This window comes from Bemisia tabaci, chromosome 1 (genome assembly GCF_918797505.1).
Source record: "Bemisia tabaci chromosome 1, PGI_BMITA_v3".
In the NCBI taxonomy this organism is placed as follows: domain Eukaryota; kingdom Metazoa; phylum Arthropoda; class Insecta; order Hemiptera; family Aleyrodidae; genus Bemisia; species Bemisia tabaci.
This window is the reverse complement of record NC_092793.1, coordinates 90,934,075-91,338,694: the sequence shown is the minus strand read 5'-3', so window position 1 is coordinate 91,338,694 and position 404,620 is coordinate 90,934,075. Positions and strand designations below refer to the sequence as shown.

The 404,620-nt window shown below is 38.8% G+C and overlaps 7 protein-coding genes across 9 annotated transcripts; 3 read left to right on the top strand and 4 right to left on the bottom strand.

Moving 5' to 3' along the window:
* The first annotated feature begins 6,900 nt into the window (after positions 1-6,900).
* On the top strand, positions 6,901-66,546 carry kz (putative ATP-dependent RNA helicase kurz). Of its 2 annotated transcripts, none has more exons than XM_019056359.2 (18): positions 6,901-7,072; positions 11,993-12,172; positions 21,472-21,747; positions 26,450-26,943; positions 27,747-27,936; positions 28,757-28,972; positions 31,724-31,859; positions 34,078-34,294; positions 38,400-38,592; positions 39,812-39,870; positions 41,933-42,150; positions 45,574-45,798; positions 51,038-51,252; positions 53,641-53,872; positions 60,398-60,535; positions 61,591-61,759; positions 64,593-64,690; positions 65,762-66,546. In XM_019056359.2, exons 1-18 carry the CDS (start codon positions 6,992-6,994, stop codon positions 65,836-65,838), a joined length of 3,414 nt encoding a protein of 1,137 aa, XP_018911904.2. In that variant the 5' UTR covers positions 6,901-6,991; the 3' UTR covers positions 65,839-66,546. The 2 variants fall into 2 exon arrangements, with proteins under 2 accessions (XP_018911904.2, XP_018911903.2); XM_019056358.2 differs by having other exon boundaries at positions 6,902-7,072; positions 39,638-39,870.
* Positions 66,547-68,524: 1,978 nt separating this feature from the next.
* On the bottom strand, positions 68,525-265,216 carry Dhc64C (dynein heavy chain, cytoplasmic). Its single transcript, XM_072306491.1, is given in 74 exon segments — positions 68,525-69,810; positions 72,006-72,283; positions 73,891-74,088; positions 74,904-75,032; positions 79,659-79,849; positions 83,099-83,229; positions 83,383-83,594; positions 87,651-87,845; positions 88,446-88,659; positions 90,988-91,280; positions 95,087-95,249; positions 97,019-97,248; positions 99,994-100,170; positions 101,059-101,168; positions 101,171-101,269; positions 107,997-108,294; positions 108,936-109,100; positions 109,895-110,068; positions 113,133-113,288; positions 116,750-116,965; positions 117,949-118,066; positions 119,692-119,890; positions 121,486-121,687; positions 122,651-122,810; positions 125,662-125,873; positions 127,217-127,461; positions 127,589-127,769; positions 128,183-128,636; positions 132,815-133,008; positions 133,909-134,184; positions 134,780-134,967; positions 136,151-136,310; positions 137,723-137,927; positions 138,125-138,282; positions 139,179-139,397; positions 139,951-140,128; positions 146,535-146,770; positions 147,841-147,870; positions 155,670-155,758; positions 159,825-159,948; positions 160,392-160,578; positions 161,928-162,159; positions 162,603-162,729; positions 162,931-163,064; positions 165,014-165,296; positions 167,954-168,163; positions 168,824-169,009; positions 170,539-170,872; positions 173,750-173,922; positions 175,230-175,376; positions 176,640-176,849; positions 180,995-181,251; positions 181,969-182,191; positions 183,256-183,402; positions 186,714-186,827; positions 188,871-189,054; positions 196,061-196,182; positions 197,515-197,628; positions 205,604-205,756; positions 210,529-210,672; positions 215,470-215,733; positions 216,581-216,652; positions 238,674-238,847; positions 239,533-239,732; positions 241,434-241,569; positions 244,212-244,520; positions 245,790-246,057; positions 246,262-246,383; positions 248,382-248,602; positions 249,158-249,344; positions 250,938-251,193; positions 259,037-259,210; positions 262,439-262,538; positions 264,596-265,216. Coding segments are annotated over 74 exon segments (14,031 nt in total). The 5' UTR covers positions 264,834-265,216; the 3' UTR covers positions 68,525-69,638.
* On the bottom strand, positions 233,917-236,326 carry LOC140226064 (uncharacterized). Its single transcript, XM_072306510.1, has one exon. The coding sequence runs from the start codon at positions 236,178-236,180 to the stop codon at positions 234,729-234,731; it is 1,452 nt and encodes a 483-aa protein (XP_072162611.1). The 5' UTR covers positions 236,181-236,326; the 3' UTR covers positions 233,917-234,728.
* LOC140226065 (uncharacterized) lies at positions 259,221-262,431 on the top strand. Its single transcript, XM_072306515.1, has one exon. It carries the CDS (start codon positions 260,303-260,305, stop codon positions 261,350-261,352), a length of 1,050 nt encoding a protein of 349 aa, XP_072162616.1. The 5' UTR covers positions 259,221-260,302; the 3' UTR covers positions 261,353-262,431.
* A 6,247-nt stretch (positions 265,217-271,463) lies between the features above and the next one.
* Cbl (E3 ubiquitin-protein ligase CBL) lies at positions 271,464-313,617 on the top strand. Its single transcript, XM_019056394.2, has 7 exons — positions 271,464-272,253; positions 285,269-285,415; positions 292,605-292,736; positions 296,665-296,802; positions 300,422-300,644; positions 301,930-302,082; positions 304,586-313,617. The coding sequence occupies exons 1-7, from the start codon at positions 271,706-271,708 to the stop codon at positions 304,652-304,654; spliced, it is 1,410 nt and encodes a 469-aa protein (XP_018911939.1). The 5' UTR covers positions 271,464-271,705; the 3' UTR covers positions 304,655-313,617.
* A 3,993-nt stretch (positions 313,618-317,610) lies between these two features.
* On the bottom strand, positions 317,611-391,532 carry LOC109040425 (uncharacterized). Of its 2 annotated transcripts, XM_072306428.1 has the most exons (13): positions 391,376-391,532; positions 363,110-363,447; positions 358,239-358,401; positions 353,989-354,210; positions 349,832-350,157; positions 348,776-349,017; positions 341,235-341,415; positions 337,150-337,387; positions 336,079-336,219; positions 331,157-331,309; positions 329,101-329,277; positions 323,003-323,278; positions 317,611-318,077 (listed from the first exon to the last, which is right to left on the bottom strand). In XM_072306428.1, the coding sequence occupies exons 2-12, from the start codon at positions 363,412-363,414 to the stop codon at positions 323,024-323,026; spliced, it is 2,403 nt and encodes an 800-aa protein (XP_072162529.1). In that variant the 5' UTR covers positions 363,415-363,447; positions 391,376-391,532; the 3' UTR covers positions 317,611-318,077; positions 323,003-323,023. The 2 variants fall into 2 exon arrangements, with proteins under 2 accessions (XP_072162529.1, XP_018911907.1); XM_019056362.2 differs by lacking the exon at positions 317,611-318,077 and having other exon boundaries at positions 318,720-323,278.
* On the bottom strand, positions 390,088-391,320 carry mRpL21 (mitochondrial ribosomal protein L21). Its single transcript, XM_019056363.2, has one exon. It carries the CDS (start codon positions 390,838-390,840, stop codon positions 390,232-390,234), a length of 609 nt encoding a protein of 202 aa, XP_018911908.2. The 5' UTR covers positions 390,841-391,320; the 3' UTR covers positions 390,088-390,231.
* Positions 391,533-404,620: the final 13,088 nt, after the last annotated feature.

The following is a 404,620-nucleotide window of genomic DNA, read 5'->3' as shown; positions in this document are numbered from 1 at the left end:
CTTTTTTTTTGGGGGGGGGGGGGAGGCTTTAATCCATTAATTTTTGGGAGGACAGTTATGACCAGCTGCGTACATTATTTTCCACCAAGGAATCTGTTTCTGGTTTAAGATGAGTCGCCCTTTTTATGCCTTTTTAAATAATGATGAAAAACAAGAAAATTCTAAGAAGATCGTTTTAACTCTGAGCGCAAGGTTTGCCATCAACGAAAATTGGCCAAAGTGACTATCTTACATCCTTAACGAACGTACTTGAAGGACAATAATCTCCTCCGATGATGGGATCGTTATGAAACAGCGTCACGTCGAATGTAAAAAAACCCGCATTTTTGGCCAAAATCGGCCTTTAGTCTCATGTTTAGGCCAGGATTAGACCCCTAAACAGACCGGAAATGACCAAATCATGATACATTCCGCAAACTTTAGACTTCAAATGAGCAAACAATCGTAGAATCGAAGAATTTCAGGGTATGGGCCCAACAACGGCCCTTATCGAAACCCCTCCTTCGGCAAATCCCTTAATATCAGTCATTTACCGGTCTGCGCGTCTAACTGGCAACAATGTCGGCAGCCATTTTCGGTTCGGAGGCTTAATTTTTGGTAGGAGTAAACATTTGATCTCTTATTCGAACTTCTTGACCCAAGAAACATAATTTTGAACGTATTTTTTGTTCCAGCTGCGCTAAATGGGAGTTTCATCCGTAAGACCGGTGGCCATTTTGGGCGCCATCTTTGATTTTAGGGCTTCTTGAGGGCCGTAGTGGAAAATGGACCTCATTTTCGGACTCTACGACCCTGAAAACCTAATAATTGATACCTCACAATGCATGTAGACCCGAATAGGCAAATTAGTACCCGTGAGAGGTATTTTTGGACGCCATCTTGGATTTTGGCCTGAAAATGACCTTTGAGCTAACTTTTGACTAAAAATTCGGACTCTACGATCAAAAATACATAAGAATCGATACCCGACACGACGTATTTGCAAACTTTAAATTTTTTTACCCCAAAACCGCCATTTTGGCCGCCATCTTGATTTTGGGGGGGTTTGTATGAAATTTGAGATGGCCATCATCGATTTTCTTTTTCTAGACATCAAAACGAAGAGATTGACGTATCACACAATATGCCTTCACAAACCTGCACACGGGACATATGTTTTGTTACGTATGCCCCCGGACTAGGTAGTAACTCCTCAACCGGACGGGTGATGAAGGACCTCCAACAGTTCATAGCTGGTGCTTGGTTGGCAGAGAATCTTACCTTACCTAAAATTGATGGTATTTTCAACTTATTTACTTATGAGCGGACAGATTTAAACAAGTAAATATGTTCAAATGAGTACGTTGATCTCTCAGCTAGTCAGATAGCGCAGCTGAGCAAGACACATTTCATGCAAAAAAGTAGAATCTAATGATCCAATATCCAATGAATTAGATTCAGAAAGCTGCATCAGATAGTTCCTAGGATTAAGGAACCTAAAACTACATTATATGAGAGTTTTACCGTGAAAACAGGACTTATATGTATCCCAGATAAGATTGTAAACATAACCTCACTTTCGTGACATGCTTTGATGCATCGGAAATAATTAAATCATCTGATGCGATTTGTAAGTTACTAGGGATGTTTTTATCAACTAGAGAGTATAAAGAGTCTATTATCGCAAGAAAATTTGATGAATACGGCCTCCAACAGTCTGATAATTCCTTTTGAAAATTTTCCTCTCGATCCCTTATGGGGAAATCCATGTATTTGTAAAATAAACAAACGTGGGGTATTGGTTGTGACGTCACAAAATGGCTTCACTCTCCCGTCATTTGTAGTTTTAAATTTTCCCGCCAAAATTTTTTGAACTTTTGGGTGCTTTTTTGGGGTGTTTGGGGGGTCCAAAAATTCTGAGAAAAATTCATGAAGCTCAGAATGGTGCACTTTATTAGAAAATGAATTAAAAAAAATAGGTGCGACAGACCCATTCGAAGTACATTGCCGCAATTAGACGCTGAATTTAGCAGCTGAATGTGGAAGTCAACAGTCATCGCCCAACCGCTGAAATTTAGCAAATTCGAGTTATTTTCATCCAGATGTGTATCAAATCTACTCGAATAGTTCAGACAAATAATTCAAAATTGGTCCGACGGCGCAAAATTCAGGCATCGGGCCGATGAAGGCCTAGATACACACGGCGATTAATCGCCGCGATTGCAATCGCGGCGTTTAAACGCAGGTGTATTCGGTCAATCGCCGCGACGGGCGAGTGAAATTCTTGGAATTTCTCCAATCGCCGCGATTGAATTCAAAGTAGGATTCAATCCTACTTTTTGGGCGAGTAGATGCATTTGTTGAGTCCTGTTTATTCTTGATGGATGCGAAATCCACCAGTACATGTGGTCTACATGTGTTTTTGTTTACGTTCTTCTGTCTTCCTGCTGTCTTCGTGGTTCTCGCACAGAGTTGCTAAAAGAAATTTCATCGAATGAACTTTCGTGAAATTTCTTTTTTCCCCATGAAATTTCTTTCGACCGACAAAATGTCAAAACTGCTTGTTTTTTCAAACATAATTTGTTTTTATTTTTAAAGAGAATAGTATTCGTCAATTAGACCAATTGGAGCTACTTATTTATCAAATATTTCCTATTTAAAAAAAGAAATACGTTAGCGAAGGAAACTGTTAGTTTCTGAAAAATCATTTAAATTGTTTCAAGGATAGTTTCAGATCCCTCCCTCGCTTTTGTACCAAAAAAGGATAGACTATTAATTAGGGGGAACTAGGGGGCTACGCCCCCTGGCCGCTACGCGGCCCAACCCCCTGAAGGCGCTCCGCGCCATCAATGGGCCGCTTCGCGGCCCTATTTTTACCCTCCTATCAGTGTTAGTTTTATTTTTCCCCTAAAAAAATACGATATGAGGTAAACTTTAATTTTAAACTTTACTTAAAATTACTTTAAAATTAAAAGGACGCGTTTTGGAATGACTGCTTGATGAAATATTGCAGTAAAACAATGAACAATGATAGTCAGGTAATAATCAAGATCTCATAAGTCGGGGATCGAACCCACACTGTGATCAAAGCGGACGCATTTGACGTCATTAGACGACTCGGCCACCGCTCGACATGAAGTTGCAGGTGCGAATATTGTGTAGATAAGTGTAGAGCTGATGCGCAGGCTACCCAGCTACTGCGCAACCTCCTCGACCACTGCGCATCCTCCCGCGCATAGCGGTGGCAGTACCGGAGCATTCTGTAAACTCACTAACTTTTATAACGTGATTTTAAAAAAACCTGGGTCCTTTTTCCAAAATCTGATAATAGCGGGCTCATCTAGGGCCTATTACCTGTCGATTTACGCAAAAATCATGGAAATCGACCCGGTAGAACGCTCAAACGAACTATGACAAAAAGTATAAATTTACATTGTTTAAATGAGAGAATTCGCAACTTTACCACGTAATATAAAAAAACCTGGGCCATATTTTGAAAATCTGAAAAGAGTTGGCTTATCTAGAGACAATTGCCCGTCGATAGCCGCAAAAATCATGAAAATCGGCCCGGTAGAACGCTGGAACTAAGCGTCACCAGTTTCGCAAAATTAGGAGGTCTTGGAGCTTATAGTATAGACTAGGATTCTTTATAGTTGAGAACTTTGTTATGTTCCAAATATGAAAGCTAACGTCTTACCTTATCCGTAAAATTTATTTTGGTGTTCAACCGGTACGGCTGTGTGTTCAACCAAGATTTGAGAAAAAAATTCAAAATTATGTTTTGGCTGTTTTACTCAACTTTCTGGGCATTTCTAAAGTTCCCTTTCACAGTTTACCACGTGTGTATAAAGGGAATTAAGGAGATTCATAAGTTTCTAGGGTTTAATCTTGCATTCTGAGTGTTGTATGAAATTTCTGGAAATTTCTGGAAATTTCCTCATGAAATTTCTTTTTATAATTTTTCATTTTTGTAAAGATGTAGCAATTTCTATTGCTCTCAGGAAGAAAATTAAGAATATCAGAGATACCATATGCTGCAGAAGTAAGGGAAGTCAGGAAAGGTTGTAATAACATAAACAATCAGCGCTGATCGCGGCGATTAATCGCTAGGTGTATACGTAATCGCACTGATGGTCTCTGTTGATTGTATTGCGTTGAGCGATGCGACCCGAACCAACCCAATCGCGGCGATTAATCGTCGTGTGTATCTAGGCCTGTAGAGGTGATATTGAAAAGAAGCTTCATTTTTTGCTTTTAGCGCTCCGTCTTTTCGTCTCATAGAGTTCGTTTTCTTTAAATTTATCTTCTTATCGATGTTACGGTGAGCCGCCATCTTGTTTGTTTATTTACGGTCGTAAGAGCATCATGAAGCCTAAAAACTCGTTGACCAATCAAAAAGCGGAACAGTTTTCCTGTAGTAAAAAGATACGAATGGCCATACTCTGTCTATAAAGGTACTCTAATCACAGGAGGATGCAAAGACATAAAGACGGAGGGCTAAAAGCAAAAAATGAAGCTTCTTTTCAACGCACCGGATTGGTGCAGTTCGGCGGTGGCTGGTGCTCGTTCGCGGTGCTCGATTTTCGTAAACGACAATGGCGGCGAGGTTTGTGCGTTTTTTTCAACGAACTACACCTCTAGAATGGCCGCGAGATAGCGAGATAGCAAACCTGCGTAACGCGCTGGTAACGCGTAGAGTCCCTTTATACTGAGAGTCAAGACAATTTGAATCCATTTCTGATTGGTCCCCGTATTTTAGGCTTCCACAGTGTCACAAACGGGAATAAAGATTACATTTTCACCAATTGCAAAGATTATAATCTGGAATGGACCAGGGGATTACGGGTTCGGCAAGGAACAAACGGAATGAGAGGAGGAACGGAGAAAGGCATTTGAGAATGGGCCGATCAAAGATTACGAAAAACGTTCAATTTCTGTAATCTTTATTCCCGTTTGTGACATCCATGAGCCGAATTGTCTTGACTCTCAGTATAAAGGGACTCTAGTAACGCGCATGGGCCGGTTTTTGAAGGCAGGAGGGGGGTTCATATTTTTGAGGTTTTCTTTCAAAGTTCCTATTTTTTGAGTAAAGAAAACCTATTGAGGTGCGATGGTTCAGCAATCTTTTCATTGCTATCACTTTATTCAACAATATTCGGCAAAATGTGGGCAGCGTCTGACATGGGTTTTTAGGTTAAATTGGCTCATTACGCGAGAATGAGAAATGACATGAGAATGACATCAAGAAACATAATTTTGAACGTATTTTTTGTTCCAGCTGCGCTAAATGGGAGTTTCATCCGTAAGACCGGTGGCCATTTTGGGCGCCATCTTTGATTTTAGGGCTTCTTGAGGGCCGTAGTGGAAAATGGACCTCATTTTCGGACTCTACGACCCTGAAAACCTAATAATTGATACCTCACAATGCATGTAGACCCGAATAGGCAAATTAGTACCCGTGAGAGGTATTTTTGGACGCCATCTTGGATTTTGGCCTGAAAATGACCTTTGAGCTAACTTTTGACTAAAAATTCGGACTCTACGATCAAAAATACATAAGAATCGATACCCGACACGACGTATTTGCAAACTTTAAATTTTTTTACCCCAAAACCGCCATTTTGGCCGCCATCTTGATTTTGGGGGGGTTTGTATGAAATTTGAGATGGCCATCATCGATTTTCTTTTTCTAGACATCAAAACGAAGAGATTGACGTATCACACAATATGCCTTCACAAATCTGCACACGGGATCACGTATGCCCCCGGACTAACCCCTCCGATTAGTCCAGTGCCTGTTTCGATGAATGTATGGTATTTTAATAATTACTTACAACTAATGATGCAAAGAGTATATACAAAAACTATATAGGTATGACATCGGGGGTAAATATTTAAGTCAATAGTTTCCATCATATTTTTAAAACTTCCAATGAAAGGTAGCTGTTGCAGTAAGCAGGACAGATCAGGAATACCTCACTCATACGGGGGCTGTCCCAAAAGAAACCGGACTTTTGTCATAGAAGGCGAACCGAGCGTCGTAATGAAGTTTTCTTGGGCTTGTTTGAAAGCTGATAAGCTACTGGAGATGCTGGTTTTTACAAAATGCAAAAATTCGTCCTAGTAAGGAAACTACACGCTTTGGAATAAAGGAAAGTCAAACTCAAGTTGCGATTTTTGTCTTTATTTCAAGAAAAATTTAGCTACAACTTAAAAAAAATACCTAAGATTTAAGTTAAAAACTTCGTTGCTCTCATTCAAATGCTTAAAAGTAAGGAAATTAATATTTCAAGCAGCTTACTAAGTCATCACCTATCTCCTTCAAAATACCCGCCAGTTTTGTCGATGCATTTTTGCCACCGTTTCTTCAATTGGGAGAAACACTGTTGGAAATCCTCAGGTTTGAATGATCGCAATTCCTTCAAGGTATTCTCAAATAGTTAGCTCAATCAGCGACTTTTACTGACTTAGCGGTTAGGTCAAAACTCATTTTTACAACAATTAATTTAATATTGAAAATAGTTAGCTAAATCAGCGACTTTTACTGACTTAGCGGTTAGGTTTCGTTAGACTGGGTTAGGTTAAGTTAAGTTAGGTTAGGCTAGGTTAGGTTAGGTTAGGTTTCGTTAGACTGGGTTAGGTTAGGTTTCGTTAGGCTAGGTTAGGTTAGGTTAGGTTAGGTTAGGTCATCAGCTCTTTAATAAATTAGTGGCATTCCGTTCAACCAATGTTTTTCAACAAAAAAAAATTAATGTTTCACTCAACTTAAATTTTTTTAATTTCCGACTTTAAAAATTACAATCCTACTGTTTTTTCGAAATTCCCGCGCCAATCTACGAGATAGCATCCGAATAGTCAATGGTCATCGGTCGATTACCGGTGCGCTCGTGGCAACTTTTTAACGCCTCTTTTACGAAGGGCCGTTTTTCCTTCTCAAAGTGCTTAATCTAGATACCGTTTTATTATTCTATGATACCGTCAGTGAAGTGTCTTCATTTCCAATGTGTTTACAATGGGTAAGAACAAAAAAGGGTACAACTGGAGAGCAAGACAATTAATTGACACGAAAATTGTCAGTCGTTCAAAAGATGAGGTAAGGATCTAAGTCTTGTTGTTTTTCAAGGTAAGCCCTAGTGTATGAAAATCTTCAATACCAGTCGAGGATGCAACTACTGTCAGACGAGCTGCATTTATGATTGTCTGATTTCTCCCCGTGTTCTAATTTATTGATTATTATAAGTAGTGTAAAGGTGATTCATCCTAAGTTTTTGGCGTGCTCGAATATGGTGCAACATATCACTCTGACGAAAGGACGAAAACTCCGGCGCATGAACTTTTTTCTCTTCCTCTTTCTTTCACTTTGAATAACCATGAGAGGATAATCTCTTGCTTATAGTCCTATCCCCCTCAGTCCCTAATTAAGCCTGCTCCAACGGGGAGTTTATTGAAATGACATTGACTCTATGTTGGCGCCTTGTCGTGTTGCCCCATCGACTGAGAGGTACTCACAAGGGGAACTTCCCAAGCTGCCGCCTCCGATCGGGCTGAACAAATTCGTACGAACTCTTTGGATGAATTTATTTGACCCGTATTTTTTTGTTTTTTCCAATGCCCCCCAGAAACACCCCAAAAAAATTCCGGAAAGTTTTGCTTTGAGCGCTTGAGTGTATATACGCAGTATAGCAGCACTCCTTTACCGTCAAGTGGTGGCTCTGCGGTAGCGCGCTCACTCAGTGATCAGGCGGGCCCGGGTTCGATTCCCGGGCGCCGCGCTAAATTTTTACGACCGAATTTTATATTCTCACACATTTTGACATCGATTCCCATTTGATACATTAGATTTTAAAACATCAATTAATTTACAACCATCAACGATCAATAACTTCTTCAATTTGAAGTATAGATTTTTTTTGGGAGGGGGGAGGGGTCACGCGCGCGATATTCTCGCCAATCACTGTACTTTCACATTAGCAGACGACCCGCTCCGCCCCCTCACATCGACATATTTCTCCCGATCACCCGTATGAGTCATGATTTTTCCCATCATTATCCAGAAAATGATAATGAAAAATTGTAGCATTTTTAATTTGAATGTTCGAAGTAAAAAATGAGAGCTATCAGAATATATGTATGAAATTAATACGATTTCAAAATTTGACCCACTATTGGGGAAATTTTACAAAGTTCTCCTTTCGTAAATTTCCGTTTTTCGAGATTTTTGGTCAATCGGTTTGCTCGGAGCAAAATAACAACAATCATAAATGAAAGTATAGCGGTTAAGGTTTTTAACAAGCCCAAGTTATCTTGGGGAAACGAATAGAAGCGGAGCTATGAGTCTTCAAAGTTGACCCGGCGGGCAAGTGGCGAGTTTTTGTATTTTTATGCTTCTGTAGGTCATTTTCCAAGTGAATCATTCAATAAAGACGGAATATTCGGAATTTGTGAATTTTACAGAAGGAGCAAGAGGGGGCTAAAGGTATCGACCATTATGTCCATCATATCTCATTAAAAATTTGCTGCGATGAGATTCTGCTCTTAAAATTTAGAAAAAAGCATGGATCCTCAGTTCAAATATACATAAGATCATAAGATCTGTACAGAACTGAACCATTTTGAAATTATAACTCATAGATGCCAAATTTTGGAGTACCCTTGATTTGACAGTTCTATAGTTGAGCTAAGCTACAGCGCTTTGCGGATCTTACTTTTTAAAGCCAAATAGTTTCTCGTAGAAGCAGACGGTATGTGCTTCAAAACAAGCCCCAGTTATTGTTGAGGGAGCAATTTGGAACGCAGCTCAAATTTTTTAACGTTAGTGTGGCAAGCGTCACCAGAGGCCCATCAAGTAAAATTCACAAATTCCGAATATTCCGTCTTTATTGAATGATTCACTTGAAAAACGACCTGCAAAAGCATAAGAATACAAAAACTCGCTACTTGCGAGCATTCCGAGGGGGGGGGGGGGGGGAGGCGCAGGTGACCTTGAGACTCAGAGCATACAAGGAACCGATTGACGGAAAATCTCGAAAAACGAAAATTTACGAAAGGGGGACCTTGTAAAATTTCTCCAAGAGTGGGTCAAATTTTGAAATCGTATTAATTTCATACATATACGAGGGGTATTCGTAAAGTAAGTTAATATTTGTCATATCTTCTAAACTAATAAAGATAATTCAAATCTGTAAAAAGTTTGTGAATTGTCATACTTTCAGCTTTCTTGAAAGCTTCAGTTTTTTTAAATTTGGTCTTTTGAGTGCCGAGTGACATCAGTTTTCCCACACCCGTCTCTCACCACTGCGTGTCCAAAATTGACGCGCGTCTTTAGGGGTTCTCGATGAGTGTTACTCATTTATTTCTTAGAAAGAAGCACAAATATTGATGCAAACAGAAAATGTGATTCATTAAAGGCTCACAAATCAGCATTCAAAAGAAAATACCTTGGCCTTTTCTCTCGTCAAGTGATGCTGCTTCATGGCAATGCTAGGCTCCATACAGCTCATGTGGCCAATCAGTTGTTGACCTCCTTAAAATGAGACCTTCCCCGCGTCCTCCCTATTCTCAGGATCTCACCCCACGTGATTTATCACTTATTACCTGAACTAGAGAAGAGTTTTGGCGAAAAAAGTTCCGTGGACGACGATGAGGTGAAAGAAGCTGTACAAAAGTGGTTGCAAAAACGAAATCGACAGTTTTACGCTGATGGAATAAAAAAGCTCTTGTCATGGTATGTAAAATGTGTCCAACGAGATGGGGATTACGTGGAAAAGTAAAGCCAGATCTTCACAAACATGGAAATTTTAAATTTTAAACAAAAAATTCCATTTTGACAATTTGCAGGATGAAGCCGCAAGCTACCATCCTGTGACCTCCCCAGCGCGCTTCAATTTTGGACACGCGGTGGTGAGAGACGGCAGTGAGAAAACTGATGTCACTCGGCACTCAAAGGACCAAATTTAAAAAACTGAAGCTTTTTAGAAAGCTGAGAGTATGAAAATTCACAAACTCTTTACAGATTTAAATTATCTTTATTAGTTTAGAAAATATGACAAATATTAACTTACTTTACGAATACCCCTCGTATTCTGATAGCTCTCATTTTTCTGGAAATTTTGAAATCAAGATCATCTTTCTACGACGTACCATTGAGAAGACATGCTACTTTTAAGGTTTTGGCTTAGACCCCCTCCCCCTCTCCTCCCTTTTCCCCGGGGGCCAGGCAAAAAATAAGACCAGTTTTGAGTGACTGGGAAGACCCTCTTTTATGCCTGAGAAAATTGTAGGATTCCGAGTTTAGGCCGATTTGGCCGTTTTGTTGTAGGGCCCTTTCGTACATTTCAGTGCAACACAGCCGCGAAAATCTGATGTACTGCGGAGAAACGGCGCTAAACCGCTAATTTTTGAATTGGCGGCCAATAGCAAGGGTAAAATGACCGACTGGACTTGAGTGTCAATTTTTTCTCATTCCAAACACGCTCAAGTATATCACTGCCAAATTACATGTTAACAGGAAGGTTAGAACGCCTGAAAAATGAGATAGTAACGGTAATCAACTTATGGCGGTCATCTTGGAAAATGGCGGCCAAAATACGGGAAAACATGGGAAAACTCCAGTTTTTTTTGTTTTTTTTTTGGAAGGAATTTTATCTAAATATAACGTAACTACTACAAGTATTTCCTTGTATCTATCTACATGGTTTGAAACTAAAACCAAACGAATTGCATTTAATTTACAGGGTAACGTTAGATAATACAATGATTATCTTAAAAAACAGGAATTGTGAAATTCTCTGCCTCCTTGGAAAAAGTTGTTTACATTTTTTTAACGATAAAGTGCGAATGTTATGTCTATAATTTTCTGTTTTTTTCTTTAGTTAGTAGAAATATTTTTGAATAAGTAAAATACGTGCTCAATTCCAATAAAAGAGGTATAAAATTTCAATTTTATCGCTATAAAAAAAAAAAATAGAATAAATTGGAATAAAAATTCAAGATTGATTGTATAAAATTGCTAAAAAATCGCTACGAAATTGAAATTTTCCTCCAATTTTTGGTGCATCTATAAAATTTCAATTTCATCGAAACAAAGTTTCAACAAAATTGGAATGTCTGCTACTAGAGAATGCAACTGCTAAAATTTATTTCCAAATGTGGCAACACTTCTTTTAAATGACTTTTATCTCTTAATAACGAACATTTTGGTTCCAAATGGCAATTTTCAAATTGAACATTAGAGTCTCTCTTCAGCAAATATTGCCAAAAAACCCATCATCAGCACTGATTTCTTACCGCCAATTGGACGGAGTTAAACAGAAAGGAACCAAGCCACATCGGGATCGAACCGAGAAAAAGAGGTTTAAAGTTTAGCTCCTGCATAAGACTCAATGTAAAAGTTAAACTTCAAGTTCAATTTCTGCAAAATTTACTCCAACAAAAACTTAAAATTTTTGGCGATAGATAGTAGAGCAGTGGATGAGTTCAAAACCACTCATAACTCAATTTTTTCCTAAATGTGGGTTGGTTCCTTTCTGCTTAACTCCGTCCAATTGCTCTCTTGCTTCAGAATTGGGGTTGTCGACGCGTAACCGACCGGCCATTTTCGGCCTTTAAAGTCTCATATTATTAAGTATAATGATAATTTATCATATTTTTTAGCATGGATAAGTTCAGGGGCATCATTCCTATTGATTTATCAATTTGGTTTCCAATCGTTTTGCCCTAAGTCGTTTATAACCCATGGCGACACGACTATTCCTCTCATCATGAAATTATCCAGGTGGCAAAATTGTTGTGTGAATTTAGTTCTAACAGATATTTTTTTATTCAAATGCAAGTTTTTCTCAGCTTATGAAATGTTTTATCATTGATACTTAATAAACCTGATTATTCATTTCTCTAACTAATCTGTGAGGCGGCATTCTAAGAAGCCTTGCGCTTGTCCGGGTCTTTTCTAGAAGGCACATTGTCAAAGCATGCACACCTCCTTAACCATTTCCCTCGTCTTTTCTAATTTCAGGTACAAGTGAGTTTAAACACCGAAAAGGAGAAGTTTGATTCCTGCAATGCATTTGTTTTACCATCCAAAAAACGAAACACCATTAAAAAAAAAGAACCTCAAAGAACAACTTCTATTTTATCTAAAGCTGAAAGAAAGAGACTGGAAAAAATAGTTGACAAGAAGAAAAAGAAAGAATATGTGAGTATATTTAAACATCACTCTTGTGAGAGGCTTATACAAAAATAGACAAATCCTGTGTTGTTCAGATGTCCTCAAATTTTTAGCAAATTATTATACTGCACAAGTGACTCTTTCATTTTATATTTGATGCATTTTACGAAATGCGTCGCCATTTGGTGACGTTGCCATGTCGCCAGAGGTGCGTTGCTAAAGTCTCCTTCTTTCTCCGGATAGTTCCAGAAGATCGTTGAGCAGAGAGCTCGGAGGATTACCCGATGACTCGCAGCGGGGTCATTGCAGGAGAAATCATCCAGAAGTGGTTGCTCGACCAACTCAAAAACCTTTCATATTTTTTCCTCACATTCTTGCATACTAACAAAGCACTAAAATGGCTGTTTAAGATTTTTTAAAACTTTTCCACCCTGGTACGGGCCATCTAAAGTGGCTATTTTCAGTAAAAACAGCGTTTTCGGTACTTTGAATTATTTAATGTTATGTCGGATTTAGGGCCGGTTTAAACAGAATTAAAGGTATTGATACAAGCTATTCATATTGTGAAACACGAATATTCTATAAGTTATTCGATATCAGATTATCAGGTCTTGAAATCGCTGCCGTTACAGGTGAAAATCACTGACTTCAAGCTCTCATATTTAATGATTGAAACATGCTGAGGATCTGAAATTTTGTGTGAGAGTAGTCTCATAATAGACAAGTCATCAGCCAGAAAAATTGATCACTCCCCGTGAATTTCTCTGCCCACGACAGACTGACAAAGTTAATGAAACCTTCAGCTGGGGCGACATTCAAAGCGTAATATCTCAAGTGGCAGTGCACGAAAATTCCTGAAAAAAGCACCAAAGCTAGTCCTACTAGTAAGTATAATGCAGTGTAAAATTCATAAATTATATTGCATTCCTCTGCTTGTAGTGAATTTTTGAATTTCGGCTTTTCAATGGTATCTATACTATAAACTTTAGATATATACATAAACGTACCCATTAGGGTGCGGCTTATTTGTATGCGAAAAAAAAGTTGAACTCTCCGGTTTCCAATAGGTGTCAATACATTATAAACTAATTCTTTGAAAGTTTCAAACCAATCAGACCACCTTTAGAACTTGCACCGACGACTTTTTTACAAATACATATCTCGAGTTGCCAATTTTTACCACTTTACGGCCGTCCCCATGATAAAACATTGTGTTTTTCTGCAAGGAAAACGCACCGTAGTGAAAAAATGCATTAGTAGTACAGTGTAGAACATTAATTTTATGTAAGATATATCATTGAAACGATTCTTTCTTTTCCCCAAAAATATCACCAGTTAAGTGCATTCACCTGCATGGATTTCTAAAAGGTCCAAATATTATTGTGCTGTATCAAATATTCCTATTTGCTAGCTTTGATTATCATTTCTACAGTGTAAAAGAAACCTTAAAGTCGGCAGTTGTCTGAATGTATCAATCATAAACTAAGTTTTCTTCCACTGACGATTTTGGGCTGCACCCTAGTGGGTACATTTATACATATATCTAATACCATTGAAAAGCCAAAAGTATAAAATTCACCACAAGCAGAGGAATGCAATATAATTGATGAAACTTATACCACATTATACTTACTACTAGGGGGCTACGCCCCCTAGCCGCTCCGCGACCCAACCCCCAGGTTGTAAATTTGTTTCAAGAACTGAGAGGATAGGACCGAAGGCATGAACCATCCGGGCTCCCGAGTGTTTTTATATTTTGGTGAAATGAGTTCTCAGCTGACTCTGGATGGTTGACTTTTGATCAGTCGTGATCGACGTAGTTAAAATTGACTGCCGTAGACTTGGACGTATTTCTGCCAAACGGAACTATGTGCATTAAGATTTGAGCCCCGAGACCCATAAGAATATAGCATAGCAGGGCTCACTTCCGGGCGAGGGCGACTGCGACTCTTATTCGGTCTCACCTACAAAATAATAATCATTAGAAATCCAATCACAGTGATGAGCCCGGGAGTAACAAGCTCCGCTGAATTCCATTGGTCCCAGCCTCAGAATGAACACGGGACAGCGCACCAATCACGAGCCGCGCGCGGGCGCGCAATTCAAAACGTTCAAAACTTGATCTCCACGGCGCGGCGCCCGCCAAGGTCAAACTCGCATAGCCGTGCTCCCGCCAAGTTCAAACTCGCATAGCCGTGTTCCCGCCAAGTTCAAACTCGCATAGCGGTGCTCCCGCCAATTTCTCACACAGCGCCCGCGTTGACCAATCACAGTCAAGCTCGCGGCAACGCTCTCTCACGCGACCGGTATAAATACTGGGACGCTGCGCTCTATGAATTCACTTCTAAGTGATGTGCCGTCCGATCAACACCCAGTATCCAGATCCAGCCAAGCAGCGAAGCAAGTTAATCAAGACCTAGGAAACGATGACTCAACCAAGCTCAAGCAGCAGCTAGCAAAGGAATCTCGAACCCAAGTCAAGAATCAAGTTCCTCGAGTAAGGTCAAGGAGCAAATTTGACAAGCAAGCTGAATCACCTATAGCGATTGGAGCGGCAAATCTCTCAGGGTCATCACGGAATCAATCCAAATCATCTACCTTTGGCAGTTCTATCAAAATCACCCAGGAAAATTCAAGACATCTCTAAATTCACGTTTGTATAAAATCCTCCAGCCGGAGAAGCCGATTCATTGATGAATCCGGAATAAAAATAAGTGCAATAGCATAGAGTGGTATTCAAAATTTCAAGTCCTTCTGACTGTCCTGCGCAAGGCAGAAGCCGGCGCATTACGTGCCTGGTGGCCCTTCAGGTCTCCTATCCAAGGATAGTAGCCGGCTCTTTCTGAGCCAGGTAAAAATAAAAATACCTAAGATAGGATCCCTCTGATCACTAAAAAATAGTCTCCCTTCAAATCTTTCTCTTCTCACTATAATTTATCGAGCTAAGGCAATTTGGGGGGTCGCTACGGCCCTTCACTTGTCTCTCATTTGAAAACCTCATATCCTATTCCATATTTTCTTTCTTTTCTATCCTTTCTACAATTGGTCCCTCTATACAACTCACTTTCGACATTTAGGTCTATCATATGTTTCCTCACCATTTTTGAGCCGTCATCCTACATTTTTTGGTCCCTCGGAAACTTATCACTTTTTGGCTACACTCATTTTTTTGGTATTTTTTTGACCCGTTCAATCCTACAACCCTCTCGGCTCATTAACTGTCGCGGGAGAGTTTTATGGGTTTTTAAGGACGCTGCCGTCTATCCCAAAAAATATCGAAAACGCTCATTTGTCTTTAAAGAGAATCCGTGTTATTTCTGCGCAATCTGACAACCACATTATTTGTTCCAATTTCGCAAATTTGGAAAAAAGGCTATTACCCTCGTGTAGGTGAAAATTTAAAAAATCGGGCTTCGAGGTGCACGTGTGCGTATAAAGCTGCATCAGTGGGTAGAAAGGTTTATGTTGAGACTTTAACGGTATTCTCTGTACACCTTGACATAGACGCGGTGAATTTTTTAGATTTTTCGCAATAACTCGACCAATTGTATACATTATACAGGGTGTTCGTAAAGTCCCCTCCCCCCCCCTCTAACTTTTGACCTAATTGAGGTAGAGATTTGAAACTTGGAGGGTGTTCCTAGATCATATGGAGCTACTTTTTGACCCCCCCAAAATTTTGGGGGGGTTACGGACCCTAACTTTTAATTTTCAAATAGGAAGACCCCCTTTGTGATACCTCGTTCGAAAGAGCATAAAAAAAGAAAATTTTTCGCGCAAACCGGAAGTCATTATCTCAAACCGTTCCAAAATGGCGGCCGGTCAAAGTTCCAAATGGCCGAAAATTGGCACCTGTGCTATTTGCACATGGATTTGCTTGAAACTCGGTATCTGGGGGTATTTTGGCACGAGAAAAACGAATTTGACGTTAGATTTTCAAAAAAACCCTAATTTTTCAAAATGGCGACCGGTTTAGGCTCAAAGTGGCCGAAAATTTGACAAACTCGATTTTTTTGCCAATGGATTCACCTGAAATTCGGTATATAGGGGTATTTTGACCCGAGAATAACGAATTCAACGTTAGATTTTTAAACAAACCCTAATTTTTCAAAATGGCCGCCGATTAAAGTTCAAAATGGTCAACAATTGGCAACCTCGACTTTTTGCCGAAAGATTCGCCTGAAACTCGGTGTTTGAGGGTATCTGGGTGGGAGACAAACGAATTCGACTTTATTTCACCGAGTTTCAGGCGAATCTTTCGGCAAAAAGTCGAGGTTCCCAATTGTTGACCATTTTGAACTTTAATCGGCGGCCATTTTGAAAAATTAGGGTTTGTTTAAAAATCTAACGTTGAATTCGTTATTCTCGGGTCAAAATACCCCTATATACCGAATTTCAGGTGAATCCATTGGCAAAAAATCGAGTTTGTCAAATTTTCGGCCACTTTGAGCCTAAACCGGTCGCCATTTTGAAAAATTAGGGTTTTTTTGAAAATCTAACGTCAAATTCGTTTTTCTCGTGCCAAAATACCCCCAGATACCGAGTTTCAAGCAAATCCATGTGCAAATAGCACAGGCGCCAATTTTCGGCCATTTGGAACTTTGACCGGCCGCCATTTTGGAACGGTTTGAGATAATGACTTCCGGTTTGCGCGAAAAATTTTCTTTTTTTATGCTCTTTAGAACGACGTATCACAAAGGGGGTCTTCCCATTTGAAAATTAAAAGTTAGGGTCCGTAACCCCCCCAAAATGGGCCCCCCCAAAATTTTGGGGGGGTCAAAAAGTAGCTCCATATGATCTAGGATTACCCTCCAAGTTTCAAATCTCTACCTCAATTAGGTCAAAAGTTAGAGGGGGGGGAGGGGACTTTACGAACACCCTGTATGGACAAAAAGCTTCAGCATAACCATTTCAGCTCGTTCCTTCATCATGACGAATTTCAAGTTCATAGGATCAATAGTAGTTACGAAATAGGCAAAAATAGATTTGCAGATTTTTCGCAATAACTCGGCTAAAAATGAAAAATTCAAAAAAAGGAGATCGCGCCGTGCTACAGCACATAAGGTGTCACAGCTCCGTAAAATTTCCATACTCTCGCCCTAACGGTAACTTCAGGACAGCGCGGAACAGATCTCGACAATTTTAGGGCTTACGATTTTATAATATAGTAAGATTAGGACTAGCTTTGGTGCTTTTTTCAGGAATTTTTGTGCGATGCCAGTTGAGATATTACGCCTTGCACATCGTCCCACCTGAAAGTTTTATTAACTTTGACGTTCTGTCGTGGGCTGAGAAATTCACAGGGAGTGATCAATTTTCTGGCTTATGACTTACCTATTATAAGACTGCTCCCACCCATGTTTCGGTCATGAAATATGAGAGCTTGAAATCAGCTATTTTCACCTATAACAGCAGCCATTTCAAGACCTGATAACCTATTATCGAATAACTCATAGAATATTTGTGTCTTATAATTTTGATTATTATAATTTTGGATGATTTTTAATGAAATGACCCCCAATCTCAAGAGATTTGAGGCTTAAAGGGCAGTTTGGAGACTTGACATAGCAAGTCTCCGGGTAATGCAGGAGAGCTTTCTGGAGACTAGCAATGCACCTCAGTCTGATAGGCAAGTAACTTACAAACAGAAAGTACCCAATTTTGCAGTGTTGTGGTTTGCGTCCTATGTGTTAAAGTATTAACTACTTTTATGCCATGAGCACAATTTGAGCTTTTTGATACTGTAAAACAGCTTTTTATAGATTTTACTCTATTTTAACTCATTATTCGACTCAGTGGCAAGATGACTGCCTTACTAGTAACATTCTGAGTTACAGCTCCTGTTACTTTGCAGTTATCAAGTTAAAAAGATGTTTTACGGTTTTTAAAGTGAAGTTAGGCTTAAATCAAAGTTCTTGATGTACTATCATGCATGAAACGGTTTACTCCCATAATTCTATACTTAATATTCCCAGAGGAATTCCTTTTATTGTTAAAAAAAACTGGTGATTCAGTGTCTATTGTTAAATGTAATTCTAATTCTAATACAAGTCATGGTCTATCATCCAGGAATAATACTGGTGGTCAAGAAACTCCTCTTAATCAAAATAAGAATAGTTCATGTAGGAAATCATACGCCGGTTCCGATATCAGTTTTAGATTGAAGCAAAATTATAAAATACTTTCTGGGGCCCCAATCATGATATACTTTTTAAATGTGCAAGGTTTACATGGTAAAATTGATAACTGTAATCAAAATTTGTTTTGCGCTGCCATTGAATATGACATCATTGTGTTCAGCGAAACATGGTTTGATTATTCAGTTTTGGGTGCTTAATTGATGCTAAATGACTATCATGTCTTTCGCTGTGATAGTAATAAAGAGATCTCCAATAAGGGAAGAGGGGTTGGAGTTCTTGTTACAGTGGAAAAATACTACCCTTGCTCTGTAGCTCTATGAAAGAGCTGCCTCTTTGAGCAAATCTATGTGAATGTAAAATTTGATTCCAAGAATATTCTAGAGTACAGTATACTTTCCCCCTGATTCCTCAGCACAACTATACAAAGAACATGTAAATACCATTGACTCTACTTTAAGTTGCAATTTCTATGAAGAATGCCTTTTTGTGGAGGATTATAACTGGGATGGAGTGGCTTCGATTGGCTTCATAGTGATGAAATGAGGTTTGAAAGATTTAATCGAAATCATTATGTTAGGGAAGGCGCTAATACAATCTATAGTAAATTCAACTCTCTGGGGCTGAAACAGTTCAATCATTACAAAAACTACTCTTCAAATGTTTTAGTTATCTTTTACAAGTTTTTTTAAAATCTTCCGTTTGCAAAAGTGTTGATCCTTTTATTCCTAACGATATTTTTCATGACTCTCTTGTTCTATACATTGAAGATGTTGTAACTGATACGGTTTTCCCAACTACTATGCACATGATTTTTTTATAGGGGATTATTCAGCAATTAATGAAGCATTGAAAAATCTGAACTTGTGCTTATTATTTTTAGAATATGGGCACTGTGCGCCTGAAGTGACTTTTTAAGAACTTAGACTCCAAAATATCGAATTTGATGATAAAATGAAGGTTTCGAGGTGTGATTTCTTCCAAAATTTTACGAGAATGTGCAATCTGAGAGTTTTCGATTAGAAAAGGCACATATGAACGATTTAGAATTGCGGTGTTACCAGCTTTATGATTTAAAATTTGTCAAAATGACCCAAATTGCGTTGCAACCTCTAGCGCTGGATTTTTATTTGTTCAGAATCGGTCATTATGTTTCCTCTTTACTCTATACATTTAGGTACCATGAAAATTATGCCATTACTTACTCGATGGGCGCAGTTAACTCAACGAGAGGGGCCGGATAAAGCGATGAGTGGGGGAAAAACGAGCGGTTTGGGTTGACAGAAAGCTCTAAAATCTACTCCATCAACAGAAAGTAGAATTTGAAAACTATCCCCCACCCCCCAAACCTCATCCCTTTTGCAGTCAATACTTGGAACATCCTATCTAAAATTTTGCCCTCAAATTTTTCCCAAAAACATGAAAAATAAAAACACAAAGAAAATGAGCGGAGAAAGACAATTCAAAAAACTTTTGAAAGTCCCCGAATTCGACCTCTTCTCACAGTGGATTGGATAGTTCGAATCCAGCAGACTTCTTACTGTAAAGAAAATTACCTTCCACAATTTAAAGAATAAAAAATTTGCATATCTCAATGATTATTAGTTATATAGAAAATAATTTCCCTGATAACAAAAGTAGACTAGACCACGAAATTAAATGTTTTTTGTCATATAAAGAGATGTTAAACATTTCGAAAAATAATATATTCCTTCGCTTAATAAAGAAGACATTTTTCATGTCTAAAAACGGAAAAAAAATAAACAGTTTTTTGTTGAATTTAAAAGGTAAAACCAAATGGTAAATAAATGGTATGTTCCTTTCTTAAGTCCAGAAATATATTATTTTTCGAAATGTGAATATGCCTTTTCTAAACGAAAACTCTCAGATTACACTTTTCTTGTAAAATTTTGGAGGAAATCACACCTCAAAACTTTCATTTTATCATCAAATTCGATATTTTGGATCTGCAACTTGGCACCGCTACCACGGGGGGCACATAATTTTGGACGGGCATGAAAATTTTAAGAAATTTACATCTTATACCAGATAAAAACATCCTAAAAAATCTGATCGGTCTCAGCAAGGATGAGGGAGAAGAGGTTTAATTTGTCGCCCCATGCCCAGTTCGATATTTTATGATTCTTTTTCCTCCTTTATTGGGTTGTATCAGCATAATACTCACTTTTCCCTTTTCGCCCGATTTGACATTTCGGTTGTCAACCTTAGACTTGAAACACGATGGCCATTTCGGCTTTCCCAGCCATCATCAGGTGACCATAAAAAACGAAAACGAACGAAAATAAAACGAAGCGGAAGTTAAAACATTACATAGAATATCATTACCGGCGACGCGTCGCGAAACTGGCGATTGCAATATCAAAATCATCGTGTTTTAAGTTTAAGTTTGACAACCGAAATTTCAAACCGGGCGAACAAGGAAAAGTGAGTATTATTATTGCTATTTTACCCCTAAAAAAACATAATAATGCGATTATTTTTCTGAGAGCTCCGATGACCTATTTCGAAATTGCCCAAAAATCCATCAAGGAGTACCCCACTACAACCTCCAACTTGAATTGTTGTTGTACACTCAAAGTTCTTAATATGTCACTTCAGGCGCACCTTGTGGGGTCAATGAAATGGCCATAACTTTTTCTGATAAACTGTCTGATATTATAGACAAACCCATACCGCTGAAACTGGTCAAGCCACACTTCTCAACAAAGTTATCTTGTATCACACCTGCACAATATGGTCCATACACTGCTAAAAATTTTATTCACAAAACAGTGTTTTTTAAGACATTCTGAACAATCAACAGTTGTAACGAGTGTTATCATTGAATGTTTCAGAACCTTAGACAATCAGTGTCCTAAGCAGATGACCAGTAATTAGCAAACGTCTTACATATGAACGCAGCCAAGTCTGATTATTGTTGCCAGTTGAGTTGATGTATTACAGAAATATCAAAGTCCTGATATTGCCACATAAATGATAAATTCAGTGGCGATGCTGGCTGTGTATGATCATGATTTGTAACTACATGTATCTACTGTCAGCTTTAAATCTGTGAAGCAATTTGTTTTAAATGTTTTTATCGACATTCAATACTCAATTGATTTTGATAGGTATTTTAAAAGCTTAAATTAAGCAAATATGTAGTTTACTAATACTTACTGATTTCAGCGTGCCGCACTGTTAGAATCTTTGGCTGATTACCAAGCCTCCCCAGATGTCTTGAAGAAGCTGGTCTCAGTCGCCAAAATTCAGACTAAAGGTCTGAAGAAAGCGCGGAACTGTAATGAGAACCTCTTTGATCATAAACTGCTGGACACAGAGAATGAACACTCCTCGAATGTAAATATCATTTCTGGCAGTAAAAAGCGAAAACAGCTTCTTACGGACTACAAAGAACAAAAGAAGAAGAGGCTCAGACATGGTGCAAACATCGTTAACTTTGAAGTGAGTTTTTGCCTCTACATCCTTGACTAGACTGCACCTATTCAAATAGTTCCAGTTTCTTATAAATCCAAATCTATTTTCATCCACTTGAAGATTTGAACAGGTACATGCAGTAACGAAGATTTTCATGCTTTTAGCATAGAATAGGGTACTTCCGTTAAGTTTCAAATTAAAAAACGTACAGTTTAAAGGAAAAGTTATGCATGATTTGTCTAGCAAGGTCAAGGCAGAAAGTTGCCACTTTCCAGTTAAGATGCAAACCTACGTCCTTGAACGACACGGAAACAGACTGATCCGTCAAATACTTATCGTTTTTGGGCGCAGGTAACAGTTTTCAAATTTTTCGACTCGAAAATTTTACCATTGTAGACTGGGCCGAAAATAATTGGACAGCTTTATGCAATAAGGAACTAAGGTCAAATTTTCGATTTTTTTTTTATATGATGAATTCCGTATCAGGAGGGTATTTACTTACTATTGAGAAAAAGAAAATCCTCAAAAACGATTTTTATCCCGCTACAGTGACTCCGCAAAAATTTGCCATCGCAGGATCACGCGAAGTTCATTTTGCAATTGGGACCTATACTATGGTTCCCTATTGCGTAATGCGAAACTCGGATTTCCCATTTTGCAATTCGGAACTATAAGCAGGACGGTAAAATGCTATCTCGGCTTCTGTTTGATCGATCTTGCTGATTTTTGGTAAGACGGGGTATTTTTCGACGGGAAACTCGAATTTCTGGTCAGATATCAACAATTCGAAAATCCAAGATGGTGGATGTGGCCTAAAATGCTATCGCGGCTCCTGTTTGATCGATCTTGCTGATTTTTGGTACCAGGGGATATTATTGGACGGGAAACTCGAACTTCTGGTCAAATTTTGAAAATTCGAAAATTCAAGATGGTGGATGTGGCCTAAAATGCTATCGCGGCTCCTGTTTGATCGATCTTGCTGATTTTTGGTACCAGGGGATATTATTGGACGGAAAACTCGAACTTCTGGTCAAATTTTGAAAATTCGAAAATTCAAGATGGCGGATGTGGCCTTAAATGCTATCTCGGCTCCTGTTCAATCGATCTTGCTGATTTTTGGTAGCAGGGGGTATTTTTGGACGAGAAACAAGAATTTCTAGTCACATTTTGAAAATTCGAAAATCCAAGATGGCGGATGTTTTGTCTAAACCGCAAGTCAATATCTGCAACCGTTCTCGAAGTATTAACAAATACCCATATCTTCTACGCCCTCTATAGAAATGACACCCCCACCTCCCCCCCCTAGAAAAATTAAGTGAGGGTTTGTGAAAGATGTAGAAAAATCCATCAGATGTAGCTGAATCAACCACCGCAAACCGCGCTTCGATATCTAAATCAGGAAACAATTTCTAGTCGGAATTGGACATTAAAATACGTACGTGCAGAAATGAGTGAAAATCAGGAACTTTGACCTCCTGTTGCTCGAAAACGGTTTGTATACTCAATCTGAAATTTTAGGATGTGTAAAGGGGCATCCTAAGGATGAAAAATAACCTCTCACGGACCCCGATTTTGAGAGCCCAAAAACGGGCGAATTTGTGCAAGGCTCTTCATAATACAGAATACCAAAATAGACATATGCAAAATTTGGAGGTGAACGGACGATATTTAGGGGTGCTGACGCCCCCTATACACGAACAAACGCCCATTTTGCCATTTCTTCCAAGGATTCATGTTACTTTCCAGGTAAAGTAGGATTTTCCGACGGTCGTTTTTTCGCTTATGAGGGAGTCGAACGCCCTCTAAAAATAATCCGATAGTTTCCAAAATTTTGCTTAACTTTACCTCAGCATGGTTTTTTTTGTTAAATTTTCTACTGGGAGTAAGCATTCCAAACGCGCAACATGCATGTGTTAAAATCGCCTTGGAGTGTAAGTACGAAATATCACTTCCGATTTTCGTCCAACGAGGGGTTGCCTTTGCCAGCAGTACTGCCGTGCTAAGGAAAAACGCCGTATGAACCTCCAAGCATTGCCAAATTTCCTTTGATAAAACACGAATTTCCTGGTAAACTTCTGAATAATTTTTTTCCAATTTCTCAGATAATTTTACTCGCGATTTCACCTAAAGTTCCTGAAAATTTCAAGGAAAAATATTCATAACTTTCCTAATAAATATTTTATGGAAGGTAATCTGGCAACTGTCGAATACGGCGTTCTTCCTTAGCATGGCAGAGTACACGCGCACATCGCAGTCGCGGTAAAAGGTGCAGGACGCAGGTAAAAAAAGAGGCGCTGCCATCGTGTGCTTAATTCGTTCAGCGAGCGCGGTGGGCCTTAAATCAGTGGGCTCAAATTACACTCAGAATTGAGCCCAAATCGTCGGCCGCTAGGTTGCTGCTCGCGCCCGTGGCTTGAGCGTTATTCCCAGCGGTAACTGCTCTTGCTCAAATCCCAATGGAGATGTTGCGTGTGTGAGGAATTTGCGATTGGACTATTGATTCTGATGTAAAAGTTTGCGAGAAACACGAAAGTGCTTCTGGTTTTCCCTGAAATAATCTCCTAAGCTCAAAAAAAGCTCTCAAAGTTGAGAGCGTAATGGAGGGGATATTCCACGCTATCCTGAGAGTCCACCTTTACGTTAAGACAAACTCTCCATGCTAAGATGGGGAGCAAATACATTGACAGGGCTGCCACTTTATTTGGGGACTCCAAAACTGAAAACCCGGCAACCCTGCTAATGTATTTGCTCTCTATCTTTGCATGGAGAGTTTGTCTTGATGTAGAGGTGGACTCTCAGGATAGCGTGGGATATCCCCTCTATTACGCCCTCAACTTTGAGAGCTTTTTTTGAGCTTGGGAGTTGATTTCAGGGAAAACCAGAGGCACTATCAAGTTGCTCACGAACTTGTACATCAGAATCAATAGTCAAATCGCAAATTCCTCACAAATGCAACATCTCCATTCTTCTGCGTGGCTCTGTATGCAGCATACAGAGCCAGTATGCTTCCCGCTCTTGGGACGACTGGACGGCACCACTCACTTATTGCTCTGCTCAACAGCGAATTAGTAGCAGTGCTCACGAAATATGCTAAGGGGCCCTGCGTACGGGTCGGTAGTCTATGTAATAAAATTATTGAACGTATGCCAAGACCTTGGAATCCCCCCTCTCCCCTGTGTCCGGCGCTCCTGAAATCTATCGGCCGAACTCCGGCGGCCGGGTCTCCGGCCCGACCCTCCGGAGGTTGCTGCTGCCGTGAAGGGTTTCTTCGGAAAACTGTTGCCGCTCTCGCCTCGTTCATCCTTTCGACTCATTGTCAGTATTCGGCACGCTTGTGCTCCTCGGCGGCCGGCGCTTAAGTTCCAGGATTCTCCGACCCCGTCTTTTCCGGAGGGGCGTTTTTCCGAAAGGCCGGTTTTTGACCACTGCCATGTAGCGCCAACTCGTACCTTTCCGTCGTGAAAACGTATAACAATGCGCAAAGTTCAATAGTGCCATAACGTCAACGCTCAATGGTCAACTGCAATTTTTTCTAGAATTCTATTTCCCTTCTCCTCTCCCCCCTCTTCTTCCTCTGCCCTCGAAAATTTTTTATTTTCAGTTTGTTGAAGTAATCATCAATAAATTGGAAAGGAACAAGAAAAAGTGCGCGGGAAACGACGGGAGGAGTGCAATCTTCTTCACGCTGAATTTTCTGAAATCTAGCTCGCAAATTTGGTACCTTCTTTTCCTTAAAATTCCCCTCTTATTCCCCTGCAAATTTCCCAATTTTAGTCTTCTACCTTTTCTTCATGCCAAAATATTTTCTTATTTTTGAATTAACATCCAAATACCAGCTAAATTATAGAGCAGGGGAGTTCTCGTACTTTCTGGATGTGTTGAAACCAGGGAACAATGTTATGCCTATCCCCCTGCCTCAAAGAGACGATTCGAATAGCTTAATTAGGGTCCACTCTTATTTTTTCAATACGACAGTGGAGCTCTTGTATGCCTCTGGAATTTATGGTTTTTACAGTTCATTGCCGTAAAATTTGACGAGAAACATGATGGTGCCACTGGTTTTCTCTAAAACGAACTCCCAAGACGACCCGTATCTAAAGTTTCACTTGGTTAGTTCAGGTCGGGCGAGATTGGTGACTGTGGGAATGGAGAGAGAATCAACCCGAAGAAATCCGAATCGTCTTGAAGGCTCCTTTACTCTCCTTTGGAGGTAAAGGGTTGCCCTAATTTTAATATTATAGGTTCCCCGCAAAATGTTGAAATCTATCATTATTAGAGGAGACAGGAAATTGACATTAATCGAAACCAAAAAGACCAAAATCGCTCCATCTCCATCCGAAATACTAACCCCTGAAGGTGGGGACCAGAGTTCCCCTTTACATATTAACAGGTCGCTGAATTGGCGTAGAGAATTAGGAAGCAGATGTTTTCAAGCAATCTATCCTCGAAAAATCTGAATTTCTTGAGAATTCCGTCCGCATTTATAGAGTGCTTGTGAATTCAAAAAGTTTAAGCGACCCCCCCCCCCCCCCCCATCCCATCAGTGAAGCCTAAGGGGTCTGAAGAACTATCAAATTCACATTATTCGAGACTGATAACACAGACTTCATCAAATTCACACAAATTCTGATTGGTCGGTGTGAATACAAATATTTGTTGTCCTCAGATATAGCAAAGGTGGTTTTCATGCAATGTCTTGGTATAACATTTTCTTTTCTTTTCTTTTCAGTTATCTGACAGTAATGATGCAGATTTTGGTTCATCTAATGATGAAGAGGCTAGGCCTTGTTGTGAAACTTCTCCCGATCAATCTAAGTCACAATCTGAGACTTGTGCAGAGAGTTTTAAAACCATTTTTGAAAACAAAGAAGTGAAGAAACAAGTCGTCAACAAAGAAAATGGAGAAATCAATAAAAAGGTAGTGGATGAAGACACTGAAACTCGCAACTTTGGAAAAGGATTGATGGACTCAGCATCTGAAGTGAAGGTTAAAGTAGAAGTAGCAAGTGAAGGCATAGCACCGGTCAGCAAGCCAGCATTTTACGTACCTGTTGAACGAGATGAAAAAATTCAAGCATCTCGTTTGAAACTGCCTATTCTTGCAGAAGAGCAAAGTATCATGGAGACAATCACAGAAAATTCCATCACAATTATTTGTGGTGAAACAGGCAGCGGCAAAACAACCCAAATACCACAGTTCTTGTATGAAGCAGGTTATGGAAGGCAAGTTATTTTTTATGTAACTAAAGACTTTGTCTGTAGAATGGCGCATTACGCAATACACCCTTTCTGTGCAATCACTGACTTTGTATCTGCATATCCTAGAGGACACATTCTTAATTAGTATGATGATACATTGATTCTCTGAATCCTTGGAGGCTAAAATGTAAAATATTCTTCTGCAGGCAATGACACCATTGTGTCAGCTATCAAGGTAACAGGTCTTGAGATTGAAATCGAAACTTTAAATTCGCTTTCCCTCAAAACAGTTCAGCTAGTATAAACGCCCCTCCGTGGGCAATTCCTTTCATTTAGGCTAATTTTTATGAATATGGACCAATGTGCGTTAGATTTTTTAAGAACCTTAAAGTCCTTTACTTTTTATTAATTATTGGACGGATGATCAGGCTACTGCCAATCATCCTCAGCGTGCAAGTTGCGACTGGCTGTCATTCTTCCTTTCCTTAAACTGGATGATGGGCAGTAGCCTGTCGAAAGGTGTATCCAATAATTGTCCAAAGGCAAAGAAATTCAAGAGTTTTCAAAAATCGCAGATTTAGTACTCAAATATTTTATTCCATCAGGCTCTTTCTTCATGTCTATGATTCCCATGTGAAGTATGTTTCCCAAAGTAAAAAAATTTGTATGAAATTATAATCTCTTCAGTTGTTTGCTCTCCATGAACTTAGTTCTCAGAAGAGTAACTGATGATAGTAACATTCGTTTTTGACTTGACCTAGCTAATAGCTATGCTCCCAAAAATGTGTCAACTTTCTTCATGACAGTGAGATAAGGTTTTGTTACAGTAATGGCCAAATGATTGGAGTTACTGAACCAAGGAGAGTCGCGGCAATTTCGATGTCAAAACGTGTTGGAATGGAGTTAAACTTATCATCTGATGAAGTGTCATACTTGATTCGATTTGAAGGAAATACTGGTCCATCAACAAAAATTAAATTTATGACCGATGGAGTCTTGCTGAAAGAAATTCAAAGTGTGAGTTCAGTTATTTAATGTTTTGTCTGTTCCTTGACAATATTCCATTTCACTACTTAATGTGTCTTAATGTTGAGGCAACGATGGGAATTGACAACCTACCAAGAGAGCTCATAGCCAGTAACATTGATCAGATTGCTGACACTCTAACTTTCCTAATCAATAAGTCTCTTGAAAAAGGTGAATTTCCAGACCACCCCCATGACCACCAATGGACCCCCATCATTGACAGGCAATATCAATCGGTGCACTCGGCTGTACCTCCGCTGTTTCCACGGCAACATTATCGTGCGTTTAAGCGCCTGGCTAGTCTGGAAATGCTGCCACTTCTACGCAGCTGTTTCCTCAATTTTATGGGTGCGCATCATATACGCTTTTTTTATATATATATATATATATATATATATATATATATATATATGCCTTATCATAACAGCAAAATCGGCTTGCTCATTACACACGAATAAATAGGGACCCAAACGTTTTAGATTTCCTAAGATTCGAGCTAGATATCCAGCAGGCAAGTGCATAAATTTCACTGTGCTTCAAGTTGATGGATTTTAGAGAGCTGCGCATCCATCTGTGAATATGTTTGTGTGCACTAAACATGGTCCACACCAGAATGCATCAATCCATACCTACTAGTATTCATGCATTCAAGTATTCAAGTTGCAGCAACAGTAAAAGCTGCCTTTTAAGACACCATATTACACTACCTCTCGTTTTGTTCTCGTTGCAAATGGTTATGAATTTCTTTGAAATTTTATTGCAACTTAAAATCAATTTTCTTTCTCTCACCTGTTTTGCGATTTGTTTTTAGGACTTCCTGTTGACCAAATATTCAGTAATAATTTTAGATGAAGCTCATGAGCGGAGTATTTTCACAGATATTTTAATTGGTCTTCTCTCAAGAATTGTTCCCCTTCGAAGTAAAAGAAATAACCCTCTTAAACTTATCATCATGTCTGCAACTCTAAGGATAGCAGATTACACAGAAAATCCTCGACTGTTCAAAAAACCACCCCCAGTGATTCATGTGAGTTCATTTATTTCTTATTTGTTCATTTGTCTCATTTTTGGGAAAATTGTACAGCACCTCTTGATCTTTCAACTTGCAAAAATTTGCAAGTTGAAATCGAGGTACCGAGGTAACATTTTACCTCGGTAAAATGTTACTGGATGTGTAAAGGCATTAGTCAGTGTAGTCACACTTTACCATAATCTATCTGTTGTTTTGAAAAAAGGTGTGTTCTGTTGTAATCAGATCCAGTTCACCTCAATCTAAGAGGTCTGTGCTAACTTTCAAAAGGTTCGAACTAGACGGTAGATTGGGTTTGGTTTGATTCTGAATTTCTGGCTCAGAAATTTTAAAACTCTCCAAGACGACTTTTCATAGTTTAGCACTCGCGGGTATTTGTAGTTTTTAGCAAAAGCTCTTGAACTTCAGAGAACTATAGAAATTTTTCAAATGCTTGCTTGTGATTGCAGCTTTACTCAAAATTTTACCGGCTCTTCAAAGTCTGACTTCATTTTGGCAATTTTGGAAGCTCTAGAGTGTGATAGCCAATTGTATCAATTTTGCAGGTGTTAGCTTGCTCTCTGTTTTTTGCAAACACTTTATTTTTGGGGCCTTTTGCTAATAAAACAAAACAGAATAGAACAGATTGAAGCAAGACAGTACACATGGGAAATCCACCCTTTCACAGGTGCTAGACACATATAGAAGCCAACAACATAATAAATTAAAATCAAATTTTTGATGTTGCAAACCTTCAGGAAATGTTAGTAGGTTAACAATGAAAACAAGATATACTCTTATGGCTAAGGAAATATAAAGGAGAAAAAAGTGTTGTTGTCCTGGAACATAGGGTATATAGGGTAGTTCCTAAGCAACCACATTACTCAACGTTCTGCTGCCTTTGAAATTTCCTTAAAAACAGGAACCAGACATAGTTCAGCTATCCTTGAACAAAATGTCCATAGCTGGTGCAAAGAGTCACTACTAGAGATATCCCATCTCCTCCTGGATGCGACGTTTAAACTCCTGCTGAAAGTCAAAATGACGGATCCAGTTGTTTGACGGTTACAAGTATCAGAGATTCCGGTGCCATAAGTTTTTCCTTTTGGCACTTATTCTTCTTCCTCTGCAAACTTCCAGGGCATAGCTCTGTTTTTCAGGCCATCTAGTACAGAGCACATCATATAAAGGCTGTTCCAAAAGTACTGCCTCTTTACTCTTCACAAGGAGAAAGAACACAGATATCATATTGCGGTTTCTGTGGGGCTATAACTCTAAAAACTGCCCTTAAAATGAGACCAAAATGTGCTTTGTAACAGTAAATTTGACTGAGATACATCATTTTGAAAATGAACCTTCTAGGATGGGAAATGGTTGACTCTTCCAGGATTCTCAACATTTTTTAAGAGAGAAAATAAAGTTCCTTAAAAATGAAACAGTCGATATTAAAAACATCTTCTTTTCCGAGCCCCTATGTCAATTCAGCAAACTTACATGAAGGAGGGCTCTGTCCCCCACCCTCAGGGGTCAACATTTTGGACATAGATGTTCCGATTTTGGATTTCTTGGTGTCGATCTAGGTTAAAATTTTCCGTATTTACTAATTCCGATTACCTAGCTTCAAAATTTTGACAGAAGCCCCGACTTTTGAAGCATTGGCCCCCCTTCTTACATTCCAGGGAGGGCTGAAACAGTTCCAGAACCATGAATTTCGGATTCTTTTTTTTGAGTTCCTGTTTGTCCTTGCGGTTTTAAAAAAAAAAACCAAGATAAACGCCTGTTACGGCAGGTTTGGGCCACCCTGTATATTAAATGGGTTAGTTACGCTAGTCAAAGAATCGTGTTTTGATGCTTACTTCTTTTAGATTAGCTAAAAATAATAAGATCTGTGCAAATCGCAACTTTCTATGTTCAATATTAAAGGAGATATCGCGCTTTGAAAAGTTAGGTTCTTGACGTCATCCACCGCGATAGTGACATCCTTGGTTTTTTCCTCTTTTGTTCGAGCAGTGATGCAGTGGGCGCATCGCAAAACGTCAACGTCGTTGAAAGTAAGCAAACTCAAGAAACAGACGGACTCGCGCTTCAAAGATCTTCTTATCAGGAGATAACGCACTTGCTGCGAAAAGATCCGCGGTCAGTCAGTTCACCTCAATTTGTTTATTTTTATTGTCGTTGAAGTTTCGCATTGCGCCCTCTGCATCACTGATAGAACAAAAGAGGAAGATACCAAGGGTGTCACTACTGCAGACGTCAAAAACCCGACTTTCCAAAGTGCAACATCTCTGTCAATATTGAAGGTAGAGAGTTGCTGTTTGCACACATCTCATTATTTCTAGCTTATTTACAAAGATCAAGCATCAAAACACGATTCTGTTACCAACGCAACTGGCCCATTAGCAAACTGTATTAGCTAAGTTTATAAAGAAAATTTGTAAATTTTTAATCAAATATTTTTAATTGAAAACCTAATATTTGCAACAAAAAAAATAGGTTTGAGGTTTACACGTTGAATTGCAGAACTTTTTTCAAGATTCGAAATAAGAAATTCAAGGTTTGCACAGCCTTACAATCTAATTAGTTGAAAGTTCAAACCTCTTTCTCTCAGCGTTGACTAGATGTGAGCTGTTTCCACTCAGCTGAACCTTGTGTTTTCTGGGTACATTTATCATATCCTGTAAATATTGTCAAGATTTCTTGATTACAAAGAAAATATTTACAACTTCTCACTGAGTTATAACTTAATAAAAAGTTGCATGATTTTTCCAGATTGAATCACGTCAGTACCCAGTTGTAATTCACTTTAACAAACGGACAAGTGTGGATTATGTAAGAGAATCTTTTTCCAAGGCATGCAAAATACACTGTCAGCTTCCAGAAGGAGGAATCCTTATTTTTTTAACAGGTTGTATGGTTTGTATGTTCATTTAATATTAACCAAAAGGAAGGTCCCATAGATGATCTATATAAATTTTCTCAAACTCAAGCTGTTTCCAATTTCCTCATGAAAGTAATTTTATATTGAAGAATTCCCAACTTCAGGCAAACCATTCCTTTTAGTACCTCAGTGGTTTTAGTAGTGCCAGTAGTATTAAGTGACATTTTTGTGGTTTCATTTAAAATTAATTCAAACTTGAATATTGAGACGAAAAATAAAATGCAGTGTTCACTTTCCGCTCAAAGTATACTCTGAGATAGGTTTATTTTTTATTTTCTATTTATTTCTTTTTAGTACATTACAAGCACTACTTTTGCAGGATGAAATGAATGTTCTTCTAAATTTACATTTTACTATACCTAAATTAACAAGCAACTGAGAAAAAAAACACTAAGAAATGGCCCGAACTACATATGTAACAAGGTGGAGAAAAGGTGCCGGGTCCACACCATTTTGCGGGGAAATCAAAGCCAAGAAATTCCAAAAATTATAATTAGAGTCAAAAATTAAATTCTTTTACCTCTAATGAGTACCAGCACAAAACTGAGGGGAAAGAGTGTTCAGCTCAGGCAGTTTGCATTGGAATATTATTCACTGACGAGTATGATCTGCTGATGAGGTCTAAAAAGACCCAAACCGGTACAGATCTCTCGGCGTGACTCAAACTTATTATTCCAACATAAACTGTCTGAGCTGAACACTCTTCCCTCCTCAGTTTTGTACTGGCGCTCATTGGAGTTAAAATATTTTTTGACTCTAATTATAATTTTTGGAACCTCTTGGCTTTGATTTTCCTGCAAAATGGTGTGAATCCAGCACCTTTTCTCCACCTTGTTTAAAAAACAACTTGATATACATCACTATAATGAAGCTGGAAGGCAAGCTTGTAGAATAGAAAAATCGGGCGCCGCATAGTGCAATTGCGTGCGGCTTAATGGGGGCCTTTGCCCGCAGCGACAGCCAACTTTTCCCTCTTTGCACCATGCCTTTGCCACCATGCCTTTGCACCATGCCTTTGCACCATGTCGTGCCTCTCACTTCCTCTCCAGCCACTGGGCAGTCTCCTCACCCCATCGCCCATCCTGTCCTACCTTCTTAGTGTCAGTCGAAGGAATGTGGCTCGTCTTGCAAGCAGAAGTCACTTGCTGAGCGCATAAGGAGGGTGCAGGCTTGTACAATCATTTCACTGCTAATTATTCACATGCAATTAATGTGTACGAAACATTTGAACATTACTCTTGGTCCTGTAGAAATTCATTCATTGAGGAGTAGGGATTATTTTCTTAGACGTTTATTTAATTTCTCAAAAAAATGAGGAAGTTGAAATTTTACCTATGATGATAACTTCCAACTCTTCTTGCAGAGTATTAAATATGCACTTTGCCCAATGAGATGTCAGGGAATCTTTTCCAGTCTCTTTTAAACTATCCTTTTCTGCAAAACAGTGCTAGGGTAGAAGGATCTGTGGGAAGGATTTGTGTTTTCCTAGTTTATTTCCCCTTGCGATACTGCCACAACGTTTTACTTGAAGTGACAAATGTCTGCATCATTGTGTGCACAAAAGTGTCACGTGATACCCTTATCTGTGATACCATTTAATCGTAGGAATGCATAATATTACCTCATGCAGTGCTTATGGAGCAATTTAGAAACTCTGCAATTGAGCTTTTCCTTTCCAAATCTCAAAATGTATACCTTTATCAGTTAATATTTAAATTTTTATTACTAAAACATGTAAGCCAGTGAACAATCGTAGAAGCAGCAAAGAAATTATGTCTCTCTATTTTCCCCTCTATGTATGGGGATCATTATCATCAAGTGCAGGTTTTGCCTTAATGTTCTTGAATTTTCAATTTAAATTTAAAAAAGAGACTTAGCTCTAACAAGTTTTTCGTGAAAAAAAATATCACCAGATATTATGCCAAAAAGGAAGCATTGGAAAGTCAGGGAATTTTATGTTCAAAGCCCCAGAGAAGTCAAATCAGCCCAAACATTCCAAAATGGGGTTTTGGTAGCTTGAACTGATATTAATCTGATTTAATTAGGTCAATTCTATGACACCAAACAATCAGGTTTTTAAAATTTCAGCCACTCTTCTTATCTGGAAAATGTGGTGATCTTGGTGGCATTGAACATCTTGTATCTACTGGGTTACTAATGGTTTTTATGTGTGGATGTGTTTCAGGTCAGCAAGAGGTTAACACCCTGGTTAAAAAACTTCGGAGGACATTCCCCTATAAAAAAACCTGGAACTTGGAGAATGAAGAAAAAATAGGAGATGATGAAGATTGTAGTGCCAGTGATGGAGAAAATGTAGAAATGAGTCTGTCAAAAGCAATTCAGGAAATTAGAAAATCAAGAAAGACAGTCGTCAAAGCACTTCCAGAAATCAATTTAGATAGGTATAAACGGAAAGTTTTTGGACGAAGTGTTCCTGGCACAGAGACTGTTACACAACTGTTACAGAGGCAGAAATATTTTGGATTTATGCCCTGGTGCAAAGTGAGTTAGTAAAGGAAAGTTTTGGAACGGGCTGTTTCCTACACATTGGATCACAGGAGGAAAACTTACGCACAAATTTTTAAGTGTATTTTCTAAAAAAAATACACTGTTGCGATTCCTGCTGATATCAGACCTTAGCCTAAAACCTCCGAAAAAGTAGTGAGCCGAGGACATATTTTATGAATATGATAGCCGTTCAGATGTTTCTTCCCATGATACAGATGCATGTAATTGTTAAAAGGAGGATTTAAGTAGTCTGATATAACAAAAAATGAGTATACCAAAAACAGGGTGATGGCTGTAATAAAAATATTAAAAATTAGGACGTTTCGAGGCTGAAGAGCTCCCATCTTCAGCCAAAACTAAACCGAAATAAAGCTAAAAAAAACCACACAGATGAGACGGTCCTACCGCCCCCACTCTCATTATGCGAAACAAGACTGTCTCACTGAGCTAACCGAGGACCTGATCTGCTTCATGATGGGGTTGGACTGATGCGCCATTTTTGTACTGATCCATTCTCTATGGATGGCGTTATTCGACTGCACGGTACCCTGACCAGCTAATCCTCTAAGTATCGCAAAGGTGCCTTTATAACTTTATGACCGCTGTCCGTAAAATTTCCTACCGCTGAGGTGCTTTTACCGGATGACTTTTTAACCGCCAGACGGAAAATTTTCTACCGCTAAGGTTTCTATGGAAGGAGGGGACACCCAAAAATGAATTTCTCTAGGAAAACCCCCATTTTACTGCGTTGTTTTTTGTGTACAAGAGGCGACCCAAAAAATCCAGAATTTTGCTGTAACTTGGCGACGGTGGAAACTATCCGAGTTCTACCGCTTGGAGGTGTATCCAGGAGCTATGAAGAGTTACTAGGCCATAGATGGTTATTCAAAATCGGTGATTTTGCCTCTCTCATGGATTTTTCCCGGAGTTGGATATGTTGTTCCCTATCACAGGACACGCCTTTTTCCGGCAATGGCAAGTTCACCCAAAATTTTCCCTGTGCGCCACAGCGTTGCCAAGTCGAAACCGTGAACATTTCGCAGGTGGCATTAAAATTGAGCTATGAAGTCGCAGTTTCGACGAAAATTTTCAAAAATGCGCACTCCAAAGATATCTTCATGAATTTAATGTCCATTAATTTTAACATACATGCATTGTTGCCAATTTTTCGATTTTTAAATACATCCATTTTTACAAATCCGCCAAAATTAGAAAAGGGCTCCATTTTAATTGGAATAAAAAGTTGTCCATTCGATAGTTCGTTTGATTTCGCATCCATTGATATATTATACCTCGCATGGAAATGTTTTGTTCGCGAGATTTGGCCATTTTTGTAAACAGCTTTATTGAGTGACGACGCTTGTTAAGTCCAGGCAGATAGAAATTTTAGCCCTCAAAGACACGGGGTAGCATTAATTCCATGATTTAATGTTTAATTTCAAGCAATAATGTTGGTTTCATCCCCTCTCCAAAAATAAAATAGGAGCGAATATTTTGAAACACCGCAACCAAGATACGCACTTTTGCAGTTTTACCATCGAAATATTACTCCACTATGGTGGCCGATAAAAATGTGACCTTCGAAGATCTCTGAAATCATATATCCAAGGAAAAAGTGCCAGCTTTCAAAGTTAGAGAAATTACCCTCGACATCATCAGCAATGAAGCACCATTAATTTAGGAACTACCTTCATACTCAACTGTGGATGGGATGAAGCGATCTGGGTGCTTGTCAGTGGGAATGGATGAATAAAAACAAGGAGTTTCATCCTATTTTAGGTGACTTGCCTGCAGCTCCTGGAATCTCCGCTTACAATTATCTGATGTAATTGTAAGAAAGGGTGTGACGCCATGCTGTACCTCTGAGTAAATTATCTTATCGTTCTTGGACGAGAAGTTGTGAAGACTCCAACCGTAAAAACTTACAGAACCGTACGGTAGGAAGAAGATCCTGACGAGCCTGACTCAGAATGTGAATCAGCATGTGTTGACTCAGATTTTCTTTTATATTGACTAGAGAGGGTACGGTGGGTGCGTCGCATGTAATGTCCTTATCTTTATTGAGAAATTATATGGGTTTAAAAATAATTAAAATAACTCATTATAAATGCTCGTTTTAACATCATTTCTACCGTGGACGGCCAAACTGATCACATTCTTAAATGTTTCGTCTAATTTTTGTGTAAAATAATTTTTTTACATTTCATTTAAATTCGTTTTGTTGACTGAAAATACGTAGAAATTGATACCTCACTAGCCATCTCACGTGATTTTTTTGTCATAAAAATGCACACTCCTGCCTTTCAACTTTGGCCGCCATCGTAGACTTGGGGCACCAGTTTTGACCTGGGGGCTTTTTTGACTTCATTGATGAAATCTACGTCCAAAAATACATAGGAAATGATATATCACTTGCCTTATCACGCAAAAGTTTAAAACATGCACCCTCCTGGCTTTAAAATTTGGCCGCCATCTTGGATTTGGGGCACCAATTTTGACCGGGGGGTTGTTTTCAGACTTCAAATTTGAAATCTGCGACCCAAATTACATGGAAAATGATACCTCACATGTCAGGATATGCACAAGTGAAAATACTGATATTCCGGAGGTCTAATTACGGGCGCCATTTTTAATTTTAGGTATTTTAAGGGGTGTTCCGGGATCTGACAGTGATTAAATTTTAGAATACTGTTTGAGAGAACCTATTATTGACGTTTACACAAGTTTTGATCGCATTTATCTCTGTTAACAGCGTTCTAACAATGATTCAACGCGAAAATTCGACAAAACAAAGTGAAATCAGAGCCCTAGACTCCCATGGCCTCAGAATTTTGGGCTCACCTGCGAAATTGAGCTTTCTGTAGATAAAGATGATATCATGAAAGTTTCATGGTTTTTTCCAGAAATGCACGATTGTTATGCTTATTCACCCTACTATCACAGAAATGCGATTTTTTTTATACTTCCATCGGTTTTAGCGTTGGCGATGGCGGTTTTGAGCCGTACAGGAGTTTCGGACGATACAGCACCATTTTTAAACAAAATAACTGTACTGAGACCGAAGTTTGTCCTTCAGAAGCAGCTTTTTAGAAGGCTAATAGAGAAATCCGTGTTTTTATCGAGTAAGAGAGAAAAATTTGAGCGCTAAGTGTTGTTACTGAAAGTAACCCATCTTCGAAAACGACAAACTTGCCAAACAAGCCCTCCAGCCAACTCTCGCCAATATGAAAGAAAATATGCTACAATGTTGAAATTTGGCCAGTGACTCTTCATAGCTCCTAGTTACACCTCCTAGTGGTGGAACCTGAATATTTTCCATCGTTGCCTCGTTACAGCATAATTCCGTTTTTTTGGTCCCCCCTCCCCCAGTTGTAGCTTCGGAGCCAGGGGACTTAAAGTTGAGAGCCAAAGGAGTTATCTTTCTTTGTCATCATTAAAAAATTTATTTAATCGACTAATATTGCACTTATTTAAGCTTTCCTCTCAGAAACACCCTATTTTTAGCAAAGAGCGTATTACTTGACTTTAAAAAGTAATCATTGCACACCAGAAATGACATTTTATTCTTCTGTTTTGGAAGGATCTCAGTCTACAAAAATATTATTTACAGAAATTATTCTTAGTTTAGTTCCAACAACACACTGGAACTTACGTTTGAATGAAAACTTTAAGCATAATTTTCTGAAACCTGCTTTCTTCGCCTTATGCTGTTTCGGCGAAAGAACTCCATATGCTGATCTTCAAATTACATTTTCTTGATGCTGTGTTTCAGGGTTTTCAGTGGAATAACGGTTGTATCTCAGGGTTTCCAATTGGAAAAATGGTTGCTAAATCCTTGTAACAGTTCACGGAAAAATGAAAGATTGTCATTACTCTAATTAATATATTAGAGAAAATGATTTAGTGGGTCGAAAATACTTTCATCAAGCTCTTTTGATTTTTAGGATATCTATGTTACGATGCTTGTCTGTTGTCAAATTGATCTGGTATCTTTTTCAGTTATGATCTTGCCCCCGCTGATGACACAGAAGCAGACATGTTGGATGCTGAAGATGAAGATATTGCTGAGACAGAAGGGGACTCTGATGAAGAGTGGTCGTCTACAGTGGAAGCTGAATTTACAGCAAGGTCTAGTCAGCCTTTGTGGGTTCTCCCTCTCTACTCCCTTCTACCTAGTCACAAACAAGCCAGGGTAAGTAGTGAAATAAGATTATTTAATTTGGTAAAGAGATGTACTAGAGAATCAAATCGTTTAAAACATTGCTGAGGTCGCCAGACAAAGAAGTTCATTAAATGGCCTCATTTTTGCCCCTACTTGTTGTACTGTAAATGTTATATTTGAAGAATCCTCCTTCTTTTGAAGAATTTCAGCTCCTTGCAGTAATGGGACTGTTGCACAATTTTTTTTTAATCCAACTTTGAAAAGTCCGATAAATGAGAATACCTTCATTTTTCTGTAGTGCTTCAACCAAGTTTAGTTGATAAAATGACTTCTGAAGTAAGTAAAACCCAACTTCATTTCAAGCAGAAAAACATCGCATTAACAGATTTTGTGATGTCCTAAGAAGAAACGATCCCTGTATATCCTTTTGCCTGTGTCTGTTCATTTACTTTCTGGTCGCAATTGTAATGAGAGGTTATGTACCCTAACGATGCTCGATGTCATCGCTGTTTGAAGTGAATATTTTTGCTGTCTATGTGAAGTGAAAACGTTTGTTCTGGGCGTGAATCTTATGGCAGCCCTGTTCCATCGAATTCACAGCGGCTAGGACCATGGAAAGTTGTCTAAAGCATCATAAGCATTAGGCTGATTGGAAAAGTTCCGCTTGTCACCTCCACTTTCACACTCATTTTCCGTGTCAAAAAAGCTGTTTACAAAACTGTGAGAGATATTAATGCTAAAACCTTTTTCAAAGTGGTGACTTGCGTCCTGAGGTCACAACATCCCAATGTAAACAGTTTTCTGGAGTCAAGTAAAGACCAATATCCTGAAGAATTTATCGTGTAACATTGTTTCAACAGGTTCTTTTTGAATGGCATTGCAAAATCCTGGGATACAGAACCTGGAAACTAACATAAAAAGTCAATATTGATTCAGAATTAATTGATTTACCACTACTTTCAGAGTTAAGGAATAAAAATACTAAAATGTAAACTTGTTGGTAATTTTAGTGCCCTTTAAACTTATTTTTGATTTTGCAAAGACGTACCCATGAGATTAATAAAAAGTTTGTTAGATTTTTGAGCCACCTCCTCCTGGATGCCGGTTGTGTGTGGTGGCTACAAATGTTGCGGAAACATCTCTCACTATTCCTTCAATCAAGTATGTTGTCGATTGTGGTAGAACAAAGACCCGCCTCTATGATAACTTTACTGGTATCTCAATGTTTTCTGTGATTTGGACAAGCAAGGCATCTGCTGATCAAAGGGCTGGACGAGCTGGCCGCATTGGACCTGGACACTGTTATCGGTGAGCTTCTTTCAGTAATTCACTAATTGAAGGGAGATCCAGTGGAGGTTCTGAGATGAGTTTTCCTTGTGAGAAATTATTCCCTGTAGGGAGCAGTCTCTCTTTGTTTAGATTTTCACAAGTATTTGATCAGAGTTTGTGCAACCTACCTGCAGCCTTTGACCTTTGGACAAAATTTTAAAGAGTCAAGTGGAAAAGCATGCTATACCTACAATTCTCAGGTTCAGTTGACTCTGCTTAGTCAGAATACATACTCCAACAATTTGGTCCCGACCTAGTAGCTGGTCCATGAAAAGAAATTTTCCCAAAAAACATTGTAAACAGGGGGAAAAAGATCACGGTGATGGGCAGATTCCCCTATCAAGTTATAAATAAAAGAGACATGTCTAGCAAAAACACTTAACAATCCTTTAAAATCAAAAGAAATACACAAAACTTCTTTACAAAACTTTGCCTAGACCACAAACGTCAGCCATGTAGCAAGCAAAAATGAGATGAGGGGCGATGAGCTGATCTCTGAGCAGGTAGACATGACTAAAAATGGCACCGTCAATGTTGCTAGAAGCCACCTCATTTGTATAGACATCTCCATGCTTCCTAAGTATACACCCTAGTATATCTTTCTGGTCGATGTCTCCAACCATGGGATGACTCTTCAACAGCCGTATCAGTTGGCACCAAAGAAATCCCCAAATGAAACGTATGCCTGTCAACACAAAGATATCGAGGGGCCTGAAAATTAGTGTATTAAATTATTCAGACTACCCCACTGAGTAAGTAGGGATGGAGGTCGATGCTCTCTCAGAGCATACAACTTGCAACATTACAAAAAATAATGCTGAGCAAGAAGTCTGTAGTATTTCTATGACACTATTTAGAAGTATTAAAGTAAAGCCGGCAGTAATGAAGGGGTAAACATTCCTCCAAATTCAGGTAGTGCAGGAAACTTGCAAAGGATGATGCAGAACGGACAGACAGAACTTCATCCCAATCCTATCACACCTGCACCTATATCCAGTCACTCTAGCCTGAAAAAGAAGTGGTCAGAATATATTAGCACAGTTATGGTAAATCGTGAAGTGAAATCTTTTGCAATGATTTTGATGCCAAACCGTTGCAGTCGATATAAATCAGGTGCTACTCTTGATCCTGTTCTCCCAAGTAGTGTTGATTGTAGGGACTGGAGGGGGAAAATTTAATAATCATGGCAGGAGCCAATAATGCATACTGATGTTCTAGGGATATATGTAATAGAGAAGTTAGAATATAAAATTGAGAGAATTTTTTAAGAATTAACATACAATTTGCAGCATTGGGCATAATGCAATACTTTTTACCAGGTGTGCACAGTGCAACAAGAAAAATTCACGACATGCTTTCACTGTTAAGGTGTGTGCACCATTGTTTGTTTTTCCAAAAAAAATCCCTGGGTAAAGAGCTCTGAAAACAGGAGCCACCATCAGCAGAAATTGATGAATCTGTCGCAGGCAAATAGTGAAATCAGGCATTTTGTCAAATGCCTAGGCAGATAGTCAAATTTTGACGGTCTACAAAATTTTGTGTATTTATGGCGAAGAGCTCACGATTTTTCACTATTTTTGAAAAAATAACTACGAACTCTTATTGTCTTTTCCTCTTTAATTGTCTCTCTTATTTTTAAATGTTGAATTTCCGAAAATTCTGTATTTTACGACATGCTGAAAATTTCAAGATCAGTGACTCTTCAAGAGCTAAAAATTGTTTAAAATGCTAGTGTGTGTGTGCAAATTTTTATTGAAAATTTTTTCTTGCAGGAGCAATGAATTATTTTGTCTGAAATTAGGAAAAGAATTAGAATTTTGCTCTAAGTTCGAATTTTTGACTATTTGCCTAGGCATTTGACAAAATGCCTGATTTTACTATTTGCCTGCGACAAATCCTTAGTCCTCGAAATTTAATCAACTCCGCCCTGAAAGGCTATCCAGATACTCTTTAACTCGACGGAAATGTTACTTATTATTTTCAAGGTAAAAGTTGGACATTTTTTGTTCTTCTGATTTAAAATGAGTGGTAAATGTTGCAGGCTATATTCATCAGCATTATTTAAAGATGAGTTTGAAGAATTTACAATGCCAGAAATTCAGCAGAAACCTGTTGATGATCTCCTACTGCAGATGAAGGCGATGAAGATTGAAAGAGCTGTGAATTTTCCATTTCCATCTGCTCCTAACATTATCCAACTGAAAGCGGCAGAGAGGAGACTGGCTATCCTTGGTGCACTAGAGACATCGTGTGCCAAAGGTTTGTTCTGCCTCCTTCTTATTATCACAGAAAAATCCAAACTGGTTCAATTTTAAGAAAGGTTGCAAATGTTGAGCACCTTTTAAAAGAGAAAATCTAATCTTTAATACAGGCAAGTGCGTATAGTGGGGTGGATTAGCAAGAAATACCTCTAGGATCGTGTATTTCTGGATAGAAGCATGAAACTATCCGGAAATCTTCTACATGTATGAAGAAAGGAATTTTGCCTGGGTGTCCAGTTTTATGGGGGACTGGGGGGCGGGAGGACCCTAAAATCGTAAAATTCAGGTTTTCTGTGAGAATTTTCGTGCACAAGTGGATAAAACTGAATGAGTTTGCGGAACTTACCACTTTGAGGCCACATCAATATATTCTAGAACGACTTCACCCACTAATCACCAAATTTTGACCAAAAGGGTGTTTGAGGGGGGGGGGGACCTGAGATTTAAACCCCTTGCTTTTCTTGTTAACTATGAATGAGGCTTATAGCAACTGAATCCTTCGAACATCATGGTTTCACATTGCTGAACTATTTCAAGGGTGATAAAAAAATTCGTCATGGTCATGGGAGAGGGAAGGAAGGTGGGAGGCAGCAAGGGAACCGCAAACGCACACTCTGCAAAGGCAGCGCTGCATGCAAGACTCTCCCAATATAACGTCTATGTTGTGTTGCATTTTTAATACCTATTTCCAATCGTTGCACTTATCTTATGCTCATCAACAGGGAGAGAGGGGGGGCTGATTTTCAACCCCTTCCATAAAAATATATAAAAAATAAAAGTAGAAATTGGAAACGGAGATGATGACATAAGGAATGTGAAAACATTTACCGATCCAAGAGATTATCATTGAGTATGTTCCGTCTCTCTTTGGATCGGAAACCCTTATTTTTGATGCCACTAGGACAATTTGCAGTTTCGTTTTCATGATCGTCATTATCAGTGATATAGTTTCCCATGTTTTTCTTGTGCGTGTTGTAGCCGTTCTCACGTTCTTAAAATTTTCCCTCTTGCAGAGCATCGTACAGTTTAGATTTAGATTTAAGTATTTATTTGTTTGTTTCTGCACAAAAAGGGTAATACAAATATGTCAAGTTATACATTAATATTTTAATACATTTACAATTGGGGAAAATAATTAAATTGCATAGTAGTAAATCAAAGTAAGCTTCAATTCCTGAGTGTACTCATTAATTTCATAGTACTCGCCGTTAATTAAATATTCTTATAATTTCGCTTTAAAATTTTTTGCATCATAAATTTTCTTTAGATCATCTGGATGTTTCAAGAAGAAGGTATGGCCTCTTCTTAAAGTGGGGCTACCCTTAATCACAGCCGTTATACCAGCATTTTTGGTGTTTACTTGGCAGTTGGCATTTGAGTTTCTAGGATCTAATTTATTGATGACAAAATTCATGATAGATCAAAATACCAAGAAGGATGGCACTGTAAGCAGCCGACTACTCTTAAAGCGAGTTCTACAGGAATCATATGGATTTAATCTTAATATAGTCTTCAACGCTCTCCTTTGGATTCTGAAAACTCTTTCAACAAGGAGTTTGCTACACTGAATGCAAGAGTTAATACAATAGTCAATTCTTGATATAATAAGGGCATGGTATACCTTAATTAGTACATCAAAATCACAAAACTTGGACAACATTTTAAGAACAAAAATATATGTGTGCATTATTGAGCAAATTTCATTAACATGAAGGTCTTATTCCCATTTTTTATCTGTTAGTGTGCCCAGACATTTGATCGTTACCACTCCTTCAATTTCTTCATTATCCATTAGTAATTTGAAAGAATCAATGATATTTTTCGTGCTTATGAGCATAAATTTTGTTTTGTCGCCGTTTACTTCTAGGAGATTTATATCAGCCCATTGTTTGAGGATGTTGAGTAAAATGAATGCGTCTATTTCCAATCTGTCTAGGCTATTGTTACTTATTACCAGCAAAATATCATCAGCAAATAAAATAATGAGAAAGATCAACAGAATCGTGGCTAAACATTTAAGTTTGAAAATTTTGAACATGGAAGAACGGGTGGCTGAGCCCTGTGGAACACCTCCCTTAACTGGTGCAGTAGGAGAGTCAAAGACTTTTTTGCCAGATTTGATTTGCACATACATATTGATTTCCATCTTGAAGGTAACTGTCGATGCATCTCATTGATTCCTCAGTAAAGCCATACTTTCTCGACTTTATTTTTAAAAGCTTGTGGTTTACAGTGTCAAAAGATTTCTTCATATCAACTGCAATAACTACATTATACTTTTTCTTATTGCACAAGAGATTATCATGGCATTGTGTAATAGCAGATTCGGTGTTAAGCCCATCCCGAAAACCATATTGATGTTTACATATTATCTTATTACTATTATGTAATAACTCATTAATTTGCTTACTTATTACGTTTTCATGCAGATGGGAGATATTTGCGATAATGGTCTGTAATTATTTACACTTATCTTATTACCACTTTTGAATAATGGTAAGACCTTCACAGTTTTTAAATGTTCAGGGAAAGTTCCTATAGAAAAATACTCATTTACCATAACGGAAAGAGGTCTACTTATTTCGTCTTTGATACTTTTGATAAAATCATATGAAATACCGATCCTCCAATGTTTTATTATTTAATTTGTCAATTGTGGAAGGGGTTGAAAATCAGCCCCCTCCCCCCCCCCCCCCCTGTTGATGAGCATAAGATAAGTGCAACGATTGGAAATAGGTATTAAAAATGCAGCACAACATACAAGTTATATTGGGAGAATCTTGCATGCAGCGCCGCCTTTGCAGAGTGTGCGCTTGTGGTTCCCTTTCTGCCTCCCACCTTCCTTCCCTCTCCCATGACCATGACGAATTTTTTTAATCACCCCTGAAATAGTTCAGCAATGATGGCCTCAAAGTGGTAAGTTCCGCAAACTCAGTCAGTTTTATCCACTTGTGCACGAAAATTCTCACAAAAAACCTGAATTTTACGATTTTAGGATCCGCCCGCCCCCCAGCCCCCCTGGGACCCCATAAAACTGGACACCCAGGCTAGATTTGTTTCTTCATACATGTAGAAGATTTCCTGAAAGTTTCATGCTTTTATCCAGAGACGCACGATTATTTTGCCAATTCGCCCCACCAGTAAAATTTTTGCTACTACTAAAAAAATTAATGTTCCTTTAAAGAGCATGAAAAAAGCGCCAAAACTGAATTGTAGAAGAATAGTCAACAGAGAAGTATGATAAGGGGGAGAAGGTAACCTGCAGCAAATTGCGTAACAAACTTTTCCTCGGCAAACGTCATCATTAGATTGTCCTAAATGACATACAAAAAGTTCTGATGGTTCGACTTCTGATACCATACTTTTCTGATAGCAAATATCTGTGCACTTCTTTTCTTCCTTGCCAATTTCTTTATTACAGATGAGTGGAGCTCAAAATTGACTCCACTTGGTGAAGCTATGGCCTTATTTCCTGTCGCTCCAAGATTTGGCAAAATGTTATGTCTTAGTCATCAACATTGCCTATTACCGTACACCATAGCCATTGTTGCTGCGCTCTCTGTCCAAGAAGTTTTGTTGGCAGAAAATGTTAACACTGCCAAAGTAAGACGAATGTGGGCAGGAGTAGGGAACTCATTACTCTTAGGTATGTCAACATTTTGTCCCACATTGTTAGTCCAGAAAAGACATAATTTAATTTGCCAGACAAATAAAGGGGTGTGTGCAAAATCGGCAAAATTTCCCTCCTCATGGATTTTGACCAATTTTCAATATGTCATTCCTCATTATAGAATACCCTTTTCTCCAAAATTTCAAGGCCTGAAATGAATTTCTTCAGCGAAATGAGCAGCGTTGCCAAGTTGAAAACCGTTGAGTTCCGTATCTTTCGAACGAAAAAAGATATTGAGATGCGGTTTGCGCTAAAATTTTTCACAGTTGCGTTCTGTTGGATTATTAAGACGACTAAATTGTTTAGGTAATTTAAGATTGCAATGATGCCATTTTTCACACTTTCTTAAGGGTCAATTTTTTTTTCAACCCTGGTACATTGTCAAATGCCAGATTCTCGATTCGAACAAAAAGCTGTTCAATTCATTTGTGGTACTTTTCCACACATTTTGATGTATTACACCTCCCAGGGAATCGATTTGTACGCGAGATATGAGCCATCAAAGTTTACGTTTTGCGCGCACCGATTGGAATTCGGGCGCTCAGAGTCGCACCCCCTCCCTTGCTACTAACAAGCTTCACGAGGTCACTCTCGTATATTTATAGCATGCTTTTCATTTCTGGCCTTTAAAACGGTCTCTGATGGATATTTAGGGACCTCGCAATCCATTGTTGCCAAATTTGAACCATTTTTGGGGTTTTTCAATTTTATGCGGGTAAAACTTGATTTAAACTGAAAACTGTGTACTTTATTGGAAGGAACGTCAAAAAATGAATAAAGGACTATGTGTAACGTTTTTCTACGTTGCCAAATTTTCGGAAAAATTGTTCCAAAGAGCCAAAAATGGCAGAAACTGTTTATACTGCCACGCCTAAGGTTCAAGAAAGTGGGGCATAACTTTCATATTGACCTACATAACAGCTCTTACCCATCCATACAACAGATAAGAAAAGCACAGTTGTACCTGGATTCCCGTGATGTGAAAATTGACCGAGATGTCACGTGTTGCAGCCCCTCTATAGTTAAGGTAACTCTTTTGAATGTTATTCGACCTTTAGTCACACTCCTTACGGGTGTGTCATACAGGGTTATCCAAAAGTCACTGACCACCCCTGTAACTTTTTTCCAAATTGAGATAGAAGTTTGAAACTTTGGGAATGTTCCTCGGTCTAAAGTAGCAACTTTTTGGTACCCCCAAAATTTTGGGGGGCGGCCCCCCTTAAGGGGGGCAGGGGCTAACTTTTTTTTTTCAAATGGCAACCCCCCCTTTGTGATACCTCATTCGAAAGATAATAAAAAAATAAAATTTTTGGCGCAAACCGCAGGTCAAAATGTTCATTTTTGACAAAATGGCGGCCGGTCAAAGTTCAAAATGGCGGAAATTTGGCATCTCCGTTGTTTATTGACGGGTTGGTGTAAAACTCGGAATCCTAGGGTTTTTCGAGATGAGAAAAACGATTCTGGCATTGGTTTTCCAGAAAGTCAGTCCTTTTCAAAATGGCGGCGGTCAAAATGGCGGCCTCGAGCGGGAAGTGGATATTTAGGCTGCATATCGTTGGATTTGCATGTAACTTGGTATCTGGGGGTATTCCGGCACTAGAAGAACGAATCTTCCATTGAATATCTAAAATTTTGACAAATTCCAAAATGGCGACGGAAAATGGCGGGAAATCAGTTTTACGGCTCTTTACCGATGGATTTGCATGAAATTCGATATCCTGGCGGTTTTTGGTTGGTTAAAAAGGAATCTTTCATTAGATTCTTGAAATATCAAATAATTTCATGCTAATCCATCGGTAAAGAGCCGTAAAACTGATTTCCCGCCATTTTTCCGTCGCCATTTTGGAATTTGTCAAAATTTTAGATATCCAATGGAAGATTCGTTCTTCTAGTGCCGGAATACCCCCAGATACCAAGTTACATGCAAATCCAACGATATGCAGCCTAAATATCCACTTCCCGCTCGAGGCCGCCATTTTGACCGCCGCCATTTTGAAAAGGACTGACTTTTCTAGAAAACCAATGCCAGAATCGTTTTTCTCATCTCGAAAAACCCTAGGATTCCGAGTTTTACACCAATCCGTCAATAAACAACGGAGATGCCAAATTTCCGCCATTTTGAACTTTGACCGGCCGCCATTGTGTCAAAAATGAACATTTTGACCTGCGGTTTGCGCCAAAAATTTTCTTTTTTTATTATCTTTCGAATGAGGTATCACAAAGGGGGGGTTGCCATTTGAAAAAAAAAAGTTAGCCCCCGCCCCCCTTAAGGGGGGCCGCCCCCAAAATTTTGGGGTACCAAAAAGTTGCTACTTTAGACCGAGGAACATTCCCAAAGTTTCAAACTTCTATCTCAATTTGGAAACAACTTACAGGGGTGGTCAGTGACTTTTGGATAACCCTGTATGTATTTTCTCCTGTACGTTTCATATTTTGCCATAATATTTGGCGTTCGATTAATTTTAAGGAGCCTCAGAGAGCATTGTTGCCATTTTTGGCCAATTTTTCCGGGTTCTATCAATTTTACACATGTGAAACTTAATTTAACTTAAAAACCGGGTATATTTTTGGATTAAACGTAAATAGTTACACCAGAAATGCTTCTTATAACTGTTTCGTACTTTACCAAATTTTCGAGAAAAATCGTCCTAAAGTGCTGAAAATTGGATTAATTATAACGGACGTGAGACGTATCGTAAATAATCTTGTAAGATATGTTATTAGTAGTAAAACAATACTTAAAATTAACATTCTTCATATGAGAGTCATCATTCTATTCCTAAAACCTTTGACGTAATAATTATCAAATTTTTGGCTCTTTGGAACAATTTTTCCAAAAATTTGGGAACATAGAAAAACGTTACACTTAGTCCTTTATTCATTTTTTGACGTTCCTTCCAAAAAAGTACACAGTTTTCAGTTTAAATCAAGTTTTACCCGCGTAAAATTGAAAAACCCCAAAAATGGTTCAAATTTGGCAACAATGGATTGCGAGGTCCCTAAATATCCATCAGAGACCGTTTTAAAGGCCAGAAATGAAAAGCATGCTATAAATATACGAGAGTGACCTCGTGAAGCTTGTTAGTAGCAAGGGAGGGGGTGCGACTCTGAGCGCCCGAATTCCAATCGGTGCGCGCAAAACGTAAACTTTGATGGCTCATATCTCGCGTACAAATCGATTCCCTGGGAGGTGTAATATATCAAAATGTGTGGAAAAGTACCACAAATGAATTGAACAGCTTTTTGTTCGAATCGAGAATCTGGCATTTGACAATGTACCAGGGTTGAAAAAAAAATTGACCCTTAAGAAAGTGTGAAAAATGGCATCATTGCAATCTTAAATTACCTAAACAATTTAGTCGACTTAGGACGTCGAGGAATGACATATTGAGAATTGGTCGAAATCCATGAGGGGGAAGTTTTGCCGATTTTGCATACACCCTATCTGATCACTTTATTCTACCTTGGAGTTATTGAATGGATTCTAATGTAAATGATCCAGCTTAGAAGAAGAAAGAAAAAAAAAATTATTTAGTAATGAACTGATTTGGAATTTTAGAGAAATACAAGAGTCTTTGCAAGGCCCTCCCTCCTAGCCTTGCCTTCAGCTCAAAATGAGTAATAAGGGGAAAAATTAATCTTGTATCCTTATATTTTGGCTGCCATACTCCAAGATGGCCGCTAAAAGCCGATTTTCATTATTTTCTCATTTATTGGAGGTTCTAATTTACCCATGAACATTCAGTCTTGCAGAAATGGAAGAATCGAGATTTAAGTTCAGTCGACTATTTTATCCTAGCTCTTGCCTGTAATTTTGAAAAGTAGACTGTAAGCCCAGTTTATCGTGTTTGCTCAGATTTTCGGGGCATTTTTGCAGCTTGACGCTAACAACTCGACAGATATATGTATAATTGTACTGAATATGAGGAAACGTCGAGACAAAAGTTCTATCAGTCATTTTATCCTGGCTAATAGCCGCCATTTTGAAAATTAGCGTCCTAGGCTTGTTTCTTTGCAGTTCCTCTGGTTTTTGTGGCTATTTCGCAGCTAAGTGCTTACAATTCGGGAGGAATATTTTTGAGAACAAGGAAACATTGAGACAGAAGTTCAATCCGCCATTTTATCCTTGCAAATGGCCGCCATTTGGAAAATTAGTCGCCCAGTCCCCCCCTTTCTTTATAGTTTCATAGATTTTTCCTCTCAGCACACAAGAATTTCTCAAAGTTGAAGGTGTGATAAAGATGTTCCCTAAGTTATGAGAATATCCATCTCGGAGAAGGACTTTGACTGGTGGATTTTCCCTGGACTCTCATCCAGTCAAACACTCCATGCATAAATAGATAGCAAATATATTAGCAGGGTTGCACAGGTGGAGCCTTGGAGTCCCCACCTAATGTGGCAAAGCTGCTAATTTTTTTGCTATCAATTGGTACTGGTGGACAAAATAATTTAGTGATGGACTCTCTTGTGACAAAAGAGATCCGCTCTCTTACAGCTTCAAATTTGAGAGCTTTTTCTGAGTTTTTCAGTTTGTTTCACAGAAATTTGGTGATGCCGTTGTGTTTTTCTCAAAATTTTACATGTAACACAGTCCTTCAATCTCTAATCCTTATGTCATGCGACAATTACTTTGTGCTATTTATGATTTTTGATTCTAGCTTTGAGAATTTTAAGCTGAGCATAAATATGAATTTGTATATAAAAGTGCCCTTGTATTGAATCGATTACAAAGAAACCTCTCAGGAAAATATCCGGAAACCCTCAGAAGCCATTGGAGTGGTTATGTTAGGATAGTTTAAGTCATCTATCATTGATAGGTGACGCTATCAGCCGAGCTAAGGAGGGGTGATCCACAATTCAATCGCAACACAGTCCAAAAATGCGAACTGACTATTAATGGATGACTGTATTCCCCCCATCTGTTGCCCCCTGTATGCCCCCCCTCCCACCACAGACAGCTATAAAGGTGGATGTTTAAGTGTCCTTAATTATAATTCACCATAAGGCATTGAAATCAGAACCTTAATACTGAGAACAAACTGCCTTAACCATTTCTTCATCAAGGTTTGCTTGTAAAGTAGCAGAATTTTTTCTTTCTCAGATATTTTGTAGTGAACTATAATAACTTCTGCGCAGCAGATGTGTCAGAATTTTGCCCCTTACCCTATTTTTTCTGCATTTCTAAGTTTTCTCATGCTTTTTCAATTTATTGTAGGTGATGTGATCGTCCTCTTAAGAGCAGTTGGAGCTGCTGAATATGCCAGTAGCAATGGTGCTCTGGGTGAATTTTGTCTGAAAAATGGATTAAACAAAAAAGCTATTACTGAGATACGCAAATTACGGAAGCAAGTGACCAATGAAATGAACCTGACCATTGCAGAATTGCAGCTAGTAGTAGATCCTCAGATGAAGCCGCCATCTGATTTACAGGTGATCTTGAAATTTGTCATTGTACTAGTTCTTGATGATTTGTATCCTGTCAATTGCCAAGATTAGGTCTCTAAACCTTGTGTTTTTTAACGTAATACTCTAAAGGTACCGGGTGAGTAGATTACTTGGTGATCTATCGCGTAATTTTGGAGCCCAAATCCTGGACAAGCCTGCTTTGAAAAATTCCAATGACTTAAAGGAATTTCGAAAGCGCCAGAATGACAGGAAAACAATGGAAGTTATCCACTCAGGCAGTCAAGTCGCTATCTCCTCTCATTTTCCACTGATGTTTGTTAAAATAAAATGTATTTTAATGTGAAATTGTTGCTTGTTAACTACAGATAACATGAATGCGATTCGATTGTTTAATTCTGAAAGTAGTGTTTTGACTTTCGTATTGTTTTCATTTATAAAGAATAGAAAGACATTTCACAAAAGTGGAAGAAACTGGTGCTTGCTTCTAATTGGTGCTGGATAGCATAATTTGGTTCGGCTCGAAACCGAGGCGTTTTCGCATTTTCGGAAAAGTTGCACTTTTTTAAGTTCGTAATTCTCGGTTTCTGAGTTACTTTTCTGCACTTTTAATGTGCTCATTGTGTTTTACCCGTCATTTACCGGCAGAAATATGTATACACCTGTCAAAATTTGTTCATCGTTTAGTAACCCATTCAATCCAAAATAGCGGCAACTTTGCATAAAAAAAAGGCACTAAAGAGATGATATTGTCAACAGCGATGCACTTTCAGGGGCAAAGGAATATAACTTTTAGTTTGACCCACAGCCAGTAGATGGGGCGCATTGTGGAAATTAAGACCCCGCGCCAGGCCGCGGGTACAGATTTTGATTCATGTTTGATAGTACATGACGGTGTACACTCAGCAATTGTGAATGACCTGGGTTATAAACATGCTGTTTTAAAGTATCTGATGAATATTTCTAAACCCAGAATAGTGAGAAACAATGAATTGCATGCTGAAACACATGTGAAACACAAAGTACCATGGCTTTATCATGTCGAATCCCTGTAATCCATATAAGGATATCATAAGGAAGTCTGAATGCGACGCCCAGCATATCCAGGCCTTGTCTGCTTTCACCCTTTAGCTCCACCCTGATGTTTCAAATTTCCAGTAGAAACGGTCCTGAGTTCATTTTAAAACAAAAGACCATTTGCGATCTTACAGAATAAATGGAAGGTTAGTTGTTACCTTTTTGATTGACTGTTTTTCTGTAACCAGCAAAAAGTCCGTGACTGAAGTCACGGGTCTAGATGCTCCACAATTATATCTGTTGAGCATTTCATTAATTTATTTTGTTACCAGGATCTATTGTGGCAATAGACCGGGATCGTTTCGATTACGACTGTGCAAATATTAAAAAATCTCGAATATTGGAGTTCAACTAATTTTTCCGACATTTGATTCGAACTCGAACTTGGAAACCTCGAATAATCCAAATATTCGACCACATTTCGAATCTCAAGAAGAAAGACCGAATTTTCGTACATCCGGTCATATTGATGATGTACTCGTAGGAACTCAATCTGGCGCACAGTGCAAACTACTTGTTTGGAGGTTAGGTAAACAAAGGCCAACGTTTCATTGGTTCATCCAGCGCATGGCACTTGCACTAGACGGGTCAATTCAAAATTCGCGTCACTTGAGTTCCACCTAATATGTCTACTACATGGTGTAAGAATGGGCGAATGTACTAACCTCTATTACCTATTCTCCTCTGCCCTGCGCGGCACCCCGGTCTTTACAATATTGCTAGACTGTCTTTGCGAGATCAGCATTGATGTGAAGTAAAACTGAATGAAGTGGATTTTTGGACAGTAAGCAGCAGTTTTATAGCTCTGCAACACTTCTGTTAATTGCTAGTCCTTAATTAAAGGAAAAAATTTTCTCTCCCTTCTTCTCTTTCCTCCGCAAATCAAAATGTATGCAAAACCACTTGATAATTGAATGAATAGATTAATTCTTGATATTTGATTGATTCTTGATCCATAATAGTAAATGTTTTATTCAAAATTTGAATGTCAGAAAAGAAAAGATTATTTATTCGATTTTTACTTCCACAGAGGTAGGTTTTGGTCGAAAATAGGTAAAAACTAAAAATATTCTATTCGATTCTCGCGGCAGGAGTCGAAAGCCTAGTTCTGGCCGAAAAGGTCGCAAAGAGCATACCTACGTTTCACTTACCTTGGCCATTCTCTATAACTGACATGTTGAAAATATACAATTTTCTGACAGGCAAGAGTTGGGAATATTGCAATGAAAATTTTAACACATAACAGTAAGTGCTTTCAACTCAGCGTTTTGTTGCCTCTTACTTGTTTTTTTTTATTTTTTTATTTTTCATTTCCTTTTTTCTTTTTATTCTTTCAAGGCAAAACTACTGAGGCAGGTTGTTTTAGCTGGAATGGTGGATCATGTAGCTTTGAAATTAGACCAAGATCAATTGACTGCAGCTGGTCTTCGTCCACATCAGCCAGCTTATCGCATTCCTGAGATGGAGGATATTGTTTTCATGCACTCTTCTTCTGTTCTTCGTAAAACCAGACCACAGTGGGTTGTGTATCAAGAAGTTTATCAGCTTAATGATAAAATGTATATGCGAGGTAGGTTATTTTCACTTCTAATGTAATTTCTCTCTGTGTTAAACCAATGTGTCAATAAGCCGCACGCTTGCAGGAGTGCCATTCAGTATAACCTCAATTGAAGACACCGCACCAAGAACAGCCTATTACTGGAAACCGCATTTTGAGAAAAACGCATCTAAAGTTTTGTTTTTGATAGACTGCGCAGACTTTTCTATGCAGGTACCCTGTTTTGGTGTTTTTGGGTGACCTAACCCTTCTATTGAAGGATGCCGGGTACCTAGATTTTGTGATACATTTTGGGTTTACACTCTAATATATTTAATTTAAAAAAGCATTTTGTAGGCCATTATTACGCCCAACAGTCATTTTGGTGGCAATATGAAGTATAAATCATTTTAATCACGCATGATTAACGCAAAATGAAAGAATATCGATTTTGAGTAAAGAAAGGGGTAACTAGCACCTTATAGGCCCGTATTACGCCCAACAGTCATTTTGGTGGCAACATGCGAAGTATACATTTTTGGAGGAATGGATAGTTTGAGAGGAGAATAAATTATTTCAATAGCTCGTTTTTCTGAAATGTAAACAAATCTTTATAAAATGAGATCAAAAAATAAAATAATTCAGTCTTCTTAAGGCCGCGCGTATAGGTCGTTTTTGCACCCATCAATCCAGAGGCCTGACTTAACTCGGAAAAAACAGGTTTTTCGACCTCGAGCCGTTACCTTATCATATTCTATCGCTACCACAGCACAGTCCAGGGTACGTAGAATCCGAAAAGCAGATGGGCGTAATAACGACCTATACGCCTATAGCCTCTTCTTGGTGCGGTGTCCTCAATTCATGTTTAGCCATATTATAATTGTGGGAAATTCTTACAGAAATCTTATAGTCTCATTATTATATTGTTTTATGCTATACAGGGGGAGCAAAAAGTCCCCTAACCCCTTTCTAACCTTAGAACGCATTCATGTATCAATACGAAATTTTGGAGATGGCTCTAGGGCGATAAAAGCTATTATTTGGCATATTCAACATATCCCCGGGGAGAGGGCTGCACTTTAACTCAAAATTTTTAAATGGCAACCCCTTTCTTAATACATTCTTGAAAAGTTATAATTAAAAAAAAAAAAATTGGCCTAAACTGGTAGTTGCTAAGAATCTCTGTTCTTTAGTTATCCAAGGTCAAAGTTCAAAATAGGCCTGCTGTACAAAAATCATGAATCCTGTTCAGAAAGTTGCTATAAAGCTAACAAGGTCGCAAACTTCTCCTTATCGCAAATACTTAAAAAAAAATCAAACAAATCGAAATTTCGGAAAAAATTGTAAAGAATCTTATCGTTTACACCCAGAGTGATTTAAGCCCCCTCCCGCGATTAACTATCTTCCTTGCGGGAGGGGTGCGATTAACTGTCTTCCTTGTGAGAGGGGCGGTTCAGTTTACTTGAGGAGGAAGTCAGCAACTCTTGAAGAAAACACTCTGACCTGATAGAGCCCATGCCAGTTGGAAAAGGGGTGCTTCCCCCTACTTTTGGTAGAAGAAAGAAGAGTTTTGTTAAGAACCATCGAATTTCTGTCTCCTCTGATTTTAAGCAAGTTTTGGGTAACAGAAAGAAGAAAGGGCGCCCCTTGCCCAGCTTGGGCTCTGTCAGATGACTAAGTTACCTTCAAAAAGATGCTTCAAGGCTAAAATCACTCTAGGTTTAAAAGTTAAGGTTCTCGACAATTTTTTTCCAAAAGTATTTGCAACGCTTTGAAGTTCGCCGCCTTGTCTGCCTCATATAATTTTCTGTACAGGACTTATGATTTTTTTAATACATGCCTATTTTGAACTTTGACTAAGGATAACTACAGAACAAAAAGTCATAGCAACTTCCGGTTTATGCATAAAGTTTTCTTCTTTTTCTACCTTTTCAAGGATGTATTAAAAAAAGGGGGTTACCATTTGAAAATTTTGAGTTATAGTGTATTCCAGGTGAGGCGACAATCCGACAACCCCCTCCCTCCGGAAATCACGAATGTGCCAAAAATTGTCACTCATTGACCTAGAGTAAGTAAGTAAGTAAGGGACGAGCTTACCGGCGAGGCGCCCTCAAGGGGCCAAGGCAACTGGCTACTTGCCGTCGTGCACCCTGAAGTTGGACCGTGCTCCTTAACTTCGTACTATTGACACATTCTGTATCCTTCATATTCCCGCAAGGCTCAGAAGTCATCTGATAGCCAACGGTAGGTCTTATCAAAGACTGTGGCAGACGCTGCAGAGCACGGATTTTCGGGGCACGGCCATGCCTCCACCGAGTTGAACTGTGTTGTTTCAATCTCTACTGATAGGTAGCGCTGGCAGTCGCTCACACCACGAGTGATTACCGATTTTTTCACAACTCAGTCAAACAGTGCAGACGGATTACTTACTGTGTGACTATGTCCCTCCCTCACACTGCTACCAAGGGTCACAGGGTGTTGGAGTGGCATAGTCATCTGCAGTCACGATGACTGATACTTGAGTGTTCTCACTCGTTTTGATATGTGTTGAATCGCGCATGTGTTGAAAAGTTGGGTCGGGGACTTTTCGCTCACCCTATTTAAGGCAACTCTAGGCTATGCCCCCTGGCTGTGCAGCCCTCAGAGTGCACATAGTGCTCTCTTAGACCTGTTTTTGCGGATCCCAAGAACTAATTCTAAATAGAGCCTATCAGTAGCTTCCTATCAGTAGCCACAAAAATTTTGAAAATCGACTTGGTTGATCTTCCAAACGTTTTGTGACCAAAAAAATTATCATTTACATTGTTCAAATGGAAGATTCCACAACTTCATCACCCATCATAGACTGGAATGATAAGTAAGAGAAAAGGTACTCTTCCAAGGTATCGAGGTGTGTGAGACAAAGGTATGCTCTTCCCCTAATCAAGGGCCCAAAATCGATAAAATTATCAAAAATTCGGAAGATTTTCTTACCGGACTGTCATTGGTCCAATCTCCCTCTGGCTGGGAGTTTGGACCAATTAGAGTTCAACAGAAAAATTGGCATTTCCTTTTAAACTTCTCGCCAAGATTGAAACGAAACGAAAAGAGTGGAACTGGGAGTTTTGTCACTTTTGAATGATTTGTAGCAAAGGAGCATACTTTTGACTGACTTTCCATACCATACTGCCATTCCTGGCTGTCTGTTCTGAAATCGAACAATACCGAAGAATATAGAAACAAACCAAGATTCAACATCTCTCGCTTGGTTCAAATTACCCTACTGGTCTACCTTTCTAAGCTCCCTGGTCTACCCTTCAGGGCCGGATTTACCTATAGGGCACTGGGGCACTTGCCCATAGCGGCAAATTTTGAGGGGTGGCAAATTTTGGCACTGGATTAATTGAAAGTTAAAGCGAGAAAAAAGGAAAAAATGGAGACAGAGACGGAGCGAAGTGAAAAGATGAGCGGCAAAATGTATGAAGGAAGGGAGTTGACGCTTGACGGGAGCGGCAAACTGCCGCCCCTTAGGTCCGGCCTTGAACGCTAGGAGGATGATCGTTCGTTGGAGTGATACTAAACAACACGGCAATTTTAAACATCAAGGCAGACTTGATAATCAATTTAGACGTTGACGCTCTGGTTGACAGCTTTGCTAAACTGAAAACCCGGAGAAAAACTTTTTAACCTGATCTTCCGAAAATACATTGCAACTAATACATTGAGCTACACTAGCTTCAACTTTGTCTCCACATTTTATTTTTGTCTCATCCATCCATTCCATTTTATATATTCGCGGCGCATTTTGAAGCAGCTACGCGCACGCGCCCAGGCGGCGCACGAAGGGGGGGGGCAAGATAAGATGTCGCGGGAAGTTGGGAGTGCGGAGAGGGGGAGGGGGAGGAGGGGATACTGTTGACAATATAGTGGCGAAATATTGCAGACCCAGGGGCGGCAAAAAGCTAAATCCGGCCCTGCGTGGAAAAATTCTACCTTTCTAAGCTCCCTGGTCTACCCTAATGGAAAAATATGGGTCATATTTCTAAAATCTAAATAGAGCGGGCTCATCTAGGGACTATCACGAGACGATACCTGTAAAAATCATGGAAATCAGCCTGGTAGAAGTAAGAATGAACTGTGCCAAAAATTGAAAGTACGCATTGTTTTAATGGGAGAATTCGCAACTTCACCACAAAACATATAAAAACCTTTGCCAATTTCCAGAATCTGATTCAAATGGGCTCACCTAGAGACCATCTCCTGTTGATAGACGGTAGATTTTTGCGAAAGACACAAAAATCATGAAAATTTGCCTTGTAGAACACTAGAACTAAGCTGTACCAGAAATGAAAACTTGGGAGGCTTGAGAGCTTAAAGTATAGATAAGATGTGACCATGTGACTCTACCAAATTCTGAATTATTTTAAAATTTTCCAAATTTCTCTCTCTTCTTCAAGCTAAATTTTTTTACCAGCACAGAGAGATTGCAAGTTCTGTCTGGAAAGTATGGATGATTTTTTATTTTCTCAGATTGTAATGAAGATAAAAAGTTGGAGCTTAGTCTTGGCTTTTTCTTCATTCTCTGCAATGCAACTGTGCAACAGGACTCTCACTCCTTTAATCAGTCGTTGAAGAGATGCGATTAAAGTATGTGTGTCAAGTTGCATTGCTGCGTTTTTTATTTTCGTACAAATGGTGGAGCGGAAAGATGTTGAAATTTTCCTTGAATTTTGCTTCAAACTAAAATAAATTCTCTTTAAGACCATCAAAATGATTAGAGAGCCTTTGGAAATGATTCTAATGAGGTTTGCAGTATTCGAGTGCAGTATAACCGCTTTGAATCAGGTAACAAAATTGTTCTTGGTAAGTGATTCACAGTCCGGGAGACCTACATCATCAATTTCTCTCCCGTATGTTGATAAAATGCTACTACCAAAGACAGTTAATTTCTGGTGTGGAAACTGGAGAATGGGATAAAAATCCCCAAAACCCAAAAGTAGCAGAGATCTTAACCAAAGAACTCGGACTGGATGCCTCAAAATGATTACGCTCTAGCCCATTCCTCTTGTCTTACGCAATGGTTTCTGACGAAGTTCAACATTTCTATGGTTCCAAACTCTGCTTAGTCCAGGCTTAGCCCTCAGAGAATTCTGGGTATTCTCTATACCTGAATATCTTATGAGAGAGACTAGAATTGACTCGGTAGAGGTGATTAAAAACAATATGGCATGAGTTCCCCAGGCCATCTCAAAGGTGGGCTTTTTTAGAGTGTTTTCAAAAGCTTCAGTATTGTTGTAATCCGTGTATTGTGTCCAATGCAGAGTACTTCACAAATTCTTAAAGCTACAACGTCGCGGGTAAACTCCATTTTAAAAAGAAAAGAAAAAGAAATCAAAGCTTCTCGGACAGACCTCGTTTGCACAGTAAATTATTACACACTCTCTAAACAATTTATGAATAGAAAAATACTTTGCAGCCAAAGTGGAAACAACAAAGTAAATTTTGAGTAAACTGTTCAGTGAATAGGTGTAATGGGTGTTTAAAATTGCTCCACTGAAAAATTTTCTCCTGAAAGATGAGGCTTCTCACGATTTTGAGTGGAAATGAGCCTGTTGCAAACTGTAGCTAGAGCAAAAATGGAACGCGTTTAACAGAAAGGAACCAAGCCACATCAGCTATTACCAAAGTTAACTGGACAATTTAATTTATTACGAGAGAACAATTGTAAGGATTGTTTTGAAAATTTTAGGGCATTTGCCTCGTACTATGGAGAAAATCCACTAAAATTTGCACAAAAATCCGTACAACCGATTACATGTAAAAAATTAAATTGCCCAATCAAATTTGGCAATAGCTGATGTGGCTTGGTTCCTTTCTGTTTAATGCGGTCCAAATAAGAGTTGTTCCTTATAGATAATGTCTCAAAAATCACGATGAGCACATCGGCAAACTCTGAAATGCACTGCTAACTTCACAATCTACGCAAGAAATTTGCGTTTTTTTAAGCTTTCTGCTTTAATAAGGATACTACGGCACAGATGAACATTTCCACTCTATCCCTACTGAACATGGCCGACGCTTCCGCGCGCAAATTGAGGAGAGCACGAGGCCAATCAAGACAGATATCTATCAATGCGAGAAAAATGTGGATGTAAACACGCCGATTGTTATCAGGTGATTTGAATCATCGTCCTGTCACATGTGTTCTGGGGGATTGGCGTCGGCTTTGTTGAATATTGCGTAGTATCCTTGTGAGCAGGGGTAGGTTGGAATGACTCCTCTAACGAAATGTTTACCTGTGCCGTGGTATCGTTTGGAGGCAGGAAGCTCGAAAAGGAGCACATTTCTTATGCAAATTGTGAAGTAAGGAGTGCATTTCAGACTTTGCCGATGCACTCATCGTGAGTTTTGAGACATTTTCTATGAGTAACAACTTTTATTTTTGCTCTAGCAAAAGTTTGCAACAGGCCCATTACAAAACCTAAAAACCAGAGGATTCGAATTCCGTTGCATCTCACTGCTCTAGAATGTATCTATTTTATGGTTGTAAAGTGTTATTTATCCGGTTAATGTTTTTAGGAGTGACAGCCATTGAACCAGAATGGCTGCCTGTTTTTGCGAGATCCATGTGCACCATATCAGAACCACTTGAAGACCCGCCGCCAAGATACGATGCGGAATCGGATACATTGTTGTGTCATGTAAATGCAACCTTCGGTCAGTATTCCTCAATCTACTTTTTCCTTTTAAGGACAATATTCTCCTGTGAACAAAAAAACAGCATGATACTGTTTTTCAAAGAATTGAAACCTACTTCCCCTCTCCTTTCAACATGGAGATTTAGGGCGTAAAAATGGTGGCTTTAGATATAAAAAGGTTGCCAACTTAATCATAGATAAGGTCTATTATGAAAATTTTTTTTCAAGAGGAGAATCCGAAAATGGTTTTTTAATTCAATAAATAATTATGCGTGTGTAACTGAACCAATATTCACTTTACTACAAGCTAGTTTCATCATAATGAAAGCAAATCAATTAACATTTCAAGTCATTTCAATGCCCATATTTTCCCAGTGTTAGTCACTTTTGTGACCCATCCATTTTCTCATCTGAAGATATTCTCAAGAACAAGAGTGAATCATAATTTCATGGATATATACCGAAAAAATAATGAGCTTAACTTGTTAAAAATTGTTACTGCACAACTCACAAAATCACTTTGTAACCTGAGCTACCATCTAGTCTCACAAAAATTTTAGATATCGGGCCTTATAATGTCATCGGATGTGAAGGAGCCATACTTCGTAGGAGGGGCAGCCTCTTTTGTCAACGAGCCAGTGTCAAGGAATTTTTGTAGGGTTGCAGAATGGTTTTTCTTTCGTAAAATTTCGAGAAAAAACCATGAGGCTCATGGATAAGTTTAAATAATTATTTCTAAGAAAAGAAAAAGCTACTCAAAATCAGACTAATCATAAGCTGACAGTCAAGTTGACATGGCAAGGCGAAGACTGAACATGGGTTCAGCCAATCAGCTAATGCCGTTTTCCCTGCCTGGCTACATCATCAGCATCTACCGAATATATCATTTCAAACAGGTCCCATTCTTGGTATTATCAAAACGGGGTTTCTTTGTCGTTTTGGGTTTAAAGAAATCTGAAGAAAATCCTAGGAGCTTAGTTTACTCCACAATTTCAGAAAATGAATTTTAAAAAAAATGGGGGCAAATGACCCATTATTCCTTGCTCACTCCCATTTATTCGTTTCTGTATTTAGGGCAGAGTGGATGGCCTTTACCAGTCACTGAAATTGAGTTTCCTGCCTGCACTGACAAATATCGTTTGATTGCCATGTTCCTCTTAGATGGGACAATCATCCCATCTCTTCAGAAGAATGCCCCTCATCTATTATCTAGTCCCTCATGCATGACTAAGTCATGGGCAAGGTATGTAGACAGTATTGTTGCCAAAATCTCTCCTATTTTTGTCCTTTCATTGAAGTTATTTAAGAAGAGCAGTATTTGCTCAGTACTACATGTCCTATGCCACGCACTACAAAATTAAAATTCGAATCAAGCGTCAAAGGTCCCCGCACACCTCTTATGGGAAGCTGCACCATGAAGAATTGCCTTCTGACTTATGTTTATCAATTCTCCTCAAGATGCTGATCAAAAGTTATAATTGCGCCAACTTTCTACGATGCACTGTTTTCGCAAAAAACCTATGAGAAGATTCAATTATTCGGAGACTATGAATAAAAAAGAGCAAAGCATTTGAGAACTGGCCTGATGTAATAATAAATAAGGAAAAAACGTAGTGCAAGTCCGTCTTCTTATCTGTACCTGCCGACTCAGGGGCTATCTCCCTCCCGCACTCGCCCGGTAGACGTTCAGACTTTCCTGTTCTTATGCTCCTCAAGAATCTGATTTGGATGGTGGTCGAGCAAAACGGCGTGCGGAATCCGAGATAAGACTGCCGCTCGGTGCGAGAGTCCCCATGATTTCCTTGTTGACACACAGCCGCTTGTCAATCGAGCACTGAAATGAGGAATCTTTCTGGCTTTTTATCACCGAATAATTGAATCTTCTCATAGGTTTTTTGCGAAAACGGTGCATCGTAGAAAGTTGGCGCAATTATAACTTTTGATCAGCATCTTGAGGAGAATCGATAAACATAAGTCAGAAGGCAATTCTTCATGGTGCAGCTTCCCATAAGAGGTGTGCGGGGTCCTTCATGGAGATGTCACCTTACATTTAACAATCCACAATTTTTAAAGACCAAGATTCCAATATGTCCTAACTGTTTGAACTTTATGATTGCAAGTCACAGTCTGCAATCATTACAGAACAGTGATTGTGAGGCCTCTCTCACAAGTTTTGACGTTAAATCCGAATTTGAGGTTTGTTTTGAACATTTTTGTCCACAAAGTTGCCAAGGTGTGCTAACTTTGCTAAAAATTGCCTGTTTTGAACAACTTGGCAATTATTTTGAGGAAAATTTTCCCCCTGAAGTTCTCCTGTGAACTTAGCATCAAAAAACACGCTTACCGGGTGTTCTGAAGCACCCGTCCACCATCTATTTCTTGAGATTGGCCAAGAATAGAGCCTCAGGACGAAAATGTCTAAAGGTTAATTGACCCTAATTATTCAATGAAAATATTTTCAGCCGGGAAACCCAATTCTGGGTGGGTTTTATGAGGATACCCCCCGTTCCTCGCATATTTCAAATAGGAAGGTATGTTTTGACACCAGATTCAAAGTTCATGGCCAATAATGAGAAGTCTTTGTTCATGCACTTTTCGCCCAAACCCTCATGTCGGGCAAATTTCAATTGGACACTGCAGGCATCAAAATTATCGGATTTTCAAAATCTTAAAATCTCTAAAAAGAAGAAATCAATACCTTTTTTTAATGTACCACATGACCCCTGTTGATCCAGAACTATGGGGACCACGACCTCCGGGTACTTTTTTTACTTTAGTCTTGGAAAGCGCGTGAAAAGTTACGTAGAATGGATATGGCTTATTTACCCCAAGTTTGTTTTGCCCCTTTTTTCCTCCAAAAATGAACGGCTCCTGATGGAGAAATGGGGTCGGTCCTAGGGTAATTTGGGGCAAGTAGGTCATATGCCATATCAATTTTATATCTTTATATCCAGCCAGTCTAGTTGGTATATCCAAGGCCAGTCTATAGGGTTTTGGTGTGGAATCCAAATCTGAAGTAAAAACATACCCTTGTTATTTGAAATTTTCGACTTATGTCCCTCCAAAGCCCCAACATTTTTTAGGGATTGTGGCCCCCCTAATTTTGGGTCAACATAGGTTTTTAGGCACGTCAACAAAAAGGTACTAATCTCTTCTCTGTGGAGACTTTTAGATTTTGAAAATCGGATAATTTTGACGCCTCAGTGTCCAATTACAATTTGCCCAAAAATCCTTGAAACTCAGAAAAATGGGGGTTTAGGGGAAAAGTGCATTAACATAAAGCTCTTGTTTTTGGCCATAAACCTTGAATCCGGCATTAAAACATACCTTTCCCGTTTGAAATATGCGAGAAACGGGACCCCCTTAACCCCCCTTCCCCCATGGGGATTCGGGGGGCTGAAAGTATTTTCATTGAATTCTTTGGGGTAGATGTACCTTTGGACATTTTCGTCCTGAGGCTCAATTCTCGGCTGTTTCCGAGAAATAGTTAGTGAACAGGTGCTCTGGAACACCGGGTATAGCACTCTTCGATGAGGGTTCTGTAAATGTTGCAGACTCTAGTTACTCTTTGCCTGAATCGGCTGCTGACCGATCTCACGTGCCAAAATCGCAGAAACTCAAGAGCAAATGATTTCCCCAAGGTGAATTAAAATGTGATTGTTCAGAATTTCATGGAGAATCATCTTAACTGGTTTTTTCTGGTATCGCAACAATTGCTTTGATACAAGATACAAAAAACAGGAAAAAATCGAACTTTCAAAATCGAAAAAAATTGAATCATGACTATAATAAATTTTGGCAACCATCGAAACAGCTTAAATATTAATCACTCTTACAGGGAATATTTTTTGACGATTTTGAAGCGCATGTACCAACATTTGCACTCCAACTGTTTTAGAGATATCGACTTTTAAAGTTTTGCAAATTTTACTCAGACATCAGGACGCTTAGTGTAACATCTAAGCAAAGTTTGAACCAAACTGAGGGGGGAGTTGCCAACTCAGCGTTTTTAGAGCAACTTCTTTGTCTTTTATGGAAGGCTCGTTCACACTAATTTTAGTCCTTTTTCTTTTTAGTTTACAGCCGCGAACAAATATGTTGTTGAAAGAAATCATGACCAAAGACATTGATTCTAGGCAAAAACTGAAGAAGATTTGGGATACAGATCCTTTGTGTGAGTATCATCAGTAATAATTCTCTAGGTCAGATTATTTAAGGAACTAGCAGGTTTCATGAAGTGTTTGGTAGTAATAATGTACACACATGTTTGGTATGTGGTTGGTGTTTGGTATAATGTACTCAGACAACAAAACGACCAAATATTTCAATTAATCATAAAACAGCAACATTAATCATCATTTACTCATTGAAAGGTTATGAAGAAACGGACCCATGTGTTCCTTTTATATTTCTACGATTGACGAATGTTGCTAAAGAGACAGCACCATCTGAGTGGAAATCGAAGGGTTCATTTTTTGTTAAGAATATCCCAAATTTTCATTTGCCATCATGACTGATACCGCTTCGCAACCAGTGTGTTATACAATAAAACTTTTACTGCATCATTGTACCAAGACAGTGTCATGTTGGCATTCTCAATAAAACAGAACTTGAGCAGCAAAAGTTGGATCCTCTTTAAACTATTAAGAATGAGGCAAATCTTCCAAGAATGCAATTAGACATGGTTTTAATAGTTCCTCTAAGTGGCAGAATTGCTAAATTATACTCATTTCATTCCAAAATAACCTAATAGACGAACCAAACGAACTTAACTTTAAACCACAAGGAAAGAAAGAAAGAACACAGTGGACTTAAGATTTGGCATGAAACTCATTGGAAAATGAATAATGTAGAAAACAGGGATGGCTGTACAATTTACTCAAAACAAAGTTAAAAGCGTGCCTTTAAATGCATATGTAAGGCATGCTATTAAGTTTAGTGACCAAATCAATGCAAAGAGACTCAAATTTTAAGCAAACAGGAATTTTTGGCATCAATCAACTCAAAAAACGCTGTTAATCCACTCATGAGTTGAATGTGGAAATTTTTAGGTTTGTATGCACCACGTATCATTTTAAATTTTGATTTTGAAATACGTAATATGTGCTGGGGTACTTAATCTCTCCCTCATTTTAGTGGTTTGACTCTTACTGTAGTTCAGCATGAGACTATTATGTGTCATAAATCAAGATAACCTCCTTTAGGTACAATTTTTTTGTGACTTTACAATGGATATTTTTTTCAGATTTATTAGAAGCTTATTTGAGATGGCTACCTGAATCAGCTCATTCCGATGTAAGAGCAGACTGGCCTCCATCATAAAAGTACAAGTTATCACCGGATGGTTGTTACATTTGAACTGTCTCTCCTCCTCCACTTAAATTATGACCTGGTTATGAATTGATCTATTCAGTGTTAAAGTATGGAAACTTGAATTCTTGATACTGGTACACACTCTGTCTACCATACCAAAAAAGTGCGGATACACTGAAAAGCATGGATTTTGATAGGTTGGTTTGTCAGAACGTAGAATGTATAAATTTTTCATGTATTAGTATGGAAATTCGAAATTTGCCTGATGAACTGAAAGAAGAATCCTCGGGAATATGTAATTTACCTACACTATATTATCGCGTCCCTGCAAAACCCCCTCTTAGAATCTGTTCATTTAAGTTTATTTTCCCAGAATTCCCACTTTCCCCCCTCCTTTGTCTTTTAAAGAACTGGGTTCTTATCAGAGTTCAGAATTCGTGCTAAGTAAAAGGAGAGAGTGGAAGAGGCAATGAATAAGCAAGAATCTCAGTGAGTCTCTGAAAAGAGGAAGTTTTGGGGGAAAGGAGAAAAAGTAAAGAGTAGGAAAAAGCAAATGTTTTAAATGATGATGTACGTTTACACACCCAAGCAAATTGAGTAATTCTTTTGAGTGAGCATATATGGCCGTATACGTGGTTTTTCTGGAGAGCCGATTGTTCTATTCCTTGTTCTCTAAGATGTGTATATGTATATATAATTAAACAAAACTCACGAATACTTTTCAACGTTTTTATTTACCATTCTATTAACCTTTTTATTTATCAGGAGTGGTATATGAGATCCCATGTAGGGATTGTGCGGGCATCCACATGGTGACAGGTGGAATTGTCCAATACAAAATGTCCAATTACCAAAAATGTCCACGATGAAATGCCCAACATTTTTTGTCTAACACCAAATGTCCATGAACTGCAATATCCAATAAAGAAATTGTCCAATTTCTTTGATGTCCTACTGAAAACATTTCCAAAATAATTTGTCCCAAAAAAGGAGATAACGGAAATAAAAAAGGATACTCGATATTGTTTCCATCCACGATAATTGTTAAAAGCTAAAAATGTGCTACCTCTTTAAGGATCGTCCGCAGATGGGTCCTCAGTGGTGGGAATCTTTAGCTGGTTGCAGATGGCCCGGAGGTACACATCCATTGTCCCTTCAGTTTTATATTGTTCATAGTTTCCGACAAAATTTTCAATCCTAGCCAGATTGGTGACATAACGACGATTGACTGGATGTCCCAAAGCCCCCCTAGCCTTCCTTGGGGGTAAATGGAGAAGGCAAAATTTCAAAAGTCTGGGGAAATTGTACCCCCCCCCCCCCCCAAGGTAGCCTAGGGGGGCTTCGGAACCATGAAAATCTGATTTCTTGGGGTCAATTAACGGGGAAACCATCTCTTCCGGAGAATCTGCGTTAATTTTTGACCAAAAGGAAATTATGGAGGGGGCTGCTGTCCCCCTCTTTAAGGGATCGTTTTGGGGCGCAAAATGGTCCGACTTTGGTTTTTAGGGGTCGATTTCACGTGAAATTTTCCGTACAATTAAAATGAAATTGAATCGGAATTCGATTGAAAATACCGACTTTTAGAATTTTGACCCCCCCTTTACCCCCCAAGGGAAGTTGGGGGAAGGGGGTTTCGAGACCATGAAATTCGGATTCCTTGGGGTCCATTCCCTATTCCACCCAGCGGTCCCCGACCTAAATCACCCGAGAAAAAGGACTGGTACGGGTGCCCTGGGACACCCTGTATTGAATCTAAGGTCAAATATCAGGATAGAAATATTGCCTCAAAAATCGGTAATGCATTTGGTTCCATTTTAATGAGAGATGCAAATATAGTTTCGACCAAAAAGAGTAGTTCAAAATCTTTTAGCAAAAAAGTTTATTAATGAAAATAAGAGTCTTTAGTTGTGACTGCTGATAAAAGCGATGAGCCCAATTCTTCCCCCTCTCATCACGCATAACTTCCAAAAGGCCAAAAACATTGGAAAGGAGGACCTTCTCTTGGCTTCCCTTCATGTCAATCCCTTAAACCATCACACCTTCGTGTTTCAATTAATCAATATTGCTCCCATATCGACCAATGAAACCGTGTGTGTCCATTGATATACCTTGGAATTATATTTTTTCCTTAAGTACTTAATAGGCTTCGTAAATATTAGAGTTTAGACTACAAAAGTTTGCATTAATTAATTTTGCTACTTTTTTCTCTTAAATTCTGGCAAAATACATTCTAATACAAAGGAAAATTCTTCCATCTCTTGCTCTGAGTAACACCAAGTAAGTGGTATCATGAAAATTTTTTTGCACTGAGTTGCAATAGTACCAAGAAAAGCTGAGAAAAAAGTGATCAATTTGAAAAAGAGCAGATTTCCCATTTTTTCACCTCTCTTTTTTAGGCGATCAAACTGAGATACCTCAAACATTCTTTTTTGGCCTTCTTACTGATTATATTAAGCATCTAGTTCCTGTATCATAGCATTGCTTTTTATAAATTCCACAAAAGGATTTGGTTCACCAGAAAAGTTGCAGCTTTATACAAGTGCTCTTTTTCCGGATGGCTCTTCAATTACATGCATTGTGTGCACTGTTTAGATAAAGTAAAAAACATTTGACAGTTGAAGTGCTCCTCTTATTTCTTGTTTATCCATCAGAAAAACAAAAATGAAGAGTCTTCACAAATAAAAAAAACTATTAATTAGCTTCATTTAAAATATTTATAAATTAAATACAGTTGATAATGATAAACTAAATTATAAGATTATTTTCATTCTTAAGGTTTCTAAAGTACCCTAATTCTTCAGTGGAATAAAGAAACTAAAATTACTATACTTTTTATCACAGTTACAAACAGAAAAAAAAAGTAAATTACAGTACACTTCTCAATAATAATCATTTTCCACTGTAGGGACTAGTGAAATTCTATTCATTTGGAGAGCGAAAATTCAAAACTTTGTAGACGCTAATAGGGCATTGCAGAGATTGTGCATGGTTTTCATTACTGTAGAATAACCTAAATGTCTGCGTCTCATAGACTTTGCATGGAGAAAATTTCTTGGGACTCCCGTTAAATCAGGAAAATTGTGCACGATCTTCTTAACGCCCGACGGCTCTTACTAGGTTATGAATTTGCGCTTAACTAGTCTTTTCTGAAAAATTAAGATGGATCTGTACATTAACAAACCAATAAATAATGTCAAAATTGAAGACATTTTCAGTGAAAATTGTTCAGAAAAATACAAACCGGTTAATTTATCACTGCAAAATTTCATGGCAATTAAAATTATCATGAGTGATACTCTTGCACTTTTAAATACTGTAGAATTAATCATATTATTAATGCATGTTTAAAACTGAAAATGAAAGTTTTCACAATTTTTTGAAGGAGCTCCACAGAGCTGATCTTTCTGGACCCACAAACGATCTCCCTATCCTTTAATGATGAAATAATTTGCAGAGCTTTGAAAATAAATATTGCAAGTTAAAAAATGGAGGATTTCATTATAATTCCTAGGCAGTACATTTGGAGTGATCTCGAACTATTTTAATATAAAACTATGTGATAATACTTAATACACTGTATAATTGTGGAAGTTTGCATAAATTTTTAAATGTTCTACTTTTTGACTTGATTGTTGAGACACTGAACTCTATTTTGATGATCCACCTTAAGAATATGGACACTGGCTGTCATACTAAAAAGGCAAAGTAAATCTCAAAGAGTTTAAAGGAAACATATTTGAATGTGTACAAAAATAAATAAATAAATAAATACATACATTAATTCAGACTTGTTGAGGCGTAGAGATAAATTAATTTAAAGCAGTGGAAGTCAGGAGCGCCACACCTCGTTCGTAAAAACTGTGAGGGTCTTGTCCAGACGCAATATTTAAATCAACGGTGAACAATAGTTCAGTCCGTGTAGAATTCAAGTAGACCGGAAGAGAGAGTTTACCTGGAGATACTTCGCCAATTGGACTTGCTCTGAAATAGCAGCAAAAGAAGAATTGTCAATGCACATTCAAATTCCAAATTGCTCAGCAAATTCACAAAAAGTTGCTTTTGGTAGATTAGCACTCAAGTTTTTCCTCTCACAGACGAGTACAACTGCGATGGATAGACCGTTCCATGGAAACACCGCAGTGCATGGATTCTTTAGCCTTTTGATAAAGACAGCTTTGCCGACTTCGTTAATGGCCCTATGTTCAAAACAGTAGGGTTGATGTATGCATAGGGGTCCGAGGTTATATACTGTGTCCCGGTCCCGATACAACTTTTTGCTTAAAAAAACGATGGCAACGTCACTTAAGTCCGAAATCAAGAGCTAAGACCTAAACAGGCTTGGTAAAGCTCCATGAAATTCACGTTGGGAAAAAATTATTTTTGTCAGCCACTGGGAGTTTCCTCAAAGTCATATTTGCCTTAAATTTCTACAAGTCACCGTTTTCGCACAATTTGCCATTGATTGATTGCTTTTATTTGCATCATTTGAACAAACACATGTTAAAGAATACAGAAGTACCTATGAAAGGAGTGTTACAAACTCATATTAAAAAGAGGGATTGCAAAAATCAACTTGAGAAAATAATTTACACCCAAGATTACTGGTTTTACTAGTGTTTTTAAAAATATTTTGGGCAGATGGCAAAAGAGGCGGAAAAGTTGCAGTTGTGATTGGAAAATAATAAAAATTTACTTTTACATTCAGAGAAAAATGGCGAATCATCATAACCAAAGTAGTAGATTCAGGCAAGAGTTTCTAGAGCATGAAAAGATCTTTCGTAGAAAATGAGATGGGCACTGGTATTACTCCCTCCTGTCTCACGAGGGGATGGCAATCCGGCCAGTAATATGTCCAATGTCGTCAACTAACCCATTGGCCTGCGCTACTGCATATCGTTCCTCCAACTAAAAGAATAACCGCACGTTCGCTTCCGAGTTCGGGATGCGTGACGCAAAATTATTTTACCTGCTGAGGCCTCTTGAGCTAATATTTCGGTCGAAAGCGACGCTTGGTCGTTCGTGGACTCGGAGGGCAATCGGATTAATTATAATTTCCTCTCAATCCCTGGTTAAGTCCACAAGGTTTTACAGTTCTCTTTGTTTGCTAGCGGCCCAAATCCGATCAAAAAAATTGAAGACAATAGGGCCCTCCTCAACAACGCCAACAATCTACTAAATACCACAGCCTGCTACACTATAGATGAATTTTAAATAGTTAACATATTATTATAAATAGTTGTAATCCTCCTGACTTGTACCATATCAATGATTATTGCTTTACTTGCATCAATGTATACTACACTAGGGGGCTACGCCCCCTGGCCCCTCCGCTGCCCAACATCCCAGAGGTGCTTCGCGCATCTAATGTGCAGATATAAATAGCAATAAGATCTAGGGGTGTTTTTACAATGTTGAAAATGAAACAAATAAAAAAATAGAAGAGAAACAAAATAAATGGTACGTAATAATGGTACATATAAAAAATAAGGTAAAGGTAAAAAAATCAATAAAACAAAAAAACAAATTCGATAAAGGGTGAAAATAAAAAATAAAATAAAATATAGCTCCAACAAAAGCAAAAAAAAATGAATGTATAAAATCAACGAAAAAACAATATAAAATAAAGGAGAGGATTAAAGTTGTGAACGCAATCTTCACCTACCCGGCCCACTGGTGGGACTTACCAAATCAGGAAGGCCTTAGAACTACCTACTTCCCGCAGGCAAAATAATAAAAAAAAATAAGTAAGAAAGGTAAGATAGGTAATTAAGGAAGTTGGATTAGATGGTTGAGTGTAAGAGGGAGAGGTAGACTAAGGAATTGTGGAAGTTGTTGCTTCCGCAAAATCGCCGAGATAACTGAACGGACAAAATTATTGCCAGAACAACGGTGGTGGTTGATGGGCGGGGTAATGGAGGGAGGTAAGAGGTGACGGCTACGGAAGCTGGAGTGGCACAGGGGGTGGAGGGCTTCCAGCCAGAGGGGAGCGGGAAACGGTGGGAAACACGTGAGCGTGGGGGGCGGGAGGGGAGCGGGGAGTGGAGGAGAAACTGGTTGGTGATATGTTTAGCGTGACACAGAGCCCTTATGATTTTATACTACAGAGTAAGATAAATGAAAAAAGACTTGGTGTAAATCAATGCTTTTTTATGCTTAATCATATGCTTTAAAATTACCTTATCCATCTGAGAAGCACAGTTGGCAGGTCCATCATAATAGTTGAAGTGAGCAGGAGTTGATTATTGCGACATTGAGCCCCCTGAAGTTTTAGGCCAACGACGCCAAAACTACATTCATCCGTTTGACACGTTGCGTTTGGTGCATCAGGCGAAGTTATAGTTACATCCAAAACAAGCTCCTCTAATGACCAACTGTTGGCTTGAGCAATGCACTGTCGGGTTGCAGTAATATAGGCTTCTGGATTCAAGAGTCCTCCGAGCCACACAGGGAAGGTCTATAACAAGCATAGACACACCATATAAACGTTTATACAGAGATTAATGAATAAAGAAAAATGGGCTGTTAATAACGTAAGGCTCTAGACGTGAGAGACGGTCTGAGCCTGCACTAAAGGGTGTGTATTCCAGATGAGAAGCCTTCAGAAACATTAAAGGCCGCCATTTTGAGGGGAAGAGGGTTAAACAAGACGTTGCTTAATTTTGTTAGAGGGGTGCAGTTTTGTAAACCAAACTTTACCTGCATTAACTTGGCACCAAAAAAAGAAGAAAAAATTAAATCTGGCGGCGATGGGTTATTTCCCAAAGGATCTCATTGATCCTTCAAAACTAATCCTAAGAAACATGATAATGAAACTCATTTTTGCCTAAAATCGGCTCTCACACTTGTGGGAAAAGATCTCCTGAAGTTGAAATTGCAATGCTAACATAATTTGGAACTGAAGGAGGGGTCACTCCAAAACAGATAATCTTGAAATATCGGTATTCACATTGACTTCCATTGAACGCTACAGGATCACCAAAATTAAAGATACAACCATTATCACTTTGGAGTGGCTAATATTGCAGATCAATCGAATTGAAAGTGAAACGCATTCCTAGCTCTTTGATCAATTCGCCCAGACTCAATACATGAAAGAGATAGACTCAAATGCATGATACAAATTTTGAATCCTCAAATGGCTCTAATTATCGCCATTAGATTACAGCACACTAATGTTAGAGTTTAAAATTTTGTCCCGTGCGAAGCATGAATTCATTGCTGGTCTGCATATAAACATGAATCGTAACAGCATGCGTATTCTTAATCTAAGACTCATGACCTATGCTCAATACATTGTCTTCAGTCCAATTATTTCCTTTAGAAAATATACTAAAAGACTTAAAGGTAATGAAGGTGACGAGTTGTGAGACCATGATCGAATGTGCAGGTGTCTGACATTTGACGAATTTCCTTTAAGAATGGTAAAAAACGAGCTGAGCACTAAAATTTCCTCTATTTCTGAAATGAACTATTAATGAAAAATATACGACGTAATGACCGGATCAAATAGAAAAAATTGTGTGTTTAGGGGGGAAATGCTGCCTTGAAACATCTCAAGATGGCAAATTTTCTCACTTAAAGCATTTATTTTGCTCCCCATTCCCAAGAAAAAAAAAACTGTGAACAGCACACCTACATCAGCCTCAGTGTGCAATGATTAAGAGAGCTCGCTAAAACTCGATTTTTACATTATTTTTAACAAAAAACCAAATTTGATGTCCGTTGGTAGGCAGTTCCTCAGAAAAGCCATATCATGCAAAAATTGTCAAAAATCAGCTTTTTGCACAATTTGGCGATTTTTCGGGGAAATTTAACAATATATAGTCTAATTCGAATTCAGCATCAAAAAACGTATAGAAAACATTCGTTGCAAACCTTAATTTCTTCCTGCCTCGATTAGCTGCTGATCAGCTGTGCGCACAGAAATCATTGTGACTCATAAATGGATCAAGTCTCTAAATCAAGTCAAGTAGGATACTTCAAGAATTTAATGAAGAACACAAAAACCCTAAGATACTGAAATGAGCAAAAGTAAAAAAATATAGGATAAATTGAACATACTTTTATTTCTTTGGCTCCTTTTTGAGATACGAGTTCTGATACTTTCTGTAACTGTTTGATTCTGAAGCTGAAGTCAGTGATCCACTGAATTACAGTACATCCTCGAGGAACAGTGTACCTTCGCCACCCAGAAGGAATGATGCCCTTAACCAGATCGCTCAAAATAGTTCGATGATAATTTGTTTGCTTCTTTTCTCCCTAGGAACGAAAATTAAAAAATTTCATGAGGAGAATACTTCTGCCATACATTTTGAAGGAGCAGGATATTTTGCAAGAGCTGATTGAGGAGAAACTGAGATTGCACAAAACAGATTTGCCTGCTGATATAATTCAAGCCCAGGCAGGGAGGCGAGACGAATAAATTCCTTGGTCTCCCTTCTCTGTTTCCCAGATAGCACACAAATATTCAAAGGTGCATTATTCTACGACTATTCGGGGAAAAAAACAAATATTCATTGAATATCCAGAGATATTGCTGAATGCGATATCACATTTTTCTTCAAATTATAAGGCTGAACTAATGAAAAATTCGGGTACCTGTCAGATACAGCAGGTTTTCTGTGCCATTCAAAAATGAAAACGTATTTGCATGTATGAGATTATGATAGTTGTTCATGGTTTGGCAATCAATCAATCTTACAGTTATAAATTTATTTCATGTAATTTTTGTTTTGGTTGTGAATTTTTACAATTTTTTACGAATGTGTAGTTCATTACACAAAGAAACAGAAACATCAGGAGAAAAGAGTCGAGGGTCATTCCTTTTGACACTTTTTATGCATTAAAGACACTTGCAAAAAGAATGACTTCAAAATCTATTCACCTCATTTTTGTGTTCCTCTGGTACCAAATTGGCCATCTAAATTTAGACACAGTTTATACCCGGTAGTTGCACCTTGGTTGCACCAATATTTAACATGAAGACTTAATGGCCATAAATACAATAAAAATTGTTAACTTATTATTGATGTACCTAGAAGTATTGGTGGTTCTAGTAGTGTATTAGTATCTACCTGACAAATGAGAGAAACATCTTCTAAGTCGTGAATAACATCACGCAGCAACTTAGAGCCTGAATTCACTTCTCGTTCGAAGTAACGATACAAGGGATCCTTAATATTTTCAACAGTTCGCTTTAGAGTCTGAAAGAGGGAAAAACATGAAAGTTGAACAGGAGGATACAAGAGAAAAAATCCACAGATGTCCTTAGTTTACTATTTAAAACAATGGAAAAGAAGTCGTTACTGGTCTTTAGCAGTTGACAGCAATTAAATTCTCATTTGCTCCCAATGTTTTCTTTTTAAGCTCTGAAGCACTTAGGCCTGTTCAGCCATCATCCGGGGTATGACTGGTGTCAAGGCTGCTGGTTGCTTCCCAAATCCATTCCTGCATCGTCACTTTTTAGAAGGGACTAAATAATGTGATACTAGTGTGACTTCCAGTTTTATCAGTCAGTCTTTGGAACTGCTTGTATGGTTCTCTTCTTATGTATAGTAGTTCTAGTGTAAAACTGATACCATGCTCATTCCCCGACGATGGGCAGCTACTGCCGATTTTACGTAGCTTGATTTTTCTCACTTGCTTCTGACTCTCTGACACTTGATTTCATAGTCCCCTGCATTCTAATGGTTATCATTGCTCATGTCCGTTATTTTTTTGCTGAACGGTTTGTTTCAACCAGTTATTGTAACTTACAATATTAGTTAGTCTGATGTTGAACCTGTCAACAAGCGGTAAGTGAATCTCTTATGCCTTATTTCTGGCTTTCTCCGTCCATATGTTTTGCTCTTTTACAACATCCATGGCTGAATAATAAAAATACAAGTCTCAATTATAGGATTTAAAAATCTCTGGTAATGTTCTAATTTCTTCAAGGAAAACTAATTACAATTTTTTTGTTGGAATGGGTCACTAAACCTTGTGTTTTTTATTTAATATTCTGAAAGTACCAAGTGAAAATAGATTGCAAGGTGATTTATTGTGTATTTTTGGAGCCAAAATCCTGGACAAGCCCCCTTTTAAAAAGTCCGAGACCTCGAAAGTATTTCTAACGCGCCAGAATGGTGGGAAAATGATGGCAGTGAAGTATTACGGCAGTCAAATCGCTATCTGCTTTCATTTTCCACTCATGTTTGTTTAAATAAAACAAATTTTGATGTGAAATTGTTGCTTGTTTACTACAGATAACATGAATGAGATTCGATTCTTTGATTCTGAAGATATAATTTCGACTTCTCTTTTGTTTTCATATACGAGGAGTGGAAAAACATTTGACGGAAGTTGTAGAATACCGTGCACGCTTCAGATTGATGCCGGATGACATCATTTGGTTCCGCCTGAAACCGAAGCATTTTAAGTTGCGAAAAAGTTGCGCTTTTTGAACTGCATGCTTCTCGATTTTGAGTTATTTTTTAGAGAGTCCAATGTGTGCATCGTGTTCTACACGTGATTTGCCTTTGTGAGAATGTATTTGCAGGTCAAAATTCGTTCATGGTTTAATGACCCATTTTGTGTGATTTTCTCAGAATAAGTGAGGAAAATTAATGGATTTTTCAAAAGAAATTGTTGAGTAATTCCCTTTCAGAAATAAAATATGAGCACAGTCTTGCACTGTTGCAGCCGGAAAACTCAAAGCAATGCCTCTGCAAAGATGAACAGTAAGCAATTAATGAGTAAACAATATAATAATCAACTTACAGCGGTCAGCTGTAAAAAAAAATCCTCTCAAAACCATTAATTTTCTAAAATCATTTTCTAAAATCATGTAACTCACCATCACACAAATTCAAATCCGACAGATGATTAAAATCAAAATCCATGAGTAGGGGCCCCTTGGCATATTAACCATGGCATTTACAGTAAACCTGATTGCCGGCCATCAAGAAAAACTGCTCGCATACGTGGTAAATTAGAAAAAGTGTGTTACAAACTACGCAGATTGGGCGCTGAGGAGTGGATCTCAGACTTTTTTGGTGTGCCCAAAGTGATTATCGAGCGAATTAACTCAGCTGGAACTCAGATAATTTAGGACTCCTTGTTTAGATTCATTAATACGAACTTGCTTGTTCAATAGGATTATAAGGAACAAGGTGGAAAAATTCACATTTTAAGGGTGGATCCGATCAACTGCTGTTACACAGTATTAAATCAAGCTTTAGAACTTTAGACATAGGTTTACAAAAAGGAAATTCTATGCTCTTTTCAATAGGCTTAACAGTTTTTTCCTCAGATAATGGTGGCTGGAGATAAGAGCCTAAGTTTCTCTCAACATAGGCAAAAATGCGCCATTTTTTTGGTAATTTTTAAGGAAGACGTTAAACTTACTACCAAAAAATTAAACTAGAATAAAAAGGCATGCAGTATGGTAGGTAAGAGATTCGTTTTATGTTTCCTGTAAAAAATGTTCTTTCGGCTGTTTTTTGCTTTTTTTTTTTTTTTTTTGGCTTTTTTGTAGGATTAACTGTTGAGAAGATACTTGCAAAAATCTAATCGTGGACTTTCTCAACTTTGAAAAATTCAAGATATCGGCGCCTTGATCACCAGACAATTTTCCTGTGGTTACTTTGGGCATTTCCGGACCTTTGTAGCACCAAGGAATCGAACAAATGGTTCGGTTAAGAATGAACAGAACATGACCTAGAATTTTTTAGATACAAATTTTTAGGAGCAGCCCGAGACGATGATAACAGTGGAACAACAAAGATGAAAAAAACGGGAAACAAGGCTAAAAATACACAATTATGAAACCCGAGACGTTTCGACTCAACACTGAGTCATTTTCAGTCGGAAACAATAAAAAATTTTTAAAAGAAAAACGCTAAAACCTGAGCTCTACATGGTGGGGCCGGGATCTGAGAGGAAAAAAAAAGAAAATTGATAACAAACAAGACACATCGATGCCAGCACCAGTAACCGAAAATGACCGATACGCTAGTTCACGATCCACACACAGATGGCAGCACTAACCAGTGAAACAATTAAGTTCAAGGAAAAGCCAATAGGTGCCGCTGGGGCGTCAACCTAAACCTGACTTTTTAAAAAGTGAGTGGTATATTGCACTAAGCCCGCTGATGTCAGTGCGGTTATTACACACAGAATCCCCATGTTTGAGGATTTCAATCATTTCCAGGACCAGTCTGGGAAACAACTTCTCTTCCTTACATAAAATTACCACCTTATCAAAATCGAACCGGTGACCAAATTCTGTTTGGTGCCTCTTGAGTGCTGTTAAATCACTATTGTCATATTTATGACCACCAAGCCTCTTCCTTAGAAGTTGCTTGGTCTGACCGATGTAACTGATGTCGCAATTTCCACAAGGAATTTTATAGACCAAACCCGATTCCTGCAGAATCGGATTTTTAGCCTTCACCCTAGACATCAGGAACTCAAGATTGTTGTATTTGGTGTTAACCACATGGTACCCGAACAATTTTAAAATCGATGACAAATTTTCCGAAAGGAAGGGAACGTATGGAAGGCATACAATTTTGTCGAGATCCCGTTCTTTGGTAGTTTTATCCTGCCCCCCTCTCTTATTAAAACTACTAAGTACCTGGCGGAAAATCTTTGCTATCAAATTGGGTGGATAACAATTTTCAACCAACAGATTCTTTCCAATCTGGATCATTTTTTGTGCTTCCTAGAATTTTTTGTGCGCTATTATCAGAGAGGACAAAAAAGGATAAGGAGTAAAAAATGATATCAACATTTGTGAAAATAGACCAAGATGAATCAGAAAATGGGTACGGAATGGTCACCTCCACTCAAAATACTGCCTAAATTTCAAAAATATTTTCAACAGATCCACACAGCTTAAACGAACAGTTCAGCATAAAAAAAAAAAAGAAAAGAGGCATGAATAAGAATGACTTCAAGAGAGCAGGCTCTGTAAAATTAAGTGTCAGAACTGATTCGACACTGGAATACATTTCGCAATATGGAACTACTCTTTCTTACTTGTTTCATAAACAACAAATGTTCCATTAATTTCCTATGCAGATAGGTGCTTCTAAGCATGAGCCAGTAATAATAGTTCTTTCTTGTAAAATGTTATTCGACTAAGACTAGGAGCCTGGAGAACCTGAGACATACCAAAAATCAAACTGCAGAAAATAAGCAATATCCGTCAATTTATGGGAGGAAAAGCATGAGATCAGCTTCACCCCAGAGCTTCTAAAAGAAGAGTATCACTCGAGCAGGTTCACCGGTTGGGAGATTGTTTTCATCCGCAAACATAAAGACTAAGTGTTAAACCTGAAACTAACGAGCCCATGTCCATTATTCACAGCTTCCTTTGATGTAGCACCTCTAAGGGACATAGGATCTTCCGGATTTTTCTCTGCTGACTGCCACCCAAGCTACCCTTTCACGCACATTTACTTACTTCACCTACATCACCTGGAGTCTGTTACACACTACACTTCACCTGATTGCAGTTAATTATTCTCTTCGCAAGCTATGTACATGGACAGATCATTTCATGTATTCTATACATTGACTGGTTACATTGCTGCATTGTATACTTTATCGCAGAGATGTAGATCCTGTAGATGTATTTACTACATCTACAGTGCAGTCAAAAACCATTTCTCAAAATATATAAACATGTCCATGGCAAGCAAAAGGTTTCACCTCTGCCATCATACCGCCGGATATGAAATACTCAAAACAAACCTATCACAATTTAGAGAAGTTTGACCTGTAGCTTCATGAACACTTCTATTTCACAGCCAAGATGGATGTAATAAGTCTTTTTCAGTTCATACCTGAAGAGTTCTTGGCAGAAGTTCTAACCAAGTGGTAGCAGAATTATGGAGGGTTCGCATCCATGCAGGGCGACCATCCAGTATTTTTTCTCCAGTTGTATCCAGGCGCGATGATTCTTCCATTGAGTATGCAAGCTCATCTTCATCTTCCAATTGTTGCATTTTCAGCAACTTACTCACAAGATCAGTACCTGCGACAGAACAATACAAGTTAGAGGTATACTAACATAAAAAGAAAGCTCCCAAGAAGTTGTTCCCCTGGGTTTGGACAACATCGACTGGATAGCATTTTGCAATTAGGAACTACATACTGTTGGTGGTTCATTTCAGAAACAACATATGAGAACCTTCCCGACCGAACAGCTTTTACCCACGGCAACCTCGCTAAGATTGTGCAACTTTTCTTCTTCTTCTTTTTTTATGAGGATCCGAAATCACCCACATTATAAATTTCACTGCAAAAATATTTAAGACAAAGCGTTGCCTACAAAAATAGAGAGGCCGTAACTATGATTCTATGACGTCACACTAGATGAAAGTCGGCCGCACACGGTTCGTTTCAGAGGGAGATAAATGAAATTGTGTTGCCCACTCAAAATTCCTTCGGGATCTTGAAGTAGGATGCACACACAGTCATTTAAGCCTAAAATGAAAATATTCTGTCGAGCTCTTTGAAAATAAAATCGATTTTTGTGTTTTTGGCGCTAAAATGGCCTTCAAAGACGATCGATGATTAAATTCCGATGGGTTGTGCATACGTAAAATGGTGCATGTGTGATGGACTCTACGTATTTTTGGACCAGGAATCGATTGAGCAGGGTCCTGAATCGGTCGGAAGCTTCATTGACCGAAAAATGGGCCTTTTTTCGGATTTTAGGGGTGCTTTGGGCCCATTTTCCCCCAATTTTGGCGTGAAAAAACCTGTGCCGTCATGGGTAATGATTATCGGGTCATTTCGGGTGGACCATCGAATGCACATGGTTCCGAGACACTCCGGGGCTTCCGGAGTGATACAGGGTTTTCGAGATACAGGGGATCAAAGTCCCCGATTTTCACTCAATTCTGCAGGTATTTTAATGTTCAATTCCGACTATAAATTGTTTTCTGATTTAGATATCGAAGCGCATTTTGCGGTGGTTGATTCAGCTACGTGTGGTGGATTTTTCTACATATTTCACAAACCCTCACTTTGTTTTTTTTTTGGGGGGGGGGGGGTGTATTTTTCTGTACAGGGTGTGCACAAGGTATGGGTACTTGTTAATACCTCGAGAACGGTGGCAGATATTGACTTACGGTTTGGACGAAACTTCCTTGAATTAAAGTAGGTACATTTTGGTGAAGGGTTATGACTCCCTTGCCCCCAGGGAGGTGGGTGGTAGGTTCAACTTCTCGAAAATATCGATATGACCGTCATTTGAAAGCCTGCCAATTTTAAGACATCGTAATATTTTTTGCATTCTGATGTCAGATTCGTACTTTTCCTGAAAAAAATACCCCTGGTTACTGAGTTTCATCAAAATCCACCGCTTAACGATCAAGATATCCATTTTCTGCTATTTTGAACTTGATCCATCCGCCCTTTTTATGACGGTGATAGATGGCAACCTGCAATTAACGCGAATAATTGTCTTTTTTTAAGTTCTTTCTAACGAGGTATCACACGATAGGGGTTCCCATTCTAGAATCGAAAATTGCCCTGTATTCCCAACCCTTGAGGGAGCGAGGGGGGTCATAACCCTTCACCAAAATGTACCTACTTTAATTCAAGGAAGTTTCGTCCAAACCGTAAGTCAATATCTGCCACCGTTCTCGAGGTATTAACAAGTACCCATACCTTGTGCACACCCTGTACAGAAAAATACACCCCCCCCCCCCCCCCAAAAAAAAAAACAAAGTGAGGGTTTGTGAAATATGTAGAAAAATCCACCACACGTAGCTGAATCAACCACCGCAAAATGCGCTTCGATATCTAAATCAGAAAACAATTTATAGTCGGAATTGAACATTAAAATACCTGCAGAATTGAGTGAAAATCGGGGACTTAGATCCCCTGTATCTCGAAAACCCTGTATCACTCCGGAAGCCCCGGAGTGTCTCGGAACCATGTGCATTCGATGGTCCATCCGAAATGACCCGATAATCATTACCCATGACGGCACAGGTTTTTTCACGCCAAAATTGGGGGAAAATGGGCCCAAAGCACCCCTAAAATCCGAAAAAAGGCCCATTTTTCGGTCAATGAAGCTTCCGACCGATTCAGGACCCTGCTCAATCGATTCCTGGTCCAAAAATACGTAGAGTCCATCACACATGCACCATTTTACATATGCACAACCCATCGGAATTTAATCATCGATCGTCTTTGAAGGCCATTTTAGCGCCAAAAACACAAAAATCGATTTTATTTTCGAAGAGCTCGACAGAATATTTTCATTTTAGGCTTAAATGACTGTGTGTGCATCCTCCTTCAAGATCCCGAAGGAATTTTGAGTGGGCAACACAATTTCATTTACCTCCCTTTGAAACGAACCGTGCGCGGTTTAACACGCGTTCTTGTGGGAGAACGCTTGCCGCGCGATGATTTCTCGCCGATATCTTCAGGGTTGATCTGACGCAAAATTTCATAAGAACCTTTTCGAAAGAAGATGAAATTTCACTTTAGAGAACTAACCAACCCATTTGTGACATTGTCTAAAAATCGAGGAAATGAAAGCGTGATACCGAAAATCCTTACTCCACTCAGATTCAAACGGGCCGCTCGCGCAACTTCGGCGGATCTCGCGCAACTCCGGCCGATCGAGGGCCACTCTAATTGGTCCACGCAGCAACTACCTCACTCATCGATGCACCGATGACCCGGAGATGCTTGTTGTTTTTGGTAAATATCTACTAGCTTGACGTCACAAAACTGACTAGTTACGGCCTCTCCATTCTCATAGGCAACGGACAAAGCTTACAGCTCTCTACCAACTAGAGAGTTGAATACATGCACAATCTTGGCAATGAATGGTAATATGGGTATAAGCTGTTTGGTCAGAAAAGTCCTATTATGTGAAATTAGTTTCCCTCAGCAGATAGGTCCTTTCATGGACGAGTCAAAAACCGTTAGTTCTTTATTGCAAAATGTAATGCAAATCATCCTCAACACAGACTTTTGCCTAAGAATATTGAAACAAGACCTTTCAAATCCAACAATATTTGCATATTTTTAACGGAAACTTCCAAACATTCATTTTCACAGTATATGCATAAGAAGAAAAAAGTTTCCACACTGGGTATTCAGTTATGCACTCAGATATTCAGTTTTCACCCCATTGTTTTGTAATTTCTTGGCAAAAAGGGAGGCGACGGAAGGATTGGCTCTGTTCCCTTTGAATATACTTGCAAATCAATTCCCCTGCAAATTTAAGAGTAAAAAATCAAGATGGAAATGTATTTACCTCTGGTTGTTAGCAAGACTTTTTCTGCATTGTTTGGAAGCCCTAACCAAGATGGTGTTTGGCGATCAGCAAGCGATTCAATCCAGTGTAAAAATTGATCACGCCTGGCCCCATCAGGCATGGTAATGTGCCTGAAAAATTTAAAAATGCATAGCTATATGATAGTTCATACCTGAAGGATCTCAGAAACAAATGCTGATGACTCATAAAAACTTTCTTCTCCCATTATATTTATACATCCAATTGAAAGGACTTTTTGTTAATACTACAGCTGAAAAATGTACCTGTTACCGGTGGGACCTCCAGCCACTCCGTCGACATTTGCAACAAGGGCAAAGTCTGCCTCAAAACTTCTAGGTGTGAACAATTTTGTGAGGAAAGAAGTGAGTAGTCTTTGATCAAAATCATTGTCAATTTTTCCACCGTAGATGCATTGCGAGAGAAGTGTGACTAGGGCATCCCATGGCACTTTTTCTGGCGGCAAGTTTGTTCGGCCCTAAGAAATGAAGTAAAAAAAAAAATTATTTTTCATCTTATCATTCAACTGAAGCCACAAGTAAAAAAATTGAAGTTTGCAATGACAGAGAAAAACTTGTCATCTCTGAAAGAGAAAAAGTAAAATTATAGAATTCAAAAGAGACAGTATGCTCTAATTTCAAGGCGAACAATTAGCCTTGCTGAAACTAGAGTACCTATATAGGAAAAGTATGGACATGTCGACAATTTTGAGGTTAGGTGATGGAGCTCTTAGACTACAAAAGGGTAGGCAATCTATGAATTCAAATTATCCAGAGTGATTAATAATCACAATTGTTGGGAACTGTCGTTGGTAAAGCACGTATTAAATTTGGTTTTTGCGTAAACTTCCTCATTTTTGTGGGAGAATGCTTACTTATGAATTTTCTTTTCCATTTTCGTTTGATATTGGAGTCTAAAGATTGACAGTGACATTTTTCGTTGACAAAGGTTGCTTACCCTTTTGGGCCCTAACAGCTACATATTTCGAGTTGTTCATACTCTCCCTATATGGGTACTCTCGCTGAAACATGAAGGGGACACAAATTGGGTGGGAGTCATAAAGGGTGAGCAGAATTCAGATTGTGACACAAAGTTCACTCGGAATAAGGTGCTGCAAAGTGAAAATAGATTCGTGTATAATTATAGTTGAAGTGTGTCTTCATACAAAACGACTTTTTCTCCCTGTCAAGTATACCTTGAAACAATTTTAATGAAAAGAGCGTGCTACAAGAAACCATAATGTAACAACAAAATATTAAAGCTACGTGACTAAAACTACAGGGACACATGCAAGCAAAAGAGATGGATGTTAAGCTGGGGTTGACAAGTAATGTGCCAGGATATTGGTCACTTAGCAATGCTACAAAACCTTCGATAAAGTGACGAGTCTTCTCTACACCCATTGACTTAGACCAATGGCTGGGATCCGTCCACATTGTTCTCAGTCAGTACTCTACCAATTGCTCAACTTTACTGGTTACCCTATTTTTTTCTACAGAGAGTTGAACAGTTTTTAGGAGGAGTCTTTGTGCAAAACGTAGCAAACAATGCAGATCCACTGAGTATTCTAGAGCACCCGCCCACTATATTTTTCTCGGAAACGGACGAGAATCGAACTACAGGGCAAAATCTTTCAAGGGTACATCAACTACGAAGAATTCAATGAAAATATTTTCAGTCTCAAAAAACCCCATGGGGGGGGGGTGTGGGTTTTATGGTGGGTGCCCTAGGGTGAGCCAAAAAACATCGACTTTCGAATTTCAAAAATGTATAGGGGGAAAAATTGCGCCTAGGAATCAAACTAAAGTGTGCCCAAGTTTTCCTAAAAAAAAAAACAAAGTTTTTTGGGTGCTGCTTTTTCACTTTGTGTCAAAAAATCACGTAAATCAAGCTGTTTCCCCCTGTTCCATCGCACTGTTTAAGCATGATAGAGATTGGCTAGAGCCCTGATTTTTGGAATATTAACTCACTTCTAGTAGTCATTTAAGGTATGTTAATTAGTTTTTGGATCAACATATTTTTTGTACCCCCCACATGCCCTTAAAAGTGCAAAAAACGCGATTGTCGCCGAATGCGCCTCCTCGTATATTTCAACGTTTTTATCAATTTTTTAGGTGACTTGGCAGCCACGCAAAAAGTCAATTTCCGGTTTTTAGGAACCATTCAAATAGATGATGAAGTAAAAATATTAGTTTTTTGGACACGGGCGGTTACTCCCCCATTTGCAAGCTCACAAATAGGCCGAATTGCTCGATTTGGTCAAAATCACATTGATTTTCGCAATTTTTTTTGCACGACTTGCCTCAAGCATGTAAAAAATCGGGCGTTAAATTTTCGTAAACTCTTTTCACACTGGAATAAGAGGATATAATAATTATTTTGCTGGGGGATGTATTTGTACCTCCGCGGAGCCCTAACCAAGCCAGGAACGCATGATTTTTAGCGATTTTTGACGATTATTTTCAGTGACTTGGCAACGACGCAAAATTTTCACCCCTCAGTTTTAAGAGACTCTGTTCATGGCAGAATATGACCCCATAAAACATTTTTTGTTCAGGTTAGTTTTTGTACGTCATCAAAGGCAAGAGAGACAGGACTCTTGACTCCCATTCACTTAAAAATCTCTAATATTTTGACTCTTTTGTTTACGTGTTTGAGCTGATATTGATACGAGAATTCACAAAAACTAATCGTTTTTCGTTTCTCTATTCAAGGACTTCTTACTTTATTGTTGTTCAAAATAATTCCTCGGGTAAATTAACAAATTCAACTCTCGATGAATTTAATATTTCCATCCATTATCCATCCCATTTTGAAAACTAGATCACTGTGCCACGAGAAACACTAAGAGAGATATGTATGAAGCTTGTAAGGACAAAACTTCACTGGGTGCATTCATAGAGTACATAGAGTCGTAATTTAAGTGGGAGAGCTGGCGCCACTTTTAAGCATTTTCCATGTCCCGAATTCTGAGACTTCTGTGTGACGTCGGGTCACTTTTTCGATACATAATCGATTAATTGCGATACACGGCTATCCAATAACAACAACAACAACAACAAAGGAGATAGGAATTACCGCGTATTCCACACCGCCATTTTGGATCGAAAATGTGTCAAAAAAGCGACTCGAACTCAGCGCACACCGGGCTCAGAACTCGTCGAGCAGAACATGGCGCCAGCTCTCCCATTTACATTACGACTCTATGTACTCTATGGGTACATTAAATTCGTTACTGCACAGAGGTGCGTAACGCTGACTTGACTGGCAAAGATCTTGCCAGTAACAGCTAGCAACCAAACAGATTGTGTTGGCTTTTAATGGCAACGCTAGTATATATGTTAAAGTATATGAGTGAACTTTTTCAATTACTTTATTGCCTCGCGTGTAGAATTTTAAAATAATGATTAAAGTCATTGAGAGTTGAATTTGTTAATTTACCTGATAGGAATTAAATTAATGGCAAAAATCGATGTGATTTCGACCAAATCGAGCGATCTGCCCTAACTGTGAGCTTACAAATGGGAGAGAAACCGCCCGTGTCCAAAAAACTAATATTTTTCCTTCATCATCTATTCGAATGGTTCCTAAAAACCGGATATTGACTTTTTGTAAGGCTGCCAAGTCACCTAAAAAATCGATAAAAACGGTGAAATATACGAGGAGGCGCATTCGGCCGCAATCGCGTTTTTTGCATTTTTAAGGGCATGTGGGGGGCACAAAAAATATGATGATCCAAAAACTAATTAACATACCTTAGATGACTGCTAAAAGTGAGTTACTATTCCAAAAATCAGGGCTCTAGCCAATCTCTATCATGCTTGAACAGTGCGATGGAACAGGGGGAAACAGCTTGATACACGTGATTTTTTGACACAAATTGCAAAAGCAGCACCCAAAAAACTTTCTTTTTTTCGAGGAAAACTTGGGCACACATGTCTAGGTGCAACTTTTCCCCTCTATACATTTTTGAAATTCAAAAGTCGATATTTTTTAATTCGCCCTAGGGTGCTCCCTGTCTCTCGCATTTTTCAAATGGGAAGGGTATGTTTTGACTTCAGATTTTAATTTTACAGCCAAAACTAATTTTGGATTAACAAGGGTCATGTGGCACATCAATAAAAAGGTATTGACTTCTTCTCTCAGGAGACATATAGATTTGGAAAATTGGATAATTTTAACGCCTACGGGGTCTAATTGAAATTTTCCCTAAAAATGCCTCAAAATGCCCCGTATCTCCAAAAAATGGGGGTTTAGGGAAAAAATGCATAGAACCAAAAGTTCTTACTTTTGGCCATAGAATTTAAATCTGAAGTCAAAACATACCCTTCCCATTCGAAAAATGCGAGAGACAGGGAGCATCCCCCCCCCCAATGGGGTTTTGAGGGGCTAAAAATATTTTCATTAAATTCTTCGGGGTGATGTACCCCTGAAGTTCAATTCTCGGCCGTTTCCGAGAAAAAGATAGTGGACGGGTGCTCTGAAACACCAGGTATGAAGGAGAGAAAAAAACATGGAAAGAAAATACTCTTACCATTGCAGTACTTTCTATCCAGGTATCAAGAGTGTCACAGGCAACACGCAGATCTGATTCATTAAATTCATAATATTTTGCCCAACCAAGTGGACAATAACGTAGACGTTCTTGAACGATGGCATGGAACCATGCCAGGAGAAAGTACAGTCTCGCCCTTTCATTGGGAGCTTTCATCATTCGGGATGCAGGCACCTGAAAAAATTCCGATTCATACTCCATTAATTAGAGTTGTTACTTGCTTGCTTAATTTTTTAACACACAGAAAGGAGACTGTTAGACTTTTTTGTAGTTTAATCTACAGGGTCTATCTATACATTATAAACTCTGAGAATGATAAAAAGACCCCAATTTTGAGGGAGTCAGCCTCTGGACCTAGTCTATTAATGTGGAATGACCCTTATTTTTTTAGTTGTTTCCTGTCCGTTTGTCTTGATACGTTTCTTGTTTTTACCTTGTAGTTAAAAAGTGGGGTGTAAAACAAAACTTTATGGGATTGTTTCATTTTTTTAAAGTTGCATCAATTTATTTTTCCTCAACTTTGCATAGAAGCCTTCCTGATTTCCTTTTGCCAACAAGTACCAGTTACCAGTGCCTAAAGCAACTTGGCCATGCACCTAAAAAATATGTATACAGTGAAAATATTGTCATGTCCTCTTCCGAAATTTTGAGAGGAGCTCCTGACACGGGATATTCAGGGTGACACATCATGAGGACTAGTACAAACGCTTTGTAAATAGATGCAAAGGTAACATGATTGATTCTGAAGGACAATGAAGTGTGTGATAAACCCACCGTGCTGAAAGTTCTAAGTAAGTTGGCTCTTATTCCTGGCGGTGGCTCAAAAACAAAAATTCTTCCGGCACGAAGCAAATTCACAGGCACTTTAGGGTTTATCTCCATGGTGAGAAAGAGCCGGAAACTAGTGTGTGGTTGCAAGCTGTGGAGTTTTTTCTCCAACTGAACCAACCACTGTGGAGCCAAGTGGACATTCTTCAACAGAACCCACCTAAAAACACATTATAATCAAGATAATTCACTCAGAGGTATTGGCATGAAAATTGAAGCACAAGATTTTGGTGAGGTAGGATGGCAACAAACACAGGTTACAAAAGATTTCAGTATAACAAGCCAGTTTTTCTATAAACTCAATCTCCCTATACTAGAAATGAGTGAATACTCCAGAGGAGTAAAACAGGCTTTTAACTAGAATCAGTTAGAAGAATTTGAGTATTTTTTCCGAATCATCAAGGAAACTTCAGTCCCTCATTCAGGGAAAAATGGGGTTATTTTTTTGGGCATATTTCCTAAAAATAAAAGAATCAATACTCCAGCAGATTAATTTATTGATGGCACATTGATAGCCTAAAATCAAATAAGGACGAGTCTTGCTGGGAGAAGAAAAAAGGGAGTGATAAGTATGAAAGCCTGATTGATGGAAAGACTTTAGAATTAGAATGATGGATTAAAATATTAAATATTCTCCAGTTACTGTTGATTTTAGAAGTTTATATTGCATTGAGTTCGGTAGGAGTTTTGTTAGCATACTTGTGAGAATACTGCTGCAACAGTATAAACTGAAATTTAATAAAGACTACTTCAAAGGCGATTTGGTAGAGCTAAATTGGGGGGGGGGGGGGGGTTAAGATTGAAATTTTTCTCCTTTGAGAGAAACAATGTTAAAAACGAGCTTTTAGTTTACACAGATACAGAAAAATATTATCAGCCTAGTTAGACATTTTTGCACGGTAGGAACATGTATTATGGGCGCTCATGAATATAGCAAAAATAAAATCGGAATTTCGAATCTGATTTAGATGGATAGATCGATCATTACGATTATTATTTCTCAAGAGAATTGACGCAACTGAAGAAACTTTTCTGGTAACAAATCGATTTTTCAAGATTATTCATAAAAAATCCCTACCACTGCTTGTTTTATACCTCTCAGAGTTACTGCATCAACAGACACCGCTAACCATATGAAACCATAAAGGATCCCGCACACTCCTTATGCACAGTGCTCCTAAAAGGGGTTTAACTCGAAGTTGGTCCTGACATAAAAATTTGAGCTGGAATGTCAAGAAGAGCACTACCAGATACTAAAAACCACAATTCCGAAATCGGTTGTTGGAGCTCCTGGAGAAATAATCGCGATTTTATGGTTTTTTCAGGCTATTTTCGGAAAAGAGGCTCACGTAGGGCAACTAAATTCCCCCCCTGCCTCATTTCTTCTTGGATTGATCTGAATTTTTAGTATGTTATTCTCTGGTATAAAGTACGTCTTTCCTGAAATTTTCATGACCGAGAAATTTTTTTTGCTCCCATTACAACGTTGCAAAGTTTCAAACTTTAAAATTATGGATTTTGCAAAAAAATTGTGACACTGGCCCCTTGCTTCTTGGATCGGTCTGAATTTTTAGTATGTTACTCTCCGATATGAGTTTAAAATTTTCTGAAATTTTCATTGCCGGAAAAGATTTTGTCCTCTTGTTGCAACGTTGCCAAGTTTTCGACTTGAAAATTTTGGGTTTGGAGGTAACACGATGGCATTGGCCCATGTCTTGATGAATTGATCTGAATTTTTAGTATGTTATTCTTCCGTATAAGTAACGAATTCTCTGAAGTTTTCATGACTAGATCATTTTTTTTACTCTCGTTTTGACGTTGCCAAGTTTCGAACTTCAAAATTGTGGATTTGACCATAAAATGATGGCGTTTGGGCAGGATGTCTTCCAGAACTTTTTTTATTTATGGGTATTTTACACATTTTTTGATAATTTGTCCCTTCAAAACTGTAAGATTGCCAAGTTGCCGTTTTACTACTTTTATTTCGGATGAATGTACCTACACTGCATCTTGCTGCAACAACGAATGCTGGTTTTTTTCATTCGCTTGAGCCGAGTCCATTCAAATATAATACAAAATTTTGTTGTTCTTTTCCACTTCTTTCGGACCTGTTAATACCCTGATGGAAGCTTTAAAACTTCCTAACAATCACATATACAATACTAAGATGCCTGAAAAAGTTTTTAGGTTTTTTATGCTCTTCTCCCCTCTGTCAAACTTGCTCATACCAGACACCTGCATGAACTGAAAAGATTTCTGTGGCTCAAGAGATTCTGATAAGAGGCAACTGCCATTATAATTTGCAAATAGCATAAAAACTAACTAACCCTAAATGATGTTAGATCCTACAGCTTCTTAACATGAAAATAATTAAGATTCATACTGGCGCCTGAAGAAGTGCTCATTCTGTAGTTAAATTGGCCACATAGCACTTTTCTTGCAAAGATGTTAGGATTGAATAATAGTTGTTACTAGATATTTCACTTACTTTCCAGAGCGAACAGCAACATTAATAACATTGGTAGCTTGATTAAATCCTTCCGTGGATCCGATGGCAATGGATGCAATGGGTTTGCTTAACTCTGCGGCTAAGTCATCAACACGGCTTGATGCATCATATCCTGGTACTGAGCATAAGAGAACAGGTGCATTGGCTTGGATTTCATTTTCGACAATAGCACCAAGATCCAGCTCTTTTTCAGCAGCAAACATGAAATGTTCGCCCAGTACTGCAGACACAAAAATCTGAGCAGCTGCTATCACTCGGTCACCGCGGAAGGTCTGTGCAATTAAATGAAATTCATTAAAATTCATCCCTCAATTAGAACTTTGATAGAACAGCACTTCTTAAAAGTATAAATTCAATGCCTTAAAAAGTCACTAAAAAACATCATTACCATTTATGAGGTCTTGCTATTCTCAAGTATTTAAATTACTTTCATGTGCTTATTGCTGGCATTGAAGGGTTCTGCAAGTGCCAAGACCTTTCAACTGGAATACGGCCTCAGCAAAAGAATGCACCACTGAACTTATACATTTTGTTTTCTTGAGGGGAAAAAAATGCCGTGGCACTAAGAAGAAATATGCCATGACACTGTGGCAGGCAACAAGTTATGTACTTGCATCGTATGGTCACATTAAATCTTTTCTGCATTTTTCTAAGTATTAACATGCACCAAAAATGCAAATAGATGATGACCAAGAATCATTCAAGATGGGTTGTTAATGTTAAGGCTGATTCAACTTGACCAAAAATTTGCTATTTATCAATCTGTTTGGCATTGGTTACGTGCTTTGAAGTAACGTCGCTCGGAAGTTTTATTTTGTTTGGCAAGCAATCGTAACCGTTTTGCAACAATGCAGAGCTTTTTCATTTTGATTGGGTGTTACTAATTGTTGAGAGGTGGAGCTTATTATATTTCGAAAATTCTCTTATACATTAGGGTGAAGCGTTTTTGAACTTTTTTTTTCTTTTGAAGACTGACAAAGCACGGAAGTGGACAAATGGTTTATAAAGATTGCCTGAATTTTCCTGAACTTTTCCATCAATATTTCGATCGCCCGATTTGACGTTTAAGTCAAATTTTTGAGAGAATTCCGATTTATGTATGATAACATGGCAACAATGGCAAATACGACAAAAATGCATGAGACCGTAGGTATTGGAACTTTCTTGAATTGTCCGCCATCATGGATTTGGTGCACCCTGTTTGACCAGGAGCTTTTTTTGACACTATATTTGAAATCTACGCCCAAAACGACATAGGGAATAAAACCTCACACTACACTAGATGTACATTTTAACTTACCTTGATCCTTGATAATCAAAACACGGCCAACTTTTCGAATTTTAGGCATTTCAAGGGGCATTCCGCAGTCGAGCCGAGGCAAACTTTTTGTATGTTTTGTGTTATTCAGACCAACCTAATGATTATATTCTTGTGGGAAAAGTAAGTTACAGAATTTGTTCCCACTTAGCCCTCTTCTTCCGTATTTCTCTTGGGCTAAACGAGAATTTGTATCAAATTGCCGGAAAAATAGGGGTTTTAAGAAAAAAAACCCCAAATAACTTTTAGATTCTAAGGGGTAAAGAATCCGGCCAAAGTCTCAAACTTGTTGAACCAAATTTTCTTATTACTCCTAAAAGAAAATTAAAAGTTATACTTTACTGAAAATCGAATGTGGGCCCCTTCATAAACGAGTGATACAACATTCACTGCATGTGTGTATGTGAACCTCTTGAAGGAGCCCAAGCGGGTCGCTCTTTGCAACAAATGCTACATTCGTGAATGGAAAGTCCTTGAAGGAGCACATAACGTCCTCTTTCTTTATTTAACTTTTGCATTTTTTATTCAGAATCTTCATAAAATCAAAAAGAAAAGTATGGACTGATCTGAGCCTTATATGTGCTCTAAAACAATTTGAAATATATTTTATCGCACAAAGTCGAATATTTTATCTTTAAAATTTAGAGCTACGTAACTAATTCAATAATCATGACTCGTGCATTCGCAGAAAAGTTTTCTCAGAGACTCAGTAAATTCCCTTGCTAAGCTGCATGTATCTTCAAGTAGGCATTATACTTCTAAAAGGAAATGAAAAATTAAACTTCACTGTAGATCGAATGAAGGCCTCTTCATTTATGAGTAATGCAACAGTCATGACGTGTAAGAATGTTTAGCCCTTGCAGGAGCCCCCTTCCTCACCTATTTGCATTTTTATTTAAAGTAAAAAAAAATAGTCTGTATGGATTGATCTGAGCCTTCTAGGTGCTCCAAAACAATATGAAATATTTTATTGCACCAAGTCCAATATTTTTCGATTCAGGTCCTACAAATGCTTTCAAAAGAGCATGAAAAAAAATACTCAATCAGCTGGCTAAAGTCCAGTATTTTTCTTGAGAATAGTCTCCTCCTTCAATGAGTCATGCAACAATTGCGACATTTTTGTATGAAAAGCCCTTGCAGAAGCCTTTTTATTTGACTCAGCTAAATTTTGAAGAATCACTGACGTGTCCGCAAAAATGCGTAAAAAAGATAGGTCACTGAAATTAATGCTTCATAGAGATATCTGAGGATCCATGTCAAAACCCTCTTACCTATTCTACTCAGACTAATTCAGGCTGAATTAGTCTGAGTCAGGGTAGTTTATGAAACATAGCCTGACGTCAGGCTGATTCACTTTTACCATGGATTTCACGTAAACATTTCAAAAATTCACCCTCCTGCCTTTCAAATTTGGCCGCCATCTTGGCATTCGGAGCAATCTCTTTGACTGGAGGGCTTTTATGACTTCATAAATGAAATCTACAACCAAAATTACATAAGAAATGATACCTCACTTGCCTTATCACGCGAATATTTTAAAAATTCACCCTCTTGTCTTTCAAAATTGGCTGCCATCTTAGATTTGGGGTACCCCCTTTGACCGGGGGCTTTTTTAACTTCAAAGCTGAAATCTACGACCAAAACTACATAGGAGTTGACACTTTACATGACACTGTATGCGTATTTGAAAAAAATCGAAATCCCGGAGGCCTTATTATGGCCCCCATTTTGAAATTAAGGCAATTTGGGGGCAATTTTTGGCAGTACGCACGAATAGCTATATACTGACACTTGATTGACTAAAAATGTATAGGATTTGCATTTACAAGCCACAAAAACAGCCTAACTTGACTTTTTCAGCGTCTTGACCCGAAATTCCCGCCAAAAAAGCGAAAAATCGCATTTTCTCAAAAACGGCCAAACTACAGATTTCGCGGTTTGTTGTTCCTCAATCAGTAGGCCTTCTAGTTGACATTTCCGCAAAAAAATCACGGGTGGTATGTTGACCGCATTAAAAGTGTTTATAACGTACTGTGGCCCTTAATGACACTCCTCCTTTTGACTTCAACGTCAAAGCAGGCGATCTAAATGTTGAAAAAAAGTTCAGGAAAATTCAAGCGTTCCCTATGAACTATTCTGCATTTTCGTGCTATGTACGTTTTCCAAATTAAAAAAAGCCCAGAAACGCTTCACCCTTGAACAATGAGGCGATGTTGTCATAATATTTTGATATGTTTTGAAGTGTGAGAACTGGAACATGTCTCAGGCAGGTTCCAGAAACTATCCTTTTACCTCATTAAAACCTCAATAAACCAAAAATTGTTACCTGTACCCTCATCACTTCAAACAAAACATCTACTTCTTGCAATGATTTTGTGATTTTATTGATTAAATTAAAGGATGGGATTGGCGGATTTCAATATGATAATATCTCTGATTTGGTTAATAGAATTAACCACCATTACTATCATCAGCATTCAGCAAATTTTCAGTGCTGATTCTGAAAATGATCTCTTAGTCAAAATTACCACTTCCAGTAATTGCCATTAAAATTAACATTCTCCCAAAAAATCGTAAGATCTGCTGCATAGAAAAATATTTTGACTTGAATAGTGCATTATAACATCTAATGCCGCTCCTGCTCTAATGCAATAATGAATGTACATAGAGTCTGGAAGTTTGTAGAGCAGAAATCATGAGCTTCTCCTTGCAAGTAAATAATTCTCAATGAGTAAAGTAGACAATACATGAAAGATTTACCTGAATAATAAGAAGTTGATACATAGCAACAGTTATTGGACTAAGTGGTTTCTCTTCCTCCCACAGAACAGGAACACACTGTTCTGGGCTGCCTTGTTGTAACCAAGCACCAAATTCTGGCATTTCTTCAATTTTTTGACTCAGGTTTTTGAACACTGGCAGTCTTGAAGAATAGAAATATGATGAAAAAATTTAGAAAGAAAGATAGAAAGCCTCAAGTTTGCTAAAAAAGTAAATTGAGATAAAGCAGTGCATATGAAAGGAGTCAAGAGATAGGTTATAATTAGCACAGAAACAGGGAATCCTATATCATACGCACCCAAAAATTAATGATTTCTGCAAATGGAAAATGTGCATAATGGACTAATCTACAAAACTCCAAAACTTTTTCCAAAGTTGATACTGAGATCCTTTGTCAAGCCCTCCTCCCTCTCCCCCGAGAGTTAAGTTTGGAACTTTAAGAAAAGACACTGCATCACCTACTGAATAAAAGTTGAAACTCTATTCTGTATCAGTACAGAAGTGAGGAAGGCCATCATTCAATCGGGGCGGATTATTCATTTATTTTTTTCCCTGAGAGATTGAACATATTTCTGTTATGTACAGAAAACAGAAGAAACTTATGAAAAAATAAAACTAACTTCCAACCTAACCTCATCTAACCTTGTCTATCGAGTCAGGAAATACAAATAATGGAAGTCCGATATCCAATTTTAAAAGTTGCTCCTGTATTCTTAAAGTTGCGAATGTCTTCTTCAGGTCGCCTATCTACAAAAGCTTAAAAGTAGCTACAGTAGAAATCAGGGGAAGGAAAGGTCTAAAACCTTTAACAATCAAAGAATATAGTCCAAGAAATGAAAAATTAATGATGCAACAAGGTTCGATCCTGTAAGTAGAGTGCCTGTATAGTCTGAGTGCAGCCATTTCTATCTTTTCAATACGGTACAATTGCGCAGCTTTTTGATTGGTGTAAGAGTTTTAGGCTATCATGATGCCCTTACGGCCATAAATAAACGAACACTCTTATTAGTCAATAGGCTTCAAAAATGTATGCCAACCCTTTCACAAGAAATTAATCCAGATGAACCATTACCAACCCTCTTTTCCTAGATCAACCCAATTCTTTGTTATTCTTCAAATTATCATGTTAGTATTACCTAAAATTAGTCCTGAAGATTTTTCTGAGTAGACAATTGAATTCATTATCAAATGTTTCATGATTACCTCATTAATTTCTTCTGGAGGGAATTCAATAGATGCGTGAAGTTGCCACCTTGTTAGTTTACTTCCAGCCGTAAGCACAACATATCAACCTCTTTTTTCTGACGAACGAAGGCACAGCACACAAATGACCATACTTTGTGTATGTAGGTGCTCTACTTGCAACCACTAAAAAAGACAGAGAGGGCGCTGGCCACTTGTCCATTGAGAACTCACGGTGAGCTTGCGGCATTCAATGGTACACATATCAATAGTGGACTCGACAGCAGCACATCCTGCGGTAAATCTGTACACCTCAAAAGTACGCTCAAGGTACACTTTGAGTGTCATCCCAATTGGACAACCTTCAGTTGATGCATTCGGCAACATAGCGCTCGTTAGTGAAACCTTAGACAATTCTTGAGAGGGACAAAGGAAAAACGAGGAATAGATGGAAGAACTTTTGCAGTGGACTGTGACATCAACCAATCAGGGAATAGGATTTAAAGTTAACCTCTGGTGAAACCATTTGATAGATGGTCCAAGTGCTTGAAATATTTTTCAGATTTCCCTTTGTCAAGCTAAATCTGACCAAGAGTTGGTGGTATCAAGAGGTGTTAAAACGCAACTTTCGTGTTTATCCTCTCGTCAAAAGTAACTAGCAGTTTGACCAAAGGTAATAGAACCCGCCTTGAGTAATTTGTAAGTATATATTCCAATGAAAGTAATTACCTGGCGGAAAGCCTGTGCATAGCTTCAAGCTGTTCAAGAGAAAGAGTTTCCAGCGATGCAGGTTGGCTATTCTGAGCAAGAATACCTTCTTTTCCCCGCAAGAAGAATTGGAACTCAGTGTCTAGAGTTGGTTCAGTTGGTAATCCTTTCAAATAAATTCGACAAAGCAGTATTGCGAGTGTGATACGATCTGTATGTAACATACCTCGTGCCACTCTTTCATAACCAACCTGCAATCAATGTAAAAGAGCAGAAACTCCTGAACCATTATAAAAATAATTGAGGGAACGAATTTATAAAGTTTCAAAGAGAGTAAATAAAAATTTAAAAAAGCTGTAACGCTTAAGAATATATTCCTATTCATAATAGACTTCCTACTAACTAAATGGTAATCATCCTCTTCCATAACTGCTCTGGAGGAACTGGGTCATTTTACCGGTGTAGGGGGTTACTGCAAGGAAGGAAATACAAATTTTCGTTTGCACATCAAATAACAAAATTACAAAAAAAAAAACAAAGAAAAAACACGAAAACTAATAAAACAGTTTCCGTTTTTATGCAATTACCTCGACATCGTCGAAACTATATCATAGTCTAAACCAAATGATGGTGTTGCCATCGATATTGAGCTTCTTGGAGCTTTGGAAGTGAATCTTGAGTCAAATCAAGTTTGGACTCTTGAGTTCAACGTCTAGTTTAAACTTGCAAAATTATTTTGAACACAAAAAAAATTTCTCTTGTACCTGAGTTTTTTTTGTATTTTGATTCAGTTTTTCCACTTTATTTATCTTTACCATAGAAACATGAAATTGTAAAGCTGACAAAAAGAACGGTTACCATTAAAATTAATAGTTTTACCATATCTATTTTCCTATTATCTAGAAAAATGTGTGAACAGTGAATTTTTTTAGAGTAAAACTAATGCAAAGTGAATGTTCCTGATCTTTCTTTTCCTGCATGTGAATAAAAATAATTTAGAACTGCCATTATAGTGAACTTGAGCATTCTATTTCACGGTCCAAATTGGCGTGATTCAGTACATCTTCATCAGCATTGAAGAATTCCGCACGGCTTAAAGAGACAAATATGCGGTAGCACTAAAATGGCTCCCTTCTTTCAGCCGGAACTCCTCATAAAGCTGAGTTTTACCATTGGTAATTTGTTTGCTACATTGTGATCTAGCAGATTTGGTTGCCAAGACCACCAAAATTAGCGATTTGATACAAACGTTGGCCCTAAAAAGCAGTGCCTAATGTACCAGTGCATATGTGTGTTTCCCTGATAGATGAAAGCAAGGTGGAAGAAACCAAGGGTGTCACTACCGCAGTGAATGACGTCATAAACCAAATTTTTCAATGCAATATCTCAGTTAATATTTAACGTAAAAAGTTGCTGCTTGTACAGCTCTTACTATTTTCAGCTAATCTGTGAGAGTCAAGCATCAAATTACGATTCTGTGACTAGCGCAACTGACCCACTGAGGGGATCACCCTTGCTACACTGAGAGTCCACCTCCTTATCCAATGAAATTTTCCATGCAGAGATAGGAAGTAGATATATTAGCAGGGTTGCCCCTAGAAACATTCCAACGCTGACACAACAGCAACTTTGCTAATATAACATATAATAATTTCTCCCTGTCTTGAAAGGGAGAGTTTGATGGTGAACTCTACGAGTAGAATGCGGGATGTCCTCTAGTACCACCTCAACTTTACGAGCTTTTTTTGAGCTTGGCAGTTTGTAGAGTTGGGCCGGGTACCCGGCAATTATCCGGATTGCCGGATTATTCGGTCGGATACGATTTCTGCGGGTATCCGTATCCGGCCGGATAATCGCGATATCCGGTTTTTGAACTCGCCGGATAGTGCATTTACGGCCATGAAAATCTCGAGAAACTTTTGGTGATATTTTGGCTTTTTTCAGCGCACTTTGAGTAGTCATTGTACTTGTTCAACTTTTCGAAACTTGTTATCACCGGATTTACGGATGTTTCTCGCACATTTACACGATTGCGACGTGATCCTTAATTCCGAAGGTCCGCGTGTTCCACTTTTAAAGAAGAAGATGCAGCTGGAACAGAAAAAAAAAACAATGCCACCAACATGTACATAAGTCCCCTGTTGGTAACGTTTATAGGCCGAGTGTAACTCTGCAGTTATTGTAATGTCGCAGTACGCAGCTTGTTATTGCAGCATCAAAGTGCTGTTTTCCACTTTTGTGTTGTTTTCTAATAATATCTCTCTTTCTGCACATCAGATTCATCTGGCCCATCATACCATGAAGCCAATGAAAGCCACGCTGCTTATCTGCCAGGTTTTTTTTTTTTTAGTACTCGTTTTAGCGGGCCGAATCATAGCGTATCATTGAAAAATATGGAGGTTGCCCGTGCGATGACACGTACATCGTGGATGAGGGTCTTGATGGTGTAATACACAGTGTGCCTCTTGTCTCAAGGGCGAAATCGGAAGATTTTTCTCGCGCGAAATCGGGAGATTTTTCTCACGCGAAAAAGCACTATCCGGATCCGGTATTATCCGGTTCCGGCCGGATACCTCGGCAAATTATCCGGTATCCGGCTCCGGCCGGATACAAAAAATCGGTATCCGTATCCGGTGACGCGGAGAATCCATTTCGGCCCAACTCTAGAAGTTTTGACCTCCTGAGTCCAAAACTTCAGGACTCACTATAAACTGGACTCAACTAGAAATTTGAGTGCTCATACAGCTCCAGCTGTTGATAAAATTGGCAGAGAATGCTCTTACTGTGTGTTGAAAATTCGCTGGAAAAAGGACATGTGAATATGACCATTTAGACCGGGAAAGACTAACACAAAACGCTAAATTTGATAGGCATGGCAAGGAAAGTGTTCAATAATCTTGGCTTTGTAATTTTACATCTTTTGAACATAAAATAATAATAATAAAAAAAAATAACTCTAAAACGGAAATAATGGTGGAAAAATTCTTGGTGGTTACCCTGAATAAATCTTTAGTGATCTGATTGAGCCTAGATGTGTGATCGTTGATTCCTTTGAGGTTGGGATTATTAAAAAGCACAGAGCTGAAGATATCCAGAAAGAACTTGAGAGCATACTGATACAGGAAGTGGATTTGATTTAGTGATTCCATGGTGAAGTACATATTACTGCAAGCCTGAAAAATATCGTATGAATTAGCGATAAACTTTGTCCCAAAAAGCAAATTAAACTAAACAAGATGGTAGAAAAGTCCCTTCCACCTCCTTTAACTTATTTCCAAATTGAGGGAAAGATAGAAACTTGAGTGTTTGTAGGTCGAAGAAAGCTACTTTTTGGCCCTCTAGAGTTTTCGGGGGGGGGGGGGGGGGGGGGGACGGACTACAAATTTTTTTTTCAATGAGAAGACTTCCCTTATGATACCTCATTTGGAAGAGCATATAAGGAGAAAACTTTTTGCACAAACCTGAAGTCAATATCCCAAACCGTTTCAAGGTGGCAGTGGGTTCAAGTTCAAAATGGCCGAAAATTGGCACCTCCGATTTTTGCAGATTAATTTGTCTGAAACTCCGTATTGAGGAGAATTTCGACACAAGAAAAGCGAATTTGACGTTAGATTTAGAAAGGAAACTAACAATTTGAAAAAGGTGATCGATTTAAGTTCAAAAAATCTAAAATTAGTTTTTTTCAAAAATCTGACATCGAATTCATTTTTTTCAAGCCAAAATAACCCCTGATTCGCGAAAATCTGTGCTCAGCGGAAGTCACATCCAACTTTTTTGAGGCAGTGTTTAACGTTTTTTTTTTCAATTAATTTTTGCCATTCAATACTCACCAATAGGCACTTATTATGGGGTTCTAGCTTTCTCAAATCTCAAAACTCATTTAAAGGCAAAATAAGGAGCCACCTAGAGGCCTCTTACCGCAAAAGGATGGTACTTCACAAAAGAACACAGATGACTTATTTAATGACTATACAAGATTTGAGGAGCATCCAAAGGGCCAAAAATGGGCTACTTTACCTACATCATTAGAATTATTAGAATTTAGGTACATCAAGGCATACCTGTGAAAGAGGTTTATACTGTTGAGAGACAGTTTCAATTTCAGCGATAACTTTGTCAGTCTCCTCAACCTTTTTGCTGATGTCATCCGCTTCTTTTTTCAGAGTCTCCAGGTTGAAATAACAGAGTTATCATCAAGGATTTTACCTTTGGCTTCATTCAAAGCTTGCAAAAGCGACTTTTCAAGTTGTCTGAGACGGAGGTGGAATTCACCTAGGAGAAATAATTGCATTTTAAGAGGAGGAAACATATGAAAGCAGTAATGAATCAGAGGTATATTAATTGTTGGAAAAAAATAGATTAAGAACAGTTTTAAGTTTCTTCATATTTTTGCTTGAGAGCCAACTTTCACTTTTTTCTGTGAAATGATATGGAAGACCTAATTGATAACTAAAAATTAAAAAATAAATTCATAGGTGAAGTAGATCAGACTAAAGATTCGTTATCCTCCAAGACACCTTTCAAAAGGATGTTTCCATTTGTTTCTACAACAAAACTCGCAAAAGGGAAGATTAAAAATAATCAGGTCACAAACATTGACATGTAGTGTTTTTTCAGCTGCACTATACCAGTTCGTAGACCAGGGGCCGAATTTTGTCGGCTCTTTAACACGGAGAGCAACATCCATCGATGAGTCCAAACCGCACCACCGGCCAATCAGATGCACTAAGCCGGACCTAAGTGCAGTCGAGACCCGTCCTAAGTGTATTTAAGTACGGTGGAAGGACCGACAAAATTCGGCCCTGGGTGTCTACAATCGGCTTAGTTTTAAGTTCCAACCTTATGTAAACACTATTTGCAAACTACCGTCCAAACTAGTAGTTGCTCCCAGTCATACTGGAAATTACTTAGAATGGACTTATGAGGGCAATTTGCTATACATCAGGAGATATTATGTCCTTCCATCACCAAGATTTTGAGCCCATTTCACAATATTGAGACCTTTTGAATGTTTGCAATGTTGGTCAATCCTGTAAACTTTTGTTTTTGATGAAAATCATCCAAAATCCAAAATCTAGTGGACTCCACTTTCCTTGTCCACTTCCTGTCCCAACTTTCCTTATGAGTCCCAACTAGACTAAGTAACACCTCTGATCTATTTTACATTCCTTTAACTCATTGTAACTTCTTTCAGAGATCTTCTGTTGTTAGGAGGAGTAAGATATGGAATAACATCGGTGGAGATATGTCCCTCTTTCGTGCCTCTCTGAGCATCTTCATGATTTTTGGAAGAACTAGTGTACAATGAAATATTGCTTGCTTTCTTTTCTATTATTGGTTGTACTTCCACCTTGTTGTTATTTTTGTTACATTAATTATTGTTTGTTGATTATTATTCCTTCAATTGGCGCTAAGCCATTTTGTTCTGTTAGTATAATAGTATAATTTGGACGATATTTTGCAATTCCGAACTATCAGCAATACTGTACAAGGTGGATTTTAAACACTTTCAATGCGGTCAACATACTACCCGCGATTTTTTTTTGCGGAAATGTCAACTAGAAGGCTTACTGATTGAGAAACAACAAACCGCGAAAACTATAGTTTGGCCGTTTTTTAGAAAATGCGATTTTTCGCTTTTTTGGCGGGTATTTCGGGTTAAGGTGCTGAAAAAGTCAAGGTTGGGCTATTTTAGTGGCCTGTAAATGCATATCCTATACATTTTTAGTCAATCAAATGTCAGTAGATAGCTATTTGTGTATATTGCCCAAAATTTATATCCTTAAATCCTTGATTTCCGGGTTTTTTGGAGGTCTTCTCGCGTTTTTCAGGACATCATGATCAGATGGTCTACTTTACCTTATCATTATTTTTGTCATACTTTTTTTTTACAAAGGATATGATCTTGGTAATCAAGAATGACGGCTACATACTTTTTGTTGAATATAGTTGTTTCAAATAAAATGTTTCTTCCTTCCTGTAAAACTAATCAAACTTTGTCATTCATTTCTATGCCTTAAAAACTTCCATGCTGTGACTTAGCTAATTTTAAAAATTTGGATTCTTTACAAGTATACACCAAGTATTTAGAAGTATTTTTGGAAGTAATCTGTCTTAGTATTTTCAACACTACTGCGAAACCGCCCAGAGAGACAATAATCCATACCGTGGTTGTTGATGGGAAGAAGGGTAGCAGGGGGGGGGGGAAGAGGAGTAGGTGCCCTTTATCGTTTAAATTACATGAGGATGTGTAAAGTGAATTTTTCAGGCTCTACCCCCAGTTCATTTCAATTTTTTTTTAGCAATTTGGCCCAGAATTTCCTAAAAAACGCGAGAAGACCCCCAAAAAACCCGAAAATCGTAGATTTAAGGATATGAATTTTGGGCAACATACACGAGTGTCCCAAATTTGAACCATCCAAAAAATTTTCTCGGATCATCGATGTTCGATGGTTTTATAGTGTCATTATGTTGAACATTTAATATCCCCAAATTTCAGCGAAATCGGATGATTTTTAGTGCTGCCACCACGCGTCTTTAGTCGCGGCGAAAATTTCTGAAACTCGCTTTTTTAGCGTTTTGGGCGCAACTTTTAAAGGTCGTTAGCAGCAATTGGAGGCATCACATAATTTTTTATCGTGACTCTGTATAGTATAGATTCAAGGAATAATGTTTTTTTGGACGTTGCAGACCTAAAACTTTTACTTCAAACCCTCTAAAATCGACGAGAAACTCGATTTTTCCCTTTTAAGCAACTAGTCCAGCAGGTCGATTGTTGAATCGTTATCGAATGATTCTGATCGATAACTCCCTATCTTCACAATGCTATATATCGATCAAGGTCATTCGATAACGATTCAACAATCGACCCGCAGGACTTTTGTGAAAGTTAAGGAAAAAATTAATAATAAGCTGATTTTTGGCATAAGGGGGCCTTACGACCCCCTAAGTCCTCCCAGAAAAGTCCTCATTAACAGCGTGACGGATTTGGAATCTGGGGGGGGGGGGGGTGTTAGTGCCCCAAAATCGCTTTGCCAGCCACAACACAAGAACGATTAGTCGCAGCACTACGAAAAGCACCGCTTTCTGAATCCTTGTAATATTTTGGAGCGATATGCCTCTTTGTCGTTTTCTTGCAGCCCCCGGTATCCCCCCCCTCCCCCAAATTGCAAAAGTATCATTTCAAGGCATATTTTTGACAATAATTCTGCAGGGAAAGTTGCTCAGGGCCTGTTCAGCAATAAATGCTGCTTCCTAATTCATGTCTTTCTAAACTGTTGGTACGATTTAATGTCAGCTCATTGACAATATTTTGGCGCCGAAGTCCGTGAGGGGCGGGGAGAACCACCGTACATTGGTAGAAAATGTAATCGTGAAGAAGGGGTATTTAACCGTGTTTCTCAAGACTGTTCATGCAGACTTGAATCTTTATGGAAATGATTTCGGATTTAAAGCATATGCTTAGTGGAAAAATAAACCAAGGGCTGGGGGAGGGGGGTTGTCACCTGCAAAGTGAAGCCCTCCCCCCCCACATGTCAAGAATACCCCTGCCCTTAGCAATACACAAGACGAGGGAAACAGTGAGCGTAGATTGTGACAAAGGAAATAATGGAGTATAATCTTGGTATTTAATATTTTGACTTGGGCCTGTTTCTGAAATGTTTGAAGGAGCTGGCCGAAGGGTTGATCGACTTACAAGAAAATGTTGCGTAAACGTAAGGTCTCGGTTCCAAGTCAAAATGAAGAGGATTTTGCACGTAGGTCTCTTGGATTTATTGCGCTATCCGGGATACTGAATTAAATCAAAAGGAACTATATCCATTCGGCGGATTCGGCAATGCAATGTCCAGTTACGTTCACCACGACCGGATAATGAGGACTCGAATTTCTGGTCCAATTTCGAAAATGGGCCTCTTGCAAAATTTTGCTACAGCAAAAATAAAAGTTACTTTATATAAATCTTGTCTCAAAAATTACGATGAGTGCATCGGTAAACTCTGAAATGCACTCCTAACTTAAGAAATCTGCTTTAAGAATCATCTTATCTGCGTAAGAAATTTGCGTTTTTTTAAGATTCCCGCTTCAAAAAGGATACTACAGCACAGGTGAACATTTCGTAAAAGGAGTCGGTCCATTCAATCCCTGCTCAACATGGCCGACGCTTCCGCAGGCAAGTTAAAGAGAGCACGAGGTCAATCAAGGTGGATATCTATCAACACGAGAAAAATGTGAATGTACTAAATCACGCCGCTTGTTAACAGGTGATTAAAATCATCGTCCTGTCACATGTGTTTTGGCGGATTGGCGTCAGCTTAGTTGAATATTGCGTAGTATCTTTGTGAGCAGGGGTTGGGTGGCGTGACTCCTCTAACAAAATGTACACCTGTTCCGAGGTATCGTTTTTGAAGCGGGAAGCTCGAAAAAACGCAAATTTCTTATGCAGATTGTGAAGTTAGGAGTGCATTTAAGAATTTGCCGATGCGCTCATCATGATTTTCGAGACATTACTTACAAGGCAACTCTTATTTTTGCTGAAGCAAAAGTTTGCAACCGGCCCATTCGAAAATCCAAGATGGCGGATTTGGCCTAAATTGCTATCTCGGCTCATGTGCAGTCGATCTTGGTGAAACTTGGTATCTGGGAGCATTTTGTGCGGGAAACTCAAATTCCTTACCGAATTTCAAAAATTTGAAAATCTTTCAAATGTTCAGTAATTTTTAATTCTTGCACTTATAAAGTATTGAGTGCGCCTAGTTCACAGGAATTTTTTCCGATCATTTTGAATAATACTAACCGACGATGTGTATGTTTAGGTGGAAAACTTGAATTTTAACAATTCGGAAATCCCAATTGAGGGATGTAGCCTAAAATGTTATCTTGGCCCCTGTTCAATCGATCATGGTCAAAGATAATACCAAGGGGTACTTTTGGACGGGACACTTGAATTTCTACTGAAATTTTTAAAGTTTGAAAATCTAAAATGGGGGAAATGAGAGCTCAGAACCTTCAAGCTAGTTTTTCACTGGTTAATATTGTTCAAAATAATCGGAAAAAATTCCTGTGAACTATGCGTACTCTACACTTCAAAAATGCTAGAATTAAAAATTACTTAACAAGTTCATTGTCAAAGTTTGAAAGATTTTCAAATTTTTGAAGTTCGTTTAGGAATTCGAGTTTCCCGTCCGAAAATTCCCACAGATACCAAGTTTCACCGAGATTGACTGTGTATGAGCCGAGATAGCGTTTTAGGCTACATCTGCCATCTAGAATTTTTGATTTTAAATTTTTTAAAATCATTCAAAAGTCTGGGCCTCCGCTCAAAACTCATGAACAAAAAATGCTAGGGATTCGAAATTTGGGGAATATTCCTAGGTGAAAGGGAACTACTTTTTGGCGTACCCAAAATTTTGGGGGGTGGACCCTAACCCTTTTTTTTCAAATAGGAACCCTTATCTTGTGATACATCATTCGAAAGGGCTTGAAAAAAGAGAACTTTTGGCGCAAACCGATTGTCGATACCTCAATTTTTAACAAAATGGCGGCCAAAAATGGCGGAAATGCGTTTTTTGGTTATTTACCGACGTATTCGCTTGAAACTTGGTTTCCACAGGTTTTCGAGCACAAAAAAAACAAATACGATATTGGATTTGCAAAATACCCGAGCTTTTCCAAGATGGCGGCCGAAAAATGGCGGGAAAATAAGTTTAAATCGGAATGTGTCAGATTTCCTGTGCGTTGCTCTCAGCCAGTTGAAAATCATGTTTCCTGATTTGTCATTTCAACTACCCAGGACTCACCACGGGGAGGTGGCTACGCGTCGAGTCCCACCCGTGCCTCCCCTTCCGCCCGACCACTGAGGCACATTTTAATAGCGTTCGCGGTGTCTCAGTAAGCAAATAAATTAAAGAAACTGTTATCAAGGAGAGTTTTAATTGAAATTACTCACCCTTGCCAAAAAAATAAAGGAAACAAATCTGCCAAATCTTTTAAGAATAAGCATGTTAAGTAATGACTTTATTGAAGGCTGACGTGAGCTCACGCCCATTAACCCTACAAAAAATCTTACTCATCAGGCGAAGGCTGTTTATTTTTGATGATATTGACCAAGCACTGTTTGCTCTACGCACAATTACCTGAATTTCTTTTCGAAAAAAATTAAATGAACTTTCAACAAGGATAATTTGAAACGAAATTACTCACTCTTCTCAAAAAAAAGGAAAAAGATTAACAACAGTGGTAACAAAGCGAATACGTCGGTAAATAACCAAAAAACGCATCTCCGCCATTTTTTGGCCGCCATTTTGTTAAAAATTGAGGTATCGACAATCGGTTTGCGCCAAAAGTTTTCTTTTTTCAAGCCCTTTCGAATGATGTATCACAAGATAGGGGTTCCTATTTGAAAAAAAAGGGTTAGGGTCCGCCCCCCCTCAGGGGGGCCGCCCTCCAAAATTTTGGGTACGCCAAAAAGTAGTTCCCTTTCACCTAGGAATATTCCCCAAATTTCGAATCCCTAGCATTTTTTGTTCATGAGTTTTGAGCGGAGGCCCAGACTTTTGAATGAGCCGCCATTTTTTGGCCGCCATTTTGTTAAAAATTGAGGTATCAACAATCGGTTTGCGCCAAAAGTTTTCTTTTCTTAAGTCCTTTCGAATGATGTATCACAAGATAGGGGTTCCCACTTGAAAAAAAAAAGTTAGGGTCCGCCCCCCCTCAGGGGGGCGCCCCCCAAAATTTTGGGTACGCCAAAAAGTAGTTCCCTTTGACCTAGGAACATTCCCCAAATTTCAAATCTCTAGCATTTTTTGTTCAAAAGTTATAAGGGGGGTCCCGGACTTCTGGATAACCCTGTAGAGACCTACGTGCAAAATCCCCTACTACTCGCTTAATATGCATTTTTTTTGAGTTTTGAAATGATATTTCTTCACCTTAGAAAAATGAAAAGATTATTGGAAAATTTTGGAATGCATGGTCTAAAAAATCTCAAGAAATTCCTTCATACCTTGCAATTTTAAAAGATCTGACCGTTTGGCATCAATATCTGGTCTCTCAGCTTTAAGCACTCTGTTTAAACATTGAGACTGGAGAGAGGATCTTGTCACAGTAAAGTTCACGAAGGTTACTCGTGAGCATATGTCTGGAGGAAACTCTACAGTTGGGTCTCGTGTTGAGAGGAAAATGACAAATGATGGTGACAAGTCAATGTCTTGATCCCCTAGAGTGATCAAAACACGACCCCCTGTTCGTCGCAATTCTCTGTTGAGCACAGGGTTTAAGATCGGGTCATAATTTTCCACATCCTGAAAAGAGAATACCATTAATTTTTATTTTAAAATATGCTTTGAGAAACTGAGTTATCGAAAAAGGTGATACAACCAGAATTTACATTTTTTAAAGACATATTTGGAGTCTAAACTCTGAAAATGCCAATAGAGGATCATTGTTATGAGTAAAGCAGGAAAATAACTTCATAATCAAGTCAAGCATGATGTTTCACGCTGTTTTTGCTCCTCGCTCCCCTGGAATTCTTTCTAACTTTGTCATTTTATGACTCATACTTGAGCCCTTTCCAAAACTTCCAGACCCCTAAAAATGTTGGGGAAATCCGTTGCATTGTGCCTCCGTTCTTCCCAAAAAAAATTTTATTTGAGTTAGGATTTCACTAAAATTGTGTAGAATTGGCTTCTGTAGGATATTATACAGAGAATATGTCGAGGTTCAGTTATTTGGCTGGATGTTCAGCATTTTTTTAGTTAGTAAAATGAAGCGCTTTTTCAAAAAAAAAAAAAAAAAAAAAAAAAAAAGCTGATAAGCCTAATTTTTATCTGAAACAAACCCAGTCATTTACATTGGCCTTAAAATTATGTTTTTAACAAGTTATTCAGGTTTCTGAGGAAATAATATACATACATGTATATATAATAGGAATGTGGTAACTAACCTGAACTAATAATGGATTACCAAATCGTAATGCTGATTCCAAATTCTTGCGAAAAGAATCATCAAGGAAACTAGTTTTGGTTATCTTACGGTCCTTGAATTCATTAAGAATGAATTCAGTTGCTTGGCCAGATGGATCAATGATTAGAGGATAACGGTTGAATCTCTGTAGTAAACGAATAGACATAAAAAACCAACAATAAAATCATATCACTACACTAGGATTTCATAGGTCATAATGGACTAAATACTGCACACGACAGAAACTTATTAAGATAAAGATTTTATATCCAAACTTTTTTACTCCCCACCGACTAATCAGACCACAGAATTAGAGATTAAAACCTGTAAATGACAAGCGTACTGTCCAAAGCGGAGGCATTGTCCTACGCCGAATGATACCTTCCATACCTGCATTAATGTGGTCACCAAGGCTCGTGATTTCCCATAAACTCTTAAGTGCCTTGAAGTCCAGTGCATTTTTGCAACACTTAAATTTGCAAAAACGTTGGGTCTTTGACCGAAGATTCGGATTCTGCTTAAAATTTTGTTGAGACTTGGTCCAAATGCCATGCATACACCTCAATAGGACACCTATTAATACATGCTGTTTAGGTCTTAATTCCTTACCTTAATCTTAATGGAATGCATAAAAAGGTATCATGTTGAGATATCTGCACAAGACACGTTTTTACATAAAAGTAAAATTCTCTATTATTTCAAAGCAATTGGTTGTTTTAAAAACGAAAACTAATACACTGTTAAGAATCTGAGAGTTTAAGCTTTTAAATTATATTCGTCTAAATTCTCAAAAAGACTTATGTAAGGGGTCATTTATTTGTTACAACTTATGTCATTGTTCTGATTCAAAATTTAATGCAGCACAGTAAGGTAGAAGTAGCGTTTTTCCAAATTTTCAGAGCGAAAAATTAAAGGAAAGCAGTCACATAATGAGCATACCTTTAACATTATAGCATTTTCAGTGCAGAGATCATCAGAAGGCAAAGCATTGGCTTGCCACCTTAGTCTCTCATCTGGATTAGAGAGATACTCTGTTAAAGCAATGTCTGGTCGAAACTGGAGTCCAGCTTGAGTGAGATGGTGACACCAAGTTGCAAACAAATTATGCCGGTACTGAAAAAAGAGAAAGAAGCATCACTTAAATGTCAACCGATCTCTCATCCTCTCTCCCCAGGATTTTTACTTTCAAAGAAAAACATTCTTGCACCCACTCACCCACACTTGCAGTCACTCTTTCTTGTGCAACAATAATTGTGGTGTCACTGGATTTAATGATGACTAATTATTAACAACCATTGCTGCGGCATGTGCTTTGCACGGGCCTCTGCCGAGTGCGCATCATTATCTTTTCAGCCTGCCACGCTGTCCCGCGCACCGCGACGCCGACCGCGGTAGTTTAACGATTTTTTCCTGACATTATCGTCATTTTGCCTGACATTTCCTGGATTTCCCTGACTTTCAAAATCCCTGACATATTTCGGTTTTCCCTGACTGGCAACCCTGAATATTATCTAAGATATCGCGCTTTGAAATATCCGGTTTATCACGTCATCCACCGGTAGTGACACCCATGGTTTCCTCCTTCTTGTTTTCATCTATTAGTAAGACACACATTTGCACTGGTAACTGAAACTCGGATGAAAGCAATGTGGATGACACCAGGGGTGTCACTTCCTCGGTGGATGATGTCATCAGCCGAATTTTTCAAAGCGCAATAACTAGGTTAGTGCTGATCTTAGAGAGTTACTGTTTGAACAGATCTTTTTAATTTGGGCTGATCCACAAAAATCAAGCATCAAAACACAATTCTGTGCCCAGCGCAAATGAGTCACTTCCTGGGTAGAAATAAGTAAGAATCAATATACTTCAGTCATGATAGGGGCATTTGGATCGCATTTAGCAAACAGGAACCAGCACGATTACAGTGTTGTAAAAATGTTGCTTCTTCATGGTTATCTAAAAAATCTCCCGGAAAAGCAAATAGTTTTTGCTCCCCACCAGAATAAGGTTAATTTCAAGGTAAAATAATTGTGTAAATTTGGATACTGTACATACAGGGTGTCTCACGAAAAACGAGCCACCTTGAATATCTGCCGAACGCGTCGGAATTTCGAAAAACGGTAAAAGACGTGTTCGTTTATATCAAGGGGGACACCTTTTGGCGTATTCGACATTTTCCCAAACCGCGGGAGGGGCGCGGGGCGGGGGGTGCCCCACCCGTAAGTCGAACTTTTCAAATAGAACCCCTATTTTTTTATTTCAGAAATCAATTCTATGCAAAAAAACAAGCCACCCTGTCCAAACCGAATGTAAATCGGACAATTTTCCAGTGATTGATAGAGTTTTAAACTTTTTTTTCATGCTCTTTTCAAAAATTTCCCACGCCCAATGGAATTGCTGTATCAAACCAAACTCTCCGCCAAAAAAATTCTTAAACATTGCACTTTCGATAAAAAATTTAAAAAAAAATCTGCTGCACTCGAAATCTGGAGCACGCGGAGCACTTCTTTGCGGCATTAGAATTCGTTATACCGAACATTTCCGAGGGACGCTCATCGGGAGGGAGTAGTAAGTTTTAGACAAGAATTATTAATCTTTTTTCTGAAGCATAAGAAACCGTGTCTATGAAGAAGCAGATAAGTAGAAAAACAAATGGATTAGCTTTTTTCTTGGGGGTGTCCATGAAGAAGCAGTTAAGGAGAAAAACAACGCACCGCGGAAAAATAGCGTCCTCAGAAGTATCAAGGTCCGGCTCAAGTCATTGACACCCCCCCCCCCCCCAAGAAAAAAGCTAGTCCATTTGTTTTCTACTTATCTGCTTCTTCATAGACACGGTTTCTTATGCTTCAGAAAAAAGATTAATAATTCTTGTCTAAAACTTACTACTCCCTCCCGATGAGCGCCCCTCGGAAATGTTCGGTATAACGAATTTTAATGCCGCAAAGAAGGGCTCCGCGTGCTCCAGATTTCGAGTGCAGCAGATTTTTTTTAAATTTTTTATCGAAAGTGCAATGTTTAAGAATTTTTTTGGCGGAGAGTTTGGTTTGATACAGCAATTCCATTGGGCGTGGGAAATTTTTGAAAAGAGCATGAAAAAAATGTTTAAAACTCTGTCAATCACTGGAAAATTGTCCGATTTACATTCGGTTTGGACAGGGTGGCTTGTTTTTTTGCGTAGAATTGATTTCTGAAATAAAAAAGTAGGGGTGCCATGTGAAAAGTTCGACTTACGGGTGGGGCACGCCCCGCCCCGCGCCCCTCCCGCGGTTTGAGAAAATGTCAAATACGCCAAAAGGTGTCCCCCTCAATATGAACGAACACGTCTTTTACCGTTTTTCGAAATTCCGACGCGTTCGGCAGATATTCAAGGTGGCTCGTTTTTCGTGAGACACCCTGTATATTGAGTATTCTTAAAAGAAAAGAAGAAGTTGCACGATTTTGAAAAGACTGTAAGCACGCTGGTTCCTTTTTACTGAATGTGATCCATTCATTCTTTTGAGAGTTGAAAATAACCAATTTTTAATCTTGAGCAGAAAAAATCAATTTTCTATTTCAAATTGACCAAATTCAATATATCAACTCCCTGACGTTTAAATTCAACAAGTCTAATTGACGGATCTAGGTTCAGATTTGTTTTTTCTTCTTATTAATTATGATAAAAGTTTTGATCTGTCTAGGCCAGATTCTTTACCTCTTTAGATCTAAACGCTTTGTGTTATTGTTAGTTATTCATTATCCAATCGACAGTAAAAAAAACAGGCATAATGTCTTCAAAGGTACAAGTTATTCAAATGAGTCATAAAACATAATACAGTGGAGTCCGCACATAACAAACTCGCTTTTAAGGAAGTTCGGCTATAACAAAGTAATTTTTCTTTTTCTAGTATGTCCATATACATTAACAAAGTTTTGGCGGCGTACAACGAAGTACTTTGCCACCATTTCTGCTTTTGGGTTCCGTATTTACTGTTCTCTGGACGAGTTCCGCTCGCTTAATAATCCCGAGTTTATCCCCATTTTTCCGCCAGGTTCACCTTTAATAAAGTTCCAGGTAGAACGAAGTTTATTTGAAAATCGTGAACTTCGTTACATACGGGCTCCACTATATGTGCATTGCGCATTCTACTAAGTAAGGAATAAAGAAAAATGAAGGGCAGAAAATATATGATTATCTTACATGCTGGTCAAAGTATCCAGCATAAGCTAAATAAGCAGAAGACAAGAGCACATCACCAATAATTGTTGCCATTTGAGATTTAAACGTTTCACTTGAGGCTTCCCAGCGACCACGCTCAATTCCAAGAGATTTCAGCAAAGCAATTGAGCGATCAACCTGATTAACAATACAAAATAAGTTGATTATTTTATATGACATAATGAATTGCCTACCTTTGTTTATATTGCCTTATTCATTGATAAAGTCAACGCTCTAAGACTTGGGTGCTTCAATTTACATTTTGCAAGAGTACATAATCAAATTTTTTGTAGGTAACCAATTGTATCCAAAAGAGACTTTGTCAGTTGCATACCAGCAGCTGCAGCACACAACTTATGACTTTAAACTTAAATCCTTTCACTTGACGGTGAAATTGCAGGAGCGCATAGCTTGGTTTGCAACTTTGCAAACTTCCTGTCATACTTAATTCTTTACTTAAATGTAAAAATGGTCAATGTCATATCTTGAAAACTTCCCCGATTTTTCTTTTTAATAAGGGGAATAATCTATTTAAATTCTAAGCCATAGCCTTTGTTCTCCTCCGATAAAATGAAATCTGAGGGGAGATTTTGAAATATTGTAAACGAGATACATGTTCCTGCAGTTTTACTGTCATGATGGTGAAGCTTTCTTTAATACAGAAGAAAAATTTATCAGCCTCCAATAGGAAGCTAAACTCTTATAACAGCAATGAGCTTGTTCAGTAATTTTATATTCTTGCATTTTTGAAAACTAGAGAGTGCACATAGTTCACAGGAATTTTCCCCGATTTTTCTGAGCAATATTAACCCACGAAATACGAGTTCAAAGTTCCGTATTTAGAGCTTCCATACAAACGCTTCCCTCTGGTTATCCAAGATGGCGTCCATTCTATCCGTCCGACGATGGCCACACTTTTGACCTCGCATGCCGGCAAAGTACCTCTGCCGTGTATGGTAGTCCAAAAGGTAAACAAACAAACCCTGGGCTGAATCTATCCGACTCAAAGAGAAAATAAGAGTCCGCATTGAAGAGGAAGAAAGCGTGGTTGCCTGATACTGGCCTGAGCTTCCCGCGCATGCTTTTCAGCCAATCAGACACCCAAGAACCACTTTTGAAAAGCATGCGCGGGAAGCTCAGGCCAGTATCAGGCAACCACGCTTTCTTCCTCTTCAATGCGGGCTCTTATTTTCTCTTTGAGTTGGATAGATTCAGCCCAGGGTTTGTTTGTTTATCTCTTGGACTACCATACACGGCAGAGGTACTTCGCTGGCATGCGAGGTCAAAAGTGTGGCCATCGTCGGACGGATAGAATGGACGCCATCTTGGATAACCAGAGGGAGACGTTTATATGGAAGCTCAAAAAACGGAACATTGAACTCGTATTTCGTGGGTTAATATATGTATTGCTCAGAAAAATCGGGGAAAATTCCTGTGAACTATGTGCACTCTCTAGTTTTCAAAAATGCAAGAATATAAAATTACTGAACAAGCTCATTATTAGAAATACTAAAAAGATTGAATTAAAATTATATGAACTAAGTTTATCGGAAAAGAACAGTCATAACAAATTAAAACAGAGAAACAATACAGATTTAGGGTTTTTTCTTTTTTGAGACTCAAAGTAAGAAAATGAAGTTTAAATCTATTTTTTGCAAGCTTTAACTTTATTCAAAGGGAGAGGTAAAACACTAATCAAATTTAGAGCCAATTAGCTTGCTTTTTTCCCCCCTTATGCAACTTAACTTGCTTTCCAGTTTTCGTTTTTTATTTCTAATTGGTAAAGAGGCACATGGCGAGAATTACTACACGCATACGTCCTTAAGATGCGCTGAGTGCAGAGAAGAAAAACCTGATGGAAATCGATCCATCCGTTCGAGGGCTTAAAGAAAGTCTAAAAAAAGGAATTAAAATTTATGCATTGGAACTCTCCTCTAATGTATTAGTACTGATTATTTACAGCCTGATAGCACTAACGGTTGCAAGTCAGCTGGCAGCTTCACTGGTCTCGTTCCTCTATTTTTAACTCAGACTCTTGCTCTCTTTCTTTTTGTATCATTCTATTGCACCTGTCCATCTCCAAAAAACCAATGGGCTGCTACCAACTATTTAATAAGCATTATGTCCTTTAGAAAACTGAACTCTTTTCAGTTTACTTTAAACAATGGACCACTAGACAAGGTACGAGTTAAAGGATTCTGATACATGTTTCTTTACCAGAATTTCACGTAGAACACGATTCCCGCAACTAAACTTACTAAAACCAACCCCTAACGAAGATATCAACGTTTTTATTTCACATTGGTTACGAGGAATTTGAACTGCCCGCTCACAAGAAACTCAAAGCTCTACGTGAGTCAAATCGCGCACTACAACGGTTTTGGCAATCTTCTCTATCGAGCAACGTTCATTTCCCACCATGTGTTGTTCAAACTATAGGAAATCTGCAATAGCAGCCTCTATTTAAACAAGGCGCCAATGAAATCTTGAGCAATTACAGACCCCTGTCCTTAGTGTCCCCCTTATCGAAGGTATATGAAAAAATAGTGGTGAAGCAAATTTCTCGATTTTTAAGAAAGCATAAAATTCTCTATGAGCACCAGTACCGCTTTCGTGAATCACCTAACACAGTTAACAACAGAAATACTGAAGTTCTGTAACTGTTAGGAAAGTTTAAGGAAATATAAGTCCATGAGAGGGAACTTACTTCTTGATCAAAATTGTACCTGTGAGTTTATTATTACCACTGGAAATTAGGTTTGATAGATATTTAGTCTAGAGCTGAACCCTTGATCGAGCATCAATTGTAATCGCGATTAATTTTATCAATCTTAATCGAAATTAAATTAAAAATTAATCGCGGGTGAGTCAATTAATTTTACTTCATGGATTTTTTAATTTCCCGGCGCATTTCTCATTTGAGATTCCTGCCGTATTCATTCATCACTAGCGCGCTGCTAGCATCCAGCAGTAAAAAACCACTTTATGAAATATAAGTCATAAGCATCAGGCGTGTTCCATGATACTTTTAATGGAAGAGGCTGGCAGTTCATCAAATTAAAATTTAAAAAAAGAGAAAAAGTTGTTTGCAAGTGGACGGACATTCCCTTTGCGAATTTTATGAGATTATTATTATCAACTCTCTGCCATCTACTGTATTTGATCTCTCTTTTTTCTTAGAGCCAAGAAGCTAGAAAAGCCTACTTTATTTTGGGCAGAAAGGATATTTTAGAAAAAAAGACAATGAGTCAACCTCAAGAAAAAAGAGAATAAAAATATTTGAGGAGATCCATCAACTTTGATAGTCTAGTAAAAAATTCTACAAGAATTCATACACTTCAACTTCGTTTATGGTCACTAAAGGCAAAAAAGAATAAAGATGACAAAAATATTATGATCTTTTCCCAATTTTGATAGTGATCGTGATCGTAAACACGATTAATTTTGTTAATCAAAATCGAACTCAAAAATCCTTAATTGCACAGCTCTAAATTACCAACTATCAACAACAGTCTGTGCAAAAAAAAAAAAAAAAAAGATTATGTTTCACTCTTGGTTATTATTGTTCTTGATATCTCTTTCTCCTAACAGTCTCTTACCTTGGCTTGAACGTTTTCAAGATCAGACTTAATAGCCTGTGCTTGTGAAATAAGTTGCGCATATTCTTCCTTGTACGAGGAAATACTTTTCTCCAGTTGAGCAATGAGGGCTTTAGTCTCTTCACCTTTCTCCTTGTTTTCATTTGCTTGGATCTCCAGGGACTGGAGTTCTTCACGCAAAGGTTCAACTTTTTTCAACATGTCTGCATAGCTCACCTGAAGCAAGAAACATAAATATTGGTGGATTTTCCATCCAAAAGTAATTAAAGAGAGTAGCGATTATTCTTACTTAAACTCAGGTGTTGGTTAAATTACATTATTGTTTTTTTTTCCATTCTCTGATTTTGGAGTAATTGTTGGATAACTTTCCCCGATCAAAACTTACGTATGCAAGGCTTAGGCATTCCAATGAGCTGTAAAAAGGCTGTTTTCATTTCTAACAGTTTACTAAAATACATATTTTCAGCACAATGGACAGTAAAAATTATTTTATTGGATATGTGATTAAAAATTATTCAGCTAATTTCTTCCTGTAATAGCATCAGTCATTGACAAATTTAATAGACAAACCGAAAATGTGAAACCACGTATTCAATGATGAAATGTCTCAGAACTCATGCTCATACTTCTCATAATCGCATGTAGCCAAACAGGATTTATGACATTCATGGGGTCCATATCTGTGAGAGTATGAGCTGTCCATTGGTTTAATCAACCAGACCAACCCAATGGTTTACTTCAACTGAGTAAATGGGCTAATTATAATGGTGTATCCTTTTGGTGTGACTACATGATGGTGTGGTAATGGCACGACCTGAGTACGAAAAAAGAAATTTTTACGAGGGCATAAAACCGCCGAATATGAAAAAGAATTGAAAAAATTACAATTGTCTTGTCCCGAATGTCTACTGCGTGGTACGCTTCATCCGGTGGATCTCTCAAACACCTCATTACTCTACTGATTATAAAGGACGTTGACATGTCGGCCCAAACTCATCCTTTGACACCAGTCACCTGATCCATAGCATCAAAAAAATCGGGCACCATTATCTCTTGAGTCTCAAAAGCCGCACATAGAAAGAAGTCTCCCGACAATGCAAGGAAATGTTCTCAAGCAAATTCTTGTGAACCGTCCCCTTCTACTTCTACTTCTACTTAAGTATTGGATTGGAGGGTACAAAAATAAAATAAAATAATACCTGGGCAATAGCCCATTTGACCATGGGACCACAGGCCATACTTGCTCTGTTGACTTTTTCAAAAGTATAGTCCGGATTGCTCATGTATCTTGAATGCATTTTTTCACGAACTTCATCTCTGGAATGATTTACAAATAAGTTGAGAATAATTACTTTACTACATCAAAGAGATGAGAATGATAGGTTACATAATTTAACTATACACCCCTGTAACTTAGAAGGATTCGATTTTAGTGACCACATTTACATTAAATAGCAAAACTGTTATTTCAACAACGATTGGATTTCATTTTGCAGTAAGGAACTATTCTGGCTCATTTTAGGAGCGTTTGTGCCATTAGCTTCTTTTTACTGATAGGTCCTTTCATGAATGACGTGGAAGTAATAATTTGTCCATTTCATGAAACCTGAGCCGATAAAATGGGGACTTAAATCTGTAAGTGACAAAGCATCAGTCTCTTTGGTGGTGACTCCGTGTGAGAGATCTTTCATCAATTCTTAGAAACTTCAGGAACCCAGATGAAATTTTTCAGGTGTGGAAAAATTAGTATTTAAACATGAAAATTCTCATGCCTATACATTGAAAATTCCGTTCTACTTTCATTATTTGAAGTGGATAAAAAGTTTCAAGAATTCTAAAGCAAATACTGAAAATCAGCTTAAAATCATGATGATAGGACGCAATTTTGGTGCAATGTCTTGAAAATTTTCCAGAGAAATTAAGTGTTCATGCCAAAGTAGTAATTTTTCAATGGCTAAAATATTCAGTTCGAGTGCACAGGATTTCCAAAGAGGGACAAAAGATGAGTATTGCTCTTTTTTTCATAATACACGGATGCAGGCCTCTCTTGACTGCACAATAGAGTGTCAAGTGAGTGGTCAGGTCATCGCAGCCGAGACTGATGCATTATTTACAGATTTTAATCCTGATTTTATCGATTCAGGTTTCATTGAATGGAATATAGTTTAGTATTGAAAAGTGGAGTCCAATTGAGGCAGAAAAAAGAAAATAAAAAAAAATAAACTGACGAATTTTCTAGTCAAACTTGGAACACCCTCTTTGACACAACTTAAACTGGACTTTACATTGTAGTTCTGAATTTATCAATTGAATGGATTAAAATCAGCCCAATTAGGTGGAGCTTTGTGACTTTCAATATTATTGCCCAGGACCGGTAGGATCCCTGGTAAGATATTTTGGAGAAACGAAAGGAAATGCCAGCTACTAACTCATCCAAGAGCATTAGCCAAGCGATTAACTAAAAAAAATTGTTGAAACATCAAAACTCTGGGGAGAACTTAGGGAAACGACTTTCCCTCCAATAACTTGTCCACTTTGTCCGTTTTCCTTGGGCAGTTTTTACACAAGATTATAGTTTCTTGATTTCCACAGCTGTTCGATGCAGTGATCAAACGATAAAAATGCTTGATAAATGAATACGATTAATGGACAATTAATGAAAGCTTTTTTTGACTGCGGATTCTAAGTTTCGCTTGTAGTATTCCTTTGGTCACCAAAGTTTACCTTCTTTCGTATTATATATATTTTTCTGATGCCGCAGCAACAAACTCGTAAAAACATGCTGACATGCAACATGTCAATGATAACATTCAATTGTGATGACTAGTTCATGGCCAAGTCTTGTGGTCACTTTGCTTGTTACAGTAATGAATATGTTCAGAATACATAATGCGTTTTACACCTTCTTTCTTAAAAAATCAACTCAACAATAAACAGCTTACGTTATATTTTCGGTGTAGAAGTTTGAAACAATGGAATTTATAAAATTTTCTCTCATAACAACTGCTCGAATAGCTTTCCAGTCGTTTGCTGACTCTCCAAGTAGAAGACAGATGGATTCTAGAGCTAGTTTCACAACCGCAGGTGGATTGGCCATTGATCGCACTTCTACCAACTGTTGTTTTCTGATTTCCTTCACAGCTGTATCATAAAAAAAATGATGATTAGTGGTGAAAATATCGAACACCAACACTAGTTTTAGAAAAAAAAAAAAAAAACGCATTTCAGCCGAAATGGAAGCGAAAAGGTAGATTTCGACTAAAAAATTCAGTGAGAATAGGAATAGCTTATGAACCTACTAAAATCATCCCAATATTAGACTTGAAATTTTCAGGGTGAGGGGTGGTTTTAGAGGGTAGGTGAATACAAGTTATTTTGATGACCTGAACAAAACGAGTTAATGGAAGGTTCAGTGGTCACGTTTAGACGAGTTCAAAAATCATTCCCCATGACCTTGACATTAAAAAATTAATTAAAGATGTTGGAAGAGAATCGATGGAAAAAACTATCAGCAGTAGTCAAAGGCAAGGGCTATACGTGGTTTGTTCAAAAAGTTACCGGACTGATGCAGCCCTGACCTTAAAAATGGTCCGATCAAACTCAACTGGAGCTCATTTAGTAGCTTATACTCTCATGTATACAGTGTTTTTAGTTTTCTGAAAAATAACTATTGGTTTTTGTACTACTCAATCCTACGGCAGCATGTTTGACACGCTCGGCGATTTTATGTTGGAGGACTTAATCATCGAGATCCATATACCTAAGTGTGAGGTGGATGATGAGACAAGTGCGTGCAATGAGGTAGCTGAAAAGAATCAATTTTATATGTTGCCCACCTGCGCAAGATAACCTACTATACTTTAGCTGATCAGTGGTGTTCTAAACCCCTAATAATGCAAATCTGACCTCACTTCAATTTTCATCGGCGATTGAGTCAGTTCAGTGTGTTTCTGCTTTGACAATGTGATTTCCGCAATGATGCTACCTAAAATTGACAAATAGTGAACATGAGAAGATATGTGCATCTGCCAAAACCTGCAGAGGAGGCTTTGACCTGATTAAGTAAGTGCATGGTGAAGATGTAATGGGCCAAAGTCAGTGTTTTAAGTGGCGTTCACATCTCCTCAAGGGGAGGACGGCAATGGAAGGTGATGTAAGATCCGGACAACCGACCTGCGGCTTCTTTGAATGATACAAATGTAGAAAAAGTTCGTGCAATTTTTAGAAGAGACGCTCTTACTACCATTGCAGAGATTCCAGTACAATTGAAAGTGTCAGCTTAACAAAATTACGGAGCAAGTCAAACACCCCGCCGTAGAATTGGCGTTGTACAAAAACTAATATATATTTTTCAAAAAAAACTAAAAGCCACTGTACTTGTGAGAGTATAAGCTTTCAAATGAGCTCTAGTTGAGCTTGATTAGACCATTTCTAAGGACAGAGCGGAATCAGTCCGGTAACTTTTTGAACTCGCCGCGTATGACAGAAGACTTAATAGACGGGGGATACCTTAGTGCCACGGTACCCTGGCCTCCCACAGCCCTTTAGGGAGTTGGCACACTGCCTTATTTCTTGTAAAATTCCCTGTCACTACTCATTTACTGGGCATCTCCGCTGTTCCCTCCCTGAAGAAACCTCAAGCATCTTTTTTGGCAACCTTCCTTCCGTCTTAAGTTTAAAAATTAACCAATGCCAGGATACAAAGTTTCAATGTACTGATTCTTTCAATATTCTACCTTGTTGAGCTTCAATCACAGCTGGTTCTACTTGAGCAAGATCTGCCATGACAAATTCTCGTTTCTGAGCAATTTCTACTGTTTGCTTCTCAATCTCTGACTGAATTTCTTGCGATTGGACTTTTTTCTGTTCTGCCTCCTGCTGATCTTTCACCATTTGTTTCAATTTTGCATTGGCTGCTTCATTCTTGGCTTGAAGTTCCTGAAAATAAGCGTTAAATAATTCATTAATTGAGATCTACAAACCTGATAGTTGCAAGAGAAAAAGTTTCTTCGTTTTTAAACGTATAAATGAGTTCGGTACACACTGTCAAAAATATAGAAAACAGTGAAGGATCTTATTTCGGGATCCTAACTCCTCGATGTTGGCTACAAGTTCTTTCCAAAATCTCCAATTTTTCAGTTTTACAGCCAATCAATTTGAATTTTATTCAGCTTGTGATTCTGAAAGTCAGTTGGTAAGACATGAAGTAAATGAGTGGGTAAGGCACGGATGTGAACGAAAAAAGCACATGATGTTAATAATGGACCAGCAGACAAGATAAGAATTAAATTCGGATAAGTATATCCTATTTGAAATTTCATGTGGAGCACAATCCGAGCGACGAAAATTGCTGAAATAAACTCCTAACTGAGATATTTGACGTTTTTGATGAAATTCAAACCTCCTGCTCATGAAAACTTGAAACTCTACATGAGTCAAATCGTACACTGAACGGTGCCGTAATAGTCTCCGTGGCATAAATAAATGATTGCCTCAATCTTTGCGCATCCGCTCAGTTCTTACTTGTTGTTTACACTTTAAACAACACAGGGTAGAGGGGGAACACTGCTTGATTAAGAAGTCCGCCACAACGGTTGTAAAGCTCGATTTGACTCTGGTGGAGATTTGTTTTCTTTGTGAACGGGTAATTCAAATTTCCCATAACAAATGTTGACTGAAAACGTAAATATCTTACTTTGGAATTACTTAACACAATTTTTGTCACCCGAATCATGCTCTACCTGAAATTTTGAGGAGGAAACATATATCATAATGCTTTAGTTCGTAGGTTGTCATGTGGTCCATTAGAGAAAAGATTAAATTTGTTCTGAAGCTAGCTGCCCCACACAATGGATGCATTTTTTGTTTTTCTAGAAAAAGAGAGTTGAGTAACTAATGTACCCGAGATTTAACAGCCAGAGATTTCTGCATTTCTTCGACTTGCTCCACAGTTTCTGCAATTTTACTGAGACCAACATTTAGATGAAGTTGCTGCTCTTCCAACTCTGAGCACTTTTCACGGTGTAATTTCACGAAGTGATTGATGAAATCCAGATAATGTCTGACAAAACAAGGAAACAATAAATAAATAACTTATCAAAAAAATTAATAACCACGTATAGAAAAATTTTGATGGGTACAACAACGATTTTTATCGATCTTGTCATAAAACAGAAAGATATTTAAACTTAAAAAAATTCTGAAAATGCTTCCATCATATGTTTTTTTCAAGAGAAAAAAAAATTAATACTTCGATCTGCTAACAGAATAGAAAAAATATGGATAAATAAATTCGTAAAAATTCTGACTAAAGTAATAGCTTCAGCCAAAGGTACGGTACCCATAGAAACTCTTAAATCTTGTGTATCAATGCCATTTATTACATCAAAATTTAATAAAGCTTTTAATCAACCAGAGCCAGTAGAATACATAATTGTACATTGTGTAGAAAAATGGAGAAAAAAAAGACACAGAAATTTTCTTGTAAAGTTGGCAACATTAAGAGGCTTTTTGGCCACAAAAAAAACTCTTAATAAGGCAATTTCTAGATTTAAGAAATTTGCTCCCCATCAAATGAATAATAGAATCCTATGATACCTTATGCCTGCATTTAGTATGGCGGTACACTGCAGCGCTGATACTGTAGTACAGTGCACATTACACCTACCAAGATGGAGAAGTGGTGCTAGGTCCACACCATTTCTCCAAGGTGCTCCTGGTGCAGGGGAAAACAAAGCCAAGAAGTTCCAAAAATTATAATTGGAGTCAAAAATAAATTTTTTAACTCTAAAGAGTACCAGTACAAAACTGAGGGGGAAGAGTGTTCAGCTCAGGCAGTTTGCATTGTAATATTAAATTGAAGTCACGCCGAGAGATCTATACCGGTTTGGGTCTTTTAAGACCTCATCAGCAGATCACACTTGTCAGTGAACCCAACTTAGCATCCTGCAAAATCCAAGATAGCATTAAGACGCCATCATGAATGCATGACACAAAAGTGTGATCTTCGCGCCATCTACCATCGCTGCTGAACAACTCTCATGACAAAACAAGGAAAACCCAAAATAATGATTAACAGGCTGGTTGGAGATGCAAACGCATCTAAACTCAACCGTTCGCTCCTGAACAGGAAAAAACACATATCCCCAAACTGTGCGAACAAATGAGACAAAAAACGCTGAGAGGTGGCCGGAACTGTATGTAACAAGGTAGAGAAATGGTGCTGGGTTCACACCATTTTGCAGGGAAAACAAAGCCAAGAAGTTCCAAAAATTATAATTAGAGTCAAAAATAAATTATTTTTGACTGTTATAAATGCTTTCCTGGCAAGTGACCGGGTGAAAATTGAAATTTTGGCAGGGAAAATTTGGAAATCTTTTGCAAGATCATCGACATTCTCCAGGGATACTCTCAAAGACATTAAAGTACATAGACCGTACATCCGGCTCAGTTTTGTACAGGCAAAGCAAGACCAACTTTCTCGGAGCTCCATGACGGGCGTGCGGGGAGGGGGAGAGAGCGTGTGTCCCAAGCACTTGAAGAGACTGCCGAGAAGCGATGGATAATTTATTTGAGCGCTTGTTTTTTATCAAATAAATCATTCTGAGTCTATTTTCAGACAAAAGCACTGGACAAAAAAGTTGTAGAACATATAATTTTATGGCCGGATTGCAAAGTTTCACTTTTCTGAACTAATTACCAACCAAGAAAAGAGCCTTAAAATCCGACAAAAATTCATGGGGGTCGCTACTGCGCATGTGCAGTTAGACACACAAGCTCAGCGATGCGAGGTTGGCGCTCTGCACTCATCGATCAGTGTGCCTTGCCATTTATTCAAAAGCTGTCACGCGTTCCGTAACACAGGATCCACATTCTACGTCATTCAATGCGCTAATCTGAAGGAAGTTGAAAATTTGGATTCAAAGCCATATGTCACATAAAAATATACTGTAAAACCTACAATCACAATGTTAACAAGGTAAACCTTGCTACTGACTGGGCGAATTTTCGAATCCTGATATATTTGTTGTTTTTCCCGACTTTCAGAGGCCTCTCCCTGAGGAGAGAGATGCACATGAAAACAGTCAAACAAAGGGGCACAATAACAAATACAAACAATTCAGAGAGAAGTTCAGATGGAGTAGGATACAAAATTACTCTTCCAAAATCTGATGGGCCAACAAAGGAGCCGACTCTTTGGCAGTTTTAATTCCATGGTGCTCATTGTATATACTTACGCCCAAAGTGTAGAGCCATTTTTGAGTGTATACCATGGTGTCTAGTTTTCTAGGCAAAGCTCATTCCCCGATTTTTCCCTGATTTTCCCTCGTTTTCAGGAGCTCATTCCCTGATGAGAAACCGAAGTTTTCTCCACTTTCCCGGGATTTTCTTGAGGAAAGGAATATCATTTTCCAGAGTTTCAGATATGAATATAGCTTTTAATTAATCTTACAGCCATTTCTTTGGCGCATGTCAGATTAGACCGCCAAATTTGAAAACAAAATGATCCATGGGTGGTTGGAGAAGAGATTCCCGGTTTCTGGAACAGATTCCCTGATTTTTCCGGTAAAGTTTCATTCCCTGATGAATCCCGGGTTTTCCCGGTTTTTAAAAAACTAGACACCATGGTGTATACCGGTACCGGTCTAGCTTTCTAAGTTACTTCATTTCCTGTATTTTCCAGCTTTTTTTCACCTAGAATTCTGAGCACTCTCTTTAGGAAGAAAACATCAGAGTAGAAAGTTTCATTTTTTGAAAAGTTTCTCCTCTGACAGCAGAGTTGATCATTCTCTGTTCCATTAAAATTAATAAGTTGAATAAAGCTTGGTATCTTAAGAGTTTAATAGCCATCTTGCATTGGTAAATGATAGTGAGGCATAAATGATATGATGGTGAAATAAAGGCAGGCATACCTGGGAGTGATAGCCATTGTGCGACCTCCTCTTTTAGCAACACGAGCATTTGCTCTATGAAGAGTTTGGTGAACGTAGACACAAGCATTGATGACAGCATCTCTATGCGTTGGGGTGTTTGATACGAGATTACAAGCAGCAGGAAAGAAGTCTGGAGCCTTCCAATTCGTTGAACCATCTAAATCCAGCTTATTCGTAAACTCAAAACCAACCTGAGTTGAAATAAAGGACAATAACTCCACTGAATAATTATTAGAATTATAACTTTGAATGATAACAACATGATGCTTTATAACTACTTCAGATTTGTTTTAAATAGAGGTTCTTGATTTGAAGATGTAATCAAAACTTTTGGTTTTTTGGTTTTGGTTGGCAGCAGACGTTGCAAAATTTTGGCGAGAGAAAATACAAGCCATATAGATGAAAATGTAGAGCACTGAATTTGGAGAAATATGTTTTCAGTTGCAAAAATTGGAAAACCAAAGACTGCAGACACATCTAACAATCAAGAGCTTTGATGTCAAAGATGTTTATAGTCATGTTTACGTTTTGTGCCATGATGACGTACGAGTTGAGGAGAGAAAGACCGGACGCCAGACTCGCAAAAAATGTAGGAAACCCAATGAAGTCAGACGGAACCACCGATCGTGAAACACTGCTGCAACGTCAAGGAGGGATGGAACTGACGGAACTGCGTACGTTACGTACATTCATGACATGCCCTACGAAAATTCTTTGACCGCGGCAAAAATTCCCTGACTTTTCTCTATCACTCAAAATTCCCCAACAATTCCTGGTTTTTCCAGATGTTAGTCAACCTGAATAGGAATTTTCATAATTGGATTAAGTTTCTGATCAATTTCTACTTTGTATTATTTTTCCTGTAGAACTTTTCTAGATTTATGAAAAAATACTTCATGTAGATAGATCGCTTGTTTTGTCTTTCATGTTTCACGCCATCCCCCCCTCACAATTAACATAGATCGACAGCCCACTCTTTTCTTTCCCTCTTTTCTCCCTTCCTTGGCTTCGTTGTTTATTCAATACAGTCAAACTCAAAACGCATGATACAGGATTTACAATCCACAGTGATAATATAAATGGGTACGATTCAGTTAAGTGTCTGCCAACAACTAGTTTATATTTAATCCCTTCTTCATTGATCTGATTACCTGTAGATCAAAATAAACATAGTTAATGCCAGTTTGTAGCAGTCATGTTATATTTAAATGATTTAAAGAAAAAAGTATAACAAAACAAAATCTAGCTTGCAAAGTGAGTGATGAGTGCTTCAAGGGGCGAAGATCGTAGCTCGCTGCACAAGCAAGTGCAGCAAGCTAAAGCTAGTTTAAGTCCTAGAGAGGATTTCTTCCATGAGCAAAACGAAATTCCTACTCTTGTCACACGTCAGTTAAATTAATGATGGAGACTTAGATTTATATTTCCATAAGTGCATTGATAGCTTCTGGATGTGCTCAAAAACACCATGACCATGATTGCATAAACTTCGGAAAATTCTATAAGTGTATACATCAGTTTTTAATTGGGTACATACTTGATAAAGTGCACTATCAGACCAATCGCCAAACCAGTTGAGAACACATCTGTTAAAAAGTGCAGGTGAGGTAGCTGCACGATCTTTTAATCCCTCGGAGGATGGATTCATTGTGAATACTACATGGAGATTCTTCATGACTTGACCTGTGAACCATTTGTAGAGTTCCTCATTTGAATCTAACATTAGACCTTCTCTCTGAGCTCCTTCTTTGCACTGTGTCATTAAAGTTGTATACTCATCTCCTACAGAAAGTTAAAAAATCAGTTAAAGTTTTGCAAAATGAATGCAACAAGAAAATAGTGCTCAGTACAAAAATTACATTTTGATTAAGAGAAAAGAAGGTGGAATAACATTCTTCAAGAACTTTACCTTCAAATAATCCAGGCACTTCACCATTTGCTAACAATGTATTCATTCTTTCAAGAAAGCCTGATTCTAGAACATTAGACTCATCCAAAATGAATGCTATTTTCTCATTCTTGCACCCAGAACGTCTGAGGACAGAGCGCAAATCTTCATCAAAATCTTCAGCTGTGTATTTGTTGTGTGCCTGGAAAAAGGAAAAACTTTAAGTTCAATTTTGAAATTTGCCAATTGAAAATACCCCGTTATTTGCCCTCCTCCCCCCCCCCTCAGGATTCCTTGAAACTAGGAAAATGAATTTTGCTTAATATAAGATGTCTTTCCACAAGATTTCAGACCCCCAAAAAATTTTGGACTGCGGTGCTAAGGAGGGAGGAGGAGGTTCTTCCTTAGCTCTTGAACAAAAGAGAGTTTCTACTTATATTCTTTTTTCAAATCCCCTCGCAGAGGTGTAACTTAACGACCCTGCAGGGTGACTGACGAGTCACAGACAACTTAAAAAAACTACTTTTGGCTTGTAAAAATCTTGTAAAGAACCTCACCTTAAGGAGGTATGATAAATGGATAGGGCAAATAAGTGAGTTTACTTAAGATACCTACCCTAATCTGGAAAACAGACAGGCCGTTCATAAAAGCCACAAACCGTGACAATGTTGTTTTACCAGCTCCAGACACTCCTATGAGCAACAAGTGTCCCTGTGGTTGACGGAAGATTCTGTCTATCCTCAGCACATGATCCAAAACTTCATCAAACAACACCAATGGGACATCAAGCTCCTCATCGTAGAAAACTTTAAGCCGTGCTTTGACATAATCTCGTAATTGCTTCCGATCAACGGGAACATAGTCTTTAGACAACCAGTTACTGAATAGGATTGGCCTAGCCAGGGCTTCTTCTTTGCTGACACTGGGAAAGTGCTTGAGCGCGACCACATCAATGTTTTCATTGGTCCAACGACGTTCCGTATCATCCACCAAGCGGTCCTGGAAGAGACGTAATGCCTCATGAGCCCAGAGACGTACAAGGCCTTCTACTGAAAGATTCTCCAGAGGGCTGCAAAAAATAAAGTGGATTAATCATGACTCATTAATTAGATTTCATGGAAGTATTCAGTTAACTACTCCGGGTTTTTTTGTGTTCTTTTCAAACAAATGCAAAATCAGGGACAAAAAAAAGAAGCTTAGAGCATCTTCTTACCATAAATTTAGGTTTGTCAAATTTTGTACAAAAAAAAACCAAGAAATTTGAGTTACTAATTACATAAAATTGAAGCAAGTTGGCAATGATTGAAAATTAAAACATAAATAGTGGATTTTAAGAGGCTTCGGCAATTACTCTTGTGACTTTACACGACTTTCACTTACGAAAAAAACAGCACTGAGCAGTAACACTTTTTTGAGGTTACATCGTAAATTACTCAGTTTTAAAGACCTCCAGGAACTAGTCCAGCGGGGCGATTATTGAAACGTCATCGACTCTATGTCGCCGCTTACGACAAGACATAGCCCTATCTTAACCATGCAATATATCGCAATTCGATGTCTTATCGGGCTGGTTTAAATTTCAATAATCGGCCCGCAGTACCAACAGATCTAAAAAAGGGGGTATGAATGCAAGAAAGAGGTCAGAAAAGGTTAAAGCTGATTCTTATGTATTTTTGGTCGCTGAATCCGAATTTGATGCTTCCCACCAAATCCGCCTAGTGCGTTTTCCGGAAAAGCCGGAAAACTGCCGAAAATCACGTTTTTACGCGCTTTTCCGGGAATAAGTAGCCTAATATTCGTCGGAGCGTAAAATTAGTTATTAGCCAAGTTGTAGCCGAGTAAATTGCCGACAACATTGAAAGGAACAAGTTTTCGCTAGGACTTAAATTGAAGCCACCAGAGCCCGCGAAAGTTCGAAATCGGCCAAAAATCACGTTTTCTCGCGATTTTCCGGCCATAACTCCCTTAATTGACATTTAATCGAAAAAGTCAAGAGAAATGGTTTTAGGTAATCAAATTTTGAACAAATGTCAATGTGACATTTTTTGGTATGATTCACTTATCGGCCGCTAGAGCGCGCAGAAGTGAAAAAAACCCCTAGAGGTAGGCAATTTCGTCGATTTTCTGCTCAAATGCGATGATATCAACTATTGATTCACTGTTAATACGCTGTAAATTCAAAACCGATGTATATTTGTAAAACAGATGATTTAAGGAATTATTTTTCATAAAATAGAGCTCCCAACTTCACCCCCATCCACCTTACTGCAAGCGCTACGGCTGCGTATATACATAATATTGAATCTTGAGAACTTTCTTTTTTTTTTTAATTCTGAAGAATAATTCCAGGGTTAGGAGAGAACAGTGGATTTGATGTCAATTTTGGATATTTTGATCAATCATAATATTAGGTCACACGTGAGAATCATATTTCAGCGAAATATTAAGCCTTGGTCCGGAAAACATTCATAAACATCCTTCCCTCATCCTTATTTTTGAGAAATTTTTGACAACGGTTATTCGATAAGACGCGGGATATTCCTAGTGACTCAAGCGTGTCAATGAGTCACCGAGAAACAATTTTTTTTTAAAAAAAGAAAAAATAAATAAATGAAGAAATCCCAAGTTCAATGGAAGATATAAACGATTTCGGCCGTGCCGCCGTTATGATGCAATGAGCAAAACATATACATTTTTTCCTCCAAGACTCTTCTTTTCTGTGTTTCACAATGACAGTTTCTAAAAATGTTAAAATGCCATCAGGGGACAATCCATTAGGCATTCCCCAGGAAATTATTGATGGGAAAATATTTTTGCGTTTTGTAGATTTTAATCCGAATGTCTCCAGAAATTAAGGTGGCATCGTGTTCATCGTTACTTTTATTCGGGTAAAATGCGTCCGGAAAAGGACTTGAAAACCAATATTTCTGAAATAAACCATAGAAGACTCTCCCCAAGATCTTGATAAAATGATGTCACTTTCATAATTTGTCATCAACTCATGTTTAACAGTTCTTAAATCAGGTTTATATTCTCCCTTAAATTCGCCAATTAAGTCTGTCAACATGAATTGACACTCATTTGAGTATAAAGCCAAGTAATCAAAAATCTGTCGCATGGCCTCGGAAATAAGCTCTTCATACGGCCCTTTCTTACGTCAAGTCTCCGATTTAGTCACAGGGAAAGACAATCTTATAAACTTTAAATTACGATGTGAATGATACCTGGCTTCCTCTGCAACTAAATCCTTCACCTTGCGTAATCTTGACGCAGCATAGCTGAGCACCAAGGATTCGTTGTATGCATAGCACACAATAACCGATCCCGCATATTTAATGCAGTTACATTAATCACAATTACACGTCCATGCAATTGAAGTTTATTGTTTTTTAGCTTTACATCAGCAGGAATACTTTCACCACAAAATGAGCAACATCGCTTAAAGTCAAATTCTGGCTCATCGGAGCGCACTTGTCTCAGCCTGATAGATCGTTCCTGAATTTTTAGCATCCGCTTCAAATGAGCAACGATTGATTTTTCATTCTCATATTCTTTTCGACATTTTTATTGCTCTTCATTCTCATATTCTTTTCGACATTTTTATTGCTCTTCATTCTCATATTCTTTTCGACATTTTTATTGCTCTGTCACTGTAGCGAGGGAGGTAATAGCTCGTATTTTTTTACCTTTTTTTCTAATACCTGCTATCCAAAATGAGGGCAAGCCTTTTCTCTCCTAACAACACTAGTCTGGCCGTTTCAAGTGCTTTCTCACAAATGAGATACAAACTCATCACGTATTATCGATATGGCGCGTAAATTAACGAAAAATTCTGACAAAAATAATTCAAGTTAGTGAAAAACTCAAGGATCTATTGAATTCACACGTGCACTTAAGCTTGAGATGAAGTATGTTGAAAAACAGAGATTTGACATAAGACTGAAAATTAGGAGCCGATCAGTCTCAGATTCCCAGTGCCACATTTTTTGACTTAATACCCTCAAACATGCGTATTAGTAGAGGCTGGCCGAAATATCTAGGCAAGATGTTAGATTTTGCATGATGTACAATGAATGTTTTCACCCTTTCTAGCTCTCCTTCTCCCCCGACCATGGCTGCCTTTTCACTTTTCACTCATCGCGACCGCCACAACCCACCGTTAAAACATGCCCGCGCGCTCCTCTACCTGCGATTGTATTGCAGCACTCCGCGAGTTTAAAGAGGGCTTTCCCGGCATTATACGAGTGACCACACCTGTTTCGGCCTGGCCACAGAGATATGGTCAAAACTGAGGATGATATGTATACCTCTAGGGTCCAAGTTGGACGAGAGCAAAAAAATCGATGTACGCTGATTTTATTTGCGACCTTGTGTACACAGATTTCATCCTCCATGCAATGGTACAGATTCATTCGTCAAAGTTGCGAGCGGAACAAAAGCTCTATGACAAGTAATAAACGAGATACGCTAATAGAATATACATATCTGTCATGATACGCCAGTATTTTTCAACATATGCTGCTAATTTCATCGCATTTGAGCAGAAAATCGACGAAATTGCCTACCTCTAGGGGTTTTTTTTCACTTCTGCGCGCTCTAGCGGCCGATAAGTGAATCATACCAAAAAATGTCACATTGACATTTGTTCAAAATTTGATTACCTAAAACCATTTCTCTTGACTTTTTCGATTAAATGTCAATTAAGGGAGTTATGGCCGGAAAATCGCGAGAAAACGTGATTTTTGGCCGATTTCGAACTTTCGCGGGCTCTGGTGGCTTCAATTTAAGTCCTAGCGAAAACTTGTTCCTTTCAATGTTGTCGGCAATTTACTCGGCTACAACTTGGCTAATAACTAATTTTACGCTCCGACGAATATTAAGCTACTTATTCCCGGAAAAGCGCGTAAAAACGTGATTTTCGGCAGTTTTCCGGCTTTTCCGGAAAACGCACAAGGCGGATTTGGTGGGAAGCATCAAATTCGGATTCAGCGACCGAAAATACATAAGAATCAGCTTTAACCTTTTCTGACCTCTTTCTTGCATTCATAAACTCCTATTGGTACTGGACTAAACATGTAAATTAATGAAATCCAGGTTAAACATTAAAGCATTAGCTGATTTGAAAGACTTGGTAGGAAAATTTTAATATAAAAATTGCGTATGATGCGTACTTTGTCTTTTAGGAGCTTCAACTACCTAATGATGTGTATAAAGACAGGAGAAGAACAACGAACATCACAAACTCACCGTATTGCTTCACAGATACCACGGACCCATCTTGTCATTTCTCGAGGTGAGTAAACATAATGAGGTTGCATATCTTGTGTGAAACGTTCTTGGGATGCGAGATAAAATTCCACCATGGCATTTGTTAGTGGTTCTGCATAAGTTCGCAATGACGGTATCATTCTCAACATGGCACGACTAAATGTGCCATAAATCTAAAATCAAGAGGACATTTACAGATTGTAACAAACAACAAATTTAAAAAAAAGAGCACAATTGACAGATATGTGTATCAGGTGATTCAGGGTTAAGTTTAAACATTTTAGGCATTACTTACTTGGGTAAAAACTAGGACTTTTATACAAGCATTATTTCCAAAACCACTTATCCTAAAAGCTTCAGTCCCCCATCATTAAGAGAATAAAGCATCTTTATAATATTGCGGCAATATTTAATGGCGGATGAGCCAATATGCTTGCAACATTGCATCACGGATAAGCTAACCCCTCTATGCTCTGGGACCCCAAGATGTGAATATATTGCAGCTTTAGATAAGCGCTATATGTCAGTGAAAAAACAAACGACAACTCTGGCATATTTAAGACAGAATACTGACATGCCATTAAAAAGGAGAGAAACTCGAAGTGTCCTCAAGAACCAGGGTCCCATCTGGTGCCATTGTTAGTTTGGACGGGAGTTGTGGATCTTGATGCTAAAAGGGTGAATGGAAATTAAGATGGAATTTTAAACACTCTGTTCGTTTTTGATCTCAGAGAAAAAAGTAAACTCATGTTGCTAGACGTATTAATGAGATACCAAAACTTTCAGTGGCGAAAAATAATTTTTATGAATTTTTGGCGAATGCTGCTGATACAGTTTGATGCGAAGAACTTAAAAAAACCCCTCCAATATCTTCCAGATAGAAAGTTTCAGAGATAATGATGTACAAAAGCACTTTCCTAAAACTTAGAATTAGATGATAGGTACGTCATGGAAATATGCTTTAATTCTTGAATTAACACAGAATCTGCATAGAATACACTGAGGTCACAATAGAGGTGCTTGAAAAGTTAGGATTTGTCTCGAATTATTCCAATCATAACTTCATCTCTCACCTGTTTAAGGGAGGTTTCTCCAGGATAGTCAACATATATTACTGGAACATGACGTAGGAATCGATGCGAGAGAGGTTTGCGGCCAGGATCAGTTGGTGGATTGCAAGCTCCAACAAACTGGATCCGCTCAAGCGATACCCATGCTTGATCTCCTGGTCGGTAGAAGCCACCATGTTCAACTAGTTGTCGTAAGAAAGAAATCACTCGCTGCGTTCCGTATTGATCCATGTCTGGTAGATTCATTTCATCACAAAACAGAATGAGCCATTTCCCAAGCTGAAACAAACAAGTTGTGATTGACACTTTTTTATTGGCACAAGGCTTTTAAAAACTACACCTTACAAAGACAATTTTTAAAAGAAAATTGGGGCAGAACTGATTATTTTGACAAGTTGTTGGATGGATCCCAGAAACTTTTATTATATTGGTTTTTATTAGAAATGCTAAACATTTTGCTAGAAGTTTGAACATGTTTTATTGCTGATTCTGACGGCTTTGATCCAGCAGACCGCCAATTCCTTCTCCCTTGCCATTAAGACCTTCACTTACGATAAGTTGCAATTTTATATCCTTCAAAGTGTCTAGGATTCAGCCAGCTCTTGGTCTATACTTGGCAGGTCAAAAGTTGGTAGTAGTAAAGAAGGAAAGGAAAGAGCTGCGTTTTAATCACATTATCACATTAATGACTTGAATTCGAAGAAAAAGAAGAGGGAAGGTAAGAGGATTGTCTCTAAAATATTTCCTTTGCAAAGAGTTAGATTGAACTAAAATCCAACCAACTTAATTAAATGAATTATGGATTTGAAAGCCAACAAAAATAAATAACTCATTGGAAATTCAGATCAATTAGCAAAAGTAGCAAATGTCATACCTGCACCGGCGAAAGTATTACACCATTAGGGGTTTTCCTATATTCACAATAGTGATCAAATGTTTTGAGTAACAGTTCTGGTGTTGTAGCTGAAGAAAAGTTAAGACCAACCACTTCCATGTCAGGAAGAGCTCGTAAAGCCGAGAATAGAGTCATTGTTTTACCAGAACCAGGGGGACCGCATAAAACTGTTGAAAAACATAAGATATTAGGTACAATTTTATCAGAGCTTTAAGTTAAGGTATTTTAGGGTGCACTCCTCAAACAGGAAGTCAAAACAAGACAAATGTTGAAAGAGCTATCGTTGTTTAGTAGTTTGTGATGTTCGCATCTGTGAAGCTGTCCTATAAGGGAAATGCAGAATTTCAGTTTAAAATCTTCAGAACTCAAAAAATTATGAGGCTTTTTCGAAAGTAAAACGTTGCTGCTTTTAGAGTCTAGAGAAAGCACTTTTACAAACGGTGATAAGACTTCAATACCTTTTTTCTCAAAAAATATTGGTCATCAGAAACTAAAAATTTGTATTTTCTCTTACATTAATCTATAGACCATGTAAAAAGAGTAAAAATCTAAGTTAACAGGTGCCATTTTCAAATTTTTGTTGATGACTTGACACGGAATGATGCTCAAACGAAAAAAACAAAGCTTGCACAGTTATATTTTTCGTTTCCTCAATACAGTGCCTGCTAAGCCGGTCAATTTGACCGATTTCAATGAGTTCTGCAGGGGCCAAGCAATTGTTGAAAACCAAGATGAGTGAAACAAAGGAGTGCTTTTTCACTACAGAACATCCAAAATCAACAAAATGATCCATTCCTTTTTCCGTTCCTTTCGTTCCATGTCGGTCTTGACGGAAAGTTCGAAAGAAAATGCTGATACAGCGATATTCGACTCTCATTGATCTTATATCGCAACCTAGGCTCTGATTAGGAGGCAGAGGATGGGAGGCAATTGGACCAATGAAAGTCGAATATTGCAAGAGCAATGTTTTCTTTCTAGCTTCCGGCTAAAACTGAAACAGAATGGAGTGTTTTGTCGATTTTGGGTGCTTGGATAGGGGAAAAGTATACCTTCGTTATGATTAATTCGGTTGAAAATAACCGGCGCTCGAATGGCCAATTATCTCTTAACAGCTGAGCCACATGAAATGCACTATCTCTCAGTATTTGAGTGAACAACCAGTACCGCTAAATGTCCAACAGAGGAAACCATTGTCATTTTAATCCCATTTTCCTGTAGCCTAGTAGGAAATAAGTGCTGAAACTCCGTGGCTGCCAACGTGTTAAACTTCATTACACATTTGAAATTAAGTAAAAAAAAGTATCGTCAATGTCACGGGAGGACCAAATTATATAGTGCGGACACAATTACCTAGCGGTTTATGTTCTGCCAACCAAGTATACAACAGCGATTCATGACGGACTGTGTCCAGGGTTGGAACAACCACATCAGGTGCAGCAACTTTCTGAGTGTCAACTTCAATTTGCGGGACACGATTTGACCACGGCGTCCATTCACTTGGAATGCTGACCTAAAAAATGTAAATTTTTTTGTTTTTCAAGATAAGAGTAAAAATATACAGAAAAGGCAGCCATTGTCATAAAGGAGTGGTCAATCACCATCCTTCAGATATACATTTATGATATTAGGAGTCTTGTTCATGATGAGCAAGAAAAGTTCGAAAAGTAATGGCGATACAGTTCTCACATTCCACTAAAGTTGTTTCTTGAAAGTAATCAGTCAAACAAGGTTAAAAAACTCGGGCTAAATGAGCACAGAGTATTGAAAGAACCTTCAATAATCTCTGTGAGTGAACACAAAAACATATGCTGAACTGGAGAAAAACTCTCCTCAACAGCGACTCCTCGCGAGATACATCGATTACCGTGCGAAAAATTGTCTTTATCCGCCATTTTGGAGCATTTCCAATCAATTTCCATTTCCATTCGGATCCTTTACCCATCAATGCACATTTAATAGTGCTGAGTACTTGAAAGTGTATACTTCAGGATGAAGTAAAGAAAGAAAATCAGAAATGGCAGCGATTCCTTGCGAGATACACCGATTACCGTGCCAAAAGTTGTCTTTTTCCGTTATTTTGGAGCATTTCCGGCCGATTTTTATTATCTTAAGGTGGTTAATCGATCGATGAGTATCTCTAAATGTTAATGAATCGATTCTACACATGATGAGGTTGAACTGGAAAAAAAAATATCGATACTTGAAGTATATATTTTTGACATACTACGGCTAATGTGTAAAAAATCGTCTTTTTTTAATATAAATTTTCGACTTTTTTTGACCAATTTGAACTTTTGACTGTCCGATGGTAGTTAAAGAAAGTATATCATCCGAAAGAACACATCCTAAACTAGAAGTAGAAAAAAAAATCGAAAATCGGAGAAACTGTTTTTTGGATAATTCAGATGGAACATTGAATGTTGAAAAATCGGAATTTTTAAAAAACCCTAAATTACAGCCATTTAGACAATTTTTAGCTCAATTTTGATGGCATATTTAGAATTTACAAAAAAAAAATTGGTCCAGAAACACTCTTTCAAAGTATGATGGATTGATACAGAGTCTCCCTATGGAGAGTCAAAGAGAGGGAAGTCGAGAAAATGAGACACTAAAATGGGCTTTTTTGAATACTGCTAAAATTCTCCCCATCTTTGGGGGTCGATATCTAGCGAACGGGGCGTCGGATGGGAAAACCCTTCAAAGTAGTCTTTTAGAATGATGTAGAGGTCCTGTGTACCAATTTTTGGCCACATGAAAGGGGGTCGGGTACCGAACCTGGTTGAGTTGACATGGAATGACCCATGTCATTAGTTATACAACTCAAACATTTCGAATTAAAAGGATAAAGAAATTGAGGCAGAAAAATTTCAAGGATGAATTTTGTAACTGAAGCGACCGAAGCTGAGATATGTGAAAACTTACCTCATAATCAATGATGGACCCAGGTGGGAGTGGCGTAGTTGTGACTGACCTGATGAAATCACCTAGATCAGATCGGACTTTAAGTTTGGCATCGCCTGCGAAACACCACAGTACAGCATACACTAGACATTTTGGAATGTACCTTTCAAGGACATCATGTGAGAGGGGGAAGTCTGAATGGGAGCGATTGTGCTCTAGGACATTCCTAATGAAAAAAAAGAAACACATAAAAATTGAAAATTTTCGGGCTTGGAAACTATTTTAATTGGATGTAAATGAAAAAAGAGGGAGAGGGAAGGAACATAAAGAACCCTTTCTAGCACACTAAAGTGGGAAGAAAAGAAAGTCTACAGAAGGGCAAACGGCTCATACGAAAAATGAGATTCAAAAGAGGATACAAACCTAACACTTTGATTGAGCATGGAGAAAAGAGCACTTAAAGCCCTCAATCGTGTGAAATCCATGATATGTTCTTGACTCATCGAGTACTCTAGGCAACGCACAACTAAGCCATCTGGGGCAAAATGGGAAGACAGAATCGCAGCGACATCCAATTGAACCTAGAAAAATATAAATAGATAGTAAACTTGGGCTGAGAGAACTACTCTTTTTTATTGTAAACTTACAATGAGCTTGTTTTGTAATGTTTAAATCCTACAATTCGGAAAACTAGAGAAAGCACTGAGTGCACAGGAATTTTCCCAGATTTTTTTGAATAATATTAACCCACGAAAAACGAGCTCGAAGTTGTATATTTTGAACTCTTATTAAAATACGCGTCCGCGGGTCACTAAAAATGGCCGCGGCGGCCGCCCGTCGGAGAATGGCCACACTTGTTGAGTTAATCATCTCGTCAATCAGATAAAAAAATCAGATTTATCAGTTTAAAAGTGTTAATACCAAATTATTTTTTGTGCTCTTATCTTATTATTTCAGTTAGAAAATAACTCATTTTTATTATTAACAATAATATACCTCTGCATGAGGAAAGACTCAATCGTTAAAAGTAATTGCTGCACCAGCTCATCATTAGGTGATGAGTTCGATACAAAGTTTGCAAAACTGACCCCGGCTTTCACTGCATTTTTTGGAGCACTATTATATGTAGAAATTGAATTTTTATTATGTATGCTTTGTCCTGGCAAACTGGGGATACTTTCGTTTTTCTAAGGTTTTCTTTACAATTTCTTACTGATGGTGGTTTTTTGTTTCTTCTTGGCAAAACGGCGTTTTGCGCTGGCACCGTTTTTTGGGAGAGCAAATTTTCTGAATCTTTGCAATACAAGATATCCAATAGTGTACAGTGTATGCATGTTTATGGAGAATAGAGGTGAAATAGAGATCATAGAGAGAGGGAGGGACATTGATTTTGTGGCACTCCTGTGTTCAAGAAGTTCATGGTGCGAAAAAAAAAGATGATCACTGGAGTCAAAAATTTGTTAAAAGTAAAACTTACTTGCATAGACGGAGATATTTCATCCTCAGGTAATGGTTCTGTTGACTTTTGACCCACAAAACTTCCAAAACTGTCGTCATCAGCTTCTTCTAAAGGAATATTTCGAAGGCGAGAGAGATAGTTATCAAAAATCATTTCAGTTGAAAGGACATCTTCACTAAACCAAACCATTCCACAACGTGATACAGTTGCTAAAGTGGCATACTTCAAATCTTGCACCTGGAAAGAAGAGTTCGGTTACTAGTTGTGTGAATAAGTTGAAAAATAATCTTAGCAGCTTTGAGACCCTAATATGATAACACCTCCGCTAAGTCTGGGATTCAGTATTTTGCAGGAAAAATTTGCGACTAACAATAAGTTACAACCTCGAGAATGTGCCTTGTCTCATCATTTGAGGAGTTGGATCGGACAATTCCTCAGCTTACAAGCTCATCACGCTCACAAGCTTCTTGCCTTAGAAATAATCATAGGTTTAACTTCCGACCTAAAATTAGGATCAGCCTATTGAACCAAGTGGAGTAGCACAAGCAACCATGATTTTTTAATAAAACAGAGACATGCAACGTCTCCCCTTTTAAATCAGCCTTAATACCTAGCAGAGAGTGAGATTGGATCTTTTCTCCTTTCTAAAGAGCATTTATCAACTAAAAATGAGCCAGAGAAATATTATTCACGCCTGCCGCAAGTGCCGCACCTGAGTGCAAGAGTTAGAAAAACATTACACCAAAGCTGATCATCATAGAAAGCAATAAAATAGAAATATAAATCGAACCTCGAACATCACCCTAACATTGGGTGGTAAAGACAGGCGTTCTCCATTGGGAAGTGTTAGCAGCTTGTTGTCGTCCAGCACAGAATTCAGATTTTCAACCCATTCAGGGTCAACATCACCATCAAATATAATCCACTGACGTTTGTTAATTTCACCCCTGACATTGTCAATGATCTTCCTGAAAAGAAAAAGGAGTCCTCAAATTGCTATGGGTATCTGACAACTTGAAAAATGGAATTTTAGGTAGACTACACTGAGACATTGGTATACCTTTCTAGAATCAAATTAAAAATGTAGCTTTTCACTTCTGATAGGAGGATCTTTAGAGATCTGAAAATGTTTATGTTATTTTTTCCCAATTTCCCTGTCATTTATCCCAGATTCCGCTGTTATTTTTGCTGATTTCGCCGTTATTTTTGTATTGCTTTTTGCTTTTGACAGCTTAGAGTAAAGCTTTTAATTTGATTTAACGAGCCATCCTTCAGTCACTCTCTCTTTAGTCCTATTTTACAGAAACACCTCAGGAATATTAATTTTTTCATGATTAAAAAATAACTGTTGCTGACGCTGATTTCTTTATTTAGAAAAAAAAGCGCGGGAAATTTCGTCCTAGACGCGTATATGCGTAAATTTCACGATAATGTACGGATTTTGCGGATTCCGCGCGATTTCCCGTTAAATGTGGACAATTGTCGATTTCGCTTTATATTTTCGTCATCAGAGGGTTCTGTCTGGTTTTCAGATTTCTAAGTACATTTTAAAAATTTCAGGAGGAGATCTTCTAAGCTCTAAGGATCTATTAAAAATTAATTAAGAAGGCCACTAGGTTGACTTTGATACTGTCAAGATTTTGTACAAAGAAAAAAAGATCTTTTCCAAAAAATTTTGGAAATTATTGAGACTCTAAGTCAGTGATTGATGCCGATGCAGATGATATACCAAAATTTGAACTCGTTGACTGCCAGTTTTTTAGGGGACAGGTCAGACACCAAGCAGCAGGTTTCAGTCCTTGCAGTGTAGTGAAGTGAAAAGGAGTTGACATGCAGAAACTTGCATACAATGACTGAAATCTTCTCCCTCTTTTTTACTAACGATTAGTTTCTTCTTCTAGAGAGTTCAAAGCCTTCCTCTTAATTTTTATTTCTAATTTCATTCCCTGTTTTTAGTATATTTTCCGAAGAAAATACACTATTGCATTCTCCCATGATGTCAGACCCAGACCCGAGACCTTGTGAAGAGCACTGATCACGGGTCGTAGATCACGAAAATATACGCCATTCAAATTCATGTGTTTATATACAGGGTTATTCAAAAGTTACGCACCACTGGCCATAACTTTAGTTCTAATTATGATATCGATTTGCGGTTTGTGGCGTCCTTCCTCATATCGAGGGGGAAACTTTTTGAGGTACTTTTCAGTTTTTCACCCCCCCCCCCCCCAGGGGGAGGGGGGCGGGGGGCAACTCAAAAATTTCAAATGGCAACCCCCATCGTGTGATACATCGTTAGAAAGAGCATGAAAAAAGAAAATTTTTGGCGCAAACCGGAAGTCGATCTGACCCCCCTGTCAAAAGTTAGGGGGGTCCAAAGGTTATTTAGGGAGTCCGTACCTTCATTTTTTAGAGTAGCTTCGGCGGCTCTTGGACATACCGTTTCTCTTTTCAAAGAGTCCTCGAATACTCCAAGTCTGATACCGAAGTCTTCATATTCGCCCCGGGCCACCACAGCCCCCCCGTAGGGGGGGATGGGCCTGTTACAATGAAACATTGCATTAAAATGCGAAAAATCACAGAAGAGCTTCAAACTTAGCATCAAATCCGAGTGGAACTTCTTGCCAATGTTAACGCAAACGCAGCCTGCGACTTTAAAGTGAGTTTTCAAAACTCTTAGCCCCTGCCCCCCTTCATTTTTGGTTGCAGAGCGGGTAAAAACCGGGAAATTCACTACAAATAATGCCCGAAACTAATGTCCAACTTGAGGAGGACCCTTGAAACGTTGCGATCAGTCGGAGCATTGAAATACAAGGACTGCCACCCCCTTAAAGTACGGAAACATCCAAAACACCCCCGCTGCCCCCCTCATTTTTCGTTGCGGAGCGGGTAAAAACCGGGAAAATCGCCAGAAATGATGCCCGAAACCACTGTAAAACTTGACAAGAACCCTTGAAACGTTGCGCTCAGTCGGAGAACTGCAACACAGGAACTGCCGCCCACTTTAAGGACGGAAACATCCATAAAACCCCCGCTGCCCCCTCCTTTTTCGTTGCAGAGCTGGTAAGAACCGGGAAATTCGCCAGAAATGATGCCCGGTTCTTACCAGCTCTGCAACGAAAAAGGAGGGGGGCAGCGGGGGTTTTATGGATGTTTCCGTCCTTAAAGTGGGCGGCAGTTCCTGTGTTGCAGTTCTCCGACTGAGCGCAACGTTTCAAGGGTTCTTGTCAAGTTTTACAGTGGTTTCGGGCATCATTTCTGGCGATTTTCCCGGTTTTTACCCGCTCCGCAACGAAAAATGAGGGGGGCAGCGGGGGTGTTTTGGATGTTTCCGTACTTTAAGGGGGTGGCAGTCCTTGTATTTCAATGCTCCGACTGATCGCAACGTTTCAAGGGTCCTCCTCAAGTTGGACATTAGTTTCGGGCATTATTTGTAGTGAATTTCCCGGTTTTTACCCGCTCTGCAACCAAAAATGAAGGGGGGCAGGGGGCTAAGAGTTTTGAAAACTCACTTTAAAGTCGCAGGCTGCGTTTGCGTTAACATTGGCAAGAAGTTCCACTCGGATTTGATGCTAAGTTTGAAGCTCTTCTGTGATTTTTCGCATTTTAATGCAATGTTTCATTGTAACAGGCCCATCCCCCCCTACGGGGGGGCTGTGGTGGCCCGGGGCGAATATGAAGACTTCGGTATCAGACTTGGAGTATTCGAGGACTCTTTGAAAAGAGAAACGGTATGTCCAAGAGCCGCCGAAGCTACTCTAAAAAATGAAGGTACGGACTCCCTAAATAACCTTTGGACCCCCCTAACTTTTGACAGGGGGGTCAGATCGACTTCCGGTTTGCGCCAAAAATTTTCTTTTTTCATGCTCTTTCTAACGATGTATCACACGATGGGGGTTGCCATTTGAAATTTTTGAGTTGCCCCCCGCCCCCCTCCCCCTGGGGGGGGGGGGGGGTGAAAAACTGAAAAGTACCTCAAAAAGTTTCCCCCTCGATATGAGGAAGGACGCCACAAACCGCAAATCGATATCATAATTAGAACTAAAGTTATGGCCAGTGGTGCGTAACTTTTGAATAACCCTGTATATGTATGTATTTCCGCCTTTTTAAGATTTTTCGATTTTTGAGAAGTTATATCTTTCTTACATTGAAAGATATTCTGACCAATTTTTTTGCATTTAGTAGAGACTCATTAGAATTACTATTTTGCGAAAAAAAATTGAAATTTGAGGCAATAGATTTTGAGGGGTGGGGCTCGAAAGTGGGGGAAGGTCAAATCTTGTCCACTCGATAACTCGAGCAGAAATGAACATTTTGAGCTGAAATTTTTACGGATGGCAGTTCTCCCCTAGGACCGGTTTGGTATTGAATTTGAGCTAAATCGGCCGAGCCGTTTAAAAATGGCGAGCTTTGAAAGTTTTAGGCGAGGGGTACGCGGCATGAGGGGAGGCGGCCAGAGCAGGGCCGCACAGTGGGTCGGGGGAGAAAGTTTTTGGACAAGCTGATCGTCGCACAATGGGTCTGGGGGAAGAAGTTTTTGGACACAATTTTTGTCGCACAGTGGGTCAGGGGGAGGAAGTTTTTGGAAAGAATTTTTGTCGCACAGTGGGTCAGGGGGAGGAAGTTTTTGGACAAAATTTTCGTCGCACAGTGGGTCAGGGGGAAGAAGTTTTTGAACAAGTTTTTCGTCGCTCAGTGGTTCAGGGGAAGGAAGACTTTGGACAAACTGCGCGTCGCACAGTGGGTCAGGTCAAGAAAGTTTTTGGAAGAACTGTTCGTGGCACAGCAGCCCAAGGAAAGGAAATATCTGAAAAAAACTATAGTTTACACAAATGACTTACAGACGTACGATTTTATGTCTACAAAAATCCCACTTCGGGAAATACACTTCCTTCCCGCGGTGGATGCGCGGGACACTTAAAAAGAAGAAAAACTAGATGTGCAGACGACCCTGAAAAGATACGCGCGAAGCGCGTGTCCTGGGGGGGCCGAAGCCCTCCCAAAAACCGGCGCAGAGCGCCGGTTTTTCCTCTTTCATTAGTTGACTGTTGCTTGGGTTCTTCTCAATTTTATTTTATTGACGGATAATGACCTTTTTGTAGATCAACATGTCTCCAATTCACCATTTTAATTGAAAACTAAGTTTCTACCATCCCTTTCTTTCTGTCTACAGACATTTAGTTGTAAATTGTATTTATTTCTTCAGATTGAAACGGTCAAAAAGTTGATGACACCATTTTATCCTCCAAAAACACAAAAATCGATTATCTTCATTCGAGTATCTTCATTTTAGGCTTATATGAAAGTGTTTGCATTCCACTGCACGATCCAAAGGCTACAGGGCAAAGCAATGTCATTTCTTATCACTCGAACAAAAAATACTTCAACCAGTAAATGATTTGAACTCGTGGGAATACTAATTTTGGAAATTAGGAATAAAGATCTATTTACTGATATTTTAGACAAAATATTTCCTTTGAATTACAAAATCAATATTTTAAATAGACTTTAAAATTATGATAAAAGATATACGAACTAAACCTATTATTTTAATAGTAGTGATTTATTGTACTTCTTAAAATCACACCATAGAATATCTTAATTATAGGAACCTATAAAATGTATTTTAATTGTTCGTATAATTTTTATTTCATTAATTATTAAAGTATTGCCTTTAATTTTGGTATTCTCTCAATTTGGTTTTAGGTCAGTCTATTAGATACTATGAATTTTACTAAATCTTCTATATCTTCTATTCTACATAGGGTGTCTCAAAAGTACTGCCCCTTTTTTCCCAGAGGGCGAAAGAAAGCAGATATCAAAATGCGGTTTGTGTGAGGTTATAGTCCTAGTAATTACCTATAAAACAAGACCAAGTTGAGCTCTGTAGCTTAAAATTTGACCGAGATACAGCATTTTGAAAATGACATGTCAAGGTGGCGCCAACAGGATTTTCAACATTTTTTTACGAAAGAAAAAACCAAGTTTAAGAATGAAACGGTTTTATTAAGAATGAGTTTACAGATTCTTACCGAGGTAGACAAAATTTACACTTCTTCATCAGATGACTCAGCTTTTCCTTCCTTCTCAAAGTATCTTCCTTCACTTTGTATGCAGCGTCGCATCCGTTCTTCCCATTTCGCGAGACTTTCCGCCGATTCGCGGCCGCCAGAAAAAGATTTAAACCAACGACCAATGTTACTTCTGTCCAAACAGTCGTCTTTATACACGCCTTTCATTTCATTAAAAGTGTCTTTTACTGACATTCCTCGACGAAAACAATAACGAAAAACGTGGTGTTGTTCTTTTCTTAATTCGGTACTCATCGCGAAAGAAACTTCCAAAACGACAGAGGGATGAACTCTGACTGACGTGACGGGAAAGCTTGACCAACTTGGATGGCACTAGCAGACACGTTTAATCCTGTCGTTGGTCTGCATAGGGGCGCTTACACGTTGCCAAATGCCGCCTAAAACACAGTGTTGCCATATGTTTCTGGCCGCTTCTTTTTCTTTTTAAAACCGTTTCATTCTTAAACTTGGTTTTTTCTTTCGTAAAAAATGTTGAAAATCCTGTAGGCGCCACCTTGACACGTCATTTTCAAAATGCTGCATCTCGGTCAAATTTTAAGCTACAGAGCTCAACTTGGTCTTGTTTTATAGGTAATTACTAGGACTATAACCTCACACAAACTACATTTTGATACCTGCATTCTTTCGCCCTCTGCGGAAAAAGGGGCAGTACTTTTGGGACACCCTATGTATAAGAATTAATAAGCCGATGAGCTTTTTCGATCATAATTAACCCTCTTCTGTTAGTTTAATTTATTTAACATCTCTGAACTATTGAAGAATAACGAAATACTTCTGCTTTTCCAAATTTTTAGTGACATAATAGACTGCCCTGAGATTTTGTCCATATTTAATATCAGGGCTCCTAGTAGAAATACAAGGAATTCTCAGAATACTTTCCACCTTAATCTATCGCATAGAAACTATGATCATAAGTCAGTTGTATGCCATCTATCCGGTTTTGGTAATTCTCTGCTTTCCTAGATTGATATTTTTCATGTATCCATTTCTCAATTTAGCCGAGCTATTAAGGATGATTTCAGTCTGTTCTAATGTTTTTTTTAACCTCCTTGCCTTCTTGTTATTCTTTCGTCTAATTCATTTGTTATTGGGCTCTGCCCGTTAATAATGTAAATAAATAAATTGATATCCTAAAATTTACATCTTTTCCTTTCAGTGGACTTCCACTTATTCGCGTCATAAATCAAAAGATTTTTTTTTCTTCTTTTAACTTGTTCTTCGTTTCACTTTTGATACACTTACACTTAATGTAGAACACTATTGCTCTGGATTAAAATGCTACCTTAAAATATGTGTAAAAAGCCCATCTGTCCACTCCCGTGTGTTGGGATCCAAAACACCATAGAGTGCTTCTTTGGAGATAGCTTTAGGGTCAATGACATGAGCGACTCCTTCTATGCCCTCGTATCTTTCAAGGGAACGCAGCAGAACTCGCCATGCCGTTGATTTTCCAGATCCACTTGGACCGACCATCATCAAACCATGATTCAAATTGCAAATTTGGTACAGTTGCAAAACCTAAACAAAATGGAATAGAGTTACATGACACCATCTGAGGTAGTACAGTTAATATTTACATCCCTCCAACCAACAACAAATCTACTAAAAACCTGATTATACATTCACTTAAAGTAGATAGTCAGAAAAGGCCACAAAAAGGACAACTTCAAACTTTTAAGGGAAGTTTTGCAAGCCAATTTGCAAACAGAAAGAATCTCATGGAAAATGGTGGCATTTACATTTTTTTGCACGAACTGCATCAGAATTAGAGAGAACAGCACTCGCCAGAAAAAGTGGTGGTAATTCTGCATGCCTGGTGCTGTAGGGTGGCTCATCTAGGTCGATGGCAGATTTTTATCGCTCCCACCCCTAAACCTGTTCCACCTGACTACAAAAAGAAAAAAATTCAGCTTGATTGGAGCATTTCAAAGTGAGCCTCCTTGGGCCTCTCACTCATACATGCTATAAATAATGGAAAAACGAATACATAATGATGGTTATTAATTTGAGAATTGAAGGGATTTTTTCCCTCATTCTGAATTGATATTGCTTTATTTACTATTATTACTTTATTACTACTGAGTCAGCTGTTGCCAAGTCTCAACAGCTACCATAGGCTTCTGTTTCTGCCATTACTGGGGAGAACATATGTGATACATTGACACAAGAAGACTTGTACCTTCACAATGGCAGGTTTATCCTTGATAAATCACAGTGTATATTTTCTGAAATGATAAAGGAAGAGAATAATCTTTTATTACGCTTTTTACACATATCGAAGTCAGTTTTGGGCCTGTTTATGATCTACAGCGAGGAAGTTAACCGACATCACACAAAACTACGTCTAAAAAAGCATCACAAACTATAAGACTACAAAATTACGACCCAATCCATCTTTTGTGTCTTGCCCATTTTATTACAATTAAATATACTATACTCCACAGTGACCAAAGAGGGTCATAAATATATACGAGATTATTCAAAATGATTTGATATTGAAAATGATTCAGCACTAGAAAAAATTAAAGGGTGCCTGCTGCTATGGAACTCTGCTTGCTGAGAACACTTTTAGTATGAAGATCCATTACCTTTTCAATCCATGTTTCTCCCATATACGACTAGTGAGTAAGCATGAGTGAAAGAAAATGCAAAAGAAAATTATTTTAATTAAGTGCAAGATTAATAAGATGGAGTCCACCTTGAAATGCGGAGGCGATAAGACGTGCTCCTCGCAACTTTTTCTCCTACTGCTGTGTCAAGTTTACCACAAAATGTGATTTATCAATTTGTGCCAACTAGAGGTGACACCGAAATGAGTGATCGGAGCCCTCGAAGGCCTCCAAAATAGGAAAAACGCTGTCCGCAGCCTTCTAAATGCCAGGCAGAAAACACCCCTGTAATTCCAACATGTGCTCTCTGCGGAGGGATGAACTTTGGAAATTACAAGGGCTGTAAGACTTATTGTCAGATACGAAAGAAACGAGTGGGTAAGCCTGTACCCAAGACCCAATTTGTTAACCCTCAGATGACGAACCGGGTCTACAAGGCCCGGCGGTTTCTTGTTTTTCGCGCCACGGCAGATGTAATTGTCCGAGAAGTCTGTCCTTCACAAATAGCTCTACAAAAACCCTTAATAACATAATCCTTGGAGAAAAAATTTTTTTGAAATTTTTTTTTTTAGGCACAGCCATTTTTTACTTTCTCGCTCCCCTAGGGTAGAGGAAGTATTGTCATCCTGCAAGGGGAAAAAAAAGTTGAAATTTCATGTATTCTAGACGTTTTAAGGTCCCAGGAGTCAAAATAACCATACTTGAAAAAAATGTGTCCGTCCGTCCGTCCGGCGTCCCCCAAATCTGTGTACAGCGATATTTCAGAATCTATCAGTTCGATTTCATTCAAAATTTGCACAGAGCACCATATCTATGGTCTCCTTATGCACGTCAAACGATTTTGGGGTACGCTAAAATTTGGGGGGGGGCTAGGGCAAAAGATCCATTTTTTTTTTGTCTACCCCTAGAATGACTAACCCAGGTCTGCAAGGCCCATATTGAGAATATATGGTTATTTGATAGTTGCGATGCTTTGCTCTCGGTGTTGTGAAGAATTTTATGATTTTCATACTTCGCCTTCCATAACCAAGGTCCCAAAGTCTCTTTCCACCCATGAACTGCCCCCCTCCCCCTCTTAATCTCCCCCTCCTTTCCCCAGTCCCCTCAGATATAGGAGCCTCTTATTATAAACACATCTGTGTATCTTTTTTGAGATTTTCAGAAGTTACATTGAAGAAACATTATTACTCCTAAAAGTATACTTGAATTTGAGAGGGACGGGGCAACCTAACTCACCCCTACCCCCTTTCCCCCTTCCAGTAGCCAAAAAAATTAGTACTTTCCGATTTGTTTCTTTCAGAGTTTTGCACTTAGTAGGTTTATTTCTTTTAATTTTGTGAAAAGAAAAGAAAAGTCAAAAATTTATTGTTGTTCTTTTTGAATACTTTTACATTATTTTAAATTTCTCGACAAGTTAGAGCAAATTTTGGATAGTACAGTGAACTATTAGATAGACGCGGAACAAAATTTCTTGTAAAGTTTTCAATGGCTTTCCTGAGGTTTTCCTGTGATTGTTGTGGCTGAGAAGTGGTCATTAAGATAATATACTGTCTAAAAACTGTCAAAGCACCATGCGTTATTTTCTTACAACTAAAAAGTAACGCCTTTACATATTCACCGTATCACAGAAAGCACCTAAAATTATAAGAAAAATAAGTAAATAATTAGTCTGATTATCTTGACCTTCCGTAATTTATTTTATGTTTTGTTTTTCCTAAAAATTTTCCTACTTTTGTATACTGTCTGTCGTTTGTCCGTGTTTTGTACGTCGCCTTACTACTGCAATCATTATTCTTAATCTACTTTTACTTTTTGACAATCTAAGAGTTTATACGAGTTAATTTTAGGTGTTTGGGGACTGGGGAGAGGAGGGGGAGATTTAGAGGGGGAGGGGGGCAGTTCATGGGTGGAAAGAGACTTTGGGACCTTGGTTATGGAAGAAGAAGTATGAAAATCATAAAATTCTTCAAAACACAGAGAAAACAGCACCCCAGCTGTCAAATAACCATTCAGGGTTATCCAAAAGTCACCTACCACCCCTGTAACTTTTTTCCTAATTGAGATAGAAGTTTGAAACTTTGGGAATGTTCCTCGGTTTAAGGTAGCAACTTTTTGGTCCCCCCAAAATTTTGGGGGGCGGCCTTCCCTAAGGGGGCCAGGGGCTAACTTTTTTTTCAAATGGCAACCCCTCTTTTGTGATACTTCATTCGAAAGATAATAAAAAAAAGAAAATTTATGGCGCAAATCGCAGGTCAAAATGTTGATTTTTGACAAAATGGCGGCCGGTCAAAGTTCAAAATGGCGGAAATTTAGCATCTCCGTTTTAGATTGGCGGATTGTTCCGAAACTCAAAATCCTAGAGTTTTTCGGGACGAGAAAAGCGATTCTGGCATTAGTTTTCCAGAAATGTCAGTCCTTTTCAAAATGGCGGCGGTTAAAATGGTGGCTTAGAGCAGGAAGTGGATGTTTAGGCTACTTATCGTCGGATTTGTATAAGACTTGGTATCCAGGGGTATTTCGGCACGAGAAGAACGAATCTTTCATTGGATTTTTGAAATTTTTAAAAACTTTAAAATGGCGGCAAAAATACGAATGGCAATGGTAGATGCGGATTTTCCGTTATTTTTCCGCCACCATTTTGACGATATTCAGTGTTTCAAAAGGGTAATGAAAGAGTAATTCGTTTCGAGCCAGAAACCACCAGAGTATTGACTTTTGTGAAAATCCATCGGTAAACAGCCGTGATATGGATTTTCCGTCATTTTTTCTCCGCCATTTTTGAGTTTTTTAAAATTTCAAAAATCCAATGAAAGATTCGTTCTTTTCGTGCCGAAATACCCCCGGATACCAAGTCTTATACAAATCCGACGATAAGCAGCCTAAATATCCACTTCCCGCTCTAAGCCGCCATTTTAACCGCCGCCATTTTGAAAAGGACTGACATTTCTGGAAAACTAATGACAGAATCGTTTTTCTCGTCCCGAAAAACCCTAGGATTCTGAGTTTCAGATCAATCCGCCAATAAAAAACGGAGATGCCAAATTTCCGCCATTTTGAACTTTGACCGGCCGCCATTTTGTCAAAAATCAACATTTTAACCTGCGGTTTGCGCCAAATATTTTCTTTTTATATTATCTTTCGAATGAGGTATCACAAAAGGGGGTTGCCATTTGAAAAAAAAAGTTAGCCCTCGCCCCCCAAAATTTTGGGGGGACCAAAAAGTTGCTACCTTAAACCGAGGAACATTCCCAAAGTTTCAAACTTCTATCTCAATTAGGAAAAAGGTTACAGGGGTGGTAGGTGACTTTTGGATAACCCTATATATTCTCAATACGGGCCTTGCAGACCCGGGTTAGGCATTAGTGTAGGTAACAACGGTTAGTCATCTAAGGGTTAATCATCAATCTGTTGCCCCACAAAATCTGGCACCTCTGAGTAGGCTTTATTCCCAAGTTTTATCAACAGGCAGTAAAACGAAAAACTCGATCAATTCTCTGTCAACCGTAGTTCCGATCCCCATCATTCCTATTAATCAGAGTAGTTATGATAAAAGAATTAAGGCTCTATAGGACCTCGTAGAGAAGCAATCTGAGCAAATCAATCGTATGATGAATGTGGTTGAGACCCTCCTCTCTGCAATAGTGCGTGGCTGTGGTGTCAATGTCACAGATTAGATTACGTCTTCCTTACTTTGTTTTTTCGGGGCAATATCTCTCTTTGTGTTTTTGTAATTGTTTGATCATAGTATGAGGTCATATATTCCTCACATCTTTTTATATTAATAGATTTAGTTTTTCTCCCTGATCGGTTTTTCTAAATCTAAGAAGTAGCAATCAAATACATTAGAGACACCCCTCTCAGTATTCATTTCGTATTGGTCGACTTCGTTTTCTTTGAGTTATCTACATATCGACGGTGTAAGTCGGCAATCACATAACTCGGAAAACGCGATTTTTCAGGGGAGGGAAAAAACTCTCTACATTCCTCATTTTTGAGGGTAGAGGGGAAATAATTGTTGAAGACAGCAAGGATAAGATACTTTATAAGACTCTATCATCATTTTGAATAATATTCTCGTCTGTCAGGAGAAATGACCGAAAAACCGAGTTATGTGTTTAAGGAACTAAGGTCCAACACTGAATTCCGAGGTACATGGTTGGCGAATTACTGATTCAAACTATTCTTTGCGGATGTTAACTGAATAAAGACTAAATAAGACTACCCTCACTTTAAAAGTAGCCTACAGTTCCTTTTAACAAACTTTAATTGGTAGCAAATCTTAAGAATAACACCGGAGGACAATCGACTCGGTTAATGACGTTGCAGACTTCCTGTCGTACTTTTTTTTTTAAACGGAAAATTACTCAACGGCAATTCTTTAAAACTGCCGTAAATTTTCTTCTTTCGGCGAAGAAAATTCTGTATAAACTTCAAGGAATGATGTCAATTGGTTATCTTTTAAAAAAATAACATAGAAGCGGAGATTTTCAGACACCGTGAACGAGATAATAATGTGATTGCGGACTTACGCCGTCGAATTACGAATTAAAATGGAATGAAGATAAAAATAAGCGGATACAATTCCTCAGTTATCCTTCGGATTAGATGTTAGATGTTAAAACAATAATAATGTTTTTGTTGTTTGAAGATTCCATGATGTACTAACTTTTAATATTCCCTCCTAAACTGTTCACGATTCTTCCTGGGAGAATGCGCGTTGTGTAAAAATGCGGCGCGACGGCACGAGTTATGTGTTATTGGAATTAATGCCGAGATATGTGTTTTGAGTTCTACGTTTTGAGCTAACTTCCAGATTTTTTTCGACTGAAATATTTTGATAGCAGGTAAAGGGCATCTACTACACTTCATTTCTGCAGCTAACTCAAAATCGCCAAAAATCGAGTTATGTGATTGCCGACTGACACCGTTGATATGTAATTTAGGTTAATCTAAATTATAAGAAATAGTAATTAAGATTTCAGTTAAGAACAACGGGATATACTCTTTTCAGGTGACACTCCTGGATGTAATTATACGTATATAATATGATAAATCGAATTAAAAAAGAAAAGAAAAAGATTGATATGATAAATCTCAAAAAGCACTCCTTGAGTAGTAGTAAAAGGTTTACTGACTAGCACGACGTAGCTTCGCATTTGGAACATGAATCAGCAATAAAGTCAGAGAAAATATTAATAAAATAATAATATAAATTTGGAAGGGGTTATTCCGCGGTACGGTACTGTCAGATGAAACGTTATTTGGCGGTATGGTACCTTGACTTGAAAAGTATCTAAGGTGCCTTTACCGAATAACTTTATGACGGCTAATCGGAACATTTCCTACCATGACTTTTAAACCACTAACCTTAAAACTTACTAACGCGAAGGTGCCTTTACTCGATGACTTTTGAAACGCCGACCAGAAAATTTCCTACTGGAAGGCTAAGGTGTCAACAGTAAGTATACATGCTTCAGGCAACATTACAATGCTAGGTACCTCAGGTTGAATGTAAATGCTCTTAGGTAATTCAGTGCTTCGATTTTCACATAAACTCTAATTGTTCTCCGCAAGCACTTCAAAATTTCTGCAGACTAATGCACTTAAAAAACTTTTGAATAGTGCATTGCTATTACATGCAGTCACCAACTTGACGAAAGCACTAAAGATCAGGGAAAAGTTGCGAAATTTTTACGAAGGCCCGGAAATAAGAAGCCAGTTTCAGACGCGAGTACTGGTGGGTCATTGATTTATTTCCTAGTTTAAATAATTTCTCCAGATAACAACAATAGATCACTGTAGATGGTGTTTGCTTGCTCATCCAGTGGAAGCATCTTACCTGCAGGAAATTTTCCGATTAGCAGTTCAAAAGTTATCTGGTAAAGGCATCTTAGCGGTACAAAATTTTCTGGTTAGCAGTTAAAAAAGTCGTTCGGTTAAGGCACCTTAGTGGTAAGAAATTTTCCGGTTAGCGGTCATGAAGTTATTCCGTAAAGGCACCTATGCGATACTTAGAGGATTTTCTGGTCAAGGTACCGTACCGCCGAATAACGTTGTATTCCATGGCACCTCCAACCAAATAACGTTTTATCCAACGGTACCCTACCGCCGATTAACGTTTTATTCAACGGTACCGTAACGCCATCCAATAAATTTTAGAAACCATGCTCTGCTTTGTTCCCTAAAGTATGAAGTTTCTTTTGGAAGTCGCCACTCAGATTTGTCTGATCATAACTGATGACCAAAGGGTTAAACAATTGGTTTAGCAATCCTCACCTGATCAGCAAAGTCTCCAACATTCATTTGTTATCATTGTGTGTTTATTTGATTTTTTGTTCAACATGTTTCTCATCAATCATCATTAAGCGAAAAGTAGTAAACATGTTTCTCATCAGTTACATTCAGGCGAAAAGTATAAATGAATTTCTTTATTGTGCTCTTTTTGTATAGAATTTAACATAATGATTTAGGGATTCTTGGAATAATTTGTGCACACAGAAAAAAGAAAAGTCACATAATAAAACCAGCCACTATGGTTAGACCTTGTGTCTGATGGGGTCTTATTAGTAAATAAACTTGAATGCTAAATAATCATTTGAAAATGAGAGAAAGAAGGAAAAGGGGAAAAAAGAAAGAAAAAGGATGACAGGAAGGAAGGAAGGAAGGAAGGAAGGAAGGAAGGGAGGAAGGGAGGAGAGGGAGGGAGGGAGGGAGGGAGGGAGGGAGGGAGGGAGGGAGGGAGGGAGGGAGGGAGGGAGGGAGGAGGAAGGAAGGAAGGAAGGAAGGAAGGAAGGAAGGAAGGAAGGAAGGAAGGAAGGAAGGAAGGAAGGAAGCAAGCAAGAATGTAGTGTTGATCTCTGAATTAAACTTTTGCCGGAGCTGATTACTTTGCTCAGATTGTTAATGCTGGGTCTCTGAAATAAATTGTCCCTGAATAAAAGAGACTTATTAAATGGGTACACACAAGTAGGTTAAGAACCAAACTTTATGGCTTTAATTCATGATTAATGATACATGACTCTGAGGCTTTTCTAAATTTCTGGAAGTTATTTAAAGAGATGAAATCGGTTGAGACGAGGGCCTCCTTAAGCCAAAGGCGCCTTGAAGAGTTATTACATGGATAAACCATGGAACATTATGTTCAATTAGAAAAGTACAACTCATTGACTTAGAAGTTGAGAAAATAGTTAGTTGGCTCTGGTTATGAGACTGTGCAAGTGCGCAGCTTCACCTGTGTAAATCTTTGGTTCTATATTCGAGCGAGTTTTATGTGAAAAATTATTCACTCAACAAAAGGTTCGGAAATGAACACCTGAAGAAGGCATAAATATTGGTGAGTAACACTGGTGAAGTGGCAAAGATACAATGATGTCATTTGTATAATGGGCCTGTTGCAAACTTTTGCTAGAGCAAAAATAAGAGTTGTTTCTAATAGACCATCAATGTATTAAGAGGAATATTAATTAAAAAAGTCAAAAGGCCAATAGACAAGTTTTAAACCAGAAAAAAACATTACATGTTTTCTATTCTCAGAACAGAAAATGCGGGAGTCAACTCTTGAACAAAATAGTAACAAGAATTTTTAGCATGGACTAAATAGAAGTTAATTTGGATTTTTGCCACTTAACCAATGGTAATTGTGAACATTTAAATCTTGTCTAAGAGTTGATTATCATTCTTTCCGGTGTGTGATAAGTTTTCCTCTGGAAATTCTAACGAGAAGAATGTTACATGGTGTTTAAATTCAAATCTTGTCTAGAGGCCCATTTTAACACTTGGACTGTTCAGGGAAAAATCATCGGACTCACCTTTTCCATCCAAGGGGTGCCTTGCTCATCTCCTTCCCCACACACAAGGAACTCTTCTTGGCAAACCTTACGTATTTGCTCTTTCAAGCCTGAAAAATAGTGGAAACCAATTACTTCTTTCAGCTTGTCAACTATCCAAATGGTATATATATGTATAAAAAAAAATATTTCCTGGCCACTTCAGGGTTATGATGAATAATTTTTGATCTCGTGCAACTAAAAATACATGGCAGTAGCACTTAAAATCATTTAGTTGAGATAAAATTTGGATAGAGTAATCAGACAGCATGACACAATCCCGCAATATTTCTTTATAAAAAATGGATAATCCAAGGAAATTTTAAGGATTTTTGGGCAAATTAAGAACACTTGAACAGTCACTGATCCATTGCCTTGGGATTATTTTTTTGCCTTCCCTACAAAACTTCATTAAATCTGCTATCAACTGAATAGTCCTGAAACAAATCTGATGCTGAAAGTTGAGATATGTACTTAGCATCCAAAGCGCGTTTTTTAAGAAAACAACAAAATACAGTTGTTACAAGCTTTGCTTGTTCGCAACTTTCAAAATCAAGAAAAACGCAAAATCACAAGATAATTATGATAAGTTTCGATCAATCAGATTTTAAAGTGAGCTGAAAACTTCGGAGATTGGATGAATTCTTCTCAGATTGAATGAACTGGACCAAAAGCTTGAAATTTTCAGATTGTCAACTTAATATCATATGATTTTGAGGAAAAATTTCAGTTGAGGTTCAGAAGATGAGAAAGTACTTTCTGGATCATGAAAAAGTAAGGGGAAACAGTAATTTACTTGCAAAATCAGTAAAATCTCAAAATACATTGTTTCTTTGGAAACCCAATGAAATTCCAAAAACTGTTTTTAAGCAAAAGAGAAAATATGAATATAACCGTGGCACTAGCTGAGATTTGCAGACTTTCAGCTTTTGATCAAATTGCAAAGGCTGTTCCAAAAGTAGTATACAACATATAACTTCAAAAGTAAGCTAGGTAGAGGCTTCTTCTTGATTTTGTTTAAAAGATAAACCTATTAGGTTTCTAATGTGAGCAAGATCAATTCATTCAGTTGAAAATTTTAGAAGTTATGGAGGTTTGAAAAGTGAGTGTCACGTAGCCGCCTACGACTTTTAACAAGGACTTTCTGTCGCCAAAATTGGTCTCTGGAACTAATGTCTGAAGTCTAGTGTCACATCTAAAACAACTTAGCGACCCTGAAAACTACTTAACAACATTTTACCATAATTGTTATTGGACTAGGAGACCAAAGGATCCAAAGGGCAAATGGCCTGGTCATCAGATCGCACTCCAAAAATCGAGAAAGTCTGCCAGTGCAAGGTGACCCCTTGATGCGCATGCATTGCAGTCACACTGTGGTTTTTGTTCCGTTTTGGGATAATATGAAGTTAAAAAACAAAATAACATTGTTTTACCAAATCTTGTCTTCCTACACATCTGTCACCAAAAATTAGTACAGTACAGAACAAAAATTACGCAGTGGCTTCGATGTACGCCCGTCCACTACAGGGTTGTCTGGCATTGGCAGGTTTCCCCTATTAAAAAGATGGCAACCTCAATTTTTGCAATTCGTCTCAGTTGTTATACATTATTTCCACTTTGAACAACAAAGGAAGACTGCTCGATGAAAAAGCCTGCCATAACCGCAGTAATGCGTGATTTGATTCCCATAGACTTTGATTTTTCTTGTAAGCGATGAATTCATATTTTTCGTGACCAGTCCGAAAAAAAAAAAAAAATTTGAGGTCTTGGTTGGGAGTTTATTTTGGTGCTTTCTGTTGTGCGCAGATCGTGTTTTACAAGAAATTTTGAGGTGAAAAAATACATCAGAATGCTTAAATTGGTACCTTGTCTAGTGATCCATAATTAGGTTTGGGCTTATTCTGCAGAGGCGCCACGCCACTACACTGAGATAGGGTGTATGTGAGAGAAACGGGGGGAGGCGAGGAACAAACGATGAAAGACAAAGAGAACAAGCGAACTTTCGCGATTGAATATCATTCACCGTTGTATGATATTCGACGATTGTGCATTTTTTTAAAATGATATTCGACTTCTTCGTTGGTCTCACCGGAGACCAGTGAAATCCATCAATTTGAAATTTCGAATTCACCTCGGGACTTGAATTCGATTTTTGAATTGATGCAATCAATGTCAGAAACTTCATCTTTCACCAGATTTTTTGTTTTGTCACTTCTATCTGTTGTTGTGTTTTGTCAATTCAAGTCTGCTGTGTTTGCAATTTGCAGCGTTTCGGTGTTTCGTATTTTTTTATTTTCTTCTTTAATTTCATTTAAAAAAAAATCTGAACTCTGATTGGCTCCTGCTTTCACCGATCATCGGCATCACTCAGCATTCATCGATTCATTGGATGAATGATATTCGATCGCGAAAATTCGCTTAACTACTCAACATGGAGATTTGAACTCCCCACTCTCTGCTCTAATCGAACAGATTTGAAAAGACTGCATGGGCATTTTGAGATGAGCAGTAATTTTCATATTTCCTGACAAATGCATAGATTCTTCCCAGATAATGATAGCAGTAAATAAGTGAAAAGATTTCCTCTCTCGGTTGACAGTTTGAATTATCCTTCTGGGACATTGAGAAAAATATGCAGTTTGATTCTTAAGACTGCAAATCGTCTACAAGCATCGAGAAAAACGAAAGAAACGAAGAATTTTGGTTAAATACCACATAGTGGCGGTTTTCTGCGGTTCAATCTTGGGATTATATGTACTTTACGTATCAGATCTGCATGTTTTATATTTTTACATCAGAAGATATTAAAATTTCGAATCATATATTTTCCTGCTTAGAGATACATTTTTTTAAAGTAAATCTTTATCTAACAAGCTCCGTGAATTGCTGCTACTAGATGAAACGGTTCAAATTTTCCCGACAAGCTACAGGTTAATCCGTGCTAATGATTAAACTACCAAGCCATGGATCTTGATTGAGGTGTTTGAAAATTTCCTTTAATACTTTAAAACTTTTTAAGAGAATACTGCTGGATTTTTTGCTCAAAATTATCATAGAATACTGTTGAAATAATGAAAAAAAATGGAACAAAAATATGCGAACTAATTTCCATTAGGCGTATTTTGGAGGGGTAAAATACCACATATTTTGCAATGTTGCAAACCGGAATATGTAGTTGGGTACTTATCACCATCAACCAATGCATCAGCCTGGACGGCTGCTCGAAAAATATTCTCAATTAATATTACTTAAACTAGGGGGCTATGCTCTCTGGCCGCTGCGCAGCCCAACCCCCTGAAAACACTCTGCGCCATCAAGGAGCCGCTTTACCGCCCTTTTTTTAAGCTTTTCATCAATGTTAGTTTTTTTTCCCTAAAAAATTACGATATGAGGTATGTATTGCTTTTTAAAAAAAATTATTTTTGTTTGTGTTAAATAACGAAAACAAATCTGATTTCAAAAGGATGCACTTAACTTTGATCGATTAATGAAATATTGCCGAAAACAACGACAGATGACTAATGGGTCATAGTGGATTATTTCGAGCGTCCAGAATTGAACCCACACCTTGGGCCAAATAGGAGAACCACTTGACACCCCAGACGATTCATCTACAGCCAAAACTAACACATGAATTTTGAATCTTGCGTTCATAGAGAAGAGCTAATGTGCCACTCGGCCACTGCACAACCTTCTGCGCAAAGTGACAGCAGTTGGGGAGAATTATGCAAATTTGCTTACTTTTACAGCATGATAGTAAAAGAACCTGGGTCCTATTTCCAAAATCTTATTAAAGCAGGCTCATCTACGGACAATCATCTATCTCTTGTCAAATTCTCGTCTCAAATTCACTCATCATAAAAATTGGGCCAGCTGAACGGTTAAATGAACTGTGACAAAAAATAAAATTTACATTGTTCAAATGAGAGAATTCGCATCTTTACCACTTAACATACAAGAAACTGGGTCATTTTTTCAAAATCTGAATAGAGCGGGCTTATTTAGAGACAATTGCCTGTCGGTGGCCGCAAAAATCGTGAAAATCGGCCCGGTAGAACGCTGGAACTAAGCGTTACCAGAGATAAAAATTTAGGAGGCCCGAGAGCTTATAGTAAAAATAATAATAAAAACTTATACCTGACATTTCTGCGCGTGTGTATTTAACCTGAGGGAAGACATCATTGAGTAAAGAGAACAATAGGGGTATATCTTCTGCCACAAGTTTAGGGACCATTGTCTCGCACACCGATTGAATTAGAATCTACAATGTAAACAAAGAATTAGCAGTTCAATATTGTGGAACTTATACATTTGGCTTGACTGAATATTGTAAAATTGAGGAGATAAAAACAGCAACAGCAGTAGGAAAAACAATTTTTAGTGAAGAATAGTTTTAAGTGGTTTCAATAGCTTTAAATAAAGGGAAATATGAGAGAAGAAGATGGAGAAAAAGAAAAGATAATGCTTACTTTTCTATGAGAGGACAAATACAGAAACTCCCAGCTGAATTTACGGTAAAGGCATTACTAATGGTCGGAGCTATGTAATTTGTGAATGCAATGAGATAATAACTATTTATGATAAAATTCACATTTAGTAGACTTGGTATTTACTGAATTCTCTTCATTAAAAATATAAAACATCTTTGATTAGATTTCTTAAAATGATAAATACTCTTTTACAGATCTTAAAAAACTAAGTTACCTCTTGCTCAGGAAGATTTTCTGCTATTGAAGCTTCATCCATATTCAAATCACCAGCATTTTTCTTGTGTTCTTTGATCCTTTGAATACGATCGCGTTTTACATTACCTGCCGAGACTAGCACAGATTTTAAAGCTCTTAGACCAAAATCATAATGTGACTGGTTTGAGAGTTGTTCATCACAGAGTCTGAAAAGGGATAGATTATTATATAATTTTTTTACCAGTTCTTCTCTACAATGATTTTAAGATGAAAAGACTGGAACAATAATAGATGGGAAATGACCTAAATGGAAACTTTGTGTGGTTCCCTTAGATTTGCTATGGTAAATGCATGTGAAAAATCCGGCCCACAGCAAAACCTGTAAGATGAAAGCAGAAAGCTTTTCGGCGAACTTAACCGAAAACATGCTCACAAACAAAAGATAATGTTGTGAAATTGGCAACCAGGTGGAGGAGGGTGTCACACTGATTTTCGACTTACCTTAGTGTGCAGAGCAGCAAGGCAAATTGCTGTCAAGATTTTAATACAGTAAAAAAAAGGCCCACCTTCTCCTTTCCTACCTTTTCATTGATGAACATCATTGGGATTAAACAATTTTATCCAACTTGAGAAACTTTTGGTCGCAGGAAATGTAAAAAATCCTAGATGTTTGGTAAAATATGCAAATAAAAAATACCACAATACTGAGGATGTGTGATAAGAAGGCATGGATGACAAAGGAAATGATGGAGGTATGGTTGCTTGAATTAAATTATTCTGTGAGATGCATAGAAATGTTTGATGAATAAATAAATTTAAAATAAAGCCCATATATGATTATGAATTCTAAACCTGGGGAAGCAAAACATACGGCGAAACGTCTAATTTTTTGTTTTATTGTTTTCAGTCTTATCTCCCCAGCTTTAAAATTCCTCATAATAAATAAATAAATGTATGATTTTCTAACAGTTTGAATAATTAGTCAATACTTTAAAAACGAAAGTAAACCATGATCTCCTCTATTGAATATCACACATATTCAAGATAAGAAGAGGTTGGCTGTTTAATTTAAATTTCTTGAAGTTCTCCAAATGTTTAAATTAGTAAGTTTTTTCCTCTGTCCGATGAACCTGCTTATAGCAAAACCTATGTTGCTAACAGAAAAATATTCCTGCTTTGTCAGATTTCTTTGCAACTAGATGCCACTTTGTGTCATAGTTTGATCTGAATTTTTTTTTATCAATATTCAACCAGATTACACCTTAACTGCATTACAAAATGAGACGCCATTTCTATCACCTTCTGCACTAACAGGATAAACTAGTTGTTCCTGGGAATTACTGGCGATTTAGATAATTTGCAGTAGACTGAACTATTTTTGTAAAGAATCATGTAAAATCATTAGTAAACACAAGACCAACTGAAGACAGGAAAAATGTCTGATAAAAGTAAACTTCTCGTCAACAATTGGATCAATTTTAATGCAGTGAGCGTTGTAAAAAAAAAGTCTGCTGCACATTTTCATTTGCAAAGAAAGTTTCATTGATATACTAACTTGAAAAATGGCACAATTTTGCAAGCGAGTTTCTCGGCAGAGCGAAAACCTTGTGAAAAAAGCATTACTTCCGCAATCAGTTGTCGATCAGGTTTCGTCATTGCAAGAGAACGGAACAACTTCTTGAGGTTATCTGGAAGATTGGATCGTCCCGCATAGCCAGGGTTCATAGTAATGAATATAGCCATGTCTGGTGAAACTCGAACTTGTTTTCCAACCAGCTCAACAGTAACTGGAAATACAAAAAATCCCAGACGAATAATCATTTCATAGGAAGACAAATCGAAAAGAAAGAAACACAGATTAGAGGAAAGAAGATCTGCTTACAAAAGAGAAAAAAACGCACAATATCAACAGAAAAAAGGTATTTTTGGGGGCTAAATTTTTCATATAAAGGCGGGTTTAGACAGCATGCCAAGTTGCTCGTCAGGCCGCCTGACATCAAGCTTGACCAGTCCTCCACCAAAGCGCTCCCTATCCTCACTATACAGCATATTTGGGAGATGGTCAGGCAACCGTCCACCATTGGAAAACCGTCTGAACGCGCCTCAAGAAATCTAAACTCTTCAAAACAACATTCAGTCAAAAGTAATGTAGATTTAAAGAGATAACAGATCAAAATCACCAAATATCATCCATTCATCATCACCTTCAGTGTCCCGAATACAAACTTACTATTTTCTTTGTTGGCATCCATTTGAGTCTTCAGTGTTTCTTGGATTGTCTGAACTTGTTGCGAGACAGCTGATAACATTCTTTCTTCAAGACGGTTGAATTCATCAAAACAACCCCAGGCTCCAACCTGTTGAAGATAGGTTATTCAGTTAAGTGATTGAACCAAGTAGATGCGAGTTTTAAAAAATGTTCAAAAATAACAAAACTGAACGCATTTTGGCCCCGAGGCCATCATCTATAGCGGTGAAAGTACAAATAGGCAAACAAGCAAGCAAACTAAAGTAATTATTACACTGTCACGATAAGTAGAGAGGAAACAATCCTGTACCTGACACAATCCAACAAAAATTCTGCCCATGGCTTGAAAATCGAATGTTTCATCACAATTAAAGACAAGAACAAATCGACCGAGCTGATGTCCAAGGGCTTTGACAGACTCTGTTTTACCTGTACCAGCAGGACCTGAAAAAAATAAAGATGAATTTCATATACATATGATTGCTAAAGGTCTTCAATGGGTCGGTTGCGCCCGTCAGAGAATCGTGTTTTGATGCTTGATTCATATAGATTGGCTAAGAATAACAAAATCTGTTTGAACTGCAAATCTGGACGTTCAATAAATTAACCGAGATATTGCGCTTTGAAAAATTCAGTTTATGATGTCATCCACCGCGGTAGTGACACCTTTGGTTTCTTCCAGGTTTTGCATTGAGTGACCAGTGCAAATGTGTGCCGCCCTCACTGACGAAAGCAAGGTAGAAGAAACCAAGGGTGTCAATATCGTGATGAATGACATCATAAACCAAATTTTTCAAAGCGCGATGTCTTGGTTAAAATTGAACTTAGAGATTTGCAGCTCAAACAAATCTTATAATTCTTAGCGGATCTATAAGAACTAAGCATCAAAACACAATTCTATGACCAGCGCAATTGACCTATTGGCATGAATAATTGCAGTAGAATAAGGTAAGTCTTGAGAAAGTATGTTGGGGGCTGTCCATCAACTATGTAATGCCAAGGTGAGTGAGTTTTCATAATTTTGTGACATAGGGTGGGAGGATGTTAAGCTCCGCGTTACATAGCTGTACGTTATACTAGATTTTATCTTTTCTTTCTCCTTCATTCTACTTACATGTAATACACAAGTTTTTTCCTTATTATCCTCTCGTTCCTAAAATACGGAGTCTTTAATTGACAGGAGCTATGCTCTCCGCCAGTTTTCAGAGAGAAAATTTATCTTATGTTTTTTAGAAAAAAAAGGGGGGGGGGTTGTCGAGGAAAATTTTACGTAATTATTTTGGAGGTGTCAAGACCAGCTTTATGATTGCATTACAAGGGGTGGTGCGTGTCAAAAAATCGGAGAAATCGTGTTACATAATTTATATGTAGAGAGCCCCTTGAAAGGGTGAACATATTTTCAATGGCTTGATGATTTTAACGGAGACAAGATAATTCAGATCAGCCGTCCAACAGCGACATCTTGAAAATGATTAAAAATGGAACTTCGGCGCCAAACATTTTTATCCTTAAATTCAACCCCCAGGAAACAAATGTAAGTATTTTTAGCACCCCACCAGCCTCCTATAAGTGCTATTTTGGGAAGAAACCCCCTGTTTCTCAGAATTTTCCGAATGATGGGATCTCTCTATTCATAAGCAGTGTATTAGATTGAAAAATCACTTTTCAAGTTTAAGAGGCCTGTGAGTGGAATCATTAAAAAAATCGGAGGTGAGTTGTGACTTCAAATTAAAATTCTAAGCAAAAGAATTACTTAGAATCAATGTATTGAACAGTCTATTCTTCTGCACTTAATTAGGATGATACCACAGTTTGCTAAAAATTCATTGCGACATTCTAGCATAGGTTCTTGCATTTTAAGTAAAATCGCATTGCTGAACACACCTTCATAACAAAGACCTATGTTTGCATTTTTTCTCAGGTTTTCTCAATTATTTTCCTGATTTCTAGTCGAAATTTTGATTCACACCCGTGATGGTTCCATCTGGAGAAAAAAGTGATTTCTTGGTCCACCTTAGGCCCTTTTGAAATCCTCCTTTTGGAGAGTGTTGGGGAGCCGAAAAAAATATTTTGTAGTGGTAGGGGGTCTAATTAGATTATAAATGTTGGTTTTTCAAAGATTCATCTTGAGTCATTTCTTGAGTACACTTAGGTGGACAGAAAGGCATCACCCTGTGTACAATGAATTGCTAAGGAGATGAAAGGAAAATTGAACTGCAGATTTAACTTGGAAATTAGTGAATGATAATGTTCAAGCAATGCAAAATTGTTGAATAATTAGCCTGAAAGCTTCTCTTTAGGTGGAGAGGGACCATGTAAGGAACGGGGAACACAAAATACCTGGATATTACTGAACTAAGTTACATAAGTAGCGCAGCCTCTTGTGAACTTACCAAACGGAGAACCTCCTAATCTTGCCTCCAGGGCTTGAGTCATCGTTAGGTAACATCTATCAGTTAGAGGAGTTTGAACTAATCTATCCTGGACACCCAAATATTCAAATCCATAGTAGAATTTGGCATTTGCCATGTGAATTGTTAATTGCCGCAAAACTTCGTTCTGGCGTGGATCAAAGTAAAATCGCATTTCACAGAGCCACTCAAAAGAACGAGGACTTGAAACACCATTGTGGATCAGCCGACGCGTGACCGTCCTTTTGTGGACAAATTCGTTTATCTGAAATCAATAATGATATCTTTGTCAAGTCATTGTGTACAAACCAACGGTTTGACTTGGAAGCCAGTGAAAATTAGAGAGTCTAAATGAGAACTAACCAATGATTTATGGACTTCCTTAGTGTTAATCCTCTGATTTTGTACAACATTCCTTCAAATACCTAACTCAAATCTGTTGGAAACTAAATAAATTCTGCTAACTCAAATCTGTTGGAAACTTAGAACAAAAACAACAAAATCAAGTTCAAAATGATTAAAAATCACCTAACCACAAGGTAAAAGAGATTAAGGAACTCCTAAAGAGTCTCGACAGGGTTTCTATTTTTTTTTTCACTTTTCAAAATCCCAGCCTCTTCCCTGTATTATCTGTGCAGTGTTTTGAAAAAATAACTCTCTACTGAAACACATCTATCATGTGACTCAACCACTCTGCCGGGACTTGGGTCACTGACAGCCTAAAGAAGCTACCTTTGCACCGTTCTCGTCTGAGTGAAATTCGATAAAATTGCTTTGCTTACACAAGATTCCTTCAGGATCTTTTAGCAGGATGTCAGCACCATCATTTAAGCAAAAAATCAAAATATTCTGTCTAGCTTTTTGAAAATACATGGTCTGTCCGGACATTGTTGATTATCTCGCCATCAACGGTTAATAAGAAGTTCGGGCCTGGGATTATCTTTGCATGGACTCTCCGGAGTGCAGGTGCACAGCTGGATTAATACGAGTTCAATCAGACGTTGGTAAGTTGCTGATTAGTGCGTGTTATTGTGTTGTGATCATCGGATTTCGTTTTTCCTAAAGAAGAAGTTGAGAGGAGTGGGGTTAGAAGAGTCAGTGAGAAAGATCATCACAGGGGATGAGGTTTTGGTCTACGAGTACGATCCTGGGACAAAAGTGCAATCGTCAGTTTGGATCGCACGGGGGACTCCTCGCCCGATAAAAACTCGGAAGAGTTGCAGCAATGTGAAAACAATGTTAACTGTCTTCTTTGATCATGAGGGTGTTGTCCATCATGAATACGCTCTTGAAGGCCCCTTAAGCAACGTAAAATTTCTCGGTAAAGCTTTCTTCATTGATAATAGAGCCTTGGGGAGTGTATTCATGATGGACGACACCTTCATCATCGAAGAAGACAGTCAACATTGTTTTCACATTGCTGCGATTCTTCTGAGTTTTCATTGGGCGAGGTGTCCCTTGTGCGATCCAAACTGACGATTGCACTTTTCTCCCAGGATCGTACTCGTAGACCAAAACCTCATCCCCTGTGATGATCTTCCTCGCTAACTCTTCTCACCCCTCTCTTCTCAACTTCTTCTTCAGGAAAAACGAAATCCGATGATCACAGCACAATAACACGCACTAATCAGCAACTTACCAACGACTGATTGAACTCGTGATAATCCGGCTGTGCACCTGCACTCCGGAGGGTCCATGTAAAGATAATCCCAGGCCCCAACCTTTTGACTCGTGCCATAGCTCCAATCTGGGGCTCTCTGGCACGTGTGAATGAAAATAAAAAAATAAATACTCTAGAATTTCGTGTCCCTGAGTTGAATGATGCAAAGAGTTCATTGTGAATCAGTACCTTAAATTGAGTAGTGGGCTGTTAATGACCAATAACTGATCATATCCATAAAAAATGTATAAAAACTGCAACTTTTTGGCCCCCAAAGCCTCCAAGCAATGCAAATCAGAAAAAATAGATTCCTCGGTCAAAATTACCTACAGATCAACACCTATGACAACCAAATTTTTCTTACCCTTAAATTGAGTAAAACATGGGCCAAAAAAACAGTCAAAAACGTCGTAACTGAGTTTACGGAGCCTTGGACAATTCAGGACCCCACTCAATTCATTTCTTGTTAAAAAAAACACATCAAAATCGGTATGCTTGTTGTATTTTGTCCTTCGGATTGGAACTGTCAAAAAGTTGATGGCCTTTTTTCCGCCTTAAAAACACAAAAATTGATTTTATTTTCAAAGAGCTGGTCAGAATACTTGGATTTTTTGCTTAAATGATGGTGCTGACACCCTGCTCCAAGATCCTGAAGGAATCTTGCATAGGCAAAACAATTTTATTGAATTTCACTCTGGCTAACCAAGTTGGCTTGTAAAAATTGCGTCAAGGTTCACTATCACACAATCCTAGTCTACAAAATATTGGGCTCACTGAGAGGAGGACTGGCTCCAAAATCCCCGTGGAAGTTCTTTGAGATTCAGTCCTGTGGGTTTTACAGGGAATAGAAACTCTGCATGTGCATTCCATCCTTCAAAAGTAACTTTCAGAATGAAACATCATTCACTTTCAAGCCTATTTAAGTTACATTATCTTAATGGAGTCTGTTGCTTTCATCGGATAATATGATGGGGGATTACTTATTAAGTTCAGATTGCTGATCAGAGCCAAGATACAGAGTCTTCATTTACTACATTAAGTTTCCATGCAGTATAAAGCGATTAGAATGCTAAAATGGTAATTTAAGTGTGTCAGAAGTAACTCTTCTTGGTGAGAATGACTGATACAAACGTTGAAAAAGTCAGTTTTCTATTTGAGCAAGATGACAATGTCTTCTGATAAATCTTTCTATCTTTAGTAAGTTGGCGAAAAGGTAAAAAAAAACCACATAAAGGCCTAAAAACCTTAGAGATTAATCTTACCAAGTGTTCAAGTTTCCTACGTCGTAACGGTGGTTGCTCTTGGAGTACTGAATCGGCCAGAATAGTGAGTGTTGACTCAACCTGAGAGAGGACAAGTTCTAATGGTTGCATTTTGGCTTGTCCACTAGCGGTGCTGTTGCTAATTGTGTGAAGAGCTGCTTCCACATCTTCGCTCCATAGAATTTGAGCTGCTAACACTACAATTTGAGCCTGAAACAAGGTCATTCATTGTAAGCAAGTCACAGAAGTCACACCCTGGGTCCCTCAACTGTTATGTTCCCAGGCAAGCAGCACTAGTGATAGCGTGGCAGCTACTGGCGCTACTGGTCTCTCTCCCCACTCCATCTTGGGCCATTGTTTATTCGCCAATGGTCGTTTTTGTCTCCTTCTGATTCATGTTAAAAAGCTCCCAAGCTGTCAAAATGTGATTAATAGTTAAAGTTTTGACCCGTTAGGGCATCAAATTCCCTCCAATAAGATGGTTCATTGCTTGTTGTACTCGGATTGATTTTGTTCGTTAGAGTTCTCAGTTTATAGTCGTCCCCTCATCGTTTATCTGTGATCACAATCTTTGCAATCAATTCGTGGATGCAATATCAAGTTTTTAGGGAGAATGTCTGCACGCTATCCAATGTCGCGGAGACCATACCCAGAGGAAAATAGATGAAATACGCCTGTGACCCCTCACTTAGCCTCACAAAACTTAGTCTCTTAGCTCCAAAAATTGATTAATTAAGCTGAAACTAGGGACATTGGTACATTATGATGCGAGGAATCCATTACTGCCATTTCTGGAAAAAGGGCACGTACGCGTATATGCCCCTTTTCCGGAATAATCCATAATTATGATCCAAATAGTTAAGACTTTACCTGATACTTATCACACCATTGCATAAATTTAATAGGGTCTATTGAACCATCTTTGAATTGTTTGATATCCTGAACCGCTTGAGCTAGATATGAAGCAAGTGTAATTCGCATTTCTCTTTCAACACAAGTCAGCCACTCGTTTATTTTCGGGTTGTTGGTGGTTGAAACAGGGGTGCAAAATTTGACCTAAAAAAACAAACGCAATTAAATGTACCATAGTTGTTCAATATGAGACTTCTAATTACTGATCAAGTGAGAAGCTGTAATGAAGTCCGGAATTATATGAGCAATGAATATTCAAGTGCTTCTCAAAAGTGCAAGAATTGAAAATTACTGAACAACCTTATTTATGGTAAATTCATTTGGCAATATACAATCTGTACAAGCTTTGAATGTTCTTAATCCTGCAGACCAAAAAGTAGCTGCTATTTTGCATATATCTTGGAAAATTTTGCTTGAAGGGGGGAAGGGAGGGGGGGAGGAAGGCGGATTCTTAAAGTTTTGAGTCTCTTGGATACTATTTTAAAGCAATCCTGCCTACCAATTCACTAGTTTAGAGTAGAAAATTGACATTATTTGATAATTTCTTTCGCTTTCTTTCATTAGGGGCGATTTTGCCCACTTTTTCATGTTTCATTTATTATATTTCGCAATTTGCAGTTTTGCAAGTTCAGTATTACATGAAGAGCAAGTTTTCTTTTTTCTGACTGAGCGATAGAAAGTGTACAAAGTTCACAGGAATTTTCCCAGAATTTTTTGAACGATATCAAGCTGCCAAAAACAAGTTCAGCCATCTGCAATTTGTGCTCTCATTTAAACGCACATTGGCAACAAAGTCAAGATGATGTCCGTAGAAGCCCTACAGGGAAAAGGTTCCAGTCAGTTTGGCTGTGACATGAAGAGTAGCTTTCGAATGTAATAGAGTTTGTGTGGCTATCATTTCTCCAAAATTCAAGAGAGCGTTGGTTTCATTGATAACATGGATAGAATTAGAACAATTAGCTGGATTTTTCTACTTCTTTTCCTATTGAATACCCCAAAAACATAAATGTTGTATAATGGTGCGCAGTATTGGTATGCTTGTATACAGCTTGCTTTCTTGTTAATTCTATTTTATTGGCAAATTATACAAACTAAAAAAGTATGATTGAAACCAAACAGATATTTCCAACTTAAAAAAGCGAGAGAATAGTGATCAACATTAGAAAAAAGGAGCCATAGAAAAAAAATGCGAACAGAGGAAAAACAAAAGAAAAAAGATGACCCTAAAAAAATCAAGGGCGAAGTAAAAAGTTAAAAGGTGGCAGCCATTTACTGAGGTTCTTCATTACGAGAGCATTAAATTCTAGAAATTCTTGATATAAATGTATGTAACACTAAAGGATCTATCTCATGAGACTCTGATAGTTTTCAATAAAGTTGCTTCTGCATTTAAAACCATTCCTTCGCTAACTACGGTGATTTTTGGCTTCATCCATGTATCTATTACCTTGTACAATTTGTAGAGCATTTTCATGGGGAACTAGATGGCAAACTTGGCAAGAATGTTGAAGAGTATTTATTCATCTCTCCATAAATTTAGCACAATGAAGAATCTATTAAAAATCTTCACATACTCGAAACAAAAAATTAACCAATAGTGTAGTAATGTACATTTGAAGAGGTGAATTAATATCAGATAAAAAATTGAGAGCTTTACGAGGAATAAAGCTTACCTCTTCTCCTTCACGAGATGCAATGCCAGTTATAACAGTGCTGTCATCATTCAGCAAAATGGCTGAAACACCTGCGAACATTTTTTTAAAATGTTTCTGTAGCCGTGCAATGTTTTTACTGTTACCAATGATTTCCAGTAAATCTTCATCACCAACAAAGTAAAACCTTGGGAAAGACGTCCTTTCTCTTTCAAGATATTCGCCTAGGGCTTTTTGAATCTTGCCTAGCAAGTCCGCTAAACGTTCAAGAGCACGCTGAACTCCTTGAATATTGAGAACATCCATCACTTTCGGGGATTTGGCCACTTTTTTCATCAAATTCAAAAAATCAGAGCTAAAAAAGAAAGGAAAAAATGTGGTTTAGATCCAAACTAGACCAGTGAATAATTGATATGTTTGTTGTGTTTGATTCATTGGGTCAAATCTGAATGCTTTTACCATTAGTCGGGTAAAATAAAAAAGCTTGTATTATTTTATATTATTTGCATTATCTTCTTTTTGACCTTCAAATATGAAAAATCTTTAAATATTTAAATAATTTTCTCAGAAATTGAGCAGGGCAAAAAATTGTCTTTTTCATTCTGAATTGAATTTAGCCCTTCATGCCCTGGTGGCACGAATGCGAATCACCAATTATTTAAAACTAGAAAGTAAAAAATTCAAGGAGGTTTCCAATGTTTCTACAATTTTGAATATTATGAATCGTCATACTAGACATTACTGAGTCATTATCAGACGTAATTATTTCAAGATTGTATGTACACAGAAATCCTTTTGAATCAGATTCTCTCGAAAAGAAATTGCAAAAAATCGTTCCTCCTGATTATCTGCTTTCGCGATTTTTTACCATTGATCCTGCAATACCAGAATCATTAACCAAGAGTACTTAATTTTTTTCTTTAAAATTGTTGCCCGTAAAATTAGAAAATAAAAGGTAAATTTTTTCTGGGTTCAGTTCAATCACTTTTCATTGCTTTTTTTTTATAATGTTTCACACCCTGTTTACACCTTTAGCAAACTTGTTTGCAAGAATGCATAACAAAATGATGAAAACTCTTAATAAATACTGTAAAACTCCACACCAAAAATCTCTTGGTAATCATGAAATTCATGAGAATGGAAAAATCTAGGAGAAAATTACGCAAACGTAGGATTTATCCTACAAATAAGGATAAATAGTCACTGATTCAGGGGTGTAAAGAGCCATGTTTGCAGTTGAAAAACTCATCAGGTTTGAAATTGGGGGGATGACTTTGGTGGGGGAGCAGCCAAGTATGAATCTACCGATGTGTTGAGTGTTTTCCTGCAATGATATGTTTTCATCACAAGATCAACTCCTTCCATTTTTCTTTTCTCCTTCCCCCCCCCCCTCATATTTCATTTCACCATTCTTCTTTTGTCTCCGTACCTCCACAGTGGAAACATTTAGAGGACGAAATAGAAAGGAAAGCAGAATTAAGTATTGTGAGAAAGCATGGGAGCCCAAGCCCACTCAAAAAATATCCTTCAGGGTTCACTCAAAGTTTCGGGGAGGAAGGGGGGTTCCAATGTGGCCAGTATACCTCAAAGGGAGAGGAGAAAATTCTGCTTTTGCCTCACTTCTGTTACCGCACTCCTGTCCCAAGAGGAACTTCTGTCAAAGTTATCAGGGGCTATAAAGAAATGGAGGAGAGGCTTGATCAAGGTACAGGCAGATTTAGACTATTGCTCTCTTTAAAAATTTTACTTTTTTAGGGTTAATCATTTGAGTTAAGAAAGATTTATGTACTGCACAAGCTGAAAGATGCACTTTCTTGCATTTATTTCTTATCTTTTAGGGGGGAGGGGGTAGGGGGAGCAGAGCTTAAAGTAGTGAGAAATTCCTTTGTGATATTATTCTGGATTTCATTGATAAGTAACATAATTTGTAAGTTATTTAATATTTATAATAATAAATGTTCAAGTTTTTCAATATTTGAAATAATAAATACTTAAATTATTAAACATCTACTTTAGGTAAAATGGTTGGCGAAACACTTGGAGCCTAGCGCTGGGCGTGTCTGCTACTCCTCCCATTGCATCATTCCTCTCTAAGCATTCTGTGCCTACTCAATTCTGAGCATAAACCCTCCCTAACTTCCTCTTTCCGCTTTCTCTTCTGGCCATTTACAATTAAGCCGATTTTCTCTGCAACTGTGAGACACACTCTTTTGTGTTAAGTGTGCTTCAGCTAGGTATCCTTTTCCTTTTTCCTCCCCTTTCTTTTATTTATACTTTTTTCACTAACTCATGTGATCTCACTAATTTTTCTTTGTGATTCCTGAAGTTCTATTTATAAAATGTTTTTCTTTCCCATGGTTAGGTTTCATTTTTAATGAATCCCTTGATAGTCCTAAGAATTTGGAAAATCGCTTTGGGCTACTGATGAGAAAAAGTCTCTAGATGAGCCACTGCATTTAGATGTTTAACCCATTAAGGGTCCGTGAAGCACTCTCAGGGAGTTGGGTCGCATAGCGGGCAGGAGGCATAGCCCCCTAGTTGCTGATAATAAATATTTAAATTATTTAATAATTGTAATTATAGATGTTTAAATTAGTTAATATTCGTAGTAATAAATGGGGTGGGGATTTCAGAAGAAATGAGGGAGTGCCAACTCCCTGGAAGGCTTTCGGAGGATAGGGGACTTTGGCGGTTGGGTGTCGCGCAGCGCAAGAGATAGGGTGTTTCTTACATTTGAAAGTTGAGAAAAATTCAAGTGCAGTTAGCTCAAAGTATGCTAGGATATGAAAAAAAATCAAGAATGTTTTTGTAAAAAAAATTAAAATTTGTTTTAGGGGTCTCTGGAGCGCCCTGAAGGAAGCAGGTCTAACAATTGGTAAATCGGCTGAAGTATGGTCGTTTTCTCATGGAGATTACAGATTTACAATTCTTAGGGCAAAAATTTTGACAGTTTGGCCGTATCTCGAGCCGGAAAGCCGCGAACAGTCATTTGAGGGTCAAAATAGGGGGGGGAGAGCTGTCAATTGCCTAGGGTGGATAATGACACCTCTACACCAGTTTGATCTAGGCAGTTCCAAAAGCAGAGATAATAAATGAGAAATTTCAAGTAATTTGTTAAACTCCTAATCCACTGGTCCAAAATATGCCATACCTTAAAAAAGAACGGTATTTCGGGACTTTTTTTCTACCTCTTGCACTTGTTACTAGAGAACAAATCGCACCAATTACTAACCTGATATTCTGAAAACGAGAAGTTTCAACAGGTAACAGAGCTTTGATGTCCACACTCCCCGAGAAAATTCCCTCAAGATAGACCCATCGCCTTTGAACATCAATCCATACGTCGAATAGCGCATTAATACGGTTCAATTTTTCTTCCCAAGTCAGAGCTTCTTCCTCAAACACCTGTAAAAATTTACCAGCATAAATATTCAATTGCATGGGAGGGTTTGATTTAGAACGAAAGAGTTAGTGAAGTTATGTGCACTAAGCAGAATGACACATGGCTTCCTCATGTAGAATAACCCCTATTTTCCCACCCCTTCAACTTAAAGTGACATGAAATTTTTCTGATTAAGCGTCATTGTTACATAGATAATTTGCAGTATTAATCAGAGCAATGTGGAAACTGAAACGAACATAGGAAGTTTTGTATCATTTTTTTACTTAATTCACTTAAATTTGTGGAAGGCTTCTACAATTTTCATTTTATAGCTAACAAACAAGATTTTTGCAGTTTCCACATTCGTGCAGAGCATGGAGTACGTCAAAAAGTTTTGAAAATTTGAGGAATTGTGGGAGCCTCTCATGATTTTCCAACATAGAGACAACATATACAAGTACAGAATTTGCAGTTTTCACAACGGGTCACTAAACCTTGAGTGAGGTTTTTACTTGCAAACACACTTTCTTCTATGGTAAATGACGCATAGAACAGAGAACACAGTGCGTTCAATGAAACCGTGATAAAGTAACTCTGGAACCGAGAATTATGCAGTTCAAAATGAGTAACTTTTCTGCAAATTTGAAACGCTCCGGTTTTGCGCCAGACCGGATGATATCCAGCAACGATCAGAAGCAAAGACGGGTTTCTGCAACTATGAGGTCGAATGTTTTTCTACTCCTCATACAAGAAAACAATAGGGCGGTTATAACTATCTCCAGAATCAAATTGAAGCGAATCTTGTTCATGTCATCAGTAGTAAACAAACCAAAATTCCATATTAATCAGTCAGGACGCAAAGTTCATTTTTTGGGTCTTGAGAGAACTAGCTGTTTGACCCTAAGGGTGAGAAATTTCGCCATCTTGGATTTTGGACTCTTCAAGAGGCCAGGTGAATAATGAATACAGTATTTGCATTCTGTGACTAGAAATCTGAAAGAATCTATGCAATACATGATGAGAGACGCTGATATAGAATTTTTGGTTACAAAATTTCAGCAATTTCAGTCGCTGTCAAGGAATTTGAGGCCTGAAATGAATTAAGAAGGAATTCAGAGAAGGGAAAAACCCGCTTGTCCTTTTTCTATTTAGTTTCTTTTCATTTTTTGGCCACTCGTTTTGAGTTTTGTTCAGTTGTATGATCGTGTTATTTTGTTCTTTCGTGAATACACGTTTCAAAGCCAGACGTTTGTCTTTCACATCATGCTCTCTGGCTTTTCTCCGGCGAAACTGGCAGACAGATACTCCGGTAAAAATGAGAGAAATTTACTTTATAATAGGGTGAGAGCTTCATAGCTGCAACAGAATTAATGTGCTCCTTCACTTTGTTGAATAAATCATCCCAGCCCCTGATGAGACGGCACTTGCTTTGATAATTGATGAGATCCAGCTCGTAAGTTTGCCATGATTCTCTGACCTGAAAGAAAAATATCCGCTTCAATTAAATTTTTTCAATGGGAAAGACACTGTAGATCAGATATTTGCACAATCAAATATTGCGGTAAGTTGGAAAATATGTGAACATAAATGTTGTAAACTATGATTGTAATGAGAGTGATGCAAATACTTCTTGATATTTCCTTCCTTAAAAAGAAAAAAAATTGGAGTACATTTCTATTTTTTTTCTGTTTCACTGAATGGAGTGAATAAGCTGATCGTTTGAGCAGGAATTGGTGAAAATAATTATTCTGATTGAACAGATTAAACGATGCAAGTCGGTTTCAAGTTTCTGAATACTTAATTTTCAAACAAATTTTCCAGTCTGGATCACTTCCTCCTTCAATATCTTTTTCATATAATTACTTGCAATTTTTGAGCATCCATAATAATATTAATTACTTAATGAAACAATTTTGCATGTTTTAATACAAATATTTTGACAAGGATGTTCAAAGATACGCTTGACTAAAAACAATGGCAGCAATGGCTCTTCATCTAAGGTCTATGAAGATTCAGAGGATGTTCAAACAAGTAGGAAATTTTGAAAGTTTGAAAGCAGCAAAAAGCTGTTAAACAAATATTACCTTTTTCAGTCACATCATACTGCTAAAAGAGGAACACTTAGGCTTATTTAAGTACATTAACATGCATGTAAATAACAGGATGGTGGAGTAGTGCTGAGTCAACAATATTTTAAAGGGAAGTCAATGCAAAAAAAAAACCAAAACTTAGCATTAGAGTTCCAAAATGATTTCAAATGAGTTTCTAAGAAAGAATGAGGAGGCAAAGTTTTCAGCCGAGGCACAAGCAGTATGCATTGGAATACTATGCTGGAGTCAAACTAAGAGATCTATACTGGTTTCGATCTTCTTAGACCTCATCAGTAGACCACACTAAAGATGATGTTAGTCACATGACAAGCGCACAATCACTGTAATTTTCGCATGGTCCAGGAGACGAGAGTCCTTTGGCTGACTGTGTGGGCTTCCTTATACGAGCCAGTTGGGGTTAGATAATCTCTTTATAATTAAGCTTTCCAGGAAACTGTTCCTACTAGGTGCTCCTTATTCCCTTAAAATTTGAGCTAATATTATTTCATGAAAAACCACTGAGCCTGATGAGATTCATTCCGATTGTTAATAGAAATATTTGGAAAATATTTATTTTCTTTTTTAAGGAAATTTGATGGAAGGTGCAGTACATTCCATGCACACACAAGTTTCTTGGGAAATGATATTACCTGTCTTAGGAACTCTTCCAGAGCCATTTCTCCCTGAGCTGTTAAGATGATTTCTTTAAGGATGGCCTCATTCATTTGAAGGTCAACATCCCAGACTTGGCCTAGTGTGAGATCTGACAGAACCCACTCAACTCTCAGCTTCCTCATCAATTGTTTCCAGTGACGCTCCTTTAAAGCATCTGATTTCAGCTCGACAATCATCATATTTACCTTTTGCATGGAAATAAATTTCTTCAATTAATTGATTTCAGATCAATTGTAAACAGAAAAATAAAAATATTCAGAAATACGAAAAAGTTATCAAAGGTAATTCACAAAAAAACTTTTGTGTAGAATTCAAAGAAATATCTGCCTACTGCAGACGGTGCGACCTTGTCATTTGCGGGAATTTTTAAGCAAGATCATGGAGCATCAATTCTGTAGCCCTGACTTGAAGGATTTACCCAAGTAAAAAGGTAGTATATACATAAATATATAACTGAGATCTAACGAACCTTTACAGCCGTTTTTTCCCAAAACTATTCACACGAACAAAACCAAACTAAGCATGGATCTTCACTTCAATGTGATCTACATCAAATTTCATTTTTGGTGAACATCGGTTCATTCCTCAATTCAGAAGTGTCAAGGCCATTAGGGGTTGATTTTTCTAACTCGTCCAAACGTGGCCGCTGATACCTCCTTGGACTCATTTTGTTCATGCCTTCAAGGCAACCTATATTCACCCACCCTCTAAAACCACCCATTTGTGGGGGTGTTCAAACAAATCCTTGCCGGTAAGCTATCCCTATCGTCTGAAACCGATGCTGGTGGCGGTACCGACAGTGGCGATGATATCGATAACGGCCAGCCTTATCGGAGTTCTGGGAGCTCGCGCTCAATTCATTGTTGCCCTGTGTGTCGGTTTGTCAGATTTCTTGGCGTGGCAGTGCTTAAAATAGATGTACGCATGGCAACAGCTTATTTTCTTCAGCTCCGAAAACTCAGATCGCTATTGGTAAGAGACCTCTTATCTTAATTTTTTCTTAATTTTAATTATTTCTTAATTTTTTCTGTTTTGGTAGTTTACCGACAACCGATAAAACAGCCCGACCTATTTGCCTGAAACCAAATCCAAAGGGGAGTTGATTTGCTGATTCTTTCGGTTTATTAGGCACACCTATTTTCACTGAATTGATCAATCGAAATCTACCTTTTTGTTTCCACTTTGGCCGGAAAGCGTTTTTGTTTTTTGATTTCAAATTTGGGCTCTCCGTGAATAGTGGAGTAAGTAATAGGATAGGGGAGGGGGGGGGAACAGCATTGTGCAACTTCTAAAACAGTTCCAGTCAATCTAAATTTTCTATAATCTCATGGAAAAATCTTCACTACCGAAGTATACAAACATCAAAGCGATATGAGCCAGGATATATGTTGCGGATATTGAACAACATTCCGAGACACTCAGGAGTTCACATGTCTCACTAGTATGGATGGATTGGTGGGGATTTGGTTGAGGGCACCCCAGGATATTCTCCCTGTTTCTATGAAAGCTTTAGCAATATACTTTTAAGGCTACCTATAAACTTTGTGAGAACTTTCATTCTATCATTTTTGCACCTATCCAGGGATACTGGTCTTTGATAAGGACGGTGAAATCTTTCAGTTATTTCAGAGATTTCACACTAAGTATTGTCTGCGCATTAAAAACACAGAGCAAAAAATAAAGAAGAAGAAAAACATGTTCGGCTTTAATTTTCTTAAAGCAATTTGAATTCGTTTCTACCTGCCTTTGTTACTGAACTTTGTTCACTCTTGCACTGATAACGAGTGCAGAGAAACAACGAAAAATAAGATTTGTATGTGATAAGAACCAAGGTGTTGTGTTTAATACTTATTAATCACTGAGGTATCTTTTGGCTTACGCCATCTTCGGAGTACAAATAGGTACAAAGGACGACGGACCGGTCTCACGGGAAAAGTGGGCCCGGTTAATTCGGCTGCGCTTTTGATATGTTGTAGGTCTTAACCTACTGATCAAAAGTGTCAAGGGGCATTTCTTCCTATCTCGAAGTTTTATCCCCCATTTTGGGGGTCAAAGTTGCCAAATCGGCGTATAATTGGTAGTTATGACACCCGGGTTTGTTGGTCGCCTATAAGATTCTGTAATGGTTTTTTAAGTCTGCTGTATCCTCTGAATAGGCTAGAGACCATCCGAATTCAAAAACTGAACAGTTTTGCCGTATGGGGAAGAGGGAAGGGGGTATTTACGCCACCGATTTCAGTGTCGGCGAGTCGCATTAAACCGATTCTTTCGCCATGTTTTGGAGAATTTTCTATGCAAATGTTTGCGACTGCATCTTGAAAGGTCGACTAAGATGCAGCTCAAAATATAGTCCCGGAGGGGGGGGGGGGGGGGCGGCGGCGGCAAGTGCGCCACCGAACTCGGGCAGCGAAACCGGCTTGCGCGGGTTGGATCAAACCGATGCTTCTACCATGTTTTGGAGAACTTTTTACAAAAATGACTCCGGCTGCTTCTTGAAAGACTGACTGAGATGCAGCTTAGAACATACCCCCTGGGGGGGGGGGAGTTCGCGACTGAACTCGGGCAGCAAAACTGGATGCGCGAGTTGCATTAAACCGATGGTTTCGTCATGTTTTGGAGACTTGCTTATCCCAATGGGGCCGACTGCATTTCAAAAGGTTGACTGAGATGGAGCACGAAGTATGCTGTAAGAGAAAGGAGGCCTCTCAATCCGCACCCTCCGTCGCAATAGGATCTCTCAGCACAGGTCAGTGTGGCACTGACACATAGTATAGTAGTGGCACTTTTCCGATCCATATCGATGTGGCCAATATCGATCCATTTTACAGCTAGCAATGAGATTATCCACGAATCAGCAATTAATCTTCGTTTCTGGAGAGTACATCCAAGAGATAATTACCCTAAATGATAGCGTTACGGAGGATGCCACATTAAATTGGATGTAATACACAACTACTAATCATGCAGTCCGTGGGAGGCAATATATGCAATGCAATAAGTTCTGAAGGTATTTGACCGGTTCTGGTTTATTCATTCTTTCTACCGGAGCTCCATTAGTAATGGATCAAATCCTGGAAGCTCTCAGTGCAGTTGAAGAGGCAAGCTCACTGAGATTTTTCTACTTAATCAAAAAATCTAAGAAAAAAACAAGGTCATTTATTTATTCTTTTTAATATTTTTTTTTCTCTTTTCAAAAGCAACTAACCCTTACCCTCACCAAAATTCTGAGATGCATCAGGATGTGCTGAAAATTGAATGATGCGTTAAATGTTACTAAGTTTTAATCGTGCTAGCAACGTTAAAAAGTGCCACTTCTATACTAGTGTCAGTGCCACACTGACCTATGCTGAGAGATCCTATTGCGACGGAGGGTGCGGATTGAGAGGCCTCCTTTCTCTTACAGCATACTTCGTGCTCCATCTCAGTCAACCTTTTAAAATGCAGTCGGCCCCATTGGGATAAGCAAGTCTCCAAAACATGACGAAACCATCGGTTTAATGCAACTCGCGCATCCAGTTTTGCTGCCCGAGTTCGGTCGCGAACTCCCCCCCCCCCCCAGGGGGTATGTTCTAAGCTGCATCTCAGTCAGTCTTTCAAGAAGCAGCCGGAGTCATTTTTGTAAAAAGTTCTCCAAAACATGGTAGAAGCATCGGTTTGATCCAACCCGCGCAAGCCGGTTTCGCTGCCCGAGTTCGGTGGCGCACTTGCCGCCGCCGCCCCCCCCCCCCCCTCCGGGACTATATTTTGAGCTGCATCTTAGTCGACCTTTCAAGATGCAGTCGCAAACATTTGCATAGAAAATTCTCCAAAACATGGCGAAAAAATCGGTTTAATGCGACTCGCCGACACTGAAATCGGTGGCGTAAATACCCCCCCCCCCTCTTCCCCATACGGCAAAACTGTTCAGTTTTTGAATTCGGATGGTCTCTAGCCTATTCAGAGGATACAACAGACTTAAAAAACCATTACAGAATCTTATAGGCGACCAACAAACCCGGGTGTCATAACTACCAATTATACGCCGATTTGGCAACTTTGACCCCCAAAATGGGGGATAAAACTTCGAGATAGGAAGAAATGCCCATTGACACTTTTGATCAGTAGGTTAAGACCTACAACATATCAGCCGAATTAACCGAGCCCACTTTTCCCGTAAGACTGGTCCGTCGTCCTTTGTACCTATTTGCACTCCGAAGATGGCGTTAGCCAAAAGGTACCTCGGTGATTAATAAATATTAAACACAACACCTTGGTTTTTATTCACATACAAATAAAATGGTGTGGTTCAAATCAAGCCTTATTAAAAAATAAGATGTACATCATTCCTTACTTTGGTATACCCTTGAAGAAGTTTCTTCACATACTCATATGAAGAGTATTGTCTCAGGCGGGCAGGCAATTCCTTCAGCTGTGAAGTGAGTGCATCAAGTTGTTGCCGCAACTTGCGTGGTTGAATGGACAACCACGGCTTTTCTCTAATTTCATCTATTTGCGTCCAAATGCGGCTCAATTCTGACCAAACACCACGCAGATCTTGTAACTCTTCAAACACAACCATCATCCGGTCTTCACTTGTACTAACACCACCTGGAATACGAGGAGATGTTCAAGTTGTTGCGATGAATAGATGTTATTACAGCAAAAAATAAAATCCATATCTCTAAATGATTTCAGCTACGGATCTTTACAATCATTCCTGTTTCATTTTGCCTGAAAAAATGTTCGAGAGTAACAAAGGGTTTGCACAGGAAAATTGAATCTCTTTTTATGGAAGTTCTAAATATTCTGGCTTTACAGTTTTTTTTTACAATTTTTTTCCTGACACCAAAGGCACAAGGAAAATGATTAAGAAGAGTGGAAATATGCTCTGAGTGATGTTATAGAGGGGTATTTCTCATCTAATGTAGTGTATTTCAGAAGATATGATCATTCTGTTATGATACTTCCAGTCTCTGTCCAATTCAAGTAGTACCGCTGAAGTAGCTGCAGTACATCCTTATGTTCAGTTTTCTTTGTAATCTTCATTTTCGCTCGTGAAATGAAATAACTTCTCAGACACCTGCAAATTCTCTATTGTGGAGTTCTAGACAAACTATTCCAGAAATGCCTAAATTAGCTGAAATTTGAGCCAAATCAGCTTCACTCGGATTTGTTTGAAAGCCGAAGAGTTGGTTTTTAAAAGTTGGTTTTCCAAATCTGCACAAATTACGGGTCAGCTCCTTTCCTCTCCCTCATATGAAATTGAGAAACATACTGCTTTTAGGACTACCTATTTCTACAGTGAGATTAATTACACATAACTACCTGGATCTTGAAGCTCAAGTGCCTCCTTCGCCTTGGCAACATTATCTCTCTCTTCTTTCAACTTGCTGAACTTGGTCTCAGATATCTGAAGTTGCTGCAGCGCCTCATCTGGACGAAGCTGTCCTCGCACTGGTTTATTCTTTTCCCAATCCGACAGGAAGTCATTGGTCCGAATTTCTACTGCCTTGTCTTCTGCTATGATCTTCATCTGAAGACTTTGAACCTGTAAATTCATTTGAGGTCAATTAGATCTCAATACATGGATGGAAAACAGGGACATGAAGCCAAAGTAAGTTTTGAAAAAAATGTATTCAAAGTTATAAATTGTACCTTAAGTTATAAGAATGATTAAATTGCAGAACCTGAGGTAAATTTCAATTTTGAATATGCTAGAGCTGCAAACCGAAAAAACAACTTAAAATGAATTTAATATGAACACGTATTCTCAGAGAGGAGCTGAGCGTTACAATTGAGGTGGTATTGGAATCGAATATGAACAAGATGTCTCCCATCTGGTACAGGGATACAGACAACTGTATTGTGGTGAGAGAGTCGAGCACGAAACTGGGACCCTGTTCCAACTCAAAACTAGGCAGGCGCTTCATTGGATTTTGATACATTGATGGTCTTCAGGTGCTACTTCCCATTTAACGATGGACTGGAGGTGCCTGAAGAAACTTTTGAGATGGATGATGCAAATGTAAAATTTCTAATCGCTGGAGATGTTTTATGGATTTAGATAGAGGATCATGTTGGCAAGGCGACTGGGAGACACGCCAGCGCAGGTGCATAATAGCAGACTGGATCTAGTCGAGGGGGCTGGTGCTGCATGACATTGGGTCAGAAGCTATACATATATCATTTTAGTCTGCTGACAAAAGATTTAACTGACTATTCAATTTTAAAGGAGAACTGACAACACCATTCCGGTTCTTGGGCAGTTTCTGACATCAGAGTCCATTAGAACATTCATGTTACTCACTTCACTTGATTCAAGTTACTCAATGGGCGGGCACAAGGGACACCACAATTGTACAAAGAGTGGGACGTCTCTTCTTATCAACAGCTGATTACAGACTTTGGTGTCTAACAAGGCATTTTACGATTTTGCGGAAAAATTTTCTGTAGTCAATGTTTGAAAAAGGATGAATTATAGCTTTCATTCTTCATCTTCTAACAAGTCTAAGACGTTGGCATAATTTGGCTATGAGATCAGTAAAACCCAAAATTAGGGGCTAAGATCTTTTAAGGGATAGACAGCATAATTGTGGGCCGAAAAAAACTTACCTGAATCTGTATTGAAGAATCTTTCCTTTTCATAATTTCATTGAAAGCACCCCATTCACCTTCTATGTTATCAACATGAAGCCAGTTGTTCGGAAATTGGAACCTCTGCCGTTCTAAAATTCTCTGACCTTCACGATAAACCTCAACCTAGGAACAAATCAAATAAATAATGAATCCAGCCTAAACAGCAATGAAGAAAAACTCTAAGAAAACCGGTATTGTATAAATTCATAAAACTAACTTTCCATTTACTTACCCAAAAGAAGAGAAAAACGTGTGGCCTTGCAGTAATCGCAATGCCTGAGATGAAGTAAGATACTGCTGCGTAGCCGGAGAGAGAATCGACAGATCTTTTTTTATAATTTTCTCAATGACTGAGGCAGTTAGACAACATCAATCCTTAGCCTGTCAGATGCTTTACTTGCTTGCTTAACTTCGTTTAGGCTCCCTCTAGCACTCAATGTGTTTAGCTACCTTCTTAAAAATGACTGCTATTTTAATACTTTTCCTAAAGTTTTTTTTTAACTCCACTCCTTCTGTTTTCCCAACTCTTCAGAAGTCCTGTTCCACACTTACCCAGTTTTACTTGCTCCCCCTCCTTCTGAAAAACGAGGTGTGTGGATGATGATTCACACCAAGAAATACTTCATAAAACGTTGTCTGGAGAAGTTACCTGAGAAAACTTTTTTACAAATTTTGATTCAGGAATCTATTTATCAACGGACAAATGTGCCTTTAATGGGACTGATAGGTTTTATCAAACCTGCGAAATTGGATTCAGAATATTTAAAAACACTATCGCCACGCTTGTTTTATAAGAAACTGACATTTTTTTTCAATAATTTTAAAGTGAAAAAAGTAATCAATAAAAAAATAAATTATGACAAAACCGAAGAGGGGATTAGACATTGCCGTTTCATGACAGCTTGCAAAGTCAGCCATTAAGTCATCTTCGAGATGGATGACCTTGGACCCAGAAGAGAACCTCCTGCCTAGGTGTTCGGGGTACGTTGCACGTGCCCTGAACAGCTTGAGCTAGATAATATTATAGAAGTAGAGACCACATTACATGGTGTCTAAAAGTCACAAGTCCCACTTCCAACTTTTTCCCCTTCAAATGAGGTCAACTCGATGTAACTTTAAATCATCTTATTAATGAGGGTAGTTCCAACTTCTGAGTTGAAATTAACAGGGGGAGTGTCCAGCAATTCCTTAGAAACCATTTGCAATTATCTCAACTTTTCAACTCTAATTCTGAGCTTTATTATTATTCGAGTCTTGAAGTGATTCCTCCATCAACTGAAGCCTTCCATTTATCATCGTTGCTATCATTAATTGGGTGAAAGGACACTTTACTGCCATAAGCGGTGGGAGCATATGAGCGAAACTACATTGACAGGGAAAAGGAAGTTTTGTTTTAATGGATATCCCAGGGTAAGGGCACCAAAATGCCCCTCCTCACGAATTATGGATTTAATGGTCTAAACCCTTTCAGAGGGTCCAAAAAACATGGTTTTGGGCAATTTATACCGCCCGAATCCAACCACCCACCCCCTCCCCCCCTCCAGCCCCAAAAAACCCATTTTTCAGAGAATTTTGGGGTATATTCAAGTTTCATTCCATATTACCCGCATTTATCGATGAAAATGCACTAAACTTTCACCACATATACATCAGACCACTCAGCTTCTTCGGTAAAAAAAAAATCAAATTTATCGAATCATATTTAGACCCCTTAAACAATTCGTAAAAATCGTAAATTTTCAATTTTTTCAGATTTTAGCTGTTGAAAAAACGAGAGCACATACATCCTTTTTGTTGGCTTAAAATGTACGTAATATACCCAGTTGTTACCAAAAAAAATTCAAGCCTTCACGCATGGTGCGTCCCACCAAAAAGATGGTGTTTTTGGTGCCAAAATGGTCAAAATGGCTAGCTCAATAACGGCTTACTCGCGCACTATCAAGATTCTGTGACAAAATCACTAATTTTTGGTTCCAATATTTCAAGAAGCATACCTTAGTATCGCTAGAATAGGTTCAAGTCGTTCGAGTCCTTGTGGCCTACGTTAAGTATCGGTTTTAGGCGCCAAAACAGTCAAAACAGCTATTCCAATAGAGGTTACTCACAGTCATTTACAATTTTCGAGCAAAATCACCTACTTTTTCTCCCAAGCGTTTGAAAATCATGCTCTACTCTTTTTACCAAAGGTTTCAGGTCGATCAAGTCCCTGGTCTTACGTGTTAAACCGGTGTTTTTGTCACTAAAACGGTCAAAATTGCCATTTCGGCAGAGGTTACTGGCAAGCGATTGAGATGATCGAACGACTCATCAGACTGTTTGCTTATCAACATTTGAGTAGTATGCCTAACTAAGTCGATCGGGTACTTCCTGTAAGAAATCTTGGTCTCTGGGTGAAAAATTGCTACTTCAGTGCAGTGCCAATTTTACTTTTACATAAAAAAATGAATAATTATGATTACTTGTAATATTTAACTTTGGGTGAATAAAATCGCTGTGTTAATATGAACTACCGCCCTACATTAAAAACCATCTTTGTACCATGGCCCTATAATGACTGGTCTTATACGACCTGCATATTTCATACAATCACCAGTACAGTGCCGATTTTTAATTTTTAATTCTGGTGATTAGATGAGGTATGCAGGTCGTATAAGACCAGTCATTATAGGGCCATGGTACGAAGATGGTTTTATAATGTAGGACAGTGGTTCATATTAACACGGCGATTTTATTCATGTAAAGTGAAATATTACAAGTAATCATAATTATTCATTTTTTCATGTAAAAGTAAAATCGGCACTGTACTGAAATAGCGATTTTGCACCCAGAGACCGAGTTTCCCGAGAATTCCGAGAATCTTGATAGCCAGCGAGTAAGCCGTTGCTGAGCCAGCCATTTTGACCGTTTTGGCACCAAAAACACCATCTTTTCGGTGGGACGCACCATGCATGAAGGCTTGAATTTTTTTTGGTAACAACTGGGTATATTACGTACATTTTAAGGCAACAAAAAGGATGTTTGTGCTCTCGTTTTTGTAACAGCTAAAATCTGAAAAAATTGAAAATTTACGATTTTTACGAATTGTTTAAGGGGTCTAAATATGATTCGATAAATTTGATTTTTTTTTACCGAAGAAGCTGAGTGGTCTGATGTATATGAGGTGAAAGTTTAGTGCATTTTCATCGATAAATGCGGGTAATATGGAATGAAACTTGAATATACCCCAAAATTCCCTGAAAAATGGGTTTTTCGGGGCTGGAGGGGGGGAGGGGGGTGGGGTGGTTGGATTCGGGCGGTATAAATTGCCCAAAACCATGTTTTTTGGACCCTCTGAAAGGGTTTAGACAATTAAATTCAAAATCCGTGAGGAGGGGCATTTTGGTGCCCTTACCCTGGGATACCCTTTCGAGGTAACTTATTGCAAAGAAATTTACCTGCTTTTCCCAAGATTTGATATTGCGCTTCAATGACTGAACGTAGGTAATAAATGAGACAGCATCTGATGTACTTGCTGATTCAATTGCTTGCTGTTCCAATTCACTACGAGACTGAAATCAAAGAAGAAAATTTATCAATTTTCAAAGAAGTTAGACGTCGAGGAGAGCAAGGAGTTACATTTTCCAAAATTATACTAATCTCATATTTGCTCATATATATAGCTCCTATATGTGGAATCAGAGGCTCTTGACTATCATCATATCAAAATGACATTCTGAATAACTCTGAAAGTGTAAACATACTAAAAAAAACTGCCTCTATTATTTACCACAGCTTCCTTTTTAACAGTATATACGGAAAATGTAGTAATTCCTACATCTTCTAAATACCTCTGGACCTTTGTGAGGATTTAATAAGGGACTGCTATCACCTATCATTAAAAGTTGAACTTTTGCATTGACACTCAAGACATTCTCTTGGGGTTACATAAGATCTACTTGGGTCTAAAGGGATGGTAAAACGACGGAATTCAACAACAAACTTTGTCCTTCCCATATTCTAGGTGCCTGATAGAATTAGCTGCAATTTTGCAAGCACAGCTGTTTTTTCCCTTCCTTCATGCTTTTTTGGTCGGAACTTTCCACACTGCAGAAAGCCACACTGCGTTGACAGGAACGCTTCAAAACGTAAAGTGGGGCTATGTTTACAATACTGTAACTCCCTTGTTATTTGAGAAAACCCAGCATATGTAAATGCCAAGTTCCTTCAAATTAAGTAAATTATTCAAAGCATTAACTAGACTCCCATTTTTTTTCACGTAAAGCTGTTATTTTGAGGAAAACACCTTTTTAAGCCATTTAAACTGGCAACGAATGCTCATCAGATTGGTGTGAGGAAGCTTTACACTCGGATTCAGCGACCCAAAATACATGAGGTAAGTTAAAAAGAAGCTTTACGCCTAAAACAAAATTCCAACAAACCTATTTTTTGGCAACCTGACTTAAACTGATAATTTCCTAAGGTTTTGTGTTCTATCAAGGCAACTTCTGCCAACAATTATGTTCGATCCAAGCCCCCTACTTACAAACTGCATCATTGATCAGTCAATTGCAAACATTACATTGATGGTGGTCATACACTAGATGCATCTTTAAAAACTATTCTATGCAGTAGGTCTTCAAAACCTTCTAGATTTTTGACAGTCAGAGAATCATTGTGAGATTGTCTCTAGGATTTCCCTATGCTAATACAATGTTTTTGAACTTAGCAGATACTTCTTGACACTCAAGAAATTCTGCCACATTAGAGGCATTGACCTGCATGCTGGAAGAATATAAATAATCATATCTATATACAGGATGAATGAAAACTCACCATTTTCCCTCTAAATTTATACCTAATTGAAAGGAGTAAAGATTTGAAACATAAGGAACGTTCCTAGGTCAAAAGGAGCTACATTTTATCCCCTTGAAATTTTCAAGGCAGTCCCCTTGCAGGGAGGGGGGGGGATTTAAATTTTTTCCATAAATTCCGGTTTTTTAAAAATCAAATGTCAATTTGCATTTCTCAAGTCAAAATACCCCTAGATACCGAGTTTCAGGCAAATCCATCAACAAAAAACCGCCAATTTTAGCCATTTTAAAACCGTTTGAGATAATTACTTTGGATTTAGGCGAAAATGTTTCTTTTTTTATGTGTCTTCAAATAAGGTATCACAAGGGGGGTCTTTCCATTTGAAAGAAAAAGTTAAGATCCTTTCCAGCCCCCCCCCCCCCCCCCCCCGGAACCTCTTGAAAATTTTAAAGCCGAAAGACGTGGCTCCCTTCGACCTATGTATGTCCCTCTAGTTTCAAATGTTTACCTCCATCAGATATAAAGTTGAAAGGAGGGGGGGTTTGGGACTTTTCGCTCACCCTGTGATTAGTTCCTTTTTGCGGCTTCTATCGGAGCATTGGATTGTTTTTATATTTGCCTCAATTTAATAAGCTTGATAACTCTTTCTATGCGAGTGCCTAAAAATAAATTATTAATTAATAATGCTACTGTAGAAAAATAACAAAATAAGAAACGGTAATCTTGAAACCATTCAAAATAATGAAAAAAGAGCCACTTTTGTGAGAAATAAAAGGTTATTCAGAAAGAGAGAATATTACCTTCGATATTTTTGTATGAAATTGAAACATTTCATTTCCTAAAAGAGAACCAAACTTGCTTAAGGTGTCTTTGTGCCAAGCATCATACTTGAGGGTTACTTTACTTTGAACTTTGGTATAATCAATCACAAAGGGGCCAAATTCTTTTCTCGTTTCCGTTGTATCAAATGTCGTCCTCGCTTTTCTGAAATAAAAATAGAAGTAGGATTAATTCTTTGATACTTTAACATGAAAAGATTGACTGTTGAGGAATGAAGCTATGGGTGCAAAAACGGAACTTTCTCAGGAGAGCCCTTTGCGAGTTAATCAGGTCTACACATTCTTCCTACCCTTCACTAACACTGCACAAAATACGAATTAAATCAGATAGTAATTTATTACACGATGAACTATTATAGAAGAAAGTAGCAACTTATCAGGTAAGTAAATGCATCTCTTGGGACTCATCTGATTATGTATTGGCACTGCAGGTGCAATCGCCAGGTGCGCCATCTGACTGCTAGCATCAGCAGCAGCCGCTCACAGCCAGCCAATGGTATTAATGAGATCAAAGTTCACTACCTACCTCAACTGCAAATATTTTTATTAAGAGTACCATTTCTGATTACAAATATACATTGGTTCTAACTCATCATCGAGACAGTCAAGATATTGCGTCGATGCACGAAAGATATTTGCCACAGTATGATTTGTTTTTTTGGTTTTAGAGGGAAAATGAGTCAAAAAGAGCATATATGTGTTACGCACAGATCATGTAATTGCCCAGTTCATGAATTGGGCAGATTTTTGCTCATTTCATGAATTGGCCAATGTTGTTGCCCAAATTGTGAAATGGCACCAAAATTGCCTATTTCATGAATTGGGGCAGAAAGAAATTGCCCAATTCACGCATTGGGCAAAAATTGGAAAAAACGCTCACACTCGATTTGTGTAATTGCCCAATTCGTGAATTGGGGCATGTGCCGATATTCGTGAACGAGGCAACTGCTGAATATTTGGTTAAAAGGTTAGAGAAAGGACGACAGTACAGTAGCCCGGTTATCAAGATTCTATCACTTATCTAGGTGCCGCACATAGATACCTTTACTGGAGGTGATCTCTTGTTTACGTTCTATTAAAGAATGTTTTGTTTTGAATAGCCAGTGAACAGCTAGCCGTCCTGCCAATTTGCCTAATTCATGAACTGAGCAATTACACGATCTGTGCGTAACATATGTACTGTAATTCAATTCAAGTATGAAAAAGGACACAATACATCTAAAGAAAGTTGAATTGACAGAGAAAACACATTAATTCTAAATGGCTTGTCTCAATTTATGCAGAAAAAGCACTTCATCCGGCAGCTTTAATTAGTTACTTCAATCACAAAATTACATTCAAATAAGGATGGCAACCATCATTATCTTTTATACGACTTATACAAGGTGTCCAAAAATTGACGTACTTACCTTTCAGGATCGATTTTCAGACTAAAATTTGACTTTACAAATATACCCAAGAACGCTTCATAAGTGAGCTAAGCGCTTCTGAAAATACCATTTCTTTTCTTTCAAATTGATGTAACTCCTTGTTATGTTGTCGTAAGAAGCTACAACTTGGAGGGGGGGAGGGAGGGTTATTTTTAAGCGTAGTGTTCATTTTTTGTGTTTTCAAGGGTGTGCATTTTCGGAAAATTATGTAACTAGAGTTCCCAAATTTTCAAATTGCAATAACTTTTTTGGTAGATGATACTTAGAAAAATAGATTACAGATCCCTAAAAATTAAGCGGGGATGCACACAATTTTCCAGCATTACGAAGCAAGAGAGCTTTGAAAGTTTCAGATTTTTGAAGCTCCTATTGGGTAGGTTTACTGCAAGGGCTGTAAGAAAACACAGTGCATAGATAACCTATGAAGCATTTTCGGACATGTGTGCATAGGAGAAAAAAGTCATATTTTGAGCCGAAAATAGGTCCTGACAGTTGAGTAACTTAGCTTCCAGACACCCTGTATACATATAGGTGGGGCTAATGTTTTGAACAACATCGTGCCGAACATGTTGTTGGGAATGACATTAAAACTTTCAATCCCTCATATCCTGGAACAAGGTTTTCCAAGAAGTGCCTTTCTTGCACCCAAAGTCTCAATCAAGTCGTACAAAGTGTTCACATAGTTCCAGACTACTTCTCGATTCATAGAAAATTTCATTTACAAGGTCAATTGAGGACCATGCCGGAAGAAGGGCGTATCTCGAGATACGCCCTTTTTTCAACATTCTGCTTTTCTGATTCTACGTCGAATAGTGAGAGTATCCTCCAAGTTTGAGAAAAATCTGTCGATTTGTTACGTGAATAATTGACCTGTAAAGTACACCGAAGATACGCCCTTCTTCCGGCCAACGAACTTTCTCCTCTTATTTACACATTTTGCCTTCCGTGATATGGATTTTTACCTGTTTTCTGGTGAAAGAAGTGTCACTTCCATTTTGTTCTCATTAGAAGGAATAGTTTTAGCCGAATAGAATGATTATTTATTCATTTTTATTTACTGTACATCACAGAACGTGAAATGTGAGAGTTACGATTTATTGCACATATTACATTAGTAATGTTAATGCAGTCCGAAGCTTTAAGTTTCGGAGTTGTTCGGAGTTGCAAGTTTATAAACAAATTCTCGTGACTCTATGTATGTTTGATGTAAGATACACAAGTACGCGATAGTGAAATCTCCCAAATGGCTGCTGTGATGACGCGCCGCAGCGTGGAACTTCCTACATATATCAGCCACCTTACTCGCAGGCGCGAACGTATACTTCTCGAGAATATTACGAAAAATATTGCAGAAACTTTGCAACATCGGACAGATCTTAAGTTTTTTAATCAATAAAAGTGGAAATCTGTCGCATGAACAACTACAGAATATTCAACATGGGTTTTTTTATTGAAAATGATTACCCGACGAAGCGCTTGGGGGGTTGGAGTGGGAAGCGGTCAAGGGGCGTACCTTATCTGAGAGTTAATTAAATTTGGCAACATTATAAGATCAATGAAGCTTAACAGACAAGAGCTTACAGAATTTTCATCAGATACTCTTGAAAAATGACAAGAAAAGTTCTCTATAGGGGCATTTTTTTTTTTTTTGAATGATTAAATCAATGCATTGTCCATCCTCATAACATTGGAGCATTCGGTGATGAAGGTTTGGCCATTGAAAAGTTCATTTTTACGGACAATGTATCAAATTATTAAGCAACACTCGGTTCAAACATATAAGGAATTCCACAGTTTAAAATGACAACCAAAGAAAAGACAATAATTTTAAGAAGAAACCGCTATACCAATAAGGTTCATTTCTGGACGATTGGCAACACAGCATATCCCATACCGTTGGAAGGGGGGGGGGGGGCAAGATGTAATTGATATTAGACAAACAGAATCCAATGGGTGCAATTCGTAACCAATTGAATGTTCGACCACCTTTGGAGACCCTCCAGACTCAATAAGGAGCAACAGCGGATTATAACAGTTTTCCGACGACAATAACAATGCACTTTTCTCATGTACGTGCAACCGGAAAAGTTCAGTTTTTCCCGCTAATAAACCTCCGATTTTAAAAAACTATAGCTCGTTAGAAAGCTGAAGAAATTCTGCAGAAACTGTTTTCTTTGATTTCCTTTAAATTAATTTTGTCACGAGATACAAAAGAAGGAAATCAACTTAGTAGTGAATTTAGTGTCTTCAGCAATCACAAGTGCGCCCAGAAAAAGCTGGGTTTCTCTGCAACCAGTGACCCGATCTTTAAAAACTTTGGCTCGTTAGAATACTGAAATGTATTAGCAGAAAGTCATTTCCCCGATTTTCTTCTTTTTCATTACTTTATGAGTTATCGAAGAAAAACGATCCTCTTTTTTATCGTACATACAAGGATTCCGAAAGAAGGGCGTATCTCTGGCTTACTTTGTCCAATGATTACAGAGGGCAAATTATTTATTTCTTTTAAACTTTTAATGGATTTCAAAGCTGTAGGATCTAGTTTAAGAGAATTGACTTTGGTTTAACCAACTGCTGCATTTCATTTTTCGGGACACCATTTCAAATCTTCAAATGCGTTTTTCTAACGACGCTGAACCTTGTACATACGCCCTTCTTCCGGCATGGTCCTCAATTGTCCTTTTTTTTTATGGCTGAAAATTTTGATGCTAAATAATACAGGGTGATCCAAAAGTCCCTTCCACCCCCTCTAACTTTTTACCTAATTGAGGTAAAGATTTGAAACTTGGGGGATATTCCTAGGTCAAAGGGAGCTACTTTTTGGTCCCCCTCAAATTTTCAGGGGGGGCCCCCCTTAGGGGGGGGGGCAACGGCCCCCAGCTTTTAATTTTCAAATGGGAAGACCCCCTTTGAGATAGCTCGTTCGAAAGAGCATAAAAAAAGAAAACTTTTCGCGCAAACCCGAAGTCAATATCTCAAACCGTTTCAAAATGGCGGCCGGTTAAAGTTCAAAATGGCCGAAAATTCACACCAGTTATTTGTCGATGGATTTGCGCGAAAATCGGTATGTAGGGGTATTTTGACACGAGAAAAACGAATTTGACGTTAGATTTTCAAAAAACCAAAATTTCCAAAATGGCCGCCGGTTAAAGTTTAAAATGGCCGAAAATTTTCACCTCGGTTTTTTCCTGATGGATTTGCCTAAAACTTGGAATTTGAGAGTATTTTGGCATAAGATAAACAAATTTGAACTTAGATTTATGAAAAAAACAATTTTTGGTCATTTTGAACTTTAACTGGCGGCCATTTTGGAAATTTCGGTTTTTTAGAAAATCTAACGTCAAATTCGTTTTTCTCGTGTCAAAATACCCCTACATATCGATTTTCGCGCAAATCCATCGACAAATAACCGGTGTGAATTTTCGGCCATTTTGAACTTTAACCGGCCGCCATTTTGAAACGGTTTGAGATATTGACTTTGGGTTTGCGCGAAAAGTTTTCTTTTTTCATGCTCTTTCGAACGAGTTTTCACAAAGGGGGTCTCCCCATTTGAAAATTAAAAGTTGGGGGCCGTTGCCCCCCCCCCCCAAGGGGGGCCCCCCTGAAAATTTGAGGGGGACCAAAAAGTAGCTCCCTTTGACCTAGGAATATCCCCCAAGTTTCAAATCTTTACCTCAATTAGGTAAAAAGTTAGAGGGGGTGGAAGGGACTTTTGGATCACCCTGCATGGAATCAGCAATAAATCTCTTAAAACAGCACACACAAACAAAAGAAATGGGAACAAAATAGAAACAAATGGAAAAAGCACAGTAAAAAACTGTGAACTGAACTCAGAAGAGCAGGGGAAAATTAAAAACCCAGTTAGCAGTAGCTATGCATTATTTTGGAACAGTGCATCAATTTGAAAACAAAAAGGAAAGCTGCTACTTTGATGCAATCACAGAAGACAGCTCAATATCTTAGTAAGGATGGAAATGTGCGAGAAAAGAGGAAAATTGGTAAAATTGGATTCGGTATGTATGGAAAACTTTTTGAGAACAGAGAGGTTGAATTTAATAAAACTATCGAATTTTAACAGTAAAAGCTGTTACATTAAAACTTTAAAATATTAAAAAAAAAAACTCATGCTTTCACTATGAAATTATATGTTGGATGCGTTTTGGTGGCTACCCGGGCCACCATCATCAGCTGATTGCCGACCTTGCAGTCTTTTTGATAGCCATACTGTTGGCTGCACAGGCGCGTTGGTTTCCGGTGTTTTCGTGGGCAGGTGTGGTGTCCGTGGTTCAAATGCTTTTTGTGAAGGTAGAGATTGCAATAACCGATTTTGGAGGCACTCGAAATCAGAGTTAATGAATTTTCCTTTTATTTTTAAATATCTGGAAACTTTCCAAGGTATTAAGCATGCCGATTTTCTGAGCAGCTCTCATTAGTTTCGGCTCAAAATCAATATTATGCCCTCCCTCGCAAAAATGTTTGGCCTCAGCTGATATGTCTATTTCTCTGTTGAGATAATTTCTTCTGTGTTCGATCCCCCTCCGTCTGATGGTCCTTCGGGTCTGACTAATGTAGACTCTGTCACAGTCATTACATTGGATTTTGTAAATCCCGGACATTGGTTCATTTGGTATTCTGTCCTTAGAAAACGATTGAAATGTTTGTGTGATGTTGTTTCTATTTATGGGTGCTACTTTTGGATTATATTTTTTGAAAATTTTCTTTAACTGGTTTTAGAATTTTGGATGAAACATGATGGTGGCAAATTTGTCATCGAGGAAGGGCACAATAATAATTTTGAGCCAAAACTGATAAGAACTGCTCAAAAAGTCAGCATGCATAATATTTTGTAAAGTATCCAGATATTTAAAAATAAAGGGAAATTAATTAACACTGATTTAGAGTGCCTCCAAAATCAATTATTGCAATCTTTACCTTCAAAAAAAGTATTTAAACCACGTACACCCCGCCTGCCTACGAAAACACTGGAAACCAACGCGCCTGCGTAGTCAACAGTAAACCGATCAAAAAGATTGCAAGGTCAGCAGTCAGCTGATGATGGTGGCCCGGGTAGCCACTGAAACGCGTCCAACATACAATTTCTTAGTGAAAGTATGAGTTTTTTAAATATTTTAAAGTTTTAATTTAAGAGAGAGGTTGGTAAATTTCAATTTAAAATGTCTGGAAAACTGTTTACTCAAGGTGGTGGAGGGTAGCCATGATAAGGACCAAGCCAGACAAGATGAAAACAAGGAAAGAACAGTTGGAATTTCAGCCATAAAAAATAGATTACGCGGTGCCTACATATGCATAACATGAATGCGTCCTTGTAAGGGTGATTTTGATGGATGCCGATCTCCTTACCGTATTAATTCTTTTGATAGCTTTATGTACCAAAAATTATTATCATTTTTTAACAGACTAGTTTTTCAGAGGTGGTTGCAGCACAGTGTTCCCAGGTGCTCCGTGTGCGAGATCCGTACGCTCTGCCTTTCTCCATGCTGCTATTGGCTACTTCATCATTCAGTGACGTCAGGCGTATGGAAATTTTAAGAAAGGGAAGGGTTTTCCTGTAAGGTTTTTGTCCGTACCCTGTCCGGAAAGAGGAAAGATCCGCAAGGTACGGATATCCGTACGCTTGGGATCACTGTTGCAGCACTTCTAAATTTTGTCGATCAGCAAAGGGTTTTGAAAATGGAAAACAAATTTATTGTGGTTACTTACTTAACATCACTTAAACATCTCATCCACAGGCTGATGTCATCACCCAGTTTTCCATACAGTGATTCTGGCTGAAGATCCCACAATGACTGATATGTGAGCCACTCATCCATGTAAGTTGTCATCTGTGAATTGGAGAAAAGTACAAGTAAAATGAGAGATTTAAGGAAAATTTGATTGCTAACAATTTCCAGATAAAAACGTACTTAAAAAGAAATAAAATATACATTTACAATGTGGTTCATAAAATGAAAGTGCAAGGAAGGAATATTTTTAATGTATCATAAACCACTTGTCGAGTGTGTTCAATAATGCAGCCCTGCAAATTTTAGTTCATTTCATGTGGAAAGATGTCACAGTGGCATTATGTGACCATATCTGATAGGTGTCTTGATATGAATATAAACTCAAAGAGGGAGTCTGGGGGATTTTCATATTTCCACAAGATATGAACTAAAATTTGCAGGGCTGCATCATTGAACACACTTGACAAAAGGTTAATGATACATTAAATTTCCCAGAATCCCCCCCCCCCTCCATCCTGAGGGGAATCTCGGAGGCCAAATTTGAAAATGGTTAAAAATTGAAGCCCTGAGAACATAAATTTAATCAGTGAGGACAAAGCCTAGGAGTACATCAGACAATTTTGCAGAATATGGAAAATCGAGCTTAAAAGATAATAAAGCACTAGAGATTGGCACTTTCATTTCAAAACAGTATCCTCTCTTTTGAAACAGAGAAGCTGTAATCTCAATGATGGAAATTCAGCACAAAGAAAAAACTACTCCATCGCAAAATGCACTGCTGTTTTAGTGACAGCTTAGTCAAAAGGAAAAAATAATTTAAAATCAAAATGATAAGTGATTATTAGTAGGTGTAGTATGCAACATTTTATGACGCAAGCCATTAAGTTAGGAGCACACAAATTCTGTGCACTCCCGGTTTGAGCTTGCAGGCACTGCCTGCATAAATTCTTTGTTCTTGCTTTCATATATGATCCAGGAATGATACTTTCTTAAACACAACACGATAAGGCAAAAAAGGACTTGGTGATTCACAGTATGCACACTGTCGCTTCTAGGGGTTGTCGATAATTTGATTTTCATACACACAACTACTTCAACCAAGCACATTTTTTCTTGTGATTTTGTGTTTTTCTTGATTTTGACAGTTGTAAATGTACAAATTAAAGCTTTTGAACGGCTGTTGTCTGATGTTTATGACAGAGTGTACTGTGAATGCGAGAATCTCAATTTCCAGTACTACTATGTGAGTTTTATGACTATTCAGAAGTGTACAAAGAATGCAATTTAAGGCAAATTGAATTTTAAAGTTGCTTGCAACCGGCAAAAAAAGAATTAAATGTTAATTATTTGATGAAACAAAATCTACAAATCCAAGGACAAAATTGAAGATGTTGTTTCTTCAGACTCCATTTACCGTAAAGTTTGTAATACCTGTTTGATTTTTTTATGGATGGCCTTATAAGCTGCTTCAAGAACAGCCGATCCTCCAGGTAATTTCGTTAAGAGATTGCGGTAAGTAACAGAAGTTGGACGTTCTAGGCCAAACTGCAAACAAAAATGATCTTGTATTAATCAACAAACAAAAATATATCATACAGTCAACCCTTCTTTAGTTGAAATGCGACAGGACCAAGCTTGAGTTTGAAAACAGAGTTTAGCTACCATTCCTTGGGTAAAGTTGTCACTGAAAAACGCAAATGTCATAGCAATTTGGTGAAGAGTCAAGGAATACTGTGGTGGTTTCCAGGATCTTTCAGCGAAAGATTCTGGAAACCCCATCAAACACCCTCCAACCAACTTTGGTGTAAAGCTCCAGTGCGTCGTGGGTGGTGCGCTCGGGCGACGCACGGCAAGCCAGAGGCAGGCTGAAAGTGGGTCGCGCGGGCATTACACCCGTGCAAATGCTGAGGATTGCATGATGTGACTTGTCTTTGCATCGAATTTAGCGGAAAGAATGTCCGATCGTGGCCGTCTTCAGCCCGAAAAAGTGACGATTGTTCGGCCAAAATTGCTGACCGATCAATCGTCGGGTTTTCCGGCTTAGAGTGCGGACACCGCCCCGGGCAATTTTCCGCAGTGAGTTGCGTTTTGGATCTGGGTGGAGCGAGGTTCCTGGTCTAGCTGAAGTCGTGTGTTTGGCTCGTTCTCCCCCCCCCCCCCCCGCAACCCTTACAATACAACTGGCTAAGTTTACTTCAGTGAATTCCGAATACAGCAAAAGTAGACACTTATGTCAAAACATGAAGTATTTTGCTATTTCCTTTTTGTTTACTTGCATCAGACACGTGACTTATCATGCTTGCAAGAATGAAATGCTGAGAGTGGACGACTTCAGCGGTTGTAGGTACGCTCTCCCTTGCACAGAGTGACTGATTGCACAGCACAACAAATATCTGATTTTGATTCGTCCTTCAAACCAAAACCAATCTTTATCGATTCCTAGGCGCTAAAGAAGCCCGAAAATGGCCATATTAACTTCAGGAAAATTGGCTGGTCCTCAGGGCGCCGCCATTTTGAATTTTTCAAAATTGAGAAAACCCACAATTAGATTTTTGCAAATATCTCCTCAACAGTTCATCTCACGAAAAAACAAAATAACCAACGGAAAGAACATAAAATTTCCTACCGAAATCATCCTCCTTTATTTTTTCTAACTTAATTTTTTAGTCGTGAAATTAACGTTTTCTTCAAAAATTAGCTTAAAAAAGGCGCATTTTTGCTGATTTTAGGAGAGACTTAGCTTCACACCTCCAGCCACGATTATCTGAGAAAAAAACTGTTATGCTCATTGAGAAGAGCGTAATATTTACTTCTGGAAAACGTATGTCAATAGTTCCTATACTTGATTTAATCCTGTGAAACAGCAGTTTATTAGCTCCGTCCCTAAAATGTGATTTGTTCGACCATTTTCCTTAGAATCACGAAAAACAGAGAAAAAAACCCTAAAAACGAGACCCGGACTGAGTAAATAGGTGGCAAAATAATGCTGGGTCCACACTATTTGGGGGGGGGGGGGGGTGAAACAAAGGCAGAAAGTTCAAACATTTTCAATCGGAGTTAAAAATTATGAGCTCCAATGAGTATCAGTACAAAACTGAGGGGTGAAAGTGTTCAGCTCAGGCAGTTTGCATTGAAATATTAAGGTGAGGTAACGTCGAGAGATCTATACTTTTGGGTCTTTTTATACCTCATCAGTAGATCACACTCGTCATGTGAACTCAACTGAAAATCTCGCAAAATCCAAGGCGGCATCAAAGCTCAAGTTCGAAGCACAAGTTTTGTTATTGCAAGACAGCAAGTTTCGTACTGATACTCATTGGACCTCAAAATTTTTGACTCTGCTTGAAAATTTTTGATTTTTTTAGCTTTTGATCTCACTGACGTGTGATCTACTGACGAGGTCTGTAACAAGACCCAAAATTATAGATCTCTCGCTGTGACCTCTACTTAATATTCTAATTCTAATTGCCTGAGCTGAACGCTCTTCCCCTGCAGTTATGTACTGCCGTACTGGTTATCCATTAGAGCTCAAAACTTTGGACTCCAATTGAAAATTTTGGAACTTTTTGATTTTGGTTTCAAAATAGTGTGGATCCAGCACTATTTTGCCACCTTTTTACACAGTCCGGGTCACGTTTTTAGGTTTTTTTTTTTTTTTCGTTATTCTGGGAAAAATGGTCGAAAAAATCACATTTATGGGGCGGAGCTAATAAACTGCTGTTTCACAGGATTAAATCAAGTATAGGAACTATTGATATACGTTTTCCAGAAGTAAATATTATGCTCTTCTCAATGAGCATAACAGTTTTTTTCTCAGATAATCGAGGCTGGAGGTGTGAAGCAAAGTTTCTCCTAAAATCAGCAAAAATGCGCCTTCTTAAAGCTAATTTTTTAAGAAAACGTTAATTTCAAGACCAAAAAATTAAGTTAGAAAAATAAAGGAGGATGATTTCGGTAGGAAATTTTATGTTCTTTCCGTTGGTTATTTTGTTTTTTCGTGAGATGAACCATTGAGGAGATATTTGCAAAAATCTAATTGTGGGTTTCCTCAATTTTGAAAAATTCAAAATGGCGGCGCCCTGAGGACCAGCTAATTTTCCTGACGTTAATATGTGCCATTTTCGGGCTTCTTCAGCAACTGGGAATCGAAAAAATTGGTTTGGTTCGAAGGACAGAACCCATGTTGACCGGTGTTGTGAGTAAACAAACACTAGACGCTCACTGTTTTGTTGATTTCCTCTCCACCTAGACCCTCCACCAGAGGTGTGCTCCACAGCATACGATACAAGACTCACATCTCACCCCCACCCCTCTTTCTGCTATCTCTCTCCGCTGTGTTCCATCATCATGCTTGCACTAACGCTGCAGCACAAACTCAGTTGAATTACGATTAATTTATCTTTCTGCATTATCGCAATCTCTGAAGATTTTTGCACAGGTTTAAGCTTATCTTACATTGCAGTCTGCACAGATGCAAATGGATTCCTCCTTAGTATTGAAAAACAATGATTCACCCTGGCTTGTCTGAGACGTACAGTAGATACAATAATATTCAAGAGAGCCCTCCCTTGAGCTCAAATTTAATCGAAATAGTTGAGGACAAGAGAGAAAAAACTCCTAATGGAAGAAATTGGTTCAAATTTAGCGGATGCTAATCGCTTGCCATTAGAGTTAGGCTCAGGTAGTTAACATTAGTCTAACAGAATTCGATAGCATAATAATATAAAATTCAACTTGGCAAAGAATTCGATCTAATGGTGGTTGACTGTAACAAGTGATGAGAAATTCAGATATTAAAACTGGGTAGAAAAGAGATCTAAAGAACAGTAACTACTGAAATTCTCAAAAAAATTCAGGATTCCATGAAGACTTTTCCTGACTAAAATTGAGGTTTAAGAACCTCCTGAAAAACTCTCAAATACATGAAGTACTTTCTGAAAACTTTATTCTGACCTAGGCTGAGCTGTATAGACCTTTGTACTACTCTCACTTAAAGTCTAAAAATCTTCAGTTTCTCTTCTATACAGGAACTGCACTCGCTTCATGCATTCTTTAACATTAATTTCATAAATTATCTTGTTTAACACTCCTCCTTAGAAAATGTAGACGACCTGCCTAGAGATATGCCTTGGTCCTTGAAAAATTTTTAACTTTCAAATCTTACCAGTTACACGACTTTATTAAAACTAATTTTATTATTAATTGGTAAAGAATATAATGAATGTAATTGTTCAAGTTGCTGACATGGGTCCAACCATCGCCGGCATCATCGTCGGCCGGCACCGCGCCGCGTGCGCGCTCTTCCCCGCGACCAGCGTTCTCCTCCTTCACCTCGCGGCTACGATCCTCTGCGATCCACAAGCCCTATCTCGCGGCTCTGCCTCACCGGTCACCGCGAGATAACAATCGCGAGCCCGTTCTAGACCGTTCTGCCGCATTTTCCATCGAGAACAATGGAGTCACAAGAATGAGCTGGGACCAGAGACAAGAGACCCTCCACTGGCCTCCTAACGACAGGTGGAAGATTTTACTTTCGGGGATTCAACAGTTCCTTATGGACAATTATTAGGGAGCAACAGTCATCACCTCAATTTCGGCTGTTGACCTACCTACATGGTCGATGATGAGCTTCGGGTGACGTCATGAGCCAAACAAGTCTCGCAAACTTCGGCCATTTTCGACTTGTTTGCAAAACGAAACTGCCAACACGTTGTTAAACATCAACCATGTAGGTAAGTCAACAGTAGAACGCTGAAGTCCCGAAAGTAAAAGCTTCCACAATGGCCAAGATACTAGTGGAGGGTCTCTTGTCTCTGGCTGGGACGCCGATGAAGTTACTATTTGAGACTGCTTTGTGCAGTACTCCTGAGACTAGTGTGCGCATGTAACAATGAGTTATGCGCAGGTTCCCAGCTCCAGGCTCCGCTCAGAATATACAGGTATAAAATTTATTTCACAAAAACCGGGAGTTTTGTAAATTTTTTAATTAGTTATGACAATGCACAGCTAGTCTTAACGACTTTAAATTTTTTGACGAGTCACAAGCAAAAACTCTTTAGATTCTTGAAGTAGAGTGTCTACTGAGTCATTTAAGCCAAAAAGAAAAAAATTCTGTCGAGCTCCTGGAAAATAAAGTCGATTTAAAGGTATTTTTGGGCTAAAATAGCCAAATTACCCATAGCAAGGCCCGTCATATTAATTAAAAACTTGTTTTCTTCCTGGGTATAATGCCCAAGTTTCTTAAATATGCATATTTTAAGCTTCCGATTACTTAAACTACCAATTTTAACCAAATGGTAAATTTTGGGGCCCTAAAATGAGCCCTCAGAGCCAAAAATTGCAAACATTTTTGAAAACTTCGGATTTTCAGGGGGGTGTTTTTTTTTAACGTTGTTTTTTCTACAGTCGTCAATGAGTAATTCTGAAGGGCATTTTCGATTACATAATTGAAATTTTGACTGTTCAGGTGAAGGGGGAAGGGGGCACCAGGCTTTGCTCTGCCATTCTCACAGTTTCTGAAAACGCTTGAAAATTCCCTATTACATTGGAAGTCCAAAATATCCCTTTTTATTCATTAATTACTGTATCTGATATTATAAAATATGCAGCAGGAGTTACTGCCCCCCCCCTCCTCCTCCCTACGAGATGCATGTAAACCTTGATCTTACTACGCGCGCTACCGGATCCTTGCTTTTCGCATCCGGGCATTTGCAGGATAAACTTGTAGCATAAACATGTCCATTTTTATGTAATGCTAAAGACCGCCAAATGTTTTATTGCAAATGCCCGGATCTACTGTACAACGGACTGCCATCACGCGAAAAGCAAGGATCCGTTAGCGCGCGCAGTAAGATCAAGGTTTCCATGCATCTCGTAGTGAGGAGGAGGGGGGGGCAGTAACTCCTGCTGCATATTTCATAATATCAGAAGCAGTAATTAATGAATTAAAAAGGGATATTTTGGACTTCCAATGTATTAGGGAACTTTCAAGCGTTTTCGTAGCGCGCGCAGTGAGATCAAGGTTTCCATGCATCGCGTAGTGAGGAGAAGGGGGGGGCAGTAACTCCTGCTGCATATTTTATAATATCAGATACAGTAATTAATGAATAAAAAGGGATATTTTGGACTTCCAATGTAATAGGGAATTTTCAAGCGTTTTCAGAAACTGTGAGAATGGCAAAGCAAAGCCTGGTGCCCCCTTCCCCCTTCACCTGAACAGTCAAAATTTCAATTATGTAATCGAAAATGCCCTTCAGAATTACTCATTGACGACTGTAGAAAAAACAACGTTAAAAAAAAAACACCCCCCTGAAAATCCGAAGTTTTCAAAAATGTTTGCAATTTTTGGCTCTGAGGGCTCATTTTAGGCCCCCAAAATTTACCATATGGTTAAAATGGAGAATTTGCAAGGGTCTAAAATTTGATGAATTTCCTGTTTAAGTGGAATCCTCTGAGTGAACTGAACACGAAGATACCCTTGATTCATAAATTGAGCAATTATTAGAGGTGATATGACAAAATGACCGATTCCGCTAAAATACATGTGTTTAAATGGGAAATGCCGCCAGATGACGTCACAAGGCGGCACATTTTCTCACTTTTAAATCAATTTTTCTCCAATTTCCCATGTCAGAAAAAAATTATGAAAAATATTGCGAACTCAGCTCATTAGGCACTTTCAGATGAAGCAATAAAAAAATTGCATGCAAATTCTCCATTGGTAGTTTAAGTAATCAGAGGCTTAAAATATGCATGTTTAAGAAACTTGGGCATTATACCCAGGAAGAAAACAAGTTTTTAAATAATATGACGGGCCTTGCTATGGGTAATTTGGCTATTTTAGCCCAAAAATACCTTTAAATCGACTTTATTTTCCAGGAGCTCGACAGAATTTTTTTCTTTTTGGCTTAAATGACTCAGTAGACACTCTACTTCAAGAATCTGAAGAGTTTTTGCTTGTGACTCGTCAAAAAATTTAAAGTCATTAAGACCAGCTGTGAATGGTTTACATGGTTAGCCGAAATTCGCAAAAATAATAATCAATTTAATTAATAAATCTCGAAAACCACTGATAGCTCGCGATTCTCTCATAAGCCGCCGTGTTAAAAAATGCTGTTTGGTTCAGACTCGGTCCACACTTTACGGCAAACAAGGGGCTTAAAATTTCCCATTCATGGATTGACTTCACTGGCAGTTTATTGTGACTCTATGGCATTTTCTAGTCGTTAGATTTAGACCACTTCCCAGCAGTGTGGTGCAGCCCATGAGAAATGTGATCCGCCATACACCAGTGCTGGAGTTCTCACTCGCTTGATAGGAGTACTATCCTGCAGAGCTGTTCCAGCTTAACAGATTCACCTCCTATTAATCATTTCAGTATCACCAGAATAATTAACAAGACGTTGTCACCACACCAGAAGCGGTTACCGCATCTTGGATAAAGACCTGTAGAGCAGTTACCTCATTGGCTACACAGCGTAGGGCTCCGGTTTGCATCAAGCTACTTCACTGTCCAGCCACAGAGCTGTTGACTGACTCCTATGTTTGAAAAGATTTCAGCACTGCATGGAGCAAACGTTCAATTGTTCTGCAGTGATATATGCCAAAAGCGATTTGCTTAAATAAGCCCTTGAGGTATCCCTTGGAAGGTCTTCACCGAGCCTCGAGCACAAAAAGAAGCACATCCTGCACTCACCGCGGACTGCCTACAAGCCAGGCGACCAGTGCTCGGCTTGGGTGATTGCCCGCTGTCAGGCGCAAGTCAGCATCTTCAAGCCCTTGGAGAGCCCGGTTCTTTTCTGGCCTTACAACCCAGATCTGCTCTTCAGCCAGTGCGCTTTTTTTTCACATGCTTGCACGCACAGTAATTGAATAGCAGCTACACAATTCACATTTCCAATTTTTTAAGCATCTCTTCTTGTCAGCATACCAACTACCAGTGTTTAAGAATTATTTTATGGAACCAAAGAGATGCAGATGAATATACAAACTTGTAATTTGTAAGCATAAAATCTCACAAGAATTACGATGAGCACATAAAAAAATCTGAGATTCACTGCATAATGAGGTCCATACCTAAAAAATTCGCCAGACTGTTATCAATCTTGCTCACACTCGACTATCACTGTTTTGAGGCAAATATTTTCTCCCGATGTGTGTGTGTATATATATAAAATGTAATAAAAAGGTTGGAAAGTACTCGTGATTTTTGTTTAATTATTGATTATTACAACCGTGAACTCTTTATTATATATATATATATATAAAAGAAAAAGGCAAATGCCTTATATTTATTGAAATCGTTCATTCAAAACATGGGACATAGTTTGCAAGATTAATTGAATGATTAGATTCCGTTTCTAACATCTCACTCTGGGCCGAACTGATAGCCAATGAAGGAAGAAAATAGCATCTCTACTTGTATCAGGATGAATGAAGGCTTCAATGCGAAGTTCAGGAGTGAGCGTAACTACATATTCCCATGTTTCTATACCAAATATTCTGACATTCCACCACTAACCTGATATCGAGTGCTTTGAAGACGAGTCTGGGAAGTGACAACAGCTTGCCAGGCAAAAAACTGCTGCATTATTTGGAACCTGGCTTCATCAATGCTTGGATACAAGTACATGATCTGGTTTGTGATTCTCACTTCGTATACAGAGGCTGCGATCTAATGGAAAAAAGATATGAGAAACGCATTAGATAGGACCCTTTAGGGTAAGAATGATGATGGATTCTTGAGACAAAATATTTGATTACCAACCCTGATTTTCTTCAAGATCAAATTTTAAGGCCTGTTGTGCTAAAAGGATCATAAGAAATACATACAGGGTGTCCCAAAAGTCCGTAATCCCCCCCCCCCCCTGGTAACTATTGAATGTTAAGAGATAGAAGAACGAAACTTAGGGAATGTTTTTATTCCAAAGGGAACCATCTTTTAGGGGGGTCAAAATTTTTGCCCCTTCCTCAGGGGGGGCGGGGGGGATATTCCTCTTGTTCAAGTAAAATATCTTCAATGTATATTTAAAATTTCCGTATCTATTGAATTTAAATGTGATTTTGAGTTAGTGACGAAAATCGACTCTTAATTCATTGTTATTAAAAATTCTGATAGCATAATTGTACCATTAGATTACAAAGCTAAGAAATTCCTGTTGACTTTAAAGCGCTGCGAATTAGTAGATCAGAGAGCATTGAAGTTTAAATAAAGTTTTTCTTTCACTGATTTGTCAACATCGTCTGAACAACTCGAATAGTAGGATAAACTGTTTGCTTTGGTACTGGAACTGATTTTCCTCAGGATAGCCACAAAATTTATGAGGTAGATCTTACCAGATAACACTAATTCCTGGTTCATAAAGTTATACAACATTGCCCCCCCCCCCCCCCCATAAAAAAAAATTAGTGATCAGAGAACAAATCCTTGTATAATCATCGAAAGTTCTTATGATAAATCAAAAAAAGTTGCAGAATATATCAGTCCAGGCGTTCAGCCATGTTAAAATATGATTGATGTGCTTAGTATTAAGTATGGAGTTTCAGGTTAAATGCGAATTTACCACCTTATGCTCATTGATACAGTCAAATTGACGACAAATTCGTAATCAGTGAGTGTGACCCAAAAAACCCACTGGAGACTTACATTAAATGTCATCATCGGTGATATTCTAATTAAAGCCACGTAGATCGGGCGCTGGAACCAATGTGCGACGCGACGCGATGGTCGGGATATGCGCCGGTAGTTCCTCGCGAAGCCGAGCGAGAGCGCCGCCGTTCTCCGCAATCGAACGCAGTAGTCAGTTGACCCGGCAACTCGAGCCTGAGACCGCCCGCACCCAATGGGCCTGTTGCGCCATTTTTTTCATAGCTTTAATCGAAAGAACTAACCCTCCTGATGTCACAGGAATTTTCCCGGAATTTTTTGATCACCGGAAACCCCCAACAAATCAACTTAAAAACGCCTGAAAATCCAGATTTACGCGGAAACGTATCCGGTGCACTCGTTACGTCACATCTCATGACAAACCTGGTCTTTTCATCACTTACAATGTATTTTCCCGTGAGGAATTGGCAGCCGCTTTCGTTTACCAGACTTATCAATACATTTTTTTGCATGGTGTTACATTAAAAACACACTGAATTTTAAAGTAACATAAGTGTATAAAACGTGCGAACGTTCTGAATAATATGAAGATGTTTGTTGAAGAGTTAAGAATGATTTACACGCATTGAGAGAATATCCATGGTTTGAGCGTTGGACTGCCGGAGTGTGTTCTGAATTAATAAGTAACAATGTATACCGTTACAGCTTTTAACATGATCTTAAGGCACTAAACAATTGATTTACAAAAAAAACTTACCTTCAAATAGTGACAAGAAAGTAAAAACTCACGAAAATGACTAAATTTTGGGCTAGCGTGCATGTCTGTTATCACTACGGCAGATATAAACAATGGCCCATTGTCTACAGTTTTCCTTAAAAATAGGGTTTATCCTATCGGTTCTTCTCTATCTAATAAAGGTTTTAGACATTTAAACGTCCAAGAAATGCATTTATGAATTTCATTTAGATAAAAAAAAATCATCGATTGACTCGATACTTGCATTTGAAAAGCGACTGCCAATTCCTTGCGGGAAAATACATTGTAAGTGATGAAAAGACCAGGTTTGTCATGAGATGTGACGTAACGAGTGTACCGAATCCGTTCCCGCGTAAAAGTGACCGTTTCAAATGGGTCGCTTCAAAAAACAGCTTTTTTGAATTTGCAAGGTCAATTCAAGCTTTTTTCGTAGCGCCATCGTTCTTTTTGTGAAAGGACCCCGCACACCATTTATGGGCAAGTGCACCACGATGGATCTTTAATTTTTTTATTGCAATCGATTCTCCTCAAGATGCTGATCAACATTCGTCGTTGCACCAACTTTCTACGATGCACCGTTTTCGTTCAATACGCCCGGAACGCCTCGGTTATTCGGCAATAAAGAGTTAAAAATAACAAGGCATTCGAGAGCAAGTCTGATGTGAAAAAAACGTAGCGAGTGTCCGTCTTCTTATCTATTTCTGCCTACTCTGGGGCTATCCCTCTCCCGCTCTCGTCCGGTTGCCGTTCACTGTTCATCTCTGACTTTCCTGTTCTTATGCTCAAGAATCTGATTTGGATGGTCGAGCAAAACTGCGTGCAGAATCCGAGATAAGATTGCCGCTCGGTGCTAGAGTTCCCCTGATTTCCTCGATGACACACAGCCGACCGTTCACTCGAGTGCTGAAATGCGGAATCTTTCTGACGCTTATCACCGAATGATTGAATCTTCTCGGGCGTTTTTCGCGAAAACGGTGCATCGTAGAAAGTTGTCCCAGTTATAACTTTGGATCAGCATCTTGAAGAAAATCGATTGCAATAAAAAAAATTGAAGATCCATTGTGGTGCACTTTCCCATAAGAGGTGTGCAGAGTCCTTTGCCATTGGAACCAGATATCAATTTGCAAAACCCCACACCTTGCAACAGGCCCATTATACGAAAGAAAAAAAAAACACGAAAAATCAGAAAAATCCCTGACCAGCACCAAAATTCCCTGACTTTTGCCGGTTTTCCCGGTCGCTAACAATCCTGTTTAAATCTGACAGCTTTTTGGGGTTTCTGCAGTTTATTTCTTGAAACAGAGAGCCTTTAACAGGGTTGCCACAGAATTTAGTAAAGGAAATTCCCTGACAATTGAAGATGTGACGGATGGTTAAGAAGGCGTAATTGAAAATAGTTTTCTGGAAAAATTTCTAGTTCAAAGTCTCAAACCCATTCTGAAAAGCAAATGAGGGTGATTTTACAAAGTTCCCCAAACATTTTCGTCATTTTCCCTGACATTTCCCAGTTTTCCCTGACTGTGGCAACCCTGCTTTTATTCAATAAAAGCTAAGCCTTTCCCTTTTGACAGTGAGAAAATGAGAACCATTATTGAAAAATTCCCTCATTTAGAGAAATTAATTCAACTTTGCTTGAAAAATAGCATTGCATAAAAAAGAAAACGCCAGGAAGGTAGTGCCTTAATGTGCAGTGGAACCCTTAATTGTCCTACACTTGGATTTTTCGCAATATTTCCTTTCAACTTTGCTTTCCTTCGATACATGTGTTTCTTAATTTAATTCTTCAGATACTCATTTTTCCAACTATATTTGAGTTTAATTTAGCAGCCTTGTCAACTTATGGAGGCTTACAAGCTTCTTTCATGGATTTCCCGAAACTAAAACAAACATAAGTTTATTCCTCCTCCTTAGCTCGTTCTAGTGGTAGAATCAGCTGGACCTGATGATAATAAAAGGTACTGAGAATCCATGAACCCATTTGGGCCCCAGCTCTTATCTATCTTAAATAAAATTATGACCGTTAATATTTTATTTATGAAATAATGTAACATAATATTACATTACAAATAGCGGTAGGAAGTAGCCTTGATTGGACTCATTTTTGTTCAAAATTCCGTAGAGTTTCTGCGCATTTTAGGGTTGGTACAATCCTCTACCTGTATAAATCCATTGTTATGCCAATTCTAACGTATGCATCTCCAATATGGTCTTCTCATACACGCCAAGGGTGGGATGAAATCGAATACGTCCAGCACCATGTGCTTCGTTTTTTGTCATTTAAGTTAAATCAGCCCATGTCCATATATGACCACGACTATAGTAAGATCTCTGAGGCTTTGAACGTCCCGACGTTGGAGTCTAGGCATCATACCTATGACCTCGCTTTGGCGTTCAGAGTCCTTGGAGGTCATATTTCGGCTCAGATCTGTCTCAGCTGTTTCAGGTGAGGGAGGTCAACTACTCCCTGAGAGTTGCCCGTCCTTTATTTGACAACCCCGCCAGGACTTCTTACCGTTTCCACTCGGTGGTTGTCAGAGTAAAGAGGCGGTGGAACCTACTGTCGCCTGGGCTAGCTGATGCAAGTCTGGAGACGAACCTGTTTAAGTCTAGGGTCAAGGACTACTTTTTGAAATACTATGTTCCCTATTAGTTATATTCATTGTATTGTACTTTTGTTTGTTTTGTTTTATTTGTCAGTTGAGTCTATCATTTGTTCAGCTGTTTTGCTCTTTTTTGTTAATTACTTTGTAATTGGGCAACTTGCCCGTTTTGTATAATAAATAAATAAATAAAATTCAATGCCGCTACTGGCTACCACCTCTCTTAAAAATGTTGATCCCTCTAAACAAGAGTCAAAGGAGGAGACACAAAGAAACACCCTTTGACACTTTCAGTCAGTAGGCCAAGACTGACAATAGGTCAGAAAAACTGCCAGTTTCACCAAGATTGCTTGGGTCATGAGCCACAAGTAGGGTCCTTCGATGTCTCCACTTCAGCTGAGTAAAACTGAGGAAAGGGAAACAGTATGCAAAAAATTTTAGTGGCATGCATTTATGATGCTTGCATGAAAACATGAGTTCACCTGAGGGTCCCCTCCTGGTTTATGTGTTGGTTGTGAGGGCGCATCAGTATCCATGCTAAGATCTATCTCGACTTTCTTTCCTTCTAAGGCGTCCGTCCACGCCTCAATACCTGCCTTCAGTCTTGCCGCAAGATTTTTCTCAACCTGATTCAAAAGATTTTCACTCCATCAAAAATTGAAAAGTTTGACTTGAAATTTACGCACAGTATTGAATGAGATAATATGAAACATCCTCTTTACTCTACTTCCATAAGCTAACCATTTGCAATGGACATCAATTCTCTCCGGAGGTCAGAGGATGGATATCAGAATACAAAGGGTTTTCTTTGTTTGTTATGGGAGTTGTTCAGCACTGACAGTAGATGGCGTGAGGATCACACTTTTGTGTCATGCCTTGCATCATTCTCATGACGGCGTTTCGATGCTGTCTTGGATTTTGCGGAATGCTAGGTTGGGTTTACAGACGAGTGTGATCTACTGATGATGTCTAAAAAAGCCCAAAATGTTATAGGTCTCTCAGCATGAACTCAACTTAATCCTCCAATGCAAGCTGCCAGAGCTGAAAACTCTCCCTGCTCAGTCTTGTACTGGTACTCATTAGAGCTCAAAAAGTTTTTTTGACCCTAATTGAAGTTAATGAAATTTCTTGGCTTTGTTTTCCCTGCAAAATGGTGTGGATCCAGCACTATTTCGCCATCTTGTTAGAATGTACATATGTAAAAAACATATACACAGAAAAAGAGAAAGTTTACAAAATAAAATACGTTCATCAAGATGTTATCCATAATCCAGCAGTGTTGACTTACAGCATGAGTTCAACAAGTCTTTCGACAATATTAACAAGGTTAATCCATGTGTAGATTTACAGATTCTCATGAACAGAAATTTTATTGGAAAACTAGCCTTGCGAGTTGCATCTACCCCTCGGAAGATCAGACCGGAAAACACGGCGGGGGGACCGGAGACCCGCCTGCTGGGGTTCCGGACGTGGGACATGGGGAGGCCGTGGCACAGGGCCAGAAATCCATTGGTCGTGTCAGACTGGAAATAATTTTATTATACAGGGTGGCCCAGACCTAACGTACCAGGCCTTTCTTCCGAAGGAAAAGTGGTTTCTGAGTTCTGAAAGGTGGATAGTTGAAAAGGAAATCAACCCCAAGGAATTCGAATTTCATGTTTTCGGAAGCCTCCCGCCCTCTTGCAGGGAGTATTTTGGGAGATAACCCCAGTATCTGGAAATTGCAGAGAGAATGTGGTAGGATAAGTTCAAAAATGAAATTTACGCAAAATTTCAAGAAGAGTCCTAAAAACCGTTCTTCGAAAGCTCAATTTTGAGCCGAATTAGAGCCTATCAAAAGAGTAGATTACCTACCCTGCTTCAGCTCCCCGCGCACAACGCTAGTTTTCTTCAAAATTAATGGAAAATCCCCGGAAAAGTTGCAAAGTAGGGTAATTTTTCACAAGAAACACGAATTCTTAGGTCCTAGCCCTCTAAAAAGCTCCCCGGGGCCACGTGGAGAGGGGGCCCGGGGCCTGGGCTAGGGTGGATCGAAATTTTCAACTTTAAGAGGGGAAATGCGTAACTTCGAAAAAAAGTTGTCAAACGGACCCCATATGAAGTACCGTTCGCCGCATAAAATTGAGTCCCGAAAAGGCCCAAATCTTTAATCCGTTTTATTAAAGGTACAAACACATGTTTCCACACAGATTTTGTCAAATTGTGAGCCTATAGGCCGAAAATTTCGTCCGTTTTGACGTATCGTGCACGAGTAAAGCACAGTTGGCCTGTTATCCCCCGGTAACTAGTCGGTAGCGCCCTCCAGAATGGCCCATCTACAGTAATGTCGTTAAAGAAAGTGTGGATAGTCAATTCCCAGTAGAATTTGCCGAATGAAGACCCCAAGTGCCAAAATTTCGTCCGTTTTGGCGTATTTATAACCGTTCACCCACAAACAAGCGGAAAGGGCGTTCGAGCGATGCACGGCGCGGATCGTCGCGCTGCGTCCACTCGGTGCCCGCTTTGACCGTTTGGGGCCGGCATAGTGCCGCCACGCGTTGCGTCGGGTTTCCCTGGACCGACCGGCCGGCCGAGGTGTCGAAATTTAAAGCTACCGAATCACCCGAGTGGTCCGATGATTGGTTTTGGAAAGGGACCTAGATCCATTGATCTTGATCTCGATACGATATCGGTACCTCGTTATTGTCGGGTACCAGTGCCATTGCAAAGAGATAGAAGAAACCATCGATTCGATAAATCGACAATTCCAACTACAGAATAAGGCTGGACGTGATTTAGTGAGTGATACATTTTTTGTGATTGCGGCGGCGGTTTCCTTGAAAACTGGCAACCCCGCCTCTATGCGAATTCCGACGGAAATTAGGCGACGTTGTTAACATCATGTCGCAAATGGTCAGTTTAGGATAAACTATGTAAAAAGACGTGATTAAATAAGTACTACTTTCAATTGTGATCGCAGCGGTGGTTTTCATTGAAAACCGGCAACACCACCGCTACTTGAATTTCTAAAAATGACGTGAAAGTTTCAAAAAAGCGTAAAACATGAACTGGCTCTTAGAATTTTGTTTTAACCAGGCGTTTTCCTTCAACACGGAGTCGCGAAACGTACTTAAACGAGCGTCAAAATCGGGCGTCAGGCGTGTTGCCGAATTTTTAAATCGCTGTAACTTGGATTCCCTAAGCCTCTCAGAGAAGTATAACACATCAATGGATGCGGAATCGAACGAACAATAATTCCGACAGGTTTTCATTCAATCCCCACCAACTGCAAACACACTTTTAGGCGATAACGTAATTTTTAATCATTGTGAAAATTAAAAAAATGGCCCAAACGTGGCAACAGTGGACTCGAATAAAATTTTCTTTTGCATAGGTCGATAGAGCAAAATTTTTTGCATATTTTGGTATAAATACGAGCTTTATAACTGCATTTTTGCGAAAGTTATGGATGTTTGAAGGTTACAACTTTAAAAAATGGCAACGCTGTTTCCCTGCGGTTTTTGCCTAAAAGCAGCCAGATGTAGGCCCAAAATGACCAGTTTAGGATAAACTACGTAGCTAGACGTGATTAAATGAGTACTACTTTCAATTGTGATCGCAGCGGTGGTTTTCATTGAAAAACGGCAACACCGCCGCTACTTGAATTTCTAAAAATGACATGAAAGTTTCAAAAAAGCTTAAAACATGAAATTTGTCGAATTTTGTTTTGTCTAGTCGTTTTGCTTCGACAAGAAGTCTCGAAACGTACTTAAACGAGCGTCAAAATCGGGCGTCTTTAAATCGCTGTAACTTGGATTCCCTAAGCCTCTCAGAAAAGTATATCATATCAATGGATGCAGAATCGAACGAACAACAATTCTGACAGGTTTTTATTCAATCCCCACCAACTACAAACACACTTTTAGGTGATAACGTGATTTTTAATAATTATGATGATTAAAAATATGGCCCAAACGTGGCAACAGTGGACTCGAATAAAATTTTCTTTTGCATAGGTCGATAGGGCAAAATTTTTTGCATATTTTGGTATAAATACAAGCTTTATAACTGCATTTTTGCGAAAGTTATGGATGTTTGAAGGTTACGACTGTAAAAAATGGCAACGCTGTTTCCCTGCGGTTTTTCTCTAAAAGCAGCCAGATGTAGGCCCAAAATGACCTATACAATCATCCCACAAAGTTTCGTACAATCCCTGCAGGGTCACTTTTTGGCCGTTTTGCATAACCCTCTTTGTGTTTTTAATGGAAAATTACCCTGAATTTGAAATTTTTCCAGATGTTTTCCGATAATTTTTAAGAAAACTAGGGTTGGGCGCGAAGGGGATAAATGGGGCCTGGGCCCCCTCCCCACATGGCCCCGGGGGAGCTTTTTTAGAGGGCTAGGACCTAAGAATTTGTGTTTTTTGTGAAAAATTACCCTACTTTGCAACTTTTTCCGGGATTTTCCGTTTATTTTGAAGAAAACTAGCGTTGTGCACGGGGAGCTGAAGCAGGGTAGGTAATCTACTCTTTTGAGAGGCTCTAATTCGCCTCAAAATTGAGCTTTCGAAGAACGGTTTTTAGGACTCTTCTTGAAATTTTGCGTAAATTTCATTTTTGAACTTATCCTACCACATTCTCTCTGCAATTTCCAGATACTGGGGTTATCTCCCAAAATACCTCCTGCAAGAGGGCGGAAGGCTTCCGAAAACATGAAATTCGAATTCCTTGAGGTCGATTCCCTTTTCAACCATCCTCCTTTCAGAACTCAGAAACCACTTTTCTTCGGAAAGAAGGCCTGGTACGGTAGGTCTGGGCCACCCTGTATCGATTATAATTTAGTTTTGGAGAGCCATATTTACAGTATTTTTTTGGATTTCTTGAACATAAGCATTGGAAAAAGATGAAATGAATCGTATAAAAATGAGTATTAAGATGATTCATCAAGCTCTCTGACGTGGTCAAACTGGCATGCAATATATCGCAGCGATTAGGTCCAAATGCTTGGCAGATTTTGAGCCTTTTACCAAAAACGGACGATAACCCCTGCGCATGAGCTTAAAGAATCCTATTAAACCAAAGAATTGGTAAAATTCAGAGAAATGAAAGCAGAATCCTGCAAGGAAAAAACCTCGCATTCGATACAGTTAACGATATCTGTATTGTATGGAGGTTTATCTCCTAACAGGATTCTGCTTTCACTTCTCTAAATTTTGCCAATTTTTTGGTTTAAAATGATTCTTTAAGCTCATGTGCAGAGGCTTTCATCCCTTTATGGCTAAAAGTTAAAAATCTGCCGATACTTTTGACCTAATTGATGCGATATATCGCATGCTAGTTCCACCACGTCAGAGAGCTTGACGAATCACCTTAAACACGCATGCATGTAAATACTTTCATACACATTTATTACTAAGATTAAAATTTTATGATTGTATATATTACCTCTTGATCAAGACGGCTGACCCAAATGTGAAGATTTGAGTATTGTCGAAGGGACAGATCATCAACTGAATGTTGAATTTTGGCTAAAATTTCTGAGAAAGTATTGGCAGAATATGGACAAGTTTCAAGTGAGCGAACATAACCTTCCAATTGTTCTTCAACAACCAAAACATCCTCAACTTTTTCTTGGAAGTTAAAGACTTGTTCTGCAAGGCGCTCGGTGTATCCATCCAGCTTATAGCTTTCAAAGATCATTTGCATGCCCTAAATAACCAAATTTACGAGAAAATTAGTTTATGGAATCCATCTTGGACTATGATGAGATCAGCAAACTCAAGGGAGTTGATTTAACTTTTGGCATTCATTTCTGATAGAAACTTACCAATTTTGAATTCATCTGGTTTTGAATGGCAGTGAATAAGCAAAGCAGATCATAACTTTTCAGGGCATCTACATTCGCCAAGAACTGAAAATTGGAAATATGGTGCTTCTTTCCGTTTTTCCATTACGTCCAATTAATGAGCATTCTAGGTCCTACTTCACCAAAAATACAAACTTTCAAATATTTCCGAATTTTGTAGCATTGATCATGAAAGTGCAGGCCAAGGACAACAAGCTAAGACTTTGAAAAGGTTCATGTATGTTAAAATGATCGAAAAGGGTGTATTAACACGACCCGAATTTCGAAAATTGGTGCTCCTCAACTGCAATCTCTCCTTGGGACTATCAAAGAGCCCTATGCAAAATTTCAACCCTAAAATCTGATAATTGCTAAAGCCTGCCATACAATAGATGAATTTTGAAATAGATAACTTGTTATTATAAATTGTTGTGAACCATCTGACATGTGCTACAAAAATTTATTCTTTCAACTGTACAAGAAAAAATAGAAAGAAAAAAACTCGAATTTTTATGGATCCAGCACAAGGGTGGTCCTTATTTTCAACTTCTTCAACTTTTCTCGAACCAATGAAGAATAAGTCTTAAAAACCCAAGGCCTACTTTCTTGGCGTTGTAGGTCTAAAAAATCAAGGAGTTGAAGTAAAATATTGCGGTATTTTGAAGTAAACAAGAAAAAATTCCAATAATACTGCCAAGAAAAGGAACTTACTTCCGCAACTAAATTTTGGACTTCCTTCCTTAGCCCAGCAACCAATGGAATTATTGTAGCTTTGTCTTCCACCTGCAAAAAGAAAAACAGATAAAGAAATAAGCAACTGATGAATTTTTGGGTACAAATCTGAAGAGACAGATTTTGGGCTCTCTATGATTGTTGACAAATATGGGGAAGGATTAAAGAGTAAGACGCTTTTTGATGGCAAAACTACATTCATACAGATTTTTACTTCTATTCAAGCATTGTTTTTATTAGTTTTCAAAAAGATTAAAGAGAGGGACCTTGCAGGAAATCAGCCAATTTTAATAGCCTTTATAGGGTTGCTACAGAAACACTAATTAAAGCGATAACACCCAATATTTATGAAATTGGGTAAAATTTTGGAAGTATTGCAGGTAGTACAATTTGGTGTAAAGAAGTGATCTTACACTTAAAATTCAGAGAGCATAGACTTTCACAGATAATGTTGATGAAAATAATCCTTTTTCAAATTTTAACCCATTGTTGCTGCTTTGTCTTGGTTCTATTTTCAATTCTTCATTTTGGGCTTCAGTACCTGATGGACTGACGGGAAAAGAGGAAAATGCAGTAGGTACCTCAGCTTTGATATAGGTTCAAGTTGATGTTGAGAGACAATTTAGAGCAGACTAATGATTTTTAAAAGATGCTGCGGTAAGTGCAAACCTTGTATGTTTCAAGCTCATAGATCACCATCAGATGTCCTTTGAAGAAATCGACTTTCGAATTTTCAATCAGCCCACTGATTTGGAATTGAGTTTTTTCTATCTCTGTTGGTTTGGTGGCTTTTATCCCAATGGCGCCTACAGCCAATCGGAATTAAGTTATATTATGTTAAAAAAAGAAGAAAAGCCTTAACCCCGCACTTCAGCAAATTTGATAACTTTTAGGGATTGCTACCTAACCCCTTTTTATATTGTTTTGTCTCATATTTAGTGTTAAGACTCTAGTACATTTTCCTCTCTTAAAAAAAATTTCTGATGTGAGAGGAGCATGAGATTGGACTCAAATGCTCTTCACAGGAACTACTTTGATGAGACTCCTTCAGTTTTGATCCCCTGACTCTTGGGACTCCCTCTTTTTACTGAAGCGTAAAACCACTTATATTTTTTTGGTTTTACAGTTCAAAATTTTTTTGGTGAGCACGATTAATAAATTTGTTTAAGTTTCTACTTTGACAAGCTAAGTTAAACGTGCCGATCAAATTTCACGTCAATTCGACCACTATAAGAACCCCAGCCCCAATTTCTTGGTGTAAAAAACGGAATATATTAGAGAATTTAACAGAATAACCGCCGCCATTTGGAGAAGAAATTTAAACCGAGACTTGCCGCCTATCACCCTATCTGAAGATTAGGTTGGCCCTAAAATTTGACCCCTTCTAATTTTAGCTCCCACCCCCTAAACTTGATCAAAAAAATGACCCTTGCACAATTTGAGCCCAATTATAATATTAACACGTGCCCCAAGCACCACTTTTTAGACAGAAATTGAAATGATCGGCAAAAAATTTACAAAATTGCCCGTTGCTCGAAAAATACGGCTCTTACCAAAAAATGCATACAGTAGAGAAATGTTGCAAATTTAATTTTCTATACTATAGTTCTTCAGCATTTTTACTTTCAGACCAGTCATTCTGCCACTATATGTGAAAGTTTATGGCTACCGCCGGACAGCTCTGAAATCTCTCATATGATGTTATGTGAGGCTAAGGCGTCAGATCCCACTATTTACTCCGGAGCAACCCAATATTGTTATACATCATTTTCATTAGAAAAATAAGGCAAAAATTACTGTGATAAGGGCATGGAGATAAAATTTGAAATTAGCTTGAAAGAGCCGGGACATGTAAAATTTTGAGTGTGTCAGCGAAAAATCTCAGGGAGAAGCATCAAAGGTTCTCTTGTCTTTGGTGACTTTTATTGCCGATATGCGGGAGTCTTGGATGCAAGGAGTGTTGCTAGATTGTGCTAAAAAAGTCAGTTTAACACTGCATAGTAGGATTAAGCACTTTGAGAAGGAAAGAGGCGTTGAAAAGTTGCCACGAGCGCACCGGTAATCGACCGATGACCATTGACTATTCGGATGCTATCTCGTAGATTAGCGCGGGAATTTCGAAAAAAACAGTAGGATTGTAATTTTTAAAGTCGGAAATTAAAAAAATTTAAGTTGAGTGAAACATTAATTTTTTTTTTTTTTTGAAAAACATTAGTTGAACAGAATGCCACTAATTTATTAAAGAGCTGATGACCTAACCTAACCTAACCTAACCTAACCTAACCTAACCTAGCCTAACCTAACCTAACCTAGCCTAACCTAACCTAACCTAACCGAACCTAACCGCTAAGTCAGTAAAAGTCGCTGATTTAGCTAACTATTTTCAATATTAAATTAATTGTTGTAAAAATGAGTTTTGACCTAACCGCTAAGTCAGTAAAAGTCGCTGATTGAGCTAACTATTTTCAATATTAAATTAATTGTTGTAAAAATGAGTTTTGTGACTTATTTGGACGAAGAATCATGATTGGGGGATTTTACCAGATTTTACAGATTGGAAAAAAAAAAAAAAAATTTCCGGAGACGGGAACCGAACTCGGCATCCTCACTGAGGCAGGCGAATGCTCTACCCATTGTGCCATCTGAGCGGTTGCATTGGAGCCGGAAATAAGTAGTATATAAGGGTAGCGTTATTGGTGTTGAAAAGAAGATGCATCGTTGACCGGTGACCGACGCGGATGGTTGCTGGGGATTCTGCAACTTTTCATGCCTCTTTCCTTCTCAAGAGTAAACATCAGTAGGGCATAGATTAGATAAAACTTGAACTTGAGATTGTCTTCATGGGGCAAATCTGTTCTGACTCATTGGGACGAATTTGGGAGCAGGGAGCTCGGACCCAGATTTTGCCATGTTTTGTTTTTTGCCCTCAAATATTGAGAATGATACGAACTACGTGCAGGAAGTTGTCTGTAAAAAGTTTCGGTGTTTCTTGAAATGGCTCACGGTTTAAGGAGCAAATGCTGTATACGAGGCACTGTTAGCGTGGGACTTGGTGGATAAAGTGGAAGGGTGCTGTTGCGATACCACCTCTTCCAATTTAAGTCATCTAAAGAAAGCAGCCACTATACTTGAACAATTACTTGAGAGAGAGTTACAATGGTTCCCATGCCGGCATCACATTGATGAGCTGTCCTTAAAAGGGGCGCTTGAGGCAAAAATGCTCACTTCAACCAGTCCTAATGTTGAAATTTTGAAGCATTTTAGAGAGAGTTGGTCTAAACTAGACCACAGTAAATTTAAAGCAGGTATTAACGATAAGATAGTGAAAAAACTTATGGAGACTGGTTATTCTGATATAATAAAGTTCGTTAATGAAACGCTAAAAATTCAACAACCTAGAGAGGATTATGAAGAGTTTTTGCTTCTAACTTAGTTTTCCTCCAAACAAATTGATTCGTGCACCAGGGGCCTTCCATCATGCACAGTGGATGGTAAAAGCCATTTACACGTTAACAATATTTTTATTCAGGGACAATTTTCAACTAACTAGAGACGAAAAAACCAATTTAAGGGATTTATGTATTTTCATTGTAAAACCGTATGTGAAGAAGTGATTCTCTGCTCCTTTATTAACCAAAGCACCAGCCATTGACTTAAACTATGTAAAGCAGCTTATTGAGTACAGGAAAGTAGACGCGGCAATTTCAGAGGCTGATTTATCAAAAGTTCTTAATCATCTATAGTATCTCACACCAGAAAATTGTGGTCTAGCTTTTTTTGACGATGATATCTCACCTTCTGAGAAAAGTAAAATGGTTAAGGCGTTAGATGCTGAGAGCTCTTTTCCTGGTAGTTTAAAACGAATCGAAATTTCAGACGACGGATAAGGATTTTTGAGGACACTCATTGCAGGATTATTTAAGTTAACTCTTGCCGTGCTACAAGTTGGAATTTATTATTCTTTTATTGTTTCTTCCCCCCCCCCCTTTAAATGAACAAGTTCCATTTAAACGAGAGTCAACTTTCAAGTTCAGCCTAAAATTAACCGCATTACATACTAAGTCAACATATGCATCATCTCCACACCTACATTGACAGTTTCCTCAAAATATAAATCATTCAAAAGTTTAAGTTTGAATTTTGGATATTTCCTTTTTCCAAGAATCCATAGCTGGAATATTAGAAAGCATCAGGAACCAGGGAAACACAAATGAAATCCCTGAGCGTCCCGAGGTGCCCTGTTCCCTCGAAAGTTGAAGGGAATGTAAAAAATTAGAGAGAGAGAGAGAGAGAGAGAGAGAAAAGTTTGATGAGGACTTCATCAGTTTTTTACTAAAGTAGAGAATAAAAAACAGTACAGTGACTTTGAGAGATTGTGATCCTGCTGTGAGAACTGAAATAATATTCGAGCATGGAGCAATTTGCCACGGATTGAAAAGCAAATACAGTCGCTTAAAACTATAAGCTGATTAAAGTTAGTTATAAGTATTGAAAAAGTGAAACAACAAATAAAAAACTGCCAACAAAAGCCACGAAAAAAGCCTACAAATGGAAGAAAAGCAAGGACGTGACTGGCAAAAAGAAACCTGAGAAGGCGAACTTGCGAAAGGAGGTTACGTGTACGGTTGGAAGAGAGAAAGAAGAAATCGTGCATAACAACACAGGTATGACTGAAAATAATGTTGGATCGGAGGGATTCGAAGCGTCGATCTCTTTGTCAGTGCACAAGCCACAATGCGAGGAACATTACTTTACCACTTCAGAGGGCGACCCTCTTTGACCGTTTTTCATAATCTTTTGGGACCTTCCCTTGTGACAGGGGATCCTTTGTGATCTCCTTTAGTTAGTTTGACATATTAGGACTTTTCTTTTGTCAAATCGTACCCTTCCCATTTGAAAAATGCGAGAGACGCGGGCACCCCCTTAGACTCCCCCCCCATGAGGTTTTGAGGGGCTGAGAATATTTTCATTGAATTCTTAGGGGTTGATTTACCCCTGTAAGTTTATGCCCTGAAGTTCAATTCTCGGCTGTTTCCGAGAAAAAAATAGTGAGAGGGTGCTCTGGAACACCCAGTATATTAAAATCCTAAGACTAAAATTGTCAGTGCAGTGGAGATGTAGCATGTGTGAGGAATTTGCGATTTGACTGTAGATTTTTATGTAAAAATTCGCGAGAAACACGATGGTGCCACTGGTTTTCTCTGAAATCAACTCCCAAGCTCAAAAAAGGCTCTCATGTTGAGGCAAAAATGGAGGGGATATCCCACCCTACCCTGAGAGTCTACGTCTACATCAAGAGGAACTCTCCATGCAAAGATAGGGGGCAAATAAACTGACAGAGCTGCCACTTTATTTGGGGACTCCAAAACTGAAAACACGGCAACCCTGCTACTGTATATACTCCCTATCTTTGCATGGAGAGCTTGTCTTGATGTAGTAGCTCTCAAGTTGAGAGCTTTTTTTGAGCTTGGGAGGTGATTTCAGAGAAAACCAGTGGCATCATCAAGTTTCTCGCGAACTTTTACAAAAGAATCAACGGTCAAATCGCAAATTCGTCACACATGCAATATCTCCATTCCGACCACACCAGTAACGCTTTACTTTTCAGTGTACTTCCAGTGACACTACTGACATGAATTTGTCTACTTCGAAGCCCTTTAAGGGTAAAGGAGGAAGGAGAGAAGGGGAAAAGAAAGAAAGAAGAGGAAAAGAATGGAAGGTAAAATATGAACAAGAAGCAATGGAGAAAGGGAAAATAGAGAGGGAATAAGAGAAAAAGAATGGAAGATAAAACAGGAATTAGGAGAGTTGTATTTTGTTCGAAGCAACTAACTGTTTCTAATTTTTTCTTATTTGTTTTGCGTGATTTTGAACAACCAATGAGAAAGCGAATTCTAATTTTAGGTTAAAAAACAGCGTTGTCTTGGGCAACAACATAAAAACGACTTGCCTCTGAGCACGTTGCAGTTGTTGTACAACAATGTTGCTGTAGGGATTCCCAAATTTTGCGCGCGAAAATAAGCCCTGCCCCCACAACACAAAACAACTTCGAATAAAATGCGATTGTTGCTTGTTTTCACAACATGTTGCGAGTGTTGCCTCTGAACAAAATAAGACTGAGAAGAGGAAGAAGAATAGAAATAAAGAGGAGAAAGAGGATAAACAGGGAATAAGAAGGCAAAAAGAAAACAAGTAGCAAAAGCTACCTGCTGAGGGGGCGCCGCCCCCCCAGACCCCCCCTTTCAAATTATATATGTGAGACTTTGAGTATCATAGAAGTCGTGCGGCGACATGCCGAATGAAATGCCACAATTAAAATTATTGGATCAGATGATGAGCTCATAAAAGCCTTACCTAGTAATTTGGGAACATTTCTGACACAGTTTGGTTGCTTTAACTATCACTTTGATTTGCGAAATACAAATCGTTTTCACTTCGTATGTAGTTAAATTTGATTTTGACTGACTTAGTTTCTGATGGATTCAAACTCATAATATACATTTAGGTTCCAGGGAAAGAAAAATGCAGATGAGCTACACTTCACATGAATATAGATTGATTAAAAATAAATAATCCGAAGAAGTGATGGAATAAATGATAATTGTTTACTAAAGTAAATACTATACCTAGGATTCATAGGAATTTTAAATAAAATCCCACCCATCACTAAAATAACCCATATGTATATACTCGTGGTGCCTGCTCTCGGCTCGATTTCGCCGAATGGAATTCTTTCTCATCGCGGTTGTCCTTGTTGCGTGCAGGAGGAAATGAAGGCGTGCTCGCAGTAGCAAGAAGCAGACGCGCCAGGTTGCTTGCGACGCGTGAATGTAGCTTAACCTCCACAGATTAACAAACCGTCGAGCAGCCACGCGAAAAGTCCTATACCTACATAGAGAAAAAAAGGAGGTATTTGCATCTTGAGGTTTGTTTACCCTGTGACGTAGGTCTGTACAACCTGGCCAGCGAAATCCGAAATTCGAACTATGAAAAATTGACCATAATTTCCGATTTTCCGAGGTGTAAAATACACAACTCAGCAGAAGAAAGAAAGAAAAATCGATTCGATATTTCTGGAGATAAATGTATGGATACGGACGATATATCAACGTTGAAATATCGATACAATATTTTGGTCTAAAATATCGATAGTCAGGTGGCGCAGAGCGTCTTTGGGAGGGGAGGGGGAGGGGGGGTTGGGCGCGTAGACGATAGAATATCGCACCCGAACTGAGCCTTAAGGCTCGAAACGCTGATCAATGTTCCCACAAAAATGACGCGGCGCAACGGCTGCAGCCACGCCGGAGCGTGACTGTAAGAGGAGGAAGGGGGGAGGGAGGGCCCCCTTCGGCCCTGAGCAGACCGACGAAAGTAATAAAAACAAAAAACTCAAGTTTACACGTGCAGAGCTCGAGGCATTGGAGCCAAATTGGTCTGTTTGTTATTTAGGGATAGTGTCCTAGCCTAAGTTTATATAAAAAACAATTAAATAAGAGGAAGAATTTCAACCCTGAAAAATGTCTCCGGGACCACGACAGCCTGTGACCCTGGGATCTTTGTCAGTTTTGGTGAGCACAGTTACAGAGATGGACCATTTTTTTTAGGGAGCGAACAAATCAAAATTTTGAGCCTTAAGTTGGTCGCAACCATATCCGGAAGTCGTTACAGTGACATTTTTGTGCAATATGCTTCTGTGGAAAGTGCAATACTTAATGAATACTTTTGACAAATCGTGTTTTTTTCCGGTTTGCGCTTCAAACGTGATTTATTTGTGGAGTGTAATACATTCCTTTTTGAATTGAAAAACTCGTCAGATGCATTAGATAATCGAGTACAGCATCTCTCTCTCATTTCTTAACGCAGAGGGCGGCAAATTTTGCATTTTTTTAAAATGTAGGTTTAAAAAAAATCGGATTCAGAAAAAAAAAATTACAAACGAGAAAGCGTCTTTCGGTGACACAAGAGACAGCACCTTTAATTAGTCGAGTTAAGAGAGAAACTAAACACGCAATTTGGCATGGAGCGGTGCAGCAGTGATGATGAGGACTTGAGATAGAAAGGAGAAGCCCTCAGCGCGGCGCACGGTGAATCGAGTCAATGAGAGAGGTCGGAAAAAATTTGGGAACTTAAAACGCTCATAACTCCGTTTATACAAGAATCTAATGTTCTGCAAGCTGTTCCACTGGTTTTCTCGTGATATTTTCTTCCAGTATCACCCCTTGAACTTTAAAATGTGACGAAATAAACATCAACATTTGCAGTTCTTGTCAAAAATTTCATGTCCGACCCCTCTAATTGACTCAATCCACTGTGCGGCTTTCGGCGTGAAACGCATAGCGCCTACAAGACTGTAGGAATACTTCACGCATTGCGCCAAACACAGTGCGGTCAGCGCGGCGCGGCGGCGGAAGTTAAAATTATTAAACCACATTTATGTTTGTTCTTGCATAATTTTTACCTTCATTTCTTACAAATGGAAGGCCTTGTTCACACATATGTAGATAGGTTTACGGAACTTAACTTTCACGCAAAGTTCCGTGCGAACTTTTGCTAGTAGTGAGGGGCATAGTGTCCTTTCTTTTAATTTTTCTTGTTTTGCCGGTTGAAAATGCGGGTGTGATCCCTGCGAAACGTCCCGGGTTTCTTATTATATTTTATGTGTTTCTTTTTATTATTTGCGTCCTCAGTCCCGTTTTAAGTTGTTTCTCTGTTACTGTTTCGGGCCGATTAAGTTGTTTTTTATTGATGTTTCGAAACGAATGAGAAGGGGGCGGCAAAATACAGGTGGCCCATAGGCAGCAAGTAGGTAAATCCGGCCCATGGGCGGCAAGTAGGTAAATCCGGCCCATGGGCGGCAAGTAGGTAAATCCGGCCCTGTTTTTTAAATGAATTTTGAGTCAAATTTACGTGAGAAATTGATTTACCAAGATTATTTTTCTTAATTAAAATTAACTTTCTTTTTAATACAGTTTTTACGTAAATACATTTGTTCGTAATTTCCAATACTTTTTACGAAATTTTTATGTTAATTTAATTGTTATGTAAATTTGACTTCCTTTTCCGACTTTTTTCTTTTTTCGCGTTTTTCTGTGACTTTTAACAATTTTAGACTTTCTTTCCTTACTCTAGTAAGGATCTAGTCGTCAGAATCTATCCTGAACGACAACTTACATTCATGGAATATAAAGCTTTAAATGTTCCTGACCATTTTTTACCATCCAAACTCACTAGAACACATTGTACAGGTATATGAAAAATTTGAAGAGCATCGCTGTCAAAAGCTAAGTTCTCCTTCAATTTAGCTCTTTTTATATGGTCTACAGGTAAGGACAAAACTAACTGTTTTTGCTAAACGCGTACTGTATTTTATTCATAAAATTTGAAAGTCTCAATGAAAGCAAAGCTATGTCCAATCACAGCTAGGTATTTTTATTTTGAGACTGCACATCCCAACTTCTTCCACTTTTACAGCCGAATTATTTTATTTTTTTGGGCTAGATTTTGGTTGGTGCAGTAATGCTGATGGTTATTTTTACGAGGGCTGTCCCAAAAGAAACCGGACTTTTGTCATAGAAGGCGAACCGAGCGTCGTAATGAAGTTTTCTTGGGCTTGTTTGAAAGCTGATAAGCTACTGAAGATGCTTGTTTTTACAGAATGCAAACATTGGTCTTGGTAAGGAAACTACACGCTTTGGAATAAAGGAAAGTCAAACTCGAGTTGCGATTTTTGTCTTTATTTCAAGAATTTAGATACAACTTTAAAAAAAACCCAGGTTTTAAGTTAAAAACTTCGTTGCAATTTTATTCAAATGCTTAAAAATAAGGAAATCAACATTTTAAGCAGCTTACTAAGTCATCACCTATCCCCTTCAAAATACTCGCCAGCTTTGTCGATGCATTTTTGCCACCGTTTCTTCAATTGGGAGAAACACTGTTGGAAATCCTCAGGTTTGAATGATCGCAATTCCTTCAAGGTGTTCTCTTGAATTTCCGGAATGGTTTGAAAACGTCGACCTTTCAAGGTAGATTTAAGTTGTGAAGAAAAAATCACACGGAGCCAGGTCAGGTGAATAGAGGGGATGAGGAAGGACACTCATGGCATTCTTTGCACAAAATTCGCGAATTTGGAGGGATGCTTGGGCAGGTGCATTATCGTGATGCAGAAACCAGGAATTCTCTCTCCAAAGCTCGGGCCTTTTTCTGCGGACATTTTCGCGTAATCGTCTCAGAACACCATTGTAATATTCTCGGTTGACAGTTTCACCTTGAAGGAATTGCGATCATTCAAACCTGCGGATTTTCAACAGTGTTTCTCCCGATTGAAGAAACGGTGGCAAAAATGCATCGACAAAGCTGGCGAGTATTTTGAAGGGGATAGGTGATGACTTGGTAAGCTGCTTAAAATGTTGATTTCCTTATTTTTAAGCATTTGAATAAGAGAGCAACGAAGTTTTGAACTTAAAACCTGTTTTTTTTTTTTTTAAGTTGTATCTAAATTTTTCTTGAAATAAAGACAAAAATCGCAACTCGAGTTTGACTTTCCTTTATTCCAAAGCGTGTAGTTTCCTTACCAAGACCAATGTTTGCATTCTGTAAAAACAAGCATCTTCAGTAGCTTATCAGCTTTCAAACAAGCCCAAGAAAACTTCATTACGACGCTCGGTTCGCCTTCTATGACAAAAGTCCGGTTTCTTTTGGGACAGCCCTCGTAGAAGACTATGATGGTGAAACCTAAATTTTCCAATGATATTTTATCAGCATAGTAAACTCAACCACGACTTCAATCATGAATAATTCCATTTAGCGAAATCAAGCTGAAAGGCACAAGTAAGGGTTCATGAAAGTTGAAGTCATAGCTCAACATTATAGGGTAGGTTCAAGTAACTTTTAACAAGTTTTAAACTTTTTTTCTTACCGTAGACCCTGAAAAACCACTTAAATTCAAGGAAAATAAAGCCTTAAATGTTCATACCCATTTTTAAATGTCAGAACTCACTAGACCACATTATAATCATGATAAATTTGAAGAATATCGCTGTGAAAAGTTGAGTTTTCCGTACATTTAGCACTTTCCGTATGGTCTTAAAGGTAATGACAAAAAATGCTAAATTGAAGGAGAACTCAACTTTTGACAGCGATATTCTTTAAATTCATCATGAATATAATGTGGTCTAGTGAGTTCCGACAGTTAAAGAATGGTTATGAACATTGAAAACTTTTAGTTCGATGAATTGAAGTTGTCCCTTAGGGTCCATTAGCGCTAAGGAAAAAAATTCTAAAACTTGTTTGAACCAACCCTATAATATTCTCCCACAGGATTCACTTTCAGACAGTAATAATTAATCAACATAAACATCAACCATTACTGATAAATCATCAAAGATCCTATTGGGCGAAATTCAGCCAAAAAGCACCAGTTTGGAGTCTTGACATTTTGGCCACCATTGGTTGCTTATTTACGCTATTAAACTGTGACTCGATGATAAAGAATGCCATAGGGCGACATTCAGCCGAAAGGCACCTGTGTGGGTTCTTTACATTATAGTCACAGTTGATTGCTAAACGCTACCAAACCATGGCTAAATGATCAGAAATTCCATTTGGCGACACATGTTAACACTCTTTGAACATCTGAAGTATGAGTTCTGGAAATTTTGGCTATACTTGGTTGCTAAACGCTACTTAACAGTAAATGTTCAACAGTGACTTGATGATAAAGAATGCCATAGGGCGACATTCCGCCGAAAGGCACCTGTGTGGGTTCTTTACATTATAGTCACAGTTGATTGCTAAACGCTACCAAACCATGGCTAAATGATCAGAAATTCCATTTGGCGACACATGTTAACACTCTTTGAACATCTGAAGTATGAGTTCTGGAAATTTTGGCTATACTTGGTTGCTAAACGCTACTTAACAGTAAATGTTCAACAGTGACTTGATGATAAAGAATGCCATAGGGCGACATTCCGCCAAAAGGCACCTGTGTGGGTTCTTTACATTATAGTCACAGTTGATTGCTAAACGCTACCAAACCATGGCTAAATGATCAGAAATTCCATTTGGCGACACATGTTAACACTCTTTGAACATCTGAAGTATGAGTTCTGGAAATTTTGGCTATACTTGGTTGCTAATCGCTATTTAACAGTAAATGTTCAACAGTGACTTGATGATAAAGAATGCCATAGGGCGACATTCCGCCGAAAGGCACCTGTGTGGGTTCTTTACATTATGGTCACAGTTGATTGCTAAACGCTACCAAACCATGGCTAAATGATCAGAAATTCCATTTGGCATAATGGAGATGTTGCATGTGTGAGGAATTTGCGATTTGACTGTTGAATCTTGTGTAAAAAGTCACGAGAAACACGATGGTGCCACTGGTTTTCTCTGAAATCATCTCCCAAGCTCAAAAAAAGCACTCAAGTTAAGGCCAAAATGGAGGGAATATACCACCCTACCCTGAGAGTCAAAGCCTAGATCAAGACCTATTCTCCATGCAAAGATAGGGAGCTAATACTTTGACAGGGCTACCAATTTATCTGGGGACTCCAAAACTGAATACACGGCAACCCTGCTAATGTATTTGCTCCCTATCTTTGCATGGAGAATTTGTCTTCATGTAGACGTGGACTCTCAGGGTAGGGTGGGATATCCCCTCCATTTTGGCCTCAACTTGAGAGGTTTTTTGAGCATGGAAGATGATTTCAGAGAAAACCAGTGGCACCATTTGTGTTCCTCGCGAACTTTTATACAAGAATCAACAGTCAAATTGCAAATTCCTCGCACATGTAACAACTAACAACAACATCTAACATGTAACATCACCGATATCAATACCTCATATGTTACTTGGTTCCTCGAAAATTCTCCTCTTGGACTTAGCCTAAAAGTGTGGACACTTTTTAGCCTCCGGCGAAACCTAGAGTCTATACGGCTTCGCCGCACGACTAAAAAAGGAGAGGTAAGAGAAGAGGTGGGAGAGAAAGGAAGGAGGAAAAAAGAGACATAATAACGAGAGGAAAACGAAAAAATAGACCAAAAAAAAAAGGTGAAGAGAATAAGAAGGAAAACAAGAATGAAGATTACAACAGGAGGAAAAAAAGCAAGGAAAGGAAGGAGGAGAGGTAGAAGAGGAAAGTGGAGAACAAGAAAAGAAATAAGAAGCACTACCTGTCTGCCTAGGAGCATTAATAGGACATACGTTGATTCTAAACTGAAAATTAGCCTAAAATATCAGCTTCTTGTTGAAGAATGTAGTCCGATTGTTCAATCCTCTGCCCATAATCATGCTGATGTGGTTTCAATTTTTAAGCTGCATTGCATTTCTTTGAACTTTCTCAATAATTCTTATTAAGCTAGCTGTGAGACAAATTTCCACAGGTGGGACCGCAGAGCGGTCAGGAGGCGGACCCCCTACTAATAATAATAATTCTTTTCACCCAAAATCACATTTCTGGCCCTCCTGAACATTTTGGGAAATTAACTAAAATCGATATTTGTAAATTACATTACAATGATGTCTGATACACATACAGCTATTTGCTTTGATTTTTGACCAAAAGAATGAAAATCCTCCAAGTTTTTTCACTGCATGTTTGGGCAAAGACAATAATATATACAAGAATTAGAAGGATAAAAGGAGCTTTTTAATGAAATTGCTGAAAAAGTAAAGCAATGATAAAATTCTGAAAATACATTCCTCCATTTGTAACAATGCAGCAATCGCTTTTTTATTAAAAAAGATTATTAAAGGAATTACCTTCCGAGACTCTCTGATCAGGAAAGGGGTCACATCAAAAATCAAGATGAATTTTAGAAACGTCCACTTATACATGCTTATTAGAGTGAAAACAATAGAGAGGAAAAAGCGAAGCAAAAATGAAATACTATCATGGAGGTGAAGTAATTCTACCTGTTGAGCATCATTAGTGGTAGCGGTAAGTGGATTGATTGATATCCTATTGGTCAGCTAATGCAAACATTAACATTATTTAACAGTGAGTAAAGGATCCTGCTACAATGAAATCTCAACTGTCCGGATTAAAAATAGCCTGGTAGAGTCATAGAACTAAAATTTCTAAAGTACTGACTGAAAATTGAAGAGAAATATTTGTAGATAATAGTACCCAAATCTAATGATACAAGGTGGGGAAATGGTGCTGGGTCCACACCATTTCGCGGGGAAATCAAAGCCAAGAAGTTCCAAAAATTATAGTTAAGAGTCAAAAATAAAATGTCTTTAACTCTAATGAGTGCCAGTACAAAACTGGGGGGGGGGGGGGGGGCGTTTTGATGCCGTCTTGGATTTTGCGGCATGTTAGGTTCGGTTCACTGACGAATGTGATCTGCTGATGAGGTCTAAAAAGGCCTAACCCAGTATAGATCTCTCGCCGTGACTCTAACTTAGTATTCCAATGCAAACTGCCTAAGCTGAACACTCCCCCCCCCCCCCGCCCCAATTTGTACTGGTCCTCATTAGAGTTAGAGAAATTTAATTTTTGACTCTAATTATAATTTTTGGAATTTCTTGACTTTGATTTCCCCGCGAGATGGTGTGGACCCAGCACCATTTCTCCACCTTGTTACGTACAATATTTGGGCCACTTCTTAGTTTGTTTTTTTCCCCCTTCCTCTCCTTTCTAACGATACGTTAACACAACGTAGATTTTTTTGGGTTTTTTTTAAAGACTATCCAACAATTATAAAACAGCTAAAATTGAATTACAGCATTCCCACAATTGTGCAGAATTTTTCAAATTGTATGGTCTACTAATGTAATTTGCACTAGATTCTTACCTTGCACTCAACTACAAAGAGGGTTATTCAAAATCGGCGATTTTGCCTCCTCATGGATTTTGCTACCTTGTGGATTTTGCTCCCTCGTGGATTTTGCTCCCTCGTGGATTTTGCTCCCTCGCGGATTTTGCCCCCCTCGTGGATTTTACCCGGAGTCGGATATGTTGTTCCCTATCACAAGTTTTCCGGCATTGGCAAGTTCACTCAAAATTTTTCCCACGCGCTACAGCGTTGCCAAGTTGGAAACGTGAAAATTCCGTACGTGACATTAATATTGAGCTGTGAAGTTGCCGTTTGAACAGAAATTCTCTAAAAATTGCGCTTCATAAAGATATTTTTATGCTTCTGATGTCCTAATAATTTTAACATGCATTGTTGCCAATTTTTCGATTTTTAAATTCATCAATTGTTACAAATCCGCAATTATCAAAAAAGGGCTCTGATTTGATATGAATAAAAAATTGTGTGATCGATAGTTCGTTTGATTCTGCATCCACCGATACATTATACCTTGCATGGAAATTTTTTGTTCGCGAGACATGACCATTTTTGTAAACAACTTTTCAGAGCGACGACACTTGATGAGTCCAGGCAGATAGACAATTTTAGCCTACAAAAACACCAGGTAGCCTTAATTCCACGGCATCCAATGTAACTTCTGACGTTGAATCCGAATTTTAACTTTTCAGCCAGGGATTGTCGCGCAAAGCTGCCAAATTTGGCAAAAATGGCTCAAAATCGGCCTATTTGGCGGATTATGGCCTGTGACTTGCCAGGGGTTGATCTGACGACAAAATTGGTTATTATTAAAGATGAAACTCGTTAAATTTGCAACAAACTGAATGCGATGTTTTCTGCTCACAACAAAGTTAAACATGCGACAAGCGGAAAACTGAAAAAAAGCATCAAAATCTACGCTTTTGGCGGTTTTTGTCCTGCAAATTTCTCCTTTTCCGACTGAGGGAATGATTCTGAGGACAAAAATTACAAAGAGTGTAACGAAAAACTATTGCATCTTTACATATAATATTAAGAATATATAATTGTAGGCTAAAATGTCTATCTGCCTGGACTCATCAAGTGTCGTCGCTCTGAAAAGTTGTTTACAAAAATGGTCATGTCTCGCGAACAAAAAATGTCCATGCGAGGTATAATATATCGATGGATGCAGAATCAAACGAACTATCGATCACACAACTTTTTATTCAAATCAAATTAGAGCCCTTCTTTGATAATTGCGGATTTGTAACAATTGATGAATTTAAAAATCGAAAAATTGGCAACAATGCATGTTAAAATTAATAGGACATTATAAGCATAAAAATATCTTTATAAAGTGCAATTTTTAGAGAATTTTCGTTCAAACCGCAACTTCACAGCTCAATATTAATGTCATTTACGGAATTTTCGCGTTTAAAATTTTGCAACGCTGTAGCGCACGGGAAAAAATTTGAGGGAACTTGCTAATGCCGGAAAAAGGCGTGTCTTGTAATAGGGAACAACATATCCGACTCCGGGTAAAATCCTCAAAATCGCCGATTTTGAATAACCCTTTTTCTCTCATAACCTCTGTCACAAATAAAACTAAAGCCAATCTAAACTAAACAAAAACTAAAATCAACATCATTATTGGATGTTTCTGAAAATGATAGAGATGACCAGATTTGAGCTGCATGACCGAATGGTATCCCTCATATTGCTTTCTTGGCAACCCTGTTGCTGACATCACCAAATGCATCCCTAATTACGTCAAACGAGGGGGGGGGGGAGGAGGGTTTGTATAACGCTATCCTTGTTATCCTAATGATATCATTAGTGGGCTTTCTAAAAGTCATCATTAATAGGGTTGCCAAAGATGCAATATTATGGGAGCATTTCGATCATTCAGGTCAAATCTGGTCATTTCAGTCAATATCGAAAACGTCCAATAATGACGTCCTTGAAGAAATCTTAGACGTCAACTTTTCGAACGATGTTATTAAAAACGACTTTTAATAAAGTTATTGGGAAACCAAGGTTGATGTCATATGAAAACCCTGTTGCTTTCGAAAGGAAGTAATCAGAAAAGATACGATAACATCGACACGGGATTTCTCAATGATCTAACCCAACCTAACTCGAGATCATCCTCGCTCTTCCTATGACATTTCCTTATTGGTTATTTCATCAATCAATTAGAACGAAAATAGCACATACACACGAAAATCGGCCTAGCTTTCCTTTGCATCTATCATTCATCTGATATAATACCATAAATCACCGTGACAAGCACACTAAGTACAACTTACATAAAAAACGGACTGTCCAAAAAAATTCTTAAACATTGCACTTTCGATAAAAAAAAAAATCTGCTGAACTCGAAATCTGGAGCACGCAGAGCCCTTCTTTGCAACATTAAAGTTCGTTTTACTGAACATTTCCGAGGGGCGCTCATCGGGAGGGAGTAGTAAGTTTTAGACAAGAATTATTATTCTTTTTTCTGAAGCATAAGAAACCATGTCCATGAAGAAACAGCTAACAAGGGGAACTTCCCAAGCTGCCGCCTCCGATCGGGCTGAAAAAATTCATACGAACTCTTTGGATGAATTTATTTGACCCGTATTTTTTTGTTTTTTCCAACGCCCCCTAGAAACCCCCCAAAAAAATTCCGGAAAGTCTTGCTTTGAGCGCTCGAGTGTATATACGTAGTATAGCAACCGATTCTTATCAGTCGGCGGTGGCTCTGCGGTAGCGCGCTTGCCCGGTAGTACAGCGGTCCCGGGTTCGAATCCCGGGCGCCGCGCCTACTTTTTACGACCGAATTTTATATTCTCACACATTTTCACATCGAATCCCATTTAATACAGTGGAACTTAAAACATCAATTAATTTACAACCATCATCAAACACAAATTGATCTACGATCAATAACTTCTTCAATTTGAAGTATAGATTTTTTTTGGGAGGGGGGGGGGGGGATACGCGCGCGATTATCTCGCCAATCACTGTACTTTTACATTAGCCGACGACCCGCTCCGCCCCCTCACATCAACATATTTCTCCCGATCACCCGTATGCGTCATGATTTTTCCCGTCATTATCCACAAAATAATAATGAAAAATTACTTCGAACATTCAAATTAAAAATGCTGCTGTAGGATCACAAAACTCACCGGCAAGGGTTTTCGAAAGGAGATGTTGTTGCCCATCCTCGCAGCACAATCCATAAAAAACTCGATGAGCCCTTCTTCACCATAACAGGAAAAAAAATAGAAAATAAAAGAGTGCAAAATATATATAAAAAAAAAAAGAACGAAAGAGAGAGAAAAATTAGAAAAAAAAAAAATTAGGTGCAACTTTCGGGATGGAATGCGTCGTAAAAGCAAGTAAAACAGACGCACTTGTAACATCGCGCACACCGTATAAACGCACATTTCTCGCAATTTCCCACGCAGCACTTTTGACGGAAAACGTCCTCAGGGAAACACACTTCATTCACTGTGCTGAAAAATATGCGGTCATCCGTGTATCCTGGTGTCGACCAAGCATATTTTATTAGATTGGTGAAGGATGGTGAAGAGAGCTGGTGGTGAACAATGGAGTGCAGTTTGATTGAATCCTCCCTCGAAGTCAGCTCCCGCCTCTCCTTAAAAAGCACCTCACAGTTTTGCATTTTTTTAAGGATTTGTTTCACTTGCCGGAAAAATGTAACGTCACAGGGTTGACAATACTTCGTGCACAGGGGAGGTATAACTGCTATCGCACAAGAGGGTTCGCCGTTTTCATCCGCGAAGTAGGGATCAAATAAATCCTCGTTGGTTTGGCCACCCCACGAGTCTAAAATTAGCAGAAAACGATTTTCTTGCACATAAGGTGCAATAATATGCTCCGAAAAAAGCTCAACGTGATTTTTCGTAAGTTTCCCCGACTTTGAAGCTGTCACGTAAACATTGCCGTACCTTTCGACCAGATCGTTCACTTTAATTTGTACGCGGGGCCCGAAAACACCTCCTGCCTCCTGCATGCAAAGGAACACTTTAGGTAATAATTTACCTGACGCAGTGATACAGTATTGAGCCGTATATGAGTGAGTAACTTTATTAAAGTCCCCTAAAAAAACTTCCGTGCACTTTTCGCCCCGTTCAGATAGGGTGCGGTCTACTTTGAACCGATATTCACACCCGGTTTGATCCGTATTTAAAATAAAGTCCGGGTCGTAATCACTCATTGCTTGTCGGGTTGCACTGACAAAATTAGTCCAACGTTTCGATATTTCGGCTTCATCTAATTCATTTTTCGATTTTAAATAGCGCGTCACTTTTCGTTGTCGGATCCTTCGCTTTCGCTTAAAATCATCGACCCACGATTGGGATGCTGAGAAACGAAAATTCTTACGGTTCGCCAAAGTTTCCACGGCTTCTATTGCCCACTGTCGAATATTGCGATTAGTGACTGGCCGTCGGGCTGCGCGGGCCATCTTAAATTGATTATATGTGTAGTCACTTATGGCAGCAAAACTTTCGCGTAATGAAGATTGCCCTTCATCTACCTGCGATTTCCACAAACGCAATTGTCTATCACTTTTTAGCGCGGAACAATGTTTTTTAAGAGTATTCAAACTCCACTTGGGATGCGCTCTGGATAGGTCCACTACTTTTTTTTTAACCGAAAAAGGAACAATATCCGACGATGAAAATTGTTCCTCCTCGTAGTCTGAATGAGGGTCATCACTAGAGGAATTATCCGTTTCATTTTCGCGGTCACTATTATCGTACGCGGTGTCGTTTTCGACGTCCATGGCTTCATTTTCGAGGAAAAGTTCAGATTCCTCGTAAAACTGATGTTCGTTTAAAAGTTCTATGAACTTTTCGGCAAGTTTCTGGCCTATAAGTTGCGATTTTCCGGAAAAGTGCCCTTTTTCTGCACAGCCTGTAACAACTTGCCGATCCCGCAAGATTTTTTCACAATAAAAAAATCCGTCCGAAATTTCGCGACAACTAACTCCGTTAATTCCACTATGAAGAGGGGGGTCTTTCAAAACTGGTGAAAATACCGAACTGCTACTCACAACATCGTACGAACAAGAAGGTCCACTATCCGGAAAAGACGACATTGCGACCGTCAACGTCTTTTGATGGATACTGAAGATCTTGATCATTCTCCAAATGAGAAAAATAACAGTTTTATCATTGTGATTTTCCGTGTACATCTCTATCTCGGGAAGTATCGACACAATTTTGAGAGACCCAAACATTATGACAGCATACATTTCTTTAGAGCAATCAGATAGACCGAGAAAACCGGATCAGAAACCCATCTCTGAAAGATGCTATTATGATAGCAAGATTATGATCTTGCTGAAATCCAGAGCGCGAGCGATACAGTAAGAAGCAAAAAGACGCGTACATAGAATACGTCTGATAATTTTTCCGCTTTCTAGAGCCCCCCCCCCCCCCTCCCACCCTTCTCACAAGACTAGACAGCATTGGATATCCGGGAATGAGACCCTCTCGTTGAGGCATTTCTTATGTGAGAGGACGACCTTACGACGTATACCTTGAAAAGGATCGGAGAATGGGCAACAACACCTCGTTTCGAAAACCCCTTTCGACGGAACAGAGTTTGCCGGTGAGTTTTGTGATCCTACAGCAGCATTTTTAATTTGAATGTTCGAAGTAATTTTTCATTATTATTTTGTGGATAATGACGGGAAAAATCATGACGCATACGGGTGATCGGGAGAAATATGTTGATGTGAGGGGGCGGAGCGGGTCGTCGGCTAATGTAAAAGTACAGTGATTGGCGAGATAATCGCGCGCGTATCCCCCCCCCCCCCTCCCAAAAAAAATCTATACTTCAAATTGAAGAAGTTATTGATCGTAGATCAATTTGTGTTTGATGATGGTTGTAAATTAATTGATGTTTTAAGTTCCACTGTATTAAATGGGATTCGATGTGAAAATGTGTGAGAATATAAAATTCGGTCGTAAAAAGTAGGCGCGGCGCCCGGGATTCGAACCCGGGACCGCTGTGACTACCGGGCAAGCGCGCTACCGCAGAGCCACCGCCGACTGATAAGAATCGGTCGCTATACTACGTATATAGACTCGAGCGCTCAAAGCAAGACTTTCCGGAATTTTTTTGGGGGGTTTCTAGGGGGCGTTGGAAAAAACAAAAAAATACGGGTCAAATAAATTCATCCAAAGAGTTCGTATGAATTTTTTCAGCCCGATCGGAGGCGGCAGGAAGTGGAAAAACAAATGGATTAGCTTTTTGGGGTGGATTTCAATGATTGGAGCCGGACCTTAATACTTCTAAGGACGCTATTTTTCCGCAGTGCGTTGTTTTTCTACTTAGCTGTTTCTTCATGGACATGGTTTCTTATTCTTCAGGAAAAAGAATAATATTTCTTGTCTAAGACTTACTACTCCCTGCCGATGAGCGCCTCTCGGAAATGTTTGGTAAAACGAACTTTAATGTCGCAAAGAAGGGCTCCGCGTGCTCCAGATTTCGAGTGCAGCAGATTTTTTTTCTTTTTTAAACGAAAGTGCAATGTTTAAGAATTTTTTTGGCGGAGAGTTTAGTTTGACACGGCAATTCTATTGGGCATGGGGAATTTTTGAAAACAGCATGAAAACAATGTCTCAACCTCTGCCAATCACTGAAAAATTGTCCAATTTACATTCGATTTGCACAGTGTGGCTTGTTTTTTTGCGTAGAATCGATTTCTGAAATAAAAAAGTAGGGGTGCCATTCGAAAAGTTCGACTTGGTGAAGCACCCCCCTTGCCCCTCCCGCAGTTTGGGAAAATGTCAAGTACGCCAAAAGGTGTCCCTCTCGATATAAACGAACACGTCTTTTACCGTTTTTCGAAATTCCGACGCGTTCGGCAGATATTCAAGGTGGCTCCTTTTTTGTGAGACACCCTGTATAATAATAATTATGATTATTATTTATGATGATATAGGTTAAAATAGTACATTTGAGGAGAAGTACGAAAGTAGTGCAGTTGACATGCAAATAATTACTTGCATCAGCTAATTTAACTTTTACCTAATTATTTTTTGACTGAGATGGCACAGCCAAAGTGGAGAACAAAAAACAAAAAAAAGAAGGCTCGAAATTGAACCTTTCTTGCAGAAATAGTGCCTTTGAAAGGAGGTGAGAGGGTGGTGCAAGGAAGAAGTGACCCTGCTGTTTTGTTAGGATACTCAAAAGTGTGCCTCCTTGACAGATAAGAATTGCTGATTAAAATAGAGAGTAAAAAGACAAGGTGAAAGAAACAATTTACCTTTTCCAGAGTGCGTTCATAAGTTCTCACACTTTCTATTAATGAGATTGCAAATGGATATAACGAATTAGCTAGATGAGCTTTGTTCATAATTGTCAACGGAATTCGGAAGCCAAGATGTTTTAGATTTCGTACTTCCTTGGAGAGGGTGATTATCTCTGGATGAAAATTGACCTGCCATTGCAATAAAAATAAGCAACGAGTCAATAAAACCAAATAAGGAGATATACACATTTTTGCGCAACATGGATACACTAAAAGACAGTTAATAATACCATTTGGTGATCAGCCTTCAATCATAATAATGAGCTGAACAACTTAATTTTAGTTTTCAGATGGAAAGTTGAAAGTCTACTAAATTATGAAATGGGTCTGTTGCGCACTAGAGGTACACATGTATAGATGGAAAATACTGGGGTGCAAACGATTAAAAATTACAATGAGCAAATCAAATGTCTAAAATTCACTCCTTCGTGCACAATTTATAAGGTCTGTACTCGCGTTTTCATATTTGTCACATAGTATGTTTTCAATACCTCCAACTTAAGCCAACTAATTATTTGAGGTCCTGTACATGAGGTCCTACAAGGTTTAGTTACCCAGTTGCAATTTTGTATTTTCTGCTCGCTTTTAATCGTGATCTTTGACTCTAACTCAAGCGATATTAGACAATCTCTTTTGCACCATTGATAGCTTTTACAGAAAAAGTAAAAAGTTTCATCAGCACAATAAGGTAACAATAAAACTGAATAGAGCAGAATGTTGTAGACAAAAAACCCTTATTTATATATCTTAACTGTAATACAGTTGCTCATTACTGAGTTACTGACACTGGGTATTTAAAAATAGAACTTAGTACCTTCAGTCTTAAAACGTTTGCTCTGCCAGAACGTGAGCGAGTGTTTTCAATGACAAAAATACGCCCTGAGACTCCTAGGTTTCTTTGCTGTACATTTCTTGCCCAATCATCGAATATATCAGCTGTGTTCAACTTCAGCCGAAAACTATCTCCGTCATGTTTCAATTTCTGTCCCTCTAAATGATTTTCCCATCCTTTACCTAAAAAATAAAAATAAAATAAATTCATTATCACCAACATTTTCTGACCTAAAAAGTTCGAATACAGAGAGTTTGTTCGGCACTTTGGAAGGTACAGGAACGGTTCATGTGTAAATCATCATTACAAAACAGACCAGTTTGTGAGAGAGCCATGGGGAGGTGTGTCTTACATTCTTTCATGAAATTCAAAGGTACAAAAAAGGAGAAAATTTCCTTGTGGTGAGGCATTACACAGAATTCATGCTTGAAATCTTGGGACTCTGCTTTCATGATCTTTGTTGACACACCAAGTAACAACCATTTTAGATTCCTAAGGAGTCAAAACCTAGATTTAATGTAACAACACATTCTAATTCTTCTTGAGATCCACCAAACGCGTATACTGCCTTCCCAACAGGTGGCAATGCGTTTGGCAGCTCCACGGGAGCAATGCCTTGCAGTTTAAGCAACAAGTCTTCCTGTGTGCTGCACGAATGTGGTTGAGAACTGTGTTTGATGTATGAGACAGAACCAAGTTCAATTCCCAACATCATCATGACATATTCAAGACTGGAATTTTTCCGAAGTTTGTTGAGAAAAGAGGCCTTTTTCCTTTCACCAACTGACTGATTCATGGTTAAATCGAATGCTTGTTCCCAGCGATGACATCATTTCAAGGAAAAACTAAAATTCATTGTTAAAGTAGGGATGATGACACGACTGATGAAAATTGTCGTCGCATCAGAAGTTACTAAATTGAATGCTAGTACGACAAGATTTTATGGTAAATGTTATTGACGTAAATTTAAATAAAGTGAAAAGAAAAATAAATTTACAATGATAACTTTCAACCCTGTTGCCTGCGTTTCTAATACCTACATATTAGAGCTTCTCACATGAGTGAAGTTTGGAACAACTAGAAAACACTTCAAAGCAAGTCACAATATTCAACCAATTGAAAACCTCTAGTTAGAATTTTGCATTAGACACACATTACCATGATGAAGTAATTGAACATTTCATACGTCACGCTGTCTTTAGAGACATTCAAGCAGTTTTTGGAGGGCATCACACAGACATTCTACTCGCTCAACGGATTATCTACTTGCTCACACTGATACTCTACTTGCATTCATATGCTTCTCCAACAAACTGGGTGGCGATGGGATCTCACTAGTATACTTTTATTTTACTGCATGCTTTTGTGAAATAACTGTAAGTTAGTGAACTATTTACAAATAAACTAAATAAATTTTTCTCTTTAAATCTGAAAGCTACAAATAAGAACCATGACATCCTACAAACCCTTCATTAATAGCTAGCACAGTAGGACGAATTTATACTAAAAGGAACTTTATGCATGCATAGGGTTTACGGGCATCATAGTTCTTTTTGGCATAAATTATGCTATTTTATGCTATGAATGCTATTTTATGCTTATGAATTATGCTTAAAGGAACTATATGCATAGGGTTTACGGGCATCATAGTTCTTTTTGGCATAAACACATCCAGTTGGCAGTGGATGGCCAAACCTAGCAAACTGTTGGTTGCTTCTGGATAGCCTTTGTGCTTGCCGCTCCCTGATACGTAGTGATACATCATCATGGAGAATAGTACTGCAGACATTTTATAGCGCACGTGCACACACACACACACACACACACACACACACACACACACACACACACACACACACAAAAGAAAACAAAATGAGACATACCTAGAACATCTTCAACTCTGCGTAAATATGCTGTCAATTGCCTATCTATCTGCTTAACCCATATGATAGAACCAGAAACTGGGGGTAAATCTCTTCCTTGACTCATTCGACATGATTTACTTTGTGGGTACTGAACCTACATTAAAATAAAAGATGCAAAAATGATTACACAAGTCAGTAATACTTTTTTCTTTTTTTATGGTGCTGAGCAGATGTAAGGAAAATCCTACAATTTTTACAGCACTGGGTCCGTAAATAACTTTGACTTTTCTTTCGTTCTCCACAATTTCTCCGGAAAATTTGAAATAAAGCATTCAAAGTGCCATTACTTGAAAATCAATCAACTGATTGACTTGATGTGACACGGTCATATCTCACTTCTATCTTTGATAGAAAATTTCCCCAATGCTCAAAAGTGCATTCGGCAGCGTAAAAGACATTTTAAATTTAATACTTTACATGGTTTCCTTGGTTTGGTCCAATCTTGAGAGATATGCAAAATGTTATGCAACACCTGGAAAATACTACACCTCAATTTGTGTTGTTGAACTAATTTCTCTGGGCGTGTTAACTTACTTTTTTCATGGTTGGGGAGGGGGGTGGGATAGGGGAGGGGGATTTAAAAAGGAGCAGGTCATAATGAGAAACAGGATGTTCGCTTGGATAGAAGAATAAGAGTGGGCATACTCCCTCAACACAAATCAGGCTTGATCGGTGTAAATCTGTCGCAATCAAATACTTCTTGTGAATGAAATCCTACTACATGTTAAAATTCTAAGGCTAAAATTGTCGCTGCTGTTCCAACCTCACCAATAACGCTGTAGAGTTTTGAGCTTACTCCCAGTGACACTACTCAGCACGAATTTGTGCACCTGTGTACAATTTTTAATTACGGTTCGAAAAATTAGGGTAAATTCAAATTCAGTCGCCAGTTGAGCACGCAAATATGAGAACAACTATGTAGGTACTAGACAGGTCCTGTCATACTCATTGTTAGTAACACTAAGAGACTGGCGAGATTAACGGCTTTCTTGGTCGTAAAACTAGAGTCAGGCTTTTGATGCACGATAGGTCGATCGCAGTATCCTCCTCATTCTCACTCTGCCCTGCTGTCTCTCACCCATTAGCTGGTTTTCCACTGTGTTTGCTTGGTCCTCACCCGCTTATGGAGTGACGAACTGCCAGCGGGGGGGGGGGGGGGGGGGGTTCAAGCCAGGCAAGGAAGCTCTATACATCAGGGAATTCTTTAAAATTATAAGCTTAGAATTTTCTTTTCCTTTTCTTTCCGGGTATATAGTACCATTTTTTAAAACAAAAAAATCCTCTTGACTTCGGTGGGAGACAGCACACACCCCTCCTGCTCCATAAACACATCACCACCGATAAAAATTATCCGATTTTTGGTCATGGGCAAATGTGCGTAGCATTGTCAAGATGCCGCTTCATGGGTGCTTTTCACATTTAAATTGTTAAAGCCAAAGACAGGAAAGAACAAATCAAAATTGGGAACAAAGTTTCCCGGGAGGCTTTAAGTTAAACGCAAAGACTGACATGAGGATGTGGTTATTGATCGGTAAGTAATTTCAATTGAACTTTATATGAGAAGAAAAAATAGAGGAAAAAAAAGAAGAAAAAGGAGCGGGAGAAGAAGAATATTAAAAATAGAGGAGGAAGAAAGAAGTGATGAAGGAGGAGAGGAAGGGAAAAGAGAGAAGGAAGAGAAAACAAATAGATAAAATAGGAATAAGAAGAGAAAGAGGATAAAGAATAAAAAAAGGGAATAAAGGGATAAAGAATAGAAAAAATAAACCTATGACAAAAAAAAAAAAAAAAACAATAATAACTCTGTGTCGTGTTTGACTGTGTCTGTTATCTTCCAGGAGTAATCACTACTTAGGTTGCTGGCGGCAGTTGCTCTAGGAAATTTTGACAGTTCGATGGTGAGTTAAAAACAAATTTTAGTAACTTTGCCATCAGATGATACCTTCTTAAATATTCCATCAATCATCTTCAAATATATATTATCCAAAGAAAGAGAAGAGGAAGAAAAATCTTCGATCTACTGAAAGTTCACTTCGTCTGTTTACCATGACCTAGTATCAACCTAGTATAGGAAGTCGCCTAGGAGGGTCTCTGGGCGTGAAAATGGTGTTGGTCTTATGTATAAATATATAAACACTAACTATCTATTCCTTCACCTCCCACAAGTCCTTATAACATATAGTTGAATTTTTAGGTTCCTCAATTGGAATATCAGCCATTAAACCAACAATATAAGAGGAGAATGAAAAAAATGAGAGGTATGAGAAGAGGCAGGAGAGAAAAAAATGAGGAAAGAGGAAAGAAATAATAGAAAGAAGAAGAAGAAACAGGCCAACAAAAAGGGAGAGGCGGATATAGAGGAAAACATGAATAAATACAACAATAGGAAGCATGGAAAGGAAGAGGGAGGGGTGGAGAAAGAAGGTGAAGAACAAGAATACAAATAAGAAGCACTGCCTGTCTGCATGAGAACATTACTAGCGCATACGTTGATTCTAAACTGGCAATGAGCCTAAAATATCAGCATCTTATTGAAAAATGTAGTTCGATTGTTCAATCCTCTACCCCTCATCATGCCATTGTGTTTTCAATTTTTTGGCTGTGCTGCATTTCGTCAAACTTTCTGGATAATTCTCATTAAGCTGGCAATGACACATGTCTTTTGGGGTGAGTAAAGCAAAAAAAAAAAAATAAAAAAGATCGATTTGACTGATCAATATATTCCAAAAGTATTACCTTAAACTTTTCATGGAGGGCTTCAATGTCATCTTTGACCCTTTGAATGAGCTGTGTTTGGTACTCTCTAATGGCACCTCTGATGTGAGGCCGAACAAATAATGCATTGAACCTTGAGAAAATCCGGAACATTTCGTTAGCGTTTTTGGCTGTCCCAAGTTGATCTCGTAAATGAGTTGTTATTCTTGCTTCTACACGATCAATTCTTTCTTCGTAGCGGGCAACACCTGCTTCCCAAGCTTCCGTCCCTTCCCGACTCATGTCTAAACAGTCCACTTCTTTCACATTTTCATAAGCTAAATTTACTTCCTGTTGCAAAGGGGGAAAAAATAAGGTCTGAGAAATATATTAATGACATACATGAGCCCAGAGTCAACAAACAGCTAGGAGGGACCCAAATTTTGTCCAAAGGTCTGAGGACCTTTATCCTCAGACCTTTGGATAAAATTTCCATCTCATAAAAAGATAATCTGATGGTCTTCTTCAAGTATCTGGCGAGGATTGGTTGAACCAACTTTGCTGATGTAAAAAATTTCTTTACAGCCATTTAAATCTTTCCTGAGAATCAAACAAGGAAAAAAACAAAAAGTAAAATGGAGGGAGAACTAAAAAAAGGAGATGGATTTGGTATAAAACTAACTTTTTAAGGCTTGCAAAGCGAGCCGACGGCTCATTTCATAAGCTGCCCTTAGCAAACAGAATCTTGAAATGATCAAGGAAATGGAATAAATTCAAAAAATGATTGTAAGGTAAGTAGGCAGATAGGGTGCTCATAGTTTGATTAGTAAAACTTGTTAAGTTAACGAGTGATTTTAAAGAAATTGATGGGCTTTTAAATCATTCCTAACATGATCAAATAGTAGGGTTTCCAATGGCCCAAAGAGCTAGAAAAGTTACAAAATTCACAACGACTTAGAAAAATCAACAAAGGATAAGGAACTAACTCAATGCGAGAGTTCAAAAATCAACAAAAAAACAGAGTAACAATATGTAATTTTAACGAAACTTAAAACTCTGACTGACGATAGAGCTTAGCTTAAACATTAAGTGTATCTAATTGGATGAGAATTCAAATTATGAGTTTAAAAGCAAAGATACAATGCATAGTAATTAACAAGAAATGAACCAAACTAGGCAGATGAGGAAATGATGGACAGTAGCTGCAGTATCCACCATTTTACTCAGATTCTTAAGAAAAAACTACTTTCTGCTTTTGAAGGCGTTCAGGGTAAATTTTAGACACTCTCATGGTTTTCAATTGTATTAAAGTGTGAACCGTCATTAAAGAAGATTGCTTTGAGGATTTTTTAACAAGAAGTAGAGGAGCCGGTGCTGCAACTTGACAAAATGCATTGCACTCGAAGAATAAGTAATGGCTAAGCGTATCAAACCATAAAAGTAAATTCTCTTAATTTCAAATTCAGCCAAGATACCATCAGAATCACATGAAAATTCTTAGAAAATTACCTAGGAGTGTAACAAGCTAGTCTTGCATCTATTTTGATTACTTTTTAATGCAGAGTGTCTGAATTTCACATTCAGATTAATTTTAGACTCAAAAAGTGACTTGAAACTTACTTCAATGGCACTTGTATCGGTGGAGTCTAGAGGCAGAGAATCCACTTGTTTTGACTCATTGTCCACTGAGTTTGATTGATCATGATTTGCAGTTCGAGATGCAGCAAAATTTGGCCTGAGAACTCTTATGATAACAGTTTGAAGCTGCTCGTGTTGATGCCTAAAACGTCGCATGTGGTCCATCCTTGTTTGAAGCAATTTGTGGGCAGGATTGATTCGCCAACCTACTTTCATCGTTGGTTCATGCTGCTTCTTCATGAAAACCTCCCTAGAGAATCGTAAAATAATAGTGCAGTCAAAAATACATGAGCTCACTGGATAGAATGATAGAGCGTCTGGCAAATTTTTGAAGTGAGAAGAAAAATTACGGAATAAATTTTTGGTGCTACACTACATAAATGGAAATTACTTCTTAGATGAAATCAATAGAACATAAAATGTGAAAGATAATGTAAGCTAATGTTACAAATACCTCAGTTGACCTTGAAGTCTATCATATTCATCATCCCAGGTTGTGAATACACTGAAACATTGTGATATAACTTTTTCAAACTCTTCAAATGGGATGTGCATTAATCGCCTTGTGCCTAGCACCTGCAACAGAATCACATCATAATTTATTCCATAAAAATTACATTGGGGGGGGGGGGGGAGAAAATTGAAAACCTGTGCAAGATGAATTCCATGGGTTCTGAATGAAACTTAGGACAAACAAATGAGAAAACGCAGCTCTCGGATTCTTCTTTTTGGGAAGAACCATTGATAAAAAAAAATAGACCTGTGCGATTATGGATTTTTCAATTCAGATTACAATTAAGAAAATTAATCGCGATTACCATCACTATTGCGATTAAAATCGGGAAAAACTGAAAAATTATAACAGAGCGCAATTTTTTTTTTTTTTTTTTCCGACTAAAAGCGAAGTTAGTTTTTGGATTTCGTGACCAAAGACAAAGTTGAAGTATATAAGTTCTTGAAGATATTTTTTTAAAAAATTTGAAAGCTGATAATTTTCCTCCAATATTTTTTTCCTTATTTCACTTGAGGTTCACTTGTTGTCTATTCTCGGCACTAGTCCGATGGGGATATTTTCGCGAGGTTATCACTACTTACAGTGCGAGTTTTTACCGCTAGGGGCTAGCAGCGCGCTACCGTAGACGTGACGCAAATTCGAACAATTTCGGGAATTTCAAATTCAAAATGCGGCGCGAAACTGGACATTTCGTGGAGTCAAATGAATCGAATCAATCACGATTATTTTCTCAAACCGATTACGATTACGATGAAAAAAATTAATCACGATTACGATTAACGTTCGATTAATCACACAGGTCTAAAAAAGATGGATTCTCATCAGATGATAACTCGGCGTTATTCATGTTTACTTAGTCTCTCACAAGAGGAAAAGTGAAAATGAAGACAGCTGTCCTACATTATCAACAGAAAATGTAGAAGTTGTAGATGGAACAACAGGACATCACAAAAAAGATCCATCGCAACTTTACTTTTTCCCCCTCTTTCTGCTGACGCTCCCTGAATAATTCATAAAATCCTAAAAGTTCCCATACATTCCTATACTGTGGCAAGCTTAGCATGATTTATCCGTATATTTTACGATTGAAAAATTTCCTTGAATGCTAATTTGTTTGGACAAGAATATAGGTACTTTGTATTAGAACAGGGAAGAAATGTGTGAGAAATCAAGCTCTACTTATTTGCCTGACGTGAAGGTTGATTTTGATGCCTGATTCGGTCAGCATTAATTTAGGTTTTTTCGTGAGAGAGGGAAATTTGAATTTCCTGTTTACAATGTTTACCAAGAACATTCATTTCTCACTAATGAGTTGATTTTGGAAGTTTCCAATTTGTTCAATGTGTTCTACAGGAAACTTTGACAAGAAGACAGGTGCAACATTGCTTGACTTCTTGTTTTGTCTAGTGATCCAGACTTGTGAAGGTTGCTTCAAAAACTTCACAACAGATGATTATGATGAAAGGGATGGATACATTTTTGATGCAGATAAGCAGCAAAAAATGAGAAGCTTATTTTCAACCGAACCTTTCAATTACTCAGATGTCACAGCATAATTTTAGTACAGTAGACCACTGATCATCTGAACTGATTGGAACTGGACCGATTTGGATAATCTATAGAACACCAACTTTAAGTACTAAATAATGAAGTAGAACTCCTACCTCAGTAACATCGCAGTTGAAAATAGGCCAGATTGTAGCATTGTTTTCGTGTTGCAACTGTTTCTTTGTGGTTGAAGGGTGTGAATCACGCCACCAATGGCTGAAAGACACATTGGCAGCTGCATATTCCTCTTGATTGGCTTTTTCTAACACCGAATTCATCTTCTATTTTTTTTGGAGCTACACCGCTATCTATTCTTTTCAAAGATTCCAGATTCTGGATATTGCACCCACTCAACATTTTATTTTTTCATGACTAAATTTTTTACTGGAAAAAATTTACAATTCTAAACTGCTCCAAACTCATTTTTTTTTCCAGAATGCAACTTGGTGCATTTCTGTTAAACTCGGTCCAATGGTTATGTTGATAAAAATAATCTAGATTCATAAGATTACCTTCAAAAGTTGTGCACTAAGATCTCTTGAGATGGCTTCGAACAAGCGAAGAGCTCGCTGCATTGGATATTTTGTATACCGCATCTTCTTTAGGTGATTAAAAATTTGGAAAAGAGCTTGTCTGATTCGATCGAGTTCAGTAGCTGAGAGTAGATCATTGATTGGGAAATCCTTCATGAGCACATTAAAGTCGGTTACTTTTGAAAGTGTCTGCTTCAATCCTGATTGAGTCAAAAATGAGTCTGATTAGAAATAGAGTGGTAAAAGTTCTGCGATTGACTACAGTAAAATTAAAATTTTACACATAAAAGGGGATTAAATTAAGTAAGTACCTAGATATTAATGATAAAATGAAAGGATAAGGATGTATGTACCTTGAATCAGCTCAATTACATCAGACACTGCCTAATGGAGAATTTGCAGGTGTCTGAAATTTGATGAATTTCGTTATTAAATGGTAACTACTGAGTGAACTAAACACGAGGACACCCTTGGTTCATGAATTGAACAATTATTGGAGAAGATATGACAAAATTATCTGATCTGCTAAAATACATGTGTTTAAATCGGCAATTCCGCCAGATGACATCCCTAGGCGGTGCATTTTCTTGCTTTTAAATCTATTTTTATACTATTTCCCATATCGGAAAAATTATAAAAAATACTGTGAAATCAGCTCTTTAAGCACTTTCAGATGAAGTATAAAAAATTTGCATGCAAATTCTCAATTTTCTGTGATATTTTGGGATGAAATTGAACTTTGAATAAAATACTACCTGTATCAGCATCGAAACTGACTGTGGCATGAAACCGTTTGCCATGTTTCAAGATTTCCAAAGTAAGAGCAACTTCAATACTTTCTCTTTTTTCTTGGATTCGATGTAACGCTCTTTCAAGATTCAACCAGAAGCTGATTTCTTGCAACGCAGTTCCATTAGTTGGATCCCTTTCTAGTTTAGTCACCTAGAAGAAAAAAGCAAATACTTACATAAAAGGGGAAAAAAGGAAAAATATTGATCAATACAAAGCCAGTGATCCGATGTCTAGGGATTTATCCCTAGATCTAGGGATTTTCCGGAATTTATAGGGATCTAGGGATTTTTCAGGAAATCTAGGAATTTGTTTTGATGAGGTAAAGTACGCAAAAATCGACTTTTTAACCTCAATTTTAGCTTCGACAATCGAAAATATTTTTTCATCTATATTTTGTAGGCCTTTTTGGCAACACTATTTTCCCCGTAAATAAGCCGAAAATTACCTAAAACGATTGCTTCACTCGATGTACTTGACATTCAACTGCATTCAACAGTAAAAAAACAATAAGAAGAACTTAACCAATATTCTTTCATTTTATTGATCTGGATTAGCACTGCTTTCAGAGAGCGGCAAAATTCAAACGAGCCAATCAGATTTAAATATTGCAAATCGATACATCGAATGACGTCATGATTCTACGTTAAAAATGGCGGTTTTTTGCAAAATCTAGGGATTTTTTGGGGATATTTGAGCAAATCTGGGGATTTAGGGATTTTAAGCGAAATCTAGGGATTTTTTTTCTTCCCCGCTAGCAATTTAATATCGGAACACTGTACAAAGCATATGTTCATCTTATCATTATCTTGACAGGGTCATTAAGAAATCGGATTCCTCCTACCCTAAATTTTGGAGACGCACCTAGAGATGCGAAACTCTCGGAATATTCAAAGGTCACTGCGGCCTACCTTTTTGGCACATTGAAAATTTTGGGACGGTGTTCTTCGGCGCCTGGGTGGACTACAACTCAAAATTTTCAAATGGCAATCCTCCTCTGTTCTTCTTCCTCCTCTGATAGAACGCAAAACAGGCGAAGTTTTGGCATGGACTAGAGCAGAGGTCTCTGTCTATCACCGTTTCCAAATGGCAGCCAGTTACAGTTTTGCGCATTTCAATTATAACAGGCCACCATTTTAAATTGGTGACAGACAGGAACCTCAGGTTTGCACTGAAAATATTTCTTGTTCTTTTGATTGCTGTATTTCTCAAGGGTGGCTCAAGAAAAATCTTCATTTAGGGCGAGGGGGTCATTTAGGAGGGGGCCAAAATTGTTAAAACCCGATGGAGTGATACATCATTTGAAAGAAAATAAAGAAACATTTTTAGCGCAGACCGTATATTCCTACATGCCACCAATTCAAAATGGTGGTTCAATAAAATGATATTAGCAAAACTTCAACTGCCAACCATTTAGAAAGGTGATAATTGGAGACTTCTAACCTGTACCAAAATTCTTCCATTTTTCGCTCTTTCCAATGGTGTATCAAAAGAGGGGGGTTGCCATTTGAACATTTTAAGCTCAACTTGGACACCCTCCCAGTGTCACTGCCTCCAAACGTTGGATTTACTAAAAATTAGACCCCATGGACCTAGAAATATTCCTAAAGTTTCATATTTCTAGATGCAAACTTTTAAAAGTTGGTACGGGGGAACCAAACTTTTTGAAGACCAGGTGAATTCCTAAATTATATTCCACCATATTAAAAGTTTAGATTCTATTTAGTTAGAATGTGAGTCTCTTACTTTTTTTATTTCTTTTATCCATCTGTTGACACCATTCTGAAGTTGATTCAAGAAAGAGGAATCTTCAACTTTGTCTCCGAAATCAGCTACAGTTGGCTTCCTGCCCTCTTCTGCACATTTTTTTATAACATGAGCGACAACAGGATGAACTTGAAGGGATATTTCTGGGATGTCGATGTTTTGTTGTAGATGTAGTAAACCCATTTCTAGTTCAGCCATTTTCTTTTCGACAGATGGTGCCATTTTATCACCGTCCCTATAAAAGGAAAAAATAAAAAAAATTGAATTGACCCATTCACAGTAATGCCTGACTGAGGTCTGACAGACTGGAACAGCTTCTACCGCACTGTATTAGTCATGCTGAATGGTAACAGGATACACAATGGTTCACTCGGAAATGCCCAACCTATGCTATGGATTGTGACAAATGTGAGGAAAATCTTAAGACTTGAGAGAAAATCATATCCTCAATAATGATACTGAAAGTACGTGGCTGTTCAGTGGCATAAACTTGTGTTCTGCTGCTTGTAGCATCTACATGTTACCATTGAAATGTATATTCCGATATTATATACACAGAGTTGCCAAAGTCCCTGACATTTCCCTGATTTCCCTGAAACATTTTGGTGAAATTCCCTGACAATTGAAAAAATGTCAGATTGATAGAAAGACATAGTTAGAAATGGTTTCCAGGGAAAAGAGCCTCGCCAAAAAGTGGTGTTCTTTAGCCCCTTTTTTTATACCCGAGTTGGTCAACGGGACAGTGCTCAAATGAAAGCTTATGGTAGGCAAACTTCCAGGAAAAGTTTCAACTTGAAGTGAAACCTCGTTTAGGCTGTACAGCGATGCCAATTTTTCATTTTTATGCGCTATACTCACGAAATACTGCATCATCACGGTTCAACAGGCTAGTACACCCGAGTTCGTCAACGGGACAAGGCCTAAACGAAAGCTTATGGTAAGGTAAACTTCCAGGAAAAGTTTCAACTTGAAGTGAAACCTCGTTTAGGCTGTACAGCGTTGCCAATTTTTCATTTTTATGCGCTATACTCACGAAACACTGCATCATCACGGTTCAACAGGCTAGTACACCCGAGTTCGTCAACGGGACAAGGCCTAAACAAAAGCTTATGGTAAGGCAAACTTCCAGGAAAAGTTTCAACTTGAAGTGAAACCTCGTTTAGGCTGTACAGCGTTGCCAATTTTTCATTTTTATGCGCTATACTCACGAAATACTGGATCATCATGGTTCAACAGGCTAGTACACCCGAGTTGGTCAACGGGACAATGCTCTAACGAAAGCTTATGGTAAGGCAAACTTTCAGGAAAAGTTTCAACTTGAAGCGTAACCTCGTTTAGGCTGTACAGCATTGCCAATTTTCCATTTTTATGTGCTAAAATCGAGGAATTCGGGACTAATAGCCCAGTGCATCATAATTAAACAGACTAGTGCATCGGTCTACGAGCTGAATACTACCCTGAAATCGAATAGAAGCGCAACTAAGGGCCATCGTGAACTATTCGAAGCAGTGTTGCCAATTAATTATTAATTTTTTTAACATGAAAATAGGGTATTTTTGAGATTTTTGGCGGAAAACGTACCGTCATGGGCTATAACTTTGATGAGTGTGGTCCAAACATTACAACTCGATAGTAAATGCACTTATCTATTTGATTATGATGCACTGGACTATTAGTCCCGAACTCCTTGATTTCAGCACATAAAAATGAAAAATTGGAAAGGCTGTACAGCCTAAACAAGGTTTCGCTTCAAGTTGAAACTTTTCCCGGAAGTTTGCCTTACCATAAGCTTTCGTTAGAGCATTGTCCCGTTGACCAACTCGCGTGTACTAGCGTGTTGAACCATGATGATTCAGTATTTCGTGAGTATAGCGCATAAAAATGAAAAATTGGCAACGCTGTACAGCCTAAACGAGGTTTCACTTCAAGTTGAAACTTTTCCTGGAAGTTTGCCTTACCATAAGCTTTTGTTTAGGCCTTGTCCCGTTGACGAACTCGGGTGTACTAGCCTGTTGAACCGTGATGATGCAGTGTTTCGTGAGTATAGCGCATAAAAATGAAAAATTGGCAACGCTGTACAGCCTAAACGAGGTTTCACTTCAAGTTGAAACTTTTCCTGGAAGTTTACCTTACCATAAGCTTTCGTTTAGGCCTTGTCCCGTTGACGAACTCGGGTGTACTAGCCTGTTGAACCGTGATGATGCAGTATTTCGTGAGTATAGCGCATAAAAATGAAAAATTGGCATCGCTGTACAGCCTAAACGAGGTTTCACTTCAAGTTGAAACTTTTCCTGGAAGTTTGGGAAGTTGAAGGGGGGGGGGAGGTTGTGTAGGACTGTTATAAATTATTCCTAGTATTGAGAAGAGTAAATGGGTACACTCCTAGCACTAGTAGGACGGATAAGCATAACAATCGTGCATTTCTGGAAGAAAGCCTGAAACTTTCAGGATATCATCTTTACCTATAGAAGGTTCAATTTCGCAAGTGAGCCCAAAATTCTGAGGCCATGGGGGCCGGGGGGGGGGGGGGGGGCAGGGGGCCCTGATTTCGCTACGTTTTGCCGAATTTTCGCGTTGGATCATCGTGAGAACGCCGTTAACAATGTAAAATGTGATCAAAACCTGTGTAAACGTCATTAATAGGTTCTCTCAAACAGTATCCTGAAATGCTAGCACTGTCCGATCCCGGAGCACCCCTCAAAATGCCTAAAATTCAAAATGGCGCCCATAATGAGGCCTCCGGAATATCGGTATTTTCACTTGTGCATATCCTGTCATAAGAGGTGTCGTTTTCCATGTAATTTTGGTCGCAGATTTCATATTTGAAGTCAAAACAACCCCCCGGTCAAAATTGGTGCCCCCAATCCAAGATGGCGTCCAGATTTGAAAGGCAGGAGGGTGCATTTTTTAAACTTTTACGCGATATGGCAAGTGATATGTCATTTCCTATGTAATTGTGGTCGTAGATCTCATTACTGAAGTCAAAACAGTCCTCCGGTCAAAATTTGTGCCTCAAATCCAAGATGGTGGCCAAATTTTAAAGGCAGGAGGGTGCATTTTTTCAAATTTTTACGTGATAAGGCAAGTGATATGTCATTTCCTATGTAATTTTGGTCGTACATTTCATTATTGAAGTCAAAAAAGCCCCCCGGTCAAGATTGGTGCCCGAAGTCTAAGATGTCGGCCAAATTTGAAAGGCAGGAGTGTGAATTTTTATGAGAAAAATAATCACGTGAGATGACAAGAGAGGTAGGTATCAATTCATACGCATTTTTAGTCAACAAAACGAATCTAAATGAAATGTAAAAAGAATCTTTTACACCAAAATGAAACGAGATAATCAAGATGATTGCCATCATGGCTGACAAGTGAAAAATGATGAGCCACTAATAGTGAGGTGTCTTGCTGGTTACTGCACAAAAACTCTGAACTCAATTTCAGATGCCCTAGACTCAGAGGATGAACAATTAATAAGTACCCTGAGTTCGTATTTTTCATGAAAAATAAAATTTTGAAATTTCAGCTGAAATTTCAAGCTTTCTTTGAAAAATTGATTTTTGATACTATAATCGGTAAACCTGTACCCTTTAAACTAGTGACAAGTGCTTCCTAGGCGAATTAATCACAGAACCATACTAATAAATACTTATAAGTTTCACCTAAATGCGAAAAAACGAAGAAACAACTAAGAATAAAGGAGAGGGTGAACTCCCAGACTCGCCACACTCGAGAGCGAGACTGAAGCATAAAATGAAGAGACTATTTAATCTATGAGTGAGGAATCCATGAATGAATGACTACTGTGTTCCATTGTGACACCTCTCTCTTTTCTCTAGAGAAACAAATAGTTGATTAAGGAAAGCCTACTCGTCCTATGCTATTCTATCAAAGCAAAGCACCTGATTGGCTCATTTAAATTTTGCCGCTCTCAAGAAGAATTAGAATTTGAATGAGTCGATCAGGGTTTGATTTGCTTTATTTGAGTAAGTGTAAAAACTTAGACTGAGAGATTTTATTCACATTTTAATGAATGAGAAAGGTGAGAGGACTTTTTCAAAAATTGAAAATAAATTATTACAAATGAAACTGTTTTTTTGCTGCAATATTCAAGTCAGATTAATTTTTTTCATCAAATGCCATGTGCTTCCCAATTTTTAGCTGAGTTTTTTTGTCATAAATCAAAAATGCTACTCTGCATTTTTATCCGTGTCTGTGATAGCAAATGTTTTTCATTAATGTTTTGTGAATAATTTATTTTTCATCTTAGGTAACATACGGAAATTCTTCAGGCTGTTCTGAATTCTTCGTATTTTATCTTTGTATTTTCCCATGAAGGAAACAATACAATAACACAATTGAATTATGAAAAAATATCACAGTATTCACAGATCACAGCACAGCTACGAAACAAACAGCACGGTTTTGTTAATTTTTGAGGTTATGTTTGGAACCGATAGGTAGTGCATGGTGAGGTGAGGGGAGCGGAAGTGGTGCAAGGATTATGGCGGAGCAACCTAACAACACCAAAATACACTTCACACGACTTAATATTTATCCAAATTTCCCCAGAGAGGTTCAACTTACACTAATTCATGTGCAAGTCTTATTTTGTGTATTTTTGGTAACAAAAATTCAATTTTTCAAAAAAATTGAAAAATAAAAAGCCTTTTGAAATTTCAGTGAAAAATACGCTTGAAATTTCAAGGGCGAACTCAGTAAGTACCGAAAATAATTTAGAAAACTTTCAGTCGGTTTCAGTTGGTGGGTCTCTACTCCATCGAGTGTGATCAAAGCATAGGCATACTTACGAATCCATTGCACAAACCTATGTTCCATCAAATTGATGAGCAGACACCAATGTTTCTTTACGTTTTCAAAGTGATGTTAAACGCACAAAATCCGAGATGATAGCTGTTCTTGCATGCGTTTACTGGTTGCCATTCAACCCCTCACATCCATAAAATAGGAACAGCAACTTTATTCTATACGCTTTTATGTGATCCTTACTAGCAAGAATCTAAAGAGAGGTTCTTGGAACCTAATCAAAACCATGAACGGATATAAAGACTGGAAAAGAGTAAATCGATGGTGAAACTGCTTAAATACTATTTCGGTTTGCGGTGTTGCAGACTTCTTGTCATACTTCCGTACCTTCATTAAAAAATACTGGAGTCATTTCTTGAAAACTTTGCTTGTTTTCACTCTCTATGTGGGGAATATTCTGTAAAAATGTCAAGCCATGATGTTGGTTTGGTCCCCTTTCAAAAAATAAATAGGAGCGAATATTTTGAAATCCTGCAACCAAGATACGCACTTTTGCTGTTTAACCGCCGAAATATTACTCCTCAATGGTAGCCAAAAAAATGTGACTTTCGAAGACCTCTGTCATCATATATCGAAGGAAAAATTTCCAGCTTTCAAAGTCTTCATTCAATTAGAGAAATTACCCTCGATATCATCAGCAATGAAGTAGGTAACATTAATTTAGGAGCTACTTTTATACTCAACTGTGGATGGGATGAAGTGATCTGGATGCTTGTCTTTGGGGATGGATGAATAAAAACAAGGAGCTTCATCCTATTTTAAGTGACTTGCCTCCAGCTTCCGGAATCCCCGCTTAAAATTATCCGGTGTAATTGTAAGAAACGGAGTGACACCATGCTGTACCACCAAGAAAATAATATTTTCGTTCTCAGACTCATGCAGAAGTTCTGAAGACTCCAACTGTAAAAACTTACAGAACCGTAGGAGGAAGATCCTGAAGAGCCTCACTGGGAATGTGAATCAGCATGTGTTGATTAGGATTTTCTCCTATACTGACTGGAGAGGGTACGGCAGGTGCGTTGCGTAAAATGTCCTTACCTTTATCGAGAAATTATATGGGCCTAAAAATGAATAAAATGGCTCATTATAGATGCTCCTGTTAACATCATTCCTACCGTGGACGGCCAAACTGATCACCCTCTTAATTATCTCGTATCATTTTTGTGTAAAAGATTTTTTTAACATTTCATTTAGATTCGTTTTGTTGACTAAAAATGCGTATGATTTGATACCTCACTTGTCATCTCACATGATTTTTTTTCTCATAAAAATTCACACTCCTGCCTTTCAAATTTGGCCGACATCTTAGACTTCGGGCACCAATCTTGACCGGGAGGCTTTTTTGACTTCAATAATGAAATGTACGACCAAAATTACATAGGAAATGACATATCACTTGCCTTAGCACGTAAAAATTTGAAAAAATGCACCCTCCTGCCTTTAAAATTTGGCCACCATCTTGGATTTGAGGCACCAATTTTGACCGGAGGACTGTTTTGACTTCAGTAATGAAATCTACGACCAAAATTACATAGGAAATGACATATCACTTGCCTTATCGCGTAAAAGTTTAAAAAATGCACCCTCCTGCCTTTCAAATCTGGACGCCATCTTGGATTGGGGGCACCAATTTTGACCGGGGGGTTGTTTTGACTTCAAATATGAAATCTGCGACCAAAATTACATGGAAAACGACACCTCACATGACAGGATATGCACAAGTGAAAATACCGATATTCCGGAGGCCTCATTATGGGCGCCATTTTGAATTTTAGGCATTTTGAGGGGTGCTCCGGGATCGGACAGTGCTAGCATTTCAGGATACTGTTTGAGAGAACCTATTAATGACGTTTACACAGGTTTTGATCACATTTTACATTGTTAACGGCGTTCTCACGATGATCCAACGCGAAAATTCGGCAAAACGTAGCGAAATCAGGGCCCCCTGCCCCCCCCCCCCGGCCCCCATGGCCTCAGAATTTTGGGCTCACTTGCGAAATTGAACCTTCTATAGGTAAAGATGATATCCTGAAAGTTTCAGGCTTTCTTCCAGAAATGCACGATTCTGGGAATTTTTTCCCCTTATCCGCCTTACTACACTGCGCTGTATCAAATAAAAATCTGAATAATGTGCCGGCTCTTTGCAAATTTTTCCACAGTTGCAGTTTAGTTGAAACATCGAAAAAATAAACCGACTTTTTTTCCAAAACATAGTTGTTCAGATCTGTATCACGAGCCCAGATAAAAATTAGCCGTTTAATGTGGGGCCTTCTAAGAATTTTCTTCTTTTGAGGGAGGCGGGGTTAAGAGCTTCGTGATGTTTTGTGCTCAAGCTTTGTGATCAATTCCTGATGAAAAAAATATCAGGGATTTTTAGCATACATTAAGGGAAAATTAGATTACATAAATGACACAATATGTATTTTTGTTACTTAATCAATACCAATTACTTAAGGAATTAAACATATTTTCATCTTGTTCAGGTAGATTTCCCAAGCTCCTGTTGTGTGATTCTTTTTCCTAATTATGAAGAGAAAAAATGTAGCATAATGATTTAATTCATACCGTGTTTAGGAGCCCTATTATATATTGTTCATTCTTCAATGAGAGAGTAAAACTTTTAAGTATATTATCAATTCAAACATTTTGTCGGTAATGACTCATTTTCGGTTTTTAAATTCCAAAAGACAGCTTCCTGTCATTCAAGGTCTTAATTTTTTCGTAAAATAGCATTATTTAGTTAATGTGGGTTAACTGGGTTTTTTCAGGTTTTTTTAAAATGGGTTTATTCAAATAAACCCGCCGAGTTTTCTTGGGCTGGGGAAAATAGGGCCAACCCTGATCCGGCCAATTCATAGAAGCACTTTATCTGCATAGGGAGACCTATCAGCCTATGAGGCAAGCGTACCTCTGGAAAAGAGCAAGAAATATTAGTTCCTTACTGCAAAATGTAGTCCAGTTTCTTGGTGCTGAGGTCTTTGGTTCAATGACAAGTACTGCACCCAGGGGCAAATTGCCAAATTAAGTATCTTAACTGCAGTATTTCAAAATCTCTTCTTCTGTTTCATTTTCTTAAGAGTGAATGATACCATGATACCTTTTATTCACACAGATAAGAAAAATTACGCAAGTTTTGACAGCCCAACATTGAATAGTTTTTCTTTGAAAAACACAGGAAGTCTACAGCATTGCCAACAGAGATACATAGAGCTGACTTTCACCGTTGATATAAAAATAAAATAATGAGGGAATACCTATCTGCTCGACCAGACTCTTTCACATAGCTTTTGAAATAAGGCGCCATAGTTTTACTGACAAAAGCATGGAGTGTTTCATACGGAGAGCCTTCATTAAAACTGATAACACGCAACTGGGACTGAATCGACTTGTCGGCTTCGATTACAGAGCTTCGCTTGACAAATACCAAACTGAAACAGGTGAATTGAAAGTCAAATGAAGCCATCATAACTGGCAAACCTAGGTTAAGCTAAGTGGGACAGTCCTCTTCCTTTTTTTACGATATTTTATTGATTTCTTAAAAAATGCAAGAGCAAAAATCCGAGATACATAGAAATACAAATTGCAAACAAAATATTTGCACATAAATCTCATATGATTGGTGATATTGATATTCGGCCAGTTGATGGTGGCTAGAAGCCTCCTTACATTTTTTAGTAAGATACTGAAGCAATTCCGATTTTTGCACTTGCTCGAAGACAAACACCTCAAGAATAGCATCCCAAGAGGAAGGGACTCCAGACTTCATAAGTGTGAAATTATTCCATCAAACTTAGCAAATACAGAATATTTTGCCTCAATTCAATATTGAAAAATACAAAATTGGACCATTCCTGTTCGAAATATTGACCCCTATTTGTGGGTTATACAGTCTATACAGGGATCCCCTCCTCAAAATTCAATATTGCTAAATTGATGTAATGGCTTAGGAAAAGGGTGTTTTCTTAGGTGACTGAATTTGACAGTCCCAAAGCCCTCCAATCATTTATGGATATGATACAAAGGATCCGCAATTTAGTGAAATTTCTAAGTTTGGGAGCCCTTTGAAGCGACTCCGGGACTATTCATCTAAAGAATGATCACCTACAGGATTTTTATCCTCGGACATTTCACCTAAGACTTTTCACCTACGTATTTTTGGCCTAAAGACAGTTTCATTTAAAGCATTTTTCGTCGACACGGAATTTTCACCTACAAGGTTATTGACCTACAGAAAAATTTGGCCTAAATACATTTTGACGAAGAAACGAAGGTACTCCCATGGCAACATGGCAAAATGACATGCTGCCATTTTGCCAAACAGCTGATGAAAATAGCTGAAGAAAATTTTCTTCTTAATCGGTTAAGTAATAAATCGGAGAAAATTATTAAATCGTATGATCGAAATTTGAAATAATCTTGGACTTTTAGGATCAAAATTTAAAGTGTCAAAATAATCTTTTCCCCAAAATTTAAAGTGTTAAAATCTTTTGTTCAAATTACCAATGTCAATATAACATAAAATGACAGAGCCGCAGCTTGTCCCGACATCGAGGGGGGGCCATTACCTTTCCTTCGGTGGGTACTTATACCACAAGCAAAATAAATCCAAAGACAAAACGTATTGGATATGCCGAGAAAAACCCATTTGTAACGGGAGAGCAACGACCACGTCTGATCCGTTAACGATCATAAAGGCAAGCTGCGAAAAGGAGCATACTCACGCGCCCAATCCGGAGGCTGCAAAAGCGGCGGTAATTAGAGATAGTTTGAAAAGAAAAACGGAGGACCAACAAGCAGCGGGCCCAAGTCGATTGATTCGAGATGAACTGAGCGGAGTGCCCTCGGAAATTTTGTCAGAGCTCCCACAGCAGGAATCATTGCGGCGGATGATGAACAATAAGCGTCAATCACAGCTGTCAAAAAATCCAATGAAGCTCACGGATCTGACGGAGCTTCCAGATGAATACAAGAAAACGGAGGAAGGTGAGCGATTTTTACTGTACAAAAATTTGGCAACGAGAGGAGAAGAGGGAACTGTTATAATTTTTGCGACCGATGATAATCTGCAGAAGCTAGCATCTTCCCCCATTTGGTTCGCTGACGGAACTTTCAAAGTTTCCCTGAAAATTTTTACTCAAGTTTTCGTCATTCATGGTATGTACTTGGATTACGCTTACCCTTTTGTCTACGCTCTGTTGACGAATAAAAGTGAAGAATCTTATACAACGGTTTTTATGCAGGTGAAACAATATTACATCGATAATAACATAGCCACTTCAGGGGATTTAACTATTATGTGTGATTTTGAGCTAGCCATCATCAACGCGCAGCAAGCAGTTTTTGATTATGCAAATAGCAGACTTCGCTACTTCCACCTCGCACAATCGGTGTACAGAAACGTACAGGATGCAGGATTGCAGGCTCAATACCGAGATGAAAATGATAGGTCAATAAAAATCGGTGTCCACAGTATCCTCGGGTTGGCGTTCGTTCCAACTGACGACGTGGCAGAAGCCCTCGACTTACTTGAGGAAGGTCTGCCAGATGAACTTTTAGGAACCGTCGTCTAAACGCATTGGTTGGGAAGAGCCATTCACCTTTTTACCACTTTCTGCAGGAGCTTCGGAAAGAACAAGGTGATGTAGAGACGATGCTCCTGGGCCGGCAGCTGGGTAAGGCCGTCCGACCGCCACAACGTAAAAAATACAAACAGCAAAACGAGCAGCTGCAAAATCTATGTCAAAAGTACCAGCAGTACAAAGAAGAAAAAAACCTTCTAAAGTTCTTAAACGGATGCGAGCTGTGCATTCATCTTTAGGTACATACACCTCATTTACCTACGGTACTTGGTGAAATTACACATTACGTAAAATTGCACGTTAGGTGAAAATGACAGTAGGTGTAGTGGTCCGTAGGTCTGTAGGCGAAAAGTTTTAGGTGAAACACCTTTAGGTAACAAGGATTAGGTGAAATATAAAATAGATGAAAAGGCTTTAGGCGAGTAGTCCGGTATCGTTTGAAGCATGTCAGAAAATGTTTGGGGGGCTTTGAGCCTGTCAAATTCGAATTTTTGTAGTTGATAACCTACAAATAGACCTTTCTTATAGGTTACTACATCAATTTAGCTATATTGAGATTTTGGGGAGAAAGGCCCTGATCCCCACCTTTAGGGGTCAATACTTCCGACAGGAATGGTCCGATTTTGCATTTCTTGGTATACATTAGTGGCAAAATTGTCTGTACTTTCTGAATTTGACGGCATGATTTTAAAATTTTGAAGGAGACCCCAATTTTTAAGTCACAGCCCTCCTTTGATCCTCTAGGGGAGGCCGAGGGGGGGGGGGGGGCGAGGTTGGGACAATGAAATTTTGATTCTTTCGGGTTAGTTGCCCATTCAACCATGCGGTAACTGCCTTCATCGGATCTAGAACAACCAAGAAAAAACCTGGTACAAGTGGTCTGAAACATCCTGTAGAGGAGCTGTGATCCTATATAGAGGTATCATTCAATTAGTTGCAGCATCTCTTTTAAGGTGCAGTAATCCAGCTTACTCCCTCTTGTAGAAGGACCCTGACACAATCATAATGTTTGTAGGTTCATTGGTCACTGGTGGAGAATTGGAACTTGGTTGATTGAATTTGTGTCTCTGACTTTACCTGGCCATTTTGGGACTAGAGAAATGGACTTGATTAGAAATATGATACGTGACTTTGTCTCTATCTTCATCTGTTTCTCCAGCTTGTTCTGAGTCTTCATCTGAGAACAGAGGAAAAACAAAGCAACTTCAACAAAATGTAATCAATGAATAAGCCGAATAAAAGGAAAGCAGCTTCTCAATTAGCAAACATCTTTACCACACCAGCTGGTATTACTTAACCTGAGATACATGAAGAGAGTACTTACTAAAAATGGCAATGGCATCAGAATGTGGCTCACATATGAGTCAGGGACTTGCAATTTACGAACTTTTTCTTGAGTGAAATTTCGCAAAAAACACAAGGGAGTTCTAGAATGTAAAAAAGAAGGTAAAGCTGTCCTGGAAGTCAATATTTTGACCAAAGATATTTAAGCTTATAAAACTGAAGTAAAAAAAAAAGCTAATTCATGAAAATTTAGACTTGTTGCCCTCACTAGAATGCGTGCGAATATAAAGGTGCTTAAATTCGTAACCTTCCTCTTCAAAGGGAGATCGCGTGACAGCTCGTTCAAATTAGTTCACTGAAAGTTGTCAAAATGCGTCATTTACAAGGATAATAACCACAGTTATTATCCAAATATCGAGGACTCAGCACTTTCTCTGTCAAAGCTGACACATGCTGATGCTTGAGATCTTTGATTTAATGACAACTGGCAGCTGAAGCTATGATCAATCAGTGAGCTCTTGGGACCTGCCAGAGTTCAGCCTTGACTAACCATAATGAACCCATTAGACCTCGAGGTGTCAAGCTTCTGCAAAAAACTGGTGCAGTGAGAGATCTTTTATTTATTTACTAAAATATAATAATTAATAAAGAATCACATTGGTTGTCCCTCTGATTCCTTACACACACTACCCTTTTCACAATTATTGTTGGGATGTGGTAATATATGACTTATTCTCAAGAAATAAATTCACCGAGATAGTTACATACATACAAGAGTCACATGGAAGTCAGTGATATTAGAATTAAATAGCAATCACTGTCAAAGCTGTAAAAATCCAACAAACAAGTGACAAGAAAGAAATTGCAGAATAATTATCAACATTCTTGTTTTTTCATGATAAATATAACATTATGTGAGCTGTTTGACTCATAAGAGGCAAGAAAGGCGCCAGGAATCAGCAAAAAAAAGGATTGGATCCTACTTTTGGCATGCTCTTTTAAGTTCACTCACTTCCACCAATAATTATTGACATGTACTGCGCAGATATCTGAAATACTATAACCATTCTAGATCTTTCAACCAACCTACTTGTCAGTGGCTGTTTGTGCTAGGCACTAAGGCCAAGCCTTCATACGGGCAAAACTCATAAAAAATAAACAATAAACAGCTAGAAGTATCTTCAGCTAAGTTGACACTTGATTACTTTCAGTTTGCAAGCGTTAACGACGAATTTCGACCTCTCCACAAAGCGGCGATTGCTACTATCTACGTTGGAAACATCCCTCTCGTGATCGTATGGGAAAAAAAACTACTTATCAGTTACGATCTGCAAATTTCATGTGGTTGTGGTTTCTGTGTAGTTAATAATTAAAGTGTTACAAGGTTTGAAAGTATTAAAGAACTTATCTAAGCTTGTGTTTTTGCTTCTGCAAGAGTCAGATGTTTTCAAGTAGATATTAGTGATGCAAAAACCCTTGTAAACCAAAAGTAAACAACCGTTAACTTAGCTGACGACACCTCTGGTGAATTCAAGCAGAGTGTTTGGACTCACTGCTTGTTGCAACGAGCTGCATGCACCTCCAAGTTGAACACATGCTGCGTATCTGCCACTCGGCCCCTTCCAGAGGCTCAAACTGGTGAACCAGTCTGGGGATATCGATGGGGGTGTTGCCTTGTAAATTGATTAAAATGAATCAACATGTGAAAAAGCCCGACCTTTCGATAAGAAATTATGCAGAGTTGTAGATTAGAAGTGAACAGCCCATGAACTTTGGAGGTTCAACAGTCAATACCCGCATTGATATACTCTGACTGACACTCCAATTTGAGCGTTTCGAAGGGGCTTTGGAATGAGAAGAGCTTTCTTAAAGAATTTCTGGTGTTACCTCCACATGGCAAATATCTTAATTTCGAACATGCTTGAGATGAAAGAAATGTGAACAGCATACCTTTGATGATGCTTCGCTGAATGGATAGGGTCGCAACTTGAGGATCACTCAAGAACTTCCTGATGCATTCCTGAGTTTCCTTGTCCTCCACGGCTGTGTTAAGAGCGGGAATATAGGCTCCGTTTTCCTCTAGCAACAGGACACTGACAGTTTTCTTAAAATACTGAGAAAACTCGTTGAATTCTACAATGGCAATCGTGTGCTCCTCCGTGGAGGGCTCCATAACAAGTGTGCCCATCGTGAAGATGATGGGCTACTTTCAGCGCAATTCAAGTTCGAGTGAAGAATGATGCTGGTGGTAAGCAAAAAGCCGAGGGCGAAGGTAGTGTAAGATTCTGCTGAGTTCAGTTCTGTATGGATGCACGTGTCGTAAACACAGGTAACGTAATTAATTGTAAAGCCGATGGATTTCGAAACTATGACGCGAGAAACTGTAAAAGTAGATTTGAAAAAAGGTATCAAAGACAAGTACGTTGTAGTTGTAAGTGTTCTCTGGTTGCAGCACTACCTCTACTTACTACCAGTACTACCAGAAGCAATACTGTCGGAGTTTCAAAGCAAAAAGTGATAAAGATAAAGCTATCGCTTTATAGGAGGGACACTCGCGCACTCGCGTAAGCTGCCCATAGAGTACAATAGAGTCGCAACGAGTCAATCCATGATAGTTCCATGGCAAGCTAGCCGGCACTACATGCAACCCGGGTTGCCTATCGTCTCTGTTCTTCAATGTAGAGTACCTATATCATAGAGACCTCCTGTGGTGTAGCGGTTGTAGCGCTAGCTCTACGATCGGGAGGTCCCGGGTTCGATTCCCGGCCAGGCGACCTGAGTTTGATGGTCTCAAACAATGGTTGCCTGGGACTGGTTGTAGGGACGGAATAGGGACGGAATATAGGGACGGAATATAGGGACGGAATATAGGGACGGAATATAGGGACGGAGTAGGGACGGATCTAAAAAAAAACAAACAAAAAAAAAAAAAAAAAAAAAAAAAAAAAAAAAAAAAAGAAAAAAAAAAAGAAAAAAAAAAAGTCGGCCTCCTATGGTGTAGGTCGGCCTCCTATGGTGTAGTAGTTGTAACGCTTGCTCTATAATCGGGAGGTCCCGGGTTCGATTCCCGGCCAGGTGACCCGAGTTTGATGGTCTCAAACAATGGTTGCCTGGGACTGGTTCAGTAGGGACGGAGGGGGGATGGGACTTAAAAGCGTGGGATTAGCCCTTGAGGGCTATTTGAAGTAGTAAAAAAAAAAAAAAAAAAAAAAAAAAAAGAGTACAATAGAGTCGCAATGTACTGGAGCGCCGATGAAGTCAATCAGTAGTCAATCCATTAACGGGCCTTTCCGAGCCGCTTGTGCTCCGAAAAATGTGAACCAAGGCGGATAAAGAATGGTGGTCGCATTTCGTACCTAGAGTACCTGTATAGCGAGAGTATGGACAGATCGCTTCATGGAGGGCTTAGGGCCCAAAAGTGCAGCCACCCTTCTAACCAACTTCTAACGCACAAAATTTCACTGCCAGTCTGCAGGTTCCAGTTCTAACCAAGATGGCCAAGAATGTACAGAAATGAGCGTTCTTCCGCAAAATTGAGTAAATTTATGCAAAAACTGAGTCAAACACGTGCTTAATAAACGACGGTTCGTAACAATAGTATTAGTAAATCGTTCCGGATAATTGAAATTCATAGGTTGGCTGCATTTCTGGGCCCTAACTTTATTCGCAGAAGCATCGGTGAAGGCCTGATGGATTTTCGGAGTTTCACATCTGTCCATACTCTCGCTATACAGGTACTCTATTCGTACCCTCTGGACGTCACACGGTATCGGCTACATCGGGTACATGGGCTGGCCGAGGCCGGGGGGGCCGACTCAACCTCGGATTGCACGGCATAACCCGTACCCTCCTGACGTCACAACGCTTCAAGATGGCAGCCAAAATCGAAATGCGACCACCATTCTTTATCCGCCTTGAGTGTGAACCAAATGTGAACCCGACGGCACTTGCACTAGGGATGGTCGAATATTTGGATATTCGAATATTCGATATTCGAATCATCGGCACCGAGATAATCGCATCACATTCGAATATTCGCTTCCGAAGTATTCGAAATCGCAAATTCGAATAATTCGAATTATCGAATAATCGCATTCGAATATTCGATTAATCGCATTCAAAAGTGTCATTTTATCTCTCACGGTTCATAAAAAATCAAAAATCGAAGCAATAATCGAAAATATTCGAGTATTCGCATCCGAATCATTCGCAATCGCAAGATTCGAATTCTCAAATATTCGCAATAATCGCATTCGAAAAGTTTCGAATATTCGAATATTCGAATTCGATATTCGTCCATCCCTAACTTGCACTTATCATCATTGTGGCTTATGGAGAATAGAGTCCCAACGACTGCTTGTGTTTTTTCGACATTTTTTAAGTCAATCGATATTACTTTGTGTAAATTTTGCTATAAATAGATGGTCAAAGCCATAATGAATCCATTCATGTATGTCACTCCTGGATTTTATTCATACAGGGATTTAATTTCTGACTTATATGAAGTGTGAACCAAAAACCGGCATTTCTAACACGGTGGCTTATGGAGAAATCAACAACACTGCTTGTGTTCATTCGACTTTTATTAATTCCATCTATATTAATTTTTGCAAATTTTGCTATAATTAGATATTCAAAGCCATAATGAATCCATTAATGTATGTTTCACCTGGATAATATTCATATATGGACTCAATTTCAGACTTATTAACGGCCTACTTGGCTGGTTCAATGTGTGTGGATCTAGCCGACGAACGGAGCCGAGTCGGAAGTGGGGATATGGAACGCCGTTAGTGTCAAAACCCTTTTCTTGCGCGAGCGGAATTTTTTCTGGCGCGCGGAAAGAAAAAAAAACCAGCGCTCCGCTTTTTTAAATTTTTTAAAATGAGGGAAATATAACCAAGCAAAAATCGGAAAAACCACGATGAGTCGGAAATACATACATAAATAAACAGATATATATATATATATATAATAAAGCGAACTTCATGAATTGTTTAACCGTACATTTATTTATTTTAAACAAAAAATTTTTAATGCGACGTTTCGATGCTTATTATTCGCACCATCTTCAGGCAGAGACTGAGGCGACAAACAAGGAAAAACGAGAAATAAACACCTAGTCCTCCGATCCAGAGGAAAAGATAGTTATAATCTAACGAACATTACAAACATTGTTGCCTGAGTTACAGCTATTAATAAATGGTCGACAAAACAATGGGTAACAATTAAAAGGTATCAGTGCCTACCAAATAGTCCTCAAAATGGGAAAATTCTGTCCGTGAATTCAGAGCGTTGTTATTTTTGAGGATGCTTAACCTAGAGTCCCTTTATAACCCAGAGTTAAGACAACTCACTTTTGGTTAGGCTGAAAGTGGCCTAAAAAAAAATCCAATTCTGATTGGTTCTCGCTCATGGAGGCCGAAACGAGTGCACCAAGATGGCGGTACCTCGAATGTGAACAAAAGTAATGAAAATATAACTAAATTGTGGTTTATCAAGAGTGAATTGTTATTTTAATCGCACCAAAATGAAAATATATTAAGAAATTATCCACTAATCAATCTAATTTTAAGGTTTTGATCAGTTTTTGTTGATGTTGTTGTTTTTGGATGACAGACATCGGAGGATTCCTTATCCTTATCCCTCAATATCGTTCGTTTGAGTGCACTCGTTTCGGCCTCCATGGCCAGCCAAGGCCGGCTGCCAGTCAGCTGATAATCGAGTTGTCTTAACTCTGGGTTATAAAGGGACTCTAGCTTAACCCTTCTAAATTTAAACGGACCTGCTCATTTTTCTCTTGTTTTTAAAGCACTCGGTGTTATCAATAATCAAATTGATGTTTGTTTCTTTAACGTGCTGCTTAAGTGCCGTTTTTTCATGCTTATTAAAACCTTGTGTCCGTCAAGGCGCTTATGGTACATACTGTGAAGATTTGCCCAATGTAGACCCCGGGCACCCTTTGCAGGGGATTTTCCATAAACCCGAACGTCGGACTTTCTCGTTTTGGGATTTTTTGTTTTTTAAGAGCTGATTTAAAACCCTTTCAAATTACACTTATTTGTTGTTACAGCGATAATCCCACATGGTTTTATTGCGGCAACTTAATTTTTCAGAATATGAGACAAATAAGGTCCAACCACCGTCTCTTCTTTTTTCCCTATTTTGCGAGGGGGGAAAACCGTTGTAGCAAGAATTTATTTACCGTCTGCAAAAATTGACTCGATAAGTGACCACGGGTTAACAATTCTCAATCAACAATTGCTTGCCTCTTTATTTGTCTTTCTGAGCCAAGATGTGTCAACAAAACAATACACGCGTTGCAAAGATTTTTCACCACATTGATTTTTTGCGGAAGTGGTTGCACAGACAAAAATTGAGATATCTAACTAACCGGAAATAATGTGTTTTTAAACCATGTCGTGATCATTTCCCTCTGTTTTTTATGACAGTGACATCCCAAGAAATTTTAAAGAGTTGTTGAACGTGCACGCTCGAGTGTAAATTTGATATTGCCGAAAAATTACTTGAAAAAAAGGAAAACATTGTCAAGATCATCTTTGTGAAGCATAAGATAATATCGTCTGCATATATATATTAAATATATATATATATAAATATATATATATATATATAATTATATATATATATATATATAAAAACATGAAATCAAACGGCATGCAATTTCGTAATCTACGACCCATGAACGATGCTCATTACATGGTCTTATGGGTCCAGGTCTGACATCCAGGGAGAACGCAATAGTGTATTTCCATCTGGAAATACACTAAAACCCCGTTTTCGATGAAAATCTCTGACTTATCCGGAATCCGCGCCGTTTTCGATGTATTTGCGCCGTTTTGTGTCAAAACTATTTATGTCGGCGGCCGCTTCAAATCTTTCCGCGTGCGGAATTTCGATATATCCGATTCCTGCTCCCGTTTTGTGTCCAAACTATTTATGTCGGCGCGGCGCTCCAAAGTCTGTTCCGCGCGCAGAATTTTCGATAACATCGAAAAGAGGCGCGCGGGATTCTTTTCTGGTGCAGCGCCGGAAAAAACAGTTTGACACGATCGGCGAGCCAGGAATCGATATATCGAAAATTCTGCGCGCGGACAGATTTGAAGCGGCGCGCCGACAAAAATAGTTTTGACACAAACGGCGCAAATATATCGACAACCCGTCGCGGATTCCGAATTCAGGAGATTTTCATCGAAAACGGGTTTTTTTCTTTCCGCGCGCCGAAAAAAAATTACACGCGCGCCAGAAAAAAATTCCGACGCGCGGCAAGAAAAGGGTTTTTGACACAAACGGCGTTCCATAGGGGGGTAGGGGGATTTCGCTTTAATGACTGAACACTGATATTTACAGCTTATTATACAGTCAATTCTTAGTGATTGTATTTCAATATATGCGACAGTAACAATTTAAACTAGCATATCTACGAATAACACACGAAAAAAACACGAAAACATTGTTAAATCGCCTTTCACCTTTATCGCAGGTAGAGTACCTATATAGACAGAGTATGGTCATTTCTGTTCCGGTTTTTCATTGGTCGCGAGCGGTTACGGTGAGCCGCCATCTTGTTTGTTTATTTACGGCCCTAAGAGCATCATGAAGCCTAAAAACTCGTTGACCAATCAAAAAGCGGAACAGTTTTCCTGTAGTAAAAAGATACGAATGGCCATACTCTGTCTATAAAGGTACTTAAGAGTCCCTTTATACTGAGAGTCGAGACAACTCGGCTCGTGTATGTCACAAACGGGAATAAAGATTACAGAAATTGAACGTTTTTTGTAATCTTTGATCGGCCCATTCTCAAATGCCTTTCTCCGTTCCTCCTCTCATTCCGTTTGCTCCTTGCCGAACCCGTAATTCCCTGGTCCATTCCAGATTATAATCTTTGCAATCGGTGAAAATGTAATCTTTATTCCCGTTTGTGACACTGTGGAGGCCTAAAATACGAGAACCAATCAGAAATGGATTCAAATTGTCTTGACTCTCAGAATAAAGGGACGCTAAAGGTACTCTAATCACAGGAGGATGTAAAATGTGCATAACCTCAATCTTGCTTGCTTATAACAGCCATCTTGTTTGTTTATTTACGGCCCTAAGCCCTAAGAGCATCGTGTCAGCCTATTCGCTCGCGACCAATGAAAAACCGGAACAGAAATGGCCATACTCTGTCTATAAAGGTACTCTAGTTGCGACGATCGTACGCGAGGTCGCAGCAGTAGTAACTGCTCACGGACTTTTACACTGGCTCTTACCAGAGTATAGGGTCCAAGGGAAATTAGAAATCGTTCTCGTTCTTGTAGTAAGAGTTTCAGGAGTTCAGGTTCCGCTGATTGACCGTTCTGACTGAAACTGAATAGACATGTTCCGATATTTAAATTAATCGATAATCGTAAATCGATAAATCGGATTATTTTCTATCGATATATCAAAACATCGGATAAAATTAATCGATATATCGATATTAGTCGATATATTTAAGCGGCACGTTCGAAAATGCGAATGAACGCATATCGAAAGGATTCATGGGATTGTACCGATTGTTACCTTAAGAGCATGACCATCTGAGGTCCTAAAATCGCCGGTAGGACTGGATCTAGGAGTTTTGGGACAGCAGACGTATGTAGAGGCCTTCCCATCCCCCAAGTGCACCTACCTCCTGAGAGCAATTCGCGCGTTTTTTCAATGGTTTTTTTCCGATTAATAATAAAAAAATATAATCGATAATCGAAGTATCGAAATTTCAGATATCGATTATTTAATCGAAATTTTGACTTCCGATAAATCGATTATCGACATCGACATCGAAATCGGAACATGTCTAAAACTGAACTGAACATTAAAATGCTAACCGAGGGAAGTCTAAGTCTGACATGTCTCGTTCACTTTTATTCCCATTTTACCGTGTAAGTGATCTATGACACGTGAAGTACGGATTTGTGCAGTGCGCGATAAATGATTTTAGCATTATCAATATGTTGCTGGATTTTCGTGAATACAGTGTGTTTCTCAGGCTGAGTCGCACGGACTAGCCTACATACCATGGCGGCCAATAACAGAAATAGGGCAATTCAGCACAAAAACATTACTTCAATATTCTCCAAGTTACATGGAGCTTTTACTGATGCGATGGCTCCTCCAAAATTAGCCACTGACAAACGAACTTTAGATAAAACTTGGAAACTTATGGACAAGGTCGTCAAACTATGTCAACATCCCAAAATGAACCTCAAAAATTCTCCTCCCTTCATCCTAGATATATTGCCTGATACCTATCAACGGCTCAGGTTAATTTACTCCAAATATGAGGACAAAATGTTGACCTTGCATAGTAATGAACACTTCAATGTCTTTATAGTTAACTTAATGCGGAAATGTAAACAAGCAATTAAGCTATTCAAAGAGGGCAAGGAGAAGATGTACGATGAAAGTTCACACTATCGCAGGAATCTGACAAAGCTTAGTCTAGTGTTCAGTCATATGTTAAGTGAATTAAAAGCAATTTTTCCCAACGGCATCTTCACGGGTGACCAATTTCGGATAACCAAAAGTGATGCAGCTGAGTTTTGGCGGAATAACTTTGGAAACAGGTAAATTACTTTTTATTTCTCTACCTGCTCTACCCCAATTTATGAAGTATGATGAATCCTGATGATTTTTGTTTATTTCCTCAACCCACTTGAGATCTTTTTACTGTAATGGTTTAAATACTTCAGAGAAACAGTCGCACAGGAAACAGCTCACTCTCAATAATGCTCTGGACCGGAAACATTCCCACTCTTTAGAATAATACTTAGCTATGTAAATTGTCGTTACAAACACTTAATACCTAGTAGTTTGTGTTTCAAATGGAGGGGATTGGAAGATAAGGCGCATAAGTGCAGTTTTATAAATTTGAGACAAGAGATTAGAGCCCAGTCACCTCAGCTGGATGCCGTAGCTTGTTTCGCTTGTATTTCAACAGGTGAGATGCAAGAAAACGACTGGACTTTACGCACAGTAGATAAAACAGGAATGAAAGGCAAAGGGGAAGCAGAATTCCGGACCGTTTCGTGTTTTCCGTGTTGATAAAGGAAGGATGGAAGTACAAATAAAATCGTATGCTCGGAAGCATGTCTTGGATCAAAATTGAGTTGTGCGGTTTTTTTGGTAGTTGAAGGTTAGGTCTATCAGAATACCAAGCGATTTTGTGTGGAAGTCATTTGACGCGAAGAATTCAGTGAATGGGATAGGGTAATTCTCTGCTATTTCTACTATTCCTGCTCGAAATGAACTCTCAAAGATGCCTTGACAGATGTGTTTTTCTCAAACTTCACGTAATTTGGCACTCTGAATCAACAATGGTTTCTACAAGAAACACTTTCAGTCTCCCTCCGGGCAGGCAGAAATTTTCAACCTGGATAAAACCTCAACTCTGTCCTGCTTTTTTGTCCTTATTTTATATGATTATCATCCCAAATTTTTTCAAATTCCATTGATATGTGTTGTAAATTCAAAGAATCTATGTAGAAAAAGCCCTTAAACTGTCAGGAAATTAATCATCTCTAAAGAAGGGCAGATTTTAAGAATAAAAACTGAAATAAACTAAAATTTCCTCCTGCCCATCTCTTTATTTCCCTGGTGGTTATTTGTATTGAGTTCATATACACACTGAACACTTAGGGAACTGAGTTGAGAATTCAGTTTATTTTGATGGAAGAAACAATTTGAGGTCATGTTTAACGCCATAACAAAACATGCTTCTTGATCAGAACCAAGTATAACGTTAAATATGGGCAAATAGTTGAATTTTGTTGATGCTTACCTCATAATAATGCAGGGACTGACTTGAGCTGGTTCAGGATGATTTTTACATTCATACGTAAAACAAATACCTAAACACGTTCTTGTCAGTTATCACAGCGGTTGCACATATTATATAAGGTAAGAGGATCACACTGAATAACAGCTACCACTTGTTTTCTACAAACAGCGGCCCTGATGGCTCCCATATGAAGCAAAAAGTAGGGGGACTGAGTTGAGGTGAAAACCTTGTGACAAGCCTTCTGCCTCGCCTCGCGACCGGAATATTGTCAGTATTCTTAAAGCAGAATAAAGAAATAAAAAGTAGAAGGTCCATACACTCTAAAAATGTCCAGTTTAAGTGGGTTAGCTTCAGTTTCTATCACCCTACAACCGTTTGAATTGTGGAACCTCAGTTGTGTGACAGGGACAGAGTTGAGATTTTCTGCCCTTCTCTGCCTGCTAGGAAACGGGTTCAGTTCTAAGATGTTTTCCAAGAATGCGTCTGACGCAGAGAGTCATTCTGTATCAAAAATAATTTACCTGAACTTTGTTGATTGATATGTGTGCCAGAAAAGCCCGTGTGACAGGAATAGTAGAAATAGCAGAGAATTACCTGATAAGTGCATTTTTCGTTCAGAGGGGATGTGGGATACGTGCGACTTACTGTCACTTTAAGCCCAATTGCTGGCCTCAATTTGGCTCACCTGAGCTGAAAATTCCAGAAGACGTTCATGATGGTGTAAGACAAACACTTGTAAATTTTGAAGGTATTCGGAGCACTCTGTGGGTCCGAGTAAAGGCCAGAACTTGAAATTCATTTTTTCGAAATGATACAAACTGCTTATATGCGACTTGTCTTCCAAGCCTCTCAATTAAAGTTATAAAGAAAAAAAAATAAATTGTCGTCTTCCACACATAGAAACATGTGTACATTGTGCAGTTTCAGTATTGCTGTATGCAAGTGTGCAGAAGTTGCTTATCAACGGTGTAAGTCGGGAATCACATCACTCGGTTTGCGACGTCGCAGACATCCTGCCATACTTTATTTTTTAAACCGAAAATTACTTAACGGCCATTCTTTAAAACTGCCATGATCTTTCTTCTCTGTGCTAAGAAAATTCTGCATAAACTTCAAGGAATTATGTCAATTTGTTCTCCTTTAAAAAAATGATGTAGAGGCTGAGATTTTCAGACACTGCAAACGAGATATGTGATTGCGGACTTACGCTGTCTTTATACAAGGCACTAGGTCGCTCTATGACACCTAATGGCTACTGGAATCTTTCTAGGTAGAGATAGAAGCTGGCATCCTTCCATCTCTCTTCTGATGCCATCCTATCCACCCTTTAGCTCGATGCCCTTTACGATACCCTTTATGATGCCTAACTCGAGGAACCTAATTCAGAAAATTTTTGGCAACCTGGTATCAACCATTTTCTGCATATGGCCATAGCATACCAACTGTTGGTCGTGACATTGTGCACTATTGTTATTTTAATGCCCCTAACATACCTTAGACATGTTCATTTCCGATACATTTTCTCATCGAGATTCCAGCAAATTTTCGCCAGATAGCATTTCTTGGGTCTACCTCACTAGCTGTTACACTTCTTTGCCATTTTTTAAACAATTGAGTCCTTTTGTTGTCTTTGTAGACTCTTTGATTCCTAAGAACCCTATTCAGCACGACGATGACTCTCTTTCCTTGAAGATTGCGGTCCGAAATGAGCTGATCCAACTTCCCTTCCAGAGTTACCAGCTCAGTATTGCTAGCCTAAATATACCTAATTTGTTTGTATGAAAACTGCCACATAAACTTTCCTGAAATTTCTAGGGATTTTTCTTTACCCTTTTGAGGAAAAACCCTGAAATTTCCAGACTAATTCTTGCAACGCTTCCCTCATGAAAAGGTAAAATATTCGTAAACATATTGAAACACAGACAAGATATGCCTCATTGCACGGGTCGACAATGACATAATATGGTTTTGTAGCATTTTGCTTTTTCAGCCTTTACCAATTAGAAGATGGATAACAAATTCCCAAGTGGTATAAAAGGCTGGATAATTGAAGAACTTGAGCAGGGTCATTCTACTTGAAACCTGCCAGCCAGGACACCAACAGGCTTGGATTTTGCTCATGAACTTTTTCTTGATCAGACCATCGAACGGTTAACCTCTCTACAATGATAGGTCCCAAATCCAAAACTCACTGAGATATCAATTTTTGAAGGTATGAGAATTTTCGAAGAGGCAACTTTTGGTTTTTCCGAAAAAGAGAGTGTCTTTTTTAAACAAATTAATTCACCCCTGTCCCATTTCTTGTCAGATTGAAGCAAACATTTGACAAAATGTCAATGAAAGTATATAGATTTAGTTAAAAAATGTTTAAAAAAATTTAACTGCTTTCATTAGCGTAGGTACTTTGCTTGAATGTTCCAGAAAAATTTGCCTGCATTCAAAGAATGCAAAACCTTATTCTCTTCTGTTACTTGTAACTTTGGAGGTGCAAAACATTTTTGGCTGCGATTCAATTTAAAAGGATCCTCCCCGAAATACAAAAATTCAATAGGATAATGGGTTCCAGTGCCTCTCATTTAAACATTTAGTCCTGAAAGGCCCGTAAAACACTAAGAACAGTAAACTTGTGTCATTTTTCGACTATTTCTTGAGATGGACAGCATTGAACTAGCTCAATTCATTACCAAATAATCTTCAAGGCATGCAAAACGTGTCTAAAAATAAAATCATCAAGAGAGTGGTTAAATGCCGTTAATTTCAACATTTGGCCCTTGAGGCCCATGAAATGCTTAAAACTGTAAAATTATGATATTTTTTTACTATTTCTTGAGATAGACAGCACTGAACTTGCTCCATTTTTTATTAGTAATCCTCAAGTGAAGCAAGCAGAACATGCCTGGAAACTAATTACTAGTGGTAGATTGCACGATAATTACTAGTGGTAGATTTGCATTTAATTTCAACCTTTTGGCCATAAAATGGACTTAAATCGCAAAAAACACCAACAGGTAGTTTACCCAACTTTGACCATTACTTACAAGAGGTAACTCAAATATTGCTGTCTTTTTAATGCAATATTCTGAGTAAGAAAAACGTGCTTGAAAAGTAAAATCAGCAATTCATTCGGATTTTAATTGGTGCATCACACATATCATAGACAATTTGAAAAGATGGGTGAAAGAGAACAAAAGTAGCGGCGTCAGCGAAACAGGAATCTGGATGTATTGAAATACTGTTCCCAACAGCCACGGTGCGCTGATCGAAATTTGGTTAAATTTTTGGAATGGGCGAGGATTTTGCGAAACGCAGGTCAACACCACAAGCTAATTTAACCAAAAAAACCTGCGATACCTGCTGCCTTTGAAAGTGACAATTTTTACAAAATAAAAGGAAAAGATGGGTGAGCCCCTCTGGTAAGCCATAGGTGGGCCCTAATAATTCATTCCTTAAGAGAAAAAAAAGTCAATAAAACTAGAAAAAACCGTAGGCAGCAACTGGAGAAGCCCAAGAAGGGCTGTGCATGACCGAGAGACTCTTAAGAGGAAGAAATGAATTGGGTTTCAGACCCTGAATGGACTCCGTCTTTAGTAGACCCCGGAAGGATAAGAAGAGAAGGGTGAATCTCCAAGGCAAGTCATGGGCAGACCCCATTCATCCATTTTTCAGCAGCAAGTAAGTAAATAAAACTAGAGAAGAGGCTGAGGATGGGAGTTGATGAAGGTTCAAGCCATCTCCTTACATACTCTTACTCAATGAAGACTTCCAAATTTTCATTAATACCTAATAATAATTCATTATGGTGTATTCAGACCATGAAATCAATTATCCACCGGTCATTCTACAAAAATCATGGAAATCAGCAGACCTCCCTGCCAAGCTAAAAATACAGAGACGAGTGCCACAATTGAACAAAGCCACAGAAGGTGCACAGAAAACGCCCTCAAACACGTCTGCAGCAACCGTACACACGCCGCAATCATACCCAGAATGTTTGCACTACTTACTTTTCTAATTCTTGTTCCTCTCCCTCTTCTCCTTGTTCTTAACCCCCTCCTTTTTCTTCTTCATCTTCTTTTTCTTTCTTTTTAAGTACTTCTTGTTTCTTTTCCGCTTCTTTTTTTACCATTCATCTTCTTTACCTTCCTATCTCCTCCTTCCTATCTCCTCCTTCTTCTTCCTCCTCTTGCTTCAGAAAGAATAAATGGAAAAAAGGAGATGAGAAATATATTTCACTGAATGAGTTCATCCAGCTCATAAAGTAGCATGCACTACTGATTTAGAAGTTATTCAGAATTTCAAAAACCTAATGAAGGTTCGTTTTTCTCGCACCGAAATACCCCCCAATACCATGTTTCCTGCAAATCCACCGATAAGCAGCCTAAATATTCTCTTGCCGCTCTAGGTCGCCATTTTGACCGCCGCCATATTGAATTGGACAGAATTTCCCGGGAAAATGATGCCAGAATCGTTTTTCTCGTCCCAAAAAACCTGCGGATGTCAAGTTTCATTCCAATCCGTCAGCAGAAACGGAGATGTTAAATATCCGTTGTATTGGACTCAGACAACCCGCCATTTTGTCATAAATCAAGATTTTGTCTTGCGGTTTGCGCCAAAAATTTTATTTTTTCATCTTCGCTCGATTGACGTGTCACAATGGGGGGGGGGGGGGGGGGAGTTACCGTTTGAAAAAAATGGGGTCCGTAGCCCCTCCCCGCGGGAGGCCCCAAAAGTAGCAAACATTGGTTTATGAACAACTCCAAAGTTTTGTTTCAAAATATTAAGAGGGGGTGGAATGGACTTTTGCGACACCTTTATAGAAATTTATATTGATTGAATAGGTAAATGAGCACGACACCAGCCTCCGTTAAAAAGTCATCGAGTAGAATAATATCAGCTCCCTGAGTCTCAGTTGAAGCAAATATAAATTTGAAAAATAAAAACATTCCCGCGAACGGCAGGATTCTTTCGTGGTGTTGTCGGCAAGTTAGGGAGAGGCTTTTTTGGGGGAGGGCGACTGTTGCAATCCAAAATTCCTGTTTGCGCGGTTCAGAAATAATTTCCATGCAGATTGGGGGCCCATATGCCTAGAAAGATCGGCTTACCGCCCCGCGTCACCGGCGAGTTGCTGTTGCTTGATATAATTTACCTATGACGTTAGATGGAGTCTCCGATCGGTGAAGAGGACTCCATAGTCCTTTTAAAAGAGGTACTTTCGATTTAGAAGGATTGTTAATGAATTTTGCGACGAATTTTTCATTTTAAAAAACTTGGCTCGAAGACCTGCCAATCTGCGTGATGTACGTGCATACGTATATAGATCTTAGTAATACTCATTGAGCCCGCGGAGCAACGCTTTGTGGCGTTTTAATTAACTCATGAATGGACGTGGACGGCGGAGGGCGTGGCCTCTCTCCTCCCCTTGTGCCCGCCCGAATCCTCGCGAAATACATGAATGGGCTCCGTGACGTCACAGCATCATGGGAAATGACCTTGCCCCAAATTTCACCCCGTACTCCGTCTCGACACAACCAGATACAGCTCCTCCACGATCGCATCAAAGCTCAGCCTCTCATGCGCATCCCCTTTGAAATTTCACCCTGTTCAGTAAAGAGCAGTATGGTAAGTAGATTCATCAGTGATCAGGGTTGGAAAAAACCCGGGTTTCTTCGAAAAAGGTCCTACCTGTGGGCTAAATAGGTTTTTTTTGCGTTTAGAAAGCACCTCGGAAATTTTAAAAGTAAACCTGGGAACCTGATGTCCGGTTTGGAAGGAATGGGGGGGGGGGGTTTAAGGACTTTTCCTAAATTATTTTCCGCACTAAGAGGAGTTAACGGATAAATTTTACCTAGGAAAGGGGTCCAGCACTGCATCACGTCAAGCACAAATATGCGCAATGCGTCGCACAATGGAACAAGTCAATGGGAGAGGTCGGACATAACGTGGCAACTTAAACAGCTGGTAACTCTGTTTTTACTAAACGGGAAGGTTTTAAATGTGATCCCATTGGTTCTCTCGTAAAATTTCCCTTAGAAGTAACCCTTAAAATGTAAAATTTCCTTAAGAAGCAACCCTTAAAATGTAAAATTTGACGAAATTAACGTGGAAAGCAGTTTTTTTTGCCAAAAGGGGAAGATATCATCAAAACGTGACGTAATTTTCCAAGGGATTGATCCGATCTCTATGACGGATCTGAGAGAAGGTGTGGGATGGTGCGGGTGGGGAGGGGGGGGGGGGTTAGAGGTCTAGCATTCTGGATTTCAGTGTAACGTAATTTATGAATAGCGTGGGAGGGCATCTTTGGGCATAGAGAAAAAACAGGAGGTGTTTGCATTTCGGGCATCTTGGAATTTTTCATAGAGTATCTATAGCTTTGATGACGTCAGTGGGTACAGCGACGTTTTTATCCTGTCGATTTTCTTGGAAATGGTGTAATTTAAGGGAAAAAGTCATTCTATAAAAAGTGCTTGAAATTATATAAAGAGTTGATTTAAGTAAAAAAATCGGACATTATGGTCCGTTTTTACAGCGTCAACATAACCCTCAACGAGCGTCTTGTTTACAGTGATGACGTAGGTGGGTACAAATCCTCAAGATGCAAACACCTCCTTTTTTTTCTCTATGATCTTTGGGTAAGGTCATGCAGCTTGGTTGTAGAAAATTATTGATCTAAAACAGCATTTTTTTCGTTCATGTGGTTTTTCCAGGTTTTTTTTTAAGGTGGGTCTTTGAGAGGGGAGAGGGGTGAAGTAGGGCCAACCATAGTGTATCATGAAAGAGTTTGGCTTCACAGATCGTGATGTATAAAAGTGATGAATCGTGCAGTCAGAAAAATGGTGTCAATTAATGTTAAAAATAGAAGGTAACTTCTATCTGGCCTCCAATTCAGGTTAGAAACGGTAGTTTCTTCTCTTTTTTTTTTTTTCTGTTTTTTATAGTTTCTTCTCTTCTTAGTCTGATAATACCGGTAATGTTGATTCTTTCGTGGTTTTATATTGAAAGCCAGAATATTGTACAAGAAAAAAACCCACGGTTAAGAGCATATCAGTTGTTCCGAAGTTTTCACCCAGCTGCCTCAACAATATCTGATGTTTCCAAATGATCGGTACCACAAAGGTCTTTGCATTAGTAAGCATATTGCATTTCAGTAGTTAAAAGGATATGTGACATCGTATATCGACGGTGTACTTCGGCAATCACATAACTCGGAAAACGTGATTTTTCAGGAGAGAGAAAATACTCTCAACATTCCTCATCTTTGAAGGTATACCCTCTATAGAGGGAAAATAATTCTTGAAGACAGCAAGCATAAGATGCTTTATAAGACTCTATCATCATTTTGAATAATATTCTCGTCTGTCAGGAGAAATGGCCGAAAACCCGATTTATGTGTTTGTGGAATTACGGTCCAACTCTGAATTCCGAGATACATGGTTGGCAAATTACTGTTTCAAACCTATTCTTTGCCGATGTTGACTGATTAAAGACTCAACATAGAGTTTAACAGGATTGTATGCTCTAATTCGCCTCTTCAAAGGTTCAGTTAATCCCACAGCATAGATGGAACATCCTGCATTGCGAATAATATGGATTATCGGATGCAATAAAAATACTTAGATCTCATGGTTGTGCTGGTATAAAAATGAAAGGATGGAAAAGGAACCGGCAGCTCCAAAAGTATTATTCTTGATTAAATCCTCTTCATTGGCGTTCCCATTAGATCAAGCGCCTCCAAATACGCACGTATGCAACACTGATACCAAAAGTTTACTCCCCCTTCAGTTTTCCCAAAGAATCAACAGTAAAATCGCAAATTCCTCACACATGCAACATCTCCATTGAGCTTCGGGACAAAAACTTTCAAAGGGTTAATCGACCCCAAAGAATCGAATGAAAATATTTTCAGCCCCCCAAAATGAGCCTAAGGGGGGTTTGGAGGGGGGGGGGGAGCCGGAGCCCCCCGTTTTTCGCGTTTTTCAAATAGGAAGGGTATGTTTTGACTTTAGATTCGGAATCTACGGCAAAAAATAAGAATATTATGCTCTTTGCATTTTTTCCCTAAACCCCCATTTTTTGGAGTTATAGGGCATTTTTGGGGCACTTTTCAATTCGATGCTGTAAGCGGCCAAAATATCCAAATTTCTAAATCTGAAAATCTCCTGAGAGGAGAGGTCAGTACCTTTTCGTTGATGTGCCATTTGACCCCTGTTGCTCCAAAATTTTGGGGGCCACGACCCCCCCCCCCCAAATTTTGGGGCTTTGGAGGGCCGTAAGTCGAAAATTTCAAATAGCATGGCTATGTTTAGATTTCAGATTTGGATTCTACGCGAAAAATTACATAGAATTGATATGGCGCATGGCCTGTTGTCTCAAACTTTTTTTTGCCCCGTATTTCCTCCAAAAATACACGGCTTCTTTTGGGGAAATGGGGTTCTTCAGTAATTTGGAGCAAACAGGTCATGCGCCCTATCAATTCTATGTAATTTTTCGCGTAGAATCCAAATTTGAAATCAAAACACAGCCTTGCTATTTGAAATTTTCGACTTACGCCCCTCCAAAGCCCCAACATTTTTGGGGGTCGTGGCCCCCAAAATTTCGGAGCAACAGGGGTCATATGACACATCAATAAAAAGGTATTGACCTCTCCTCTCAGGAGATTTTTAGATTTTGAAATTTGGATATATTGGCCGCTTACAGCATCGAATTGAAAAGTGCCCCAAAAACGCCCGAAAATGCCCTATAACTCCAAAACATGGGGGTTTAGGGAAAAAGTGCAAAGAGCATAATGTTCTTATTTTTGCCGTAGATTCCGAATCCAAAGTCAAAACATACCCTTCCTATTTGAAAATTGCGAAAAACGGGGGGCTCCCCCCAAAAATCCCCCAAGGGCCCATTTGGGGGGCTGAAAATATTTTCATTCGATTCTTTGGGGTCGAATAACCCTGTGAAAGTTTTTGTCCCGAAGCTCAATTCTCCGCCGTTTTCGAGAAAAAGATAGTGGACGGGTGGTCTGGATCACCCTGTACATTCAAGGCTTAAAAAAAGTTAGACAAAGTTCGCAAAAGGTCCTGGTTTATTTATCTAACGATTTGATACCCTGACTACCTCCAAGTTACACGTCATCATACTGACAGTTTCAATGTTTGGCACGTTGAAAAAAAGGTTTAGAATTATTCCAATCTCCTGAGGAATGTTTCGTGGTTTATGAGACCTGCTTCTACGCAAAAAACCAAACATTGAGAGAAAATATTATATTTGAAAGTTTTGAGCAACTAGTTACACGTCTTTCCCATATTTTATCCCATTAGCTGAAATCCACCCATATATGTATGGAGTTTGGCTCAGAGAAATGGGCCAAAGCAGTGTTCACTGATGGTATTTATTCTTATAGTGAAAATATTGAAATAGAACCGGGTCTGGAAATCAAACGGTTACAAGAAGGTGAAATCTACAAATACCTTGGTGTGGATGAGAGCGACAACATAGCGCACTGTAAAATGAAGGATAGACTCCGGAAAGAATATCTGAGGAGAGTGCGGCAGTTCTGTAAACCGAGCTATCGGCCAACAATAAGATGACCGCGATTGGTACGTTTGCTCCTCCAGTATTGAAGTAAAGCTTCGGTATAGTGGAATGGTCCAAAAAAGATATAAGAGCCATTGACACGAAAACACGGAAAGCGCTGATCACTCATAAGCTGCATCTCCCACCAGCGGACGTTTACAGACTCTACGTGACAAGGAAAAAAGGAGGGAGAGGCGTTAGGCAAGTAGAAACTGCGTTCAAGTCCTGCCTGATGAATATGAAACATTATTTAGAAGAGAAAGCAGCAGAAGATCCTTACATCAGGATGGTGTTGGGAAAAGATCGAAAAGCCCCAGCCAAAGGGGCCATTGGAAAACAGGCCGACAATCACTCTGCAGAGGAGAATGTTGTCCACACAGCGGTTATTGCACCAGAAAAGAGGACCAAGGAGGCTAAGAAATAGATCAGCCGCAACTTTGAAGAGAAATGGAAGCAGAAGCCAATGCACGGACAATATCCCAAAACGATTGCAAAGAGAGAAATAGATACAGCTAAGTCAGTATTATGGCTAACAAACGGACACCTGAAAGGGGAGACAAGAAGCCTAATAGTAGCAGCTCAAGATCAAGCCCTGGCAACACGGTATCGTAGTGTCAAAATCTATAAAATCCTCGGCACAACAAAGTGCAGGATGTGCGGCCGCTACGATGAAATGATTGACCACGTTGTTTCGGTATGCCCCTAACTGGCGAAGCAAGAAAACACTACCAGGCAAACATTAGACGGGAGCATTAGGATATTATGGAAGATGTAGGTGCGAACCGACCCAGAGGTGAAAGCAAATTGGCCTGACATAATCGCGAAGCAGCGAGATGGACCCTGCCCTTTAATTGACGTCTCTATTCCCATGAACTGCAACGTGGTGCAGAAGGAAGCCGAAAAGCGCTTAAAGCACAAAAGCCTTGAGCTTGAGATAGGAGTACAAAGGATGTGGAGGTGCAAGACCAAGACTGTGCCAGTTGTCGAAGGAGCAACCGGTGTGATATCAAATGCGTCGGCAGGCTTCATCAAGGGAATACCTGGCAGGATCTCAATTGCAAGCATCCAGAAAACAGCAGTATTGGGTACAGCGGCAATCCTCAGAAAAGTGCTGACTTGAGTGCGAAGTGTACATTGTTATTTTTTATAGTTATAGATCCTATATTATCGTAGTTTGTATCATACAATTATCATTAAGCTCATTAAGTAAGTTCGAAACAGTGTAAACCAGAAGAAAGGTAGCCTTAGTAGTATTAGTATTTGTATTGACTTATTATTTTATTAATTTTTTTCTTCTTTTTATATGTAGTAACTCATCAGTGATTGGAGCAACGCCTCCAACCACCTGGGTTATTATTCCCCCACCGCTACCACTCAGTGGCGTGTAAATATGTAAAACGTGTACATATATCTGTTTGACTTACTACCCCTCTCTCCACTCATTAAGCGTTCTTCCCCCTCCCCCACCCCTTGATGCTAAGGCCTATTGTTTAGGCCCGCGATAAGGTGTACCTGATTTGTACCTTAATATAAAAATTAAGTGAATAAAGGAGGAATATGAATAATAATAATTGGAATGTGGCAGAATTCTTCCATCAAGGAGGTGAGAGTCAATGAGCACCTGGTTAACACCTTCGTTGATCGGCTGAGTGCGAAATTTAAGACGCCTCTAAACTCGAAACATATGACCAAGGCAATCAACACCTTCGCCATTCCTGCGTTAGCCTACTCATTTGGCGTTGTCCCGTGGTCTGACACGGAGCTTGAGGGGCTTAATAGGAAAGTCAGAACCTTGCTGACGAAGTGGACTAAGCATCACCCAAGAGCTGCGAAGGAGAGAACACACATCCTTTGTAACCGTGTCAACCATCAACTAAGCCACACTAAAACTACCGCTGAGTTGATGCTCATCCTTCAAAAAATATACTCCTTGCGCGGTGGATGCGCGGGTCCCTTAGAAGTAAGCAAATCAACCAAACCTTTGTAACCACTTTCTAAACGGGCGCAAAGCGTACATTCGGGAGAGAGAAATCCCCCTTCAAATTAAAAGGCGCTCCGCACCGGTTTCTTTTCTTGGGGGGGGGGGGGAGAGAGAAAGCAATGAACTCTCCTAGTTTGAGATATTCTTTTTGTTCTTGCGTTTAAATTATTTGTAGAGATGTAGAGGTGAACGAGATGAAAATTAATTTGGTATTCAATATTTGCCTGCTTATCAATCTGTTTATTCTGTTTGTTTTTAGCACTCTAGTTCCTTGGAAAATTTTCAGACAAGCTCTGAATGAAGTCCACTCAATTACCTCAGGTTTAGAAGCAATGGCCCTAAAATCAACAATAGATCTTACATGCAATGATTATATTTCAAATTTTGAATTCGACGTCTTCACACGGTAAGCTCAAAATTAATCATTATTATCCCATGAACCTTATCTCAAAACGCATCTCCACTTACCTCGTCCATAAATAGAACAATGGTTAAAAGGATAAAAAATATGCTGCATGAAAAACAAATAATTTTCTAAAGTCAGAAGAAATGCACACGGACTGTCCTTAAGTTCTCTCAAAGTATATATCGATGGTGAAACTACCAAACCGCGATCTCGATTTTTGTTGGGGTTAAGTTAGCTGTATGAATGAGTTGTAGATGTCCTTCATCGGCTATTAAAATATTTTTGTAGAAAAAAATCGGGAAGTTACCCAAATTTAGTTAAAATATCACATATCTCAGTGCTAATTCGTAATTCATTTGTCTCGTGTGGTCACAAAGTTATCGTACTCAGGAGAAATACGAGCATATAGCCAAGACAAATGGAAAGGTTTATCTGGTTCAGGTATATCAAGATGGGATTTGTCTTGAAAGATAAATAAGTAAGTCCTGTTGTTCGGGACAGGTGCAGAGAGTTTTAGTGAATCTTTTCTCAAATGGAATTGGTGCTCCCCAATTTTTAACAAAAATCTCAATTATATACTTTTCTCTGTAGGACCAAACGGAAGAAACAAGTCAACCCGTATTCCTCCAAGACATACATTTTCATCCAAAAACATCGGATGAGCAAAAATATCAAAAATATGGCACCTCCTCCCCCCTTCTACCCTGTTCATGCCATAACAAACAGCATCAATCGCGCTCATCCACGCGCTTGGCTGGAAAATAATGCGCTTTTGACTCCTTTGCACTAAGTCTCTCTACTTTTAGAAGACTTTTTTAATGTAGTTCATCCATGAATGTAAAGCATACACTAGATGCTCTGCTGAAGGCCACAGTCGAGATGAGGAAGGCAGCCACGGGCCACAGAACCACTTGAGGGAGTGACAAGTAGGTGTGTGACAGATGTTAAATGCGGACAAGAGGTGTCATGGATGTCGCATACGCTTGTATTCGAAGGCGACTTGTCCACCAGGAAAAGGGAAGAATCCCGTACACTCCTTATGGGAAAGTGCACCACGATCGATTTTTAATTTTTTTACTGCATTTAATTCATCTCAAGATGCTGATTAAAAGTGATCATTCCACCAACTTTCTACGATGCACCGTTTTCGTTCAATACGCCCGGAACGCCTCAATTATTCGACAATAAAGGGTTAAAAGTAACAAGGCATTCGAGAACAAGTCTGATGTGAATAAGGAAAAACGTAGCGAGTGTGTCTTCTTATCTATTTCTGCCTACTCTGGGGCTATCACTCTCCCGCTCTCGTCCGGTTGACGTTCACTGTTTTTCTCCGACTTTCCTGTTCTTATGCTCATCACAAATCTGATTTGGATGGTCAAGCAAAAAAGCGTGCAGAATCCGAGATAAGACTGCCGCTCAATGCTGGAGTTCCCCTGATTTCCTTGTTGACACACCGTCAATCGTTCACTCGAGTGCTGAAATGAGGAACCTTTCTGACTCTTTATCGCCGAATAATTGAAGCGTTCCGGGCGTATTGTGCAAAAACGGTACATCGTAGAAAGTTGGTGCAATGATAACTTTTGGTCAGCATCTTGGGATGAATTGAATGCAATATAAAAATTAAAAATCAATCGTGGTGCACATTCCCATAAGGAGTGTGCGGGGTCCTCTACCTTTTTTATTAATAGAGGTATTAGGTTAATCAGTCATGGCGTTTACAAGTATTGTGATTAATAAAGACATGATGACTGGTCCAGCTGTAGGATCAATAGAAGCTTAAAAGCATTAATTTAAGCACACTGTTCAATATGACTCTACGCTAAGCCTAAAATCGATCAAAATCTTCAAGTAACAGGCTCAAAACCTTAATTCGAAAATTACATGTCTCGAGGTAATAATGTTGGTTTCTAATTTGCAAAACAAATAACTCGGTTTTTCCTCTGTATTTCCTGTTTATTGGGGCTATTTTCTAAAATGCTTAAGGGGTAGTGAAAAGCAACTGATCAGTTCTATTTTCAAGAAATATTACCTTCTAACGATCATCAATAAAAAACGAAGACAGTTTTTCCTGAAAACTCAGGTTTTCCGAGTTACGTTGCATGTAGTTTCACCATCGATAGCGATACATACAACAGGACAAGGTATCCATAAAGTCCTCTTGCCCTCCTCTAATTTTTCATCTTATTTAAGTAAAAATTTGAAACTTGGAAGATGTTCTTAGGTCAAAGGGAGCTACTTTTTGACCCCCCAAAAATTTGCTAAGGGGCCCGATCAGGGGGAGGACCCAACGAAACCAACTTTTCTCCCCAAATGGAAAGACTTCCCTTTTAATACCTTGTTCGAAAGAGCGAAATAACATCTGTTTTTTGCGCAAACCGTAAGTCATTATCTCAAACCGTTTCAAAATGGCGGCCGGTTTAAGTTCAAAGTAGCCAAAAATTATTTTTTTTCTTTAAAAAAGAAATAACCTTGTTGTCAATTTTCGGCCATTTTGACCTTTAACCGGCTGCCACTTTGAAACGGTTTGAGATAATGACTTCGGGTTTAAGCAAAATAGTTTCTTTTCATATCTTCTTTCAAACAAGGTACCAAGGGGGGGGGGGGTTGCGAGCGTGGCGTGCAGAGACGCGTTTTCCCGTCATTTCGCGAATTTTTCCCCCCTTTTGAATGTCGCTACGGCTTTGAAATTTTTGGAGGTAACACACTTTTTAGAGGACTTAACGGGAAAAATAACCCAATTATCCTCGCCCATTTTAAAATTCTCTTTCCCTGAAAGTGGCCTTGGGTCGTGAAATTTTGCCGATTTTCCCCAACAATCTCCCCGCACGGTGTGTCTTTTTTCTACCTTTAAATTTTTGTTACGGCTTTGACATTTTCTGGAGTAGCACAGTTTTTGAAGTACTTTACGAGAAAAATAACAAGATTTACCGTGTTCTTTTTGAAATGCCCCCTTCTTCCCTCCAAAGTGGCCACATCGCACGATTTCGTCGATTGTTCGTAACATTCTCCCAGCACGGTTTGCCGGAACGAGTTTAAATTTTTTGCAGAGTCAAAAGCAAAAATTCTTCAGATTCTAGAAGTGAAGCGTCCGCCAAGTCATTTGAGCCAAAAGGAGAACGATTTTGTTCAGCTACTGGAAATCAAATCGATTTAAATGTATATCAGGGCTAACATAGGCAAATTACCGGTATAAAGGTCCGTTATACGAGGGGCGTTCAATAAGTAAGTATCCCGCCTCTCTAAAAGCAATAAAAATGGACCAATTTTAAAAAAAACTTGGGCTCAAAATCTTCCTTAGAATATACTGAGTTCAGTGAGTTCAACAAAACAAACCGCAACAAAATCGGACTATACAGGGTGAGCGAAAAGTCCCCGACCCCCCCTCTAACTTTTGAACGAATTGAGGTAGGGAAGTGAAACTTTGGGAATGTTCCTATCTCAAAAGGGACCATCTTTTGAGGGGGTCAAAATTTTGGGCCCCCCCCTCAGGGGGGGACAGGGGCCCCCCAACTTTTTTTTTCAAATAGCAACCCCTATCTTGTGATACCTCATTCGAAAGAACATAGAAAACTAAGAATTTTGGCGCAAACCGCAGATCAATATCTCAATTTTTGACCGAGTTATGATAGGTCAAAGGTCAAATTTGACCTATTTTCAAAAAATCATAACTCCGGTTCAAATTATCGTAAAGAAACAATAAAACGGGGAAATTTACCAAATTGTGTTCGCTTTTACGTAAAAATTGCAGAAATCACTTCGATTTAATTTTAAGGCGGGGCTTGGCGCTCGACGCTCCCGCCGAATCCGCGGGGATTTGAAGTCCGCGACAGAAGAAGAGCTTCTCTGCCAAAGCCTCAGTCGTTCATCACTGACGAAAAATCAAATAAGTTTTTGTTGAATAAGGGACTTACCTCACTTCTCCACATAACCAGCTCGATCCAAGCAGGTCTGATACTGAGACTATGAGAATAGCTTTTGGATGCCACGCGCGTAGAAGTCTTTCAGCTGACCGGGGACGAAAGAGTGGACGGCTTGTTTGACCTCTTCCACTGATTCAGAATTAACTCCTCCGAGTTCATATTTGAGATACGATACTAAATGGCAAACCGGACCACCATTCATTCCCGTTTCTGAAATCTGAACTCGAGGGAGTTAATTTTGAATCAGTGGAAGAGGTCAAACAAGCCGTCCACTCTTTCATCCCCGGTCAGCTGAAAGACTTCTACGCGCGTGGCATCCAAAAGCTATTCTCTTAGTCTCAGTATCAGACCTGCTTGGATCGAGCTGGTTATGTGGAGAAGTGAGGTAAGTCCCTTATTCAACAAAAACTTATTTGATTTTTCGTCAGTGATGAACGACTGAGGCTTTGGCAGAGAAGCTCTTCTTCTGTCGCGGACTTCAAATCCCCGCGGATTCGGCGGGAGCGTCGAGCGCCACGGCGCGTTCAAACGGCTCGCGTTCGGCCGCATATAGTCCGATTTTGTTGCGGTTTGTTTTGTTGAACTCAGTATATTCTAAGGAAGATTTTGAGCCCAAGTTTTTTTTAAAATTGGTCCATTTTTATTGATTTTAGAGAGGCGGGATACTTACTTATTGAACGCCCCTCGTATCATTGAAAGGAAATTCCATGATAGTTATAATGCCTGTAGGTTTCTTAGATATGGTTGTTCAAAGTACTCGAACACTAATACCGCCGATTTTAGGCATATGGTGAATTTTTGAGGCCTAAAACTACCCCTCAGAGTTGAAAATTGCTCAAATTTTCCATGAAGCTCTCCAAAAGATGACCGGCTTTTTGGGCAGTCGACTCGGCCGTGGAACGGTGTTTGAAATTTAAGCTTTTAATGACCTAAAGCTCTGAGAAAAATTTCAAGATAAGCGTAGGGACGGTTTCCGAGTTACCGGGTTCCCGGGGGGGGGGGGGGGGCAATCGGACCAAAATCCCCTCTAATATTCGCCGTTTTTTTGTTGAATTGATGTTGCCATGGGCTTCTGGTTGTTTTGCAAATGTGTTCAGCATATCGATGCTTTATTTATTTTTACACGCACAATTGAAATTTTACGTCGAGAAGTCTGTTTCGATTCGTCATACTGATTTTTCCGATCTTACAAGGATTATTATCCCTTACCTGAATTGATAATAGCGAATTTTAATCCCAGAAAACCACCGATGTTCAGTTTGCTGAACTTTTTACTCTTTTAACAAAACTGAGTGTATCCTCACTAATAAAATGTAAACATATTAACATTGTAAAAGCATAAATTATACGAGCAACAAAAACTACTAACTCGTCAGCAAGCTGCAAAACCCTAGACAGCATTGAAATGCTGTAATGAACATGACGGTAGGTATGAATTTAGAGAGGGATCCTACTTTGCTATTGCTACTGAACAACTCTCAGGAGTCTCAGGATGGTAACAAGGAAAACCTGAATAAAATTGTTAATTGAGAGCCAAAAGGTCAAAATTAATTGAATTTTATGAAACGACGTATGAAATCCTTTTTTTTGCACAATTTCTTTAAAATTTCCGACAGTGTTTGTGGGACATCCTTCGTATCTCTACCACTGTTCATAAAAATCTGCACATATCCTGGGGACCCCAAAAAAACCGGAATTTTTCGGTAACTCACCAACAGTTCTAAGTTGTTTGAAAGAGAGTGAGGTAGACCAAGTTGATGCATAGAGTTCCTTTCAAAGTTGCGTTCAAAGTTCAAAGTCCTCCGTTCAAAGCTTCTTGCTCTTTTGGCAAGAGGTGTAATTAAGAGGTTATGTAGAGCTATGCAAGGTCAAATAAATTGCCATCTTGGAGTTCTTTTTTATTTCGTCTCTAGGAGACATCGTTTGAGCGGTATGGCGTTCATAAAATCAGTATTTTTAGATACTTCATTCTAAGTTGGTAAACAAAAATTGCCCCGACGCAAATATTTTGTTAATGACACAGGTGTGCGCGGTTTCCAATGATAAACTCACTTAGTAACCTGAAGTCAAGTCTTCAAGTTCTTTACTTCTCTGGCCCTTTCATTAGAAGTCACGCAGTATATTTAGAGGGATCTTTTAAAGTCTCACGAAAGGCTCCCGAAGATTGGTGTGCTGAAATGCTCCTAACTAAAGAGGTACAACCTTTTTAACCATGGAAGAGATCTGAAAATCGAGATTTTGGGGAATTCTGAACCCTGATTCTAATTGCCTCTCCTCAAAACCCAAGAAACCCTTACAGAGAAATTTTTGAACAAAATCCTAGGCATGGAAAGGTGAGTCTAATCTGAATTTTTTTTAGGAATCGTTAGTTGATAATTGGAATACTTTTTTATGGTGAGAATGATTGAGACTTGACTAAACTGTGCCAAAAAGTTCTCATTCTCTGAAATTCATGGGTGAGCTTATAATTTGCATTTCCTCTGAATTCACAGTTTTTTGTTAATTTTTCGTCGTAATGAGTCAGTTGCGCTGGTCACAGAATCTGGTTTTGATGTTTGATTTTTGTAGATTAGCTCAAAATAATAAGATCTGTCCAAACAGTAACTTTCTACGTTCAGTATTAGCCGGAATATCGCCGTTTGAATAGTCAGGTTCTTAACGACATCCACCGCAGTAGTGACACCCTTGGTTTCTTCAACTTTGCTTTCATCAGTCAGGGTGACGCACATTTGCACCAGTTACGTGACGTAAAACTCGGATGAAAGCAAAGTTGAAGAAACCAAGGATGTCACCACCGCGGTGGATGTTGTTATGAACCCGACTATTCAAAGGGCGATATTTTGGCTAATATTGAACGTAGAAAGTTACTGTTTGGACAGATCTCACTATTTTGAGCCAATCTACAAAAATCAAGCATCAAAACCAGATTCTGTGACCAGCGCAACTGACTCATTACAACGAAAAATTAACAAAAACCGGAGAATTCAGAGGAAATGTAAATCATAGGCTCACCTTAGAATTTCAGAGAATGAAAACTTTTCGGTGCTGTTTAGACAAAATGTAAGCTCCCTCTAAATATGCTGCGTAATTTCTAATGAAAGGGCCAGAGGAGTAAAGAATTCGAAGACTTAACTTCAGGTTACAGAGTGAGTTTATCATTGGAAACCGCGTACTCGTACACCTTTGCAAGGCGGACGTGTGTCATGAGGAAGTACAAAATAATTCGATGTTTTCAATACTTTCATCTCTTAAACACAAATTTGTTTTAGGTTATTCCAACCGTGGACATCTCTACTGAGAAATTGGCAAATTTTAGCTGTAACACATCCAGGTTACGTAGCATTTCTTACTTACGATGAAGTCAAAGCAAGGTTGCAGAAGTATATTAATAAGCCAGGAAGGTAAGGCTGTTCATTTTTCATCTCAATGTCCTACCGTATGTATGTATATATGGGTGGATTTCAGGTAATGGGAGAAAATGGTTCTGAAAAAAAGTTGAAAAGTGATTTGGCCATATCAAGCAAAGACTACTTTTCTGTAATCTTAGAGCTCCAGACTGTAGCATTTAATTACGTATATCGCAATATCTTTACGATTATTTTTCTTTACCAAGCCTGACATGTCAGTTTGGTTTGGACATGTCAGTTAAACTGACATTTTCTTGTTATTAATTTTTTCTGCCAATTTACAGTAACAAAATCAAACGAATCTTTGAAGTTAGGTCGAAAGGCCACCTAAAAATGTAAGAAAAAAATATTTATATAATATTTGCTCACATGTTCCACCAAAAATTTTGATGGGAAACAGCGTCATCAAACTGACATTGACTAAGTGAGACACTCCAAAAACCATGGAAAAAACTGAAATCATGCTGAATTTGGGTGGACTTATCATGCACACATCTGTTCGTTATCCTTTTCCGCACTCAGTCATGCCTTAATCAGCACACCAGCGCTATCTCTTGAGTGGCCACAAACTAAAACGCATAGCATCACCAAACTGACACAATATTGAGTTTCACGCTTCAAGTCTCGAAATAAATTGAATAATATAGTTTTCTGGTGTTTCAATGCATATTATATCAAACCATATACATTCAAGACTTAAAAAAAAATTACACAAAGCTCGCAAAAGGTCCTGGTTTATTTATATAACGATTTGATACATGGACTACCTCCGAGTTACACGTCACCAAACTAACATTTTCACTGTTTAGGACATTGAAAAAAAGGTTTAGAGTTATTCAAATCTCCGGAGGAATTTTTTCGTGGTTGGTGTGACCTGCTTCTACGCAAAAAACCAAACATCGAGAGAAAATATTAAAATTGAAAGTTTTGAGCAACCAGTTACACGTTTTTCCCATATTTTATCCCATTAGCTGAAATCCACCCATATATGTATATAAATAAGTCGCTTTATAGCACTCCCTGGCGCTCTACGACACCCAACCTTCACTGCCCTTTGTCGAACCACAACCCTTTGGGCATCGAGAATCTTAACATTTCTGCTTGAATCCCATCCCTGCGACCTCTCATTTGGAGCCCTCTGCGCCTTCATCCAGGAGGAACCCAATCAAAGACCTGCTTTAGCCATCTGTCTCCTGCCATTCTCTGAACATAACCATACCAAAAAAGTTATTTTTTGTTAATGGTCTATTTGGCATCCATGATCTCTGCTAGCGTCTCATTCCTGATGCAATCCTTTCTGGAAATACCAGCGCATCTGCGCCAGAAGTTCATCTCTGTTGCCTCTAGAACCTTCTTGGTCCGCTGTTTCTTCGCTCATACCTTACACCCTTCAAGTTACTATACTCTTGACAATCGTGATATTCCTTCTTTTGTTCTCTTTGTAGATATTGGAGACTCTTTGCTCCCAAATAGCTTCATTTAACATGGCGAATGCTCTCCAACCCTGCATATCGATGATGAAAGTGCAGAAGTGCGTATCGCGGAAAACACGATTTTCCAGGAGAGTAAAAAAACTGTCTACATTCCTCCTTATTGTCAGTAGAAGGGTAATATTTCTTGAGGATAGCAAGAATAATATGCTTTTTAGACTCCATCAGCATATTGAATATTTGCTCGAACTGCTAGTTAATATGGTAGAAATGCCGAGATTCGCTATTTCGGCACTAAGAATTGACACTTTATCACGAGATACGCATTTATGCCATTAGTATTTTAAACCTGTGGTTGGCGGCTTTTGATCATTTAAAAACTAAAAGAGAGTTTCACGCTTACAATCCCTTATCAGAAGTTTTAGTTTGATCTCATACAGCCGGATCAAGCATTGTATGATTGGAGAATGATATTATATGTAGATATCGAGATACACATTTCTGCAATTAGCCGTTTGAACCTGCCCGTGATCATTAAGATCAAAAATACAGTTTATTCATGCGTAAAACTTGTTTAGAAGCTTTTTAGTAGGTGCAATATGGTGAATGAAGCATGGTATGACTCGATTGACTCTAATACAACCGACTGTTATGATTGACCGTCAGTTCATAATTGCATTGGCCCAGAGAGCGAATAATGGACACAAACGTCGCGAGCCGCTGGTAATAGGTACCCATGAGGAAATGATACTGAAGGGCCTTTGAGTGATGAGCATTTAACAACTTTTCAAAACCAGTGAATTCCTGAAAATAAATAAAAACACAGAACGGCTAATCATCTGATGTATGCGCTTTTGGCGGAAAACGCTGAGGAGCGCATGGTGTGTGTAAGGCGCGCCGGATCAAATGAAGGGGCCAGAACGAGATACCTATTTCTGCTCTTCAGCCCGAGATACGGGAAAAAAGTTCTACTGTGTTAGGTGACTACCTGATTTTTTTCGATTATAATCTCTTACTGGCAGATAGACGACATCTTCAATAACACGCTTATGGAGCTAACTCAAAACTGTCAAAAATCGAGGTACGCACTTTTGCACTTTCACCATCGATATTTCTGTCATTGGTGGCAGGTGCAATCTTCTGTCGTGGGTCAGAAGAACTCCAAGATATTTGTAAACATTGCAGCTTCCAATTTGCCGCCTATTGTCTAGTTTTATGCTTTGCTGATTCCTGCCAACGGTCAACTTCTCTGTTTTTCTCACATTTACCTCAAGGCCCCATTTTCGATACTCAGCCACCAACTTTCGAGTCACGTAGATCTTGGGCGAGAATTACTTGGTCATCAGCAAAGCATAATGTAAAAAGTGCTTCTTCATCTTTCAAAGGGATACTCATTCCAGAACATTTTCTCTTTCAAATATGCAGCGCATTATTCTACAGCTAATATCCTATGTATCACTGCTTTTCCTAATCCAGACGAGTTTTGTTCGAACTGCAAATTGTTTCTGTTTTTTTTTTTTTTTTGGCTTGTTTCTTTTACGCGATTCTGAACAGCCAATGAGAAAGCAACTTCGAATTTTAGGTCAGAAAACTGCATTGTCTTGGGCAACAACATAAAAACGACTTGCTCTGAACACGTTGCAGTTGTTGCACACCAATGTTGCTTCAGTTGTTCCCAAGTTGTGTGGGTGAAAATCAGCCCTACCCCCTCAACACAAAACAACTTTGAAAAAAATGCGATCGTTGCTTGTTCTCACAACATGTTTCGAGTGTGTCCGAACAAAATACAAGTTCTCCTAATGTTCTTTTCCTCTCCTTACACATTTTCACCAAATGGAAAGTTCCAAGAAGCAAAATAGATACCTGGAAACATCACTAAAAGAATGGAAAATTTTTTGCTGCCTGGAAATTCTTGGAAAAATCTGGCAATACACTTTAAGCTGGTATTACAGCTCAGAACTTGCGGTCTTCGATTCAAGAGAGACAAACAGCTCTCGCCTTTAAGAGGTATTTTTTGGCCGCCATCTTAGATTTGGCCGTATCATGACCTCCAAGACAACGTTTGTTTTAATTTTGATTCTCTGATGATAAAAACAAGGAAAACAACTCTTGAGCAACTTACTGGGAGACCACTAATTCTCTCACTCCAAAACTGCCGTTTTGACCAACATCATAAATCGGAGGAGGCTGGGAAGTTTGCATAAAATTTTGGGTGTCTACCGTCAATTTTCTTTTTCTAGACATCAAAACGACAGGATTACCACATATTTCACATTATCGCAACAAAAATGCTCCGATAATTTATGTTTTGTTACACATGCACCTAAAATATCACATCTGTCCTTTTATTGTGCCTAAATCTCTGTTCTCTTGAAAATCTCATCGATACTACCCTTCTATGATAATAGAATTAATTTTTTAAAATTTTATGGTTACCTTTTTAATTTTTATTTTTATTGTTTTTTTTATTTTTATTTTTATTTTTTTTGAAGCTATGTTTTTAGGTTAAGTTGTACGCGCTTGGGACAATGGGCTATTGGTTATGTCACTGCAGATGGTGACATTCTTCAAACCATTCCACAAAATAAATCTCTATGTCAAGCTCTGTTAGATGGTTATCGAGAAGGCTTGTAAGTATCTCCAAATTGGCAAATAACATGTATCATGGTCACTGACGTACTTTATAGATTTTGAGCCTTTCTCGGTGGACTGAACATAATAGATCTGAACATCAGTATTGCTTCTCAGGAATTAATTTAATGCTAAGCGAGCAAATTTCTTTCCTAGACCTGCCCACCGAAATTTTTACATGGGGATCCATTTTTGAAATACATCGATTTCACTTTTTTCTCTCAAATTTTTGTGAACAAACATACATAAATTATCCAGTACCTAGGGTTGTGCGAATAGTGAATTTTCCGAACAAAGCGAATAGCGAATAGTTTTGGCAACTATTCGCGAGTAGCGAATAATTTAAGTCAATTATTCACAGCTACGAATAGTAAAACGAATAATTTGAAATGACTTTTTTAAGTGTGAAAATTCGTAAGTATTACAAAAGGTACTCTTGGAGCAACCAAGATATGCGGGCCAGTCGCAATTGCGCTCGCTGTTCGTAAATTCGGCTAAGTCTGTTAAGATCAAAGGAGATCCGCCGTTCGCGATGTCTTGGATGGAAGCGGAAGCCTTGCGCAGGTCCTCACAACGTTTCACGATTGCCACTCGGAAATTCGTTATTTTTGATGGCGCAAATATTTGAAAATTCGTTCCTCGTGACGACGCCAATATTTGAAAATGTCAGTTCAAAAATTCACTATTCGCGACGGCGCGATTATTCGCAATTTGCGAATAGTGCGCGAGGCAGACCAAGCGAATATTCGGCGAATATTCGCGGCGCGAATAGTCGGAATTGCGAATATTTGCACAGCCCTACTAGTACCAAATTGAAACGAATATTTCAACTTATTACTGCTGTAGAGTTCATATCGTGATCACTACAATATGTACTACATCTGTAAATCTTTCTGGATCATCTCCTTTTTTTAAATAATTGTCACATGATTTGCCCATGCATTTGGGAGACCTGTATTTGAAATACTTCGGTTTTCTAGTCAATTGTTTCTTCTTACTCAAGAGAATCTCTTCCATACTTTGTAGACTTTCTCTTTGCATTCCATTTATTTTTGCATTACTGCCAAGAAACTGGAATGAAGTTTTTAAAAAATAGAATGTAAGTATGTGAATGAATGAAACATCATTATTAGGCAAAGAGAAATGTTGCAATGTTATATTATTTTTTCTTTCCTTCTTTTTACAAAAAGCATTACTCAATAGGGAAAAAAATGTATGGATTGAAGATTTATTTTGGTAATTTTGGCGATTTGGGCCAGTCTCTTCATGACTAAGTTAATAAGAACTTATAAATCATAATATTAAAGGCACCTTTTTCAAATTTTAGCACCCATCATTTCATAGTTTTTTCCTATCACTCTAATAAGCACCGGAAACTGAATGATATCATGAATTATTGCGGTCTAGGAATAAACTTTTAAGTAAAGTCTTAAGGAAAATACTTGATGACAAAAAATTCTTAATAAATATATAAATAAAAAATTTGTTATGGCTGACATCTATAAAAAATGTAGTTTTTAAACAAAGTTTAAGCTATTAATTTTTTAAGTACGGATACTCTTTATAAGACCGGTTTTTATCTTTCTCCGTTGTATGGAAAAGATCCCTACCTTAAAAATAATGGCTTATATCTCGGTTAAAAACTGTGTTTTTTATATTTATGAACTTGTAACTCATGCTTTGGACAAGCGTTGTTTTTTGGAAAAAGTTAGTGTCTGAGATCCTGCTCTGTCACAATGCTATAAAAAGATGAGTATTAGCAAAGCAAGTATGAAGAACACAAGTTTAGATTTATATGGCACGTGTAAAAGATGGTAACATATTCAGTTGTATCCACCTCAGCAGTGTTCACTAATGACTTGGTTTTGTTTGCAATGAATAGACAACTGAGAATTGACAACTGTCTGAAGCTATCTTTAATTTTCTGTCTCTTTGATGGACAATGGTGACTTCTCTTCTTTTTTTTTTGGGCGGATGCTCTTCATAATTAAAATGCCTCTTCATTATCAGTGTTGTTATCTGTGAACTTAATTCCGCCCAGACCCATTGCAATACAGGGTGTTAGGAAAGTCCCTTACCCCCCCATCTAACTTTTAACCTAATGGAGGTAGAGATTTGAAACCTGGAGGACGTTCTTAGGTCAAAGGGAGCTACTTTTTGACCTCCCTGAAAGGGGGGGGGGGACGGACCCCAACTTTTTATTTTTAAATAGGAAGACCCCTCTTATGATACCTCGTTCGAAAGAGCATAAAAAAAGAAAACTTTTCGCGCAAACCCGAAGTCAATACCTTAAACCGTTTCAAAATGGCAGCCGGTTATAGGTCAAGATGGCCGAAAATTGAAACCTAGGTTTTTTGTTGATGGATTTGCCTGAAACTCGGGTGTATGGGGTTACAAGAAAAACGAATTTGACGTTAGATTTTCAAAAAAACCAAACTTGTCAAAATGACGGCTGGTTGAAATTTAAAGAGTCCGTTACCGCCCCCTCCCAAGGGAGCCCCTTGGAAATTCCAGGGGGGGGGGTCAAAAAATAACACCCTTCGACCGAGGAACGTCCTCCAAGTCTCAAATCTCTACCCTAATTAGGTAAAAAGTTAGATGGGGGGGAGAGCACTTTTCTAACACCCTGTATGTGTATCTTTCTTTAGCCTTAAATTTCGGCTCTGGAGGTCAAGTCGAAGGTGGCTCAGGCAGCCAACAACATCATTCAAAAATAATCTTGGACAATTTTTCCCAGGGTGTCTAGCATCAGGATTTTCCCGATTTTCCTGATCCTATCAGGATTTGAGGTCAATCAGGATTTAATCCCGATTTCATCAGGATTTGAAAAAAGTTGGTTGTCTGATCGGATTTTTTAATTGAGCTATTTTTGTGAAGTTACATTTGCCTCTTTTTCTCTGCAAAAAATCAGGATTTGAAAAAATTATAAAATCAGGATTTTGCAGTCAAAAATCAGGATTTTCCTTGGATTTCCCAAAATGACCTGACACCCTGTTCTTGATGCACCAGCTCAATATAGGATGTTAGACCTCATATATTTTAAAAGCATTTATGGTTGCGATGTCGAAAATATTAAAAAAAGCAAACATTCATCATCGTTGAATATTGGGTGACAAAGTATTCCACCTAGATTTATATCAGAGTGTGGCCAAAACTTTCTTTATACGAAATGTTTTGCATTAGGAGTCATAGCATGTTAAAGTAGCCACGACCCCCATTTCTACCCTGACAAAGTAAAGAATAGGGTGCCCTGAGTAACAGAAATTTCTAAAAATTATCCCTCCATGCATTTTCCTGTTACTTTTGGTCCTAGTAAGAAGAATGAAGCAAAAAAGTTTGATTAGTCAATCTTACACCTTGCCCTTGAAGCTTTGAGGTTCACAGCAAAAATTCCCATTTACCTAGACTATCAAGGAAATGCCAAGGCATCTCAGCATTAAGGATTGAGAACTTAACCACGATTAGTCTAGTTTTCATAAATAATAAGATAAGATTGTGAGGGCTTTAGTCAGCTAGTCTCAAAACCAATAGCAATTTTAGTTATCTCAAGTCTAAGTAATTGATAATCTTTGATTTTGCCATTGAAGTATTGTGCTAAAACACTTTTTCTATTTGCAGCTACTTATTTCCTGACGGACGTAACGTAAATCCTGATCTATCGTGGGCTGTCCAGCCAACACCTGAAGACCATATTAAAGTAACTCAAGAACAATATGAGTTATATTGTGAAATGGGCTCAACGTTTCAATTGTGTAAAATCTGCGCTGAGAATGACAAAGATATCAGGATAGAACCTTGTGGTCACCTATTATGTACACCTTGTCTAACATCCTGGCAAGTGGTAAGTTTTCCTTTTTTTTCCTTTTTTTTATCTTTTTGGGTTATTGTTTTATGTAAAATTTTTATTGCACTATATTAGAGACTTACGGAAATAATATGACAGGCCTTGCTATGGGTAATTTGGCTATTTTAGCCCAAAAGTACCTTTAAATCGACTTTATTTTCCAGGAGCTCGACAAAATTTTTTTCTGTTTGACTTAAGTGACTCAGTAGACACTCTACTTCAAGAACCTGAAGAGTTTTTGCTTGTGACTCGTCAAAAAATTTAAGCTCGTTCAGACGCACCGTGCCATGAGTAGTTGATATGTGCGTTTTGTCGCTGCAGGTTATTGTGAATCTTTTGGACAAATAAACAAATTGATTTATAAAGCTCAGCTACTTTAATCCGAAAAATAAGCTGACACAATCTTCTTCCCAATTGAAGCGTTTATTATGTAAATGTGTCAACGCTGGGGGAAAATATTGTAGGAGATAAGAGAAACTACACGGAAGGTGGTTAAGGATTACTTTTACCTCAAAAACTCAATTTTTATCAAATCCGACTTGGCACTTCTTCAAAATATCCACTTTAACTGAGGCACTTGGAGGACAGTGCACATAAGTGCAGTTTTTGCTATTTCGAAAAATACAGTTCAGAAGTTACGAAATTACATGGATCTTTGTGATGGAAAGAAAGTTCAAAGTGACTTTTTGATGCATAAAAATGGGAATTTTGGAGCGAATGTTTCACTGAAGATTCATTAAGAGCTCACTTTACTTCTATTGAAATTACTAATATCTGAATTTTATCAAAAACTGCACTACGCACCTTGTCTTCCAAGCACCATTGTCTCTTGGAGTTCGTAGAGGTAAAGTAGGTAAAGTAGACTTGTTAAATATTTGTATCGTATTTTGGCTTACTGTAATGAAAAAAGATATTTTAAGACACAAAAAAAGTTCTAAATTTTATGCAAATATTTTGTTTAATTGTTTGATTTAAAAGGATTTTTTCTCTTGGAGTTTTGAACCTTCCTTTTGTGACCCTCCAAGCTGTGGAAGAGATTCTTCCTGTCTACTTCGTCTTCGGCGGCAAAGCTGTTAAAACCTTGAGCTAACTTGACACCTCACTCGGTATATCTGATAATTTTTAAATAAATTCCTCTTTCTATAAAAGCCTCCTTACGCTCGGACCTTTGATAAGTCTTGAGGAAGTCAGACGATTGGGAAATCGGAGAAAGTCATTCTCCCTGTGATGATTTTTCTTAAATCTAGGGAGGTAATGATGAAATTTATGACTTTGATTTCAGGATTCAGAAGGACAAGGATGTCCATTTTGCCGAACTGAAATTAAAGGGACTGAGCAGATAGTGGTAGACCCCTTTGATCCTAAGAGGAGTCATAAGGCAGGGAGTGGTGCTGCAAATGCAATTGCAAACGACAATGATGAAGCTGATGACGAGGTTCTTTAACTAATATTTTTCTGCTCGAAGCCATCTAATTGTCAACTCTTGCAAGATATGAAGCAACGATTCTCATATGTCCTCTTGGAGCGAGTGCAGATTTAATCAAGCAATTGCTTTATGAGAGCTGTGTCTTGTGTTGTTTTTCTTCTCAATCATAGAGCATCAAGCCCTTTTTTGAACGGTAAAGGAGGGGAGTGGATGAGGGACATTTTTTGGCCTACCCCGGATTCCTACAACTCCACTAGTTGCTGCTCATTGAAGATCTATTCAATGTAATAAATCATAATTTAACCATTAGAGACACTATCCAGATCTAATAGTGGCTTGAACATGTGTCTTAAGGAGGACTTCTGGGAATTCATACCAATCCCGAATTAAAGTGAACCTTTCACACCAATACATCCACTAAAAAGATTTTAAGCTCTGAATTGGCACTAAAAAATCTCCTACTAGTTGTATACTATACAAGAGCCTCCCTTTTTATTGTGCCATTGTCATCTAAGATGATATGATATCGTTCTACGTGGCAGGGGTAAGCAATGAAACTAACAGTAAGTAAGTTTTCATCGAATAGAAAAAAATTATATTTCTTTTCAACAAACCATGAAACTATCATTGCAGGCAGCTATTTAACAATAATCCCGTTTCCATTCCATTTTTGAGCGCCTAAAATATGCAGTGCACAATTTACTGATAACAACAGTAGATATATTCCCTGAACACAATCATAATGGCAGGCACATTTACAGAAAAGAACTATTGTCTTCATCATTAGAATAGAAGAGAACATCAGAATTTCTCTAATTATTTCTGGATTTAACATTAAGTATTCATACATCTAAATTTGTTTTAAATCACCAATGAATGTCAACCCTCTGCTCAAAAATGTCTTCTAGTTCTAAGTTCTAACTCCTCAGCAGAATTACTCATTTTATCCTTAATAAATTTCTGGAAGATTGATGTTTGACTGAAATCCGAATAATGTTTCTCACTGCAATGAATGCATTCTTATCTTATATGTTCGTCTCAGTGTTGCAGTCTCATGGTATTGCTGGCTTAGATTTTGGCAAAAAAAGCCGGACTTCAGCTGTCCAAGCCCCATTTCATACTGAGCCTCTGGAAGACGCAAAAAGTCCTTGAAGCAAATTAATAAGGAATGTCAAAGAGTCCCTTTGGTCAAATATAGTTGAAATCAAATCTTGCTCTCACAAAGAAGGGGGAAAAAACTTTTTGCAGTTATTCACCATCATTAAAAATGACTTAAAAAGAGTGACTTTACCTGCACCAGAGATGAATTTTTTCGGAAGGGTTAGTATTCAGATGGTCTGAAGTTTCTTCTAAGTATTTACTCTCGTGTGAAGCCCCTCAAAAAGCCAGTGTCATCATATTTTCTTGCCCAAACAAAGAGAAAATAAAGTTTTTTTGCTCTTGGGGCTATTTTTCATTAAGCTAGGTTCAAAAATGTTATAGTTAGCTCTTTATGGTCATATTACTGCTAGTATTATATGCTGTTCTTGCGTTTTGGCTGTCGAAACTGATTTTGGGGCACTTACCTCTCCAAAATTCCAAACATGTCACGCTATCAATGAGGACTTTTCTGGGATGGACATAGGGGGTCGTAAGGACTCCCTATGCCAAGAATCAGCTTGTTATGAATTTTTTCTCTTAACTTTCATACAAGTCCTGGACTAGTTGCCTAAGAGGGAAGAATATAGTTTTTTGTCAATTTTAAGGGGTTTGAAGTAAAATTTTTAGGGTTTGCAACGTCAAAACAAACATCATTATTTGTAAGTATACTATGCAAAATCATGATAAAAAACAATTTGATGCCTGTAATTGCTGCTAACTACCTTTAAAAGTTGCGTTGAAAACGCTGAAAAGGAGAGTCTCAAAAATGCTCGCCCCGACTAAAAACGCGTAGAAAAATCATCTGATTTCGTTCAAATTTGGGGATATCAATTGTTTAATATAATGACACAATCCAACCATCGAACATCGATGATCCACATTTTTTTTTTGGATGTCTCAAATTTGGGACACTCTGATGTAAAGTCCTGAAATGACCAAATCATGATCCATTATGTAAAATTTAGATCTTTCATGAGCAGCAAATTGTCAAACTGTGGAAATCCGTGGTGGGCTCAAAAATGGCCTCGTGCGATACCCTTCCTTTACCATGGTTAATAATTTCTGCATTACTTTGCAGGGTAAAAGCCTAGTCAAAAAAAAAACTCATCGATGATCAGTGTCTCTTAGTGTTTACTCTGAATTTTTCTGTAAAGCAAAGCCTTCACAATTTGTAACAGAATTATTCTGAGAGAACAAGGTGTTTTATCACAGTTAGAAGAAATACATTTTCGTGAGTTAACAGATCCTAGGTCCTGTTGGAAGATTCGCAGAACATTTTTAGCATAATTTTTCTTAGTCTGTTTTATTTTTTCTGAAAGAATGCTTTCTTTACTATCATGTTTGAAATTCATGTTTTTTTTAAACTTAACAGGGTACCTATGAACAGAGGAAACTTCTAATTATTGGAGAGAGGTCCAGTGACAAAACTGTGCAAAACTAAGAGAAGAAAATTTTCTGAGTAGAGAATTGCATGCAGGAATGTACAATTTTTCGTTTGTTATCAGTGTAAGACTGGAAAAAAGAAAAAAACCCGGCATTTTTATGATTTACTAACAACTATGTCGCAAAGTCCTCATAGATAAGCCTATTTTCAATTTTAAGTCCAGGGCCAGAATTTTGTTGGTATATTTACAGTCGGCCCCAATTTAAGGCAACATTGTTGACTTTCTCATTCAATTGCTGATCAATGATTTGCACAGTTGAGGTATTAAGGATGGCTTTACTGAGCCTGCTTTGAAAGAAGCTCAACTTGCATACAGCTCCTGCTTGAGTTGTAATAAAATATTCCAAACTTATGCAAGGTGATCCAAAGTTCCTTCTACCCTCTTTAACTTTTTACCTAATTGAGGTAAAGATTTGAACCTCGGGTGATGTTATTAAGTCAAAGGAAACTATTTTTTGTCTTCCCTAAAATTTTCAGAGGCGCCTTCTAGGGGGCAATAGACCTCAACTTTTTTTCAAATTGAAAGATCCTCTCGTGATACCTCAGTCAAAAGAATATGAAAGAAAGAAACTTTTAGAGCAAACCCGAAGTCATTATCTCAAACCGTTTCAAAATGGCGCTCTATCAAAGTTCAAGATGACCGAAAATTAGCGCCGGTATTTTGTCAGTGGATTGGCGTGAAACTTGCCAAGTATTTGAAGGTATTTAGACACGAAGAAAATAAATTTGACTTTAGATTTGCATAGAAACAAAAAATTTTTAAAATGGCGACCAGTTGAAGTTCAAAATGGTCGAAAATTGACTCCTCGATTTTTGCCGATAGATTTGCCTAATATTTAAAATAGCAGGGTATTTTGGCGCAGAAAAACGAATTTCAAGTCGGATTTTTGTAAAAATCAATTTTCGGCCATTTTGATAAATTCAGGTCTGTTTATTAAAACTAAACGTGAATTTCTTTTTAATCGTGTCAAAGTATCTGTGCGATACGGATTATCAAGCAAATTCATCGACAAAAAACGGGAAAGCCACTTTTCGGACACTTTAAACTTTAACTGGCTGCCATTTGAAAACGGTTTGAGCTATTGCCTTCGAGTTTGCACCAAAAGTCTACTTTTTTATGCTCTTTCGATTGAGGTACCACAATACGGATCTTTCTGTTTGAAAAAAAAAGTTGGGGTTGTTACCTACCCCTTAAGGGTGCCCATCCAAAAATTTTAGCCCTTTTAGACCAAGGAACATCCCTCTACTTTTAATAGTGTATTTTCCGAAGAAAATACATTATTGCATTCTCCCATGGTGTCGGACCCAGACCTGAGACATTGTGAAGAGGACGGATCATGGGTCGTAGATCACGAAAATATATGCCCTTCAAATTCATGTACATATACATATATATATAAGTAAAGAGTTCACGGTTGTAATAATTAATAATTAAACAAAAATCACGAGTACTTTCCAACCTTTTTATTACATTTGCAATCTTCACACTACATCTTAAACACCGACGTTTCGGAGACAATTTTCTCCATCTTCAGGGCAGACGAACCTTATTCATAACTGAACGAGGAAAAACATGTTTTTTCCTCGGAAAAAGGAAGTGGCAGATGGGTCGGTTTTCTTTAGATATGATATGATTGTGAGTGAAAAAAAGTGACCTATCCTGATATATGTATGTATGTACGTATGTATGTATGCACATGTGTATGTATGGTTGGTTGGTATATACGTTTATTTGGTGCTTTTAACAATAGAGCCATTAACACCTTAGAGGAGAGATCAAAATATAGTACAGAATTTAAAAATTTAAAAAGTAGGGGTCACAAAAGGTAGTACAAAATTAAAAGTTAGGACAAGGAATGAATACATTAAATTTGGAGATTAATTCGTTTGAAAAATAGAGGAATTTCACGAAAATACTTTGAAAGGATGGTATGGAGATCAGAAAGTGGAGGGAAAATTTTGGATCTTAATTGGTGATATGTAGGGCTATGCACATGCGTATGTATGTATGTATGCATTTATTTCAGCCCTTTTAAGATTTTTCGATTTTTGAGTAGTTGTATCTTCCTTACGTTGAAAGATATTTTGACCAACTTTTTTGAATTTAGTAGAGACTCATTAGAACTACTATTCTGCGAAAAAAAATCGAAATTTGAGGCAGTAGATTTTGAGGGGTGAGCTTGAAAGGGGGGGGGGAAGGTCAAATTATGTCCACTTGATAACTCGAGTTAAAATGAATATTTTGAGCTGAAATTTTCAAGGATGATAGTTTGCCCCTAGAACTGGTTTGATGATGAATTTGAGCAAAATCGGGCGAGCCGTTTAAAAATGGCGAGCTTTGAAAGTTTTGAGCAAAGCGGAGCGCTAGTTTTTTTAATCTTTACCTTATCAAGATGAAAAGTGGGTAGTAAGTGGAAGGGGCGTTTGGATCACCCTGTAGTTGAATTTATAATAGGTTAAGTTTCTCGATTGCAGTTGACAAGGTTCAACAAAATTCATGGGCCCTTCAATGTGTTGATGAATGTTCAGAAAATTTCACCTAAACCTTGTCATTGTCTTCACAAAAAGTGCTAATTTTATTTCCAACCTTTGCATGTTTTCGATATTGCATCGAGATACGGAAAACATTTTTTATATTTTTTCTTTAACTGAAATTAGAGAAAGTGAAGAAGCTCCTGAGGTCGAAGACAGCTGTCTTTTCAGGTCAATGATTTATTTTCATGTTCTCCGTTTATTTCTCATTATCCTTGTGAAGTTTAAGTACTTTTTACCAGAAGGATGTAGTTCTCTCTCAGTAAGAGTATTACTTCTACATATGAAAAGAAAGCTGGAAGCGAAATCCCTAGGGAGACGTGCCGAAGTATTGAGTTATATTGGTTATCAGACAAGGACCAGTTAGTGCTAGTCTTTCTTCCTACGAATTAGAGCATTATCTAATGATAAAAATGTATTAAACTGGTACGTTGTCATCATGTTAAAATTCATTATCAGACACCTTGCCTGACAAGTATGATTTAACATTCTTTTTACAAATTAGGGTCCAGAATTGATAGATTATATATTTTACCCACATAGAATCCTGAAATTTAATTTTGGGTAAAATCTAAATCGGTTTCTAGTCTCTTCGAAATTTTACTTTCTGTAAATTATTTTTCCTTTCCTGAACAAATTTTAATACTACAACTCGTGTTATCATTTCTTCTCTTGTCCTCTCAATCACGTAACCCTGAAGAGAGGAAAATTTGCTCTTGTATTAGCTTTTGACTTGTGTATCTATCCTGTTGATATGTATCCATCATTATCATTTTTTGTTAATGAACTGTGTAATCTGTACATATGAATCAATATTTTATTTAAAAAATTTGACCACTTGTCAGTCAACTTGTAAAAATCACTAGTATGTATTAAGAATTGTGAAGAATACGTCATTTATGTGATAGTTTTCTAAAAAGTGTTCTCTCCTCAACTTTTTTGTTATCTTTACTGCAATCGTCGATAAAGAGATGTACAAGTAGTCTAACAGGTATTCGATTTTGCTGACAAATGTTTAAAACGTTAGTTTTCTCTCTGCTCGTACTTGAGCACCTACTCAAATATCAGTTCAATGCAAGATTTTTCTCTTAGGCAAGCAATCTCTTTGTCTCAAAGCAGTCACTTATTTAACCATCCATCCAAATTCACAAAACCATCATTCCTTTCTCCTTCATTTTTCCTCATTTTCCAGGATTCTTTGCTGTCTCGTTTTCTGTGGAAATTACAAGTTAATGATTTTTGCCCCCATCTAGACGGTTTTTCAAGGAATCATCTTGAACTTTAAAAGAGAGCACTATGACCCCCAGGTCATAATGCTCTCTTAATACCCATAATGCCCATAATACTCTTAATACCCATAATGCCCATAATACTCTTAATACCCATATTAAACACAGTTTCATGTGAAAACATTGAGACTATCAAGGCAAACCGGGGCTCCTAAACCATAAATCTCTTTTAGGAAAGGCCTTATGTTGGATCCAAGGTCATGGTGACTGATGAGCTCTATGTCCGTAGATGAACATGTGGCAAAGCTACAAATCCGTCTTCTTTAAGCCTCTTCACAGTTCTAGGTACTAAAGGTGGTTTAAAATGTAAGTAAACTTCTTTAGTTAGTGCAAGGATTGAGAAACTCATGGTGAATCTATGACTGCATTTTTGGAAATTAGGTATGATGCGAATGAAAAGTCATCAAGATCCTTTGATTCAAGTGAACATACTAACACTGAGCAGATTAAAAGTCACCCAGCAGTGAATGTGAATATATTTCCTCTCAAACAAACACATTTTCAATATGGCACCTAGATATGTAGTAAATATGTATGTGATACAAAATCAAAAGCAACAAATAAAGCAAGTTTATACAATGTTTGAATACTGTACTTTATATGTACTTTTAAGTATTTTATACATATTTGCATACATATTTTTTCTGCATCTTGTTTTGTATTTTTTACGGTATTTTGGCTACTGAGGGCACAACATCGCACTCAGAGAATGGTGGAGAATGTCAAATGCCGTGTTCTTGATTAGACCAGATTAAAACTAAGTTAAAGGTAGTGATTTGGAACGAGAAAATAAAACTTGCTGTTAATTCTCACTTAAATTGACAGTTTTTCCCCCAAGAGCAGTGGAATAACGGCAGGAAATATTCATTTTTCCACTTTGTACTTGGCATACTGTGAATGACTAAATTCATATTAGATTATTCTAAGGCATTTTTATGAAATCGTTCTGAGGAATTTTTTATAGTAATGAAAGGGTTTTCCTCAGACTTAATGAAACATCTTTGAATTCTTAGAAGTACAAAAAATACTGCAGTTTGTTGGAGGTCTCTATCTTCAACAATACAATTGACCATCAATTCAAGCTTTCAACCGTAAATGTTTCTATAACAAATAAAAACTGTGCAACACTATAATGCCAAAAAGACTTTGAATGTTAAAAATTTCAATAGAGGGTTTTGTCATCATGAGATTCCATTCAGGACTGATTTGAGCCAAAGTCTCAAGTTCCCAAAAAGGGACACTTTTTGAGGAGGCTCATAATATAGTAATTAGCATAATGGTTGAAAATGATGGAAGATGCAAAAAGAAGTATGTGATAACGATCACAACCGAAAATAGTTTTGAACCATCTTGTAATCTAGTTGTGCTCAACTGCTGCACAGTTTTCTTCTCTTAAATCCTATCATGTTTATTCTTTATGTCATGCAAGATAACCCAGAAGAATCTTGACGCCATATTCATTTGTACATAAAGATTTTCACAAGTAACTTTATTTAAAGGAAAGTTATAACTGTGCCAATGTGAGTATTTGCGCTCATGAGCTTAGATTTCTAGTTATAATTTATTTATTTTTCCTCTACTATAATTTCTAAAGTATATTTCCGGATACTCGGCTAATAACACAAACCGCTTAAGATAAAAATTTCTTTCCCCTGTTTCCTGTTCAATCATCTTTTGTAAAGGAAGTTTTTTATTTATCTTAATGGTCCGTTTTGCACCAAAGACTGCTTTCGGGGAATGGCAGCATCAGAGTTCATAGAAATTTTCGTCCAAACAATTAGGTGGAAAATTATTAGGTGCTCAAGCAGTGGTTGGTCAGAAATAGAGGAGACTTTCTCATCCTGAAAGTTAAGCCATTGTACAAAAATTGTCTCTGTTGATTTTCTTCATAATATTGGTAGTTGACACATACAGTGTGGATTTTACGGACCTGTCCTTAAAAGATACAATGAGTGAAATGTAGTTGAGGTCAAGATGGATAAAAACTGAATGTTATTCATCTTCTCATCTTCTAGCGCATGGATTAATCAGCCAAAAATCCTTATTTATGTCAACTAGTACAGCTAGCAAATTTTGCTGAAATTTTTCATGGGATCATCTACCCCTCTAGAAATCTGGTGTTATGATAAGTCCACATACATGGTTCCAAAGTCTCTGGGAAAGGAGAAGAGGATAGGACCAAGCTCCCCACCCAGGACTTCTGGCTATAGCATATCTCTGTAATTGGACCCGAAGTTTCACACACACCGTGTAATAATTGAATTTATTTGAAAAAGGCTAACTTTACTTTTTTAAATTTATCAGGAGGGCGAAAAAACTTGTTAGGAAGCAACCAAATGGTGAAATTTCGCGACTAAAGGTTGCATGACATCTGTGTGATTGCAAGAAGTAAATTTATAGTGAAAAAAGGACATTTTTATGAATATGGAGCTGAGAAGGGGAAAAAGATTGAAATGAAGATGGCCCCTGTTTTAAAGTGTCAGTAGTTTTTGATATTTAATTCTGAAATTTTTTAATGTAAGGATTTCTCAATTGTTCGGAATTCTGCCCTGAAAATATCATTTCAGTGTTCAAACTGTGACAGTAGAGCACATATTGCTGTGTGACAAACCATGTATCTATCCCAAAATTGATTTGCCTATCTGCTAGAAGTAAATTCCTGAGGAAACTCAATTTGTCGAAATTTTAAGTAGGTCCTTTTTCATATTTACCGTTTCACATGGTTGCCTGATTTATTTTATAACCTATTAATACTTTACCTTTCTCTGTTATTGTACTTAAAATTAATGAAGCAGATAAAATAATTTAGTAAGTGAAGTAAACTGTTCTCATATCTCAATATTTTACAATATTTTTTCAAAAATGTATTCTCTGTCAGTATGTGAAGTGTGATAAAATTTTAAGGTCGTAATGTAGTCATTTTTAGAGATCTTTCGAACTCGTCCAATCCCAACTGTAAAATTTGTAACCAGATAAATGAAATTCTTTTGATGGAGCAGTGGAGACTCTACTGAAGAGTACCTATTTTACTTGCTTCATGTGACTAAACTTTTGTTCACAATATTTCTTCAATTTTTCTAATGCAAGAATTAAAAAAAAAAAAAAAAAAAAAAAAAAAAAAAAAAAAAAACCCTGAGCTATTGACAGTGGGGGAAGTGCGCCACATTATCATGTTATTTGTGGCATTTGCCACTCTAACATGTTGCTGTATCTGAGTTAATCTTTTTGTCATTTCTCTTGATATTTGTCTGGTTTTAAAATCAAAGATATCCCTGTGCTCGGGTTACTTGACAGTTTCAATTTATCTAAGAAATTATTATGAACGTTCAGACTTCTGCAAACTAGGATGTTCTGTATTTTAAACTTTCTAAATATTTGAGATGTTCACTTTCGCAATTGAGGAGTTCTTTTGAAAAATGACGTGTAACTGAAATGACAGTTTTGAGAAAAACACAATTAAACTTTTCAAATGCATGCAGTGCTGACAAAAATTGGTGGATTTTTAAATTTAAAAACTCACATTTTGCGTCATGTTGTCGGATGGGTTTCGCCCCTCCAAACACGCGCTTTGCGCACTTTTTAGTTTGGTTGAGCGTCTTTAGTTATTTTGTTTGTTTTTGAGTTATCTGTGCACCCACCATGAGAATGGTGTATTCTCCGAAGGGAAAGCATCAACACAGAGGTACTTTTGGTGTTACAGAGGTAACAATTAACAATTCTAAATTGAATCAAGATTTAAAACAGATGTACTTTCTCACGGTGACCCGTGTGACAAAAGTCTGTTCTAAAACTCTCTTCCAGCGACCCGCTGTATAGTAGGGCATTTGCCCTAAATGTTTTTGCCTCCAGCCAGTCAATGCCTTTTTTCTGTATTCATATCAGGTATCATTTAAGATTCTAGAATAGAAAATAACTGAATAATTCCGCCTGGTGAATTTCAATACCAGTAAGTGTGCAATTGTCATAGTTAACAATCGTTGATCTTACCTAATCATCTATCAATGCCAAAAAAACCCAGAAATTGAAGATTCTACCAGTGGTTGCATTATATTGGGGGTAGGGTGAAACCAAAGTTTTAAAATATTTTAAAGTGTTTCTGATAATGGTAATCTATAATGATAATACGATTCAGTAGTTATTTTAAAGCCTTTTATCCGTCTTTTCCAAGGGAAACCTTCACTCCAGAATACACAATATTTTGATGCAAATAGTGAATTGTTTAATCAAATTAGTACCTCATGACAGCTAACAGACAGTTATGATGAAATGAGGCCAAAATTAAGTGTCATCTAGCTGGCTCTGTTTATAGCCTCCATTATCAATAGGTTGGATAGATTATTGGTAGCGTGGCCCCTTCTGATATCCAATCCTTATTGGAACTTGTCATCAATCTAAAAATGCCATCAACATAGCTCATCGAGGGTTTAAGTAATTTTTCAAAAAAAGAAACTATCGGCAGTTTAACATTGCTGTAAGACTATTTGTTCCCTAAAATGTCACAATTTTTCTTCAACTCTTGGATAAGTAGTGGATTCTACACAGAAAACCAAAGGATTCGGTTGAATTTCGATCTCAGTACAACAAGCTTTTGAAAACGAATTTCCCGTTTGATTAAGTTGAGAAAAGCAAGGCTGAAAAGTAAAATTTTCGATATTTTTGAAGGCACTAACCCAGAGAAATATAGATGATTGTGAAAAGCTCCTCTTTCCTTGCTGCCTATTGGGCATAAAGATAAAATAGATGGCTAGCATTCATCACATCAACTTCCTCAGAACAAAATGTAGTATATCTTGTGCAGCGGAAATGTCAGTCTCCATGCATGAAGGCGAGCAGAAATGGCGACAAATTCACTTTCAGCCTTGTTTTTCTGTATTTAGGCCCATAGAAAGTTTGCGTTGAACTGCTCATTGCGGTAAAGAGATCATAATGGACATCGAGTAATAAAAAAATTAGTTGGCACCGAATAGCTTGGTTCCCTGAGCAGGGTTTTTATTTGCATTGTGAAGAAACACACTCCCAATCATACTTTTTCAATTTACCCAATCATCATGTAAATACTCTAGATCTTTAAAGTTTATATGTAATTTATCTGTTGATATTGTTCTTTTGTTAATAAATGTGACTTCTTTTTATTTTTCATTCCGTCTGTTCGCTTTTCCTCCTTTCCGAACTTTAGTCATTCAAAAGCATATCTTGATTTGTTTCCTTCATTGTTTGAATCGTAGGCATTTATAATATCTAGAGAGTAATCATCCTAAGAATGTCATGGCTCTTTAGAATGACTTTTCTTCATGATCAAAGACTGGATTCCTGCACCAGTGCTCCTGTTATGTATCACCGAAAAAAACAAGTTTCCTAAATTCAAATATTGACTTAAATCAAGACTAATTGCAGTGTCAATGTGATATTGTTTGAAGAATACAATACTTAACTTGCTTCAAGAAAACATGGTTCCCTAAATTCTATTATCTTGGATCAAGAAAGCTGATGGCTTTCTTTCGAAATTAGGAAACTTCCAAGGAAACATGTATCCGCAAAAGGATACGTTTTTTTTCATAAGTGAAGGTGGCAAAGATTGCTCTACCTCTCTAAGAAACAGCACGGTATGTCATTTCATTTTTCATTCTCACTCGTAGATGCTTGGAGAGACAATATCAGGCCAAAATTATAAGAAATGAAATGGAATAAATAAATGAATAAATTTATAATAAAAATTAATAAAATAAATTACAAAAAATAAATTAAAATCGTGTTGAAACTCACTAATTGTAAGTGTGCCTTCATAGCCATTACCCAAGTAGCATGGATTGCAATTTCATTGCTATAGCAATGAAATTGCTACTCACAATCCATATGTGGATGTAATCCATCTGTGTGTGTGTAATCCATATGTGGATTGTGAGTTGATTGCAATTTTTGCTTGTTGCCTATACGTTCATTTGAAGGCGCTGAGAAAGTTGCAATTTTATTGGAATGAGTTTGCAAGAAATGTAAATTATGCTTGTTGCCTAACCGTCTTTTTCAAGGCACTATAAAGACTGCAATTTCGGTGCGATCATGTTGAAACAAATTCACGCCATATGCCTGACATCCAATTGTCTAGTTGTTTTAAAGTTTTTTCGACGCAAATGTCTCACCTAATACTTTCTAAATTGTTTTTTATTTTCTGTTTTTGAGTAGCCGATAGTTTCGCGCGAATGAAAAAATTTACATTATATTGAAGTGTAATTTTTAGTGTGATTTTCTCTCGCTCTCCCCACTTCCCTCCCCCTCCCTCTCCCCGGTCTCCCTCCTTCTCTCTTAATTTAAGGAGTAAAATTGTTTCAATTTTAAATGAAGCAATTTTTATTGTATTTTTTTTTATTTTTATTTGTTTTTTTTTGTTTTGTTTTGTTTAATAATTTTTCCCCCAACCGTTCTCGAGATATCGATTTTTAAAGTTGCGATTTTTGCACGTTTCCGCGCGGAGTTCTGGCAAGTCAACTGAGCGCCGGCAAGCCGTACGAAGCGCGATGTGTATTTACCGACTTGACCGGCCACTATCATCACTCATCCTGTGGCCGAGCGGTAGAGTGTTCGCCCATCGACTCGATGATCATGGGTTCGAATTTCGCTTCTTGCTCTTGGTTTTAGGATACGCCGCATTGCGTTTACACAAGTTTTATTTATTTTTAACACTCACACCAGGGGGTCCGCCCCTGGCCGCTGGAAAATTTAGGGGTTGAAATTTAAACGTCGTCAATATTGAAATTTCTTTGCAAAAAAATCGCAACTTTTTTACGACGAGGGGGTCAGATTTTGTAAAATAATTGAAATTTTCTTGCAAAAAAGTTGAAATCATCTGGAAATTTAATTTTATTTAAATTGCAATTTTTTCGTTGCAAAATGCTGGGTAGATGCTCTATGGCCTAGTAAATCTTATATACTACTAATAATTTAAACTGGTAAAATAAAATAGATTAAAATAAATTAATATGAATAAATAAGGGCCATTCCACGTCAACTCAACCAGGCTCGGTACCCGACCCCCTTCGATTTGGCTGAAAATTAGTATACCTACGGGGTCTTTACATCATTCTTAGAAACTAATTTGTAGGGTTTTCCCATCCGACGGTGGAAAAATATCATCGTCCATCGTCATCATCGGTCCTTTGGAGGACCTTTCTAAAGTTGGAGGCAACCTGACACTCCTCTCAAAAAATTTAGAAGCCAAGGTAACTAACTGTTTAGGTAAGCCAAGGTGACACCCCTACGCGCTACGGCTTCTGAATAGAGGCGATGAAGAACGGCCAGCCCCGATCGATTCAAATGAGTGTCCTTCTTGCCATGCCAGTAACGACTTTCGAAGAAAGCTATCTTGACATGACCGGGATCTGAACCAATGAATGGTTCGAAGGAGTTAATGAGGATAACTTCGGGTCCTCGTGGGCTGCAGACGTCCTCCAGCCAACGATTCACCAAAGCAATCTCCTCACTAGCACGGCGAGGAATGGGGTGGAATTTTGACGACTACAATTCGTCCAAAATGTCTATGGGCGAAAACGAGAAGAACAACGAAATTCTTTTTTAAGTGCCCTACGGACACTGCGAGGAAAATCGTTGATACCCGCCACACATTGGGACAAAAAGGTGTCCAAACGAGACATTCGCTCATTTGACGATATTTTATCGCCGAATCTTCTCGAAACTTGAAAATTTAAGTCTTCTTGGGAGAGGGAATCCAATAGGTACCTATTATGCTCAGTCTTTGGTTCATAGTAACAATTCCGCAAAAAAATGGTGTTGCCAAGTCTCTGTTTTAATTTACTTGATAAATAGATTAGCATGATTAAGGTGGAGATTTAACGCGCGTGTCGCTCGATTTTTTTCATTGAGAAAAAATGAACTTATTTATCTTGAAATTGAGAAATTGTTTTATTAAAAATAACCCCCTACGGACCCCACCCATCTTCTTACCTATTGCAAAAACCGCAGCAATATTTGACTAGGGGAATAAGTTCATGAATGGGCAGACATTAAAGTGAATTCGGAAATCGTAAACGAATAAGTTGCTCCCGATTACTATCATTCTTCGACATAGGTAGATGCTTTCGTTTATAAAGACAAAGAGGATTTTAAATCAAAAGGAGGAGAGGATCATCAGGAGGATTTTCAAAATTTCTGAAGCAGCAAAGAAAAAGAGAAAATATGGAGGAACTTCAATGATATATCCACGCAAAGGGTTTCTGATATAACATTCAGAGTGTGACGAATGAAAAAGTAGATAGATAAAAATGTCTACAATCTTACCTATGATGTGAGAAGTATACTGGAAACCTCTAGACATAATCCGATTTTTTTTCTGAGCTAACTTGGGTCTCATGCTTGAAATTTTGGGATCGGATGACGAAAGCAAATGGTGCATTAAAACCTCGTTTGTTGCCAGGCTGCTGCATTTCTGGGTAAGAAACTCTCGATCTCTCTGGAGATCTGTAAGGGTGCTTTTTTGGGGGTCGTCAGAGAAAATTCCGATAGGTGCCGGAAATTTACTCATGATTTGCCTACCACGAATCAGCATTTTATGATAAGCAACGCAGTAGCGGCCACCTTTAACAAGGTCCTCCAAAGGACCGATGATTACAATGGACGATGCTATTTTTCCACCGTCAAGTTTATAATCGGCGATTTTTATGATGCTAGCATTGGCTCCTTTTAAATCAATTAATTGATTAATCAACTTCTCTTATTCAACGTCATTTATCACCATTTTCTTAAAGTTTCCGAGTTTATTTCTAATTTTTTTTTAGATATTTTACCAACCAATGCACACTGTATAGTGTAAACTTCCCAAAAGTATATCATTAGCTTAAAAAAGGAAAAAAGCGGAAATGGCAGCAACTCCTCGCGAGATACATCTATTACCATGCGAAAAATGGTTTTTTTGTTTGTAAATTTTGGTATAATATGTGTTTTGAGAGGGAAAATCCACGCTCTTTTCATTGGTTCCAGCAATTTTAGGAGAAAAAATACTGCCAAAGCTATGTCTCAAAAGTTACAGACCAAACTTGGAATTTCAAGAGAGTTTCAATTTTTTTTCAGTTTCTGTCCCGCAGCTAGTCACCAACAAGTTAAAATTAAGAAAACTAACACATATTTAAAAGCAGAATATTAGACTCTATTTTGATAAGCATTCTTTTTTTTTTTCACTGGATGCACTACAATCAAGCAAAATGGGGAAGAGGCTGACAAAAGTCAAGGATCAATTTTCAGGTAATTTCAGACCATTGCCATTTTGCTTTATGCAATTTTGAGTGTGTTCCAGAGGATAGCTATAGTCTGTCCCAGATACGAAGAGCTCTGGAAAATCGGAATAATTTGCACGATGTAGAAGCAAGGTATCGTTCGTTCTATTGATACCCGTCTAATCACCGAGCCAACCCCGCACCGCACAGAGGGCTGGTTACGAGCTCCGCGGCGCGGCGCGGCGCGGCGGCGCCTTGCGTCGGGAATCCGCTCCTGGGTCCCGGGGAAAACCGGCCTCGTGCATCGCATTAGTCCAGACGAACGCTATCTAGCTTCTTATTGGTGGATGGTAATCAATCAGCGTTTGGAACCAAAATCTGGGAACAATAGGTACATGCCATGTTGTTAACAGTCTCAAACAACGGATACCCTCCGAACTACAGCGGAACAGACCAGAAAACAAATAATCAAAAGAATATTTGAAGCTACGCGTGTAGAAATGCCGCTATTCAGCCACATTTCGTGGCTCCTATGACGCTAAGGCATACCTCGATTTTCATGTGAGGCCTGCAGTTGCCTTTGTAGCTTCATGCTTTTCGGAGCTCACGTAAAAATGGAGGTAAAACCTTTGGTCAGAGGAGCGACGATTAATGTCAATAATCAGGGATTTAAATCGCCTATCCCGGTCTGGAGATGCAAAGGGAGTATGCGTTGCCTCAAGGTGGCTTGCGACCCTCTGTGCGACGCATGTGAGAGGCGACGAGATGACAGGTGACGAGGGTCGAGGCACCCCAACCCGCCAAATAGTGCTAAATAATCTGATTTTCCAGAGCTCTTCGTATCTGGGACAGACTATAATGGTAGACTTTTGTTTGAAGATTCTAGACATGTTTTAGAAAGATTTAACACAAAAGAGAAGTTTGTGCTAATTTGTCTAAGGTTTGGCCCTGTTTTAGGCCAGATTTACTGGTCTACAATGGATGATAGGATAAGGATATATGTAAATAAAAGATTCAACCTGATAATTAAACTTGTATTTACAAGATTTCTGGAAATTTTTTTAGAAAGCACATAAGAAACATTAAACATGTATTTACAATACTTATGGAACGTTTTTCAGAAAGCACATTTAGTCCAGTCAAATTAGGAAAATTAAAGGAAATAATTCCCATACGAGCGAATTTTGGCTAAAGTTACATGTTAGGGTCTAGACAGGTACAGGCTTAAAGTGCCCATTGATATCCCTTGTCCTTAGTCCCCTAAAAAGGCCCAAAAAAAAAAAAAAAATCGATTTTTCAGCTATATTTGGAGAACGGTTGGGGATGGCTGGTTGCGTATAGTTAGGCAAATGCTCCTCATGAAATTCTGCACTAACAAGGCTCCTATGCTTTTTCTTCTCCAGGCACTCGTTGAGCCTTAGAATGGGCGCCGCGTAGGGGCGTCACAGCGCGCTTCCTCACTGTACACGCAAGTGCGGCTCTAGACCGCGCTGCCGCGCCGGTTGCTACGCCGCACAGTACGGTCCTCAGTGGACAAAAATAAAAAATTTGCAACTCGATATCTGAATATTTTATTTTGGAGTTTGTCATCTTAAAGATATTTTTGACTCACAAAGATGGTTCATTTTCAAATTTTTCACTCCAAGCTACTTCAAACTTGGGTAGAAAGTGGGTGGGAAATGGGTTGAGAATCACTGGTCCATAAGAAATACTTACACGGGAAAAAGACGTCAACTTCAAATGAATATATCTCGCTTGAAACGCAAAATGCTCTGGGTAGTTGGCATTTTCTTACTTCTCAGATTTCCAACTTCAATTCTACCAAAAAGATTTTGAGACTTTTTGCCACTACCAGAGATATTTGAAGTTAAAGTTTGGGCGTTCTATGTTGCTTTCACATTCTTAACATAGGTAGCGCTAATTCGAGGTTGCCAAATTAAAATGAACTTTTCTTGTAAAATACGCAAAAAATCCTGAGGTAAAACATTTTCTTATTCCTCGAGTGTATTACTTTGATAGTGCCAAAGAGTTTTTTTATGTCAAGGCTACTGTCTTCATTTTTTAAAGTTAAGTGTCTTTTACCGATTTTTGTCTGCATCGTCCGTAAAGATGCCGCACTGTGCGCCATCCAGTATCTCAACCCTCTCACCCCGTCACCCTCTATACATGCTTGGAATTTACATGATATGCAATAATTATGTACACTTACCTTGCTTGGTATGCATCTGTTTTCAGTCAGTAATTTTTGATGCTAGAGAAATGGCGTTTGGGCGAGATAAAGCTTAAAAGCAAGAAAATGTAGTATGATGACAATTTAATCCTAGCTATTGCCCCACAAATTTGCATGGTAGCTTTTTTTTTTTCATTTGCAGGTCGATTCACGGTTTTTAAAAAGATCAAAAATCAAGGGCATAGGAGGGGGAGGGAGGACAAAACTGGAAGGAAAAAGCGGTCACTTAAGGAATGACAGAACACTATATATGGATTACAATTTTAGTAGCGGTTAAGTAAAAAAAGAAAATGAAATTAATAAAAGGATCCCGCACCGTCCTTATGGGAACACCCCCCCCCCCCCCATCAAATTTCATGAAAGTTGGATATGTTGCTCAGCGCGTCATTCTGATCAAAAACTCTCACGGGCCCAAAGAGATCCCTTGTGCGGTTTTCGAGATATTTGCCGTTTTATGTGCGTAAATTGAGGTTTTGCTAAGCGGATCATTGTGCAGCACTAATGGAGTCCTTCCCTTCCAGTCCACTCTGCTTCTCTGCCACCCATACCCGAGGCTCGGACTCCGACGCTCACGAGGCTTTGCTCATCGTCGTTGGCCCGGGTGGTCTTATCTGGGTGGTGATAAGACCACCCAGACTGGACATGAGTAGCACTGCAAAATGGTCCGGCCAGCGAAACCTCAATTTACGCACATAAAACTGCAAATATCTCGAAAACTGCATATGGGATCTCTTTGGGCCCGTGAGAGCTTTTGATCAGAATGACGAGCTGTGCAACATATGCAAGTTTCATCAAATTTGACAGAGGGGGAATTTCCCATAAGGATGCTGCGGGGTTCTTTGAGCCGACACTTTACGTTTGATTAACTTGAAAATCTGTGAAGACTAAGAAATAGTAACTTTATAGGAATAAAAGGGGGAAAAACCAAAGTCTGCTATGATTGAAAAATTCGACGTCTATTTGATGTGGTTGATCTCAGCATCATTGTAGTTTCATCTTCCGCTTCTTCCTTCACTTTTTCCAGGCAATTGTTATCTCTACTTGGCTGTTTTTTCTGCATTTCCTCCTCAAGATCATTATCAAAAATCCTTTTGACGTTGTCTGCATTTTCTTCCTCTTCTTCCAAACTTTCCAGCTCAAAGGAGTTTTCCTAAGCCTCATGGCAGCAATTTAGACAGATAATGGAGCACTTGAGACCAGATTTTCGGCACCCACAAGGGCCGTAAAATATTGAGTTGAGGACTTTGTCTGGTGCTGGCTCTAGGTACATGTAAACAGCAGCAAGTTGAGCCCCTTCTAAGTGCCAGCCCTAATCTTGGGAAGGCAATAGACTGATTTCGTGACTACGTCATTCAATATTATCGAACTCTTGGTTCAAACCAAAACAAACTAACATAACCTCATGTACGAATTCTTCATGAGTTAGGTGTGTTAATTTATTGAAATTTAATCATTGACTAGTCGTCAGTCAATTACAGACTCATTGAACCTGAGAACTTCTGATTGCAGGAAGCACTTGGACGCATTTTACCGAAATTTCGTAAAGGGCGCGAATCAGAAACAAGGTTCTGTGTTTGTTTACATTTGAACCAGGGGTTCGATGTCATATCAAATGAAGTAGCCACTAAATCAGTCCACTGGTTGCCCATGTCAGGCTGCATATCATCCAATGTCAATTGCTGCAGTGAGGAATACAAAAACTCCCGTGAGCTAGAAAGCTTGGAGGAAGAGGAAGAAAATGTAGACAAAGTCAAAGAAATTTTCAATAATGATCTTGAGGAGGAAATTCAGAAAAAAACAGCCATGCAAAGATAATACTTGCCAGAAAAAAGAGAAAGAAAAAGCAGGAGATGAAACTACAATGATGCTGAGATCAACCACATCAAAGAGACGTTAACTTTTTCAATCATAGCAGACTTTGGTTTTCCCCCCTTTTATTCCTATGCAGTTACTATTTTTGAGCCTTCATAGATTTTCAAGTTAATCAAACGTAAAGTGACGGCAAAATTTAATAATTTCATTTTCATTTTATTATTTAACTGCTTCTTAAATTGTAATTCATAAATAGTGTTGTCATTCCTTCAGCAGCCCTTTATTCCTTCCATTTTTGTTCTTTCTCCCCCTCCTATGCCCTTGATTTTTGATCTTTTTTATTGCAAATCATGTAAATTCCAGGCATGTATAGAGGGTGGCGGGGTGAGAGGGTTGAGATACTCGACAGCGTAGCAACTGGCACGGCAGCGCGGTCTAGAGCCGGACTTGCGTGTACAGTGAGGAAGCACGCTGTGACGCCCCTACGCGGCGCCCATTCTAAGGCTCAACAAGTGCCTGGAGAAGAAAAAGCATAGGAGCCTTGTTAGTGCAGAATTTCATGAGGAACATTTGCCTAACTATACGCAACTAGCCATCCCCAACCGTTCTCAAGATATAGCTGAAAAATCGATTTTTTTTTTTTTTTTTTTTTTTTTTTTTTTTTTTTTTTTTTTTGGGGGGGGGGACTAAGGACAAGGGATATCAATGGGCACTTTAAGCCTGTGCCTGTCTAGACCCTAACATGTAACTTTAGCCAGAATTCGCTCGTATGGGAATTTTTCCCCTAATCCGGGATATTTGATCTAGTTTGACTGGACTAATATACAAAATAAAATTTTATTTATTTAATAAATTAGTTGTATCTTCTTGTCTTAATTTTTTTCAATGAATTGCATATACTACCACTTACTTTGACTTGACCCTAAGATTTTTACTGCTGTTGCATCAATCATAATGGCGAGAGAGCTCATATATCACTCATTCATTGGATGCCACACAGACAAAGCTGCAGCTGCAAGTAAATGAATCCAAGACGAGTAATTTCAAAAATGAAAAACAACATAGGAATCAGTCTGTTTAAATTGTCTTTGAAATTAATTATTCAATCGTACCTATGCAATGGATAGCCGCAAGATGCAGTTTAAAAGTTTACTAACAGCAGTCAAATAGTTTTGCATTTGAAAAATATGAAGTTAATAAGGGGGTTTTAAGAATTCACAAAAACCTTCTTATTAAATATTAACGTATGGTTAAAACATACTGTTGAAACTTGGCAATTTTTTTATTCATTCTCGGTGACAATGTTGAACCAAGTTTTTTGCGCATCACCGTTTTCAGCCGCATTTTCCTCCAATCGAATCTGGACTAAATGCACAGGACCGTCCTCAGTTTCAACAGTTGTCGTTCCGTGGAATTCTGTTCCGTTGGTATCATCTGCTGGCACAATTAAATGTTCAGTTCCATCAGCTGCGACTAATATTTCTTCCTCAGGCACAATTTTTACGTGCTCAACTTCACTAGCACTTGCAAAATGAACCTGCAACATACATGAAAGGAATTCTTAGCCGATGAATTTTACCGAGTTACTTATTCACAAGCTTGAAGAATCCCAACACACACTCAATGGGCCTATTGCAAACTTTCGCTAGAGCAAAACCAAGAGTTGTTACCTGTAGATGATGCCTCAAAAATCACGATGAGCGCATCGGCAAAGTCTGAATGTCACTCATAACTTCACAGTCTACGTAAGAAATTTGCGGTTTTTTGAGCTTCCCGCTTCAAAAACGATACTACGGCACAGGTGAACATTTTATTAGAGGAGTCGTTCCATCGTTGGCAATGGGTACTCATCATGGCAGACGCCAATCCGCCAAAACACGTGTGATGGGATGAGATAACACCTGAACAGGATTAGACGAGATAACAATCGGCGTGTTTACGTTCATATTTTCCTCGCCCGCCTTGATTGACCTTGAACTCTCCTCGAAGTACGCGCGGAACTGCGCAAGCGTCGGCCATGATGAATATTGCCGACGATGGAGCGACTCCTCTAACAAAATGTTCACCTGTGCCGTAGTATCGTTTTTGAAGCGGGAGCTCAAAAAAACGCAAATTTCTTACGCAGATTGTGAAGTTATGAGTGCATTTCAGACTTTGCCGATGCACTCATTGTAATTTTTGAGGCATTATCTATAGGGAACAACTCTTATTTTTGCTCTAGCAAAATTTTGCAACAGGCCCATTAAATTCAAAAGAATGCAAGAATTCCTCAAGTGTAAATTTGAAAAATTCATCAATTCAATCTTTCCAACTGCCGATAAAAATTATTCTTTATGGGCAGCCCCTAAATGTCTAAAAAAATCAAAGCAATTGACATTTCCGATCAGCAAACCCGATAAAACTTGAGCAAATACTGATTTAGAAAAAGCAAAAATTCTAGGAGATCACTTTGAGGCAACATTTCAACTGCACGCGGATCTGGAATCACAAGCAGTTTCTGATGTTTCCACCAGGGGCTCCGACTCAGAGTCAGATCGGGAGGAGGTGTCCACATTGAGACTCTGAAAGTTCAGGAAAATTCCACCAATAAAAATCAAATCCATCTCTCCCTCAGAAATTATAAAAGAGATAGAAGGAAAAATCAAAGCAAAGAAAGCCCCAGGCTTTGACAAAAGAGCCATGCACAAATTCGCCCGTTTTTGGGCCCCCGAAATTGGGGTCGGTGTGAGGTTTTTTTTCATCTATAGGGTGACCCTTTACACATAATAAAATTTCAGATTGAGTATACGCACCGTTTTTGAAATATGGGGGGGCAAAGTCCCCGATTTTTACTCATATTTGCAGGTATTTTATAGTCGAACTTCGGCTGCTACAAGGTACCGGATGTAGATATTGAAGCGCGGTTTGCGGAGATTTGTCAAGCTATTTCTGGATTATTTTTTCACATCTTTTACAAACCCGCAAATGGTTTTTCGGGGGGGGGGGGGGGGAGCTTTATTCATATTATCATGACCGTTCGTATACGTCTTACTGGCATTAATTGCTTCGTTCTCGACTCCTCTCCACGCCGTAATCATGATGGTATTTTCTGTTAGGAATCTTTCTTCTTCTTTATATTTGACCAATTCTAATGTTGTCTCCCCCTTTCTCCCTTTTTAACCTCCCCCCCCCCCCCAATTCTAAACACTCCCTCTCAAGTGTATATTCCTGTGCGGCAGATATGAAGGTGTTATTTGTGGGGAATTATTTTTCTGTCTTTATGGTTCATAAACTTTGACCCCACCTATTTCCTCCTTCCCCCCTTTACCCCTGTTTCACCCCCCCCCCCAATTTCCACCGTACCTTACTCGAAGTTGTCTGCTCCCTCCGCAGCAGAAATGAGGATGTTTCCAGCGAAGAATTTTTTACTTTTTTAAACTCAATACAAGGGAGACACCCCCCACCCTTTTTTCTCTTTCCCATCCCCCCTCACTAGTTCATATTTCCTACCTTATTCCCTCTTTCCACTGCCCCCCCCCCCTCTTTTCTCTTTTTTACATGCTTGAATACTTTTTTTTGTGAGAGTATAATAGTTATCGGATAGTGTAATAGTTACCGGAAACATCCTCATTTCTGCTGCAGAGGGAGCAGACAACTTCGAGTAAGGTACGGTGGAAATGGGGGGGGGGGTGAAACAGGGGTAAAGGGGGGAAGGAGGAAATAGGTGGGGTCAAAGTTTATCAACCATAAAGACAGAAAATAATTCCCCACAAATAACACCTTCATATCTGCCGCACAGGAATATACACTTGAGAGGGAGTGTTTAGAATTGGGGGGGGGGGGGTTTAAAAAGGGAAAAAGGGGGAGACAACATTAGAATTGGTCAAATATAAAGAAGAAGAAAGATTCCTAACAGAAAATACCATCATGATTACGGCGTGGAGAGGAGTCGAGAACGAAGCAATTAATGCCAGTAAGACGTATACGAACGGTCATGATAATATGAATAAAGCTCCCCCCCCCCCCCCCCGAAAAACCATTTGCGGGTTTGTAAAAGATGTGAAAAAATAATCCAGAAATAGCTTGACAAATCACCGCAAACCGCGCTTCAATATCTACATCCGGTACCTTGTAGCAGCCGAAGTTCGACTATAAAATACCTGCAAATATGAGTAAAAATCGGGGACTTTGCCCCCCCATATTTCAAAAACGGTGCGTATACTCAATCTGAAATTTTATTATGTGTAAAGGGTCACCCTATAGATGAAAAAATACCTCACACCGACCCCAATTTCGAGGGCCCGAAAACGGGCGAATTTTAGCCCTTTTTGTGCAAGGCTCTTTCTGACCTTCTTCTGAAGAACCTTCCTAACAAGGCAATAATAAAATTGGCCGTTTTATGTAATGCAGTCATTCACTGTAAATACATTCCATCGCAGTGGAAAATGGCGGAGATTTTCGTACTCCTGAAACCAGATAAGCCTCCTATTGAAGCAACATCTTACCGGCCTATTTCATTGTTGCCAATAATAGGCAAATTATTTAAAAAACTGTATATTAAAAGGCTGAATGAAATAGTATCCAAACAAAATTTGATCATCGATGCTCAATTTGACTTTCAAGCTAAACATTCCACGGTGGACCAATTACACCGTATCACTAAATTAATTGAAGATTCTCTCGAAAAGGGAGAATATTGCATGGCAGGTTTTCTCGATGTAGCGGAGGCATTCAATGGCACCTGGCACAAGCGTCTCATCGAAAAGCTCTATCCCTAGTAGCATTTTTCAATGTAAAAGTTGCAACAAGTTGAAACAATGCTGGTATTAGTTGCAACAAAGTTTCAACTTTAGGTCAACTTTTGGTCGATAAGCGCCGATTTTCGGCGATCTGATCAGAAGACAAAGTTGCAACCTGCTGAGATTGCAAAATTGCTGAATCGAAGTTGTTAAAAATCTAAAGATAGGCGACCAGCAATACTTTGAAGTTGAAACATGTTTCAACTTAATTGCAACTAGTTCCAACAATGGTAGCTCCTTCAGGGGAGAGAGTAGGTAATCTGCACATCAATCTATTAGTTGCAAGAATCAAACGATTTTGTTGCAAGTTGTTGCAACCTCTGTTACTTGGGATAAAATGCTCCCATGCAACCATGCGAGTTCCTGTCTTCCTTTTTAACACGTAGACAATGCCAAGCTCGGTAAGAAAATACTACCTCGGGTTTCAGGCCATTAAGGGCGGGAGTTCTGTAGGGTTCCTGACTTTCCCCCTTCTCTATTCCCTTTTCACCACAGACATCTCACAGTCTGGGAGAGGGGGAAGCTGGAAGTTTATGCCGATGAAACGCTTGTTCTAGCAAGAGTTACAGAGAGGCACGTTTTAATGCTCAGTGTCACTTAAATAAAATTCATCGCTGGACAAAAAAAGAAAAGACAAAATTGAATGCCTCAAAATCGATAGAAGTTGTCTTTTCCAATAGGCCTTTCAATCATATTTCCTTACTCCTAGGAGACACTGAAATTCCTCACGACACGGTCGCATCTTATCTCGATCTTCACCTAGATTCCAGGCTCAAGTGGGGGGCGCAAATTAAGAAAAAAGTCGAACAATTGCTGATGGCTGATAGGCCGCAAATTAAAGTTATCCCTTCAAATCAAGTTGCTCCTCTGCAAGATAATATTGAAGCCAGTTTGGAGTTATGGTTGCCAATTGTGGGGTTGTGCAGCCAAGTGAAATGAAGTATAGCTAAAGCTAAATGGTACGAGAGGAACAGAGATATTCGTCCTGACCTTAACTGTGACTCTGTGGAGGAGTACATGACCAAATTGTACAACACCTACGAAGATTGTCTGCATTGGCACTCCAACCCTGAAGCACTCTCGCTCTTCGAAAGGGACCCATGCATTCGGAGACTAAAATGACACAAACCCCATGAGCTTGGAGTCCAGGAGTTCCCAAAATTCTCATTTGTTTGAGCTGAGTGCCTCCTTATACTCTTAGGACACAATCAGGGTGCCTAGGACTTTGGCCGGTAACGGCTGTCCGCAGTTCCAAGTTAAATCAAAAAGACATTTTATTCGTAGTAATTTTGCTCTTCAAGTTTCTCCCCACTTAACAGAGGTAGTATGTTCTGATGTTGAAAGATGTATAAATTAAGTTAATATAAGATTAACAATTAAGGCTAGCTTTTAAAGGTACGTACATACCTAAAGTGTTTCTTGTGCAAAAATCTTGTGTGCAAATTAAAAAAAAAAATCCTATTTCAATTACCACAAATAAACTTTTTGTGGCTGGATAGTTGGTTCAGAATAAAGTTTTCTGGCCAAAAAATGATTGTTCGTTCCAATCTATGGTCACTAATAAAAGCGTTTGTGATCATTCAAATCGCATGTTGAATAAAGCATTCAATGCTTAAGCATTATTGCTTTTCATTTACCAAGAATTAAGTTACTTTGGTACAATGATACTCGAGTTTGACTTTCCTTTATTTCAAAGCGTTTAGTTTCCTTACCAAGACGAATTTTTGCATTCTGTAAAAACCAGCATCTCCAGTAGCTTATCAGCTTTCAAACAAGCCCAAGAAAACGTCATTACGACGTTCGATTCGCCTTCTAGAACAAAAGTCCGGTTTCTTTTGGTACAGCCCTCGTATACCAACATTCTTTTTTTTCCTCACTAAGAATTTTGACCTCTTCATTTTTAATTCTTTATTTGCGTTAAATATTTTCTTAAGACATTTTGTTTTCGGAAAACTATTATCATACATGCTATATAAGGTTTCTTGGAAAAACTTTGTGCTGTCTGAGCAGTTAGTAAAATTAGTCTCAACTAAATTATTTACATTTATTGAGCTCAAAGCTTCGTAGAATTGCCTTTTGTTTCTTTTACTATAATCCCTCACCATGATTTTTTCTTCCTCTATGTACAAAATATTTGTACTAATTAACAAGTCTAAATGATTTGTAAGAGACGAGTAGACAGTCTCCGCTTCGCTATCCACACAATTCGTAATACAGTTGTCAATTAAGGAATTTTCTTTATTATTGATGCGTTTGAAAATATCTTTTACTAGTAGTTTCAGTCCATATGCAGCTACAAGGTTTTTGAAACAATTACTTTTTTTACAAAAATCTTTGTGCATATGTATATTAAAGTCGCCCATAATGTAAAACTTCAGCTTTGTATCTATTAACAGCGTTAGAAGTTCATCAAGTTTTAACATGTTTGCCGTAACATGTTAACTCTAGTTTATTGCCGTCCGAATGGCACCCTCCCCGGGATTTTTCAAGGGATAATTAACTTACAAGACACAGGAATTATTTCATCATAGTTCACATCAATGGACACATTTTCATAACAAAATTAGTATTAGGTTCTTACCTGTCCATCTATGATCAGCTGTTCTACAGCTGCATCTGTGAGCTGATGACTTTCGATAAGTTCCCCTTGCTCGCCTTCTCCCTCTCCTTCAGGTTCTTTACTCTGAATGATCACATGATCTTTAAGTTCAGCGATGAATACCCGCCGTTCATCTTCAGACATTTCTTGGAATTCAGCCTTTGAAAAACACACGATTTCAATTGTACTGTAAAATCATTTCATATTTCTAGAGGTTACTTACCTCAACAGAAACTTTTCTTTGTTAGGCACAATTTTTTTATAAGAGGAATAGGAAAGGAATTTTAGGACTACACGCAATGATCAAAGCAGTTGCAAAATCATTATTATAGGCATAGTGACATTTTACAGTGGACAATTCACCGTTATAAATTTTCACCTCTATGATTTTAAACCCGGCAAATTTTTGCCCCTGCTTTTGTACCTCATATAAAAAGTTTAGTAGTAAAATCGTATCGCCAAGTTTGGGTTACGAGGAATAATTTGCCTCGTAAAAAAATGTGATATCATTTTCAGTGAACACCAAATTATTTTCAGAAGGTTTCATTCGATCAAATGCAGAAATTGTTCAATACAGAACTTCTATTCTATTTCTCTTCTACATGATGCTCCATAGCTAGAAAGTTCCAATGAATGGAAATTACGTACGTTAAGGCAAAAGACAGAAATTGGCACATACCATTAATATCATTTGGCTGGAAAATCATAGTACATGCACTTAAATTGGATAGCATTTTTCATTTTGGAAATACAATCAATATTGTAGTTTTTTAGGAGAGCAACATTTGCAAACACCATTGACACTTTTTTTCACAACAATCAATGTTAATAAGTGATGGTTTTTTCTACAGCTTTTGAGTTACTTTCGCACCCTGTGTTGACAGATTCTTGAAAAACATCACACTTTTGCAGATAAAAAGAAATGATATTAGTTCCCTATCGCAAAATGGAGAATTGGAAAGGCTCATTTTGCAATGAGGAGCTGCAGGTTTTTCCTGTAGTTCTTTAAAACTTCCTTAAGATGGCGACCGAATTCGGCCCTTACATGAACCAAATCAAGACTGTTTGGCATGAAATGAAATTTTTAAAAGTTTTTTTGGAGTCTGCGACCTTGAAAACATATTTACTCTTCTCTCTGCGCCGCATTAGACGTTTTGGTCGCTAAAGAGGTAAAATCGGCCATCTTGAATTTTGGGCATTTTCGTGGATTGAGGTATGTGTTTGACTATTTTCTTGGAATCTACGACCCCAAAACCTGACAAACGACACCTCATTCCGTCTTTTGTGCCACCTTATAAAAATATCAATTTTTAGCCACCATCCTGTTTTTGGGGCCTTACGATTAAAATTGGGGAGTCCGCCAAGGATTTTCTCATTCCAGGGACCAAAATGAAGAGATTAAGTCATGGAGGCAAAGTGCAGCACAGACAAGCACATCGGATGATACATGCTCCCTGAATATTGGAGCCGAAAGTAAGCCCTGAAAAAAGTATGATTTGGAAATGACCTAATGCAGATGGCGGCATCCAACCAGCATCGATTTCAGAAGCTTAACCTCAAATTTCAAACCCGATTATGATCGACCGCAGCCCTTATGTTAGACCAATCAGCAAGGAAAATACGCTTTATGGTCATAGTTACATCCCTACTAGATTGCTATTTTGTAAATCTCTTAACTGTCTTCATTATTGATTACTCTGAGGTTGAAGCACCAATCAGATAATTTATAATCGATGTTATTTTAAGTAATTTTTTATGATGATTCATAAAAATGTTCCACCCATCAGGGAAGTTTCCTCTGTTGTTACTCTGACTACAACTTTGCGCGAATTCAGCCATCTATCTGTCTGGTGAGTCCCGAAAAATTATGATTGCATGGACGAAAAATACGAAAACTTTTGATCCACCCATTTTGGCTCAACTGTTCAGCAACATAAATACACTTCTTGACAACAAAAGCTGATACTGCCAGAATGCTGCATGAGTATGAAAGCAGGTTTGATCACATTGAAAAGGAGAAATTTTCAGCACTACTTACGACTTGATCAGCAGGAACTAATTTGTGATTTCCATCAGCATCTGTTACTATTGTCATCTCAACACCAGTTGCAGTGTCTTGAGCAGTCATGATTGTTGTATCCGAGGGAGTCAGCCTCGGTTGGTTTACGACAATAGTATCATTCATATGACCCTGATAGACGCACAAAAAAAAAAATTTCAAGGAATTTGTTAAAAACTGAGAGAATAGTCTATCTCATTCTTTAAAACTTAATTTAACTTAACAACTACAGAATAATTAAATTTGAATGACATAATTTTTGAGGATTTCTTATCATAAACACACTACTTCCTACAACCATATCGAAAGGATTCCTATGGGACACAGAAAAAAAGATATGAATTAATAGACCGAGAGCTCATGGCGATTCATTTAACCAGAGTAATGTAAATTTGCCACCAACCTCATTCGGAGCGGATTTTGATCGGTAAATAGAAATGGGAGATCTGGTAGGGCAAACAGGTTGAACGCCAGTTTTCTTCTAAATGAACTAACATCCCTGGAAAAGCTGCAACTCTGAACTATCATGAGACAAACTCTTCATGAAAAATACGATATTTTAGATTTAAGAGTCCTAAGAGGGCTCTTCAGGGCCATGCTGGGAGAGGGCGCACTGCCCAAGCCCCTTTTGTCCTCTCCAGGCCCAAAGCCCAACCTAACTGTTCAAGAAACACACGCATGTTCAGGTTTAAGATACCCAAAAGGCTCCCGCTACCCACAGTAGGGTATGTTATTTCTCTAAAAATTTAAAAAAGTCCCGCTCCACCGGGTTTTCCTAGTGATGCCTGCCATTAAAATCACCCACTAAAAACTTGTGCTTGATTGGTCAGTTTTAGAACCTACCGGTAGAGCGGAGAAAATTGCCGAAAATGACGATTTCTTGCATTTTTTCCTCTCTCCTCCGATCTCCTCTGCACATTATGGATGACTACAAAATGTCTTGTTATATTTTTCTGAGTTTAAAATAAAGTGAAGAATCAAAAAAAAATTGGGCTGTATTTAATCGTTGGCTTATGTGCCTCGCATGATACCATTATGTAAACCTATTTGCCCGTATGCCCAGCCTAAAATGACGCCCCTGCAGTAGTTCTTATCTGAGGACAGCAGGGTAAATAGTGGAATTTATTGAGCAGTATCTCCTAGGTCGGTACTATTAAATAGGAAAGTACTGTAAAAAATTGGAGCCTTTCACGGCAAACAGGGGAAAGTTCTCCAGTATAAACTTGAAGGACCGCATTCTTGTGCTCTCCACCGATTGGACAAGTGTTTACGAGGAAGTTGAGGATACTTGACACCCATAATTTTTGGTTAACTTAACTCCTTTAAAGGCGAAAAGTAAAACTATTTTAACATATCTGGTCTTGAATTATTACTTACCCCTCTTACGGTGGGATAAAAAACGACCTCAAAACTCGATTTAAACTCCTGACATCCTATTTTTTCGAATTTTGCCGCTACTGAATGGTGAATTGTCTGCCCTTACGGCAAAAGTCGAAAAGTACCAGACTTTTCGACATTGCACATATGTCTTCATCAGGGGATAGTTAACAAAACAATCAAAACACCTAGGCCCTCAGGGTCTTGCCTCGGCTCTTTTTATCGTAGTGGTCTTTGTAATTGTTTTGATTGTTTTGTTAATTATCCACTGATGAAGACACATGTGCAATGTCGAAACGTCTGGTACGTAATTTTGTAATTTTCCATCTTGTTAACAATAAAATCTTGAGATTTTTTTAAAAAAATTCCCTGGTTTTATTGCCGTAGTACAATTCCATTTGGCTTATTTGCTCTTGATGATTGTTATGCATGTATAGAATATATATAAAGAATTTTCGGAAAAATTTCGGTCTGGCGGACCTTAAGCAACCGATTTTGGCCGCCAGACCAACTGATCCTTACTCAGAGAGGTTTTCCGCGTTAAAGGAGCCCAATATCAAGTATAAATGTTTCCACTTAAAATTCAAGTAATTTTTGGGGTTTTTCCGGGCCTCAAACTTTTGAGGTGCAACCGGTTTGCCCTGCAAGACCTCTCATTTCTTTTTACCGACTAAAAATTCGCTTCGAATGAGGTGGGTGGCTTTATATTATTCCGGTGAAATGAATCGCCATGAGCTCTAGGTCTATAAGGTATTGAGTTGCATTAATCTCAGGGTAGGAAGTAACTAAGATTTTCCGACGAAGTCCACAGCCGGGAAGGTAATTGGGTTTTTTGGAGGTATTAGGCTTTACTAGGTACATAAAAAGAATAGAATAATGCATTCATTTCAAAACAACTAAAAGACTCAAAATAAATTTGAACAAGCACAACGTAAACAGACCGTCTCGTAATCTTGCCATTGATGGTAGGTAAGGTAAAATAGGTATACGAGGACGTTAGAACTTTAGTTCTCGTACATTGACTAAAGTAGGTTCAGAAAACCACAAGATATTTTTTTTCAAATATGAAAAACGCAATGGGCCTGTTGCAAACTTTTGCTAGAGCAAAAATAAGAGTTGTTTCTTATAGATAATGCCTCAAAAATCACGATGAGCGCATCGGCTAAGTCTGAAATGCACTTATAACTTCACAATCTGCGTAAGAAATTTGCGATTTTTTGAGCTTCCCGCTTCAAAAACGATACTACGGCACAGGTGAACATTTTGTTAGAGGAGTCGCTCCATCGTCGGCAATATTCATCATGGCCGACGCTTGCGCAGTTCTGCGCGTAATTCGTGGAGAGTTTAAGGTCAATCAAGGCGGGCGAGAAAAATATGAACGTAAACACGCCGATTGTTACTTGGTCTAATCCTGTTCAGGTGTTATCTCGTACCATCACACGTATTTTGGCGGATTGGCGTCGGCCATGATGAGTATTGCAGACGATGGAACGACTCCTCTAACAAAATGTTCACCTGTGCCGTAGTATCGTCTTTGAAGCGGGAAGCTCAAAAAACCACAAATTTCTTACGCAGATTGTGAAGTTATGAGTGCATTTCAGAGTTTGCCGATGCGCTCATCGTGATTTTTTAGGCATTATCTATAAGAAAAAACTCTTAGTTTTGCTCTAGCAAAAGTTTGCAACAGGCCCATTATTGAAATACGAAAGCAACTAAGAAAACCTTTGAACGCAAAGTTGTTAGCATACCAGAGGAATATTAATAGTGACTCAACTTAAAACACGCAGAACTCTGCAATTCAACTCACATAGCCAATATGCCCCTAGTGGTTTAATTCCAAGACAGGATCATACTGATAGACCCCTGCTCAGGGAGCTGATAATTGAAAGTTTAAAGCAGCCCAATAAGGGATCGAAATGCAATATATTGCATGGTAAAGATAGGGTAAGGTCTTGTCTTATTGTGCTGACATAGTTTCAATAATTGGCCCGCAAGTCTCTTTATAGTACAGCTCTAACGCCGTGAGCTGGCTACCCTTACCATGTCCAGGAACTCTTCCCTGTCCAACTTGCTTTTTTTGAAAGAAGAGACTTTTCCACTCTGCTGGGATAGGGCACATCGCAACAGAGTGGAACACAACCTCCTCCTGATGCAGACTGCACAGAGCTCCACAGTGATGAACCACTTTTAAAAATACATTTACTTAGATACATCAACTCTCTTCTGACTTTAGGATATCTTCAAAATTTTTAATGCAGGGTTATACACAAAATTGTATCATCACTTCCACCATAGACTTCTCTGCGAAGCAAATGCCTTTGATTTCCATTACCTTTAGTGATGTAGCGACTCCGTACACAGATTTTTACTTTATGAATAACCAAACCTGTCTCCGTACATTTAAGCCTCAATTGGTATCTGAGAATTGTCTACTAGGCGTTTAAAATTTTCATACCAAAAGATCTTTCTCTTGAATAATACCTTTACAAGGAAGTTTGGGTAAACTTCAGGCATATTTAGGCAAGTATCTGTATAATATGGAGCTGTAATTCAAGCAAAAAAACAAACATTGCACTCCAGGTGAAGCATGGAGTCTAGGATTGACATAGGGAGTTCAGGGTTGCCATGATTTCTTCATCTTGAAATTCCCTGTCTTTCCCTTACCATTTTTGCTTTTCCCTGACTCCAAAATTTTCAGATTCCCTGACAATCGAATAAAACTTCCACTTCGATTTTTTCCCTTTAAATCACACCCACTTTTGATGAACACGAAACGTATTAAATTGCATGGCTTTTTGTGCAAATTCCCTGACTTTTCCTGGTCGCCACAAATTCCTTGACTCTCTCGGTTTCCCAAACCGCTGGCAACCTTGGGAGTCTGAGAGTTTTAACAGGAGGACCCTTTGACAAACCTGCAAAGAACATACTGGCGCCCCATCAGTGAGCAAACTTGATATTTCCATATTTTTTTCTCCTTAATTTTCCACTTTGAATGTGTGTGAAAAAATAATTTCATTAATCACTTTTTGCTTAAGTTCTTGGTACGAAAGCTTGGATATCACGTCTCATGGTTGTCAGCTCCTCAAGCTCCTCCCTTCCTCCCTCATACCTAGTTCTTCTAGTCCTGCCTTCGACCTTCTTTATTTGGCATCCTAGTTATGCATACTTATTGAACAATTTTCGACGAACAGCCTCGCTTCGATGATTCTTTCCACTACCCATGCTTTTACCTAACTTTTTGTACTCCAAGGCAAGACATGCAATCAGTTTCAACCTCCTGGTTTTCATTTTTAGCTCCTGTATTTCTTGTTCTTTTTTCTACTCTTTTCTTTACACTTTGTATTTGTCCTGCATATATATTCTTCTGTGTAAATCTCTGCAGGTCTGTTTTTTTTGCGATTGTGGCAGAATCAATACGCAAGCAGCATTATTAAGGTGCACATTATTTTTTTTTAATTCAAGTTATGGTATAAGCTGAATGGATCGAAGTTTGAAAAAAAAATTTCAATTGGAGTCTGTCATACCTGAGCTTCCATATGATTGTAGAGAAGGGGTTTCCGCATGAAACCCATTCCACAAACCAAACATTCATAAGGCTTCTTGTCGCTGTGTACAAACCGATGTGCATTGCGGTTATCTCTACTGTTGAATGCTTTTCCGCAGACCTGCAATTTCAATGGAAAAAAAGTGAGTCAGACACATTTCAGCAAATAATTAATAGTTTTATTAATTTTTGTTTATACTTGTTCTTGGTCTTATTCTTGTCTTTTATAATATCTACTTATTCCAATGAAATAATTAAAAAGCAGGACTTACACTCACAACACTATGGTCATTTTGGCTAAGTATGCAGTTAGAAATACAAAACATGGACTAAAATGACTAAGACTCACAACAAAGCCTGCAGTAGAGTTATTCACCAAAATACTTTTGGAAGCTACTTTAGGTCACAAAAGTACAATAGGGGGTTGCCCACTCCTCCTCCCATAAAACATGGAAAATTTATGATTTTGCGTTTTTTTACAGTAAAATAATTTATAAAAACCATTTTTAATAAAAAAAATTAAATTTGGCATGCCCTTCAGTCTCACACCTACCCAAAACACTGGGAAATGAAATTTGGTGGGTAATGATTGTGTAAAAATTATTTTACTGTAAAAACACACAAGATCACAATTTTTTCATGTTCAGGAGGGGTAAGAACCCTGTAAAAAAAGTTAAATGTTGCTGAAATTTGGCACTGCTTGGCACATGGATCCTCCAAAATGTTATCTGGGAGTTTGACTCCGCGACCAAAAATATTTTTGTGGGTTACCCTGCCTGAATGAGTCGGACTGTTATGTCAAGTTGTGTTCAAGAATGTTGATAACAGCTAACTGTTTGCAATGCTTATAAAGTTACAAATTGGTTGCTGATGTTCAATTTACCTTCTGGGTTGCTTTTAGAATGTTTTTAGAGAAAAAGCACGACATAACTTTTCCTAGTGGCATCAGGTACCACTTCTAGGGTTAAGAGATTCAGTATTGTTTTAAGATCCAACATATCTATTATTCAGAGGGGCGTTCATCAAAGAAGACGAAAACTGTCGGACATACCTCACACTCATACGGCTTTTCTCCAGTGTGAATCCTCCTGTGCTTCTTGAAATGCTCAGGATAGATAAATGTGGCATTACATATTGAGCATTTAAATGGTCGCTCGCCAGTATGCACAGCCTTCATGTGGTAATCTAATAAACGACGACGCTTGAAACCGCGTCCACACTCAAGGCATTTGTACCGCTTATCATCATAGTGTGTCGCTCGCTTGTGAGACTGAAGATTGCTTCGCTGACTGCATGAAAAAAAGATGAGGCATGAGTCAGCAACAGGATTAAATTCTTGAAAATTTCAAGTCATGGACTGTGTTCAACAGAAACGCACCATGTTTTTTAGGAAAACAGGAGTATGCTCATTAGCTAGGAGGCAGAGTTCTGCATAAGAGCGATGGACTTACTTCTTTCCTTTAGAATTAGTTTCAGGCATTGATGAATCTGCTGAAGAATCGATTGCAAACACTATAAAAAAAATACCTTTCAAAGCAAACTTTATTTCTTTACTGAGGAATAAGTGAATGAAAATGCAGTGGTTTATTAAAAGTAACATTTTCAAAATAATTTTTTTTTTTTTTTTATTTAAAATTAAATTTTTATGAAATTCTACCCGACTGTTGTTTGGGGTGGAAAGTTCATTAAGTGAAAAGAACAATGAGTAAAGTTTATAACTTTATTACACGAAGTGCATACCAGTTGAACAGTTACATGGCGGATACATAGAGAGAGCTAGAATGAGATAGGTGCAGGTATCTGATGCAGTATGCAACCCGCAATGCATACAACTGTAAAATGCTACAACACCTCTCCTTGTTAGCAGATTGCTCAAATAATTATTCTAAAGAAAAAAAATTAATGCTGGAATCCGTTCGATATTTAATGAACAGGAACAAAAAATTTAAAAAATTGGCAGATTGACGGATTGATCAAAAAAGAATTTAAAGAAACTTCATACCAAAATCTGTTCAAAGCTTGATAAAGTTAAATTATCTACCATAATAAATTCAAATTTCTTCTGAAAAAATTTAAATAGAATCCATTCAACACTTAACAAAATACGGACAAAAATTATTGGACAAAGTGCCTATCACCTCCCCTTGGTGAGCGGACAAGCCAAAAAACAATAAAATACCAAAGACACACAAAAGATAATTTTTTCAGAGATAAGACTCAAAATTCTAGATAGCTAGTACGGACAATCCAAAAAACAATGAAATAAAAAAGATACTTAATTTTTATTATGCTAATTCTAGATAACTAGACAGCCTGGCTTAAACCTATTTTCTTTGAGGGAAATTGAATTTGCAGGTCATTTAGAGCTTTAGTGAACATGTCAGCACAGTTCTTTTAGCTGGCTATAAAATGTATACAAATCGCCCTCAACAACATATTCCCTTATTTTGCGCTGTCTTACTTTGATGATATATTTATTGCGCTCAGTTACTTTGTTCTTGGCACACATCTCATTAGCTTGCATATTATCAGCGTACATTTCACTTGGGGCTCTGATGGAATTACTTAATTCTGAGGTGAATTCTCTCAGCCAAATAGTTTCTTAACAAGTTTCAAAAAGAGCAATATACTCAGCTTCAATTGTAGAGGTGCTACTTTAGAACAATGCTGCCCATAGCCTCCACTGACACTTCTCTCTCATCTGCCACAATCACTTCCCCTTTGACACTTTCGTCAAAATCCGTCATTACATCTATCAAAAGGGTCATGTGATGGGTTGCACCTGAATCAATAACCCACATGTCTTTCACTCCTTTATTTGTCGCTGCTACCTACAGTTAGAGCAATGAGTTCTTCGTCACTTGCTTCATTCTTTGCGGCATCAAAAATTACAATTTTGGCTGACTCATCATCTTGTTACAAAGCCGAACCTGCATAAGATGATGATTGACCACTGCGTTACTGCAGCCTCGAAAATTTGGGGCAAAATTTTGCAATATGGTCAGGTCCACTACAGGCGCAACAAATAACACTCTGTTGTCTTCAATACTGTTGAATTTCGTCTGATTCTTGAAATTCTTCTTGTGAGGTTGTTGCTTCTTGAAGTAAAGCGCCTTCTCTTCTTCCTTGTCTTTGACTTCTTTCTGCATTTTCGCTTGTTTCTCGGCAAGATAAAGCTTACTTTTAACATCTTCATTAGTTAATTAGTCTTCAGATTTGAATGGGATTGAGAGCATGTAGGCTTCGTATCATTTTGGCAAACCAGTCACGATAAACCCATTTGCGCAGGTTTACCATAATTGACTCCCACAATTTTCAGTTTTAAAATAAGATTTTCAAATTTTTTTCGATATTCTTGCATTGAAGTATCGTCCGTTTTTGTTGTATTGGCTAGCTCTCGAAGGAGAACAGCGATATGCGTCCAAGTGCACTCACAGTTTTGACGTTGCAGCCTCAGCCATACTTCTCTCACAGTAGTCACATGCATAATTTCTGGGCTGTAGCGATCTTTCACATTCTCTATAACGAAGTTGAGCGCTTCCAGATTCTTGTTTGTCTTGTCTACAGTCCATTCTTCTACTGGTCCATCATAGCCAGGTTCCACAGCTGCCCATTGCTTTTGGTTCCTCAACGTAAGCTGAACTCAATGGCTCCAAATTGCATAATTTTCTTTGTTCAGGGGTGCAATTCGTCGTCTAAAAACCTCCTCCATCCTCATTTCAAAGAGTATTTATGCAAAAAAAAAAGTCCAAAGAACTTAAATTAATATAAAATTATTTACTAAAGTTTTCGACCTTCACTGTCATTACAGGGTGTCTATTAAATTTTGATAGCGAAAGACCGGTCAAAATGGAGGTATTTTTCACGATTTTTGTGTATCTGAGGACATCGTACGACAAACAATCAAACATCTATGGATCTTTTGAAATTTGCCCTTCCATACTGGTGGTATGGACTTGCTTTTCACCAATTTTCGAACTTCTAGTGTCATTACAGGGTGTCTAGTAAATTTCGCCATTGAAGAAAGGAACGAAGAATGGTATTTTTGACGTTTTCGAAGTAATTGCGGGCACCACACAACGAGGCATGTAAGACATAGAAGCCAAGTAGATTTTTTTTATTCCTTACAGAAGGTATGAAATTACTTTGCACAAATTCTCGGACCTCCACTGCCACTACAAGGTGTTCAAAATAATTCTCCAAAAACGGCCAATTTGAGGTATTTTTGACGTTTTCGCTGCCATTATGGGTATCGCAGGACGAAGAATATAAGACGTAGGAACCAAGTAAAATTTTTTATTTCATACACAAGGTATGGACTTACATTCCTCAAATTTTCGAACCTTCATTGTCATTACAGGGCGTCCAATAAATTTACGAGCGCGAAAAAACGGTCAAAATTGAGCTATTTTTGACGGAGTTTTCTGACATTTGCCCTTCCATACTGATGGTATGGACTTGCTTTCCACAAATTTTCGGATTTTTACTACAACTATAGGTCAAAAAGTTCGTTATACGTTAAAAAACGGCGAAATTTCGATTTTTAGAGCTGCCGAGCGGAGAGTTTCGGCATTACCGAGCAAAGCGAGAGAGATCTAGGAGAGAAACAAAAATTTTCTCTCAATCTGCAAGGTATGTGCTAGGTTTGTACCAATTTTTGGTCATCTAGCGTCCAATCCGTGTTGCTGGCAAAAATATCAAAAATATAAGGCGAAACTGCCAAAACAACCAGAAAAATCTCGATGTTTAGGCTCTGTGCACGCCGGGTTAAACATTTTTTTTTTTTCAAAATCCTCTTGGCTACCTTGTTTTTTTATCACATAGAACCATTTAAGACCGTGCAACATTTTGTTTTGTCGATTTAAAAAAATAAGTCCCACCCTAGTGCATACTCTTACCCCCACCCACCCTAAGGTATATTGATTTTCACATATTTGCACTCATGAAATTGATTTGTAAAGTGGATATGATGGCCTGGTATATCGAGTTTCTACGATTTTTTACCACAAATCGGTGGATATTAGGGATGATGAAGTCGTGGTTCGAAACGATTGCAAAGGCAGTATACTACATATAGGTACGCACCAAAATTGCAAATAATTTCACTCTTCATGCTTGGCAAGAAAGTAAGCATACCTAAATGTTGCGCCACAGAACTCGCATTGGTATGGTTTCTCCCCAGTGTGAGTTCTTTCGTGATCTTTGATCTCTGCTTTCCGAGCAAAGGCTTTACCACACATTCGGCAAATAAATGGTTTAAAGCCAGTATGTATGACACAGTGGACCTCTAGGTTCCTAGCTGTGCCAAAAGCTTTACCTGAAAACAAAGCAGAAGTAAAGGACTCAAAACAGTGGAAGGATACATGTCAGAAAGAAAAAGGAGAGTCAAAAGCTTATGAAAATAATTTGAAGGGAAAGTTATAATTGGACGTATTTCTGTCAAACGGACCTATGTGCATTATGACGTGAGCCCTATTATGCATATATTCTTATGGGTCTCAAGGCTCACGTCTTAATGCACATAGTTCCTTTTGACAGAAATACGGCTAATTGAAAATTTTGAGTTGAAAGATGTTAAACTTTTGTTATTAGCATCATCTGGCCTAAAATGTGAGAAAGAAATCGTAACATCACAAAGTTCTTCCTTGAAAGGGATTTTCCCCCTTAAAAGGGCACAAAACGTTCAGTGCTTAACTGCAATTTTCTAAACTTCCAAAATTCCAATTAGCATCAAAAAGTCAGTTTGAGCTTTCTTTTCAGCCTAAGGATCCATGTGATTTCGATACTTAGAACACATATTTCTCGAAATAGCAAAAACTGCACTTATGCTGCTTGTCCTCCAAGCCGCCAAAATAAAAGGTGGCCCAGACCTACCGTACCAGGCCTCTTTTTCGAAGAAAAGTTGGTTTCTGAGTTCTGGAAGGTGGTTAGTTGAATAGGGAATGGACCCCAAGGTATTTGAATTTAATGCTTTCGGAAGCCACCCAAAATACCCCAAGGACGACCCCCGTACCCAGAAATTGCAGAGAAAATGTGGTTAGACAAGTTCAAAAATGAAATCGATGCGGAATTTTATGAAGAGCCGAAAACACAATTTCTTCAAAAAGCTCAATTTTGCGCCAAATTGGAGCCCCTCAAAAATGGGGGATTACCGTGTTGAAGCTCCCCGCGCTTAAAGCTAGTTTTCTTCAAAAGTAACATATCATCCCTGGAAAAGTTGGAATCTGGGGTAATTTTTCACGAGAAACGCAATTTTTTAGGTTGTAGCGCTCTAAAAAAATTCCCCAGGGCCACGCAAGGAGAAGGCCCGGGCCCCATTTATCCCCTTGGCGCCAATCCCTAGTTTTCCTAAAAATAATCGGAAAACATTCGGAAAAATTTCAAACCCAGGGTAATGTTCCATGAAAAACACAAACTTCTAGGTACCAGAGTCCTGAACAGCTCCTTAGGGCCACGTGGGGAGTGGGTGCAGGTCTTGTCTGTCCCCTTCGCACGAAATCCTAGTTTTCTTCAGAACTATGCTGCCGTGCTAAGGAAGAACGCCGTATGAACCAAAAAAATTTATTTTTAGTTAGACATGAAATTATACTGAGTGAAGCATGCTCTGTTCAATGGTGAAGTCAGCAAAGGCGTACCTCCATTGGTTTCAGAGATATGGAGGGGGGGGGGGTCCCTGCCGTATATCCCTCATAGAGGCGAGGTTGCAACGATGGATTGCCATATGTCCAGGAAACTCGGGGCGCGGGTGGCACTCACGGCGTTTTTCCCCCATACTTTGTGGACAATGCGGCACTCGCTCCAAGCAGCCCTCGCTCCAAGCAGCCCTCGCGAACTCCCGGAGACGTTCCGCCGTTGATCACCCTTACCACCAACCCTTTTATCCAATTTCAGAGTTCCAGTTATGCATGCGCTGAGTAATTGTGATCACTTATGCTGTTTATCATCTGCTGGTAGCATGTGATTCTTTTAAGGGTAGACACGCATTCTACTTTAGTTATCATTTTCGTTCAAAATGTTTCCGGGTGCAAGTTCTACTTTATTCTTTTAAGAATTAGAAACTAAGATTTTGTCATGAAATTTTTACAGTATATTATTTTATGTTTGCAGACGATTAATAACACCTTGAACAACTTTTTTTTGGTCAATTCTTTAATTTTTTCTTCTTCTTTATTTATGTCCAAACAAAATGAGAACGGGAGAATTCAAACGATACAAACAAGCTATGTTGTTATAGTTAAGTTCTTAATTTTTTTAATTGGATTGGTTCCTCCAGTTATCTTACTCGATCCTAAAAAAGGCATCATATTTTCCGCTGAATTTGCGTAAATTCTTGGCACTTTGAAACCGACAATTTTAGTCAAGGATATTTCCCTACATTGTTGGTGAAAAATTGTATAAATTCTTTTTTAAAAGAGTTCTTACGTTAGATTTTCCTTTTATATTTTTAGAGTTTAGATTCCATACCTAAGTAAATCAAATAATTTGGAAAGCTAGCCTCGTCATGAAAAAATAATTTTTAGAATGCAGAATAGTCTCCTCAAGATAGTAAGTTAAAAAAGGGAGAAAAACAAAGGTTGCAAAGGGAAAAAAAGGATTTTACTTCATACTAGAATCAGGAAAGTACTGACCACTAACATTATTATTTCTGCGCAGCACTTACTTCCTTCATTTAGGGTCAACTTTCAATTTAACATGCCCCTTATTCAAATAAGAAATATACAAATAAAACAGAAGAATATGAAGCTTCCGATTCAGTTGCAGTTACTTTCGTGATTAGTATCTTTCCTTTTTAATTTTGATTTGAATTTTTAAAATAGCTCTACTTTAAAAACACGCAAGGTTAATGCTTTTGGTTATAGATGAAATGATTCCTGCAAAAATAAACCTCATAGAAACGAAAGAGGTGAAATCATTATGCCGCAGCTGGCAGCATTAGAAGCGCTTTCTCGGCGCTAGGATGGACACACGGCAAAATCGGTATAGTGAAAGGACCCTGCCTACACGGGCAGTTTGCCGTGAGTCCGACATACCCTCATTCTTTTGTGATTTTCCGGGAACTCATTATCTTATTGCAAATGATCTAAGCGCCAATGAACAGCCAAAGGATTAAGCTGTCAATAGGAGAAAACGAAAACTTAAAATTCGCAAATCTTGCAGAGAGGCATGCCGTAGACTTAGAGCGTAAATACCTCAGTTTGAATCTGATGGTTCATACGGCGTTCTTCCTTAGCACGGCAGTATGGGAAAACGTTCGGAAAAATTGTATCTCGGGGTAACTTCCAATGAAAAACACAAATTTCTAGGTTTTGGAGTACCACAACAGCTCCCTAGGGCCACGCGGGAAGAGGGCGTGGGCCCTGTTTGTCGACCACGTGGAGAACGCTAGTTTTCTTCAAAATCATACTCGAAAAAATTATAAATTCGGGGTAAATTAGTATGAAAGACACGAATTCGGACGTTCCGCAGGTTTTCGGGAACTCCTCTTTCCACCATCAAATCAGGGAGTGATTCGTTCATAGACTTTGTGTACATTTCCCCATTTAGGTTTCCTTCAAAAAAGTGAAGGCCAATAAGATGGGGGTCTGAAATACCCACCCACGTGTTCAGACGTGTGCTGACCTCAGATTATCTGATCCTCCATCTCGACTAACCAGTGGGAGTTTTCAGCGGCCCAGCAGTGTTGGCTGTGGATGTTGATCGTGTTGTTATTTTTGAAGGTTACTTCATCACTCCACAAAACTTTAGTAAGGAAGTTCGCAGTCTCCACAGTTTTATACCGCATCCATTCGCAGAACGCCACTATGCGTTTGTGGTCTCCAGGATAGAGCTTTCGATGGGTAGATGCGTGGAACGGTCGCGAATTTCATTCCTTCCTGATGCGTTGGATGCTACTACAGGTTGAAGAACGGTAGTATTCTGCGTTAAAGAGGCCAACAGGGCCTGCCTTTCTCCTTGTTTGGCTTCAAGTGGGGCACAGGGGACTTCGAAACGTCCGAATTCGTATCTTTCATACTAATTTACCCCGAATTTACAATTTTTTCGAGTGTTTCCCAATGATTTTGAAGAAAACTGGCGTTTCCCACGAGTTCGACAAACGGGAGCATTTTGAAGAAGTTGTGTTTATGGCTCTTCATAAAATTTCGCATCAATTTCATTTTTGAACTTGTCTAACCACATTTTCTCTGCAATTTCTGGGTACAGGGGTCGTCCTCGGGGTATTTTGGGTGGCTTCCGAAAGCATTGAATTCAAATTCCTTGGGGTCCATTCCCTATTCAACTAACCACCTTCCAGAACTCGGAAACCAACTTTTCTTCGAAAAAGAGGCCTGGTACGGTAAGTCTGGGCCACCTTTTATTTTGGCGGCTTGGAGGACAAACAGCATAAGTGCAGTTTTTGCTATTTCGAGAAATATGTGTTCTAAGTATCGAAATCACATGGATCCTTAGGCTGGAAAGAAAGCTCAAACTGACTTTTTGATGCTAATTGGAATTTGGGAGCGAATTTTTCACAGAATATGCATAAAGAATAGTTTTACTTGAAATCGATAATATCTCGATTTTTTTCAAAAACTGCACTAATGCATCTTGTCCTCTAAAAACCTCATTTGACCTTTTACATTGATGCCAAAATTACTTAAATAACAAAAAAATGAACACTAATTATGTTTCAGGCTCAAAAAATTTTGACAATAGCGCAAAGAGTCGAATCCAGTTCCTAAGGACTAAAACTACTAGTGCACATTATTTCATACACAGTTGTGAGACAAATGTACTTCTAAACTTCAGAAGACTTACACAAACTGATTGCGGTGGACTCACGGGTCGTTAGTATGTTGGAATATTTTTCGCTAATGTGCGTTAAAAACTCAGCATTAAGCTGAAAATTCTCACAACACAGTTTGATAAGCAGCTCTGTGCGCTGTACTACGAAATGATGGCATTTTGGCATGCTTCTTACCAAACTCCAAACAAGTCTTCTGAATGTTGGAATATTTTCCGCTAACGTGCGTTAAAAACTCAGCATTAAGCTGGAAATTCTCACAACAGAGGGAATAACTCCTTTGGAGTAACGGTTTCCCTCGTAGAGATATGCTGTCTGGTGCAACACTAGTTACGTCCATATTCAGGAAGGCAACTGCAGACGCGTTTCGGCCTTGTTGGGCCAATCATCAGTGCAGTGCAGCCTCCTGAGTTTCCTGCTACCAAGCTCGAGAGGTCGTGAAAACCAGCCCGAGACTTGGGCAAGCGGACGCTGGCGGCAAGTAAAATGCTTAATGCTGAGTTTTTAACGCACGTTAGCGGAAAATATTCCAACATACTAACGACCCGTGCGTCCACCGCAATCAGTTTGTGTAAAAATCGCCTGGCAAGGCTTATGCGGAGCTGTTTGGATGATCGCTCACTAGATGGCGCAAGTTTACTTGCCGCCAGCGTCCGCTTGCCCGAGTCTCGGGCTGGTTTTCACGACCTCTCGAGCTTGGTAGCAGGAAATTCAGGAGGCTGCACTGCACTGATGATTGGCCCAACAAGGCCGAAATGCGTCTGCAGTTGCCTTCCTGAATATGGACGTAACTAGTGTTGCACCAGACAGCATATCTCTACGAGGGAAACCGTTACTCCAAAGGAGTTATTCCCTCTGTTGTGAGAATTTTCAGCTTAATGCTGAGTTTTTAACGCACGTTAGCGGAAAATATTCCAACATTCAGAAGACTTGTTTGGAGTTTGGTAAGAAGCATGCCAAAATGCCATCATTTCGTAGTACAGCGCACAGAGCTGCTTATCAAACTGTGTTGTGAGACCCCGGCCACCCTTAGGGTGCAGCTTACTTGAGGTGCATCTAAAATTTTACGAATTTTCAACCCATTTAATTTCATAAAAAAAGTATCATCATAAATTTCAGATCAAAATTAAAATATTGAGGGGTCACTGAAAGGCCTCGAAGTTGATGGATCCTGCTGAATCGAGTGGCATTTATTCCCATCTAAAGATTTTTTAGAATACTGGGGGGCTGTGCCCCCTGGCCGCTCCACAGCTCAACCCTCCAGAGGCGCTTCGCTCATCTAATGTGCAGATATGAATAGCAATAAAATCGTAGAGTGTTTTTACTATGTTTAAAATGAAATAAATAAAAAGGTTAAGGAAGGGTTAAAGTTTAAATGAAAATGTTAATACGCTCAGAATCTCTGGGTAAGTCAATAAAGGAATAATAAAAAGTCTTAAAAAAAACCTAACTACACCGCCAAGGGAAAGGAGAGTATGAAGGTTGTAAACGTAATCTTCACCTACCCGGACCACTAGTAGGACTTACCGTATCAGGAAGGCCCTGGAACTGGATTACATTTTGCAAAAAGGAACCACTATTTCTGGCGCATTTTAGGAACAACATACATGCCATTGGTTTCCCTATGCAGATATATGCTTTTATGGGAGAGCCAATGATGGTGGTTTCTTACTGCAAAATGTAATCCAACTAATTCCCGCAAATTTTTTTTAGAAAAATGGGTAAGAAAGTAAGATAGGTAATTAAGGAAGTTGGATTAGATGGCTAAGTGGAGGAGAGGTAGATTAAAGAATTGGTGAAATTGTTGCTTCCACAAAATCACTGAACGGACGAAAGTATTGCCAAAACGATGGTAGTGATTGACGAGCGGAGTAACGAAGGAAGGTAAGAGTTAGGGGTAGTGGCAGTGGTAGCTGGAGTGGCACGGGGGCACACGTGAGCGTGCGCGGCAGGAGGGGAGCGGGGAGTGGAGGAAAAACCGGTTTTGAGACCGCGGGAAGCATGTAAGCGTGCGCGGCGGGAGGGGAGCAGGGTGTGGAGGAGAAACCGGTTTGTGACATGTTTAGCGAGACACGGTACCCTTAGGATTTTATTTTATACTATTGAGTAAGGTTAAAAAATAATAAAATTCGGTACTGTTATTCTAAACAGTAAATAGCAACAATTTGACGCATTTCGCACTCTCTGGTCTCTCAGGCCAAGGCTCTAGAAAATGCTGGAGCGATTTTTTGTGAAAGCCTTGGGAAAATAAATTTTTTGTAAAAAAAGTTAAGGTTTTAGTTTTTCTACATAGCGTTTTCTGAGGTACACACAATCAGCATATTTAGTTTTGGAGAAAGTTATTGGAAACTTTTTTGCACATTGGTTTTCATGAGAAATTTTATGTTAGTAACAGTTTTTGTGGAAAAAACTGTCAAACGCATATTTTTCAAAATAAACGATACAACGCTTCTCTTTATGAGCACTAGGTCCTCCAGTGCCTGTCTTTTAATGTGAAGAACACTGTTGAGAGCGTTCTTTGAGCGGCAATGAGCGTTTCCATGAAAGGGCATTTTATAAGAGAGCAAAGAATTTTCTGAACTCCTTCCTTAGGCCATGAACATGATCTGAACAGGAACTTGCAAAAGCCATCTGTGAGGTATGTTCCTCACAGATGACATGCTTTTCTACGCTCCTCCAGGTGACAGCTTCAGTCACAGCGCACCTCTCCATTTGTTTTGCGGGCAATCTACACCAAGGAAACTTCCTCAGAAATCTCACATTCTGACTGTGGTGAAGAAAAAAACATAAAAAAAGTTTAAGTACTTTCTTCAGAAAATACACTAAAAAACCTGTAGCTCATGGTCCCATTTTAAAGTACCTACTAGGTGATTAAAATGGAAAAAAGGTAACCTACCGCATTCTTGACAGACGTAGTTCCTAAGGCCAGAGTGAGTCCGCTCATGTTGAATCAAATTTTGCTGAGTTAAGAATGTTTTGCCACAGTTAATACATGTGAATGGGCGATCACGCTCTTCATGTGTCCTCTCATGGGACCTGAATGTGTATTTCGAGGCAAAACTCTTTCCACAAGTGCTGCAACAATATGGCCGATTGCCTGTGTGCACATTTCGATGTTCTTCCAGCATATTTTTCGACCTGCAAAATGAATACTTCCTAAGATTAAAATCGAAACGTAGGCTAATCAAGCTATTTCAGCAAATGGCGCACGATAGTATTTCAGTAAATAAACCATTGGCATATTTTGCCCTATCTTAGCAATAATTTAATCGACCTAACTAGAATTTTAACATTTCTTCACAACCTTCCCCGCTGAAATGTTGACAAAAACTTTATTGATAACTATCATATTCAATGTTAATAATTAATAAATAAGAGTTTAGAAAAATTACGAGTTTTTCCTTCAAGCAATAGAGTATGAAAACTCTCTTGACATTTTATTCCTCAGGAAAATGTATGCAAAACAAACTATGCAGATTATACCCTAAATAGTAAATTTCAGACTTTTCTAAGTGCCCATTGTAATTATTCTTGTACGTGTGATTTAATTTATGAAAAGTGTAACTCTGGAAAGCAACAGATTCACTTTAGGTTGATGGTTTGAATGGCCAATTAAAATGACTCTCAAGTATTTTTAAGCTATAGCGAAGGTTCAAAAAAATGTCATTACCAAAATCGATAGTGACCACAGCAAAAGAATGTTAGGTGGTAGGAAAGATGTTCAGGTTAGGGATAATGGAGGGCTAGAGAGCGGATTTTCAGTCATCTTCTGTTTGACAAATTTTTTAGTTGGTCCCCTGATATTCATTAAATTGATGTTAAATTGTTCATAAAGAATCCATCCTTACAGTAAGGTAGCCTTCTGCCGGTTTTCTGAATTAACTAAGCTATAAAATTGCACAGGTTTTGACGTCACAGACTTATAAAGCATTGAAGAACGAACTGCTCATACCCATAGCGCTTGCCACATAGCTCGCAAGTCCAGTTTTTGGCCTGAGGGTAGTGCATTTTTTTATGAACTCTGAAAAGACGGAGATTGTTGAATATTCGGTTGCATATCTCGCACTGGAAATCGCCATCCTCATTGTTGACATGTTCATCAAGATGTGTAAAAAGTTCTGTTCGTTTCAAGAACTCCTGCCCACAAATGTCACAAATATACAAGCGCAATTGGTGAGTCTCTTTCATGTGAGTGATAATTTCTTTTGCCTCAGCTTTGAATTTTTCTTCCACAGAACAGAGCAGACAATTGTACTCATTTCCTTCACGCCCAACAACCTGTTCACAGAAAAAATGTCTGATAAAAATTTAAGTTAATCATACAGATGTTAACTAGTAAATAAAAAAGATGGATCCTGCACTTGCATTTACAAAGTCCCCGCAATTAAAACCTTTGAACTACAAGTTATTCAACAATTTTTGAAGTTGATGCCCACAAACATTTTCTCCCCCTGTTCATAATGCCGTTTTCGAGCACAATCAGCAAGAAATTAATTTCTGATCACTGTTTACCTCTTTGTCTGTTCAAATGCAGCAACAGTACTGATCAAAGGGCCAGGACGTTTTGCAGTCCTTAACTATGAACCAGGATCATTGGAAGAAAATCGAAAGAAGAACAAAAGCTAAAAACCTACATATCAAAGTTCAGGGTAATGGGCCACTAGAGAAGGTCTAAATTACTGCAAAATTTCACACCCTGTCTCTTCCAAATCTCACTTAAAAACCCGTTCACATAACGGGAAGTTCAGAAATCCACTCCTGAGCAAGATGTCAACAAGTGCTTTTCAACATGGAGAAAATGAAAATTACATTGTACAAATTACGTTATTAGTGCATTTGCTCTTAAACCAATGTTAATTCATAAACTCTTAGAGCTTATCCAGGGATGGATTTCGAAACTTGTGCTTTATTATTCGTGAAAGGGGTCTATTAAAATCGGTAAAAAGGTCCCTAGCAAGGATTTGAACCAATTTTCAGTATGTAAGTCTACTTTATCAGAGGCGCCTTTCTTGAAAATTTCAATGCTTAAAACTTTCTTTCGTTGCAAAGTGTAAAACAGTATACATTTATATTTATCAAAGGAAAAAAGATTTTGAAGTGCAGTTTGCTGCGAACTACCTCCTAAGAGTCCCGTTCTTTTAGAATACATTATTAATTGGAGATTTATTCATTTCAGTGTGCAGTGCTGCCACTTTTATATTTTTTGTGATCGGTTTAGGTGAGCTTGAGCTACATTTTACGTCATAAACGGCATATTCGTGAACAAGATTTCGAATTAAAACCCTCAATGAGCCACAAGAAAGTAGCAAAGGTTGTAGAAAAAATGCTAATATTCACCATATTTTGAGATCTAGAGGGGTGGAGGAGGGGGCGAGGTCCCCTTAAATAAAGTGGGGAATGCATTCTAAATCATGTACCACCTTGCCATGAACAACGTCGCAATTGATGGTATTGCATAGTGCCTTCATTCATACCTTGTGTAAAGGCCCATTCAAAGTAATCCAAGATGCCTCTTCCAGATGCATTTTAGACTGAGCTAGTAATTTTGAAGAGATATATTTTCCTGCATTTTGTCAATTTTAGTGCCAACAAAAGAAGTAAATAAAAACTGGCGTTTCGCGTAAGTTTCCTGGCGGGGGCGGAGGGGGAGGGGGGGTGACTAGGGTGGGCCATAAAACAGCTTTTTTAAAAATCAAAACGCAATAGTGCGGAAAAGTTGTTCCTTGGAAACTTAGGGAAGCTTCCAAAGGATTTTCTTCAAAAAATGTTTGAAGGTTGCACCCTTTCATTTTGAAAAATCTAGCTTTTTAAATGTAAGCCTTTTCAGCAGATCGGATCGTACTTTTTGCACATGGCATAAATTGGCTAGAGCCTTCATTTTTAGAGCCGTAACTCGGATTTGGTACTCTGATGTGTTCTAATTAGTTATTGGATCAAATGCTTCTTTTCCCCCCACATGCCCCTAGAAATGCTAGAAACACAATGGCAACTCGTATTCCAAAGAGTTTATCGATTTTTTTGGTGACTCGGCGAAGACACAGAAAATTGGTGTCCAGTTCTTAGGGATTATTTTCATAATTGATTAAAAGAAAGTTACGGTTTTTGGATGTGGGGGATTTTTCTCCCATTTGTAAGTTCATGGGTTGGCCGAAGCATTCAATTTGATCAAAATCTCTGCAATTTTTGCTACTTTTCGCCCGACTTGGGGGAGATAGCAATCATGAATTTGTCTTAAAAAATGTTGTGACGTGATGTCTAAGTCTTCGGTGACGTCAATAGACGTGTAGCTTGTGTTTATGTTTAAGTTTTTCTACGGCCGAGACGCGAGCGTGTGGCCTTGCATGCTGACGCATATGGGCGAGGGCAACGCCTCTCCATACCTGTATATACACACCTGTAGTCTTACACAATAAACTCTTGTTCAGTTATTCACCAACTTAGTCTGTGTTCTCTTTGATCCTATCTCCTTTGAACGTAAGAAAAGCCCTGAGTAGCACATCTTGTAATATAATTCATAAAAAAAAAAATTAAAACTAGCAAATTTTACGAGTACAAAAGATGAAGGTGCGTAAAAGAACTCGTAAAAAATCAGAGTCGGAGCACTTAACGTAAAAAATTTGTGATCAAAGACGTAAAAAAAAATTGGAGGATTGAACTGAAATCTTTATGAAAAAAAATTCGCGATTTTTAACGTATAGAAAATCAGGAAAAAAAGGTCAGGAAGAAATTCAAGGAAGACAAATTTTTTTCGTTTTGAAACTACGATTTTTACGTTCAAAACTGTCGTCACTGAATTTTTTTCAGACTTTTTGATGTAAGAAATCACTATTTTTCTTTTCACCTCTTCGAGCATCTACTTTTTATGTAAAAGTTTTGGGAACACCCAAAAGATTGGGGGAGAATGTCTGCACTGAAAATTTGCTAAATTGACTGAACAGGAAATACCTTATTTGTAGTTTATTTTACAAGGAAATTAAGCAAAAAAGTCTAATGTCGCCTAAAGATTTTTTGTAAAACAAGTACAGCCCGAAAACTAGATACAAAAACACATTGTTCTGAAGGAAGAAACCAGAGTTTTTAAAAGTTCGAGAAGATTTTAATAACTTATCTTTATTAAAATAGTTGAGACATTCTTATAAAAAATTGATGCATGTTATAATAAAATTTAAGAAAAGAAAAAGAAAAAAAGGGGGCCAAATTGTGAAAATGTACCTTATTTTTTTCACATATTCATGAACAACAAAGGTACTTTTGAAAGTATGTATACTATGTTTGAAATATCCATGATAAATATTAGTTTTTGCCCGTATCCAGTTTTTCCAAATTCAAAAAATATTCAGCAATTGGTTCTCACGCATATTCAACAATAAAAATATTCACTTATACAGCGCAAATTCGCCCCTCTCATACAGAAGCCTCGTTTGTTCAGTAGGTAGCGCATTCCATTCCTGATAGGCATGTCCCAGGTTCAATTCCCGACAGGTAGATAATAATTTGAAAGTTGATCTCAAGGAGAATTAATTGACGACAGATCCAGGTGTGTAAAAAGTCTATTTTTTTCTTTACGATTTATTATTTTAATCAATTTTAGGAAGCAGGAGTTTTTTTGCGCATAACTTTTTACGTAAAGAAACTCGATCTTTTTATGTAAAAAATCTTGTACTCTTTAAGAATTATTCTTGTAAAAAAGACTACATCGGCATTTCACTTTTGGTATATTTCACGTCTTTTTTTTACGAATTTTTTTTTTGTAAATTTTATGTCTTTGTGTTACTAGGGGCATTAAAAAATACATTAATTAAGACGAGTTTGAAAGAGGACTTGAGGTCTGTATGCTAATGGAGTGAGAGAGAAGCAGTCATTAGGAACTCTTACCTTGGATCAAAGAATGCTATTGGTTGTAACGTGACACTGTAATAGTTTGGAGGCAGTCTAGAAATAATTCCAGTTTGTAACAACAGAATATTTCTAAAATATTGTTTTTTAATAACTGGACAAATCTCACTGCACCAAAAGATTATAGATTTGACAAAAAGATGCATTTTGTCTCTGCTCATTATTTTTTTTTTTCTTGATGACCTGATGACTGCAGAAAGGAAAGCAACTCACCATTTGTGGTATGATGGACTCACTGGTTGGTTTTGACTTCTTCCTTTTCCCTGAAAAACATTTTTTCTTGACTTTGAACTCTGGATCATTCTTATCCACACTTGTTTTCCCTTCTTCTTTTCCTCCTTCAACTCGCACTTTTGAGTCTTCATTTTCTTCAACTGTCATTGTTGTTTCAAGCAAAGATTGTAAGCCTTCATTTTCATCATCTTTCCTTGATTCCTACGATGAAAATAACCAAAAGATGAATTAGGTTGGTATTAAGAAATTAAGATGGAATTGAAAGATGGAATTGAAAGATGGAATTGAATGATGGAATTAAAAGATGGATGATCACGTTTCCCTCTTGACTCTCTGAAGCCTCGCAAAGAAGCTCTTGACACAACGGAGTCGGAAAAATGGAACCTTAATTAACATCCATTTAAAGTGCTGAATCTTAAAGCGCTGATACTTTATGGATGAGAACTGTTGTAGATGAAGAATGCCAATGTACGAGGGTGGATAGAAAAGTAAAGCAGACTTGCAGATGTTTCTAAATCTATAGCAGATAAATCAGATAACTTTAACGTATTGGTCAGCTACTATAATTACTTTAAAAAACGCATAGTTTCATCCAAATTAGTCAACGCGCTGTAAGTCAGTGCATTCTGATATGGAATCTAGTTACGGTGCTTTGTCAGTACGATTACAAGGGCTGACCGGAAAGCTGTGCACACTGGTGAATTATTCAAAGGCAAAAGAAGATTTTTCGAAAAACTACTTAAGTATATACATACAGAAAAGTCGATCCTATTAAAGCATTCTGGCTTTCTGCAACACCCAAACGCGACATGTGGCGGCCCTGCCCTCCCTTGCCCTTCATAGGACGTCCCCATTGCCTTTTCCCGGGTGGAATCCAATCCAAATTTGTTTGGGTAACCTCTCCTCCGACATTCTTTGCACTTGTCATACCACACTAGCTGTCTGGACATGACGTTGTGCACAATATCACTTTTAACCTTCATCACCTGGCAAATTCTTTCATTGCAGACACAGCTCCGTCTCGAGATGCCGACAGATCGCCGCCTAAAAACCATTTCAGTTGCCCCCAACATATCTTGCGTTCCCTTTGACAAAGGCCACACTTCACTGTCATACATAACGATACTTTTCACAATGGCGTCATACATCCGGTACAGATGCCGGGTTGGACCATGAGGCAGATCTTGGCATGGGCCTTCATGTCATTCTCCATTCTCGTACCTTCGTCGGTTTCGTCGCCTTTCGGATACCCATTAACGGCTTCCCACAGATTCTCATGAAGTAAAAGCAGTTTCATGGCAAATTTCCAATTTGAAAAGTTATCCCGACCACTAAACTTCTCAATTCCTTTGTGAAAACCGGATTGTGGTTTATCCATCACGAAAAATAAAAACCGCACGCAGTTACAAGCGAAACGCGGGAAGGTAGATTTTGTACTCTGGGCCAATAACCTATTGGACAGAAGTAGGGTCCGGAGCCATTGACGAGACTATATAAAATAGATATTATTACATTTTATTAGAACCAAGAAGGGGACGACGGTTCACAGTTCACGATACGAGAGCATACATAGATAGCCGAGCAGTTAGAACTGCTATTGTAACCCCTAACTGATAACAACGAATTAAACGAAAAGACGTCGATCCCAATCGAATGAGATTACATCATAATATACTTTCAACACTTCTCGATGACCTGGGTAATGGTGAGCAAATAATCGATGGTGGACATATCGGCTCTAAATCCAGCCGGTTCTTCAGCTTCCTAGTAGCTCCGAGCCTCTTAAACCTTTGCCTTGAGAATTTTACTGTAGACCCCACTCAAGGTTCCTGTGACCAATAAGTGCACCTCTGTAGTTAACGCAATCTTGCTCACTGCCCTTCTTTTGACGAGAAGTAATCCCAGATTCCTTGCACTCTTTTGGAATTTCGGATTCAACCCGCCCGGCAAAATTACGTTGTGGCAACGTTGCCAAAACGTTGCATTTTCGCCATTTACGTATTCGGGCAACGTTGTGGTAACGTTGCCACAACGTGTAATTTTGTCAGCTTGCATGAACGTAATTGGCAATGTGTCTGCAATGTGTTTTAGCAACATAATGGGAATGTTGCAAAAATACGTTTTAGCAACATAATGGGAATGTTGCAAAAATACGGTGAAAAAATTTCGGTGATTTATTTTAGGAGTACTCTGCATTTTTACTCCTAGAAGTCAATGTGGACCGCAGAGAAGCGTTTCTTAGGCACCCGAAATTCACTCTAAGTTCGATAGTAGCCGCGCTCCGCCCGGGTTCCCAAGCGGGCTCCCATCGAAGTACTAACTACGCCCGACGTTGCTGAACTTCAGTGATCGCCCGTGTGTCGCTGCCACTCAGCTACGGACGCTCGCGTGATAGTGTTTGGTTATTTAGCATTAATAAACATCCCTAGATCTGGTTCAATGATAGAAAGCAATGATATTCTTGCATTTCTGTGCATAATTCTACAACGAAGGATACTGAACATAATATTAGGAAGATCAAGTTTTTAAAAAAGAGGAGTATGAAAAAAAAATTAAAAAAGAATTGAATTATTATATTCATTTTATATAAATAAAATTATTATTATTTTAATTATTTACTTAATTATATTATAATTATTTTTTATTATTATAATTATTTGGTATTTTTATTTTGTATTAAATTATTTTCTAATTATTATATTTATTTTTTTATTTTATTTTTTATTTTTAAATTATTTTTTTATTTTTTTTAATTTTATCTTCATTTGTATATTTTTATTGTTAATTTTTTTATTTTTTGAATTATCTATCAATTAATTTTTGTTTATTTTTGTATATACATATACATATTTTTGCGACATTGTATGAGGGCGCATTCCCTTATATTGATTGGAGAAAATCATCTGTTGAGAAACAACAGAAAGGAGAACACCTGAAACGGTGGAAAAGTGTCCCCTCCGATTTGCAGCACAGCATCTGCTTGACCTCACATCTGAGTTCTAAGACCAAAATTACACAGGGATTGATACCTCACATGACACTTTATGCGCATTTTAAAAAACCGAAATCCCAGAGGCCTTATTATGGCCGCCATTTTGAAATTTAGGCATTTTGGGGGGTGTTCCGGGGTCGGACCGTGGTAAACTTTTGGTATGTTGTTCAGGAGGACCTACTGATGACGTTTATATAGGAAAAGTTTGTTCAGCAATTTGTTCCGGGTCAAATCGTGTTTCTCCCTGACTAATAATGTTTAACAACGTTGTCACAATATATCTAAGAAATATTTATTGAAACGTTTTTTAATAATGTTCCAGAAACATTTCTAAAAACGTTTTGAAAATATTGTCTAAAATATAATGTCAGGCAACATTGCTGAAACATTGCTTAAACGTTGCTGCTTTACCTTTACAAAGCAATATCATCAAAAATGTTGCCTTGCAACGTTGCGGCAACGTACACATTGCTCCCTTGCCGGGCGGGAAGCAAACAGTACTGCATAAGTTTCCTCAGAGCTCAAATATCTTATCGGTGCCACATTTTATCAACTCTGCCGGTATACCCCGGCCCAGCCCAGCAACTGAGCCGATTTTTTCAACTCCTGCACAACCCTCGCTCCATCTTGGAGCAAAATCTCCACATTAGAGTCTTCCTTGGTGCTTATGACTTTAGCTTGTAACTTGGGTCGCCTCTCCCTCAATAATTCTTCAAAATGGTGCACCATCTTGTCAATTGGTATAAGGGATACGACATGGCGCATTTTATTCCATTGCAGCCCCTTGATTATTTTCCAGCCTTTTGTACTTTTCCGGCCTCTGAGGAAGGTATTTATTCTCACACAGCTTTCCTCCGACGCCTCATTCTTCTTGTGAGTGATTACTCAAAGGACTCTTGCTTGAGCTTATCTATATATGATTTTATCTTCCAACTTCTTGGAAGAGAGGAACTGATTCAGATGAGACTGAAAGTTCAGATACGGTTAAGTCACACAGCCCCGCAGCTTGGTGTTTAAATGGTCCTTTTGAGAGCTTTATTGAGGCTCGAGGCTTCAGTTTTGCTATAATTAAGGGACGGTAAAAGATTTTCACAGCAATATGCATTTTCACAAAAGAGCGATATAGATAAACAAAATGTACCTACAGTTTTCATGATAAGAGATTGTAAAAGAAAAAATTAAAGGGAACTACTTCGTCTTTACAGCTGTTTACTGAGAAAAGTTATTCAGAACTTACCAAAGCAGGACCAGAGTTGGTATTTTCTTTTTCCTGTTTCATCACTAAGGGCGGCCTTCCGACAGGTCTCTTCCTGGGACGACCTGGGCCTGGGCCACTTTTTGCTACTAGCTGCACTTCCTCATTTTCTTCCAATCCGTCTATGCCCTTTTCTTCCAGCCTTCTAAAGGGAATGAAATGAGAGCAAGTTGATTAAATAATTTGAAAATCAATTCTAACACGAGAGGGATCTTTCATGAGACAGTGTGTGTGAATGTCATGGGTCCTTCCATGTCAAATCAACCAGATTTTTTTATTTTTCAACTCACTATCTTAGAGTTTGGTTAAATTTGTTCTACCTGTTTGATTAGTGGACACAAGGTTTCATGCAAATTTTACGCCACTAGATCAAAAGCTCTTCGAGAGAAAGCACAAAGAAGTTAAGACGTTTCACTTTATAACTCATTTCCGGCCGTTAAAAATGTGGAGGGTCACTCACTGTAAAAAATGTTGTAAAAAATTCAAAAGTCGTGCGATTGGGATGGAAAAAGAGAGGTTGCGATTTGGGTCGAAATCGGTCCCTCCGCAGAATCGGGAATTTTAGGGTATTTGGCAGTTGACGGTGCAAATTTTACAGAAATAGTCGGGTTCTGCCACTACTCACATTTTTCGGCTCTGAAACAGGGGTCTAAACGTGGCTCCGCGGCCCAATATAGCTGAAAATTCGCGTTTTACGCGGTCCTACCTCAGATTTTCACCTGGGCCCGAAGGTGAGGAGGGGTGAGGTGAGGAGCTCCAAATGTGTTCTCAGGTACACCTACAGATGGGACATACGAGAATATGGTCACCTGTCACCTTTTGACCAACGTTTAAAATCAAACTTTTCGAACTTTTTAGCCCAAAGTAGCTTAAAATTCCCGTTTTCTGCGGGTTTACCTCAGATTTCGACCTGGATCCCAACGTCATGAGCTTCGAATACGTTGTTAGGGATACCTGGAGACGGAACATACGAGAATATGGCCACCTATCACTTTTGAGCCCAGGTCGAAATCTGAGATAGAGCCGGGGAAAACATAAAATTACAGCTATTTTGGGCTAAAAAGGTAAAAAGTTCGATTTTGAACTTGGGCCTAGGGGTGAGAGGTGACCATATTTTCGTTTGCTTTATTACGTTTCTATATGTCCCTCACAACATATTGTCTAGGGGCCACGAAATCACTTTCGCGTGCTACCCTGAAACATTGTAAAAAAACCTTGTAAAAAACTTGAGACGGTGTTCGTAGGTAGCTGCGCAGCTTCCCCCTCCGCCTGCTCCGCTTTCTCTGCATCCTCTCTGCTACTTTCCCTCATGTGGGATCACGAATTTTTCCCTCACACAGGACGAAACATTTTTAGAAACGAAGTTAAAATTATTGGATTCGTTACAAGAAAATCGCAATTTCTTACAATTTGATGGCAAAAATTTGTAGATAACTTATAGAAAAATTACAGTATATTGCACAATTTTCTTGCAATCAAGTAGTAGCCTTCCCACGGCAAGATGATACGCGGGTATGAGGGAGAGGGTTTCCCACAAATATTTCATTTTCCATGTTTCTATAACCGAATACTGTTGGTCTCTTCTTTCTCTTTATCAATCTATGTGTATTTATTTTTTTCCCCTTGAATGCTCATGGAATAAACAATGATTGATTATTATTTTGGATAAGCTAATCTATAGTACACTCTCAAATTAATGAACAAAGAAAAGAAGACGAAGGGTTGAAGCAATGTTATTTAAAAAGTTCTGTATTATAAAATCTTGATCATTAACTGATTAGATCTATAACTGTCTAAACAAATAGCGAATCGTCGTTTGGTATTTGTAATTTCGAACGCGAAGATGGTAACCAATTGAGTGAAAGAGAGGAGAAACCATGACACAAGACTCCTTCAACGCTTCTTGGAGCCTACATCACATGCTGCTAGTTTTGCTGAAAGTGGGCAAAAAGTAGGAATCATCATTCATCGATTATGATACCTTCTGGCTCACTTTCAGCAAAATTTGCAACGTGGGAATCAGGCATAATAATCAAGGGAAGACGCATGGACCACTTCAGTTACCAAGTAGATACCTACAATGTGAACCACCGATAGTTTGTTCCCCGCATTAAAAGGACAAATATCATTATCGCACCATCTTCCACGGCATTTCATGCAGTATTGTGGCGCAAATAACACATACAACATTTTCAAGTGGGAAAATGTCATATAGGCATATAGTATTGGTTCATACGATGCAAATAAACACCGATGAGGCATCCACTTTACCAGTTCAGCTCTCTGATGCGGCTGAAGCCACCAGGGAGTTGAAGAATGCCAAAGCCTATGGACCAGGAGGATATTCCCTCACAATTAATTCAGTGTGGGCTCAACAGACTATTCCATTGCTTAGAGGACTTGACGGATAAACGTGCGAGGGGTGGTGAAGGCGCAAAGGAGCAGAAAGAGCGTTGGATTACAGCCACCCACAAAATAGGGAAAAAGGAGGATCTCGAAAATTATCGCGGATTATCGGGGACCACCGACCAATAAAATTTATGGCAAGACTTTGAAAGCTAGAATCAAAGAAGAATGGTTGCAACATGAGGCAGAAGAGCAAGCGGGTTGAGGGGCTGGCAGATCAACCACCGATCATCTATTTTGCATCACCCAGGTTAAGTAATGAGAAGAAGATGGAGGTGGCCAAATGATTGCCTTCAGTGTTGGATTTGCAAAAAGCTTAGATAGCGTACGCACCTTTGGTAAAACTCGCGGCGGCTTGGAAAAAATCAGATTTTACTCATGAGCTAATTAATGCTTTTATCAAGGAACTTTACCGAGAATAAAGTGGCGGGTCTCTTTTCTGAGGGTTTCTATGTAACCAATGGGCTAAAGTAAGGGTTTTACCTTTTCCCCACCTTCTTTGAGATGTACTTGGAAGATGTGCTGCGTGAATGGAAGAAAAAGTGTTCCGGAATGGGAGTCTCTCTGAATGATGAAGAAACACTTTTTACGTTAGGCTTTGCTGATGACCGAGTAATTATCGCCCAAGATCAACATGATGCTGAATTCATTACTCAAAAGTTGGTGGCTAATTACCGGAAATGAGGCCTTGAAGTTAATGTGAGAAAAACCGAGATGTTGACCATTGGCGGGAATCAGCTAAGCATAGAACTAGACGATGGGCGGCAAATTTCGATTTTAAAATATCTACGAGTTCTTCTGGCCCAAGATGGAAGATTGAACACGGCAATCATGAACAGAAATATGCAGGGTAGGACAGCAATCGCCATGTTGAATGGAGTCATTTGAGACCAAAGGATTTCCAAAGAGAAAAAAAAGAAGGATTAACAACACGATTGTCAAGAGTATAGTAACCTAAAGGGTGTAAGGTATGGCCGATGGAACAGCGGACCCGGGAGGTTCTAGAGGCAACAGAGATGAACTTCTGGCGTGCATCCGCTGGTATTTCCAGAAAGGATCGCGTCATGCCACAATCACACACTGAATGTGGGAGCTGAATGTGGCTTGAATGTGGAAGTCATCAGTCCGATGCCTGAATTTTACGCGTGTCGCGCAAAATTCAGCCACTATTCTCTGCGACCATCGGAAATTGTCGGATTTTTCTGAACTATTCGAATAGATTTGCTACACATGTGGATGAAAATAACTTGAATTTGCGAAATTTCAGCTGCTGAGCGATGACTGTTGACTTCCATATTCAGCTGCCAAATTTAGCGTGTGATTTCGGCATCAGGAATGAGACGATGCGGGAGATCGTGGATGCCAAACAGACCATCATACATGAAATCATGACGAAACAACTTATTTGGTATGGTCGCATTCAGAGAAGGGCAGGAGAATGGTTCCCAAAGAGGGTCTTCGATTGGGTTCCGCGACAAGAAGGCTTGAAGGGCGCCCAATGAGAGGTTTGAGGGATGGGATTGAAATAAAAATGTTGAAGTGCTGGATGCCCGAAGGGTTGTGGTTCGACCGGGTCAGTGGGGGTTAGGTGTCGTAGAGCACCAGGGAGTGCTACAAAGCGACTTGTGTACAGGCATGCATACACACACGCACCCTCACACACACCCCACACACCTTCCTCACCCCCTCCCATCCGACACACAAAATACCTCACTGATCGTCTTATGAGAATTTGTAATGTTTCTAAAGGACCCCGCACACCTCTTATGGGAAGGTGCACCATGAAGAAGCCTGAATTGTTTTTAACCATTCGATTCTCCTCAAGATGCTGATCAAAAGTTATCATTGCGCCAACTTTCTACGATGCACCGTTTTCGCAAAAAAACGGCCGAGAAGATTCAATTATTCGGCGATAAAAAGCCAGAGAGATTCCTCATTTCAGCACTCTAGTGAACGATCGGCTGTGTGTCAACAACAAGGAAATCAGGGAAGCTCCCGCACCTAGCGGCAGTCTTATCTCGGATTCCGCACGCCGTTTTGCTCAACCATCCAAATCAGATTCTTGAGGAGCATAAGAACAGGAAAGTCGGAGAAAAACAGTGAACGTCAAACGGACGCTTCGAGAGCAGGAGGAGGGGGATAGTCTTAGAGTCGGCAGGTACAGATGAGAAGACGGACACGCGCTACGTTTTTTCCTTATTTACATCGGGCCTGTTCTCGAATGCTTTGTTCTTTTTTATTCATTATCGCTGAATAATTGAATCTTCTCGGCCGTTTTTTACGAAAACGGTGCATCGTAGAAAGTTAACGCAGTGATAACTTTTGATCAGCATCTTGAGGAGAATCGAATGGTTCAAAACAATTAAGATTTCTTCATGGTACACCTTCCCATAAGAGGTGTGCGGGGTCCTTTCAAAGGAGGGTCTCTCTGATGCAATAAAACTCACTTTAGAGTACGCTGGTAATTTGTGCTTATCTCCTGCTTCAACTCCGACAGTCTGTCTTCCAACTCATCGAGCTCGTCACAGAGCTTGAAGCATTTTTTACAGATAATAGTGCTATGAACATCCTCAACTGTTATCTCCAGTCCAAGCACAAACCCGATCAGTTTTACCAATGGACGCTCCGACGTAGAGGTAAGACATTCAAAGATTGGAACGCTGTTCCTTGTTGAGACTCCAGACGATGCATTGCAAAGCAGGCACGTAGTACTCCACTTTTTTTCTTGCACTTTTCCAGGGCCCTCTGTCATTGCTCCTAGATGACTATATCAGCACTTTGCCTCCTGTTAAAAAAAAGTGACAATTATTAACATTAGAATAGATGCAACTCTAGTATGATACTGCTATAGCTTTACGTCAGTTAACAAAAGAGCTTTAAGTAAGGATAAAGAGATGTAGCAACGATCTAGTGAGAGATTTGAAATGACATGTTAATGTTTCATAGACAAGCAACAAAAAAAAAAAAAAAAAAAAAAAAAAAAAAAAAAAAAAAAAAACACATTTGAAAGCCCACTGCGTGTTCTTAAATGATACGGAGTCTCTAGTATTCTACAAACCGATGTTAAAGTTCACTCAAAGCAGAGACAATTTGATTCAGAATGTGAGTAACTCAACGCCACGAAGTGCTTAGAGAATTGAGAAAAATAAGAGTAAGCTGACAAGATACAATCCTTCAGGGATTGAAATACATTGCATTCATATTCTGAAAGTACTTTTATTATTTTTTTGTTTTGAAATCCTAAGATGCTTTCTTTCTTTTTAAGAAACTTATCCTTCAAAACCTAACGTTTAGTTCATGAAATCTGGCCTATTATTTTCATTGTACTGAACGACAGAAGTGAATGAGGAGGCATGGGTTGCCGGAAGTGGGTATTTCAGATATATCAAGATCAATTTTGCCACCCAAATTGAAAACTAAGGCCTTGTCCACACGAACGCAGTCCGCGGAACTTCAGGCGCACTTGCTCCTATAACTTATTAATAACTTAGCTATAACTAACTCCCCAAAACCCCAGTTCGTTAAAGTAATTCGCTCAAAGATCCGCGAACTGCGCTCGTTTGGACAAAGCCTGACATGTTTTTTTTTTTTTTTTTTTTTTTTTTTTTGGGGGGGGGGGATGTCATTGATCTTGTAGGAGACCCTCGGCGCCGCCCAACGCTTCCGTCGAAATCTTGATTACAAAGTATACTTTGAAATCAAGAAAGCTCGGCTGATCTCTATTCGTCGTCCGGCGCCGGACTTACCGTTAGCCGCGCCTTGTATACAGACCAGTCATCATTTCTTTGCGAAGCAACTAAATTCGTAGCAAACGCGCTTCGCCGCGACGTATCAGTGTATTCAAAGCTTGCGTGAAGAAAATGAAATGAACCGTACGGTCTATGACCTTGGGATTCAGCTCATCTCGCAGTGCCACTTTGTGCAAGCAGGATCGAAGTTCCTGCGTCGAATGGTTTCCAGAAACCTGCCATACATAGTTAATTGTAAGATGTTCTACATAGAATGGTTTGCCGCAAGCCGCACTACACCGCAGTACGGCGGCACCGCAGAAATATAGTTGCACTCCAGTTCTCGAATGGATAAAGGCGTCTCTTCACGCATTCTGTATCTCTTCCACATGCGTTTTACGCGCTCCTGCGTTGATTAAACCGAGAGATACCCGGAAACTATGACCGTAGGCCTTGTCTCCACGGGACGTTTTCATGGCATTTGTCCCAAGTTCGAATCGCAGGAATGAAAAATTTTTCCCAGTTACCGGCTCCACGGGAGGAGGCTCATACGGTCCTGCGACTAGTTTGCGCGGGACGATAAATTAGATAAAGTCGAGTATTTATCCGGGATTAAAATAATAATTGCATTCATTTGACGATCAGAAACATTATTTTAACTAAACAATCATGAACAATGGAGTAATCAACAAAATATCGCACAATTCGTTTCGCTTCTTCTTCCTCTCTCAGTGGGTCCTAGGGGTACAAGGACCATACTTCCCAAATAACAGCGAACGTTTCAGCAACGTGGAAATCAACGTAGACCTTGAAACATTCCGGGAACGTTTACAATTTCTACGTAGTAATCAACATGGAAGAACAGGGGTGCTCCGAAAACGTCTCACTGGCGACGTAACAGGAACGTGGAAAGGAACGTTGCTCTGTAAACCTAACCTGGAAAGTTAAAATCGCTCTTTCGCCGTTTCGCTGTTTCGCTGTCTACGTTTCCGGGACGTATAATTCAACGTAGTCCAAAACAAGTTGTACTAGAAAAGGCGGCACAGGCAGGACACAGGCCAGGAGCGCCCACTAGGTGGCGCTGCATTTCGCGGCGGAGATTACTCAAAAAGTCTACAGCGCATACGCAGCCCATGTCGGCACCAACCAAGTTCCTGGAATCAGTCTGATCAGCAAAGGTTGCAACTGTTCGAGAGAGTCCACCATTTGTTATCTTGATATCGGCGTACCAAGTGATTTTCGCAGTTTAATGTTGTGCTTGAAGTGATGCTTATACCTCCGTGTTTTACATACATAAAAGTTCGTTAATTATCTGCTTTGCACTTACTTGTCTGTTTCTAATTCTGTATCTCAAGTCAATGTCCACAATTTTAACCCGTAGACCTCATGTTCTACTCTAAAACTGAAAGTGCTTATTCCTCCTCTAGTACGTACACCTAAATGAAAGTCGTGCCTATTAGAGTCCCTTTATACTGAGAGTCAAGACAATTTGAATCCATTTCTGATTGGTTCCCGTATTTTAGGCCTCCACAGTGTCACAAATGGGAATAAAGATTACATTTTCACCAATTGCTGATTTTTGAGACTGCCACGTCCCTGCAATGTAGACACTGCAACGTTCCTGCGACGTGGACACTGAAACGTTCCTGTAAACATTGTCGCTGACAACGTTTAACACGGGAACGTTCCGGAAACGGTACTTAATACATGGACATCCACGTAGAATTACACGTTCCGGTACACGTTTTTTTCCACGTGGAAGGTTTCACGAGAAACGTGGAATTCTACGTTGTTGTCAACGTTGAAATTGTTATCTGGGTTGGTACTGGGAAAAATATTGATTAACTCAATATTTTTCCAAAATTATTTTTTTTTATTATTTTTATTATTTATATTTTTATTATTTTTCAAAAATATTGATTAACTCAATATTTTTCCTAACTTCGTAAGTGGGATTTTTCCCTGGAACAAATCCCGTGCAACGGCCTGTGGAGACACGGCCGTAAATTTTATCTCATATATCGGCTGCTCGATCCAATATCGTTTTTGAGAGTAGAAAATAACCCGCTGGCCGCTGCGACCCAACCCCCTGAAGGCAATCCGCGCCATCAAGGGGCCGCTTCGCAGCCCTATTTTATCGCCGCAGCATTAATAAAATTCATACTTTCATGATAAAATTTGTCTAACAAATCTCGGTAAAACTTTCATGACGGAATTACTAAGAGCCTAATAAACGATCGATGCTGTCTAATTTTCTTTTGTTTTCATCTTTTTCTTATTTTTCCATTTATAATTTTCTTCAAAATTTTCTTCCGTTTCCGATTTTTATCTTTGCGTCCTTCTCAATCTTACCAATGTTGGTTTTATTTTTCCCCTAAAAAATAGGATGTGAGGTACGTGTAATATCCTTTCAAGAACGGAATGATTGTTGTTTTTGATAAAAAAAGAAGACAAAATTTGAAGTCAAAAGGATGCGTTTCGCAAAGATTGAATAATGAATCATGGCAGAAGAACAATGTAAGATGATTTTCAGGTTGTAATAAATAAAAATAACGATGTCAGGACTCGAACCCACTATACGTAATGACATGGTGGTGCACCAGACGCCTAAGACAACTCGGCCACCGTCACCCTTGAATTTGAGTGGATGAATTTTCTATTCATATGTAGAGCAGAGCTTATGCGCAGGCTACACGGCCACTGCGGAACCTTCTGCGCATAGGGGTAGCAGTTGCAGAGCATTCTGAAAATTCGCTCACATTTATAACGCGATTGTAAAAAAATCTGGGTCCTATTTCCAAAATCTGATGAGAGCGGGCTCATTTAGGGCCTATCGCCTGTCGATAGCCGCAAAAATCATGAAAATCGGCCCAGTAAAACGTTAGAACTAAGCGTTACCAGTTACGCAAAATTAGGAAGTCTCGGAGCTTATACAGGGTGTCACACGAAAAAGGAGCCATCTGGAACATCTGGCGAACGGGTTGGAATTTCGAAAAACGGTAAAAGACGTGTTCGTTTGTATCGTGGGGGACACCTTTTGGCGTATTTTAAATTTCCCCAAACTGCGGGAGGGGCGCGGGGCGGGGGGTTCCCTCCCGTAAATCAAATTTTTCAAATGGCACCCCCATATTTTTATTTCAGAAATCGATTCTACGCAAAAAACAAGCCACCCTGTCCAAACCGGATGTAAATCGGACAATTTTTCAGCGATTGGCAGAGGTTGAAACATTTTCTAATGCTCTTTTCAAAAAATCCCCAGGCCGAATGAGATTGCCGTATCAAACCAAACTCTCCGCCAAAAAAACTCTTAAGCAATGCCCTTTCGCTAAAAAAAGAAAAAAAATCTGCTGTACTCGAACACTGGAGCACGCGGAGCCCTTTTCTTCGACATTAAGATGCGTTTTACCGAACATTTCCAAGGGGCGCTCATCGGGAGGGAGTAGTAAGTTTTGGACACGAATCAGCATTCTTTTTTCTGAAGCATAAGAAACCAAATCCATGGAGAAACAACTAAATAGAAAAATAAATGGATTACCTTTTTTTAGGTGCGTGGCAATGATTTGAGCCGCAACTGATGTTTTCATGAATTTTTAAAATCAGTTGTTATTTATCATAGCATTTATTTTCAAAAAGGAGAAGTCTAGACTTTCCGTTTATTTTTCAACGGTCATTCAAAACCAACTCCAGAAAATTGTCACGCACCGCGGAAAAATAACGTTCTTAAAAACATAAAGGTCCGGCTCGAATCATTGCCACGCACTTAAAAAAAGGTAATCCATTTATTTTTCTATTTAGTTGTTTCTTCATGGATTTGGTTTCTTGTGCTTCAGAAAAAAGAATGCTGATTCGTGTCCGAGACTTACTACTCCCTCCCGATGAGCGCCCCTTGGCAATGTTCGGTAAAACGCATCTTAATGTCGAAGAAAAGGGCTCCGCGTGCTCCAGTGTTCGAGTACAGCAGATTTTTTTCTTTTTTTAGCGAAAGGGCATTGCTTAAGAGTTTTTTTGGCGGAGAGTTTGGTTTGATACGGCAATCTCATTCGGCCTGGGGATTTTTTGAATAGAGCATTAGAAAATGTTTCAACCTCTGCCAATCGCTGAAAAATTGTCCGATTTACATCCGGTTTGGACAGGGTGGCTTATTTTTTTGCGTAGAATCGATTTCTGAAATAAAAATATGGGGGGGGGGGTGCCATTTGAAAAATTCGATTTACGGGAGGGAACCCCCCGCCCCGCGCCCCTCCCGCAGTTTGGGGAAATTTAAAATACGTCAAAAGGTGCCCCCCACGATATAAACGGACACGTCTTTTACCGTTTTTCGAAATTCCAACCCGTTCGCCAGATATTCCAGGTGGCTCCTTTTTTGTGAGAAGTGTCTCGGCGTGTGTCGCTGAGATATAATCGTAGAGAGGGGGAGGGGCGAGCAAGATATCTTCAGCGACAACGTATTTCAATGAACTGATTTTATTTGATCAGAAGCTGATTAGCCCGTTTGAATTTGCCGCTTTTTTCAAACGTTGAAAATTTTAAAGGACCACGAAATCTTAAACGTTCGAAATTGCTGCTATGTTCTTCTTGACATAATAACCATCGAATGCAATTGAAAATATCTAACACAATGATGTAGTCATTAAATTGGCATGCTGATATTTCTTGAGTTTGCTTATATTTTCTGGGTTTTGTTTTAAATTTATTATTTTCATTTTATTTTAGTCTTTCTTGCCATTACAGATATGCCGCTTTTATTTTCGAGGGGTAAAAATTGAAATTGGAATACTAAGGAGTATTATATTACCGGCGTTCTTTTTTATATCAAGGGGGAAACTTTATGAGGCACTTTCCTGTTTTTACCCCTCCCCCCTCCCAGGGAAGGGAGGGCAACTTGAGAGTTTAAAATGACAAGAGCAAGAAAAAAAAATCGGCGCAAAGCCGAAATCAATCCGATTCTCATGCCAAAAGTTAGGAAGGTCCAAAGTTCATTTGGGGGGTCTGCACGTTTATTTCTTAGAGTGGGTTCGGTGACTCTTGGACAGACCGCTTCTCTTTTAAGAAAGTCCTCAGAAATTCTACAAGTGACACCTGACTCTTTATTTCGCCCCCACGGGTGGGAGCCACCCTGGTCCCTACAGGAAGGGGGGGGGGGGTCTAATTCAATAAAACATTTCATTAAATGCGAAGAGTCCGACAGAGCTCCGATCTCCGAGCTACTAGCTATGTTTATGCGAGCCTCTTAACCTAACTTCAATCGGAACCTGAGTTTGAAACCAAGGTTCAAATCACGGCATAAACGATACGGAACTAACGAAATGTAGGTTTCCGAAAGTTGTGTTTGAAACCTTATTTTACACTAAAGACTAGGTTTTCGCACTCCGCATAAACGAACCGGAGGTTGAAATTAGTTGAAATTCGACTTCAAACGCGATTTTCAGGTGCGCGATCGGCAATATGGCGGATTCATTATCATAACGTTCGTAAACAACTGGTGCTTATCCCACGATTTAGCTTTAATTTTGCCATTATTCAACATTTTTTACAATCATAATTTTACTACAATTGTTGCTTAAGCACTTTTACGTGATTCCTTCAGTTATATGTGGCTTATTTATCCTTATTTAGCTAAACGTAGGACGTTATTTTCTAGTGAAGGTGTTTAGAGTCAGATGGAATCCAGGCTTATTACTGCTTTTTCAGATAATTCTTGCAACTCTAATCAACATTTTATGACTACAGAAGCAAAGCAAGCAAAGAGCTTTACAGGCTACAATTGAGTAATAGCCTTACCTACCAGTTCATCATCTGCAGAGAACTTTTTTACTGTATCCACACGATTTGCCTAGGATTTCAAGATAAGGCACCCTGCTTCCCTTTAAGTAGTGCACCGAATTTTTTCATTTCATTCTACCGATTAAATCTGAAATCTGATCCAATCAGAGCTGTGTAGCTCTTGATTTTGTGTGGTATGCATGTATCTATTTCCTGGTAGTCCTACTGAAAGTGAGAGACCAGCCACAACCGTGACCTGCTGACTTATTTCTTTGATCCAATCTCTTGTAAATGATGACTCAAATTCTGAGGCCATCATTTATTGAAACTAGTTCAAAGTTATTGCTCCAAGGTATCGTCACTCTTCTCATACTGAGGCAGAAGGCAGGAGATTTTTTGGTGAGTGCTCTGTTATCCAAGATTTGCAATTCGAGATAAGAATACGGTTTTTATTGAGGCGTGAAACAATTTTTGGTCGTTGAATCACTAGTCATAATTGAGCCTTGGCGTTAGAGATCCATCTATTGTGGAAAGTGGCTCTGCCTGTGCAAAAATATCTTGTGACAGCAGTGAATGTTAGTAAATGCGCTTTACAGGTAGACTGAAAGCCCCATATTCCAATCTACCCGAATAATTAAATTCAAAAGCATTTTTGAATTGAGCTCATATCGAAACTCAATGGGAGAATAATATACAGTGTAAGCGAAAGAATATCAATGGTAAGGTTGGGTTTGTGTCTTAGGTTAGTGAAATGCAATGGCAGGTTCTGAAATCTTGTTTGTCAGTTGCTCTTTACATGAGTCACCTTTGAAAATCACGTTTAAGAAAAAAAACACATAAGTAGGCAAACAGTAGTAGGTAGCTTGCCTATTTTCTTCCTGTCTTGCTCATGGACTCGGAGAGCAGTCGGAAAGAGGGGTGAGAAACAGGATTTCAGCGCGTGTCTCTGGGAATGTGGAAATTTAAAATTTGTGAAGCGTCATCAGTTTGTTAAGATTGTCACCATCCGTTGCCTCAAGAGGATTTAGACGCTTCTGCTTCAGCGATACATTGTTGACCTATCAATATCCACTTATTTTGATCATATTTTGAAGGAGCGATTCCCATAAGTATTCCCGATTACTTGTTTGTTTCACTACAATAATGGCAGACATACAATCTTTACGACACCATGGAGTGAAGGTGTGGTGCTTTACTGGATTCGCACTCCTACACTTTCAATGCCTATAACTACCTATTGTCAGATCATTAGAAGCTCAATAAACAATATGATGAATTTCTGCTCCTGCCACAATTATTTTTAACATCACTAAAATTACCTATGGCAACTTTTCTGAGCTCAGAATATAAGCTCGAGCATGATTTAAAGGGTTGTTGAGATTACTTAGGTATTCATTCAATTTTTAAATATGAACGTAAAATGATTAAAAATCCACTGTCATTTTTCTAACTGTTGCTCAGAAAGTCAGTAAAGGCTTTTTCAGTGAAGATGAAGCCTCCGCTTATATATTGCGGAAAAATTGTGGAACATATACGGGATAAAAGAGTAATAATAATTTTATTGAATCAATTCATAGTGAAAAAATTAAGTATAGCTTGTGAAAATGGCGCCAACGCATGAAATTCAAGTTTAATCGAAAATATGCGCATAAACAGCGCCAGAATCGGAAAGTTTGATTTCCCGCGAAAGTCGGGTTACAGCGCCCGCATAAACCCGACGGAGAAAACTAGCATTACAAACTCGGGTTTCGTGAAACCTCGGTTTCGAGCCTCGCATAAACGTAGCTATTGATTAGCATCGAGTCCGAGTGCAACTTCTTGAAAATGTAACCGCGGAAGCGGCCTGTAAATTGACGGAGAGGTTTGATAATTCTTAGCCCCCTATCTCCCTTTTTCGTACCGGGGCGGGGGAAAACCAGGAAATTCACCTTAAATGATGCCCGAAAATCTGTCATACTTGAAGAGGGTACTTACGAAATACGACTACTCAGAATACCAGAAATACATGACGACCGCCCACTTCAGGGACGAAAGTATCCATAAGACACCCCTGCCGTGATAGCGAAGAGAGCCGTAAGTGCAAAAATGAAGTATGGAGAAAACGGGCTCAGAAGCTTCTCACAAGAACATTTTATTGAGAGAAGTCTCCGTTCTTTGTCAAACTGCCACTAATCGTCCGGAAGACTCCTAGAAATCGTATGGATGATTAAAAATCGACTGATTTTATTTCCATTACATAAAAAGGGTATTTTTCATTTTCATGCTAGGTTATTGATAGGCAAAAGAGCCGTAAGTGCCATCTTCTGCATGCTTTCGTGGTTGCGTTTTGGACGCACAACAAACACATTTTCAGGTTAGAAATTGGCAGAAGAGGGCGGCACTTAACTGGAAAGCACTGTTTTCATTGGCTCTCATGCATCTACGGCTGTCTTGAAAAAAGCTGTGTCATTTTTTGTGCGCTTACGGCTTTTTCATACGTCTCGTTTTCATTAAATTAGGATGAATTTTGCTGTTTTAGCTGTCTCGGTAATTTCATCTAAAAGAGTTTAGACGAATTTTGAAGAAAACTCAATTTCGAAAATTTTGCACTTACGGCTCTCTTCGATATCACGGCAGACCCGCTGCCCCGCTAGATTTCACTCTTGAGGTTCAATTTGTTGCAGTCTTTTTCCGCTGTTCGAGAATCGGTGAGGACTTCCACAGGATACGGCCTCTCGCAAATGAACAGACAATGAGTAACGTCCACGCCGATTCAGTTATAAAATTGTCGTTCCTTACCCCCGGCCCCCCTTATTTTCCACGCTGAGAAAGGAGAGACCCAGGAGAAAACGACTTAAATGATGCCTGAAAGTATTGTCCAACTTGACGAGGACCCTTGAAAAGTTGCGACCTGTCGGAGGACCACAAGTCAGGGAGTGCCGCCCACTCAGAGACAAAATCAGCTATAAAACCTCCGCTGCTTCTCTGACTCTCTGAATTTCCCTCGCAATTCTCTACAAATTCAAGGTTTGGTAGTCTTATTCCGTTGCTCAGAGAATCGACGAGATCTGGTCCATCTCCCTGTAGTGGACGGCAGTCCAGGGATTGTGGTTCTTCGCCTAGTCGACTCCGACTTTTCATTGGTCATCTTCAAAGTGGACATTACTTTCGAGCATCATTTCAGTCCTTTTCTCTCGGGTCTCACCTTTGTCGGCGCAGAAAACGGGGGAAGAAATGACATTTTTCATGTAAAAATCGGCGCGAACGGTCCTCAGTTCATTTGCGAAAGGGTCGTATCGGTGAAAGTTCTCATTCCGTCAGTCATTTTCACAGCAACGGAATGAGACTACCAAACATTGAATTTGTAGAGAATCAAGAGTGAAATTGATGGGGGCAGCGTGGGTTTTGTGGAGGATTTCGTCCTTAAGTGGGCGGCGGTCCCGGGATTGTGGTCCTGCGACTAGTCACAACTTTTCAAGGGTCTTCCTCAAATTAGACATTGACTTTCGGGCATCATTTCAGTCCTTTTCTCCCGGGTCTCTTCTCTATCGGCGTAGAAAATTAGGGGGGGGGGGGGCTGGGCAGGGTGTCACTTATTTTTGAAAGTTGAGAAAAGTTAATTTACAGGGGGTCTAGAAAATTTTTCTTTTCATTCTCCCTGACTTCCAAGGTTTTCCCTGACCTATTGAATTTCTTTCTCCCTGACTTTCCATGACTTTTTACCAAGATTTGCTTTCAGTCTGTACGATATTTTCCACCCTTCAAAGCGATGGATTACAATTCAAGAATAAAAACCTTTCTGCGGTCTTTGGGTGTCAACGGAGACTCACGTAAAAAAGATTCTTTTCTTTCTTCAACTATTACATCTTTTGTGCTAAAAAGTGATGCTTTGGAAGATCTTTGCTTAACTTCATCTTTGCTTACTTCAAAAAACTTTATAGAAATTTGCAACTTCGGGAATTAAATAAATAGAGGAAGAAATAGTACACTTCCAGAGGTGTCGCGGACGCTAGAGGACGTTTTAAAGGCGTCGTAGACGCTTCAATAGGCGTCGCGGACACTTCCAAAGGTGTCGCGGACGCTTTAAAGGCGTCTTGGACACTTCAAAAGGCGTCTTGGACACTTCAAGAGGTGTCGCGGACACTTCCACAGGGGTCACGGACGCCTAAAACTTGTTGCGGACACATCCAGAGGTGTCCCGGACGCTTGAAAGGAGTCGTGAACGCATTGAAAGGCGTCACGGACGCTTCCAGAGGTGTCGTGGACGCTAAAGGAGGTGTCGGGGACGCTTTAAAGGCGTCGTGGACGCTTCAAAAGGCGTCGCGGACACTTCCAGAGGTGTCGCGGACGCTAAAGGAGGCGTCGCTAAAGGACGCTTTAAAGGCGTCATAGACGCTTCCAAAGGCGTCGCAGACACTTCCAAAAGTGTCGCGGACGCTTTTAAGGCGTCGTGGACACTTCAAGAGGCGTCGCGGACGCTTAAGGAGGCGTCGCGGACGCCTTAAAGTTATCGCGGACGCTTCCACAGGCGTCGCGGACACTTCCAGAGGTGTCGCGGACGCTTTAAAGGCGTCGTGGACGCTTCAAAAGGCGTCGGGGACACTTCCAGAGGTGTCGCGGACGCTAAAGGAGGCGTCGCGGACGCAACACAGCGATAGAGAGAGGGGGCACCACTAGTCAGCACCATAGAATAAAGAGACTACGCTACGTAGTCTTTTTATTTACGTCAGCACTAACGGTTCAGATGGCACCTCAGACCAGGAGAGAGCGCTGCAGGGCTAAGTATCGAAGCGCCGTAAAGTTAGGCAAAAAATCGCGATCTTCGACGAAAGTTCGCTTCTCTCCCGGTTTTGCGTTTTTCTTCCCTGACTTTCCCTGATCAATTTCATCTCCCTGACTTTCCTGGTTTTCCCGGTCGCTAGACACCCTGTTAAATAAAATAAGGAACTTTTTTTTTTTTTCAAAAAAATTTGAACATTTTTTTAACGGCCTCTCAATCAACGTAAAGGGCGCACGTGTAAAAATTGGTATTTGGGCAAAGTTAGTGTCGTTTCACTGTGGATATCATCAAATTGTGGTGCTTAGAAAAAATTTCGTCCGTTTGGTCGTACATCTGTAGCCGGAAAGTCGTAAACGGTCAGTTGAGGCACGGTAACCACCCTCTGGCGCGCGCTTTAAGCCGTGCAGTGAGTTCGAGCCTCTTGCTGCCGACATAGATTTGCGAATAGTTCATCCCAGCTAGAAACGACGATTACAACTCTTCGGACGAAAATTTTGGTCATTTCACCGTATCTCTGAGCCTTTGGCTTTAAGTATTATTAACACTATGATCTCAACTCTCCAGTTCAAAAAGAGGACTGAAGATAAGAATGAGATTGAAACGAACGATAAGGAAAAAATATGTACACAAGCTGAAAACGTTGGATGGTCCGTAGCTTATTTTCTTTCAACATCCTCAAAGGAATTGATTCAGAGCTCATTCCATCCACTGCTGGAAGGGGAGAGAGGATTAATAACACTTTTAAAACAATTTCCACTCGATATCCTTGGAATATTTTCCGGATTCAACAAATATCTTGAGATCATCTCGACAATATCCTTGGGACTTTTCCAGGATTTTTTTTTTTAAAATCCATTGAATGTTCATTCAATAGGTATTTTGGGGATTTTGTTTTGTCTCGGAACACTTTTTATGTTCCTCAAATATTCTCGGAATGTTCACAGAATATTAGGCTGCCAACTGAGAAAGCCCTGAGAAAGAGCGTTTCGGACGTGTACGACAAAACTGGGCACAACTCAAAATTGGACCTTTTGATCTCGTTGAAAATTTCGTGATACTGTCACCTAAGCGTGTGCAAACTTCTAACGAGGAAACTTGCTGGAGTCAAAAATTATGTAAACAAGTTAGTACACTGTGTATCACTGAGTTCTGGGAAATCCGCCCGGTTCCGCCCAATTTTGCTGTACATGTCTGAAAAGCCTTTTTCAGGGCTTTCGGATAAACCATTCGGGAGCTAAACATGAATGTAGTAGTGGGGTCGCTTAGGGTCAAAAATCACCCGAATAGTTCAAATTAGGCTACCAGTATGAAACTTTCGGAACACAAGCTGGATTTCCCATGTTTCCCCGTATTTTGGCCGCCATTTTCCAAGATGACCGCCATAAGCTGATTTCCATTATTATCTCATTTTTCACACGTTCTAACCTTTCTGTTACCATACAATTTGGCAGGAATATACTTGAGTGTGTCTAGAATGAGGAAAAATTTACACTTAAGTCCAGTCGCCCATTTTACCCTTGCTATTGGCCGCCATTTTGAAAATTAGCGGTTTAGCGCCGTTTCTCCGCGGAAGTGTATAAAATTTGGCAGGAATATGTATAAATATGTTGAGAAAAAAAATCTATCGAGACCTGAGTTTAGTCGGCTATTTTTACCCAGGCTAAAGGCCGCCATCTTGGAAATTAACAGCCCAGTCCTGCTTCTCCAAGGTTTCTCAGATTTGCGCGGCTATTTTGTAGCTTGACGCGTAAATTTTGGCAGGAATATCCATGAGTGTGTTGAAAATAGAAATTCACCGGGACCCAAGTTTGGTCAGCCATTTTACCGCCGAACATGGCTGCAAGCTTGGAAAGAACCAATTTGACCTGTTCCTCCGAGGTTCGTCGGATTTTCGTGGCTGTTTTGCAGCTATATGCATGAAACTTGAAATGAGCATGTGTGAATATGCAGGGAACCCAGAAATCCTGAGATTGAAATGCAGTCAGCTTTACCCCAGCCGTCTTTTATTTCGTCTACAGGATTCTTCGCGGACCGCTGACCGCGGACGATCGGTGATTTTCGTAGATACTTCAGAGAGCCAATCATAGCGAGGTAGGTGTTAACAGCGCGGTCCGCTGGAGGGCGCCACTGCATTTTGTTTATGTTTACCTGATTCTGATAATACTGGGTGTGAAGCGTCTAGTAAAAACCTACTTAGGAGTGCTCGATAAAAATTTTCGAAAACGAAATAAGATGAGAAATTTGGGCATAAATGCCAACATATTTCAAATGACAACCAATAAATGAATAAAACCGTAATTATTGGACAGTTATAAACTCCTGAATTGTTTCAACAGATATAAAAGTTCGAAGATCATGGGTCAAAAAGGTCAAAATACAAATAGAGACTAAATAGGATTGACAAATGACAAAATAGAAGGGCACAAAATAGAAGACAGGAGAAGATGATATTGTCGAGAGGTTAGGGTTCCGTCCGCGGTACGCGGTCTGCGAGCTCGAGAGCTCGCAAACGGCCGCGGACCGCAAACGTCTGCAGGTGTCCGCATCCAGGCGAATTCTTGTGTCCGCTTCGCATCCTCGAAATTAAGCCCCGCCCGCTCCAAGTCATCCGCAAAATAATAAAAGACGATTGCAGACGCCTGCGGACCGCGAAGTGTCCGCTGCAGACGAAATAAAAGACGGCTCCCGGTTAATGGCCGCCATCTTGAGAATGAAGAATCAGCCTCTGTTTCTCCGAGGTATCTCGGACTTTAGTTGCCCCGTAGCAGCAAGATGTATGAAGTTTGGCAGGAATACACGTGAATATGACTGAAAATAAGAAACCTCGAGACATGCGTTTAGGGGATTGACAGGGGAAATTTGATTTCAGAGAACAATGGAAAAACAAGAAACTTTAATTAATTTACCGTACCTAATTATTTTTATAAAAAAGTCACTGTAGAAAGGTCTTTTTTTATTATTGTTGCTTATATTTATCCAGCTTATGTCCCGATGGATTTCGGTTCTAGATACCTTAAACTACATTTTCACCAAGTTTCATACTGGTAGCCTAATTTGAACTAATCGAGTGATTTTTGACCCTAAGCGACCTCATTAAAGAGGCGACATTCATTGAAAGAGGCCAACTTTTGCGAACTTTCATTGTGTCGGTAATAAAAGCGCAACATGAGGTTGAATCAACTTAAAAGATTGGATCTTGACTTAGCTACGCATTGACACTAGGTGCGCCAGATTTCATCAAATCCTGAGGAGGTCACTTTTTCAAAATGGCATCGGTTGGCATGCAAATACCCCCCTGACCTAGCATGGGTGGACAGGGACACTACGCTGTCCGAGGAACAGGTCTATCCTTAAAAGTTGCGTTTTCTGGTCAAAACAGTGTTCCATCCAAGTTTCAGAACTCTAGGTAAAGTTTAAATGCTGCTGCAGACGCGACTTATTTTTGAAATGTACGGTTCCGAAGATCGACGGATTTCGTCGATTTTAGGATTTTTGTTTTTAAGGGATGAAGCAGTTGCGCTAGAGACTTTGAAAGAGGCTGTCCCATTTTCCATAGGAAATGGCCGCGAGAGATTTTACACCCATACTTTCAGGAATCATAACGGATCATCGGAGAGGCCTAAATCCGGTGACTGACCTTTCTCGTCTAGCCCTCCAGGAGGCGAGGGGGGGAGGAGGTCAAACGTCAAACGCACCCACCGCCATAACTTTTGAACGAAACAACGGATCAACTTGATCTTGGACTCAAATGAAAGCTCTTGACGAGACCTTTCTTTTTACAATTTCATGTCCAATAATGTCTGTTTTTGTTAATTTTTCAGTGCGAAAGAAATCATTGTTTGATTTTTCAAGTCTAAAAATTCAATTTTTCGAGTTTTTCCACGACGGGGAACGCAGGAATCCATACAAAAACCATATACAATAAAAGCTATCATCTTAAGCTTTAAAACGAGCTATCGTTTACTGTTTAACTTGGGAAAACAAATGGTTCAAAAGTTATGACCGTTCAAAGTTGGCGTGGCGCGCTATTTTGGAAGCGCACGGGGTGTATGTTCGCGGGCTACCCCTCCCTTCCTTTTCCCACGTGCCCACTTCTGCTGATGACGGGTGCAGAAAGGTCCAAAGCTCCTTTGACCTGAAGTATGACCGATCATTAATGCAAAATTACTTTTACTTCACGAAAAAAGGGAAATAAAAAATAAATTAAATGCTAATAAAGGATAAGCTGCTGGCATACCCTATGAATATTATCTACAGCTTTTGGGTGTATTTTGCGGTAAAAGAGGCTTGATTTGGCCATTATTTATTCAATCATGAAGGGGGGGACGTAAATATAATGTACTAGTCGTGATCAGCTTGCTTTGCGAGCTGACACGTCTGACTGGGGAGTGCCCCTGGACCCCAGTTCTTCGCTTCGCGATGAACTTGCGACTCGCTCAGTCGCCACCGCCCCGCATAGTTTTTAACATTGATGAGAAGAGAACATCTTTGTAATACTCTCCTTTTTCACCAGGTTTTACAGAAATTGATGATCCAGGAGCCGGGACCGCCTTTTTGTGCGGGGCCGCCATCTTGGATTTGGAAATGTTGAAAATCTGACCCAAAATTCAAGTTTCCCGTCGAAATACACCTCCTTATGCTGAATTCACAAGAATCGATGGATCGGGAGCCGAGAGAGCAATTTAAACCACGTTCGCCATCTTGGATTTTTGAAAATCGGTTCTAAAATTCTAACCCGTCGAGATATACCTCCTAATACCGAATTTCACAAAAACCGATGGATATCAGGAAGCGGAATAGCATTAAAGGCCACGGCCGCCATCTTGAATTTTGAAAATCTAACAAAAAATCCGAGTTTCCCGTCGAAAAAACCCCAGGATACCGAATTTCACTAAAATCGATGGATCAGGAGCTGAGATAGAGTTTTAGGCCACGGCCGTCACCTTGGATTTTAAAATTTTGAAAACCTGACCAAAAATTCGAGTTTCCCGTCGAAAAGTACCTCCTACTACAGAGTTTCACTAAAATCGATGGATCAGGAGCCGAAGTAGCATTTTAGGTCACGGCCGCCATCTTGGATTTTGAAAATCTGACCAAAAATTCGAGTTTCCCGTCAAAAAATACAACCTGACACCAATTTTCACGAAAATCCGTCGAAATATACCTCCTATAACCTGCAATTTCGTCTAAAAGGCTGTGACGTCACGTGACACGATTGATCCTGTTCGGGTTTTGACACTAACGGCGTTCCATAGTTCGGCGCGGTTAGAGTCCCTTTATACCCAGAGTTAAGACAACTCGATTATCAGCTGACTGGCAGCCGGCCTTGGCTGGCCATGGAGGCCGACACGAGTGCACCTTAACGAACGATATTGAGGGATAAGGATCAGGAATCCTGCGATGTCTGTCACACCTATGTCACACGAAAACAACAACTTCAACCAATTGATCAATTAAAATGAGAATGAGATTGGTTTGTGAATAATTTCTTAATCTATTTTCATTTTGGACCGATGGAAATAACAACTTACTCTAGATAAACCACAATTAGGTAATATTTTCATTATTCTTGTTCACACTGAAGGTACCGCCATCTTGGTGCACTCGTTTCGGCCTCCATGAGCGAGAACCAATCAGAATTGGATTTTTTTTTAGGCCACTTCCAGCTCAACCAAAAGTGAGTTGTCTTAACTCTGGGTATAAAGGGACTCTAGGCGCGGTGCGCGTAAACAACCGCGTATCTCCAATGCAATACTATAGGGAGAAACAACTTTTCGCTATTGCGGGCGTCCTAGGCCTTGTCTCCACGGGCCTTATCACGAGATTTGTCACAGGGAAAAATCTCACTTACGAAGTTGGGAAAAATATTGAGTTAATCAATATTTTTCCCAGTACCAAGTATGGTCCTTTTACTCTTAGGACCCACTGAGAGAGGAAGAAGAAGTGTAAACGAATTGTGCGACATTTTGTTGATTACTCAAATGGTTCATGTTTGTTTAGTTAAAATAATGTGTCTAATTGTCAATTGAGTGCAATTATTCTTTTAATCCCGGTTTTATACCCGACTTTAACTAATTTATCTTCCCCCGCAAAGTAGTCGCAGGACTGTATGAGTCCCGTCCCGTGGAAACGGTGACTGGGAAAAATCCCCGAAGTTTCATTCCTGCGATTCGAACTTGGGAAAAACCCATGAAAACTTCCCGTGGAGCTGGCCCGACACAAAGAGGGGGGGATACTGGGTCCCTGGTACCGGGGCCCGGGCCCCGGAGGGGGCCCGTGCTGTAGGGTGTGTCTTATTTTTGGGTTTTCGGAAATCCGAAAAGCGCTACCTCTAAAAAGTTTCTCTCTGGTGTAAAAATGAACATACTTTTTGAAAAATTCCAAAATTTTAATTTTAACCCACCTCTCACGGGGCAAAAAGGGCCTAAGTGCAAAATTTGAATTTATGCATTTTTTAAGTGTCATTAATTCTAAGGAAGAAATCAAAAGTTACGGCCCTTCGGGCGGAAATTTCGTCCGTTTTGCCGTATCGTGCATTTGAAAGGCAGAAATAGCCTCTAAAACGTACCTAATTGCTGCGCCGCGCGCTTGCACGCAGCGCACACACCTTACTTACCGGACGCCAAAACGCGACGCTACGTCGGTCCGCGGAAACCCCTAGTGGACTTCTTGTTCCTTCAATACGTAAAATTACCTATAAATGAAGTGAGGCACATCAAAATCCATTATGCACACTAGGTTAATGAAGGGTATGCTACGGAGGTAAAACACATTGAGCCGAAATATTTGGGTTTATTGAGACATGAAAGTATCACAAACACTTCGAGAATTTACAGGCTTTTGATTTTCTTTTTCAAGTTCACTTTCTTTTTGACATATGGAGAAGTTAATAGCAAATCTTGATATGCATGCATCCCCTTTTTTAGTTATCGATCGGCTTCATGTTTGCATGCGTCGAACTCTCCTTCCGGCGGAATCGTTGACCACACGCAAACTTTTTACAACTTCCTAAAAAAAGGAAACTGTCTGGAATTTGTAAAATACTGAGGAGCGTTTTGCTATTCGTTGCAAAAAGATCGGGTAGGCTGGGACATTCCTTACCATAAATTGATAGGTAATCGATTGGGAGGGTCAGGAAGACCATGGTTTTTCGTCAAATTGAGGATGCAAGTTTCTCTTTCCGCCATGGAAAGCCGCAGATATGAAGAAAAGCCATTTTAGGGCACCGATTATTAAATGAACAAGTCAATTACCAAACCCACCGATAACCAAAGGCATAGTTTAAAAAAAAAAAAATTATTTAATTGATGCATGAGAAGTTACCGCAACATTGTATAAATGTTCCTTTACTGAAAAAGACCCAATGATTGTGATCTCAGAACGAATAATTATTCTGAAGGAAGTTCCAATTAATCCTCTCAAAACACCAAAAACAAAATATAAAACACGAATATCTTTGAGAATAGTTGAAAAAGCTCAAACTTTCATATTTTAATAATAGTTAAATATTAACACTAAAATGCAATGTTAGAATTGGCTAACTTGCTAGTCTTAATAAATAAAGTGCCTGATAAAGCGAAAAAGAAATAAAAATAAAAATACATTTAAACAAAATAATACATAATTACAAAAAAAATTGATAGCACCGCTGTCACATAGCTTTAAGAAAACTATCAAACCATTTATGGTCACCTGGTGAGACTCTAATTCCTTTACCTCTATTTGATATGCGGCTTTTCATGCGGAGGAAAGAGAAACTTGCATCCTTAATTTGACGAAAAACTATGGTCTTCCTGACCCTCCCAATCGATTACCAAATCAAATCGATTACCAATCCTCAATCGATTACCAATTTATGGTAAGGAATGTCCCAGCCTACATGATCTTTTTGCAACGAATAGCAAAACGCTCCTCAGTATTTTACAAATTCCAGACAGTTTCCTTTTTTTAGGAAGTTGTAAAAAGTTTGCGTGTGGTCAACGATTCCGCCGGAAGGAGAGTTCGACGCATGCAAACATGAAGCCGATCGATAACTAAAAAAGGGGATGCATGCATATCAAGATTTGCTATTAACTTCTCCATATGTCAAAAAGAAAGTGAACTTGAAAAAGAAAATCAAAAGCCTGTAAATTCTCGAAGTGTTTGTGATACTTTCATGTCTCAATAAACCCAAATATTTCGGCTAAATGTGTTTTACCTCCGTAGCATACCCTTTCATTAACCCAGTGTGCATAATAGATTTTGATGTGCCTCACTTCATTTATAGGTAATTTTACGTATTGAAGGAACAAAAAGTCCACTAGGGGTTTCCGCAGACAGACGCACAGTGCGTTGAATGGTGACAAAAATCCCCCTAAAAATAAAAGTCGAAATTTTCCAAAAATTATGTGGTGAACGTTAAGTGGTATATCTGGCAACACTATTGTCAGCGATAGTATCGATTTTTATCGGTACCTAGTGCCCGCACAGGTGGTCGATATCAGCCAGTTCTGAGCTCCTGATTAGAAGCCGTTTGCAGATGATAACAATGAGGAGCATTCTGATCAACAGGCTGCAGTGCCATTTTATCCTTCCTGGAAGCTTTATTCCTACTGGTAAGCACTTTCTATTTTTGATTTTTCCAATTTTTAAATCCTTTTTTTTGTGGCAAATATTGCATTTTGAAATACTGCTCATTTTTAACCCTTTTTTCCACTTTCATGGAGTGGCAAAAAAAAGCTTTGACAGTATTTGAACTTTTGTGAACGTGGATACATTCAGTAGTATGTGTACTTTCAGAAAATCAACGTTTCATCTGCCCGATGTTGCCCATTTGGACGGAAATCATGATTTTCCAGGGAAATTTGGCCATTTTTCAGGTGTTTTTGGGCTTTTATTCGACTTTGATTCATAGTTCACCAATTAATCTCAAATTTTTAAGACATTTTTCACAGACACAAAAAGATAATACTGAAAATGATGTAAAGAAATGGTAAAATTCATTTTTAAGTATGACATGATGCCAGCTCGCTTTAAAAATAGCACATTTCTTTCATATTTGTATCCACGTATATGTATGCATATATATGAACTTATTCCGATTACATGAACCTAGTTTCCAAAAAATATGGATGTAAATATTTTAAATGGCATGTAACATAGGGGAACTTTGAAATTGAAGCAGCTCAGTGTCGCCAAATTTAATGAAAACTTCCATTTTCGCAATGCTCGTTTTTACGTTCTTTTAAAGTTTCATGAAGTGGCAAGAAAAAGCATTGACAGTACTAGAACTTTTGTGCACGTGGATACATTCAGTGGTATGTGTACTTTCAGAAAATCAACGATTCTTCTGCCCGATGTTGACCGTTCGAACGGAAATCATGATTTTCTAGAAAATTTGCCCATTTTTCAGGTGTTTTTGGGCTTTCATTCGACTTTGATTCATAGTTCACAAATTAACATTCAATTTTCAAGACATTTTGCACTGACACAAAGAGATAATACTAGAAATGGTGTCAAGAAATGGTAAAATTCATTTTTAAGTATCACATGATGCCAGCTCGCTCTAAAAAATAGCACATTATTTGTATCCACGTTTATGTATGCATATTAATGAACTTATTCCGATTAAATGGACCTAGTTTCCAAAAACTATTGATATGATTATATAAAATGGCATGTAAAATAGGGGAAATGTGAAATTGAAGTAGCTCAGTGTTGCCTAATTTCATGAAAACTTCCATTTTCGCAGGGCTCGTTTCTACGTTCTTTTGAAGTTTCATGAAGTGGCAAAAGAACTATTGGCAACTATTGGAAATATTTCAATGTGGACATATTCAGTGGTATGTGCACTTTCAAAAATTAAAAGTCCAGCTGCCCGTAGCCCCCCGTTTGGACAGAAATCATGATCATTTGTAAGAATTTCACCATTATTCGGGGTTTTCTGCCTCTCGTTTGGTTCTTGAGCCTTGCGAAAATGGAAGTTTTCATGAAATTTGGCAACACTGAGCTACTTCCATTTCAAATTTCCCTATTTTACCTGCCATTTAATATATTCATGCCAATATTTTTTGGGAACTGGGTTCATGTAATCGGAATAGTTCATATGTAAGCATCCATGTACGTGGATACAAATATTAAAGAAATGTGCTATTTTTTAGAGCGAGCTGGCATCATGTGACACTTCAAAATGAATTTTACCATTCGTTTACTTCATTTTCAGTATTATCTATTTGTGTCAGTGCAAAATGTCTCGAAAATTGAAGGTTAATTCGTGAACTCTGAATCAAAGTCGAAAAATGGCAAAATTTTTCTAGAAAATCATTATTTCCGTCCGAACGGGCAACATCGGGCAGATGAACCGTTGATTTTCTGAAAGTACACATACCACTGAATATATCCACGTGCACAAAAGTTCAAATACTGTCAATGCTTTTTCGTGCCACCCCATGAAAGTGGAAAAAAGGGTTAAAAATGAGCAGTCTTTCAAAATGCAACATTCGCCACGAAAAAAAAAGGATTTAAAAATTGAAAAAACCAAAAATAAATAGTGCTTACCAGTAGGAATAAAGCTAACAGGAAGTAAAACGTAGAATTTATGAGAAATAAAATTAGAATAATTAAATTAGCTCGCATTTCAATAAAAAAAAAAAAAAAATATTTTACGCTCTGTAAGGTTTAAAAACCCGAAATGAAAAATAACAAAAAATGGCAACACAGCAACGTTGAACTATTTTTTCTCTCGGTAAATTGATGTGTTTTGAAAATAAGCACTTGCTAATTTTTTTTGGTGCGAACTTGAGCTTGATATCCTATTTTTTTCAAGGAGATATCAAGCTGAAACGGTTTTATCCAATTTTCCCTCAAAACGGGGCCCAAAACCCCCCTCAAAATGTTCCTATCAAAAAGTTCTGTTTGTCACAAGATAGTACGTACCAAGAAGTGCAACTCACCAAATTTTCATGAAATTTCAACAATTTTTAACTGAGATATCGATTTTTGACACTCGTCCCCACGTAATCAACGCACTGTGCGACGTCGCGTCGCGTTTTGGCGTCAGGTAAGTGATGATGAGGTGTGTGCGCTGCGTGCAAGCGCGCGGCCGGCACTACGCGCGCGGCGCAGCAAATAGGTACGTTTCAGAGGCTATTTATGCCTTTAAAATGCACGATACGGCAAAACGGACGAAATTTCCGCCCGAAGATCCATAACTTATCATTTCTTCCTTAGAATTAATGACACTTAAAAAATGCATAAATTCAAATTTTGCACTTAGGCCCTTTGCCCCGTGAGAGATGGATTAAAATTTTGGAATTTTTCAAAAAGTATGTTTATTTTTACACCAGAGTGAAACTTTTTAGAGGTAGCGCTTTCCGGATTTCCAAAAACCCAAAAATAAGACACACCCTACCGTGCTGCCCGTGAAAAACCACTACGAATTCACATGCAACCCTTGTTTCGTGAGAAAAAGTGAAAAATTTACCCTAAAACTTTCGCAAAAGGTGAATAAATTTTCAAAAACACGCTGGGGGCTGGGGCACTGTAGAATTCTTCTTAATTTTTCAAAGAAGTATACTTCTTGGAGAAAATTCTATCTATTTTCAAGATTTTCAGTACAGAAGGATGTTTTTAGTGACTACGTTTCATTTTCTTCCGTCGTCAGATGCTAAGAGTCTCCTGTCTGGGCATCCTCGACTTCAATGGCTTATGGGTCAATTTCCTTGACATAGACAAACGAAGAGGGAGTCCAGGGGGGCCTGGTCCCCTTAGAATTGAAAATATTATCATAGGCCCCCCCCCAAAAAACAATAAAAATTTTCCAGGTGTTTAGAATGCAACAATTTGTAAGTATTTTGTGCTGAAAGTAGAAAAAAAGCGTAATTATTCCGCAGAAATTGATGGAAAAAATTCGTCATGGAAGCTTCGAAATGCGTCCGAATAGATTTCTAAATTCAAAAATTTCTCTGGGGATGCCCCTCAGACCCCCCCCCCCCCCTCGTGCTTGGGGCCCGGGCCATAAAACAGGTACCAGCAGCCTGATTGTTGAAATTTTGTGTTTGTCGGGTAGGCATAGATGACATAGGTTAAATGGCGGAGCGTGATTGGTCTGCTATGTCTTATCGCTGCGTTATCGTGCCTTTGTCAGGAGGAAAGGACGACATGTCGGTAACTTGAGAGGTGCCTTTAGCTTGTCGAGAGTTCCACCCGACATAGGCACGACAAAGCAGCGATAAGACATAGCCGACTAATCACGCTCCGCCTTTTATCCTATGTCATCTATGTCGTCCCTAGAGTACCTAGTCGTCCCGACAAACACAACATTTCAACAATCAGGCTGCAGGGCCCGAGATGGGATGTGACGGGCCTGCGAGGAGACAAGGCCCTAGGTATAGCGGATTGGAATCGGAATAATTTATTTTGATCAACTCCTCACGACAATAGCAAAGCGTGTACCAAGTTTAAAGGAAATCTCTTCGGTCAATTTTTCTCTGGGGGGGGGGGGGGGGGGGGGGGCGGCGGCAGAGTGAGTGGGAACAGCAGCATTATATAGAGTAATGCCAGCATTTAATTTAGCATTATAATTATTAGCATATAAATTATTAGCATATAATTTATTTTTTATTTCCCTTTTTTCGCGAAGTAAAAGTAATTTTACATTAATGATTGGCCATACTTCAGGTCAAAGGAGCTTTGGACCTTTCTGCACCCGTCATCAGCTGAAGCGGGCACGTGGGAAAAGGAAGAGAGGAGTAGCCCGCGAACATACACCCCGTGCGCTTCAAAAATAGCGCGCCACGCCAACTTTGAACGGTCATAACTTTTGAACCATTTGTTTTCCCAAGTTAAACAGTAAACGATAGCTCGTTTTAAAGCTTAAATTGATAGCTTTTATTGTATTTGGTTTTTGAATGGATTCCTGCGTTCCCCGTCGTGGAAAAACTCGAAAAACTGAATTTTTAGGCTTGAAAAATCAAACAATGATTTTTTTCGCATTGAAAAATTAACAAAAAAAAACATTATTGGACATAAAATTGTAAAAAGAAAGGTCTCGTCAAGAGCTTTCATTTGAGTCCAAGATCAAGTTGATCCGTTGTTTCGTTCAAAAGTTATGGCGGTCGGTGCGTTTGACCTTTGACCCCCTCCCCCTTGCCCCCTGGAAGGCTAGACGAGAGAAGTCACCGGATTTAGGCTTCTCCGATGATCCGTTATGATTCCTGAAAGCATGGATGTAAAATCTCTTGCGGCCATTTCCTATGGAAAACGGGACAGCCTATTTGATATACCTAGTAGCCCTCTAATAGACCATTTTTGCATGAGCCTTGGCTTGCATAAGGACATGCTAACTGGACTGCATTTTGCAATTAGGGCCTATATATTCTGGCTTATCTGAAAAAAACACTTATGTGCATAGGGAAACTAATGGCACATACGTTGTTTTTAAACCGGGCCGGAATTTATAGGTCCAAATGGCAAAATGCAGTCCAACTAAGACCCCTGAGGATCCAGGAGAAGATATAAATATGGTCAAAGAGTTAATAGAATAAAATTTTGAGTCTGATTTGGGGCTAATTTTGCTGAGAAAAAAATTGATAAAATGGGGGATGATTTCCAAGGGTTAGGCGACATTAGGCTCTATATTGAAAAAACGATTGTTCAGACAGGAAAAACAATTAGGTATCCACCAGAATTTAAAAAATTACTGCCCTGGGAAGTTGATAAAGACATTTTTTTCACAGTAGGAATTGAGCATTTGGTTCGTCAAAAATAATCGCCTAAGGTGCATCGCCAAAGGTGCAGAGAATTCTACGCCTTCACATTTTCGGTGGCAGCCTTTGCATTCATGCCTTCACATCGTTGTTCACATTAGGGTTGTCGATACTTAACCAATATTTCCAAAGTATCGGTGCTTTTGATCGATTCTCATTGAGACTTGGCATCGATACCAGGTGGTATGGATCCTCAGACCCCATTATCGATGATATCGATACTTATTCTTATTTGGCCATGTAGAAGGCCTCTTTCTCTTTTTTAACAACTTCTCTCTCTTCTGCTTCACCTTCACTATGCACTGTGACAAACGACAGAGTAGAGCAGTCTCATCGCTTGTTGAGAAAATGTCAATCTCTAATTACCTCCGAATCAGCACCACATGACAGGTTAATACAAGTAGTCAGATGGCAGCACTGATGAGTGGTGACCTAAACAATACTTGACTTTCATCTCAACATACGATGAGTCCGCACTAATCAGGTTTCTCAAGATGATTACTTTCATTAGCACTATTAAGAGCTCCGTTCTATTAGTTGACTAAGCACGCGAATAAGGGCAGTTCCCACAGAAGTGTAAAACTGGTGGAAGTAAACAGCGGACAGACAAGCGCACACTCTGAATTATGGCATAATTTGGAGATAGTATCAATACCTTAAAAGTATCGATGCTTCAGCTCGATGCTGAAGAGTCGATACCAGTATTGATACTTCCCCCGAGTACTGACATCCTTGATTCACAAAAAAGTTGCGCCCTTCACTGTTTTCTTCCCATAAAATGGCGTACCTACTTTACTACTTCCTTCACGCAAGAGAGCGCATTACAGTTTCCTTTGAGAAAAGCTATGCGCTTAGCTGGTATAAGCCTTCTGCCTTCAGATTTTATCCCCCTTCCTAGGTGTCTTCGAATTTTTTTATATCTTTAATTTTACACAGAATATATATAACCTCCAGAGGGGGCTATCGTACTAGTCAACAATGCTGTACTTGCAAAGAAAAGGGGAAAAAGTGCAGGTATTTATGAGGATAATAAAAAAACATTCAAGAAGTTGTTAGGTACAGGGTAGAAGAAGTGACAGCTAGTTGACATTTAATCTGAGATCAGCCAATTGAGCACTAGCTGCTCTCCTCGTACCACACATTCTTGCTCCTCTTATTAACGTTGGCAGATGTTGAGCATTTTTAGATTTTGATTTAGTTTATTTTTCTTACCCTTCCTGGCAAAAAAAGTGCTCATGAAAACTGAACTATTCATGAATTGTAAACATCCAAGGTTCCATAAGTTCAATAACAGTTTGATCCTGTGACAAACCATTCTAATGAAGCAAGTCGGTTTATCAGTCGACTGAGGTTACTACTTTTTAATGTGAAATTTCACAGTATTATCCCATGGGTAAATTTTGTCTTCTAGAAATGAGGTAACAACGAGATGATAACAGACAAAAGTGGTTTACTTTGAATTATAATTCACCAATATAAAAAGAACTGCTAAGCATATAAAATCGAACCGTTGTATCAAGGTAATTAATATATAAGGGTAAGCTCGAAAATAAAAGTTAGCTATAATCCAGAATTCACAGACTTCTTGGAGCACTAGTTATGTCTGCGTCATCTCCCACCAAACCAATAGTTTCTACTCTGTTGATTCTAAGCATTGTCTCTTCTTTCCTAACAAATCGTGTCCGTTCATACTGCTTCCGGGGCTGTTTGCGAAATCTTGTCTTGGTGACACCCAATTTTTTTTCAACAACGGTGGCAGTAACAGATACTAAATCTCGGGATAGAACTGGTGTTCCGAGTAATGTGAAGTCATGTCCACCTACCAACAAAACTTTCTCTAATTTCAATTTGTCTCCAACTGTAGGCTGCCAATACCCTTCGATGACAAGTAAGTCTTCATCTGTAATTTTGAACTGTTTACCAGCAAGCAGGACAATGGCGAACAACCTTCCGTGTGACTGTTGTTGAATTTGATAATTGACTTTGGATACTATTCTATCACGGAATTGATTCTCCTTTGTTATTTCATCAGGTATAAACTCCTTCTGAGTTTGCAGCACACTATCTCTCGAACAAGTCCTGACACTGGCTAATTGGGGAGTCGGTGCACACACACAACTAATACCACTCAGTCTGGTAGCAATGGGAACAAGTCTGATTGCTGATCGAAACTGACTAAACATTTTCTAAAGGTAATTTGCAATGTAAGGAAGGCAGATGGTGACCTAAGGCGCTAAAAAATTAACCACGCCACATAACTTCATATGATATTCGAGCACACAAGAGGATGTGGATGTGACTCGTCGAAGCTAAGGATCTCCAAGTTGAAGTTCGACAAGTTCGGCCCCGGGACAATCTGTAACCGAAATGATGGGCGGACGCGGAACAGCGTTAGCACTAAGTAGTAAGAGTAATCCACAATGACGCTAATCGGCACACATTTAGCGAAAAAATTAAGCAGGTATCGTGAAGATCGAAAACTTAGAGTGCACTGGAACTGGAACTAATAATGCTGAGGGCAGATGAAATCGGGATATTCTGAATTGGGGAGGGGGATCTGCATTACATTCTACAAAAAATGCCAAATACCAGAAGTTAGAATATATATGGAAAGAGCTGCTGCCGAAGGAGACATTCGCTTTCAATTAGCACACATCGGACATTGAGAAACAGTAAAATCTATTGCTTACTTAATTTTTGTAAGAAAACTTAACATACCTTGAATATGTGAAACAGTTGAAGAATAAATTAAGTTAATAATTTAAAAATTTGTACGTGAAAAAGATCGTGGTTTCAGAAAGTTGCCAGCACTGAGCACTGACCTCCAAAATGGCGATGATGGATTCAGAGACATTTTAAAAGCCGCAATCACACGTTGAATGTGGGAGCTGAATGAGGCTTGAATGTGGAAGTCATCGGCCCGATGCCTGAATCCTGAATTACGCAGCAACGATTCTCAGCAACCATCGGACCAATATTGAATTTGTCTGAACTATTCGAGTAGATTTGATACACATCTGGATGAAAATGACTCGAATTTGCTAAATTTCAGCCGTTGGGCGATGACTGTTGACTTCCACATTCAGGTGCTAAATTCAGCGTCTGATTGCGGCATTAGGGCTGCACACACGTTCGAAATGTCGAATTGAAGCTTCAAAATGGTGGCTGTTGAGTCAAATTTTGCCATTTATGCCGCAATCAGACGCTGAATTTAGCAGCTGAATGTGGAAGTCAACAGTCATCGCCCAACGGCTGAAATTTAGCAAATTCGAGTTATTTTCAACCAGATGTGTATTAAATCTACTCGAATAGTTCAGACAAATTCAAAATTGGTCCGATCGTTGCTGAATTTTGCGCGTCACGCGCAAAATTCAGCCATCGGGCCGATGACTTCCACATTCAAGCCACAGTCAGCTCCCACATTCAGCGTGTGATTGCGGTGTGACGTATAATACAATCTAGACCAAGATCCATCCATATAGGTCAGTCATTGCGCAGATTTCCCCGCTCGGGGTAAGCCCCTTTCCATTGGCTCGTGACGTCAGCATTACTGCCGCGAAAACCAGAAAAGTCGGAAACAATGCTTTTCTTATGGGAGAGAGGCCGCGCATTAGGAAATTTCGGCAAGACTAGAGTCCCTTCAGGCGAGACGATAAGCATCCCAGCAACACTCAGTAAGTGTACCGACCAAGACAATGGAAAAGCCAGTCTTATCAGTGCCGTTGCCTGATACGGGTACACTTAGCTCGTATATCCGGCGGTATCAACTAGGCTGAAGGCGCGTCTTTACCCCCCTAGCTGTCTTACCTTCCCCGCCTAAAGTCGGGCCCACTGCGCGGTCTAGATTGTATTATACAGGGTGATCCAAAAGTCCCTTCCACCCCCTCTAAATTTTTACCTAATTAAGGTAAAGATTTGAAACTTGAGGGATATTCCTAGGTAAAAGGGAGCTACTTTTTGGCCCCCCTAAAATTTTCAGGGGGCCCCCTTGGGGGGGCAACGGCCCCCAACTTTTAGTTTTCGAATGGGAAGACCCCCTTTGTGATAGCTCGTTCGAAAGAGCATAAAAAAAGAAAACTTTACGCGTAAACCCGAGGTCAATATCTCAAACCGTTTCAAAATGGCGGCCGGTTAAAGTTCAAAATGGCCGAAAATTCACACCGGTTATTTATCGATGGATTTGCGCGAAAATCGGTATGTTGGGGTATTCTGACACGAGAATAACGAATTTGACGTTAGATTTTCAAGAAACCAAAATTTCCAAAATGGCCGCCAGTTAAAGTTCAAAATGACCAAAAATTGATTTTTTTAGAAATCTAAATTCAAATTTGTTTATCTTATGCCAAAATACTCTCAAATTCCAAGTTTTAGGCAAATTCATCAGGAAAAAACCGAGGTTCCAATTTTCGGCCAATTTAAACTTTAACCGGCGGCCATTTAGGAAATTTTGGTTTTTTTGAAAAACTAACGTCAAATTCGTTTTTCTCGTGTCAAAATACCCCAACATACCGATTTTCGCGCAAATCCATCAATAAATAACCGGTGTGAATTTTCGGCCATTTTGAACTTTAACCGGCCGCCATTTTGAAACGGTTTGAGATATTGACTTCGGGTTTGCGCGAAAAGTTTTCTTTTTTTATGCCCTCTCGAACGAGCTATCACAAAGGGGGTCTTCCCATTTGAAAATGAAAAGTTGGGGGCCGTTGCCCCCCCCAAGGGGGGCCCCCCTGAAAATTTTAGGGGGCCAAAAAGTAGCTCCCTTTGACCTAGGAATATCCCCCAGGTTTCAAATTTTTACCTTAATTAGGTAAAAATTTAGAGGGGGTGGAAGGGACTTTTGGATCACCCTGTATACGTCAATTTTGCGCATCGATGCGGTAATAGACCGTATTCGATAACGGTTCGATGTATCGTTTGGTTCAAAACAATAGCACATAACCTCAAACCAAACTGTAAGGATTTAAGTTGGAAAAGCTGAAAATGAGAAAATTCCTAACAATTTCACTTTAAATTGGCATTAGGTACGCAAAAGAATAAAAAATCTGTTCCAAAAGACCCGTTCTCTCAGATTTCTGAATTTACTTTTGAGGCTATGTTTATATTTTGAACCAATCGATATCGATACAATCTCAGCCGTTTGATGTATCGAATACGATCTATAAGCGATGGCTAGAGCATAGAGTACAATAGAGTTGCAATGTACTGGAGCGCTGATGAAGCCACTTTTGGAGGCTGTTTTGTCCAGTAGAGTACCTTCATCGACAGAGTATGGCCATTTCTGTTCCGGTTTTTCATTGGTCGCGTGAAAATAGGCTGACACGATGTTCTTACGGCCGTAAATAAACAAACAAGATTTTTTTTTTTTTTTGACTTCAAATAGCCGCCTCACGGGCTAATCCCATTCAATTTAGGCTACCAACCCTACTTACCCTAACCTATTTCATAATCCAAATTCCCCCCACCTATAACACTTGGGCAACAGTTCTCCATCACCCCAATTAGATTCTTGAAACCTCATCATTTCCCTAACTACCATTTTCTTAAAACCATTAATATCCAACTGTTCCCAATTATGGCAACCAAACAACACGTAATCCCTCATTCCTTTAAGCGTCCAGCCCACCTACAAACTAGGGGCCTCAAAGAGGCTCATCGATGGAACTGTTGACTGTTGCCTTTCAAAGATCGTCGGGCCGACGATCTTTGAGGGTAACCGATGTGTTCGGGATACATCACAGATCAGATCTTGAAATTTTCGAGGCATTCCGTGCAGAAATGGCTGAGAAATAGAAGAATTAGTGCCAGTTTGAGAGCCCTAGTTTGTACGTGGGCTGGACGCTTCAAAATGGCTGTTTCAAAGGCATAAGGACGGAGTGCTCGTATCTAAAAGCACGGGGAAAAAGTGAAGCCTGGTTTGGCTAGAGTACCTGTATAGGGAGAATACCGACAGATCGGTTCATGGAGGGCTTAGGGCCCAAAAGCGCAGCCACCCTTCTAACCAACTTCAAACGCACAAAATTTCACTGCCAGTCTGCAAATTCCAATTCTAACCAAGATGGCCAAGAATGGACAGAAATGAGCGTTCTTCGGCGAAATTGAGTAAATTTATGCAAAAACTGAGTCAAACACGTGCTTAAAAAAGGACGGTTCGTAACAATAGTATTAGTAAATCGCTCTGGATAATTGAAATTCATAGGTTGGCTGCCCTTTTGGGCCCTAACTTTATTCGCGGAGGCATCGGTTAGAGTCCCTTTATACCCAGAGTTAAGACAACTCGATTATCAGCTGACTGGCAGCCGGCCTTGGCTGGCCATGGAGGCCGAAACGAGTGCACCTAACGATATTGAGGGATAAGGATCAGGAATCCTGCGATGTCTGTCACACAAAAACAACAACATCAACAAATTGGTCAATTAAAACGAAAATTAGATTGGTTTGTGAATAATTTCTTAATCTATTTTCATTTTAGACTGATGGAAATAAAAATTTACTCTTGATAAACCACAATTAGGTAATATTTTCATTATTCTTGTTCACATTCGAGGTACCGCCATCTTGGTGCACTCGTTTTGGCCTCCATGAGCGAGAACCAATCAGAATTGGATTTTTTTTAGGCCACTTTCAGCCCAACCAAAAGTGAGTTGTCTTAACTCTGGGTATAAAGGGATTCTAGCATCGGTGAAGGCCTGATGGACTTTCGGATCCGTCGCTACTCTCCCTATACAGGTACTCTAGGTTTGGCGTGGTCGCGTGAAGTCCCTTTATACTGAAGCGTCCAGCCCACGTACAAACTGGGGCTCTCAAACTGGCACTAATTCTTCTATTTCTCAGCCATTTCTGCACGGAATGCCTTGAAAATTTCAAGATCCGATCCGTGATGTATCCCGAACACATCGGTCACCCTCAAAGATCGTCGGCCCGACGATCTTTGGGGGGGGGAGAGGTAGGGTACATATGCGGTTCTTACGGGGGTGCCAGTGGGTGCCGGCTCCCCAAGCAAAAAATAAGTACGGTTATCGGAACCGTGAAATTACTGCTTCTGTTGTAAAATTGGCATTAAAATCTGTGTTGCCCAAAATACCAATGACCTAAGGCCGTCTGTAAAAATTTCCTCATAGCTTCTGTAGCCGGCTGTACAATTCTTATAGCCTTTATAGACGATGACGATTAAGAACAGCCGACGATAAAGTTTATGCTAAACGATACTAAATACGGATCCTAAGACTCTAGTTAGTTTTTTAAACTACCGCTCTCTTTTATCGCCGTAGTATCTTAATTTATTTTGCGAGGAAAGCTCCGTACTTTTGATGATCCTGCCATCCTAAAATATTAGAAGCGCCATCAACTTTCGTTATACTGTGGCAAACCTCCTGGTTGAAATAGTTGCTTCAGACGCCTCGGCACGCTACGGCGCGGCGGCCGGGCAGAGAGCGCGAACGCGCATTGGCGCTTACAAACCTAACACAAGGGCAACTTCACGATTGCGCAATGCGTGAATATCCTGTTTAGGTTTGTTAGGCGTCCAGTGCGTCGTCGCGCGATGCGTGAAGTAACCCTGTTAGGTTTGTAGGCGCCAGTGCAGCGCCCGCTCAATGCTGAAGTATCCTGTTAGTTTTGTAGGCAACCAATGCTTCGCCGCTCCGCTTGTGTTAGGCTCTAATATTAATCTCGCGGATCGGCGTTTTTCAGTTTCCCCTGCATGCTTTTGAAATTTTGCACACTCTGTATGGACCATCCCCCCCCCCCCCCCCCCCCCCACTCATTTAATTGATGAAAAAAAATATTTTTAAAGGAACATAAAATGTGTGTTTTGTAAATATTAAGTGAAGTTTCCGTATCAATCTTAATGATTTCCAAAGCACACTAATTTCTACACAATTTCCTTATAGCCATTTAATAGCCCAATGGCGAGAATTTTTAGCCCGCGATAAACAATAGCCCGATGTAATACTTTGTTATAGCTTCGTATAGCCCTCGCTATATGAGTTGCTCAGCTTTCTACACCAGCAATATGATTTCAAAGCCCTCTTAGCCGTCTATAAGAACCAGAAGATGGAAAATTTCATGAAATTTTATTCAGTGAATTTCACGCGTGAAATTTCATGAAATTGTCACGAAATTATCATGAATTATATTGAAACTTATTGAGGATACATTCAAGAGCCAAGAAACGCCTAGAAACGGTATTCTCGATATTGATATTTTTAGCCCCCCCTGACCTAACCTAACCTCACCACCCACTCTTCCAGCAGCTCATTTTTTATCATAGAAGATTTTCGGTGTCATGTCAGATGTCCTTATAAGTCATGGGTCCTTAATTTTCGTAAGTAATGCATCATTGACACTTGAGTGCCTCCGCTCCACCACAAGAACAATTTCCTCCACGCATCGGCATGAAAATACTAGTTTTTTTATGAGGGGGGGGGGGGACTTTTATTTGAGAAACGTTGGAGAAATTGATGCTAAAAATTGTAATGCTAAAAAACGGCACTTTTAGTGGTATATTTCTGAACCAACTTAATGTCCTACATATTTAACAATTATACTATAAAGATTATTCTCAGCAGTGCCAAACTGCCAACATATATATTTTAGAGTCGGAAATCTCAGTTTCAAAAATGGATTGTTTTCAATCATCTTGAATTTTATCAAGTAATTCCAAACGTAAGTAACTTTAATTTTATTTGTAAAAACATTTTTTTTTGGGTTGTTATGGATTCTCTATCCTCTTGGATACTACGCGACTGCACCCTTGGATGCTTGGTAAACACTAATTAATATTGCACTTTTTACTCTTTTCGTTTTTTGAGCATCTTCTAGAAAAAAATGAAAGTTCTCAAGAAAATCTACAGGATTTTCAGTTTTGTCTTCTTACCTTTTCGAGCAAAGTCGCAAAATTCAAAGCTTCATTAAAATTAAATCATAAATACCCAAGGTGATTTTGGACGGATTTTTTTGGAGGTTTTTTTTGGTTTGGAGGTTAGGTTAGGGCTAACTTTCTCTAAGACCCCCCTTGTGCCCCCTCCTTTGGGTGTAGCATCTCATTAGTGGGCCATATTCTGCTGCATCAGCAGGAGGATCATCTGAACCGTTTCCGAGGCTTAGTAACAATATTTCTTTGAAAAATCAACAAATTTCAATTTTTTTGAAATTTATTCGGGCCTTGTGAAATTTCACTTTCCATCTCTGATAAGAACCCCTATGGTATTTTGAAACGCAGCTCCTATCGCCAATTTTTACCAGGGTTTAAAGATTCTGTATTCGCGCACACTGAGAAAAAATCCCAGCAATTAATTGAAAATGTTTTAAACAGAATTAATGTTGATAGCCGTGTTTTACAAAGAATCTACTGTTTTTTTATGGTAAGACTGTAGTTTTGATGGAAAGTTTTGCTAAAAATTTTCTACATTAAATGTATAGATATTTAAGTAGAAAGGAAGGAGAGAGAAAGAGAAAGGAGGGTAGGAAAGGGGTAAAACTTGAGGGCCGAAACTTAGGCCTCCCCTGAGCGACCGTCCCCTTCGGGGCCGGTCTCCGACATTTTCCACCTCTGGGCACCCCCAAGCATGAATGTCTAGAACCGCCTATGGTAGTGTACCTATATTAAGAGAGTATGGCCACTGGGCCCCATGGAGAAGCTTAGGACCCAAAAATGGCGGTGCTTTGTTTTGGTTTTTGGGGATGGGAGGGGGGTCATTGCCAACTTTTGACGGTTACCACCGACCGTGCTTGCTGCCAACCTTACTACATTCAAGATAATTCTGCTCAAAAATTGCACACGATTAGTCTTAAAAATATGTAAAGAAGTCGCAAGAGTGCATTTGAGTAAATTTCTCGTTACGATAAGCAAAGAAAACTACATTTTGAGTCATTTTGCATTACGTTAATTTATGGCGTCCGCCATTTTTGGGTCCTAAGGGCTCCATTCAGCCTAAGATGGGTGAGCTAATCAGAGGTGGTAACCCCAGTGGCCATACTCTCTCAATATAGGTACTCTATTTGAGGGTGACCGATGTAATCGGGATACATCACAGATCAGATCTTGAAATTTTCAAGGCATTCCGTGCAGAAATGGCTGAGAAATAGAAGAATTAGTGCCAGTTTGAGAGCCCCAGTTTGTACGTGGGCTGGACGCTTCACGAACCCCGAGTTTGTAATGCAAGTTTTCGCCGTCTGGTTTATGCGGGCGCTGTAACCCGACTTTCGCGGGAAATCAAACTTTCCGATTCTGGCGCTGTTTATGCGCATAATCTCGATTGAACTTGAATTTCATGCGTTGGCGCCATTTTCACAAGCTATACTTCATTTTTTCACTATGAATTGATTCAACAAAATTATTACTACTCTTTTATCCCGTGTATGTTCCACAATTTTTCCGCAATATATAAGCGGAGCCTTCATCTTCACTAGAAAAGCCTTTACTGACTTTCTGAGCAACAGTTGGAAAAATGACAGTGGATTTTTAATCATTTTACGTTCATATTTAAAAATTGAATGAATGCCTAAGTAATCTCAACAACCCTTCAAATCATGCTCGAGCTTATATTCTGAGTTCAGAAAAGTTGCCATAGGTAATTTTAGTGATGTTAAAAATAATTGTGGCAGGCGCAGAAATTCATCATGTTGTTTATTGAGCTTCTAATGATCTTACAATGGGTAGATATAGAGTACCTGTACAGGGAGAGTACCGACAGATTAGAGTCCCTTTATACCCAGAGTTAAGACAACTCACTTTTGGTTGAGCTGAAAGTGGCCTAAAAAAATCCAATTCTGATTGGTTCTCGCTCATGGAGGCCGAAACGAGTGCACCAAGATGGCGGTACCTCGAATGTGAACAAGAATAATGAAACTATTACCTAATTGTGGTTTATCAAGAGTAAGTTGTTATTTCTAGAGTCCCTTTATACTGAGAGTCAAGACAATTCGGCTCATGGATGTCACAAACGGGAATAAAGATTACAGAAATTGAACGTTTTTTGTAATCTTTGACCGGCCCATTCTCAAATGCCTTTCTCCGTTCCTCCTCTCATTCCGTTTGTTCCTTGCCGAACCCGTAATTCCCTGGTCCATTCCAGATTATAATCTTTGCAATTGGTGAAAATGTAATCTTTATTCCCGTTTGTGACACTGTGGAGGCCTAAAAAACGGGAACCAATCAGAAATGGATTCAAATTGTCTTGACTCTCAGTATAAAGGGACTCAAGTTATTTCCATCGGTCCAAAATGAAAATAGATTAAGAAATTATTCACAAACCAATCTCATTCTCATTTTAATTGATCAATTTGTTGATGTTGTTGTTTTTGTTTGACAGACATCGCAGGATTCCTGATCCTTATCCCTCAATATCGTTCGTTACGGTGCACTCGTTTCGGCCTCCATGGCCAGCCAAGGCCGGCTGCCAGTCAGCTGATAATCGAGTTGTCTTAACTCTGGGTATAAAGGGACTCTACGACGGATCGGTTCATGGAGGGCTTAGGGCCCAAAAGTGCAGCCACCCTTCTAACTAACTTCTAACGCACAAAATTTCACTGCCAGTCTAGAGATTCCAATTCTAACCAAGATGGCCAAGAATGTACAGAAATGAGCGTTCTTCCGCGAAATTGAGTAAATTTATGCAAAAACTGAGTCAAACACGTGCTTAATAAAGGACGGTTCGTAACAATAGTATCAGTAAATCGCTCTGGATACTTGAAATTCAAAGGTTGGCTGCCCTTTTGGGCCCTAACTTTATGCGTGGAGGTAGAGTACCTATATTAAGACAGAATGGCCACTGGGCCCCATGGAGAGGCTTAGGACCCAAAAATGGCGGTGCTTTCTTTTGGTTTTTGTGGATGGGAGGGGGGTCATTGCCAACTTTTGACGGTTTTCACCAACCGTACTTGCTGCCAACCTTACTACATTCAAGATAATTCTGCTCAAAAATTGCACACGATTAGTCTTAAAAATACAGGGTGAGCGAAAAGTCCCCGACCCCCCCTCTAACTTTTGAACGAATTGAGCTAGGGAAATGAAACTTTGGGAATGTTCCTATCTCAAAGGGGACCATCTTTTGAGGGGGTCAAAATTTTGGCCCCCCCCTCAGGGGGGGACAGGGGCCCCCCAACTTTTTTTTTTTCAAATAGCAACCCCTATCTTGTGATACCTCATTCGAAAGAACATAAAAAACTAAGAATTTTGGCGTAAACCGCAGATCAATATCTCAATTTTTGACCGAGTTATGATAGGTCAAAGGTCAAATTTGACCTATTTTCAAAAAATCATAACTCCGGTTCAAATTATCGTAAAGAAAAAAATAAAACGGGAAAATTTACCAAATTGTGTTCGCTTTTACGTAAAAATTGCAGAAATCACTTCGATTTAATTTTAAGGGGGGGCTCGGACCCCCAAATACGTCAATTCAAAGGTCATTCAATTTTCCTGCGAAATAAGCCAATTTCCTCTAGATTTGCCTCCACATTATCTCAGTAAGGTCAAAATCAGTTCAACATTACGTTGGCAAGTCCCCAAATTTCGGGAAAAGTTAAAAAAACGAAATTTAAACGGTCAAATTTAATCACCTTAAATTTCGTTTTTTTAACTTTTCCCGAAATTTGGGGACTTGCCAACGTAATGTTGAACTGATTTTGACCTTACTGAGATATTGTGGAGGCAAATCCAGAGGAAATTGGCTTATTTCGCGGGAAAATTGAATGACCTTTGAATTGACGTATTTGGGGGTACGAGCCCCCCCTTAAAATTAAATCGAAGTGATTTTTGAAATTATTACGTAAAAGCGAACACGATTTGGTAAATTTTCCCGTTTTATTTTTTTCTTTACGATAATTTGAACCGGAGTTAAAATTTTTTGAAAATAGGTCAAATTTGACCTTTGACTTATCATAACTCGGTCAAAAATTAAGATATTGATCTGCGGTTTGCGCCAAAATTCTTAGTTTTTTATGTTCTTTCGAATGAGGTATCACAAGATAGGGTTTGCTATTTGAAAAAAAAAAGTTGGGGGGCCCCTGTCCCCCCCTGAGGGGGGGGACCAAAATTTTGACCCCCTCAAAAGATGGTCCCCTTTGAGATAGGAACATTCCCAAAGTTTCATCTCCCTAGCTCAATTCGTTCAAAAGTTAGAGGGGGGGTCGGGGACTTTTCGCTCACCCTGTATGTAAAGAAGTCGCAAGAGTGCATTTGAGTAAATTTCTCGTTACGATAAGCAAAGAAAACTTCATTTTGAGTCATTTTGCATTACATTAATTTATGGCGTCCGCCATTTTTGGGTCCTAAGGGCTCCATTCAGCCTAAGATGGCTGAGCCAATCAGAGGTGGTAACCCCAGTGGCCATACTCTCTCAATATAGGTACTCTACGTGGAGGCATCGGTGAAGGCCTGATGGACTTTCGGAGTTTCAGATCTGTCGCTACTCTCCCTACACAGGTACTCTAGGTATGACGCGCCTTTTGTACAGAAACGTCGCCGTTTGTCCAGAAACCTAGAGTCCCTTTATACTGAGAGTCAAGACAATTCGGCTCATGGATGTCACAAACGGGAATAAAGATTACAGAAATTGAACGTTTTTCGTAATCTTTGATCGGCCCATTCTCAAATGCCTTTCTCCGTTCCTCCTCTCATTCCGTTTGTTCCTTGCCGAACCCGTAATTCCCAGGTCCATTCCAGATTATAATATTTGTAATTGGTGAAAATGTAATCTTTATTCCCATTTGTGACACTGTGGAGGCCTAAAATACGGGAACCAATCAGAAATGGATTCAAATTGTCTTGACTCTCAGTATGAAGGGACTCTACAGAAACCCAAAACTACCAAATATATACGGGAATTTTAAAATATATGTTACATTATTACTTATATGGAGGAAAAATGACAATTATATAAGCAATGTGCAATTATATGTAGAAAATAATGCAAAATAATTGAGGAAAACGATTGAGAAAAGTGTCTCTTTTAGGTTTGGTGTCATCGATGTTTCGGCGATGATGTCAATTGTAAATTAAATTAAACATTTGTAGATTCAACTCAGAATGTTTAGGGCACTGGGGCACTTGCGCATAGTGGCAGATTTTGGCACTGAATTAATTGAAAGTTAAAGCGAGAAAAAAGGAATAAATGGAGGGAGACAGAGACGGAACGAAGTGAAAAGATGAGCGGCAAAATGTATATGAAGGAAGGGAGTCGACGCCTGACGGGAGCGGCAAAGCTGCCACCCCTTAGGTCCGGCCTTAAGCGCTAGGATGATCGTTCGTTGGAGTGATACTAAACAACACGGCAATTTTAGACATCGAGGCAGACTTGATAATCAATTTAGACGTTGATGCTCTGGTTGACAGCTTTGCTAAACTGAAAACCCGGAGAAAAACTTTTTAACCTGATCTTCCGAAAATACATTTCAACTAATACATTGAGCTACACTAGCTTCAACTTTGACTCCATATCTTATTTTTGTCTCATCCATCCAATCCATTTTATATATTCGTGGCGCATTTTGAAGCAGCTACGCGCACGCGCCCAGGCGGCGCACGAGGGGGGGGGGGGGGCAAGATGAGATGGCGTGGGAAGTTGGGAGTGCGGAGAGGGGGAAGGGAGGATACTGTTGACAATATAGTGGCGAAATATTGCAGACCCAGGGGCGGCAAAATGTAGCTTGCCCAGGGGCGGCAAAAAGCTAAATCCGGCCCTGCCCATAAGCCACCGTGATAAGAAATGCTTGTCGGTTCACACTTGGTTTAAGTCTCAATTTACTTCCTTTTTGGAATATTATTCAAGAGTATGATACATTAATGGATTCACTATGGCTTGAACTACCTGTTTGCAGCAAAATTTTCAAAAATTAATGATGATTGAATTAAAAATGTCGAAAAAACACAAGTACTTCTTGATGTCTCCATAAGCCACAATGATGATAAGTGCCGTCGGGTTCACACTTGGTTCACACTTTTCGGAGCACAAGCGGCTCGGAAAGGCCCGTTAATGGATTGACTTCGTCGGCGCTCCAGTACATTGCGACTCTATTGTACTCTATGCCTTGCCCATCTTTGAAAGGTGCTGGGCGATTGCGTTGGCCGATGGCCCGCCATGACAGTCATCGGGCAATTAGCGAGAAGTCAGCAAGTCTTCAAGAACAATCGTCACACTCTCAACGGTACCCATCGGGTAAGCAACAGTTGACCCGATGCCTCCAGATAACGCATCTTTCATGTGCAAATCTGCCGTATTAGCGAAGAGAGCCGTAAGTGCAAGAATGAAGTTTTGAGAAAACGCGCTCAGAAGCTTCTGACAAGATCATTTTAATGAAAGACGCCTCCGTTCTTTGTCAAATTGCCACTAATCGTCCGGAAGACTCCTAGAAATCGTATGGATGATTAAAAATCGACTGATTTTATTTCCATTACATAAAAAGAATATTTTCCATTTTCATGCTAGGTTATTGATAGGCAAGACAGCCGTAAGTGCTATCTTCTGCATGCTTTCGTGGTTGTGTTTTGGACGCACAACAAACACATTTTCAGGTTAGAAATTGGCAGAAGAGGGCGGCACAGCCGGCACTTTACTAGAAAGCACTGTTTTCATTGGCTCTCATGCATCTACGGCTGTCTTGAAAAAAAATTGTGTCATTTTTTGTGGACTTACGGCTTTTACATTCGTCTCGTTTTCATTAAATTAGAATGAATTTTGCTGTTTTAGCTGTCTCAGTAATTTCATCCAAAAGAGTTTCGACGAATTTTGAAGAAAACTCGATTTCGAAAGCACTTACGGCTCTCTTCGCTATCACGGCAGAAATGATGGCACGCTCCGGCAACAAGGTTTTGTGACGAATTCATTTTTGCCTCCACAGTCTCCAAAATGTATACATCTTAGTGATCAAACGTCCAATCACTGAGTAAAATGGCTCGCGGAGCGACTGTATGTCACTCGCATAGCGAGTGATCGGGGGGCGCAGCCCCTTGGCTGGCCGTTCCGG

Excerpts from the sequence above, each read along its gene's own strand:
- kz (XM_019056358.2), top strand. The coding sequence starts at position 6,992 with ATGGGTAAGAACAAAAAAGGGTACAACTGGAGAGCAAGACAATTAATT. Across the intron at positions 31,860-34,077 it reads AATCCTTATTTTTTTAACAG|GTCAGCAAGAGGTTAACACC; the intron begins GTTGTATGGTTT and ends GATGTGTTTCAG. Across the intron at positions 60,536-61,590 it reads TCATGTAAATGCAACCTTCG|GGCAGAGTGGATGGCCTTTA; the intron begins GTCAGTATTCCT and ends TTCTGTATTTAG.
- LOC140226064 (XM_072306510.1), bottom strand. The coding sequence starts at position 236,180 with ATGGACGTCGAAAACGACACCGCGTACGATAATAGTGACCGCGAAAAT.
- LOC140226065 (XM_072306515.1), top strand. The coding sequence starts at position 260,303 with ATGACAGAGCCGCAGCTTGTCCCGACATCGAGGGGGGGCCATTACCTT.
- Cbl (XM_019056394.2), top strand. The coding sequence starts at position 271,706 with ATGGCGGCCAATAACAGAAATAGGGCAATTCAGCACAAAAACATTACT. Across the intron at positions 285,416-292,604 it reads GAATTCGACGTCTTCACACG|GTTATTCCAACCGTGGACAT; the intron begins GTAAGCTCAAAA and ends AATTTGTTTTAG. Across the intron at positions 292,737-296,664 it reads TATATTAATAAGCCAGGAAG|CTATGTTTTTAGGTTAAGTT; the intron begins GTAAGGCTGTTC and ends TTTTTTTTGAAG.
- LOC109040425 (XM_072306428.1), bottom strand. The coding sequence starts at position 363,414 with ATGACAGAGGGCCCTGGAAAAGTGCAAGAAAAAAAGTGGAGTACTACG. Across the intron at positions 341,416-348,775 it reads CTACGTCTGTCAAGAATGCG|GTAAAGCTTTTGGCACAGCT; the intron begins GTAGGTTACCTT and ends CTTTGTTTTCAG. Across the intron at positions 323,279-329,100 it reads AGCTGATCATAGATGGACAG|GTTCATTTTGCAAGTGCTAG; the intron begins GTAAGAACCTAA and ends TGTATGTTGCAG.
- mRpL21 (XM_019056363.2), bottom strand. The coding sequence starts at position 390,840 with ATGTTTAGTCAGTTTCGATCAGCAATCAGACTTGTTCCCATTGCTACC.